This window comes from Mesocricetus auratus, unplaced genomic scaffold (genome assembly GCF_017639785.1).
Source record: "Mesocricetus auratus isolate SY011 unplaced genomic scaffold, BCM_Maur_2.0 Super-Scaffold_100025, whole genome shotgun sequence".
Classification (NCBI taxonomy): domain Eukaryota; kingdom Metazoa; phylum Chordata; class Mammalia; order Rodentia; family Cricetidae; genus Mesocricetus; species Mesocricetus auratus.
The window spans coordinates 17,782,662-18,359,377 of record NW_024429206.1 but is presented as its reverse complement, the minus strand read 5'-3'; the positions used below and the strand labels follow the sequence as shown (position 1 = coordinate 18,359,377).

The 576,716-nt window shown below is 46.5% G+C and overlaps 3 protein-coding genes and 5 long non-coding RNA genes across 10 annotated transcripts; 3 read left to right on the top strand and 5 right to left on the bottom strand.

Annotated features, from left to right (window-relative positions):
* The first annotated feature begins 24,853 nt into the window (after nucleotides 1-24,853).
* Nucleotides 24,854-32,604, top strand: LOC110342850. The gene is made up of 3 exons (XR_002385022.2): nucleotides 24,854-25,003; nucleotides 31,644-31,672; nucleotides 32,494-32,604. It is a non-coding gene; the product is annotated as an uncharacterized LOC110342850 (long non-coding RNA).
* A 14,838-nt stretch (nucleotides 32,605-47,442) lies between these two features.
* Glt1d1 (glycosyltransferase 1 domain containing 1) lies at nucleotides 47,443-113,951 on the bottom strand. 2 transcript variants are annotated; one of them, XM_040731465.1, is made up of 12 exons: nucleotides 113,667-113,928; nucleotides 106,520-106,668; nucleotides 100,304-100,409; nucleotides 95,260-95,311; nucleotides 88,005-88,041; nucleotides 85,081-85,137; nucleotides 75,580-75,675; nucleotides 74,731-74,780; nucleotides 64,430-64,473; nucleotides 62,954-63,074; nucleotides 59,657-59,755; nucleotides 47,443-49,348 (listed from the first exon to the last, which is right to left on the bottom strand). In XM_040731465.1, exons 1-12 carry the CDS (start codon nucleotides 113,732-113,734, stop codon nucleotides 49,187-49,189), a joined length of 1,041 nt encoding a protein of 346 aa, XP_040587399.1. In that variant the 5' UTR covers nucleotides 113,735-113,928; the 3' UTR covers nucleotides 47,443-49,186. The 2 variants fall into 2 exon arrangements, with proteins under 2 accessions (XP_040587399.1, XP_040587398.1); XM_040731464.1 differs by lacking the exon at nucleotides 47,443-49,348 and adding an exon at nucleotides 57,570-58,971 and having other exon boundaries at nucleotides 113,667-113,951.
* Nucleotides 113,952-130,171: 16,220 nt separating this feature from the next.
* On the top strand, nucleotides 130,172-151,207 carry Slc15a4 (solute carrier family 15 member 4). Its single transcript, XM_005080597.3, has 8 exons — nucleotides 130,172-130,755; nucleotides 138,721-139,010; nucleotides 142,935-143,103; nucleotides 143,429-143,506; nucleotides 143,775-143,943; nucleotides 145,715-145,870; nucleotides 146,925-147,083; nucleotides 150,071-151,207. The coding sequence occupies exons 1-8, from the start codon at nucleotides 130,192-130,194 to the stop codon at nucleotides 150,217-150,219; spliced, it is 1,734 nt and encodes a 577-aa protein (XP_005080654.1). The 5' UTR covers nucleotides 130,172-130,191; the 3' UTR covers nucleotides 150,220-151,207.
* Nucleotides 151,208-151,341: 134 nt separating this feature from the next.
* LOC110342855 lies at nucleotides 151,342-166,917 on the bottom strand. The gene is made up of 3 exons (XR_002385026.2): nucleotides 166,850-166,917; nucleotides 166,585-166,723; nucleotides 151,342-151,549 (listed from the first exon to the last, which is right to left on the bottom strand). It is a non-coding gene; the product is annotated as an uncharacterized LOC110342855 (long non-coding RNA).
* A 3,777-nt stretch (nucleotides 166,918-170,694) lies between these two features.
* Nucleotides 170,695-172,298, bottom strand: LOC121133993. The gene is made up of 2 exons (XR_005870997.1): nucleotides 172,232-172,298; nucleotides 170,695-171,703 (listed from the first exon to the last, which is right to left on the bottom strand). It is a non-coding gene; the product is annotated as an uncharacterized LOC121133993 (long non-coding RNA).
* Nucleotides 172,299-179,831: 7,533 nt separating this feature from the next.
* On the bottom strand, nucleotides 179,832-468,202 carry Tmem132c (transmembrane protein 132C). 2 transcript variants are annotated; one of them, XM_005080598.4, is made up of 9 exons: nucleotides 468,002-468,202; nucleotides 363,056-363,944; nucleotides 276,594-276,740; nucleotides 226,566-226,749; nucleotides 203,924-204,067; nucleotides 193,036-193,241; nucleotides 191,429-191,702; nucleotides 190,204-190,395; nucleotides 179,832-182,624 (listed from the first exon to the last, which is right to left on the bottom strand). In XM_005080598.4, the coding sequence occupies exons 1-9, from the start codon at nucleotides 468,105-468,107 to the stop codon at nucleotides 181,443-181,445; spliced, it is 3,324 nt and encodes a 1,107-aa protein (XP_005080655.1). In that variant the 5' UTR covers nucleotides 468,108-468,202; the 3' UTR covers nucleotides 179,832-181,442. The 2 variants fall into 2 exon arrangements, with proteins under 2 accessions (XP_005080655.1, XP_012976342.1); XM_013120888.3 differs by having other exon boundaries at nucleotides 191,624-191,702.
* Nucleotides 468,203-491,796: 23,594 nt separating this feature from the next.
* LOC110342851 lies at nucleotides 491,797-493,922 on the bottom strand. The gene is made up of 2 exons (XR_002385023.1): nucleotides 493,691-493,922; nucleotides 491,797-492,423 (listed from the first exon to the last, which is right to left on the bottom strand). It is a non-coding gene; the product is annotated as an uncharacterized LOC110342851 (long non-coding RNA).
* A 75,429-nt stretch (nucleotides 493,923-569,351) lies between these two features.
* Nucleotides 569,352-572,940, top strand: LOC121134011. Its single transcript, XR_005871010.1, has 4 exons — nucleotides 569,352-569,566; nucleotides 571,122-571,307; nucleotides 571,401-571,511; nucleotides 572,002-572,940. It is a non-coding gene; the product is annotated as an uncharacterized LOC121134011 (long non-coding RNA).
* The last annotated feature ends 3,776 nt before the right edge of the window (nucleotides 572,941-576,716 follow it).

The window sequence follows — 576,716 nt, the reverse complement described above, 5'->3', positions numbered from 1 at the left end:
AACCAATTTGAACCTCATCACTTCTGCTATAGATGTTCTCTCAGCCTTAGAAAGGGCAGTAACCACTACGCCCCAGGAGAGTGGTGAGCAGCAAGGCAAACACAGCTCCTATCCTTACCCTGCTGCAGGCGGAAGCGCCGGAGTGGACATCACCATCTATTCTTTGCTCCCATCTTCTAAGAAGAAACTCAAGAACAACATCATGGGATAAAGCCAGACAGCTTTATCAGGAACCTGTCAAGTTGTGTTTCCTCAGATCATTGGGACAGGCTGGCAGCTTCCCATTCACCTTCCACACGCCCTGCCAGCAGTCTCTTTTCAGACACCACAAGAAGCAAAGCCAACGGCTCCTTCCTGTGGTTGCTTCTGTCTGTTTCCAAGAGCGGTTTGATTAGCCAAGACCATCACCTCTGATTTCTCATGGGGAAGACAGTCATGGAACCTTGGGGGGAGACGGCCAAGCTACAGCTCAGAGACCATGAGTGAGAAACTTCCCAAGTTAGGCTTTTTCTCAAAAAAATCTTAATCCTGTGTTTGAAAAGCAAGTCTCTCTCTGTCTCTCTCTCTGTCTCTGTCTCTGTCTCTCTCTCTGTCTCTGTCTCTGTCTCTCTCTCTCTCTCTCTCTCTCTCTGTCTCTCTCTCTCTCTCTCTCCTTCATAGAGGCAGAGATAGAGACCCAGCTGGGCAGGGCTATTCAGAGGAGAACTTAATGGCTGGATTGAATTTTAGATCAATGTTTTCAGCCCATGTGATTCCCATGTAACCCTCTGCTGTATGGGCAAGCACTGTAAACCCTCTTGCTAGCTACCCATTGATGCTTCTATTTCCTGCTAGCCTTCCTTATACCAGAACCTGGGAGTGACTCAGTTGGGCAGTTCCCACTCAGGGCTCCCATGGGGACATGGTCTTATAGATTCTGGCTGGGGCTATGATCATCTGAGAGTTTAATTAGAACTAAAATGTGTGCCTCTGAGGTAGCTCACTGTCCAGTCTAGAAAGGAAAAATAAGAATTTTCTGTGCAAAGAAAACCTTGCCACCTGCATCTCAGCAAGGTCTACTGGCATGGCATGTCCTCCTGACGTGGCTGTCAGCTTCTCCCAGCATGAGTGACCTAAGAAGAGACAAGGGGCATTCCACCATGGCTCTAAGGATCCAACCGCAGAACTCACACTTTATAATTTAAATGATATTCTATTGTTTGCATGGGTTAGTCATAATCACTTGGGAGGGAACCACAGAAGACCCTGAAAATTAGGAGGGGATCATGAGAACACACTCTGAGGGTAGAAGCTGTGACACTGAGTAGCCACAAAATGATCTTCCCCGATGACAGGCTAGCATCCAAGAGCTCGGTAAACTCTTTTTGTTTGTTTGATTTTTTTGTTTTTACGAGACAGGGTTTCTCTGTATTGTTTTGGGTGCTGTCAGTCCAGCCTGGCCTCGAACTCACAGCAATCCGACTGCCTCTGCTGGGATTAAAGGCATGCACCACCACCGCCTGGTTGAGCTCGGTAAACTTTTAAAAAAACAGTAGCTCCGTAAGTGTTTCTAATAACAATCAAGAAATTGAATCCCAGTGTTGCAAATGGAGTCGGGAAACACACCGGATTCCACTGACTGTGTTCTCAGCACAGGGTAAAATCTTCACCTCATGTAGGTTGAGGTTAGAAGGCACTCCCACATGAGGAGACTAAACTTTCCTTTCGCCACAAAAAATGAGGAGGAAGTACAGGAAAGATTAGCTAACATCAACCACAGACTCTGGTAACTCCCTTGGTACCTGAGTCTCTCCGCAGGGAGGGAAAAGTCAGCTGGGGAAACAGAGTCTACAGGTCTTCCTGGAAGTTAGACATGAGATCCGTCAGAGATGAGTGAGGTAAGTCAACCCGTGTCCTCTTGGCTTTGTTATTCAGGTATCAGGCCAATGGGCTGTTTTTCAAGGTAAAAGCTCAAGGGATTTGGGGTGTGCTGAACCACAGTGTGAGAGTCCCATCAGCATCTCTCTAGGGCAAAATAGGTTATCATGACATGGTAGGTTCTGTTTGGTTTTTTTCCCAAATATTTTAAATTACATTTCTCTCTCTCTCTCTCTCTCTCTCTCTCTCTCTCTCTCTCTCTCTCTCTCTCTCTCTCTCTCTCTCTCTCTCTCTCTCGTGTGTGTGTGTGTGTGTGTTTTCATGCGAGAGGCATGTTTGTGTGCCTCGGTATTTGTGTGGAGGTCAGAGGAGAGTCAGTTCTCTTTCTGCCATGTGGGTACTGGGGATTTAACTCAGATTATCAGGTTTGGTGGCAGGCACCTCTCTACCTGCTGAGCCATATCACTAGACCTCTTTCCAACTTTTGAGATTTTTCAAAGTATATGAGGAGGTTTGCAAACAACCCCTTCTTCCCAAATAACTGAGACAAAAATCAAAATCAATTAACAGTTTCCATTTGTTGATGTGAGATTGGATAGACAAAGAGTCACGTATCAATATGTCAATCTTGGAAGAAGGATAATGTTACTGGCAGTGTCGGTCAAATTATAAACCTGCTTGAGTACATCTGGATCACAGTCACTTTCCAAGGGAGGGGACGGGTCATTAGAGAATCTATTCTTGAGGACTGGGGAGACAGCTCAGACAATAAAGTGCTCGTGGGCAGGCATGAGGACAGGTGTTTCCCGACATCTACAGCAGTGCATACTTGTAATCAATCCCAGGCCTGGAAAGGTGAGGAGTGAAGGATTTGTGGGGCTAGCTGGTACATGGGTAAGGTCCAGGCTCATTGTAAGATCCTATCTCAACAAAAATAAGTAAGAGGTAGAAAGCAATTGAAGAAGACACCCAATCTTTGACCTCTCGCCTCCCAGTGTCTGCACAGAGTCTAGTCTTGATCTTCAGGCCTTCAAAATTCCAAGGACTTTTCTGAGACACATGCATAGCAAAGAGCATGGTCTTAACCTTGATTACTGGCTAAGACCACAATGGCAGAATTTCTCAGAGAGTCACCTCATCCCATTGGGTGTCATGGTGGGACAGTAGAAGCACGAAGTGGAACTGTAGTCATAGAAAGGAAGGTGGCACCTGGAGACTCTTGGTTCACAACCTTCCTAGTGCTTCTAGGTGCTAGGCCAGCATGTGGGCACACAGCCTAGACCTGCATATCCAGATAGATGGACGTACTTAGGTTATTAACTGTGAAACAGCACATGACCCTGGGTCAAAGAAGCAGATAAAGTATACAAGTCACTCAGTCTGTCCATGGACCATCCCTCCAGGCTTTCCACCTCCAGTCTCCAAAGCTACCCTGTCCATCTCCAAACTTCCTGCCCATTGGCCTCCTAGTAAATTCTACCTTAGAATAGCAGTCAGTGGGTTTCATCCTTGCAAGCAAACACCTTATCAATATTAAGGCAGTCTTCTAGAACACGCTTCCCAAAAATTAAATAGCCTTCCTATGCTGGCATACATAGCCTGTGATCACCCAGAGGTCTCTCTAGCTGAGCTTCTAATGTGGCCCCATATCAGATGGCTCACAAACTAAGCAGCCAAGGAGGAAAAACAATAGAAGTGTTTCTTCCATTCTGAAATAACAACAGTTCAGAGGCTGATGGCCCCAAGGTTAGCTGGTAGCTTTTGTTTCTGGTTCATGCAGTCTCCTAGGATGGCTCCTTTGACCTTTGTCCTCCTGGAGTGCTTGCCCTCATCCACAAGCCTGCTCAACTTTGGCACTGCTAACATTTTGGGGCTAGGTAATTCTTTGTTGGGAGGGGCTGTACTTTGCTTTGTATGGCCTATGGCAGCTCCCTGGACATCTGGCCACCATAGAAATCCCCTCTGGTGTGCTGAATCCTCGTTTTAAGCCCACTGTGTGAAAAAAGGAAGGATAAAAAGCCCTCCTGAGGAGTTTCCATCCAGAAGGGTGTGACCCTGATACTGTGCAACTGTCTCCCACTCACAGACCATTAGCACAAACTTGACCTGGATCAAGCCTCTGCTGTCAGAAAGGCTGGGCCATGTTTCCACCTGAGTGTCCATGTGCCTGGCTGACTCTCAGAGGCTCCTTTAGTGAAAGGAGATGGGAAGACTAGGTTCCGGGGGCCATGGCAGTCTCTGCAGAGTAGAAAGGGCTGTGGGTTCCAGTCGCTAAAGTAGGATGTGTAGGGACAACTGTGTGTGAACACCATGCGATATACATGATATACAACATGATATGCAATATGATATACAGGAGCATATATGCACATCCACATAAACAGTCTTTATTAAGATATATAGTATTTATGGTGGGCATCTGGAGCAGACAGAAGGTGTAGAAAAATTCAAGGGTACTGGCTTTAGTGGCAGAAAGATGCTCCTCAGGGATACTGTCAAGTCTGGATCACAGGGATTGGCATTTGGCTAGCAGATGATGCTGTTGAACCCATTATGCAGAAGAAATAACTGAGAGCTGAAAATAAACTGAGGCTTGTGAACATGACAGTGTGAGCACTCGGGAAACTGGGGCTGGGGGATCAGGAGTTCCAGGCCAGTGGGGGTTACATGGTAGAGGTTTGGTGGTCAATCTATGCTTGGCTGCTTCCTAGCTCATGGCTTTGTCGATTAACTCAATAATTCTCAACTCCTTTATATCCAAAATAAGACTATGAGGGTCACCCATCCCAAGGTTTGGAAATGGGACTGATGAAAACTGCATACATCCTGGATACCACAGGTTCTTGAGGTGTACTGAAAGAACATTCTCAAAGTCTAAAGTGAAAGGTTCATCTCCCAAACAAACAATCTCATACTTGTAAGCCAAGCAGCCAGGAGGCTGAGGCAGGAGCATGGCTGAAAGTTCAAGGTCAGCCAGGCTACGTAGTGATCTGTGTGGTAGTGCATGACTTTAAACTGAACACTTGAGAGACAGAGACAGGTGTTATCTCTCTGAGTCAAAGGACAGCCCGGGTTACATAGTGAGACCCTGAATCAAAAAGGAGGGGTAGAGAAAGAGATGGGGAAGGAAGGGAAGTAGAGAAGAAATGAGGGAAAGAGAGATAGGTGGTGAGAGAAGGGAAGAGGGAGAAAGGCCCACCTCCAAGAAATTTTGAGTAGATAGATGTGGAACAGGTGCAGGCATTTGTGCTTCTGAGGCCTTACCTGGTCGATACTGATGGGTAGCAATGATGAGTAGTGGCCACCAGAGGCCAAGATTCTGTATTCCAGTTTTCTCTCTCTTCAGTTTGTCCTTTTGTCTTCTGTTAGCCATTCCAGCCTCAGCCCTTTCTCCAGCCAGACTTCAGTAAGCATTTATGATTCTTGGTCAACCTTCCCCCCTGCAGTTCTGATCCATAACTCTCCTCTTAGTTTTTGACTTTCCTCTGTGCATCCCTGGGGTAAAGAGTGAACAAGGTTCTTCTCTCAGCAATGATCTGTACAGTCATAGCTTACTGGACCACCCTACCACAGTTGGAGAAGGGTAATGATAGGAACCAGTCTCTGTGGAATGCTGTGAGGGAAGACTGGTGACAGCTGTCCAGGAGTAGTGGACCAAGGGTCTCAGGGCAGAGGACACCAGTGTCCAGGACACCACCACCGCTGATGGTGACTGTTTCCTGGGCAATCTTTGCAAAGCTCAACTACTTCATGGAACCTTTAGACTGTTGCTGAGGGACTGAGCCAAATGACCCACAGAGAAACAAGGGATCTCTTCTCTGGAGCACACAGTAGGAGCTGCACGTGACCACAGCATAAGGCTGTTTGCACAGAGGCTGTAGTACCAACAAGGTACCGGAAACAGCTGGGTCATGGTTAGCGTCTCAGCACAGGTGTACAAGACTCTTGAAGGCTGGCTGGGCTCTGCAGGCCCTTCATGGACCTTCTTTCTGGGTGTCCAGGAGTGTCTGGGTCAGGGTGGACTCTAGAGCTCACAGGGGAAGATTGACAGGTCATGGAAATTATATTCAATTCTCCTCCTCACATGTTTTCTTTGTTTAGTTGAAAATATTTCACTGACAAATAAAGCTTGTCCATGTGCAAGGCAGACGGTGTGGTGAATTGATTTATATGCATATGATGCAGTGATGTATATGTATGATATGTTTGATATATAACTTTGCATTTTTCCTCTTGTGGCGTGGAATGTATTCCCTCAGGCTTTGAATCTGAAATAGCCTTGTCTCTTGATCTAGTCCTCATAGCATGGTGGATGTCACATGTGACAATTCCAAGACCCAAGAACTTTTGCACGGTCATGCTTATCCTTATAACACCTTGCCTCCAAAATCACAAGCCTGGGCCAACTTGATGATAAATTACTCACTTGGAATAGGTACCTTTGTTGAAGGCCCCTTAAAAAGGCCTGACCACAGCAACATAAACCTGACCACGAGTACACAAGCTCATCACGAATACATCCATTACCCTGACAGATCTTGAGTCCTGTCCAGCCCAGTCCAACCAACGTACATGTCCAAGAGGTAAAAACTAGTCAGATTAGCCATCAGACTTTGTGCTTTCATGTTCTGTAGCACCAGCTAACTAAACTACCTGGTTAAAGTCCATCTGAGCAGGGCTTGCTGCTCTCAGAATCAATGTGGCTTTCTGCCATTGCTCAGAGGTTCCTACAGGCTCTGTGGTTTTATGGTGTCCTTGAGGTTGTCTCTATGTATGAAGTCATCGATCTCAAGGACCCCCAGAAACACTCGAGGAACAGAAGATACAGACTTGGCCATCATCACTGCAGCTGTGTGATGTACTCTAGGATAGAAGGCATAGACAACTACACCACCAGAGACATCTAGCAATCAGCTTTGGAAAAATCAATATGGGTATCAGCTGAGCTGCCCACCTCTTGCAAAAAAATCCATAGACATGGCGTCATTCTGGCAGAAGTACCCTCCCCAGGGGCAGCTCCACCCGATGGGAGAGTATATAGAAAGGAACAGGGTATTCCATCACATGGTAGAAGGCACTCTCTGACAGATGTATGAGATCAGACTTTCGCAGTCAAAATCTATTTGCTGGGATAACACACTAACCACTAATGATTATGCTCTGGGAAAAAAACTAAATGGCCTGGATGTGTCTACTTGGCCTGCCTAATGGTTGATTGGCACACTATGGGAGGGGTATGGTATTGTAGTTAAAGATACAGCCATGGAGGACACTAGAATTCTCACTCTGCTGCTTCAACAGTTAGATACAAAAACCTTCTCATACCTGTAGTTTCTTATAGAAAACATTAAAAAGAGTAGTATTCACCTGAATGGGTCATTGGAGGACAATACGCAAGTTAATGACAAGTGCCTGGTAGACATGGAGTCCCATGTGAATGCTGGGGTTGTGATATTGCCCGTGGGGGACTCACCTGGACCACAATGCACAACACAGTATATACACATAAGACCCTCATTCCAACCAGCCATGCACCCTTACACAACTGCATGGTTGCAGCATTCAAGTTAAATGAGATAAGCAACTGATTCCATCTCAAAACAGGTTGTACAGTGACTGTGTCTTCATGTTTTTCTCTGGGGTTTTCAAAGTCCCTGTCTTCAGGTTACACCTGCGGCGGTGGTATGTGGCAGCCAGGGCTGGATTCCAGCTGTCTCTGCTCCCTCCGCACCATCGTGGTATAGAAACACGAGCGAATCAGGCACATAATGAAATGTGTGAGCCACCATGCTTGGCCACCTCTTCTGCATTGATGTAGTTCGGTTGCGTATTAGATAGATGTTCGGGGTAGTCACTTACAGAGAATTGCCCTCACTTCCATGGTTCCTGAAACACTAAACTGACCAGATTCCTCAAGATTCTTCTGAAAGAAACACAGGAGCACACGCCTTTGAATGTATTATAGAACTGATTGCTGGGCTCAGTGCTGGGAGAGGAAGGGACTAGGGGGACATTTTTTAAAGGGGAGAACACTCCCTAGAATAAAGCAGATGAAGATGGAAGTTAAATTTCATGGTTTAGTGAAGCCTCCAGATAGAAAGTTCTTAGTCTCAGGCTCACAGATAAAAGATGCTGAAATTGCAAGAAATAAAGAGTAAAAAGGGGCTGGAGAGATGGCTCAGTGGTTAAGAGGATTGGCTACTCTTGCAGAAGACCCAGATCCAATTCCCAGTACGCACATGGTGGTACACGACTGTCTATAAATCCAGTTACAGGGGATCTGATGCCTTCTTCGGACCTCCTAGTGCGCATAGTGCACAGACATCTATGCAGGCAAACACTTATACACCTAAAATAAAAATAAATCTCTTTTTAAAAATAAAATTAGCCGGGTGTTGGTGGCGCACACCTTTAATCCCAGCACTCGGGAGGCAGAGGCAGGCAGATCTCTGTGAGTTCGAGACCAGCCTGGTCTACAATAGCTAGTTCCAGGACAGCCTCCAAAGCCACAGAGAAACCCTGCCTCGAAAAAACAAAAATAAAAATAAAAAATAAAATAAAAATAAAACTAATTGGACATTGATGAATGAAATATTAAAAACAAAGGAGGAAGAGGAGATAGAAGCCAGACACCCAAAAACTGTTCAGGAACTATATGAAAGTCAAAAACAGGCAGAATGCCGGGCGGTGGTGGCACACGCCTTTAATCCCAGCACTCGGGAGGCAGAAGCAGGCGGATCTCTGTGAGTTCCAGGCTAGGCTGGACCGACAGCCTCCAAAACAATACAGAGAAACCCTGTCTCGTAAAACCAAAAAAAAAAAAAAAGAAAAAGAAAAGGCAGAAATGACTTAATACTGATAAAGATCAGAAATTTGGTTGCAACCCCAGTGAGAAGATGGCTCAATGATAAAGTCATCTGTTGCCATGCCTGATGACTTGGTTCTCTAGCAATATCTTTGGGTAAGGTTATAGTTTAACAGTGATATGTTTCTAAGTTGACAAGGAGTGAACTCGTATTGGCTAATTTGGCTTGTCAGGTTGACACACTCAGGAAGAAGGAACTGCAATTGAAGAATTGCCACCATCAGATTGGCCTATGGGGATATGCGGGCAGCTTTCTCTCAATTGCTAATTGATGTTGGAGGACTCAGAACAATGTGGGGGGGGATGCCATCCATCTACAGTCAAAACAGAGAAAAATGGACACCGGTACTCAGTTCCCTTCCAAAAATCCTTTGTGTTGAGTCCTAGACCCTACCCCAAGGGATGGTGCTGCTTATATTCACTGTGGGTCTTCCCACATTAATTAACTCAACCTGGAAACTCCCTTACAGACATGCCCGGAGGTGTGTCTCCTAGGTGACTTTAGTTCCTGTCTGGGTGACAATCAATATAGCCATCACATTCATTTTTCCTGATTGCAATAATGACTGTTTCAAGATTATTTTTTATTATGTATGTCTTAGTCAATGTTCAATTGCTGTGAAGAAGCATCATGACCACGGCAACTCTTATAAAAGGAGGCATTTAATCGGGGCCTGCTTACAGTTTCAGAGTTACAGTTCATTATCATCATGATGGGACTCATGACAGCACACATGTAGACGTAGGAGCTGAGAGATTTACATCTGGATCCATAGGCACCAGAGAGAGAGAGCCACTGGGCCTGTCTTGGGTTTTTTTTGAAAACTCCAAAACTCACCCTCCGTGTTGTTCCTCCAACAAGGCCACATCTCCTAATCCCTCTCAAGTATTGCCCCTCCCTAATGACTACACATTTAACTATATGAGCCTATAGAAGCCATTCCTATTCAAACCACCACTATGTATTTATGGGTGGGAGGCAGAGATGTGCACATAAATACTGAAATTACAGCGGACAGAACAGGGTGTTGGATCCCCTGAATCTTGAGTTATATGCTGTTGTGAGCTGCCTGACTTGGGATTCGGGAAACTAAACTCAGGGCCTCTACAAGATCAGCAAGTGCTCTTAACCACTGAGCTGTCTCTCCACCTCTGACAGTGAATTTTAGTAAGCTCAGCTCCTAACTCTCTCACACGTCATCTTCAACAGCCCCCCTTCTTTCCCCACGTGGTCCACAAATTACAGGAAAATCGCAAAGCAAAGCCTGCACACAGTCACACTTCAGCTATTAAGTAATGACTGTGAGCAGAAAGAATCCAAATTCTTTCTCGAGAAAGACTCGAGAGCAGGTAGGCATCCTGGCAACACCTTCCCCATTATGCACCAGATAAAAAATCTGCCTCACCTACATTGCTGTCTGAATAATAAGGTAACATGGGGTGTAGACAGTGGGCAGCAGGAAAATGGAATTGCCGCAAGAGCTCCAGCAGCAACAAAAAGCACCTTTAGCCAACCAGCCAGGATGCTGCACCCACACAGAAAGTGCTGGCCCCATCTGCAGGCGGTTTGTAGTCATTTTAAGTGTCGAAGTTGGTTTGCTTTGGACAAGATATAGAATGTAGGGCTTAAGGGGTTAAAAGCTGCAATCCAACTCCCTGGGTTCGATTCCAGGCCTTCCCACTTTCTAGTTGTCTACCTAACAAGGAAATTATTTGCCAAACTTCTGTTCTAGCTTTCTAATCTGAGAATAAAATATAATGACAAAGATGGAATTCACAGATAACTAGTTCTTCAGGGCTTAGCACTCAGGTGGAGCCTTCTTATCCTCAGACACTGTGTGTTTGCAAAACACGTTGCCTCTTTTCACTGAGACAAACTAAACAGTATTTGGTGATGCGAAGCTCATTGGAGGTGGTCGGTGTTCCTGGCTTCAATCAATGGAGATTTCCCCCTCATCGAGAGATCAGGGTCTCTGGGAAATAACTAGGGCTGAGTATAAGGAAGTGAACAGAAACCAGGTGGACCATGGAGGGCAAGGTACTGGATGACACAGCAGGAACCATGTCTGTCCCTCCCACAGATGTAACCCTGCACCTCTTTTTCTATGTATCCGCTGTGCGTGTGTGCTAGCACACACACCCAGCTCTGCTCGTGGATTCTGGGATCAAATTCAGATCCTCGGGCTTGCAGAGCAAGTACTTGACTGATTGCACCATCTCCCCACATGCTCCCTCTGCACATCGTATTCAAGAATTGGAATTCGCAGAGAAAGCCTCAGGCTGGACAAGCCCAAGCTCTGCACTGACACCCAGCTGTGAGAGGAAGAGTCTTCAACTTCCACAGCAGACAGCTGCACACAGTGATGACTTTCCTGACAGGGTCCCTGGCCTTGACCATCACAGAGTGACATGTGTCTTCCCAACAATGTTCCTCCTATTTACCCCTCTGTGTATTCCCACTTCTACTCGACTCCTGTCCCATCAACCCTTCCTGTCCCAATATTCTCCTTTCACCCTTCATACTACTGTGTGGTGTCTGCCCTCCTTTGAGAGCCATCCCTCCTGCCCCTTACTAACTCCCTGTCCTCTGTGAGTTCTCCAAATGAAGCAGCCATGTCTGAAGAGCCAAAGTCAGCCTCCTCAAAGGTGAGAAAGAGAACCGCATTTGTCTGACCTACACAATCCTAGACCTTGCCTGCCACTGTCGTGGGATTTTGAACAAACCTTGAACCTGAGAAGTGTTATCTTTTCCTTTTTCTCTCCTCTTCCATTCCTTCCCAGTTTGCAGTCTCAAAGAATCACTGAGACTAAACACAGACACCAAGGCTGCCTGTATTTTCCTGGGATGAAATGAACAATCGCAACATCTTCAAGCCCAGCCATTGTCTTAATGTCGGCAACTCTGCACGTAACAGATGGGGGATGGCTGCTTGCAGAATTCACCTCAACTACAAGAGTTGAAGCTGCTTCATTAGATTTGTGTAGAACATGCTGTCTTTTTTTAAAAGTCAGCCAGCTTCTGTTTCACACAGATAATATACCACAACATTTAAAAAATGGTCTCCTATTTAAGGAAATAGAAATTATTTAATATGATTTATAGATTGGGCTCTCTTTCTCCATTCCATTAGTGGACATTTCAGTGCATAAATTACCAAATGTCTGCAGCCATTAAGCTATTGTTTTTAATTTTTTTAATTGTTGGACTGAAGAGATGGCTCAATGGTTAAGAACACTGGCTTCTCCAGCAGAGAACCGGAGTTCGATTCCATGTGTATAACCATGTGAGTTTCAAGAGATCTGGTCTCCCAGGCACCACACATGCATGTGGTGCACAGAAGAATATGCAGGTAAGACACCCATGTACATAAAACAAATTATTAAAAAAACAACAACATGCTACTCAACTTTTCTAGGCAGGCAGGGGTTTCCTCCATGTAGGCAGCTGTTATAAAAGAAACACTAAATAAGGACATAGGTATATATAGGAACTTTAGACGCTTATTGGTGTGAGAGATGTTTTCAAGTTCTTGTTAAAAAATTTTTTTTTGGTTTTTCGAGACAGGGTTTCTCTGTATTGTTTTGGAGGTTATCGGTCCAGCCCAGCCTCCAACTCACAGAGATACGCCTGCCTCTGCCTCCCCAGTGCCGGGATTAAAGGCGTGCGCCACCACCGCCTGGCTCTTGTTAAAAATTTTAATCTTTGAGAAATCCATACATGTAGACAATGAAATATGGTCATGTGTACACACATGCACACACACACACACACACACTCATTTCCTCCCCACTTCATTTGAATCCCCCTCCACACAACCCCCTCCTAACTTCATGCCTTTTTAAATAACCCATTGAGTTCAATTAGTGCTGCCCACACGCGTATGGATGTGAAGCCATCCAGCAGCCATTAACTGCTGACAGCTCGCACAGAGAGGTGTGGGGCCTCAAGAATTCCTCCTCGATCCTGGTTGGATTTTTGACTGGTTTGATATTGTGGGGGTCTTATGCAGGTAGCCACAGCAGCTGTTGAGTTCGTATCTGCAATAGCCACGCCATGTCTGGAGGACAGCACTTCACAGGTCTCCTCTCCATCCTCTGGCTCTTACATTCTTTCCACCCCATTTCCACAATGTTCCCTGACCCTTGATGGAAGGGTGTGGATATGGCCATCCCATTTAGGGCTCAGATTCACTCTCCATTCTCCACACTTGGACCAGTTATGAGTCTTTGCCTTAACCGCTGCCCATTGCACAAAACAGCTTCTCTGACCAGGGTTGAGAGCAGCCCAGGTCTGTGAGCATAAACGTAAATATTTAGAATGCCGTGGACAGCATGACCATTGAGCAAAATCACACTAGTTGGTTTCACCCACAGTCTGTGGCCTCCTGGCCATGGATATTTGACTATGTTTAAATAAAGTCTTCAACTTCCAGGGGTTTTGTTTTTCCATGTTAGGAAACAACCAGGACCTGACTTCAATGCCCAGAATACACATTTTAAAAAAAGCCAGGTGTTATAATCCCAGCAATGGGGAGATAGAGACAGGTGAGGTTTTCCTTGAGGAATGATGGCACCCACATACACGCAGGAATACACAAAACAGGCATTCCACCACACCCCCACACAAAGGCGAACAACTACAGGATGAGTGGTTGTCTCGATCAGAGACGGTCCCATACTTTGCAGCTGATGAACTTTCCACTCATTGCCACTGAAAGACTGGGCAAAAAGAACAATAAGAACTCAACTACAGGGCTGGAGAGATGCCTCAAAGATTATGAGCACTGACTGCTCTTCCAGAGGTCCTGAGTTCAATTCTCAGCAACCACATGGTGGGTCACAAACATCTATAATGAGATCTGATGCCCTCTTCTGGCCTGCAGGCATACGTGCAGGCAGAGCGCTGTTTGTATAATAAATAAATAAATATTTCAAAGAAGAAAAGAACTCAACCACCGTCCATCAAATTCAGTTGAGTTCAGAGGTTCAAAGCCCCAACTTGGCAATGAGAAAAACCAACCAAGATCACACAGCAGGAGCCAGTCTGAGAAGACTGGAGGAAATGAGTGTCCTAGTTCCTAGCCAGTGCTCTTTCTGATTGGTCACAAAGATTTCAAAGACAGAGATGAACGCATACGGGGGGGGGGATAAATACATGAGACACTAGTGTAAAGGTCTTTATTTTGCTTTTACTTCCCCAGCTCTTAGTTAGGGATCCTACAGAGCCCACCCAGTGGCTCACAGCCAGCTCTACTGAAACCTAGACTGGTGGGATGTTCAAGCCACACCACTTGGAGCCTTCCCCTCTCTCAGACACTGTCCGGTTCCCTGTTGAGAGCATCACTGTCTATGAACCTCCAGCCAGCAGACTCCCAGGTGTCTGGATTTCTCACCTGAAGGTTTGCAGGTTCCGACACAAAGGAGTGCCGGTGGCTGTTGAGGCCACACATTTCTCGATCTCCCCACGCCCTCCCCTCTCCCCTAGAGAACCTGGCCTTGGGTTTGACTCTGCTATGAAGCCATCCTTCTTCCTCAGGTCCCTTTTGAAGGGATTTGGGCTCCCCTCTCAGGGATCTCATCCTTCTTCAGTACCACACCCCACTCCCCACTCCCCACCCCCACCCCCCACCATGCTGTCTGTGGCACTGTGGGCCAAGCTCTTCTCAGAGTCCCCTTCATGCTGTTGTCTCTTTGTCCTTGCATTAATAGCCCTTCTAAAAAGCTTCTTGCCCCCAACCATGTGGTTCACTGTCCGTCTTCCACCTCACATCTTAGACTTTAACGTTCCATTCCGGTGGTTCAGTGTTCACACTACCTACTAAGCGCTTTGAGAGCCATCTCTGCCAATTGAGAGAGCACAGCCATTGTCCACTGTTCGTCACCTGTAACTCCTCCGCCTTTCTTTGACAGCAACATCCCAAATCTGCTAGGGAAGGGAAAAGGCTCTTTCCCTTGGGGTGCAACCTGATGGGGTGATGTCTTTGCCTTTTCCACTCGGGGGAGAGGTGGGGATCCTACATCAGTGTCCTGAGAGCCCAGCCATAAGTTCTTATCATCTGCCCTGCTCTAACCCTTGATCTTTCCTGCCCACTTTCAGCCCAGTTTTCAGCTAACTTTTCTATTTTGGAAGATACCCAACAGCCCTCAATAACAACCATTCTCATTTGGATAGTCAAAATCCCTGGCAGCCAAGGGACTTTGGATAACCTCAAAATGTGAGTCCCCCTAATCTTCTAGAAATGATATGTCAACCCTGGAGATTAACACCAAGCTACTCTGCAGAAGGAATCCACCACGTGCAGAAATGCTTCTCCAAACATCTCTGTAAATACAGTCAGGAGAGGGTAAGTTATGTATGTGATGAGCACTTAAACTTCTCCATGACTCCAGGGGGCCTCAGCCAGGGAAAGAATTCTCTGCCTTGAAGAATCCTTTAAGACATGATGTTTTTAAAAATCAGTTAAAACAAAGGTGAACCTTTGCCCCCTTGCTCTGGTCAGTGGCTTCTAGTCCTTTGCCCTCAGAATCCAGGGAGTGAAGTTATTATTCACACCTCACTGTCCCCTGAACAACCGGAAAAATCAACTCAGACGTGACCTTTGTTTAAGCAGACAGACTTTTTCTGATCAGTCAAGGGGGAACTGATGCACGTAGGTCAGTGGCGTTTAGTTCCAGGGCACATGTTACTGCTGTTTGGGTTTTAGACCCTTATAGGGTAGAGTTTGGCAATTGGCATGCTCAGCCCTAGGTCCCCTCCAGAAGTCACCGCCCAGAGGTCAGGCCTTTGGTCAGGTCAAACGGTTTCATGGGATGGGTGACCACTGGTCTTCTACTAGAACGTTCCATTATGTCCCCTTCTGTGGGCACCAGTATCTTCCAGACATTGTGGGAAGGAAGCCTGGTCTCCTGGCTGAGCTGTCTGAATTCATTCCTGGGTGATCCTTGCTCCACAAGGCACTCAGAGATCTGTAAAGGCCACAGACAAAACCCTGGACAAACTCAGAGCTGATCACTCACTGCACTGCAATGAAATTCTAGGCCCTGACACAGCTATGAGGCCCTGGTCACAGGGTCTCCCCAGGGTCCTCATCTCCCATCACCACCCTATTTGCCCCTGTCAATTCCCTCTATCCTTTGGATACCTCCCCTGGGTCCTGGAAAGCCGGTGTTTCCTGCTAGGCCCTCAGTGGAGGTTTGTGGGTGTGACTCCCAGGCAGAGCTAGAATCCCCAGTGAGGGGCTGCAACACTGCAACACAGTTTTTACAAACTTCCACTTACAATCTCACAAAAACTTAAAAAGGGATTTTAGAAATAAAAGAACAGAGGCAAGCACACTTTCTTGATAGCAGCATTTTCTTGGATGAGCTCTGTTTCCCAGGCATTGAGAGAGATGCCTCCAAATCCGTTTATGAGCAGCTCCCTGATGCACATAAGCAGCCAAAACCTGGGCTGTTAGTGAGCAGATAGAATCATGTGGTTATAGAAAGATAAAGATTTACAGTAAAGAAAAAATATACATAGGCTTTGGAGAAAAAAGAAAAAATAGAGTAGCTAGGTATGGTGGTGCACGCCTTTAATCCCAGCACTTGGGAGGCAGAGGCCAGCAGATCTCTGTGATTTCAAGACCAGCCTGGTGTACAGAGTGAGTTCAATGGCAGCCAAAGTTACACTGAGAAACCCTGTCTCAAAAAAGGAAAAAATAAAAGTAAAAGAAATGCAGTAATAAAAAAATCCACGTAAAGATGGAAAGTGCACAGAGAGTCTGGATACTGTATGCTATTATGTTGTGTTTAAATTGTTTGACTGCTGAGGAAATAACAACTGCTAAAAGAAATGCTGCTGGATTAATCCAATTTATATATTTTAAAAATGCTTTGACTTCAAAATTTAAGTATAAGGGCAGGTTACTTGGGAAAAGAGTTTTTACTTGTGTTTCCACAGAAAATGTAAAGCTATAGATTCCTTCCAGACTAATATGGTTTGATGAAGCAAGACCCCCCCTGAAACAGTGTCCCAAGTGATCCAACATCTAAAACAACTGAGATGATGCAGCCTTGCAGACTATAAAAACAAGGACCTGGCCAGGTTTCTATGTTTTGTCATTATCTCTATGGTATGGACAGCACCCCCAATCAGCAGGAAGCAGTTTGGAATGAACGAAACCCACATTCCCAAATATTGTTTATATATTTTTGTTTTCATTTAAATGGGGTTGGTTATAAATGGTTAATGATCACAACCAATCGTTTTCCCTTTTTTTGTTTAAATTAGAAACAAGCTAATTTTACATGTTAATCACAGTTCCTTCTTCCTCCCCTCTCCTCTGCCCCCACTGACCCCCTATCCCATCCAATTTCTGCTCCCCAAGGAGGCTGAGGCCTTCCATGGGGGAATCTTCAAGGTCTGTCATACCATTTGAAACAGGGCCTAGACCTACCTGAGAAAGTATCCTTCTATGTGGAGTGGGCTCCCAAAGTCCATTCATGTACTAGGGATAAATACTGATCCATTACCAGAGGTCGCACAGATTAACCAGACCTCCAAACTGACATTCACGCTCAGGGAGTCTGGAACCATCCTATGCTGGTTTCCCAGCTATCAGTCTGGGTTCCATGAGCCCTTTTTCAGGTCAGCTATTTCTGTGGGTTTCTCCAGCCTGGTCTTGACCCCTTTGCTTATCACTCCGCCCTCTCTGCAACTGGATTCCAGGAGTTCATCCCAGTGTTTAGCTGTGGGTGTCTGCTTCTGCTTCCATCAGCTACTGGAAGCAGCTCTAGGATGGCATATAAGGTAGTCATCAATCTCATTATCGGAGAAGGGCATTTAAGGTAGCCTCTCAACTATTGCTTAGATTTTTAGTTGGTGTCATCCTTGTATATCTCTGGACATTTCCCTAGTACCAGATTTCTCTTTAAACCTATAATGGCTCCCTCTATTATGGTATAACTTTTCTTGCTCTCTTCTACTCTTCTCCCGGCTCAACCTTCCTGCTACCTCATGTCATCTTCTCCCCTTCTCTTTCTCCTACACCCTCTCCCTCCCCCCATGCTCCCAATTAGCTCAGGAGATCTTGTCCCTTTCTCCTTCTCCAGTGGACCATGTATGTCTCTCTTAGGGTCCTCCTTGTTTCCTAGTTTCTCTTACAGTGTGACTTGTAGGCTGGTAATCCTTTGCTCTATGTGTAAAATGGTATGTATATGAGTGAGTACATACCATGTTTATCTTTTTGTGACTGGGTTACCCCACTCAGAATGATTTCTTCTAGTTGCATCCATTTGCCTGTGAATTTCAAGATTCCATTGTTTTTTCCACTGAGTAGTACTCCATTGTGTAAATGTACCACATTTTCTCCATCCATTGAGGATGCGTCTAGCTTGCTTCCAGGTTCTGGCTATTACAAATAATGCTCCTATGAATACAGTAGAACAGATGTCTTTGTTGTATGAATGTGCATCTTTTGGGTATATGCCTAAAAGTGGAATTGCTGGATCTTGTGGTAGACTGATTCCCATTTTCCTGAGAAACCACCATACTGATTTCCAAAGTGGCTGTGCGAGTTGGCACTCCTACCAGCAGTGGAGGACTGTTCCCCTTTCTCCACATTCTGTCCAGCATAAACTGTCATTGGTGCTTTTGATTTTAGCCATTCTGACAGGAACAAGATGGTATCTCAGAGTTGTTTTGATTTGCATTTCCCTGATGGCTAAGGATGTTGAGTAGTTTCTTATGTGTCTTTCAGTCATTTTAGTTTCCTCAATTGAGAATTCTCTTTTTATTTATGTACACCACTTTTTAATTGGATTATTTGGTGTTTTGGTGACTAGCTTCTTGAGTTCTTTGTATATTTTGGAAATCAGCCCTCAGTCAGATGTAGGGTTAGTGAACATCTTTTCCCATTCTGTGGGCTGTCGTTTTTGTCTTGTTGACGGTGTCCTTTTCCTTACAGAAGTTTCTCAGTTTCAGGAGGTCCCATTTATTTATTGTCCATCTCAGTGTCTGTGCTACTGGTGCTAAGTTCAGGAAGCAGTCTCCTGTTCCTTCAAGGGTACCACCTACTTTCTCTTCTAAGAGGTTCAGTATGGCTGGATTTATGTTGAGGTCTTTGATCCATTTGGACTTAAGTTTTGTGCAAGGACAACCAATCCCTTTTTAAAGGTAAAGGGGGATTATAGTATAGAAATGAATCTTTGTCTTGGAATGGATTTTCATTTATTGATACAATTTTAAGATCAATTTTGTTATATGTATATTTCTCCTCTTGTTTAGGTATTGTGTTTATACAACTCTTTTAAAAATGTAATACATAATTAAGTACAGATTATAATTACCAATCATATTTGTTAGGTTAGTTAGGTTTTCTAGATATACATAGATATATTTCAGATGGATAGATAGTCTTCAAACCTTTCAAAGACCTACAGATTATGGCATTTGAAATGGTTTAGGGTTTTTCATGACAGTGAGACATAACTGCTCCTGGCACACCAATTATGTCAGAAAGGAGGATGGACATCGAAGAAACTCATTACGGAGTTTGCTATCAATATGGTGAGTCTAATCATTTGGGCAAGAAACTGCTCTTGCCTGGACTGTTTGACTTTGCTGTATAAACTGGACATGCAGGATCCACAGAAAAGTGACTGCTGAACTTGTAAAACAATATGGACAGTCCTAAAGGGTTCCTGCTTCCTGGAAGAGTCTGTCAAACATTCTACAGCACACAGAGGAAAATGGTTGACAAACTGGCAATTCAGATGGAACAGTTTCAAATTTCCTGCTTTGCTGAGAAGTCTGCCAGACACGTAATGGCCTATGAGCTGAAGATAGATGCTCCAACATTACAGAGGAACTTTGGGTGACTGTCCAGGCAGCAAGATGTCTCTGTCAATTCTAGAGTTTATGTATTATCCTTCTGTGGTCTTTGATGGAGTTGAAGACAGTCATAGTTATAGTTTTCCTTAGTTATGATAAAAAATAAGTTACATATAAGAGTTTAGACTCACAAAGATAGGATTAGATGATAGAATACACTTTCTTTAAATCTTGATAAATGTTAATGGACTAAATATTGTAATTATAGTTCTTACTTGATAACTATTTTGTTATATATAATTTGACTATGTTAAATTTAAAACATTTCTTTTTTATTTAGACAGAAAAGAGGAGATGATGGGGAAAGTCCTTCTGTGTATATGTCTCTCTTATTGGTTAATGAATAAAACACTGTTGGCCAATAGGGAAGCAAGATAGACAGGACTAGGAGAGAAGGAGGATTCTGGAGAATGTATTAGGGAGTCACCATGTGATCCTGGGAGGAGAGGACACATGAGTCTGGTGTTCTCTGTAAGATAAGACCTTGTAAAGCTACGTATGGGTTATGATTTAATACTTAAGACAGACAGCTAGCCAATAAGAAACCATAGGCACTGGCCAACAGCATTGTAACTAATAGAGTCTCTGTGTATTATTTGGGGTTGACGCGGCACTAGGACCAGGCTGGCGGAAAGAGTTACCACAACAATACCGGACCCATCTGCACATGGCAGCAACTGGCTCATCCTCCAGGCAGCTTTTTATCTCTGTTTGCAGCTTGTCATGGCCCCACCACTGTTTATAACAATGTGGTTCTTTTTTTAATTCTGTATTAGATTTATTTAATTTCATTTTATGTGTGACTGTTTTGCCTGTATGTATGTACACTACTTGTGTCCCTGGTGCCTCTCAGAGACCAGAAGCACTGGATCCCCTGTAACTGTAGTTACAGATGGTTGTGAATCTCCATGTGAGGGCTGGGAATCTAACCCAAGTCTCCTGGAAGGGGAGCAAGTGCTCTTAACCACTGAGCCATCCCCCCAGCCCTGGAGGTTTCTTTTTTTTAGATGAATTTTTACTTTTAAAGTGCCTGCAGAGGCCAGAAGAGGGCATCAGATCCCCTGGATCTGTGAGCTGCCTATCAGGAGTGAGTGAGTGAGTGAGTGAGTGAGTGAGTGAGTGTGTGTGTGTGTGTGTGTGTGTGTGTGTGCATGCGTCCACTAGAGGTGGACCCAGGGCCTCATTCATGCTGGGTAAGCCCTGTACTCCATAGCCTCAGTGAACACTTGATTTTACAAGGTGTGTGGGCACAGGGCGATTGCAGTGGGGCTTTGATTCTTAAGGCAGTTATGGGGAGGAAACACAATGACCTTGACTCCCTTCCCCTCAGCTCTGGCTGCTCACAGGTTTCACCTTGACTGAAGCCAGCCTTGGGGCCAGGGGGCATGGCTAACACATTTTGTGGTGATGCTGGCAGGACACCTACCCTCCAGCCATCTGCCCAGGCTATGATAAAGATGGCTCTTGCTCTTGCTGGAAGGCCCTGCCTCCTTCCAGCTCTCAAACACTGACAAGGGCATCTTCACTGGTAGCCAAACCTGGTGTCCCATGCTCCACCATGAGGGTGGAGAAGGAGATGGATGGTTATGTGAGTGCCTGGTGGGAGAACTCTGTGAAGCTCTTGGGAGCTGTGGCTCTCCAGCATCTGCAGCCAGGACATGTCACCCCCCAAACTAATCACCAAGAAATCGCACATCCCATCTAAGAACTCCCAGCCCCCACATTGGCTCTAGATACCCACACATGAGCCAAGCCAGCCTCTGATTGCTGAAGTGGGGGGCAGTCTTTCTTCACACACCTGCTTTGAAATTTATAGTCCCTCATTGGTGCTTCAATTTGCAGTCCCTCATTGGTGCTTCTGTTTCTGCAGGAACGGCCTGCAGTGCGCTTAGTATGAGAAGGCAGCTGGCCGCGGTACCTGGGAGGCTTTCTGCACTGGGGAAATTTGTGCAGCTGTAGAATGCTGCATTGGGGCAGTGGTACAAGGGCTTGCCCTGTCCCCAGGGTAGGGGTGGGAGCATCCTGCTGAATCCCTGAGTCTGGGAACCTTTCCCTGACCTGTGGGAAGTAGACAGGAAAGAGAGGCCTCACACATGTTCACTCTTCCAAGCAGGCTTTTATAAAGGGCTGTTTACAGTGGACCGTGTAACAACCAGAAGTCTAGCTGCATGGATGGATGAGAAGAAGCCTTGAGGGCTGGGAGCTTCCCTTGGAGATGCTAAAAGGAGGGTTTGCTAGGTTCCTACCTGGACAGGAGGAGAACATGAGACACAGTCCAGGCTCCTCAAAGTCACCACTCCCCTGTGCCTTGCAGCTTTGTTTATGATGCTGTTCCTCCACATACCTGCCAGTGAGGGCCCACTGTGTGCATTCACATGTACACACACATAGCCGACACCAGAGATTAAAGGAATCTATAGCCAAACACGTTTCTCCAAGTGTTGGTCACTCTGCTCTTAACCACAGCACCAGTTTCCCTGCCATCATGTACACACGCCTCTCCTCACCCCTGCACACCTCACAGGGTTGCTTTTGTTCTCCAGACAGGTCCTCTCATAGCCCTGTTCTCATTGATTTGGAAACCTAAGGGGTCTGCCTGCCTTTGTCTATCCAGCACTGGGGTTCCAAACATGTGCCATTGCACCTTGCTTTTTAATCTTTTTACTTTATTTTAATTGTAAATGTATATGGCTGTTTTATTGTAATGTATATTGCCTGCATGTGTATCTAAACATATGGTTGCATGGTGCACATGGAGGCCAGAAGAGGGCATCAAATCCTCTAGAAGTAGAGTTACAGATGGTTGTGAGTGGCCATGCTGGGAATAGGACCCAGGGCATCTGCCATAGCAGCAGGTGCTCTTAATTGCTGAGCCATCTCTCCAGACTCTACACCTACCTGGCTTTGGAAAAAAAAACAAGCATTCTGAACCTGGCAGTGGTCGCGCACGCCTTTAATCCCATCACTTGGGAGGCAGAGGCAGGCGGATCTCTGTGAGTTTGAAACGAGTCTGGTCTATAAGATCGAGTTCCAGGACAGGTTCCAAAGCCACAGAGAAATTCTGTCTCAACCCCCCCCCAATAAGAAGCATTCTGGGGGTTGACATCAAGTCCTCATGCTTATGTGACAATCAATTTACTAACTATGGCCCTATTAACCTCTTATTGTGACTAGCTTATACATTATATCATACATATATACATACACACATACATACATACATATAGAACAAACGGAGTGAGCATGTACTAGGTTTGATAACATCCAACATCCACCAAGGGTGATTGACATAGACCCTATAGGCTTCTGGATGAATGGATGGATGGATGCAATCTATCTCTATGTGAGTTGTGTGTTTGTATAAAATTTGAATGTGTGTGTGTGTGTTACTTGAAATTTTTGAGGTGGGGAAATGACTTTGTTGGTAAAGCATTTACCACACAAGTACGAGGGCCTGAGTTTGTGTCCCTAGAACCCAAGAAAAAAAAAAACAGGTGTGTGTGCTCTTTTTTTTTAAGTGCCATTGTGTGTGTGTGTGAGAGAGAGAGATCATGGTGATAGGCCACCCCCAGAACTCCCTGGCCAGCTGGCCTAGCATCCTTGGAGAGCTACAGGCCAATGTCAGGCCCTGTCTCAAAAGTCAAGTCGACAGTTCCCCCAGATTCCTCAGAACCCAAGATTAACCTCTGTCGTCCATAGCATGTGCACACAGGTGCATGCGTAAGCACACACAAACAGGCACTTGCCAGCACACACATTTACATACACAAGCACACACATTTACATACACAAGCACACACATTTACATACACAAGCACACACATTTACATACACAAGCACACACATTTACATACACAAGGAAATTGAGATTTTCTAAATCTTAAGGTTCAACCGAATGCCAAAGTTTGTTGATGAAAGCCACTGGCCTGTGGCAGATTGCACAGACGGTTGAAGCACCCCTCCTGCTCTATCCTGAGGAACAGGCCCTGAGAGAAATCCCTCCTTCCTGCCATGAACATAGACACAGCATGAGACCTACCTCCCTCACAGAATTTAAGCAGAGACTGATGTTCTTCAGAGGCTCTAAAAAGCCTTTATGCATGAGCTAGACAGATAGGTCAGTGACTTAGAACACTTGTTGCTCTTGCAGAGGACCCAAGTTCAAGCCCCAGTGCCCACAACACCCATCACACCAGTTCCAGGTGTTCTAACACATTCTGACTTCTGTGGGAATTGAATGCACATGGTGCACATACATGCACCCACATATACTTACAGACACATGATACGCAAACAGACACATACAGGTACACATACAGACACATGAAATAAGTCTTTTCTTTGAAAAAAACTCCATTGCATGGCCCACCCTGGCCCTTCTTTTCCCTCAACTCACGATGAGCACCATCCAGACTAGAGTTGCTGATTCACACAGATCCCGGGTCACGCAGATCTGATTCACACAGAAGGACAGGGGGACATGACATCCTGATACATGGGACCTCCAAATTGTCAGTTGCTGAGTCCAGTGCCCTTGGTTTCTTTGTGTAAATGGACGGAGAACCCACTTGATGCCAGGGGCCTCTGCTGAGGTACCCTAGCCTCCATTTCATATCTATGATCACTAAAACACGGAGACAGTCAGAAACTTCCCCAGGGTCACAAAACCGAGTGCCAGAGGACTCTGACCTCAAACTGAGGAGACCTCACTGTTTCGACCATCACATTAGCCCCTACCTGCCTCAGAGCCTCTTCCAAGATGGCATCTTGCATCCTGAGGAGACTCTGGCTCCCCTCCTGACTGCAGCCTCCAGATGCTGAAGACACTTCAACACTGCAGGGCTTGTGCATGTCTGCTGTGGCCGCTACTGCCATCTTCAGACCAGCCCTGCCCCAGCCCCCGGAGGTTCATCAGAACTCACTAAGTAAGAGAAGACTCTCTTTACTGAGTGGATTTATTTTCTCCCCTCCCGAGGTGCAAGCTGTATGGGTCAGAATAACTTGCTCCATTCTACTGAAGAGAAATTATGCCTGGACGGCTCCCCGAAGGACAATCGCGGCCACAGTCCATATGTAAAGCAGCCTCCGGAGCTCCGCTCTGCAGCTGCGCCCTATTATCACAACGGCTGCAGGCCGCCTTCCTCTTTAACTGTAAAAGCTCCTGACAGCTCCGGTGGAGATAATTATGATGCTTAAGGGAACTTTCGGCCTTGCTAAAAATACCGACCAACAGTTTGAGGCAAGGGATGTGCTTAGACGTGATCTGGTAAAGACTCCGGAGCTGGTGACTGCAAGTGTGTGTGGGAATCCCGGTGGCTGCCTGGCCACTGCCCTCTTGATGCATCTTCATCCATTATAGCCGGTACTCAGTCTCACAGCTGAGCCTGGTCCTGGCCCAGCTGAAACTGGTGAGTTTCATGGCTGAAGGAGGGCCTGAGTAGCCATTCAAATGCATGGGCTTCTCTTGGAGACACGGTTCAACTCAAGCTCCCAGTGTTCTGGAAGCTGAGACCTGGCCACTGGGCTGCAGAAGTGTCGGTTCCAAAATATCTGCCAGCCACAATTTCTCCCTGCCCCCTCCAGCTGAGAACAGAAAAGAGGGAAAAATGGAAAGAAACTGGTCCTCAAGCCATCATGAGGGAAGATGTCTTCCACACACCTGTGCTTTATTTACTTTTACAGGAAGGGAGGCGTACTGGTGGCGCTCACTTTAATCCTGGCATTGAAGAGGCAGAGACAGGTGAACTGCAGGGACTCATTGGCCAGCCAGTCTCTAAACCCATGAGCTCTGGGTTCAGTGAGAGACCCTGTCTCAAAACAAATAAGGTGGAGAGCAGTTGAAAAATGTACCCAACATCAACCTTTGACCTCAACATTCTCACATGCATGCACACCAAGTTGTGCATACACACACACAAAAAAAAATGTGCGCGTGCGGGGCTGTGGTGGCACATGCCTTTAATCCCAGCACTCGGGAGGCAGAGACAGGCGGATCTCTGTGAGTTCGAGGCCAGGCTGGAACAACAGCTTCCAAAACAATACAGAGAAACCCTGCCTTGTAAAACAAAAAAAAAAAAAAGAAAAGAAAAGAAAAATGTGTGCGCGTGCGTGTGTGTGTGTGTGCGCGCACACACACACACACACACACACACACACACACACAAGAAACAAGGGGAAAAGAAGAAATAACCAGTTTGTTTCATTGCTTGTTAAGGTGAACTACAAGAAAGACTGAGAGTTAAACATAACACTCAGCAGCCTGGATGTCACTGACAGTCTGGACAAGATCTGTGCTGTTTCATTTTCTGGCATCAAAAGAGAGGGACAGTCAAGGAATGGAAGAGGGAAACATTGGGGATAGCTTTCTGAAGGACAAAACAGAGGGCTAGCAAAGAAAAGAGATACCCTGGGCGTGCATGTGTTTGTGCGTGGTGGGGGATGGATCTCAGAACTTAAGAATGCCAGGCAAGTACTCTGCCAGAGAACTACACTTCCAGCTTCTCGAGCTCATTTTGAGACATAGCCCGGGCAGCACCAGAACTTGCATCTTCCTGCCTCACTCTCCTAAGTGCAGGGGTGACAGGCATGAACCACTGTGTCTTGGTCATGATTGTTTTTAACGGAGTCCTGAGACGCCACCTCCGAACCTTTGGGATTGGCTTTCCTAATTCAGGTGGCTTTGTTTACCTGAGACCCTTTGCCAGCACCAGATAGTGAGTGGGATTTATGGTGAAAAGGTGCATGCAGTTATCAGCTCAGCATAAGGAGGAACAAGTGGTACTGTTGGTCATGAGTGTTGGTTGGATGTGGTCATCTGTGACCGTGGTGAGCTACAGTGAGATCAGCCATGAGCATGGCTACCTATGTGGTCAATACTCAGCAGTCAGATGTGAACATGGTCAGCCATGAGCTTGGTCAGCTATATTCATGGTCATTGGTAAATGACGTCAGCCGTGAGTGTGGTCAGTGGTGGGCATCGGCAACTGGGAGACGTGGTCGGTGGTGATCACTGTCAGTGGTGGTCATCTGTCTTGTGTGGTCATCTAGCATTTGTAGGACTAATGATATCCAATGAAACCTCCAGATAGCAAAGTGGAGGGTTTTTGATAATTTTGGGTTTGTTTTGGTTTTTGTTTTGTTTGTTTGTTTGTTTGTTTGTTTTTTGATAAGACACGTAGGCTGGCAACAGTCTACATATTCTGGCTATGGTGTCCACTTGATTCTCATGAAGAGCTTGCCTCTCTTGGACCTGTCAAAGCATCCTCCCATCTGCTGCCTTTGATCTGACCCTCCCACAGTAATAAAACTACAACCACTAATGTAAAAGCTTGCTGTATTCTGGGAGTCTTCCTAGTGGCATACTGCTCCTCTGGGTAGTCTTGAGGATTGTGGTTAAAGGTGAGGACCAAGGTATTCTGGGTAAGATAAAAACTAGAGCCTTCTGGGTAAGCAGAGGATCAGGATATTCTCACTAAAATAAAAACCAGAGCATTCTGGGTAAGATGAGTACTGGGGCATTCTGGGTAAGATGAGGCCCCGGCATTCTAGGGAAATACCTGCTAATGGAAAAACAGAGAATTAGAAATGTCATTTTCACAAGAACTATGTGGAGAAGAAAGAAAAAAAATTCCCAAACACATGAAAAGAGATTGAAGCAGACTCCATAACGTCCCAAGTGTAAATTAAAAGTAGGCAACGGCGGCATGTTTTCACCCCAGCAGATTGGCACACATCCCAACACACGGGAACACGCTGTGTTGGAGAAGCTGTGGGAAGAAAGGCCTCGCACGTCGCTGCTGGAAACACAAACCGATACAAGCTCCATATGGGCAGACTTGGCAGCAAGCCACCAGCTTACAGATGTACATACCTCTGACCCTCCACCCGCACCTGTGAGTTTCCTTCACCTGTAGACCTGTACATGTGTGGCACGTGTACAGGAGTATTTAATTTTGCTGCATTTTTTGTAATAACAAGTGATGGAGAAAGGCCATATGCTCATTCATAAGGGACTGTTGGGATAGAGTGCATTGAACCATTCACTGGAATGTGTAATAGCATGCTGTGTATCTAGAAAAAAAGGGGGGGTAAAAAGATCGAAAACTGTTGGAGAAAGAGAAGCAATTCAGAGTGGGAAGTGGGTTACAATACAGTTTAGGCAGCAGGCAACTGTGTGTAAATAAAAGTAGAGGGAATAAGAATGTATTTTGTATTTGATCCTGTCTGCCTGAAGATACTCTACAACCTACCAGAAATGAGTCAAAAACCATGACTGGCTTAGAATTGAAAGGAGTAGGCTGTCTGCAGGTGAGTGTGTTGCTCACTCACAGGATTAGCTTAAAGAATGGCTTGTCTGTAAATTGCAGGAGGTAATGATTACCCTGAGGACTTAGGCTTTGACTGATCACAGAAAGCTTTCTTATGCTGCTGTGTCCACACTGTGGAGTCTCAGGATACAAAACGGTGAGCTTTAGGTAGCATTATGTATGGGACTGGGGACCCTCCAAAACTATAACTATCTAATAACTCCTGTCATTATTAGATGAAAAAAGGGACTGAAGAGATGGCTCAGCAGTTAAGAGTACTTGCTCTTTTAAGAGGACCCAAGTTTGATAACCAGCACATTTTTAGTGGTCCAAAACTATCCATAACTCCAGTTCTAGAGGACCTCATTTACTATCCTGGCCTCCATGGGTACTAGAAACAAAAAAGGTGCACGTACATACATGCAGGAAAAAAACACTAATATGTATAAAATAAATAAAAGATGAAGTTGAAAAAGACATCCAGTCTTCATTCTTTCTCTCTCTCTCTCTCTCTCTCTCTCTCTCTCTCTCTCTCTCTCTCTCTCTCTCTCTCTCTCTCTCTCTCTCTCTCTATATCCTATCTCCATCTTTCTTCCCTTTTTCTTCCCCCTTCTATCCCCTCCTGTTTCTCTTCTGTGTGTCTCTCTCCTTTCTCTTCCTTTACCCCTGTCTCCTCCCCCACTAGCTCTCTGCTCTCTTTCTTTCTCTGTCCCTCTTCCCTGACTCTTTCTCTCCATGTCTCCCCCACCTCCTTTCTCTCTCCCTTTACAATGTAAGGAGAAGAGCATGTTACCAATAAAGCCTCCACCTGGGAGTGCCATAAGAATAGGGAGGAGGGGCGATGGGTGCAAAGTGGGAGTCAACACAGGTTCGCCCTTGAGCCTTGTGGGTATCCACTGGCGTCTGTCTTGTAGGTATGCTTCAATACTCTTTCTTTGTGTCTACACAGAACCTATAGATGGGGGTGGGAACATGAATGACAGCAGGCTCAGACTATCTGCCTGCATCTTCCTATATCTAGATGTCTGCCTTTGGCAGCACAGACAGCTCTAGCATATGTTGTGTTTCAACGTCTGCATGGCAGGTCACAGAGTGCCAATAACTATTTATTAAAAATGTTCCTACTGCTGTGCTTTTAAGTTAGATCCAATTTTGCACTATTAGTAATAATCATAGCCAATCTTGAAGCTTGCAGACCACATGATTCCATCTCTATACCAGCCCTTAAAAATAAAACCCTCACAATCTATCCTAAGGGAGATCAGGTGAGGAAAGCCAGAGGTAAGGAGCAGGGACAAAGGCCAGCACGCAGAAACTTCTGGAATCATGATCACAGTGCAAGTTAGAATGTGTGTGGTACATGGAGAGAGTGAGTAAATCCTATTGTTTGATATTTTCTTTTACTCTGTGTGTGTGTGTGTGTGTGTGTGTGTGTGTGTGTGTGTGTGTGTGTGTGTGTATTGGGGTACAGTTGGGTTGGGAATGCATATGTGTGCAATGCCCACAAAAGACAGAAGAGGGTGTTGGTTCCCTGGAGCTGAGTTAAAATCATTGTTAGTCATCAGCCATAGGTGCTATGAGCTGAACACAGGTCCTCTGGAAGAGCGTAACTACTGAACCATCCCTCCGGCCCCATGAATTTAGGTGTACCAAATGCATGTAGGTGCCCACAGAGACCAAAGGGCATTGTATCACCAGACCTGGAGTTACAGACAGCTGTGAGCTGCCACAGAGGAAGCAGGAATTGAATCTGGGTCCTCTGCAAGAGCAGCCAATGCCCTTAACCTCTGAGCCTTCTCTTCGGCTCTGATACCTACTTAAGTTATTTTGCCGAGACAGGGTTTCAATGTTGTCTGGGATATCCTGGATCTGAAACTCACTAAATTAGTACAGGCTGGCCTCAAACTCTGAGCAGTCCTCTTGCACGGGCCTCCCCAAATGCTGGGATTACAGATATGAACCACTGCACCCAGTTTTATTTGCTTATTATTAAACAGGGTCTCCTATAGTCTACACTGGCCTCATACTTGCTCTCAGTGGATTGGATTCCTGATTCTCTGGTCTCCACCTCAGTGGGGTATGCCAGCTTCACGACTCCTCCAGTCTGGATTCTAACCAGTTGCTCTCTGTTTTATGGACTCATATTCACAGTGAGGGAAAGGTGGTATGGGAAAAGGAAGGACTGTCAAGACAGCAATGAGTACCCTGAATGCCTGCAGGGTCCAGGGTCCAGTGTGTTCCAGAGAAGACAGCAACAATGGTAATAACGGTGGAGAGGGTTCCAAGTGTCAGGCATGGGCCAGCCAACTCTTTGTGTCATGGTTCATCTGGTCTCAAAGGAACTTAACACGAACCTGGGCTCACATATTTAGAGGAGAATTAAGAACCATCTGTAGTGTGTCTGCAATAGTCCCTTCTGTGGTCCTGCACCTGACCCCAGAGGCAAGGACCAGAGCTGGCACCGTGCAAACTCCACAGCTGGCTCTTTGCTCTGTGCACAACTGCCCTCAGGGAATACATTGACAGATCTTTCATTTCTTGAAAGAGGTTGAGACTTGGATTTCTTATATGAAATGTCTCAATTTTAAAGTATCGACTCAGCTTGTTTCTCATAAGCGTATAGATCCTAGCTCAACCTCTACATTACAAGTCGACAGAGTGACTGTATTTGAAAATGTCCACAGTAGCGTGGTATGTGAATTGTTTTTTCAGAATCTGGCTGAAATGCAGGAAGAAGCCATTTTTCCCTCAGCTGTCATTGCGCAACAATTCATGCAACATCCTAGAGCAGTGGTTCTCAACCTCCCTCGTGCTGCAATTCTTTACTGCAGTTCTTCATGTTCTGGTGATCCCTCCCTGCAACTGTAAAATTGTTTTTGTTGCAATTTCATCACGGTAGTTTTACTATGTTGTGAATCATAATGCAAATATCACTATTTTTCTGATGGTCTTAGATGACCCCTATGGAGGGGTCACACCCCACAGGTTGAGAACCACTGTCCTAGAGAATTGGACTGAACTGTTTCACTTACTGTGATGGTTAATCATGACTGTCACCTTGCGGGATTTAGAGGTGACACATGAGATGTGTCTGTATGGACATTCCCAAATAGACTTACTAAGAAGGGAAGACCCATCCTGAATGTGGGTGGCACCAACTCATGAACTGGGGCCCCTGATTGAATAAAAAGGAGAAAGTGTGTTGAGCACCAGCATCCATCTCTCCATGCTATCTGTGGATGCTGTGTGACCTGCCTCATGCCTGTTATGCCCATGTCCATTATGCACCACAAAAAAGGAGAGAGACAACATGTAAGGGTTCCAAAGATTTTAATAGTTCACCACCTAAGTAAGTTGCTGAGCAATCAGGACTGTAGGACAAGGACTTGGGAGTCTTGTTCCTCCTGGCAGCCCCGAGCAGGGGCAGAAGTGGGGTTTATAAGCACAAAAATCACAAACATTTGTTGCCAAATTATACTTACAGTTTTCACCAATCATAAGTTAAAGACTGGGCATATTCCTTGTGCATTCCATCATTGTCAACTGACATACAATACAGGCCTTTCACTTCAACCAATCAGATTTATTTGTTCCTTCTATTGTTAAGAACAGCCATAATGTTTCTAAAGAACTAAAGATGCATAACGACTATTTCTATGGTTTAGGGAGGAGACTGGTTAGCCATTGGAAAGCTCTCAGCTCCCCTAAAACTTGAGAACCTGAACTTTGTTTCCCCCTACAGGTGAAATGAAGTCTGAAGTCAACATGGAGGTACTTAGGCCAAAGTCCTTTTGCTTGCTCCCTTCAATGCCTTCCTCACTATGATGGACTATGCCCTCAAACTGTGAATTAAAATGCACCCTTCCTTCTTTATGTTGCTTTTGTCACATATTTTTCCATAGCAACAGGTAACAAAACTTAATATTATCATTTATTATTGTAACTTACTTGTGATTATATAATGGAGTTGGCTAATTATAATTTATTGTAGTATATTATGATGATTATAGCTCAGGAGTTTGCAGTCCTGTTGTCTGAATTAGGCTTAGCTGATGGTGCCTGGTCCTTATCAGAGATCTATCAGCTGCCTGGCCTAGGTTGCCCTTAGCTGGAAGAGTCTGTATCCCCACAAGGGTTCTTGTCTTCCATCAAACCATCCTGGTCACCTCCACGATGACACACGGGTACATTCTGGCACCTGGAGACACTGCTTGTCCTACTTAGCTTTGTCAACTTGGCACAGACAAGAGTCATCTTAGAAAGGAGTCTCAACTGAGGGATTGCCCAGAGCATATTGACCCATGGGTATGTCTCTGGGGGCGTGTCTTGGTTGCTAATTGATGTAAGAGGACCCAACCCACTGTGAGTGGCCGCTTTCCCTAGGCAGAGGGTCCTGGGCTGTATAAGAAAGCTAACTATATGGAAGCATTCAAGTAAACCAGCAAGCAGTGTCCTCTTTGGTTTTTGCTTGAGTTCCTGCCCTGACTACTTATAAGGTGAAATGTACCCTTCCCCTTCCCTTGATTGTATTTGGTCTGAGTGTTTTGGTACAAAAACTATAACACTATTCTCACTATGTCCCATTCCCCAAGGCAAGTCTAGAGGCCACATAGCTTTTCTCACTCCAGATGGACCACATACCAACAGCAAGCAATACCCGGGTTGAGGACGGCACAAGGCTACACTCCTGTCTCTGTGTCTTGCCACTGCAGCTATACTATGTGTCTGCCTGGACTCCGTGCTTCAGACTTCACTGGCTGCAGTCCTGAAACCCCAAGCATGGAAGAAAACAAAAGGATTCTCAAAAGAGCAGGTTGCTGAACTTAGTTACCAACACCACTGTTCACCTGTGTCCCAACGACCTAAGGAAGCTGGGCGTTCTATTCCAATACCACCATGAAGTTAGCTGAATGGACTGCATACCTTACATGAGATGGAGGAAGATAAAAGACCTCGAAAAATTGCTCAGCCTTCATGAACATCATAGGCCTTATGTGAGGGCTTTCCCAGCATCCTCCAGGAATGGAACCATGCTACTACAGTGTGCTACCGTTAGGAGACCAGTGCCTGGAACCAAGGAAGAATGGCCCATGGTTTCAGCAGCATCAGTGTGTGTCACTGACTCCATTGCTCCTGGGACTTGGTAAGGGAGAGCATCATACAGGCAACATGTTGTAGAACAAAGCTACCACATTCATGACAACCAGGAATCACAGACACAGGAAGGGGCCAGAGGAAAAAAAAGATAACCTTTTCACATACATCTCAGTAACCCATATGAGCATGCTCACAGCTCATGACTCATGGTGTTCGCAGAAGAATCAAATGAATTCAAACATGGAGCTGTGCTCTGGTTCCCCACACCACTCAAGAACAAGTAATACATACGTAGGAAACATGTACCCTGAACCTTCAGGGTCCTTTACACTATTTATGAGTAACAAGCTAAATATTCACATCACTTATTTCCATTGTCAAGTGAATTTAAGAAAACAGTAGTAGTTTGCATAAACCCATGTGCTGTTTCTCTGCACGAGCCTGGGATTGTGTGTGTGCCTGGGCCAGCTTGCCTCCACACACTTCAGTGGATCTCTTATGTGAGAGTAGTTATTGCATCTTACTTTATACTCCCCAGATCCCAGCAACAGCAGGGACCTCTCTCCATGTGGTGTGAGAGTTTAGAGATGGTTCAGACCCCCCACTGAATGTCTGCTAAAGTTTGAATGGATTAAATTTGAGCAGCAAACACTCTTTGGTCTGGAGAGGATATTGTACAAGAAAAAGATAGTCACGTGACACTCTGGATACTGTGTTGGTTTTCTTCCCCCTAAAGTCCCTGCAAACCTAGTTACATGTGAACACACCTTCACAATTAATTGATGGCCCCCTGTGTCTCTAGAGAAGTGGAAGTATTTTTTGAAGCCTGCAAGAGCTCTCTAGGAGTCCTTTTATTTTCTACTGGGTTCTTGACTCTTGCGCTCTGACCTGTACTGTGCTCAGCTCTGCCTGGAAGAGATTGACCAATGCCTGGGCATATGCAGAGAAAGTACTCGACTGATTTATTACAGCCAGGATGGTAAAACATGTTTGCTTAGAGCATTGTGTCCAATTTCTATTCTCCAATTTCAGAAAGCTAATAAGGAAATTGATTTTCTTACAGGACATAGGAAAGACTTATTTCTTATATGCAGCACAGGGATTAATAATTCATTAATGAGCTCTATATATCTGTACAGAGATCCATTTGACAATGCTACAGTGACATTTAGAGGGCCGTTTGACTCTTCCTTAGGCACATAGATAATTGGCCTCTTTCCTACCATCATCTTACCTCCAGAACAAGGTCAACTGCATAGAACAGAAAGCTTCGAATGATAGTCACAGGCACAAAATGACCTTTGCTCTAATATCATGACTTAATAATAGCCTTCAGACACCTAAGCCGCTTCTCACTCAAGATCACAGGATGACCTCTGAAGCACCAGTGATCACATGGTCATTCCAAGCAACAAGGAAAGGCAGAGAAAAGGAATCAGCTTCTCTCAATTGAGTCAGAACTTCCTGGAAGCTCCTTCAAAGAAGTCTTAGCCTGATCTGGCCAGTACTTGACCACCTGCTCTTACCGAGCTACAAGGGAAGCCACCAAAGCAGACCTGAGCAATTACCATCTGTATCAGTTACTTTTCTCAGTGATATGATAAAATGCTTAACAAGAAGAAACTTAAGGCGGAACAGATTTATTTCAGCTTACAGTTCAAAGGGCTATATTCCATCATGTGGGAAGGCATGGCAGCAGGAACATGTCATCAGAAAAAAATGGGTGCTAGCACTCAGCTCCCTTTCTTTCTGCTTTTTATTCAGTCCAGGACCCCACCCAATGGGATGGTAATGCCTACATTAGGGTGGGTATTTCTTCTTCAGCCCACTCTATAAACTTCCTCATAAACATGCTCAGAGATTTACCTCCTTGGTGATGTTAGACCCTACTGAGCTGACAGTCAGTATTAATTATTTTATACTTTTTGTGCCTGAGAATGAAGAAAGAAGAGACACCACTGATGCTTATCACACCTCAATCTTTGACAACAGTACTTCCCCACCCCCATTCAGCTGCCTATTTTACAAAAACCCCAAGGCTCATTTCCTACGCGTATCTGACTTAACATGTCCTACCTGCTCTACCTCCAAATGCATTCAGAATCTGCCTGTCTTCTCTTAATTCCCCTCCACAACTCTACACAAACCACCACTGTGCCCAACTGGGCTCATCACTCCCTTCATAGCATAAGAACATGAATCTGCCACTCTCCTGCTTGATATGACCCAGCAGCAGTCCCTTACATTGGGAGTAAACACCTGAGCTCAGTGCATCACTGAGCTGAGACCCCGTGACAAATGAGCTCATGTCCCACCTCTGAACCTCAGTGGCAGTTGACTGCCATTCCTTCTACAACCTAGCCCCCTTTCCACCACAGGTCTTCTCTAAATTTCCCCTCCTACTCTCTCCATGTTCCTCCTCCTTCTCAAATTAAAAACATATTTTTGATAATCTGCTAAACCCAATTGGTGTTGCACATATGTGCATGTGTGCATGACCCCTTACTGGGATATGCGAAGTCTTCTAGTGGCTGCACCCTTGGTAGAGAGTGATTCTCTCTCCCCTAGCAACTACCAACTGTCAATAGGTCCCACCAGTTAAGGGTGGGCCTTGGAGAGCACCTCTACTCCACCTCCATCTGTACCCACCAGAATTCTGACTGGCTTCATTCTGCACAGGTAAGCACAGCTGCTGTAAGTTCATGAGTGCAATAGCAATATCCAGTATAGTAGCCAGGCTCTAGTGTGATGCCTACCTGCCTGTGTGCTGCCATACTCCTCACCATGATGATAACGAACTAACCTCTGAAACTGTAAGCCAGCCCCAGTTAAATGCTTTCCTTTATGAGAGTAGCCGTGGTCATGGGGGTCTCTTCACAGCAATAGAAAAGTAACTAATATGCCACCAACCATTCTTTGGGAAGAAGCAAACCATTAGGAAAACAAGCCCAGGAATCAATTAGGTACAAATTTGTAGAAAATTAATCTTGGGAACATCTTCCAAGACACATGCCCCAACCATTCAAAGCTGTTGACTTTCTAGTGACTTTCTGTTCAACCCAAAAGAACCTAGGAAAGAGAGCTGCTCCCACCATGATGAAATTGTATCAGACAGCTTAATGAAAACTCCTCAACTCCTGCTGAGACATTAAACAGTTGACTTCCACATGCAAGCCCCCGTCAGCTGTGACAAACCCATTATAAACTATTTCTTTTTCTCATGGAAATGTGAAGAATGACAAAGATTAGCCAATGAGATTTTCTCCAAAATACAGCCTTGTCTTTAAGCTTCACCACTCACAAGTGGAGATGCAGCTATGGGTGGAGAGACAAGAATGTGCAAGATGGATTACACTCTCACTTCCAATTATAATGAGCTATTAATTACACAGCTTGGCATTAGCTTGGATTATAAACCACTCATACAGAAAGAGAGCTATTTTCTCTTTCCAGCTGAGCTCCCCACAATCACCTTCCAGCAGGAGAGACGAAGCCTTCTCTTAGAGTTTTCCATCCCAATGACTAGCATTTCAAGGTAAGAAAAAGACAACATTAGCTCCCAGAGATTGAAAATAACCTACATGTGGCTAGCAACTCCTGGGCCACCCACCAAGACTTTAGATCACTGTGGTCAACCTCGGATTGAAGCTTGCATCGCAAATGTCTGCAGTGAACCTACTGAACATGCTTGCCACCAACTGACAGGATTCCATGTAACACTTCATGTGCTGATTAGTCATGGAGACACTGATCTCAACTGGACTAAGAATGGTGCACACCACATTTGGGTGGGGATTTGCTCTATATTTCCCTCTTAACACCCTCAAAATTTAGAGTTATGTGCTTATCTTGGATAAAATGAGTGCGTTAACAATCTCAGGCTATTGTATCTGAGGTACGCCCAGCTTTTAGACTCAACTCCTGCATTGTCACCATTTTATTAAGTACTTTCTAGAAAGCCAAAGTTCGGCTAGCCAGAAGCTTCTGGAATTTTAATGCTATTCTTATCGTTGTTACTGTTTGAGACAGGGTCCCACGTAACTCAGGCTGGCCTTGGAACTCACTATATAGCCAAGGATAATCTTAAATTCATGATTCTCCTGCCTCTACTTTCTCAGTGCTAGGATTACAACCGTGTGCTTACAAAGTCTGGTTTTATGTGGTGTCGGGGAATCTGTAAAAAAAATAAAGTCTAAAGACTCATTTAAAAATAAATGTACCTTGAGTCATCTTAGTTTAGCTACAAATAAACAGAAAACACTGGGATCCTGGGAAGTCAGCTACCCAACCCAACCTCTGTTAGTCTACACCCCCCCATACACACACAGAGACACACACACTATAAATAGTCCTCCACAAATACACACTACAAGCAAAAGACCAGTAAGACAAAAAAAGCCCAAATAAAGCAATATAAGACAAAATGTCTACAAAAATACTATTGAGTTCATTATGCGTTATCTGTGTACTGCTGAGCATATGGCCTACCCTGAAATGTGGTTGATATTCCCAGTGAGACCCCATTGGAGAAAACTAAATTTTCCTTCTCAAGGGAGTGTCAGTTGGGGATAGCTTCTTAGTTAAGTCCGGGAATTTGTGTTCACTTCCCCCTCTCAACACTGAAACACCTATAACTTTTGAAAATACACAGATGTAAGAGAGAGGTGAAGAGACCAGGGTTTTTGTTGAGGAGAAAAAAAGATATATAAGCAAGACAGGGAAAGATAAAAACTCAGTTTATGCAAGATTGTATCTTCCTTATTACTCAGTTAATGAGGATAGAGAGGAAGCAGTCTGCCTTAGGTTTACGAAGACTGCTCATTGCCTCAATTTACCCAAGAGCTCTTGCCAGAATTTGTAAGGATGTAAAATAAACTGCCTTCCTTTCAAGTCTCTGAGTCTCCAGTGCTCTTATTATGAAATGAGGGCCTGGGCTTCTGGTTGGATCAAAGCCACATGCAGGCCAGGCAAGCACTCTAGGAACTAAGCTGCATTCTAGCCCCGCACTTGAAATTCCCAAAGGAAACTCAATTTTAACTTCCATGAAGATCTCAAGGCCCCTCGGAAGAGACTGTCTCCAGTGAGACAGCTAGGAAATGGGTGTCCTATTCCATGCTTACAACTTCTTCATTCCATAAATGGCTTGTGTACATGGGTCCAAGTCACTAAGAAATAAGGCAAACAGGGAATTAGTGACTATTTTTCTGGTGTTGTCTTCTTTTATTTATTGTTATCTCTTTGCTGTTGCTGGTTTTTGGTTTGTTTTACTTTTGGTTTTCAAGGCAGTGTTTCTCTGTGTAGCCCTAGCTGTCCTGGAACTTGAACTAGCCTCTGTGTGGTCCCGGCCTTAAACTCATAGACATTTTCCTGTCTCTGCATCCCCAGTTGTACACCATCACACCCAGTTATTGTTTGTTTTTTTGAGGCAGAGTCTTGTTGCTTAGCTCAGGCTGGTCAGGAACTTACAGTCCCCTTGCTTTGCCTTCCTATGTGCTAGAATAGCAGGCACACACTACCATGCTCAGCTGCTTCTTTATTTTTTAATATAATTTGTTTTCTTTGTGCTATGTATGTCCATGCGTATGCATGTTGAAATGTGTGTATGCAGTCCCATGTGTGGGTGTTGGAATGTACATACACATGCATGTGGGAGCCAAAGGTTAATGCCAGAAATCTTGGTTCTTCCATCTTATTTTTTTTTAGCCAAAACCTACTAATCAAACCCATATCTGGTCTTGACAAACCCTCATTTCAAAAACCTGTACTTAAAAAATTAAAACCCCGTCCCACACCTTGTCACCTAGATAACAAGGATGCCCCTGTGAGTTCCAACTGGCAGGCGGGAGGTGCCATCTAGTCTCACCACACACACATACACACACCGGTGATGTGTCTCCTTTTTGGGTAATGCCATTTATAGCTCAGTAAAAAGGCTGCACACAATCCAATTTTATAACCTCACAATTGCTTAATTAGGGAATCTGCTATTTCTGACCATGTGCATTGTTTGAAATCTCCTACCATTGTAGCAGATGTTGTGATGGCACCATCTTCCACATTAATCTCTCTAATCTTCTCTGATTGCATCCTTCAGGTAAAGCCCCCCCTCCCCAAGCAAAACGGTTAGGCAAAAGGCATTTCATATCCTTAAGGCTTCTGAGAATGGGTGTATTGAGTTGTACATATACATGCTTAAGTTTTTATTGCCTTCATTATTTATTTTGCTACTTATGCTATGCACTTAAAACTTCATAACTTTATAAATATCAGTTAAATAGTTATGAGCCTGGAGCCTGTGATAAATCCTGTATTATAAGTTCTGGTATATTCATTAAACATGAATTTATACATATACTTAGACAAATATTTAAATGTTGGTCTATTTTCTATCTATACATTATATGTACATTGTATCCCTGCAACAGTACTGACAGTAGCAGCATGTCTATAGTGCAGTGTTATTTCAGAGGGTCACTGCTTTGTGCTCTAAAGTATGGTTTACCAAATTGAAAATTCAGCCCATGAGGCCAAGGGAGCTGGTGATGTTAATATGTTCACACCCTTGCTATTGTTTTGAGTCTCCAGAGTTCTGGCCATCTGTCATGGAAGCCACTGGGACAAATCCATCTGTGATGTCCCTTCTGGTCCCACAGGGCAGAAAGTGACTGTTTTAGCTTAGTCGGTTAGGATTAAAGACGGTGAGTTGCCAGCTGTCCACAAGTCCCTGTCCCCATGACCCCTGGGATTTTATACAGTATTCCATGAATACAAAATGGCACAACATCCTGGATCTTGTGTTCACCTGGTCTGTCAGCATCTAGAGTCTGACTGATACATGAAAAGACAGTATTAACCAAGAAATTATGTGAGCAGCACTGAATTGTGCCCCACAAAGATGCATTCCCCAAATTTCAGTGCATAGTGATGTTTAGAAATGAGATGTCTACGAGCCATATAGGTGGCATCCTGCCGGGGCAGGGTGAACACCAACATGAGTCCTTGTCAGATAGAGGGATGGGCAAGTCGGGGACACACAGAGAAGGGCGCCGGAGATAGATATAAGAGCAGTGGGGGCCGTAAGGCAGGGATTACAGATTGCCTGGTACCACTAGGACCTGGCTGAAGTTTGAGTATCCTCCCCAAGAGCCAGGGATGGAACACAGACAGCCCGGCCTGTATCTTCATCCCAGGCCTTGCTTGCCAGGACTGTGAGAAGATAGTGTTTGTGGTTTGAAGTCACTGGAAATGTAGTCAACTGTCATGGATGTCTTAGGGATGAATTAAACTAAAAGACTTCCATCTATCCAGGACTCACCCAGGCTTCTTTTCTACCCCACTATTTGCCCATAGGGGTTCCTGATACAGATGGACCTGTCTTGCTTCCCTGTGCCTTCTGAGTGGGTCTTACTGTTGGTGGTCCAGCCGGAGAATAGGCTGAGGAAGGAGAGGGCAATTCTGTCCATGGAGTCAGGGGTCTCACACACACACACACACACACACACACACACACACACACACAAAGCTGTGACTCCTATGAAGGGCCTCTGCACATAGCTCCCCTCTAGGCAATTCCACATCCCCATCATGTCATCAGGTCTGTGGATGGTACATGTTTCCTCCATACTAGCCCCCAGGCACATGCAACTGGCTGTGACTTTCCTATCTGCAGCCATATCTGTGTAAGAAATCTTTTTACAACACCCTCCTTAGTGTTGATGGGCCACTTGTTCCCATGGGGCTGTGACTGACAGCCATTTGGAGATGATGAGTGACAGTTACACAGACACAGTGTTGTATTATTCTATTTGCTATTAGGTATGCTCAAACGTCTCTATGACAAAGAGTTAAAAAAAATTTCATGAGAACAGATTTCTTTTCCCCAGAAACAGAAAGGTTATAGAAGTCATGGAAATATACCTTTAAATCACCTGTCTATGAAAACATCCCAGCTGTCACCTCTCTCTGCCCTAATGCCTGCCGGAGTGCCAGCACTCACACCCGAATCCTGCATGGCAAGAAGGAATGGCTTCTGTCTCTCCTAGTGTCATTCTAGGTGATTCTTTTTGAAATCACACCCCCACAGATTCAGACTGGAAATACACAGCATTGTCACTGAGGCACATTATTCCCCCTGAGCAAAGCCACACTTCAGTTGACAAAGAAGGAGAGAGTAGATACTTGACATCCATCTGCAATTAGCATTCTTCACCCATGACCAAGAACTCACTTTTGCAAGTCTCAGGTCATGTGAGGTCAAAAGCACAGAGGTCTAACCAAGGCTGAGAAAGGTGTGTGGGAGATGCTGAGTTGCTGGCCAGGATGCAGCCTAGAGACCGGGTGTGGCTCGTCAGGCTCCATGCTTGATGGAACTCCAGTGGAGAGCTGTCACCTGCTTGTGCAACATTTGTGCTCTTCCCGACTCTCATGGCCCAGCTTGTCCCAACTGAGCTACTACCAAGTATATCCAACCTTTGTCACTGCCACCTAACGTTGCCATCTGCAAAACCCATACTCGAGAACTGCGCGATCAGTAACGGGGTGGGGGGATCTCAAGCTGCTTTAAGTAACTTTGTGATGTGGGGTTCAGCTGCACTGGTAGCCATCCTGGCTCTGTGCAGCCCAGAGGTTGTGCATACCTGTTAGCCTCTCTCTCACCACAATTCAGCCCAAACTGTTGTAAACAGCAAAGATATATTGTTTTACAGATAAGATGGTGGTGTAGTATAGACCCAAGGCATAAGACTGGAAGGAATTGCCAGATCTAAGAACCCTCTCTCTCTCTCTCTCTCTCTCTCTCTCTCTCTCTCTCTCTCTCTCTCTCTCTCTCTCTCTCTCTCTCTCCATCTCTCCAACTCTGCCAGCTACTTGTGGATTAGATGTGAGCTCTCAGCTACTGCTCCAGCACCATGCCTGTAAGGATGCTGTCATGCTCCATGGCCAGGATGGGTGTGAACCAACCCGCAGAAACTGTAGCCCCAGTCACCTCTCTATACAAGCTGGTATCTTCACAGCGACAGAGGACTGACCAACGCAGGGACGTCCATGTCTTGAACCTGTATTTGAAATTGCTGAACTTGCCACTGGCTTCCTCACTCATGTGTGAGGTGAAAACTTGAGTAAATTTATTTGCCTGATGATGTTGACAACACTTGGAATGTTTTAAATATTTGTGTTTTTACATGTCTCTCTGTGTGTGCGCGTGAGTACAAGCGCCCCTGGAGGCCAGAGAAGGATGCCAGGTACCGTGGAGCTGGAGTTAAAAGGAGATTGTGAACCTACCTGATGTGAGTTGCTGGGAATCAAATTAGGGTCCTCTGCAGGGACAGTACATATTCCTAACCACTGAGCTATCTCCCCCAGCTCCAGCAAATTAGAATTTTATGTGGGACGTGCTGTTCACCCTTTGGACTGGGGGTAGTGGGTGGGACAAAGAGCCTGGTGTAGCAGTAAGTCAACAGGTCCTGAGGATACATCATGTACAGCCTGCATATGCATGACGATCAAGCGTGAAGAAAAGCAGGACAGGAGCATGGAATCCCGCCTCTCACATATATGTGGGAGCCCAGGGGGCAAGAATCTGCCTTTGCTTTAAAACTTTGTCTAATTAAGATTCAGAAAGTTTTCTTTCCCATTTACAAAATTGTTAGGTTATGGGGCTAGAAAGACAGCTCAGAGGTTAAGAGCACTGACTGCTCTTCCAGAGGTCCTGAGTTCAATTCCCAGCAACCACATGGTGGCTCACAGACATCTGCAATGAGATCTGGTGCCCTCTTCTGGCCTGCAGGCAGACATGCGACAGAACACTGCAAAGATAATCAATCAATAAATAAATCTTTTAAAAATGTTAGGTTATTTTTAAATTACCCTAAGCAAGGAGGTAGTGTGTGCAAGTGGATTTCTCCAGCCACCTTTTCATGTGTGAAAAAGAGAAAACCCTCTGTCTTGCAATACACACACACACACACACACACACACACACACACACACACACACTCATCTCTATTCTCTCCAGTCTGACAATTAAAACACAGAGATGCCTGAGGCTTTCCAGACAGTTTGTGAGACAATCCAGACATTTCATTTGAAGACCAAAACCTTTCTTTCCCAAAGTCCTATTTTGCAATTCAGACTTTGGTGTTCAGGATAACTACTCTTTCTGCTGACATTCAAAAGCCTCTTCTCAAGTCCAAAGTCAAGAAACCAACTCCAGGGGCTGGAGAGACAGCTTGGCCCAGTGATTAAGAAAGTGTGCTACTATTGCAAAAGTTCTAAGTTTAGTTCTTTGCACCCACATTGGGTACACAACCACCTGGGACTCCAGCTCCAATGAATCTGATGTCCTCTTCTGGCCACAATGGGCAATGCACACCCATGTTCATACCCACACACATACACAAAAATAATAAAATAAATCTTAAAAAAAATAGAAATTGACTCTGGCATGAGAATGGGCACTGCCTGTTTCAGCTCTCAACTGATGAAAACTATTGTGTTTGACTTCTACACACATGTGCAAAAAGAACCCAAGTTAATGTTAGTATATTATCCTATACTTAAAAACAAACCTGTGTTTGAACAGTAGGACAGTCTATGAGGTCTGTCCAAAGAAGAATTCTAGTCTTATGTTTAACACTCACTTGTCAAAAATCCCTGCCATGTTATTGTCAACAGGCTGTGGTCCTTATGCCATACACCTCAGAGTGTGTGTGTTTGTGTTTGTGTTTGTGTTTGTGTGTGTGTGTGTGTGTGTGTGTGTGTGGTTCCCAGGAGCCAAAAGAGATCATCAGATCCCCTAAAGCTGAAGTTACAAGTGTTTTCGTTTTGTTTTGTTTTATTTTGTTTTCAAGACAGGGTTTCTCTGTGGCTTTGGAGGCTATCCTGGAACTAGCTCTTGTAGACCAGGCTGGTCTCAAATTCATAGAGATCCACCTGCCTCTGCCTCCGGCATGTGCCACCACCACCACCAGGCAGTTACAAGTGTTTGTAAGCTGCTGGACATGGGTGTTGGGAACTGAACTCAGCTCTTCTGTAAGAGCAGTACGGGATCTTCACTACTAAGCCATCTCTCCAGTTCCATGCATCTCAGAAAAAAACTTTTTTAGATTTTTATTATGTGTATGGGTGTTTTCCCTACATGTATATCTATGCTGTAGGAGGTCAGAAGATTCAGATCTCCTGGAACTAGTTACAGACACTTGCGAGCCAACATGTAGATGCTGGAAATTAAACCTGGGTCCTCTACAAGAGCACCCAGTGTTCTTACCCGCTGAACTATCTCTCCAGCCCCATGCATCTCATTTTTTTAATGTAAAAGAGTGACTTTAGTAAACACTGGTTGGTAGATCTCTTTGGAAAAGATCTCAATGTCTCAGAACCCTCGAACACTTAACAACAAAACACTGACTCACTCCAGACTGCCACGAGGACATTCAGAGGGAGCTTGTGTCTGTGTAATCAATACATCTCATTTCACTGTTTCCTGTGGCTATGCTTCACATGAAGCAAAGGGACAGTCCATACCGTGAAAAGTCGCATTCTCTCTTACACTGAGTTTTTAATTTAGGAGCAGTGAAGTTTGAGGTGCTGATCGATAGGATGCGCTGCCAGAGAATTTGAACAATAAATGATCATCGGATGGAGAAAAGGTGAGCAGTGGCCTTAAAGGCTAAATTAAAGCCCAGGAAAATACTGCTGTTGACATTTAAAGTAATTCAGTAATTATACAAATCAGGCTGCCTATAGCCAAAACCAGGGATCTCAACTCAGTGTATCTCAATGACTGCTACTATAGGAGGGCTGCCCTTTGCATGCGCCGCCTTCTTCCCCAGTTACAGATTCCAACTTTTCCCCTGGACCCAGGAGTTTGTATATCCAAGCTTCCCTTGCAGCTATACGTGACTATGGGATATGACCCAAAGTAAGTGTTATCTTGAAGACAAGGATAGGTATCTTTGTTCTTGCCTGAAATTCAGGCAAAATGGAAGAACATAGGCAGCCTCTTCATACCATGAGCTGGTAATGACCACCTCCCTCCTGATGAGGGAGAGGAAGAGCAAGATGGGAAAGGTGTGAGTCTCTTACCCCATAGAAGACTGGATCCTCCAATTGAGTCTAGCTATTTCAGAGGGAAAGAATTAATTTCCCTATTGTTTGAACAACTAGTCATTGGGGATTTTTCTGGTGTGTGTGTGTGTGTGTGTGTGTGTGTGTGTGTGTGTGTGTGTATACTGGGAACTGAACCTAGGACCTGTAGAACAGTTAATACCATTTACCAATGAGCCATCTTTCCAACCCTTGTATTATTTCTTTGAAACAAACTCTTACTGGGAGCCTGAAGCCAGTGTGGTGACCAGTAAGTCCCAGTGACTCTCCTGTCTAGGATCCCCATAGCACTGTTTATAGGCATATATGGCTGTTACATTGCAATTTACTCTGAGTTGAAATATTCTGTCTTGAACAGAGGCTCTTAAAACTCAGGAAGTAAACAACTCACAAGTCCCAAGAAGACCCTGAAACTGAGCAGACATTCAAGGCCTCTCCTTCCCCAAAGATTATATAGATAAGTAGGTCACCTGAGGAAGAAGGAACTCTCTGACCTGTTAAGCTGTCTGCACCTGTTGTCAAGAAGCACTTGGCTGGCCTTTGCAGCCAGTAATCTATGCTCTTATGTAACTCCTCACCCACACTCCTATAAGTAACACCAACAAACTCACTGGTTCACCAAGTTGGGCCTTGGTGGTATTTGTACATTAGTGTGCCATGGGTCTTCTATCTAGGGTGAGTAATTTGTTTTCTAGGAAAAGTCACATAACAGTGGCCAAACCTGGCTTTTTACATAGGCGCTGGGATCTAAATTCAGGTCCTCGGGCTCACTTAGCAAGTGTTCTTACATACTAAACCATCTCCCTAGGCACTATTTTTTATTTTCCTGTTGCCAAACACAATGTCTCCAGAGTCCCCTTCTATTCCTGTTAAGTCAGTCCCTCTGATGAGTGTTGAACATGTTTAAAACCTTTTAAATACCACCACAGGGGCTGGAGAGATGGCTCAGCAGTTAAAGATACTTACTGCTGGGCTGGAGAGATGGCTCAGAGGTTAAAAACACTGACTGCTCTTCCAGAGGTCCTGAGTTCAATTCCCAGCAACCACATGGTGGCTCACAACCATCCATAATGAGATCTGGTGCCCTCTTCTGGTGTGCAGACATACATGGAGGCAGGATGTTGTATTCATAATAAATAAATAAATCTTTAAAAAAAAGATACTGCTCTTGCAGAAGACCAGGGGTCAGTTCCCAGCACCCACATCAGGCAGCTCACAGTCATTTGAAACTCACTCCAAGGACGCTGATGACTCCTACTGGCCTCTGAGGGCTTCTGAACACACATGAGCCCATGCATGCTCATACATATATACATGAAAGTAAATCTAAATAAGTAAAAAGGTGTTGTTTGGACTGCAAAACAGAATTGCAAATGTTGGGAAAGAAGCAGGAAGTGCTGGGGTTGGCAAAATGGAGGTCGGGGGCATACTGCAGTTAAGTGAGAAACATCCACATTGGCTCTTCCGTTGGATAACCCAGCTGGTGGTGTCTTTCTGGAGAGCCTGTGGAACCTTGGGTTGGGAGTCCTGGCAAACGGAGGGAGTCACTGGAAGAATGCCCTTGAAGACATTGGCCTGGCGTAGCTTCCTACCCCTGCTCTCTGATCAGCCAAAGCCCGCACGGCCACACAGAGTCACCACAGCCTCCAGGGTGGACCGAATGCCCTGGCAGATGGGCCAGAGGAAACCCCACCTCCCTTCAGTTGCTTCTGTTAGGGATTCTATCATGGTGACCAGAAAGAGAACGGATATGGAACGTTCACTGCACCTCAGCCTGTGAGGGGCTGACAGGATGAAACTGTCATGAACAAAGAGAAGCTGCCATGAGGCTGGCAAGAGCCAGGCTGTACATGGTGCCTGCTAAGAGCTCAAACATTTGCAAACCTCCCGCTTGGGCCTGTGTGGTGAGAGTGTCTCCCACATACTCACTTGAAAGGACAGCTGCAGTGCGCCCCTCTTAGGAGGTGAAATATTAAAGAGATAGGACCTACTGTGTGGTCTGGAGGTCATTATCAACCTTGAGTGGGGTCCTAGGACCACTGCCTCTTCTTTCTCTTTCATTTCCCAGGGGCGAAGGGAGCAGGTTTGCTCTGCCAATTACTCCTGTCAAGATGCTCCTTTGCCACAGGCCCAGAGCAATAGGGCCAACCAGGTGTAGATTAGAAACTCCAAACTGGGAGCCTGCATGAACCTGTCTTCTTTCCTGGCTACTAAAGTGTCTGTTACCGAAAGGGAAAACTATTGCACTTTAGTGTCTTCTATTCAGACACTTGAGTATCCGTATTTGCGTTCTCGGGGACCACAAGCAGTGCGCCCGGGATGAATAAACAGCGCTGTCTTTGTATGGCTGATGGTGACATGCTTTATTCATTAAGAACTCTCCCTTCCCAAAAGTGCTCATCGCAGAAGGTGTAGCTTAGTGATGCTGGCATGGTGGAGGTCGGGCAGTGATGTCAACCCTGGGCAAGGGAGAAGTGCGCATTCCAGAGCATCCCACTTTGTAAACAATGACACCGACCTCTGCACGCCTCTCCTGGGGTCGGTCTGAACTCTGGGCTCAGAGGAACTGCCCTCGGGATTCAGGCTCCATTACTTCCTCCCTCTCCTTGTGCCCAGAGAATAAGACCCCAGCTCAAGCCAGGGGCCAAGGAAGTGAGCAGGTGGCTCAGCTGGCCTCGAGATGCTAGGTGCATAAGGACTGCGGGATTGCCGCTGCCTCTGCGGGAGCCTTCGTGAAAGTGACTGTGCAGGATCTGAGGTACGAAAACGGAAAGCCTGACTGTGTCCTATGGAGTGGGGCCCTGGTCTTATCCCTGAAGCACTGGTTTCCAAAGTTTACCTTCTAGCCTGCTTCTCTTAAAATTAGATGTTGCCGCTGGCTTTTCTTTCTTTTTCTTTCTTTCTTTCTTTCTTTCTTTCTTTCTTCCTTCCTTCCTTCCTTCCTTCCTCTCTCCGTCTCTCCCTCTCTCCCCCTCCCCCCCTCTCTGTTCGCTTGTAGGAAGCAAAGGCCCAGGACGTGCCTTCAGAGTTGCAGCAAGGACATTATGGGTGCTGAGTCCTCTTCACTTCCCTCCAGAGCCTGATGTGTGTCTCTTGTCTGCATTTTTTTTCTTCTCTTCGCATCCAAGCTGCTTGCTTTAGCACAGGTGACCCTGCTTACAGCAACACAGCCTCACTGGAATTCATCAAGAGGGCGCTGAATGCACAGTGTGCTGGTGTAAGGAGATCCTGCCGGAAGGCCCTCGGGTTGACCTCCCCTTACCTCACTGACCTCCCCATACCCCAGTGACCTCCTGTCACAGTCTTGGGTCCCACCATTGGAGTCTTGTGACTTGGTCAACACCTGCCCTCAATTCCCTAGCAATAAGAGGAAAGAACGTCCACATTGAACTCAGGGTCCCAGGCTCTGTCATGGGGGCCATCCAATCATCGTCTAGGCTCTCTGTGACACAATACAGGTGGGTGGGACCTGCAGACCTCTTTTGGAAAGCATGCCTCAGGGTGCACCAGCAAAGAGGGACATGTTCTGATAGAACCCATTCTTAGCTTCTCCAGAGATTATTTACACGCCAGCCGCAGCCGGGGCCCCCACATGCTCATCAGGACCCCTTGATGGGCTGCAGGTCAAGATCTTATAAAAAATGTTGCCAGTTCTACTCGGTTGACAGTCCTGACCTTTTTGTTTCTTCTTTGTGGACTGGCGATGATGGGCAAAGGTCACTCTGAAGGCAGGAGAAGGGTCTGCACTGTGGTTGCGTAAAAAGGAGCCTCCATACGTTATGTAAGCAGTTCTTGGAGCCCTCCCCCAGAGGCCCCCCGAGATGCACCTGGGTCACCTGGGCCAAGTGGCAAGCACATCTGGGACTGAGCCCTAAGCACATTCAGGAGTGAGCTATAAGCCCATCCAGAACTGAGCTGTAAGCACTTTTGGAACTGTCTACCACACTGGGGAGTTGAGGGTGGATGTGTTCCTGGAGACTCTTGGATTTCAGTGGTCCAGAACTAGGTCCCATCTTTTGGCATCTGCCCAGAGCTGAGCACCAGACAGTTGTTGGGACAGAAGTGGCGAGCACAGACTTCCAGCATTTAATCCTCCAAGCTCGCCTCCAGCTTCCTGATGAGGCGCTGGTAGGTGTCTCTCTCCACCTGCCAGGAATGGTGTGTCCTCACGTACTCTCTTCCATTGGTCACGATTTCCTTCTCCAACGCAGGATCACTAAGCAGTCTCTTTGCCAACTGAATGAACTCCTGGAAAACAGGAAGTGGATGAGAAACACACATGAGTGATGGGTGGAAGGGAACCTGAGGAGCCGCCTGAAAGCCTGTGTCTGCACCAGTTCCTGTTCATGCCCCCCAGACCCCACCCCTACCCCCACCCCAGCATGTCTAACTCACAACCTAGAGAAACAAGGCTTTTATGGGGGGGGCGGTAATCAGAGTAGTGCAAGCATTGAGATTAAGAAACACCATCCCATCTAAATACTAACCAGGCCCGACCCTGCTTAGTTTCCGAGATCAGAGGAAAGACAGCTGACTGGACAAGGGGGAGCTCTTGAACCCCAGACTGATGGCTAAGAGGCCAACAGGGGGACTGATCAAGACTCCATGAATGTAGTGTCAGTGAGGAGGCCTCGGAAATCTCTGGGGTCTTAGGTAGTAGATTAGTGTTCACCATGGCGTACGAATGAACTTTGAGAGCCCATTCCACATGGAGTGATGTTCTCTCAGCCTGGACACATGGGGAAGGGCCTAGGTCCTACCCTGGATGAAATGACAGACTCTGGAGATCCCCCCAAGGAGGGCCTCACCCTCCCTGAGAAATGATGTGGGGATTGGGCTGGGAGCAAGGGGGTGGGAGTGGGGCTGGTGGAGGGACAAGGGGGGGCTGGGATTGACATTTGAAGCATACATGTTTCTAATTTAAGGAAAAAAAAGAAACACTGTATATGTCAGGCTGGAGGGATGGCTCAGTAGGTAAAGGTGCCAGCCACCAAGCTTAACAACTGGAGTTCAGTCCCCTAGACCCACATGATGGAAAAGAGAACTGACTCCCATAAGTGGTAATTCGACCTCCACGTGTGTGCTGTGGCATGTTCAAACCCACACCCATGCACGCACAAGGCAGAGCATACACACACACTAAGACACTCACACAGGGACTCACAAACATTTCATTGCTTTTATTCTCTTACCCCCTCAGCTCGAGTAAATTCCAACCAGGAGGCAGTGCCTGGGACTTTACTGTCAAGAAGGAACGTCCACATATTCTCAAAATTATTGTTAATTAAATGTTGAGTGTCTTTTATAGCTGGCAATATAAATAGCAACATTTATGTGGGTGGGATTTTATTTTTATGTATTATGTACACATTTTCTAGTAAATTGGTGTTCTTTTCACCATGAAAACATAACATATTTATTCTCACCGTGTGGCAGAACAGCCTTCATATTAAAATTATTTGAGGGGTTAGGCACTTGGGAATATTACTTTATGATGCTGGTCATATCTTTGATTTATCTGATGTGGAGGACTGGGCTGAAGTCGGGGTCCTTGCTTAACATCACTGCAAAATGCGGGGCAATTTTAGAGCCAAATCCTGGATGATGGGGAATGGACTCTGATAAAACACCCCTTTGTTTGTTTGTTTTCTCAGCAATGACATCTGGGAAAAGAAGGCTTGAAGCAAGAGAGATCAGAGCTAGAAATCAGATGCACCTTAATGTGAACTAGGGAAAGAGGTGGAAAGAGAGGGGGAAGGGGGAGGGAGGGAGAGAGGGGGAAGGGAGAGAGAGGGAGGGAGAGAGAGAGAGAGAGAGGGGGGGAGGGAGAGAGAGAGACAGAGAGAGACAGAGAGAGAGAATGAATCTCACCCCTGGCTTTGCAGTGACCATCTACGGAGCCAGGATACAATACTGTCCCTGTGAGTGGAAGAGCTACCTGCCACTCTTTCCTTTGCTCTTGGTCAAGGACTGACTGCAAAGTCAGCTGCCACAGGCCCTCCATCCCTCATGCAAGTTCTGTCACTCTTCCTGTTGGTGTCAAGACCTATTTCTCCTCCCTGTAACATCAAGTGGACAAGCCTGGAATCTTGCTTTTTATCCATGCGGTGTGTCAGAAGTTGTGATGGTACGATGTTGTTGTAACTTGCAGGCAAAGCTTTCAAGAAGGAAACTCTAATAGACTCTAGAAGCAAAATCTAGCTTAGTTTCTGCTCTTCTCTCTCAAGTCTACTTGGAAAATGACAAGGATGATGCTTGGGGCAGCCTCACCGAGGATGAGACACCAAGACTGCAAAAGGAACACCACCCCCTGCTCAGCTATAGCACAAGTGGACCCACTGGGCTGGCAGCTGGTCCCAGCTGGACTAGCAGAAATGCCTCCATGGGACCTAGCTGCTTAATCATCCATGAACACCTCAGTCTACAGCCCAGCACTTACATTTCTCCTTCCTCTCAGATGATAGCCAGTTTTTAATGTAATATGATCCAAGGAGAAGACTCAAGCCCCGCACCCATGGATGGTCCTATCTGTCCACACTGACTACGGTGCTATGGCAAGTACATCATGGGTGAGCCTAACCCATTCACTTGACTCAAGGACAGAGAAAACCCTGAGTCACTCCCAACCAGCAGAAGCTGGCAAAGGCCAGGAGCTAGGATGCCTTTGACTGGCCCACACTCCATGACTTCCAGACTATGTATGCAACATCAGACTGCATATCTGAAACCTACCAGGGGCCACCGCACAAACAGACCAAAGAACTACAGAGCAAAGGCCACAGAAAAATGTCTGTGGAGTGCACAGACTAAGTTGGGGCAGAGGCTGAGCAGCAGTCAGTCAGCCTGGAGCAATAACAGGTTCCACGCCGCTGTCACTCTAGAGCACCCTAGGATGCTGACTAAAACAGGTCACATGGCTTTGAGGGTGGCACTTTCTGTAAGACCAAGGATGCACTCTTGAAAGCCATTAATGGAGATGAGTAAAAGGCAGAGAAGGTGCACACATTAAGACAATTAAAAATACATGTACAGAAACGCAGTTCTTCAGAGAGCTCAGAGTAAGTGATCTCGGATGCTTACACATCAGCCTTGGGAAAGCCACATGCTGCCCATCCCAGTGAGTAGCCAGTAGTGGCACACTCAGTAAGTCACTCAGAAATACAAAGACACAGCCAACTAAATAAAAGGAAGTGCAGACCAGAGCTGCCTCCTGGGTTGCAGAGCCTGACTCAGACACCTGGATCAAGTTGTTTGTTGTTTGTTTGCTTGTTTGTTTGTTTTTAAGTGGTACAAACAAGCATTGTTTGTCTTCAGATAAGCAACTGCTTGCAGTTTTCTTTGTTTCCATGTCATCCTCTGTTGCTGATGTGGTGGGAACCGTATCCTTTCTTTCTTTAAGGAAAAATAGCATTTTTAATTCTTTGAAAATTTCATATACATATACAAAGTATCTCAATCCTATCTACTCTTTCATAGTCCCCCCCAACACATCTTTTTAGTTTCATCTCCCTTAAAAAAATAACTCAGTGAAATTAGTAGCAGATGATTTAGGGTCACTCACTGGGCTATGAGCAACCTGCCAGCAGCCCACATGCTCCTAAGAAGAACGACTCTCCCTCTCCACAGCCATCAACTGCCAATAGACTCTCAGTTAGGGTTGCAGCCCTGAGACCCCCCTCCCCAATTTGGGAAGGAGTTTTGATTGGCTTGATCTTGGGAAAGTCTTTTGGTTTTTTGTTGTTGTTGTTGTTGTTTTGTTGTTGTTTTTGAGGCAGGGTTTCCCTGTATTGTTTTGGAGGCTGTCCTGGAACTCGATCTGTAGATCAGGCTGGCCTCAGACTCACAGAGATCTGCCTGCCTCTGTCTCCCAAGCCCTGGGATTAAAGGTGTGTGCCACCACTGCCTGACTCTTGGGCCGGTCTTATGCAGGTGTGGTGACTTAAATGAGAAATGCCCTCTGCATAGTCTTAGACATTTGAACACTTGGTCCCCAGTTGGCAATGCTGTTTGGGGAGGTTTAGGTGATGCAGACTGGCTGGAGAGTGTAGATTACTGGGAGCAGGATCTGAGCTAAAAAGGACTCCACAGCCACTACTGATTTACTCTCTGCTTCCTGCTCCTGCCATGTGTGCCATGCTGTCCATGGCATTATGGACTCTAACCCTTTAGAACTGTGAGTCAAGATAAAATGAAATAATAAAATAACCCCTTTCCTCTATACGTTTCCTTGATCATAGTGTTTCCACAGCAACCGGGTGGTAGCTAAAACACTACCCTGTGAGTCCGCGGGTGTGGCAACCATGTCCTGCCCAGCAGACAGCATTCCACAGCTCTCCTGCTCAGCCTCTGGCCCTGCGCTCCAGGAGCTTGGGGCTGATGAGAAGGCAGCTGGTTCACTTACAAGTGATTGAAAGGAGAAATTAAAATTGCAGATCTAGTGCCATGGTAGGAACCCTGCGGTTACCTGGGCTAAGGAGAGCTCTGCAACAAAGGAGCTAGCATGCGAATAGCATTCTGCTCAGACACCAGCCCCTGTGGGCCAGAACCAGTGGATCTGGGTGGAGGAGGGCGTAGTGGGCACTATGCAGGGCCCCAAGCCTGGTCTAGCACAAGCATCACTCCTTATATGTGATGGGAAGCACAGAGGGTTCTCAGACATAGTGGGTGGAATTGAATTTTCATGGTTTCAAACAGATTCCTTTGGCGGCCCAAGGCCAGGAAAGGTGCTGCAGTGGGGGTGGCTGCTGAAATGAATAGCCCAGGTAGGGCCAAGTGCTGCCTGGTAGAGATGGGACACAGTGGAGACAAAGTCCACAGGGAGTGGGGACAGTGAAACACAAGCAGAGGCATCCGGTGAGTGACTGAGCCTGCTTGCAGCTCCCATCTTCCCCTCTTGCATTATTCTGCCCGTGACAGCCCGAGGGCATCCTCCAAGGGATACCTCAGACACCTGCTGGCTTCCAGGGTACCAGCCAGCACCACCTTTCCAGTGAACTCCCACAGAGCATCCCTGTTCTGCTCCTATTCAGGGATGCCATTATATCTGCCACCCACCTCTCTGCCTGGTGAGGGATCGTGCAGTGGGACTGGCGGAGCCCTCATAGGACGTAGGCAGACTGAAAAAGTAAGGGAAGGAATCATCCCTTTGGGCCACAACTGACCCCTTCCCCAGGTTGGAGGTCCATGTCCAACTCATCTTTGTTTTGGCGACAACACAGAGGCAAGCTTTGCACGTTAGCAGGCGACTGTGCAGAAGTTGGGATGGTGGGGACACCATGGAGCTCCCTGGAGAAACCATCCTTCCTTCCTTCCTCATATTTTGGGGGATCCTTGACTAGCAGGATTCTTTTGATGTTGCCCCCAGTGCCCCAGTAGCTAGGCCAGCAGTGAGCCCAGGTGATGCTGAGGTCCAGGCCTGAGCTCTCCCCAGGTGCAGCTTCCGTTTTCCTGAGGCATGAGCCCCATCTGGTGGCTCCATCCAGCCACACTCAGCACGCCCAGGCTGCGTGGGGCACTAGGGGTTTCCCCTCTGCCAGACTGTGCCATCTGTCTCCAGCAAAGGGCAGGGTTGGGCATCAGACAGGAAAGGGTCCCTACTCCTGATGAACCTAGATAAGTACGGGCTGAGAGAGTCCACTGTGGGGGACTGCTAAGTGGGAAAGTGCCAGAATTAACTCCCAAAAGGGAAAGCAGGAGGGAGTGGGGAAGGTAGGGAGGAGGGAATGGAGGAAGGGAGAGAGTGAGGACAGGGTTACAGAGATAGAAGGAGGTGAGAGTAACTATCAGCATTTGTTCACGGTGCGGTGTGGATGCATGCGTGTGTGCGTGCACGTGCGTGTGTGTGCAGGTGTGTACATCCATTTCTGTGTCTTTCACCTGGGCTGGGATCTTTGCAGGACCTCGGCCACTGGGGCAAAGACTCACTCTGTCAACCTGCTCATGGTAGGTGTAACTGTCCTGACTCACAGAGCTAACCCTGCCTGTGCACCATACATAGAGGCTGAGCTGAACTCTGACAAGCCCAACTTGTCAAAGTTCTTCCCTGCCTAGGGCCCCCGCTGTCCAACACTGGAGCCCTGGCCTACTCCTGCTGGGACCTCTGAGCTTCTGAATGCACAGAGACTGCGAACTGGAAATGTAGTGAATATTTAACTAACTTCTATCTATTTTTGTATATCTATCATTTTTGTCTTCATTCTTTTAAAGCATGTAGAAGTCAGAGGACAACTTGCAGATCTGTTCTCCCATCATTAAAGTCCTAGGGATAATACTCAAATCTTTAGACTCAGTGGTTAAGTGCCTTTTTATCATTAAGTGATCTTGCTGGCTCTAAATTTAAATTTGAAAACAGATACTTTCTAGATTTGATTATTCAAAATCTTCAAAGCACTTGGCACAGCTTTTGCTACTTCCCGAGAGTCTTACCTCCATCTTCTGGAAGAAGGAGAAGCATGCAACAGAAAGTGCTTACAGGCCACGGTGTATTTCAAGTGGGAGCAAGACCCCCTGAGCACCACCACCTCCCAGCCTGGACAAATTCCCCAGAGTACCTTGCTTTCCCCAAACACAATCTAAGTCCTGCTTAAAGAAAAAGGCATTGCTTCTAAGAAAGACGTAAGCCTTGAGATGGGGATGTAGCTCAGTGTACAGAGGGTCTGCTCGGCGTTTATTGAGCCCTGAATCTGATCCACAATACTTCGTACACTGAGGATGGTGGTGGCTGTCTATATAATCTCTGTACTGGGAAGGTGGGGGTGGGATGGGCAGGAGGATCAGGCATTGAGAGCAGTCTGGGCTATGTGGACATTGTATCAAAAAGAAAACGTATGCTTAAGAAAACATAAACTAGCCAGGCAGTGGTGGTGCACACCTTTAATCCCAGCACTTGGGAGGCAGAGGCAAGCAGATATCTGAGTTCGAGGCCAACCTGGTCTAAAGACTGAGTTCCAGGACAGCCAGGGCTACACAGAGAAACCCTGTCTTGAAAAATAAATAAATAAAAAAAAACAAGTCATGTTGACCACAAAGGATAGGAGTTGGAATATCACATGCCCTTTATAAACATTAGTCACTGCCCCCATTAATATTCCAAAGTTTCTCTCTCTACAGTTGTATAAACAGCAAAGAGAAAGCTTCCTGTAGGATAAGCATGAGCCTCCCTTGAAGATCCCAACCCTGGCAGAATATGAATTCAGTTTCTATTCAATGTCATATGGATCTTAATTTTGAAGACATAAAACTAAGCTATAAAAACACCCAGTAAAGTCACTGGGCTCGCTCGTTCTTTCTTAAATGGAGAAATAACCGGATTGTTGAGGTAATGAGAAATCAATGCTGAGTGGGTTTGTAAAGCTTTGTTTAATTGAAATTTTCCAGAGGTGAAGTATACAAAAACAGAGATTATTCTGCGCCTACAACCATGAAATATGTTTAGTCATCAACCTTTTAGATTAAAAAAAGATAGAGATAGATATTAGATATAGATACATATAGATATTAGACAGAGATAGAAATATACATATATGTAAATCTATACATACAGATAGATATTAGATATATATAGATAGAGATATTAGATATAGAGACAGATGTAGATAGTTGAAGATATTGATATAGATAGATATAGATATAGACACAGACAGATAAATGTAGATGATCTAGTAGGCTCTCCTTATAAGGTTCCCAAAGCAAAAGCTCTGTGCTGTTTCGTTTTTGTCATCCTGACCCAAACTAGAGTCACCTGGGAGGAGAGAACTTTAATTAAGGAATTCTCTCCATCAGATTGGCCTGTAGGTATGTCTAAGAATTTTCTTGACTGTTGATTGCTGTGGGAAGGCACAGCCCACTGTGGGTGGTGCCACCCCTGGGCAAGCTGATACTGGATTGTATAAGAAAGCACACTGCCTTTCGGGGCGTTGGTGGTGCACGCCTTTAATCCCAGCACTTGGGAGGCAGAGGCAGGTGGATCTCTGTGAGTTTGAGACCAACCTGCAATACAGAGAAACCCTGCCTCGAAAAACCAAAAGAAAGAAAGAAAGAAAGAAAGAAAGAAAGAAAGAAAGAAAGAAAGAAAGAAAAGAAAGCACAATGCCAGTGGTGGCGCACAACTTTAATCCCAGTACTCTGGATGCAGAAGCGAGTGAATCTGTGAGTTTGAGGCCAGCCTGGTCTGCAGAGTGAGCTCTAGGACAGCCAGGGCTACACAGAGAAACCCTGTGTCAGAAAAGAAGAAAAAGAAGAATGAGGAGGGGGCAAAGAAGAAGAAAAAGAGGAAGAGGAAAGGAGAGAGAGGGAGAGAGAAAGAGAGGGAGAGAGAAAGAGAGGGAGAGAGAAAGAGAGGGAGAGAGAAAGAGAGGGAGAGAGGGAGGGAGGGAGGGAGGGAGGGAGGGAGGGAGGGAGGGAGGGAGGGAAGGGGGGAGAAGAAAGCAGACTGAGCAAGCCATGGGGAGTAACCCAGTAAGTAAGCAGTGCTCCTCTGTGGTTCCTGTTTCTGCTGCTGCTTGAGTTACTGCCCTGAATTTCCTCAGTGATGGACTGTGACTGGGATTTGTAGGTCACATAAAACCTTTTCTTCCCCAAGTTTCTTTTGGTCGTGGTGTTTACCACAGCAATAGAAAACAAACTAATACAGCCGTTTCCTTCCAGATTCCTCTCTATACTCCTTGCAAGTAGCTGTCACAGGGCTTGGGGTGGGGGCTGCTGGTACAGGGTCTGGCTTTTACCATTCATTGCCAAGGGACAAGAGCTTAGGGGCAGGTGCTGTCTCGATGCTAGAGAACCACATAATGCAGAGGCCCACATCCTGAAAGTGGGCATTGGATCTCCACTTCTCGGTGGCAGAAATCACTCTGAAGGGGTGGACCCTCTGAAGGGGGCAGGAAAGAAGGTTGGAGACAGAAAGGCGGCCACAAATAAAACCAATGGCTGAGTGAGTACCCGGCTCCACACAGCTGTCACCAAGGATGAACTTCTGATCCTCCCAAATGCTGCATTCACAGGCTCACACTGCCATGTCCAGTTCCATACAGTGCTGGCGCCTAAACCCAGAGCCTCATGCATGCTAGGCCGGGACTCTACCAACTGAGCTGCCACCCAGCATCTAAAACAATCCTCTTTCTAGATGTCGGTACAGCCGTGTTCTGACACCTCCACACCCAGCTATGCTGCACGGTCCATGGGTTTCCCTTGCTCTCCTCCTCCCTCAAGTTTACATGGTGCCTGGCCAAATTTATATTCCACAAACCGAGGCCCTTTTCTTCTGCCGCCTGTCCATTGGAGCTACTCTGAGTTCCCAGACTCTGCCCAAGGTTCCTGGCCATGTACCCTACCGCCTTACACAGGCCCTGCCTTCCCAATCTCTCTGAACTCTTCAGCCTTTTATCACCAGCCATACACGGGGACATCAGATGTCTTTATGTTCTCAGTTAAGGAACAACAGCTAACGCCGAATGAGTAACTATATTTAGCTTGGATTCAAAGAGCAATTATGCTTACACATTATGTACGTCCTGTGCGTTTCATATACATATTTTAACTCCCAAAGCTGGTGGCCTGACAGGACAGTTCTTAATAAATGCAATGCTGATTCTCGTACATATTTGGGTGCAGATTTGAAATTACCATTGCCCTCCCTGCAGCCAACCAATGAGTGGTTAAAGTCTGAGTTCCACGGTGCTTGAGATGAATGCAATGCCAGCCTGGAGTACCCTAAATCTTGCATTATTTGTTTTTAAAGCAACGTACCCTGCCACGCACTGGGCAAAGTCTGACGGAGATGATGAGGACAACAAAGTACGTGCAACATCCGTCTCGCGCACGGTTTCAGAGCGTGAAGAATCGCAACTGTCCCGGCACAGAACCAGGAAGGCCTGCTGTTCAAAACATCCTTGGTAAAGCCAATGTGGAAACACCCAGTTGAGATACATCTGCAAGTTAGTTCTGCAGTGGGGGTGCGGGGGGCGTGTCTGTGGCTTATAGGGACTTGTGCTGACCTGAGAGGACCTGAACATGAGAGAGGCAGAGAGCTTTGCTCCCAGGCCCCAGAATCCACAGTGTCACAAGGCACCAGGAGGCTAGAGACCCCTTTCTTCTGCTCCACCCTGTCCCGGGCAACCACTTAAGAGAACACCTGTGCATTGATTTGTGTTGTTTGTTTGTTTGTTTGTTTACGTGAGGTGAGTTTTGTTAGACAAGGTGTCACATAGCTCAGGCTGGTCTCGAACTATCTACATAGCAGGGGTTGACCTTGAACTTCTGATCCTCCTGCTTCTACCTCCTGAATGCTCTGTGACAGGTGTGCACTACCAGGCCTGGTTTATGCACACCAGGCAAGCCGCTCAACCAACTGACCTAAAATCCTCAGGTGTCAAGGACCCTGAATTTCTTAAGGCTGCACATCCCTCCAGGGTGAGAACAGACACAGCAGAGCTTGCTGGACGGCTCTGCCTCCAGCAGGAGCTGTGAGGCTTACAGGGAACCTAAGTTTACAGCCCTTCTTCATACAGACAGACAGACATCACGACAACGAAGCAAACATGGGGAAAGGACTCTCCTTACCTGAGGGTTTGAAAAGAGCAGTCCTGTGACTCCGTGCTCCACCACGGCCGAGTTCCCAGGGATGTTCCTAGCCAGCACGGGAACTTCCAAATCCATTGCCTGTGAAGGTGGGCAGACAGAAGATGCGGGGTGTCATTTAGGAGTCAGACGAGGGAAGATGACTAAGGTGGTAAAGTGTTCGCCCTACAAGCATGAGGGCCTGAATTCAATCCCCTAGGATTCGTGTTAAAAGCAAAAACATAACCAGTCATGGCGGTGCTTCTCTGTAATCTCAATACTGGGTATGGGCTGGGTGCTGGCAAGACGGGGACTCCTGGAGCTTACTGGCCAGCCCGTCTAGCCTAATCGTCAGGCCCTAACCAAAAACAAAGGCGGATGGAACTGGAGAGATGGCTCACGGGTGAAGTGTGCTTACTGCTCTTGCAGATCAAAGTTCGGTTCCCAGCACCCAAGCTGGACAGCTCACAATCACCTGTGACTCAAGGTCTAGGGGATCCAACACCGTCTTCGGGAAACCATGGCCACCCCCACTCATGCGCACATATCCCCATACAGACACACATGAATGTACATAATTAAAATAAAAATAAATCTTTTTTAAATGGCAAATCCTAAGCACAGACAAGCTCCGAAAATATGAACACATAGAAAAGCTGGTCCTGGTAGTACTGTAGCTGGCGAAGCCACGCGCTAGACAGTGTTTGGAAATAGGCATGCTCGTATTCAGGGGAAAAACGCAGACTGAACAGGGAAAGACAGAGGAGGGGGTGAGCTTGGCTCGAGGGATAGACGCACAAAATGTCAGAACACAAGGCATAGCCCCCTTCCATAAACAGGCCCACTTGGCCCCCCTAGACCTGCTCAACCTCCCTGTATGGTGTCTAAAACCCTGCAAACCTTCCCCCAAAACACACACACACACACACACACACACACACACACACACACTTATCAGAGCTACCTGGGGTTTATAGAAACAGTCTTTATTTTTCATGGCTGAGAAGTCACGAGGAACTTAACTGATGGAACTGCACCCCAAAGCAAAGAGCACCCAGGCTCTGAGGATGCACAGCTCACCTGCACATGTGTGGCTTATGAAGCTTCCAATCAGTCCTGGGTCACATCTGAGCCTAAACTTTGCCCTATCTATTGGAGAGGGGTTTGCTTTGCTTAGGTTCTGGTGGCACAAGTGACCATTCTGAGTGACCACCGCTACTGTGGAGAAATGACTTGATCTGGGGATGTTCATACAGATGCATAGAACTGAGCAGAGGGTGTTCTGGTGGGTGCTGGCCAGTGGATGGTGGTATGGTTCTTCTATGCCTCCTAAGACTGCACAGCCCCTTGCAAAATTCCCCCACTCCTGCAGCGTCCACGTCCCAAACAAACAAATGCCCTTAGCACATCTTTCTAGTCTTGACATTTCAAAATTGCTTTTCAAAAGACTAAGCGATGGTCCTGTCCCATGTACCCACTTAAAATTCTCTCTCTCTCTCTCTCTCTCTCTCTCTCTCTCTCTCTCTCTCTCTCTCTCTCTCTCTCTCTCTCTCTTCCTTCCTCCCTTCCTCCTCCCCTCCTCTCTCACACACACATCCTGAACTAAAATGCACGAGTGTTTTGAAATGCTCTTACAGGGTCATTCAAGGTTCTCCAGTCTCTAGTGCTGGCGCTACTCACTAAGGTCAAGCATTCTCTTCTTGCTCTTAACATTACAGCATAACCTTCCTTCAACCAAGGAGGTTAGGGTGGAGGCAGCCCCGGGGCAAAATCTGACCCAAAAGGTATGGTATATGTCTGAGTGTGACTGCACATGTTGGTGCTCCAAGCAGGAACACTGGGATATGAAGGCATCCTCTGTGTGTGGAGGGGTACATGTGAATATATAGAAGACAAGAGGAAAACTTGAAGAAGCCTTCCTCAGAAACTGCCTACCTTATCTTTTTGAGACAGGGTCTCTCACTGGCCCGGAACTCACAGATTCTGCTGGACTGACCATCCAGCGGGTCCCAGGGATCTGCCTGTCTCCCCTCTCCACCATCCCCAGGCCTGGGATAACGCACACAAGCAACCATGCCAGGCTTTTCCTGTGAGTCCTGGGGATTGACCTCAGCGAGTAGCGCCAGCTCTAGTGACTGGAGAACCTTGAAAGATCCTGTAAGAGTGTTTCAAAATACTTATGCCATTTTGTTGTCAGAGTGTGTGTGAGAGAGGAAGAGGGAGGAAGGGAGGTAGGAAGGAGGTAGGAAAAACAGAATTGTTGGGGGGTGAGCAAACAATTTACTAACTAAGTCATCTCCCCGTCCCCTTCCTTTAAGGTAATTCTATGTAGGGCTCAAATCCACCATATGCTTGCACAATATGCTTGAATGGGAAATGCCTGGCAGGCTTTCAGCAATAACCATCCGGTTGCTGTGCATCGGACCGAGATTTGCTTTTGAGGAGTTTTCAGGGAGAAGCGTGTTTTTAGCCAACAGGCAATTGTGTGTCCCTGCACAGGAAAGCAGGTCTGGAAAGGTCAAAAGGTCACCCCGATGACCAGTGATGGGCATGCACCCTGTGATTAACTGCCCTGACCATCTGAAGTGATTCTGATGAGAAAGATGCGCTTATCCCTCCCCCTAAAATCAACTTCATTCAGAGCCCTTCGCCCAAAGGTTATTTTGACTTCTCAAAGGAACGCCACATCAACATTTCGAGGGCATCAGGATTGCTAACAGCTGCCTTTTCTGTGCGGCAAGCCAAGGCCGAGAGCAATTCCTCCGCAGAGAAAGCTGGGTGTGCTGCTTAGAGAACCACTCAGCAGATGCCAGGTTCATGACCTCTTCTTAAAAACAGAAAAACAAAAACAGAAACAAAAAACAATGTGTATTTACATATAGAAGAGCAATTGGGCCCCTGCTCTACATGGGTTTCAAAGTTAGTTACTGAGGGGACAGACTGTCCCCCAGTGGCTGGGGCCAAGTGTACAACTGATGCTGACCACTTACCACAGAGCACAGGGAGAGCTGGCTTCTTGGCCAAGCACAAAGATGACATAAAGCCACATTTCAGAGCAGTGGATGCAAATTCACACTCAGATGGGGTGGCTTACAACCACCTGCAGCTCCAGTTTCAAGGTATCTGGACGCCCCCTTCTGGTCTTCACCAGCAACTGCACTCAACTTGTACACACTCCCACACAGACACACCTGCACACCCATAACTTGAAAATTCTTCAATAAATCTTTGCGGGGGGGGACACAGAAGGGAAAGAAGAACGATCCAGTACCCCACCCTCAACATTCAAGCTGCACTTACCTCCAGGATGGCGGCTGACATGCCCTCAGAGACTGAGCTGTTGACCAGAGCGAAGCAGCTCTTCACCACTGCATGTAGGTCTTCCTGGCACATCTCCCGGACCAGACGCACCCCTGCAGCCCTGAAAGAACACAGCAGGGACAGCATGGTTGTTTCAGCTCGTCTCATAGTCCCACTCAAATTTTATGTGAACAATTGAGTCTCAACTTGTATAGCCAGTGAAGCTGGGTCCCTCGTTCCTGGCAGAGGAAAAAAATGCAATTTAAACAGATACGCTGTGATGGGGAATGTCCTTCTGTGTGTCGTGAATATATGTTTCTCTTATTGGTTGCTGAATAACGCTGTTTTGGCCAATGGACAGGCGGGATGTAGCCAGGCAAGAGTAGGAGAATTCGGGGAAGAGGAACTCAGAGACTGAGATGAAAGTGAAATGCAGGTCGGGCATTGGTGGCGCACGCCTTTAATTCCAGCACTCAGGAGACAGAGGCAGGTGGATCTCTGTGAGTTTGAGGCCAGCCTGATCTACAGAGCAAGTGCCAGAATAGGCTCCAAAGCTACACAGAGAAACCCTGTCTAGAAAAACTAAAACAGAAAGAAAGGAAGGAGGAAGAGAGAGAGAGAGAGAGAGAGAGAGAGAGAGAGAGAGAGAGAGAGAGAGAGAGAGAGACGCCATGTAGCTACTGAGGAAGCAAGAGACCAGGAAATCACCAGTAAGCCAAGAGCACGAGGAGATACACTGAATAATAGAAATGGGTTAATAATTAAGAGATAGCTAGCCAATAAGAAGCCCGAGTCATCAGCTAAACAGTTTATATTTAATATAAGACTCTATGTGTTTATTTGGGACTGAATGGCTAAGAGTTATTTTTTATGTGTATTTGTGTTTGTCTGCATGTATGCATGTGCACCATGTGGCTGCAATACACACAGAGGTCAGAAGAGGGCATCAGATCCTCTGGAACTGGAATTATAGGTTATTGTGAGCCACCATGTGACTGTTGAGAACTGAACCTGGGTCCTCTACAAGAGCAACCAACGCTTTTAACCAACTGAGCCATCATCTCTCCAGTCCCCAAAACTTTGTTATTTTAAATCATCTTTTTTTTTTCTTTTCTTTTCTTTTTTTTTTTTTTTGCTGGTGCTGTCAGTAAAAATTATCTTCTTCAAGTGGCCTTCACTAAGCCAGGCATGGTGGCACATACCTAGAATCTCACCATAGAGGAGGCTTCTGATTCCAGTCCAGCCTGGCATATGCAGTGAGACAAAGTGGTTTGCTCTGGCCTTTCCACGGTGACTAGGGAGGTAGGGTATCTTACACTTGGAGGGCATCCCATTTATGACCTTGAGGGACCTTAGGGAATGTTAAAGGGTGTGGTACTTGCAGCCTGCTTAGAGCAGAGTCTGCGATGGGCAGAATCCTCTGCCACTGAGGATTCCTTGTATGCCAGACGCCACCTGCCTGCAGATGCCACCTACCTCCTCACCCGGTCTTTCACTTCCCTTGTAAACACTGGGTCTACCTGGAAAAAAAAAAGGACAAGAAACACTTAAGAACTCTGACCCTGGGGACTGACACATGGCTCACTCAGCAGGTGGAGGCCCTTGCTGTAAGAGCCTGAGGACCTGGATTTGATCCAGAAACTCACGTGGTTGAAAGAGATAACTGACTTCCACACATGCACCATGGCACTCACGCGCACACACACACTCACACTCACACAATTTTTTTACTCCTAACCCTGTAAGTGGGAGGCAGCTGGTGGAGCCACTAACTTTATGCATAAAGCCCTGGGTTCAATCCCCAGCCCTGCATAAACCAGGTATAATGATGAAAGCCTGTAATCTCAACACTTGGAAGGAGGCAAAAGGATCAGGAGTTCATCTTCCACTGCGTGGCGAATTCCAGGCTAGCCTGGGGTATTTGAAAGACCCTGCCTGGGGCTGGGGTGAGCCTCACTAAACCTAAGTCTCCAGAGCGTGAGTCGTAACAGGCTCGAAGTCCACCCAGCAGTTCAGAAAGGAAGAAGATAGGAAAAAAGCAGAGGGACAGTCCAAATCTAGCAGTTACACAACAAAGACAATTACAGGAAAGAACAGGGGGCATGTGAACTGTGAGTGCCACCTTCTGTGAGAGTTGAGCACGGGGAAACCTCCCAGCTTCAAAGGATGGTGGAGAGTGCCTACAGACAGGACAACTTACCTGCCCAATCCTGCAGGGAAAGGCTTGCTTTCTTAAGTGATGCAGATGGAATCTGTTATTAAAAGCAATCAAGAGGGTTCCCAAGAGAAGCCTTAGTAAACCTAGTTCATGGAACTAAAGTTTGTTTTTAATGGGGAACCTTCTCACAAATACGGCTTTCAAATCAAGGACGCACCCCCCCCTCGGCTGATGAATAACAAAAATGTGTTTATCCACATGAGTTTTATTCAGACACAAAGAGAAAAGGCCTAAATTATGTTAATAACATAAAGGAATCCAGAAAACAGTGTGCTAGGGCAGGTGTGGTGGTGCACACCTGTGGTACAGCCCTGGGGGCTGGAGGCAGGAAGATCAGAAGTTCAAGGTCGTGCTTGGCTACGTACCGAGTTCAAGGCCAGTTTGCTTCCTCTAAGCTGCAGAGTCACTCGACAAGCTTGTTTAAACTCACCACAAACTCCTCACCGAGACATCTGACAAACTACATCAGACAGACTGGTCCCTCAGTGTCTCCACCTAACTGCTATGACCAACGGTGAATACAATTTTAAAACAATTGAAAAAGCTTTCTTCAACGTAGAACTCTAGAGTCAACCAGAGATGAAACCTGACCTGTGTTGGACCTCCAGGACCCACATGCACCATGGTGCATGTGTCTCCTCTAAAATAGATACGCAAAATAAATGTAATTTTAAAAAAATCAGGGACCAGTGATGGTGACACTCCCCTTCAATTCCAATACTTGGGAGGCAAAGACAGGTGGATCTCTCGTGAGTTAGAGGCAAGCCTGGTCTATGCGGTGAGTTATCCAGAGCTAAAATAAAAATAAAAATAAAGACTTATTTTAGGTCAAGAGATGGCTCTATGCATCTGCATGCAACACATAAATAAAAATAATATTCATAGCTCGTGTAGTAAAGGTGTTTATTGTTCTATATTTTTAAAAAAAAAGTCTTAGACATTGCCTCAAAGACACAGCAAGGGTGTGAACCCGGCTCATGAATGCAGGCTGCCAGCTGCCCCTCCTGACACTGGCTCCAGCCACGCTGCGAGCAAAGCGGATCCAGCTCCTGTTCTCATTTACACGTCGCCAGTAGCCATCGTGAATTACAAGCATGCTGGCCAGCTGAAAGCAATGCCGGAGCAGCTAGCTTATAAATGGCAGGGTGATATGATGGTGTCCTGTAGAAACTCAGTTTCACTTTGTCCTGAGAGTAAGTGCTGAGAGCACACCTTGACTGCTCAGATGCCTGCCTGAGATCCCAAAGGCCTGATGGTGTTAGGCTTACTGACATCCCCAGTGCTGCTACGGGACTGTGAATCTGAAGGGCTACATTGTATCACACATGAATGCATAGAATTTGTAATAATTCCTAGGAAGATCTGTGCAGAGAGAGGCTCGTAGTTATGAACGACAAATTGCTGCTGTTTCAGTTCCTAATAATTACTAGTCTGTGGCCACTTAAGTCAGAAGAACATGTACTAAGTCTTTTACAGTCATTAGCTTAGTTCTAGCAAGAATGTTATTACCCGGCCGGGGCGGTGGTGGTGCACTCCTTTAATCCCAGCACTAGGGAGGCAGAGGCAGGCGGATTTCTGTGAGGTTGAGGCCAGGCTGGACCGACAGCCTCCAAAACAATACCGAGAAACCCTGTCTCGTAAAAACAAAAAACAAAAAACAAAACAAAAAAAAAAAGAATGTTATTACCCAACACTTCCATACAGGAGGGCTGAGAGGGGTTGAGTAGCTTCATCAGAGCCCCAGAGCAGGAGAAATACTGGGCCAGTGTTCCAGCCTAGGCCGACTGGAAGCCAAGCTCTCTCTTGGTTCTGCTTGATTTCATTAGATGACTCCTAGAAAGTTTGAGGGACAGTGACTGGAGAGATGGCTCAGTTGGTAAAGTGTTCACCTTGCAACCATGAAGACCTCAGTTCAATTCCCAGAACCTACATTTTAAAAAGCCAGATGTCAGGTCTGGAGAGATAGGTCAGGGGTAAAGAGCACTGGCTGCTCTCTCAGAGGACCTAACGTTCAATTCCCAGCACCCACATGGCAGCTCATAACTGTCTGTAGTTCCAGTTCCAGGGGATCCCACAGCTTCACACACACACACACACACACACACACACACACACACACACACACATATATGTGTGTGTATATATATATATGTGTGTGTATATAGACCAAAACTAAGAAATCATTTTTTCAAAAAATTTTAAAAGCCAGGTGCCAGGGCTGGAGAGATGGTGTTATATATAATGCATGTTCATAATTATAGCTTGGCGGTGGGGCGTGGAGGATACCTGACCCTTCCTGGAGAGTCTGCCTAGCCAGATGTGTGAACCCCAGAACAATGAAAGATTATCTTAAAACAGCAACGCAAAGGTGGATGGTTCTCCACAGGAATATGCACTAACTCCTGCATGCACATGCACACACATGCACACGCCACACATGTGTGCACATACACACTGTAAAGGTCCATGAAATACCTGCCACCTTCCTCACTATTCTCCCTCTGTGCCCCAGTCTCCTGGAGTCATCCTCCAGGATGCAGCTGGTGCCATATCTCTGAAATGTTTCTAATCCCCGTGACTGCCCTGGCTAGAAATAGCACCTCCTCCCCAGCTGTCCTGCTTCCTGCCCCTGAGGGTCACCATCTATAATAGTGCTGCCTCTCTTTCCTCTGCACCTCTGTCTCCTTCCCTGGATCCCACGCAGTGACTGGAACATAGTCCTGTGCATGAGAACTCCCTTCCCACGTCCCATTCCCGGACCATGTGCTCCAATTATCCTAAACAACTAGATCCTATTACAACACTAGCATATTCCAATGTAAAAAGAAACCCTCCAGCCAGGCGTTGGTGGTGCATGCCTTTAATCCCAGCACTTGGGAATTTGAGGCCAGCCTGGTCTATGGAGAGAGTTCCAGGACAGACTACAAAACAATACAGAGAAACCCTGTCTGGAAAAACCAATAAGAAAAGAGAAAAAGAAACCCTCCAATGAAACCCTCCTTCTGGGCTGGCCAGATGGCTCAATGGAAAAATGTGCTTGCCACCAAGCACAATGACTTCAGCTTGATCCGTGGGACAGCCCCACCCTGCCCCTACCCCAGAAAGTTGTCCTTTGACCTCTAGACACATGCATCATGTCATGTACACACACACACACACACACACACACAAATAAAAAAAAACAAAAGCCTTTTATTCTATACGTTAGTTTTCATGTTAGTATTAGACATGGGGTTAGGTACTTCAGCTAAGCCCTCTTCTTTCTGTCTTTATTAGCATGCTTTGGCTCTCACGATGAACTATTCGGGGAAAGATAATTTGCCAAGGAAGCAACTCCGTGTTCTGAGACGGCTGAAATGCAAAGCGGGACCGTAGCTAAGGAGCGAAGAGCGAGTCTTACGATGAAACTACAATCGGCGCGGGCTTTCTCTGGGTTTACTTTCCACGTCAGTTCATTTTCAAATCTCTTAGTGAAGCCGAGTGGAACAAAACACAAGATAAAGAGCAAAGGAAGAGAGGATGTTGTTACTTAATGAAATTTTTAAAGGGAAAAAAAAGCATTGAAGACAGCAGTGGAAAAAAATTCTCATTTCCTCCTTCCAAGCTTGTTTATTTCCTAACAAAATATATTGTTTCAACTCTCTCGGGCTTAGGGGAAATAATCTTCGCTGTAAGAAGTTACTGGGCAAAGTCATTAAGCTGTCAGGCCCAAAGCAAACGTTCCGGCCTCCAGCGCGACTTACCAAAAAGCCAGGGAAGGTACCGTACAAGACACCCTGTGAGCAGGCACTCGCGCCTCTCTGACAGGGGAACGAAGAGATCAAAAGAGCGCTATGGAAACCCCACGCTGAACACAGAGCATCCTGCAGCTAGAACAGGATCCCGGCAGTCAGAGCAGAGAGGGAACATTGACTCTAATGGTCCCTTCTGCTTTCTGTAGCCACAGGACTACCCCAAGGACAGAAACTGCCCAGGTTTTCACTCAGCAAACTGGGAGGCAGGTGCTACTATCTTAGTTATCCCTGCTTTGCAGATGGGGAAATTGAGGCACACAGTTAAGTCAAGAGCAGCCAGGTAGTTGTCCCCAAAAGAAAATGAGAGACATGACACCCTTCGCCATACAGCCACAAGACCCAGCTTTTCTCACAACACAGAGACAGCAGGTAACGGCGGTGAGACCTCCCAGGCACCCGGCACCCGTGTGCTGCACATACATAATGCAGGTCAAACACACATATGCGTAAGAAATGAGATGGCTCTTAAAATGCGTGTACATGTAAACAGTTTGGGTTTTCGTTGTGGCTACTGCTGTTCAGCACCCCATCTCATCCCAGCCTGCCCGTGGTTCATCCTCACTTCCCCCCACTGAACAGGGTCTGATGAGTGGCCTCACACAATGGTCCTGTACCCATGAAGGGACAGCCTGACACCCTCCTGAGCCCTGAGCCTGGAGCAGACAGCCAGGTCTAAGAGGCAAGGTGGGCGGGGCTCCGTTTTCCCCAGGCACTCAGACTTGAAGGACACTTGTCTCAATGAGCCTGGTGCTTTGGCATTCCTGTGACTTCTCCACTGAGTCTGGAAGTTGTCCTCTGGCTGGCTTTGGGGCTGGGAGACTTCTTTGGTGCTTGTAGCTGGCTGAGGCGTGTGAATGATCCTACTCAGTGTTTGCACCGGTCTTCTGCATGACTGGGGCTACAAGGCAGAGCTAGTCACTGCTGAACGCCGCAGTGACTGCCCAGTAACAGCCGGGCTCTGCTTCCCGGGCTGTGATCTAGCCCAGTTGACACAATTTTGCAAAGAGGCATGGGACATGACCTGAAAAAGCTAAGTAAGCCTGCCGAGCATCCCACTTATAGCACAAGTGCTTATTGCGACGACACGAGCTCCGCGGAGAGCGAAGGCAGAAAATGGACCAAAAGAAAGTGCACTCATGTCAGAGTGCAGACAGGAAAATTCAGGGGGCTGGAGGCGGAGTGGTATTAATGTATGCCGCGGCCATTGAAACAAGAACCGTAATGTGTCCTGACACTTGGCCACTTGGCAAACCCACCTCATCAGCATGGGAGCCCCTAGCACCGCAGCAAATACTCAAAGTCAAGTACAAAATGGCTTTAAGTCTCCTCCTGCTCCAGACTCGGAGCGAGGATAAATTGAGCCCTTGAGTGTGACCATTTTAGACGTGTAGAGGCTTTGAAATGGTAAAGAATGAGTTTGTACAGAGAGGTCAGAAAGGAACATCTGAGCAGGGTTCCACCTGGAGCCAGGCCCGACACTGGGGAGTTTCATCTCAGGAGAAGCAGCTGTGCAGGCTTCAGAAGGGCGTGCCACTGACCTGTGTCCATCAGAGGGGCCCGTGGGCAAGTCTGCTGGGTATTTTCTTGATTGGTGATTGACGTAGGCAGGGTCCAGCCCACTGTGGGCGGTATCATCCCCGGCCAGTGGTCCTGGGTCAGGTAAGGAAGCAAATTGAGCCAGCTGGGAGGAGCAAGCCAGTTAAGCAGCGTTCCTCCGTGGCCTCTGCTTCAGTTCCTGCCTTCGGGATCCTGTACCATTTGAGTTCCTGCTCTGGCTCCCGTTCGTGAAGAACTGTGAGCTAGCTGTGAGTGGTCACCATGAACTGTGAGCTAGCTGTGAGTCAAATGAACCCTTTCCCCGTCTAAGTTGACTTTGGTTACGGTGTTTATCACAGGAACAGAAAACAAACTAGGGTAGGAACTAGTATCAGGGAGTAGGGCCTTGCTGTGGTGGGGCTGACCGGGCTGTTTGGGGGAGGATTAGGTAAGGATTTGGGAGCTTTGAGATGAAAGAAGCTGTCCAGTCCTCGGATTTGGTGGGTTGCTGTTGTATGAGGTTGGAAGAAAATGCTGAGAGTCAAGTAGCCGATAGAGACCTGGCCTGTGGGTATCTGAGGGCAGTTTGAGAGTCTCTCAAGACCCACATCAGGGCCATTCCCTTCATGTGGTATTTTAAGCTGCAAATCTTGTTTTGGGTTTGCCGGGACTGAAAAGTGAACTGTGATTAATAAGAGACCAGCACCATTCGGGAAGAGTCTTCTAGAAGGTGTTTCCTTGGGGTCAGCACACAGAAGCAGTGGTTCAGAGGGCCGCATCTCAAGCTGTCAGTCAAACGTGATAAGCTGTGGAAATCCCCCCACGTGTCCTGGTTTGCGGGTGTAGGGGATTCAAGAGAGCAACCTATGGCAGGCAGGGCTAGAGTCCCCCTCAAAGAGGTCAGGAGGTCATTGGTGGGGCTATAGCCTCGGCTGTAGTGGAGGCTTCGGCTTGAAGAGGTCGTGGAGAGGATCTGAGACTTTTGATGGGGGCAGCGTTAGGGTCCCTAGAGGGACCCCAGAAAGAAGATATTGGTGAAGGTGCAGCCTCAGTTGCAGTGGTGACGCCGGGACTGAGGGGTTCGTGGAGGTGAACTGAGGCTTGGCCATGGTGAGGGTGAAGCCTTAGTTTCAGGGGAGACCCTGGAACATTGGAGATGCCAGCCGATGGAGTGGCCACTAGAGACAGTGACAAGTGTGGGATGGAGCTAACGTGAGTATGCAGGACAGGCAGTATGTGCCACGTGTGTACACGTGGGGCTGTACAGGGCCTTCGGAGCCTGGTTCGTGATGGGGTCCCAGATGTCGGACGCTGGACTATTTACACCGCCGGAGTTTGGGTTTGATCTGATTCTAACTGTGCCCTGCTTCTTCCCTCTTGAAATAAAAAGTGTGTGACTTATTTTGAATTTTATAGGAAGCCACAGTTAAGAGATTTTGAACTTTTAAAGTGCTGAGATCCCCCCCCCAAGACTGGTACTCCTAATGCTATATTTATTGTGTATTATATCATGAGATTAACACAAGATCTCTCCTCACTGTGGCCTCTGGCATGGCTGTACAGATTCTAGTCCTTGATAGTGTGTGTGTGTGTGTGTGTGTGTGTGTGTGTGTGTGTGTGTGTGTGTGCTTTAAATTTGGCAGCACATGTACCATTGGATAACATTTGGGAATTGTTTCTCTCCTGCCATTATGTGGATCCCTGGGATTGAATTCTAGAACCAACAGGCTTAGCAGCAAGCACCTTTACCCACAGACCCATTTTACCACCCCTCCCCCATCTTGTGTGTGTTTATTAGCATCTCCCGCCTCATTCTAGGTAAACACAATTACCTCCAAAGGCTGTGAGAACACAGACAACAGCTGTGCATGCTGGGAAGGTCCACGAGGCCCTAGAATAAGACAAATAGATGAGGCGAGCCAAAGTGAGGTCAGCTCCTTGATTAATGCTTTGGAGAATCTGTTTCCTTCCAATTAAAGGGTTTCCTCCTGGAAGGAGGTGGGAGGCTCAGGAAAGATGTTAGAAAGTCTCGGGACTCGCTGGGCCCCCTGAGGTCACAGAAGCAGGGAAGCAGATGTTAAGGATGAGGAGACTCTTCAGGGGAGCTGTCTGCATGTGGGGCAGGAAGCCCCAAGGATGCATCATCACCCGGGCTGGGTGGGATTTTTTTTGGTGTTGTAACTAGCTGCCATTGAATCTCCCATGTGCCTGTCGGTGACACGAATAGGCTCGCTGGTTCACCAAGATGTACTTGCATGCGTGAGCTTCCTTGGTTTGTGATTCCCCTCTCTCTCTATCAGAGAGTCAGTAAACACTCCCAGCTTGCTGATCATCTGGCCAAACAAAACAAGGGTGATGGGAGAGATGGCTCGCACTGCACAGATGAGAATTCCACGCAGCGCCACAGATGGTGCATGTCTTTGCTGGGATAGGCAACCGCGGTGACTTACTGTAACTTGGGTGACCTGAAAGCGTAGTGGAGACTCACAGAGGCTAGAAGCCAGGACCACGGCATTAGCGGGCTGTGTTTTATGGGATGTGCTTCCTGGTTCATAGGTAGTGGCTTCTTGCTGTGTTCACACCCAATGAAAAGGTCAAGGCAGCTCGCTGGGGCTTCTAGAAGGACACTGAGCACACCGATGAGGGCTCTTTCCATCCCCTTGATACAGTCACTACGCAGAGACCTCATCCCATCACATTGCAAGACAGGATTTCAGCAGAGGAATCTGGAGGGAAAGGTGCACAGTGGGAAGCCACGAGAAGACAGACGGGTCGCGGCCATGCAGATCCCGTAAGGCTAGCAGCATGGAGTACACTTTGTTTTCCAAACTGCTTGGGGCATGCACATGAAAGTCCACAGAGGTCAGCAGCTTCATCTGATGCTGGGTTCAAGAGCAGTTCTGGCTGGACGGTGGTGGCTCACACCTCTAGTACCATCACTCAGGAGACAGAGGCAGAGGCAGAGGCAGGTGGATCTCTGTGAGTTCGAGGTCAGCCTGGTCTACAAAGCTACACGGTGAAAACCTGTCTCATAAAACCAAAAAACAAGAAAACAAAAAACAAAAGGCAGAAGAACAGTTCTGCATTCAAAAGTTTGAGCAGCTAAAGGGTTCCAAAATACTTCGAACCATACATAGAGCTTGCTTATGTATTTTTAGATGAGTTCCTCTTTATAGGAACCACATAAGAATGTCCCATTAGACTTACCTAATTATCCTTTGCAACACTAAATTAGTTTGAATTAATTGTAATCTTTACAGTAAGTCATCCATAAAGGTGAACAGCAGCTATAATCTTTAGTTTTAACTTTGGTCTGATCTCTCTCTTCTCTCTGTCTCACGCTCTCTCTCTCTCTCACAACCACTTGGTTCTGGGAACTGAATCCAGGGCTTTGCACATACAAGGTTGACAAGCTCTACCACTGAGATATGACCCAGGTGATTTCCAATACATATATGCATGTCTTGCATGTATGTATGTATTATGCATGTATGCATTGCATCACATGTGTGCAGTTCCTGAAGAGCCAGGTGAGAGTGTCCCCCCACCAACTGAAGTTACAAATGGTTGTCAGCCAACATGCAAGGTGCAAGGAACAAAACCTAGATCCTCTGGAATAGTAGCCAGTGCTTTTAATGGCTGAGCCACCTCTCCAGCCCATGCTTTTCATTTTTAAAAAGGCAAATTATGGGCCAAGGAGCTAGCTCAGCAATAGAGGTGCTTACCACCAAGCCTGACACCTGAGTTCAATTCCTGGAACCCACATGGTAGAAAGACTCTCTGACCTCTACATGTGAGCTGTAGACACATGACCACCCCCACAGCATATAACATAATAAATAATAAAGCGTAATAAAAGAGCAAACTTACTTCAGTTTCCTAAAGAGAAAAAAAAGTCTAGAGGAGCATAAAATAGTTTTAAAAAATGTATTATAAGTCAATAGAAGAGAGGCTGGAGGCTGGAGAGATGGCTCCACAGTTAGAGTTTGCACTGTTCTTACAGAGAACCTGAATTCCATTCTGAGCACTCACGCTGGGCACCTTACAGCAGAGGGGAATCCATTGCCCTCTGATGGCCCCAGTAGGAACTGCACTCACACACAAGCATGCACACACACACACACACACACACACACACACACACACACACACACACACACACACAAACACGAAAACAAACTCAGTAGGAAAAAGCCAAATAAATAGGCATTCACAGCGCATAGACTCACCTCAGGGCCTACAATCACCATGTAAACACTGGGCTCTTCTTGATGCCATTCTTAGGAAGAAAAAGAAAGAAAAAGACTGTGAATGGACCTAACATGGCTTCGAGTCACAGCTGGGAAAACAATTCAGCTTAACTACAAATTGCTCCACGCTATGCTTTGGGCTCTTAGGTCATTGAGCATTCATCCATACTAACCAGTATCAGTTTCCCCTATTTAGAATGCCTACATGTGGTATTGTGTGCTTATACTTGATTTGTTTCTTTTGGGGCCGGAGCAAGGGCTCAGTGGTTAAAAGTGCTTGTTAGTCTTGCAGAGGCCCAGAGTTTGGTTCCCAGCATCCACATGGCAGCTCACAACTGCCTGTAACTCCAGTTCCAATGTCCTCTTCTGGCATTCCCCAGGCACTGCACACACATCATACACAGACACATAGAAATAAGGGCATTTTTAAAAATTAAAAAAGTGGCAAGACTTTTGAAAAATCTTTTAGTCTTATAACTATTTCCAGTTTCTCTGCCATCCTTCATACCTAAAGCTGCAAGTCTACACAGAGATTGTTATCCAATAAATTACCCTTCTGGCTGTTTCCAAAGTGATAATCTAGAAATAGCTCTGCTTATTCGCAAAGAGCAACAAAAAATACAAAAGGAAAGAAAAAAAGAAAAGAAAAAGAAATGGTCCCACCAGGCAAGATGGCTCACACTGTAATTCCAGCACTTGGGAATCTAAAGCAGGAGGATTGGGCATTCGTGGCCAGCTGGGGCCATCCAGTAAGAACACAAGACCAAGCGAGGAACATCTCTATTCACAAATCCACACGACAGGGAAGGGAGACACTGAACCACATACCTGAAAATGCATCTACCAAGTACAGAGGGTCCTTCACTGGCCTGAGTCCACATATTATAAGGAACACATACAGGTTGTCTGGGTTTTGGTCAATCTCTGCAACATAAGCATGGGGGACACTTCAGTGGGGCTGGGGGACACAGCTAAGTTACGCAGCAGCAGTGACACAGCTGTAACATGCAGACCAGAGGTCCCCACATTGGCCTTCCTACCCCTTGCGTGTCCTCTAACCACCTTGCCACACATTAGCTTCTCCAAGCATAGGTAAGCCCGAGTTTCACTCTGCGTGTGAAATGCAAGGTCTCTGCCACAGAGGAGGAGGGATGGGGCCTGGGAGAGCCGATCCAGTCACAAGTGATAGGAGTCAGCCATCCCAGGAAGGACTTGGGCACAGTTCCAGTTGGGAAAAGTGTGATTTTCTTGATACCAGCCACAAAAGTGACTTACGGGTGAGCAAACTCAAGAATTCACAGATGCATGGTAGGTATGAGCATATGTCCCTGGGAACAGGAAACACACACATACGTCTTGCCGTCCTGCTGTTTCTTCTGTGTGTGCCAGTTGGATTTGTCAACTATACCTCAGAAAACTAACAGTTCTAAAAGTAGATGTATATGTTTGTAGAGTGTTTTTTTCCTCTGTCTCTCATTTGTTTCTATTTTGTTTCTCGTGTGTAGCATATGAGATAGTGTCTCATATGACAACCCACACTGGCCTCAAGCTTGTTATGTAGCTGAGGAGGACCTTGAACTTCTGATCCTCCCGACTCCACCTCTCAAGCCTAGGACTACAGGCACACACCGCCATACCTAGTTTATGCTGGGACCAAACCCAGGCCTTCCTGCATGTTAGACAAACACTCTACCAATGGAGTTAGCCACATAGCTTTGAAAAAGCCAGAGAGGAAAGGGGGCTGGAGAGATGACTCAGCAGTTAAGAGCACTGGCTGTTCTTGTAAAGGACCTGGGTTCAATTCCCGGCACCCACACAGTGGCTCATAACCATCTATAACTCCAGTTCAAGGGGATGTGGTACTCTGATGCCCACCCCCCTCTCGCCTCCATGGGTCTGCATGAGCATAGCACATAGACATACACCCAGGCAAAACACCCCCTACACATTAATAATAACAACAATTAGCAATAATAATAATTGATAATAATACAGAGAAGGCCTAGGAGTGCCAAATTGCGATGCAGGACCAGAGGTGGGCACCAGTTTTGATGACACTTCTCATGACAAGTGAAGCTGGCATCCTCACCCCTGGCCTCTAGATGGAGTGGGAACCTTCCCGGCCAACAAAATGCAGGAACATGTCCATATGTGACCTTTGAGCCTTGCTTGTGAGAGGTCTTATCATTCCCTGGTCATCTAGTCACACAACTTTCGTTGGGGGGGGGGGAACTTGATAACGAGACTCATGTTAGCAGAGAGAGACCCCAGACCTGAGGTGAGACTGGGCATCAATCAGACACATGTGAGGAAGGAGGGAACAGCACTGATGGGCCCGGAACACGCAGAGGCTGCCCAGCTGAGCCACACACAATCAGGACAGTTCACACCTACAAAAATCCCGAAAAATGGCCACAGTCATTTAAGATCAGGAGACGTTGGGGTGTTTTATGGCAACTGGTGGATAATTGATTTGGTAGCAGCTATTAATAGACTCGAAAAAAAATACTGGTCTAAAATGTGAGCTTTTATAACCTGTATAATTGGCCATAAAACCTTGCATACACAAGGCTTTCTCTCTGAGGATGGGCATTTTCCCATTTACTTTTCATGTAGACCATCATTTTTCTGAGCTTACCTAAGTCTTGAGAACGAAAATGGTTTATGTGTCACACATAATGTGCATGAAGGGCGTAGAAAGAAAAGACAACAGAATAATGAGACTGACTGGACAGAATCACACGAACCATGAAGACTCTGAGCCCTGTCTTAGAAAAGCTTTAAAAGCAATCGGAGAACTGGGGATGGGGCTCAGCAGTAGTGTGCTTGCCTTGCACACCTGAACACCTTGTGATAACAGTACCAACCCCACACACACTCCACACTTGGCCTACACACACACACACACACACACACACACACGCACGCACGCACGCACGCACGCACGCACGCACGCACAGAGAGAGAGAGAGAGAGAGCCAGGTGAGGTGGCCCATGCTTCCAATTCTAGTAATTAGTAGCCTAAATCATTAGAATAACATCAAGTTCGAGGTCATCCTAGGCTACACAGTGAGTTCAGGACCAGCGTGGGCTATAGAACAAAACCCTGTCCAAAAAAAAAAAAAAAAAAAAAAGACAAGAAAAGAGAATGAACAACAAAAGAAAGAAGGAAGGAGGAAGGAAAATTCAGGGTGAATATAATCAAGAGAAATACGCTGGGGCAGGAGGGATGGCATGGTGGTTAAGAGTGCTTACTACTCTTGTAGATGACCCAAGTTTAGTTTAGCACTCATGAGACCACTAGCAAAGGTCTCCAACTTCAATTCCAGAAGATCCAATGCCCCCTGCTGGTCTCCTCAAACATTGCACCCAAGTGCACAAACCCACACACAAGCACAATTAAAAATAAAACAAAATCTTTAAAAAAAAATAAAACATGGCTGAGGAGTGGTGGCTCATGCCTTTAATTCCAGCACTCAAGAGGTAGAGGCATGTGAAGCTCTGTGAGTTCGAGGCCATCCTGGTCTACAAAGTGAGTTCCAGGACAGCCAGTGGTATATAGTGAGACCCTGAAAAGCCAAAATAAATAATAAAACGTTATCTATGAACAAAATGTCATAATATATAATGTAATATACATACATTTTAAGCATAATTAGTATATTGTTTAAAAAGTCACTAGAGTCTCTGAATTGAATTTGACAATATCACTAAGCTGTGTTGAAAGTTTTATATTTCCTCCAATTCTCTGAATTTCCTAACTAATCTTAGCAGATAAACCTTAGTGAATGCATATTTGACTAAAGTCTGAGCCAGAAGCTACGGACAGAATGTGGACTCAGGGTCGAAGAATTGAAATTCAGACACCGGAATCCAAGGTCGGGAGTCAAGCGATTGTCTTTAATAAATGATAAGCTATTCTCCTTAATAAAATCTAAGGGGAAGAAGGGTCAGAATGAGAAGGCAGCCCAAGCCTTCATTCCCAGGGAAGAACCGCTAATATGTGCCTGAGCCTCAGACTGAAGGCCTGCTTGGAGACGGATGATCAAAAGTACCTTTAAAAATATGCTTATTAATTTCAAAGGAAATATAATTCTGTACATAGGCAGAAACAGGGAGGAGGCTCCTTAGCTAAAGCAGATCTCAGTCCAACACATAGGGCCTGTGTATTCACACACACAACCTACATACACACTGACACGTAGGTGCATGAACAGCCTGTGTACATATACAGGAGTTCATATATTCAAAAATTACAGTCGGCAACAGGACAGACAAGCCATCCAACTCCAGAGTGAAACACAACTTGAAACTGTTCATGCCCTCCATGTAGGGAGATGCCTCCAGATCCATGGGAGGAAGAAGAGGGGAAGACAGGCAATGGGAGAGCCACCAGGTCCCCCAAGATGAAAACTTAGTCTCATTGAATTGGGGGGAAATAATATAAACACATAAGCCAAATGCTGCATCGGGATGACGTTCCTGGAGCTCACACAGGGGAGACCTGGAACCTGGTAAGATGACTCTTCTGTGTCCCTGTGTGACACAGGTGCTGAGGACACTCATCCCTTCCTGTTCACATGGGTCACTTATTCAGAACAACTGCTTGAACACCTCTTGGCCCAGTTGGGAGGTACTGGGAAAAATTAGCCTTGTATCTTCTCAGACCCAGATGACTTGGAAAGACAGCCCTGGGAAGAGGCTGGTCCATGGACCTCATCTCTGATTTCCACAGGATGCTGCCTATAAGTTGCACCGTATTGCAACTGAGAACCCATAATGCCTGTGTGACACAAGCAGTGATTACACACAATGAAAGAAATGTACTGCAGGGCCTGGAGAGACCCTAGCAGTTAAGGGAACTGGCTGCTCCTTCAGAGGACGTGGGATCAGTTCTCACTACCCATATAGCAGCTTACAACCTCCTGAAGCTCCAGTTCTAGGGGATTTGATCTCTAGTCTGGCCTCTGTGGGCACCAGGCATGAACACAGTACCATATTCACACTAAGAAAAACGCATACACATAGATAAAAATCAATTTTTAAAAACTTAAAGATACACACACACACACACACACTCTCTTCAGGGGGATGATGTCAGAATCCCTCACCCTTGAAACAGGGTTCCCACAAGGTCACAGATAATCTTGCTGGATGGACATTGCTTGGTCATCTGTTGGGAGAGCCTGTCTTGCCTTGAGCAGGCATCTCTGGGAGGCAGGAACTTCAGGAAGGAAATGTGAGCTGCACGGTACAATTCTTCCTGCCCTTTTTCTCCTTTGGGAGAGAATCTGCCCCCTCACTATGTGCACCAATAAACACAGTCCCATCTACCTATCTCCTCCTCTCTCCTGCGTCTTTAAGCTGCCTCAGAAATCTAATAGGCGGGACTACAGAACCATCAGTAGAGGGCTTCTCTAGCTTGGAGGAAGACCTGCATCCACTTGCCAGCAGGGTATAAGCCAGGTATGGTGATGCATGCCCACAATGCTAGCAGGTGGAGGCGGCAGGATTAGAAGTTCAAGGTCATATAGTAAATATAAGGCCATCCTAGGTTACGGGAAACACTGTCTCAAAAATACATTATTTAAGTGAAAATAAATAAAATAAAAATGCAGACTTCAGACTGACTACGGAAAGGTGCCTTAATGTTTTCTATTCAGTAAAGTGCTCACCCCCAACTCTCTAAATTGATTTTGAGCCTCCTGTCCCAGAAGACCCTGGAGGGAGATGGAGTTAATCCTATATCCGTTGCACCTCTCAAATCTTTTTGCTGGGCTGGAGATTAAATGTAATGAGAATTCAGGAAACTAAATTAGAGAATGACAGATGAGGGCATTCCATGCCTGGTCTTCTTCTGGAAATAAAAAAGGGGGGAGGGGAGGAAGAAAGAAAGAAAATTCAGAGAAGAACCTGGCATGTCCTGCCCACAAAGAGAAAGCTCATAGACAGATGAACATTCAAAAAAGCCAACCACAGAACCAAGAACTGGAGTCCAGCATACTTGGAATTGTGGGTCGAGACCCCTTTGGCAAGTCTCTGTCTCCAAAAGTATTTACATTACAATTCATAACAGTAGCAGAACTGCAGTTATAAAGTAGCAAAGGAATTAATGTAGAGGTTGTGGGATCACCACTGCATTAGGAAGGTTGGGAGTCACTGGCCTAGTGAGTGACCTGGCAGGCACCCTCCAGCCCTTGGTAGCTTTAAGGGAAAGTGCTGTGTTTGCTCTTAGTATTTAAAGGGGAACAGAAAGAGATGGGCCAGCCAAGGCTTGGGCAAAGCCGGTGCCACCTAAATCTCCAGTGACTTTTGCTCGCTGTTTCAGTCAGAGACTGTGCCTACAGCCCGCCCATGTTCTCACACACTGGGTTAGGCTGAGAGAAGGTGTGAACCAGCCCGGGCGTGTACACAGGTGTGCATGCATTTAACATAGCTCAGTGGCCATCAGAATGGTATTTTTAGCTTTGAAACAAAATATGTCTTTTTTTTTTCTATTTGGCGGTCTAGCATCCACTTCAACGACAGACGAAACAGTGCTGTCTGATCACACGTGAGAATAGCTGGGAGAGCTAAACGCCAGCTGCCGTGACTTCCTGTCCTCGGTGTTAACACTCCTTCCGTTATTTCTTTTGTTGTGTTTCTTCCAGGAGACTCTGACCTAGCCCTAGCTGGGCTGGAACTAGCTCTACAACCCAGGCTGGACTTGAAATTTTGATGAACTTCCTGCCCTTGCTTTCTGGAGTGCTAAAATCATAGATGTGGGCCACAATACCCTGCCTTGGCGCCTCTCCTGTCCCTCAGTTGTATTTGTGAGAAGGTTTGGAGAACTTCAGCCAAGGGCAGTACGCTGACTGGAGTCCAGATTTTAGAAAAAGTATCTGATTTAAATGGAGATCCAGCACCTTCGCCCCATAGGAAAACCAAACGGGTTTTCTTAGGAATAGACGGGGAGTAGATTTTAGGATGTTAAGGTCTCCATTGCGTAGAAAAACAAATGGGGTTGAGAGAGTGAGGGGAGGGTGGGAGGAGGTCAGCCATGGTGGCACACATCTGTCATCCCAGCCCTTGGGAAGAATCAGGAGTTCAAGACTAGCCTCTATTGTATATCAAATTCAAGGCCACATTAGGCTACCTATGACCTTGTCTAGAAGAAAGGGAGAGGAACAGGGAGTGGCAGGAGGAAGACAGACAGTGAGAATCACACGTAGGGGGCTGTTGAGTTTATGTTGGGAGGGAGAAGAGATAGATAAATAAGCAAGATAAATGAAACAAATGAAATGGATGGTGGTGAGTTTAATTGTCAACTTGACATACTCCAGAATATTATCTTGGAAAGAGTCTCAGCAGGGGATTATAGAGGGTGGCCTGTAGGTATATCCATAGGAAACTGTGTTCTGGTGAGAAGACCCAGTCCACTGTGGGCAGAACCATTCCCTGGATTTGGCTCCTGGGCTATATAAAGAGAAAGCAAACCTGGAAAGGAATAGGGAACCTCACCAACCATGTGAGGAGCTTGGTAGAGACACTCCTTATCAGAAGAGCTAGCTGTAAGGAGCACACAGGAAGTCACTGCAGTTCTGTGGACTGCCCGTTAGCCACCTAACCACCAGTGCTCAGTTGATCTGTTTGAGTGTGGAGTCTTGGTGGCGTAGAGCTGGCTTGATGTTTTGAACTGATTCGACATTGATTTGGGGAGGTAGGGCTGGGAGATACATGACTGAGCAGTGTCAGAAACTCTGCAGCATACTGAATAAAGGGATGGTACTATAAAAGTGGTGTTGGGGGCTGAAGAGATGGTTCAGGGGTTAGGAGCACTGACTGTTCTTCCAGAAGACCCAGATTCAATTCCCAGAACACACATGGTAGCTCACAACCATCCGTAACTCCAGTTACAGGACTCTGATGCCCTCTTCCCTGAATTCTACGTGCCCTGTGTGTACATGGTACACAGACATATGTTAAAATGAAGCATTCATTCACATAAAATAGATATTTTTTAAAAAAAATAGCATCAGATGGCCAGGTGGTGCATGAGTTTAATCCCAGTACTCAGGGTGTAGAAGCAGGTGGATCTCTGTGAGTTCAAAGCCACCCTGGTCTACAGAGTGAGTTCCAGGACAGTCGGTACTATTACACAGAGAAACCCTGTCTCAGAAAGCAAACAAAAAATAGCATCAGATGTTTAAGGAGCAAGCTATAAGCTTTGGTAACTCACCAACTTAGATAGTCATGTGAGGTCCCACTCTGCCTGCCCACACTCCATACCCAAGTGACTATAAGAACTTAGAGGGCATTTGATCACTGAGAGCCCAGCCAAATCCTCTACATCTTCTGTTCTCATCATCTGAGGCACAAAGACATGGGAGGTCACAATCTCAGGTCACACAAACTCCAGAAGCCCATTGAGACAGAGCAGGGATAATAGGCTACCCATGCCCCAAGACCAAAACTCAAACAGAGAGGATCAATTGTGCAAACGGGAACTCACACCTGATTGTAAAGCCATCAGAAGAATTCTTAATAGCTCTTCTGCTTTACTGTGCTCCTCCTGCAATCAGTTACCCCAGCCACAGCCAGGGTGTCCCTGCACCCATGGATTCCCAACATACAAAATTTCTAACTGTTCACATTGAGATGGAACAGTAGCTAAGTCAGCCTATGGTGAAGATGCCTTCGGTGGGGTGTTTTAAATCCCTTGCCTGTTCTGCTGCTCACTCAACTGTAAGCCCAACCATCAGCCCTAGACTAAAGGGTTTAATGAAAAGCCATTCAGCTTCCGGGAATTATGGGGTCTCAGTTACACCTCCATCGTGTCCTATAATATATTGAAACTGAAATAACCTTAAGGCAGGCAATTTGAAGCCCCCTTCCCAGTCCTGAGGAATTGAACTCACATGCTGACATGAAGAAGCAATGGGGTCTCTGGGGTTCATTTGTAATGCCGAGAACAGCCACTCTGCTGTCATGGGGATTGATGAACATGCTAGGGAGATTTTTTCTAATAAAATGCTTGGGATTTTTCTTTCCAATTGGAGCTAAAGCTGACATACAGTCTGTGGTAGAGATTTTGGGTGAGGCTTTTGGAGTGGAAATGGGCTTTGGAGTGGCCTTCCATCAGTTGTGGATGGGGGGCTGGTTGCAAATTTTGAGTCTTGGAAGTTTGTAGCAAAGCCTATAGCTCCAGCTTTCCCTTCCAGGACCCCAGAGTTTGGACACTGTAAGCATTACTAAATACGGGGCTAGGGAGAGGGTTCAGTCAGTAAAGACCTGACTTGCAAGTATGAGGACCTGCATTCCATCCCCAGAACCCATGTTAAAAATTTTTTTCCAGGTATTGGGGTGTGTACTTTTAATCCCAGTGCTGGGGAGGTGGAGGCAGGAGGATTCCTGGGACTCACTGGCCAGTCGTCCCGCACTACTTGGTGAGCTCCAGGCCAATGAGAGAGAAGTGTCTCAAACATCAGGGTGGATGACTCCTAAGGATGACACCTGAGGTTGCTACGCTCTGACCTTCACACATACCCAAGTGCGCGCATCTGAATGAGCGCACACTCAAGTACCACTAAACCGTGTTGTCATCTGGAAACATGTTGGGTTAAAACAGAGAAGTTCTTGTCTTCACGTCTCATATCAGTAGACAGAGCTTTACCTTTTCTAGCACTTATGACCCAGACTGGGGTGGCAATTTAACTGGAGTTTTGACCCTTAAAAAAGAATCCTAACTGGGCAGTGGTGGCTCATGCCTTTAATCCCGGCACTCCGGAGGTTGAGGCAGGAGGATCTCTGTGAGTTCGAGGACAGCCTGGTCTACAGAGTGAGTTCTAGGACAGGCTCCAAAGCTACATAGAGAAACCCTGTCTTGAAAAAAAAAGCATATATTGCAGGCCTTGTTTATACAGACTATATTGAAAACTTTGCACAACAAACTTCTGTTCAAGCATCATGGCTGAGCTCATTTCACACCACGAGGGGGAGCCGAAGTGGTTAAGTTTCTCTGAATTCCGCCACAGGCTGGGAGAAGCCCCTCCCCTACACCATCATCAGGCTGTGTCCTGATGCCACCCTGCCAGGTGACAGTCTTGCAAGATGCATGGAGCTCAGATTAAGTGTGCGGTCTCACATGGAAACCCACTGTAAGGATTGCCTGCCAAGAAAACATCTAGGCGAATGCATGAAAATGGATGTCACACCATCCCCTGTTATTGCAGATCCAAGCATTATCTAAAGAGAAAAGCGGGGTCCAGCAAGATGGTTTGAAACAAGGGACTAATGGTAGATGGCAAGGGATGCTTCTGTCAAAGTCCCAGGAAGGGAGCCATGCCTTACCTGATTGCTGGAGGAAGGTGTTCCAGTTAAAGTTGGCATTTGGTATCGTTGCGATTCCTGGTGAAAGGAGTAGGAAAGGGGAAAAAAATGATCACTGCAATGGCATGTCATGGTCCCCTCAGCACAGAGGTTGGGTGAACCTGTGGATGCCTGGGATGCACCATCCCCATGGACCACCATTCCACTCTGGGTGGTACAGACCTTGAGCTCTTTAAAGAGACTCGGAAAGTCTTCTAAAACATCAACACTTTCACTCTGCCAAGTTGGCTTAGGTAAAAGTTCACCTTCACTCACAATTCCCAAAATCAACATTCAATAGATGGTGCACAGTTATGTACTCTCTGTCATTTCCTCAGATGGAATTTTTTAATGGTTTTTCGAGACAGGGTTTCTCTGTGTAGCTTTGTAGACCAGGCTGGCCTCAAACTCAAAGAGATCCACTTTCCTCTGCCTTCCAAGTGCTGGGACTACAGGCATGCACCACCACCACCGGGCTCTTCCAATGGATTATAAATTAAACCGTTTTTTGTTTAAAAACAAAACAGCAAACATTTCAGCCAGTAGTGATGGCTCATGCCTGTCACCAACACCTGGGAGGCTGGAGGCAGGGGGATTGTATCAAGTTCCAGTAAAGCCTGGTATGCAGAAGAGGACCCTGAAGAAAGGGAGGCAGAGAGAGGAACGTTGAACTCATATCATCCAACTACCTCTGACCTTGCTCAGAGGTTATCGCTTGCCCAGAAAGTGCTGCTTAAGTGCCTTTTGCACAGGACCTGCAGCCGCAAGACTACACAGTCTACACAGACAGCGGTCAAACAGAGAGACCAAACAGGCTCATCCTAGCACAGTGATTCTCAATCTGTGGGTCACGACCCCTGGGGGGGTGTCCAAACAACCCTTTCACAGGTGTTGCATATCAGATGTTTACATTATGATTCTTAAGCAAAAGTGATGGGGCTTGGCTGACGCCTTTAATCCCAGCGATGGGGAGGCAGAGACAGGCAGATCTCTGTGAGTTTGGGGCCATTCTGGTCTACAGAGCGAGTTCCAGGACTGGTTCCAAAAGCTACACAGAGAAGCCCTGTCTCAACCCTGTTCCCCCCCCCCCCCCTCAAAAAAATGGTAGCAGAATTACAGTTATGAAGTAGCAACAAAGATAATTGTGGCCGGGCGTTGGTGGCACACGCCTTTAATCCCAGCACTCGGGAGGCAGATGCAGGCGGATCTCTGTGAGTTCCACGGCATCCTGGTCTACAAAGCGAGTTCCAGGACAGCCTCCAAAGCTACAGAGAAACCCTGTCTCAAAAAACAAAAACAAAACAACAACAACAACAAAAAGATAACTGTATGGTTGTGGGTCACCACAGCATGAGGAACTGTATTAAAGGGGAACAACGTTAGGTAGGTTGAAAACCACTAGTCTAGCAGGATGGGGGCAGGAGTCCAGTTTCTTTGGGCAAGACATAAACCAAGGCAAAGCCGGGAGAACACCAAGTCCTGCTCACACTATCTCCTAAACACTTCACACGGCCCTGTGGGTACATCTTTTTCTCAATGAAAACTCCAATGAAGAGCTTGTTTGAAAAATAAGGTAGAGTGACCTTGAACTCACTCCATTTTGACCTTCTTTCTGAGTTCACCTGCCAAGTAGTGGTGTCTCAGAGGCCCCCTAGAGCCTGGGTGACATGATGAAGCCAAGACGGGCCTGTAGAACCAACACATTAGTGCTCCCTGCCTTGGTCACTGCACCTGTGTCAACTGAACTCAAAAATCAGTGGCAAATCAGTCTTTGGACACATCTGTCCATCCTCCACCCTCTAGGCCAGTGGTTTATAAGGGTCAGTGTAGCTGGCTGAGAGAGCCATCTGCCACTGTCAGGGGATACTGGGATGGGGGGAGGATGGCTTGGTGCAGAAGAATCCATGACACCCAGATCAAGGTAACTCATTGTCTCACTTAGATGTTATAAAAGCTCCTGTAATTCCAGCTGAGTCTAGAGGTAGGATGACCAGGAGTTCAAGGCCAATCAGTGTCAGAGAGCCTCAAAACACAAAACAAAGGAAAACAAAACAAACACCAGGTGTGGTAGCAGCACATGCCTTTTATCCCAGCCCTCCAGAAGCAGAGGCAGGTGGATCTCTGTGAGTTTGAGGCCAGCCTGGTCTACAGAGCCAGTTCCAGGATAGCCAAAACTACACAAAGAAACTCTGTATTGAGAAACAAACAAACAAAAACAACAAAAATAAAAGACAAACAACAAATAAAATATACCAGGATAGTGGAGTCTATCTCTACTGATGAAAAAACATGGCCATGTGTATTTCTCCCTATTATAATTTTCCCCATCCATCTTTTATTCTAATGCTAGAAAACAACAGAAAGTTATCCTCTCTGATAATCATTCTAAAAATACATCTCAGACACTACAGCATCTCGCCAGCCAACATTCTCTCAAAATCTAGAATATACCGGGGGCCAGTGAGATGGCTCAGGAGACGAAGGTGCTTACCACCAAGCCTGACTTCAGTCCTTGGGGCCCACATGGTGAAGAGAGAAAACCAAGTCAGGTCATGGTGGTGTGCTCAGGCAGAAGCAGAAGCAGGTGGATCTCTGAGTTTGAGGTCAGCCTGATCTACACAGTGAATTCCAGGATAGCAAGTGCTACACAGAGAAACCCTGTCCTGAAAAACAAAAACAAACAAACAAAAAAAGGAAACAAAGAGAACCGTGTCCTGAAAGTTGTCCTCTAACTTTCACATGTGTGCAGTGGTATGTACATGAACACAAATGAGTAAAGTAAATGCAATAAGTTGTATATGTAGTGTATATACATTTTAATAAATTACAAATATACATATATACATATATATATACATATATATATATATATATATATATATATATATATATATATATACTCTTACCTTGACTCTGGACAAAGATCTTTCCCTTAGCATGTGGCTTTTGAAAGAGAAAGAAAATGGGGGGAAAGTGAATTTGACGATCCAACCATTCTATGCTTTTTAGAAATCAATATCACTAAATACCCCTTTGAGAACATCTCTAAGTCACCCACATTGGCTTCTTAGGGATACAGAGTTACTTCCACGACTAATGGGTTTTGTGGCTTTAAGAGGAACAAGGACAGAAATCCCACTTAATGCGGCCTCGTGGGGGCTGGCAGCAGCAGAGTCCTGGGGCCAAGGAGTGCACCTGCTGCTGAAGCAGAGGGGGGCGGGGAAGTGCCACTCATGGTACTTTGTCCCTAACTGGAAAAGGGTTTTCCCCGTCCCTCAGGACCAAGGAAGAAGAGGAGGAGGGAGGAAAGGAGAGAGAATGGGGAGAGGGAAGGAAAAGGGAAGAGGGGGAGGGAGGTGGGGGGAGGAGGAGGAGGTAAGGAGAGACCCAAAGGGCACAAGAGGGGGCCAGTGAGAAGGGCAGGTTGACCTCAAGGCCTGGCAGTGCTCTCAGTGTTTCCAGAATCCAGGCAGAGGCGGTGGCCCCCTCTTCTGCTCCCTCCCTCCTTTTCTCCCCTCTCCCCTCTCCTCTTCCCCTCCTCCTCTCCTTCAGTCCCATCCTTCCTCCTCTCCCTCCCCCCTTTGTGTCCTGATGCCAAATGCTTATTCTTTGTGGTATTCTCTGGAGAAAGGGCACAAAGTCACTAGAGGGCAGGGAGTCCAGTTCTCCAGGTCCTGGGCTAGTAATCTTTTAAATGGCACATCTGAACACGGAGGTCAGAGCTGGAGAGGGGCAGGAAATCCTCTATCCCATGGCAGAGGGGACTCAAAGATACCAACGGTTATGGTCAAAATATAGGTCTTCTGGAGGTGAACTGTGGGGACCAACACTGAGTAACTTTTTATCTTGTAACCTAAATGTTATGATGAAGGCAGGAAGGGACACCTGAAGCCCGAGGTCACCATCCTGTCATGTGTATACACACACACACACACACACACACACACACACACGTGCACACACGTCACTGCTAACAAAGCAAGGCCCTGACATTGTAAGATGGTGTGCATACTCAAACTCGTTTGTTGGTTTGGGGAATATGCTGTGGTGATACAGCCCAGCCAGGCAGACGTTCAGTGGGAAGATGGGGAGCCAGCCATGGGTCAGAGGAAGGGCATCTTCCATTCCAGATCCCTTCAGATTGAGTTTTGCCTCAGCATCGCCTTTTTAATGTAACCCTTTGAACCACTGGCCCACCAAAGCCTTCACTGCCCTATGCAAAACGCTGGCCGATCCAGGTGTCCCTGAGAGAATCCCTTGAGATCCCAAGCCTTTAAAGAGGAAGTATTGTTTGTTTGTTTGGTTGGTTGGTTTTTTAAAATCACTTCTCAGTTAGGCACGGTGGTGTTGTGTCTGTAGTTTCATCACTTTGGAGACTAAAAACCCTCAAGTTTGAGGCCAGCCTGGGCTACATCAAGACCCTGTCTCAAAACAAAGCAAAACCAAAATGACAATCTCCTATTTAAAGAAGGTAATGGAGACCTTTCACAAAACAAACTAAATATAGAAAGGAAGACAGGAAAGTTACCCTGCAACACCCTAGCCCTCACTAGCACATAAATTTGAAAATACTACCAAGCTCAAAGGCGTGCTAGGTAAACCCACAGCATGGGCTATGGTCTTGGGGTGGGGGGGGGGGGCGGGTGGCCCGGTGCTTCAGGGCATTAACTTTCTCAGGACTGCCTGTAGGGGAAAAGGGCAGGACAAAGAAACACTCCCTGAGCAGAGCCAAAGAAACACACTTTGGCCCTGCAACCAGAACTAAGGAATAGTACCCTGACCCTGAAACCAATGCCAAAAGACACAAACACACTTTGTCCCTGGAATCAGAGTCAGTGAAAGAAATGCACCCTGGCCTAATATTGGAGCCAAAAGGCCAAAAAGGACCAGAGAAAGAAACACACTTTGGCCCTGAAACCAGAGCCAAATCTGGCCCCAACCCTGTGCAGAAAACTAACCAATCCTCTAGCAGAGCTCTAGCCAATCTGAGCTCAGCACTAAAATCTGACCAATCCCCACCCTGGAAGCCCTATATAAACCTTCTGTCTGTTCAACTTGTGGCTCTTTGCGCTACCAGGCTGTCCTCTGCCATCTGCCACTGTGGCAGAGGGCAGCCACTCTCCTGGATTCTTCCCTCCCAATAAACCCCTTGGATGAGCTTGGGTGAAGACCTTCTTTTGCAGAGGCGACCCTGAGCAGAGCAGAGCAGAGCAAGCAGGGCTGTAACACTTTTGCCCGGGAAACCTTCCCCTAGCAGAGCAGAGTTGTTACACTCGGTTCTCCACTCTCCCGGCTCCCGGAACCCGGAGCAGAGCTGAACTGTAGCAACTCAGGAAACCTCCTGCCCAAGCAAAACTGCTGCACTGGGCAAACATTCCCAGCTGGAAGACCCTCTCCTGCTGGAGCAGAGCCAGCCGATACCCTGAGGCAAGACTGTAAACTGCTAAATTTACTACATACAACCTGTGGTAGTCCTTGGCTCCCGAGCTCCAGGATATCTTTCCATCTGAGCTGTGTAACACGCAGTATTCTGTGACTCCCGAGTGCCAGAATGCCTGTTTCCATCCCGATCTGCCCAAAATGCCTACGCTGCCAATGTCCCGTGTGCCTGACTTGCCTCCACAGACCTTGAACAATGCCCTGAGCCCAGCTTTTGCCAGGACTCCAAGCCCCTCGTCTTTTGGATCGGGACCTCTCTGTACCGGATTCTGTTTGTATTCCCATCCCAGGCTTCTTATTTGTTTAATAGAGGGCCTCCTGTGGCTGACACTGACCTCAAACAAGCTAGGTAGCTGAGGGTGATTTTGGATCTCCGATTCTCCTCTTCTGAGTACTTGTATTGCAGAGGCACACCACCAAGGTTCTGTGGGGCAGGGCATGGAACTCGGGGCTGTGTGCACATGCTACCTATGGAACTGCATCCGAGCCAAGTTATAAATGCCTTCCGAGTCTCACTCCTGTATGTTTTCATGGTGAAACCCGGCCTAGCTTTACAGTGTCATTTTCTGTAATTACAGTGTTTTATACAGTATAATTTCTGCTTGGTAAGAAATTCTACATGAAAAAAAGAGTAGAAGAAGGTGAATAAACTTGCTGAGAAGTGCCAATCTCTGTGTGATCCGCATTGATACAATGTGTGAATGTTGTGTATATGGGTGACACTTTCCCCTAGGCAATTCGTAGCTATTAGATACATTCTTTTAAGAAAACAACAATCAGAGTCAGGTGGAGGTAGCACACGCCTTTAATCCCAGCACTCAGGAGGCAGATGGATCTCTGTGAGTTCAAGGACAGCCTGGCCTATAAAGCAAGTTCCAGGACAGGCTCCAAAGCTACAAAGAGAAACCTGCCTGGAAAAACAAGAACAAACAAAAGCCACAATCAGGAGTCAATTTTGTAGTTTCAAACTGAGAGCTGAGCCTTAAATTCTGCATCTACAAGAACTTTTAGTGTAGTTTCCTCCTGCAGAAAAGTTTAATGTCAGATCAGCCTTTTATTATATTAACCAAATAACGGAAGGGCTTCTTGTAGCTGTGTGGTCTGGTCTGTCTTTTCCCTTACCTTGTGATGCTTGCAATCAGGGACCAGTGCTATCCATACCACTGAACCAGTGCCATACCAGTGCCACTGGTATCCATACCAGTGCCTCCACCCCTCACCAAGTGCTGTGACAGCACCAGGCTAAGCCCCAGCCCCTCCTTGGTGGATTCTAAGCAGGTAGGTACTCTCCAGCTGATCCCACCCCCAACTGTGTCAATCCTTCCATGCCCCCTTTTCAGTTCTATTCTATAAAATGGGTCTCTTACAGAGACACGCTTACTTTAGAGCTTGTATCTAAAAGGACGCTGACTTTCCATATCCAGTAAGTAGTCAAATTAATAAGTTCTCAAAGGTATTACAATGGAATCTTAACACTGGCTCCCTTCCCCTTAAAACGCCACACAAAGCAGCCTCGGTTCTTAACCTTTCAGGTTTTCATTAGACCCCAGAGAAATAGCCCTGAGAGATAAGTGGACAGACACATTCGCAGCTCTCAAGGTACGGCCACGTCTTACCGTCACAGAGTGAAGCTGCCAACTTAATTAATTTTGGGTAGAAAGGGTAACTGAAAGGGTCATCTTGACTTTTAACACTCGTATTAGAAAGTGTATTTCTCTTGAGAATCGTAGCAAGATTGTACTGGGATTAGCATGTCACTACACCCAACTTAATTACCTTTCTAGAAATAAAAGTGGAGAAAATGCAGGTTTAAGTTTTGGGCTGGATTCTCTGCTTAAAAGTCACATTTAAATACATTATCTTTGTAGTCATACATATTATTTTCTTTTTAAAGGGAGAGGGAGTGGGTGTGGGAGAGGGGGAGAGAGAGACAAACCATGTTCATGCAGTCCCCAAAGAGGCCAGAAGGGGGCATCAGATCTCCTGGGACTGGAGGGAGATGGTTGTAAACTGCAGCATGGGATTGAACCTGGGTCCTCTGCAAGAGCAGCTAGTGCTCTTAACCACTGAGCCATCTCTGCAGTCTCCATATTCTCTCTTTTGAAGCCCGGCATGGTGGTATGGTAGTGACTTCAAAATCTTTAAGCCCAGCACTCAGGAGGCAGAGGCAGGTCCATCCATCTCTTTGAGTTCAAGGTCAGCCTGTTCTACATAGTAAGTTCCACACTAGATAGGGCTACATGGTGAGATCCTACTACAAAAAAGAAAAGAGAACAAGGAGAGGGAGAAAGAGGAAACAGAGGAGGAGGGAAGAAGCCACAAGAGCACTAGAAGCAAGCCCTGCAATCTTTCTAATCTAGGATTACTGCTATTGAATCACACTTTGGTAATAATTAGACAAGATTAACAAGGTTACAGCCTGAGTCAAGCCTGCTTCCAAAACAGAGAATATAAAATTAAAAACCAAAGCTGCCTTTTCCTCCGGGAAGATTAAGACTGCACTGCTCAAAAGCACATTATCACCGTACGCAGCGCATGAATCAAAGTCTCCCCTCCAGAGTCGAAAAGAATTCCATAAATACAGCTGAGTAAGAAACCTGTATATTACTTATACATGTTTGTATTTGGAAAAAGAAATCAAATCACATAAAGGTATTGGGCTGAACTTTACTGGAAAATCCACCCATCAATCCTGTACAAAAAAAAATGTGTATTAAAAACAACTTCACTTTCAAATTTAATAACTACCCCAGCCTTTAAAATATGAAAACAAGTTAATCTCATCTTTTATTAGGTTATGCCAGTACCTCCTACATCTGGGACAAAGTCATATAAGCTATCTCAGTGTTTTCCTTCCTTGATTTTTTTAAGATTTATTTTTAATTATATGTACATATGTATGTGTACATGAGTGCAGGTGCTCATGGAGACCAGAAGAGGGTATCAGATCTCCTAGAACTGGATCTATAACAGGCAGTTGTGAGTTACTTCTTGTTGGTGCTGGGACCTGAACTCAGGTCCTCTGCAAGAGCAGTAAAAGCTCTTAATTGCTAAGCCATCTTTGCAGTCCTCACTTTTTAATTTAAAAAGATTTGATTTACGTTTGTTTATTTCATTTTATGTGCATGAGTGTTTTGCCTATATGTATGTAATTGTACCACATTTGTGCTTGAGGCCTGTGGATGTCATAAGAGGGCATTCGATCCCCTGGAATTGGAGTTAAAGTTGGTTGTGAACTACCATGTGGGTGCTGGGAACCAAACCTGAGTTTTCTGGAACTGGAGTAAGTGTTCTTAGCCATTGAGCTGTCTCTCTAGCCCCTTGATGTTCGTTTGTTTGTTCAAATGCCTACTATTCTTGGAAGAGGACTGTCCAAACGCACAGATCTGGCTGGCCCAGGATAGTGTTTATATAGATTCAGTAGTGTGCGCGTGCACGCATATGTATGTGTGTGTGCGTGTGTGTGATACACATATATTCAGTAGCATATATGTATCTGAGGCAGGTGTGGTTGTACATGCTTTTACTCCCACTACTTGGGAGGCAGAGGCAGGTGAATGTCTGTGAGTTCCAGGCCACCCTGGTCTACATAGTGGAACACTGCTATACCCATACATTAGCACATCTCTCAATTCTCATGAAAGAAGCATCTTTTTGATGTAGACGGTGGCTGACACAGAGACCCATAGCTGGCCACAGTGTGGAGAATGAGAGACTGGAGTACCCAGCCCTAAACGTCACAGCTGTATCACATCCCCTCTTCCCAAGGCTCCGGCATCACTTTGGAAGAGGGGCTGGGAAGACTGTAAGAGCCAGAGGCAGTGGGTGACTACAAAAAAAAAAAAAAAAACAATGTTTTCTTACACAACAGTGCAGTTGCATATATTAACTCACAGCAGCTGAGACAGTGTGTGTAAGACCCGTGCAAGCTAAAGCCAGACAAGAACTCAGCATGGGGACTGGAGAGATGGCTCAGTGGTTAAGAGCACTGGCTACTCTCCCAGAGGGCTGGGGTACAATTCCCAGCACCCACATGGCAGCTCACAACTCCCTGTAACTCCAGTTCTAGGGGATCTGATAGTGCTACACAGACATACATGTAGGAAAAACTCAATGCACATAAAATAACAATAAATAAATTAAAACAATAATCTCGAGATGGAGGGAGGAGGAAGGCACAAAGTCTCACCTCCAGCTGAGGGGTTATTGGCAACTGATGGCTTCTGGGAGATGAAGAGTCAGTGTTCTTTTTGCATGTGGCCCCTGGGAGGTTGGCCACACTTCAGGGTAGGTCCCACATGAAAGTGTGTATGTAGAGCCAACTGGACTGGGGGGGGTGGTTAAAAAATGAAAGAGATGACTCACTGCCTAAGAACCCAGACACTTCTTGCAGAGGACCTGGGTTCGATTGCTAACACCCACATGATGGCTCCCAGCTGTCTGCAATTCCAGCTGCAGGAGGCTCAGGCCCCAGACAAGCACACAGTACTCAGATAGACATGCAGACAGAAAACATACACAATTTTTAATTTTAAAAAGCTTTTCATACATTGTGGGAAATTCTCAAAGAATTAATTAAAGAAAAGTGCTAAACATCACTAAGCCTTTTAAGGGTATCCACACTGGAGAAAGGCAGCCCACAACTGTGCCATACAGCCATGGTCTAATAGACTTCCTCCCTGTCCCCAAGCCCTGCTGAAAAGACGTCAAAAGAACACATACCCACTGCACCTGCGCTGTGTCCTTCATTGCCTCTGTGAAAGCCACGGCGAACCTAGTCAATGGATAGAGATAACAGTCAATTAGGCTGGAATTCAATTAACACAACTCCGAGGCAGCACTTGCCAACAGCCCATTAGAGATGGACAGGGCACAGTTCCATCCACTGTCATTACTCCCGGTCACTGCCCATTAGGCCCCATCTCCACCCGTACCAGGAAAAAGTTGTGGGAGGGAAATAAACTCAGCGATGCTCAAAACCTCTTATTTCTCCTGTTCCTTTCAAATGATGCTAGGAAAAAGCAGAGATTAAAAATCAAAGGCTAGTGTGGGGTCAACGGCTCACTAGTTAAGAATACTCACTGCTCTTCCAGAGGACCTGGGTTCAGTTCCCAGCAACCGTGTGTGACTAGCTCCTGGGGACCTGACAGCCTCTTTAACACCTACATGCCAGCAGCATGCACACTAACATACATTTACATTTTTTTAATTCAAAAGCCAGAAAACAAAATTCATTATGTGACATAGTTAGTATGTGATGAGTACTCCGGGGCAAGAGGCACATGGCACAGGTGTGGGGGCAGGGAATGTTGAATGTGCTACAGTACCTACACCTGCCTAGGATGCCTACATGATAATGGAAATATCTTACATCTTTGTTTGTTCATTTTTGTTTTTGAGACAGGGTTTCTCTGTATTGCTTTGGAGCCTGTCCTGGAACTCGCTCTGTAGACCAGGCTGGCCTGGAACTCACAGAGATCTTGCCTGCCTCTGCATCCTGAGTGCTGGGATTAAAGGCATGTGCCACCAATGCCTGGCTCTGTCTCATATCTTAAAACCATGTGGTGCACACACATACATCCAGGCTTATATATACACAAATAAACTTGAAAAAGCAATAGAAGAAAAAGTCAGTAAGCACTAAGGGGCTCCAGTGCTAGGAAAAATGTGGGACCTCTAAGACTCTGTTTTCAAAGCCACCAAAGATCGCTCAGCAGGAAGAGGCTTGCTGCCAAACCTCGTCACTGGAGCTTGATCCCCTGGGATTCACATGGTAGACACAAGTTATCCTCTCACCTCCAACATGAGAGATGTAGCATGCTCTCTCTCTCTCTCTCTCTCTCTCTCTCTCTCTCTCTCTCTCTCTCTCTCTCTCTCTCTCTCTCTCACACACACACACACACACACACACACACACACACACACCATGTATTTAAAGAGATTGCCTTTGCCATGAAAGGAGCATTAACAGATACATTTTAACAGAATGGCATAGAACATTTCTTGCACGAGAATTGTATGAAGATATCCCTTTTTCTACCAAACCAGATGAGGAAAAACCCACACCTGAATTATCACAGCATCTGACATTAGTTTTAAGGATTGGCCACGCTTGTGATTCTATGACAGTCACACAAAAAGATTTCATAGTTGGGGCCTGAGTGTCATGGTCACTCGGTCAATCAGCATCTTGACAGGATGCAGAACCATCTAAGAGACAGGTCTCTGTGCATATCTATGAGGGAGTGTCTAGAATAGGAAACTGAGTTCGAAAAACCCACCCTCGCTGTCAGCAGCACCGTGCCAAGGGCTGGGACCGTGGTCTGAATAAAAGGGAAAGTGAGCTGGGCATTAGCATCTATTGTTCTCTGCTTCCTGACTTGGAGACACTACACGGCCAGCTGCCTCACATTGCTGCCGCCATGCCTTCCTCGCCGTGATGGACTGGATGGTACCCTCAAACTGTGAGCCGCAATAAACCCTTCCATCTTGCTTCTGTTTTTAAGATGAGATTTCTCAGTGTAGGCCGGGGCTGCCTTGAACTTAGAGATCCTCCTGCTTCTGCCTCCAGGGTGCTGGGATAAAAAAGGTGCCCAATGCCACACACCTAGGTCCTTCCTTAAGTTGTTTTTGTCAAAGCAGTGAAGAAAGTAACTGACATAAACTGTCCTGGCTAGTTAAATGTCAACCTGACACAAGCTAGAGTCATCAGAGAGGAGGGAGGCTTAGCTGGGAAAATGCCTCCATGAGATCAGGCTGTGGGGCATTTTCCTAATTACTGATTGATGTGGGAGGGCCCAGAACATGATGGGTGGTGCTATATCCCTAGGCAGGTGCTGTAAGAAAGCAGGCTGAGCAAGCCGGTAAGCAGCACCCCTCCATGGCCTCCGGCCTCCAGGCTCCTGCCCTGCCCGAGTTCCTGCCCTGCCCTTTGATGATGGACTGTGATGTGGAAGTCTAATCCAAATAAACCCTCCCCCACCTTGCTTCTGGTCATGGTGCTTCATCATAGCAATAGTAAGCCTGACTGAGGCAAAATCAAATATGCGTGCCACTGAGTGGCAACCATTCAAGATGAAGGCCGCAGAGTTAGAGTTGAGGCTTGCATCGCACACTGGCACATACCCAAAGTACGGTGATTATAACTGTACTGGCAATGAGGATAAGAACGGGAGACCAAAAGTGAACGCAAGGCCAGGAGCAGGCTCAAACACACCCAAGAACTTAAGGCAACACAATGGCGGAGAAGAGGTTAAATAAGCCGGAAAGGTTCCTCCCATCCTACACCGGATATATCTGAAAAGAAGAGATAATGATATAAGACTGGGGCTGGCTGGAGAGATGGCTCAGGAGCTAAGAGCACTGGCTGCTCTTCCAGAGGAACTGAGTTCGAATCCCAGCATCAACATGGTGGCTCACAGCCATCTGTAACTCCAACTCCAGGTGATCAGTCGCCCTCTTCTGTCCTTGAAGGACACTGCACACACATAGTGCACAGACACACATGCAGGCAAACACCCAAATACATGAAATAAAAAGAAAGGAAAACCATTCTAAATTAACAATAACACGTGATAAGTATTAATTTTCAAAAATGGACCTGGAAACAAAATGATCCCAGTTTTCAGATACACTTCATTTAATTTTTACATTTATAATTACCAAGTGCTTACTGTGTTGTAATTCTTCAAAGATAATAATCTAATCAAAAATTAAAATCAAATACTATACTGCATGGGATGAAAGTTTAAAATATTGAAAATATTCACACAACCACTATAGAAAAAAATACACCAATTTAAAGTGTTTGATTAAAAATGAAATGGTCATTATAAAGCCAGACAAGCCCAATACCTCATTTATAGAAACATGAGCTGTGTGAAGTCAAACAAGAAATCCATGATTCATGTGTCTCTCTTACCCACCGGCCTCAATCAATACCCCCAAATAAAAAAAAATCAATATTTGTTTTAATAACAATGCAATAAGTAACCCTAAAGGTAATACTGCAAAATGGATTTGTTCAATAATGTTTCTAGTAAACAGAATTACTTTTCTTCCATAGGGTGGTGCAGCAGGAGCCATGTAAATAGCAAGGTAATACATTTTTAGAATGTGCAAGAAGTAGTGAGGAATATTCACTAATGGGTCACATCTTATTAAGGTGTTGTGTGTGTGTGTGTGTGTGTGTGTGTGTGTGTTCACTGTGTGAGTGCAGTGCCTATGGAGGCCAGAAGAGGGTATTTATCCCCTGGAGATGGAGTTATGCTCCAGTTACATTAGAACCACCTGAGGTGGGTACAGGGAAGGTGTGGTGGTTTGAAAGAAAATGCCCCCCAAAGGGAGTGGCACTATTAGGAGGTGTGGCCTTGTTGGAGGAAGTGTGTCACTGTGGGGGCGGGCTTTGAGGTCTTTTTCTCAAGTTTCACTCAGTGTGACAGTCAGTCGACTTCCTGCTGCTTTCTGGTCAGGATGTAGCGCTCTCAGCTCCGGCATCATGACTGCCTGCATGCCGCCATGCTCCCCGCCATGAAACCTCTGAACTGTACGCGAGCCACCCCAGTTAAATGTTTTCTTCATGAGAGTTGCCATCGTCATGGTGATTCTTCACAGCAGTGGAAACCAAACTAAGACAGAGGGGAACTCAAACAGCAAGTGATGTTGCTGTATTTGCTTTTTTGGGTCTTTTTTTGGAGGGGGTTATTTGTTTTGGGGGCTTTTTGTTTGGGGGGAAGTTTTTTGTTTGTCTTGGGTTTGTTTTTTCAAAACGGGCTTCTCTGTGTAGTTTTGATTTTTTTTCAAGGTTCATTTATTGTGATTTTCTGTGTATGAATAGTGTTTTTCCTGTGTGTATGGATGTACACCATGCTCACATTGCCCACGCAGATCAGAAGGTGCTGGCCACAGCTAGTGTCTGGGGCAGGGGTTCCTGCGCTGTCCCATAGAACTAATGAATGTGTCATCTTAGAGAAGCACCACCTACAGGCAACATTGCCAAGCTCTTGAAGGGTCTCTAATCCTGGATGGCTGGGAGTGATGTGTAAATGGAGGACTAAGCCAGGGTGCAGAATCCCCGTGGTGACTGCTGTTCTCCTAAATGGTTTACAGAACTCACAAGATGACACAGACAGGACCACAGTGATTAGTGAATAGTGAATAGTGAATAGCCCATAGTTACAGGGATGACCCTTGGGCTAGGAAACCTAGCATAGGCCTGCTTTGCTCTTTTAAATCATGTATCAGTCCTGCACTGCAGTGCATTCCTGTAGTCCCAGAGCAGAGTTCAAGGTCATCCTCAACTACCCACAGTGGTCAAAAGATCTATTTCAACACTCTCTCTCTCTCTCTCTCTCTCTCTCTCTCTCTCTCTCTCTCTCTCTCTCTCTCACACACACACACACACACACACACACACACACACACACACATGCTGTCTTCCTACCATATAGAACATTCTAGAATGTCTTGTGATATTAACATTAGTCCAGGTATAGTGACTTATTTAGTTACAAAGAATTTGTAGCAAAATAAAACTATATGGAAGGATAGTTTTGTTTTGTGGGCTTGCTGTTTTGAGATAGGGTCTCTCTATGTGGCCCTGACTGTCTGGGAACTTGCTGTGTAGACCAAGCTGGCCTACTCTCAGATATTCACCTGCCTCTGTCTCCCAAGTTCTGGAGCCACCATGCCTCACAAGGGTCTTATTATTGATGGTGAGAATTTGTCTTCCCTGGTAGGATAGAAAACAGAGCACCCATGGCCTTACCTGGCTTCCTCTAGGACTCTCCCCATGACTTCATTTTTTTCTTTATGATTGGCATCTTCATTTAAGTCAGTTCCACCAAAGATGACCCCAAAAGGAATGCCATGACCTGCAAAATGATGACAAGTGGAACAGACAGGACATCATGAGGGGCCCCTTGACAATTGGCATGCATCCATGAAGTTCCTGTAACACAGGGCTGTATGGGTGTCTGTCTGTCTGTCTGTCTTGAAAGAGAGCTCTATAGCCCAGGCTGGCCTGGAACTCTCAATTTTCCTGTCTCAGCATTACCAGGACAGGAATTACAGGTGTACACCACCACTCCAAGGTGTGTGTGTGCGTGTGTATTGTGTATGTAATATGTGGGGGGGGCATATGTTTGCCACAGTGCTAGTGTAGAGGTCAGAGGGCATCTTCATGGAGTGAGCTCTCTCTACCTCTTTGTGTGTTCTGTGAATTGAAATCCAGTGCCCAGGCTTGTAGCAAAATTGCTTTTACCTAGTGAATCATCTTTGTTATTTTTGAGGCAGGCTGGACTGGAACTTATGTCCCTGAAGACGACTTCGAACTCTTGACCCTCAGGCTTCCACCCAGGATGGGCCAGAGGGCTGAGATGTCCCAGGAGCACTGCCACATTCCGTTTATGTCCCTCTAGAGATTGAAATCAAGGCTTTGTGCATGTGGGACAAACACTCTACCTCCTGAGCCCCAGCCTCTTAAATGTGGTGTGTTTTGGTGTCAGTTTCGCTCTGTTCAACTCTCCAGAGGGATCACAGATAGCACTGTTAGAAACCTGCACTGAGGGCCCATCTCGAGATGGTCCTGCAGACAAAGACAAATGTCACCCCATGCTTGACGCTCTGAGTCCCATCCCTGAGACTCACATGGTGGAAGGAGAGAAGCAACTCCTTTTGAGTTATCCTCTAACTTCCACAAAGATTTCTCCCAGCATCAACCATGACCACGCCCACCAACACTGTGACCACACCCACCACCAACACCAATACACTGCACTACACTACACACACACACACACACACACACACACACACAAATAAATATCTGTAAAATGAAAAAACCCACGCTGAGATTAATCATGCCAAGTCTCGCCCGTGGTTGTCAGGACTAGTTTCCAGATTAATTTGCTTTCCATTTTAACCACAGAAAAACATCATTTGCCACCACCCATCAAAGCTAAGCTCGCCCATCCTGGGAAGAAAGCAAAGAGCTTAAATGAAACTGGTGACAGGAGAAGACCCTGTTTATCATCCTCCAGCTAACAGCAACTCAGAAAGCCTTGAGGAATAGACACTGGTACCTGGAGGTCACCAGGCATGGTCCATCCCTCATGATGTCCAGCTTCTAGAGCCAGCCATTGAAACTGGAGGACTTTGAACAGGTTCTGAGTGGCATCCCTGGCCCTGGATGCAAACACAACATTCTGAACTGAACTTGCCACATAGACCTAGCTGGCCTAGAACTCAGAGATCCGCCTGCCTCTGCTTGGATTGCTCCATCACATCCAGCCTAAAAATATCCTTGAATTTAGTTCATCCTGTTTGAGCCATGTCATTAATCCTAGCACTCTCTGAGTCCCAGATCAGACTGGTCTACAAACAAAGCCAGTGAGTTCCAGGTCAGCTAAGGCTACAGAGTGAGACCTTGTCTCAAAAAAAAAAAAAAAAAAAAAACCCAGTTCATCACACACTGGGTCTGAGACAAAACATGGAAATAGGATGTCGTCATTCAGGACTGGAGAGATGGGATGGATGGTCGGGAGTATCATCAGCCATTCTTCCAGAGGACCCAGGATTCTTAGCACCTGTTTTCAATCCAACAGTTGGCAGCTCCAGTTCCAGGCGCACTGATGCCCTCTTCTGGCATCCAAAGGCACAGCATGCGTATGGTGGAGACAAACACCCACATGTGAAAATAAATGCCAGGGCTGGAGATGGTTCAGCAGTGAACAGCGCTGCTGCTCTTGCACAGGACCCAGGTTTGATTCCCAGCATCCACATGGCAGCTCACAGCTATCTGTGACTCTGGTTCCAGAGATCTACTACCTTCTTGCAGTTTCTGTGGGCACCTGGGGTACATGTGGGACATATCTGTGCATGTATGCAGGCAGAACGTCCATACGTGTAATTTTTTCAATTGAAAAAAGTAATAAACATTGTTTTTAAAAGGTGTGGTCACTCACAACCCATTGTTGTGAGAGACCTGGCAAATGGAGGGTTTTTTTTTTTTACTTTATTTCAGGTAAGAGCAGAAAACTGAAGGTTAGGAGGGTTGTCAGGAGCTCAAGCCCAGCCTGGGCTACATAGTGAGTTCTAGACTACCCTGGGCTGTAAAATGTAAGACCCTGCCTTAGAAAACCTGAGTGTGCTGGTGTCCCCTGTTACCCCAGCATTTGGGAAGAGGAGGAAAGAAGACCAGCAGGTTAAGGCCAACCTTACATAAATTGTGACTTCAAGGCCACCCTGGGCCACATGAGACCCTGTCTCAAAAGCCCAAAACAATGACAAAAATAACAGACAACCATGGGCCAGGGAGATGGTTCATTGGGTAAAGGTTCTTGTCACCAAGCCTGATGACCTGGGTTCCATTCTTGGGTCTAACATGGCAGGAGAGAACAGACACCACACAGCTGTCTTCTGACCTCTCACATGCGTGCTGTGACACACGCCCTGTGAAACAGACCACTACAATTTAAGACTTAAAGACAACCAAAGTATGAGTGGTGCATGATTTCGATTCAAAACTAAAGAACAATTATATATGGGGCGGGGCATTTGGATTGGGGCCATACCCAGTCATGGGATATCATTAAAGACTGGTTAATCTCCTCCTTGCCGCTTGACCCTAGCTGCTTCCTTATTAGGTTCCAGCCTAAGGCGTATTCTTAAGACTTCATTTAAGCTCTGTAGCCTACATCAAATTAACTCTTATGTTGTCTGTTTTATATGCTAGTTAAAGCGTATGAAAGAGTTCCCAGAATGCACCCTGCACAGTGCCCTAGCTATATTGTCTCTTAGATAAGGACAACTATAAAGTTGTCATTAAACACTTGAAAAACAGATTGATTTGTACACAGAAAAAAATCTTTTACACACAGATCACTTTAAAAGAAAAAGTAATTTAATCCAGGTAGTGGTGGCTCATGCCTTTAATCCCAGCCCTCGGGAGGCAGAGGTAGGCAGATTTCTGTGAGGTCTGCAGAGGGAATTCCAGGACAGACTTGAAAGTGACACGGAGAAACCCTGGCTCAGAAACCTAAAAACAAAACTGTAATGTAAAGTAATTTGAAGAGAAAAGTGGAGCTGAAGAGATGGCTCCTTGGTTAAGAACACTGGCTGCTCTTGCAAAGGACCCAGGTTTGATTCCCAGCACCCTGGAGGCTCACAACCATCTATATCTCCAGTCTTAAGGGGGGATCTGACACCCTCTTCAGGCCCCTTGGGGTCCCAGGCACACACATGGCGCATAGACATGTACGCAGGCAAAGCACTCATACACATAAACTAATACAATTTTCGATCTTGTTGAGACACGGTCTCTCTATGTAGCCCTGGATGTCCTGGAACTTGGTACTGTAGACCAGGCCGCCTTCGAACTCACAGAGATCTTCCAGTCTCTGTCTCTTAAGTGCTGATATTAAAAGCATGCACCACCACGTCCAGCTAAAAACAATTTTTAAAGATTAAAAAAAAGCAAAATTCCATCTATACAAGTCATTATGGCCACATGTAGATTCAGTTACTACACAAATTCAGCTGGGAATATAGCTCCATTGGTAGAGTGCTTGCCAGGAACGCACACAAATCCTTGGGTTCGATCCCCAGCATTGGAAAGAATGCAGGTGTAGGGGGTGCACACCTATAATCCCAGCACTAGAATCATGGGGGCAAGAGGATCAGGGTTTTCATCCTTAGCTGTATCAAAAGTGTCACAACAGCTTGGACTACATGAGATCTTGTCTCAAAATAAGCAGTCAACTTGAATCTACAGAGCAAGTGCCAGGACAGCCTCCAAAACAGAGAAACCCTGTCTCGAAAAACCAAAAAAGGAAAAAAAAAGCAGTCAAATGAGCAAAACTATATGCCAGAGAAATAAGTGATGTTTGCCTTCCGTGCAGAGAACAGCTAGAAGTTAACACGTGAAAAGCTGCTTGAAGTGCCCCAAGCTCAGTGTTGCCTCAGCATTGGTTAAATCAGGCGTTGATCTTTTTCCCTCTTCGACAGGTTTACATCAGAGAGGACTATTTCCTCCTAACTCAGAAGCAAACAGAGCAGGACATCTTCATGTTTATGTGAAGCAGAGGTCAAGAGTGATAGGATTAAGCATAAAAATTAAAAACAAACAAAACGAAAAAAACAAGCCAGGTGGTGGTGGTGCACGCCTTTAATACCAGAAATTGGGGTGTGGGGGGGCAGAGGCAGGTGGATCTCTGTGAGTTCAAGGCCAGCCTGGACTACAGAGGGTGTTCCAGACTAGCCACAGCTACACAGAGAAACCCTGTCTTAAAAAAATAAAACAAATAAAAAACAAACCAGCAACTGGGCCAGAGTGAGGTGAAATAGGTCCTTGCCTCACCTAAACTTCAATAACAATTTTGTCAGTGTTGATCAAAACAAAATATCGCATAGCCCTTTGGCCTCCAGGCTAACCTAGGAGCTGGTAGCATACATTGACCATGACTTCTACATGGTGGGGAGAGAGAACCAACTTCCTACAATTTGCTATCTGACTTCCGTATGCACTATGGCATGTGTGCTGTGCTACCCCCACCATCACAAAAGATAAATAAAAATTAATGTAAGAAAATAATAAAAATAATGTAGAGAAGCAATTGAGAACAGACACCAACTTCAGGCCTAAAGAGACGCAAATATACACCTACATACATATATGTACACCACACACACACACAAAGAAAGAAGAGTGAAGAGTGAAGGATGAGTGACATGTACATATGCTGTTGTGGGAGGGAATCCTCAGATTTATCAGGTGTTACATCAAGATGCACAGTATGTATGTGCATGCCCTCAGTTATGCCGTGTGTAGCTGGAGCTGTGCATATATATATATATACATATATATATATATATATGTGTGTGTGTGTGTGTGTGTGTGTGTGTGTGTGTGTGTGTGTGTGTGTGTGTGTGTGTTAGCCATGGCCAAACTCCAGGGTGGTCACCCCCTCATTCTGATGTTCAGCTTAGTAGCTGACCCCTGGATGTTGACAGGACACTATGGAATTTACTGGAAGACTTTAACTTTCATTTTCTGAGTCCAGGTGTCACGAGATGGTCCTAAGTTGGCCTCAAAACTGGAATCTTCCTGCCTCTACTTCCTGAGTGCTGGGAACTCTAGGCACCTCCCTCCCCGGGTACGCCTGGCATGCTAGGTGATTTTGGAGGCTGAGTCATAGAAGGGAAAGTAGCTTCTAACTTGGTCTCCCTAGAATGCTCTTTACAGGAGGAGCTGACCACTATGTCTAAAGCTACTTTGATAGCTCTCATTGCAATTGTCAGCTTGACACAACGTGGAATTATGTGGGCAGAGAGTCTCAGTGAGGGTTTGTCTAGGTCAGCTTGGCCTATGGGTGTGTCCGTGTTGAGACTGTCTTGGTTTAATTGATGTGGGAAGACCCAGCCCACTGTAGGTGTTGCCACTCCCTAGGCAGGGAATCCTGAACTGTAAATAAATATAGAAAGGGGGCATTTGTAGGAAATGTACATGCATTTGTTTCTCTTGACTTTGGATGTGATGTGACTGGCTGCTTCATGTTCCTGCCTTGACTTCTCAGTGGTGGACTGTAACCAGGAACCCTAAGCCAAAAAAAAAAAAACCCAAACCCTTTCTCTCTTAAAGTTGTCAGCAACAGGGCAATAAACTGAAACACACCACCCATGCAGGTAGGGAGGAAAGAACCCTCCTGGTCACAGCTGAGAGAGTGAGATACCATAGACACAGATGCTCTGACCCAGGGAAACCACAGCTTTGTGAGAGACCATGTGCCGTGAATATAGGCATGTGCCACCGTGGCTGGCCTTAGGATGGCATTCAAATAATTTTACAGTAAAGATACCATCAAGGTTAAAAATCGCTTGGTAGAAAAAAAAAATGGAGACCTTGTATCACCCTTCAGTTTGTCTTTGGGTCACAGGTATTTTTCAGCATTCCCCCTGTGTGACTCTGAAAGCTTGAGAGGGATACCTTGTAGTAGTCTACCTCCTCGGTAGAGGTGAAGGGCTAGGGCTGCTTCCAGGTTCTCAGCCGTGATGAGGTTGGCAATGTCAGATGGGCTTTCAAAGTCAAAGGCATCTCTCAGAACGCACATGTGGCCCGCAGCTTCCAGGTGGTCCCTTAATTTAAACAGAGAGAGGGAAAAGTTGGAGTTGCCATTTTGGTTAAGGACTTAGAGTCGGTTCTGTACTGAAACACAGATGGAAGCTTGAGGTGATGGCCGCAACCATCCACTCTCCAGCCTGCAAGACCTCAGACTGTGGTTGGGATCGAGGCCGATGTAACCAACTTTGAGACACAGCGAGCCTCTCACCACATTCAGTGGTATTGGACTACCCCAAAGCTCTGGCTGCACTTAATTCCATTGTCTCCTTTGTTTGCTGTCCTGTCACTATAGAAGGTGCCTGGGGTGCATCTTCTAGGTCGATGTCACTCATTTCTTTTAAATTTCATTTTATGTGTATGAGTGTTTTGTCTGCATGTGTGTCTGCACGACACATATGATGCCTGGTGCCTGCAGAGGTTAGAAGGTGTCAGATCCACCAGAACTGGGGTTCTACATGATGGCGAGCTGCCATGTGGGTGCCTCTGCAAAAGCCACCAACGCAGCCAGGTGGTGGTGGCGCATGCCTTTAATCCCAGCACTTGGGAGGCAGAGGCAGGCAGATCTCTGTGAGGTCTACAAGAGCTAGTTCCAGGACAAGCTCCAAAGCTACACAGGGAAACCCTGTCTTGAAAAACACACAAAAAAGAGCCACCAATGCTCTTAACCACAGAGCCATCTCTCCAACTCCTGTCACTTACTTATTGAAGAAATATTTCAAGGGACAGGCACGATGGCCCCATGGTATAAAGGCACTTGCTGCCGAACCTAACAACCTGAATTTGATCCTATTATGATTCACACAGTGGAAGTTGAGAACCAACTGTTCTAAGTTGTCCTCTTACCTCCATATGTAAGCCATGCATATGGCAGGTGAGACTGCCCCACCCCATACTTCCTGCTCTACATTAAATACATAATAAATCAATGTGATTTAAAACAATGTTAAGACTGTTCCCCGGTGTGGGCCCCCACCTTGAATCTCCAGAAGTAAGAGTTCAATAAAACCTTTTTTCTTTATAAGGTTACTCAGGCTCAGGTTTTTTTGTTGCCATAAGCAAGACTGGGCTAGCATGGGTCATCTGGTATCCAAATGCGCTGTGAAAGCCACAAGGCCTTGGGAAGAAGCAGCAGACTGAGGAGTCCTCAGTGCCATGCTCACTCTGGGGCACAGCATGAGACTCATCCCCTGCGCTAGCATGTGAATGATAACATCTCTTTGTAAATACATAACATGCTAATGGCATTGTGCAAACAAAGCAAGTCTGGAGCTGGAGAGATGGCTTGGAGGTTGGAACATTGGCTGCTCTTGCAGAGAATCCAGATTCAAATCCTAGCACCTATCTGTGGTTCACAGCAATCTATAACTCCAGTTTCAGAGGATCTACACCCTTTTCTGGTTGCTGTGGAAACTACACACATATAGCACTTGCGTGTGCATGCATGTATGCATGCATGTATGCATGTGTGTGTGCAATAATTTTTAATCTAAAAAAGTTCTTTTAAAATAAAAAAACAAGGGGGCTGAGAGATGGCTGAGTGGTTAAGAGCACTGGCTGTTCTTCCAAAGGACCCAGGTTCAATTCCCAGCACCCACATGGCAGCTCACAACTGTCTGTAACTACAGTTCCAGTAGATCTGATACCTTCACACCAATGCACATAAAATAAAGAAAATTATTTAAAAAAATAAAAAAGCAAAACATGAGTCTGAGGACTGAAGTACGTTGTATTTTTATTTTTATTCTTTTATTTATTTGGGTATTATTTATTTTCTAGTATGGGAGATTCAACAGATTTCATCATTGAATTACATTACCAGAGCTTCACCAGGTTGCTAGGCTGGCCTTGAACCTGCAGTCTTCCTGTCTCTTCCTCCTAGGTAGCCGGGATAACAAACCTGTGTCACTGTGCCTGGCTCACATTGTATAAGCTAGCTGTACCATTTTCACCGTTCAGTTTGATCAGTCACTGTAGGTCAGTACATTGCCCTCCCACACTCTGCTGTGTGTGGGGACAGCACACTCTACTGTGTGTGGGGACAGCACACTCTACTGTGTGTGGGGACAGCACACTCTACTGTGTGTGGGGACAGCACACTCTACTGTGTGTGGGGACAGCACTCCAGGAGGAAGCCTGCTGATGCCGCAGCCATTGCCTAAGAGTCAGACTTCTATGTGCCCTGAGCAGAAGTGAGGGACTGCTATTCCGTCTCCCAAGAGCTGTAGGAAATGAGAAGCTGTTGACAAATGGCAACGAGGTTCCAGTCTGCTGGAGAATGAGTGCCTGAGAGATGGATGACCTGCTGGATCCATATGGAAGAAAGGGAAAGGGAGCCTTGTCATGGATAATGAGAGTCATGATCACCAAGTTGCTCTTCATCTACTAAACGTCCTTTAAACAGCATTGTGACACTCACTGAATGACCTCACAAACATTCTAAATCAAAAAATGCTCAATCTTCATACTCTGTGGACTGAAATTTTACCCTGGTGGCTAGATGACTTATAGCACTCTCAAATTGCTTTGTCCTTATTCCTTCTGTCAGATAATTACTCAATTCAATAATAAATTCACAAAGTATATATTATGCCTAAGGAATTGTGCTTTTCTTTCATAGCATAAGGAGCTATAATACACAGACACACACACATGCACACATGCACATGTACACACACACACACACACATATGTAGAGAGAGAGACTTTAATAAATGATTCAGGAAGAGGTGAAACCAATTTGCATATTTATGAATTAAGATTAGAAATCATTCCATCTACCTCCACCCAGCAACAGCCCTATCTATACTTTTAAAAGATTTGTTTAAGTGATTTTTAAATTGTCTATATGTGTGCATGTGTGCCATGTGCATGTAGTACCCACAGTTGCCAGAAGGGGGCAGCAGACTAAATAGAACTCTAGTTATAAGTGGTTGTGAGCCACCATGTGGATACTGGGAACTGAACTTGGGTCCTCTGCAAAAGGATTAAACACTGTTAACCACTGAGCCGTATCTCCAGAGTCCCTACAGCCCTCTTCTTATTCCTGTGAATAATAAAACTTAATTGCTTCTGTGTGTCACAGATGAGAATTTCCATAATTGACAATGCCTATGTTTACAGGAAATAAAATCTAGCACAAGGAAATTAAATCCATGCATGGTGCTACAAACACGATATCCCAGAACCTGGGAGACCAAGGCAAGGGGGTCTCTGTGAGTTTGAGACCCATCTGGACTGAATAGTGCCTTTCAGGATAGAGGAGACCATGACACAAAACAATGACAAAAATAAAGGACTGGAGATGTATCTGAGCAGTAGAGCACTAGCCTAACATGCATAAGGCCCTGGAATCCATCCCTTGAATTGTACACTTTCTTTTTTTATATATATTTTAGATTTGTTACACATGAATGGGGGTTTTGCCTGCATGTATGTGTGTACACCACATGCATGCAATACCCTAAGAGGTCAGAAGAGGGCACTGGTTCTCTGAAACTGGAACTACAGATGGTTCTTAGTCACCATGTGGGTGCTAGGAACTGAACCTGGGTCCTCTGCTAGAACAACAAGTGTTCCTTGCCTCTGAATTATCTCTCCAGTGCCATGAATCACACACTTTTCAAGGGTGGATTTTATGGTGTGACAAGGATGTCTCGGAGGGAAAAGGAAGGGGCACTTCTGCAGGGAGCCTTCCCAGATGCTGTTATAGCACAGGCCAAGTCCCTTTCCTGGGTTGTCATCACCCTGCACTTCTCTGTCAGAGGCTCACATATAATTAGGTAATGCTCTGGGCATTTACATGCCTGAACCTTCTTCCAAATGGCCGTGCTTGGTTCTGACAAATAGGCACGGCTCTGGTTGCTTGGCAGCTGGCTTCAGGGTACAAGGGCTGTGAGGATCAGCTCTTCTATGTGAGGACTCCCCTTGCCTTTTACTCATTTGCCAAATGTCTAAAATGCTGACTGATTTCCAACATCTGTTACTTAAGACAGATAAAAGTGTCTTTACCAGTGCTTCCCAGGAAGCCATGATTTCCTGAGTCTGTGTAATGGTTTGGGTGTGAGATGCCCCCGCAGAAGTTCATATGTTGAAGGTGTGTGTGTGTGTGTGTGTGTGTGTGTGTGTGTGTGTGTGTGTGTGTTACAGCATGTGTAGTCTTTGGGTGTTGACTGATGTTGCTGATGAATCAATCTACGGCTCATAGCTTAATGGGTTCCGAGGAGGGCCAAGCCCTTCACACTCAGAGGTCTGAAATCCTCAGGCAAAGTTCTGCTTTCCTCCTCTGACCTCGCTCCGGCATTTTGATACAGTGATTTCACTACATTCCTCTAGGGCAAAAACCTGAAAACTTCCCCTCACGGGTTCTTGCTTAAGTTTTCCTACCTAAACTTACCCCTCACAGGTTCTTGCTTAAGTTTTCCTACCTAAAGGCCTGGCAGTTGTGGCAGAGCTCAGGGGGGACGTGACGAGAGCTGTGGTGAATGGAAAGTGATTCCTGGCTGCAGGTGATGTCTGCCCCAGGAGGCTTCAGATTGCTCCCTTTCCCAAAGGTACCTCATCTCAGGGTTTAGAGGGAAAAAAACACAAAAAGCAAAACATGTTTTCTCACTAGCTTGCCCTGGGTGAGGTAAGAGCAGCTGCCACCCACTGCACAAAGTCCGGCTCTCTCTGTGACAATTCTGGTGCAACACTCTCTGCCCTATGCCAACCTGGCCTTAACAGTATGTGCTCCTGAGGGCTGAGGGTACGCGGCACTTGTCAGCATTTTCCAGAGACTCTCAGGAGTGCTACAGACGCTGTGCTCAGTGGGAACTGCCCCATATGGTTTGAAACAAAGGTCAGGAAACTTCTTGTGGTAGGATGTGGCCGCACATGCCTACAATCCACGCACTCAAGAGGTAAAGGTAAGAGGGTCAGAAGTTCAAAGTTTTGCCTAGCATGGACCAGACCTATTACCATTGTGCTAAAGTTTCTATGAGGCCGAGTAATTAGAACTTTGTGGTTTTGACTCCTTAATTGGCTTATTGAGGACAGGTTGTCACTTAAGGGGAGCTCACACTGTGATCCTCGTGTCCCATAACGTCATTATGGATGAACAGCCCTTTGTTATATCCCATTGTGTCTGACTTTGGTACCATCCAGTATTACTAGGAATCATTTACAGCTATTCACTGTTCTGTGAGTCTACAACTTCATCCCAGGGCAATGTGAGCTTATGTAAGCCCACCAAGCCCCCCCCCATATCATTTGCCAATCCCCTTAGGAAGGGCACACATTCTCCAAGCCCGCTTCCACCATAGAAAAGGGCATACACACTTCTAGGTCAATGAGTAATTATATTCTGTGATGGTATCCTTGCACGTAATAATAAATTCAGGCATGTTTTCTATTTCATTTATTGACGATCGGTTCATTCCAGAGAACCTTGGACCTTTTCCCACCCACGGAGTCAAATGTTAGCTAACATGTGCTTAATGTTTAAATGCTAGTCTTAAACACAATCTGTTCCTCCCACCACGTGCACAAGACAGCTGGATGTCTCTCACCAACCTTCTATATCTTGAACAGCTCCAGTTTGCACTGGCCTCAGGACCTGTGTTATCGTTAGCCCTTCCAGACGCATCTTCCCAGATCTGGGTGGATACCTCCCTCTGGTCTTAGCTTGCATGTTCCTTCTACAGAGAGCACAGCCTGGACCCTATTGCCTGAAGGAGCCCCTCCATCGCTAAGGTCGTATTGTTTTGTTTTTCACACAGGATCTCAAGTAGCTATCTGACCCGGAACTTAGTAGTGGCAGAGGATGACCTTGAATTTCGGATCCTCCTGCCTTCGCCTCCCAAATGACTAGGGTTATAGGCATGTACCACCATAGCTGGTTTATGCAGTGCTGGGACTAGAATCCAGGGATTCAAGCACACTTGCTTGGCAAACACTCTACCAACTTAGCCACATCCCCAGCCTGGTTTCAGTTGCTTGACAGCACCAGTCACCCTCTGGAATGATTTGCCTGTTTATTCTCCTTGCCTCTCTTGGGCTGCAAAGAGCTGTCTAAAATCAGCGCCCAGAGAACCCAATGAGTGAACTAGATGGGGGGGGCACTCACAAAAAAAACAAAACCCTGTCTTTTCTCCAAGAAACTTCAGGAGAGCATCCACCCTCCACCGGTTGTTCACTGCAATCTTGAGAGGAACTGTAACATTTCCTAGCTGAACGTGACCTGTGAGGGCTGGAGTGGCCTCAAAGGCTCTTTCCCGTGATGAGGAAACAGACCCACAGAGGGGAAAGCCATTGGGAAATTTCTTGAAGCAAGTGGAGGGGGGAGGTGCAGGGGGGAGATAGAGGAGTGGGGAGCCAGCTAACTTATAGGGCGACCGGGCACGTAAGCATCTACCTTCCACTGCTAAGAGTTCAACCCAGCTTGATGCAGGCAAGGTGAATGGACCCGCCTTCCCGGCCTTGTCTGGCTCCAGGCTTCTGTCCCAGGTAAACACACAAAGCAAAAGACCTAACAAGATAAGCTGAGCGTCCAGAAGAGAATCAGATGGGAGGTGCAGGCAGGGAACAGCAGCCTCAGAACGTGGACCCTGGATCCCTGCACGTGCTGGACCATCCACCAGGACTCCATGCCTTTCTTCAGCTATGCAGCTCTACCTTTCACCGGACTGTGCCATTCTCCAGCCACGTGGGTCCCCGCTTCGCATCCCAGGCCACTCTGCCCAAACCCCATCTCTGTCTGCCTTGAGGCCTTAGCGGAGCTTCTGAGTCCCTCCACCCTCGTCCTCCCCACCCCCTCCCCGCCCCAACCCCGCCAGCGCTGGCTCAGGCTGCCCCTTTGTCGCACCCTAGGGCACTCACAATAGCCAGACAGGGTAGCGGCAGCTAGGATCAAAGCTGCAGCCCCCTCGCGCGGCACCTGCGCCCATGGCCCCAGCCGTTTGTGCACGCGCAGCTCCGGTGCCAGGCCCAGCCCGGCATCCCCAGGCGAAGGATGCTCAGGCCCCGTGTAACATACCGCAAGCGCTCGGCCGTGACCGCATTGCCAGTGTGTGGCCGCAGCACCGCCAGGAACAGGAGTCGCATGTCGCTACCGCCAAGGACTGAGCCACCAGGCCCCAGGGCCTGGAGTCCAAATGGACTCAGCCCCTCCCTCCGCTCCCAGGCGGAGCTGCAGGTTCAGGAACTGGGAGGGTAAGGGGGAAGGAAAGGGGGAAAGATAGAGTAGGGAAGGGAAAGGAGGGGAGGGGAGGGGAGGAAAGGAGAGGGAACGAAAGAGAAGGGGGGAGAGGAGGGAGGGAGGGGAGGGATAAGGACAGAGGAGACTAGCGGGTAGGGAGGGGGTCTCGAGCCCTGGTGTCAGGCATCCACGAGCTCAGGAAGGCGAGGGGTGTCCACTGTTCCAGGGGCCATGAGTGGGCTCCCACATGCAACATGTAGACTAGGAGACTGAGACTGCCTCCCCCAGGACCAGGTGAGATGTGAGGTGCAAGAGCGGAGAGGGGGTTCGAGCCTTACTCTGCACAATCTTATATTTGAGGGGACCTTGGACCTGAGGATGCCCTGAACTCTGAAGCCTTAGGGCATAGGACAGGCAGTTCATCCTTTTCTCAGACCCTGGCATCCCTGAACTAAGTTCAGTGAACTTCCGGTGGAAGAGAATGGAGGACAGAATCATAACAGGGAAGGCCGCCTGGGGAGCCATGTTCGGGGGTGCAGGTTTGCAGTTCCAGCAATACCGAGACTGAGACAGAAGGATTGCTGCAACAAGGTTCTGAGGAAGCAGGAAAGTCGGCCTCCAGCAGGTCAGCATTTCTTGCTTGCTAGCCTATTATTCTCTGCACTGAGCCATATCCCCAGCCCCAAAGGGCAGCTTCTTGAGGACTGTGATGGGAAGCTAGCCTAGGTCTGTGGGCAGCCCAGGACTGAGAGCCTCTTGCACTGAGTGCCTCTGAGCAGGAAGCAGGAAGGGTGGGGACGAGACAGAAAGAACCCTCTGACAACATGACTTTTGGGAGGATTCATGCTATTTCACAAAGACATGTGCAATAATTAAAGCTAAGCAGTATTACAGAACCAATATTTTGAAGTTAATAACCCCTGAAATCAACTTCTTCCCACCCTCTATAACCCCGTAACAGCTTCAAAGGGGAAAGGACAGTCAGTAGGTGCCTGGAAGCCTTGTGTGGGATTCTCCCAGCCCAGCTCTGCAATACACTGGCTCCTGATTTGCCAATGGACACAGCCTGCCCTGCTGGGGGACAGTGGGACCAATTGTCCTGCCTCTCCACAAGGAAGGAGCAAGGGAAGATTTTTGTATTTATATATTATACAATTACTGGATTCTTCTTTCTCCTCAGTCAAGGCTGCTGGGACTTGCTTTTTCTAACTTTTCTTTAAAAAAAATTAGTGGTGTGTGTGTGTGTGTGTGTGTGTGTGTGTGTGTGTGTGTGTGTGTGTGTGGTGTTTGGGTGCCTGTGGAGGCCAGAAGAGGCTATCAAATCCTATAGAGCTGGAGTTACAATGGGTTGTGAACTGTCTGATGTGGGTTCTGGGACTTGAACTCAGGACCTCAGCCTCCCAGAATTTATCTTTGAATCTGGAGATCAACCATCCATCACATTCATATTGTAGGCAGCAAGAAGGAAGGAAGGAAGGGAAAAAATGATGCCCTCAGAATGATGCATTTCATTTTTAAAGCATATTCCTGAAAATCCACAGGATCCTTGATGGTGTTTTCTTAGTGACTGTATGGACGCTTTGAGGATACAAGGAAGCTGGGAAATGCTGCCCTCCTGGGACACACTGTTAAAGCTTGTTTACCAGAGAAAAATGGGAGAGGAGTCACCTCGGTCATCATAATCTAAATCTATAAGTCAACAGAAGAAATTAATATGACCTCAGTTGGTGCAAGTCTAATATGATGATACACACTTATAAACCCACCTGCTGATCGAGATGCTGAAGCAGGAGGATGGAAAATTCAAGGCCTGATTAGGTAACTTTCTGAGACACTTGGTTTTTGTTTTTGTGTTGTTTTTTGAGACGGGGTCTTGCTGTGCAACACTTCTGTCCTGAAACTCACTCTGTAGACCAGGCTGGCCTCAAACTCTGCCTGCCTCTGCCTCCAGTTCTGGGATTAAAGGTGTGTTTTATTTTTGTTGTTGTTGTTTACTTGGTTGACTTGGTTTAGTTTTTCAATACAGGGTTTCTTTGTGTAGCCCTGGCCATCCTGAAACTCACTCTGTAGATCAGGCTGGCTTCGAACTCAGAGATTTGCCTGCCTCTGCCTCTCAATGCTGGGATTAAAAGTGTGCACCACCTCCTGTGCTGTGTTTTTAAAAGGGGGGGTTGAAGCTGGCTATAGTGGTACACACCTTTAATACCCTGCAATATGGAGGCAGACACAGATTTCTGTGAGTTTGAGGCCAGTCTGGTCTATAGAGTGAGTTCTAGGCCAGCTGGGGATACAAAGTAAGACCCTGTCTCAAAAATCAAATCAAAACAGACAAACCAACCAAACACCTGAGCCATTTTCTCCCCATAGCTTGCCTTGGACTCTTTCAGCAGCAGAGAGGCCTTCTTCAGGGATCCAAAGAATAAAGCTCAGAGGTCAGAGTGTCATCTGGGCAGCACCCCCTTGGACACTCTAGGAAAGTGCTTCCCCACATTCCTGATGCTGCAACCCTTTAATAAAAGTTCCTCAAGTTGTGGTGAGCCCCCCCAACCATACAATCATTTTGTTTCTACTTTATAACTGTAATGTTGTGAACTGTAATATAAATATCTGGTATGCAAGCCCCATGAGTGTCTTGCCCCACAGGCTGAGAACCACTTCTCTGGGCTTCTCTATTGGCTCCTTGCTGCTGGTGGCTGTCAACATTTCTCCTTCTGGGGTTGCCCTTCCCCTGGTTCCACCTGGTGTATGGCCACTGTCCCTGCTGGCTGGCTGCCCCTTGGTCCTCCTTCCATAAGGTGTCCCATAATGCACTGGGGAGGTGGCCTCCTGTCAGGATGTCTGTCTCGGCTATAGGAAAAAGCTCCTTTCAAAATACCAGCGCTGTGGGGGGTCAGAATGCGTGTGTCCCCTGCAAAATTTATGGTGAGATTGGAGTACACATTGGGCTCTCTGGACAAGGGCAGCAAAGGCTCTGTGCTAGTGGGTGGGGTAAGGTCTTGAGGGAAAAAACAAGATACAAGCAGACAACAGTCATCATCAAACACACATCTGTTGGTCCCTTTATCTCAAACTCATGGCATCTATGACTGTAAAATTTCTATTGTGGCTATATAAATTATCCAGACATCACTGACAAACAAGTTAACTTGGGGGAGAAAGAGTTTATTGTGACGTATGGTTCCAGAGAGATAAAGGTCCATCATGACTGGGGGCATGGCAACAGGTGGTAGTCATGGTAACAGGAGCAGGAAGCTTTGTGAGCTCACATCTTTAACTAGAAAAGTGAGGCTGAGAGAGCAAACTAGTTGTGGGGTGAGACTATAAACCCTCAAGGCTTGTCCCCAGTGACATGTGTCTTCTGTCAAGACTGTACCCCCCTCAAAGGTTCCGTACCCCCCTCAAGGGTTCCGTAACCTCCCCAAACAGTGCTCCACCTACTGAGAACTAAATGTTCAAATACTTGAACCTGTGGGAGACATTTTCATTCAAACCACAACACCATGCGAACCTGACAAATCCCCAGTTTCAGAAAGGATTACATTTGCAAGGTACCCTACTACTCGTCTCATATAAAATATACCCCCATCTTTCTCATTCATGTGCGTTTTGTCCCCTCTCCCTCTCCATGGGACCATGCTTTCCAACCATAACATGGAGGAGGAATCAGTCCTTGTCTCAAAAGCATCAAGAATGAGAGGTGGTCACTCTCCTCATAACCGCTGTGTGCTAGAGCAGCAGCATGAACATCCTAGGTGGATATTCAATAAACATTCTCTTAATTCTGATGAAGCATTGCATGCATGCTGCCGTGGCCCGATTGTTTTTAAAGATGTTGTATATTTTTATTTTCTATATATGAACATTTTGCTTGCACGGATGTCTGTGCACCGTGTGCAGGCAGTGTCCGTGGAGACGAGAAGAAGATGATAATATCCTGGAGCTGCAGTTACAGGTGATTGTGAAGTGTTACACAGGGGTGGTACGAGTGCTGGAACTCAAACTCTCCTCTTCTGCAAGAGCAGCTGATGCAATCTCTCCAGCCCTTGTGTCTTGATTTTTGACAGGAAGGTTGGCTAGACTGAAGCTCACACTGGATATTTCTGGAATATGAGTGTTCCATCAGGTGGGATAGACTGACATATCTTTGGAACCCTTAACTTTGACAGGCCCACTGCTTCACTGTATTCATTTCTAAAATGAGAAAAACTATAAACAGTATCATGGCCAACTAGCTCATTTCTTATGGAGTCTTTTACAATTGTCTCAAGCAGGAAATAGAAAGGGGCACATTATCATGGAAAATGTAGAAATGATTATTGGAGAGGAGGGAGACTGTTGAGATTGTTCCGACTGCTGCTAACATAAGGGTCTTAAAATATATGCAAAGAAAAGTCTGGTTTTTTCCTTTGATCGTAGTGTTTGCTCAGATTGTTTCCTAGTTCCTAGCACCAGGGAGAAAAAAAAATTACCTACTCTGTAAAGATGATAGAATGTTTTAAGGAGAGCCTGCTGCCTTTAGAAATGGCTCTGTTGTCAAAATCAACACTTGATTTTTTTTTTGTCTTTTCTTTTATGCTCATAATAGGCCAGGCAGCCGCATCTCCGTTGCTATCAGAGTTTCGAGTCTTTGTGTCACTGTTCTCCTCCATGCAGGGTGTGGGTTGCGGTGCGCCTGTGTGCACGAATGTGCATTGATGCATGACGGAAGAGGAAGGGGAGACAGAAACAGGAGAGATAAGGAAGGGGAAGGGGGACAAGGGCGGGGAGATATTTTGAACACATTCGTATGAAAGAAGAAGAGTCAGAATCACATAAAATCCCAGGGCCTTGAGGAAACCACTGCGCTGGTTTGGATGTGAAAGGTCCCGCACAGGTGGTCTTTCTTGATCCTCAGCTGGCGGCCCTGTGGCTATTTTGCACCATTAAGAAACATCCAGGAAATAGCACCTCAGTGGAGGAAGTGAGCTTCTGAGGGGTGAGAGGGTGGGCGGGCCTTGAGGTTTACAGCCTGATCCTATTCCCTGCAGGTCTGTGCTCCCTGACCTGTCCATGTTCCCACTGGCATGCTTCCCCCACCCTGCCTTCCTGGTCACTAAGAACCATGAAGGGCTCTTCCTTCCCTTAAGTTGCTTGTTTTACGTATTTTTACCACCATGGCCAGAACAGTGACTGACCACAACTCTGTTCATGTTTTCAAGTTTTCTAGATCTAAGGACGAGTTCACAGTAATCCCCCTGCTAACAGGGTGACCCTTGTTCCAGCTATGGAGTTGTGCTCTGTCCATCCCCCCCCACAGCCCTGAGCTGTAGGTTCTACTCTGTACCCTCTACACAGGAATCTGAGAATCGGGAAGGCCTGGAGCCTCCAATTATATCCGCTGAACTTGTGTACTCTGTCTTTGGCTTCAATATAAAAACATATTTGCTCATGTATTTTGTAGACAGGGGTTCATGTAATCCAGGCTGGCTTCAAGCTTCAAGCTGCTTAGTTTTTGTCAGCTTGACACAAGCCTCAGTCATCCAGGAAGAGGAATCTCAACTGAGAAAATTCCTCCATCAGACTGGACTTCAGGCAAGTCTGCAGGACATTTTCTGGATTGATGACTGACATGTAGAAGGTCCAGCCCACTGTGGACAGTGTCACCCCTGGGATGATGGTCCTGTTCTCTAAGGAAGCAGACTGAGTAAGTCATGAGGAGCAAGCCATGTTCCTCCATGGCCTCTGCTTCAGTTCCTGCCTCCTGGTTCCTGCTCTGACTTCTCTATAGGATGGGCTGTGTCATGGTAGGGTAAGCCAAATAAACCCTTTCTTCCCCCAGTTGGTTTTGGCCAGTGTTTTAAGACAGCAATAGAAAGCAAATATCTTAGTTCATGTTTCTATTGCTGTGGTGAAACACCATAACCAAAAGTAAGTTGGGTAGGAAGGGTTTATTTAGTTTATACTTCCACATTGTAGTCCCATCACTGAATGAATCCAGGATAGGAACTCAAACAGGGCAGGAACTTGGATGTAGGAGCTGCTGTAGCATGGAGGAGAGGGTTGCTGTTTACTGGATTACTCCTGTTTTCTTATAGAACTTAGGACCACAGGCCCAAGGGTGGTACCCATAATGGGCTGGACTCTCCTACATCAATACTAGTTAAGAAAATGCCTTGTATGCCTGCCTATAGTCTGATCGTATTGAGGCGTATTCTCAACTGAGGCTTTCTCCTCTCCAGTGACTCTAGCTTGAGTTAAGTTGACATTAAACTAGCCAGCACAGCAAATAGGACACTTACTATGCATCCAAGGATGGCATTGAGCATGTAGTTCTCCTGCCTCTACCTTCAAAGCACTGGTGTTATGAGCATGTATCCCCATGGCTGATTTTCTGTGGTGCTGTGGATGGAACTTGGGACTTTGAGCATACTAGGCTAGCATGCTACCCACAGCCCAAGGATAAAACATTTCTGTTGATCTTTCTTCTGCTTTGCATTTGTTCTTGCTACAGAAGGAGGAGGAACCATAGATATTTTATGTGTAATATGTTCTGTTTTTATTTAGTAGCCATGGAAGGTAGGGTTATGGGATAACTCAGTGGCTAAAATCATCAGCCACCAAGCCTGATGACCTGAATCCAATTCCCAGGTCCCACATGATGGAGAGGACTGACTCCTATCAGTTGTCCTCTGACCTCCTTGTGCATGTCCTAGTGGCTAGAGAGCTGACTCAGTGGTTAAGAGTACTTGCTGCCCTTGCAGAGGGTCCTAGTTTAGTTCCCAGTACTCACATTGGGTGGCTTGCAACTTCCTATAAATCCAGCTTAAGGGGATATGACACCTTTTCTCTCCAGGGGCACCTGTACTCGTACATACCTATACACAGGCACATAATTCAATATAATTTTTAAATCTTTTTTTAAAAATTAGGTCTGGGGAGCTGACTCAGTAGTTAAGAGTACATACTGTCTTTCCAGAGGACCTGAGTTCAATTCCCAGCAACCATGTCAGGTGTCTCACAACTACCTATAACTCCAGCTGCAGGGGATCTAACACCTCTGGTTTCTGTAGGCACCTGCTTTGTGTATACAAACACACACATACAACAACAACAATAATAAAATTAAACATTTTTAATATTTTTGGTAGACAGAATTATATAGCAGGTCCCGATAGTCACATGCCTTCTCCTGGTGGTTCAGGCAAATCCAATACCATGAATTACCAAGAGGAGGAATTGTAGCTATATAGTTTCTTCACCTTGAAATAGGAAGATAATACCCAGGTGTGAACAATAATCCAAAGGCTGGGGGGAAAGTATCACACTAGAATTAGTATAAAAGTTGTAATAGTGCCAGGCTTTGGTGACGCACGCCTTTTATCCCAGCACTGGGAGGCAGAGGCAGGCGGATCTCTGAGTTTCAGGCCAGCCTGGTCTACAGAGCGAGTTCGAGGACAGCCTCCAAAACAATACAGAGAAACCCTGTCTCGAAAAAAACAAAACCAAAAACCAAAAGTTGTAATAAAAGAGGCTATAGAGAGAGCTCAGCAGCTAAGAATACTTACTACTTTTGCAGAAGACCTGCGTTCTCTTCCCAGCATCCATGCTGGTGGCTTACAACAACTACCGACTCCAGCTCCAAGAGATCCAATGCCTATGGCTTCTACAGGCAACTACATTCATGTGCACATAACCCTACACAGACATACACATGGAATTAAAAATAAAAACAAATCTTTAAAGTTATAATAAAAATGGGACAAGGTGGACCAAAACACAGTGAACAAATTCTGAGCTGTGGAGGAGAAGAGGAGACACCCTTCTGCGAGAGAATGGAGCCCTTCTTTAGCAGTAAGGAGAGGTAACCTCCCTTTGCCTCATGGGCCATTTGTGTGGGACTATGTTTGAACACAATTTTTGTTTACTATCTTGGGATAGTAAATTTTATAAGGTCACATGTACCATTGACAGGACATCCCTTTTGGGTTGAGGCCAAAGGGCTGTTAGGTCTCTGTTGTAGAATATTATTTCAAGATGTGTTGCCCAACAGTGGTGGCGCACGCCTTTAATCCCAGCACTAGGGAGGCAGAGGCAGGCGGATCTCTGTGAGTTCAAGGTCAGCCTGGTCTACAGAGCAAGTTCCAGGACAGGCTCCAAAACTACACAGAGAAACCCTGTCTAGAAAAACAAAACCAAACAAATAAAGATGTTACATTTGTTTAATGCTGTGGAACATTTGTCTAATGATGCAAAGATATGTTGCATTCTTTTATGTTGCATTTATTTAACTCTGTGAGGTTGCGTTACTTTGTCTGTCTAAAATACCCGATGATCTACTAAAGAACTAAACAGCCAAAAGCAAAGCAGGAGAAAGGATAGGTGGGGCTGGCAGGCAGAGAGAATAAATCTGGGAGGAGAAATCTGGGAGAAAAGGAAGATTGGGCAAGAGGAGCAGGATAAAGAGGACACAGTAAGCCATGGAGTAAGAAATAATAAAGGGTATACAGAAATAGAGACAGGTAAAAGCCCAGAGGCAAAAAATAGATGGGATAATTTAAAGTTAATAAAAGCTGGCTAGAAACAAGCCAAGTTAAGGCTAGGCAGTTATAAGGAGTAACAAGTCTCCATGTGAATTTATTTGGGAGCTGGATGTTGGACCCCCCCTTCTGTGTATATGTTGTCATATTGGTTGATAAATAAAGCACTGTTGTCCAATAGGAAGCAAGATAGGTGGCACTAGGAGTCAAGGAGGATTCTGGGAAATGAAGTCAAGAGAGTCACCATGTGATCCTGGAAGGAGAGAGGGTAAGTCTGGTGCCTCTGCCCCGAGTGATGGGCCTGAAGGTGTGTATCAGCAAGCATGTTTGAATTTTTTGGGGGGAGGGGTCTTGTTTTTTCAAGACAGGGTTTCTCTGTGTAACAGCCCTGGCTGTCCTGGAACTTGCTCTGTAGACCAGGCTGGTGTTGAACTCACAGAGATCCACCTGCCTCTACCTTCCAAGTGCTGGGATAAAAGGTGTGAACCACCACCACTTGGTGGGCTCAGTTTTTTTTAAATTTCATTTTTAAATCATTTGTTTGTTGTTATTATGTGTATCCATGCATGTGCCACAGTTCATGTGTGCGAGACAGAGGATAACTTGTGGGAGTCACCGCCATGTGGGACCCAGGGGTCCAACTCAGGTGGGCAAGGTTGGTGGCAAGTGCCTTTACGCACTCAGCCATCTTGCTAGCCGTAGGATGAGGTATTTTTATGAGTGCTTCAAGTCTTATTCATTGTTCCCATTAATCTTTCCTAACAGTCTAACCCCAAACAGGCACATATTTTAGCTGCAAATTACCTGGATTTTTATTTCAATACAGAATTCAATATAGAAATAAAATTTTAAAAAATTGAGACATCTCATGTGACCTAGCATGGCCTCAGACCCTCTCTGAAGTCGAGAATGCTCTTAATTTTCCTCCCTCCACCCTCCAAGTGCTAGATTGACTGGTGTATGCCACCACACCAGTCAAGACTAAGATTATGCTTAGGAAATTATGAAGTGATCATGAGGGGGCTGGAGAGGTGGCTCAGCAATGGGAGGGAGCACTTACTGCTCCTCCAGAAGACCCGAGTTCGGACCGCTGCTTATGTGACTCCAGCTCTATGAGACTGTTGGGATGTTGGCGCCCAGATGTTCGGCTGGGAACTGGACCCACTCCTCTCACTCCAGATCCCGACCAAAGAAAGCCTGCCAACTCCTCTGGAGCTCAAGACCGGCCTATGGGGTACTTAAGGTTTGGTCTATAGACTTTTCACTTGGTTTCTCCTCATCCCTGAGGTCACTAAAGCATGCTTTGCTCATTAATCTGGACTTTTAATTCAGCCTGAATTAGCTTATTGCACTGGCAGAGTAACCCACTACTTGGGGATTTTCAAAATACTTATCAGTGACAACACTTTCTTTGGCCTCCAAGGGCACTGCACATACAAACACAAATAATTTTTTTTTAAAATCTGAAAGCAAATACGAGGCTAGGTGTAGTGGGATTAAAGACCTCCTTTAATCCTGGCACTGGGAGGCAGAGGCAGGTGGATCTCTGTGAGGTTGAGGCCAGCCTGGTCTAAACGGTGATAAAAATGGTTAGCAGAGAGCAGGTGGGCACAGCTGCACTGTTAACATCTTGAACATCTTGTGAGGCTGAGAAGTAGGAGTTGCTTTTCTTTCACTTACCCTCTGGTCCTCCCTCTTGCCCTTTCCCATTCTGATGACGAATGATTGATGTTCACAGACATCTTGTAGTTTTTAAAGCACAAGAGAAAAGGCACAAAAGCACAGATTTTTCCTCAGAGGCTCAAATAAAACGAGAGCTGGAAGTAGCTCATTTCTCTAAGCAGAGTCTCACATCCTCTTTTATAAGAAACCCAAAGTCATCCAGGGAGCAGGGTTAATACACCAGATCACAGACTTTTTTTTTTCTCCTCAAGTCTTTTGCTTCCATTCAGGTTGTCTGAAATCTTGGTTGCTACTACTTTGGATAAAGAAAATTCACAACTGTCCACACCTAAGAGGAGTCAGAAGACAGACAGCACTGCCCATGACCACAATGTGGCCTGGTGTGGGAGCCGAGCCAGCATCAGCCCCCAGAGGAAATAGACAAGTCCAGAAAGGCAGAAGTGGCTTGAGCACCAAGGCTGGGCAGCCATGATGTGCTGTTTCTGGAACACTTTACCTGGAGGGGCTTAAATGCCTTCCCCCTTATAGAGGGCACCAAGCTGAGGAGGGGCTCCGTCAAAGTTCAACCTTAGGGAACCAATGAGAACACTGGGCTTGTTTACAGATGTAGGTGGGTTTTTCTGTCCCTCCAGCCAGTTCCCAAATAACACAGAGACTTGCTATTAGCTATAAGTGCTCAGGCTTGTTTTCTAGCCAGTTCTTATAGCTTAAATCAACCCATTTCTACTCCTCTGTGTGCTGCCCCTCCTGCTGTCTGCAGTCTCATGGCATCTCTTCTGACTCTGCCCTCCCCCCCAGCATTCTCTCTGGCCGCCCCCCCCCCCAATCCTGCCTAGTCATTGGCCAATCAGCTCTTTATTAACAATGAGAGAAACACGTCTTCACAGTGTACAGAAGGATCATTCCACAGCATACAGATCACGAGTGAGGGGTTACTGGCAGGTAGACCAAAGCAGCCACACTGGAAAGTCTTGTTTTCAATAGGGACAACTTCCCACTGCTGAGGTTTCTGTCTGTACACTCTAGCAGCGCCTGAGACCACATAGTTACATGCAGCTAGGCTAGAGTTTCACATATCCGGGAGGTGCAGTGGGAAGTGGCCGGAGTCCCAAGGGAGGGTTCAGTGACTCTCCCCATCCCACACCTACTATGAGGGAAAGTTAACAGCCAAGCCCTCCGGTATAGTCCCCTCCAATCTTGCTCTTTCAAATTCATGGCCTCTTTTCATCTATTGTTATTTTATGTCTGTTGGTGTTTTTCCTGCACATATGTCTGTGTAGGGTGTCAGAAGCCCTGAACTTGAGTTGCACAGGAGTGAGCTTCCATGTGGGTGCTAGGAATTAAAGTCGAGTCCTTTGGAAAGCAGTCAGTGCTCATAGTTAACGAGCCATCTCTCCAGTCCCATCGAATTCATAGCCTCTTTGTTGAATGGTTTTTGTTTATTTATTGAAACAGGGTCTCTCTGTAGCTTTGGAGCCTGTCCTGGAATTTGCCTAAATAAATCTGGCCCTTTACATTTTAATTTGGCTTGATCTGGCTTACTGTGTTGTTGGAGAAACTTATTATTGGGGTATAGAAACCTGTCGGTCTCCTTACAATTTTTTTTTTTTTTTTTTTTTTTTTTGCTTTTTCAAGACAGGGTTTCTCTGTGGCTTTGGAAGCTGTCCTGGAACTAGCTCTTGTAGATCAGGCTGGTCTCGAACTCACAGAGATCAACCTGCCTCTGCCTCCGGAGTGCTGGGGTTAAAGGCATGTGCCACCACTGCCCAGTTCTTACAATTTTTTTAAATTTATTTAGGCAAATTCCTGGGTGACCCTTCCGCCCCCAGAGATTGAGGGGGATCACATGGCCTGTCTAAAGGAGGGGGCCTAAATACACTGTGTGTGTGGTGGGGGTGATGTCCTCCACAAACTGGGTTTGTGCCCAATGGTAACTTTTAGTCTTGCGCAGCTAATAGCTTGGGGGAAGAGCCACCACCACTAGTACAGGACTGAATTTTTTGGGAGTTTTTCTGAGAGGGCAGGGTTTGGAGAGGGAGGAATGGCTGGATCAAACAGGGATGAGCTGGACACCCCGACTTTCTTGGATATGGGCGGTGGTTCAAATCTGGCTACTTCCTGCTGACATGGGACCATGTGGGGAGGGGGAGTCAGGAGTCGGTGGGTTCTTGCCCATTGGGAGGTATAGGTGTAGAAGCATTCGGTTAACTGCCATCCTGGAGACCTCAAGAGTCTCTGGGTTGAGGAGGCACAGAATGCAAGTTGCTAGGAGAAAAAGCAGATTGTTATCACCATCCCTATGAATGGAACCAGCCATGGCAAGAGTGGAGATGTGCCCAGGTTGGACAAAGGCAAAAGAGCAGATTGGCCCTTCGTTGGGACATTTTGGGACTCAGGAGGGTGGAGGGTCCCAGTAGCTGGACAGACCATTTATCCTGGATAGGTGCCTGCTTGAGTTTGGAGAGGTGGTATCAACATTGATGTCCCAGGAAGCTGAAAGGGTGGTGAGGATCATGGTGTAGGGTCCTGATGGGACTGGGGTCAAAGGTGGAAAGACCCCGGCCAAGGCTTGGACAAAGAAATGGGGATGGTCCCAGAAACCCTGAGGGAGAACAGTCCATGTGAGCTGTCTGGAGACCAGGTGTCAGGGTCCTCCCAGGTGAGGGAAGGCAAAGAGAAAGCATGAGCCAGGGTGTAGAGGGACATAAAAAAGGCATCTTTCAGGTCCAGGACAGTAAAGCGGGAAGTTGAAGGAGGGATGTTAGAAGGAAGGGTGATGGGTTGTTGGCCCTTGGGTGGACTGGAGTAACTGCCTCATTAATGAGGTGGCTGAGGTCCTGAACTAATCAGTAAGCACCAGAGGAGGGCTTACGCACTGGGAGAATGGGAGTGTTGCAGGGCAAGTCGGTAGGAATTAAAAGTCCCTGAGATAAAAGGCAGGTAAATAATGGGCTTAAGGCCTCAGCGGTGGGTTTCAGAAATAGGAAACTCGGGCCGGGAAGGGGAGAGGGAAGGGTCCTCAAGGGGAACTAGGACTGGCTGGTGATGAGTAGCAACCACTGGGGTGGAGATATCCCGTATCTGAGAGTCAACAGGATGTGGGAGTGTAGGGACAGGACAGCCTGGGGTAGGGACCTGTGAGGAAACTAAGGGAAGATGGAAGGCAGGAGAGGAGTGTGGGGGTCAAGTTGAGGGGGGCCCCAAAGCAGCTGAGGCTATCACAGCCAAGCGGAGGTACAGAACAAAGGTATAGAGGTATAGGTATATGACTAGAAAAAAAAAGTATGAGGAGGTCCCATCCACCCCGGGGACAGAAACTGGCGAGAGAATCGTGGGACCCAAATGAGAGGTTAAGACAGAGTAGGTAGCTCCTGTGTCCACCAGAAAGGTCATGGACTCACCTGGTACCTGGAGCGTTACCCTAGGCTCAGCGAGGGGGATGGAAGTCTTCTAAGTCTCCTCAGTCCTCCAGCAGGCTGAGGAGCTCCAGGGCTACAAGTCTCAGATGCGTGTGCTGGTGAGGCTGGACCTCTGTGGCGTGGCAGAGGACGAACTCCGAAGGGACAGTCTGACTTCCAGTGGCCAGGCTGCCTGCAGATGGGGCATGGCCTCGCTGGTGGCTGAGGGTCAGGGCAGCACCGGGACCAATGGCCTTCCTGGCCACACTTGAAGCAGGGCCCTGGTGGGCTTGACTTTGGCTGGGCTCCCTTAGGATGGAGCCTTGTGGACTTCCCTTGGCCCCCTTGTGGGGGTGCTGATGGCCTCCGGGCAGCTGCCCAGGCACGAGCTTGGAGCATACCCTTCTCTTGCAGTCGAGCCTTCTCTCGGGCATGAAACACCTTAAAAGCCATCCTCAGCAACTTATGTATGGGGGCTTGGGGGCCATTTTTAATTTCTTCTTAATATCTGGTGATGACTGATAAATGAAATGGATGGCCAAGATTATGGTGCCCACTGTGGAGGTTGACTCAAGGTGTGTATACTGAACCATGGCCTCTCTAAGTCGATTTAGGAAAGCAGCTGGACATTCATCAGCTCGCTGTGTAATCTCTTGGAGCTTATGAAAATTAATTTCTTTTGAGACCATCTCCATGCCCTGAAGGAGGCAGCGAACCATGAGGTCCCTCTTCTGGCGGCCATCCTGACCTGACTGATAGTCCCAGTGGGGTTCCGTAGTTGGCACCGCCTCGTCGCCCACTGGGACCCTACTGTCCACTAGGTGGGTTTGGTCGGCATATTGTCTAGCTGCTGCCTGAATCCACCCTCGCTCCACGGAAGTCAGAGTGGAGGCCTGGATGGCACAGAGGTCACGCCAGGTCAGGTCATAGGCTTGGAAAAGAAAACGGAACTCCCTGATATAGACAGAAGCATTATCAGAGAAGGACCCCAACCGCTTTTCTATCTTCGAGAGGTCCTGAAGGGAGAAAGGGACATGGACTCGAACAATTTCCTCATTTCCTCTCGGAGCAGGCACCTCTTGGAGCAGGCAGAGGAGGGCAGGGGTTGGCTGGGACTGAGCATGAGAGAGCACCTGGGGGGATTCAGGGGGGGTAGGCCAGTGTGTGGATGGGGACCTGGGTGCAGGCTCCGACACTGAAGAATGGGGAGGGGATAGGGAAGGAGGAGAGGCAGGAGAGGGGAGGGGGAGAGAGGAAGGTGGGTAAGGGGAAGGAAGTTGGCCTTTGACCTTTGTCTCAGAGTGGGGAGAAGGGGATAGGGGTGGGTAAAGGGACGGATGGCCACTGAACGGAGCATGTGGCAGTGTAGGAGGGGGAGACGGGGTTCGAGGGAGGGGTGCAGATGTCTGACTCAGGTGACACCGTGGAGTGGTCAGGGCCCAAGTCCCCAGATAAACGGGGGTCTGGAGGCCCCACAACCCTAGCCAACGAAACCTTGGCTGTGGGGCACCGGCTACAGATGGAGGGGCTGGAGCGCAGAACCCAGAAACCCTGGATATAAGGGAGCTCAGACCATTTGTCCACACGCCGGCAGAAATTCTCCAGATCACGGAGGATGTTACAGTCAAGAGTTCCCTCTGGTGGCCATCTTGACTGGTTATCAAGAGCGTAAAGAGGCCAGGTCATAGCGCAAAAGGCAATCAGGCGTTCTGGACATAAGGCGTCAGACAGACCCAATTTGGATAAATTTTGCAGTAGACAATCCAGGGGTGAATGACGGTGGCGTTTAGACCAGCAGCTGCCCATTTCCAAGCCTGTGCCAGAGACGGAAGACTAGAGCAATGCATCCATCGAAGATGGTCGTTGCTCCAAAACGGATCGGTGTTGCCGGCGCGGAGATCCCGTCTGCCAGAGAGGAAGATAAAAAAATAAAGAGTGGCCTCCCACGTGGCCGGTGACCCAGGTCTGTCCAGCGCTGAAGGCTCAATCAACTCCTTCCGGGGCTTCTGGCACCAAGACCACAGGTGCCTCCGCCAACACAGTCAGCCAGATCGAGCTGAATTTTAGCAAGTAAAGGAACTGTTTATTTGGACAAAGCACTCCCAGGTGATCCTCCAGTCCTCAAGAGATGAGGCGGGAGAAGAGGGCAGGAGAAAAATCCCACGGCCAGTCTAAAGGAAAGGACTTAAATACCCTGGAGGCACGGGGTGATGACCGGTCCTCCACAAGCTGGGTTCGTGTCCAAGTACGACAGCTTCTAGGCGGGGGGTCTTAAGTAACCAGCAGCTGCTAGGGCGGGAGCCACCGCAGAACTGGACTTTCTTTTGGCGGGTTTGGAGAGGGAGGATCGCCACTGGGCTGGATCTAGCAGGGGTTAGCTGCGGGTTCCAGCTGAACACAGAGAGGGAAGAGAGAGAAAAGCTGGAGGCTAGGGAGAGAACGCCGAGACTGTCAGAGGACTAAGGCTTAGACTTGACCACCCCGGTACCTGAGAAGATGGAAGCAGGGGAGAGTTAGGCACGGGTCACCTGGATTAGGACACCACCTTGGTGCCGGAAACTTGGAGCACAGAGCTCGAGTTTCCCCGCGGAACAATTCCAGCAATGGGAAACTGCAGTACACACAGCATTCCCTGCAACAAACAAGCCGCCACGCGTTTGTCCCACTTCCGGGGCGGGACCGGAAGTCCTCCTCTTGCCCAATAGAGAGGAAGCCGGGAGAGCATTCTCGCGAGATTCCGGCAACCCGGCCCTCAGGGAGCTAACCATGGAGGGTGAACGGGCGCCGCTTCTTGGTTCGCGGCGAGCGGCGGCGGCAGCGGCAGCGGCGACGACCGGAGTGTTTGCGGGGCGGCGCGCGGCGTGCGGGGCGGTGCTGTTGACCGAGCTGCTGGAGCGTGCCGCCTTTTACGGCGTCACGGCCAACTTGGTGCTGTTCCTGAATGGCGCGCCGTTCAACTGGGAGGGAGCGCAGGCCAGCCAGGCGCTGCTGCTCTTCATGGGCCTCACCTACCTGGGCTCGCCCTTCGGGGGCTGGCTCGCCGACGCGCTGCTCGGCCGTGCGCGCGCCATCCTGCTCAGCCTGGCGCTCTACTTGCTGGGCATGCTTGCCTTCCCGCTGCTGGCCGCGCCCCGCTCGCGCGCCGCGCTCTGCGGGGACCCGACCCCCGAGCTCGTCCGCAATTGCTCGGCACCCTTCCCCAACGGGACGGCGGTGTGTCCCTATGCCGCCGCGCGCCGCTGCGCCCCTGCCACCTTCGCGGGGCTTGTGCTCGTGGGACTCGGTGTGGCCACGGTCAAGGCTAACATCACGCCCTTCGGCGCGGACCAGGTGAGCCGGGCCCGTCCCTGTCCTCCCTGTTTAGCGCCTGCACCTGCGGTGCCCCACGCCCACCCGAGCCGATGCCTGACTTTGCACCGGGTGCCCTACGCCGAGGACTCGGGGACCGCCTGGGTACTCTGCGTACCTGCGCGAGCCCCAGGGTTTCCCACTTGATGATACCTAAACCTACACACACCCCTCACTTGACTGCGCGACTGACGGGGAGCTGCCCACCAAGCTCCCCAACCCGTTCACCTGCACCTCACGTCTAGGAAAGATTAAGGCTATGGAGGGAAGCCTTCCTGGTCAGGGAAGCTCTCTTGTAGTGCGGAGAGGGTCACCTGCCTCTGAGACCTGTCCTGATGGGACTTCCTTGTAGAGTGGGGAGGAAATCCATCTGCCCCAGCACCTGCCGGCTGGGTAGGGGGAGAGCAAGGCTCCTTCTAATCCAGGTGGGAAGGAAGCCCATGAGTGCGCCCCCTCATTCCCCACCTCGAAGGAGGTCCTTGACTGATACAGAGGGAGCCTCCCACTCTCCCGCAGGAACCTGTATCCACCTCTGCCCTCGCATTTGGTAGGGGACTGAAGGAGGGGAGGGAACCACACCCACCCTCTGCTCTGGGGGAACTTGGCTTTTAGTGTGGGTGGAAGCCCTTGAGGGCGTGATCTGGGTGCTAGGAAGGGCTTCACCTAATAAGGTGATATGTGTCATGTGATGGCCAGGGCGGGTTTTAAAGTGAAGGGGCTTTTCTAATGGTGAGGTCATTTGAGTTGAGATCTGAAGGGAAAAAAGGCTGAAGTTGTTAGAGAGTTGGAGGACAGGCATGTATCAAGGACTGTCACGGCACTAGTTTTCCATTTACAAACTTCTGGGCAAGCACTTAGTTTTCGTCTTCATTGTTTTAAATGAGTTTTGGAGTGGGCTGTGTAGGAACGCTCAGTGTCACGCTGCTGCTCTGACCACCCAGACCAAGAGAGAGAGGAGGAGCCAGAGCTTTGGAGAGCAGAAGTGATCTGCTAGTGCGTGGGCGCCCCATCTGATCAGCTTCCCCTTTTTAGGGCTCTCTCGGGCTAAGAATGGATCTAGCGGTCAAAGGCAAATAAAGTATTTTGTAAGCAGTGGAAATTATGTGGGGCTTGAGTGGCAGGCTCTGTGGATAAGGCTTTTTAAGGTCCTGCTCTTTCCTGCTTACTCATCCCCCCTGACTCCCCTAGACTTGTACAGTTGAGTAGTCAGAGGCCAGTTGTCTCCTAAAACCCAACACACGCAGTTCCATTGCAGACAGATTGCAGGGCTGCCGTAGAGAGTGGGCAAGAGCACGGCTCTGGCTGTAGCCGGTCTGAGGAGCGTGGCTTCGAGTAAAGGGGTGGACTCAGACGAGGGAGGAGGACAGTAGGGAGTGCTCCAGGGTTATTTGTGAGCTGCAGGGAAGGTGAGCCCTGGGTGTCAGCACTGAAGTGATCCTTGAGTGCCTGCAATGTAAGTCACCAAGGTGAAATCGTTTGCTCAGAGAGTAGCACCATGAATGTAGGACCGGGCCATGTTCAGAAACCTTGTTTACAGGGTTTTATAAAGTTGACCAATTCAGTGAGGACACATCTCACACATCTCAACTGTAATAGAAGTAGCAGTAATCTCAGTGCATACTATTTTGAGGCGGGAAGGATTTCCACAAGCTTAAAGCCAACTCAGACAATATGGTTCTAGGCTATTATGGGCAGCAGAGCACTACTGTGGGTCATAAAAGTAAAATATAAACAAAAGAAGTAGTTGCCACTTTAGAATTCTGAAAGGTGCTTCTCACACAGGGGCAGTTCCAAGCCCAGACTCATGGCCTTGGTCTCTGTCACTAGTACACCGTGAAGACACAGGGTCAAAAGCACATTATCTCTGTCCTTTAAGCCTAGGTGTGGTGAAATGGCCCTCACAATTTGATACTTAGTCTCCAGTTAGTGATTGGGGAGGATTTGCTGTGACTTTGCTGGAGGAAGTATGTTACTGGGGTGTGGGCTTTATTTGAGATCGGAGCTGCTGCTCTAGCCAGCATGTCTGCTGCCATAATGGACTCTTATCTCTCTGGAATTCTAAGCCCAAAATAAACCCTTCCTTGTATTAAGTTGCCTTCAATGTGGTGTTTATCACAGCAACAGGAAAATAAGTTAGCAAGCTGGGCCATACCATGCAAGGTATACCTCTGAGTAAGCATCTCCGTGTCGGCCTGGTTTGAGCTTCATGGTGTACGCAGGGTTCTTTAGACTTTGCACTCACAGCCCCCTTTCACCTGAGAACTTACGTGACTCCGAGAGTCTAAAATAGATGTCCAAATGAAACATTAACTGATATCAGCCAAGTCATAAATTTGTTTCAAATCAGTTCTTTGCTGTATGAATAACAACCATTTATTAAAGATGAAGTCCAGTTTGCATAGTAACAAGATGAGTGTTTGCACAACTTGATGCAGTCCAAAGCCATGCTCCATCCTTGAAAGCTGAGATGTGATGGCTGGTAGGAAAATATTCCAAGTCTTGGCTGCTTGAAATTAAGCCATTGTGCTTCCGTGAGAGCAGAAAAATGTTCTATATGTAGAGGAAACAGTGCCGCTCATTTTATGGAATAGCCTATACGATACTCCCATAATCTAGCCAGGGAGTGTCAGGCATCATTGTGCCAGTGTGAAGTGTAAAGTGTGGGTGGTACTTGTGCAGAATCAAGACGGACGGATATCACAGAGCAAGCACTGCCAGGAACATCTCGGGTCCATTGCACATTTGATTCACTTGATTCTGAATAAGCTTTGGTCCTTGTGCATTTAGATATCTGTTACTGTTGCCAGGTTTCTCTCTCTCTCTCTCTCTCTCTCTCTCTCTCTCTCTCTCTCTCTCTCTCTCTCTCTCTCTCTCTCTCTCTCTCTCTCTCTCTCTCTCTCTCTCTCTCTCACACACACACACACACACACACACGGTTTGAGAAGCTTTGATTATAGTATGCTTGGGGTGACTGTCTCTCTGTCTCAGGGCCCAGCTGTTCAGAAAGTGCTGAGGGAGCAGATTGAGTGCAGTGTGTCTTGGAGTCAGTGTTCTCCAGTAGATAGTTGATCATTGATTAGCACCCCTTAACAGACGTATGAATGGCTCCTGTGAGGGTCACTGACTGAGTCCCAGTGTGTATACTTCACTATAGCTAAGAATAGGTGCTCTTCCCCAGAGTAATTGGAATTGTCTCCAGTATCTCCACACTTGCCACTATCTGGGGAAGAGACCCTTCTAGATGCCAGAACCCTAGAGAAACTTGACAGCCACTTTGGGTGTGGTCAGTTTGGTTTGGTTTGATTTTCTGTTTGTGGATTTTTGTTTTATTTTGCTATATTTTTGAGACAGAGTCTCAGTGTAGCTTAGGCTGGCTTCTAATTCACTAATAGAAGATGACCTTGAACTCCTGATACTCCTGCCTCTGCCCAAGTCATGTCTGTCCCCCACCATCCTTGGCTATTTATTTAATTTTTGGCCTGGGGCTTTTCTGTGTAACCCATGCTGCCTTCAAACTCACCAAGTAGCCCAGACAGTCCTCCAGACCTATGTCAGCCTCTGAATGCTGCTGCTGTGAGGAGTGTGTGCCACCATACTGGGCTTCCACTGCTTTTTTTATTTGGTTTGGTTTTTGAGCTCTGCTCTTGCCCTGTAACCAGGCAGGCCTAGAATTCCATGTGTAGCCCAGGCTGGCATCAAACTCATGATTATCTTCCGGCTGCTGCCTCCTGAGTGCTGAGATTTCCTGTGTGTGTACCCCACCCACTTGTCTTTTTTAAAGCCTTTGTTTTGGGTGCTTAGGATAATTGAACTATGGACCGCACATGAGATGGTGGGGGTGATGTTCTTAGGTGTGGTTGTACCTTTGTTATGTAGAAGAGTAGTGTTTTTAGGAGATTCAGTCAAAGTTGTGTGTGTGTGTGTGTGTGTGTGTGTGTGTGTGTAAGGGGGATCAACACTCTTGTTTACATGTTTGCTTCTGAGTCAGGGTCTCTCTCTGTATCCCTGGCTGGCCTGGAACTCTGTAGACTAAGTTGGCCTTGAATTTACAGATATTTACCTGCCTCTGATTGTTTTTATTCGCGCACGCACATGCATGAGTGTGTCTGTCTCTGTCTGTCTGTCTGTCTGTCTACATGGTAATGATGTGTATGTTGAGGTCAGAACAGCCTGCAAGAGTGAGTTCTCTCTCATGTCATTCAGATTCTGGGATGGAGTTCAGGTTTTCAAACAGGCTGAAAATGCCTTTACCTGCTGAGCCATCTCATTGCGTTGGCCCAGGATGTTATGGTTTTAACAGAAAAAATAGAGCTAAAGATAGGCAAGAAGGGTACATCTTACGTTGTTTTCAGCTTTCCTGTAACTTTGAAATGTTGAAGTGAAAAGTAAGGTGTGGCCCCTCTGCTGAGCTTAGTGTGGTCTGTCTTTGTGAACATGTTCCTCACCCACAGCAAGAGGTTAGGTTCCCAGGGGTGTTGGGAACGCAGCAGTAAGTGAAGGATGCTGGACATCTGGCAGGGCAGTGGTGGCTTTGCAGATCTGAGTAAATAAGAGACCGTGGGCCACACTTTGTCATCCTGTGACCTGTAAGTTACATCTTTACAGGTAGCTGGGGTCCTTAAGGAGGCACTTGGTGTGTGCTGCCTCATGACTGACTGTTCTTTGAGGGAGATTTCCAGGCCTCCCTTGAGCCTTTGCAGAAGCCAGATGACTGGAAGGCAGATGACTGTGCCGATGATTTCTGTCTGGGTCAGCTCTTGCTGGCCCTTCCCGGTTAGAGGGGTGTGCTGCTGCTGTCTCTAAAGTGCTTCTGCTTCTCTGTCTGGTGCTGCCAGAGTGCCTTTCTCATGTGAGAGATGGGCTGGGCTGTGGCTGTGAGCAGGAGTACGAGGTCACTTCAAAGTGAGTAGTGCAAATGTGTAAATAGTCACTCTCAAAGGTGGTTCATTTTAAGGCAGAATTTGCCCTTTGCTTTCCCTGGTGCTTACCAGTTGCCAAAGGTCCTGCTCATTCTTGGTTGGTGACATCAGAAGTAGTGAGCTGAGTGCTACATGCTCACTGGGATTCCTGTACTTGGAAGGCAGGGCAGGAAGATCAGGCGTTTGAAGCCTGCCTCAGCTACATGGGGAGTTGGAGCCCAGCCTGGGTTACTTGAGGCCCTAAGCGAAAGAAGCTACCGTGCAGGTAGAGCAGACAGCACTGCCTTTGTGGTGTGCTTTAGTTTCCAGTCAGGCTCCTTTGTTGACTGTAGGCATTCTTTGCTTCAGCAGAGATTCTGAGTGCTGGCACTATGCTGAAGCATGAGTCAGGACACCCAGGATGGTGTCTGTTCCAATGGGGAGAGGTTAGATTCCTGTGAATCTAACACCATTCTCCAGTTTAAACCTATACTTCCTTCTGGCCTGCCGGCCTCTACTCTCCATTTGGCTACAGTGTTTTCATGGCGGGGGCGGGGATATGGGGAGCTTGCTTAGCCTTGGCAGGGCATGTGGTGATGTTATGCGACTGGTATATGGGGAAGCTGTGGCCTTTGGCCAAGGGCAGAGAGAGGCATGTGACTGCTCAGTCAGCAGCAGTTCTGTTTGTGTGGCTACTGAGCCCCTAAAGTAAGCCTCCATTTATGAAGCAGCTGGGCCTGGCAGCCTGGAACAGTGAAGTCAGTTGACCACCAAATTTACAAGGAACAGAAGGACTGTAAAGGTTAGGGTTCTGCCATGCCAATTGAAATTTTCCTTACTATTTTGGAGGATGAGCTGTATCAATGCATATGGGGAGATGTATGTGGTCCTATGATGTGTAATGAAAAGGGCTTGGAACATTTCAGTTAGTATCTAATGTTTCCTGTCGCGTGCTGGGCATTGTGGCACATGTCTGTAGTTCCAGCTGTTCTAGAGGTTGAAACGGGGAATCATATAAGCCCAGGAATTTGAAGCCAGCCTGGGGAATTGATCCCATTTCCAAAGAGGTGCTTTTGTTTTTGTTTTTTGTTTAAACTGGCCTCTTCCCTTTCAGGTTTGTGAAAACAATGACATGTATATGTGTATGTGATGTTTACACACACACAAGTATAGTATATATATAAAGAGCTGGGTGGTGGTGGTATATCCTTAGTCCCAGTACTGGAGGTGGGGCAGAGGCAGGTGGATCTCTGAGTTCAAGGACAGCCAGGGCTACACAGAGAAACCCTGTCTCGAAAAACAAAATAAAACAAAACAAAAAGTATGTGTGAGTGTACTTTGAGTTTTATTTTCTCTGTTTCTTGGCTCATGTTTTTTCTTTCTTCTGGAGTGTCTCCACTGTGTCATGGACATTGGTGTCCACTGTTGAGTAACATTTAAAGACATTGTGCCTCTGCTGTAAGAAACTGAATATAAACTGTCACAGTGATGCCCGCCTTTAGAGTGGGGCCTTTGTTCTGAACTCATGTGTGTAGGACAATAAAATGTTTATGGTTGGTTGGTTCACTTGGGGGCTGGAGATGACACTTAGTGGTAAAGGGCTTACTTAATATTTGCAAGGACCTGTGTTTACTCCCTAGCTTAAGTTTGATGTGACTGTAACTATCTGACCAAATTCAAACATAGGAGTTGCCAGTATCGTGCCTATTATTTGGAGTTTAATAATTGTCAAAGAATGGCCAGTTTTGTTTTTGTTTGTTTGTTTGCTTGTTTGTTTTGGTTTCTGTTTTTTGAAACAGGGTTTCTCTGTGGCTTTAGAGGCTGTCCTAGAACTAGCTCTTGTAGACCAGGCTGGCCTCGAACTCACAGAGATCCGCCTGCCTCTGCTTCATGAGTGCTGGGATTAAAGATGTGAACCACCACCCGGCAAGAATGGTCAGTTTTGATGGTATAGTTTGCATCCTCACCTAAATCTTAAATACTCTGTGGAACCATGAGTGCCAAGTAAAAGCCTTACTGCATGTTGTGCTTGGCAGCTTTGCTCCCATTTAAAGCTTGGTATTAGGCAGGTGAGATTGCTCTGGGCACCAGAAGACAGGTGTCTGTATGTGGGTTTACTTAAGACAGTTTGAGAAAGGAAACTGTCTAGAATGATGCTGACTAGGACTGGGCCTATCTTCAGAGTGTTTTTGTAGATGTGAAATTACCAGCCTGGTGTGATCTGCAGGTATGCCTGGGAGTTTGCACCTAAAGGGGAGAGTCAGCTTGGGTCTGACTTTGAGCATTTCTCGAGTGTGTTGTTGAGACCTTTTGTGTAGCTCAGGCCAGTCTCCAGCTCATGATTCCCCTGCTCCTGTCTCTCAAGTGCTGGGATTACAGGTGTGCACCAGTAGATAATCTTTCTAATCTAAGCTACTTTGTGATTGTAACTGTTACTGTGCTTAGTTGTAGGCTTAGCAAAGATGCTGATACTTGGGCCCCCATGTAGTAGGAGTGGTGCCTTGCCTCTGAGCAAACCTTGCTGTGCATAGGGCCAGAGCCTGCTTGGCAGGACCTCATAGTACTTGTGATAAGTTCAGTGAGGCCTGGTGAATCATATAACAGTGCTGTGCAGGCTCCTGGTAATCCAACATGATGATTCTGCTGGGCTGGGCTGTAGGTCCTGGAACTATTTTAAGGATCATTCCTGCTGGCTTCAAGGTAGGTACTCAGCTTACTTTGAACACTAAGACTTGCTGGCATTTGGAGAGGCCTCCAGCTCCTGGAGTGATTGAGTACAAGATAGCTTTTGTCAGGAGACTGGCTGAACCTGTACACAGCATTTTGATTGTGTCCTACTGTCTGCCAGGGCAGGGACTTTGAGACACTTTGTGTCTGCTCTCATCTAGGAGATGATCAGGTGCTTGGTGTGGTGACAGGGCTTGTAGCTGCTGTGGGCGGTTGGGTGGTCATTTAATTATTGTAAACAATAAAGCTTGTCTGTTTAGAGAATAAATGAAAAGTGTAGAGGATTACATGTTCTTATGGGTTCTTTTCCCTGTTACTTTAGGTCAAAGATCGTGGTCCAGAAGCGACTCGGAGATTTTTCAATTGGTTTTACTGGAGCATTAATTTGGGAGCAATCCTGTCGTTAGGAGGCATTGCCTATATTCAGCAGAATGTAAGCTTTCTTACGGGCTACCTGATTCCCACTGTCTGCGTGGCCATCGCTTTCCTGGTCTTCCTCTGTGGCCAGAGTGTCTTCATCACCAAGCCCCCTGATGGCAGCGCCTTCACTGACATGTTCAGGATTCTGACCTACAGCTGCTGCTCCCAGAGAAGTGGGCAGCGGAGAAGGGGGTGAGTCACACAATCTTTCCCTCCCTGCAGATAAAGTACCTGCTCAAGTCTGGGGTGTGCAGCTTGTGTGTCTGGTCTCGAAGCCAACTTCATTCAGAAAGTTTGTGGTGTAAACCCTGCCTTTTAACTAGCAGAACCCTGAGTTCAGTACTCTATGCCCAACTTCCTCACTGCCAGCATGGATGAGGATGCCTTGCTGCTGAGTGGCGGATTTTGAAGGTAGGGATTTGCAGAGGGTACCATGGAGACATATCATGTGCTTTAGACACAGAAGTGTGTTAATGAGAACTTAGGCTGTGTGTGTTGTCAGTACTTATCTCTAAGGGAAGCTGTCGTCTCTCACTTTGGTCAGCATAGTACCCTCATCCAGAGAGATGGCAGCTACTTTCTGATGGATGGGCACACAGACATAGCTGCTTGAGATACACTTGGGGACCCATTTACTCTTACTTGAGTGGGGCTTCACAGCCTCAGTGCTGACCCATGGTCCTGCTCTGTACAGATTGATGAAGTCCAGAAATCCCCCAAAGAAGGACTTAGATACTTCTGTGTTTTCTGCAGTCTGCTGTGTAACTGATCCCTTGACTGTGGTTGTGACATAAGACAGACTGCAGTACTTTAGCCACCAGAGCAGTCAAAGCATAGAGAGAACCAAAGTTCAGGGAAGTGCCCGGACCTTGGTGGTCAGCTCCCTCCTGATGATTTGCTGAGCCTAAGGATTTCCAGTAGTTACTGAGCAGAGATGGACTCCTTGCCCTTAGAGCTTTCTGTGGGATAGCTTTCTGGTTGTGAAAGAGTTCTACAGGCTAATGTGCACATCTCCGCCCATGCTTGTCTATGTTCATTATTGGGGTGCGGGACACCTCTGTGTGGCAGACCTGAAGCTACACAGTGACTACTGTGGTTTTGCTGATGGCACCTGAGTCCCTTGTGTGAAATTTGACTGTGACTGTCTCAGCCTCCTTTGAACCTGCTGGGAAGGCTGTTTGCTCTGTCAGCTTTCAGATCCTGTCCAGAAAGGGGGAACTAGCATTGAGGAACTTGCAAAGCCAGACGTCACCCAGCTCCAGCAGATCCTGCTATTTGCTAGGGCCTTTCTTTAGCCAGACAAAAGCAGTGTTGCAGACTATAGCTGTTTCTAATCTAGATTTATAGCCATGGACACACGACAGCCCTTTGCAGATAGCACTGATGAGAATCTTTCAGCTAGGATCCAGCATTACTCCAGAACCTGTGGGTTTCAGTGCAGACATGGCACAGGAAGGGTGATGCTGAGAGCCTAGTTTCCTCTAAGCTTCAGCTTTGGAAGACTTTGGGATAGAAGTAAGCAGAAAAGGTTGGAAAGTCAGCTAAGTTGTTTGAACTTGCTGTAGACCTGGTGGTTCAGAAACATTACAATGCCCAATGTTGATGTTTGCCCAGGGGAGCTGGACAGCTCTTAGGATTGTTGTAAGGCCTCAATATAGTGAGGTATGCAAGGCTCTCAGCAACCTAGTATTTGATGGTGCTCCTGGGGGTGCTTGGAGTGGGATTGAAGAGCCCAGGAAGTGCCACAGCTGTTTTCATGGGTCTGACTCTTGGCTCTGTCCATGTGTGTTCTAGGTTGATGTATTTGGAGGAAGACGTGGTGCTGATAGTAGATGAGACTTGACAGTCTGAGTTCTCATCATCATATCATTATACTATAATAGAGTTGGCCCAGGGGCTTGTTTTGAGTGCCTTTGTGTGAAGCTTGTGACAATGCAAGGGTGGTGTACTGTGCACCTAGCCTTTCAGAGCCTGGACTCATAGGGTACACATAAGTACAGGAAAACTGAGTCACAGCTTTTGTGGGAGGAGCAATGGGCTCTTGTCTGACTGTGGGGCTCTTTTAATGTCACAGCATAGAGTACTAGCCATGCAGGTAGACTATGAGCTTCTTTTTTTCTGAGACAGGGTCTCATATAGCTCAGACTGACTCTATACTTGGCTTCATATGTATAGGAGTGTCTCCTGACTGAACCTCTCTAATGTTGGGGTTAAACATGTGCCACCTCACTTGGTGATTGGGAAGCTTCAGACCAGTGGTTCTCAACCTTCCTAACATTGCAACCCTTTAATACAGTTCTTCATGTTGTGTTGACCTCCCCCAACCATACAATTATTTTCATTGCTATTTCATTCAAAAACTATACTTTTGCTACTGTTAAGAATTATATTGTAAATATCTGTTATACAGGATACCTGATATGTGACCCCTGTGAAAAGGTCCTTCAACCCCCAAGGGGGTTGTGACCCACAGGCTGAGAACCACTGCTTTAGAGACACCTGGTTCATCAGCTTTAAAGTATTTTAGTGATAGCACAACACTGAGGGGCTCTGAGTGGCCTTTTAGAGCCCTGGTGCCGAGGGGATTTGATTCTTGGCATCGATGTGTTTCAGAGACATCTTATTAGTGGGATGTGCTCATCGCTAATACAGGTAGTGCCTGTATCAAGTACTTGGGGACTTGAGATAAATAGGAATTTGGAAGAGTTAGGGATGTCCTCAAATGAAGACAAATAAAGTATAGGAACCTGTGACTCAGTGTCCCTCACACCTAATCTCTGTGGTACTGGGCAGGCAGTAGGTATCTACTTCATCAGAATTTGGCTAAAATACTAAGGTATGGTTTTATCGATCTTCTTGAACTTAGAATATACAGATTAAGAGCATCAGCTTTGTAGGATAAAAATAAGGGGCTGGAGAGACAGCTCAGCAGTTAAGAGCGCTTGCTGATCTTTGTCAAGGACCTGGGTTTGGTCCCACCACTCATGGTCTTCTAAAACTCTGGTTCCTGAGGATCCATTGCCCCTTTCTGTACTCTGAGGGCGCATGTGCAGTACACTTTACATGTATGTAGGCAAGCTGGGTGTATTGGCACATGGTTTTAGTTATAGCAGAGATTGGCATATCTCTGTGAGTTTGAGGCCAGCTTGGTTTATGTAGCAAGTTCCAGGACAACCAGGGCTCCATAGTGAGACCCTGTCTCCAAAGCCAAAACATACATACAGGCAAACCACACACATAAAATAAGAAAAAAAATTAAATGTGGCAGTTCAGTGAAATAGGGCCTAGGATTATAAACTCCAGTGTAGACAGCTGCCATTCCAGTGTCTGGAATTGGGAGACTGTCAGTGGGGTTGAGTGTCTCCTGTTGATTTTGATCTGGAGTACATAGTTTCCTACAGTCCATATTGGTATTATGTAGCTGGGAAAGACCTTAATGCTATCTGGAGGGCCCCACTCATTTTGTAAAAACTGCAGACAGAGAGGCAGGGGCATTCATTGTATTCTGGAATGTGACCCACAGCTATGAATGAGGTATGAGTGTCCAGGCATATACCTGTAAGCCAAGAAGGCTTCACTCCAGTCCTGACCCCAACTCTGGGATCTAGACACAGCTCTTGTCTGGTTTGTGTCCTAACTTCCTCTTCGAAATGGGCCAATAAGAGCCTCATAGGACTTCCCAGCTTGTGACAAAGGTGAAGGAGTGCGTGCCCTATCACCCTGCTGTAGTGCCTACCACGGTTCTTTACTTCAGACTGCCCCTTCACCCAGAGGGAGATGTTGCTTTCTCTGCCATCAGGATACCCTCTCGTCCCTGAGTGTCTGCTTATGTGATTAAACCAGTGTCGTCACAAGAAACAGGGATTGCTGTCAGCTGGCTAGCACGGCTGCCCCGTGGTTGAGATACACTCCCTGTGGGGTCATTAGACACAGCTGCCCTTGTCCAAAGGCCCTGTGGTCAGCCACGGAAGCTGTGTGTGCAGTCTCCAGTTAGCCACAGAAGGACTTAAGCAGGGCAGTACAGAGAGCCGCTTTCCCACCCCAGAAGTGATTTGTTACCAGAGTGTTGTCACTGGGGGTGGAAGTAAACTAACTCCTTCATTTTGTTTCCCAAAGTGAAGGCCTTGGAGTCTTTCAGCAATCTTCTAAACACAGTCTGTTTGATTCATGTAAGATGTCGCGAGGAGGGCCGTTCACAGAGGACAAGGTGGAAGATGTGAAAGCCCTGGTCAAGATCGTGCCTGTGTTCTTGGCTCTGATTCCTTACTGGACAGTGTACTTCCAAGTGAGTGCTGCAGGTGGCTGCCTCCCCAGCCTGTGGCAGGTGCTGCAGTGCAGGGTTAGGGTTAGTCACCAGTCACCACAGTTTCCAGTCGTGGGCTCAGATTGGTTGCTTTGCCTTCCTAGGAGGCAGCTGACAGTGGGGTGTGTCTGCTTGTCTGAACCCTCTAGCTTCTCATTTGGTTGCCTCTCAGCTCTTCTCAAAGAGACTGTAATTGCCATGCCTGATTCTGAGAGGTGGTGTCTCCTCTTCAGCTAGAGGAGGGAGGGTGTGTGAGGCTTGAAGAGGCTCTGCTGGCTTAGCTGCATCATCTGCTTTCTTTATCCAGATGCAGACCACATATGTTTTACAGAGTCTTCATTTGAAGATTCCAGAAATCTCAAGTATCACCACCACCCATCACACGGTAAGAGACCTGGAGGTGACAGGACTTCCTTTCTGTGGCTGCACCAGGTAGCTGGGACACTGCCACTAGAACTAGTTCTTGATTGGTTACAGCCTGCTGAGATTGGGTTAACCAGTGCCACTAAACAGTAGTACTGTCTGGTTCAGCCCCTCCCTCAGCTCAGGACACACCCATTGTGAGTCAGTGGCTCTAGTTGAAGCATCTTGGAGGTCATATGTGGGTGGTTTGGGGAGCTGCTATACTGCAGCTAATGCTGTGCTCTGTGCAGCTGCCTGCAGCCTGGCTCACCATGTTCGATGCGGTCCTCATCCTCCTGCTCATCCCGCTGAAGGACAAGCTAGTGGACCCAGTGCTCAGGAGGCATGGCCTGCTCCCATCCTCCCTGAAGAGGATTGCTGTGGGGATGTTCTTCGTCATGTGCTCTGCCTTCGCTGCGGGTGAGCCACCGTCTCTTTGGCCTCTCTCCTCTCTCTCCCAGCTTGGCTTATACACCATGCAGCTGCTCATGTATTGTGTTCAAGACACTGGACAGCTGCTGGTGACTCTTCATCTTCTGACGTCCATTTAACACGTGTCATTTAAGGACAAACTTTCATCTCCTAGGGCTGCAGGCTGACAGTAGGCATGAGAGGAAGAGATTCTGTGGAAGCTTTTGAATCTCACAGTTGTTAGAGCCTCCAGGTATCCTAGCATCAAGAATGAGGTTTTGTGGGATTGTTTAAGGCTCCTGGGAAGCTCCCAACAAAAGTCTCAACAACTGAGGAGCTAGTTCCTTGGGTCCCTCACCAGACTTCTGCCAGGGACAGTGCCCTAAGACAATCAATCCCCTCATTGTTTCTGTTTGCTAATTAGGCTGGTGTCTGGTCACCTCTTCAGTACGAGTACTCTGCCTTCCTTAATATTTGAAAATGTTGAGTTATAAAAGCAGTATAGTGGCAGGGGGAAAAAAGGCTTTCCACACAGTTGTGGTCCGAGGAACATGGTGCTGAGCCCTGCTGAAGGCGGCAGCTGTGTAAGAACCAGCCTCCGCCATCACAGCAGGACACAGCCGCTGATACGGTGCTTCACTGGCTTACAGAAACCAGTGATTCTGAGCTGTCTCATGGGTACTGTAAACAGAACTCTAGTCTCTGCAGGAACAGCAAGTGCTCTTAACTGCTGAGCCATCTTCTCAGCCCCTCTTTCTTGTTTAATAGTGAAAAAATAATAATGCTGAGAATTTACCTGTCGTTACCTATGTTTACTGTAGGGTTTTGTTGTTGTTTACTTTTTATTACTTTCAAATTTTTATTTTGTGTACATGGGGAGGTAGAGGTGTTCAGGTCAGAGGTCACCTTACCTAAATGAGTTCTCTTCCACCATGTGAGTTGTGGGGATCAAACTCAGGTCATCGGGCTTGGCAGCAGCGTCTTTACCCACTGACATGTCTCACTGGCCCAGAACCTCCCTTTGATCTCCATTTGATCTGAAAGTCACTTGCCACTTTTCAGCTTTTTACTTTGATACTGAGGTTTGTGCTTATATTAGTAATGGTTCATTTTGCAGACTTGAGGGAGATCATTAGTCCTGTGTTGGGGGCTTGGGGGCCATTTACCATGGCATAGTCCTTAAGTAGCACAGACTTGTTACTAAGGTTCTTGGTGATGGTTTCCCAGGTTTCCCCTCCACATCCTGCTGTGCTGGCCCTTCTGGTACCTTAGACCCTTTACATGTGGTGCTTCATTTTGGTTCTGCCCACAGTCTGTTTTATTTTCTTGCATAGGAAAGTTTTCGAGCTTCGTCTAGAGAACTGGTTCATGAAGGACTGCACATTGATTAATTCAGCATTGTGCCTGTGGTGGTGTCTTTGGGGACTTGGGTTGCTTACAGGACCATGGGTAACTTCACAGTGGTTATGCCATGAAGGACGTATCTCTGCTGCCCCCCCCCATTAGCTGCATGCAGGTCCTCATGCATCCTCCCAGTTTTAAAAAGATGAGCAGAACAAGTAATCCACACAAACGCTTGAAGGTTAAACTAGACATAGTGAGTATCAGTAAAATTCACTTTGAGGAAGCAGTGGATGACATGACTGTGACCTGCCTAGGCGCTGTCATGGTCACCCTCCTTTCTTGCACCTATCAGAATTGTTGACAAATACCTACAATATACTGCAGACTTAGCTGAATGACAGCATTAGGGCTCCACTAACCTGCCTCTCAATTCTAGGAATCCTGGAGAGTAAAAGGCTGGACCTGGTGAAGGAGAAGACCATCAACCAGACCATTGGCGGTGTGGTGTACCATGCTGCTGACCTGCCCATCTGGTGGCAGGTTCCACAGTATGTGCTCATTGGCATCAGTGAGATATTTGCAAGTATAGCAGGTGAGGCTGTGAATGCTGGTAGCATCTGGGCCTGTCTGTAGCATGCCTTGTCCTGGTGCTGGAGGGTGGGGCGGGGTAGGCGGTTATGGCTTAGACCATGTGTTAGTAAATAGTAATCCTCAGGCTGAGGCTGCCCTTTCTTGTGCAAAACCAGTGTTTCCTAAGATATTTTCAGGAGTCCATGACCTGCCTGCCCTGTGTGTGCTCTAGGAAGGAAGGGGAAGTGGCTGTAGGAGGCTTCCTCTTGACCTGTGTGTAGCCAACCTCTATGCAGAGCACAGCAGAGCTGCTGTTGCAGACTTACGAGAAGGAGCAAACCTGACTTAGCTTATTGTTGTGGGCCTCTGTCACTAATGAGACTCCAGAGCATAAGGCATTAGGGGTAGATGGGCTCCTGAAGCAGTGGGAAGAGAGGAACTGTGAGGTTCGGGGGAGGGGGGGAAGAGGAGCGTGTTAGTGCCTCATCTCTCAAACCCGGGCAGAATTCTGTGACTAGTGACGGTGGGCTTTGTCTTTGTTCCACCTGGTCACTGGGAATCTCAGTTTATAGGTGCTTGAACCTATTCTGCTGTGTTGATTGTGAAGCAGAGTCTGTATGGATAGAGTCCCCTCCGCCCCCCCAAGGATACATTCAAGTCTTTTGACTTTTTAAGATTTACTCATTTTATGTGTATGGTATGTATGTATGTACACTACATGCATATAGTGTCCCATGGAGGCCAGAAAAAGGCATCAGACCCTTGGAACTGGAATCACAGATGGTTGTGAGCGTCCATGTGGGTGCTGGAAATAGAACCCCTGTCCGTTGCAGGAGCAGCCAGTGCTCTTAGTCACTGAGCTATCTCTCCAGCCCCTGAACTTTGACTTCTTGAGAAGATGTGTTTTAAAGAGTCCCATAGGACAAGTGGCTGGCACCAGCCCTGACTTCTCCAACCAGGAGACAGTCATCCTGAGAGTGTTCAGACCTCAGTGGAGCCTGTGTGTGCTGCTGGGAAGCTGGTTCCTCATGGTGACCAAGGTAATCTCAGTGTAGCCTCCTTTTCCTTCTCTCTAGGTTTGGAGTTTGCATACTCAGCTGCTCCCAAGTCCATGCAGAGCGCCATCATGGGACTCTTCTTTTTCTTCTCTGGCATTGGGTCCTTTGTGGGCTCAGGACTGTTAGCCCTGGTGTCTCTCAAGGCCATTGGGTGGATGAGCAGCCATACAGACTTTGGTAAGATTCTGATGTTTGGGGTGGGAAAGCAGGGTGCTTGCTGCAGGATGTGTGAAGAATCCAGTCTGTCCCAAGACGCCATTGGCCCAAACCTTGTTCTTAAAGTTTGCATTGTGTAGCACTGCCTTGTCAGCTGCTGTGTCCAGCAGAGCTCAGTCTGCCCTGGAGTGGCTCATTGGTTCTGGATGCCATGGAGTCAGCCTGCATGGAGCAGGCTTTCCCAAAGGGTCATCACAGAGATCAGGATTCTAGTTGTTTAGTTTAAAACAGTTACTATTCTATATGCATATATTATAGGTAGGTGGCTGTCACGGTGCATATGGGAAGGACAACTTTGGCTCCATCCTTCCAGTCCACAATCCTTTGTTTTAGACAGGGTTTCACTCTGAAGTCCAGGGTGACCTCAAAGGGCAGGAGTGCCATTCCTACTTAGGAGACAGTGGTAAGATAGTATCTGAAGGGGCCAGAGTGAAGGAAATGGTACAGCTACCACTCAGGTACCACCCCACCACTCCCCACCCCATATCACCAAGGGACACGGCATCACTCTGACCACCTCCTCATCTGCAGTAGTGCTGCCTCTGCCTCCCAAGCCTGGGTTTTAGGTGGGAGCCACCTTGCTTGGCTTAGACTCCAGTTCTTTAGACACATTGTGTGCATAGTTGACTGCTCTTGGTGGTTCCCACTCCCTACCTTATTCACTAATCCAGTGTCTTAATGGCCCTGGTTGTTTCTGATGGGCTGCACCTAAGCCTCTGGAGAGTTCCTTTGATTATAGTGCTCAGCAGCCTCTCACTTTCTCCAGGCAGTGGAGTGGGGTCAGTGCTGTACTAAGGCCTGGTGTAGCCTGGGGAGAGATAACTGGAGTGGGTCTCTCTAGAAGAATGCCTCCTGTAAAAGGGCCTGGTAGCTCCAGGCCAGCAGCACCCCCTTCTCCCACCAAGTACGGCCCTTCCCTCACTCACTCTCCCCTGTCCCACGTTAGCATTCTTACAGAAGAGGGGTGTGGCCAGAACTTATGTAGTGTCCCTGGTCTCAGGGCTCCCTAGACCTTGGTTGCACTGTTTTACTCTGGCCCCTTTGGATACTACCTGACCACTCTAAGTGGGAATGACACTCCTGGCCCTGTGCTTCTAGTGCAGTCAGCTCAGAACCCTGTCATGTCTCCTCTCTGCCAACTACCCTGACCCTGCACAGGACACATTCTGTTCCCCAAGAATCAGCCTCGAGCACCCCATGTTCTGAGAGGCTCCCTCACAGGATTGTGTTGCAGTGAACTTGTTCATTCTGCCTGATGGACATTAGTGTTTCCAGTGTTTGCTTTATGAAAGAGCTTTGGTGGGCATTGCTGCTCAGGCCTTCTGGAGGCAAATGCACTCTCATTTCTTTTTCTGGGGACCAGGAGTCTGATGAAACACAACTTCTGTTTGTTGTGTTTGTAATGTTGTTCTGTCTGTGACCACCCAGGACAGCTGCTTCTTGGGTGATAGGTCCATGTTTGAGTTCTCTGCACATTCCCAAATGAGACTGTGCCTGGTAAGCTGTGCTATGCTTTCTGCTTTGGGGCTAACAGTGTGAACATAATCACACTGCCCACTTGTCCTGCCAGCTTCAACACTGCACATAAAATTACATCATTGGTACATGTAATTTTTGCATCAAGTGCCCATCTCTTGTAGTTACAGAGGAGATAGGTCCTGGAGTATGAGTGTGTCACTGACCACAAGGGAGCAGGCAGAGCTAGTTTCCATTTACTGACTGAATCAGTCTTTGGTCTGTGAGGTTCAGAGTAACAGGGCTCTTTCCTAAGGGCAGACTTAGGGCCTTTGTCCTCCCTTCTGGATCAGAATCTTGCACATATCTGTATTGTGGGAGCACATGTGATGCTAATGAGCATCTGCTCAGATAGTAAGAGGGTGTGTAGAGTAACCTAATGCTTATTAAAAGAGGTCAGGAGGAGGAAGTCTCACCTTCTGAATAAACACTAGAACCTGCTTTTGAAGTGTCAGGAAGCGCAGCAGCTTCCAGCCACAGCACTGGCTGTGTACCAGTTCCCTTTTGCGAGACAAGTCACCGAGAGTATGGCTGTGCTACTTGACAGCCCCCGGGTGACATGATACCTGTGGCTCATGGGGACAGGAGCTAGGTGGTCATCCTGCCACTCTGTCATGTATCTTGGTCCTAGGTCAGTGCTGAGTAGTGGTGGTGCTGGACCTTTTGAGTGGTTCTTGAGGAACCGTGTTTTACAGAAGCCACCATGCCGAGTGGATAGCATTGCAGTTGGCACTGCTTCACAGCCCTGAGTCCTTACAGGTGCAGAGTCACAGTGGAGACCATGGGCTCATACCTTTCAGCCCAGTTGTTGAGCTCCATGGCCTGTGGTCCTAACCTGTGCTGCTGCTTTTATAGTGAGACCAAGGTGTGTGTATTACAGCAGTCAGGATTACCTGGGTAGTGTGTGAGACTTGAAAGTTAAGACCTGAAAAAACATCTGTCTTGCTCTAGTAGGAAGGTAATGTCCTCATGCTGCCTGTGCTCAGCACCCTGCAGCATTTGATGAGAGAAATGAGGTATGGGCTTAGTCCGTCCTCAGAAGCGTTGCTCTGTGCTGAACATAGACAGAGGCTTTCAGTGGAGTGACAGGAGAACATGTCAGAAGGCAGTGCCGTGACCTAGACAACGCAGTCAGGAACAGGGGGCTTCTCTCCACATTGTCTGTCTGGAGGAGACAGAATGCAAGTTACCATCACGAACCTTCTCCGAGAGGTCAGAGCTGACCTTACAAGCCTTCCGCAACCTTGAGGGCGATCTTCCCATGTCAGAGCTGAGGCCAGGACAGTTGCCTTCCCTCCTTCCTTTCACCCAGATGGGATAACCCCTGGGAGGGAGGCGGCTAGTGCAGAGTGCTCTCTCAGGTGGCCAAGAGCCCATGCGAAGGTGCCCTGTCCATGGAGTGCACTCACCAGGATGCGTCTGCTCACTCCTAGGGAACATCAACAGCTGCCACCTGCATTATTATTTCTTCCTGCTGGCTGCCATCCAGGGAGCTACACTGCTGCTCTTCCTCATCGTGTCCGTGAAGTACGACCGCCAGCGAGCCAGAGCCGATGGGGGACCAGCCAGTACAAGGACCTGATGTAGCCAGCCAGCCAGCATACTCACAGGTTCTGCAGACTGTAAGGCCTCAGCACCTGCTAACTGCAAGGGCAGTGTCAGCAGGCCCATTGAGGGAGCGTTGGTGTCACAACTTCTGAACTTGCATGTTGTCTGGACTGGCTTCCCCTCCCTCGGCCCAGATGAGTGTGGCGAGTGCCTTACTGTGATGTCTCCTGTGCACTGGGCTGCCAGGGGAGAAGCATGAGGCTGAGAATGTGGCTTCTCTCACTGAAGGTTTCTACTAGTCCTGAGCCAGCTGTGCTCTCTCTCCGAGAGTGGGCAGCCACTGTCCTGCTGCTGGCATCCTTATTCCTTATACTGTTACTTCTTCCTCATAGCATCGCCTTTTTATTTAAGATTAGCAAGCACTTCCATCAAAGGGGTAAGGGGTTCTCTTTAGAGATGAAAGTGTGGTCGATGGTAGAGGGTCCCCTGGGAGCAGCATCTGCTCCACTCAGTCTCTTTATTGTCACAGGTCTTGGTGATGCCAAGGTCTTTGGGTCAGTAGTGTAGACTCATCCGAAAATAGGTTTTGTTAGTGAGGTAAGGGAGGTCTCTTTATTAGACTAGGCTGGCTTCAAACTTGGGTCTGCCTCCTATCTGCCACCTGAGTGCCAAGATCCCAGATGTGTGACACCTTGGTCAGCCGGACTTAGCTCTTGAACTACCGATGTGCTTTTTTAAGCACATGCATCAGTGATCCTGAGGACACCATGTCCTCACTGAAATCAGCCAGCAGCTGGCAGGAGGTTGGACTCACACCAGGCAGATCTGCTCCTGGAACCTGACTCTGTAGGGTGAGACTAGAGGTGGGGGTGAGTGGTAGGGTAAGGTGGAGGCGGGGGTGAGTGGGAAAGCCCAAAAGCTGTTGGACTGGTTACCACCTTTGTATCGTTACTGACATACCTGGGGTTTGTTCTGTGTGTTGCTGTATTTTGTATCATTTTATAAAAGCTTCTCAAACATGACATCAAGAGCTTCCTGGGTGATTTCTTCATATTCTGCTTGAGTTTGGCTTCCCCCTGCGGGTTTCATTTCATGACAGAAACTGCTGCCAACTCAGCCTTTTCATTCCCTTGGCCGAGTGCAAGAAGCACCGTGTTCAAGTGCATTTCTGCCTCTCACACACCAGGTGGAAGGGCTGAGAAATCCACTATGCCTCTTGTTCTTGCTTTAAAGTGGGAGGTAGTTCTGCAGAGCTCAGCTTACGTCTTAGGGGAAGCTGGGTGCTGATGTCTTAACCTGTCACATGCAGGCTTTCTAGGGCTGGTGAAGGCGCTTGCCGCCAAACCTGAGACCTACAGACACAACTGAAGGAAAGAAAGCGTTTTCATGAATGACCTCTACACGCCACTGTGAACATATGCAATCCTCGACCCTAAGTAAAGCATGCGCTTTTCTTAAAAGTAGGTTTTCTTCACAGGATCCTCTGTATTTATATGAAAGGTCACAGAGGGAACACTGCCTCCCCTGTGTGTGCTCTGGGCAAGGTACCCATGGCCTCCCCAGCCCTGTGACAAATGTAGTTTTCTGAAAAGAACGTATCAGGTGCACAAGAGGGGTGAAGGAGAAGGTGGATGATACTAAGCTGGGCCTGCAGTCTACCAGAGATGTGCTGACCTCCACGTCACCACTGTCAGGATCCAGAGATGTGCTGATCTCCACGCTGTCAGGACCCAGGAGGGAGGCAGTAGAGCTCCAGGACTCCATCTCTTGTCTGCCTTTTTGAGTCTCTCCAAACCAGTTTAAGGTGAAAGACAGGCTAGCAGGCTCTGTGGTGACAGCCCATGCTACATCCAGGGGAGCCACATTTGCCTTTTTGTGCCTCTTTGGCCGTATGAACACTGAAGGGGGTGGGAAAAGGTAACTCCTGGGCCCCAGGACTGTGACATGGAGGGCTTCTCTAGACCTTGTCCCTAGCTCTGCCCTCTGATGGGGGATGTCCTTCTGTATGCTGTGACTCTTTCTCTAATTGGTTGATAAATAAAGCTGTTTTAGCCTATAGCCATGCAGGAAATATAGGCAGGGCTACCAGACTAGGAAAAAGCCTGGCTAACTCAGTTGGCAGAGCATGACTCTTAATCTCAGGGTCATGGGTTCATGCCTGATGTTGGGCACCACATGTAGATGGATGTTTCTGTCCTGCCCGGTCCTATGGCCCTTCAGTCTTTACTTTCTGCCAGGCTATTGGCCAAAACAGCTCTAATCATCAACCAAGAAGAGAAACATGTATTCACAGCATACAGAAGGATATAAAACCTTCCTTTTTATTTAGACAGAAAAGAGATGATGGGGGATGTCCTTTTGTATGCTGTGAATATATGTTTCTCTTATTGGTTTAATTAAATGCTGATTGGCCAGTAGCCAGGCAGGAAGTATAGGTGGGATCACCAGACTAGGAGAATTTTGGGAAAAGAAAGGCAGAGAGTGGGTTGCCAAGGAGATGCCCTGTAGCTACCATGAAGGTAGGACGCTGGGGCATTCTCAGGTAAGCCAAGACTATGTGGAGATGCATAAAGTAATAGAAATGGGTTAATTAAGAGAGATCTAGCCAATAAGAAGCCTGAGCCATTGGCCAAACAGTTATAATTAAGCCTTCATGTGTTTATTTGGGACTAAGGGGCTGTGGGATTGGGCAGGACAGAAACTTCCCTTCACAGCCCTTGATGATCATACAGACACTATTATATATGTTCTCTCACTACATGCCCAGCCTTTGTGTCATTTATGTCTAATTTCCCTTTTAGAACTCAAGACCTGAACTTCTCAGGCATTCTCACGGGGCTAAAAGAGATGTCTACCTGATTATAATGATTTGTCCAAGTTTGTGTTCAGTCTTTAGTGGGAGGAGTTTATCTTCAGCTTATGCAGATAGGCCTGGGTACCCATCCTTCAGCGGTCCATCAGTACCCAAGCACATTTTGTTATTACCATGTGGGGCCCTGGACAGAGAGTTGCAGCAGCTAGAGGAGAGCCAGAAAGGGAGGGGGGCTTTGGTCGTTTGAATGAGAATGGTCTTCATGGGGTCTACTGCAAGAGCAACAAATGCTTTTAGCCTCTGAACCCCCATACTTATTTTTTAATAACAGAACTGGGGCTGTTGAAATGGCTCACACATCTGACACCACCTGAACACAAAGTGGGAACTCAACTTTTTGCCTTTAGTCCCAGGTAAAAGAGGGCGTCCTGAGGGTTCCCAGCAACAGCATGGTGGTTCACAACCATCTCTAACTTCTAGGGAATCCAACTCCCTTCTAGCCTCCACCATAAGCTACACAGACATTCAGGCAAAATACCTATACATACAAATTCTAAAAGACATCCGGGACATCTAGGCAGAAGTGAGACGGGGCACAGCTTGCTCTTCAAATGGAAACGCTAGGCATGTGCAGGACAGCAGCCAGTAGCTTCTGTTTCTCTAAGCAAGGTCATTTTAAGGTTCTTTGTGTACTTTAGGATGTCAGAGCATTTTACAGCCTTCTGAAGACCCCAGGAAATTGGTCAAGGTAGCTTCCAGGGACCTGAGGAGGAGTTGGATTGGATTGTGACCCCCCACCTTTAATGGGTATTTCATCTGCTCTGCTGGCTGTTAACTTCCATCACCTATTGTGACTGGTAGGTGACAGGTGTCAATAGTTGGCAGAGTACTGAGTAGCTGCCTCCTAACAAGACCAAACTTCTGACTGAAAAGACCAGCAACTGGTAAGAAGACTCCACAGAGTAACACCGTAAGTTTCTCTGTCTGTCATGGACCGACACCTCACATTATACTCATTTCATCACTCCAATCAAGCAAACCCATGCCGTCCCACACCCATTAGCAATGGCTTGTACCCTGTGGAAAGTTCATCCAAAAGACCTCATTTTAGTGTGGTCTCATCTTGTCTTTCCCTGTCCCTTGTGAATGATCTGATCAAAGGCTGAGATCAGAAAGCCAGCCCAGTGACCTCAGGGCAGGAGGAGGAGCCATGAGTACAGATACTAAACACATCCTCTTACCCCAAGGATTGGCACAGTCTGCTCCTGTGGCTGCTGCCTGTGCACAGAACAAGCTGCCTCACCAGGGCCTGGTTCTAGAGCATTCTAAGTAGGCTGGTAGGCTGGGACCCCCCTGTGTGGCTTTGACTAGACTGGTGTGATCTGGCTGAGGTTGGTCTGCACCTATTGGCTGAAAGGGAATCTAAAGTATGAGGATGGGCTCAGAATGTGGAGGAATGCAGTAGGGAGGGTGTGTGCCAAGTCTGAAGGGGAGCCTGAGCCTCCAGGGCTTCCTGGATGCACTTCCCACCGTGGCGTGGAAGCAGCACTGCATAGCCAGTTCTCCCAACTGGACAGAGCTAAGGAAGGGATCTCTCTCTCTCTCTCTCACACACACACACACACACACACACAACTCGTGTGCAGTGCCCATGGAGGCTAGAAGATGATGTCAGATCCCCTGGAACAGGAGTTGTGAGTCCCCATGTGGGTGCTGGGAACTGAACCCGGGTCCTCTGTAAGAGCAGCCAGTGCTTGTAATTGCTGAGCCATCATGGATCCAGCTCCGCCCCACACCTGTGTATTTTGTTTATGTGTATGTGTGTCTGTGTGCCTCATGCACTCAGTGCCCTTGGGGCCAGAAGAGGGTGCTGGGCTGAAGTTACAGTTGTAAACTGTCATATGAGTGCTGAAGTCGAACCCAGGTCCTCTGGAAGTGTTCTTAACCACTGAACCATCTCTCCAGCCCCAGACCTGGTATTTTAAGGAGCAGCAAGTCTACTTTATGACTTTGATGGACCTATAGGACCTATTCAAAAATAAATATTTCAATCCCAAATCTCATCTGTACATATTATATTGATGTTATCCTTGCCCTCAAACTGTTAAATTCTTTATATAAGTTTCTACAGGTCCAGAGTAGGCTAATTACCTTGGCATGTGTGTGTGTGTCCTCTCAGTTTCACAAGTGTGTCATAATAATGTGCTGCTGCTACTGTTTTTTTTAAAAGTTTGGTTGGGTCATGGTGGCACATGCCTTTAATACCAGCAGAGGCAGGGATCTCTCAGTTCAAGGCCAGCCTAGTCTACAGAGTGAGTTCTAGAACAGCCAGGGCCACACAAACCCTGTCTTGAAAAAACAAAAGAAGGTGGTTTTGGGGTACTGGGACACTGAGAGATGAAGAGTGTGTACTGCCCTTTCATAGGACCTAACTTGTTGTCAGCTCCCAGTTGCCTGTAATGCACGCATGTGTGCACGCACACTCACAGTCCAACATCTTTTCAAAACTCTTGTGTAGCAAAGCTGTCAAGTTCACCACTCTCTTCTCTCTCCTCTCACAAAAGTTCAAGCCATGTTAGATCAGTTCTTTCTGACACAAAATGAATGTATCTAGTTAAAAATAGGAACTCAGAGTTGGAGAGATGGCTCAGCAGTTAAGAACACTGGCTGCCTCAATAGAGGACTCGGGTTCAATTCCTAGCACCACATGGCAGCTCAAAACTGTAACTCCAGTTCCAGGGGATCTGACACCCCCCTTACACCAGTGCACATAGCATAAAGTTAAATGAATTATTTAAAAAACAGGAACTCTGCCAAAAGACTCTTGCTATAGTATTCAAAACAGTATCCAGTGATGTCAAAAGTAATTTTCACCTATTACTTCACTGAACTGCCATGGATGTCTCCATCTCATCCTGTGCCTCTATGGAGAAGTTTCTGTGCTGCCCACTTTTTTATCTGCTTACACACAGACTCACACACACTCTCTCTTACACTTTAACCACTGCAATTTGCTAAAAGCTCTTGAAGTTCAAGATGCCTGAAGATCCATTGTCTAAATAACCCAATTAAAATTCCCATCCGCCTGAGCAGAAACAGTAAGACTTTCCATTTACAAAAACTCATCCAATCCCATGTAGGGCATGTAGAATCACACAATAGTTCTTCAAAGACTAAACAGTTCAGAAGTCCAATTGAATAAAGACACCAAACAAAAGGAGCACAGTGCTTTGTTGAAGTTTTGACATATAGCTAAAAATCGGTGGTGCCTTCTAAAGTACAGGTGCCCTGCATGTACTGGAACACCTGAAGGTTCAGGGCTAGGATACTGTTTATCCATCACTGTGTAATGACTGCCCAAGTTGTTCAGCGCCTTAAAATCACACACACACACACACACACACACAAACACCCCCTTCTGTGGGCTGGAGACACACACTGTGTAGACTTAGGAGTTGTTAGATCACATTAGCCGTTGTGTCTGGTTTCCTGCAGAGAGATTGTTCTCCAGGATCTCTTTGAGTGACTGAAGAGCCCTGGGCTCTCCTGACTGTGACAGTGCCTTAGAGCTGGGGTGTTGGGAAGACAGCAAGAAAAGGGAAAATGGATGACAGTGAGAGGCAGAGCCTGTGTTGTCACCCTTGTTACATTAAACTTCATATTGGGACTGGAGAGATGGCTCAGAGGTTAGGAGCACTGGCTGCTTTTGTAGAGAATCCAGGTTCAATTCTCAGCACCCACATGGTGGTTCATTCCAGATCCAGGGGTTCTGATGCTCTTTCATGGGTTGTGTGGGTACCTGCACATGTGTCATACACCCACACACACATACATAAAAAAAATAAATCTACCCGAGCTAATGAGAGATCACTGACTCCACTCTGACAATGGGGAACCTGCCTAAAGCTGAACTAGACTCCCTGAGTATAGGTGACAACGGTGCGGCTGGGACAATATATGAGGCCAAGGTCTAACTCTACTGCACAAACTGACTTAGTGGAGCCCGTTTTATATGGAGAGATACCTTGCTCAGCCTAGACACGGGGTGAGGTGTGCCTTGGTTCTGCCTCAGTGAGATGATGAACAGACTTAGTAAGACTTCCTAGGGGAGGCCTCACCCTCTGAGGAGGAGATAGGAGGCTGGGTGAGGGAAGAGAAGGGCAAGTGGGGGGAACCCAGGGTTGGAATGTAAAAATTAAAAATATTTTTAAAATCTAAAAAGTTTGTGTTCATATTACTGCAGAACCAAATAGCTTCAGAATTTTTTTTAATCTGAACTTGCAGTCACATTGACACTATTGCCAGCTATTTCATATTCAAAGGAACAGGTTTCATGAACTGAGTAAATTCTACCTCTAATTATAATGCTTGATGCTGTTTTCAAAGCACAAGTATGAAAGTCATGTCATAAATCTGTCTGAGGAGTCAGTATGCTAACAAAGGCAGCACTTGCCTCTTCCCTCAGGACAATAAGGAATTAGCTTGGTATAGTGATCACACCTGTGGTCCCAATACACAGGAAGGCAAGGCAGGAGGATCATAGGAAGTTCAAGGTTAGTTTGAACTACAGTGACTTCCAGACCAGACTGGACTATATAGAGTGAGATGCTGTCCTAAAACTCAATGGGACCTGGAGAGTCCCAGCATCCACATGACAGCCCACAACCTCTTGTAACTCCAGCTACAGGGATCGGATGCCCTCTTCCGGCCTATATAAGTACTGCATGCATACACATCTACACTATAAAATTTTAGAAAACAGTGATTGCTCTAAGGACCCCATGACTTCCACCATCAATTCTGGAATAATCTCTGCTAGTCCCACAATGCCATTTAAACAAATCACTATACCAGTTTTCAGTTTGACTCAAATGTTTTGTGTAGGTTTTCCTTCTTTGAGGCAGGATCATATGTACCTAAGGCTGGCCCCAAACTATGTAGCTGAGGATGACCATGAGCTTCTGATCCCCTTGACTTCATGTCCTGAGTGCTGGGAGCACCAGCGTGTACCACCATACCCAGTTTATACAGTGCTGGGGGTAGAACCCCCATCCTTGTGCATGCCAGGCAACTTCTCTATCAACTCAGCTCCAGTTCCTAATTTACTTGCTTTTGCACTGTGTTTCTATCAAGACCCATATAAGCCCCACGATGAGACTCAGTGGCATATATAATGCTTTATCTCCAGGTCCGTTTTCTGTGACAACTGTTAAGGTCACACCGGCATGGCATTCATTGGCTGATGCTGGGTGAATCTAGTCTCAAGTTTCCAGGACTTTCAAGACACTCTCATGGCCTAGTTTCTGTCCCCCTCCAGCAGTGTGTTCTAACTCATGGAGTCTTCAAAAAATTGTCAAGTGCCGGCCCATGCCTGGGTTTGGATCTGGATGGTCCCTCAAAAGCACATATGAATGTCAGCATGTTCTTAGGTGGTGGTGAAATCTTCAGTAGGTGAGGCCTGGGTGGAGGGGTGGGGAAGTGGTAAGGTCAGTAGGTCACTGGGGCATGCCCTTGAAGGGGCACTAGAACCTGAGTCCTCTCTCTGCTTCACAGGCATGATCTGAGCAATTTCTCAAAGGGATCGAAAGTAAACTTTTTTCAGACTTCCTCAAATACTTTTTCACAGTGACAGTAAACACCCTGATTCCTCACATCCTCCTAGTCCATGTGTAACAGAAAAGTCAGCATCTTCTTGGGGGTCTCTGCAAAGACACCAAGCTTGATGGGAGTAGATGTCCTTGAGCCACTGGTTCTCATTCAGGCCTGTGCTTTCTGGCTTAAACTGGGACTTTGCACCCCTCCCCCCAAGCTTCAAGGTCCTGCTAAATTTCCCATCCACTCCATCTGGAGCTGCATGGTCCTGGAATGTTTTTGTTTTACTACTGTCAAAATATTGACCCTCTGGAAGCAGCAGACATTGAACTAACCTTTATAGGTTTTTGTTTTTAAATTACTTCAGCTGAAGAAAGCCCCAAAGGAGAGCAATCCCTATGTCTGATGGGCAGTTCTCAAGGATGGGGAGAGGGAGGCTGGACCACCTTTTGAATATACACAAGGGATCTGCACAGAGAGGGGTGTGGCTCGTTGACCCCTCCCATTGAAGTGACGTTGAATGAATAAGACAAGATGTATTCATTATGGGAAGTTTTCTTTCAAAGAAATTAGGGAGCAGTAGACCCAGTGAATAAAGGCAACTGACAGGACACAAGCTTCCCTGCTCCTGATTGCACCAGACTTTGCATTTGACAGTGTATTTGCAGCCCTTAATCCCAGAACTGTGGTGGGCAGAGGCAAGAGGATCTCTGAGTTGACGACAGCATGGTCTATAGAGCGAATTCCAGGAAGGCTCCAAAGCTACACAGAGAAACCCTGTCAGGCCCTCTGTGATAGCATGAATTATCTACTTCATGACAGGATTTAGGAGATAAGCCTCCAGGATTGTGATGGATTATTTAGCCTCTGGGCATGCCTTTGGGGGATTATCTAGGTGAGCGCAAGCATTTCTTATTCTCTGCTTCACTATGAGATGATCAGCTGCTTTGAACTGCAACGTGATTTCACAGCCATTATGGATTGCAATCTGGAACTAAGAACCACAATAAACAGCAACAGGAAAAGGTATTAAGATACCTTCACTCTGATGTACTGTCTCCTAAACTGTGATCCAAAACTTAGTACCTGATCTTGTAAGTTGTTTGTGTCGGGTATTTGGTGACAGCAGTGAGGACAGATAGCCCACACCCATGTCCTCCTTTCTATAATTATCTGTTCAGATCTTAACATGAGCCAGTTGCCATGAAATGCTTAGGAAGGAGACAGTCCCAAGCCCTGGTGGTCTAGTTGGAAGCTGAGAGAGATGAGCCCTTAGCAAACAGTGGATCAGATCAAAGTATGTGTCACAGAATAGTAGTTAGTGCCTCTTGGAAAACCAGAGGCAAGATGGTGAGGGGTACTCGGGACATGTGGACTGTGATCTGGTCTGAGTATTGGCTATCTCAGTTTCCCTTCCTGAGGAACAGTTCACCAGGCAGAGAGATGGTCCAGTATTTTAGGTCTGTTTGGGACAGCGTGAATGCGGTCTAGTTAGGAAACAGATGGGAGCAGCAGAGACCGGAGCAGGTGACGCATGGTTCCAGTAGGGACCGTGTGACTACCACGTCACCAAGATGTTCTTTCTGTGGCCTGGCCCGGCTCCAAAGAACTGACCATATGAAAAAGCAAACCCACAGTGAGATCCCGTTTCCACCCAGCTGGAAGGGCTAAGGACCATCATCAAGAAAACAGCAAATGCTGGGGGGATGAGGGAACAGGGCCCTTTCACACTGCTGGGCGGTCCACTGGGCGGATCTGCTGGGGGAGTCAGCTGGGACTTCCTCGCAAAGAACTAAGAGTAGATTTGGAGTCTGCTGATGGGATAGCTTCAAGTGCTTGAGGCAGGCCACACTGTCCTTTGAGGGACTGACCCATCAGTTGAAGTGGACATAATAAGGAGCCCAAAAGTCTGAGACTTCTGGAGCTGAGTCCACCCCAAGGAGTCCACACTGCCCTTCATCTGTCTCCCTGACAGCAGTCCCTCCAAATGAAGGGTCGGAGCCAGGAGGAGTGGTTCCTACCCAGGCAGTGCTCTCTGAGCTACCCCTCACCCACATCTAGGGCCCTAGCAAAAACTGCGTTTACCTCTCCCATGAATGTGTGACTCTGCAGATCAGCGGTCAGTCCAACCTGAGGCTGGGTACTCTGCTTGGGAAACCTTCCTTACTGTTCTGCATGATGGTAGCTGAGAACAAGACATCCCCTGGAGGAAGAGGGAGTGTGTGTGTGTGTGTGTGTGTGTGTGTGTGTGTGTGTGTGTGTGTGTGTGTGTGTGTGTGTGTGTGTGTTGGATCCACATACTCCATCCTGGCATCTAATTCCACCAATCACCTTAACAGCCCTCCCCCTCCCCCATCCCTGCAAAGGAACCCCCAGGCCTCTGTGGCTGATGAATCATCATTGCTACAACTTCTGGGAACTGCTTTCTGAGGCCCTCCCTCCCCGATTACATCCTCAGCACTACATGGTCCTTAATTACTTTCCCATTGATTTCTCCCCCTGGGAGCCAGTTGCTGCTAAGGTGAAACTCAGGGCTGATAGAAAGTTCAGCGTGTTTCACACGCTCCCCATCCTGGCTAAGGACTCAAATAGATAAGAAAGTCCAGCCTTTGGGGTACTTAAGCTAAGTAATGGAGAAGTCTGGATATCTGATCAAAGTCTCAAAGTGCTGATCACAGTCAAACATTTGGAGATGTTGGCCAGGAAATGTAACTGGAGCTTTCCAGTTGTGAAGAAGGTTAAGGGGCCTCTAAAAAGTCTCAGCCTGGGGCTGGCATGTGCACACCCAAGTCAGAGGCAGGTGGATCTCAGTGAGTTCCAGGCCAGCATGGTCTACACAGCGAGGTCTAGGTCAGGCATGGTTACAGTGAGACCCTGCCAAACAAACCAAGTCTCAAGAGGTCTCACCACTGAGCTAATTCTCCAAGGATGCTGGCTCCACGGTGGGACTCTCCTTTGAGGATGGGACCAACTACTCTGCATACCCTCCCCTCCCAAGTACTGAGGGAACTAGGTAAAAATCATCCTGAAAAGGCCTATTCTGGGCCCTTTCCTAGATGCCTTGGCTTGGAACAGGAGTGCCCAGAGATGCATGTGTTGAAGGCTGAGTTCCCAGCAGGTGGCGCTGTTGAGACGGTTGCGCCTGGAAGGTGTCAACATCTTCAGAGATTAGCTCAATGAGCTCAGAGTTGAATGGGCTATGAGGAGGAAGTATGACATAGGGTCTTTTGAGAGACCCTGTCTCTGCTTTTGCCTCCCGTCTGCCATCAAGATGCTCAGCATCACCACAGGCCCTACGGGTGGAGCCCATGGAACATGGACTAAAACCTCTGAAACCAGGAGCCAAAACACCTTTTGTCACTTATTTTCCTTGGGTGATTTTTTTTTCATGGCCATGAAAGTGGGCTCACAAAATAAGCTAAACCTCGAGCCTCCTGCAGAGGCATGGGATTCCTTGGATGGTGAAGGGAATCTCATGTATTTACTTTATTTAAATAACTTTTTAAAAAAATGTATTTTACATACCAACCGCAGTTTCCCCCTCCTTCCTCTTCTGGGAACCTAATCTTTTTTTTTTTTGGTTTTTCGAGACAGGGTTTCTCTGTGGCTTTGGAGGCTGTCCTGGAACTCGCTCTGTAGACCAGGCTGGCCTCGAACTCACAGAGATCCACCTGTCTCTGCCTCCCAAGTGCTGGGATTAAAGGCGTGAGCCACCAACGCCCGGCGGAACCTCATCTTTTAAACAATGAGTTTATTTTTATTTTTAACTCGGGGGGGGCATACACATGCACAGTGCCCATGCACAAATCTCAGGGTGTGGTCAATCACTTAAAATCTCATTCACCTCCAATCTGAATCATCCCAAACACCTCAGCTGAGGTAACTGAATAGCACCCTGTGATCCACCAAGATTCTATTGCCCTTGACTAAAGGCATTAAATCCTCTCCCCCAATATTAACACCCTTTTTGGAACTTCAAGCCAAACGGCTCCATAATAAAAACGAAAATTACTTTATTGCATTCAGCCCTCAAGTTATTCACTTCCATCCCTCAAAAAATTTTATATGCTTTTAACGTATGGAAAGCAGGCATCAATGGCCCATAATCCCTTAGAATGAGAAATCATATATTTTCTTTCTCATGATAAAAGGGCTTGGCTCTGCCAGGAGAGACGAGAGAGATAGCTACTTTCCTTTTGCCCATTCCAGTGAAGGTCACTTCCCTTCAAGGAGGGGGGAGGTTGGGGGGGAGGGGAGGAAGCCTGGAGACAGGAGTGACCATGATTGTGAGGTTCAGGGATGTGACCATCAATCTGCCAAACCTTGTTTATAGTCTGCCTTTCCCTGGGTTAACAACAAGAACAAGAGCTACAACTATAAAAGGGCCTGGCCAGGGTGATAAATGTCTTGGGAAACAAAGAATCCCGATTCTGGCACAGTGAGGGTGCATCCTGATGGTGTCCTGGGAGGCAGGTGTGAGGAGGAGTTCTGCAGGGTGTGCCGGCTGGTCTTATACCTTGACACAAGCTAGAGTCCTCGGAGAGGAGGAAACCTCAATTGAGACAAAAAAACGCCTCTATAATAGCCCGCTGTAGAGCATTGCCTTAATTAGTGATTGATGGGGGAGGGCCCAGCCCATTGTGGGTGGGGCCATCCCTGGGCTGGTTGGTCCTGGGTTCCATGAGAAAGCAGGCTGAGGAGGCCAGTAAGCAGCACCCTCCATGGCCTCTGCATCAAGGTGCAAGAGCCTCCAGGTTCCAACTCTGTCCGAGTTCCTGTCCTGACTTCCTTCGGTGATGGACTATGATGCGGAAGTGTGAGCCAGACACATTACCTCCCCAAGTTGCTATGGTCCTGGTGTCTCATCACAGCAATAGAGATCCTGACTAAGACACAAGAGTTACTATATAGACTGGCTTTCACTGGCCGAGCAGAGATCCTCAGTTGTAAACCTGGTATGATTAATGAGGCAATCTGGGAGTTCCTTGCTGGGAGATGCTGACTTCAGTGACTATTACCCAAGTTCCTGGGAACCTCCTGAGCCTTGCCCTGCAGTGGGCGGAGTCTAATGTCTTAACAATCACCATTCCAACTTCACTTGGAAAGTGGGGGCTGAGTCACACTGCACACCCTTCACATTTGCCACGTTGACCTTAGTGTTTTCCCTTTCTGGTCCCCAGGTGGGCTGAGGGCTATGCTATAGTCTTCTCCCCAAACCAGCCAGACTGTTTCTTATACAGGGTCTGATTACAGTGAGAGAAGGGACTAGAAACAGTATAAGACAATAGGAATATATTCTCAATTCTGGAGGCTAAGAATAAAAAAAAAACAATATTCAGCCAGCGTTCTTTGGTTTGTAAACACACCCTCAAACCTCCACTTCGATTTTCTCATACATTCGCCCAAGCCCTTCTATTGGAACCACCCTGTTCTTAAGGGGCATCAGCTGGGAGATGGGGGTGGGGATCCATAGTCAAGTATGAACCTGCCTGCATGTCAGCATATCTGTTTCTAAGTTTGCATCCTGGAATTTTAAGTGGATATGGGATTCGGATCACTGTCTAGCTCAATACAGGTAGAGATAAACCACACACCATCAAAGACATGAAAGGTCTCTTGTGTACAATTCCTATGAGGGAAGAAACTTTCAGGCACACCCCCAAGCAGGACTCCCTTTTTGTCATTGGCTAAAAGGGTGCTGCATACCTACTGTGAAACACATGGACTAGTTGAGTCCATAGAGACATGAAGAAGTTGAGTGGGGAGGAAGTACTAGGAGTCAGGGCCAGTGGAGAAGAGTTTCTACTGGGGATAGTGAAAAAGCACTGAAGTCAGTTGTAATGGACTGGGCTGTGGCTCAGTGGGTAGGGTGTTTGCACGAAGCCCTCTGTTCAATACCCAGCAGGGCATAAACTCAGCATGGTAGCCATGCCTGTAATCTTAGCACTGGGGAAGTGAAAACAGCCTTGCAAGTTGAAGCCTTAGCCATATAGCAAATTCAGGGCTAACCTGAACTATATGAGTTTCTGCCTGAACTACATGAGTTTCTGTCTCAGAAAATTAATCTACCATTGTAGATGCATTGCAAGGAATAACTAATAACTGGAAGTGAACAAAACGGGTGCTGTATGGATCCCATCTCAATAAGGCAGTTAAGAATAATCATCATGTCCAAAAGGAGATCTGGAGTGGTAACCAAGCCACCCTCCAATGGAAAGGCTGAGTTGCCTGACAATACATACATGTCATCTGGAGGACCCACATTGAAAATAAGATCTATTGACTTCTCCCCCCCCCACACACACAAAGATAATCAGTGCTGTTTTATTCAGAGCTTGCTTCTGAATAAGGGGTAGAAGGGGTAGACACAGCACTGCCAATTCCAAGGCTCCTCTAGAACCTTCTATGCCTGACATTTCTCAGCATCTAGACTGGTGAAAGAAAGCATGGGCAGATTACCCTGTTGTGAGTGTCCATCAACACAGGCAACGTTTAGGACGTTCTCCTCATCTCCCAGCTCCCTATCCCATCCCCCCCCCATCCCTGGGCTCACCCACCTGGCTTCTCTCTTTCATGGGCATTTCATAGACACGGAACCACCCAATACATTATCACATGAATTTTGTGACTGTTTTCCTTCCTCTTGGCATAACGTTTTTCAGAGTTCTCCCACACTGCGGTTGAAGCGTCATAACCTTTTATGAATGTTGTCAGTTATTTACTTCCAGAGTCTAGTCAAACTGCTTCTTTTACTCACTGTGGCTTTCCACTTCCCAGAGCTGAATTCTATAGAAAACACTCCTGGGATGATCATTTGGAGTCTTTGAGTGACTGATTAAAGACCTGGAAGGATGGTTAATCTCCATCATCAACCGCCTGGGGCCAAACCTCTGGGCATGTCCACAAGGAGACCTCTACATCCAGTTCATCGGAGGGAAGACCCCCCCCTCCCCACTGACCATGTTTAGAACCATCCGGGCTGGGGTGCCAGACTGAATAAAGTGAGCTGAGCACCAGCATCCAACTTCTCTCTCTCTTAACTGTGGACGCCATGTGGTCAGCTGTCTCCAACTCCTACCCCACCACAAACCCCGACACACTCCTCCTTCCTTAATGTGGCTTTTGTCAGGTGTTTTGTCACAGACATGAGAAAAATGGCAGATATAGGTACGTAGTCACAAGTTGACCTGAGCCAGGGTGACTCAAAACTCCATAGTTACATGACCGTGCAGGCCAAAGCCAGGTCCAATCAGCCACCTCCCCACCAAAGCTTTGTGACAGCTGCCCCCAAAGGAGCCATGACTTGCTCCAGTCCTCTGCAAGAGAACAGCAGGGCTTAGAAGAGTGTGGAGGACCATCTGTATTAGCCCCACATTGCAGGGGCCGTATGTCATGGACTGATGTTTGCGGGGCTGTGATTGGGACCAGCTGAGCAGCCCCAGGTCCCATTCCTGAGTGGGGTGAGGGAAGGCATTATAGGAAAAACGAAAGACGGAGACATAAGATCATATCAGGAGGGCAGTCTCAGTTAATACTGAATTGGCCCAGTTTATACATGCATCAATCTTAAGTGACCAACCAAAGGTGGGGACAATGGCAGAAGACTTCTATTATCATGTATAAAGGACAAAAAGCAATTACTTCCCTTAATCCTAAAGAAGCTCCATAGCTGCACAGATCATCTGGCCTTCAGGATGAGTATAAATTCACCTGGGTCCAAGTCTATTGTTATTTAGATAGGAGCCATTCACCACCGAGGCTAGGGCATCCTACAGCCATTAAGCTAATATCTCAAAGACAACAGGAGTGACTTGAGCTCTCTGAACTCGTGGCAGAATGGAATAGATTTCCAATATAAGGTTCTCCCCTGCCTCCCCAGAAGAGCAAGTCTTTTTTCAACATTCCCCCCCAACCCCCATCTCCATCATTGCATGATGACATAAGCTTCTAGCAAAACTGACAGCTCTGACAATGGAAGACTAGAGATTTCCTTACCTGGAACCGTGCACAACCTCAAGTGACTCTTTTTCCAGACTACAGTTACCATCTTCCACTCAAGGGTGTCTAAACAGGAACCAAAGGAAGACGAAGGCCACATCCCTGTGCACCACCTCCTCCCGTTAATCCTCCGGTTCTGAGTAGTAATGAGTTACAAGGTCATTCAAACCAATTTCGCCATAAACCAAGTCTTTTGTTGAAAATAAAACAACAACAAAGCAAAGCAAAGCAAAACAAAATGCCCTTCATTTCTGAAGCTCACCCGTTGGCAATGGCGGGCGCGGGTTGCAATCTGTTTCCCCTTCGGTGGTCTGTTCCTGTGAGACTGTGAAAGTGTTTATCAGATTCGCTTTGTTGGGCGGGGGCGGGGGCGGAGTTGGGGGGAGCGGCAGAGAGGGCCTAACACAAATCACCTGGACGAATCTTTGCTGCTGGGTATAATCACATCAGAGCTACACTTGGGGCGGGTGGAATGTTCCAGACTCCTTCCAGAAGGTCCAGAAAACTTTTGGAAGTCAAAGTCTGTCTGCTGAAGAGTGTTTTGCCCAACAAAGGGCATGTGCGTTGGGGAGAGTAATAATTTTCAGACCCCTGGAGATCCATTTAAAGCCCGGGCACATCATCCTGCTGGGGCTTGCACACAGGACTTGTAACTGATTAGCCTACACAGGCCTTCTAAGGAAGTCTCAGGGGCAAGGCAAAAAGGGCACATGCAAGATGTGTGGGTCAGGAGCTGATAATTCACCCTCACGGTGTCAGCCCCAGCTGCAGAAGATCTTTTGAAGTAGGAGAGAAAGGGTTTGGAGGTGAGTGGGCCAGCCTCCTGCCCCCACAGCCTCTTCTGGGTTGGAAAGTGGAGTATATGTGGTCCAGTTAAGGACTTTGGCCTTATGTAAGAATGCCCCTAAAGGGCTCCTCTTTATTTGTAGGATGGATGAAAATAATTCACCCCCCATACACACCCTTTTTTTTTTATTTTGAGGCTTTCCTCAAACACATTACATAGCAAGGTTGACCTTGAATTCCTGACCCTCCTTGCTCTGGATCTCAGGGCTGGGCTGACAGGTGTGCACACTACACCAGGGAGAAATACCCACTCCTGTGTTTTGTCGGAACACAATACCTGCTTGCTGTAAAACTCAAACAATTCAGAGATACATAAAGGGCAATTCATCCCCACTATAGCAGATCTAGGATGACCGTGTCGGGGTGTGGGGGTAACCATGGGAGATGGGATGGGGGGTTAGGGGTGACTGCCTGGGGTCTTCCTGGTCTGTTTCTATCAGTGACTGGACTGACTGTTGTTTGTGTAGCACTTGTTACGATGTTATTAGCTTACTTACATTAAGCTTCTTTTATCTACTTTATGTGTGAGTGTTGTGCCTTCACCACGTGTTTGTGGTATCCTCAGAGGCTTGAAGAGGGTGTCAGACACCCGTGGGTGGAGAGACTGGGGCTCAGGTCCTCTGCAAGAACAGCAAGTGTTCTTGCCCACTCAGCCATCTCTCCATCAACCTTGCTTTTTAAAAATCCTGCTTATCACCAGGCTTTTCCGGAGAAGGAGAGGGACCAGAGCCAAGATGATGCCTATCTGTCATTCAGCTTCCACATTGCTGACACCCATGTGCTTGGGATCTGCTCTGCTTCACCTTTTAGAAATTTCATGTTTCGGAAACTCTGGTACACAGAGGTGGAGAGGACTGTCTCCTGAGCTCTCATGGATTCCCAGTAAATCTCAGGAGGCATTGTCCTGAGCCATCCCAAGCCCTGCTACTCAAACTCCATCAAGGACCTCAGTAAAACAAATATCAGGCCATCTTTTCCCACCTCACTCTCTCAAGTCTTTATCATCTATCATCTATCTATCTATCTATCTATCTATCTATCTATCTATGTATCTATTTACTAACCTATCTATCTACATACCTACCTACCTGTCAGTCTACCATATATCCATTCATCTGTCTATCATCTATCTATCCATATTTATAATCTATCTACCAACCCATTTATCATCTATCTATCCATCCTGTCTACCTACCTGTCAATTTACTATGTATCCACTCATCATCTACTCATCCATAATTATATATATATACATATATATATAATCTACCTATCATCTATCTATCTCTTGTTTACTATCTATCCATCCATATATGATCTGTCATCTGTCTATCCATCTCTATATTCTATCTTCCTTTCTGTCTACCACCTATCCATCCATCTATATTATCTGTCTATCATCTATCTATCCGTCTACACACACACACACACACACACACACACACACACTATACTTACCTATATACCTGTCTGTCTATCTATCCATTTATCTACATATCTATCTATGTACCTATCTATCTATACACCTACCAATCATCTCTTTATACTGGGGATGGAACCCAGGGCCTTGGCTAACGCTAGTCAAGTACTGTCCCACCAAGTTTCATACCGAGCACCAAAGAATCTTCTCAACCACACCTGCCTCTGCCAGCAAGTTTGACTGACTCCAAAACCCAGCATTTCCCATTAAAGATCCCATAACCCTGCGTCTGCAGAAATGTCCAAGGGCTTGAGAGGAGCTGTGTTAACAGCGTCTGCCTCTGAACTGAGGGCAGCCCCATATCACCTCTATTGATCTGCTTTCTGTTTGGAGTGCTGTTATCCTCTTTGATGAGAGTGGTGGAACACCGCTTTCGATGATTCCTCAGAGCTCCAGGACAGAGATCGCAGACCTTCCACCCTGCCGATCCAACAACCAGACAACATCCTAGAACTGTCTATCTCAGCATCCTGTGGACTTACTGTTAAAAACCTTATCTGTTCCCAGCACCTGTGGCTGGCATAGAAGTCAGGGGAAGGGAAGGGAGGAAGAGGGATTTGCCAGTTTCTTAAAGACAAGATGTTAAATCCACAAAGATATTAATGGATGTCAAAATACATGGCCAGCTACGGCCAGCTGCTGCTGAACACGCTTTCCAAACCCACAGCACTCTCTGCTTGCAAAAGATCAGGAGGGGTGAGCACTGGTGGTTAACTGCCTCCTGCTCCCCCGGTGCAGTTAAAGTTGCTTTCAGATAAAGGTGTGATTTGCACTGGGACACACATTTGGTAAAAGCCACACCTTTCTCCCTCTCCCTTGCCCCAGTTCTGAATCCATTCTCTCTGATTGGGGGTGAAGAAAGCATTGATGTTGGGGGAATGAATCCATGAGGCTGCCATTTGACACAGACAGTGATCCAGAGACTTGATTCTAAACACTTTGAGTGGGCAGAGGAGAAACTGGCTCTGCTATTAGAGGGGCTAAAAAGCTATCAAGCTTCTTGATGGTCCCCTTCCTGCTGCCTGGGACGTAGAAAGTCAGAGCTAACAGATACATAACCAAGACCTTGGACGAGCACCTGGACCTGGCTATACCCGAAGCTTAAAGAACTTATAGTGGGCCAGAGAGGTGGCTGGGCAGCTAAAAGAGCTTGAAGTTTAACCTGATGACCCGAGTTCAATCTCCAGGACCCACATGGTGGGAATTGAGAATTGACTCCTGCATGTTGTCCTCTGATCTCTACATGTAGCCCTGGCACAAGCTCGCATGTGCACACAGAATAAAGGTTTAATAAAAGGGATCTGTGTATATGTGTTTAAACATGTGTTCATGGCATGGTGCATGTGTGAGGGTCAGAGGACAACTTGCAGGAGTCCGTTCTCATCATGTAGGTCCTAGGGACCGAACTCAGATTGTCAGGCTTGGTGGCAAGCATTCTTACCCGCTCCCGCCCCCAGCCACAAGAGACATTAATACCACTGAAAGACAGCATGGATTGGTGCTCTGAGGAGAGTTCTGGCCTCATCTTGGTTAATTCTCTCTCCTCTCATCTTCAGGCTATTGAAAGCCCAGGAAGTGATCCTGAGGCTTCAGTCTTGTTCCTGGCACCCCGTGGCAGTACATGTCTATGCCTTCTATCTCCCTAAGAGGAGGGGGAAGAAGAAACTTACCTTTCTGGTTGGGAGCCAAGTCACAAGCCTACTGGCAAATTTGCCTTCAAGAAGGACGCCAGGGTATTTTGAAAAAAGCAAACAAACAACCCACACAGAGAACTGTGTCTGTTTGTGTGATCCACGAGTCACAGAGGCAGGAGCTTTGCAACAATCAAGACACATTACAATTTTTATGAAATATCGAAGTGGACACCACTGGGTGAGAAGTGGCTGAGGGTAGACCTCAAAGGCAGAAAGGGGTTTCCATGGCAACGCCACCGGGATAACGGTATAGTCTAACTGCTGCCATTACCTATTGGAGATCGGCTCATTTAGGGCAGCCCACATCCCCGTCTGAAACCCCCTCTGGCTGCCTTGCTCTTGCAAAGGACGTATCCAGACACCCATTTGGACCAGCCTTCCCTAACATCACTTGTGGCTTCCCAGGGTGAGGCATTTGGGGTTCACATTGCTGCTTAGGCCCCCGTGAAAGGAGACTGCCACTGAGTCCACACAGCTCTTGTCCCTTGGCCTTGCGTACTGCCAACATTAGCAAAATGAACACGTGGCCCTCATATCAGTTGCGTGACTACCCGTGGGGCTCAAAGTGAACTCACATGTGCACACGGCTACTGCATAGGCTAATGGAACCACCCCGATCTGGACTCTGCGTCATCATGGCAACCCAGAAAGAAGACTGCTAAGGGAGACTGTCTTCTTAGAGATACAGCAAGATGAGAGACACCAGCTTCCTGTGGCAGCTTGGCTAGATGTGGTCAAGTTGCTCTGCAAACATCTATGCCCCACGTTCCTCTCTTCCTAGTGCAGGCACCTGAGCTTCATGCTCCACCCTTGGGAGCTGGTCTCCAAGAGGAGGCCTCTGGCAACCTGGGAACAGACCGTTTACCACTACTGTCCAGAGAGAGGATTCTGGACCCAGACACTTGGCGGGTGATGCAAAAGGAAAATCAAACACAATGGACAGCCTGGAGAGAAGAAAGCGCCTCTCTCACAGTCCTGAGGCTGAAGAATCCAAGATCAAGGTGTGAGTGGGTTGGGCATCACCGGAGGCATCTTCAGGTGTCAGGTGTCAGTTTTCTTGTGTCCTCACCTGATCCTTCTTCTGTGCGGCCATACTCTGTGGGGATTGGGGAGTGGTATATACCATGTGCTTGGGCAATGCAATACCGACTCTGGCCAGAAGAGGGCAGCAGATCCCCATGGAGCTGGAGTTATAGACAGTTGTTAAGTCTCCCAGTGAGGGATTCTGGGAACCCAACGCCGGTCCTCTGCAAGAGCAACCCACCATCGTGGCCCCAGCCCCCTCTATGTAAGAACATTGGCCACATTAGTAGGAGGCCATGCTAATTACTATTCTCATTGTTGTGACCCCTGACAAGCAGCAACTTAAAGGAGAAAGGGCTTATTTGGCTCAGGTTCAAGGGGACGAAGTCCATCATGCATGGCACAGAAGGAATGACAGTAGGAGTGGAAGGTGAATGCTCAGTTGTGTCCCCAGTTAGGAAGCAGAGGCAGACGTAAAAATCTCAAAGCCCACCATCCCAATTCCTGCAGTGAGGCTCTACCTTCTAAAGATCCTTCCAAACCAGCACCACTATGGCTGTCTAAGTGAGAAATACAAAAAACAAACAACAACAAAACCCACCTCTGATCTCTCCTGCTTTTAGTGACTTCTTTTCTCAGCTTATTCATGCAAGGAATGCTCCCAGATCCTACATGAAACAGAACGTGGTCATACCTGCCCATCATGCAATATCACAATGAGCTTTGGCCTTTTTAAAATGAATAAAGCCTTCTTCATGACCCCCCCCCAAAGCCAAAGGTGTTTTGCCAACCTTAATTGGCTATAGGGGCAATTTTGGTTAACTCTTAGAAAATCACCATACCTGTTACTCAATGAATCACATTCAGAACTAAAGAAAAAGAAATTCAGCATGTGACTTGGGTAGGAAAGCAAAAACAGTCTCTCTCTTTCTCTTTCTCTCTTTCTCTTTGTCTCTGTCTGTTTCTCTCTCTTTCTCTGTCTCTCTTTCTGTGTCTGTCTCTCTTTCTGTCTCTGTCTCCGTCTCTCTGTCTCTCTCCATCTATCTGTCTCTCCGTCTCTGTCTCTCTGTCTCTGTCTCTGTCTCTGTCTCTCTCTATCTCTCCGGTTCTCCCTGTCTCTCTGTCTCTATTTGTCTCTCTGTCTCTATCCATCTATCTGTCTCTCTGTCTCTGTTTCTCTCTGTCTCTGTCTCTCTCCTATTGAATGGAAAAGGCTTTCTACATTGATCAGAGCCAAGAGTTCAGTTTGCTTCCAGTGTGCCTTGAATGGAGCTTGATGTTTTCCCTCCCCCTGGGAAGGGAGGGAGGGAAGACAAGAGAGCAAGAGAGCCCAGAGTGTGAGCCTTTGCTGATACAAAGCATTAGGAAGGAGCTGATTTCCTTAGAGGCCCTGGGTGAGCCGAACGCAGAGCTCAGATCCACTCTGACTTTGTCAGTCTGCCCTGGTCTCTCATGTGCCTTCAGAGTCACGTCTCAACTCATCTTTCTTCACAGGAAGAGACCTTGCTGTCTGTGGTATCTGGACAGCAGCCAACCTGTTCCTGCCTGGCCCAGTATTGCGGGTCTCACATCCAGCCTCAGCAAAACAGGAAAGGGCAAGGGAGGGGCTGTTCTCCAGAGGCGTTAGCAATGGGGCCAGCAATTCTGCTCTCCCCTGAGAAGGTTCAGAGAGCCATGTGTGACCTGGCGAAGTGTTTTATTTTCACCAAATTTTTAAAAATCTCAGTGGCATTTGAAACCAGGCTTCATTACCAATTATCAGTGGAAGGACCTGGGTTGTGAATGGTTTTGACCACTGTCGTTTTGTGGTGGTTTGAATAGGTGTGGCCCCTATATGTGTTAGAATGCTTGGCCGATAGGGAGTGGCATTATTGGGAGGTGTGGCCTTGTTGGGGTAGGTGTGGCCTTGTTGAAGGAAGTGTGTCACTGTGGTGGTGGGCTTTGAGGTCTCATTTGCTCAACCTGTGCCCAGGGTGGGACACAGTTGCTTCTGCTGCCTGTGGCTCAGGAAGTAGAACCGTCAGCTCACCCTCCAGCACCTTGTCTGCCCGCGCCTTCTGTGGTGTCTTCAGGAGCGTGGTCTACCGGGCTCCCCACTTCCGTTTCTCACTCAAGTCCCGCTTACTCCAGAGGCCCTCACTGCCCAGATGTAGTCTACGGTCCAAGCACTTCCACATCGCCGGAGAACTTACTAGCAAAGCAGCGTCTGCAAACCTCAGACTCACTGACACTCCACCTGACTCCCATCGAAGCCACGGGTGACACCTGTGCACAGAAGGATCTAGAAGCATCTCCAGGCAGGAGCGGAGACAGGGACGTGTCAAGAATGGGGAACGGAGAGTTCACCCAAAAACTCACACGTGGGTTCGATGTGACGCACGCCTTCAATCTCAACACCCGGGAGGGAATCAACCCTGTAGGGTGGGTAAGGTCCTACTTGGCAGTCCCCTCCTCATGTGGCCTCTGTGTGAGAAGCCTCTGCCCTATGCTGCTGCAGAGTCACTGCATTCTGCCTTCCCCGCCTCGAGGGACTGAACCTCAGAAGCCGTGAACCAAAAAACGAGTCCCTCCTAATGACTTTTGTCAGGTTCCTTGGCGCATTAATGAAAGACAGAACTAATATGGTAGGAAGTCTGCTCAGGACTTGTACGTGCCCATTCGACAGACAGCCGTGGACAGTGGCAATCGTCCCTGCTCGAGTCTCAGGGAGAAGGGAGTTAGATTTGCAAAACCTTGCTGTAGTTCAAGTCCGTGCGGGAGGAATTCTGGGCATTGAGAATGTAATTAGTGAACACTATTAATCATGCTGGATCAAGGGGAGCCCTAAAACCACTGAATCTCCTGCCTCTTGTTTTTCAGTCTGCTTACGCAGCATTTTGGCCCATAGTATGAGCTCCATGTTTGCTGACTGACTTCACCCCTCAGTGTCTTTGCTAGGTCTGTGCGTACCCCATGTGCCCCCAACACTTTCACCATTGGTATAGTGGCTGAAGGGAACTAGCCACAGCCATCTGCAGTGTCCCCACACACCCCAGTTTCCAGAGTCTCCTAGGACATTTAAAGGACAGCAGACCTGATAGGAAAAAGGAAACCTTGACCTTCAACTTAACCTGGACAAAAAAAAAATCAATGAACTTTCACAATCTGGTAGTTTCTTCTATTTAGTGACTTTTTTGACAGGGGAAGAAAAAGGCTTTTAGATAAAATATTTTGGTTGGTAGAAAATAAATTGGAAAAAAATGCCATCATGTGTCTCATCCTCTGAAATGTAATCTAAGGTTCTACCCAAAGACAAGTGGTGCTGGGAGAATTTGGCCTCTGTCTCTGTCTTCTTTGAGTCTCTTTTGGCACAGGTTTTTCCAGTGAACCTGTCCACCTGGAAGCAGAATTCAGCTGTCAGAGCCTCGAGTTTCCCAGGTTCGCTTCAGGTTTTGCTGCTTAGAAGTAACTAATAAGACTCACGCAGCAAACCCTTTTGAGGATGCACATTGCAGCATCCTCAAACTCAACACAAGAGGGCTGTAGTGAAATGACCGGGCACTGTGTGGCCTGGAGTAAATGTGCCCGCTTTACAAGCGCACGTGCTGATGGTAGCTGGCCTCTGTTCTCTTATAGCAGGCAGGCACGGTCTTCCGTGGTTGGGCAGGGAGGGGTAAATGGATCATGCATGGAACCCAGCTCTGTGTCCAGTGTACACAGGAAACTCTTCTCTACACCCCCACTGTGTTTGCTTTGTATTCTGTCTGCTGTGTCCTGGTCCATGTAAGCTGTGTTCTTCCAAGTGGCTTTCATTGTCCTCCTTGAGCAGTCTCATTAAAACTTCTCTGAGCGCCACCTGCTTCTCCCTCCTTAATATTTTTTCAACATATTTTCATGCATTCTTTGAAAATTTCATGCGTGTATACAAAACCTCTCTTGATCGTATTCACCCCTCCCTGCCCCCCCTTCAACTCTTCCCATGATCAACCAGGATAATCTCCTTCCTAACTTCATGCCTTCTCTTTGTATTTGTTTGCTTAACCCATGGCGTCCAATTAGTGCTGCTCATATATTCACGGGTGTGGTGTCATCCATTGGGACATGGGGGACCTACCAGTGGCCATACTCCTAAAGAAAAGTGACCCCTCCCCAGAAGTCATCAACTACTAACAGTTCCTCCGCTATGGCTGTGGTTCCAGAATTCCTTTCCCCTCCATGTTGGAGTTTTTAACTGGCTTGATCTCATGAAGGTGATCACAGCTGCTGTGTGTTCATGTGTACAATGGCCACATCGTGTCTAGAGGGCAGCATCTCAGCTTCTTACCCATGCTCTGTTCTTACATCCTGTCTGCCTGTTCTTCCTCAGTGTTCCCTGAGTCCTGTAAACGTCTATGGCTGAGCACTCCCTCTCCTTTTCTTAGTACTGTGTCTCTGCATTAACTGCTACCCACTGCAATAAGAAGCTGTTCTTTGCAAGGTTGGGAGCAGCACGAATCGAAGGCTGTACACCTAACTTATTTAGAAGGTAATTTGACAACATGAACATTCAGGAAATCATTATCAGGAGGCCGCCCCTAGGATATATGACTTCCCTAGTCATGGATTTTTGACCACGTTTACAGTGCCAGGAATGAATTACCTCCTGTGGAGCTGGCCTCAATCCTGTCAAGAGAGCAACCGGTTACCCCATCAACAGTCTTGCCCCTATCCCACAGTGGGCTCATCTTCCCTGGTAGGTCAGTATTGGAGCATTCACCGATAAGACCTTTGATGACATTTTTCCCTCAGCAGCCTGCATAGCACCTTCTGAAATCATGAAAACATAGTGTTGGGTGTGCATTTGTAATTCCTGGATTGGGGGCATGGGGGGGACTGTGGCAGGAGGATTGCTGCAAGTTTGCCATCAGCCTGGGCTACATATTGCTTTCTAGTCTAGCCTGGACCACAGAATGCAACTCTCTCTGTAAAAGAGGTTTTTTAAAACACTGTTTATAGGATCCTTTAATATTTAAAATTAAGCAAGGTTGTTGTTTGTAACAATAAGCTCTAAGAATTCAAACACACACACAAAATTATGTACAATGCTGAAGATGAGGAAGACACCCTCATCTTATAAGTTGAATTGTTCATTTCTCTTTCTGCAAGGAGAGGGGAGTTTTTTGGACTCTTATTTCTTTGGCTTTTTTTCATCTCCCAAATGCTGTGTAGTGGATCTGAATTTCTTTTCCATAGCTCAAATTCCATTTTTAACCCAAGATAACATATGTAAAGCTTGCATTCACATGACAACTAAGACCATCCTCTTTGGATACTGAATCCTGGCTCTGTCACATTCTAGCTGTGACCTAAAAGTGGATGCCTTGAGATGGACTCCTTGTCAGAATTAGGGCTCACACTTCTGTGCTGGGTCCTTGGTTGGACAAGGTTTGACACAGGCCTTGATATAAAAGAAAAGCGAAAGTGAATAGTCTTGTATTACTTCTTCTGTAGTGAATATTGGTGTTAATAGAGATGTGAAGGTCTCCAAGTTGAGAAGTACTCTATTCCTTTATTTTGATCAGCACTGTGTGTGTGTGTGTGTGTGTGTGTGTGTGTGTGTGTGTGTGTGTGTGAATTAAGGCCTGAAGACACCCCTGAGTGTTGCTCCTCAGGAACTGTCCACAGTTTCTTTTGAGACAGAATCTCTCACTGGCCTCTAATTTACCAAGTAGGCTAGGCTCGCTGGCTATAAAGCTGAGGGTTCCACCTGCCTCCAGTGTGCCTACAAGCATGTGCCAACATTCCCGCCTGTATAAAATGGTTCTGGGTTGGGGGAGTCAAACACAGGTCCTCATGCTTGCCTGGCAAGTGATTTACCAACCAAGTTGTCCCCCCAGCCCAGCCCATCACATTTCTGCAAGACCATGAGAAGAGTGGGGAAGTCTGCTGTTCTTTGCTGCAAATGATGAAACACGATCCACCAAACCCAACAAACCCCCATGGGAAAGGGAACAAAGGGAGGGGGGGCAGAAATGGAAAGGAGAGGACAGGCAGGAGACACTTGCTTATATAGGGAACGGGAACGGTTTAGAACGAGTCTCAGCCATTGGGGCCGTTGAAACTGGAGTCATGGAGCTGCCGTTGGCCCAGCTCCGCATGGCCTCAGTTCCACGTGGTTTCTACATGTGCACCCTTATGCAGCCACCTAACACATGCACGATGCAGCCATGGCAGTTTCTGCATGCACAATTCTTATGCAGCCATCTAGCTCATGCAACCTTTGACAGCTGTCATTTAGGAGCAATCACCTGTCAAAGATGGATCCCGAGTGAGGGAAAGCAGCCCAGAGAAGAGTGATCCCGGGGCGGGGAGACAGCCTGAGGATTAGAGAGGCCCCACGTCCAGGAACGGTTTCCTAAGGAGAATGCCCAGGCCCAGGAGAGGCTGGCACAGAGTGACAGGCGGGTGCTGAGGAGAAATCATGGAGCAGGAGAAAAAGAGGAGTTGGGTCTAAGAACAGGGTCAGGTTGCCCAGGACCCAGGGAGAGGGAGAAGCCAGGGTATCAACAAAGTCTGTCTAGGAATGGGAGGTAACAGCAGAGTCGCTATGTAGCCTGCACCTGTCCACAGCTCTCCAACTCTGCCTTTGACTGACAGCCCCATAGTCTCATTTATTACCTCTCCCTTTACCAGCAAAGGTACAGCCCATCAGTTGGTGTCAAGTGGATTGTTGGTTCAGCAGCCTCAAGACAAATTATTCCTGTTGGATTTGATGACTAGAACCAAATGAAAAATATCTGTATAAAAAAAGATACTTTTGAGTGGTGAGTTGACACACGGGTCCTTGGGTGAGGTGTCCTGTGTTTGTACCCAGTGACAGTCTGAGTTCATACAAAGGAAAGCTAGGTAGAGCTGGTGCTGAGTAGAGACGGCAGTGAATCCTTGAGGACAGAGATGACGACCCAGGATCTGAAAACAGAAAGCCTCACTCTCTAAGTGAGGTCATACTCGAGTCTTAAGTTTGCATTCAAAGAGATGTATGAATATGGCAAAAGACCATAAGGACTGAAATAACCAACAGAAAGGCCTGTCTCTTTCTATTTTCATGCGTGTTATGTGGTGCACGTGTGTGTGCTTGTTTGCACGTATGTGGGTGTGCACAGATGTGGAAGCTCTAAGAAGATGTCATGGATCGCCCTCCATAACTCTTTTACCTTATTCACTGGGGCAAGGTCTCCCAATCAAAACCAGAGCTCACAAAACCGGTTGTCTTTAGCGACTCTCGTGTCTCTGCCTTTCGAGGCTAGAATTACAGGTGGGCTGCCACGCCCACCCAGCATTTACATGGGCTCTGGGGATCCGAACTCTGATACTCCGGCTTACACAGCAAGTATTTTAACCACTGATCCATCTCTCTGGAAAGTCTTTAATAACAGTTGGCACTTAGTGGGTCCTTGGGATATGGGTTATCATGGTCGCTATTGATGACCTTATCAGGTTCTAGAATCTCCTAGGGGATAAATGTGAGAGAGTTTCTAGACTGAATTAACCGAGGAGGAAAGACCCACCTTGAATGTGGGCAGAGCCATCCCATGGGTTGGGCTGAATAAAAAGGAGAAGATGAGCTGAGACCAGCGTTCATCTCTCTCTGCTTCCTGACTGAGTATGACCAGCTGCCTTCAAGCTGCCCTGCTGTGACCCTGAGTACAGGCAGGAAACAGTGGGTCTGTGGATCTGGTCAGAAATGAACAAGTGTGTTGTTTCTTCTTTCACAGGGTAATTCTTTTTTTTTTATTAATATTTTTATTTTCCATTTTAAATTTAGATAAGAAACAAGGTTGCTTCACAAGTCAGTACGAGGTCCCTCTCCCTTTCCCTCCCCTCCTCCCGTGCCCTCCCCCCCCCCCCCCCCGTTATCCCCTCATTCCCCCAGGGAGGGTGAGGCCCTCCATGGGGGTGTCCATAGTCTGTCATTTCATATAGGGCAGGGCCTAGACCCTTCCCCAAGAGTTCAGGGTGAGAGTGCACCTCACATTGTTCTATGGGAGTCCAGAGACCGTGTGTATACTTGGGATGGGTACTGATCTGCTGTCCAAGGCTCAATAGATTACCTAGGCCTCCTCACTGACACCCAGATTCAGGGGGTCTTGATCAGTCACAGGGTAATTCTTCAGCAGGCTTGTACCTGTCAGGACTGGAGGATAGGGAGCAGGACAAGCAAGAAAATCCCACGAGACACTGACTTGTGAAGCCATGGCAAGCGTTTTAATGACAACTGCCACCACAGGTGTAAATAAATAGCTTTTAAAATCTATTGTAAGTGCTACAAATATATGTGTCGAAGGTTCAGCTGAAGTCATCAGGCTTCCAGGACCTTTTCTTATTAACTACTGATTTTAGTGATAGAAAAAAGTTAAAACAGTGGCCATCCCCTGGTATGTCTATGAGTACTGCTCTGCTGAGAGTCACAGTACCGGATGGCCTCGCCCCCAGCTAGTGGACAGAGAGCACCAGGCTATGGACACCCTAGGAGTCCATCTGCTCCCTCCTGCTTTTCATGCAAACACTCTGCTTTGAGTGGATATGATACTGTGCTGTGTTGTTACACAGCTGTGCAAAGCCACAGTTTGACAATCTAACAGATTTTTATCATTTTGAGTTTATGTTGGTTCACCCTGCCCAATAAAATCAGATAACTAAACTCTGCCCCCAAATATCTTTTCTGTTTGTTCAGTGCAGTGTTGGCTGTCTCTTGTGGTTGACCTGGCCTATCTGCCTGACTTTGAACACCCTGAACTTATGGATTGGACTAACATCTTTCTACATAGAGGCATCCCTATGTCCACACTGATGGATACACGGAGTCTCTGACTTCACAGGGAGTGACTACTGGGTGTCACAGGCTTCACTCTGTTCTCCTGGCCATATCCTATCCAGACAACTGTAAACATTATTCCACCCACTGGCCTGACCCAACTGATAATGATTGCGGGGATCACTCTCCTCATGGAAGGAACTGGGCACTTCCTATATTGTTAAAAAACAAAAACAAGCAAACAAACAAGCCAGAAAATGGTAACAAAGCAGGGGAGATATAAAAACAGGTTAATGCCACAACAAAAAGATCAGACTCATTGATGGTCTTCCTAAAAAGAGAAAAAACCCTATCTAATGACTAGAAATATAATTTATATTTCATTTAGGAAAATATACCACTTGGTTCTCAGAAATAAGCATGAAATTAAATCAAATGGAAGCCTAGGACACAAAAGGGAGACATGGAAGCAAGAAGAGATAAGGAATAAAATTTAAAATTCTCTTTCTTCCTAAGAGGCAACCAGAGTTCAGATGGACTTCCTCTTGGGCAGCAGTGTTGATGGGCACGGGCTGTCCCCAGAAACATGAAGATTGAATTAAAATGGAGGCGGCCTCTTAGCAAGCCCAATTTTACATCTTGTTCCTTTATTAGAAATATAAACCAACAGTCATTTGTGTCTTTTTTATTTGTCTTTTTGTATTTTTTAACAAATATTTTTGGTAGCTTGTCTGCAGTGTATTTTGATTCATAAAATAACACTCTCACCTCTGAGCAGTTCTATCATGGATCCACTCTGCCTCCCTGTGGAGTCAGACTCAAACATCTGGAAACCTATCTGTCCTCAATTGCTTAAAAACAAAACAAAAACAAAAACCTTTAATATAAAAACTTCCCTTCCCAGCTTCTAAACTGCTAGCTGGTATTTTGTGGGTCCGTCTTCCTCACTCAGTCCACTGGGACCTCCCTCCATCCAGCTCCTCTGCCGAAGGAGGGAAGAAAGGAGGACATTGTCCAAGTTGGAGAGGTGACCAGAGCACTACACATTGTGCTGGAATTTCTCCAGGTAGGTTCTGAGTTCCTTGGACGTGCCCACATCTAGGTCTTGGCAAACCCATTTGATGTCATCGTCACTACTGAGGATGGGGTTCGCTGTGGGGCAGCTGTCCTCAGGGGGGACGGTGAAGGTGGCAAACTTCACTTTCTTCATCTTGGAGGTGGGTGAATTTGCAGGTTCCTGCCTTAGCTCCCTGCCCTGCCGCCCCCCAGAGCCTGGTGGCCTCTGGACCTGGCTCTGCATGTGCTTTTGGGAGCCACCATTGAGAAGCAGGTGGTTGCTCTCTTCACAGACTCCTAGACCTCGGTCTATGATGGTCGTGTGCTCATCCTGGGGTGGCGACACATCCCCGATGTTCTCCAGGAGCTCCGCCTCATTGCCCAGCCACACCCAGTCATGAGAGTGGGTCATGGATGCCTGGCCTTCCAGAGGCACCTGTTTGTGCCTATACTTGAAGGCAAAGGTGGCACAGTTAATGAGAAAAACAAGGATGGCCAGGCAGAAGACCCCCAGAAGGGCGTACATCCCAATCTCCAGGTCACTCAGGCCATGGGCAGTCTGCATCAGACCATTCTCCTCCAGTGTGCTCCCGGCCTTGGGGAGGTCCACATGGGCTGGGAAGTTGGTGAAGTCTATGGGGATGCTGTGTAGCCTGGCCCCATTCAGCCTGCCACTCTTCCCCACTTTGTTATCCAGCAGGGACTTGGCAGTGGTGGTGGCACTAAGCAGGGCCCCTTCCTCACGATCTCCGGGAGAGTTGCCATGGTAGCGTTCATCCTGGCCTGGGCGTTCCAGGTCCTGAGTCTTCTGCCGGCGATCACTGGCATGGTTCTTTATTTCTTCCTCATCCTTATCTCCTGCCTGGCTGGAGTCAGTATCATCCCATCCAAACTTGACCCCCATGTGTCCGATGCCCACAGCCAGCACGCTCTTGCGTTTGGATTTCTGACAGGCCTCAGCAATGGACATATCCACTCGGAGCAGTGGGCCCTGGCCTTCTCCTTCAGCCACCACAATGGGCCACCAAGGTGAGAGGGGCTGTGGGATGGACAGGACAGCTTCGTCCAAAGATGTGGCAGTCAAGGAGAAGTCCTTGGTGTCATAGATGTCCAGGGGTGTCACTGAGCCGTCACTGAACTGGAGCCATGTGTTGACTATAGCTTCCTGCAGGGATAGAGAGCATGAGAACCACTTGGGGGGGTGCTTTATCTCCAGGGACCTATCCTAGAACACCAGCAAAGTAATAGAAAGGATGACATCGAGTCCTGATCGGGTGCCAATGTACTGGGGAAGCAAATATGCTTTCTGCCAGAGAGATATCCTAACACAGCCCAGCATAAGTCATGCAGAAAACACACAGCCCCAGACCAGCTTTTTGTTATCTGCCAACCCCTTAATTTCTGGACTCCATTAGCTTCACAGGGCAAAGGGTGTTTTTAGAGGTGGGAAAATGAGGCAGGGAATTCTGTCAGAGCCAAAGACCTGAAACTGGAAACTACGGGCTGGGAATATGGGCCAGTTGATAACATGCTTGCCTAGAATGCATGAAGTCTCGGGTTTGACTCCAAGCACTGCTTAGACTAGGTGGGGCAGAGCATGCCTTTCATTTTAGCACCTGAGGAGGAGTTGGAAGCAGGAATATCATCCTGGGTTACATGAGATATTGTCTCAAAACAGAGAAAGTCTCTCTTCTCTCCTGTAATGGCAAATCTTGATCGTCAACTTGACTACATCCAGAATCAACAGAAGCCTTTGATGCTGGACACAATGGGAGGGATTTTCTTAATCAGATTATCTGAAGCAGGAAGACCCATCTTAACCCTGGGCCACACCTCTAGTGGCATCTCAGAAAAAAGGGCATGGAGGAAGGAAGCTTTGCCTTCTGCCTGCTTGCTCGCACTCTTGCTGACAAGTTTGTCTTTCCTGTTGCTGCAGCTGTCATTAAATCCAACTTCAAGTTTCCAACATGGACTGAAGACCAGCAGTTCTCCAGGAATCATCCAGAACTCCTGAGCCAGATTCAGACTGCAGACACATCCAAGGTCATTCATTGAACAACTACCAGGTTCTCAATCTTTCCATCATAAGATGACCATTATTGGCCTACCTGGACCACAGCCAGCAAGTCATTTCAATAAATTCCCCTTTGATGTAGATCTTCATTCTTTCTGTCCTATTCTCTAGAGAACCCTAATTCATCTACCCACCCTATTCTTCCTGGGGGTCTTAAAGGTGCCTTTTGTTTTATGTGGTGGGGAACAGGAAAGCAAGATTATCTTCCTTTTGTACAACCCTGATATGCCCAGGCACACTCTTTGCATGCCCATGCCACCTGTTGGGCTCATCTTGGCTGCACTGGGACACAACAACAAATCTTAGGCCAGTGTCATGGGCTGAATCATTAAGAAGACCTGTAATCATTCAGTCAAGGCCCAAACAGACATAACTACTCTCCCATTGTGGTGAACAGGGAAGGGAGTTTGAGAGCTCTTGGCCTGGAAGTGCCCTGGCTTCCCCATCATATGCTTGCTAAGTTCTCAGTAAGCACAGACATTGCTTATCAGACAACCCAGGGACGATACAGTGCAATGGTGCCCACAGATTCACCTAGATGGATGCTCCAGGACATTTCCTGCTGAAGCCCTCGCCTTCAGCACCATGGACAGAGCCTTAAGGTGTGGGTTCCCAGAACAAACCTGGAACTCTTGAGATTCTACTGGATAAAAGTTGGGAATCACAACGGCACATATGTAACTCAAGAGGATGCCTCCCTTGCAAAGCAGATGTCACTACAATGAGTTTAAGCAGTGTGTCCCACACCTGTCAGGTTAGCAAGAAGTTAACAGAGTCCTGTTGCTCTGGAGACCCAGGAATCAGCTACTGCCAAATCCGCATGGTTAGCCATACCCAGAACAGCTATGCTCAGCCTTTCCCTAAAGGCTCACTGCTGTGTTCTTCCCTCACCACCAGACCAGTCCTGATTGTAGGAGCCTTTCAGGTTGCTCACCTGGCCATGCCTTCTTAGATCTATTGCTGCAGCAAGAGGAGGCAGTGAGAGCCCCTTCACATATGGCGGGTTGAAAAATCTATTTCCTCTCTGTCACTGGTAGAAATAAGAAATCTGTATTCAGTCCTGGGCTGGTGTGGCACTGCCCCGTGTGCCAAAGGGAGTATTCCACAGGGAAGGCAAGCAAAGAAACAGACTGGAAACTGAACCCAAGTGAGCATCAAACCACACGGAGCGCCTTAGGAGCAGAGCAAGGTAAGGCAACAGCTGTAAGGCTCCCCTGATAAAAGCAAAACTCCATCTGTGGGTAGGGTGCCAGGTGTCACAAAAGATGCTTTAAAACACACACACACACACACACACACACACACACGAGGTCTGTGGGAAGACTCAGTGGTTCAAAGCACTGACTGTACAAGCCTGGCAATAAGTTCAATCTCAAAAACCCATGTCAAGGTAAAAGGAGAACAAATTCCTTAAATATGTCCTCTGACTTCCACACATTCACTGTGGTACGTGCATGCACTCACATAAACACACACACATACACCTACTACTATTACTACTATTACCATTACTACTACTACTACTACTAACTTAAAAACTAAGGTTATCAGGCTAATATTGGAGATGCAGGAACAACTGAAAAAGACTGGATTAAAATAAACCAAGAAAAAATTGCTAATGAAATAAAACGGCAAAGGAGAAATTAAAGCAGAAACTAGGAGAGCAGAAGTGAGCGGGGAAGGGCAGAGATATGTGAAGACCTACACAGAATGTCTAGAAATGGAAAAGTGAGCAGGGTGTGTTAGCAGAAGCCTTCAGTCTTGGGACTTGGGAAATGGAGGCAGGAGTGTTGGAGGCCAGTCTCAGCTGTGTAGCAAGTTGGAGGCCAGCTTCGGCTACACGAGACCCCATCTCAAAGAAAAGAATGGGGTTGGGGCAAGTGAGTAAATCACTTGGGATGCTGTATATGGCAGACGAGACATGTCTGAGGAGAGAGCCGGCTCACTAGCCAACAGAGCCAACACGTTTCCTCAGGACTAGGAAGAAACAAAAGACAAGACAGATGGAGATGTATAAAGGAGAGCAAGATTAGCCAGTGGCCCAGCTGCAAGGTTCAGGAGGAAATATGAATGAGGAAGGCAACAATCTAGAACATTCTAGGCGATGTCGACTGCAATCCAACATGAAGGCAAGTGGCAGGAATGAAAGGAAGACTTTGGGTGATGCTGTTTGGGCACCCGGATCTGGCTCTACCTAAAGGCATGAGTGCCTTTCCACAGGCTGCTCCATTCTGACTAGGTCAATTGCAGCTGGGTCTCTGCTGTTTGGAGCAGAAAGCCCAGAGCAGAGTTCTGTAGAGCAAGGGGGACTGCACTCACCACTGCTACTCCCACCCCCATCCAGTTTTAAAGCATGAGGGCCATTTTATTGACATTTGAGAGAAAAAAGGACAAGCAAGTTGTAAATCTTGGCAGCTTCTGGGAAGAGGGAGAGAGAAAAGGGGGAGAAAGAAACTCTTATCTTTTGGGTTAGCATCAGCAATGGAAGCCTGCAAGCAGCTATAAGTAGGGTGTGGGCTTTCAGAAGAAACACAAACAAAAACGAGAAAGCTCAGAGTGTCATGCTTAGGATTTTGTCCAAAGATGAGGAAAACGAGGGTAAAGGGGAAATAGTTATGCTTCTGAGTCAAAGTCTGCACTAACTCTAAATCTCACAGTGGTGTGGAACAATTACCCTGCCACTCAGCAGCTGTGAGCTCAGCTTTCCACAGTCAACTCTGTATTCATCTTATTCATCTTTGCTCAAAGGCATCCTCTAGCCTTAGAACCTGAGTTCTTGCACGAAGCCAGAAACGCCAAGGAATTAACACCCACCAGGGGCAGTCCTGGATGAACAATGGATAGGTAGTGTCGCACTGAGCCCGGCTCCCTCCTCCTCTGAGTGCGGTACAGCCCTGACCTTTTCTAGCCTGGCATGGTCTCTCCAGCAGCCTTGATGGGCGGGCGAGCTTGTCTTGATCGGTGATTGAGTGGGTGACATAGCTGTAGAACCTGCCTTCCCTTCCTTGCACACCGTGTGCTTTGCCTGCTGAGGAGCCTTCATTGTCCATGTAAACAGGAAGTCCTTGCTTCAGCCTCAGTTTGTGGGGAAACGGAAATGGACAGAATGTGGCCCCGTGCCAAGTTTCTATACTTGGAGCTCCATCTGTGTCACCCAATAAGCCCCAGCCGTATACTTAACACCACCCACCAGAATCCAGATAACTCACTCATTTTTGTTTACTTCCACCCAAGCTTAAAAATAAGCAAGGCTAATATTCTTCTGGATTTTCAGGAAGGAGGCTACTAATGACACACATAGAAGCCTCTGCCTTTACTGTTTTAGGGCTGAGATTAAAATGCTGTTCATTGCAGCTGGCTCTTCATCTTAAATTAATTTTCCTCCCCACACCTGGGTGGAGAAGTAAGTTGATATAAACCAAGTCCTGCTGGAAGGACAGACAGTTGGACTGAAACTTGAGACTGGTCAGAGCCGTTTCCATCAGCTCTGCCTTGTGATTGAGATGCTGATCCTTCTAGAGTCTCATTACAGCAAAGCTAGGAACTTCATTGGGGAACCCAACACACATCTCCCAAGACGACAAAGGCCAAGTGACTTCAAATAACATATGGTCACCAGTGATTTAGACCCAGCTTCTTTAGAGAGTCAGGCCTGCAAATTGAAGATGCTCTATCTCCGAGTCTCCTGCATCTGGGCTGGGCATCCAATTACTGCTGGTTGATGAAGATAGATGGGTCCTGTTGGATGTGGATGGTGGCTTTATCCTACATCCCAGAGGCTACAATGCCTGTCCATTCTAATTCATGGCCTGTTCTTAGCAAAGAGCTCCCGGGTTGTGACTTTTTCCCATGTTCCTCTGACCCTCATCTTTTCTATTTTCTTGCATGTATGAAGGTCAGAGGTTGATAGTATCTTCCTCAATCATTCTCCACCTTAGATTTTGATACAGGGTCTCGCTAACCCTGAAGCTTGCTGATTTAGCTAGGTTTACCAACCAACAAGCCCGGGATCCTACTGTCTCCATCTCCCCACAAGGGTGACAAGTGTATATCCCTGTACCTGGCTTTTTATTTGGGTTCTAGGAGTCTGAACTCAGGTGCTCATGCTTGCAGGGAAGTGTTCTGCTGAGCAAGCCACCTTGCCATCTTTTACTCTCTCCCTTACAAACCAGAGCATATCACATCAATTCCTGCCTTCAGGGAGAAGGGCAGAGGAGCCACCAGTGTGGACAGAATGTGGCTGGAATACATTCCTAGCCTCTCTAGTTGACGTTTGGGACTAAAGTGAGGCAGCAAATGTCTACTGTGATGGGAAGGATGGCCTTTTGGTTTATTTTTTGAGACAAAGTTTCTCTGTGTAGACCTGGCTGTCCTGGAACTCACAGAGACCCGCCTGCCTCTGCCTCCAAAGTGTTAGAATTAAAAGCGTGTGCCACCACCCCTTGGCTCAGGATGGCTTTCCAAAGACAGCTTGGTGGGGTTTCCAGAAGCTGGGCATGGGTGAGGGATGCCCTTCCCATCTGTGTCCACCGGTGCAGTTGCCCATGGGACAGGGATGACTTCCTGGCCTACCTAGCCAGGGGATGGTGGATTTACGGCCTCCTTTAGGGTCACTGACACATGCTGCCGGTGGTAGAAGAGGGTGTCATAGCAGACTATGTTGTGGGTGAGGGAGGTAGAGAAATAGTGGAAGAAGAAACTGACGGCCACAAGGACCCGAGAGAGGTACCCTCAAAATCACAATAACTGACCAAGAGATGGGAGCTTCAGTCATCCACAGCAAGGATCTTGCTCCCAACCACAACACCCCTGAAAGTAGATCCTTTCCCGAATAAGAAGTCAGCACTGTGGTACCTTGAAGGCAGGGCCCAGATGAACTCCCACAGAGCTGAGACAATGTTGAAGTAAGTTGTTAAGCAATCATGATTGTTACACAGCAGTAGCTAGCTGATACACCTATGTATGTTGAGCACTGTCCCAGGACCCTTCTTGGAGCCCACAGCAGGGATGATGTGGTTGTGTAGATTTCATATAGCCTGTGTTACCTGTTTGCACCACTTACACAGCCATATAGACAAGGGAATAGGCAGCCTGTGTCTGCCAGTAATGAAATTCTGCTAAACATCGGGGCTTTTCTGGATTTTCCCTAGAAGTACCAAACCTCCCTGGCTTTGCTCTGCCTGCACCCCTGATGGTCACTGTGCTCTGTTTCAGTATTATGTCTACTCCCACTGACACTGTTTTGTTCCTCTTATGCTATGTGAAGGCCACTGCTTCCTTCTCAGAGCCTGTTGCCTATCCCCTCCATGGCAGGCCAAGATCCTAGCATATCCTGTCCACACTGGTGTTTCATTGGAACTTCATTGCAGCTCCCACTGCTGGCTGTGTTACCTGTGGGAGCCAGCTTTTGAAGCCAAGTTCCTGAGCCAATGTCTGCCCTGGTGGTATCCTGAGGTCCCCACTGCTTCTGCTCTTAGCAGTGATGGGTAGTTACTGTCACTCATGGGGGGAATGGTAATAGAGACATTCTTTGTAGCACATGATAGTTGATATTAGTTTAATTTTTAAACATGAGCTGAAGTTGTTCCCTCTAAGGACTGAGGTCCTGTGGCTATCCAGGGTGGGCCCCCCCAGAGCTCTGCCTCCCGAATCATCTTCAGTGCAGAAGCGTGTGGGACTCCAGGTTCCCCGCTCCCTTTCTACCAGCTCCCAGCCTCCACTTACTTGTGATGGTAATTGCCATGAGCCTACCATGCTCTGCAAAGCATTGCCCCTATGGCAAGTTATCCTGCAGCCCCTTTCCATAAGGTCAAAAGCAAACACAGAAATGGAGCACACATTAATAGCAATATCAGCGGTGTAAGCAAATGCATAATGGACGTGGCAGAAGAGGCAGAGATCAACAGGGCTGTAAGGATGGCATTAGTGAGTGGAGGGGGCTTGAAACTATGGCTGGAAAGGAGTTAAGGCAGTGTTCAGGGGTGAGCGAGCCCAGGGGAATACAACTTAGGCCAGCAGAACTGCAAGGGTAGAATCCCAGAAGGTCTTTGCAGGAGGGGCACGTGCAGCACACAGGAGCTCCAGAGAGCTTGGGGCAGTGAACCAGGGACAGAGAGCAGGCAGGACTGCACCTGCTGGGGTGTATGGGCCCTGGAAGGAATGTGGATCGTTAGGGTTGACCCGGTCTGCCCAGTGCTTCCTCAGCCCAGGAGAGGGCGGTGGGTGAGGGGTAGGAATGGGGTATGGGAGTGGGCTGAGGGGTGGGAGTGGAGGATATGTGGGAGTAGGGTGAGGAGTAGGAGTGGGGTAAGGGGTAGGGATGGGGGTATGGGAGTGGGCTAAGGGGTAGGAGTGGAGAGTATGGGAGTGGGGTAGGGATGGGGGATGCTGTGGGAGTGGGGTGAGGGGTGGGAGTGGGGGGCGTGGGAGGGGGTGGGAGTGGGGAGAAGAGTAGGAGTGGGGGGTGTAGGAGTGGGGTGAGGAGTGTGAGGATGCTGTCAGCCATCTTCTTTCCAGGAGCCGCTGCGGGCCAGACACACCTCTGCCTTGTCCCAGAGGCTTAAGTGTGAGCTGAGCACATGTGTTCCCTGTAACTGTGAACCTGGACACGTCTCCTTCCCCTCTCTGTTGAACCAGCCCCACGGCCTCCCTGCCCTGCCTCAACCCCTACCTGTTTTGGGGCACGCAGCAGCTCCTCGGCTGTGACCACAGCTGTGGTGGCTTTGTTGTTCTCTGAGATGGGGTGCAAGGTGACAGACAGCCCAGCCACCACCTGGACAGCCAAGTCTGTCACAGACACTTTGTCATCCAGCACGGTTACTGTCTTCTCTGCCAAGATGGAGTCGGACAGTGGGGACAACACCTGTGGAAACAGTGGGGGTACAGAAGAGCCTTCACACCCATTTCCAGGCGTAGGGACCCCTCCCGGATTTCCTACTCTACCCGAGACAGGCTAGACATGCTGAACACAGAACACAAGGAGGCGCGGGCTTCCCGTCACTGTTAGTGGCCCCACACTGAGCTTCTGTGAGCAGCCAGTGTAGCCCTTCCCAGAAACCTCTGCTGGTAAATGCAAATAAACACAAAACCCCATTCCGTTTTAAGAAGGAGTGGCCCCTTCCATTTAGGTAGTGGACCACTCGTACGGCGCACAACCTAGTTAAGTGTGCTCTGTAAGCCTGCTGGCTGGATGCACAAAGAGCTGCCCACAGACTGACTCGGCACAGCATGAGTCCAATTCTAAGGCATCTGTGGATCAACTGGGGATAACGGAACTGTATCAGTGCCCCCTCCTTTCTTCCACCGCCACACTGGATCTCTGTGGAAAACCGCCCTGTCTCATCATGCAAGTCCGGAAGGGCTGGGCTGTAGATGGGCAAGTGAAATGATGGAGCATTTACTATGGTATTAGCGTCCTCCATGACATTCTAGAAGGATAGTGAAAGTCAGGTGGTAAGGGGTATAGGAAAGCTACCCCTGTCCATCATCTGTCTTGGAACCAAACATCCTACACATTCCTTTGATTGATATAGAGTTTATTGAATGCACAAGATAACAGTGTCTAGAAAAAAGTGGGTAAAACCCAGGCTTCCCCTTAGATTTGCAGCAGCAGGGCAAAGGCAAGTCTCATGCAAGGGTATAGAAGCCAGTGTGGAGAACTATGTGGGAGGGGAGACTGGTGGGAATATGGGTGCAGCCCTTGAGGTGGGCTCCCATGGGTGAAGGAAGGCTGGAAATGGAAGGCTGGTCCAAGTCCAACTCCTGTTCCCATGTCACCCTCTGGAGTCATCATGGAGACAATGGACTGATCACAGTGACCTGCCTTATTCCCAGGGAGCCCCTAGTCCCAGGAAGAATGGTACAGGACACGAAGCTCCTGAGCCCCTGCTTCCTACCTGGATGGTGGTCATCCCAACTTCCCGCCCAACCAGGACCCTGCTGTCCTGCAGGGTGGCTATGTGCGGGGACTCGAGCTTCATGAAGTCAGCCACCAGGTGGGTGATGTCAAACTGCCAGTCTGGGCTGAGGAGGTGACTCAGCTGGCCCCAGGGCCCAGCACCCTCCGACACAAACTGGGCAAGGACGCGCACCGTGGCATGCTGGAACTGCAGGGCACAACCCCGGCCTCTCTGCTCTTCCTCTTCCTCCTCTTCGCTGTCCCGCGTGGGCCTGTGTGGGAGGAGAGATGCTCTCAAGACAGGTAGAGGAGACGCACAGAGCATCCCAAGATGGCAGGTATATGCCTCAACCTCAGAAGACAATGCTCAGGATGGGAGTCTCAGCCCATGCTGGGAGCCTGGGATCCGTTTCTGGGCAGTGCAGAGGCTTGAGTGCACCGCCAGGCAAATGGAGGACAGCTGGCATTTCATAAGCTCACATGGCCCCATAAGCAGCCACTAGCCAATTTGCTTTTATTTTTCAAGTGTGTGTGTGTGCGCGCTCGCGCGCGTGCATGTGCATGGGCACGTATATGGGTGTGGAGCCAAATGACAGCCTCAAATGTCATCCTCAGACACGTTTTCTGCTTCTTTTAAGGCAAGGTCCTTTATAGGTCCAGAACTCATTATGGATTAGGCGAGGCCTATTAAGCATCAAAGCCCCATCTGCCTCCCTACCCCCACTCAATTACAAGCTTGTGCCTCCATGTCTAGCATTTTATTTTTGTTTTTTGTTTGAGACAGAGTTTCTTTGTGTAACAGTCCTGGCTGTCCTGGAACTCACTTTGCAGCCAGGCTGGCCTTGAACTCACTGAGATCCACCTGGCTCTGCCTCCCAAGTGCTGGGATTAAAGGCATGCGCCACCACCATCCAGTCCCAGCATTTTTTTTTAAATGTAGGTTCTATGGATGGATCTCGGGTTCTCCTGTTTTCATAGCACTTTCCTGAATAATCTCCCTTGGACATCAGTTACTTTTCTTGAAGTGTGCTAACTTGTCCTTCAAAATGAAGGGATCCAGGGGGGCTGTCTGGGAACCAAACCACCTGATAGTCTGTGATGGAAAAGTACAAGTGGGAAACTGGGCTTCAGCAGCAACCTTCCCTCAGCTGAGATGTGCTCATTCAAGGAAAATTGTGACCAAAGTCCTGTCTGTGACAACCCAGGGTCACACAGGAGGACATCATCACACTCTCACATGAAATGCTGTCATCATGGAGAATGAAGATCAAGTCTCCATTTAACTTGGAAAAACTGAAGCCATCCCTACCTGCTGGGGGTTGAGGGACTGGAAGAGACAGCAGTTTACTGTTGTAAAGGAGCCATTTCTACGCAAGGGATAAGGCTTCCATGTATATGAGTACAACTTGGGTTCAAGACCTGCCCCTCAGCCATGTGTGGGCATAGCCAGAGGATGTGGGCTGTGACCTCCAAAGAGTATGCTGTCAAGGCCATAGAAACACCAGCTTCTACTGCATCCTGGGTCCTGCCTGGGTCCCTTCAATGGGATCTGTGAATCAAGTCGGTGCTGTTGGGGTTGGTGGCATCTTCCCACCGCTGGCTCACCTCTTGCTGGCCACGATAGGAACCCGCCAGCCCTTAACCTGGCTGAGTTCTGTGTCAGAGACCTCGATCTGCAGGGGAAGCCGTGGCACCCACACGGTGACATGGAGGGGTGCGCTCAGGTGCTGGTATGTGAAATTCACTACAGAGTCCACCTTGCCCTTGATCTCTTTGCCATTGACAAAGACATAGTCACAGTGATCTGACACCTGTGAAGATAGAGAGAGAGGATGGAGGTCATATGGCTGTGCTGACAATCCACATTCAGTTTATTAGCATGTGCGCGCGCGCACACACACACACGCCTGTAAGTACACACAGCATGTGAGCACATGCACACGAAAGCCAAAAGTCAATATCGGGTATCTCCTGGTCAGCAAGCCTCTGGGTCCTCTTGTGTCTACTTCTTCATTGCTGGGATTACAGGCATGTACCACCATGCCCAGTTTTTATATGGGGTTGGGGAATCTAAACTTGGGTCCTCGTTCTTTCTTGGTGAGTACTTTATAGAGTGAGCCATCTACTCTGCCTCCGGTTTGTTCTACTTTATTGCAAAGCACACTTGCTTCCAGTGCAGAGCCCGAGATAAGGATTCAGTGGCATTGGTTTAATGGGAATCTGAACCTAAGGAACAAGAGTGAAGAAGCAGACCTGGGTATGCAGAGGAAGAGAGAAACCCTTGAAAGATGCTGCTATTGGGTGCCTCACCCAGAATTGCCCATCTCATGGATAAAAGACATGGTATTTTCCAGCTCCCAGCTCCCAGGCTGAGGGTGCCTTTGCTGGGAAAGAAAGCAGAGAACAAAGTGAGGTAAGGACTTTCAAGCTCCAAGTGAACTTGCATCTGCAGAAAACTGTAGCTGAGGCTGAAGCCTGTTTGTGCACAGGACCTGTGGTGGCCACCAGGAGAGTGATTCAGGCTGAAATCTGCTCAGAAGGTAAACAGCTCCAGTCCCCCATGGCCCAACCTCCAAGAATGCCAAGGGGTCTGGGATCTTTCCCGCCATGCTTTCTCACAGTCTCTGTACCCCCTCTCCTACTCACACAGCCCCATCGGTCATCTATGGTGCTCAGGCTTTTGTCTAGGGACATACTTCCACCCCAGTTTGCCTGGCCTGAGCATGTCAAGAGTCCCTGGGATGCTGCTCCACTCAGAACCTCTGGGATCTTTACATTTGTACTACCATTGTTCTCGTAAGAGTGGTGGGATTTCATGGATGACTTCCTGCCTCTGCCTGGGTCCTTACCTTTTCTCTTCCCCTTCCATCCCCCTGGGCCCCTGTCTCTCTCCTTCCTTTGCCTTCTCTTCCATTTCTGCTTTTAGAAGCCTTGTCCTTAAGAAGGGAATGGTCCAAAGAAGAAAAGAAACAGGAAGAGGAAACAAAGATGGCAACCTGGCCTCTGTGTTCCAAAGGCAATGATGCATTCATGCACGTTCTACAGACACACTCCATTTCATATCTATGATGAAGCCCAGTGAAGTGGAGAGGCAGCAGACTCACAGGCAGGGATGATGGGTGCCAAGGTCAGTGGCTACATGCATGTTACTGATGATGGATGTCTCCGGGAGCCATAAGATTAGACCAGCTGTCCCCTCCCCCAGTGCCCATGTAATAGTTAAATCCCCTGGTAATCAAACCAGGGTTCTGTGTCATTCTAATGACTGAAAATAGAAACCAAGTTATAGAGAGGCAACTTGACTCATCTTACATAGCTGAGTTTATGGGGTAGGATTTAAATTGGCTCCATGTATCTGTATCACCATTGAAACTGTTATATTCTTGATAGAAAAAGTACATTGTGCTCATTTCCCATTATTTGGCCCTTGTGGCTCCTGAGGTGGATGCTCAGTAGAGGTGGCAATGATTAGGGGGACAGTGGAACATATAAGAGGATGAATGAATGAATGGATGGATGGAAGGAAGGAAGGAAGGATGGATAGGCATGTGGGTAGGTTGACGTACAAATGGGAAGATGGATGGATAGATGGATGGATGGATGGATGGATGGATGGCTGCTTAGTTAGATAGGTGAATTGATAGATGAATGGGTATTTGACTAGGTAGATGGATGGGAGGATAGATGGGTAGATGGCTAGGTGAGCGGGTGGATGGGAGGATAGTTGGATGGGTGGGTAGATGCACAGGTGGACTTATGGGTAAACAGAGGAATATGTACGTATGTATGTATGTATGTAAGGACTAACAGCCTGATGGATGGACAAATGACTTGAAGGATGGAGGGAGAAATGTGTGTCGATGAATAGATGGAAGGGTGAGGATGTAGGGAAAGAAGAATGAAGATGAGATGATAAATGGACAGAAAGACAATGGAAGGATGAACAGATAGACAGGTAGACAGATACATAGGTGGATGGACGGAAGAACAAACATCCCCCCTTTATGGGTACACCTGCTTCAAGACAGCCAAGACAACTGAGGAGAGAGAGCGAGACCATGAAATGAGATGGAAGTGACTGTGGCACATACATAAGAAATTAATCTGAAAATTCCCAGCAAATTCTTAACCTTGCTAGGTCCACTGACTCCAATGAGGATCTACTTAGAGATTATTTGTACTGGCAAGATCCAGACATGTGCAGTTTGCCAACCATTTCCAAGTTAATGATGTCACTCATGTGGCACCACACCACGCTCTAACTGCCATTCGCATGTCTGTCTCCTACTAGACAGTGTCCTCTGGAAAGAACAGAGTCCCACCTGGGTATCTGGACCTGACCAAATAACACCCTGTGTGGAGCAATAGCTGTTGTGACCAGTCCCCCTGCTCTTTCTGCAGAAGGGCCATTTATGGCTACACTGGGTCCCACTTTCGTCTCTTCTGTTTGCAGGGCAGATGGTGAGGGCTGGGCAGAGAGAATTCTCTCCATCTGCCGGGGACTGGCATGGAGCAGTTGGGAGGGGCCACAGGAAGGGGTCTTTTCACTCACCGGTCAAGAGTGGTTTAAAACAGTTTCCACACTGTGTGAGGACGGGAAGCAATTTCAGCCATTGTCCCAGACTTAATCATTAGCATGGAAACACTGTCCCAGATCAGGGAACATATTAGCATAATAGCCAAGCATAGAGTCTATCACTAATCACATCTTTAATCAATGTTGTAATTTACAGACCATTGACTTTTCTCATTTATTACCTTTCTGCGCTCGGGTGGGTGGGAACCTTGCCTCTCCAGAATATATAAATGATTAGGAGGAACTTCAAAGATACAGAGGTGCTACACACGATAGAGCCATCGTCCCTACTGTTCCTGATGGTGTCACCTACGTCTGGGGAAGTCTCCAGATAAATTAATCATGTCCTAAGTGGCTGGCAGTGGGGATGAGGGTACCACACAAAATGAACAGGTTCTCTTATGAAAAGAAACTGATCCCTGCAGGAATGTTTCCAGTCCATTGGCTATGTTTCTCAGAATCTTTTCATCTCTGTCAGTGGGCTGCGCACGTGGATTGAATGCTTGGTGGGCAGTCATGACAGCATTAGGCGCTTGTCCATGAAGACCTGAATGGAAAGACTAGGTTGTGGAGTAGACAATTGTTTTATTTTGATGTCCCACAGGGGTTGGTATTTTATGACAATACTACCTGCCTCCTGGGGGAGACCCTGGGAGTCAGTTTCCATGGAGAAAGCATAGATCCCCACTGCCAACCATTGATGTCTAGGGAACTCTCATCTAGACACTAAGGACTTTAAGGGTTTATGAACACACAGCTTGTGGAATCCATCACAGCCTCTACTTTTGAGGACTGTGGTGGGACCATGCTCACATATCTCAGAGTCTTCTGTGATGCCAGCCTGGGACCACTCTGAGAATCAGCTCCTTCAAATGATACAGCTATGTATCTTCTATCCCTATGGTGTCTGTCATTGTTCTAAACACTAATTACAATGCTTTAAATGACATCTCCAATAACAGCCCATCTTCCAATATCCAACTGTTTTCTTCCATGTCTCTGCTGGAGTCAGGCTTGCAAACCTTAGCCCTGTTCAGCCTCCTTGTCAAAATAAGATTACATAATGCACATTTCAAATGCAGCAAATATAATAATCAGACTCCTGGCCTAGTTCCTTTCTATTTTGGTGACTGCCACTGTGTATGAGTGGAATTTAGGCATAGGGAAATCAAAGTTGCCTTCTGGAGATCCCCGAACTCATGAGCCAGCTCTGTACATATAGAATGTCAATGGCTCCCGTGCAACCAGATCTCATTTCCCACTTGCAATATGCCCTCCCGCCACTGCTGCAGAAACCTCACGGGAGCTTGGCACACCGACAGCATCCTATTTTGCCGATGAGAACCCTGAGGCCTGTTGAGGAGGGCAGCTTGCCCACAGCAGAGAGGACGAATTCCATTTATAGCCACAAGTTCAGAGCTCACCCAGACTGCTCCATCCCTGAACGTTAACAGACGCTAACGTGAGACTGTGGCTTTGACCCGGCTGGCCATCCTGCCACCTGGCTCTCTGGGTCATTTCCATTGTTGAGGTGGCAGGGAAAGGCAGGCATAGGGAGGAGCCGCTGATCGGCAAGTGTGGTGTGGACTTCAGCCAGGCCGGCAGCATGCCGGAACCCTTCCTAAGGCGTCTCTGGCTCTTGTCCATTTGGTCCGCCCCAGGCCAGTCTGCTTGAACAGGCTGTGCCTTTCTGAGCTCAGGCAAGGGACAGATGGTCAGGAAAATATAGCATGAGCTGAAGGAAGAAAGTGGGTGAGGATACAGGCAGGGCTGGAGGAGACCAGAGGGAGGAGATGATGCCTGCCAGACCTACAGTGTGCTGGGAGTGAGTTTTAAAGTATGTTTGGAATTCACTTCATCCCAGAACATGGCTATGGCTGATGGACATGGGGTCTTTGCAGATGCCATTAGTGAAGGAAGAGATCACTGTGGCTTAAATGTGACCTAGATCTTCAATTTGTACTCCAGGACAACCATTAATTTTTTTGAGTCCTAGACCCCTTCTAAACTCTGCAAAAGCCCTTAACTTGGACAAACTCACTGCCCTGTCACCACTTCCTCTGCTGCTTCTAAGTTCTCTTTTTCCCAGCTTCCGACCCCTTCTGGAAATCACGGTGGTCACGATTAGGGGGAACACTGAAGCTGGCAGAGACTGTGGAAGAGGCCAGGGCTGCCTGTCAACACTCTGAAAGGCTCAGTGACATCCCCTCATGCCAAAGGATGGGTGCACTCCAAATGTCAACTGTACTGACACTGAGAAACTGAGTTTGAATAAGGTACCTATGCGTTTAAGTCATGCCCTTAGCCAACCTATCTATCTCTACTGCCTCCGCACCTATCTCTTTTAACCTTGGAGGCTTGTCTATTTCACATGGGTCTTGGGAGCTCTATGGATGAGACATGGATACTGACACTCAGTATCCCTGCAGTCACTCAGAAGGTAAGCGACAGAGCAAAGGTGTGGCAGGGTCTCTCTCTCTCTGTCTAACTCTAGCCTCCACACTAAAGCATCACAAGGGGCACTTTCAGGACAGGAGTGACCCTAAAGAACACTGGTGTCTGCTCAACACTGGGCATCTGCCTTAACCTCAGCCCTGCTGACTAGCACTGTCAGACGTGTCTTATAGGATGCTTAAGAACATCCTCTGTATCCCTAGATTTCAGTGGTCCCAACCCTATGTATCACAACCCAACCATCTCAACTATTGTCTGGTATTCTCTGGGGGAACACTGACATCTGGGAGAGTCACAGATCCAGGGCCACTCAGCAGTAGTGATGCCTTTATCCCTGAAGCTTTGTTAGACCTCAGAGCAGCACCAGGAGGGAGGAGCAACATCCCCAAGGCACAGAGGGAACAAGATGGCTTAGTAGGGAAAGGTGCTTGCCACAGAAGCCTGGCTGACCGAGTTCAATTCCCTGGAACCCACATAAAGGTGGAGGGAAGAATTGATCCATTAAGTTGTTCACTGACCTCTAAACACATGTATTGACATGTAAAATAATAATTAAAAAACAATGGAGGCTCTGTAAAGTGCTGAGGAGGCTGCCGAAGTGGTTTAGTCACAGTTGGACCCACATGGTAGGAATTCCAGAGTTGGATGAACCCAACAGAGAAGCAGCGTCTTAGACTTTCAAGTGAGGACCCCAGGCCCAGCAAGGGTCATGGCTGAGTGTCACCACTGGTCACCTGCTGGCGCAGGGTACAGGACCTCCAGATTCTGGGAACTGCTTTGCACTCTGACCCCTTCCCTCCTCATGGAGCTAGATGGTTATTTTGCCTTTCTTTTTCAATTTGCTTTTTTTTTTTTTTTTTGGTTTTGACAGGGTTTCACTCTGTAGCCCAGGCTGGACTAGAACCCACAACGTAGCCCATGCTGGCCTTAGAGTTATGGCAATTCTAATTCATTTTCTTAGATGCTGGGATGATAGGCATGAATCACCTCTTGGCTTTTGAGGACAAAGAGCCTGGTCTACAAGGAGCACACATGGGGGTCCTAATTTTAATGTGTCCCCCACAGGCTCATATGTCTGAACACTTGGTCACCAGATGGTGGCGCTGTTGTAGAAGGTTGTAGGGCCTTTAGAAGGTGGAGTCTGACTGTAGGAAATGGGACACTGAGGGCTGGCCACATCTGCTTTTATCATATGGACTATATTCCCTGAAGCCTGGAGCCAAACAAACCTTTACCCCCAGACATCAGGACCCAGCAGCAAGAAACACAACTAATACCAGTTTGGTGAGGAAGTGTGTTTTCCTCTGTGGGAGGAAGTTCCCCTCCTTCCTGCTTGGTGGGTTTTGACCCCTGAAGCCAACACAAACCTGTGAGTCCAGAAACTTTGGGCTGTTACTAAAGATGTTTGCTCTCCTGAGGCCTCATAGCCTATGAAATAGCAATGAGTTCAGAAAGGTTTGGTGTCCACAGGAACCCAGGGACAAACCAAGGCTGTCACCCGAGGGAATTGCTCCGGTGTCTGGGAGCCTGAGCAGGGAGGGATCTGGTTTCACAGGGATTAAGCTACTTTCTGATCACCTGCACCCTGAGTTTATAGCTCAGTTCCTGTGATCCACTCATTGAATTTACGCCTGGAGGTCATGACAGACCTCATTGGAAATCCCACGAATTCCTCCAATAAATACCTAGCAATCTGTGGCCATAGGAGCACCCAGAAAAGACATGCTAGGCTATGGACTGAAGTTGCACCCTTAGGAATCCCATCATGGGCGTCCGATAGCAGGTACAGACAGCCCTGCGCAATCCAGTGCTTAGTGTTACATATGCCCCCTTTAAAAGGCTGAACTGTCCCCACCCAGGAGGCCATCTTGTTCAAAGTCAACCCCACCTCGGTACTGATTAGCACAATGCCTGGACAGCCCATTTCTGCATCCATTGCTGTTGGCCTCCTCCACCAGTGGCCAGGCTCCATGAGGGCGGGCCTGCAACTGTTTTATTTACTGTTATCTCTGTGTCTCAGGACAGCAATCACTCTTCACTGAACGGGTTAGCCTGTGATTTATGAAGACACCAACTGTGCGCTGCCAAAGCTCATATGATTCAAGGATCAAGTAGAAGGACTGCAGGCACACGATCCACGCCATGTCACTGGCTGTGAGACAGCTTTATTTCAAAGGTGGGAGACTGGATACTCTGTGATGCCACCGAGATATCGATGATACAGATGTGGCATTGTACTCTTCCCCAACCCTTGTTCTGGGTGTCTATTGGCTAGCTGCTCACTGCCCTTCCCCAGTTCTCTGGCCCTTCATCTCCCAAAGGTGCATCAAGGTAGATATGAACTCTAGGCAATTGCATGTGAGTCCATGCGAGCCCAAATAAAAGGAAATTAAGTATTTATTGGGGGAACACTCATGAATAGCAATAAGGGAGAGAGTCGCTTCTGCCCTGGGGTCAGTGAAAGCTGTGGTCAGATCTCCCACCACACAAGAGAGTGAGACAGACTCCTCCTTTTATAAGAGATCACATCCACACACAGAGACCAAGCTCTAAGACTGGTTCCCCAAAACTATTGGTGGAATGAATTCACACAACAGTAAACATTTGAGGTCCTCACTGGCAGATGCTGAGGTGCCGATGAAGCTACATATGGGGCAGATCACTTACTCTTGGGAGACTTTTACCAGGCCTGCTGGCTTGCTTTCACTTCTCAACACCTCCAGGCAGGGGTGAAGGGGGTGAGGGTAGGGGTAGGGGTGGAGGAGATACACAGTACACAGTGCCAGGAATCAGGGCAGGTAGGTGCAAGAAGCTGCTGTTACTACGAAACAAACTGTGACTGAAAAGCCCTTGTGTATGTTGAGCATATTTACACATATTTATTTGTAAGTGCATGCATGTCACATACATATGGGAGAAGCCACAAAAGGAACCTGGGACACTGTCACACAGATTATCTGGGGCCCACAGAAGTTGGCTTGAGAGAGTGTGTATATACTATATGTGCTTGTGCATATGTCTGTGATAAGATTACATGTGCATGTGTGTGTTCTTGTTAATAGATTATTTGTGTGTGCATTGATTATGTGTGTATGTGTCTGTGTCTGTGAACATACTGTGTGAGTGCATGAGTTACATATATACATGTATGTCTGTCAATAGACTGTGTTTGTGTATGCGTGTGCATGTCTGTGAATAGATTACGTGTCTGCATGTATGTCTACGAATTGATTATATGTGTGTATGAGTGTGCATATGTGCCTGCGAATAGATTATATGTGTGTGCATATGTGTGTAGTACATGAGTACAGAGGAGACTAAGAGGGGAGTAAGAGATCTAAAGGGAGGGGAATAAGAGAGGGTGATGAAATTTGTGACAGGAAGGCAGAAAGGAGGGCTACTTAAAGTGACAAAGAGGGTGGGAGGATAGGAGATTTGGGGAGAGGTGGATAAGAACACATAAATGCCACATACATATGAAAATAGATAATATAATATGGAAAATATATAAGGAAACCCATTACCTTTTATGCTAATTAAAATAATTTTAAAGAATTAAAAATAATTCTAAAGAGTTCATGGGGGCTGGAGAGAAGGTTCAGTTGTTAAGGGAACTGACTGCCCTTACAGAGTACCAGAGTTTGGTTCCCAGCATCCACATGGAGGCTTGTAACCATCCATAACTCCAGCTCCAGGGGATTCAACACCCTCTTCGAGCCTCTTTGAGCACATACATACATGAATAAGCATAGTTAAAGATAAAAATCTCATATTAAAACACCCATGGTGAAAAATAGTATGGATGGCTGGATGGCATTCTTACAAATGTGTGGCTATTTGTATAGGAGAGACACTGCTTTGCACGTGTTAGACCTGGAGACAGCCAGACTCCCCACAGATGGGACAGATTGATCCAGACAGGAGGCAACAGGGTGTGGTAGCCCCTGAATGATTGGCAGGTATCTGTTGAGAGGACCCTGCCTATAGTGTTTGCATGGGGGACACGGATCCATGTGTCATATCTGCTGGGTTCTCCCAAGATGCCAGAGAACTTCCAGACTTGTGGTCAGTTATTGACTATCACACAAGGTCAGGGTTCCCCAGAGCCAGGGCTTGGGCCCTATCTGCACTCATTTATGAGATGGTGTTCAAGTTATGGGTTTAGGAAACAGCTGGAATGGTGGCTGCTTTATACCTGACCCAGGAACCCCATTTTGTCACATAAAGTCATGACAGTATGATTTTCCAGGTCACACTTGGGTGAAAACATCTAGACCCAACCTCTTGTGCATGCTACAGAATGGGCACTGGTTACCCGTGCGCTCCCCACATCTTCTCACAGTGTGCCAAGGGGCACACCAGAGCTCTGCTGGACTGGCGACCTCCAACTAGTGCCTGAGTCCCAGGAATGAGGCTAGATGAACCTAAGCCCTGGAAAAGAGCACAGGTCCTGCGGATATGAGTCCAGGACCCAGAGGGAAGAGCTAAGTTCTGTAGATGGGGCTGACTGTGGAGCCTCACTCCTACACTAAGGCTGCCGGCTCCACACCTCCCCCAGTCTTGCTGATTGGACACTGAGCTCTGCTGTGTCAACAGCCAGGGGATGGCCACCTCCTGATTCATTCCTGGAGGCAATTTTCATTTTGAACACACTTATTTCCCCAAAGATACTGATTGCATTCCTGGAAATATCAGCAACGGGCTCTACGTCACTGCCCCTTATGTGAAGTTAAAGGTTGCTCTCTGTGTAACCATGGTGGCATTTATTTCTGGATTTGCTTCCCACTTGGCTTTCACAGGCTGAGAGGTGGATTCTCTGCCTCCAGGAAATTGAGCCGATGTGGGATGATCCTCCCAAGAAGTTGCTGCCCATCCAACTGAGATTGCGTGTTGTTCTGTCAGCATCTCTCATGCCCCACCCACGACCAGCCCAGCTCAGTGGCAACCTCTGCTCTCTGCTTCTCTGAATTCAGCTCAGAGACAATTTGTGAGGTCTCCTGAACTGTGTGGGGAATTGGCGAATGCAGTGAATAATATGACTACTATGAAAGTTCTCTAAAGGAAGGGATAAGTAACAGTGGTGTGAGTTAATGCATGGGTTATTAGCATGTCAGAGGCACTTACAGATTTTAAGAAACAATGTTCTTTATGGTAAATAGATTTAAGTTTAATTTGATAATTGAATAAATGCGGGAAGAGGGAAAGGGAGGAAGGAAGGAGAGAGAAAACAGGAATGAAGATAGAAGGAAAAAGGAAGGCAAGAGGGAGGGAGGGAGCAGGAAGAAAGGATAGAAGGGATAAGGAGTGAAAAAATACAATTAAATGGATGCAGGGGTGAGGGTGCAGTGATGAGTGAAGCCACTGCAGGTGTTGGGTACCCGAGCCCCATTTGAATCTCTTACTTCAGTATAAACTCTCCCAGTGTCTGCAAGGCTGGAGCAGAGCCCCGCCAGGCCCACGTACCTTGATGACATCCTCATCCATGGCCTTGCACTCCACCAGCTCTGAGATGTCCCTCACTGTGCTGTTCTCCTCCACCGACACCACCCTGACGGGCATGGCCACCGTCTTCCCAGTGAGGACAGCTGTGTTCAGGAGTTCAGTGTCCTGCCGAAGAACCAGACACACCAGATCAACAGACAGTCTCCATTCTGGGGGTACCAGGTGATGCTTAGGGATGCTCTCGAGGCAAGCGTTGGGCTGCTCCTGTTAGACACACTGTGGTACTGTCCGTAGGAACTAAGTCAGGACAATCTTTGGAACAGAGTCCTAAGAGTGCTTGACTTTTGGCTTACATGTGCTCATTTTCCTGCCTCCCAATAAAGGACATGCATTCTTTTTAAAAAGTGTTGCAGAGACCCAGCAGAGTTGCACAGCAGCTGTCTGGCAAGCAACAGAAGCCAACCTTGAGTACTTTGTGAAGAAAGGTACTAATGCCTGCCTCCACCTGCAAAAGATGCCCAGAGCGCGTCATCGCACTTGGTTTGATGGCTAATCTTGTTTGTTAGTTCCACAACCTGGGAAGAGGGAACCTCACCTGAAAGTTTAATTTGATAATCTGCCCATGGGGTCTTTCTTGATTGATGATTGATGTGTGAGGGCCCAGCCCACTATGGACGGTGCCACCCCTGGGCGGGTGATCTTGGGTTGCTTATGAAAGTGGGCTTGAGCAGGTTAGGAAGAACAGGTCAGTAAGCAACACTCCCCCATGGTCTCTGCTTCAGCACCTTCCTCGAGTTCCTGTCCTGACTGTTCTCAGCGATGGAATACGACCTGAGAGTTACAAGCTGAAGCAAGCCTTTTCCTCCCCGGGTTGCCTTTGGTCATGATACTTACCACAGCAAGAGAAAGCAAAGTAGAATGCCTGGTAGGAGGGACTTGGCATTCTCAGGGCCTTGAGAACAAGCATCATTCTGGATCCCCTGGGGCGGCCCCAGTGGAATCCTAAAGCCCATGAAGAAGGAAGGACTCATGGGGCTCAGAGTCAGAGCTCAGGCTGTGTTGATGGAGGAGAGGCCAGCATGGGAGTGACAAGCCCCAATGGTCCCGAAGACAGGAAAGGCAAAGGGAGATTTTCCCTAGGGACACTTTCTAGGAGGGACATGCCCTGTTACAAGCTGGTTTCATCTCACATTGCAAACCTCTGCCCTCCAGAAGGGAGATAGGATGGGTCCTCCCTCATGTCTCAGAATGTGGGGTAGCTGGGGCTACAAGTGGTACTTTACCCACTAAGGGGCCGCCTCCCCTTCCTGATGCTGTTATTCAGTGTTGGGCATGGGACTAGGAGCCTCCTACATGGCAGACAGGTGCTTTACCACAGAACCACATCCCCCAGCCCACAGGTTTCCTCTCTGAAGTGCTTTTTTTGTTTTGTTTTTTTTTCAAATCAAACTGTCTCTCTCTGCTGTCCCACAAGTGCCCACTCCACCACACCCACAGGCATCTCTGTCTAGTCTCTTCGTGTCAACGTTCTGTAAAACTGCACACACGATCTGCTGAGTGATGGAGAAAACACTGTCCATCTTGATTTTACAGGGTGATTACCCCCCCCCCCCATGCAGGCTGGCAGTCCTGCTCTTGAGGGCCACTCAAAGGTGCAAACAGACCTTTGACAGGCACCTTTCACCTCAGGGTCAATTTCTCCCAAGTCCCTCTCCACAAACACTGCTTTTCCTCAGGGTGACCTTTTGTTTGAAGTGAGCACACAGCACGGAGAGGGAGCCCCAGATCCTCAGAGAGTCGGGCCCATCACCCTGCAGGTGAACAAGGCTCTGCCTGCCTCTACCTGGTGCATGGGAATCCTGAAGCCAGGTTCCAGTTACGGGTGGCCCTGACTGTGGCTATTACAGATGCTAAGAATACCACGGAAATCCCCGAGTCAACTTCATTACAGGCAATGTGCTCAAAGTTGCCTTTCATTGTCTCTCTCCAAATGGTCTTCAGCGAATGACTTCATTAAGCAGTGTGGTCCCTTACGGACTAATTGTGATTAGCATCCTAAATGGTTGCTACAGTTTCACAACTACACACACACACACACACACACACTCTCTCTCTCTCTCTCTCTCTCTCTTTCTCTCTCACACACATTATCATCATCATCATCATCATCATCATCACCTCACTTTAGCACTCATCTCTGGTCAAGGCTAGTTGGACATCAGCAATTTCTTACTGGCCACATAAGTTTCAAGGATTCACAGGCAGAAATAAGGAACAAGGAAAGAAACCTTTCATCTGTGAAATACCCCAGCTGCCACTCATGGGAGAAGTCCTCTGTATTTAACAGTCGTTCTGCTGACCAGTTAACTTCAGCGCTAGTTTATTGCTATGTGGGCAGAGAGAGTCTGGCATTCTAGCTTCTTCCCTGGCTTTTCTATCAACTTCAGAATTGCCTGGATCACATTTATCAAGGTTCTTCATGCCAAGGTGGCTATATCATTTGTGACTATGAGACACTCAAGAAGTGACAAATCTAGATCGTGGTCATTCTGAGTTCCTTTGGAGTACGGTACAGAATAGCACAGATGTGGCAGTCTGAAAGAATGAAGTTATTCCTCCAAGTGCTGGTGGCTGGAAGGACAAACCGCGGCTGTAGGTCTGGTGAAGGCAAACAGCTAGCTTGTGTATGCTCACGCAGGGGGTGTGCGGGGTGTGTGTATGCCTGGGTGTGTGTGTGTGTGTGTGTGCCATGTGTCCATGTACACGGGTCTGCCTGTGTGTATGTGTGTGTACACTCCTGTGTTTAATACTGACAGGCCAGGCACATGCTTCTGTTCTTTCATTTCCCAAATACCTTTCCAGTGGAGTACAGTTCTTAACGATGCCAGTGGCACACTATTTAAGAGCCTAACGTCGGAATGTTTCCTGAAACCCAAACTCTAGCAGGGTCCCTGAGGAAGAGCATGCTTCTCACAGGGACTGGTGGGAGCAGGGATGCTGCCCATCTCCTGTCTCAGACCCAAATCTGCCTCCCCTTCATCTCTTCTGGGCATGGAGCAGCTCTCTCTGTGTCTCTCTCTGACTCTTGTTTCTCTCTGTGTCTGTCTCTATCTCTGTCTCTGTTTCTCTCTGTGTCTCTCTCTCTTTCTCTCTCTCTGTCTATTTCTGTCTGTTTGTCTCTTTCTCTGTCTGTGTGTGGGGGTGAGAGAGACAGACAGACAAAGACACACCAGAGAGAGAGAGAGAGAGAGACAGAGACAGAGACAGAGACAGAGAGACAGAGAGAGACAGACAGACACATAGAGAGACAGAGAGAGAGACAGAGAGAGAGACAGAGAGAGAGAGAGAGAGAGAGAGAGAGCCCTCTCTGAACACATACCATCCTGTTGACTACATGAAGATCAAGGGGACTCATGAATAGGGTGTCAGAGACTAACAGTGGGTGTGGAGGTGTCACCACCACCCTGAGGCTTCAAGCTAGTAATTGCCTCTCAGCTTCCCTGCCTCCCCTCCCCGGCTCCCATTATACACCAGGTAACTAGTCTGCTTTGCAGAAAAGAATCAGCAACACAGACATGTTAAATCACTCCTGCCCCTTCGAATTCTGTAAGAGCCTAAGGCTCCCAAGAAAGAAAGATTCCCATGCGATTTGTTCTCACGTAATTGCTATGTCCATTTCTGAACAAATTGCAATTTTACCTTTTCAATTAAGAAAATAGAAATACTTTTGATGCATTAAGAAGTCTTAGATACAAACTCGTTAAAATGACAGGGAAGTGATCAGTTTGCCTGGGGTGCTTATCCCTGGAGTGTCTGTGGGGAGCATCCCTGGGTTCTCTGGAGGGGAGATTGTGGGTGGGAAAGAGACAGGGTGGAGTATGATTCAGTTACAAGAAGGACTGAGCCACTGACAGGCTACCAGACAGGCAGAGCAGAAAACATGACACCAGGTAAGGAAATCTAGATCCAGCTAAACCACAGGACAGGAAGCCTATCTGGGGTGTCCTGGGCTGGGGCAGGGACTATCTATGTCTGTGGACAAGTACGGGTTTCCTTCCTGGCGACTGAACATTGTAGAGTTATGTAGAAGCATTGCATGCTGTAATCACATGCATGGCAGCACATTTCTAGTTAAGTGGCAGATGTGCCGCCATCCATGCAGGGTACACCCTGGTCTTCCAGGTCCAGCAGGGGCTCTGATAGTCTGATGGCATGACAGCGTTCCCAAAAGCATCACAGATGGATAGCCACAATCACTCAGGGTTGAAGCATGGACGTCCTCTATGGTCACCAGGGGCTGAGGTATTATATTCAGGGCCATTTAAGGGTGCTGAGACCAGAGTTATTGCTGTGGACAGTCAGGTCCTGTCTGATGCTGCTGTCCTTCTGCTGGCCTGCTCCTTCCTTGTGCCTTGTCTGAGGAGTTCTTAGTCTTTGGAGGATAATTCTGATGATTTCTCCCAAATCCCTGACGATGAAACAAAATGCAGCCCTGTTGTGAGGGATCCACAGTTTCCATCTCTCTTTTCTTCTTCAGTGGCCACCTTTTCTTCTAGGACCTCCTGAACGAGCTCATCTAGAAGGACAAAGGTCTTCTCTGGATCAAGAATGGATGAGCTTCAGAACCCTGCAGTGGCTGCAGGTTGTACAAGAAGCTGGGATGATCCCAGAAACCAAACAATGCCAATGCCAATAGGACCTGTAGTAACCCCTTCCATACTGGCTGCACTTAATCTCAGATATGTTCATGAGGAAGTAGCTCACAGTAGTGGGCTTGTGGCTGGGCCTGGCATGGAAGAGGCACACCTCTACCCCAATGCTAGACACTCGCTTCTCTGCCTGGCTTAAGGCCACCTTCTGTAGGCTCTTGTCATCTGGGTCATCCTCACCGCCCATGTCAGCCTTCTCCATGACTGCCAGTGAGTAAATGCCAGATACCCAGACTTCCCTCTTTATAGGGACAGCAGTCAGGGGTCAGCAGCACTCGACCCCAGGTCAGAGTCACACGTGTTGAGCCTATGACTTAGCATCTTCAGGGGACAGAAGTCTCCCCACACTCCACAGAAATATTTCACTTGAGCTTTTATTTAGCACATCTCAGGGGAAAAAAGTGTCACTACTGAGGAATAAACTGGATACTGGAAGGCCTTATCTCCTGGCAACTAAGCCATCTGCTGCCGAGGTCCCTCTGTGTAGAGTCACCTGCCCAACTGATGTTGAGCAAAACCGGTCAGCATGGCCACAGTGTGGGGCCACCAGTGTCAGAGGACTTCGTTTCTCTGGGAAGCAGGAGAGAAACTGAACAAGATCCCGACTCACATAAGGCCATTACATAGACTTCTCTAAGGTGAATGATCTCTTTATGCCCTCCCTCTGCACTGATGACGTCAGAATAACTATGAGCTTATAGATTTTCCTCTATAGCAGGGAAAAGCATGCCACTTAATACACCATCCTCTCTCCCAGTGTGCTTTTTAGGGTCATTTCATAAAGTCACTGTCATCCCAGAGGGCTCTGTCAGGGTCAGAGGCTGGACTCCTTGTCCCCAGGACATGCTGTGCTCACAGCCTCACAGGAGCCTTCTCCGTGGACTGTGAATGCTGCTTTTTGTGGCACCAAGGGCCCAGTGTTCTGTGATGCCGAGGACTCCGTGTCCTGACAGCGAGCATTCCTAGACAGTGCCTTGTTTAGCGTGCTCTTGTCCATTGGCTGCTTTTCCAGCCCTATCTCAATGAGAGGCTCTCCCGTCATCCCCTACCAGCACAAATTCTCTTTCTTCGACCTTGTTTCTCTTCCAACTTGAGGGCCAGGATCAATGGGATGCTGTGAGGTTGGGCTTGTCCCGCTTCCCATTCAGGCGAACAGGCGAGCATCCTTGCATGTGGTTGGTGTAGCTCTGCTCCCAACTCTTATTCGAAGCTCCAGGCAGTAAGGAACATAGCGGGATGGTGGCTGATGATCTCCATCTTCCAGTTAGCTGGATGGATCACATTTCAGGAGTCCGTATGAGGCTAGCCCTTTAAGATCTGAATGAGGAGACCCTGTTCCTGTTCTGCTGGAACATCACATCTTCCAGAGCCTCCCTCTTCTGTCTACTTCTCTTTTACTTAACACTGTACTTTTCTTGACATCATTTCTTCCATATCTTGTTCCTCTTGTGCAGAATGCTGCTCCCTCACATAACCCCAGGGCTCCAGCCTCTCTTTCGTGTGCTGCCTGGGACGATTCATCATGATTTTCAACCTGCTAGTATTGGGAACCCCTAGGACTAGGGACGAACACTTCTGGGTGTGTCTGGGAGGCAGTTCCTAAGACAACCAGATCCCGAGGCCTCTGACTGATTGACACGAATTCCTGGATGGATTAATAATCTGATGACATTGTTGGCTGGGAAGTGAGAAGTGAGGCCTGGTTGGAGGAAGTAGGCCATTGGGGGTCAAGTCCTTGCTCCCGGTCCCCTTTTGTATACTTTCTCTCTGCTTTCTGCCTGGCAGGTTGTGAGCAGCTGCTGTTGCTTACATATGCCAACTGCCCAAGTGCACGGGGCTAAGTGACTACCACTGAGCTCTCAGAAACATGAGCCAACAGTGGTCTGTCCGCTCTCATTTTTGATAAGGATTTGAACATGGTCAGAAGAAAAGTAATTCACGTGGCAGCTTTGTTCTCCATAGATCATCAGTGGCTCCCAAGACAATCCTATTCAGATTTAGGTCTGTGCCTGTCTCCTTCTGAGACCAAAACTCTACAGAAGCAGCAGAAGGAGGAGGATCCATCATCATCATCATCATCATCATTCTCTCTCTCTCTCTCTCTCTCTCTCTCTCTCTCTCTCTCTCTCTCTCTCTCTCTCTCTCTCTCTCTCTCTCTCTCTCTCTCTGGCTGGAACAGCCACTGCTGAAGAACTCCGAGATACAAACATACAAACATATGTTCAGAGGTAGAAAAACAGAGACTGCCTACAAGCCTTTCCACTTTGAGTTTCCAGTTTGGGGCTTTAGCTCAGGGGGTAGAGCGCTCACTTGCCTAGCATGCACAGAGCTCTGAGTTCAACCCCTAGAACCTCATAAACCAAGCATGGTGGTGTATACCTGTAATCCAGAACTCAGGAGGTAGATGCAGGAGGGCCATAAGGTCAGACACATCTTTAACTATGTAGTGAGCTTGAGATAGCCTGGGATATGTGATGTCTGGTCATTTGGGGCCTAGCCCCCTTTGAAGGCCTTGATTTTGGAAGATGGCTCTAGGCTGGCTTCTTGAGTATGTGTGACTAGGATCCTGGAAGAGGCTGTTCCATGTTTGCATCTTTGGAAGTGAGACCAGAGCATGCATGGCACAAGGACCACAGTTCAAGAACGAGGGATGGTATGGAGTGACAAGATACGCTAGGACCGTAAGTCAGCTTTGGCTTGGGAGGGAGGCAATGCAGGAATTTTACAGCAGCAGTATGGAGGGCAGAAGTCCCTAGGAAGATTGTATTCAGCTTTTCCTGTCTTGTGGAGTTTCCAGGATGACTTATGGAAGCAGAGATTGTTTGAGCCTGGCTACGTGTTCCAATGGCTGGGGAATCACACCTGAAACTGACATGCTACCCACCTGCATGCCAACATCCTTTCTGATTGGTCAGTGCTACCTTCTGCTTTGTTCTGATTGGTTGGAGCCTGCATGACTCCATCTGGCAGAAGTTGAGTATCATTCATTTGTACCTATACAAGTAGGACGTTTCCAGTCATCAGTGGATTCTCTTTGTTGTTTCTAGAGTACTGCCTTCTAAGCGATCCCTTAGCTTGTTGTAAATAACTCAGTAATGGGTGTGTGTTATGTGTATATATACATGTGTGTACATGTGTTATGTGTGTGGAAGTGTATGTGTGTTTATGTACGTGTGTGTGTGTGTGTGTGTGTGTATGTAGGGTACAGGTTTATATTAGGTGTCTTCCTCAATTGCTAATGTATGTTTGGAGCAGGGTTGTCAGGACTGGAGCTAGACTAGCTGGCCTGTGAGTCCCACCTGTTCAGTGCTGGGATTACAAGTATACACTCTGCAGCAGTTTTTATGTGGTTCTGGGGAGTTCACTCATGTCCTCATGCTTGTAGGGCAAGTACTTTACAAACCGAGCCAGCTCCCTCACTTCTAGTAAAAATCTTCAGCAGTACTTTGCAAAGACCTTCTTGACTTCCTCAGGGCACCTGGACAATCAGAGTAGAAGAGTCATCCTTGTCATAGTGACCTGCCACACAGTTTTGTACTGCCTGTATTCACTATATTCATTTTTCCTCTGTCCTGAAACTTTGCAGTTTGTGCTAGCTGCCACTACTGGAGGAATGCAGAGGCTCTACAGCAAGCCACTTACCCATCCTTCCCAGGGAGTCGTGGCTGCTCTCCAAAGGTAGCTGAGCAAATTTCCCTTCCTCCCCGAGGACACATGCTAACAGCTCTGTGGGCCTCGCAGCCACACAGCAATAATTCCAGGTCCTGTCTCTGTGGGGAAACCCAACTCCCACCTCATTTACTTCCAATTTATTCATGGTACGAAACTGGGGTGTGGGAGGCAAACTTAACTTAGCTGTCAATTTGCTTCTAAGGCAAGATGGAGAATCTATTCTAAAGCGTGCATTTAAAACAAGAAAGCAATTCAGTTTTGCTAGGCACCATCCATAAGGTCCAGAGCGGTAACTCAGCTATTAAACAAGTCATCCTCTGGGGTGGCACACAGAATAAGTTGCAGGAATGTCTCCGAAGAAAATCAGTTGTTTTATACAATTTTGCCAAGAAAGAAAGCACTTGAGAAATATGTATTTTATTTCCGCCAACTAGTGGCTACTTTCTCTGCTTGTAGATTCCTGCACTCCTTAATTACATGGATGCTGCTGCTGCTACAAACCAAGGGTGTTTCCCAGGTGGTCCTAAGGTACAGCTTGCTCTAGCCATGTCATAAGGGAGGAAAAAGGAAACAAGGGTGACCGCTCATAGTCCTCTGCCTTGCATAGGGCACAGAATGGAAAGACGCACCTCTATGTGTTCATCCTAAGCCACGGGGAAGAGTCTATCCCAGATCCCCCGCAGCTAAGGATGGAGAGTACAAATGATGCGGAGGCTTTCTGGTCCTCCTCCTATCTTCTCCCTTCCCCTCCCCTTCCCCTCTTCTCTGTGTGTGTCTGTATGTTTTTGGAAGCAGAACATTTGAACCAATAAAGGCCATCAGCACCAGGCATATTGGTCCGGATAGTTTTTTGCTTCTGCCAGCAGCTCTAGCATTTCAGAGGATGCTAGGCAGTGGGAGATACTTACAGAGTTTTGTGGGTTGGTGGCGGTGAGTTGGGAGCCAATGTTTGGGAGGCTCCCAGGGGAGTGGCTTTCCAGGCAAGCTTCTTTGATGGCATTGCAATCACATACAGATCCTTCCTCATTTGGGGCTTTGGCTGTGAGCACAGAAAGGAGTGGGAGTTTTCCGGAAAGGCCTGAAAGGACAGGCTCAGGTGTGGGTGGGCTTAAGTAGATGTGGGTTTGAATACAGGCTGGTTACCATGATTGTACCTGGGCAGTGGGGTCTGCTCCTCCTGTGCTTTGGAAATGCTAGCTAGTGCATTTCAGATGGTTGAGTATTCCCATGCCATGCCAATCAAGAATGGAAGGATCCAGCTGGCCCCGTTAGAGTGGCGCCCGGGGCTGGCTTGGTGGGCAGTGAGCCAGGTTTTGCTGCAGGGAGCTGGCATGGGATCCAGGTGCTTACAGTTCTGTGCTCTACTAGACACTCTGTGGATGGTGGCTCCTCAGGCTCTGGAGAGGGTCAGAGCTCCGCAGACTGTCAAGACCTGTGGGCTGCCCCAGCTGTACATCGGCAAAAGCCAGGAAGCTCCTGTGCCTCACACAGCTCAAGCAACTCATTTCCCATTTTAGCATTGCCTCCCCAAATCTTTCCGGAACCCCAGACTCCTACCTGACCATCCCAGTGAAAGCCCAGCATCTGAAGCATAAACAACCATTCACATCACCCCCTAGTGGCAGAGATGGGAAACAGCACATCCTGCAAACTTGGCTTTTAATTTCGAAAATTTTGACAATTTCACACACATATGCAGTTGTGTTGCTATTGTATTTACCCCGATTCCCTTCCCTCACCTCTCTTCTACCCCTGCTGAGCCCTCTCTTCTTGATAGCTCACTATAACTAGATGGTTAAGACTTACTGAAGTTGTCACATGCTGGACACAGGACACAGAGAAGTCACCTGGAACTTAGCTGGGAACCTCGGCACCTCCCCCATCTCTTTTTTTTTTGTGGGGAGGGGGCAGTGACGATCTTTTCCCAGCTGACACAAACTGCAGACCACACAGCACACTCAATGACTGGAGTGCTGGCATTGATGCTCTTGAGCAACGGTGTCAAGATTCACTTTCTGCAAAGTGCCCAGTACAATGAACTTGAGCAACTTCGTGCAGCTTTCATACGTTTGCCACTTTATAGTATTAGAACATCCCGTCTTTCAAAGGCTCTCCTGGGCCATTTCCAATTAATCTCCGCTCCAGCCCCAGGCAATCCCTGACTGTTCTGTCTCTGCCGTTTTGCCATTTTTAGAAATGATCCCCAGAATGCCTAATTTTTAAATGCTTAGCTTCCCTCATCCCAGATTTTTTAAATGTATATTTGTGCGTGTGCTCACACATGGGCACATAAAAACCAGAGGACATCATCAGATGTCATCCCTCAGGAATGCCAAGTACTTGGTTTACTGAGATAGCGCCGTTCACTGGTCAAGAACTTGCCAAGAAGACTAGCTGGCCAGCAAGCCATAGGACTCCATCAGTCTCCACCCCACTCCCACTCAAGCACTGGGATAACAGACATGTATAACAATGCCTATTTTATGTGTGCTGGAATCAGGCTCAGGTCCTTATGCAAACACTTCCTCAATTGCATTATCTCCCCAGTACCGTTATTTTTTTTGTGGGGGAATGGGGTGCTAGGTAGCCCAGTCTAACCCTTGATTTTGCAGAAATGCCCCTGCCCCACCATTCAGACTTGCTGGGGATGCAGGAATGAGTTACCATGCTGAGCTCCACCCGGTTTTCAAAAGGGGAATCATCAGTTATTGCTCATTGCCAAGCAGCATTTTACCCTCTGGTTACATGGCGGCTCATTAATTCCTTCCCTTGTTGAGGTATACAGTTTATGCTAGATATGAGAACTGTTATATATTAATGCTCATATCGTCATGGGCAGCAGCTCTCACCCTCCTGGGTCCCCAGGAAACTCAGGGACTGTGCTGCGTACACATGTGACACGGGAAGAAACTGCCAAGCAGGTTTCCAACAGCTTTTCATCGTCCTTTTGCTTCTTATTTCCACCAGCAGAGCCTATGTGGTCCACTCTCTCCATACCATAACAACACTTGGTCTTGCCTGGCTCTTCTGTGTCAGCCATGCTTTTGAGTGTGAGGTGATTACTCTTCTTTTTTCTTTAGTTTTTGCCCTTCCCCAGGGACTAATGAAATTAATCCCTTTTACTTCCCAAAATTCCAAATTTAAATTTTGGCTGCTGTGCATTTTCAAGTTCAGATTCCTTAAGACATTGTGTTAACACTAAATTTAATCTTTTTTTTCTTAACTTAAAATTTTATTTTATGTATATGGTTTTTTTTTTTTTTTTTGCCTGTATGGGCAAGCTTGGTGCTCACATAGGCCAGAGGAGGCCATTGTATGCCCTGGAGCTGGACTTAGACTTGATTGTGAGCCCCTTTGTGGGTCCTGGGTCCTCTTGCAAGTACAGCCAGTGTTCCTAATCACTGAACCATCTTTCCAGTCCCCAAACTTTAGTACTTTTGTTTGGCTTTTTGTTTTTCCAGACAGGGTTTCTCTGCAGCATAGCTTTGGAGTCTGTCCTGGAACTTCCTCTGTAGATCAGGCTGGCCTTGCACACACAGTTTTGCCTCCCAAGTGCTGGAACTAAAGGTGTGCACCACCAATGCCTGGCCAAAATTTAGTTTTTATGTAAAGAGAAAATTTAAAGACTCAGGCAACAGATAAGAAGGGAACATTTTAGCTGATCACTAATGAGAGATATATGACAGATAGATACATGACAGACAGACAGACAGACAGACAGAGTTCTGAGACACAAAACCCACTATAAGTAACTTGAGATTGAAACTTGGGTTTTGCAGGTGCTGTGCAGGCATTAGGCTATATCTCAGCCTTTTTCTTTTTTCTTAATTTTATTGAGACAGGGTCTTACTAAACTGCCCAGGCTGGCCTTGAATTCACTGCAACCCAGGCCAACCTTGAACTTTCAGTCCTTCTGTCTCAAGCCTCCTAGGTAGCTGGAATCACAGGTTATGAGTCACTACCTATAGACGACTTGCTGTAGAAAACAATGGGTAATCTTTGTCAGCAGCCATTTGAGTTACTTATCAGAAGTACTTAACTGTGCACCCTTAGAAGTCCTTGTGGAAACAGGATTGTTTTCCCCAGGTTTGAAAATAGTCACCTGTTGCTCACAACAGAGACACAGCATTTAAAATTTGAGGCTGGGGAGCATGATGTGGGCCCTGGGAATCAGCCCCGGGATGCCTGCCCTGGGATGCAGGCCCTGGCTGCTGAGCTCATGGCCAAGCTGTTGTTTCCCTGCTCTGTCTTCTAAGAAATTCTACACTCTCCTTTCACTTGTTAAGGAACTTGTCTCCAGGAAGCCTGAGAAGGTGAGGCCACACTGTGAGGTACAGACACCTTGAAGCTACCCCCACCCCCCACCCCCATACAAAATGGAGTTTCTGAAGACACTGCTTCCTGAGCCCCAGCCCGCTTTACATTTAATTTTGAGTACTAGCAGTAATCCCAGCGTAAAACCTTTTTCCTACAGGGAACTACACTATATTAGACAAATAAGAGCCCAGGGACAGGAGCGGATCTTTGCCTCTTTCCTGCTAATGATTAAGGAAGGGGAACTAGTTTGTGGGTTCTGTGGCTCCTGCGAACACAAGGAGATTTCTCCAAGGGTTGGTGACAAGGGACCTCCATAATGAGGAGTGGGGCAGCAGCAGGCAGGCTCTGACATCCGTGATGACCCATTTATGTTTCTTTAAATTAGCATCATTATGGCAACTTTGAGCAAAATGTCTTCCGTCTCATTCCCAGCTACCCCTGCCCTCCCCTTGTCCTGTACTGCGGACTCTCCCTTGTGACTTGTCTCTTCTTTCAAGTCCCAGGTGACCTTATACCCACCCCGATCCTTACTTATTAATTTCTGCTCTCCTCCTCATCAACTATTGTTTTTTTTCTTTCAGTAACCCTCTGAGTCCAGTTAATGCTGTCCATATATCCATGGGTGTGCAGGCATTCACTGGAGCACAGGCAACCCACCAGGGCCCCATCTCTGAGAGACACGCCCACCAGACTGCACATCTGGATAGGCGCTGGGGAAGATGGTCTGTGGCTGCTGGGTTATGTCAGGGGGAGATGTGGAATGAGCGCCACCCAGGTGGTATTTGTGAGGCTGGGCAGGGACCCAGGAAGATCCTTCTAGAGGCTGGATTCCAGCCAGGGGCTGTTTTGTGGTTGCTGAACCCCCAGAGAGCATGCTTTTCTGTTTTTTTTTGTTTTTTTTGTTTTTTTTTTTTTACGAGACAGGGTTTCTCTGTATTGTTTTGGAGGCTGTCGGTCCAGCCCGGCCTCGAACTCACAGAGATTCGCCTGCCTCTGCCTCCCGAGTGCTGGGATTAAAGGCGTGTGCCACCACTGCCCAGCTTGCTTTTCTGTTTCTTGATTTAGCCCGATCTCCTCTGAGAGTGGGGCCCTGGGTATCTGTGGACTCCTCCTTCCTTCTGCCTTCAGCTCTCCTCCCCCTTGCCTTCCCCTCCTCCTCCCTTCCCCACCTCCTCCTCCTTCCTCTTCCTCTTCTTTTTTTTCTCCTTCCTTCTCTCTTCCTCCCTCCTCTGCCTCATTCCTGCCCGCCCCTGTCTTGGAAACAACTGTATTAAGATGTGGCTTGAAGGCACATGTATAGCCAGTGTTGTTTGGGGGGAATCCCAGAGCTGTGCAGCCATCTTTACAATGGGTTTGAGCACAGTTTATCACCCCACAGGTATTTTGCCTCCTCTGGCTGTTAGCCCACCCTCCCCACCCTGGGCTGTCACTAAGTTGTTTTCTGTGTCTGTGGATTTGTTGATTCCTTTCACTTAGGATGATGGTTTGGAAGCTCAGCCTTGCTCTAGCACATGCCTACACTCCATTTTTTTTTTCTTTTAAACTGCCAAATGATTGCTATGCTCTTGAGTTGAGTGGTGCAATTACCGAGTGGGAATCATAAACTAAAACGGCCGCATCACTGAGCACTTCCTAGGATCCAAGCTCTGTTCTAATTACACACATTATTTCAATTGAGATGCCTTCAGAGGTTGGACAGGAAAAACAAATGGGTCCACTGGGCCTGGGGAAAACCGTCACAAGTACTGGCTCACTCCTGGTCCAAGGAGGGTGGGGTGCAGCCTCCACTCAGCATTGCTAATGGCTGCCTTGTGGGTTGTGGATTGCCAGGGACTCCATGTCTTTCAAGAGAAGCCAGAGCTGGGTGTAGTAGCTCATACTTTCAATTTCAGGAGATATCGACATATATCTGTGAGTTTGAGGCCAGCCTGGTCTATATAGTGAGTTCCAGGACTACGTGGAGAGACCCTTGTCTCAAAACAAACAAACAAACAAACAAACAAAAAAAACAGAAGAGTTGGGGGTGGGGGGAAGAGACCAGGTTTGTGTGAAATCTTTCAGTTGGTAAATATGTGCAGCAAATTTCATCTTAAGGCAATGCAGACAAAGAATGACTTCTCTACAGCTACCTTCACTTCTAGAGCAATGGCTTAAGGAGACCACACTGGGTCATACACATCCCGTGAACAATTTCAGGGTCAAACTGGGAAACCAAGGTAGCCAACTCACTCACGTTCTCATAGATTGTTCTGGTCTTAAAATCAGAAACCCTGTATCCCAGATGCCTCCTCAGTGCCTAGCAAACTGGTATGGTTGGTCTTGGGAGAATCACACTTGATTCCTCTTAGGAGTCCCTACCTGAGGTGCTGTGGCTGCTCATTTGTGGACATACACTCAGAGTGAATATTTGAACATACAAAGGAAAGAAGTTGGTATCTTCTACCCATTGAAATAGTCTCTAGGGCAGTGGTTCTCAATATGTGGGCCACCAAGCCTATAGGGATCAAATGACCCTTTCTTAGGGATCAAATATCAGAACCCTGCATAATAGACATCTGTATTACAATTCATAACAGTAGCATGAGGAACTGTCTTAAAGGGTCTCAGCATTAGGCAGGTTGAGAACCACTGCTCTAGAGTCAAAGGTGCTATTTTTGTCTCCTCACTGGTCACATTTGACTTTCTGACTGTTCTAAAAGATGGTATCACCACTGTGACCATGACGCCTGTCATAAGAACAGTTATCAGCAACACTACTTTCATCAGCCCTGTCATCATGATCATTATCATTATGGCTACATTTGTCAGCAGCATAGGCACCGCCACCATCATCATGATCATCAACATGTCCCTACCATGCTCAACATCACTATCACTAACAACACTAATACCTTTGATGTCATAAGGGTATTAAATTGGGCAGCTCTGATCTCCAGACATGTGCTTGCTAGTTTGGGCTCTGGTTAGGCACTCCAAGATCACATCACCTCAGCCATGTGGTGATAATGGTGATGATGATGATTATCTCTGAGGAAGACTATCCATGGTGGACACGGACCAAGTTTGGAGCAAAAGTATCTTCATATGCCATGAATCTATAAAGGCATTGCCCAAATTGTGGAAACCTGAGTGTATGTGAGGGAAGTAGGTGTATCTAGCCAGTAGGCCTTTGAAGAGCCAGGAGGGTTAACATAATCTACCTATGACTCACCCTCTACTCTGAGTCAAGGATACAAACCCCTGTGCTGGGCTGGAACCCTCCAAAGGTTTTGGGGAAATGAAGGTATTCTCATGTTTCCCCTGGCACTTCAGCAGGATATTCACTTTGTAAATAATCTCAATTAAAACACCCCCAAATTATGGATGACATTTTCTTTTGTTGACTCTGATAGTGCCACCATTCCTGTCTAGATGTTCCAGGACACCGAAAATTAGGTCACAGAGAAGCAAATATTCATGGTAAACAAAGAACAAAGACACAACATCTGACCCTGTGATGAAACACCCGAGAGAGAGTCAACTCAGTAGCAAAACAAGGTTCGTTCTGGTGTTTGGTTTCAGAGGTCCTGGCCCATTGCTTCTGCCCCGAGGAGAGACAAGATTGTGAGAATCTGTTCATTTCATGCAGCCAATGGCCTAACTTCCTTCCAGTAGGCCCCACATCCTACAGGTTCCATTACTCCCTGCTGTACCATGGGTTGGGGAACATGCCACTGGGGTCATTCATCCAAGACATAAACAGAAAAGGGTTCTGGGAGACAGTGATATGTTTAGTGCCTTGATTGTGGCAGTACACCCCAAATTATCAACTTACGGACTTTTTTTTTACTTACTATAATTCAGCAAAAATTACTTTTTAAACAAAGGGGGTGGAAAATTATGAATAACCCATGTCTTAGTTATGGGTTCTATTGATGTGAAGAGACACCATGACCATGGCAACTCTTATAAAGAAAAGCATTTAACTGGTGCTGGCTTATAGTTCAGAGATTTAGTACACTGTCACCATTGCAGGAAGCTTGGTGGCATGCAGACAGACTTGGTGCTGGAGAGGTAGCTGAGAGTTCTCCATGTGGATCCACAGGCAGCACAAAGAGTGAGTGACACTGGGCCTGGCTTGAGCATCTGAAATCTCAAAGCCCACCCTCAGTGACACACTTCACCTCCTAACAGCGCTATTCCCTGTGAGCCTGTGGGGACCCTTTTCTTCAAACTACTATACCCCATGAGGGGGGAAGAGGCACAGCTTGCCTTCCCTGGGAATGGAGTTGGAAGGTAAGGAGGAGGGCAGGCCCTGAAGGAGTTCTGGGTGATGGTGGTGGATACCTACAGCTTCCACCCTCAGTTTTAATCTTTGCCACCGTTGGTGGGGAGGTGGGGACGGCCATCCGAGCACAGCTTCAGAAAGGAGTAGGATTCAGGCTGTGCCCTGGCTTCTCCAAGATCTCCTGAGAGGCAGAACCAGCCTCAGAAGTGGCCCAGGGCATTTTCCATCATTGTGCAGCATCTCAGGGGAGGCTGCCAGCGGCCCGAGGTTAATGTAGATGAAATTGGAGGCTTGTATGTGACCTGGTGGCAGGGGGACTACTTAAAGGGAAGGAGGAACCAGCCTACCTGTGTGTTTGGAAGGCAAAGGGAGCACTTTTCCAGAAAATAAATGAATGGCCTGATTTTGACCTTTTAAAACTCCTTGGAAAAATCCAGATGGGGGTGGGGTGGGGGGGTGGGGGGCACCCTCTTGTTTCATCTAGCCATTCTTGTATTAATTTCTAAGGCAAAATACCAGGCTTAATTCTCATTAAAATCTGTACCCACCTAAGGTTCTCAGGAATAAAATTCCATTACCCATTCTCTTGGGTTTCTACCTTCAAGAATGCTTGGTATGTGGAGACTCAGGACAGCAGGGCTTGTGTTCTGAAGAGTTCCCCTCCCCCTCCCCTTCGGACACAGTGTTTTAGCTTAGCATCTTGCCTGCTGGACTCAGAACACCCCACAGCCTTGGAAGTGAATTTTATGTCTGATCCCAACTCTGCTGTCAAATGCCCTTCTGGGTAACGGATGGCTCTCATTTCTGTGGATGGCTGCACACCTCCTCGCCCGATGGTGTCTATCAGGACAAGGATGGTGTTCTTGGGTATCCATGATGGCAACGCTTGGGGAGGGAACCACACATGGCTTATTTACTGGCTTCCTGATCAATCCTGTAGGTTTCTTTCTTTTTTTTAGCCTTTTCTTAAGTATATGAGTGTTCTACCAGCATGTCTCTCCCAATCCTCTTTCTAAAGCCCCTTCAGAAGGAGGGGGGGAAGAGGAGGGACACTCTGAGTCGTAAGCCACTCATAATGGTGTAGAGAAAGCAGAAATGAAAGCCCTTTGGTTTGGTGCTAAATCATAAAATGTATAAAGGTACATGGTTTCTATCTAATGTAAGTAGTGTGTGTGTGTGTGTGTGTGTGTGTGTGTGGTGTGCATTTGCAAGCCTGCATACATGTGTATATGTATACACCTATTCTTGTTTTTTATTTTTGTTTTTATTTGTTTGTTTGATTTTTCAAGGCAGGATTTCTCTGTATTGTTTTGGAGCCTGCCCTGGAACCTGTTTGGTAGACCAAGCTGGCCTGGAACTCACAGAGATCCGCCTGCCTCTGCCTCCTGAGTGTGGGATTAAAGGCGTGCGCCACCAACGCCCAGCTCTATTCTTGTTTTTGAGTGTGTATGTAAGCCAGAGGTTGACACTGGGTGTTGTCTTCTATTACTATTAATCTTATTTTTTGAGACAGGGTTTCCCTGAACATGGAACTCCCTGATTAGACTAGGCTGACACTGGCCAGCAAGTCCCACTGAGCCTACACCTGACCTCTGTTCCTTCTCAAGCAACTCAGATGAATACTTGTTTTCACACAGAAGAAATGATTACCCCAAAATGTATTTGACCGCCCAAGTGCTTCTCTAACTTCTTGCTACCCACACACAGAGCTGGCATGTCCTTGGTCTTTACTAGATTCATGCCTCTACCCCAAGCCTTATGTGGGTATGAGAAGGGTTCTAGGGAGGAAGAAGGCCCCTCAGGGAAAGGATGCCAATGGGAAGGGCAGCCTGTAGCTGTCTGGAGATGGTGCTGAGCAAGCTCCACTGGGACCAGCTACTGTGGTTTAATAGTCACAGCTCCTTAGAGCAAACGGCACTGCGCGGAATGCCCAGGCTTCCGCATTGACTGGGCTCTTACAGACCCATGTGAACAACCTGCTCAGTGCTTGGGGGGGTCAGACACTGAGGCCTAATGGTACAGTCCGTGGGTGGCTCTTCCTGTCCCCCCTGCACTGAAGAAAGACTTGGGAAGATGTGATATTGAGGCAAGAATGTTCAAGAGAAGCAAATTCCTCTTTAATAGCCCCTGTTGGGCATTTCTGAAGGCTGTTTTCTTTTCCTTTTATGAATATTTATTTTATTTTATATGTTTGTATATCTACATGTGTGCAGGTGTCCCTTGAGATCAGAAGAAGGTGTTGGATACCCTGGAGTTGGAGTTACAAGCAATGGTGAGCCATTCTCAACTGGGGTCCTCTGCAAGAGCAGGAAGTGCTCTTAACCCTTGAACTATTTCTCCACCCCTATGCAGTGTTTTCAAAGACCTAACCAGCTGCAAATAGGCAGCAGGGGGGCTTGCTTAACGTTTCTGTTTTTTTGTCTCTCCTTTTAAAAACTCTTTAGCTAGGCCTTTTATTTCTAGCTACCTGGGATTCTGAGGAAGAGGCTACAGAATGGGTTCACGATCAACCTGGGCTACATAGTAAGACCCTGTCTCAAAATAAAAAAGACAGGGTTGTAGCTCAGTGGTGGGGCGGGGCTGCAGAATATGCATGAGGTAATAGATTCAGTCTCAGCACTAAAAGAAATGAATTACAATTTCTCGTCTTTGAGTGTATCTACAGTTCTATTCCTATTTACTATCAATAAAGACTTTTAGGGGGTAGATATAAATATATTTAATCTCATGTTAGTTTAAAAAAACACTTTCTGATATGGTTATACCTTTTCTTCATAAATAAATGAATCTCCCAAAACATTTTGTTACTTACAAATGCTCATGCCCAAACCAGAGTTTTTACGTGCCTCTGAGCCGGTTCATCTATAGCTCTTTCATTAGCACAGCTTCTTAATGTAATTTTGGAGGTTAGGGCTTGGTCTTGAACTCAGAATCCTCCTGCATCAGCCTGAGTACTGGGATTACAGGTGTGGACAGCCACACCCCATTGACAGCTGCTCCTAATTCTCTATGCTGTGTCGTCGCACAGTTACAGTCAAGTCCTGTAAGTATTCCAAGTAAACACAGCACAGATGAGCACCCAGGCCGAGAGGTCAGATGTGAGCGGTATGCATGCTGGTCCTGTAGAGATGTTACTGTCAGCAACTATGGCATGAAGCCAATCTGAATTCTCTTGGGCTAACTTGCAGACAAAAGGATTTGGGGTATGACATAAGGAGTGATTTCTTCCTCTCTTAAAGGCACCATAAGAACACAATAACCACAATAATGACACCTCATTCCAAGGAGGACTCACGTGCTGACAAAGGGCTGTAATAATATCTTATATCCTCACAATGGTTTTGCTTTTCAAAGTATTTGCATCTCTTATTTTTCTGAAATAGGCAGGGTAAGAATTGGGCACTTACATTCTGTAATGGATGTTGGCATGGATTCTAGGATACAGATCTGCAATCTTCTCTCCCCCACCGAAGGGCCACACAGTAAATATTTAAGAATTTTTGAGCACACAGGCAAATCCATTTAGAATGAAGACTTGAAAATGGAATCAAGGTCAGGTTTCAAGTGGAGGATTTCCTGGGGTTACGGAACACATTCAAAGTCAAGAATGAGCCAGGTGTGGTGGTGAACACCTGTAATCTAAGCACTATGGAGGCAGAGGCAGGAGGATTGAGACTTTGAAGTGAGTCTGGGTTATACAATGAGCTCTCATCCTAATATGCCTCTTTTGACTCAGAGGCCAAGCGCTTGTCAATTAAGGCCTGGATTCAGCATCCAAAAATAATATCATAAGCAATTGCTCTCTACCTTCTATATGTTAACAAATCCTGTGGCAGACAACCAGTGGGCTGATATTTTCTGTGTCTGGCTAGTATCTGTCTCCCACGTTATAGTGAGAGCCAGATTTTCCCGTGGTACATCATAACTGCCTATTCTGCGTCTGAGTCTGACGTGTCACACACTCTGGGTGACAAGGCTTTAGGCCTGGCAAGCAGAGTATAGCATCCACTTTTACATTGATGAATGACTTTTGCTGAATGGCTAAAGGGGATGCACATGGTCAAGCCAGACAAATGCTTCTAAAAATTTATTCATTTTGTTTTTTAAATTGTATTTGTCTGTGTGTATGCATGTGCATGTGTAAGTGCAGTACCCTCAGGTTCCAGAAGAGGGCATTAAAATCCCCAAACTGGAGCTACAAGCTGTTGGAGCTAGGAACTGAACTTGGGTTCTCTGAAAGAGCAGAATAAGCCTTCTTAACTACAGAACCATCTCTCTAGACCAATGCTTCTACACCAGAGCTTCCCCAGAGTGATTGGCAGTGAGGATCTCACTCTTCCTTCTGGGATGACACCATTATGGCCCTGCTAGGGGCCATCTGATGATTCTAACACACTCATAACTGGGAGCATCCAGGGTGTGGTCTGCAGACCAGCACCAATGTTTCCTAGGAGGTCTTAAAAGACTCCAGGTAGATCTTCTAAACCACACAATGTACACTTGCAGGTGTTTAAGAAACACTTTAAGCTCAAACTGGGTTGGGTTTGTTTCTAATGTGTACTCAAGAATCCTGATCAATTCATTTCCCATAATCTCTTACTAATTGAATAGGACTCTTGCTGATAAGAGCTCATCAATGAGAATGACAGAAGGTCAACACATACTTTGCAATCCAAGCCCATCATAGGTGGGATGGAGAAGCACTAGGCTTTGTGATCCCAATGTGGTCCATCCACTGTATGTTGTCTGCTGGGTTCTTGGCTATTGAAAGCCTTGTCTGTGGTCCAAAGGAAATGGGACGAAGCAGTTGTCTTTCAAGCATGGGGGAGGAGGGGCAGGGAGGAGCTGGGAGTATCTCTCAGGGGCTGCATGATGCAGGGTCCTTTGATGTCTTAGTTTCCTTTCTATTGCTGTAGTAAAACACCCTTAACAAAAGCAACTTGGGACAGAAGGGACTTCTTTCACTTACAGTCCATCCCTGGGGGAGGTAAGGCAGGGACTCAAGCAGCTCGTCACACACCACATCCACAGTCAAGAGTGGAGAGGAGAACACTCACCCATGCTGCCTGCCCATGCACAGCCCACTTTCTTCACTGTTACACAGCCCATGAAAATGTGCTACCTGCATTCAGGGTGGGTCTTTCTGCCTCCACTGACCATCAAGACAATCCCCCACAGACATGACCCTGGGCCAACTTGACCTAGACAATTCTTCGTTAAGACTCGATTCCCAGGTGATTCCAGGTTGTGTCAAGTTGACAGTTAAAACTAACCAGCACATTTGCCCATTCACATAATGCCATATAATCAATAATAACTTCAGTTGACTCAAGTAACTGTGATTTGGGGTCACTTGTTGCCACAGCCTAGCCCAGGTCATCGTGACCAGGACACATGTCAGCCTAAAGTATATATATATATATATATATATATATATATATATATATATATATGAAATAGAGAACTGAAGTGGTTTAAATTATAAGTAAGCAACAAGGACATTGGTATGTGGATGTTTCTAGTACCATGACGACATTATCCGAGGAGCTTAGCTAATGAAAGGTAATGTCATCTTTAGGATGGAGGAAAATGGTCGCTTATACATAAGATAATTTCAGTGATGACCCGGGAAAGACTAAGCATGCAGGGGTACTGTTAATCAGTAGGATGCAAGGGTTGTCATGACAGCACGACTTACCATAGCGAGGGGGACAATGGCGACCAGGTCCTTCTGGCTGATGAAGATCTCGGACACAGCGATGTCCGTGGTCCCCTTCCTTGGGTACTCCACCTGCCATGTGATGGGCTGTGTCCCTGACAGGCTGCTGAAACTGGCGATTTCAAAATTCATCTGCATGACCTCGCTGAATAGATTGCTGCTTCTGTAAGTGAGTGAAGGGACCAGCTTTAATGTCATGTTATTTGAAGGATCCTGTTCTCCCTTTAACCCCAATCCTACAATTGTGCTCAGAACAGCAGGACGGGGGGAAAAACCAGCTTTCAGAGACAGTTCCAGACACTTGAAGCATGAAGTCACTTTCAAGTTAGAGTGGGGAGCTAGGACAGAGCAGCACCCATAAGCCACAGACAGACCTGAGCAGAAATTCTTACCGAGCACCAATCAGTGTGTGGAAGGATGGGGTATTTTGGTTGTTTTTGAAGTAAGGGCTCACTTCATAGACATAGCTGGCCCCCAAGCTCTCAAAACTTGTAGAAATCTCGGAGAGGAGGCTGGGAGTCCAGGGAAGCAGCTGTTCCTCCGGCAGCATCAGGTACACAGACCGGCTTCCCGGCCTGTGTTCCAGTGCTGCAGATCGCCTGGGAACTGCACAGAGCTCCCAATCCCGGCGGGAGCCAAGCACCCCAGACTCCAGATCTTCTCTCCCACCAACGAGACCAGGAGACCAGAGGGGGCAGGGAGACCAGGGGAGTAGCTGTTCTGGATCAGGTACAACAGGACCCAGCATAGGGTCCAGGGGACCAGGTAGGAGGCTAAGTGCCCCAGATTCCTCTTCTTCTCCACCCACGGGACCAGCATTTGGACAAGGAATAGAAGAACCACCAGATTATTGGACTTGCTAGCACCCACCAAAAGGGAACTCTGGTACCCAGACCAGTAAGGGGCTCTTTCTGCACCTACTAGAAGAAGAGATGGGAAAGAGACAATACAAAAAACACAGTCAGCAACAGAAAAACAAATATGACACCGTCAGATTCTAGAGACTCCACACCAGCAAGACCCCAACATTCCAATGCGAACGAAGCAGAAGAGAACGACCTTAAAAGCACTTTCATGAAAATGATAGAGGCCCTAAAAGAGGATATAGGAAAATCCCTCAAAGAAATGGAAGAAAAAACAAACCAAAAAATGCAAGAAATGGAAGAAAAAACAAACCAAAAAATGCAAGAATTGGAAGAAAAAACAAACCAAAAAAGGCAGGAAATGGAAGAAGAAACAAAGCACAAAATGCGAGAAATGGAACAAAAAGCAAACCAAAAAAATGTAAGAAATGGAAGAAAGAACAAACCAAAAAATTCATAAAAGGCAACAAACGGACGAACAGATAAACAGAAAATTGCAAGAAGCAATGCAAACACTGCAAGGGTTGAAAACTGAAATAGAGTCATTAAAAAAAACACAATCTGAAGAAAGGCAGAAAATAGAAAAGCTGGACAAACAGTCAGGCACTACCAATACAAGCATTACCAACAGAATAGAAGAGATGGAAGAGAGAATCTCAAGTGTTGAAGATACGCTAGGAGAAATGGATTTATCAACCAAAGAAAACCTTAAATCCAACAAATCCTTAACACAAAACATCCAGGAAATATGGGACACCATGAAAAGACCAAACCTAAGAATAATAGGTATAGAAGAAGGAGAAGAAATCCACCTCAAAGGGGCAGAAGGCATATTCAACAAAATCATAGAAGAAAACTTTCCCAACCTTAAGAAAGACATGCCAATGAAGGTACAAGAAGCCTACAGAACACCAAATAGAGTGGACCACAAAAAAAATCCCCTCGCCACATAATAATCAAGACCCCAAACATACAGAATAAAGAAAGAATATTAAGAGCAGCTAAGGAAAAAGGTCAAGTAACATATAAAGGCAGACCTATCAGAATTACACCTGATTTCTCCATGGAAACTCTGAAAGCCAGAAGGTCCTGGATAGATATTCTACCTACACTAAGAGACCATGGATGCCAGCCCAGACTACTATACCTGGCAAAGCTCTCAATCACTATAGATGGAGAAAACAAGATACTCCATGACAAAACTAGATTCAAGCAATATGTGTCCACTAAACCAGCCCTACAGAAAATTTTGGAAGGAAAACTCCAACCCAAGGAAGCTAACTACAACCAGAAAAACATAAGCATTAGAGAATCCCTCTCTACCAACAGCCAAAAGAACAAAGGTGTGAAATTCCACACATAATTCCACCAACAACAACCATCGCAAATCGAAGAAGGATGAGCAATCAATGGTCATTAATATCCCTCAATATTAATGGCCTTAACTCACCCATAAAAAGACACAGACTAGCAGAATGGATTCGAAGACAGAACCCTTCCTTCTGCTGCATACAAGAAACACACCTCACCCTCAAAGACAGACATTACCTGAGAGTTAAAGGTTGGGAAAAAATTTTTCAATCAAATGGACCCAAGAAACAAGCAGGGGTAGCAATCCTAATATCTAACAAACTAGACTTTAAAATAAAATCAATCAAAAGAGATGAAGGAGGTCATTACATACTCATCACAGGTGAAACCCACCAAGATGAAGTGTCTATCCTGAACATCTATGCCCCAAATACAAAGGCATCCACATTCGTTAAAGAAACATTATTAGAACTTAAATCTCATCTAAAGCCCCACACAGTTATAGTGGGAGATTTCAACACACCACTCTCACCACTAGACAGGAATACCAGACAGAAACTCAACAAAGAAGCAAAGGGTCTAATAGAAGTAATGACCCAACTGGGATTAACAGATATCTATAGAACATTTCATCCACATAAAAAAGAATATACCTTCTTCTCACCACCACATGGAACCTTCTCAAAAATCGACCACATACTTGGCAACATATCAAACCTCAGCAGCTACAAAAAAATTGGAATAACGCCATGCATCTTATCAGACCACCATGCTTTAAAATTAGAATTCAACAACAACACAAATTGCAGAAAACCTACAAACTCATGGAAATTAAATAATGCTCAACTGCACCATCCCTGGGTCAAAGAGGAAATAAAAAAAGAAATTAAAGACTTCCTCGAATTCAATGAGAATGAAGACACAACATACCCAAACCTATGGGACACTTTGAAAGCAGTGCTACGGGGGAAGTTCATAGCACTAAGTGCTCACATGAAGAAACAGGAGAACAGTTATACCAGAGAATTAACATCACAGCTGAAAGCTCTAGAACACAAAGAAGCAAACTCCCCCAGGAGGAGTAGACGCCAGGAAATAATCAAATTGAGGCCTGAAATCAATAAAGTAGAAACCAGGAAAACAATACAAAGAATCAATGCAATGAAGAGTTGGTTCTTTGAGAAAATCAACAAGATAACAAACCTTTGTCCAAACTTACCAAACAGCAGAGAGTGAACACGCAAATTAACAAAATCAGAAATGAAAAGGGGGACATAACAACAGACTCTGAGGAAATCCAGAGAATCATTAGGTCATACTTTGAAAACCTGTACTCCACAAAATTCAAAAATTTAAAAGAAATGGATGAATTCCTGGACAGCTATCATTTGCCAAAACTAAATCAAGAACAGATAAGCAATTTAAATAGACCTATAACCCCTATGGAAATAGAAGCTGTCATCAAAAGTCTCCCAACCAAAAAAAGTCCAGGTCCAGATGGCCTCAGTGCAGAATTCTACCAGAAATTCAAAGAACAGCTTATACCAATTCTTCTCAAAGTGTTCCACACAATAGAAGCAGAAGGGTCTTTGCCAAACTCTTTCTATGAGGCTTCAATAACCTTGATCCCCAAGGTACACAAAGATACAACTAAGAAAGAGAACTTCAGACCAATATCCCTCATGAACATTGATGCAAAAATACTCAATAAAATACTGGCAAATCAGATCCAAGAACACATCAAAACAATCATTCACCACGATCAAGTAGGTTTCATCCCAGGGATGCAGGGATGGTTCAACATACGAAAATCCATCAACGTAATCCACCATATAAACAAGCTGAAAAACAAAAATCACATGATCATCTCACTAGATGCTGAAAAAGCCTTTGACAAAATCCAACACCCCTTCATGATAAAGGTCTTGGAGAGGTCTGGGATAACAGGGACATACTTAAACATAATAAAAGCTATATACAGTAAACCAACAGCCAACATCAAACTAAATGGACAGAAACTCAATGCAATTCCTCTAAAATCAGGAACAAAACAAGGCTGTCCACTCTCTCCATACCTTTTCAACATGGTACTTGAAGTTCTAGCTATTGCCATACGACACAAAGGGGGATCAAGGGGATACAAATTGGGAAGGAAGAGGTCAAACTTTCATTGTTTGCAGACGATATGATAGTTTACATCAATGACCCAAAGAACTCTACCAGGGAACTCTTACAGCTGATTAACACCTTCAGCAAAGTGGCAGGCTACAAGATCAACTCAAGAAAATCAGTAGCCCTACTATATACAGATAATAAAAAGGCTGAAAGAGAAATCAGAGAAACATCACCCTTTACAAGTGCCACAAACAACATAAAATACCTTGGGGTAACGCTAACCAAACAAGTGAAAGACCTGTATCGTAAGAACTTTGAATCTTTAAAGAAAGAAATTAAAGAAGCCCTCAGAAAATGGAAAGATCTCCCATGCTCTTGGATAGGTAGGATCAATGTAGTAAAAATGGCAATCCTGCCAAAAGCAATCTACAGATTCAATGCAATCCCCATTAAAATCCCAGCACAATTCTTCACAGACCTTGAAAGAACAATAATCAATTTTGTATGGAAAAACAAAAGACCCAGGATAGCCAAAACAACCCTGTTCAACAAGGCAACGTCCGGAGGCATCACCATCCCTGACCTCAAGCTCTATTACAGAGATATAGTCCTGAAAACAGCTTGGTATTGGCACAAAAATAGACAGGTAGACCAATGGAATCGAATTGAAAACTCGGGTATTAACCCACACACGTACGAACATCTGATCTTTGACAAAGAAGCTAAAAATATACAATGGAATAAAGAAAGCATCTTCAACAAATGGTGCTGGCATAATTGGAGACTGGCATGTAGAAGAATGTGGATCGATCCATGTTTATCGCCATGCACAAAACTTAAGTCCAAATGGATCAAAGACCTCAACATAAATCCAGCCACACTGAACCTCTTAGAAGAGAAAGTGGGTGGTACCCTTGAACGAATTGGTACAGGAGACAGCTTCCTGAACATAACACCAGTAGCACAGACAGTGAGATCAACAATTAATAAATGGGACCTACTGAAACTGAGAAGCTTCTGTAAGGCAAAGGACACAGTCAGCAAGACAAAACGGCAGCCCACAGAATGGGAAAAAATATTCACTAATCCCACATCTGACAGAGGGTTGATCTCCAAATTTACAAAGAACTCAAGAAGCAAGTCTCCAAAACACCAAAGGACCCTATTAAAAAGTGGGATGCAGAACTAAGTAGAGAGTTTTCAATAGAGGAGTCTAAAATGGCTGAGAGGCACTTGAGAAAGTGCTCAACATCCTTAGCCATCCGGGAAATGCAAATCAAAACAACTCTGAGATACCATCTCATTCCTGTCAGAATGGCTAATATCAAAAACACCAATGACAATTTATGCTGGAGAGGATGTGGTGAAAGGGGGACACTCCTCCATTGCTGGTGGGAGTGCCAACTGGTTCAGCCACTTTGGAAATCAGTATGGAGATTCCTCAGAAAAACGGGAATAAACCTACCACAAGACCCAGCAACTCCACTCTTAGGCATATATCCAAAAGATGCCCATTCATACAACAAAGATGTCTGTTCCACTATGTTCATAGCAGCTTTATTTGTAATAGCCAGAACTTGAAAGCAACCTAGATGTCCCTCACCCAAAGAGTGGATAGAGAAAATGTGGTACATCTACACAATGGAGTACTATTCAGCAGAAAAAAATAACGGAATCATGAGATTCACAGGCAAATGGGTGACATTAGAAGAAACCATCCTGAGTGAGGTAACCCAGTCACAAAAAGAGAAACATGGCATGTACTCTCTCATATATGGATTTTAGACATAGATCTGGGGAGTGCCAGCCTACAATCCTATGGCCAGAGAGTCTGGGAAACAGAAACTTCATTTAGTGGCTGATCGAAGAAGAGGCAGACTCCCTTGGTTAAGTACTGAGCTGAACTCAAGAAAGCCAGTAACAGAGAGGGAGGACTGATGATCAAAGGGATTAAGACTGGGCTGGTTTAACCCCCAGAAACAGCTGACCAGACAAAGGTTAACTCTTGAATCCCAGGCATCAGCCTGGGAGTCCAGCATGGGACTGATCAAGACCCCCTGAATCTGAGTGTCAGTGAGGAGGCCTAGGGAATCTATTGAGCCTTGGGCAGCAGATCAGTACCCATCCCAAGTATACACACGGACTTTGGACTCCCATAGAACAATGTGAGGTGCACTGTCACCCTGAACTCTTGGGGAAGGGTCTAGGCCCTGCCCTATATGAAATGACAGACTATGGACACCCCCATGGAGGGCCTCACCCTCCCTGGGGGAATGAGGGGATAACGGGGGGGGGGTTGGGGGGAGGGCACGGGAGGAGGGGAGGGAATGGGAGAGGGACCTGGAACTGACTTGTGAAGCAACCTCGTTTCTTATCTAAATTTAAACTGGAAAATAAAATATAAAAAAACATTAAAAAAACAAACAAATACATCTACTATACTGAAGGTATACTGTTCCATGTCTGGGGTTCTCTGTCATAGGCATATCCTGCCTTTTAATGTTTATATATGTTTGTGGGTGTGATTGTGGTTCTATAGGTCATGGAAATATAAATGGGACCATGAGCAGTGGAGGGTAATAGAAAACATATAATATGAACATGAAAATGGAACAGAGGCTACATAGTTGGAGGGTATGGGAGGCAAGGGGATGGGAGAAGTGGGGAGGAGGACCATCTGAAAGCAGTGTTTGAAAATCCCATAATGAAACCTAAACCTGAATATTTCATATGCTAATCAAAAGAACAAATAAATAATAAGTTTTAAAGAATTAAAAAAAACTTGTAGAAATCTCCTGCCTCAGCTTCCTGAGTTCTGGGATTAGTGTGCACTACCATGCCCAGATATCATTCATTGCTTTTGTTTTCAGTTAGACTGGATTCCAAAGTCATGCTCAGGTGGGGGACTGCCATAAATATGCACTTTTGAAACTGACTCATGGAGTCGAGATGTAGTTCGAGAGGTAGAGTGTTTGCCTGGCATGCATAAAACCCCTGGTTCAATTCCCAGCACAGGATCTACCAGGCATGATGGTGCACACCTATGATTCCAGGTCTTGGGAAGTTGAAGCAGGTGGATGGGAGTTCAAGGACATCCTGGTTACACTATGATTTCAAGGCTAACCTGGGATACACTCTCTCCCCCCTCCCCGCAAGTAACAAGCCCAGTGCCATGCATGAGCCCAATTCATCCAGCTCTGCATTGAACACCCTCACTCAGAATCTGCTCCCATCAGATGTCCCCTTCTAAGCCTGCTGCTGGAAGATAGAGACAAAAAAAGGAGCCAGTTTATCCTGTAGCCAGCACTTTTCTGTTGTCTCTGAGCATCTCCCTTGAGGAGACCAAGAGGCCCCCACCTAATTGCGTGTGTGGTGATGTTGAAGCAATGAAGAGAGAGATTTAAACACTTAGGCAACCCCAGAGAGTACCAGGAATCACTGCTTGATAAAAATCAATGGTGTGGATTTACAGATGTAAGTCTTGAAAGAAAATTTCAAAATTGGCTTAAAATAAAGTAGTTACTCCAAAGTAAATAAATCCCCCCAGTAGTCACAACACATTTTAGACCTTTGGAAACCCAATTTTCCAAACCTCTTGTCCATTGGAGTCATCTGTAAGAAAACGGAGCCTTAGAATAAGCTAAAAGCCAAGGAGACTTTAGCTTCCCAGCCTGGGGGTGGGGGAAGGGATTTGAGTACCCACTTCATAGCCACCTTGGGTAGCTCAGTGCCTGCGGAAGCAAAGAGACTCACAAAATGAAGAAATGAAATTCTGAATGGGGAAGCCTCCGGGGAGAACAGTACAGTCTTCTGTGGGCTGTATTTTGCCCCTTCTGCTTCAAGCGCTGTCATGAACCCAAACATCTCTTTCCCACCTTGCCCACAGATGCAGCTTTCCCATGAGCTCTCCGTGGTACTGGGGAGTACGCATCTGAGTTGACTGAGAAAGTGGGGACTGAACAAGTTCCTCCCATGAACAGGATAAGAGGAGAGAAAGAGATGGAGTGAAGACGGGCGAAGGTAGGGGTGGGATGCAAAGCTAGAATCCTCGGGGAAAAAACAGCTCAAGAGAAGTCTATATCTCACATTCAAACACACATACACACACAGACAGACACACACACACACACACACACACACACACACACACACACACACACACACACTGCTGTCATGATCCTTTGTGTCAGTGGCTCCCATTGATAGTACGGAGGGAGGATATCTGATCAGCTAAGATTCAACACACTAGCTCAGAGCAAGGACCCGGCCTCCCCTACTGCTGTCCTCAGTACAAAAGACAGAATTCAGAACCCACGACATAAGAACAGCTTAAGGGAGGGAGAAGCTTATGAAGCCTGCCCTGTGGAACAGGACGACACTCTTGGATTTGACTCCAAGATTCGGCTTTAAAAATAAGTAAAACGGTGGGGCTGGAGAGATGGCTCAGTGGATAAGAGCATTTATTGCTCTTGCAGAGGACCTAGGTTCAGTTCCTAGCACCCACATGACAGCTCTCAGCCATCTGTTCCAGTGAATCTGATATCTGTCCTCTTTTGGCCTCTGTGGGCACCATGCACACATGGTACACACACACACACATATGCAGGCCAAACACACACACACACACACAATCTTTAAAAAATAAACAGGACTAGAGGGATGACTCAGTCAGTAAAGTGCCTGCCATACAAGTATGGGGACTTGATCCTCAGAAGCCATCTAAAACAACTGGCTATAGTGGTACACATCTGGCATCCCTGTACTTGCGAGAGAGAAATAGGAGAAGCCTTGTGGGTAACTGGATAAGGGCCCTTGCAACTGCCTGTAACTGTAACAGGGATCCAGTTCTAGAGGATTCCTGTTTTGGTCTTCATGGGCACTTGCATACATGTGTATGTACATAAATACACATATATAAACATGTGCATAATCAAAATAAAATAGATCTACAGGGACTGAAGAGATGGCTCAGAGGTTTGGAGCATGTAATACTTTTTTAGAGGACCTGAGTTCGATTCTCAAGACTCACATTAGGCAATTTGTAACTGACTGTAACCCCAGTTGCAGGAATTCTGATGCCTGACCTCCTTAGGCACCCATACTAACATATCCATATCACACACACACACACACACACACACACACACACACACACACACAGAGAGAGAGAAAGACAGAGAGAATTTAAAAATAAATGTTTAAATAAAAGCAACAAAGCAACAACAAATTAAATGGGAAGAACCCTGATGAATGATAGTGGAGATGGCTTCCACATGCATACACATGCACACACTGCTATACCTCCTATGCATACACACACACACACACACACACACACACACACACACACACACACACACACACACTGAACCAAGTGGTCAAATAAACTTTTACTTCTATGTCCTACCCCAAAGTCTAAAAACCTACATTGGAAGGCAAAGGAAAGGAAAGGGAGCTGTCCCCTGCACTCTATGTAGATGACAATGACTTTGTTTAAGGGATCTGAAACCTGGAAAGAAACCAGAGCTTTCCAATCTTACAGTGCAGGCTGCATCCCCATCAACAGTTGTAACTGGGAAGCTGGGAGAGAAGGAATGGATTCCCAGGTATACTATCCACAAAGATAATGAAAATGTTAGGAGTGGACACTCAGAACTTAAAATAATGATAGCAACAGATGGCCAAGATTAGACATTGCAGCTGTGCACAGGAAGCTTTCTCGGTGGGTACCAGCCTCTCCATCTCCGCTTTCATTCTCTCCCTATCTTGGTGTTTGTATGGAGACAGGATAGGTAGATGTTACAACCACAGGTTTTGGAAGCAGATCCGTGGGTGCCTGAACTATGGCTTTGCTACGGAGCTGAAGGGAGAGCTTAGGTAACATATTCAACACATTAGCTCTCATCCCTGGGGACTGAATTGAACAAGCTGAGAAGCTATAGACAAATTCTGACACCTGCACTTGTCCATCAAGAGTTCTGGGCTTTACTGGTCAAGGGGTGGGGCTTGGACACATGAGGATCGCAGATGTCTCAAATGTTCAGTGACATTTAAGAACCTCTGAATCAGCCCAAGACTCTGGCCCGTGGGACGGTGCCAATCACATCCAGGGTGAGTCTTCCCCCATCAGTAAAACCTCTATGGAAATTTCCTCATAGATGCACCCAGAGATGTGTCTTTTAGGTGATCCTGAGTCTACTCAAGTTACAGGAGATGCCAAGTGCAATGAGAGCAAATGACTTGAGTCCCATACTCTATCTGCTGGAGAGTGAGACTGCAAATCCATCTTCTGTGTTTGTTACCTGGAGTTAAACTCCAGGCATTTCTTGAGTCAACCTTCTGTGCCTGGGGCTGAGACCTACAATCCTTTCATCCCCTCAGTCCTGACGACAGAACCCGCTATCCTTCTGTGTTTTCTCAATCTCTTTCTCCTTCCTTTTCTTAGGGTACCCCACCCTAGCCACCTCTACCATTCAGGCACTCCAGGTGTGCTTCCGCTCAGGCAATTTGCAATTATTTCCCACCATGGCAACTGTTTCCCACAGTATCGCACTGGTCACCCTGCACCCCTAGCCCATCCTCTCATGTCACTGAATCCTCGTTGCTTGGGATTCACCCTTCGTTTACATGTCCACACAACCCAGTATGCATTTATCTGCACTTGGTAGTTCAAAATCCACATCTTCCATCACCAGTTTAGGCTCTCTCGCTCTCCAGCAGTAGTGTTTCTCTCCTGCCCACCAGTCCCCAAATAAACACTCAAGAGGCTCAATATTAATTACAATTATTTGGCCAATGGCTCAGGCATATCACTGATCAGCTTTCACAATTAAATTAACCCATTTTTACTAATCTGTGTATCAACATGTGGCCGTGGCTTGCTGGTAATGTTCTGGCATGTTTCTCCTTTGGCTGCTACAAGGCATCTCCATGACTCTGCCTTCTTTATCTCTATCTCGGTTTGGATTTCCCACCTAGCTATGTTCTGTCCTGTCATAGGCCAAGCCAGCTTTATTCATCAACCAATAAAAAGCAACACATATTTGTAGCATACAGAAAGGCATCCCCCTTTTCTGTCTACCTCTGATTAAGATATTTTTACATACTGTTACAATTTCAAGGTCATTGTCTTCATGCTGCACATCTTTTTAAAGAGTGTTTATTTTTTTAAAGATTTATTTATTTATTATGTATACAGTGTTCTGCCTGCATGTATTCCTGTAGATCAGAAGAGGGCACCAGATCTCATTACAGGTGGTTGTGAGCCACCATGTGGTTGCTGGGAATCGAACTCAGGACCTCTGGAAGAGCAGTGAGTGCTCTTAACCTCTGAGCCATCTCTCCAGCCCAAGAGTGTTTATTTTTATACTGTGAAGTTTTAGTCTTTAAGCTATATGTGTTATTAAGAATTATAGGTTGATAGTCACCCATGTTTGTCATACTTAGGTTAGTTATGTTCTCTAGATGCACAGAGATGTACTCCACATAGATAGGTAATCTTCAAACACTTTAAAAACCTACAGAATATGGCATTTAAATGTTTTAATAACTCAGAATTCTGTTGATGTGAGACATGACTGCTCCTTGCAGCACCGATCTATTCCTGGGAGGATGTTGGACACCAAAGAAACTTCAGGTTGAACTTGTTTTCTTCTTGGATAAACTGGCCTATTAGGCAAGGAACTGCCCTTTCTCGACTGCTGACTGTAAGCACGCTGTCCAATCTGGACAAGCAGGATACAAGGAAAAGTGATTGCTGAATTTTGCTAAGACAGGGTAGGACAGTCTTTCAAATTTTCCTGCTTATGAGCCAGGCAGTGGTGGAGAACGCCTTTAATCCCAGCATTTGGGAGGCAGAGGCAGGTGGATCTCTGTGAGTTTGAGACTAGCCTGGTCTACAAGAGCTAGTTCTAGGACAGTCTCCAAAGCTACACTGGGAAACCCTGTCTCAAAACAAACAAACAAACAAACCAAAACAAAATTTCCTGCTTCTGAAATGGTCTGTCAGATATTCTAGGCCAAAGTTGGTTGTCCCAACACTGCAGAGAGATTTTGGGTGACTGTTCAGGTAGCCAGTTGTTTCTGTCTTTCCTTGCATCTTTTGAAAGTTGCTTACTTACACTTCCTGCTTACTCAGGTAATGTTATTTTCTTTCTCAGGCCTTTGATGGGGTTACTATCCTCTCATATCTTAGCTAGGACCTATTAGGTACAAGACTTAGACTCTTCAGGATAGGACATCTATTGGAATAATAGCTGTTATTTACCAATTACCTATAGCCTAGACACTTGTATGCATTCCTTGATTGATGTTGTTCTTGTTGTAGTTCTATTTTTGTTTGTGTTATTACCCTTTCATTCTCCTGTACAATACTTGATTATTGTTCTTATTGTATATAGTTTTGTATTATGTTTAGAACATTTTTATTTAGACAAAAAAGCGAAGTGTTGTGGGAACTCATTCTGCCAATAGCTTTGGGGTACCTTAGGCTTCTTGTCTGTGGATGTTGCTTAAAGAGAGAGAGAGAGAGAGAGAGAGAGAGAGAGAGAGAGAGAGAGAGAGAGAGAGGTTACGAGCTCTCTTGGGTGATGAAGACCTGTTCCCTGTTCAGTCATTGTGAAGTGGGCAAAAGGGAAGGACTCTGCAACTGGATATGTCTTGTCCTGTATCCATGAGTCTGTTTCCCCATAGCATCCCCCTTAATAAACTGACATATACCTTTGTGATTCACATTACAGTATTCTTCCATTACCTTCAAATGACATATTGCCATGCTGACCTATCAGAGGCATGCAGTAAATGTTTGTTGAATGAATGATAGATGAGTGATGGCTCCAGGAGCCTAGCTTCCTGATATTCACACTTTTTCTTCCAGTAGTCAGGTTAATATTAATTTCTACTCAAGAGGGGTAGAGTCTCCACTTTGTTAGAAAGGAGGATGGAAGCACACTTTGAAGCTATCAGCTTTTCCAGAAGGGCTGAACCCATTCCAAGAAGAAAAAAATCGCAAAAAGCAGAGTCTGTTGGAGACCTTCCAGAGAAGACACGCTCCGAGGTCCACTCCTAAAACTTTGCATTTTCCAAATATCACAGAGGACAGGCGCTGGATCCACTCCAAAGCCTGCTATTGAATTTTACGCCTGCTAAGCTCTGCTAAGTACATAATGAGGAGTCTGAATTAACTACGCAAAAGTGTAATTTACAGTTAATGTTTGTAATTGATGAGTTGCGGGTCTCTGTGGCAGCTCTAACTGCTGAGACGAAAGGGCCCCGAGGGGGATGAAGGCAAGTTTTTTAGTTCTAGAACAGAAGGCTTCCTCTACCCATGCACTCTGCAGTCATCCATCCATCAAGCATTTAGCAAGCAGATTCCTGCTAGGCACCCACAGGAAACACTCAGAATCTGACTGTAGGAAACACTACAGAGTCGCTGTAGTTGACAGTGGGTGAGAGTGTGCCTCAGAGACCTCCCAGATGCCTGCTGTCCACTCCCCAGTCACTTGGCTAAAGACACAGAGAGTGGCCCAGCCAATGATATTAGCAAGCCTTGGGGCTCCTTTCTTGTCTTGTTTTCATCACTGGCATCCAGTGTAGCCGCATTTTCCACGCAGCAAGGGCTTGACTACGGTTGAGAAGTATGGTGGTTTGAACATGAACTGTCCCCACTCCAACCTCCCAGGCTCACACATCTTAACACTTTGTTCTGAGCAGGAGATGCTTTTTTGGGTGGTGGGTGGTCTTAAGACATTTGGGAGGCAGGTCCTACCTTAGGAAGTTGGTTCTGAGGGTGGTGAGCCTTGAGGTTGAGAGCCTAACCCTGCTTTTTGTCTTGTCTTTGTTTGTTGACTGACAGCATGATGGAAACAGCTGTGAAAGCTCCCGTTGCAAAACAGCCCCTGCTCTCCCTTGCCTGTATCTCCTCAGACCATGAAGCCACACAATAAGTTTAAGAGTAACTAATGGGAGAAGGCTGTCTTACTGTGACTGCAAATTTGTTGCATTTGGTGTGTTGATGGGTTTGGGGCACACACCACACTCACCCTGTACCAACAATCTCTGTTCTCCTATTTGAGGTACTTAACCTGGGTTGGAGGACATGATTGACACCTAGCTTGACTTTCTTCTTAGGTGTCTCCCTTCTCTTATTGTACAGAGACTGGGGGAAGAGCCGGGTGAGTTTTCTGACTCCTCTGTGTTCTGCCTAGCTAGTAGAGCTAATCCAAAGTTTTGTGCTCTCCCTGTCTCTTGTCAAAAAGCACACCAAGAAGAGATATGAGGGGCTGGAGATGGTTCAGCTGGTGAGGTGTGTGCTTTGCACACAAGGACCTGAGTATAAATCTCAGAACTTACAAACAAACAAAGAAATATGATCATAACCCCCATGCTAGGGAGGCAGAACTGGCTGATCTCTGGGGTTCACTGGCCAGAAACTTTAGCTTACTCAGAGAGCTCTGGGACTCAGTGAGCGTGGATGGCACCTGAGGAGTGATAGCTTAGGTTTCCTCTAGTCTCTGGCGCATGCGTGTGGGCACATGTGCGCGCGCGCACACACACACACATACACACACACGCACACACACACACACACACACACACACACACACACACACACACGGCAAAAGAAGAGAAGGAATGATTGATAATGGTCCCTGCATAGAGGATGCTTCCTGGCCAGACTTCCTTGAGGTTTTTGCTGTGGGGGTCACCATCTTGTACCTCTGCTCCTTCTGGTCACTTCATGATATGAGATTTGATTCCTGTTGCCTTGTCATATCTGTCCATTTCTTTTTTGTTTTTTTTTTTACAGGGTTTCTCTGTGTAGCTCTGGCTGTCTTGGAGCTCACTCCGTAGACCAGGCTGGCCTTGAACTCACAGAGATCCAGCTGCCTCTGCCTCCCCAGTACAGTGGGTTAAAGGTGTGCGCCACCAAGACTTGTCCTTCACCATTGAGGCTCCCTGGGCCTCCATTTACCTGTGTAAGTGTTAGCTATGGAAAATAGCCAGGTGGCCTCAAGGCTGTGGCCTCAGCACAGTGATCATGTGTATCCCTGCTCCCATCCTGAGCGATAGGCTGGTAAGCTGGCATTTGGACAAGTAACTTTGGGAAGAAGCCTCTGCTTCCCAGGTCTCCTTGGAAGCACAGCATACTCCCTGGCTGTAAACACCCCAGTGCTCAGACACTAGGGTGCCCAGCTTCAAAGGCATCAGATGCCTTTAACAAATACCCTCTGCCAGACTGTGTGAGAATCGGGTAGTAACAAAAAAATACAGCAGATGGATCCAATGATCTTCCCCCCACCATTGGCTTACCCTAAAAAAGAGTGTCCCCTGAACAGCAGCTCCTCCAAACGGGGACACCACACCCAGAGCATGGTGTCCCTAGAGCAGCTGTAACAGAGAGATACGAAGTGGGGAAGCTGTCTCTGCTTAGCTAAGGCTGTCCAACGGGACTTCCAATTTAGAAAACGCCTTACTTAGGTGTCTTGGAAGCAGCTGGAATGGAGGAAAAAGAGGCTGAAATGAACCACATCCTCCGAGAAATCAGGTTCAGTACTGTAATTTCGGCTTAGAGTAAACCTCTGTTTAGGGGACTCCTTGTCGGCAGGCTGTGGGGAATTGGATAATACTGTGTTCACACTGGAGATGGAAAACATCGCCCTGCTGAAAAATGGTTTTGGTCCCAGGGCCCTCCTCATGCTGAAGTGTGACAAAGCAGCGTGACAGCTGAGTCTTTGCTCTCTCCCTGTCTGGGAGGGACAGCAGTGCTGGGTCCTCTAGGTGTTGGGCTGGGAGGTCTCTGGCTCCCTTCATTGGCATCAGGCAGTGTATATTCTCTGAAGAAATATTAACTATACATCTGCAATGTGGAAAGAGACAGACCAGCAGCAAATCTGATGGCTGATTCTCAGCTCAAGTGTCTGTGCGGGACCAAGGGAATACTTATTGACAGAAGCCCAGCTAGCCACAGTACCGGACTCCTGAGCACATATCCTGTGTACTTCTGCCTGGCCATTCCAGCTGCAGAGGCTGCTGGGAGAATCCGGGCAGAGGAGCATCCCCAGGCCCCTCAGAGGCACCAGAGCCTTAATGACAGGCTAATACCTGGCCTCGCTGTTTCTCCTGCCTTGTTTTCTTAACTGGTCTCAGAATAATCTTTATTTTAGGATTAGAGAAAGGACCCCCCCACTCCATGTCCTTAATGCTTCAGTATCAGCGTGGGAACCTGGCCTCTAAGTGCACCAGACAGACAGGGGTTGGGGGACACAGTGAAAGACAGAGAGACAGAGAGAGAGAGAGAGAGAGAGAGAGAGAGAGAGAGAGAGAGAGAGAGAGAGAGAGAGAGAGAGAGAGAGAGAGAGAGAGAGAGAGAGAGAGAGAGGGAGGGAGAGAGGGAGACACAGGGTTGGGGAAAAAAGAGAGGGAGAGGGGATGAGAGTGAGGGGAAGAGGGAAATGGGGAGGGGGAGGGAGAGGGGAAGAGGGGGAAGGGAAAAGGGGAATACAGGGAGGGAGAGGAGGAAAGAGAGGGGAGGGGACAAGGGGGAGGGGAAGAGGGAGAGAGGAGGTGAGGATCCAAATGGTCTGTGTTAACAGTTGTGTGTCATCCATTCACCGTAATCTCAGGGGCTGAAAACTGGGTTAAGTAGGAGAGGGTTATGAACAGGTATTTATGGTACACACATGCTGTGCTGGGCATTTAGCTCATATCAGCACCCTCAGCCCTTGAAACAAGTCAAATGAATGAATGCGAGCTTCATGCAGAAGCAAGGCCCTGGCTTGAGGACCAGAGCTCCTGAAGTGGGGCTCAAACCCAGATCTTTCTGTCCACTTCCCATACAGACAGGTAACTGATGCAGTCACAGAAAAATGTGGATGCTGTTATTCGTGATATATTTGCTTTGAGGGGGTTTGCTTGTTTGGGTTATTTGTTTGTTTTGAGATGATGGTTACTCATATAGCTCAGACTGGCCTTGAACTTTTATGTAGACAAGGCTGACCTTGAACCCTTGATACTTCTGCCTCCACTTCCCTGGCGATAGAATTACAGGTGTGTGACAGCACACTTGGCATCTGTTAGTGATGGAAATGCTGGGAGACTGTCGCTATGCCTGTGTGTGTGTGTGTGTCGGGGGTTGGTTCAGAGAGACGGGAGAGGAAGAAATGGGGAAGAAGACAAAGTAAGAGAGAGGACAATGAAGAAAGGATCCAGAAGCCGGGGGTGTGAAAGTCCATGTAGCTGTGCCTGTCACCTCATTGCACTCCACTGTAGACACAGACTTGTCATGGTAAAATCTGGTGTTTAGAGCTTGCGGAAAGCTTGTCCCCAGCTTCAGAAGGGCACAGGCCTCTGATCCTTGACAAAGACAAATGGAGTGGCCAGGACCGTGATACTAAATGGTCCATGTGGAGCAGACCTGTGATCTGAGGGCTCTCTCTGCTGAGGTCAGAGCTTGCCAACCATGTGTTCTCTGCAGTCCCCAAGGCAGTCCCTCTTTGGATTTCTTGACACCTGACAGTTGATTCCTTAGCCTCAGTTGACATTTCTGTGGTGACAGAGAACCCTACACCTCCCGAGGAAGCCAGTTCCACTGTGGGTGGCCTGGACTTCGGGAAGCTCTTCTTTGTATGAAATGGAGTGAAAGTGACTCCCAGCTGTTGGCACCTGGCTGTTTTCCTAACTGGGGACTCAGGAAATGTGTCATTGGGAGTACAGAAAGGAATCTGCATCTTTTCCTAACATATATGCCTCAGCTCTCAGAACCTGGGCTCTGAGCATACCAGCCAACATATTGCGAGAGACGGGTGAGTTCGGGAATTCATCTTCATCGTAGACCATGGGGTATTTTTTTCACTTTTCATACATACATACATACATACATACATACATACATACATATATACATATATACATACATACATACACTTATCTACCCACTTATCCATTTATTCAATTGACCACTAAGCATTTATTTCTTCTAAAAGTTTCTTAGTTTTTCTTTTTGGCTTTTCAAGACTGGGTTTCTCTGTATAGCTTTGGAGCCTGTCCTGGAACACGTTCTGTAGACCAGGCTGGCCTGGAACTCACAGAGATCCACCTGCCTCTTCTACCTGAGTGCTGGGATGAAAAGCATGTGCCACCACCACCCAGCCTAAATTTCTAAGATTCATATTTTTTAAAGTTTTATGTGTATGAGTGTGTTGCCTGCATTTACTTATGTGTGCCACGTGCATACCTGGTGCCCACAGAGTCCAGAAGAGGGCATTGGGCCCTGTGGAACTGGCACTACAGACAGGGGTGACATGTGGGTCCTGGGAACTGAACCTGGGTCCCCTGGAAGAGCAGCCAGAGAGCTCTTAAGCACTGAGTCATCTCTCTAGCTCCACTCCTAGTACATACTTCTAAGCGCTTGCATGCATCAGGGATTGTTAGTGTGTGCGGTGAACCAGCAAAGATTCAAACCAGAAGCTACCTCACTGGATCCAAGGCTCCATATTCAGCTCCCCAATGGCCTATAGGAGGAATGAGAACAGAGGAGGAGCCCAGTGAAGCAAACATGCATGGGAAACCTCCCGTTGCAGTGTGAGATGGCACTGAGAAGCCTTGGTGCTGGAGATGTCAGATTTGTGGCATACATGGCCCCGGCCAAGGAGCAACCACCAGCCTCCCAGACTTCTGGCTTTTGCAGAGGGTCCAAGAATCTGGACTCTTAGGCAAAAACTCCCCAGTGTTTCCAGAGGATAGAAAATTCAACAGCATGAAACAAGTAGAGGCTGCTGGGATTCAAAACTGGTGCAGCCACTTTGTAAAGAGGCCAGTTTGTCTGAATTCAGCCATGCCTACTGTGGGTCTCCTTAACAGCCACCTACAGATGGATGAGTAAAGGGCCCACAGGGCCCTAACACTTATTGCTGACCTATTGGCGACTAACAGATTATGAGAGTGAGCGAGTTAGTTAGGGTTTCAATTGCTGTAAGGAGACACCATGACCTTGGCAACTCTTATAAGGAAAACATGTAATTGGGGTTGCTCACTTGCAGTTTCAGAGGTCCAGTTCATTATGATACTGGCAAGAGCATGGTGACATGCAGGCAGACTTGGAGAAGTGTCCTACATCTTGCAGGCAACAGGGAGTGAACTGAGGCACTCAGCAGTATCCTGATCATAGGAAATTTCAAAGTCCACCCACCCCCCACTTCCTCCAACAAGTCCACTCTCACTACAACAAAGTCACACCTCCTTCTAGTACCCATTTGTTGTTATGTGCTTTGGTTTTCCTTATAGTCTCTCTCTCTCCCTCACTTTAATTACATCTATCTATCTATCTATCTATCTATCTATTCATTCATTCACTTAACAGAGAATTCTGTATTACTACATTAAGTTGAACACAAGACTCAGGACCTATATGGAATGGGTCATGGAATGAACTCATGAGATAGTATTCAAGAACACTCAGCCACAGGCTGCTCCTCATCAGGGCTCACCAGAAACATCTAGAGGGAACTGAGATGAGGTTCATTCTCATTCTGGGATTTGATGGCGTTAGTGCTATTGTATACACAGCCCCAATGCAGCCATCTCTTGAGGTCTGGATTCATATGCTGACTGCTGTCTCATCTCCTAGGTGATGGGTAGAGGTGGGTGCTGGGAGGGTTAGGTGTTGAGGATGGAGGACCCCATGAGTGAATTTAGGGACCCGGAGAGCTGCATGCTCCTCTTTCCCTGAGTGGTTTGAATGGAAGACTTTGTCCAGGAAGAATAAACTGTCCCCAGACATCCAGAGTCTACTGAGTCCCTGATCTTGTCCTTCCAGCTGCAGACGGCAAGCATCTCCCTCCTGTTATTCAGGAGAAATACAGGCAATTCTATTACAGCAGCCAGAGTGGGTTGAGGCATTATCCTCCAACCTACTTTGGGTGGTGATTCTTTGTGTCTTATTTGTCCTCTTATGACCCTTGCGGCCAACACCCAAGGATACAGTTGTCTGAATACATCCACAGACAGTGTCTCCACACTGAGAAACCCTCCCTCCTTTTATAGTTTTGACATGAGATAATACTCACCAAGACTAATTTTCTTTGGTTCTCACTAAGTGGTGTTCACAGGTGGGTAGTGAGCATGAGATCTCTAACCCGACCCCAGTGTATGAACCCAAGGAGAATTTTAAGGTGTTTCTGGGTGGCAATGGAAAGTTGTGGAGGTAGGGCCAAGATGGAGGAAGTAGACATGGGGGTGTGATCTTGGAGGAAGAGCTGCTGTTCTTTCATTCCAGTTACGAGTAGGGTAGACGGGACAGGGAAACCGTGCTTCCGTTACAGCGCGGATGGTACACGAACCGTGAAACTCAACAAACCCATGTGGGGTTTACTGAAGGGAAAGGGAAGAAGAAGGGGGGAGGGGAGAGAGAGAGAAGTGGAGAAGGGGCAAAGAGAGAGAGAAAGAGAGAGAGAGAGGAGAAGGAGGGGTGAAGGGAGAGAGAGACATAGAGATCTGATGGCATGCATTTGTATACCTTGTCCCCGGTTACTTTCTATGCTTCACTTTACTGATTCCTGGCAACCAGAAAGTGAGCCACTTTCTGGACCACATGCCCCGCCATCAAGAGAGCCTTCTGCATCTCACAGCCAGATAACAGAGCCAGCTGACTGTGCACCAAAGCCTCTGAAAGCGTGAGCCCAAGTAACCGTTCTCTCCCTCGACTGCCTGTCTTGGGTATTTCATCACAGTGATGGAGGGACTGGATGATACAATTCCTTTAGTGTGTGTCTGCACAAAGTCTGGGGTGTGAGGGGAAGAGTGCTGACTTCAACGTGGGGTCCCCAGACCCCTGGCTCCACTTCTCCCCCACCGTCTACAGCTTCTGTCTCGGCTGGACAGCAGCTCCCAGGGAGAGGTTCAGGGGCACAGGGACATCCAAGCCTGGAATGTAGCAAGTGTGAGCCTGTGAGCCCAGGGCTGCAGGACGGCCTCAAGGAGGTGAACTGGGGTCAGCCGCAGATAATCTGAACCAAGAAGACCGGAGAACACGAAGCCAAAGACACAGAGCGTGGTCTGTAGGCTATTTCCTCTCCACTTAGCGACTTAGCGACATGGCTTCGTGTGGCTTTCAAGAGACCTGTCCCTCCACCATCAGCTTGGCTTCCCAGTCAATATTTGCCTCAGTTTCTTTTGACAAAAGGCATGATGGGTTTTCACAAAAGAAAAAGAGAGAGAGGAGAAAAAGCAGAGAATAAGCCTCACATGTCACTCGGGAGGAGTTGAATGCACGTGACAGAGTGTTGGTTTGATTTGCTTTATGTAACCGTGGAAAAGTACAAGCCAGAATCCCATCTCTCCCTGTAGCTAATAGTCATTTTTAACCATAACAGAACAAAATTCTGGTCTTTGCAAAGTAGGTCACAGATTTCTAAATATATTCTGCTAAATATATCTTTCTAATATGTATTGTGTACTTATAAAACTGTATTTATATAAATATATACCATAAATCACATGTAAGCATGTAGCATATATTTACTATGTACCGCTCTAGCAGATATATTTGGCTATGGTAATTATTTAGCATTTTTTGACATTTCAGAAAGTTTTAAATGTAGCACACTCACACAGCAACAAATAAAACTGCAAACACTACACAAAGCAAGAGCGTGAGAATTAAGCTTCCCTCCCACTTCCAACGTTTAATTTCTCAAATCTTCTTATGTAGCTTCCCAGAGGTCAGCCCCGCTTTTGCAAACATATCCTTCCTAGTTTCTTTGTGTCTCTGTACGTGGTGTGCATGCCTGTATGTATCTGTGTTTTATGTGTGAGGATGCATGTGTGCGGGTGGTGTATGCATGTGGATTCCCAGTGTCTCCTTTAATCATTCTCAACAGTATTTACTGAGGTAGGGTCTCTCACTGAAGTAGGAGCTCAATTCAACTAGTCTACCTAGCCAGTTTACTCCCAGGCATCTGCTGTGTCTACCTCCAAGATTTTGATATGGGTTCTGGGACTCCAAACTCTGGGCATCATGGAGACATCATCCTGACTCAGAATTGTGTGTGTGTGTGTGTGCATACGTGTGTGTTGGTGCACATTACAGCACATGTGTAGAGATCGAGGGACAAGGTCTGGGAGTCAGTTCTCTTTTCCCACTATATGTGAGTCCTGGGGATCAAACTCATGCCAACAGGGTTGGTGGAAAGCAACTTTGCCTGCTGGGCCATCTCACCAGATCCTCTTTTGTAACTCTTTATTTTCAACTGTAAGAAAATACATTTAGCATAATTTTCTGTGGGATCCCACCTGCAAGTATGCAGTGTACACACTGAACCAACCTAGCCCTCACCGTGTCCATCTCCACAGCTCCTGCCACCTTGGATAACTGCTCAGCATCTGGTACCCACCCTCAACGTCCTGTCTCTAATGCTAGTGCCCTAGGGATCTATCGCAAGTGAAATCTGAGGCATTCTTCCTTGGGTATGACAGAAGGTCCCTGAGGTTCACCCCTGTTGAAGCATTCCTCTTCTCTTCACTATCAGAAAGTTAAAAGCCACACACACACACAAACACACACACACACACACACACACACACACACACACACACACATACACACCTCAATGCTTTGTTTCTTTTCCTACTTCACAATACTTCTTAGAGAAATTTCCAGGCCAATGGATATAGACAGCTCATTTCAAATGACGGCATACTATTCCACGTAATAGAAGTGTCAGATTGCATTTGACCTGCTACAGACAGTGCCTTGATAAGCTTGTCTGAACACACACGTAGAGACATGCAGGGTTTGCTCTCACCAAGAGGTCCACTGTGGTGTAGGGTTTGGGCGTTTAAAAATCCGTATCGTGAAAATGACATTCACAGAGTGGGCACCAACTTAACAACGCCAAGAAGGTGCACCAAGCCACTTTCATATTTGTCTTCACTTGGCATCAAGAAGTTCGATGTTTTAACTGGGTCTGCCTTGGGACTTCCCCTTTGGTTACAAGACTATTAAAATGATGGACCTTCAGATATTGGTGTCTTCTCCTGGGAGAAGAAAAAGCTGAAGCCTCTGAGACAGCTAGAAGAGGAACTTGGCTCCTGGAAAAAGATCGACAGCTTGACATCTGTCCTTCCAGAAAACGGGGGAGCTGGGACACTGATGGGCAGGGACCACACCTTGAAGACTGCTTGGTTATGCATATTTACTGCTTGTTATTTAAAACCCGATCTCATGTCTGATGTCCTTGGTGGGGAAGGGTGGCTGGATCTCTTTGTCTCTCCTCGCAGTGTGACCACACTGAAGAAATCTCCCTTTTATGATTGAAAACATAATTAGACTTTTAATTGTCTTCTCAAGGATGAACAGATGAACCTGGTTTGCTGCAGCACAGGTTGTGAGCTGAAGTCTCACGGTGAATTGATTGCAGCCTATGAGAATCTGGTCATCTCCTAGCAACAAGCATGTGAAGACAGTGAGCTTGGTCTTGTCTTCATTGTGGCCCTCAGTGCACCATGCCTCCAAGGCTCAGGTCTTGCCTCCCTGCTCCCCTGGATGGAGGTGTAATAGGACCAGGAGGCATCTCAGCGAAGGAAGCATCACACCACTTGAGGCTGCCATAGTGGGATAGGTGGGAGATCATGGTGGGAAGACACAGGACAAGCATCAACAAGGTGAGTCCCCCTCACCCTGCCTGTCTCCCACCAACCACAGCTAACCCCAGTCTGCCTGCAACACAAACAAGCCCACCTTGTACATGCCACCACTGGGATGCCCCCGCTGAATGCCACAAAGGACAATAGGCACACTTCCAGCTGTGTCTGACCCTAAGGACAGACCTGTGGAGAAGTGGGTGAAGCTACATGGTGGGGTTGCCTGGCACAAACGATCGTCATCTCCATGAAAGACTACCAAGCAGGGAAGCGTGTAAGCTAGGAAAACCACTTCAGCTTCTAGCGTCAGGGTCAGAAGGCGAGAAAGACTCTGTACAGCTAGTTTTATCTCAACTTGACACAGGCTGGCACCATCAGAGAGGAGGGAAATTCAATTGAGAAAATGCCTCCATTAGATTGAGCTATAAGGCATTTTCTTAATTAGTGATCGATGGAGGAGAGCCCGGTCCATTATGGGTGGTTCCATCCCTGGGCTAGTGGTCCTGGGTTCTATAAGAAAGCAGACTGAGCAAGCCAGGGGGAGCAAGCCAATAAACAGCACCTCTTCATGGCCTCTGCATCAGCTCCTGCCTCCAGATTTCTGCCATGTTTGAGTTCCTGTCCTGACTACCTTCAATGATGAACCATTGTGTGGAAGTGTGAGCTAAAGAAACCCTTTCCTCCCCAACTTGCTTTCAGTCATGCTGTTTCATCACAGCAACAGAAACCTCAACCTAAGACAGACTGGAAAGAAAGGCTCATGCAAAAATATACAATGGGCAAACAAGTCAACAAGAGGGGGGCGACTCTTCTCTGCTAAGTCACCCCCTGGCCTTCACATTCACCGGCAAGCATATGCTCGGAAACCTGCATGCACATGCAGAAACACTTTCCACGTTCTCATACATGTTTGTCTCCCCAAGAGGCACTTACTCAGGCCCACTAGCACATGGTAACTCTTCCTCACTCCTTACCTGTTCCAGCTGGGGGTCTACATGAAGGATATGCCTTTTCATGCTTGAGTCTGTGCTTAGCAACACCCCCCCCCCCCCCGCAACACACACTTTCCCAGCCTTTGCTCAGTCAGTGACAATAGTGGCTAGCTACACATCACAGAAGATTCATCTCTCTGGGAGCACGAGTCAAACATCTGCTTTCTCCATTCACTCCTTTATAGCCTGGCACCATGTGGATGCCCTGAACCATCACCCTCACACCAATACAGTAAAGAGCGGATGAGAAGTCGGCAAATTCAACATCAGCTGCCTAGCTCTGAAATACGCTCCAGCTGGGTCTCAGATGTATCTAATATCCCGGCCTGTCGTTATAATGGCCAGCTCTGCATTTTAAAGACTAGGAAACAGGTTCTGATTCATGGAGCCTGGGGCTTTGTAACTGCTGGGATGAGAATCGAGAATCGATCGTCTTCAGAGGAAAGTCAAAGTGAGCTGTGAAGTATTGCTGAGCCCACTGATGCCGTGCGGCCTTCACAAGTGATGTGAAATGCACTTCTTCCCACAGCGACGGAGGCAGAGGCTGGTGAGGGCGTTGCTGCTGAGCTGCGCCATGTAATCAAGGGTTCACTGCATTTAGGAGTGCACCGTCATTTACAAATTAAACACTGCTTTGGTTAATGTGTACTTTAGGAAGAGGAGGAGGAGGGGGAGGAGGGAGAGGACGGGGGAGAGGAGGAAGAAGAGGAGGGGGGAGGAGTAGAAGGGTAAGGAGAGAGACAGATGAGAGTGGGAGGAAGAGGAGGAGGGAGAGGAGGAGGGAGAGGAGAGGAAAGAGGAAGAAGAGGGAGAGAAGGATGAAGAGGGAGAGGAGGACGAAGAGGAGGGGGGGAAAAGAGGAGGAATCCCAGAATGAGAATCCAACCGAGTCCTGACAAGCTGCTACTGCACGTGAACTAGCACATAGCCTTGGAGATCACCTGTGGCCATTTGTGTCTGCCCTGATCCGAGCTTAAACTTTACTCCAGGGTCTCTCACTGGTCTGGAACTCACCAAGCAGATTGGACTGGTTGGCCAGCAAGGCCCAGGCATCTTCCTGTCTCTGCCCCCTCAGTGCTAGGTTTACAACTGTGCACCACCATGCCAGATTTACAAGGGTTCTGGGGATCGAATTCAAATCTTATGCTTGCAAAGCAAATATCTTACTGAATGATCCACCTACACAGCAGTCCATGATTCTCAAATTCTAAAATAATATGCTGGCATGCCCACTGATGTGCCCTTAAAAACAGACCTTTGATGTAAGTAGAGTACCCATCCTTAAGGACCAACCTGTTACACACATCACCATGCTGGGCTATGAGGCAGTGGGATTAAGGAGCAAAGCCAACTCAGGCCCACTGGCTGAGCATCCATGCAACCAGTGATGCAGTCAGGGGCTGAGCTCCTCAGGGCATCTCCTGCTGGTGGGACCAGATAGTACCTCTTACCAGAGAAGAGCACAGGGCTATCCTTGTCTCTGGTGATATTTATTTGCTTGACGTGTTACACATAACAGATTTCAGGACATTGGTTTAATTGTTGCTAGGTAAGCATTTTCAATAGCCATCTAAGTCTCCTAAATATAAAAGTTCCCCAGTCACTTAAAATTACATCCATGTCTTCATGCTTTCTTCTTACAATCATAGCTGTGTTTATTTCTTTCAAAGTAAAACCAAAATTTACCATTCCTAGGTAAGCTTTCCTAGACAATGTTTTTTAAAAGATGTATTTTTAATTTTAATTGTAAGTGTGTATGTGTGTGTGTGTGTGTGTGTGTGTGTGTCTATGTAGGGTATGCACACCTGAGTGCAGTTGCCCTTAGAGGCCAGAAGAGGGCATAGGATTCCTCCTGGAGCTTGAATTACAGGTGGCTGTAAGCTACCTGATGTGGGTGTTGGGTCCTTTACAAGAGCATCAAGCGCTCTTAACCACTGAGTATCTCTCTAGTCCCTCAGGTTAAGTTTAGCAAGAGAAAGGCATTCTGTTTAACAAATTGTACGCGTCTGATACTTTACAATAAAGAAAGACGTTGGTCCTAAATGTGTGGATGATTTTGAGTGGCTAAGAAAGAACACAGGTTTAGGGACAGAAAGAGCAAAAATAGTAGTGGGGGTGGGGAATCCAGGGAATTCAGACCTGGGGCAGGGGAGAGATAGTCTGGTGAGAGAAGGACCCAAGAAGACGTGTTGACATGCCCTCTGCAGCATTGGATATAGGACAATCAGCTCCTTTCTGATGGGCATTTCCTGCAGTGGGTGCCTCTCAAGGTGACTCGTCTAGGGTTGGGAGGTGGGGAGTGGGTGGGCACTTGGCCTACATCCAAAGCATGAGTGATACTGTGATTCCAAATGCACCCTTCTGTTTTCACAAAAGAGGATGGGATGAGGGCTCTCTTGGGGGCACTTGGAGGCAAGGGGAGAGCCATTTAGGGCTACTCATCTCTGCTGGCAAAGAGAGAGGTGGGCCCTGGGCCAAGAGTTTAATTGCACTTATTTGTATGGCTGCTTTCTATTTGTGGCAGCTGATGCTGGGTTGTTTTTTTTCCTTGTTTGTTCACTCGTTTGTTTGTTTTCTTCACTTACGACATCAAGTTTCCTCTCGAAATATATCCATTTAAGGAGGAAAGGCTGAGATGGCTTCAATATATGACACTAACTAACTGAGTCTGGTAATGAGGACTGTATCTACAGTGGACACCGTGAAGGATGCTCTCCCGAAGTGCTGTGTGTGTGGGGTCTCTGTATGGGAACAGTGCAGTAAGATGGCTTAGCCAACCTCCTCCAAGGTGGCGAGAGTGGCGAGGAGTGGCTACGTGGAGAGTCAGGGGGCTCATCCCGTACCCCTGGGGGAAGAGCAAGGCTGTGCTGTTCTCTTTGTGAACCCAGGATGGACCATCAAACTTTGAAAAGATCAATGGCTACACGAGGCGTGCCAGGCTAGAAGAGGGTGGTTAGTAAGGGGGAGGAGGTGCCAGGGGCAGGCACAGCTCTGCCCTTTCAGGGCTTTTTTTTGTGTCTGAGAGAGCCATTCCCACTTCAGTTTGCGAGGGCTGCAGGGAGACCAGGTGGATGTGAGCAATGCCACAGCCTCGGAGCAGGTTGTGGAACTTGTGGCTCTGAGTCAACCCTGGTCACAGAGTGTGGGTCTAAATAATAATGGTCCCCCCCACTTTTGCTTCATCAGACTTCCTCGCAATAGACTCTGTGCAGTAGCCTTTGACCATAGATGACCCCAAAGGGACATATGACGATGGCCAGGATAGTTACACAATCATGTGTTCACGTGATCAGGTGGCCACAAAGTCTATCACAGTGCTGTCGTAGACTTCAAGCTGGACAGAAGACGACTGGGTATCTTCAGTGGGATCGCCATGGAGACACACCCCTGGGCTTGTCTTCCAGGACGTTTCCAGGGAGGATTAATTGAAGAGGGAAGACATATCCTGAATGCAGGCAGTACCGTGCCATGTGCTGCGGTCCTGGACTGTGGATGCAACGTGACCAGCCGCCTCATGCTCCTGCTGCCATGCCTCCCCCTGCCCCTACCCCATGATGGGCTGGGGTGCAGAATAAACCTTCCTTCCTCTTCAGTGGCCTTTGTCAGGTGTTTTGTCACAGCAGTGAGGAAACACTGCTCCTCCCATCATTAGACTCTCTTGTGGCCTCTGCCTCCAGCTCCGCCGGCTGCAGGTCACCGAAAGCCACGTCGGCCATTCTCGCCACAGACATGCTCAAACTCACATCACACCCAGTGGGAGCATGACCGACTTCCCTCCCCATCTGTGTTGAAAAGCCAATTTCTACCTTCTTATGAATTAGGTTCCTGGCCTGTCTATATCTGCCTTTTATATTCTCCTTTGAATGGTTATAGCATTTTGCAGATTCCTCCACTGATCATTATTCACTGAACTTCTAGGCATCTATTCATTATTTATATGAAAAGTGTGCCTTTCTTGTTGTTTTGTAAGTAGGCAACAAAGAAATGGCCTTTTTTCTTTAAAAAATTGCTTCATTTGTGTGTGTGTGTGTGTGTGTGTGTGTGTTCATGCATGAGGACAGTGCCCTCAGAGACCAGAAGAGGGTGCCAGATCTCTTGTAGCCAGAGTTACAAGCGGTTGTGAGATGCCTTATGTGGGTGCTGTGCCTTATGTGGGTGCTGGGAACCAAGCTCAGGCTGTCTCTGTAAGAGCAGCATTGACCCTTAACTGCTGAGCCATCTCTCCAGCCACAAAGCACTGACTTTCATACGCCTTCACTCTTACCCGCACACACCCCTCTCCGCTCTTTCCTGCCCCCCCACCGCTCCCTTCCTCTCCTTAGGAGGCCCCACTCCCAAGCAGAGTGTCTTCTATCACTCCCCTTCTAGCTGCATAGTCTGCTCAAGCCACTCTTTGGCTATGACTTCATTTTAAAAATTGTTTTGCAAGGTAAACACGAGCTGGGGGGAGCGCCGGACGGCTGGTGTTTAAGAAAGACTAGAAAGGGCTTCTGTGTGCGTGGAGATGCACATGGGAGAGAAGCCTCCAGGGAAGGGATGCTCCTCATTTTACCACTGACTCCCTGTCCTTTGCCTTCTCACTCCCCACAAAAGAGGCCCTGGCGGGAAAGGTTTTCAATAAACTGAGTGAAGCTGGTGGGGCTGACTCCTTTCTCCTTGATTTTCCCTCACAGGATGAGGCCCTGCTACTGAGGAGAGGAAACTCTGCCTCCCACTGAACCCTGGGCTGGGAGGGGCCACACCCCCTTGGTGGAGAAGTCCCACCTTAGCAGGAATACACCAAAGCCTCCCTTCACAGCAAACCTCCACAAAGATCTTAAAAATTGTCAGCTCCCTCCTGTCTCCTCTAGCCTGGAAAGCCATTTTGGGATCACTCTTCTTTGAAAGACAAATCCTGCCTGAGTCCTCCCAGTGGGTGCCTGAGGCAGGCCGATCCACAGAGATAGGAAAGAGCAGGGTGCGTTTGAGGGGGTGTGGTGTGTAATGAGGGCCGAGAGACACTTTGGGAAGGCGGAAGGCTGGAGATGGATGTTTCTGTGGCAATGTGATTTTTCCTCCATGCACTCTTAAGTGGGGTTAAAAATGTTAAGTTTTATATTACATATATTTTACCATAATAAAAAGTTCCATTAACAAGGCACTCTCATTTATATAGGCCTGACAGAGGGCAATGGGAAACTGTGTCAGTTATAGCATTTTTTGCTGAACAGGCTGGAAACCCAACCTTAGAATGGATTGAGTGAGGGAGAGCGGTGTCTTCTCACCACATCACGAGGCTGGAAGGCAGGTGAGCTCAGAGGTGGTGAGTTGGGGGCCCTGGAAAGGCAAATCAAATCCTTTCTTAAGTTTCTGTTCCACGCTGCCCAGAGCACTGACCTTTCTCTTCTGATACAGGCTCAAAGTTGCTACAACAGCTCCAACCATCATGTATGCATGTGGGCATGTATGGATATAGAGATTGGAGGGTAACCTTGGCTGCCATAGGCTAGACTGACTGGCCAGCAGGCTCCAGAGATCCGAGCTATACTTCTCAGAAAAGTTTGCCTTTCTGACTGGAAGGGGCAGCCACAGCAGCTTTTACCTGTTGTTTTAAGCCACACCCATCCTCCCTTGGAACCCAAAGGGTGACAGCACATAGAGTCACCTTCTTCTGGGTAACAGAAGAGGACTGAGTGGAAGAGGACAGGAGTCAGGGTCCCTGATGGCTTTGCAGGGCCACCAAGTCAACCCCAGCCCAGCTCTGCCTTCTTTGTGTCACATTGTACCAGATCAGGTGAAGCCTGTCCCCTTAGGATGCTGTCATCTGGCTTCTGTAAAATCAGCCAGGACTTTAATCACGGCAACAAACACACCTGTAACGATGAGAAAAACCAACTGAAGTCTGGACCGGGGTCTAGTTCAAGCTTGTCACAACAGGATTTGTGAGGATCCTTGGACAGGCTCGAGTGTTGTTAATTATTTGGAAAGGAAATGGACACCAGAACACACAGCCCGCCTGGCTGTGAGCCAGGGCAATGTCAGAAAGTGGCTGGCTCTTTGTTCAACATGACTGTGTGACCGTGGTGTGTGTGTGTGTGTGTGTGTGTGTGTGTGTGTGTGATCATTTTCAGTCCTTGTGTCTTCTTTCCTCCCACTATCTTTGGTGATGGTGGTGGGGGCTTTACCATAAGGAACTAACGCTGGCAGCAGACACGGGATAATTCATACTTTTCCACATTTTCCCCTTTAAAGACAGTCACAGCTGAGGCTTCATCTTCCCTTCCATTTCTCACTAGAGCAGGATGATCAGAAAAAGGACATCAAAGCTGATCAAAAAGACAGCAGAGCAAAAAGCGCTCACCCCAGGACTCTGCGGGCTGAGACGACTCCAGCACATCTGAAGTTGGTTTTAGATTTTATTGAATGTCTCTTTCCGCTCCCCTTTTATGGTTTTGGCAACAGAGGTAGTGCTATCAAGCCTCTCTGGAGAGGCAGCTGCGTAAGCACTCCCCCACCCCCATTTAACTGAAGACAATGAAAAAATTAACCTGAGCCCAGCGTGAATAAGTTTCTACAGAGACAATGAAATCCTCGGACATTATGCTTTCTCCTCCACAGACATTTGTGAACTGTCTTTATTTACCAAATTTCCTGTTGGGCTTTATGGCCCCCTCCATGCACAGCACGTAGGGGGGCTACCTTCCTATCATCTGGCTAACAAATGGTCTGCGGTATAAATGAAGCTAGATCATTCTTCCTTCTAAGCAGCCCTTTTCACTCCTTGCACAGCAAATCTCCATCTGACGCTTTTAAAGTGCATGTCACTGCTGTCAGTAGGGGGAAGTCTTTTCTGTCGGACATGAACTAGCTCCTTAGTGGTTTTAACATCTGACTTTATAAGAGATGGTGTAAAAGGAACACGCTTACATCTGGATTTTACAGCAGCAGCAGAATGGCAAATAATGGGGTCCCTGTTCTCAGGAGAAACTTGCTCTGTCAATCAAGTCACTACTGGCTCCTAACTTTCCTCTTTGATGGGACCCATCATTATCCCTTTCCACACCCCGCTCAGCATCTCAGGACCATGCTGACAACTTTAGGGCGTATCCAAAGCCAGGTAAGGGCTCCTCTGTCTGGAATGTTCCTCCCACAGAGCCAGTCACGTGTCACCATTTCAAAAACACTTGACAGACTGCCAAAATGTAATCCAAATGCCCTTCTTGTCCCTGCTTCAATGTCCCTCATTATTATCACCAGACAGCTTATGTCTCCTGGCTTCTTCTCATCTCTAGACCCCGAGACATGTTAGAGTTAGACAAGGGTTTTGGAGAAGACAGCACACACAACTTGGAAGTGACTGCAAGGCATAGAGAAGCATCTCAATAAACATTCATCCAGTGACTGAAGGAGACACAGGAGGGTGCAGGAGAACCATGGATACAGCTCCCGTTCGCTTTCAGCTCAAGTGTGTGTTCTCAGGGCAGATTGCCTCAGTTTCCCAGAGACACAGCTGCTCTGATTGGAAGCGATGGCCGTGAGAGTGGGCCAGGAGATAGGGAGCTGATCTCTGTGTTTTCTCAACACTCATCAAGATCAACTGGATTTGGAGGAGGGTGCAGCCGCCTGGCATTTTACCCCCAAGTTTCTAGGAGGGAGACTGTAGAAGCAACATCAATAGCCTTAGCCCCACATTGGAGAGGCAGTTCTGCAGTCAAGAGCACTCCTGCTCTAGTGCATTTCCTGCACTTCCTGGGTATGGTTGTCAGCATTCATGCGGGGCGGCAATTCAAACCTACTTGTAGCTCATTTCCAGGGCATCATCTTCTGCCATCTATGGGTACTAGTGCACATATGCACACTCACACACATACATACACACATATATATATACATATACATACATACAGGCATTCAGATAAATAAAAATAAATCTCTAAAAAGGAAACAAGAAAAGGAGAGACTGGAGAGACGGCTCAGTGTCAAAGAGCGTTGCCTCCTCACCCACAGACCTGGGTTTGATTCCCACATGGCAGCTCACAAACATCTGTTTCTCCAGCCCTGATGCCCTCCTTCCAGCGTCCAAAGGCATGAGGCAGCATGTGGTTTACAGAAGAACATGCAAGCAAAACACCCATAGACACGAAATAAAAATAAATCTAACAACAAACAAGCAAGCACAGCTAATACCAATATTAAATACTAATATAAACAGGAACCCTAGAGGCAACCTCTACAACCATGGTGTCTTGGAGTGTGGAGAACAAGACCAGATTCCTCTAATCTGCTAGTTGGTATGGGGTGAATCTCCTTGAGGGTCCTGGTCTCCCACTTCCTTCATCACCACACATGTCTTGGGGGTTTGCTGAGACGAGTCAGCAAAGGTATAGCTATGGGAACACTTTACAAAGCTGCAGCATTCCATAAAAACACGAGGGATTTTTTTTCTCATATTTCTTTTTCATCTGTCTGAGTATTTGCCTGCCCATGTGTTGTTTGCCACGTGCATGCAGTACCAGTGGCAGCCAGAAGAGGGCGACAAATCACCTAGAACTGGCGTTGGGGCTGGTTGAGAGTCACCATGTGATGCCTGGGAACCCAACCTGGATCAACTGGAAGAACAGTAAGTGTTCTTAATTGCTGAGCCATCACCCCAGCCCCTAAGACACGAGGAATTTTATGTCTCATGTTTACCTGCTTTGGTTTGGAGTTTCCATGACAAAGAGTATGTGAAGGTAACCCCAGCATGCCTAAGCATACTGGGTGAGTTGTGCACTCTGTATACAAGACACTGGTCCCCTGTTTCCAGGTCTGTCCAAGGCTGAGAGCAAGGTGTCTGAGGGGGTTGGAACCTTCTGGGAAGGTCAAGTGGGAAGGAACGCACTTCCAGGATGCCGCTGTTGTTGAAGGGATTCCGTCCCTTACTGGCTGTTGGACTGGCTGCTTCAGCTGCTCCGGTGCTGTTGGCTACAGACCCTCCACTCTTTGCCAGGCTGGCTGTGCCAACATGCAAGCCGGGAAGACAATGGGTTTCTAGCAATACATAAGCACAGTCCTTGTTGCCTAATCACAGAGATGACACATGCGGAGATATCGATTAAAAGCGGCTCAGCTCACAATGAAGAGGGCAGGATTACATAAGGACAGGGACACGGGGTGCGGGGTGGGAAGACCAAACCTTGACTTTCCTAATTGCACTTTGACTACTGGCCAAGCATTTGAATCACACCCATTGCTTGCTGTTGATAGCGACCTTGTGGGTTGGGAGACACCACCTCTCTCCCACGGGCAAGCTCAGAGAAATCTGTGTGACAAATGCTGGCACCGACTTCACATTGTGGATCCTATCTCAACCGCTCAACTGTGTTTATTTATTTTTAAATATTAATTTTACTCATGGTTTTTTTGTTTGTTTTTGGTTTTGGTTTTTATGAGACAGGGTTTCTCTGTATTGTTATGGAGGCTGTCGGTCCAGCCTGGCCTCGAACTCACAGAGATCCACCTGCCTCTGCCTCTCCAGTGCTGGGATTAAAGACGTGCGCCACCACCGCCCGGCTTATTTTACTCATGTTTATGGATATGTTTTTTACGTATGTATATATGTATGTAGTATGTATGTGTGTGTGTGGCATGTGCATGCCACAGCTGTAAAACAGGGCATCAGATCTCCCAGAACAGGAGCTACAGATGGGTGTGAGTCTCCCTGCGGGTGCTGGGCATCGAACTTAAGTCCCCTGCAGAAACAGCAAGTGCTCTTAACCACCAAGCCATCTCTCCAGCCCTACGCTGTTTGCTTATGAGACTCAGGCCCCCACAGCTGGGGACCAGTAAGTAAGATTCAGCCCCTTGTTGATGGAGTCCCTATGGAGAATAAGTACTTCACAGCAGTCAGTCAGGGAGAATGCTGTTGGACTGACGGATGGGAAGCAACTCTAACAGATCTGCTTGATTTCGATCTTGGTGTTTCGAGGAAGGGTCTACCTATCTAGCCCAGGGTAGCCTTAAACTCAAGATGCTCCTGGCTCCACTTTCTTGAATGCTGGGATCACAGGTATGCACACTAGAATTTTGCGTGGCTTGGTCTGACAATGGGATGGCAAGTTCCCTGTCTTTGACCTTCCAGTCTCCAGCACTGAGAAATGAATGTCTATTTTCCAGCAATTCAATGGCAGGTGTTAGAAAAATGTAGCCTCCCCTGACCCTCTCCCGCTAATATACAGCACTAGGTGTTCCACTTTTTTTTTGTCTATAAATATTTCATCTTATTTTTCTCGTTTTTATTAGTTCTTTGAGAATTTTACACAATGTGTTTTGATCATGTCCACCCCTCTCCTCAATCCCTTGTATATCCATTCTCCCTTCTGTACCCACCCAACTTTGTGTCCTTAAAAAAAAAAAACAAAGCCAAGAACCCCAAACACATCGTGTACAATACATGCTACCCATATATAGTCTTGGATGTGTGGTCTCCTCTGGAGCATGCTCAAACCACTAGGGGGCGCACCATTGATGGAAAATGACCTTCCTTCTCCCAGCAGCTATCAGTTGCCAATGGCGCCTCAGCTAGCGGTGGGACTTTGTACCCACCCACCCTGCTCCGTTCCATGCTGGGATTTTAAGAAGTCTTCACCCTCACCATAGGAATAACACACCCATTTTATAGAATGTGTGACAGTTAACACTGGCTATCATTTGGCAGGATCTTGTGCCCAGAGACCAATCTTTGGGCATGTCCAACTAAGGAAGTCTCTAGATGTAGTTCACGGGACCTGTGGGTGGCAGCATCCCCTGAACTGCACAAAAAGGAGAAGGTGAGCTGAGCACCAGCATCCATCTCTCTCTGCTTCGAACCTGCGCGTATAACGTGACCACCTCACCCTGCCGCCACAGTTAAAGCTTCCCTCACCACCATGATTTCCCCACCACGATGGACTGCACCCACTGGGAGCCAGAATGCACCCTCCCTGAAGTTGGCTGCTGTGAGGTGTATTGTCCTAGCAATGAGTTAAGCAGCCAACACGGACAGGGGACCTAAAGAGTTAACAGTGACCATTCTAAGGCCAGAGAGGAACCAGGATCTCCTTCTGTCACTTCCTACCTGGCCCAGAAAAGACACAGCGTATGTCAGGAAAGTGGCAACAAAGGGAGGAGGTCTGAGGGTTGCACAGCAGCTCTTGTCACTGTTAACAGGAGCACAGACCAGCTCTTGGCCCTGGGGTCGTAACTGCCCCAGTCACACAAGCCCTTTTAGTGCTGGTCACTATTGCTGTGTCAAATGCCTGGAACTTCTGGAAGAATACATGTGTCCTTTGCATTAGAGCCCTCAACTTCCCAATGCGATGACTCTCTTCCTTCTCCAGTTTCCTCACGTGTGTGCCTATGGTGTGCGTTTATGTGTGTACGCATGCAGAGTTTGCTTTTGCACACGTGTGGTTGCGTGTGCACGTCAGGCCTATGGTTGAGGCCAAGAATCATCCTCCATCACTCCTCTACCTTACTCACTGAGGCAGGGTCTCTCAGATAAACTCAAGAGCTCACAGATATGGCTAGTCTTGTTAACCAGCTTTCTATGGCGGACCCCACCCCCGTTACCACCTTCCGAGGCTGGAATTACAGGTGGGTTGTCACGTCCATTCATCCAGCACGTACATGGGTTTCTAGGGGGATCCTAACTCTGGCCCTCACATTTGTATAGCAACCCCTTTAACTGCTGAGTCATCTCTTCTGTCCCCAACCACCCACTGACATCTTACTGGCCAGCCCTGGTAGACTACCTAGCTTCTGACCTCTCATTCAATTCCTGGAGATCTTCTAACTCCCAGGACCCATCATCTACCTTTAGACTCCATATTATTCGAGCCTCGCTCGTGGAAGGCACCCTCAACGGCTGCTCCTTTGTACTATGCTCTTGATGGCTTGGAACATAACAGTCAAGGATCAAAACTGATATCTCCCAGCCTGTCTTGCAGCAAGGTGTGGCTGTGGGCATGTTCTTCTCATGGGAAATGGTGGGTGCAAATTCCACGTCCCTTAAGCAGAAGAGGAGGCAGGCTTCCTGACTCTGCATGGTTAATCCCCACGGCTGGGGTTCTCGGTGGGGGTAGATCACTGTGGGTGGAGACAGAGCGTAGCTACACTTTGGGTGTCATGGAGGAGCAGAGTTGATGCAGTCAGAACACTTGCCACCTTTGCAGAGTACAGCTGCCATGGGAATACGGGCATTAGAATGAAAGAGAGCGAGGCTTGGCTCTCCGTCACTGAAACATCCCTTTCATCGGAGCTCACCTCCATCCACATAGTGAGTACCTTGGTCTCTGGCTGCCTGTCTGTGTGGGGAGTGCAAACACAGGACCTGCAGCCCGTGAAGGGCCAGGGTGACTTGCCTTTATCCTTACTTAAGCGCCGGTGCCTCTTCCCAAGGTAGAAAATTAAGGACATGATGGATGAGTTGTCTCTGCCGTTTAGCTGGCCTAATTTATACACTGCTGGTGAGAAAATGCTGCACTTGAGACAGAACAAGTGTGGAATAGTAAGGACCACTTATGAAGAATTAATGTGATACCGGGAACAGGAAGGAAAGAGTTATTCAGCTACCTGGGAAAGGCAGCGAATGGCTTTGCGGCATGACCTGTCACTCTGTCTTTGACAAGAGTGTGAGGTCTGGAGGACCAATTCAGAGCTATTAAAATACCCTCTCTGCAGGAAGCAGTGTCTCCCCACACTGCTTTTGTTATCCCATTTGAATGTATTGTTAGCTTCTCTTCTGAGCAAGAACTCAGAGCATTTACCACCTTAGGGGAGCCTGGGGATCACTTTAGAAGTCTTGGCATTGGGTGACAGGGCCAGGGTGTATGGTGATTAAGTGCCTGGGGACCCTGACTGCTGGTGACTAGACTCTGAGGGGTATAGAGACCAGAAGGCCATATACATAGCCAGTCTTTATGTTGGCTTGTTGCCACGTCTAAGTGGCTCCCATGTCATCTTCATCTCCCAATCTATTCGCTAGACATTTTGCCTGTAAGATTTTGTACAAAAACATGACGGTGGCACTACACTGCTGATGAAGTTTTAAAGATTTCATGCTAGAATGGGGACAAGTATCCCCATAGTGAAGCACTTCCCTCCCCTGCCTCTGCCTGGCCAACCCTGGTCTTTGGTTGCTGTTGCTATGCTGGATCAAGTCAACAGAGAAACCTCTGTAATGGATACTGAGTGCTAGAGCACAGGACGCCCCCTACTGGTCCCTGAGTGCATGACAGCCGAAACGCAGCTGCAGAGGATTTGTAGCACGGAATAGAGCCTCTTTAATTCACACCACTTTAAACGAGGCCTTGCTTGCAAGCAATTGACCCGCATTTAAGTAATATGCTCCTCCGTGGGACTTAATAACACACACCATTTCTCTAGTGGACTTGCTTATCCAATCACTTTCTAACTTTCTGAAGACCAATCAATGTCATGAGGGTTGGTGTGCATGCCTGTCATATGAGCTTCGATATCTGTAGACACTAGATCATTATTTGATAAATGAATTCAGATATAACGATTCTGGCCTCACTTTGAGATTCTCGTATAAAGCTAGTGTCATATGAAGGCACCTTTCTATGAGGATCTAACACACCCAAAATTGACACAAGGAGACTTCTTATGATCCGAGGTTTCGGGGCACAGCTGTATCCTTGCAGGCTCCTGAGTCCCATGGGATGAGAAATAAGGATGACAGAGGCCCTTACATCCTGTAACCAGCAAGTTTCAAGGTTGGCAGAGCTGTACAGCCTCGGCCAACTTAAATAACATTACAACAACACGTCTGAGTGTCCCACAGAGTCCATTGGCTCCATAAATTCCTGACTGAAGGCTGGGGTGATGGCGCAGTCAATAAAGCACTTTGTGTACAAGAGCGGGGGACCCGAGTCAACCCACCCAGAACCCACGTGAAACAAAACAGAACAGGGCTCAGCAGTGTGCTCTTGGAATCTTGGTCCTGGAGAAGCAGAGACAAAACAAAAATCTAGATCTGAGCAGCTACTGAAACTCTACGGGGGGGGAGTTAAGGACCACCTGGGGACCGGAAGCCTGTTCTGTGCAAGTCTGATGGGGGCAGGTGGCCTACATTGGGAGACTCTGAAACTTTAAGGAGGCAGAGCTTAGGTAGGTTACTAGGGATAGGTCCTTGAGGGAAAAAAGCCCAGCTCCATCTCTGCTCTCAAGCTTCGCTTCCTGTCTGTCGTGACATGAGGTGCCTTGACCACAAGCACATACCAAGAACTCAGGCTCGCCTTCTCTGTCATATTGGACTCAAACCTTCTGAGGTCAAGAACCCAAGGAGCTTTTTCCTCTCTTTGTTTGGTTCTGTCAGACACTGTGGTCACTGTGACATGACAGCAGCACATGGTCTCAGGAGAGGACCTCCCCTGGGGTCCCAGGTGAGCTGGTCTCTAATGGGAAATCAACCAGTTCTGAAAGGCTCTGCACACCAGAGCCTGAACACAGACTCCCTCAGCCCATCCCTAAAATTCATTATAGATGACCACTTGATAACTCGACACAGGTCAGCTCAGGGCAGATGCTGAGAGACACCAGCTTAATACCTTGTTGGTGTTCACAGTGAACCACTTTCCAGGCTGAGACATGGATGGAGAGAATAAATGTTCTACGCTAGCCATGCAACTGGCTTAAGAAGTCAGATGGGCAAAGCAACTAACTTCTAGAGGTAACTCTGGGTCCTTGGTATAAGAAGTCTGACCAACCAACTAGCATCTTCTTGGAGGAATAGGAGAATTACTTAGGATAAGATGAAGGTGCCAAGCCATTAATATCAGCGTGAGTTTGGCAAGCATGTAACCCCTCTGAAGTCATTTCTTCCTTTACAAAGCTCAGGGTTCCTCCCTGGCATCTGTGCATAATGTACAGCTGAACTTCCTCCCAGCATTGAGGCCTCAGGGTGATTGGACTGCCTAGATGTGGGCTTAAGGTTCTTTTATAGACAGCCCAGCTTCAAAAGTCATATGGTGTCACTTCTATTGAGGAATATTAGCCAATCAGAGGCCTATCAAGTTCCAATGGGAGGGGGCCAGATACGGTCTCCCAGTAAGGAGTGAGAAGAAAGGTCCATGACCTGATGACAAGGAGAGTATCAACTTCACAAAACTTCAGCCAATCCATGACCTCACTGAGGATGCTGAGGATGGTAGATTTGCTCTTCCAGCCCCTACTCCCAAGTACTGAGATTATGGGCATGCACCGTAATGCCCTGTTTATATGTAGTACATGCTAGGCCAGCTCTCAACCTACTCTGTCACACCTTCAAGCCTGTCACTCAAAAGCAGGCTATGCTAACACTCTATATGCACAGGCAGCAGTGATCATGTCTCAGGCTTCCCACACTGTGAGGTCCACAGGCGCCAGGTCATGAGCACAGGCTTCAGCCCCCAGTATTTCTGCAGACATACCCAATTTAATCGGGGGAAACTCATTTCCTTTACCTTGACCAGACAATGAGTCACAGGGTTTGCACAGCACCAACCTTTGAGGAATCCCTGTGGTCCCTTCAGACATCAGACATCGGTCTGAGATGCGGATGGGCCCTCCAGAAACTATGGCTCTTTGATGGCATGTCTTCTACTTCTCCCAGCTCCCACACACAGCTGTCTCTAGCAAATCCTCTTAAGAGATTTACTCTCTACAAAGGACAGGGGGCACCTTAATGTCCTCCACCATGCTAGCCTTCCACTCTGCCCCAACCCTCCCCAGAGTTCAGGAAGATGGTGGTCCAGCGTATGCTTCAAGTAGGAGGGAAGCTTACACCAAAAATTACACAGCTTGTACATCCAGATGAGCACCTGCTTTGAAGGTCCACACGAGCCTGCTATGTATACGTGGGAGTGGCGGGGGTGGGGGGACACACACTTCTTTCTTTGAGAGCCCAAGATGTACTCATATGCCACTGAGACAGAGATCTACTCACATGCCACTGAGACGGAGATCTTAATGTGTGGTTGTTTGTTTCTGAGAGAGGACATAGCATGGGCAATTTCCCTCAGGAGAAAACAGATTATCTTACTACATCATCCCCTAAGCTGTTGTTTCCAGTAAGCAGCCCTGAGCTCACTCATACTCCAGCATCCTTCAACACCCCCCCCCAAAAAATAACCCCCTACATCTAGCTCTAAGGCAGGCAATTGAGAAACCTTAAATGAACGCTAATGGGTATTTTACTTACCATTTTCGACGATTTTTGCTTTCTGAAAAGTCCTCCTCGTTTATTACCTGCCTGATTTAAATCATTCCCCTGCAGCATGTAGTCCCTGAAGCTTTATGCTCTTCAGTTAAGGGGATGGGGGTGCCAGCAGCAGCCTGCTGGTGGAGGAAGAGGGGAGAATGACACCGGCTTCATGTTGTGTTCCATGGAGGCACACGGACCTCAGAAGGTCTACCCCCAAGATCACCAGAGAACCTAGCTGACCTGCCACTCAACACAAGGAGGAGCCTGCTCCAGGAGTGGTCCCCGTGCCACTGGTATGTTAGTGAAGCTGTATGTGGCTGGGGAAGAGGGAGCAGAGACCACACACTTACATTGTGAAGGGATGTCTGTACGATCCTGTTTAGGAGGTATCCTATGGCGAAAAATGAACGTGGCTCAGCCTTTGAAGCAGCTGGCCTCATTTTCTAAGTCCCTTGCTTTAGAAAGAGGAAGGAGTCTTGTTCCAGGACAACTTTTCAGGCAGTCTCCCTACCTGGAAGTTACAGATAATCAACTTCCTGGAGAAAACGGGCTCTATTGTGGCAGGAGCCTGGCTGGCTGCTTTCGCGCAGGGTTTACTGACTGCAGAACTGGCTTCCTGAACAATGAGCCTTTTGTTGAACAGGCGCAGTGGTTTTAAAACTGTGAGCTGCTGGGTGTGCTGGTGCTTACCTGTAATCCCAGCTCTCAAGAGGACAAAGAAGAGTTTAGGGCCAGCGTGAGACACCCAGAGACTCCAGGCCAGCCTTATAGTATGGCAGATTTGGTATGACAATGTGCGTTTTCAACTGCTCTAGAAAATTCTGGTGCTCTGGTCACACGGGGCATCATGCATTCCCACCTGGGAGGCCCTAGAAACTGAAGGGTCACACTGTTTAGGCACACACAGCCGGTCTCCCTCTGCAATGTGCCCAGAGTGGGAACAGGTATAAAATCTACCCACCTCCCAGCAGGACACTGGCCCCTGTCTATGGTTCTGAAGTTCCAAGGGCATGCTTCCCAGGGCCTGACCCCCTAGCTCTGCAGGTTAGATTTTCATGACAGCAGCCGTGGGGCATACTTCAAATGCGCCCATTTCCAAAAGGGGGTGGCCATCCCTGATGAAGAAGGAACCCTACAGATGAAAGTGTGTCCCTTTGGATTCTCTGGGAACAAGTCCTGAACATCCACATCACGGCAACATATTCTCAACTCCCAGCCTCTTCCTTCAGCCTTATTCCATGCGGAATTGGTCACCAGGCTTGGGCTTTGCCTTCCCAAGTTCATTCATATTCATATTGTCTCTGTCTCTTTCTGTCTCAGCAAACAGCAAACAGATGGCCTTAATGCTGCTAGCACTAGCAAATTGGACTGCAACACAATTTTTAAACTTTATGATTCTTTTTAATAAAGGAGTCACTTTAAGATTTATTTATTTATTTATTTTGTTTTTCAAGACAGGGTTTCTCTGTGAAACAGCTCTGGCTGTCCTGGAATTCATTTTGTAGACCAGGCTGACCTCAAACTCAGAGATCCACCTGCCTCTGCTTCCAGAGTACTGGGATTAAAGGTGTGCACCACCACTGCCAAGCTAAGAGATATTTATTTTTTAAATTATGTGTATACGTGTGTTGTTATGTGCAGGTATATGCATTGTGTGTGTGTGTGTGTGTGTGTGTGTGTGTGTGGTGTGTTCAGGAAACCACGGAGGCCAGAAAAGGGAGTCAGATCCCCTAGAACTGGAGCTACAGGCAGTTGTGAGTTGCCATGGGGATGCTGGGAATCAAACCCTGATTCCCTGCAAGAGAAGCAAGCACTTTCAACCACCAAGCCATCTCTCCAGCCCTGGTTTTTATATTTGCATCTGCTCCTTTTTAATTATGCAGCTGAGGCATCCCCTTCTCCAGCCACTTGCACACATTACAGCTATTTTTGAAAGAAAACACTTTCAGTCACTTACTTGTACATTCCATCTAAACACCTTCAGTCTTGAGTTACGTGTCTGATCATGTGACTTTGATAGCGGAGGCTGTCGGAAAGATTTAGTGAAACAATGTGCACATTTTGTAAAACGCCAGACCCCAGGGACTACATGGGGGCCCGTCCTGCATGCTGCTGAACACCAAGAAATACACAGAGTATTTGCGTTACTGCAGTGTGGGCGTTTAAGGCAGCAGTGTGCTTGCTTGGGAGACAGCTTTTAACAGTAATGCTTTAACAGCTGAGCCTTGAAAGGAAACTTCAAGTGCAGAAGTTAGCTGCATTATGTCAAGGTCAGGGTTCCTGCAGCTGGTTTTTGTGACCCGCAACATCTGCCAGCTGGGGCATGACCTCAGGGGTTACATCTTCCAGCAACTGAACCCCATTCACTTCAAGGAATGCCCACCAGTTCAAGAACAACCTTCTGCTTGGGCATTTCCCCTGAAGAATAGACTTATAAGGCAAGGCTTAGGGAATGCTGGACTTTTCAGGTGAAAACCCCACATAGGAGTCCTGGGGAGCTAACTTCCTTCTCTCTTTCTGCCACCTGGAGGTCATTCTTCCAGGTCAGAGAAAATCACTTGCCTAATTGATCCCTAGCTGCTTAGGCAGGACTGTCCTGGACACAGATCTGAACAAGATGTAGAAAATGAAAGGGAGACCAAAGGTAAATGCAGGGTGTTTCTGAAGGAAGGAACGCAGAGAGCTCTAGGAAAGTGAGTTCTGATTCACATCCACTGCTGTCTGTTCACCCCCACTCTTTCCCAAGCCACGCAGAGGCCTCTGCCTCATGCCTGACTCACTTAGAGTCATGCAGCTCTGATGGGGAAAGATTTGGACCCAGTGTTAATTGCCGTGCTGGCCTCACACTCGAAGTATGAAAGATTCTCTCACAGGTTGCTAGTTGACTTTGTTTGAGGGCAGAGATGTTCAGGATGCTTTTAAAAAAAGGAAAGGGGAGGAGCCAAAAAGTAAATAGAATGACTCAGGTACAAATTATCTTCCTGGGTTGGAGGATTCCGGCAAATGTCTTTGAGTCCTTGAATCCACAGTTCTTCTGGGGTGGGGGAGGTTTTGGGCAAGGGGAGACAGTGTTTCATATTGTCTTTGTGAGTTTTCTTTGCCAACTCTCCATCTGAGAGGTGGTCACTTCCCCCAGAGGAGGCAGTAGAGGGCTCTTCTGATCCTGAGTCCCAGGCTGGGTTTGCCAGAAGCAAATGCTGGGATGGGGAATCATTTAAACGAGATGAATTAAGGAAGGATTTTTATTTTCTCTCCAGGAGAAAATGGGAACAAGAGAGAAGAAAATGGCCCCAACAAAAAGGTCAAGCAAGAGCTGGTTTTTTAAAGTCCTGGCTTTCAGCCTACTCCTATGGTGAGCTTGCTCTGGTGTCCTGCAATGTTTGGTATTGTCCAAGTATGGAGCAAGTACCTTTTCCCATTGAACCCTCTCATTGGATCCATCATTATTATTATTATTATTTGCATGAGTCTCCTACTGGTATGTTGGCTCCCCAATTAGTCTAGGTTGACTGACCAGGAAGCACTGGGATTATAGGTGAAGGCCACCGTGCCCAAGACGTCACACTTACACAGCAGGCACTCTGCTGATGGCCCCCTCCATAGCCCCAGCAAATCCTCCTCTATGAGCCAGAACTCTGGGATGTGACTGAGATCTAGAAACACAGCTGCAGCTTCCATGGCTCCAATGGGCAGCTCTCCTAATTGCTGACACTCACGGGGGACATCGCAAGAGCCAAAGGCAAAGGCGCAAAGCACTCTCAGCTCCCCCTAACTGCCACCACCAGCCAGCATCCCACTGAGAGGCTCCTGCAGGCAGCCACAAATCACAAAGATGGGGGGATTCCGTGCCAACAGGATCCTCAGATAATTGACTGAGTTTGTCCTTGAAGCAAGAATACTTGGTACACATGTCCCGACGAGGGCTGTCTGCTTCTGCTGCTGGGCTGGCCAGGGAGGCCAGCTCCTGCATGCTCAGGGAAGCATTAGCTATAGTGGACCCTTTTCCTGTCAGGCTTCCTCAGAGGTCCAGGAAGCTTCCCTGGTGGGGACTGTGGATGCTGAAGCAGCTGACCTGAGTGCACACCCTGATCCAGGTGTCCCCTTCCAGTGACTCAGGATTGTAGGGGTGCTGCAGGCTCTTCACTGCAGGAAGTAAGTTCACATGCAAATCTCTGTGAATGGTAACTGTGCTACCTTGAACTTCACAGGTGGGGTATAACCAACAGTTTTGAGCAGGGTTGAAGGGGGTGGGGGAGTTTAATCTGGATTGTTTAGTGGGGGTCTGATGACATCATAAAATGCTTAGAGGTCAAAGTAGGAGGCAGGAGACTTGGAGATATGTGTATTGAACAAGGTTTCCTGAAGCTCAGAAAAGGGATGATTGGCTGAGACTCGGGTCACCCACAAGCTAGGAAACGGGATGGCAGGCTCCAGAAGACAAGGGGAGGGATTGACCCTGCAGCCCTGCTGACATGTGTATTCTGAGCTCAGGAACTTTCAGATGATAAACTTTCATCATTTTAAGGCATCGCACCTGTGGTGACTTTTTACAGCCACAGGGAACCAACACAAAGAGCCAGGGCAATGGAGAGGCAGAATGGATGACAGATGCCACACATTCCCGTGTCCCAAAAGGCTTGTCCATAGGCTGATCTGATGGGGGAATTCTCTTCTCAGATGACCCTGACCTTGGCCTAGGTCAAGCTGACAAAAGTCTAACCAGGACAAGCGTCTATGAACAGAGACAAGGACCCTTTCCTGTATGACCCTCTTTCATGTGGTGCTTTAGACCCTGGATGACACTCGGACGGTGCCTGCCTTGAGACCCGGAGCAGAAGACTCTGGTAGACTATGCGGATACTCAGAGACTATCAGGGTATGAAGCTGGTGTGTGTGTGTGTGTGGGGTGACTCCACACAAGAGTCTAAGACTGATCCCTAGGAGTCGTGGAAAAAGGTGAGCATGGTAGCGTGTGCTTGCAATCCCAGTACTGAGGATAAAGACACAGAATTATCCCTGGGGCTGGCTTTCCAGTCAGCTACTTGGCCGGTGAGAAGCCATGTCTCCAACAATGTGGATGGTTACCCAAGGAACAATAACCAATCATCTTCTGTCTTAGGCATATTATTTTAGGGTCCAAGCCCTTGGATGATTTCTTTGTACAGGGTTAGACAAATCTAATGCCTTGTGTGAACTGCAGGGAGCTGTCTCAAGAGCTCTACACCCTTTGGGTACATGATATCAGGTATGGCTCTCACTCAATGTCACCCACCCAGCATGGAGTGGAGAGCCCTGTAGGGCTTTCTGAGGGTCCAAGTGAGAAATGGGTGTGATAAGGGGCACATCAATGTTGCATGGATGGTGAGGCTCTCCCATGGCTGGTGGCTGTTTCATGGAGTGTGCAGGCCCTTGCTGTGTAAATACTGTCCCTGTGGCTGACTGGCAGCTATTGAGGCTGTCACAATAGGGAATGAGCATTTGAGCACACTGATGATATTGGTCCTTCCATAGCAAGGGCGGTGAGGGGAGGAAATCACTTTCTCAGATGTCACTTAGGGAAACTGAGGAGTCAGGCATAGCCAGGTTCCCTCCACCACACCCACCTGCGTGTGACCACCCTGAGTCTAGCTGGTGGCAGCGCACCTTCTAGAATCTAAAGCGAAGCTGTCTTGAGAATGGTGCATAGCATTCTGCCAAAACCTTCCAGAGTGGGGCTGGGGAGATCAATCAGCTTCTAGAAGCACTGGCTGCTCTTGCAGAGGACCTGACACAGATGATGGCTCCCAAACACCTGTAACTACAGTTCCAGGGGCTCCAAGATGCTTTTTCTGGCCTCTGTGGGCACCAGACAGAGATGTGGTGCACAGGCACATGCCCCCATCCATAACTTAAAAAAATAATTTCAAACAAAATCCTCTCGAAAGCTATGCACTCTCCTCCCAGGAACACACCAGCCTTCAACTCGTGTTCTCAGAAGCCCCAGAACACATAGATAGGCCTGACTACATGGCTCTTCAAATATCTCACCTGCCTTCCAAGGATTCTCAATCTGTGTCAGATGCAACGAACTATTTACATGTGTAAGCTCACTATCTGTTAATTAACACGCCCGCTTTCATTTCCTTAACTGTCTGTGGTAATTAGATTTTACATGAAACCAGCTGGGAAGGCTTAAATTTGTCTTCTGACCTCCCCCATAACTAATGACCCAGGCACACATTTCTTTCTGGCCATGTTTTTTGCAAGGTCAAAGACTGAGCCCCTGAGATGTGCTCAAAAAGTCTTCCAGGGGTCACCATGGGGATGGCTGGGGCAGAAGCCAGGAGCTATTCAGCATGGCAGCTGTCTGTCATGGTTGGGTGTTAAAGGAGGGGCCTGCAGAGGGTTCCTGGACCCAAGAATAGGGCACCCATAAACATTGTGGAGAAGTTTTGTTTAATGGCAGCATTTTAAGGGTCAATTAAGACATGCCCATAACTTTATGTTTTGTCTTTTTTTTATTGATTTATTTTTTACATTCCAGTCCCAGTTCCCCCTCCCTCCTCTCCTCCTGCTCCCCTCCTCCCCTCCTCCTTTAATCTGCTCCATGGAGAGGGTAAGACCTCCCCAAAGCAGTCTAAGTCTATCCCATTATCTAGTTGAGGCAGGACCAAGGCATCTCTCCACCCCCACACCTCTGTGTCTAGGCTGATGCCCTATAACTTAACCTTTCTTTCCTAAATCTAAATTCCTTCAGGAAAGCACACGAGACAAGAAGTTGACAAGGGGAACACACTTCTAACACAAAAACAAAAACAAAAACAAAAAAAAAACCCCAACAAAATGGCTGCAGCCTACAAGGAAATATCACACGGTACTCTACTCACGATTAACACTTGCCATTCAAAAATTAAAGTTCAGATACTGGAGATGCCAGCTGCAATGAAGTCTGATACCATCGACCAATGGACAGCTCATAGGAACCTGTCAACTCTTGTGGCTGCGTTTCACCCACCTGAGCAAAAACTGAATGTGTCAGAGAAACAGCTGGGATGCCAAATTTAGAAGGGTTTTCAATTTTTAATAAAGGAATTCTATGTCACCCAGGTTGGCAAAGTAATTCTTTTGTTAAGCAACTGCATGCAAGCCAGCACAGGAGAACCAAACTCTATTCGAGCTAGGACGCGCACACACTAATCAGCCTGAATGTCTCTTAAAGAGATATTTGAGCCCATACTGAATACCATCAGCCTCTCTATTATTGCAAGCAAACCATGTGCCTTACAGACTGAAAACCATTTGCATCAAGTATCTAATGTGCTCCGAGAATACTTGGCCACACCCAATAGCCTTCCCTTTCTGTCCCTCCCATTTCTTCTTACCCTAGAGATGAACAGAAAACCATTCTTCAAGACACAGCTTTTACAATGACTTAAAACTCTTCCACCAGCAATCACTAAGACAGGGTCAAACACAATATGCATTATGAGGTGGAGGGTGCATTGTGCTGGTTAAGTTCTGGTCAACTTGACACAAACTAGAGTTGCCTGGGAAGACAGAACCTCAGTTGAGAGGTTGCCTACGCTAGACTATCTGTGGGAGCATTTTCTTGATTAGAGACTGATGTGGGAGGTACCAGTCTAGTGTGGGTGGTGCCAAGGTAGTTCTGCATGCTATAAGGAAGCAGGACGAGCAAGCCATGGGGAGCAAGCCAGTAAGTAGCACCCTCCATGGCTTCTGCTTCAGGTCCTGCCTCTAGGTTCCTGTCCTGACTTCTGTCAGGGATGGAGTGTCACCTGGAAGCCAAATAAATACTCTTCTTCCTTGGGTTGCTTTTGGTCATGCATCACAATAACAGAAACTCAAGCTAGAAAAGCCACTTCAATTTTCTGTTTTCCATGGGTACCAGAGAGAAATTTTTGTGGAAGGAAGCTCACTGCTCAGCATTATCTGGGACAGTGTTTCTCAACCTTCCTAATGCTGTGATCATTTAACACAGTTCTTCATGTTGTGGTGACCCCCAACCATAAAATTATTTTTGTTGCTACTTCATAACTAATCTTGCTACTGTTATGAGTCATAATATAAATATCTGCATTTTCAATAGTCTTAGGTGACTCTCATGGAAAGGTGGTTTGACTCCCAAGGAGGTCATGACACACAGGTTGAGAACCAGTGATCTAGGAAACTCAAACCTGAAAATAACCTTGATTATCAAAAGCACAGTATGCTTACCTGCATTAAGTTAAAGGTTCATGATGGAATACTATGTAGCCATTAATATTATTTTTAAGAAGGACTTAAAGTCAAAATGAAATGTCTCCTATATAAATAAAAAAAAACTTAAAACTCCAAGTGGATATTATGACCTAAACTCCTAAGACAAATGACTTACTCTGGATATTCTGTACATGGAGATTGTGTATATGAGACCCTGGAAGGAGACAAGGCTACAACTTAGCAGCAGGTAACGGGATACCTGAGTTTTGTTTTCCAAAACAGCAGGTGCGCTGTTCTCACGGCCATAGAACAACCGTATTCAGGGGTCGCCCAGGGTCTGTGGAGCGCCTTACCCAGCCTACTCATAACATCAGTTTATCTCTCCTTCCTTCTGTTCCTTCTCACCAGTGACTAAATCTACTCTGGGTGCAGGAATGACCATTTTGTCACAGCATCTTCTGATAACTCACAGAAACGAGTTCAGGTGACAAAGTGGGGGTGATGTCCTTTCTGTCCCAACGCGCAAAGAGCAAGAGGCTGGAACCTACACGTGCTGACACGCACGGTTGGCCAATTGGTACTCCAGTGGGCATTGGGTCCTGGGCTTATCATCTGGGCCAGCAGAGGTCAAGATGAAGCCAGACAAAACAAGATGCAAAAATCGGTGTGCCCGGGAGGGGCTACTCACCTATGTCGTGCCCCAGGGCCCAGGCGCTGGCAGGCCACAGTGGTGGTGGTATGCTTCCCTCCATTTTCCACCTCCTGTCTCACATTCCACTGCCGAGGCTCGCTGGTCTGTGCGGTCAGGATATTCACCCCCTTCTTCACCTTGGCTCTGTGGATGGAGTGGGTGAGAAAGGGTCACAGGGTCAGACTTGAGCTTTTAGAGGTGTTGGGCCCCACTCAGCTGCCGCCATCAGTGTGCACGGGGCAGTGGCCCTTGTGGGACCACACACGTGGAGGCGGAAGGGAAGCCCCCTCTCCCAAGGTAAGGGAATCATGGAACTTGCTGGAACATCCTAGGACAGTCCCTCAACCACACAAGAAAGTTTTACATGATCTTAGCGTGTAGACCTACCATGAAGGTAAAAAAAAATCATTTACTGGGGATATGTTTGTGTGTGGGTAAGTAATCATGAGTGTAGTGCCCATGGAGGCCAGAAGAGGACATCAGAGTCCCTGGAACTGGAGTTATAGGTGCTTGTGAGCCACCATGTGGATGCTGGAAACTGAACCCAGGTCTTCTGCAAGAGCAGACAGCGCTCTTAACCACCCAGCCATGTCTCCAGCCACCAAGCACAGAGTTAAACACTTGGGTAAGAAGTGAAACAAAGTGAATGAAGACATAGGAGGGAATAACTCAGAAAGAGACACTGGGATTTAAGATGTGAATAACAGAGACAGGGAGATGGGGGGAAAACCCAGGAGGATTGCTCATGAATTAGCTCACAAAACTTCTAAAAGAGCATGCATTTCAGACCGGAAGAGACTAAGAGACTATATGTACAACAGACAACAACAAGTCACATGATCAGAACATGTTCAAATACAAGGAACACAGCGGGGAGCTATAGAGGGCAAGGTTGTCCTATCAAGCTTTAACTGTCAACTGGAAACATCCTGGAGTCATCCAGGAGCCTCAACTGAGAAATTTGGATGATCCCATCGACCTGGGGAACATCTGGGGAGACTATACCTATTAATTGGTGTAAGAGAGTCCAGCCCACCAAATTATATATGAAAGGTAGCTGAGCATGAGCCTGTCAGCCCATAGCCAGCATCTCCCATGGTTCCCAATAGCTTCGTCTGTGAAGTGAGCACCTTGGTTGGGAGTAATGCTGTGTGGAGTGGTAGGCTGGACTGCCACAAGTTCCTGCCTGGAGTTCCTTCCATGGTGGACTATGACTTGGGATTGCAAGTCACATAACCTCCCCCGACCCCCAAAGTTGCTTTTAGTCAGAGCATTTTGTCACAGATACAGAAGTGAAACTAAGGACAAGAGTCAAGCAGCAGAGTGGAAGGGATTGGTCCATGGCAGCCTCGTGGAAGTGACTGGAATAGTCTAAGCAGAAGGGACTTCCAACCTGAGCTCTGTGTCCAGCCTAATTATAGATTCAGTGTCTCTACACATTAGAGCCTTCAAAACATGTACTCTTTATGTTCATGATTGGGAAACCACACAGGAAGTGCTCCATCCAGCCAGGGAGGAAGTCGTGGGACACAGGAAACAAGGTCCAGACTTCAATAGAGAGACAGGTACCCACCCGCTGCACAGAGCAGGGAGAGCCTAGCAACAATACGGTGACTTCTCATAGAAATCAGAACAAATGTCTAGTCACTGCAGACAGGGTACCCAAGATAGACAAAGAAAAGATCCCTTGCTAGTCTGACTTCATGAACCCATGAGTTTATTGGGGTGATTGACCAGAGCATGCATGATTCAAAGGCACCTACAATCACCACCCCCAGCCCCCAGAGTGTGTGAGGACTCATGAAAGGTGCACACCTTGTAAGAGGCTCCACTGAAGAGTCTGTCCTCCTCAAACGTTGTTGCTACTTTGTGAACCTGGGGACCAGCTTTATGCATCTTCTAACTTTCCAGCTTCCCAAGCCAAACCTTCACCACAGAGGAAGGAACAGCCAGAGAATGGAATTCCTAACATCTGTGATCTGAATGAATATGTCATGAGATCTGAATGAATATGTCATGAGATCTGACCAGCTGGAGGAGAGTTTGGGAATGAGTGAGAACCAAACACACAGGAAATCAAGAAAAACAATACAACTCAGGGCTGGAGAGATGGTGTGGTAGCTAAGAGCACGGGATGCTCTAGTAGAGGACCCAAGATGATTTTCTGACCCATGTGGTAGCTCGAAACTGCTTGTAACTCTAGTTCCAGGGGATCCAACAGGCACACACACACACACACACACACACACACACACACACACACTTGAAGTTTTATATTAAAGTGATCTTTTAAGCACACTCAGTACAAGGAGATGAGGATGCATTTGGCGAGCAATATTTAAAGATAAACTATCAAAGGGCGGTCCCATTCTTCCAAGCAGAGAAACTGACACTCTTGGGGGTTCATGGCCCTGGCACTTCTCTCTGCCGCTGGGAAGCAAGGCTTCATGCTGGAAATGGGCTATGGGTGCATTTGGAGCTGTCTTGTGATTCTAGATTTCAGCAAATCCTCACCACCCCATCCACTGGAGCTCACACGGACTGGAGAAGCCTGGCGGTCTGGGTGGTGGGTGGCTTCCTGTCTGAGAGAGCTGAGGAGCTAGCCACTGAGGTAGGGAAGGCCAAGAGCTGCAAGGGCTTCTAATGCACACAGATCACTTTCTTGGGTGAGAACGATGGGTGTTTACATCTATTCCACAGACTGAGCAGGGGAGAAAGCAGCTTGAATCCAGGGACTGGAAATTTTGCAAGTGGAGGCAGCACTTAAGATGGTGAAATGAGACACTCATCCTTGGAGATGCCCGGTTTGAGGTAAGGAGTGGAGGCGAGGTGGCCAGACAGAGGACGGCTTCCCCAACAAGGGTGTGTAGACTGGAGCCACAGTGGACTGGGGTAAGGAGCTTGGCTCCAATCAGCGGCATGTGTTTCTCTTACATCATCTGCCCCTAACACAGGTTATGTCCTGATTCCATGTGCCCAGAATTGTGGGACTGCTGTTGCTGGCCACTGGGGTTCAGAGATACCACTTATTATTTACAATGCCTGTGCTGAGCTCAGTGCTTCTCGGCACAGGCTGGGTGCTGGGATGCCTCCTGACCCCATCCAGGCGTGGGCCTCACCTTGGTGGCGCATGCAGCCTCACTGCAGGTACCTACGCAGGGCTCACACATCCATCCTGCATGTTCACAGCCAGCGATCTCGCTCAGCTCTTGCTGGTTAGAAACAATAGCTTTATCCGTCTTTTCCCAATATGTAATAAGGGGTGATTAAGTGTTCTTAGGGAAAATCGATGTTCAGTACACATTTTGAACATCGAACAGCTAATTTCCACCCCCGAGTTATCTCCCTCTGGTCATTTGTAACCTCCCTGTGTAACGTTTCCTCTGGAAGCTGCTGAGTTCTGCTGGGACACATGAGCCTCTGTGAGGCACAAAGATATTTTTGGGTACCACTCAATCTTGGGACCTAGATCTAAACCTCAGACACAGTATGCCAGAAAGCGAAGCCACATCATCAGGCGCTGTTTGGAGCACACTATCCATCCCATCAGCACACGTTGGGATCCTAGTCTTGCATCCTCAGGGTGTGGTCTCATTCATAAAGGGTCTTGGTGGGGGGAGGGGCCAGGGAACTACAGGGGTTGCTCAGCCATTGAAGCTCTTGCCACACAAGCATGAGGACTGGAATTCAGATCCACAGAAATCAATGTAAATGCTGGCTGGGTACGGAAACCCTCTCATAATTCCAGCCCGGGAAGGCTGAGATGGGGGAGCATGTTGGTTAGCAAGACCAGCCATTATGGGTGGGCTTTGGGTTTGACTGAGAGACCTTGCTTCAGTGAAGAAGATGGATTGGGCTGAGATCAACCTTCAGCTTTCACGAGTGTGCGCACACGCATGCACAGATACCCACATACATATGCCCATACGCACACAAAACCCATGCATGAATGAACACATGCTCACTATACGCACATGCAAAGGAGGAAAGGGTCTTTGTGACATAATTCGGTTGAAATGGGGCCATAAGCCAGGCAACAGTGGCACACACCTTTAATCCCAGCACTTGGAAAGCAGAGACAGGCAGATCTCAGTGAGTTCATGGCTAGCCTGGTCTACAAAGTAAGTTGCTTCTTGTACCTGGTGGCAGCTGCAGCTAAGGAGGGAGGGAGGGAGGGACCCTTGCAGCAGGCACACACTACATGTGAGTGAGCAGATCAGAATATATGCCTTCCCGAAGCAGGAGAGCACATGAGCTCACACCCATAGCCGGCCACTAACCGGGCAGAGTTCTGGGGAAGCTGACAGGCTAGAGTTGGGGCGGGGTGCTAGCTTGGGGTTTCAGTAATTTAGAACACTAAGGAGGAACAGCTGAATGTGTGAATCAAGTGACTCTGGTGCCCCTGCAGCTCTCTGAGCTCAGCAGAGTCATGCTGGTTAGCAGGGTGTCAGGGGCCAACACTCAGGTAAGGTCAAACACATACAGCCTCCTCCTGGCTCTCTGCAAGCGAAGCCACTCAGGTACTAGTCTCAAGTTGCTGGTGAGTAACATACTCTCTATGATTGCATTTATTTGATACTTTTCTTGAAATCAGCAATCTCTCTACTATAGAAAAGTCATCTCACAAAGGAACTCTGTGTGGTTACCTACTTGGTAATGAAAAATGTTTTTTTTTAATGTGAATGCACATTGAAATGAAAATGTGACATGTGAAATGAATAAGAAAAACTTATTCCTAGATCTCAGTTAACATGTCTGGCTACTAGCATGCTCACAGTCTCTGGCAAGCAGCAATATGTAAGATTTAAAAATGCAGACTTTTGTGAATACGGCTCTGTGTAGGCAATTCTTTTCTTCCCATTTATCTCCCTTCCTTTCCCTCCCTTCCTCCTTTCCTTCCCTCCCTCCCTCCCTCCCTTCTTTTCAAGACAGTGTCTCAGCCTGTGATCCAAACCAGCCTGGAACTTTCAGCAATCCTCCTGCCTCAACTTCTCAAGGGCTGGGATTACAGACACATGTTGAATGTGAATTCACCAATTATGTACATGGTCATGGTTTGCTCTCAACAGCGTGGGCTGTTTTCCGGCTTCCCTTCTCCCACGTGGAACCCCATGAACACAGTCACCCTCCACAATCTGCCATGTTCCGATCTGGCACTATGTGTTGTGGGTGGGGACAGGGTCCTTTCTCAGGCCAGGACCTACTCCTCACTCACTCTGCCAGCCTCTCTGACCTTCCTTAAATTACCTCACAGGGTGGATGGCCCACTTCTGTCAGGAACCAATATGGAGAAAATGAAGAGGATAGGCATGGTTCCAAGACATGAAATATCCCCTGGTCATGCTTGCATTTCCTAAAGGAAGCCAGGGCATGTATGGTGTGCACACCTGGGCATGTGTATATAAACATGAGCCGTGTGTCACGTGTACACACACGTGTGCATGGTTATGTGTATCATATATGCACCTGTGTGTGCATACGGGTATACAGATGTTAAAGCCACTGAATCCCGCTCTTTTTCCTGCCCGTGGAATGACTCGGTCCCTGATTTACTGACATCAGTGACCACAGCCAGCCTGTCTGAACATGAGCTTGTCACCTCTCAGGTGGAAGCAGGCACAGCCAAAGGTGTTTCTAACTGAGCATCTTTCTGTGTCCTGATAAGCTTATCTTGTGTTGTCCCCTCTGGACCGCTGCCTGTGGCTTCCCCATATTTGCTTCTATCTTGAGTTAACAGTGACTTCTTTATCAGCAGGTCTTTATCTCTCCAAGGCAAAACTGGAGCTGGAGAGCAGCAGGGCTCCCAACGCTGCTAAGCTCCATTGCTTCCGGTCCTCAGCAGTGGGTTCCCCATCTCCATTGCAGACTCTGGCGTAAGACGTTCATTAACAACACATGCACCACTGCACAGCTTACTTCCCAGACTTCCACTCTGCCTCCCCACACCGCAAGCTAAACAGCATGAAACAGGCACCTGCTAAATGTTTCAGGATTTTGCAAGCTAGTTGTTAGATCAGTGCTTTATCCAGCTATAAACCTAACACACTTAGGATTGAATAATTAGGGGAAAGGAGCTGGGCCTGGGAGGCTGCCTGGACTACAGGATGAGTTCAAGGCCAGCCCTGACAACTTGGTGAGATCCTGTATAACATTAAAATTATGAAAACAAGTGAGGAAATGACTTAGTGGTTAAGAACATATACTAATCTTGTAGAGGACCCAAGTTCAATTTCCAGTATTCACACCGGGCAGGCAGCTCACAACTACCTGTAACTCCAGACCCAAGGAATCTTTTGCCCTCTTCTGGCCTCCAAGGGCATTGCACTCATGTACACATTCCCTCTGGCCCCACAAACACATAATTAAAAATAATAAAAATAAACCCCCCAAAATACAAAAGGGCTCAGGCAGAAGTGGTAGTGACTTCACCTCATATGTGCCAGACACACGGAAAACATAGGAGACATCAAAACTCAACCACTCACTATTTGATGTCTACTGCCTATCAACTGTCATCATGAAGTCATTTCTGTCGATATATCTGAATGGAGGCAACAGTACACAACACCACATTATTATATAGAATCTCTTCCAAGTGTTGTATTCGATGGCACTGTTCATGCTGGTACCTGAATTTACACTCTGCCATTGGCAGAGGTGATGAATGGAGATGTTTCCCTGGAGTGACCCTTGATGGGCATTAACCAACACACCATGGGACCAGCTGACTCCATTAGAGGATAGTTTACATGGAGATGAGTTTTCAGAGTTCCATATCTACTCTCCATCAATGGATGCACCATCCAGTCACCCGTGCTAAAAACTCTCATTTGCATCCACCCCTGCATCCCAACCCCTGACCCCTGACCCGATCACTGCTGTTCTTACTTTCATCTTGCATTTCAGAGCAGACTTCTGAGAGTTACCCTGTATCCCGTCCCCCCTACATCCGTCCAGTGGAGTGTGGCCAAATGACAGATTAAAGGGCATACTGGGAAGATTTGCTAGCAACACAATTATTTTCCCATTATCATTCCTTCAGAATTAAATCATCCTGTAGAACGAGAACACTACTCCTAATTACTTCAAAGAGAATGCTCACGCAATTGGTTTAAACTCATCAAAATCCCAGCCGAGGTTCCAGCAGGGCACGGCTGTGGTACTCTCACATCTTATCTCTACGAGAAGCATCTCTCCCATTTCTCTGGACATGGGTGGGTCTGTTTTTAAGCACCCATTAACATATCTTATAGAATACGAGTCTGTGGGTCTGTCTGCTTGTGCTCCTGAATTAATCCCTTGCTTTCCTCCTCTTAATTTTTAATACAAACTTTTAAAAAATAGCTGGTGCATCAATATTGAATGAGGCTGACCCACTAATTTGCTGCTGAAGGTGTGGTGGTTGACATAGATCATCATCTAGACAGGTTCTAGGATCACCGGGGACATGTACCTCCAAGTGTGTCTGTGATGGTGTCTACAGAGGGGTTTAACTGAAGAGCAAGCTCCACCTTCAATGTGGGCAGCACCGTCCCCTAGGCTAGGGTTCTAGACTGAAGAAGAAGGGAAAAAAGTGCACCGAGTACCAGCATCCGTCTCTCTCTGCTTCCTGACTGTGGATTCGAGGTGACCAGCTGCCTCACACTCCTTCCACCATGCCTTCCCCCCCACGACTGTCTGTACCCTCAAACTGTATGCCAACCAAACCCTTTCTACACTAAGTTGCTCTCATCAGGTATTTTGTCACTGCAGTGACAAAAGTAACAACTACAGAGGGTGACTGTTCTATGAGCCAGTGGTGGCTTGAAATTAATGTCCTGGACCTGTGCTTTCCCAGTGTGGTAGGGAAGATGAGCTAGGGATAATGTATGTGTACACACACACACACACACACACACACACACACACACACACACACACAGAGCTACCTTGAATGGAAACCACCCTACTCTCTGGTCAAGAGCCACTGGTGTGAGACTACATTAATAATAAACACCATAGAAGGCAAAGGGGTCCATCTGTCAAGTTCCTAATGGCTCCCTAAGCGCCCCCTCACTGGCACCTGCAGCTTCCTTGAAAGACGTGATCTCCAGTCCTGGGAGCATCGGGGCAGGAGGAGGAGGACTCCAGTGCAGCTGGTGCATCAATATTGAATGATGCTGACCCACTAATTTGCCGCTGAAGGTGCTCTCCACAGCCCAGCAATGAAATGGCTCAGTAAAACCTCTCAGAAAGGACAATGACGGGCAGCTCCCAGGATGGGCAGGCACCTCATTCCACCTCCTTCTTGACCCTCACTGCCGTCACTCTTGTCATGTTGAGGCGTGTGGCAGGCCACAATGACGACCGCACTGCTGCTTTCCCATTCTTACCCAGCCCGCTCAGTTCCGGAATGTATGTGGGCTATGATGGGTGTCTTTCACCTACTTTAGGTGTGGCGTTGGAGACTAAAAGCATGTGCCCCTAGTGGGACACCGACGTGGGCTCCAGACTAGCCTCTGCCATGTGCAAACCCTCTGCCCTTCATTCATCAGTTCGCTAACCATGATCTGGTTTAGCACACACCTGCCTGCCTCATTTTCTAGCTCTGAGTTGCGACTGACGATGCACTATGCCCTGGGTTGTGCCTCTGAGCTTTCACTCTGACACTTTGTTTCTCCCGAATGCCTTGTCTGTGCTGGTCTGGCTATCAGCCACTCCCTCTTCTCGGCTCAGGTGTACCTTAGGCAGGATCACTAAAGAGTGGGATGTGCCTTCTCGTTTTTTTGTCCTTTGATCCTATTTTAGCTTTATCCGCATCCTTTATCACCACACAGTGTTTCTTCATTCTTCCTAATGAGCTACCCCCAATTAGCAAGCAGACCTCATTAGAGACAGCCTGGTGTGGCTCTGGGTAGAGCTTCAGAGTCCACGTAGGATCCTCACCAGGGCAGGGTTGGTGTGACCCCGTGCATCTCCTTAGATTCCCAGGGTGAATCCCCACCCACAAGTGATGGTATTAGGAGGTGGGTCCTTCTGAGGGGAGTCAGGACACGGTTTAGAAGGCTTGGTGAATGGGATCAGTGTCAATATGAAAGATGTCCTAGAGAGTCGCCAGGGCCTCGCCCAGGGAGGACATAGCCAGAAACTACCATCTATGAACATGGAAGCAGAACTCACCAGTCACCAAGTCTGCTGATCTCATGACTTTGAACTTCCAGCCTCTAGATCTGTAATGGATTAGCAGTGGTCTGATGTTACAAACTGACACTATCTTGTTATGACAGTCCTAACAAAGGAAGACAGAGGAAAAATCTCATTCACACATGGCAGTAGTTCCAGGACCTGGGACAGTGGGGTAGTGCATAATACACACATGTGCCCCCCACACCATGCACACATGCATACAGGTGCATGCACACACACGCACGCGCACACACACACACACACACACACACATGCGCACACACCAGCCTCAAGCAACACTGGCTTCAGACTTTTGAAACACAGAGGCCATCCCAGGTTACACCCGGGGCTCGGCTCTGCAGGGCTGCATTTTGCTAGAGTTTCTATTCTGTGCTCCTGGCTCACAGAGGTCAGTGTAGAAGCTGCTGTCCTGGACTGCAAGTTCTTCCCAGGCGGTGCTACGTTCACAGAATCCAGACGGGTATGCTAGCTGGGGGACTCCAATGGTTCTTGTGATGTTTGCCTCCCCAGTGTGCCTGGTGGCTCCTTCCAGACCATGCTACTGATTTTAAGGACAGCCTTACATACCACGCCCCAAGGAAGGGTGTCCTGTATTCTCAGAACTTGGTGGACAGGGCAGGGGGAACCTGCTTCTACTTGGAGTCATGAAAAAGTTGGCCATTTGCCATTTACAACAAGATTATCTAGGGTAGATATGAGACCTGCAGGGGTCCACTTGATGTCACGTGAGCTTTTTCCATTAGAACCCTTCCTTGGAGGAGAACATTAACCTCCAAACCTGCCCAGGTCTGCATTCCCAACCTACCCCCCCGGAACCCCCAACTGAGAGTTTAATACATGGGTTTACCTTCCTCCAGTTCACAAATAAGTGTAGCTTCCCTTTTGATGAATTCTACCTTGAAGTTTCCCTTCTAAGGCTGGAATTATACTTTTGGTTGGAAAAAAAAAGGTGAAGGAGAGAGGAAATAAATTGAATCCATTGCTGTAAATGGTATTCCGTACCTGAGCTATATAGGGCTGGAGCCAGCAGGAGCAGGAAGCCCTGCAGGGAAGCCACACGGCTGGAGGGAACAGCTCTGATTGGCCCACACACCGCAGATGGCAGCACGTGTGTCCTGGAGGGAATGTGAGTGGGATGCTAATGTTTAGAATTCACATAGCCTGGGATGTCCTCTGACTAAGGACAAGAGCTACAGAGTCCTCACTTTCCCATAACTTCCCATTCAGAGCAAGGGTTCCAGCCATCCTAGGCTTTGTAATCACCCCTTCTTGTCTAAGCACAGCCGGCACTACTGGACTCCAGGGACCTGTTCTACCTTGCCTTTGGACAGCTGACTTGCATTCATGGCCGGCCATGAGAGCGGGCTAAGGTCTATGATGCTACTCTGACGTGGCTTGTCTGAGTTCTTTGGAGATTTGACGGCCCGGTGACAGAAAAGAAGACCCCTCTAAGCCCCATGACGCTGGAAGCTGTGAGTCAAGGATGCTGTGTGCCCGGACCATCCACTGTGTGCCTGGACCGTCTTACACTGGAGAGAGAAGTGGAGTCTTGATGCACCCCTAAGTCCCTGGAGTCCTTGGATCTAGTTCTCCCTGAAGCTAAACTCATGTACTTTCTAGCTTGGAGATTTATGCATGGATTTCCCTTGTCTTTTATCTATTTGTTTCTATGTCCCCTCCCCACTGTGTGTATGTGTCACCACGTCTGTGTTCATGAGGGTGCCACCGGGCACGTGTGGAGGTCGGAGAGTGACTTTCAGCACTCTTCCCTTCCAACATGTAGATGCTGGTGATCAAATCCAAGCCACCAGACGAGGCCAGCAGGCGATTTTATCTGCTGAGCCATCTTGCTACCCTTCATTTCCATTTTTAAAGAGATAGTAAGACACACACAACATGCACTTCAGCATCAGAACTTGTGTGTGTGTGTGCATTCACAAGCATGCGTGTGTGTGTGTGTGTGTGTGTCTGTGTGTGTATGTTTGTATTTGTGTCTGCGTGTGTCTGTGTGGTACTGGGGGATAGAACCCAGTCTTGCATACGACAGAAAATACTCTACTCCTATCCTACACCTTAGTCCTAAAGTATATTTTAGTGCACAGGGATATCATGGAGCATATACCTTCCATCTATGTGTCTAGAAGATATACATGGCTGCTGCCATTTTCCCTGCCATTTGTATCTTCACCCCAGGCAGGGGATGAAGAAGAGATTCACAGATGTATATCTTTAAATGATATAATCTAAAAAGCAAGCATAGGTGCCTTTTACTGATGCCTGCTAAAAGGGAAATACAGGCCTATATGAGTTACTTGTTGTTGTTGTTGTTATAAAACACCATGACTAGGATGGAAGAAAGAGTTCATTCTGGGCTTAGGATTCTAAGGGGGTTAGGGCCGTCATGGTGTGGAGGCCTGGCAGTAGGCAGGTTTGGTGGCAGGACGGGAGGCTGAGAGCTCACTTCCTGGAGTGTACACACGAAGCCAAGACAGTGAACCGGACACAGAGTGGGATTATGAGCATTCAAAGAATGTCTCGCCCTGAGAGACACACCTTCCCCAGCAAGCTTGTGCCATATAAAACTCCCTACACAGAATCATGTTGCAGGAATTCATTCCACCATTAGTTTTGGGGGGACCGGTCTTAGGGTGTGGCTTCTGTATGTGGATGTCATCTCTTATAAGGAAAAGGAGGGGTCGCTCTCTCGTGTGGTGGTCAGAGATCTGATCACAGCTTCCCTTAACCCCAGGGCTGAACAGAAGACCAAGGCAGCTCTCTGCCTTATTGCGATTCGTGAGTGTTCCCCAACAAATATTTGATATCCCTTTATTCGGGCTCTTGTGAACTCCCTTACCCATGGCTACAGGATCACCGTCTGGAGAGCAAGTATTCAAAAACCCGGCCTTATGGCGAACATTTCTCATTCAAACCGCCACAGGTGTTTGCTGTGTTTTATGGCAAGAGGAAGGGAGATATGGGTCAGCATTTACTGTATCCGGTGCAGGACCCAACAGTGTGTGAGTGACAAGTAGAATATTGAGCGTTCTGAGATTGTGAAGGAGCGTAGGGTTCCTTGAAGGACCTTTCCTGTGAGGTATTGACGGCTGTGTTAAGAAGAGAGTAAGTGCTAAGTGTCATTTTTTGAGGGTCTAGACAGATAGTGATAGGATTTGATGCCTCACGAGGACATGATCCCTAGGGGACTGACCCATGAGATCAGCAGGAAATGAATGAATACATGAGCTTCATTAAAGGACCTTCTTCGTGAAGCCAGAAGCAGGGAATGGGAAGCAGAGGGAGAGAGAAGACTTAGCTAGAGGTGGAGGTCCGTGAGGGAAGCAGAGATTCTGTGTGAGAGGTGGGCCTAGGAGTCTTGCCCTCGGGTCTCCTTGTTGAATTTAGGTTTTGTTCACATCATGGGCAGATAGGTTCATGAGGGACCCTAGGCCTGACTGCGGCCATTGGGAAGGACTCTTAACACATCTGTTATAACCTAGCATTCAGTTTCCCTTACTTGCTGTTGGCTTCAGAATAGGTGAGGGGTGGTAGTTTGCCTAATGATCAGGGAGGGTTAGTCTATGAGACTGGTGCTGTGGAAACAGGCCCTTTGACCTTAACGGACACAAGGAAGATCTTATTTTTTGTTTGTTTATTTACCTATCTAGTTATTTATTTATTTGGCTGTGACATATGTTTTGTGGAGATTTGATACAAGGAGTAATAGCAGCCTCCTTGAGACATTGAGGGGACAGGTATGTCAAAAAAGGTTTCCATAGTTGTGGGGGGTAGATAGGGAGATAGTGAGTGAACAACTTGCCTTGTAAGCAGGAGGACCTGAGTTTGACCCTCAGGACCTTAGCTAAGCATATTGGTGCAGTATTGTAATCCCAGTGCTGGGGAGGCAGTGACAGGAGGATCCCCGAGACTCACTGGTCAGCCCTCCAAATGATTTTGATGAACCTCAGGTCCCACTGAGAAGCCCTGTCTCAAGAACAAAACAGGTAGGTAGACAGAGCCCGAGGAAAAACATCTTAGCCTGAACTATGGCTAGCACACACACACACACACACACACACACACACACACACACACGCACGCACGCACGCACGCACGCACGCACGCACACAGCTGCTCACATAAACATGCATGTACATGCACATGCACAGTTGCAAACATGCACAGACAGATGGCTATCACAGTCAAGATGGATGGGGGAGGAGGAGAAGAATAAATTCTCTGGAGGTATTAGAGAACCCCACACGTTATATCTGCTTTAAGACAAATAAACCTTCAATGAAGCACCCCTTTGCCTTTACTCCAGTGCTTGGCCAAGGCAGGCATCACTAATCGATCCTGAAGAGCCAAGTTAAGGCCTGCCAAATATTCACAGCATGGTGCTCCAGTGAGCTGGCGTCCAATTGTCCAATGTGTAGATACCCAGAGAATGCTCAGGCACATACAATAATAATTGTACCAGTATTTCAAGGTCTTGCTGTGTTGTTAATTTCTCTGGCTCACCCACCCAAGTCATGAGGGTGAAGATGACACACGGCCCCTTCCCACTGCAGCCTGCAGCAGAGTGGTCTTTGGACAGTACCCAGTCCCCACGTGACAGATTAAAGAAAGTGACGCTCTGCTAGATCCAAGGCCACATCACATCACACCTCCTGTGTCCACTGGGTTGGGGATGGCCAAGTCCTTAATCTGTCACCCAAATCCTCGATAAGGCCTAGGTATTAGTGCCAGGATGAACATCTGAATAAACAGACAGGAGTTGACGAATCCAAAGGAGAAAGACAAGGGTGGAGGAGGCTAGGGGAGAAGGGAGTAGGGGGCATGGGAGAGGTGGGGGAGAGGAGAGGGGAGAAAAGGCACAGTGTACTCAGGGGGTGTGCTCCTAGCCTGTGAGCAGGTGGAGGCAGCCCTGAAGAAATGATGGAGCTGAGGGGAGGGGTAAGAGGAAGCCTGGACGCTGCAGAGTCTGAGCTGAGAGACAGTCAGATTGCCCAGCCAGCAGGGGCAGCCACAGGCTGTAGGGAAGATAAGGACATCCTCAACTTTGTTTCTCGGGATACATACACAGAAAGATCTCGATGACAGGTGCCCAGTGCCCATCAATGCTGAAGCTGAGACAGACAATGCTTGTATGGCCTGGCCCTCATGTCCTGCTGCCCCGGATGTTATGAAGACATCCCTTCTGAGCAATTCCTAGGCTGGACCATAAAATGCAATCACCATTGCAGCGGGAAGTGGCCTTTTAAGCAGTAGCCAGCAGAGCTGGGCAGGGAGGTGTCAGACTATGGGGCCCTTCTCCAGGACATCCTGCTTTGGGAAGATCAGGTTTTCCAAAGGTAGAGGAAATCCCGGGCACTGTGTGTCTAATCTCTGCACCAAACACTATACACTACAGTCTTTTGTGAGCAGTATGTAAATTATATGCTAACAAACTATACTCATTCTGCTCACTGTACACCGAGCTCTTTCCCACATCTGTAAATGTACACAAGTTCCAGCCATAGAGGAGAAGGCTGGACAGCCCACCCTACCCTGGGGCTTGCACACCTAGAGAGTGTGCAACCTGAATTCTTGCTGGGGTCTTCTGCCTCAAGTTTCACACACACACACACACACACACACAAACACACACACACTAATGGCTACTTCAAAGGAGTAATGGAAGGAATTCAGTTTGAAGGTAAAGATAAAAGAAAATATTTTCATAACACTTCAAAAACTCAAAATAGGATTCTTCATGCAATTATAATAAGGACACAGTCATTGACTTAAATTTTAACATTTATTTACTCATGTGTGTGTGGGCTCATGCGCGCACACGCCATGGTGGACACGTGGAGGTTAGGGAACACCTTTCCTTCTGCCATATGAGTTCCAAGGGTCTAACTTAGGTCACCAGACTTGGTGTGAAGTGCCTTCACCCACTGCGCCATCTAGTCACCCCAATAATTGCCTTTTAAAACCTGGGTTTCATGGATGCATAGATGCACACACACATGCTACCCTTCCCACTGCAGCCTCTCCGTCTGAACATGAAGCCCTGAGCACCGACATCTGGGGACAGGAAGAGCCACAGGGCCACCTGCCCCTCCGGTGCCACCTGGGGTTGCCCAGTCTATTTTTCTGTCCAAAGCCATGTAGATGAGACCCCTGAGTTAATTGCAAACAACCCCAGACAAGGAGAAAAGGCTCCCGGAATGCAGCCAGACACGCCCCTCTCATCGCATTAATTGTCAGCACGGTACTTCATTTTCTGCACAAATAAATCATTGGCCTGGAAAACATGAGCCTGATCCATGGGGACCCAGAAAGGGCAGGGTGGCCTCGGAGCCACAGGACATGTTTGTTTCTTCTGTGTAAGATGTCGACTCTAATAAAGGGAGATGGCCGGAGCTTAACTGTGCTTTCCCCCCCAGAGGGTGAGACGTCTGGTACCTGAATTCCAATGGTTCTCACTGCAACATCTTCCTTCCATCCCCAGGCTTCCGGCTCACCAGCCTATCCCTGCCTTTGAGGCTAAGCACCTCTGGTAACCAAGGCAGCCTGCGCTATGTCTGTCTAGGGCATCTCTTGATAGCCTGACACCCAGCTTTGCATAAATTCTCCAGTCCCCAAAACAGCTCTACCTGGCTCAATCAGACTCTGAGGTCAAAATCTCATCTCCATGAATGTTCCTTTGTCCTGGTAGAAGCTACAATGCTGAGTGGGATGTGAGGGACCTTCCTCACGATATTTATTTGTTTATAGAGAGGGTCTCATATCACCCAGGCTGACCTTGAACTCCTGATCCTTTTGCCTCTATCTTCCCAGTCTGGAAATTACAGGCATGTGTCACCACGCGGGTTAATGCAGTGCTGGGGATCGAACCCAGGTCTTTTGTGCATGCTACCACCCGAGCCACATTCTCAGCCCCGGTCATTGTAAAGAAAAAGCATGTTTGTCACCAGACTCTCTGCTTTGATTCCTTTTGAGCTACCCCATCATAAAATTGTGTCTTAGACCTCTCTGGGTCTGGGTTTTCGGGTGCCCCAAACTGCCATAGTCCACCTTCTCTTGTATTCATGGGGCTCAAATCACTTCTCTCACAGGAAAGGCACCTGCCTGTTTTATGGGTTGGATAGGAGGGTGGCATAGCCACTGAGTATCTGAGCCCATGGCTTGTGTGGCGAGCTGATGTCGGTCGCCCCTTCCACACGGGTGCTTGTGCGGCAGGCCAGGTTTGGCACGTGCTGTGTGCCCTTGTAAGTGGCAACTGCCCCCCGCTCTATTGCCCATGGGTCTCTGAAAGGAGGCAGCCTGGGCGATTGTGTATGCAGAAAAGGCCCAGTTAGTCATCAAGGAGGCATGGGGTGGGCTGGGTGGAGGGGAGACTGGGCATGGTGAAGGCGTTTGTTCCTTGGATGTGTGCCGTCCTCACTGTGTCTGGACGAGTCCGCGGTGAGAAGAACTCTCCCCAGGGCTTACATCTCATTTTGTAGCTGTCATCTCTCCCAATCATCTTTCCCTTCCTTGCAAGGAAAAAGTTCCCAAGGTAATTGGACATGTCACAGTGGCTCCTGAAAGAGCGAGGCCCAAGCTCCCTCGCACTGTGTGTGAATGAGGTGAACCAGTCTGAGGGGCCGAGTACTCCTCCTGGGACACAGGTCAGAGAAGGAGGGCTGCCAAGAGCACCCCCAGGCCAGGGACAGGGAGGAGTCGGGAGTGTGACGTGTGGTTTTGTCCTAATCAAAGACGCTTCCTATTTTTCTAGAGATTTATCTTATTTGTGTGTGCATACCCACGTGTGTGTCTGCACACACGCATGTGGGTGCCCATGAAGGTTAGATGCCCTGGAGCTGGTATGACTGGTGGTTGGCAGCTGCCTAGCATGGGTTCTGGGAACCGAACCCGGGTCCTTTGCAGGAGCTGCAAGCGCTCTTAACTGCTAGAAGGCCAAACCGCTTCCTGCTCTCCTGTGTCATCCATTCTGCACTATCCACCCTGGCACCTGTCCCTCTGCATACTGTATACCAAGTCTGTATTTCGTGCTTTCTCCCCCAGAAGGCCAAGCCCACACGCACAGGGATGTCTCTTTATCCCACATGTATAGCACATACTGACTCCAAAGAGGTACTCAGTAAGTACTTTGGCCACATGAACTCAGACAAAAAAATTCGAAAGCCTTAGCCTTACAGAGGGGAGGCATGAGGGCTAGGGAGTGAGCTGGCTCGGGGGGAGCATAAAGATCTGAGTTCAAATCCCTAGAGCCCACGTGAAGCTGTACTCGTAATTTCAGCACTTCTGCAGTCAGATGGGAGGCAGGCTTAGGAGCATCCCTGAAAGCCCGCGGTCTAGCTAACGCTGCATGTGAAGTGGCTAACAGGAGGCCCTGTCTCAAGCAAGCTGGAAGGTGAGGAAAGGTGAGGACCACCTGAAGGTGTCCTCTGGCCTCCATAAGTGCGCTGTGATGTGTACGTACCCATACCGCCTCTATCGCACATACTGAAACACACAAACATACGCACTGAAAGAAAGAGATGCACGAATGTGTCAAGAGTCGCAGCCCACCCCTGGATTGAGTGGTGTGAGGAAAAGATTCTCTCTGGATGGATAGTAAGATACTGATTGGTCTTGCCCCAGGGAAGGAAATGACAGGAAATTTATACAAATTGCTCATGGTTACTCCGCTCTGGTCAGCAGACCATGTAGCTGACTTAAACAACTCCACAGAACTTGCCCTGTAGATATCTTTGTATGTGTGTTAATAGCGAGAGCTTAGTGACTAGGATGGTAAATTTTAGACACTCTGCCCAGTGGAGTATTAAGTGGCTATGGACAGGCACAGGAATAGTTCTGTGGGAATTTCAGCTAGTGTGTGTGTGTGTGTGTGTGTGTGTGTGTGTGTGTGTGTGTGTGTATGTATATGAGAGATAGAGCACAGAAGATATCCAGTTCCACATAGGGAAAGAGGGAAAGAAGAAATGACTATCACATTTGCTTAAGTTTTATCTACACTCCAGCCAGAAGGATGCACAAGAAGCCAGTACAGGTGGTTCAACAGCTGCATGGATTTACCAGGTTGGGCTGTGACACAGAGGGCTCAGAAGGGGTAAGGTTTCTCCCTTGCCTGTCTTTATAGGTGATTTCGAACCAAATTCGCTTTTAAGAAATAAGGAAGGAACGAGAGAGATGGCTCAGTACTTATTAAGTACTGGCTGCTCTTCCAGCAGAGTGGGGTTCAGTTCCTAGCACCCATATAACAGCTCACAAATGGTTGTAATTCCAGTCCCAGGGTATTCTATGCCCTCTTATGGTCTTTGAGGGTACTGCATGCATGTGGTGCACAGATGTATGTGGGCAAAACACTCCTATACATAAAATGGAAGAAATAAAAGAAAAAATGAAACTGACGCTGGAGAGACGTCTCAGAGGTTCAGAGCACTGACTGGTCTTGCAGAGGACCCAAGCTGGAATCTTAGCACTGATGTTGGGAGTCTCACAACCACTTGCAACTCCACCTCTGGGGAGATCTGGTGCCCTCTTGTGGCATCAGTGGGTACTGCAGTCACATGCTCGCATAATTTTAAAAATACAAGAAAAAGAAACAAAGAAGCTGGTATGGTGGTGCTTCGGAGACTGAGGCAGAAGGAGTGAAAATTAAAGGTAAGCCTAGACAAAATTTCAAGATTGATCTCAAAAAGCTTAGGTCAATCAATAAATCAATTAGACACGGTGGATGGAGCTCTAGAGGCTCCTGTAGCTGACTGGACACACAAGGGTCTTTGGGCCTGCACCACAGCCAAGCCAGAGGTGGATGGTCTTAGCAGAGATGAAAGGTCATGGATGATAAGTCTAAGGTCAGGACACCGACCTCCAGGGTCCTGGGGTAATCCTTAAGTTGGGTGTGTCACACTTGACTGGCCGTGTTTGTTGTCTGGTGACCCTGACAGGCAGATGGTAATAATGTGATACCGTATGACCTTCTAAGTCATGTGACTAGGTGTGTGTGTGTGTGTGTGTGTGTATCTGTGGCCACACATTATCTTTAGGGGTGTGTGTGTGTGTCTGTGGCCACACGCTGTCCTTAGGTGTGTGTGTGTGTGTGTGTGTGTGTGTGTGTGTGTGTCTGTTGCCATACATCATCACCCTCTGCAGGGCTGGAGCACAGAAGCCTCTGACCACCACACTGGGGTCAGCTTCCCTAGCGGGTGTTGCTGTAGGCATGCTGCTCACTCACATGGGTGGAGGAAAGGGGCACTGCCCTAGCTGCATGTTGAAGGCGTGGATGCCTATGCTCTACATTTGCAACTTCTTAGATTCTGTGCTTTGAGTTCCTTCACTTGAGTGGTTGTATTTGTAACCATAACCAGGATGGTTTTCATCGATGGTTTGGGAGACCCTCCAAACCCACACCAGTATCAGAGGGGAGGGGGCCATGAGACTGCCCCTCTGCCATAGTGTTGGTGGAATGGTCGACTGATTGACTGACTTTCCCTCTCATTACAGGTGCCAAGGAAATCCTTGGCTTGCGGAAGGTGCTTTACTGATGGCTGTGTAGCGATCTGAAGGGAGCACCTGAGTACCTAGCAGGAGGCCTGGTGTCCTGAGCCTCCCTCAGTCATCACTCAGCCTGGGTGTGCAGAGAGTCTCAGTGGGGCCCCTCTTCACCATATCCCCTCATCCACGGAAGCCCTTGGGCCACTCAGGCTATTCCTACACCCATACTCTGTTCACAATACACAGGTCAGCTTCCAAGGCTGCTGGTGATCCGTGGCAGGCCAGAAATGAGTGACCATCAGCCAACAGACACGGGACACAGAACCGTTGGAATGAGAATGGATTCAGACTGGCCACGGGGGCAGAGCACAAGGTCACAAGCCTTTCTCAGCCTGGGTAGGAGTAAACAGCGGGCCCAGAGAGCTGAGGGCTGATGCCATCTGCACTTTCCAGGCAGGGGATGACCATCCAAGGAGCTCCCCCTCTTGGCACCTTGGCACTGGCCAAGCTTCTTTGATCCTTCTCAGGGTGGACCTCCAGGGACAGACAGGTAATTTTGGCTCATTCCCTATGGGCTACTCAGTGTGAGTTGTGGTCTAGCAGGTTCACGACCATCAGATGGATGCCAGAAAACTTCGAGTGGGCTGCCAACCAATTCTAACTATGCAGAAAATCTGTAAATAGCTTTCTAGATGTCAGGCTATGAGAATTTACAAAATACAAGGAGAGAAGTAGAGACCAGCAGGCTTTACTAGGGGATAGGTCGAAAGACTTGAGCCCAGGGAAAAGATGCAGGATGGAAAAACACACACATCTTGTTCTTTGCTGTTTTTTTTCTTCTCAATGTAACACAAGGGGCTATGAGACAGCTCAGCAGGTAAAGGTGCTTGCTGCCAAGACTAATGATCTGAGTTTAGTCCCTGGGACCCACATGGTGGAAGGAGAGAAATAATTCCTGGAAAAAACGTTGTCCTCTGGCTTATACACCCATACCCTGGTATGCACCCCTTATATCCACAAATTGTGGCACGAATAATAAAAACCCAGAGACAGACATTGGGGTTCAAGCTGAAGATCAGAGAAGCAAAGCAGCCAGCCAGTTGCTCTTACCTCTACCAAGGCTGAAATGGAGATCCTGTCTTCCCTGTGATTGGAAACTGAGTCTCACATGAGACCCATTTCTTTGTCTTTGTATACCTCTCTAGTGCTGGGATTAAAGGTGTGAGCTCTATTACTCTTTTAGACTGATTCACTCTCATGTAGTCTAGGGTGGTCTTGGATTTATATCTGCCTCTGTCTCCTGAGTCCTGGTATTAAAGGTGTGTACCACCACTGCCTGGCTATGGATAACTAGTGTGGCTGGCTTTGCATTCTGATTTCCAGGCAAGCTAATTAAATCATAAACAATATGTCACCTAAACAATATATCACCACAACAAATACATAATGAAATGTAATCTTAAGAATTTATATAGCAATAGAAATGATCTCTTGGGAGAGCCAGTCACCAGCCTGCCAGTCCTGGTTCTTTGTGATGGAGACACATAGAAAGATTCCTTCCTGGTCACAATTTGGCTGGTTGGCGAAGGGTTTGGGGTGTATTATGTTTTCCTGTGGACTATATTCTTGGTACTCGGTTAGGTAAGGACATTTCCATTTGTGTGTATAATGTATTTTCATCTGTGGAGGCTTTAAAAGGTCATTGCTGTTGGGATCCATTAACAAAGACAGATGACTTCAAGTAAGAATGATTAGCTACATTGGAAGAAGTCTGCATCCCTGTAGTGGAACACGCTGAGAGAAAACAATCCTGCCCTTGATTCTGATCTCCCACTGCCTCCCCTAAGCCAGAGCAGACAAACATTCTGGGACCCTGGATCCCCACAGGTGGCTTACAGGGACCTGGATTCCCACAGGTGGCCCTTGAGGACCTGGATTCCCACAGGTGGCCCATGAGGACCTGGATTCCCACAGGTGGCCTATCTTAGGCATGCTGTTCCAACTCACAACCACAGTTTCTAATCTTCCTGCAACACAAACCCAGTCTCCTCCTTCATGTTTCTGCCTGCATTCGTGCTCAGGTCAGTGAAGAGATGGCACTATGCTGACAGACAGCAGAGGGCAGGGAGAGCTGCTCAGATCCCACGTCCAATTCCGTGATGCTAACTGAAGAGCATCCTGCATTCATTTGATGCCAAAAGAATTGTGTTTTGGTGCCTAGAGCAAGAATCAGAAAGTTGCTGACCTCACTTCTTATTAGTTTGGTGATGCTGGGTCACATCTGGGATCCCAGCTACCCAGGAGGCTGAGGCAGGAGGATGGCAAGCAAAGGGACAGGCCAGGCGATATTTTGAGACTCAGCTTTAAAAGAAAAAGTAAAGAGAGGGTTGAAGATATGACTCAACAGAGGAGTGCTTGACCAGTGCTTGACCAGTGCTTGACTAGGCCCTGGTTCCATCCCTAGGACTGAAGAGGAGGAGGGGGAGGGAGGAGGGCAGGAGGAGGATCCACATGAAGCAGAAGATTATCAAATATCCAAGGCCTCCCTGAACCGACCTGGCTGGTCCAGCTGCAGAGGTCTAACCTCCCAGTGGTGCTATCAGCCATGTCATTCTCTGGCCTTGCCTGAGCCTGGCCCACGTCACAAACACTGGCGTAGTCGTGCACTTCAGGGCTGCGCTCCCTGGAACGTGTGTGCTATACCTTGGTTAACAGCTTATAAAAACCGTGTATTTTTTTGAAACCGGTTTTAAGGAGGATGGGCATCTTTTATCGGGAGTTTTAATTGGGAATACATCTTCACGGGAAGCCTTACTGTTAAGGTCAGTTGGAGAGACAGGAGAGACAGTGTGCAGGGGTGGGGAGGGGAGGTGCTTCCTGATCCTGCATCAGGCTCAGAGCTGCCCAGCACTTTCCTGAACTGACATATATAGAACCATCCCAGGACAGACGACTCAGCTGAACAGGATGGGAAGCAAAGGGAGGGAGGCAGCATCCTTCCCAGCAGCCCTTGAGGAAGTCTGTGGTGCACTTAAAACCTCAGATCATTGGGGGGGTGCCCTAGAGCATGGTGGGCTAGGCAGGCTGCCATGACACTGGGTCTGAGCTAACCTATCAAAGGCAGGCTCTGGTAGAATACAGCGGCGGTGCTGCTTTTGGCAAGTTTGCTCAGCAACTCTAGGATCAGTGGTATGGAGACTCACATAGCAGAACTCCTGACGCCTGCCTCCCACTCTCCTCCTTGCATTTGTCATTCGTGAGAACACCATTATCATCACGCCCATCAGAAGGGTCACAGGACAGGTGACACCCCACAGGCGGCTTATTCTCAGAACAAGCAGCACTGTAAAGATGACCCTGCAGCTGGGGTCACTTGGACCACACCACAGCGACCCAGGAAGCACAGAGGTGGTGTGCAGGGCTGGTTGGGACAGCCTCTGAGTGGAGCTGCATCAACTTCATTGCCAGGCACAGCTGCTGTCTACTTCCTGTCCCCAACGTGACACCACCAGATAGAATGTCCAGCCATTCCTCCCCAAATCAACATACGTGCTGGGCAGTGGTGGCACATGCCTTTAATCCCAGCACTTGGGAGGCAGAGGGATGTCTGTGTGATCCAGGTCAGTCTGGCCTATAGAGTGAGTTCCAGCGCAGGCTCCAAAGCTACACAGAGAAACCCTATTTTGAAAAAAAAAAACCAACACATGCGTATAGCAACCTTGATTGCTTGGCTGTATGTTAGTCAGCAGGAAAAGGCTTCCAATGCCTCTCCAAACACGCTGGATGTTTAACAGATCTGATGGCTCCCTGGCATCTCGAGAAGTACCCTCAAGCAGAAACCAGAGTGGCTCCTTATCACAGCTACTATACATGGAGATTTTTTCAAAGTTGTATCTCTGACATTCTTGTAACATTTTATGGAAGATGTCCAAGAAAACCAAGTACACAGAGGACTTGGAAGAATCCTGTCCTTTGGACACCCATCTGAAAGACAATGCTGCGGGGCAGGTTTGGCTGGCCTTATAAAAAGAAACAACCCATTAAAAACATTCAGCCATGACTGCAGAGGCTCCAGTATCCCTCTCACAGACCCTAAAATCTCATCGTCACATCTCTCCACTGGGGGAAAATGCTTCTCGGGTACAATCAGGTCCCCAGGTGAATTCATAGAAACGGAAACAGAAATGAATCTGAATGGGGCATGAGGGGGTCACTGGGGAGGACTCCACGTGTGGCTCTGGAGGATTTACTTGTGTTAATTCTCTTTGCCTCTCTCTACAAGGGCTTCACAGCCAGGAAGCTAACCCAGCCCACCATTGGGTTTTGTCCCTGGGAAAGAGAATGTATGTCTCCACCAGCCACAGCCCAGGTCCAGGTCCAGAACTGCAGGTGGATACTCGTGTCACAGCAATCCCACAGTTATTCCCTGAGGTTTAGGCTGCAGGTCACTTTAGAAGCAAACACTGTGGCAGTGGAGATGAAGCCCGCTGAGTGGCCGCATCTGCTCCATGTGCAAGACGACAAAAGGACCGGCTCACCATGGTTCTAAACCACCACTGCTGCTGAAAGGTTTCTTGTCCTGCTAGGTCCCACTGCCCTGCAACCCTACATAAGCACACAGATGCTATATTAATTACAAAACTGTTGGCCGGTGTCTAGGGCTTCTTATTGGCCAGCTCTGTCTTAATTATTAACCCATGACTGCTAATCTATGTATTTCCCTCATGGCCTTACCTTACCAGAGAACTCCTGGCGCATCCTTTCTTCCTGGTCCTTACACGGTGACTATTCTGGTGGGCTCCCTCTGCCTACCTCTCCCAGAATTCTCCTCATCTCCTAGTCCCACCTAGCTTCCTATCTCACTGGCCAAACAGTGTTTTATTCATCAACCAGTAAGAGAAATCATATATACAGAAGGACGTCCCCCCATCAGATCATCATGATTATTGAGGACCTCTTAGATGTAGGCACTTTCTACATGTTGTCTTCACAACTAACTTGGGAGATAGTGTGGCAGGGCTTTGCCATTTGGTGGGGCTCCCCACACTTCTCCCCCGACCCCCGTGATGGAGAGCAGAGCCCTGATTCATCTTGCTGCTTGAACTTACAACAGTGACCCATTCTTCCTAGGTTTCTTTAGTTGTGATCTAGATGGAATAGGCTATCAAGTATCTTACCTCTTCTAGAACAGACCCTCTTCTGAGTGGTGCCTCCTGGGACTGGGAAATTGGGTCAGAAGTGAGTAAAGGGTGGAGTGAGGAAAGCAGATGTCAGAGTTGACCCTTCCCACTGGTGGGTGGTATGCCTTGGGACCACTGGTTGCTATGGTTATGAACCCGCGCGCGGTTCACATGATTAACCACCAAACACCAGAGAGTGACTTCATTAGGACATAGGGCTATAGGGAGGTAATAGTATTAAGTGAGTTATGGGGTGGGTGGGAGTCTCAATCAGGACTCGTGTCTCTGTAAGAAGAGCAAGGGACTAAGGGAGCTCTCTCTCTCTCTCTCTCTCTCTCTCTCTCTTCCATGCCTCCTTTCTCTCCATATTATACAGAAGATATACCTTGTGAAGACACAATAAGACAGTCATCTGCAGCCAAGTAGAGACCTTACCAAACCTTGGCCTTGGTAATCCAGCCTACAGAACTGTTGGGAAATGCATTGTTGTCATGGGATCCCTGTAGCCTGTGAATACAGACACAGTCATATGCTGCACATACCAAAGAACATTCGATGATGACTTCCATTTTCCAGGATACATATCCTTCCTAAATTGTAACCCAGATTTTCTCCCCAGCCTCCTGGAGCTGGGTCATGTCTGAGGACTCATCATTGAGTAAATATGTAGCCATGCCATCTCATGACCCCTGATGCACATGAAACTTGAGGACATCATAGCACAATTGGTGTCTGGGCCCGCCCAGTTAGGGCTGGGTGACATAAAACACTGGACTTTCCTGTCCTGGAGAGGTGACGAGACCTGCCTCTTTGTGTGAGCCTGTGTGTCTTGCGTGTGCACAGTGTGTGTGCACATATGTATGTATGAAGGGCAGAGGTCAACTTCAGGTGTTCTCCTGTAGGACCTGCCCATTTGACTTTCCTCAGAGTCTCTCACTGGCCTGGAATGCACAGTGAATCTCAGGGATCTATCTGTCTTCACCTTTCTTAAGCCAGTGTAACAAGTGTCGTCTGGGGATTGAACTCAGGTTCTCATGTTTGCATAGAAAGCATTTCACTGACTAGGCCCATCTTCCTAGCTCTGAATCAACCCACTGACATTGCTGAGGGCCTTAGAGGGCAGGATACAGACCATACCCTGCTGGCTCTCAGGCTGTTTTGCTGTTTTAATGCATGAAACCAAGTTTACACCATGATGAAAAAAACAGATACACCAATGTCAGAATCAGGGCTGTATTAGTATCCTATGCCCCACAAACATCCTAAGGGTGTAAGTATGAGGCCCATTGGAAGAAAGAAATCCTTATAGAATTTAGCAAGGTGAGATTCCCATCAAGAAATTCCCCACCAGAGCTGCCACTTGGGCTCCTCATTGCCTCTTGAATTCCTCACTGTTTTGAATCAGAGACGGGAGGATTTTTCTTTGAATCTGAAAACTATATATCAAGCTCTCACAAGCCGGACTCTGAAAGCCTCATGCATAGATAATGTACCTGCATATGGGAGAGACCCTTGCAGATTGAGGCTGATGATAGCCTTCAACTTTTCTCCACTTCCTTGAAAAAAAAGTTATGATTTTAAGGTGGAGAGTCTCCGGGAGAGGCCCCCAGAGTTAATGGGACCACTTTGGCTAGGTGCCATCACGTCTGAAAACCTGAATAATGAGGTACACTTTGCCCTTCATATTTCAACAATGCCCTAAGTAATGGCAGAGCTATTATCCCAGTCTCCGATTGACATGGCCTTCTAAAAAACCCAGGGATTGTTAAGTGGGATGCAGCAAAGAAATACTTGGGAGAACAGAGCGGGTAGAAAGTTCTACAAATACATTTTTTTTTCTAGTCAAAGGAAGGTACCACTCTGACCCAGAATTGGAGCTTCTGAGGTTTCTACCACTATGGTGGGGCTGTGGATGACTGTCATCCATGTAGGCCATTACCATGATGAGGGCAGAGTTATTCATCGGCTGCCTGTCACCTTGGCCAGGTCAAGCAAAAAGCAGGAGGCTGCCAATCATAATACCATTACTCTTGCTGAGAACTTTAGTACAACTAGTCAGGGAGGGACACTCTGGGGTGGAAGGCCACCAGGCTGACTGTACTGCATTGCACTTCCACGCCTCCATGAGATCTGCTCTCTTAGGTGACAAAAGGTCTGCCAGTGTGTCTTTCCAAGATGGCTAGAGATTCAGGTCTCAGCTAAGGGAAAGAAGGAATCCTAGTTTCATTTCTGTTGTTGCAATAAACACCCTAACATACACCACCTGGGGGGATATTAGGCTTGCCATTCCTGGTCACCCTCCATTATTTCAGAGAAGTTGAAACTGCAACTCAATCAGCTAGTCATGCCAGATCACAGTCAAGAGCAGAGGGACTGAACACACCCTTGCTTGCTTATAACTAACATTCTCCTCTTATGCTGTTCAGGACCCCCCATGCCTGGGGAATGACGCATCCTACCATTGAGTCTCCATCAATTAACTCCCACTGACATGTCCATAGGTCAACCTGATCTACATAATTCCTCATTAAGATTCTCCTCCAAGGTGACTCTAGATTATGTCAAGCTACAGTTAAAACTAACCAGCACAAAGAAATCCAGATCTTAAACTCTGGGATCCTGATGTCCTGATGGAACTGCAATTACTAATCTGGCAGAACCCTTGGAAGCCACAGGTCACCCTGTTCCTCCAGGACCTTTCCGCCCTTTATGTAGGGATCATAACACTGTCTTGTCTGCACACATTGGCTCACACCACTGTAGGAACACCCACCTAGAACTCATTGGTCGTGTCTGTTTCCCCTCTGGGCTACACATGGATCTTGCCCATTCTGTATCCTAGCCACAGTGCTGGGCATGTGTCTGAGAAATTTAAGGTGCACCCAGGTCACAGGTCACTGACAATTCTGGCTCACATTTGAGTACAGGGAGAGGGGGTCTTGCCCTTGTTTATTTCATCCATGAATATTCCGCATCTACCTGTGAAATATAATAATCCCTTTCTTAAGACATCCACGATAAGATGGCAAGTTAAAACATCAGGGAATTCCAAGCAGAATTTTCTCGTGAGTGATGCTTAGGTTTCAGCTGTCCCAGGCTGTTACCAGAATTGTGAGGTTTTCTCATCACCACAGGCACAAAACCTGGAGATGTGCTTGGGACCCAGTGTGCGAGGTTCAACTTAGTCTTATCCTGCCCACACCTCACCAAGGGGTCAGAATACAAAATTCATCTGGACTTCTAGGGACAAAGTCACATCTTCCTAATTTTATCTGATGGACCCAATTTGCTATTGTGATTGGTTGGCCATATCATTTGATTTTTTCCCCCCAATGTGCAATATTTAGCTCCATATACTGAAGGCAGGGCATACGCGAATCTCTAGTCTTCTAGAGACTTCTTGTATGACAAATCCATCATAATAGTACAGAAAGGGCCGGCGGTGGTGGCGCACGCCTTTAATCCCAGCACTCGGGAGGCAGAGGCAGGCGGATCTCTGTGAGTTCGAGGCCGGGCTGGACCGATACCCCCCGAAACAATACAGAGAAACCCTGTCTCGTAAAAACCAAAAAAAAAATAGTACAGAAAGGGATAAGGGACAACTGTAATTTTTCTGTATGTGTACATATGTCTGTGTCTTTGGCTTGAGTGCATACTATATCACATGCGTGCAGTGCCCATGGAGGCCAGAAGGCGGTGTAGGAATCCATAAAGTTGTAGTTACAGATGGCTATGAGCCACTATGTGGGTGCTGGAAACCAAACTCGGATCCTCTGCATGAGCATCAAGTGCTCTTAGTCACTGAGCTGTCTCCCCAGCCCCTCTGCATTATATTTTGCTTCTGTTATTACTGCTGGTCACTTGCACACAAGTCTTGGTCTGGGCACATCTCACTATTCTCTAGGGCTGTTGCTGAAAACGGGGCTAATGGGCCATACACTAACTCTGCTTCACATCTGGAGGAAGCACCAGGTTTCTCTCTCCAGAACAGAGTGCTCCATACCATTGTCCTCTCTAGGCACCCGAGAGGTCCCATTTCCTCAACAGTTGCTGGCTTCTGAAGCTGAACATGCTGAGTTTGAGGTGGCGTCTCCCTGCGGCTTGATTTACATTTCCCTGGTGAGCAATTAACTGGAGCCCCCACTGTCCCCCCACATGTTTGCTGTAGAAAAGCCTTCTGCCATCCTTTGCCTATGCTTTAACTGAGTCCTTTGTATTTTTGTTTTTGAACTGTAAGACTTATTTGCTAGTCTCAGCAATCATCTGATCACCAACTTCCAATATTTTCTCCCAATTCTGAAAAGTAACATCTTCGCTTTCTTGGGTAGGGTTCCTTGAAGTGCAAAAGGCTTAATTTTTAATGAAGTCCAGTTAATATAGTTTTTCCTTTGATTACTTGTGGTTTAGAATTAGAGGTCAGAAACCTTTTTTTTGAGACAGGGTCTCACTACCTGGCTGGCCTGGAAAACATTACATGGACCAGGTTGGCCTTGAATTCAGAGATCTTCCTGCTTCTGCCTCTGGAGTTCTGAGACTAAAGTTGTACATCACCATACCCAGAAAAAAATCTAATCTGGGGTCATGTCCACCTGTGTGACCCTAAGTTTTCAATTCTATTCTTTCATCTGAGTATTGATCTACTTGGAACTAATTTTTATAGATGGTAGGAAGGAGAGGTCTGGTTTTATTTTTAGTATGAAGATAACCACCCATCTCAACACCATTCATTAGAAATGGCCACTGAGTTTTCTAGATACTCACTATCACTCAAAACCAATTAACCATGGGACAATACGTTCATTCAGGAATTCTAATCCTTCCCCATTAACCTGTAGACTTGGGTCTGTCTTTATCTTTCTCTACTGCTTATATCAGTACTACACAGTTCTGATTCCTGTAGCCTGTAGTGAGCTTTGAAACAGGGACCTCGAACCCTCTTTTTTTTCTGTCAGCACCACTTGGGATGATTTTTGTCCTTCTTTTCAGTTCTCAGGATTGAACTCAGCATGTCACAAATGTTAAACGAGGAAGTGTGCTGGTGCGTAGACATACCGTCAGACACTCAGTGTGCATTTCTGAATCAAGGTGAGAATTTCTGCAAAAAGTGCACCTAGAATCTGGTAAGAATTTCACTTGAACTCACTGGCACACCATTCCCATTGTAACTACTGATGCCCTACCATCCCTCATGTAAGCAACTCTAACTAAACTCAGTGCGTACAGACATATAAAAAACATGGAACTCAGCTGAGAACTTGCTAAGAAGGAGGATTTTCCAAGTGAGAGGGAGGGGATGAAAAAAAAAGATCAGTCTTGGGGAGGCTTGAAAATGACTTTTGGTCATATATGAAAGTGTCAAAGAATATATATATATTATAGTGTATGTATTGTGTATTTAAATATACATTAACATATATTAAATGTTAGTGTGTAATATATATATTTGTAAAGTATAAATAAAATATATATACAGTAAATTAAAAAATATATTGCATGTCAGTGACAGGTATCCAACGAGAGCACATGGAAGGACATGCAGGTTGCTGGGTGACACATGGGGCTGATGTGGTAAAAGGTCCAGCCCAGTCATCATAGAGACCTTGGGAAAAGAACCAAGAAGCTGAGGTCAAGGAAAGCACAGGGTGAGTGTGTGCAGAGCTCTCACACTTAGGAATGAGGCATAGGCGCTGGCCTTAGGCATGGTGATGGACGGTCCAGATCAGCAGCATACCCAAGTCCAGGCCCCCAGCCTCAAGTGTTCACAGCTCTTGGGGAGTATACTAAAATACTTGAAATTTAGATCTTAGCAAAAAAGCCATCACAGAAACCACATAGAGACTCTCTTCCCATTGACCCTTGTTCCTTACATAGCCAGCTAATTCTGCTAGGCATGTGTGAACTCCTCTGTGTTGACCAAAGCAGACAGCCTGCAGCAGATCTCAGGGGCAGAATCAACTGGCAGTTCAGATCTTATTAATATGCTCAGACCATTCAGCTGCAGTCTAATCCATCAACCTTGAAGCTATTATATTCCAGGAAGAGGCTCTGGGTGGAAACAAAACTCACTAGAAAGTTTTTGTCTTTGGCTAAAGTCTCTGCTCTTTACTGATGGGGACACTTGGGCCTTCAATTGTCAAGATTATTTCAAGGCACAGAGAGCTTATGACTTTGCATCTATCCTCCTTCTGGTCACTCTACAGAACACTACAGTGAAGGTTTTGAACTTCAGCACCAGACACAGTGGATTGAAGTCTCAACTCCTAGTTCCTACTGATTCTGTTCCTTGGATGAGTCAGAACTAAGCTTTGGTTCCTCACCCCAAATAGATATTATAGCTGATAAAGACTGTGAAGACCATGAGTTAAATAAGTTGTAAGGTACTTAAAATAATTAGCAAAGGAAAGGCAACAGTGGCCACTAGTTAATTATCATATAGGATGCAAAGAACAAACATCATTGTCTAGTGAAACAGACTCTGATTTGGCTGTTAGGACCTAGGGACTTTTCTAGAATAACATACAGCCCACCGTGGGTGGTGTCATCCCTAGGCTGGTTGTCCTGAGTTGTATAAGAAAGCAGGCAGAACAAACCATGGGGATTAAGCCAGTGAGCATGGTTTCCCACCTCAACTTCATGACTTGACTTCCTCTGGGATGGACTGAGAGAATGCTTCTATCAGATTGGCCTGTGGACAAGTCTGCCAGGGGCGTTTTCTTGATTGCAAATTAATGGAGGAGAGCCCAGTACACCATTAGTGGTGCTACCTCTGGGAAGTTGGTCCTGGGTATTATGAGAAAGCAGGCTGAGCCAGCCAGTAAGCATTGCTACTCCATGGGCTCTGCTTCAGTTCCTGACTCCAGGTTCCTGCTTTGAATTCCTGCCCTGGCCTCCCTCAGTGGTAGACTACAAGCTGTAAGCTGAAATAAATCCTTTTGTCCTCAGGTTGCTTGTGGTCAGTGTTTTATCATAGCAATGGAATGAAAGCTAGGATATCACTCCACAGGACCATAGCTCGTTCCCAAACCCTATTCCATTTATTTAATAATCCAAATATTCTTCTCTCTCAATTATCCAGACATTCTATTTTGTGACAGACTGGCTTGTTGATTAGAACCAGTCAGTAACTATGTAAATAGTATCACAGATACTGAGACGCTGTGGTGACCACCTCACAAGTTTCCATTGTCTTAGATCTTCTGGAGCTCCCCTGGTTTGGTTCATAGGTGCCTGGCCCCACTCACAAAGTCTCTGTTTCCAATGTGCTGGGATGAGTTGCCCACGGAAAGAGCTTGGTACTCACTGCTCAGGAAGCCACCATGGTGCCTGGGACTCGTCTGGACATATAGATGATGGTGGGCGGAGGCAGAGAGACCCACATGCCAACATGACCCAGACTCATATGCATGACAAGCCTGTTCCTTGCTCAATACGCTCTCATATACATTCAATTCAGGGAACCAAAACTTTGCTGAAAGACCTTTAAAAAGAACTTCTGTTCTCAAATTATCTCCCCATTAACCTCCATTGATTCTCCCTGCTCCAAATATCATCCCCTTAATTGAAATCTGTTCCGAGTTGTACTTTGAAGGAATAACTGACATTTAAATGTGTGGTGTGGACTGCAGACAGTGGCTCTCTGTCTTTTGGGGTTTGCGACATGCTTGTCTGTACGAACAGACAGACATCTCTTTCACTGGCTTGAACAGCGTATTTCAGGTGCTATGGAAAACCCTAGCTGGTACACTAGTCACCTGGTAGGTGTTCAGCAGAGTGCCGTTCATGAAATGACAGCTTCATGTGTTCTTGTGCCTATAATCCCAGGAGGGGACATCGGCTTGTGTTGTGTTTAAACAGTACCCTTCTCTGAATCCCTGCGTCAATCTTCCTCTCTCTGACATCTCGAAGACACGAGGGTGAGAGTGACATCCTCAGACATGGCCACAGTAGTTACAGGGGACCTGGCACTGACAGCTATTATTTTTCCTCTCCTCGTCATTCAAGGGTGGTGGATGAGGAGGAAAGCAGAGGCATTACAAGGGAAGCCGCACAGCCCAGTCCTGAGTGGCATGCTTCCTGGCCTTCAGGCCACACCCTCTCCAGGGCTCGGTCACACAGCAGGTGGAGACCCAGAGGGGCTGGATGTGAGCCCAGAGGAGGAGGGGGGGCTGTGGAGGCATGAGCACCTAATGTTAGGCTTAGCCATGCACATCTTTTTCCGTGAACTATGTGGTCCATGGCTCCCAGATGCACATCCCATGGTGATCCTTACAGGACCTGGCATCCATACATGTCAATCGAAACCTTTCCTGGCTTCAAAAATCTCAAGCTTTTCCAAACTGGCTGGGATGAACAAAAAACAGGAAAAAACTGGGCCAGTGTGATGGCTCAGTAGGTAAAGGCACTGATTGACAAGCCTGGGGATCCAAGTTTGATCCCCGGGACCCACATGGTGGAAGGAGATCTTATTCCTGCAAGTTATCCTCTGACCTACACACACACACACACACACACACACACACACACACACACACACACACACACACACACTACACTTTTCAAAAAGGATAAAATCTGAGCAGAGAGGAATGTAGTTATAAAATCAATTGGTTTTGCATATAAATACTCAAGACACTATTTTTCAAGAGACACTAAGCACATTTCTATGAACTAGGCACTCTAGGTGACATTTCTCCCATTTGTACATATAGTAGGCTTCCAGTTGTCAGAGCACAAAACGTAAAGACATAGGCAACCTACTAAAGCTACATATTTTGAATTTTATTAGAAATATGATGTGAACATTCATCGATTGTTATAGACAGATTCATTTTGGAAGGTGATGGGAATGGCAAAACTAATCAATGAATAGAATAGTTCAGCACATCTCTCTCTCTCCCTCTCCCTCTCTCTGTCTCTGACAGAACTTCTTGGAGATCAAAATGTCCTATAATCTGTACAATTCAATATGTTAATGCTAGCCACATGCCACAGAGGGGCAGAATGGAGCTTGTGGCTAAAACAAGGGAAACTCTCCAAACCAGTTGGAAAACCCATTTTCTCTTCCCGCCTTGGACTCCGGCCAGTCCCTTCCCTGGAAGACAGGGTTGTTTACATCAAGGACATGGGATTCCTCAAAGACAGAGTTGCAAATACATCTCAGATACCCCTGTTTATATGACTGCCAGACACTTGGAAGGTGGCTAATATATAATTAAGAATCATATTTCAAGTTTGGTTTCCATTAACTGTAAGTTAAATCGCCACTAATGGCTACAGAGAACTTGAATGACAGCACAGATCTAGAGACTGAGGCCAGCTAGAGTGGGAGGGGACTGGTGAGATCTGAATAGAGATGTGAGTGACAGGACACAGGGAGGTCCGAGGCTACACAAAGAACATGTGACGCAGAGAGACCAGCGTGTGCAGAGGCACCAGGGCAGGTACGGGGCAAGAGGGCTGCAGAGCTTTGGAGTTTGGGTTGGTGTCCTTGTGTAAGACTTGGCCACACGGAGTGGCTGGTCATGAGAGGACTCTAAGATGCATGAGGTGAGAGCATGCTGGAGAATTTTAAGCAAAGGCATATCGTGATCAAATGTCTTTTTTTTAAAGAATCTTCTGCTCTTTTAAAAAATGATTTTTAAAGTTTATTTTATGTGTATGGGTGTTTTGCCTGCGTGTGTGTCTGTGAGTCGCATGCATGCCTGGAACCCACAGAGGCCAGAAGAGGGCTCCAGATCCCCTAGAACTGGAGTTACAGGTGGTTGTTGCCAGCCATGTGGGTGCTCAAAATTGTATCTAGGTCCTCTGGGAGAGCGACAGATGCTCTTAACTGCTGAGCCATCTCTCCAGCCTCTCCAAAAGAATCTTTTTTTTTTTTGACTGTATTGTAGACAGTCAGCAGAAAGTAGTCGACTGGGAGCTGGAGGGAGACCAATTAGAAGTCCTCAGATTTTCCTGGGGAGTGCCGGCCTACGGTCCTATGGCTGGAGAGTCTGGGAAACAGGGACTTTATTTGGTGGCTGATCGAGGGGGAGGCAGACTCCCTTGGTTGAGTACTGGGCTGAGCTCAAGAAAGCCAGTGGCGGAGAGGGAGGACTGATGATCGAGGGGATTAAGACTGGGCTGGTTTGACCCCCAGAAACAGCTGGCCAGACAAAGGTTAACTCTTGAGTCCCAGGCATTAGCCTGGGAAGCCAGCATGGGACTGATCAGGACCCCCTGAGTCTGGGTGTCAGTGAGGAGGCCTGGGGAGTCTATTGAGCCTCGGGCAGCAGATCAGTACCCATCCCAAGTATACACACGGACTTTGGACTCCAATAGAACAATGTGAGGTGCACTCTCACCCTGAACTCTTGGGAAAGGGTCTGGGCCCTGCCCTATATGAAATGACACACTATGGACACCCCCATGGAGGGCCTCACCCTCCCTGGAGAAATGCGGAGATAACGGGGGGGGGCACGGGAGGAGGGGAGGGAATGGGAGAGGGACCTGGAGCTGACTTGTGAAGCGGCCTTGATTCTTATCTAAATTTAAACTGGAAAATAAAATTAAAAAAAAAGAAAATATGAGGCATATAAAAAAAAGAAGTCCTCAGATTTTCAAATGATGTTTTGTTTATTTCTCTCATGCATGCGTACATGGGTGCACGTGCACGTATGCCCTGCTGCAAACGTGGAAGTCAGGAGATGCCTTGGGGGCTTGCTGAAGTCAGTCCTCCCCTTCTACCACATGGGTCACAGCTCATTCTTGAGGCAAAATTGCTAACCGTGGGCAGGTTGTGGTCCAGCTCTGCAAACTGAGAGGAGGAACCTAGAGAGGTACTGGCCAGAGAAGGTGGTCGATAGACACCATCTGTGGGTTGTCTGGAGGACGGATCAAAAAGGGATGGGAGTTGACTGACACTGGATAGAGGCTGAGGGAGAGGAGAAAAGCATTCTCACTAGGTACCCTGGGACAGAGAGATTAGCCAAGGCTGGCACCATCCCTTACAGGGTAGCCTGAGGACAGACAGTCAATCAGTCAGTCAGTCAATCAGACAGACAGACAGACAGACAGACAGACAGACAGACCGACCGACCAGCCCTATGCTGAGCACCCTGGAAAAGACAGACCAGTCCCAGGCTGGTGTATACCCCTCATAGTGCAACAGAGAATGAGCCATAATCTCTGAGCTTCACTCATGACCACTGTGCCCAGGTGCTGTGCCCATGTGGGTTTATACAGCTGGCATTTAGACTAGTGGGAGAACCAAGTCCTCTGGACACTGTGACTCTTGTTTTTTTTTTTCTTTCTTAGGCTGCAATTCAGAAGGGGATGCTGAAAGGGTGAGGGTCTCTCTCTCTCTCTGTATGTGGTGTGTGTGTGTGAGAGAGAGACAGAGAGAGAGAGAGACAGAGACAGAGACAGAGAGAAAACAATGCATCTCCAGGGAGCTGCACTTATTTCAGCATGCTTTAAACTCTCTTCAAAGATCAGAGACATGCCACAGAGCATTTACAGTGTGATGGGACACTCATTAGCCATTCTCCACTGGGCTGCCCATGAACTGAGGAGGTGTCCCTATCTAGTTCCCTCCTGAGGTGTGACTTAGTCATTGCTGTGCCTTCAAATAATGATGGGAAATAAAGAGTGGAAGCTGATTGTCGAGGAACCAGGTCCTTCCCTAAGTAGTTGGTCTTCAGGTCCCACTGTCCCTCGGCACCCACAGGTGGATGTAAGGACATCAATCACACTCATCATCCGGGCTATCTGTCGGAGAGGGCTATTCTCAGCCAGCTTGTAGATACATGCCAGGTCAATTCCCACCAATCTACTTTCACTTTTAGCATCTAGTTCCGTGGGCTCCCCTTAATTAGTTTTCTTCTACTTGGGAAATATTGCCTTGCTCACCAGGGTGTGGGGCTTGGGAATTTGGAGGCCGTAACACCTACATGATGCAGCCGCTTCTCAAAGTCACACAGGGTCACCTGTGACTCCCGACAAAGATGTCAAGGATCTTGCAGACAGTTGCACATTGATCGAAGACTGTGCAACCTGGAACAGCGGGTCTGACTATAAATATCTCCCTGCACAGTGCACCTGACAGTATCGCAGGTCTAGAAGGTGAAGAGGACTGAAGAGAAACCCTTGACTCCGTCCCCATGAATGATGCTTCGTTCCAGTCCTAAAATGAAACCAACACCCAACGTGTCCATCCCTGTCGCGCCAAGGTGAGCTGACATCTCTGTGCGTCTAGAGAGAGGCCATCTTTTGGGGGAACTTGACATTCTGGGTTTTAACCCTGAAGCCTTACTTGCTATAGACATGATGTATGGCTTCTGTGAATGGAAAGCAGATGAGAACCAAAATGAGGAGGAGGAATGGAAGATGCTCTGCTGGGCTTCTGAGACCTCCACCCTCTCCACCATCTGTCATCAGGACTCAAGGCGGTGGGAAGGGACAGTGTTCAACTCCTACTAAATCCTGGGTGACAGGCTTCCCCTACAGGGGAGGGCAGGCTCCTCAGTCCTGGTTTTACTGAGATGAAACCCCTAGCATTTTCCAGCATCCTGGAAATCACTAGAGTGGGTACCTTCCTTCTGGATATAGAAAAAACACCTGATGAAAGCAATAGGAAGAAGGAAGGGCTTATTGTGGTTCTCCATTTGAGGGCACAGTCAGTCACGATGGGGAATGTATGGCGGCAGTAGTATGAGGCAACTGGTCACGTGACATCCACCGTCAGGAAGCAGAGAGAGATGGATGCTGGTGCTCAGCTCACTTTCTCCTTTTTTTTTTTTTTTTTACGAGACAGGGTTTCTCTGTATTGTTTCAGAGGCTATCGGTCCAGCCCGGCCTCGAACTCACAGAGATCCCCCCCTGCCTCTGCCTCCCGAGTGCTGGGATTAAAGGCGTGCGCCACCACCGCCTGGCCCACTTTCTCCTTTTTATTCAGTCCAGGACCCTACGCATGGGATGGTGCTGCCCACATTTAGGGTGCCCCATTTCAATTAACCCAATATAGAAACACAGCTATGTGTGGGTATCTGTCTTCTAGTTGGCACTACATCCTGCCAAGTTGGCAATCAAGATATTCATTCATCACAACCCCCTTTGCAGGCACTGCAGAATTCCCAGGTGGTGGAAGGGGATTTCTCTAGACTAAGAACTCCTGGAATTAGGAGTTTTATTTAACCCCTTCCCAAGTCAAAGTCCTTTCTGGTGTCCTTTTAGACAGTGGCTCTGCTTGACCTCTTAACAGAAAACTTCTCATTTGAGGACAAAACTGTTTCCTGCTCAGCCATCTGAAACCGCTGCCGAAGTTTCTAGTTAATAGAACCGGGCATTCCTTCCTGGGGACTTTTCCCGAGGCTCTTTTCCTTCCTGCGTAATAAGCCTTTTAATGCTGCGGACTCCCATCACTTTATCCACGAGAATGATTGGGATGAGACTGAAGACACACCCGGGAGGCATCTGGGAAAGGGTGCAGCTGGAATGCAGCCATGATGGAAAGTCTGGAAGACTGGGGTGCTCTGGGGTCATGTGCTCCCAGAAAGTCACTGCCCACCTGCCTCTGCAGCCCCACCCCAGACCTCCATGGGATCCTGACACTCCTAGGTTCAAAGCTTTAGCCAGTTCTGGGTCCCCATGGGAGCCATCTCACTGAGAAGATATTGAGGACAGGTTGCTGTTGTCTTGCATGTCTGCATCTTTTTTTAATATTAAAAATTTTTATTTTTAAATTTAAATTCAAATTAGAAACAAGGTTTCTTCACATGTCAATCTCACGTCCCTCTCCCTTTCCCTCCCCTCCTCCCACCCTCTCCCACCACCCATCCAATAACCCCTCCTTTCCCCAGGGAGGGTGAGTTCTTCCATGGGGGTGTCCATAGTCTGTCATTTCATCCAGGACAGGGCCTAGAACCTCCCCCAAGAGTCCAGGGTGAGAGTGAATCTCTCATTGTGGGATGGGCACCCAATGTCCATTTGTATGCCAGGAATAAATACTGGTCAACTACCAAAGGCCCCATAGATTGCCTAGGCCTCCTTACTGACACCCCCATTCAGGGGGTCTTGATCAGTCCCATGCTGGATTCCCAGGCATCAGCCTGGGATTCAAGAGTTAACCCTTGTCAGGTCAGCTGTTTCTGGGGGTTAAACCAGCCCAGTCTTAATCCCTTTGGTCATCAGTCCTCCCTCTCTGTTACTGGCTTTTTTGAGTTCAGCTCAGTACTTAACCGAGGGAGTGTGCCTCTTCTTCGATCAGCCACTGAATGAAGTTTCTGTTTCCCTGACTCTCTGGCCATGGGATTGTAGGCTGGCACTCCCCAGATCTATGTCTAAAATCCATATATGAGAGAGTACATGCCATGTTTCTCTTTTTGTGACTGGGTTACCTCACTCAGGATGGTTTCTTCTAGTGTCATCCATTTGCCTGCAAATCTCAGGATTCCATTATTTTCTTTCTGCTGAATAGTACTCCATTGTGTAAATGTACCACATTTTCTCTATCCACTCTTCGGTTGTCTGCATCTTAAAGGGACTCATGAAACGGTAGAGGTGGTTCAGTGATTTAGAGCACCTGCTGCTCTTCCAGAGGACCCATGTTCTTAGAACCCAAATGGTTTCTCACAAAAACCTGTAATTCCAGTTCCAGGGGATCTGATGCCTTCTTTTGGCTTCTTCAGACACCAGGCATGGTGCACATACATACATGCAGGCAAAACACTCATACACATAATATAAAATAGACAAACCTCTCTTTTAGAAAATTACTACTTATGGCATGTAGAGAGCCATCTCTGTGCTCAGAGCATCTAACGAAGAAATGGAGCTTCAGGGGCCAGGGAGACAACCTTGTGTCAAAGCTGCTTAACCAGAGGTTCCTGGCTTCGCCTGCCCTTTGGGAGGACATCAATGCACATGGACATAGCTCTTTACAACTGGCTTCAAACTACAAATGCCGCATGAGAGTGCGGGCTATTCCTTTACACTGTGTGAATATATGCCACCGTGACTGGTTTAAGAAAGAAGCGGACTGGCCAACAGCTGACCCGGATAAGGTTAGGTGGGAGAGTCAGACCGAGAATGGTGGGAAGAAGGGTGGAAGGGGAGGAGCCTCAAGCAGACACAGAGAAAAGCAGGACGGGCACGCCATACTGAGGAGAGGTACCAAGCCAAAGCATAGATAAGAAACATGGGTTAATTTAAATGTAAGGGCTAGCTAGTAACAAGCCTGGGCTATTGGCCAAACATTTGTAATTCATAGTAAGCCTCTGTGTGGTTACTTAAGGAGCTGCTTGTGGGACAGAAACTTTTGCCTACATGGAAGGCTGTTTATGACCCTGGTTAGGCTGTGGGCAGCCCTGGTTGTAGTGGCAGGACTCAAACCTAGTTTCAGAATGAAGCTATTCAGGAAACCATCTCCATGACCTTGAAACACCTTGCCAAACCTATGAAGGACAATCATATGAGAGTGCTTAGAGAGACAGTACAGATTCCAGGGGAAGAGGGAAAACTCATGAGGCAGTGCCTGGGGCCTGTGAGCCCTCCTGAGACACAAATGGGCCACGTCCTTTGACAGCATGGGGACGACTGAGAAGCAGAAGTGTTGCCCACTCCCAAAACGCGTGTGACCTCAGGCTTCCTTGGAAATCCCCACTTCTTGTACCAAACCTCAGGTGTTAAGGGAGATAAAACAGCCTTCTCAGTGTCCAACGCCTGAGTTCTACCTGAGGCTGCAATAAAGATGGTAACAGAGCTTACCTCAGCATGGCCATGTTCAAGAAGAACGGCTCCACAAAAGCCTGTATTTCACCAGCAATTAGCATTCAGCTCACATTCATTAAATGCCTGCTGTTTGCCAAGGCCAGCGCTCGCTCAGAACTGGGAGTCACTATGCATAGCTTAGGCTCAGCCCCACCCCTCTGAGCTGATGAGCGTCAGTGCAGACAGCTGGATCTTTTGATGAATCACAGGCTGGAAAATGATGTAGGGTCCGAATTATTCTTGTTCAAAGAATTTGAACACAGCATAGGGGGTGCCATGTTGGGTATTCCTCTGCCTTCTCCCATGGACACCCCATGTCTTCCTTTCACCAGCCTGGTGTTGGAGGAAGGGTGATCTATGGATTTGCTATATTCTCACAGGCTGCCTCAAGAAGACAAAAACAAACAAACAAAAAACAAACAAACAAACACACCAAAAAAACTATGTCCTAAATGCTAAGATGGGTGATGGCTAGCAGGTTCCCAACTCTACATCTCAGATAGGAGAGCCAATTTAATCTGTAGTCTGGATTGCTTATATTAATAAAAAAGATTTTACTTTCAACTCTATGCATGGGTGTGTATGGGTATGTGATCAAGGAGCCCAGAAGAGGGCATTGGATCACATGGAGCTGGAGTTACAAGCAGTTGTGAGTTGCTGGGTGTGGATTTGGGGGATGAACTCAGGTTCTCTGTAAGAACAGTATGTGCTTTTAACTGTCGTGGCATCTCTCCAGGCCCAGTCTAGACCTTGAGAACAATTCCATGTGTTAATGGCCAGGTATGGGCCTGGAAGAAGATGGTCTTATGTTGGTTTGCTTTGAGATGGGACACAGACATTTCCTAGTGATTCTCCAGTACCTGGCTATCTGATGTAATCCTCTAATAGTGGCAGACTCAAGCCTTTGGTTCAAGGCTAGGGGTTTATTACAGTCTTCTTTACCTTAAGATATGTAGAGGGTTGAGATTGCAAGAAAGGTCTATTACATGGTGCTATCCTCTGAGACAAACAACCTTCATCTTCCTAAGAGCAGCTGTGTTGTGTTGTGAACGAGCATAACTGACTGCTGATGTCCCCTCTGAGGCACAGTGGTGGGTGGCTAGGGGTGGGACCCTCATCTTACCATCTGGCCACTCCTCTTAGCCATTTGTATGCAAGTCTGCCCTAATGATGCCTAGACTCTCGGGCAAGGGCTACAGCATGTAGGGCTAGGAAGAACTAAGAACTAGGCTCCATTGATTCAGACATAGGTAAGACATCATCCCCACTGGGTACAGACCTTCCAGTGGCTGCTTTAAGGCCACCCATACTCCTTCCCATAAGCCCCCCCCCATGCTCTGTAAGTCTGCCTAATAAACCCATTGGTTTTCCTGGATGAACTCGGATGGAACCAACCTTTGGTTTGCCATTGGGATCTTATGGAAGGGTAGACACTGTGTAATCCCATCGATAAGAGGGAGAAAGATACCAGGAGGCAGGTGGAGGAAGAAACTTGCATGCATTTTGCCCATGGGGGACATTCCAGGGCTCCCTGGAAGGGTGGGTGGACATGGCCCCCACTCCTGCCACGGTTGAAAGGGTACCCAGGTGAGGGTTAGAGGCCTAAGGGGCAAGTGTCTCTGGCAGAGTGTGCTCTGGGGAAGTCTGGCTCCTGAGTTTACACCCTCAGTAGGCCATCCGTGAAGGATTCCTGTGGAGGGCCAGATAGTGGGTAGTTCAGTTTCTCAGGCCATATGGTCTCTTACAACACTCTGCCACCCGAGTGAGGAGAAAGACAGCCAAAACACTAACAATGAATGTGGCAGTGTTCCAACGGAGCCTTATGCGTAGACGCCGAAATTTGAATTTTGTTGGATTTACACTTGTCGGAAAGCATTTCCTGCTATTCCCCGCCCCCTGTCCTTCCCTGGCCTTTAGGACTATTCCCATCTTGACAGCCATACAGAACCTGCTTTGGCTCCTGGGCTGCAGTTTGCCAGTCTCCGCTCTTGGCTAACACTCTCTGCCGCTATATTTAGACACGGAAAGACTTGGGGTTACCCGTGCTGTGTATGCAGCCCCATCTCGTCTTCTACTACTACTTTCTACCGCAAACATGTTCAAACCTATACAAACGTGGAGACAATAGAATAGGACCCCATATTCTAAGCACCTCCCCCCCCCCGCAGAGAGCCAGTGGTTTCTTGGCGTGGATGGAATGGGGCTTGTGTTGAGTGAACAGGTGCGCCTGAGCCCTCAGAGTCCACAGGAGGAAGACTGCAGTCTCTCTTTCCTGAGGTCTGTCATTCCGAGGCACATGCCACACTGGGAGGTACTGGAAGGTGCTATTTCATCGTGCTACAGTGCCAGCCCCAGAACAACAGAGTGATAAGCACTTTGAGATCCGGTGGAGGAGCAGAGTAGGAAGCACTTTACCCGGAGCTAAACAGGATGTGGAGGCTAAGAGGCTACCTGGAGCAGTTATCATTGTTGTTGTCTCCACCCTCCCGCCCCGCCCCTGCCCCTTCCCCTCCTCCCCCATGCTTGGTGCTATCAGCGGCAGAGCTCTGGCTGGATCCTTCCCGGTGGGACTCCCCGGTGGTGGTGGTCTCCACAGTCTCTCAAGTTGGAAGAGCAAGGAGTGAGCCCGTTGTTCCTTGGTCATATGATTTATTTTCTTTAAAAGTCGTAAGTGCTTGGAGATTGGGGTGAAAGAAAAAAAGTCTGAACACACAACAATCAGCGTTTTTCAATAAACAGCTGAGGGCTAAATCAGGGATGGAGCATAGCCACAATGGCGCCGAAGGTGCCTTCATTAAGCCTCCTTCATGCGGCACAGTGCACCAGCTTGATGGAGACAACGCGGTGACCTACTTTTATCTGATGGGTTGCTTCACCTGTTCGGGCTTCAGGAGAGCCGTTGAGCAGCAACATCTTGGAAAATAACCACTCATAAACTCTGCTAATTTAGCTTATGGGACCAAGGAGGACCCAAAGATACAGCTGACAAACAAAATGTGTCATGTCAGATTTTTCAGGTCTAAGGAAAACATGTCTGCTGATGAGAACATCAGGTCTTACCTTGTTTTCCCTCGTGGAGTGACCAAGGCCAACTGTCTCTCTTGAGGTCATCTGAGAGGACTGGAGCATACCCTCAGTGACAGACTGTCTTCATTGTGTTTGTTCTCTGTCCCTCCCTGCAGCCTCAGAATGTGGCTGGGGTAGTTTGAATGGGAATGGCCCCCACAGGCTCAAATAAACAAGTATTTGGTCCCAAATTGGTTGAACTGTTTTGGAAGGATTAGGAGGTGTGGCCTTGTTGGAGGAGGTGTGTCACTGTGGGGTGAGGGTAGGCTTAAGGTTTCAAAAGACCCAGCAATTCAAAGATCAATCAATCAACCAATCTCTCTCTCCTTTCTCCTTTTTCCTCTCCCTCTCCCCCTCCCCCCTTTCTCTCAAGATGTGAGCTCTCAGTTAACTCCTTCAGTGCCAGCCTGTCTTCCTGCTGCTGTGCTCCTTGCCATAAAGGAACTGTAAGCCCAAAATAAAGTCTTTCTTGTATAAGTTGCCTTTGTCATGGTGTCTTAATGACAGCTTAGAAATGTAACTAAGACAGTGGTGTACAGAGAACCCTTCCAGGAAAGCACACCTGTCTTCCATCTTTGGGTCTAGTCAACATTTTGCTTGTATCAACATGAGATAGAGAGAAGAGACAAGGGCTGGAGAGATGGATCAGCAGCTGAGAATGCTTGTTGCTCTTGCAAAGGACCTGGGTTCTGCAACAACTGCATGTAACTTCTAGTTCTTCTGAGCTCTCTAGGCGCGTGCGCGCGAGCGCACACACACACACACACACACACACACACACACACACACACACAGATGCACATTAAAACAGATGGAAAAAGACACTACGTGTGGCTTCCATGTGTGCCTAAAGATGACATGACCACATGCTTGTGGTCTTTGAAATAAATAGGTGTTATTTTAGGATACTAATTTTTGGGCGATTGCTATACAGCAATTGTTAACTGGTACACCATCTGACTTTAAACTCAGGCAAGCCTGAACAGAAAGCTAATTTTGCTGGGGAAAGTAATTGTAATATAGTTTAAGTCAAGATAAAAGCAAGACTTTATCTCATACACAGTCTTGGATTTTCTGTATTTATGTGGATAATTGAGGTTTAGTCCTACACAATGTAGAAAGTATAACAAAACCTCTAACTCAGGGAATTCGGACGTTTAACACAAATATGAAGTCTGGACGCAAAAGAATAATACATTTATCTCAAAATGCAGCACCTAGCACATTTATTTCATCTTAGGAATCTACCAGTCAGAGAGGAGTCCCGAATCACAGCCTAAGAGCCTGAGCAAGACTCTAAGATCCAGTGAGCTAAGATGAGACAGGGGCTTTCAGCAAACCCCACGTTCTCCCTTCTTGACTCAGAATGTACATCTCAGTTACCATCAGCATCAGCTCTGACAGGAGGGTTTTCCTCTCTGTGATATTATGTTGCAGACAGAAAGTGCCCCACTCTGTGACAGCCATGAGAAGAATTCCCTCCTTCACTTTTTCCCCCATTACAATTTTCACAGTCATCAGTCCCCTTTGAGCAGCACAGCTTTCCTTCCTTGCTGCACACATGTGAAGCTGTGAACACACACCCCTCCACACAGCTGCTCTTGGCTTTGCTATAGGTGCTTTGTAATCTTTTCTAAAAACCACCAGGAACAGCATCGAGTCTAAAGTGTACCAAATCTCTATCATGTGGTCAATAGGCCTTGTTAGACACTCCAGTAAACCTTTTGGCTGGGTCTCTTTCATGACAGGTGCCTTGGGGGGGATAGTTACCAGAAACCAACTTGACTAAATTGAAAATTGGCAGGTGTATCAGTTAGCTACTGCTGCGTAACAAACAAACCAATTCCAAAACTCATGATTCAAAATGATACCTGTTCATTTCTCTGGGAGGGGCTAGTCCGAAGAAAGCAAAGGATGGTTTGTCTAGTTTGTACTGACTGGGATGAACATTTTGAATTCCTTTGTTGCCTAACAAGAGCCAAAATGGTGCTCTGTTGCCAGCTCTCCTTCCCTGGCCCAGAATGTGCAATATTTATTACCTGGATGCAGTTACATAACAGCTGTCTTGGAAGCAGGATAGATAGAAGTGTCTGTAGGCTTCTGAGCTGCTATAGAGATATGGAAATAAATTAAGTATAGAAAGTCACCTATTCTTATATAATCCTCTCCTGTTCCCCCCCCCCCGCCAGCTCTGAAATACTGCACAGGTATTGCACAGGCTTTCTTGATTGTACAATGGACAGCACAGGCTTTGTGTACTAGGGAGCCCTCAGGATACCTCTGTGAAATCCCACATACAGCTCTGTGTCTGTATCCTTCAAGTGCTCAGCAAACAAGAAGATGGATATTTGTATCAATTACTTTTATGTCCCTATGACAAAACACCTGACTGAAGAGAGGAGAGGTTTACTTTGGCTCAGACTCCAGAGGGTTCAGTTCCTCATGGTGGAGAGGTATAGTGTCAGGCTTGGCCCATGGTGGCAAGAATTTGATGCCTGGCCTGTTCCTATCTTGGTGGATTAGAAAGCAGGCAGCAGGATGGAAGCAGAACATGGCTACAGCCTTGGAGTCCTGCCCTTAGTGGCCTGTGGCCTGACATCTAAGTCCTGTGCACCAGAGATCCCACAACTTCCCTCAACAGTGCCACCACATGGTGACTCAGTGGAAACACACAAGCCTATGAGGGGCATTTCACATCAAGAGATCACCTGTAAGAGTTGAAGAAAATTACTTATGCCTGTCCATACTCACACTGTGTCCCCCCTTAAACCTGAATAACTCTGTTGTATAACACCATCCTCCCAGCAATACAGCCAACATCTTCATATTTTTGGGAGTCTACCATGACGGGGCCTGTGGACTGTTGACATTAGAAGGTACTGGGGAGAGTCATGGGATTCTTAGTTGAGCATCTAATCACTCCTTAGTCATTTGTATGCAGCTCTGCCACAACTGCATGTGGATATGAGGTCTGGGGTGGGGGTTAGAGTATATAATCTAGGGAAAACAAGGGGAAAGGTTTCCATCTACAAAGCTATGGGAACATCATCCATGCATGGGGGAGAATTTCCGATGAGGCTGCTTTGGGGTTACCAACACCACTGCCAGCAACCCCTCCACCACATGCTCTGAAAGTGAGCCTAATACACTGAACTGGTACCCAAGGGTAGAATGGTGCTTTGGTTTGTCATTGGGAACTTAGGAAGAGCAGATAGGAAATGTTCATCTCTCTCCCAGGAAAGGAATTTCCACAATAAACTTTCGCCAAGAAGTACACACTGTTTCTGTGCTAGAGAGATGGTTCAGGCTACTCTACCAGAGGACACGGGTCCAGTTCCCAACACCCAAAGGATTGCTCACAACCTTCTGAAACTGCAGTTTCAGGGGCTCTGTCACCATCTTCTGGTCTCTGTGGGTACTGCATATTTACGGTACACAGGCAAAATGCCATACACATGAGAGAAAAATGAATCAAAAGATATAAACTGTGTGTATTAGCATATCCCAAAGGTATATCATCATCACTGTGTTCTGATTCTAAAACATTCTATCAGCCTGAAAGAAACTCTGTATCTATTAGCAGCTACTCATATTTTCCTCTTTCTCCAGCACCTGTGGCTGCGAATTCTGTCCTCGCAGGCACTGAGATTTGACAATTTTGGGCATTTTGTTATGATTTAATTTTATTTATGTGTATGGTAGTATCTACACTGTGAGTGTGTACACCTGAGTGCAGTGCCCTCTGAGACCAGAAGAATGTCAGATCCCCTGGACAGGCAATTAGTTGTGAGTTGTTTAACACGAGTGCTGGAAGCCCTCTCCCTAGACCCTATTCTGGACATTTTGTATATAAATGGAATGGAGATAACTGCAATGTGTGGCCCTTTGAGTCTAAGCCTGAGAAAGTTCTACTCAGAAAAAAATGCCAGTTGGCTGCCTGTCCCATCCTTTCTTCCATGTGGCATCATTGTCGGACTCCTGAACTCTGAGGGGACAGGTTGCTGGGTAACTCTTCTGTGCAGACAATTCCAAAATGACTTGGTGTGATTGTCTGACAACTATACACATGCAGAAAATGGGGACACAGCAGTTTCTGCTGCTTTCTACCAAGCTGTTGCTTTTTGGAGAGGGGGTGGCTGGTGTTTGCTGAAGCTTCCTGCTCCGTGTCTCCTTTCAAAGACCAACATTCAATGAAAGGTCCTGGTCTGTGACTTTATCACAAACACACAGGATTGCACGGAACCACACAGACAGTCTATTCTGCAGTTCCCACTCCCAGGAAGCCAGAATGTTCTGCACACCCTGAGCATTCTCACAGGCATTCTAGCCACTGTGAGGAGTATCAAAAACATGATACCCACTGTTTCTGTACATTTACTATGAAAGCGTTTTGAATTTAGGAAGTGTGGCTCTGCTGTTTGGCTGTAAAAGAAATCCTGCCTCCATTGAAGATATTCCAGCTGGCAGTTGGCAGGAGATTCCTGTGGACCAACAGCATCCTTGAGTATGATGCCTTTTGGGAGGATCATGGTGGATGCTGAAGGCAGGGATGCCTGTGCATAGCCATTTAGGAAGCAGGAATATATATATATATATATGTATATATATATACACATACATACATACATACATACATATGGGAGTATAGACCACCTGCCAACAAGCAGCCCCAGAATGCTGTAAATTTCCCCTGGGGCGGGGGAACCAACAGGCTGGGTACAGGGTCCAGAAGAATAAGTTTTTCCTCAGAAGTGTGCATCTGTGTGTGGTGTGTTCCCCATCCACCCATGAACACACACACACACACACACACACACCACAAACAGATGCACACCTCCTGTGTGGTTCCTCAGGTGTCCCACACCTCATTTTCACAGACAGGGTCTTCCTGAACCCAGAGCTTGCCAAGTAGGCTAGGCTGGTTGGTCAGCAAGTCCTCCAAATCCTCCTGCATCTGCCTTCTAAGGTCTGAAAGTACAAGCACATACCACATGCCTGACACCTGACTTTTACATGGGTGCATGGTATCTGAACTCAAGTCCACCCACTTGCATGGCAAGTCCTTACCACCCCAGCAATCTCTCCAGCCTAACCTTGAAGTTCCTGGAAAGGCAGGTTCCCAGGCCATCCCCAGACTTGTCAGACCCAGTAATTTGTGGGGGTTTTTTTGGGGGGGTTCGAGACAGGGTTTCTCTGTATTGTTTTGGAGCCTGTCCTGGAACTCGCTCGGTAGACCAGGCTTGGTCTCGAACTCACAGAGATCCACCTGCCTCTGCCTCCCGAGTGCTGGGATTAAAGGCATGCGCCACCACCGCCCGGCCAGTAATTTGTGTTTAACTCAAGGGGATATGAAGCCCTTCAGGAGACTTGGGTACCACTGCCGTTTAGAAGCCGTAGCTGCAGAGTTCTATGACAGAATGATGCACCCAGGACCCGACATGCCAACCAAGATAGTCAAGGTCAACAGGAAAAAAGCTTTTCAAGACAACAGGGCCTACAGCAGGATGAATGATGACCCTCCTCCCAAATATGTGCCTATATCTAGAAACCAGAATGTGACTGCATTTGGAAAGGGCATTTTTGTGACTGTAATTACATCAATGAAGCCAAGATGCTGTGGGTTGTCTGCAAGGCCCTTACACAATTGACTGATCCCTTCTAAAAGATCCTGGAGCATGGCCCACCCCCTCCCTTCCAGGTCTGGCGAGCATTGGCTCTTCAATGGTCTAGTCCCTTGCTACTCAGTCTCCAGTGCAGGTATAAGCCCAAGGCCTTTTTGGAGTCTTTTATCAGCCTGGCCACTGCATCCTCAGTGGATCCAGCCAGAACTGGCCCTTTGGCATTTGAAAACCTTTACTACTCTGCTCACACTCAGCCTGGGGGGCTTCCCTGGGTCCAGTGTAGTTATGACATCTGCTTGAGATTCACAGCATGGCTAAAGCACACACTATCAATACGAGAAACAATTTACCAGGGGCTGCTGGACAAGGTTCAGTTCCCAGCCTCCATACCAGTCAGGCAGTTTGCAGCCACCTGTAACTCTAGTTCCAGGGTATGTGACACCCTCTGCTGTCCTCTATGGGCAAATAAAGGTACACACACACACACACACACACACACACACACACACACACACACACGCACGCACGCACGCACGCACGCACTTAAATAAGCCCATAAATCTTTTTTAAAAAGAGCTAAGGAAAGTAGAGATGTCTTCAACATTTAGAGGGACGAGACCAGAGATGCTGTAAAAAAAAAAAACCCTGTGTTGCACAGGACCTGTCCCCCAACACATACCACCCCCAACGCATTCATTGGGCCAGTTTGACAATTCCTGTCTCAGAGACTTCTTGCTGCATGCCTGTCTTACAGAAAAGTCAGAAGAATGGCAGGGCTATAAAGGAAAAGGTCCATAATCAGACCAGGGGTTTGCAAAACCACTTTCAAGCCCAGTCTCCTTGTGACTGTTGTAACTAAAATTTTATTAGATCACAGCCCACTCACATCCTTGCATTGTCTGGGACACAGTAGAATAAGCACAACAAAGACGCCCTGGTCTGCAGAGATGAGAGTATTTACTTGAGAGTTTGTTTACACTAAGAAGTTAGCTGACCACATGCCCCCTGAAAATACAAATACACTCCTTCTGCAATGAGATTTCAGCTTAGCTTCTAGAATCTGGTTGCTCCCCTGGTGCTTGGTTTGTGTGACTTTTGGTGTCTGTGAGATCTGCCTGGCTCATCTGAGCAAATGCCATTGATTTGGAGGAGCGCCTGCTGCATTAGCTTTGTTTCTTATCGCTATGACCAAACACCAGACAAAAAGCTACTTAAGGGAAGGATGGTCTCATTCTGGATCACAATTTGAGGGGATGCATCCTTGTATGGAGGGGAAGGCATGACAGCAGGAACACAGGACATCCGGTCACATGACATCACTAGTCAAGAACAGGAAGGATTGCTGAGGCATAAGACCCCAAAGCTGACTCTCAGTGACCTACTACCTTCAGTGCGTCTGTCCACCACCTAAAGCTTGCATGACCTTCCCAAACAAAGCACTGGCTGGGGATCGATTGTTCAAACACAGGAGCCTATGGGGGACATTCTACATGTAAACCACAATACTTATTAACCCATCCACTCCCTATACTCTTTGTCCCAACATCCTGTACATCTTCCTTCCAAATCAGAAATGACCGATGCCAGGAATATTAGAGAGATGGGTGGCGAGTAAGTCACTAGATGTTCCTTTCACCTCTGTCTCAGCAGAGCCACAGGGGGGGGGGGTCAGTAGGCACGACCGATGCTTTTCCTGAGGCTACAGAAGATCACGGGGGGGGGGGGGAAGACGGCAGTAGTTTGGGGTCAGGAGTTACCCGGGAGAAGTCGTCCATCATGGCAGAGGAGTGGACAGTTAGATCCTTTCTCAGTTTCAGCAGCTGACCCGTCCCATTCACACCATTTGTCAAAACTGAAATGAATGGCCCGGTGCCAGCCTGGCATCTTGCCCACCCTGCACTTCACTGCGGCCTCTCAGAAGCCACTCTGCTTGCAGTGGGGTGCTTTCAAAGCAGGGTTCCCTCAATAGAGCTCGTGGGCTGCTCTGCGTGTGAGCGTTAAAGTCAACTCAGCTGGTCTCAAGCTGCCTTTTGTAACTCATGCAGAAGACACACAAAAGGCCAGTTCGCCATGCCAAAGTAAATACGCTCTTGAGAAACTTACCGATATAAATATGCTCACACATACGTGTATGCGTGTACACACACATGTGCACACCCATCTGGCAGACACGTATGTAAATACACATTGCAAGATACTGCGTGCTAATGTGTGTGCGTAGGGTCCGAGTTGTCCTGTAGTGTGTTTCTGCAAGTGAGGACAGATGAAAATCCTACCGCATTAGTCATTTTTCTTATTGCTTTGACAAAATACTTGACCACAGCAATTTGAGGGAAGCCTTCTGGCTGACAGCTCAAAAAGTTGATCAGGGTTCCCACCTGTGCAATGTGACAGCATGGTAACTGGTCACATTGCATCCACAGTCAGGAAGCAGAGGGAGATGAATGGCTACCTTTCATCGTCAACTTGACGGGACATAGGATCACCTGGGAGATGGCTCTCTGGACATGTCTACGGTGGACTATCTTGATTACTTTTGTTGAAGTGGGAAGCCACATGTTAACTGTGGGCAGAGCGGTGCCTCAGGCTGAAGAGTCTACACTGTACAAATGGAGTAAGGGAACCAGCTGAGTTGCAAGAGTGTATTCACCGCCCTACGTTTCTTCACTATGGGTGCATCTTGAGCAGCCCCCCTGATGCCCCGGGTGCTGTGACATCTCTGTCATGGTGGACTGTAAACTGAACTGTGAGCCAGAGCAAATCCTTTCCTGTTTAAGTTGCCGTTCTTAGCTATTTCATCGTAGTAACAGGTAAAGAAAAATGGCACCCAGTTTGCCTTTTCCCTTTTGTGTGGCGAGGGACTCCAGCCCACCTTCAGGGCAGGTTTTCCCACCCCAGACAATCTAATCTAGAAACTCTTACCCAGATGTGTCTGGAGGTTTGTCACTGAGGTGGTTCTACATCCTTCCAAGCTGATAATCACTCTAACCCATCATGCCTGCTGTAGTGGTACGTCTGTCACCTGAGACCCCTACACTCCCAGGCAAACAAGCTATGGTGGCTTTGCCTCTCCAGCACTGAGGTTAACATGCATGTAACGATGCCTGGATTTTTATGTGGGTTCCGGCAGCCACACTTACCGATCCTCTTGCACAGCTAACATTTTACTGACTTAGAGTTATCCCCTAAGGCCCCAATCTTAAGTCTCTCTCTTTACACTCGTTGATCTTTGCAGTCACCTACAGATTAGTCAAACAGCCAAGGTCCTGATCACAGGAGGCCCACACTGAGGCTGAACCCACTTCATTTTTATCAGAGCACCCCTTGACTCCCACATCCAAACCCTATTCTTGCTACCGGGAGATTTTTCTGAGGCCAACATGGACCAGATTCATCGCAGTCTACAGACTCACAACAAATGGAAGACAAAGAAAAGAAAACAAAACTTAGCTCCCCCCAGCTGGCAATCATTCGGAACAATCAGCTTCTGATTAGCTGCCTTGTTAAAACATAAACTCATTTAATTCAATCATCGAAGCAATAGCCCAAGCCGACACAGCCATTATCACAGAAAACTCTGTAATGCTCACTCTGTGAGACATGACAATTTGGCATCTTTATTAGGAATACGGATCTCTCACTGGTATGGAGGACTTTCCAACAGCTGTGGTTCTTCCATTATCCCTGACCACTGGCAGCCTCTTTCCCCAATTCCCCACACAAAGCAACAAGGGAAGAAAATACCTAATGCTCCCAGGGAGTGAGTCGGTCCCTTACAATTAGTTTGCAAGGATGATTTTATTCTTAATTTAATTTTTTCCTCAATTATGCATATGTGTGTGGTGGGGGTGTGTGTATGTAAGTGCAGTGCCTGCAGAGGCCAGAGGGTGGCATCAGATACCCTGTAACTGGAATTGAGACAGTTGTGGGTTGCCCAGTGTGGGTGCTGGGAACTGAACTTGGGACCTCTGTATATATATTCTTAACCACCGAAAAGTCTCTCTAGCACCAAGGAGGATTTTCAAATAAGCAATATGTTTCATGCTAATGGGCACAGCAATTGCCCCATGGATGGGGGCTTCCTGAGGCAGATGGGATGGAGGCTAGGACAACCTCCCTGTCTAGGCATCCTGACCTGGTACCTTTCTCCCACCATCTTACCTTCACTGGCAAACCTCCTCTTCTTTACCATCTACAGGTCCTAGTCATTTAAGTGTGGGCTTATAAGCTCCCCCAAGTCACCTTCTGGTCTCTCAGGATGAACAGCCCTTTCCCCCAGCACATCTCAAGGCTCTTATCCTTGCATGTTAGCTGTCCTAGTGCAGATGAGGATGTGTGATATTAAGAAGCATGGCTGAAAGATGCAGGTGTGGTCATTCATGCCTATAAATAAACCCAGCAACTGGTGGGTAGAGGCAGAGAGATTGCTAAGTCAAGGCCAGTATGCCTATATATCGGGTTCCATATCACTTCTAGCAACAATGAGATTCTGTCTCAAAACACTAAGAGTTTGTTTTTTTAAATCTGTGATGTATTTATTCCTTATAAAGTTTCGCATTGACTTTCAAATTTTAAAATATATTATAGTATTGTCTTTCTGAGTAGACTAGAGATTCTATACACGTTATGCTAAATATGCCACTTACCCTGTTCTCTGCCTGTCCCCACGCTTACCGTTAACCTCCCCACATTCATGGACATACCTCCTCCTGACCCAACTCTCCGTGATCTTACAGTATAAACCCAGCAGCTGGCAGAGGCATGGGTGTCTGACGCATTTCGCATGTGATTTTCTGGGGTTTGCATCTTAACACGCTCACATTTGAATGGGCGTTGTAGTGAGGCTCCTCACAACACAACACTGATGCTTATGTGTCGAGCATGCATTCAGAACGTGCGGGGCTAGATATCCCAAACAGTTCCCACCATGACCTTAGCAGAGGACAGAGCCTTCCAGCTTCACCATTGGGCTCTGCCATGCCTCCATCTCTGACCATTTCTCCGACCTCCTTCCTCTATGTCTTTCTGTAAAGGTCAGCTTCCCTCACTCACTAATTTACACGTGAACCTTTAGGGACCAGGGTACTTAGTGCTCTAGCCCTCCAGCCCCGATGTCCTAGTTGGCTTTACCTGTCAACACAGCCCAGAGTCACCTGAGAATGGTCCCGGTCAGGCTGGCCTATGAGCAAGTCCGTGTGTGGGGGGGGGCGTGTCATGATTAATGATTGATGTAGGAGGGCCCAGCTAGGCAGGTGGTCCTGGGTTGCATAAGGAAACCCACTAAGCACAGGCCTGCGAGTGAACCAGCAAGCCACAATGCTCCATGGTTTGGGCTTCAAGTTCTTGTTTGAGCTCCTGCCCTGACTTTCTTCAGTGTTAAACTATAACTTATGAGCTGAAATAAACCATTTACTCCCTAAACTGCTTTTGGTCAGAATGTTTTTTTTTTTTTAATCACAGCATCTGAAAGGAGACCTCGGTAGAACACCGACATAGGGAACATGGGAGCCCAGGTTGGTCCAGGCATCAACTTGTCATCAGCCAGGGCTCAGAGGCCAGACCATGCTGCATACTGAGGTGGGAGTCCACTACAGAACTCATGAAGGGACAGACACGTAAAAGGGTATCCCTGCCTCATGTGAGGGCATAAGTATCCTATTGTTTCATGGGGTGGGGGCGGCTTTGGAAGTACATTCAATGCATGCACAAGCTGTGTTTGCAACTTTGCCATCATCAGCTTGGGAAATGTGGGCAGTCATGGTGACTTGTACAGAAGTGGGTGGGGCAGTGGGTGAACAAGCGCTGAGAGATTATTGATTGTGGAGATAGCAGTCCACACAGTCCCTGCAGCCTCCTCATGATGGTAGAGATGGCCACTCGCAAGGTCCCTGGGAGACAATGCCCAGCCAGGGACTGTATTGCCCGGCAATGCTTGCCTTGGTGGGTGGGATGCCATTAAGCAAGCCGGGTAGAGTGTCGACACAGAACCTGGTTAGGGCCATTGTTGGCAGGTACCAGCTCTAAGCAGGGTCCTTCCTTTCCTGCCCAAATGCCTATCTGACTTAGGGCAGTGCTGACCCCTGGGAGGTCAGCACTCCAATAGAAGCCACCTAGCTGGCTCGTACCGGTTCCTACCTCAGGATCTTACCTCCTCTTGATTTTCACGTAGTCCCAGATCTTACCCATCATTCTTATACAGTGTTCTGCCTGCATGTATGCCTGTATGCAACAGGAGGGCACCAGATCTCATAGTAGACGGTTGTGAGCCACCATGTGGTTGCTGGGAGTTGAACTCAGGACCTCTGGAAGAGCAGTCAGTGCTCTTAACCTCTGAGCCATCTCTCCAGACCCTTTCTTACTCTTTTCAACTGTCACTGGCTGAAAAAGGATCTGTTGACAACCCAACCCAAAGTGACCAACCTCACAACCCCACTCTTCTGTTCCTAATGGGCACTTGAAGCTATTTTATTCATTCCCATTTCTTTTTGCAAAGGTGTGAGTGTGAGTGTGTGTATGTGTGTGTGAGCTCGAGTGTATGAATGTGCACAAGTGCATGGTATGAGTGTGTATGTATGTGTCCTATACAGGGTTTTGAGACCACTCAAAGGACTCTAAAATGTCTTTATCTGGGATATGTCTGCACCCATCAGCGGCCACAGAGCCAGCCATGGCTTTGTTAATTTTTTCTCTCCCCAGCTTGGAATCTCATGTTCCCTGACTGGCCTCTTGGGCGCCCCGACTGAGGGAAATCAGAACACGTGAAAAATATTTTAGAATTCCAGTCGCTTCTTTTTTCTCTTTCCAATTAACGGCTGCCAGGAGCAAACTTTCTGAGGTGAAACACATCCAGGGAAGATAAACGGCTTTTTAATTTGGGTCACCCACAAGGTCAGCAGTAGAACTGTGTTATTGTTATTCCCCCCCCCCCCAAACATGCCTTCATTAACTTTCTTTGAAGAACCAGTACAAAGAAGTTCTGGACTTTTGATGAGCATATTTCCTCTCCTTAGCTACCAGTTTCAAATGAAGTCATTGACCCGGGCCTGAGCAAGCAGGGGCGCCCTAGCTTGCTACTGTCCCGAGCCTCTGGCTGACTCTCCGTCAGGTTTATCACCCACGAGTGACTGACCAGACAGACACAGAGAGGGCTCCCACAGATAAAGTGGGGACTTTCCTGATGCAGCTGGGGCCAAGTTTACTTGCTGTCACATTTCCTAACCTGCCCCTTGCCTTCTCTGGTTGTGACTGTCTCTATAGATGCTCAGTGAGGTTTGGCTGGGACCAACCCAGCCTGGATTCCTGGAGGAGGGCAAGATGCTCATGCCGGGTGAAGCGATCTCTTCCTCATTTTTTTTTCCAAGACAGGGTTTCTCTGTAGCTTTGGAGCCTGTCCTGGAAATTGCTCTGTAGACCAGGCTGGCCTCGAACTCACAGAGATCTGCCCGCCTCTGCCTCCTGAGTACTGGTGACAAAGGCGTGTGCCACCACTGCCTGTCGGGTGAAGCGATCTACTGTGACTGGTTCAGAAATAGTCACCTGATAGCAAGCTAGGCACCTGCCCATGAGTTTGACTTATCTGGACTTTCTGGAAGGCATGCGGGGGGGAAAAGGCTGCATGAGAAAGAAGTAATCAAACACAGCGAAAGCAGATCTGGATCGGTGGCTCACGCCTTTAATCCCTGTACTCTGAAGGCAGAGGCAGGTGGATATTCGTGAATTCAAGGCCATCTTGGTCTGCACAGCGAATTCCAGGCTAGCCAGAAATACACAGTGACACACACACACACACACACACACACACACACACACACAGACAGACAGACAGAGACACACACACACACAGAGACACTCACACAGAGAGAGACAGACAGAGAGGATGAATAAAACTCAGCCATGTCATTCTCCCTAATACAGCCATGCCTAAAGCTCCTATGCTCCTTGACTTTTCCGTTAGAGGATTCTTTTCATTTCAGTTTCCAGCATCTGATTTAAATTTCTCCACTTATCAGGGAAATGGCCCCAGCCACCACAGCCCCCTCCCAAGCAAGACTGTTCTGAATTTGCAGTGGAACCCAGACTCAGCCACCTCTAAAGTCTGGAAGTTCCAACAGGATCTGGCCGCCATCTGGGACTGTGCACGTTCCTTTCTTGGAGTCCTTGGCCTTATTTTTAGCACTTGCTAGTGACATTCAGACATGCTGATAATGTTTCCTATTCATATTGGGAGAGAATTCTCCACCATCTGACAACTTGGATCTCTTATTGTTTTTACTTCAGCTGATGACATCACTGCCATTCACGCCTGGGACATGAGTGTCCTCTGTGTTCCCACGCATTCTAGACTAACACTCACAACAGCATCTAATGGGCTACATCCAAGAGCAGAGTCTTTATCTGGAATCCTCCAACCACAACTGCAGAGACCTAATTCAGTCCTATGAACCACGAACTCAGTCTTAAAGTTTCTATCCTCCATTATTTCTGTAAGTCAAAAAACCCACCACTGCTGGATACATGGTGTGTGGCTATTTTTTCCCAGCCTGCTTTGCAGGTGGCTGCCTCTACCTGTCTAAGCTCTGAGGGGTACATGACCTACAAGTCATCACCCACTTGGGGTGGGCAACACAGCTGCATTTGAGTCACACGCACTCCTGGATATGACTCCAACATGCCCAACAATTAAGCACATTCTTCTTGGATAGGCTGTTTCTTGAATCTGGCACTAGGGCCCCATCTAGGATAAAGAGACATTAGTTCACATTTCCTTAAAAAAAGGGCATTTGTAGCTGGTCATTCTTGGCGCACACTTTTAATCCCAGCACTTGGGAGGCAGAGGTAGGCTGATCTCTGTGAGCTTGAAGCTGGCCTGGTCTCCAGAGTGTGTTCCCTGACAGGCTCCAAAACAATACAGAGAAACTTGGTCTCGAAAAACAAAAACAAAACAAAACAAAAAATGAAAAAAAAACAAAAACAAAAAAGGGCATTTGTTGTGAAATCCTCCATTCTGTGAAAAGCCAACATAATCCTGCATTGTTTACCCCTGCATTTTAGGTGAGAAAATAAAAAAAAGAAGCTGTGATCTATGTTGTTTTCTGGTTGTTATTATTTTGAGCCTCTGTAACAGCAGTGATTATAATACACACCAATATGGATACTCACTATGGATATAATACATGGCAATTACATGTGCTAACACACAGATCCAATGACAAGCCAGACTTATCTTAGTGTGTCTCCCGTTACGGTGATAAATACCATGACCAACAGTAACTGGGGGAGGAAAGTGTTTATCTACCTTACACTTCTCTGTCATTGCTCATCACAGAGGAAGTCTGAGCAGGAACTCAAGGAAGAAACCTGGGGGCAGGAGCTGATACAGAGGCCATGGAGGGGAGCTTCTTATTGGTTTTCTCCCCATGGCTTGTTCAGCTCGATTTCTCATAGCACCCAGGACCACCAGCCCTCCCACATCAATCACCAACCAAGAAAATGCCTCCACAGACATAAACACATGCCCATTGATGGAGGTGCCTCCTGTCTGAGTCCTAGCTCTCCACTCAGCAGTCCTATGGCCTGGAACTAGTCATTTCACTCCCCCAGCCCCAGTTTCATCATTAGTAAGCTTCACACACGCCACTAGAAACCCTGAAGCCACAGTTTTAACTTTGGTGTGGAGTAGTTTAAGCACCCGAGTCTTGCTAGTGAACACCGTGGAATGCTCTCGCCACTTTGCAAAACGGCTTGGCAGTATCTTAAAAAGGTGAAACACTCACTTGTCATGACTTCAGTGAAAACACAGATGGACACTTATGGGTATTCATTGAAGCTTCAGGCACTATAGCATAAACCAAAGTCCTCGAAAGAGGAGTCAACAAACTATTGTCTATCCCACCACGGGAAAGAGCCAAGTGGAGAACAGACATGAGGTGTTGAGTCTGCTGAATGGAAGTGTCTTCCCAGCACACCGAACTTAGGATCTGGTTACACAGAGCCTCACATGGGAGTCCATTTGCAAGAAGTTAAGGAGTGGAGAAAGGAGACTCAAGGTGACAGGTGTTGCAGTACTGGTGGCCTCTGCACCAGGACAATGTTAGCTGGGAAAGAGACAGGAAGGATATGTTTGGGGTGAAGGAATTAAGTGGATGTTGATATTTATCAAAAGTATTCAGGACATATGGTTAAGATCTGTGCACACTAATATAAGTTATGTTAATTTAAAAAGGAAGGAAGGAAAGAAAGAGATAGAGGAAAAGGAAGGAAGGAAGGAAGGTTTGGAGCGATGGCTCATTGGTTAAGAGCATTGGATAATCTTCCAGAGGCCCTGAGTTCAATTCCCAGAACCCACATGGTGGCTCACACACACCTTCTTCTGGTCTCCTAGAGTACCAGACACAAATGCAGTGTACATGTAGGCAAAACACTTATACACTTAAATTAAAAAATATGTAAGTTAAAAAAGAAAAGGGAGATGAAGACTAGATTAGGAAAGAAAGAACAAAGGAAATTAAGTGCTTGTGAAACCATCAGACGTGTGGGGATCGATCTGGGACTTAGTCTCAGTCGGTGTTCTGCCTGGTTCCAGTGCTCTCAGAGGCACAGAGCGCCAGTCTCGAGAGAGGATTGGTATGCATGTTGTGTCTATGTCCCTCTAATCCATGGTAGATATTGTACTCAACTCCTGATTCCCCTGTCCACTCAGGCACAGCTTCGGAATTCTCCTCAACAACCTTGCTGACATTCCCTGCAAACTGATGAGGGCCATCTCATCCCCAGCCTGGATGAGAGTCACCACATCCCCAAAGCTCCCAATGGTCAAGATCAATGCCCTGATCATCCCAATTTAGCCAACACTAGGAACAAATCCATCACAAATGTTCATTGACTGAGCAATGATAAAACCCCATAGCTTCTGGCCCCGAGTCTGAGTTAGATGGCCAGTCAGACCCCAGTGCCCACCCTCATCACCCAAGTGCCAGCATCTATTGCCCAATACTTATCTCCGCCTGTTTCCTCTACCTGTGCTCAGGATCTTTATCACTCAGCTCTGAGTGTGTACAACCTGCTACTTATTAACACCAGCTCAGGGGTCATGTGAACTTGTCCCCCTTAGAACAAGAGTTTCTATGCCTACTCTGCTATGAATAGTGCTTGATGAGAGGCAATCTTTCACAAGCAAGTGACGGGCACCAGTTACACACTACACATCTACGGGGGACAAGTTCGTCTCTCTTACTATGAATAAGCCAGTGACTGTCTTTCCTGGTTACTGGTTCCCTTGCTATAATGAAGGACCAGAAAGCAACCTTGGTACCTGGACTCAGCCTGATCCCAAGCAGGGGAGGTGCCCACATGCACCTCATACCTTTTTGCTTCTGTGGTTTCATAAATGAACTAGCTCCATGGAGCATGCAAGTCCAGGGCTTGAGTGAAACTCAATTCAGGTGGCAGTCTGAGTCACCAAAGACCCACCTAATTGGACCTGACAGCCATGATTTATTTACCGTGGCTGTCTGTGCTTGGAGCCGTAATCACTTCTAACACTCATCTTATCTCAAGCCTGCTTGGAGGACCAAAAATTCAGATTTCTTTTTTTTTTCCTTCTCACATCCCAAAGCCCCAAGGAGGGAATGAAAGAAACCATCAAGGGGATCCAATTTTGTTTCTATTATGCAACCTTGCTTTTTTTGTTATTATTGGTCATGGTTTATTTGGGGGCATTTAGGGACACGTGAAGGAAAGATGTCAGTTTAGAATATCCTGGATGTAAGCAGGGTAACCCTACCTCTTCTTTGCCATTTGGTTACTTTAAAAACAGAACAGCGGGGGCTTGGTGAGTAAGTGCACTTGCCTCGCAAGTATGAGGACCTGAATTCAACCCCCCCCCCAGCACTCAGGTCAAAAGCTGGACATGGCTGTGGGTGTACCTGCAACCCCAGTGCCACAGAAGGCAGAGACAGGAGGCTCTCTGGGGTTTGTTGGCTGCTGACCAAGTTCAGAGAGAGAGCCTGTCTCAAGAAAACAGGGAGTAGAATGATAGAGCAGGCATCCATGTCTTCCTCTGGCCTCTGCAAACCTACCTGTTTGTATGTATGTGAGCATGCACCACACAGGGAGAGAAACACGCGAATGTATGTGTGCATATGTGCATGCAGGTGTGTGTGTGTGTGTGTATCTGCTCACATGTGTTGGGGCCAGAAGTCAACCCAGGCTGCTGTTACTCAGCTCTACTTTGTTTTCTGACATGGCTATTCTCACTGGGACCTGGGCCTTCAAGAATGGGCTAAGCTGATGGGCAGTGAGACCCAGGGATCAGCTTGTTTCTATTTCCCCAACATGAGGATTGTAAGAGTGCATCAGCACATACAATATTTAAAAATGTACTCATTCGTTTTCTGTTGTGTGTGCTGGTATGAGTTCATGTGCACCACTTTGGTGAAGTGCCTGTGAAGGCCAGAAGAAGGCACCAGAGTCCCTGGAACTTGAGTTATAGCTAGTTCTAAGCATCCACGTGGGGTGCATGGTCTTCTGAAAGAGCAGCCAGTGCTATTATAACGCTGAGCCATTTCACAAACATGCCCAACTTTTTATGTGGGTTTTGGGAAACTAGATCATGTTCTCATGCTTATACAGGGAATGTTTTAACCAATGTATCCACTGCCCAAGGCTCCAAATATGCTATTAACCATGTCTTTTCTTTCATTATTTTTATTGTTGATTTTTTTAGGTTATTACACAATATAGTGGGTTTCATCATGGTGCCTTCATGCATCTGCCATTATACTGATGCACCTGTCCCTTTCATAGAGGTAAAGTTATTTGGTTCCCTATTTAAGATAGAAAAACAGGCTTTCTTTTAACTACCTAGACCTAAACCCCTCCCTGCCAGCATGAAACATGTTCCCCAGAAATAACGTGCAACCTTCGAAGCACTTGGCAAACCATCATTGCATGCACTGCATCCATAATGTGTTCTAGACAAGAACGCCGCCAGGCTTCCAACAAAGTACATGGCAAACACTCAAAAAGGCCTTCGGGCATTTCAGAACATCAAAGTGAAGGAGGAGAGAGTCGTGGCAAGATGAACTAAATGGAAATGGACTCAGATAGGGAAGAGGAGGGAAAGGATCCAAAGGCATGCAGAGAGAAATGAACAAAGTGCCGCTTGGCTCTGGTATTTTCAAAGAGCAAACTTTACACCACACGAGGCAGAAGATTAACACGGAAGTCTGAGGTCAAACGCTGGAGAACTCAGCAAAGACCCAGCGCTGAGCCGCGGGCTATGCCTTTTCAGGCTAGTTTCTCTCCCTTCTCTAATGTCAGAGGAATTCTATGTCAAAGTATATTTGTTAAGCTGACAGTATTGTGTCCAACCCAGTTGTTCTAATGAATAAAGGGCTGGGGAGACGGCTGTGTTTGTAAAGTTGTTGTTATGAATGTTTGATGACCTGAGATGGATTCCCAGCACCCAATATAAAAAGCTGGGCATGGTGTCTGTCGTCCCAGTTCTAGGGAATGGGGCAGAGAAGATCCTTGGGGCCTCTTCCAGACATCTTATGTGAATTGGTGAGCTGGAAGCCAGTGAGAGATCCTTACTGAAGAAAGAAAAAAGAAACAATAAATAAGGTGGAGGGCATTTGAGGAAGACATTCCATATCAACCTCTGGCCTACACATGCATGCATCCACACATGTATGTGCATCCATACTCATATGCATACACGAGTATGCATTTGCAAATGTGCCCAAGAGAGCTTGCGTGTGAGCATGTGCCTGTGCCTTCACACACGCACGCACACACACACACACACACACACACACACACATCAAAAGACAAATAGCTCAATGGTTTCAGACCTGACTGACCTAGAGACCTAATCAGCTATCTAAAACTCAGCTTCCTGTTTTTTCCCCTCATGCCATGTCCAGATTAAGGTTTCCAGAACATAGATGGCTCCTGAATGCTAAGGGTTAAAGGCAGACATGATAACACCCAGAGAAAGAATGAGGATTCACGACTCATATGACCAGTGTTCAGTCTCAAGTTAACTGGTAGTAAAGGGGATAGCATTGCCATCAGGTCTCTCATGTTCAGTTTAGCTTGTAGTCCCAAGTTCTCTGATGTCCTTTCTGGTTCTGTTGTCTGTGTTCACTCTCTGTGAATCTAGAAGGCTCATTCTACCTAGTAGAGAATTTCAACAAGCAGCTCTGTGCATCCCAGTCCTGAGTCTGAAGACAGGGAAGGCAGCAGCCATGTTAAGAATGACTCCCAGAAGCTGCATGGTGGTGGTGCATGCCTTTAATCCCAGCACTCGGGAGGCAGAGGCAGGTAGATCTCTGTGAGTTCGAGGCCAGCCTGGTCTACAAGAGCTAGTTTCGGGGCAGCCTCTAAAGCAACAGAGAAAACCCTGTCTCAAAAAACCAGAATAATAATTATAAATAATAATAATAAAACAAAGAATGACTCCCAAAGGCTGTCATATTGGTTTGACCAAGGGAAGCCAAGCCTCCAGCCCAGTCAGCATCAATTCCAGCCACATCAGTGACCAACTTGGACTTGCCTATAGAGACTCTCCTGAAAACTTCAGCATCTACTGACATCTCTACATGCTCACATAAGACATGGAGTGATAATTGTTCAACCACATCTTGCCTATGAGGTCAATCAATAGCAAGAGGAAGTGAAAAGCCTACATTATAGAGTAATTTCCAAGCAGCAGTAACAAGGAGAATCCCAATCCTTTCAGCCTCCAGAACTGGTGTGTGACTGATGTTCTGTAAGGCACATGGATAGGGAAAAGGAATCAGTACACTGGACTGAACTTAAAAGGTGTGTGTGTGGGGGAGTGGTACAGGCACCAGTAGGGCAGCTATAGTCTTTTCCAAAATGTTGAAACATTCAGTATATTAACTTGAGAATTAATATGTGCAAAGTGTTAACCATAAATGGGTGTCATAAAACAAGGATGTGATAAATGGCAGTTGTTCCTATTATTATTCTATGTGCAAATTAAAGTTTGATAAATACCTTGCCAAGGAGTTCACAAGGAAAAGCTGGTTATCTTACCTCCTTCCTTGGTGATCCAGATGGGGAAAATATGCAGAGGCAAAGATTAATCTCCATTAAAGTAAAAGGACTCACGGAGGCTGGGGAGGTGGCTTGATTGGCAAGGTGCTTGCTGTACAAGCCTGAGAGCCCCTGTTCCATCTCCAGCACACATGTTCAATCCCAGCACTCAGGAGGTAGAGGCAGGTGGGTCTGTCAGTTTGAGGCCAGTCTGGTTCTACATAATGGGTTCCAAGCCAGCCAGAGCTACATAGTGAGACCTTGTCTCAAATAGAAACAAAACCCAATCCTGCCAGGCATAAAGGAACACATTTGCAGTCCCAGTAGGAGAACTGGAGACAGGAGGAACCCTGGGGCTGCTGGTCAGCCAGTCTAGCTACATCAGCGAGCTCTGGGTTCAGTGACAGACTGTCTTAAAACATAAGTTGGAGAGGGAGCGATATGGAAAGACATATGACACTGACACTTAGTCTCTACATGCATATATATACACACACGCATGTACATATAGATGAACACACACACACACATAATTTAAAATGACTCCCATAGCTGAATTGTTTCTTTTCAGCATTATGCTTTTCCCTTCCCCACTTCCAGACCTTGGTCCTCAGATATCTTCTATGTCAAGGTGGTCTTTCTCAGTCAATGCTTTTATTAAACTCAGGTCCTGAAGTGCTAGCCTTTCTTGGCTTTCTATATATGGTCAGAGAATTCATTTTCTTCTTCATCCAATCCAGAAACTGCTTACCTCTGAGGCACCCCATCATCATCACTCACACACACTTGCACACCACCAGCATCTTTTATCATGTTCCCATGCACCTCCTACCAGACTAAGCTCTAATTTGCTTGTAGCCCCAAAGAGTGGATCACTTGAGATTTCCCAAAGATGGTTGCAACCACCATTTCCAAAGCTGCTTTGCCACAGCTCCCATCAAGCATCAAATGTTAGGGCTGGAGGGATGACTCAGTGCGTAAGAGCACTCGCTGTTCTTCCAGAGAACCCAGGCTTGTTTCCCAGCACTCAAATCGTGGCTTACAACCATCTGTAACTCCAGTTCCAGGGGATCCTGTAGGCAGAGTTTCTGTCCTGCCTAGTCCCACAGCCATTTAGCCCCAAATAAACACACAGAGACTTGTATTAATTATAAACTGTTTGACCAGTGGCTTAGGCTTCTTACTGGCTAGCTTTCTCTTAATTATTAACCCATAACTATTAATCTATTTATTTCTACATGGCCTTATCTTATGGGAGAATGACCATTGTCCTATCTTCCCAGAGGCTATAAGGCATCTCCCTGGTGTCTCTTTTCTGCCTCCTCTCCCCAGAATTCTCCTTGTCTGGTAACCCTGCCTATACTTCCTGCCTGGCTACTGGTAAATCAATGTTTTATTCATCAACCAGGAAGAAAAACATATATTAACAGCATATAAAAGGATATCCCCCCATCAATGCCCTCTTATGACCCCTGTGGTCACTGTGCACATGTAGTACACATATGTATAGGCAGGCCAAACACATACAATTAAATAAATAAAATTTTAAAACATTAGAGTCAAATGTCCCCTTTCCTTGAGTTAGGTCAGGCTCAGTAGCTTACTTTACACTGGGAAGTTTCCATATTTGCTCTCTTGAAGCCCTGAACTGCCTTCAAAAGTAGCCCAGGTACATTGTTGGCAAGACTACACAGAGGAAAAGGGGTTAGAGGTCAAAGATCACAAAGAATAAAATAGCCCCAGAAATGCAGAAACCCCAGCTGAGTGACCAGCAAATGAGAAAGCTCACCCTATACTATGCCATGCATGGCAGCAGAGAGGGAGTGTCGGCTGAGCCACGTCTGGTCAACCAGGGAATCAAAGGCAGACAAAGCAGTGGCTCATCAAAGCCTACTGAATTGTGGGTAATATGTTATATAGCCATGAGAACAAAGGTGGGTACAATACCTCTATGGAGATCCCCCAGTCATACTGCAACGATGGAATAACTGACAAGGTCTTGTCATTCCAGTTCCTTCCTTTATCAGTTATATGCTATAGTGAGAAAACACTGGAGAGCAGCTATTGTCTGAGGGACACAGTCTGCCTGGGTGGAGAACAGTATGGCCAAGGAGGCTCCATGGCAGTGGGATTACTAGATGCTGTGTGGAGCAGGAAACAGAGAGGTGAATGCTGGTGCATGGCTGGCCTTCTCCCCCCCACCCCAATCCAAGATCCTGGTTCATAAGATAATGCTGCCAGCAGTCTCCTACTTGGAAACACTCTTAGAGAGACACCTAGGTGATTATAGATCTAGCCGAGTTGACACTAAAGAGTGGATATCCTACCTCTTGAATGCCTACAAAACAACAACAAAAATGTGATAGCTGTTCATGGGGACTACTGTGTATCTTGGCCACAGACCCTCTCACACCTCTAGTTTACTACTTCTATAATGTAGTCGAAGATTTCCCTGCAACAAGTTGTTCTTTTTGCCTAAAATTCACCAGAAAACAAAACTTTATAATGGGTAGGAAGCTCAAGTCGCCCTGTAAAAATGGAAGGGGCAATATTTCCTTAAATATGTAATCATTGCCACTTTTAACCATTTATTTGTTTATGTGTATGCCTGTGTGCCTGTGTAAGTTTATATGCGCTGTGTGCATCCAGCGCCCACAGAAGCCAGAAACGGGCATCGGACAGCTTGGAAGTGGAGTTACAGGTGGTTGTAAGCCTTCGTGTAAGTACTGGGAACCAATCCGCAGTCCTCTTTAAGAGCAGCGAATACTCTTAACTGCGGAGCCATCTCTGCAGCTCACCCTGTGTACTTAGTTCCATTCAAAGATGAAGATCCCTGGAAGACCAGCAGGGAAGGAGCCACGCTCTGAAAAGCTGCCCGATGCACACAGAGAAGCCATTCACTTCTCTGCTTTGTTTTTTTCCTATGCTTCTTCAACACCTGCCAAATTATACTTGAAAATTAATATTTATACTTTGCATTCATTATCATATTTTATCAGTGTCTTAGCTACTTTTCTATTGCTGTGATAAGACACCATGACCAAGAACTTACAGAAGAGACAATTTATTGAGGGCTTGCAGTTTCAGAAGGTTAGAGTACATGGCCATCATGACAGCAGGTGGAAAGACACGGCACTGGGGCAGTTGCTGAGAACTGACATGTGATTCACAAGGGCATGGAAAGGGGCGAGCTAACTGGAAATGGCAAGGGCTTTTGAGAGCAAGGCCACACCTCCTAGTCCTTCCCAAACAGTTCTACCAACTGGGAACCAAGTATTCAAACATATTAGCCCATAGGGCCATTCTCATTCAGATGACCACAATTACACTTTTTAAATTTTGTGTGTACACGCCAGGGTCTGTACATGCCCAAGAACATACATGGAGGTCAGAGAAAAACTCGGAAGAGTCAGTTACTTTCTTTCACCATTTATGATCCAGGAATTGAACTGAGGTCCTTAGGCTTGGCAGCAAGTGACTTTCTTTACCTGCTGAGCCATCTCATGGGCTCTTGTTACTGTATTTTAAATCTCATTTTATTGTGTGATGACTGTCCAACCACAGAGAAGATGCGAGCTCCACTCCATGAGGTGTCTTCCTTAGGTCTGTTTCACTCACTCACAAATCCTCAGCTTGCTGAGACTATGTTTAGTGGGTGTTGATAAAGTTTTATTGACTGACTGAATGAATATATTTCTGACTTGTGGGTAAGTGCTACCTCACTCTAAGCCAGTTCTAATCTTGTTTGATCATCAACACATCTCTGAGATGCTTCCCTTGCCTAAGTCAATATCGTCTGTACAGATGCAAAGTGAAGCACTTACCCCTTGGTAGTTTATTCTGTGTCACAATACATTTTTGATGGCGTATTTATTTTCTGCCAAGCATCAAGAAGTCTCCTGAAAAATGGGGAACCCCAAATGGCTGGGATTCACAAGGGAGAATCCAGAGTTTATTAATCAACCTCACAAAACATGCAGCCATCTCTGCTGCTGAGGCAGTGGGTGAAAAGGCATGGAAGTTAAAAATGAAGAGGATCGATTTTCCAGGAATCAGGAACCCAAATATACTCCAATATCAGAAGTAGATTTTGACTGTAAAGGCCTATTTATTTTCTTCCTCTTACATGTCAATATAAAACAAAACAAAACAAAACAAAACAGTATTTCTCCTTTTATCATTCTTTATTTCATCTTATCTTCCCCTGGTGGCCAAGGAAAGAAAATGACAAGATATAAATGCAGTATTTTGGCATTTTTTTCTCCAGGAGAGCAATACTGTAGAAGCCATCAATGCATTTTTTTTTCAAATATAAGTGACAAACTTTGCAGACCCCTGGCCCCATCCTTTCAGTGTCCTGACTGTTGAGCCACCAATGACGACCTGTGCATCAGTTTTAGTTTTCCATACAAAGCTTATTTAACAGCACCATGAATCCTTGTGATTTCCAAATGAAAGTGAGAGAAGCAAAAAGGAACGAGGGAAAGAGAAAAGGAAGGGCTCCCAAGTCCACTGAGATTTGAAGGACAGAAGTTTGTGTTTTTCCAGCATGTGTGCTTGTTGTAAAAAGAAAGATGAAAAGGTAATAATTACATCACAAAATTCACTCAAACCTATGTGGGTAGTTCATAAACTCATTCCTTGGGTGCCATCTACCTTATTTTTTTGGGACAGGGTCCTGGAACTCACTGATTCAGCTAGATTAGGTTGGAGGCCAGGGATCCTCTTGTCTCTGCTCTCCCGGTGCTGGAATTACAAGAAGAGGCCACCATGCCTGACTTTTCATGTGAATTCTGAAGACGGATCTTGGATCTTAATGCTACAAGACTACCAACTGAGTTATGGCCCCAGCCTTCATTTCTGTTTCTGGATATCCAATCCATGTACTTCCTCCCCTGGTGGATAATTTCCACGTGTAAATGTGCAGTTCTTTCACTAGGAAGCCTCTGCCTTACTCCCTTTCATCCCTGTGAAGCAACAGAGCCACAGACCACAGACTCATGACCACTCCAGAAACAACGGGATAGTCTGGGGCATTACCACTCTCCACACTGATGGTTGATGGCCCAGGATGTGTGCAGCAGAGCCCCGAGAAGATTCTGCCTTCACACATTGCATACTAGAAAGCCACCATTCCTTGCCCCATCATGGGATCCTGATAACATTAAAGAACATGATTTCATCTTGGCCTCCATCCAAATGGAGAAGCCATACTGCAGGGTTCCCACAGAACCAAAGCAGATGAACAGAAGCTGTCTAGTTGGCTGGTTCCCAGCAGATTAAACACATTTAACTTAATGAGGCCCAGGACGTAAGCACTGTAACACTGAAGTGGGAAGTGCCAACTGACATGCCCGAAGAGAGCAGGGGGTGGCTCAGGTGAGGAGGCCAGTGGGCCTGTGTGGCATGAAGGATGGGCGATGGTATGGTATGGAGCCCAGAGCCCCATAGCACAGCCACTGTAGACTCCACACCCTATTGCAAGAAAATAGGTTTAACGTCCAGATCTTTGGGCTTATAAGAGAAAACCAAATTCTTAAATAGAACAGCTTACTTGATAGAATACTACGTGGGTCAATGAAGCACTTCTACAGACCAAACAGACTCTGGGCTGGTTCTTACAAATGTTTCCACGATTGATGGATAAGGGAGAAGCAGAATCTAATGGGTACTGGGGCTAGTGCCTGTGGTAGATGGCAGAAACAGGTGTGCTTTTTCCTTCCCCAAGTCCCTTGGTAATGTGACTACCAAGTGGGGGATAGAGGGTTCTTTCCCCATTCACAGAGCATGGATGATCTGCGCTGAGCAACACAGTCTGGTTACACTCCTGAATAGCTTCAAGGGTAGGCCCAGGATAGCTCACAGGTTATGAGATATTTGTGTCCATCAGGTGAGAAAGCCTGTCAGACTTTGGAAGCCATGTGTCCAACTGAGAACTAGTTGATCTTAGTGACAGGAGGTAGCTTGTTCTGTCAGAAGAATTGCCTAGCTAAGCCCAGCACACACGCAGACCCATAGAATTGTAACAAAAAGTAATGGTTGGTCCAAGTCATGGATAATCTACATAAAGTAGTTGAAGCATTATGCTTGAATCCCAGTTACAGCAACCACCACCAACCCAAGATTCCTCCTCTATAACATTAGAACAAGAAGACTCCCCAGGACGGTACTGCCCAGTGACGCAAGAGTCTAGAGTAAGTCCTCAATGGATTATCAACACCTAACGCCTCCAGTGTGTCTCTTTAAAAAGTTCTACAAGGCCTGAGTAGATATCTCAGTTGATAAAGTCCTTGCTGTTCATATGGCAGGACCTTGTATGACTCCCAGAATACACACACACACAAAACATACACTCATACTTGAAGTTTTTTTTATCAGTGATAACTATAATAAGCCTAATTTTGCCAGCTCTAACATTTGTCAGGCTCCATATCTCAGAAACTGGAAGGAAAAAAATTAGGCAAAACCACCCACCGAGCGAATGTGTTGGACCTGACACTTATTTGTGAATTGTCAAGAACTTGGCAAGCTCACTGGTAAATCGAAATTGCCATTGTGTAAGCACTGATACCAGAGAAATTTCCAAACAATACAAACAAAGGCTGCCTCTTTCCCTTGCTGGAGGCTAGTTGTATTTATAATTCTTGGCATGCCACCTTTATGCACCAACCAAGCCATGATGCATAACTCCCTATGCAATAAAGATTTTCTTTCTGGTGCCACCAAATCCCATTGAGGGAATGAATTCCATCTTGATTAGTAAGTTTTGGCAAAAGAGATCTTTCCCCATTTCATTTATTTATTCTCTGAGAATTTTATATATGTATACCATAAAATATGGTCATATACAGCCTCACTTTCCATTCCCCCTGCATCTCCCTCTCCTAATTTCATGTGTTTTTTTTTTTGGTCCAATTAATGTTGTGTATATGTACACAGGTAGGGGGTCATCTACACCACTTAAAAAGTATGTCCTTCCCCCCAGAAGCCATCAATTGCCAATAGCTCCTCATAAATGAATGGGGCCTAAGGACTTCCTGCCTCATCCATGCTGAGATCATTGACTGGCTTGACGTGGTACGGGTCTTGAGCAGGTAACCATGACAGCTGTAAGTTCATGAGTGCAGTAGGCACTCTATGTCCTGAATCCGTCATTCCACAGCTACCCTCCCCATCCTCCAGCTCTTACACTTTGTTTCCTCTTCTGTGATGTTCCCTGAGCCTTGGTGTGGGCTGATATGTTGATACAGTCATCTTATTTAGGGCTAAGGACTCAGCAGGTAAGGGGAACTCTTAAGGGACTGAGTTGGGGTTACTATTGTGATGAAACAGCATGACTGAAATCAAGCTGGGGCAGAAGGGGTTTATACGGTTTACACATCCACATCACAGTCCACTGCTGAAGTCAGGACAGGAACCTGGAGTCAGGAGCTGATGCAGAGCCCATGGAAGGGTGCTGCTAATTGGCTTGCCCCTCATGGCTTTCTCAGTCTGCTTTCTTTCTTTTATGTTTTTTTTTGAGGCAAGGTATATCTGTGTAGCTTTGGAGCCTGTCCTGGAACTCACTCTGTAGATCAGGCTGGCCTCAAACTCCTGCCTCTGCCTCCTGAGTGCTGGGATTAAAGGCTTGAGCCACCACCACCCGGCTCAGCCTGCTTTCTTATAGAACCCAGGACCCCCTGTCAACTGATGGCATTCTCCACAATGTGTTGGACCCTCCCCTATCAACTACTAATTAATAAAATTCCCTACAGTGTTGCCTATGGAGACATTTTCTCAATTGAGTCTCCTCAACTTTGATGACTCTAGCTTGTGTCAAGATGACATAAAACCAAGCCATCTACTCTCTCACCTGCCCCAGGACAGTCACAGCTGGTTCATGATCAAGTGCTTCTTCCTAGGAGAATTGCATCCAGTGAGTCAAAACAGGGTCAGGGGAACTCTGAACCTCACTGCTCCCTTCATGGTTGCTCCTGAGCCCTAGCTTTTAAGAGGTTTCCTGAGACGATCCCCGTTCCTCTCATTCACACTCTGCCCAGCATCCTTCCCTTGATTTCTCTCTTGCTGAGGCCACTGATCAGTTATGATCCCCCACCCAGTGATTGACAACCACAAAAGACCAATGTCAGCATCAGGTATGAAGAGTTTATCCAAGGTCTTGCTCAGTCCTTCGGACTTATGGGTCTTGCAGGGTCTGTATTTGTTTACATAGAGACCCATGTGCTAGAAAACCATACTGCAAGCAGCCTCCAGCTTTATCTGTACTCTTAGTTTTTTAAAGGGCCAAAGCTAAGCGCATCAGTTCTTAAGTAAATGCTGAACACACCTTGGAGTACCCAAAAACTTCGATCCCCTAAAACACAGGCACCAGGCCCAGTAGTGTGGGAGATCAAAGCAGTCAGCAAAAAAGCCAACTATGAGTTCAGAAGCTGGCAGAACTCACTATCTTCCATGGTGCTGACCCACACTGTTTTCTTTTGTGGTTACGACGAAGTCATGCTAGTAGACACTTGATTAAGTGAATGGGGTGTAGAGATTTAGAAGCTGTCGGGAGAAACAGCAGAATGGACACCTGGTGGTCTGGAGTGTGTGGTCTGTCTGAAGACTTGGTCGTTAGGAGCGTGATCATCTGGTGCCGGCTCATGAACCCCTGAATCGTAAAGGAGACTTTTCATGTCTACGGTGTCCTTACCCAGAGGCCGCCTGATCTCCCTTCATCGCTCACAGCCTGGTACTCATCTTCTTGGTACTGGGACTTAAACTGAGCAGTTAAGAGTAACACAGGAAAGATGCAGGAAGCTGTTACCATGGGCATTGGGCACTGCCAAGTCTGACTGCTCTGTGACAGCTAGTGGTTTAGGCAAATCAGACACTCCTCTTCTGAAAGCACATGGCCTCCTTAACATATCTGAGAAGGCAAATTGCTTTAGGCAAAGACTGTGTCAGCCCACAGGCTCAAAGCACACCATCTACACCATCCTTCGTTTCTCACTCTTCGGGGTAAGGGGGATGAGCAAAGACCTACAGAAAAGGCTATATTGTGAAGCCCTCAGTGGCTTGGAAAATGACAGATTAATCATCTCACACTCAATAGGTCTCAGTGATTGCCACTCTGTGTTGTTTTGTGGCCCTTCTTTGATGTTCTGTAAATGGGCTTGGCTGCTTGTTTGAAGACAGAGCATTCTAGAAGCCAGCATGTAAAATTCCCAGGAGGGAGGGTTTTTTTGTTTTTTGTTTTATAATCACCATTATGACTCCATTATGGAACACTTTTTTTCTTATTCCATATGGAGTTCACAGTGACTGCTAGAGCACATAGACAGGTTTTCCCTGGAGGTTTTGTAAACACAGACACTGGGACAAGCCTACCGTTAACTAACAGCCAAGCAACACCTGCCAGGGGGAGCAGGGATGGGACTGGGACCCAGAGGAAGAGATGGTCTCCTTGGATGGTCTAGGCTGCTTCTCAAGGCTCCTGCTCTCCATGCTGGCCACAGGGTCATCACATGTCGAGCCCACACGCTCACATTTATCATATGCTGGAAGAACAGAAAATATGCATGAACATAAAACTGTAGGAGGTGACCTGAGAGGGGAAAAAAGAGGCCACTTGAGCTTTCAGAATTGCACTCTTCTCTTCTAATCTGCTTGTTCAATTCTGTTTGAATGTGCATGCTGCCAAACTGTTTAAATTAGATGCCAAAATGATAGCAATCTGGAGGGGGGAGTTGTATGTTTTTGTAATATTTTCTGTAACTTTTCTTACACAAGGACAAAATACATACAACAGTAGACACTTCCATAGCAACAGCTCTGTCTTCTGTTTCCTAGAGACTGCTCTATGATGGATGGAGGGTGGTACAGCCAGGCCCATCCTGGATCTCCAAACCCTGTGTGCAGGTTCTTCAGAGACAAGTCACTTCTAATTGTTGTTAATTGTTCTGGGGCTGAAATGGGTGAACACATGCTAACCAAGTGTTCTACCACTGAGCCACACTTCCAGCCCCAATTCTTCTTTGAATAGAGTTTAAAGTGGCCTCAATTAACCTTAAAGGAATGAAATCCCAACAGCATTGATTTAAGCCCCTTTGATTTCCAAACATCTTTCCCTAGTCACTCCTATCTCTAACATAATATCTAAACGCATTCCTGATTGTGACCGATGATCATTTCCTAAGGGTTCCCTATACAGACTTAATTTGGGTGTCTGCTTTGCATGTGTCCTATGGGTGGTGAATAAAGGAAACTTAAGCAAATGTTGTCTATGCTAAAACTGCAACCAATGCTCTCTAAGTCTTTATCCCAAACAGCAGGGAAAATGAAATTATTACTGAAACACTCGACAGCTAAGAGGAGAGTTTTGCTGTTTTGTTTTTCTAGAAGAGTCATGGAAGGGGGCAGTATAGGATTTTTCTAACAGATTTCAAAAGATTGACAAATCTATTCTGAAAAGTAGAAAAATATATCCCAGAGTCCTATTTAATCTCTACCTGATTACATATACTTTAAAATTTTTACTTTTTCTCCTCCTTCCTCTTCCCTCTATCTCCTCTGTTCCTCTTGAGTTCCCTACACACACACACACACACACACACACACACACACACACACACACACACACACACACACAGGCTTCCTGGGGAGAGAGAGGGGGCATATTTTCTGAGCTCTGGGGTCATTTGCAAGGAAGAAGCAGACACCAAGATAACTTCACTCAGCATTCCAGACATATGATATTGGAAACAAGAAACTCCAATCCCTAAAACAAGACAATATCTAAGATACTTCAACAATATTAACAATACCATAATACAGAACCAAGCAGGGCTGCTCATGCTTATAAACCCAGCACTTGTGAGGCTTAGGCAGGAGGATTGCTAGGAGTTTAAGGTCAGCTTCCATTACACAGTTCCAAAATAGCTTTAGTGAAATCTTGTCTCAAAAAAATAACAGTGTGTGTGTGTGTGTGTGTGTGTGTGTGTGTGTGTTTGTGTGTGAAATCTCAGGTTCCAGGGGTATAATGATATAGGAATTAAATGGTCAATATTGTAAAGTCTCTCTGTGAATGGAGATAGAGCTGGGCTGTCCACACAGTATGTCATCGCAGCAAATGTAGTAATACAGGGTTAATTCTGTGTGACTTCCTCCTCAGTACAGACACACTAGCTTCCAGTATCATGGGTGACATTTCTTGACAATCTTCTTTCCCTTCCTGATGCGCCAACCCATTGGTCTTCCCTTTGGTTCATTTTTGAGGGTACTTATGATGTCAAAGGATCCAGACCAGTTTTCCTTGGAGAATAAACACCACGGAGGGGTTGTGTGATTAGGAAGTATAAACTAAAAAAACCTTTCATCTCCAAGTGTATTATCATAGCAACAGAATAAAATAGAGCAGAAGCCATGGGAAGAAAAAAACAAACAGGGACACCAACAGGAACTCTACCTATGACAGGAAGAGGTGAGTGACAATAGGGCAAAGGGGACAGAGGACATTGAGACTTCAGGATCTTAGAACTAGACTCTCCATTTCTATATGGGTAGACTGAGACCCATGGAGGCTCAAAATTCCCTAACACTGAAAGTATGAGACAGGATGAATGAACCCCGCAGCCCAATCTTCACAGTAGTTCCACATGGGCAGCATCAAGGAGAGGGGCAAGGTCACAGGTCACGTGAGCGGAGTCTCAGCTACCAGTTGCTGGGAATATTACCTCCACATTCACCTACTCCTAATCATTGCAAAGCTACCAGAGCAGGCCACAAGACAATGGGCTTTCCCTTCTGCAGGAGGTACCCACAGTGACACTAGGTATCTTGGTTCCTCTCCCTTCTGTGGGAGAAGCCACGCCCCTGTAGCCGGGAACATCCATGTTATCCCAACAGCAATAGCCTAAGGGCCAGGAAGTAACTTAATCTTAACAGAGACATAGCGGCCCCTTTCTTAATCACTGTCTCATCAGACACAATCTGGAGGGGCAATGAGTGTCCCTAGACAGGCAGAAGCTGGCTCCAGATGCGTGGGCTGAAAACTGTCCACGGCATCAGTATGAGCAGCTAGTCTGAGAGAGGGTGACCCACCTGGATAGATGCAGGTGCACACTGCTTTGTGGAATCCTCAGGGCCTACTACATACGGGTCCTGAGTCGGCAATTAGGGGTGGGGTTCAGCGTGTTTACATAAGCCCTCTAGGGGGCACTGTCACCACTTGCAAAAACCCTGACTAAGTGGTTACTGGAGGGAGCTAAAGGCTTATGGGAGCGTCAAGGGCTTGGACATAGTTTGGGGCATGGTTCTCAGGTGGGCCACAACGTGTCTCCTCTACTACGACGACAACGTCAGCTTTCTCTTTTAGTTGTTTCTGCGTCTGTTTGTCCTGCCAAGAGGTGCTGGAAACAGCAGAGGCCCAAAGCCCTTTTTATCCTAGCATCCACCATCTCCATCCCACTGCCCTTTCCTGACATGCCGGGTGCAAGGGAGCTCTGATGCCTTCCTGCTTCAGAGACAGAGACAGCTTCCATTCGTTTCTGAGTACCCAAAGGTCTCAAGGTCCCTCTGGAAGTGAGGCTACCTGGTAAGGTCCCAATAACGCTTCTTTCTGCCGAGTTTAATTTGACTCACTTTACTGCCAGATTAGAAAAGCTTTATTTGAATAAGAGCAAGCCTAAATATCTTGCCAAATTTAAAAATTAAACATGCTCAGGCCCGAGAGATGGCTCAGTGGTTAGAGCACTGTCTGCTCTTGCCGATGACCCAGGTTTGGTTCCCAGCACCCTTATGGTGGCTCACAATCATCTGTAACTCCAGTTCCAGGGGATATGACTCCCTCATCTGGTCTCTACGGGAACTGCACACACATACTGCATGGGCGTATATGTAGGAACACACACACAAATCAATCTTTTTAGTTAAAGATGCTAAATAGACAACTAAATTAAAATGTTTTTCTTTGAGCAAACAAAGAAAAAGGACCAGACAGGAAGTGTTTGAAGTCATCTACAGGGACAGCGCAGGTGGGAGAAGCTTTCAGGGGATAGACCAGGAAGTACAGAAAAGAACACATCATTTGCTTTAGATATAGAATGTGTCTGACTAAGTCAAAGTAAAAAGTCCCATCTCCCAATCTTGCGAAGAATCATGATATGGTAAGAATATCATTTATTGTATCAAAATAGCATACCCACTATGAGGTGAGCCATTAAAGAGCTAAATTCCAATAGTAGGCTTGTTGCTGGAAGGACGAGGGAAGAAATACTCTCCTGAATTCTTCAGAAACATCAAACTATGTGCTTAGTAAGGAGGAGCCAGGGTGCTTCCCTCCCCTGGCACCTATCATCCAACAGCCCCACTGAGCCAAAATGCGCCCTTCCACACCCCCATTCCGACTAAGCCACCATGTGTGACTCATCTCCCAACCGTGCACTTCGGGATGACGTAATTGAGTTTGTCATCTGGACTCCATCTTTTAAGCCCTGCGTCTCAGAAACTGTGACACAGATCCATCAATGGTGAGATCAAGCCGTGTGACCCCAGCCTTGTTCCAGGAAGTGGCCGTTAACAGGTAATTGGAGGGAGCCCCTTGAAGCGCAGTCCCCTTCCCTCTGGCGTGACACCAAGGAAGGGCTCCATCTGAATGATCCAGATTATCGTGTGTTTTCAGAGGCAGATATGTTAAGATGGACCCGTTATAAAGTTTTGGACTAGCTAGATGAGGCCCCTCCTCTTTGATGAGCAGGGAAATTGACCTTGATTTCAGTGGCTCCTGGCTGCATTATTTTCAGCCAGCATGTGGGAGAGAGAGCCCACACTTGTCAGGAAGTGATGCTCTGTCCTTACCAGCCAGTTCTAAAAGACACAGAGGGCACAGTCATGGGTCTCTGTGACACACATGTGCCCTGAAGTCTGAGAAGCAACCGTGTGTAGCTCTCACAGGGGCCACCACAAACCTACTGAGCCGTTCTTTCTTCTCAATGGAGAAAGAGGCTGTCTCATGTACTGTGACAGACCTGACTCCCTTCCTAGCTTCCACTGGCCAGTAGCAACTTTTCCCACTCCCCAGTCAAGATGCACCTAGATGTGTCTCTGGGAAAGTGAGGTGAGACCAATCCTTGGTTGATCTCCACAAAAGCAAGAACCATTGTCTTCCCAAAGAAAGCTGACCCTGCATCAGAGATGGGGATCCTCCAGTCACATGATCCTAGCCTTACTCGTAACTCTCCATCAGAAAGCCCAATGTGCTATGGGACTTCAAAACAGCAACAGTAATGTAAACGTAGTTAATGTTTTTTAAAAGTATAATAGGTGCCAACTATAATAAAATTCTATTTGGTTGAAGTCTCGCAATACCAATGCCACCGTACACAGTCACTGTCATTTACCCCCCGTGCAGAAATCAAGGCTCAGAGGGGCTTAGGAACTATGGTGGTCACACAGCTGGGGTACTGTGCTGCTGGCTTTGAACCTGCTGCTTATCTCTGACCTCTGCTGCTAGGCTGCAGCCAGAGCGCACACCTACGGCTAGCTCCTGCCCCACCCACGAGCCCTCCTCCCCCTTCTAGCACCTTCACTTGCGTCTCTTTCCCAGATGACCCCATATACACATGGCCTTAGCATGCTTCGGTGAGGTCCACCTACCTCTTCCAGCTTCGAGAATAGCCCACTCGCATTTGCTGGCCATCGTAAATAGATTAGAGATGGCCGTGTGGCCCAAACAAAGTCAAGGCAACTCAATTACAAGCCATTTACTGAACTCATTATAAGAGAGACATCTACTTTAGACTCTATGCAGGGCAAGAGGCAGGAGCCACTGGGGCTCCCTGAGCAGAAAATGAGGGAGGTAATGATAATTTGTGCCAAAGGGATGTCATTTAAGCCACAGGCCTCTGGATGTAAATCCCTCACCAGTTCAGTTGCAGGGGACAAAAAAAAAATGCTTTTTTTTTTAGTTCAAGTCCATTTGAGTTGTAACTGAACTGAATGTGACAGACACATGCCTCCCCTCTAGTGGCTCTGTATTGTCATCTGTAGGATTGGCTGTTGAGAAGACAGTGGTTTTTTTCCCCAAGTGCCATGGAGACACAACTGTTTCGGAACCCACGAGAACCACCCAAGCCACAGTATCCAAGAGGAGCTGGAGTTTTGATTCTTGGGACTCACGGGTTCCATCCTGGCTATATTGGGCACAATCAGCAGAAGAGACCCCGCACTCCTTTATAGCCAGTTCTATTTTCAAAGACCCTGCTGGGAAACTCAAGAGAGAGAAGCCCATCTGCCGATTGCCATGTCACAGCGATGTGGTGGTGGGCACAGAGGCTCCAGGGAAGGTGAGATATGGCCCCTGCCTTCTGCACATTCTGCCATGGGTGTTTCTATCTGGGTGGGGATGTCCTGGCCTCCCAGCTAGGTGTCCTCAAGGGAGAGGTCAGAGGAAGAGAGTCCTAGCTTGTCTGAGATGCATGTAGACACCATGGATCCCACTGAAGGCAGAGGGGAAGAGAGGCAAGGGTCCCGGCCCCGGGGGAAGGGAGGTGAATGAAACCTGGAGAGCTGAGAGCTGCAGCCACCTCCCTTGTCCTTTTGCTCTATAGTTTCCTTCTGTTTACCTCCATGTCCCATGTCTCCATGTCCCATGTCCCCATACAGAGGACCTGCCTTTTCAGAAAGAGTTCCCCATGCCTCTCGAAGTGGACTATAGCCCACCTGTCTAGAGGGAACTCCAAGACACACACTCAACGCCTCTAAGAACACGGGAAGCACAGGCAGCTGGACGCCAGGAGCAATCTTAAAGACGCAACGCCATCAGGAAACTCTCTAAATGGCCCTTTCCTCTCAGGCCAAGAGTTTGATAATGAAGCCCTGGGTTCAAGTCCAGCACTCACATGAAACACTGGGCATGGTGGTATGTGATTGGAATCCCAGCACCGGGCAGCCAGAGATGGGTGGATTCCTGGAGCTCATTGGTGGGCCAGTCTAGCCTACAGGGTGAGTCGCAGGATAGTGAGAGGCCCTGCCTCAAAAAAAAATTAAAAACCAAAACCAAACACTAAAACCAAATGAAAAACAAAAAACAAAATAGCAACAACCTCCAAACCTAAAAAGTCACATCTGAGGTTGTCCTCAGGTCTTCACACACATGCTCACACAGATATGCATCTCATGCACAAGAACACAATGCACATATACATACAATAGACATACATACATCATACATACATAGATAAATCACCCATACACAATGCATGCACATACAGAGATACACTCACAAACATACACACACACAACTCTACAGTACACATACATGCACACATAAATATATACATACATACTAACATGCACACATATAATGTACATATACATACACACAATAACGCATATTAACATACACATATAAACATAATATATACATATGTAACACACTAACATATGCATATGAACATTCATATGTACATATCTAACACATGCATACTAACATATGAACACAAATACATACACACACCACATATGCACTCTAATACACAAAAATATGCAAACACATACATATACATGGAACACACACATGCACACATATATACACCTGCACACTAACATACACATGTTGGGCATTGGTGGTGCACTCCTTTAATCCCAGCACTTAGGAGGCAGAGTCAGGCAGATCTCAATGAGTTCGAGGACAGTCTGGTCTACACAGCGAGTTCCAGGACAGCCAGGACTGTGTGTTGTACAGAGAAATCCTGTCTTGAAAAAAAACAAATCAACCAACCAACCAACCAAACAAACCATACACATATTCACACACACAGCAACACATATACACATATGCACCAATACACACACAAACACATATGCACACACATAAACATGCATATACATACACACCACGACAAAGAAACCAAAGGCAGAAAGGACTGATGGGCCTTCCTGCTACAAAACTTGCCTCTGCTCTCTGGAAATTTCCAGGAAGACACAAGATGTCACAGGCCAGTTCCTTATGGGTTAAACGTTACCACAGTCAAAGGCATAATTTGGGGAACTTGAGAGCCAAGATGACTTTTAAGTGGGTTAAAGAACGTGGAACAAAGGCAGCGAGCGGCGGGTCGGAAGGGCTCTCTGCTTCCTCTCTGTTCTGAGCTGGAGTCAATTTGCTGTTCAAATGTTTCCCACAACAGCAAATAGCTCTGGAAGTCTGAACCAAGCCTGGGCTGCCTGGCAACCCAGATGTGTTTTGGGGGAGCTGGGGAAGGGACTAGGACTGGAGCAGGAAACTACTTCTTTAACTTCTTCCCAAGCAGAAAGAAAATTGTTCCTTTTGTCTGTTCCAGGAGAATGCATTTAAAATGACAAGCCGAAGAAAATGAAAACAAGCCCGTGCCTTTGGAGGCATTTGATGGGGGGGAGAATAACGGACATCAGGCAGAGTGAAAACAAACCAAAAAAAAAAAAAAAAAAGAGTTTCCAGAATTTTCTGACTTTTCTCCAAATGTGCCATTGATGCAAACTTGATTGTGTTTTAGGGTCTCCTCTGATAATGGGGAGCCTGAGAACAGACCAGGCCTTCCTTGACCTGGCAGTTCTATTGTCAGTTGGAAATGTAGAGGCAGAGATTACCAGGGTGAGCCAGGTATCTGGAAAATGCCTTTGAGGAGGAGCTGGGTTTTTTGTTGTTGCTGTTTTTTATTTTTTTCCCCCAAATCTTCAAACATGAAAGAGATCAGAAGAAAAAAGATGACTCTGTGAAATTGAATTATAACAGCATCAGGCTGTCTGTGCTCAGCAATTAAGGGGAGTGGATTTTAGAGTTCTGGGCAGGATGGGAGTGGGGAAGGGGGAGACCTGCTTCATAGTCTGGTGCTTTCCCATGGGGAAACTGGACATTTCTTCTAAAGTTTGCCCATGGCAGCTGGGATATTCCCTTTTGAAAATTTCCTCACTTTTGAATAAACTTGGAAGGGGTAATGTGGCCTATGATATGAATTTTTAATCCAAATAGTACATGCAACTTGGTTAAGATTGTCAATGTGTGGCCTTGAAAGTGAGGTAAGGATTGGCAGATTGAGTGACAAATCTGGGAGAAGGCACATGGGAATGACGGGGTGACTTCTGCAGCTTGCCACAGGAGTGTTGTTAAAAAAAAGAGTTACTTCTTTTATTTTTGAGATGAGGTCTCATTACATAGCCCCGGCAAGCCTGGAACTCTCCACGTAGACTAAGCTAGCCTTGAACTTGCAGAGAACCACCTGCCTTTCCCTCTTGCATGCTAGGGTTAAAGGCATGTACTATCATGCCCAGATTTTAAAAAGATACATAGAAGAGGTGGAGGTTGGCGAATAAGGAGGTGGGGGGAGTTGAGATAGGGAACAGGAGAACACAGAATGAAATACCATATGATATGTTGACCAAATGAACCAATGGGCAACTCAAAACCAAATATCTGAAAATCCCCAGATGTCTATACGGTCCATACCTCTCTCCTCACGTTGTGCTATTTTACTTTTCCATGTTTCACTTATTTGTGTGGCATGCATGTGAATGCATGCATGCATAGGAAATGCATGCTTCCGTGTGTGTGTATATATATATATGTGTGTGTGTGTGTGTGTGTGTGTGTGTGTGTGTGTGTGTGTATTTTTGCAAATGTGTGAGTGCATAGAGGCCCAAGGTGGATGCTGGGAACCATCCTCCATCTCTCTTAGACCTTATTCATGGAGGTAGAGTTTCTCAATCAACCCAGAGGTCACAGATATGGCTGATCTCCTGGTCAACTTGCTCTATGACTCTCCTATCTCTTTCTTCCAAGGTTGGAATTACTGGTGGGGTGGGCTGCCCTGGGAACCTGAACTCCAGTCCCTACTCTAGCATGGCAAAGTGTTACTCACTGAACAATAACTCCCCAGCTACCTTGCACCTTTTAATACTTACTTATTTATTGTGTGTGTGTGTGTGTGTATTTGCCTATGTGAGTTTATATGTACCCATGCATGTAGGAGCTCACAGAGGCCAAAAGAAGCCATTGAAGCCCCTGGAACTAAAGTTATGGGCATTTGTGAGCCACGATGTAGGTTCTGGGAACTGAACCTAGGTCCTCTGCAAAAGCAGAAAGTGTTCTGAACTGCTGAGCCATCTCCCCAGCACCCCCTCCTTATTTTAAAAGATTTCCCTTCCCTGTTTCAAACAGTGAAGTTGGGTCTGTAGTATAAGGGTGGATCACTCTAAGACAGACTCTCAGACAATGCTTTTCCTCCTGGTTGCTGGGTTCAGAACTGAGACATAAGCAGTGGGTCTCTGTGTGCGCTCTGGGTCTCCTGTGCTGAGGAATTTTGTGTCAAGTTTAAGGTCAGAGGACATGAGGCGTTTTGAGTGTGAACAAGGCTCACTCCTGGCATGAGACCTGCTGTGGTTTGTGTTTAGAAGGTTGTGAGTCAGAAAGTGTAGACAGAAAAAGACTCAACTCCAGTTACTCTATCATCTTCCATGCTCTGAAAGCCCTGCATTCTAGAAGTCCATTCTTTCCAGCACCAGGGGAGAGATATCAACCAGTACAGCTTGGGGGACAAGCCTGGACACTGGGAGATTCACAGCACAATGTTCTTCTGCTGCTAAAATAGAACCCAAGGAGGTTTCATACTTTAAAAAAATCTGTTGATAATATTCAATCTTTGTATGTGCCAGACACTGGTATAAACACCCCATAAATACAGAATTGTCACAGACCCACGGAAGCAGGTAGTATAATTGAATTCATCTTTAAGATAAGGAAATTGAGGCCAGGAAGAGAAACTTGTAAGTCACCTCAGGCTGTGTGTGGCAGGAACAGGACCAGAACAGTGGTCCTAGCTTTGGGATGAAAAATCTAGACATCCTCTGCAATAGACAGGCCAGGGCATCTTGCCATGACCAGGCTGCCTGGTCCTCAGATCTAGGTTGCCCATGGAGATCTCAGATTTAACCCTGTAGAGGACAGAGGCTGCACTCTCTCAAGGGGAGTACAACAAACGGTACCTCTGACATGTCACAAATCCCTCCAAGTGTTGCAGCTGCTTGCCCTTATGTTCCCGTGTCCCCAAGCCAGTACCGCATGTATTCAATTTACAAGATCTAAAAGCCCCCAGCAAAGTGATTAATCAGATTTAAACTCAGAACTCGGGTCAATAACTTTCCCTGCTCAGCTGGGGGTGGGGTGGGGCAGGGCGGATGGTGGTGATGGTGAATCTCCTTTACCATCTTCTTTCTTCATTGATAAGGTGGTGACACTTGCAGGAAGCTGCAGACACATTTCCAGAGAGTATCCCCCCACCATCCATTTCAACTCTGTAAAAGAATCCATTTTAACCCTGTTAAAGACATGGGTTTACAGTGCAGGGGGCGGGGTGGGGGTGCATGTTAAGTCCTTCAACCACATCCAAAGCAGCTGACCATCAGGGCCTATAGCATCAGTCCACTCATGAACAGGTAGAAAGAGCTGAGGATATAGCTCAGCCATTGAATACTGAGTCATCGCACACGGATGGGACCATTTGGTTCCTGAACATCACAGACAGACACAGGAAAGTAAGAATATTGATAAGATGGAGTGCTCGGCAAATAATTAGTTGAACCTGGGGTGAATAAAAAATGCCTTAAGAAATGTATCAAAATCTTGGAATTTGAATTCTTTATGTGACACACAAAAAAGCAAAAGCCTTAAAAATAACCATCCTCGCAGCCAGGCTGCAAGAATAAGACTGTACTGAAGTGTGGAATAACAGGCTGGCGTTCTGTTGTGAAAACATTTTTCCCTCAAAGAAAATCATCTGACAGCATTATATATATATTTTTTTCCTCCTAAGAAGAACAAAATGTAGCTACAGCAATTATAACCCAAGACTTTCTGACTCACAGTCAAAATCCCTCTATTTGAATGATCTCACTTTTCCAGCTTTACTTGAAGACAAACCTCAACTGTCTTTCCCTATTGTGAGACTCCTGGGCTCCTCTCATGGGGCTTTTTCCCTGTGCATGTCAGAAAGCAAGCGCCACTGAGTCAAGTTCCAAACCCCACAGAGGGAGCAGCATCCCATGAGCGCTCTGCCGGGCGACCTGTGCCGAGCTCACAGTGGCAATGGAGGTGAGGGCCCCAAGATGGAACCTGTCTGCTGTTTCATTAGGCATGTGCCTTGAATCACTGAGCTGTCCTAGCTACCAAAGGAAACCATTGGAACGAGAGAGGCTCAATTCAAGACCCTTTTCTTAGATACAGCCTACGGGCACAGATATCCCTGGGTTGGGAATGGATGTACAATCTCATAACACGATCCACGCCCATAGACATGCAAATGAAGCCAGAGAGAGGTTAGCCTCTTTGTCCAGTCTCATGAAACCTGGGGGCCAAAGACCCTACCCCTGCAGCCCTGAACCTCTTCAGCTTTGCCCTCCTAAGGCCATGGACTCCTAGGATGGTATAAAAGGCTAAAACAGTAATCCCAGCTTTGAGGTTTTGGCATGGCTTTCGGCCCCTAGCAACAGGCAGCAAGTCTCCATTTCTTTGTCGCCTTTTGTCCCCATCATGAAGTTTCCATTTCTCTGAAACACAAGCCAATCACCCTCACTTGTGGCAGCTGGTCACTGTGACTGTTGAGGCACCCACAGTGAGGGTGGGGCTCTCACCCCAGTCCATCAACATTACAGACAGAGAAAGCCAGTCTCTGCTATAGAAGCACACATACCCTTTGGCTCAATAGAAAGTGAGAAAGGGACAATCACTGGGCGGGACACCCACCCTAAAGCAAACCGAAAACTCCAAGCCTCTTAAAGTGAGCGGTCTCCCCAGTTCTGGGGGCCCCCTCTTTATCTGAGAAGTCTACAACACTTGCAAGTCCAATACACTCATCTCGCATGGGGCTGCTTTCTTGACATGGAGGAGGAGAAGAGGCCACCTACTAGCCAGTATCCCCTTCCTCCCACTCATCACCTACAACAGACAAAGCCTAAGAACAGCACACTTAAGCTTGAAGTCACTGGCTTGTGTGATAGGGGGCAGGTCCCTTGGGAGTTGGCAATTGCCTTACCCCATGCAGCGGAGTCAAACCTTACTCTAAACACACCATGGCAGGAAGCCAGCCTGGGCACCTACCTCAGGATGAAATGGTCCACAGTAGAGTTATTGGAGATGGTGACAGAGGCGGTGACTATGTCTCCTTGCTTGACCGGCTGTGAAGGCAGCCAGATGACCACATTGCCATCCAATCGCAGTTCGCTGAGCTGGGTGCTGTCTTGGGTGCGGTAAAGGCCAACGCTGCCAATCTTCTGCAGGTGCGATGTCCTGTCCTCCTGTCCATCCTTCCCTTGACGGATAGCATTGTCCTTCCTGGTGTCACCTCCGGTACAATCACCTCGTTCACCCCCCGAGTGTACAGTGTAGTACAATTCCACGGTATTCCCTTCCGGCTGCTCCGTGGGCCTCCTGCGCCCAGACACAATTGTTGGGGGACTGAACCAGCCAGGCAGCATCTCCAGCTGGGCCACACACAATCCCAAGGCCCCACCCAGCCGGCAGCTGCCCCGAACCTCCCGGGTATCTCTGAAAGCGAAGACCCGCAGGCAGGGTAGGTTCTCGGTCACCCTGTGGTCATCCCAGTCTCTACCCACGATGTGGAAGAGCACCTGCACTTTGGGGCGACTCAGGTAGACTTTGTCCCGGAGGATGTAGGCCTTGAGCCTCCAGTCAAAAGGAAACTTATTGGTTGGACCTAAAAAGTTGGGGTTCAACGTCAAGTCCAGAGGAACGATCTTTTCTGCAGAATATGGCCCATAGCTGGCATTTAATACTGGGGGCTGCCTGGCCTTGTAGGTGAAGAAAGACTCTACCCGGGACTGCAGGCTGGCATTCCGCAGCAGGTCAGGGGTGGCCTCCTTTAGGAAGAAGGAGGTCTCAGCTCTGAGTACGTGGAGGCTCACCGGCAGGTATGGCGGCAGTGAAGACAATCTCTGCATATTATCGATGATCCCACGGCCTTCTGTCACTAAAGGGAGAGAGGCAAAGAAGGGAAATCAGTAACGGGCTGCTATATTCTGGCTGTTAGTTCAGGGAGCAATTGAGAACAGAGGGATAAAAGCTCTAAAGTCCAGGAGACGGAAGCTGTGAAGAGTCCTTCCCGAAGTAGCCGGTGCTTCTGCATGGTCCACGAATTACAGAGTTATTAGGTTCAAAACATGGTCCACGAATTACAGAGTTATTAGGTTCAAATATGTAAGGTAGACTTAAGTATGCAAAACTGGGAGTGGGGGGGGATGGCTTAACAAAGCGCTTGCCGTGCAGACTTGAGGACGTAAGTTCGGATCTCCAGAATGTTAAAAAAAAAAAAAGAAGCAGATAACGGTGACACGTGCCTGTGGTCCCAGCACTTGGGAGGCAGAGACAGGAGGACTATTAAGCCTTTCTCACCAGCTAGTCAAGCCAAATCAGTGACCTTAGGAGTAAGAAAATGACCCATGGAATATATAAAGGCTTAGTTTGAAGCCCAAATCATGAAGCAAAAAATATAGACTTTAATAAATACTGCTAGGACAGTTGGGTAGACACTTGCTTTTAAAAATTAAAATTAAATTAAATTAGATTCAAATATTTTTTCAACATATTTATTATTTTATGTGTATTGGTGTTCTGCCATGTGAGTCAGGTCCCCTGGAACGGGGATTACAGACAGTTGAGAGTTGCCATGTGGGTGCTGGGAATTGAACCCAGGTCCTCTGGAAGAGCAGTCAGTGCTCTCAACCACAGAGCCATGTCTCTAGGCCCTAGACGCAAATCTTATAAGCAAGATTAACCCTCATAACCAGAGAGGTGGCTCAGTGGGTTGCTGTGTAAGCCTGAAGACCCAAGTTCAAATTCCCAGAACCCATGTAAAGGTCTGCTCCAGGAAGGCAGAGATGGGAGGATCTCAGGGGCTCTCCAGCAGGCCAGTTTAGCTGCATTGGTGAGCTCCAAGTTCAGTGAGAGACTCTGTCTTAAAAGTAATGTGGAAGCCAATAGAGAAAGACCTCCAATGACGATTTCTGACCATCGCACACACACACACACCTGCATGAGTACAAGCCCTCATGTGTGCATTCATATGGCTGCACCACCCAGAGAGACATACATTCACACTCACAAATTATAATACTAAGCTCTGAATGGGTCTATGAAGAAGTAGAGGATAGTTGAGGGAGAAGAGAAAGGGAAAAGATACGGAGACACGAACAGAGACAGAGGGGAGGGAGAGGAGGGATCTGGGGAAAAGGGGAATGGAAATAGGAGCTAGAAATATGGCTCAACAGCTAAGAGCCCTGATTGCTCTTTCACAGGACTGGGGTTCAATTCCGAGCACCCACATGGCAGTTTAAACCTATCTGTATCTCTAGTTCCAGGGGAATATATCACTCTCTTCTGGCCTCTAGTGGTACTGTATGCATTCAGTACACAGACATAACTGCAAACACTCATGCACATAAACTATACTAAAAAGTGTACATGTAAACTCTTTTTACTATGTTTGCAATGTCTTCTAGCCATTGACAAAGTCAAAATAAGGAAAAGAAAAAATACTCAGTGAGATAAAAAGAAGGTGAGCAAGCCATCTAGGTTTTATATCCCTCATCTCCTATGTACAGTTACTGTCTGCTTGTTAGGAAAAACAAGAGAATTCCTCCTCCATTACTCAAAAACGAGGAGCAAAATCACCTGTACTTATATCTAATGACTTCAAGTCCTCTGGCAATGTTGACCGCTTAGGTTTGGTAACTTTAGTCATTAATCACTGAAGGCCATGTTGTCACCCCTGTCTTCCTTTATAGCTGAGGACAGAGTACTAATTATCAAAATGTGTAAGAGGCTGAATAAGTCAACCATCCTCTGCTTAGGAGGAAGCCCTTCAAGGCCTCCGGGCCCTTCTGGTTCCCTTCAAGATTCAGCTCACATAGTGGCCAGCACTCCTTGGAACCTAGAAGCCCGCCTTCTGCCCTTTAGTCTGTTTGGATCTGATGATGCTCGGCCCCACCTGAAAATTGATTTTGCTCAACCCACAGCATCTTACAGGATTTCTATAAACTGAAACAACATCTCAAAAAGCTGAGAGATGATGGGTCTCCAGCTTCTGTCTCAACACAGTGAGAATGGAAACGGTGGGGTTTTGTCTGCAACTGGAACAGAATGAGTGATGGGCATCTGCGCGCTAGCTGTTATCTGGTACCCAGCCCCTGCATCCTGAGCAAGATGCCTGCTAGACACTCAGAATGGACTTAATGTTTACAACCCTAGATTTAGAATCATCAGCCTGTTGAGTCTGTGCCTATTGGGGTTGCTCAGAGTCCACATTAAAAATCAGGAATGGGCAACACAGATGCCTCCCTCTTGTGTTCCTCTGTCCATCCCAGATGACTTAATCAGTAGGGTGATAGTCATTTGCTTGTCTGCAATGAGATCCCCGTGAGGGCATTGACTTCCACTATTCAGGACTTTGGCTGCATGCAGGGCTCAAGATCGTGAATGCCCAATTGCCACCTTGGCAGTCTCAAGTCAGCCTGCCTCCTTGCCTGGTCTTTATGAACCTCAAGAGACCCAAACTATCCTGTTCATAGCATAGAAGCTGGAAGATGTTTCTCTCACTCTTTCTTTCCAACCTCCCCCACTCCCTGTCTCTCCCTCCAACTGCAAACCGCATACCCCCTGAGCATATGGGACATCCTGCTTGCTCTCCTCTGGAAGCATCCCTAATCCCTTCCCGGCAGGGACACTGGCAAGCAGATCAAAGCCGCTTTTTGGTTCTGCGTCCAGATGAACTTGGGTTGTCAAGATGTCTCTTCAAAGCAGTAACACTCTGTTCCTAGCCCAGAGGCCCTGTACTGAGGTCACCAGTGACAAGGGCACCTTCATTCCTTTCTCATTAAGGATGGCTGAGCATCTCCGGTTTAACTCACTCAGTCCCCTTCCAGTTTCAAAGACACCCAAAAACTCTGCCAAGGTACCACATTCCAGGAAGAGTCCTTAGAAGTGTCTCAGCTGACTGTTTAAGAAACTCACAAAATTTCACAAAGTACTAAGAGGCTAATTGCCACATCTAGTGACTTTTATTTTTAAGTATTTAGCCCTGTTCAAAATGACTCTTAAGAATTTAAAGTAGAGAGATTTAAAGACACTTTTATTTGTGGGAGATATCGAGCCAAGACTATGCAGACAAAGCAGAGCATGGGATCGCAGGGTTCATCTGTCGCAGGGTGTGCCAGGAACATGAAACTTTGCCAACTAGATTTCCCATCATTCTAAACTCTTCCTGCACAGACCTCTCTCTCTCTCTCTCTCTCTCTCTCTCTCTCTCTCTCTCTCTCTCTCTCTCTCTCTCTCTCTCTCACACACACACATTGTGTGTGCAGGTGCAAGTGTGTGGGAGTGCATGTGGACCATTTCAGATGTCATCTGGGAGACTCTATGCACAGTTTTGTGGGGATAGGGACAGGATAGGTTCTCACATTGGCCTGGACCCTCCCAAGTAGCCCAAGGATTTGCCTTTTCTCTGCCTCCCCTACACTGGAAACATAAGCATGCACCACCATGCCCAGAATTTTAAATGTGGATTCTGGGGGGTCAAACTCAGGCCCTTAAGCTTGCAAGGTAAGCAGTTTATCCACCGAGCCCTCTCCCCAGCTACAGGAAACGGGTTATTTTTCCTGCTTTCTTTTTAAAAAAAGTAAAGCAAATCTACAAATGGCCTTTTTTGCTTTTGAACAAATGTGGAATTTAGTCCCTATAAGATGAAGATGGAGTAGACTTCCAGCTCAAATCCTCGGAGCTGGGTTTCTTCATCTTCTGGGCTCACTTTGTACCTTCAACATACAGTCTAGGGTACCAGCTCTGGCCTCTGTGTTGAACCTAGTTCAGAGGCCTTTTAGTCTGCGTGATTGAACCCTACTCAAGTCTGGGGGCTTTGGGTAAAGGCTAAGGGCAAGGAGTTTGAGTACGAAGATATCCACATCTGATCTACTCACAAGCCATATGGCATTGGGGACCTTTTCACTTTCTGTAAGCTTCTAGCAAGATGGTCAGCTCCTAAAAGCACTTGCTGCCAAGCCCGATGCCATGAGTTTGATCCCCAGGCCCCACACGGCAGAAGGACATAACCAACTCCCAAAAGCCGTCCTCTTACTTCCAGGAATACAAAATAAGTGAACAAAATGAACAAAAAGAAAACATCATAAGCTTCAGTCACAACTCTATCAGATGTCAAGGCCGAGTTACCACTGTCATTTTGGGTTTTGGCACCCACAAAGGAAGAAGGCTGGGGAGAGAACCGGAGGCTGAGGGATTGTGAGAGAGAGCAGGGTCATCCCACTGGTGACACATGAGCCAACTGCAGCTGAGCCATCAAGCGAGGCGGCTCATTTTCAGCAGCCTGGACCAGGCTAGAACAGCAACGTGAGACCAAAGTTTATTGCAGCCTCCAACTTTGGGGGTGTTCCGTCGTAAAGGCACTCCTGAAGGAGACGGCCGTCTTTGACTACATTCTGGGCAGGATTTTAAATGCTCTGGGTTGGAACCTCACCGAGATCCTGATGATGGTTCAAATAGGGCCATGTCTTATTACCTACTAATTTAAGTGTATACATTCAGGTGCATGGGCACATGTGTATACACAGCATACACATACACAATGGTTTTGGTTGTTTCCACTGAGTTCTGGGGATTGAGCCTGGCAAGCACTTCACTGACTGAACCCTCTCAACCAGAAACTTCCATGCCAGTAGCCAGATGTACGCATGCACTGCATTAACACCAATGAACTGATTTTTAAAAATAATCCTTCCAAATATTAAAGAGAAAACACAAGATCACATGACCCAAATAGCCCATGGGTCTGGGCTTAAGGTTCGCCATTTCTATATTAAGAGATCATCATCATTTGCTGGTAAAGACCCAGAATACTTTCTCATGATAGAATTACTTAAGGGGCATCTGGAGACAAGGATCAGTGGTTTGGAACACCCGCTGCTCTTTCAAAAGGACCCTGGTTCGATTCCCAGTCCCCACATTGACTGGCTCATAACTACCCTTAAGTACAATTCCAGGGATCTGATGCCCTCTTCTGGGATCTATGGGAACTGCACACACATATGCAGGCAAACACTTATAGATACAAAATAAAAACAAATAAATCTTTAAAAAAAAGAACTATCCAGAAAGAATGAGAAGGAACCAGTCTCCTGCTGATGTGCCCAAGTCTCTTCATTCCCCACGCAAATGTCTGCCTGTGACCCTAGTGACTGGGAACACCCACCTCTGCATTCCCAAAGGCTTCAACACTTTGTGTGTTACCAAAACCCATCGCGTGTTTGGGGAACTTTGTGCCTTGCTAACTGGGGAGCAAGGAGGAGTGCTTGCAACCTTTGCTATACTTCCTTACCATCTTCTGACTGCACAGAATACACGCTACACTGTTGTGAGCCCCCAAGCTCTGACTATGTCCTGACCCTCATTCTGGCTCATTGGTGCCTGCCAGCATCTCTGGGGAAGACAGGACAAATGAGAGATCACAGGGGTCTGCATCGATGTCTCAGACAGGCCAGTGCTGGCTCCCCCAAAGCCATGCAGGGAGGTGCAGGGAGCCGCCGACAGCTGTACCTTTCCATCTGGCCTCCACGCCACAGACAGAGTGTCCGCTTGCTGTCTCCCTTCCTGTTTATCCATTTGCTTTATCTGTGTTTGCTGTCAGCATCAGGGATATTGTGTCCTCCATCGGCTGTTCATCAGAGAAACTCCAGTGCAGAGTCACCACCGGAAATTGAGTTTTTGAGATCCTGAGATAGTGGACCTAGTGGACCCAGTGGCTGTGTCATTTAGCACCCAGACATTCTCTCAGGGGGAATGACCCTGTCAGTCCATGCAACACACTGCCATCAGCATGAGCCTCACTCTCTGACGACATGCTGACAGATCGTGGACTCTTTCTAGTTGATTCTCTCTGAGCCGAGATGGGAAGGGCAGGCAGGCTCACACAGGTGGAAGGGGGTGGACTAAGGACTCAGGATGGGAGGAGGAGGATGACAAGCAGACGGAGAGATCACTCAGGACCTGGAGCGAGGAGGGGACTTTGGCCTAGTGTTGTGGACGGAGGCAGATTCGCCCTGAATGGGATAAGCCGTGGAGACCCAAAGTGTAACATCATAAAAGTAGTCATGTACCATGGCAAGACACCCCAGTCAGCACGGATACAGCGGTGGTACAGTGACAGAGCACAGTTTCAAAGTCCCCGTGGTGCAGTGATGTCTCAGCCGCTGTGCAGTGCAACATATCACTTAAACATCTGTGGAGATTCCGGCGTGAGCAAACCTTCCTCGTGGCAGTCATATAAAAAGATGGCGTGCCCAGTAATGCACAACACACAAAACTCGATAATAACCATCATACTCCTGGCTTAGGGATTCTCAGGAACCTCCTTACAATGAACCACTCACTGTAAAGTGTGTTCAGGAGAATGCAGGCCACTGCTTCCTGACTGCACGTTCCAAGTCTGTACATTTCCTCACAGGGATGGCCCAGGGCTTGGTATATGCCATCCAGTCCCATGAGCTCCCAATGTGATATTCAACCAGCAGGGGGAATCCCTCAACGGCATGGGATGCTCAGAAGGTGCCCATGTCACCAAGTGACAAATGACTTCTAGGTCCTTCTTATCTGCTTCAAATCTGGTACACTGAAATGGAATCTTCTAGAATATATATGACCAGCTTAAGTGACACTGTTTTAAGGTGGGTAAAGACTTCTGCAAAGAGTGGTAATGAAAGAGTTCCCACCGAGAGTGACTGATTATCTGCCCAGGGGAGTTCTGGTCATGCTTCCAGGTACCTCCTCCCCTCTCTCCCTCCTTCTCTTTCTCATTATTTTGCATTTATTTTCATGTATGTTCCCTCTCTCTATATGTCTGTCTCTCTCTGCGTGTATATACATGTGCATGCCCCCTGCAAACCAAATATTGACATCAAGCATCTTCCACAATTGCTCCCCACCTCATTTTTGAGACAAGGTCTCTAGCTGAACCCGGAGCTTGTGATTTGGACAGAATGGTTGGCCAGTGAGCTTTTGTGATCCACCTCCACATACTGGGCTCATAAACACATGTCAAAATACCTGAGGGTTTTTTTTTATGGGGCTGTGCTGGGGATCAAACTCAGGTCCTCCTATGAACATAGCAATTGTTTTTTTTTTCCAACTGTGTCATCTCTCCAGTCTCTGGAGACATTTCTGATGTACAGAACTAAGATGTTACTTGTGTAGACTAAGTGTAGGTCAGCAATATTAATAAACACTCCTGGTGTACACCACAAATTTCCATATTGTCACAGCAGAAAAACCCCGATGCAACAAGTTCCCCTGGCAGGAGAGACTGAGACATGAGCAGTCACATCAGTAAGAAGTGACAGGAAGGACTCCAGTTGGAGCTTTCTCCAGCCCAGAAAGAAGCATCACATCATGGCGACCATTGCTGGAGTAAGACAAAACCCATGGGGATACGGTGAACTCCTGAGCTACTGGTTACAACGGGGGCAGTTTTGTTTCTTGTAAATATTGGAAACTTTCAAGGCTCAGGATCATCATCTGTATAGAGAGCACCAACCAAAGACCCTGGGAGAACCTCAAATCCTCATGGCCTCAGCAAGTCTGGGGAGGAGGGGGGCAAAAGGTTATGGGACTGTTATTGTTTTCTTTACCTCTTCCGTTTCCTCCTCTTTCCTTCTCCTCTTTCTCCTCCTCATTCTTTCTCTTTTTTTCCATGTTGATAGGTTGGCCATGGACTCACTATACAGCCCAGGCTGATAGTTGGACCTCCTCATCCTTCTGCCTCTACTTCCTGAGTGCTGGATTACAGGTTTTAGCACACCTGGTTTATACAATGCTGGGTTAACAAACCCAGGGGCTCACACATGCTAGGCCACACCCCAACCCTTTCTTCTCCTTTTCCACCCTTACTTAGATAATATTGATAAACGACACTAAAACCTTCAAGGTTTCAGAAGGAGATACATGGACACAGGAGAGAGGAGGGGGTAGGGCAAAAAACAAAACAAAACAAAAAACAAAAACAACAACAAAAACCCCCAAAAGCACAGATAGAGGAAACAAAACCAAAAACAAACAAACAAAGCAAAACAAAATGAAACATTTGAATGAATGACATTTATATAAGAAGTCTCAAGTTTTGGAGGGTGGATTTGCCCAGCATAATCTGCATCAGGTCCTGGCTGCCCACCCCCATTCTCCTAGACACCTGCAGAGAGCTTGCTGGCCTGTCCCAGTGTGCCTCAAGGAAAACCAGACCGGGTGCACCTGCCAAGTCACTGCAGCTTGCTGGAAACTCGAGCCAATTTGAATTTTTCCCCTTTCCCATTTCTGATTTATTAACATTCCTCGGCGGCAGGACTTCTCTCTCTGCTAAATATGGCTCATTGTCTCCTTGCTCCTGAAACAAAAGGTACCTTGATAAGCGGATTATTTGATTCCAATGCTGCTTCTGGGGGAACCCGAATACCTTTTGCTGAAATTACACAGTGGGGTTTGCAATTTCATAACACACCAAAACACCACTTGAAAGGCATAGGTTCTTTGATTCTTGTCGGGGCCCCTGAGGGGATATCCCCCTCTTCATGTCTCAGAGAGGGAGATGCAGGATCACTCTCAACTGCCCCTAGATCAGGTCCCTAGAAACAGGCAAAGAGCTTTGTTTTTCAAAAGTCAGTGCTCCAAAGATACCCAGGATCTCAGTCTTGATGGGCACGGAAACAGCGCTTTGAATAGGAGGGGGCAAATGCTCACGGGTAAGCCGCGGTGTGGTGGAGAGTTGCAGGCTACCGGTGCAGGTTATAGGTGTTCCTGGAACTCAGCTTGTGGTGGCCCTCACTGTGTTGTGTGCCTACATCTTCCTGTCCTCCTCACTTGACACCGTGGCTAGGTCCCAAGCCAACATGTGGATTCGAATGGGCTAAGGCCCAGCTTCTGTAGAGAGGTAGAATGTCACTTTCTCCTTACTTACAGAACAAACTGCCACCAACTTACAAAAGTGCATTTCTGGTTACCCTGGAAGTCAGAAATCTCAAGTCTGAGCACAAGTGTGGCTGCAGTCTGTTTGGCTTGGCAGCCCAGGAGAAAACCCATCTCCTTCATGTCCCACTTCCTGGGGACTGTCTGCCTTCTTCCCCCTTTGGGGACCCCTTCTCCATCTGCAAAGCAAATGGCTTACCAGCTTCTTCCAGCTCTGACCTGCCTCCCTCTTTACGGATCCTTCCTGAAGAGTCTGGGCGTCCCCCATCTCTACCTCCTGCAGGTGTAGAGAGAGTAACCAAAACTGCACTTATGTTCTGCATATCTGAATTCCAGTTCTCCTGTTTGCCCCACAAGTACTTTACCTGCTAAGCCTTTTCCCCACCCCCCACTATAGAGGTTGCCAATCCTCTCTGAAAATTTTAATCTATCACCAAAGAAATTGTTCTTAGCATTTGGTCCATAGAAAAACAAATAGCAGTCAGTCGTTGGACATTGCTTTGCTGATGGAGGGAGGTTTCACACACAGTTTGAGGCCACCAGCCTGTTCTTCAGTGTGCTTTATAACCTGAATTCCCAGACAGGCTTACCTTGTGGAGTAACAATGTAAACATGGTTTCCACTATGCATCTGAAACAGTTTGGAAATGAAAGGGGGGGGGGCTGCAGGAGGGAACTGGAGTTGCATAGCCTGAGTGGGATTTAAATAACCACCCTTGTGCTCGCACGGCATATGGTTGCAGGATGCTTCATGGAGTCTATTCAGAGAGAGGCGCATCATGAATGGCAGATGGTGTCATTATTTATGTGGAACCCGACATTAATCCCGAGAGTCCAAATTATCTCGATTCATGTCAATAAAAAGGAACAGCATCTCATCTTTATGGCAGCCTTTTTTCCTCAAAAATAAAAAAGGAGCTTATTTTTAATATACTGACCATATTTCCTTTCCCCATAATTACAGCTAATTTTTAAAAAGTCTATATCCTATTGAGGCATTTTCTCCCCCACCCCACCCGCACCCCATTCCAACACACACACACATGAGTCTCATTTGCCAGTAAGCATCTGTAGGTTTGTTTGGTTATATCGGAATTTAGGATGATTACATTAACGAGCAGTCGTGGGGTCTGAGGTAGAAAATGCATTCTTGATGGTTGAGTAAATACAAGAATGATCGCCCCTCAAGATGAAGGCCTTTTTCTCTTTCATCACACACTCTTTCACTTTCTGTATTGTGAAAAGAACATTCAAAGTAAACTTTCTGAGAGGGAACGGTAAATTACAGGGCTGGGGTGCTGAAATCAAGTTCCCATTTTTCTTTTCTATCTTTCTTTTCCTTATTTCTGTTTTTGTTCTTTCTTTCATTTATCTCTTTCTTTCCTCTCTGTCTCTGTCTCTCTCTGTCTCTCTGTCTCTCTGTCTCTGTCTGTCTCTCTCTCTCCCTCTCTCCCTCCCTCCCTCCCCCCCTCTCTCTCACAAGTGGAAAGTAAATGCCAAGCCCCACAAGCCTGAACTACAAGGCAGCAAGAAGTAGAAAGTGACAACATACCCAGAGATCTGACCCTTGTTGGTACTAGAAAGGTACATCAAAAATCAGGCCCTCTGACCCTAAAAAATCACTCTGGGATGAGTACACATCTGGGTGCATGCATGTGGTATGTGGGGTGTGTGTGTGTGTGTGTGTGTGTGTGTGTGTGTGTGTGTGTGTGTGTACGCACATGCCTCTGCTTTCATCCCCTATGATGTCATACACCTTTAATGAGACAGGGCTCTCAGCAGTTTGGGACTTGCTGATTGGGCTGGGCTGGCCGGCCAGCAAGACCCAGGGCTCTTTCTATCTCTGTATCCTTAATGCTGGGATGACCAGTGTGAGCTACCACACCCTGATGTTTTATGTGGGTACAGGGAATCAAACTTGGATCCTCCTGTTGCTATGCGAAGTGCTTTACCCATTGAGCCATCTCGGTCTCTGGGATGAGTGCCTCTGTTGTCTTTATCTTACTCCCAATTAAGGAAGTGAAGCCCAGAGAGGGTCAGGTTTTTAGGGGACCACTTGTCTGGTATACTGGAATCAGGACTTGAACTTGGTGTTGGTGTCTCTGCTATGGCCTGGGCTTCCCGGCTCTACCACTCTGGGCTCACATCCCACTTCCACCTTGTGCTTCTTGTGGAGAGAGAGGGATAAGTGACGGCATGATCTACTTTGCTACTCATGGTTGGGTCAGCCTGGGAGTCAGGAGACAATCCACCTGCGTCTGAAGTTGGGGGAAATCTATGGGGATATGTCTCTTTGTAGCTTAGGGAAGTCTGAGATGCTTTCCTGCCGTTTTAAATCAACAAATAATCAGCATCCTGGTTTTGACAAATGATTCCCTCTAGCTTATGCCTGTGCTTAAGACATCAATCTTGCCGCTCTCTGTGCTAATCTCAGAGAAACTAAATCAAGCGAGGTTGCACAAGGAGTGGTCTTCATTCAATATCCATGAACCAAGAGGCTCTTCTGTGCCCCGTGCTGCTCCACTTCTGAAGGGAATGCACAGATCATCAATCCACATTTGTTGAGCTTGCAGCATGCTTTAGGCAGAGGAGGGGATGCCATCTCTAGAAGGGGAGAAGTCAGATAGGAAGACAGGGGAGTCAGGCTCTCATACGATGTAATGGGTGGGTAAGTAGGGACCCTGCTGCTGGATGGAAGGCAGAAAGGAACATCTAAGCTGACTGGTGAAACTTCCCTTTTGTCCCAAACTGGAAAAGCTACCATGGAAATCATGGAGTGTCAGTACACAGCCAATTGCAGAATGGGATGCTGGGAAGGAGGATGGAGATGGAAGACAGGCCTGAGTCAGGCCATTGGGTTCTATGTGTCTCACCGAGGCACATCCTAGTCACGGAAAACTGGGCCTCGGTATCTCTAACTGCATAGCAATGTTAGTGACAGCACAGGCTCAGGGAGCTACTTTGGAGATGAAATGACTGTCAGAGGTACCTGTCTATCTTGGCACACAAAACCACTGCTTATTAATTTTTAACTATTAATAGGTGATAGTTGCAAAGGAGAGTTACATATTTTTTTGCCTAGAAAGATCTCCACATATGACTAGGTGAAAATTAAATTGGAGGAAAATGTCATTTATCTGAAGAAGAAGAAAAATTTTAAAAGCAAACAAAAGGGACTAGAGAGATGGTACAGTGGCTAAGATCACTATTCTTGCAGGGGACCCAGGTTTAGCTCCCAGTAGCCATGTCAGGTAGTTCACAAATGCCTACAGCCCAAGCTCCAGGGAATCTGATGCCCTCATCTGGCCTCAGTGGGCACTGCACTTAGGTGCACATACACATTTAAAAAACTTTAAAAATTTAAACAACTAGGAATACTTGTGGAGATTATAGTGGTTGTTTTCTTCAGATTTTCCTATCCAGATTTTGTTCAAATGCTCCATGAAATCATTAAAGACCCAACCATCACCCATCATCTTTCTGTCTCATCATCTCCCCTGAAAGCCTTCATTCTCATGACTGAAATAAAGCTGCCGACCATCCAGCCATTACATCTGAGTTCCAGGAAAGAAAAGCTAATAATATATGTATGAGGTGACTATGCCATCCAACATTGGAGAGTTTATTAGATCCAGAAAACTGACCCAGGGAACTTCAGCTACATGTTCTTGCTGGAATTGGCATCATTATACAAGGAGGAAATAATTTATGCTAAAAATTTGTTAAATAACTATATCGGTATTTTAATTAGTACATGTGACATAGTAATTGTTAAGATAACAAGGTCGTGAAACCAGCACCATGTTTCCACCTACTTATATATACACACACAAATATTTAGGAAAATTTTTTAAAAAGTGTTCTGTTTTTAATTAGGTGTTTGGGTGCTAATGTGTGGGTATGTTACTGCAGATGCCCATGGAGGCCAGAAGAGGGCATTGGATTCCCTCTGGAGCTGAAATTACAGGTGGTTGTGAGCTATCCAACATGGGTGCTGGGAATCAAACTTGGGTCCCTGCAAGAGAAGTACAGGCTTACAGGCTATTAACTGCTGATCCATTGACCTAGCCCTTAGGGAAAAAAAACTTTGAATGCTAATACCACTCCCACAACAACAACTACCTAAGAGAAGAAGAGAAATGAGAGCTTCAGATCATTACACATATTTTAGCTTTAATGGATACTTAACCCTATTCTGCAAAATAAAACATATGCACATCAGTTATGTGATTGAAATGTTGTTTTAAGAGGACTTTCCTTGGTGATATGGCTGCTGTTATCTTAACTAACAGGAAATACAAAACCAGCATTGTCCCCCACCAAACAAAAACAAAAAATTCACACAAAGCAGATGAAGCCCTGCACGTTCTCAAAGGTACAAGTATCTTTTATTTTCTCCTCCCTGTTCTTTGCTATTTTTTTTCTTACTGGCTTTGATGGAAGGAGAAAGTAATGAGCTAAAATATTAGAGAGGGAGAGGGAGAGGGAGAGGGAAAGGGAAGAGAGGGAGAGGGAGAGGGAGAGGGAGGGAGGAGATACTAGGATCAAAGGAAGGAAATTTTCCTTCTTCAGGTCTGGGATGGAGAGTTTCCTCAGTGGTTATGTGTGCTCCATGTGCAATCATGAGGACTAATTTTGGATTACAGCATCTATATAATGAACTGATATCCAGCACATGTCTGTGGCCCCATCCCTAAGGAAGGTGGAGACAGGGGGTCAATGGAGATTGTTGGCTTCTAGCCTAGTCACAAAAATGTGAGTCTCAGATTCAGGGAGAGACCCTGACTCAAAGGGAACAAGTGGAAAGTGAGGAAGGGTGATACTAGACATTCCCTTCTGTCCTCTAAGTGTGCACACCTGAGTACACAAAGTCACAAACACATGGACGCACGCATACGCACACGCACTCACAATCAAGGTTCCACTAAAACCAGATTTGCACAGTTGTATCTAGTTCTGTACTCCAGTTCTATAGTTCTCTGATGTACTCCCCTTTTCCTAACTTGTGACACTAAAATTCTCACTTGAATCCTTCACTTTGGAGGAAGCCACTACCGTATCATGGGGACACCTGAGCCATGAAGACAGCTGCATGATGGAGAACCCAAGGCCTCTCATGCACAGCCAACAGTGTTTGGCCATCTTGAGGGTCGTTGGGATGAAGGATGGCAGCAGTTCTCAGTAGCATCCTCACATGACCTCATACGAGGATAAGCCTCAGGGCCACCCAGAAACTGTGGGAAATAACACCAGCCACCATAAAGGACATTAGACCACAGCAGACAAGCAATAGCCTGTCTTGTGTGTTGGCTTCTGGGCATTGCTGAGTGTGGAGGCTGAACTGTGCAAGACTGTGATGTGAGATCAGCAGGAGAATGCTGGGGACTGGAGGACCTAGGAGGTCCTCTGTTGGAGTTTCCTACCCCATAATTACTTCTGTCTTGACAACAGATCTTCCATTTCCTTTGATGAGTAGCCTGTCTCTCATTTCTATCCATGGATGCTTGGATGCCCTAGCATGAGGTCCAGGTGTAGACAAACGTCTCAGTCTCAGCTAATCAACACACAGTTTCTACCAAATCTTCACAAGGCTCAGAGTGTCGCTTCAGGGCTTCCTCTCAACTTAGCCCTTTGCTGAGCACCTGCTAAACCCTGAGACTTATTTATTTATTTGATCCCCAAGGAAATAAAGTCCAAACAAACAGCTCACATTCCAGTGGTGGCATAAGAGGGAAGTATCTTTTCTCTATCAGTACACAAATTTGTTTCTGGGGCAGACAAATCGATGGGCAAGTGAGATGCATGTTCGCAAGTATGTGTGCATGTATTTACGATGGATGGATGAGAAAATGTATGCACATGTGTGTCCATATATATATATATGTGTGTGTGTGTATATACACATACATACACAGATAAATGGACAGATTATTCATGAATGGGTGGATGGGTATATGATGGATGATGGATGGATGGGAAGGCAGAGAGATGAATAAATTCATAGTTGAAGGAATGGAAGAGCAGATGGATGGGAAGACAGATGAACAGATAGATGGAAGGATCATGATGGATGGTTTCACGGATGGATGAATAGATGGAAATAGTAAACAAATCAATACCCTGCGTGCCTCTGACTATCAGTTACCTGGGTTCCCTGAAAAAAAATGGCCTGGGGTGTCTCTGGTCTCTTTTTTCACAGGACTCTTTGGACACACGAAGGGACCACAAAGCTGACAGAGAATGGATGTCTCAGGATGACAGCAGATCAAAGGCTCTGCAGGGCTCAGGCACCTTGAAGTAGAAGGGGCCTGGTGGGAGGGAGCCCATTTCTGGCTAAAGAAGTTTAGATCTCTGGGGGCCTTCTTGGCCCAGGGGCTGGGGATACTTCTGAGCTTTGCCACCAGATGGAGCTCTGAAGGGGCCAGGAGAGGCCAGAGCAGACTCAAACAATAGTGTTGCCTGGACCAGCACTCCTCCATCAGTGAAGTGCCTCTCCAACACTCAGATGCCCAACAGTCATTTTTCCCCCTTGGTATTCATTTATTAAATTTTATTTTATTTTTTATGGTTTTTTATGGTTCTATGTCTTCCTGGCTATCCTGAAACTCACTCTGTAGGTCAAGCTGACCTCATATTCATAGAAATCCATCTGTCTCTGCCTCCTGAGTGGTGGGAATAAACACATGTGTTACAATGCCTCAATTAAGTTTTACTTTTGATTGATACCTAATAAGTACATGTTAACATCATACAATATTTGTGTGTGTGTGTGTGTGTGTGTGTGTGGTGTAACAGTCCAGTCAAGTCAAGTAAATATATTCGTTGCCCTAAATCATTACTATTTTTATGACAGGAACATTAAAAAAATCTTCAGCCAGGCTGTGGTGGAGCATGCCTTTAATCCCAGCACTCGGGAGGCAGAGGCAGGCAGCCTCCAAAGCCACAGAGAAACCCTGTCTCAAAAAACCAAAAAGAAAAAAATTCTCATTGTATCCCAGGAGGTGGTCTTGACTTCACTACATAGCTGAGGATGACCTTGAACTTGTAGAGTGTCCTTTTTGCTCCTCCCACATGCTGGGAGTACAGGCCATTACAGGCATACACCATCATATTTGGTTTGTACAACGATGGAGATGGAACCCAGGGCTCCCTGAGTGCCAGGAAAATACTCCACCCACTGAGTCCCATGCCAAGTCCTCTAGCTTTATTTCCTTGTTTTGGTGGACTCCACAGTCCTCCTGTGACACCAAATCTTACAAAGATTCTACCCAACCCTTGGACCCGCTGCCATGTACAATAGACCTGTGTAAGACAGAACTCTAAAGGGAAAGGCTGAAGTTTGGGTCAACACAGACATCTGCCAACCCAATCCCAGCTATTTATTTAGCTTTCCAGAGGTGCCTGCACTTTCTCTGGCATAAAAGCCAGACCTGGGATGGCAGATGAGACAGTATTGGTTCATGGACCTGAGCTAGGAGCAGGTCAGAGCACTCAGAATATATCACTCATCACATGGGTCCCTGATCTGGGCCTTGCTGAGGGGACGTGAGTTAGAGCATAATCCACTGCACACTCCACTGCCCACAGCACACCTGACGAGTTCCATGCATGGTTCTGGGTGTGAGTCTACAGGAAGAGACCCCCACCATGTTTACCCAGACTAGAGGCTACTAAAACGTGGAGAGTGAAAATGGCTCATCTGCAGCTTGTGTGACAAGGACTGGGTAGAGGCAAGGACAAAGAGGCAAGATGAACACAGGGAAGCCTGCCATGAGTAGGGAAGACAAAGAAAGAGGCAAGATGAACACAGGGGAGCCTGCCACGAGTAGGGAAGACAAAGAAAGAGGCAAGATGAACACAGGGGAGCCTGCCATGAGTAGGGAAGAGGGGAATTAGAGCTGTGAGAGGGATAACTGCTGGTCAAACACAGGGATAGGTACAGACTACATCAGTAGCTCTCAACTTGTGGGTCGAAACGTCTATGAGTCGAATGATGCTTTAACCAGGGTCACCCAAAACCATCGGAAAACATTATGATTCATAACAGTAGCAGAATGACAAGTTATGAAGCAGCCACGAAAATAATTTTATGGTTGGGGTCACCATAACATGAGGAACTGTATTAAAGGGTCACAGCATTGGGAAGGTTGAGAAGCACTGAGCTACGCCATGAGCTCCAGGGTCCAAGTGGTCCTGAGGCTGGATATTGATAGACAGTGAAGGACTAATACAGGTCTCCTCACTGAGTACAGAGGGACATAAAGCCTCATGTATACTCTGGGCTTTGCTGCCACCATTAGGGGCATTCCCAGAAGGGAGTGAACCTCCACCTGCTGTTGGAGGTCTAGTTAAGTGAGCCACATGTTCCCGGAAATATGCACGACGCGTAGAAAGGAACCAAATGGGCTCGTGATGAGAAGGGTGCTCGAAGTAGTACCTCCTTGGGGAACAGAAGGCAACTTCTGAGATGGGAACTGTGGCCAGAGTCTCCAAGACAATAAATGCAAAAGACTGCACCTCGCTCACCTCTGGTGCTCAGATTTGCACTTTGCTTAACTTTTTTATGTATATGAGTGCTCTATCTGCATATATAGCTTTATGTGAGAAACGGGCACCAGATCTCATTATAGATGGTTGTGAGCCACCAAGTGGCTGCTGGGAATTGAACTCAGATCCTCTGCAAGAGCAACCAGTGCTCTTAACCATTGAGTCATCTCTCCAGCCACCTAGCTTTCCACTCTGAAAGTTTGGTGTCTGATTTTTAAGGGAAGGAGTCCTTAAAGCACAAGTGACAGAGAACAGTTCAAGTCCTGTCACACTTTGTCATCAGGCCAGAAGTTCCCTGGAATAGGCACTGCTGACCCCATCTTGGCAGCTCCTGCATCCTAAGACATCATCTGGGGAAAAGGATAGACTCTGTGTTCTTCTTCTTCCCCATAATCTCACACATGCTATCATTTCTCCAGCCAGTTCCTGGGTTATATTCCTGCTTTTCTAAGTGGCATCCTGTCCTAGTTAGCACAGACTGTCAACTTAACACAGTTTAGAATCTCATCCAAGAGAGAAATTGCCCGTGGGCATGTCTGTGAGAGACTGTTAATTGATGTGGGAGGGCCTAAGGTCCATTGTGGGAGGCACCATTCCCTAGGCAGGCAGTTCTGGGCTGCAAAGGAAAGTTGTCTAAGCATGAGCCTATGAGTGAGCCCTCAAGCAGTGTCCTCCAGGGTTCCTCCCTCAGGTTGCTCCTTAAGCTCCTGCCTTGACTTCCCACAGTAGCAGGCTGGGACATATGAGTTGAAGTAAACCTTTATTCTCTTCTCTAAGTTGCTTTTGGTCACGGTGTTTGTCATAGCACAGAAAGGGAACCAGAATACACCCTCTATCCTTCAAGCAGGAAAAAAAGTCAGATTTGTGTTTTATGAGTGACAGTTAAACCTGTTCCTCTGGTGGTCTCCATGTGTTCTCTAGGGTGATGTTTGTTTGCATTTGTTTTTGTTGTTTCTTTTCAACTGAGCAGCTTAGCTGAAATCACACTTTGGTTCTGCAGAGTGGCTGGAGCATGCCAGCCAACTAAGCAAAAGCAATGCTCATATTCTTCATGGCTCAAGGGACATAGCCCCTTAGCTAATCCACACATATCGCTGGGGGTGGGAGAGCAGGTATTTCTTAGTGAAAGAGGGATTGAAATCCAAGGATTCTCGAAGCACAGCGGAACTATGTGAACTGTTAAAACAGGAAACTGGCTTAGGCTTCTGTCTCTCTGGGCGCCTGAGTCCTTCCTGCCTTAATTGTGTCTTTAGGGGAGATTTTTCTCCTGGAAAAACTCAATCAAGCAAGCCCAGGATACACCAATGGGAGGGGTCAACTCAATTTCACAAAAGCAAGACCAGGGTGTGTTTATGTGTGTGTGTGTGGGGGGGTGGCAGAAAGTTCCTGGGGCTGGAGAAATTCCTTTTGAACTGAGGAATGATAAGGTGATTATGGGGACAGGGCGCCTTTGTGTCATTAATCTGACCTGCCTTTATCTGGCCCAGAATCCAGGGACACCAGGGGATTCCCAGTCGACACAGGGACTCTGCACCATGGGAAACTGCTGGGGAATTCCTTCTGAGGGGCCTGGCTTGGAGCCCTGGTACTGGATGTGTTTCAGCTTTACTTAATTGCTGTGGAAAAAAGTTACCAGCAAGTAGCCAGCAAAATGAACCTACTCCATATGCACAACTACATGTACTGTACATAAACACAACACTCGCAAACAGACATGGACAAACAGCTGCAGACAGACACGCAATGACATGAACACATATACAGATACATGTACACATAAAGATACAAGTATACAGGTACACACACACATACACACACTGTGCTCATGAGTGCACATACACATATAAACAACTGCATACTGATACATACAACTCATGCACACAGACATCTATACACAGGTGCATATGTACATGATTACACAGACAAAAGTAATATACATGTGTAAACATACATATACACATACAAGCACACAGGAAGATAGTGTACATATATACACATACATGGACATATATACACACAGGTACACATTGGCATGTGTATACACGTGCATATACACATGCACATATGTGTAGACATAATACAGACATATGCAGGCATACATGCCTGCATAGGCACATATACACTCACAATGTACATATATGTAGACATACATACAGATACACATAGGCACATATATATTACATAGATAGATACACCATATGCATACATATAAACAAAGACAGATACACACATACAGGTTTATGTGCAGACACACACATAGGGACACACGCCACCTGGCTGAGTTACCTTCTTGTTATAGTGGTAAAAACACCCTGCCAAGAGCAACCTGAGGGACAGAGGGGTTACTTTGTCTCACAATTATAGAGGTAGCAGGCACGGAGGGCATGGTGGTGGGGACAGGAGGCGGGCTGATCACGTTTTATCCACATGACTAGGAAATGAGGCCTGGCAACCCTGAATGACCCACTTCCTCCAGTGAAGCCTCACCCCTCAGAGGTTTCCAGAACCTCCCTGACCAAACAGCACCATCACCTGGGAACCAAGTGTTCAAACACACGGGCCTATGGGGGCTATTTCACACCCGAATCACAACACCCCAGACACCGAGAAACACCCAAGGAGGATCATGCCTTCTTCACACACCTTGGTAGAAAAGTATTAACTATATACCTCTATTGCTCTGTCAATGAAATTGATGCTGAAACATAACAGGATTGTTTTTGCAAATAATTCTGCAGAATGGTTAGGAGGGGCCATTTAGAAGGCAGAATGGCAGTGTGCCTGTGATCACTGCGGTGATAATTAGCGGGGTCAGGGAAGGAGCTGCCATCCTGTTCTTGGTGGCTCTTGGAGGACTTCCCACAACCAAAAGCAAACTGAAAGGGCTGGAGAGGCAGTCGGCTTGATTTGCCAACTGCTTTCCAGGAAAACATGAGGGCCTGGGTTTGAATTCCCAGCAGCCACATTAAAAAGCCAGGCATGGTGGAGTGTGCCTCTAATCCCAGCGCCCAGGGCACAGATAGAGGACCCCTGGGGCTGGTTGGCCAAGTCGTCTAGCCAGAAAGTTAAGCTCTGGAGTCTGTTTCAAAACCAAGGTGGAGAGCAACAAAAGACGCCTGACACTGACCTCTGACCTCCATACACACCTGCACACTCTCATGAATGCACATGTGAACTGGAACACAGTGGGGCTGGTGCAGATGGGTATTTAAGTTCCCTCCAGTTAACTAACTGGAAAAGAAAACTTTGGTTCCCTGGGCACTCAGGGCCGCTGTTGGGAGTGGGTGTTCCGTCCATGCAGAAGTTCCCTGATGAGCAGTATGTGCTGGCTGCATTCAGCCACACGGATTTCAGGTCCTCTCTCAGTCTACAAAGCAGCAAAGAAGAAAAATAAAATGACTTTGCCCAGAGCGGCTGCAGTTCTCAAGGAAAGCTTTTACATAACTTTGTAAATTTGAAAAGAATGCCCTGCATTTCCTACAGGCACACACTCATGTGTGGAGCTTGTGAGAAAAAAAAAAAGAGTCTGGGGGCTGGAGAGCATCTTACAGGATTACAGCGTGATGGTGGGTTGCCCAGCAACAGGGAAGGCACTTCACCAAGACAGTATTAACGCATTATTTGGGTGCCTAAAACACACACACACACTCTTAAAAATGAATGGGGAAAACAAAAAACTGGTGTCTTTGTGGGGAGGAGTGTTGAGACAGGACTTCACCTAGACAAAGAGAGGAGAGTGAAGAAAGTTCTTCCTTCAGAGTTGTCCAAGAACAAATCCCTCTCCCTCTGGAGAGGTGGGGTGGATGAGGCGGGGGCGGGGCGCTCCTAAGAGTCCTCTCTGAAGCTGGTGTCTTGCTGCTGGCATTCTTTCAAGCTGACAGATGTCTGGTCCCTCAAAGCTGCTCTTTGTGACTGTCCTGGTATGAAACCCCTGCCAGCCTCCCAGCTGGAGGGACAGCTCCAGGGACTGTCTGTCTCCCAGAGTCTGCTGGGGACTGGGCCTTCAGATAGCAAATCCAGAGCAGCACTCCTCACAGGGTCCTCTAGAAAGTCACCACTCAATGGGGACTGAGAGAAAGTTCCCTGCCTTACACACACGAACACATACACACACACACACACACACACACACACACACACACACAGCGTAAACACACATTTCTATTGCTGTGTTTATTTAATTGAAGCCTTTCAAAAGAACACCCACAGAGAACAGATGAATCCTTTGAGAGCTCCGATTAGAATCTTAAGGCTCTTTCTCCACAAGAGAAGCTGTGGGTGACTTCAACTGCTAAACTCCACTCTACCCACCAGGCAGCCTGCCCTGGTGGCTCACAGGTTCTGGTGGCACAGACCCATCCACTTGCTAAAGTGCATCACTACTCCAGGGGTGAGAGGGGACTTTGATGGCCATTCTCCAACCAGGCAGAAAGGGGAACATTTTAAGGTCAGAGATGCTTGCGCTGTTTGTTTCCCAACTAGGGTCAAAAAGGTAGTACGCTGCCTTCTTCCTTCGGCTCTCACCCTGGATGCAACTGGAAATTCTTTTGGGGATCACTTTAAAGCCAGGAATTTGTGTGTGTGTGTGTGTGTGTGTGTGTGTGTGTGTGTGTGTGTGTGTGCCTTTATTTTTTTTTCAGCACTAGGGACAAGCACATTTAGAGTTCTACACATGCTAGGCAAGCACTACTATTGAACCCCCTTTTCAGTTTTTAGTTTGAGAAAGGGTGTAACCAAGTCACCCAGGCTGTCTCTGAACTCACTTTGTGTCTCAGCCTCCTGAAGTATTTCTGACCACTGTGCCACAAGGCTTAGCTTCTGTGTGTGCTTTCTTGGTGTGTGTGTGTGTGGGGGTAATTTTCTTGTTTAAAATACCCAAAAATACAGCTCTGAAGTGTTGTCTCTCCCCCTAAGTGCCAGGAGGATGTGGTATATTCCACAGAGAATGCAATGGAGATGCTAGCTTTTCTGCAGCTTCAGTATAAATGAATCAACAGAAACTAGTAATTCAGGTGACTTGGAACATGGACGTAAAGACAGAAAGGTCAGAAGTTCAAGGTCAGCCAGCCACAGCTACACTGTGAATTGCCAGCCAGCCTGGGCTACAAGAGACCATATCTCAAAACACTAAAACAAAGATCAAAAATAAAAAGCCAGCAACAACAACAACAAAACCAATGAAAAGCCAATGACAAAATGAATGGAGAAAAAAGAACCATTAATACGTATACAGCTAGGGCATGTATGACTGTTGGTGGTGGCATGTGTATTTTGATTTCCCTGTGTAAATGTCTCCACTGGCTCTCATGTTTGAACATCTGGTACCCCAACTGGTAGTGCTGTTTTGGATGACTGTTACCCTGGTTCAAGAAGATATAGAGGCATTGAGGTGGGGCTTTTGAGAGTCACAGGCTCTCTCCACTTCTGGCCTGAACAGCCAAACCTGTGAGCAGGCAGCCCCCCCCTGTTCCCATCACCATGCCTTCCAGGCCATGAGAGACGACAACCCATCAGAGCATGAGCCCAAACAGATCCTTCCTTCCTGCAGTGTTTCTATTGGGGAAAGGAACTAGACAGAGGCAGAGGCAGACAGGGACCTGACCCCATTTCCCTTGGAGCAATGGCTCCATTTTTCACCAAGTCATCTTTTCACACGGATGTTGGAGAACAACCTACTGTAAATAAGCATAGCCATCAGGTTCTTCACTGGTGTGTCTGTGCCGGACCAGATGGGGGACCCGAACACTGCATTTTTGTCACTACACAACTGCTTGTGATACATGACCTTCTGTAAACGGATGACACCCAAAGCATCATGGGTACAATAAAGATAAGCAATTTAGGAAACGAAGTAGGGGGCTTTATAGGTTTATAAGCTCTGTGCTGTGACTTGATGTATATTTTCACTATCTTCCACATGCTGGTGACATTACACTTGTTGGCCTGTCATTCATTCACGCTTCTGCAGAATCCCTGAGGACCCACTATGTGCCAGGTACTATTCCAGGATTGGGAGAAGAATAGCAAACAAACAGAAAAACAAAAACCTGTCTTTTTGGAATTTTCCCTCTATTGGACAAATATGACAAAACAGAGGGGCAGAGAGTTGATGTAATTTCAACATGATCATCTGAGAAAATCTTATGGCAAATACAATGGTATGTTTCTGGGATTGGACACCCTCTTTGACCTCCATAGGTATCAGGCACACATGTGTGCATACGTGCCAGAAAATGTCTCATTAATGTAGCATAAAAATAAATAAATCTTAAAAACCAAAGTACAAAAAAATGAATATGTGGGCTGGAGAAGTAAGCTATCTATTTTCTATCTCAGCATGCAATAGTTAGGAGAGAGACATGAGTTCAAAGTTTCTTCCTTCCTTCTTTTTTCTTTGTGTAGCCCCAGCTGTCCTAGAACTCACTCTGCAGAGCATGTTGGCCTTGAACTCAGAGATCCACCTGCCTCTGCCTCCCAAGTGCTGGGATTAAAGGCGTGCGCCACCACCGCCTGGCAGCTTTCAAATTCTTAAGTACATCCCATAGCTTGAAGCATCTTCATCATGCTTGAGCCACATGTGCATTTACACACCTAGTCAAGACACAAACACACCTACCTGCGCAGACACAACACTTCTAACCAGAATTATAATTTCTTAGTGCAGAGTGCTCTGTGTCTCCCTCTCATTTTGTGAGATTCTGCCCCACCCCATCCCTCTTTTCAACAAGCACCCACTACATGGATCTCACCTCCATCCACCAGGTCTCTACTCTTGTCTACAGAGCATCTGCCGCAGCACAATGCAATCACATCTCTTGTGGTGGTTAGGTCATGCTAACAGCAAGATTCTAGTCAGTTGTTTCCTTGGGCTGTTATTCTCAGGAACTATATGGAAAAGGGTAGAACGTTCCTTTAGGCCTGTGAGTCTCACAAATAAGAAAGACCGAAGCGTTTTCCATAGCTGAACGCCAACACTCACTGGCAGGCTTGGGAGCCCTACCGAAGCAGCCAATGCATACGTAAAGGAGGTCAACAGAAAGAAGGGCAGAGAAGATGCTCAGGGCCAAGGTGGGAAGGGGACCCTCTACAAAATGAGCCTGTGTTACTTTCCTCCCCAGTGTAGATAGATGCACACCAGACAAGAAGGGGTGTGGTGGGGTTCTGGGTGACAGGGGAGTGATGCCGGGATGCCTCATGTCACAGTGGACCCAGAAACAGAAAACTCAGGCTGAAACCAGAAATCATCTTACTGGCCAATGGCTGGCTACCAAGGTCCCACATTCATTCTAAAGGTTCCCGACCTCCCGGAACAGCGCCACCACCTGGAGACCAAGTGTTAAAACTCATGGGCCGATGGAGGATCTGACAATAAATAAATACCCTTAGCTTCTTTCATCATTTAATAAGTTGTTTTGAATGCCTCTCTGGTCAAAGGGTGATTTGACCTTCAAATTCCAAGAAGCCACTGCTAACTTCACATTCTGATCCCCTCTGTAAATCAAGTCACATTTGGCACCCAACCTTGAGGTTCCTGGAGCCCCAGAGATCCCCCAGTGTTTGCAGCATTCCTCTCAGCCTGTGGTTCACTCTTTCTCTCTAGTAGTAGCAAATATTGCATAATTCCTTGATATTTAAGGTTGAGGGGCCAGAGAGAGGGCTCAATGGGTCAAAGAGTCTGCAGGCAAGCCCGATGACTCGAGTCCAATCCTAGACAGCAGAAGACAACTCCTAAAACTTGTCCTCTGATCTCCATAGGCATGTTAGGCGTGTGTGTGTGTTTGTGTGTGTGTTTCTATAAGTAAATTGATATAGAAACAAAAAAATCTAGGACACTTCTTTTTAACTTGTCAGAATTTAGAGAAAATAATGGAAGATTTTTATCTTGAGATAAGTAGAAAAGTTCCTTATTCTTACGACGACGACAACCAGAACTTCATTCCCTCAGCACTTTCAGAACTCAGACCCCCAAGACCTCCATAAATCAGAAGAGGAAAAATAATGTCTTCAATGCACCTGGTTTCTTTAAGCCAGGAAATAATTAGGGCAGGCTATCTCAGGATTTCACTTACTTCCAAAAAAACAAAATCCTTAACTGATGATTTCAGCCATTCTTGCGGTGATTATCGCTTCCTGCCAATTAACAGCTGTGGAGCCAATGCTATGGAGACAGCCTCCTCCAAACAGGAAACCAGGGGGAAAAAACACAGCATAAACCCCACTCGGAGCTCTGAAGTCCCCATACTGCCCAAGACAGATGTGCTCCTGGCCACTTTCTGAGGCCAAGTGCCGGGCTCCCTGGACCATCTTTCCTCCCCACCCCATAACCTCTACCCTGCCTTCATTCCCTACCCAACAGCCCCAGTGTTTTTCCTTGCTCTCCCTGGAGCCATCGTACTGGTTCATACCTCAAAAACCCATCATCATATTCATTACCTTCTTTAGAATATCTGCCCCATCCCCACCCCAACCTTTTGCTTGGGTCTCATTCTCTGGGCTCCTTATAAAGGCTATGTACAAGTCCTAAGTCTTGGTACCTGTGAACAGACCTCGTTTAGAAATATCACCTTTGCAACATATCTGCAATAAGATTCAAATTAGGAAGTCAGACCTCAGAGCCAATGTTTCTGGCATCGTGTGTGTGTGGGGGGCGGGGGTGTACATGTGTGGGCGAATGAGCGTGCTCACACACACATATACATGTACATGGAGGCTAGAAGTTGACATCAGGTGTCTTCCCCAACTGATCTTCACCTTATACTTTAAAGACAGGGTCTCTTGCTGAACTTGGAGCTCACTGATACAGCGAGGCTGGCTAGCCAGCAAGACCTGGGCTCTTCCCATCTCCACCCCGCCATATTGGGATTACAGATGTGTACCACCACCTCCAGCTTGTTATGTAAGTGCTGGGAACCCAAACTCAGATCTTCATTTTTGTTCAGCAAGCAGTTTACCCATGGAGACATGTCCCTAGTCCTAAGGCTTTATTTTTTAACTCTAACTGCTTGCCTGGTTTAAGCCAAAAATCACTGAGAATAGAGGCTAAGCTGGAAGTCCCTCATGCAAGGCCAATGCCCTTGTGTTCTGCTCCAGTCCCTCTTGACTCTTGCTCACAAGATGACACATTAAATCCTCAGATTTAATGTGGGACTTGGTCAGAGCTCATAGCCAAGCTTATGAGTCCTTTGCCCATCGTCTGATACTCTGGAGTGAATCTTTGCTCTTCCTTTTTTGAAGAATGTCAGCAGCCAACAAAGTTGGATCTCTGCTCCTGACTTGGGTCACCTTCTTTATTAGGGGTTCAGCTCATACCCCTCAATCCTGTGTACAGAGACAAAACCATCTGCCTGGGACATGCTCCAGTATTCCATACTATGCACAGAGTGGGGGGACAATTTCCCTAGAATAGTACCCATTCCTTTATCCTTTGCACAACAGATGGGCAATCTGCCTAAGAGATGGTCCCCCCTCTATCCTGTGTACAGAGAGGAAGCCATTTGCCTGAGATATAGTCAAGCCCCTATCCTATGCACAGGAAAGGGAGCCACCTGCCTAAAAGTGGGGGCTAATCATCACTTTCCCTCTAGCAGATATTGCCAGCTCCTGTCTGATACCCATTCCTTCCTTCCTCACCCAGAGAATCTGATTTGTCGAGTTCAGCAGGTGATGATAATTGCCCTGCCAGTCACGAGTCCTATTCCCTTTAAGCAGGTTCCTCACTTCAGAGTCCTCCTTGAAGTTGAGGGTGAGCCTGGTCTGGCCAGACACACTTAGGGGGTGACCTTGGTGGAAAGACTTAACAAGAATGGATGAAGGAACAGCCCTGCTGCGTCTTCCCTTCTCAACTCAGTACGTGGTGACACAGCGGCCAGAATAAGTTTTTGATTTTGTGAGGAAAGTTAATTACACAGATATAGGACTTACGAGAACACTGCAGAGTCATCTGCATGCAACCCAGACCCTTCCCTGGAATTCATGCTATTACGGCTGGCTGTGAGCCTTAGTGGTGAGTCCTGTGCTAACCTGAAGCTGAGAGCACCCTTGACTGGTCCACTGCCATTAAAGCTGAGCACACAGACCACACACACAGGGGCTGGGCCACAAACTGAAGTCCAAGCCCACGTGGATGGTTGCTGTAAGTCAATACAGCTACTGGGACTGAGCTTCCTCTAGCATTGAGTACACCAAGGCTCAAGTACTACAGATCTCTTCCTCATACCCATCTTCAAACTCAGCATCTCCTTTCTACTTCATCATATATTTATATCATACAATATAGTATACTGTATAATTATTTTAAACAATTCCACACTCTCTAACTTCCCTGGCATTCCCTAACATATCTTCCTCCCAACTTCATGTCTTTCTAAGTAGAAAGCTTAAGAAGGAAATTTATTCTATGTGGCCATATTGGGAAGAAGGACAGAGCCATCCAGCAACCATCCCTAAATGGGTCCTGAAGTGAGACTGGAGTTTAAACACAGGACCAAGGTTGTACACATCTAAGCGGTCCAGTCAAGGTGAGGTTCCCACACACACAATGAACCCGTTACTACCTGGGCTTCAGTCTCAGCCTTTAAGATGGGTTTCCTAGCTGCTAAACTGTGTGAAATATCTTTCCAGAAGACAAGTTCACCTCTGGTTGGAGCCATTTCCTTTTTCCCAACACTAGATTCCTGGGAGATTCACATTTCTTTGGGGCCCGCAGTTTCGATAGTCTGATAGTTTGAGAGGCACCAAGTATCTCTTTAGAATATCTCTATTCCCGCTTTTTAAAATTTGCAATTTACTTTTTTTTTGGTTTTGGTTTTTTCAAGACAGGATTTCTCTGTGTAGCTTTGTAGGCCAGGCTGGCCTCGAACTCACAGAGATCAGCCTACCTCTGCCTCCCTAGTGCTGGGATTAAAGGCATTTGCCCACCTCTGGGCTGCAATTTACTTATTCTTAACCCACTGCTTTGAAATACCATGACCTTTATGTGCATGGGTGCCGGGCCATCCACAGGGTCATCAGCAATCTACCAGGGAGCTCTAAAGAAAAATGACTCTCCCTTTCCAGGGGCCATCTGCTTCCAGTAGCTCCTCACCTAGGTGTGTGGCCTTGGTAGACCCTTCCCATCCACATGGGAGGTTTTTTGTTTCTGGTTTTGTTTTTTCAAACTAGCTTGCTCTTGTTCAGGTAATCATGGCTGCTATCATTTGATGTGTATGACAGCCCCATCGTATCGAGAAGACAGTACCTCACGGCTCTCTTCCCCATTCTCTGGCTCTTGCGTTCCTTCTGCCCATCAATGTTCCCTGAGCCTTGATGAAGGAGAGAGGTCACCATCTATCAGCTCCCAGTTCCTCTCCTGTCTGAATCGTCCCCTTTTCCTCCTTTTCTTATTTGCATGCACTTTTTTCAGCACCTTTGTGATTTCTCCTTGGATGGAACAAGATGGTGTATAAGGAATTCATAACCAGGTACTGTATCCCACAATGGCTGCCAGAATACTGAATCTTTGCTCTCTCTCTCTCTCTCCTCTCTCACAGGTCCATTTCATTCTTGGCTCTCACCTAATACATGCGTGTTTTCTTCTCCCTCTCTTTGTCTCTCCATACCATACCCGGCTGCCTATAATTTGCTATTGAATATGTGAATCGAAAGACTTGCAGTAACACAAGACCAAAAACTTCATCGAAAATTAAGCCACAAATTCACAGGTAAGCACATACATAATTTTCAAGATAAGGGTGTGTGTCAGCCCCTGGAGATCCCAAGAGAAAGCAAAGATGACTCCTGGGTCTCAAACAATGTCAGAGAAGTTGGTTTCTCTGCATCTCTTCATCTCACTCCAGTCTCAGTTAGGACCTTTCCTCGTAGCCCTAAAGCAGCCACCAATAGCCAGTAGTGACAAAGATGAAAGTGTGTCTGGGCTAGGGTGAATCCAATAGGACATGATGGATCTTACTGGACTAGTGGACCACTTGAAGCCAGAGTCACAGTGATGTCTACACAAGGCAGGGAAGTTACTAAAACTCACTGAATAGCTCACACAATGGGGTGAATACTATGGTACCTGACTCATCCTTCAATAACACTGTTTAACTAACCCCATCACCAACCCCTGTTACCACCACCATTGCTGTTTTACAAATGGAGAAACAGATGTGAAGGATTCCAATGAGCCGAGTTCCCAAGATCAAACATCTGCTCCCTCGTTGTCAGAGCTAGACGTGGATCCAAGTACGCTTGTCACCAGCGGTAGCAACTGTCACCTTGCTTTAAGTACCTTGCCTGGCTCTCACAATGTTAGCTGTGTAGCAGAGCAAGAGAGGTACAGCACTGGTCCATACAACTGTGCAGCCTGCAGAAGCTGCAACACAAGCAATGTAGAGAAGATTATTCAGTCCACAATTCTAATTTACATCCCATCATTTTGGGGAAGTCAAGGCAGGAACTCAAGCTGCTAATCACATCCACAGTCGAGGGCAGAAAAAGAATGGATGACTTTCTTGCTGTTATCTTTCTCCTCTTGTATCCGGTTCAGGAGCCCCTGCCTAGGGAATGGTGCTGCCCACGGTTAGCTGTGTCTTCCTACATTAATTAACAATCAAGACAACCCCCCCTAGGCATATCTACAGGCCAACTTGATCAAGACAGCTCCTCAGTTGAGACTCTCTCTGGGTGATTCTAGGCTGTGTCAGGTTGACAGTTAAAACTCACCAGCACACAGCCCCATGCCCTGACTCAGGTCTGAGCATTCCTTGACCTGCAGCTCACTCTAAATCATGTAGTTCCTACATGTGACATGACAACTGTGATCCACATTGTGTCTCATGACATATTCCACCTCCAAAGTGTAAGGAGGCACACTGAGATCATTGTTGAGACCAGCTTTGACTGACTGGTGGGCAGAGAACACAAGCCTCAAATGTTGGACTAAATATATTAAATTTCCCAAGAATCACATTAAAAAAAAGCACAAGATGAAAAAGGTGAGGTTAATATTAACAATACATTTAGCCAGATATATCCAGATATTACCATTTCGATGTGTAATTGCTATATGAATTATTTATGTAAGGGATTTTTCCCCTTTCCTTTTACATCTTGAGACAAATATTGAGTAAGTATTTTACAATCACAAATTATCTCAATTCGAACTGATCCATTTCAAGGGCTTAATGGTACATGTGACACTGTGTGTGGTGAGTCTAAACACATCAGGAAATAGCTACTACCTTGTTACCAGCTGAGGACACTGCCAGGAACCCAGATAGGGTCAGGGATCATTAACCCAGCTCGAACATGTCATATATAACTGTCATGAATCTACCTCAATATTTCTTCCCAACTCGCTGGAAGAGTTAGCCTTCCCTCCTAGTAGAGAGTGTGTATACAGCACTCATGTATTCATCTTCTGGAGAAATCCTTGACCCTGGAAGGTATTCTAAAGATGAACACTCATTTGTGTGTTTTGAAATGGTGCACTCTCTTTACCAAGCCACCATGGTGCCTACCTTTCCAAGCTCATCATTGGAGCAGTCCCTTCATTTCAACTGCTGGCATCACACTTGCTGGCTCATTCACTCCCTCCCTAGTGCTTTTGAACACCCCCCCCCATCTTCCCATTCTAGAATATTCCTCTTGTTGCTGAGGGAAACACAACTTCTTTCTGGAGTCAGTACAATTGCCACCTGTGTATAAACCCCTTGTCTGGTGTCACTGTTTTAGAAACAGTCCCCCTTCCTGGTACCATTTTCCTCACTCATGCGGTTTCCTTCCCAGCATGCCCTACTTTCCCAAATTCACTGTTTGCCTTTTCATTTTAAAAAGTATTATATTATCTTATGTGTATAAGCATTTTGCCTCCATGAATAACTGTGCACACATGGCATGCCTGATGCCCATGGAGTCTAGAAGAGGCCATTGGATTCCCTGGGAGTTCACTTACAGATAGTTATGAGCTACCACCTGGGTGAGGGAACTGAGCCCAGGCCATCTTTGAGAGCAGCCAGTGCTCTTAACCACTGAGCCATCTTGCCAACTCCCATTTTCCATACAGGGCTATTTTCCTGTTGAGAAACCCATCACACAAGACATGCTTAATCAACGCAGGTGCGCTGGGAACTTGAAACTTGCAGGGCTCTTAGAGCTCTCTTTAGTGAACCCCATAAACTTCACAGACTAGGATGCTTTCTGCTGCCTGGGGCTGGACCACACTTCCCTCAGGCAGAGCTGGCACCAAGAACAGTGAGAGAAGAGTCACTTCCAAGTCCTGTTTACTATGAAGTCACAAGGCTGCCAGGGATCCAGGAAGCCATCAAACAGTCCCCGTGATGCAGGGCACCTAAGAAAGCCTGTCCAGCTAGCCAAGAAGCCAGAATGTTGTCAAAGGCTGCCACAAGTCCAGATCGCATACACAGGCACCTTTTAAAACACTGGGATGCCGCAGGACCACGGAGCGGGGTAGGTAAGCAGGCTGGCACCCTGCAGTTGTCTAAGTTGGGAAATGGATGGTACCGCTTTGTAGCCTTCAAAGGCTGCTAGGGGGGAGGACCATAGGGTGGGCAAGGAGAAAAGGATTTGCAGATCAGAGGCTTGGAATCGGCCTGTTAGGAAGAAAGCTGCAGGTTGGGCAGTGACCAGCACCTTCTCCAACCTCTCCCTGGGCGGCGAGGCCCGAGCCAGGGTACCAGTCAGTCTCCCAGCACTCAGCTCCTTGTGTGTGTGAGCTGAGCCAAGGGAAGAGCATTCACACAGCCTTCCGAAACACCATCTCAGCAACAAAGCAGGCAATGTGTTTCATCTCGGCCCGCGGATCCAGCTGAGTTTACGGCAGTGGGTGGCTTTCAAACCTAACATTTGATCAAAATGAAAAAGTGGCCCTTCCTTTCACCCTGTGACAAGCCCATGCGTATAAATCACAGCCTTCCCTGGGAGGACTCCTCGGCATACAATCAGCCAGGCAGCCTGGCCACCCCAGTCCCCATCTGGACAAAGGGGGCTGGGAGTTTTTAAGGGGCCCAGAAGGCTTTAAAGGCCCCTTGTAAAGATGAAACTCAGACACCATCCGGAGCTCACTGTGGGGGGAGGGAGGGAGCAACTCCATTCTGGGAGATTCACATTTTATGTGGTCTGCAAGCCACAGGCATTGGGAGTGGAAGGAGAAATGTCCCCAAACCTGTGGAAAGAGGGACTTCTCAGTTTCAGCGGGAAGATGTTTCGGAGTTGTGAGAAAATGGACTTTAGAGATAAATGTGCGTTCAACTAGGAAAGGAAAAGAAAGACTTTTAAATGAGTAAAGCCCCTTGTTAACGAATCCCTGGTAGGCCTGGAGACGGCTCAAGCATGAGAACCTAAGTCCTAATCCTCAGGACCATATAAAAGCCTGGCATTGGGCGCTGGCAAGATGGCTCAATGGTCAAAGGTGCCTGTCACGCAAATCTGGCAATCTGAGTTCAATCCCCAGATGGTGGAAGGAGAGAATAACTCCCTGAAATTGTCTTCTGACTCCATATATGCATTTTTACGCACGCACATGCGCACACGCACACACAATGAATACATTTTTTAAAAAAGCTTGTATTCATAGTACATGCCTGTAACCCCAGTGCTTGGAGGCAAGTATAGTAGGATTCCCAGGGCTCAACGGCTAGCTAGTCTAGTCACCCTGTGAGTTCAGGTTCAATGAGACCCTGCCTTTAAAAAAATCAGTGAGTGCGCAACTGAGGAAGACACCTGGTATTAATCTCTGACCTCCGCACACATGTAGCAGTTACCCTCACATGTCTACACACATACCCATATATACACAAACACACTGTAACAATTAATTGTCACTTTTCAATATGACAGGATCTGTATCACATGGGAGAAGGCCTCTGGGCATCCCTGGGAGGAGCCAGACAGGTGTGTAATGCAGAGAGGAAAAACTAGGGTGGTGGTTAGCCATGCACTACCGAGGGGGTGTGTGTGTGTGTGTGTGTGTGTGTGTGTGTGTGTGTGTGTGTGTGTGTGTGTGTGTGTGTGTGTGTGTGTGTGTGTGTATGAGTGGGCAGGGAGGGAGGGAGGAAAAGAGGAAGGGGTCAGGGGAGAGGGACAGGGAGGGAGAGGGGAAGAGGGAGGGAGAGAGAGACAGAGAGACAGACAGACAGAGAGAGAGAGAGAGAGAGAGAGAGAGAGAGAGAGAGAGATTTTCTAACCAGAAGACCCCCTAACTTGTGCCCTCCAGGCAGGCAGCCTCATGCCACTGTTGTTGTTTTACTCATTTTACTCTTTTGGCTTGGTGGGGGAGGGAGCACCACCCAGCCACCCAACCAGTCAGAGAATAAGGAAAGAAAAGCTACACAGAAGCAAAGAAAGGTAAAAGTCCAGAGACAAAAAGTACACAGGATAATTCAAGAAAAGCTGGCTAGAAACAAGCCAAGCTAAGGCCAGGCATTCACAAGGAAGAATAAGACATCGTGTATGATTCATTTGGGAGCTGGGTGGCAGGCCGCCCCCCAAAAGCCAAAAGAGTAAAAAACAAGCAATAACACGCCGCATCTTTCACTCAGCATCACTGGGCTCCCAAGTGCTGCCCGCTCCTCTCACAGTTGCTGATTGCCTGGGTCCCAGACGGCACTACTACCCCACACACATGGGATGAAGGGCTGAAGAAAGACTTGCCCCCCCTTTCCAGTCCCTGTCACTGTTCCACCAAAGCACAGCAGGCTGTGTGACCCAGGACAGGCTCCTCTCTCCAGACCCAGCCCCTCTCTGTGCTCAGGTCAAAGACCAGGCCTCCTGTGGATGCTCCTCTCCCGGCTGTATGGGTGGCACGGATGCCCTGGGAAATGGAAAGTTAAAAAGTACCCATTTCAAATGGGAAGGAAAACATCACAGCAGAAAGAGGAGAGTTTGAGGTGGGTGGGCGGGAGGATTGGGTTGGGGCTTTCTTCTCAAAAGTGGAAGTTATGAAAATAATTATATTTGTGCAGCTTTTTCACAAAATAGGGGTTTTAATGAAAACCACATGGTCCCTGTTAGCACTCACAGAAAATGAAATGGATGTTAATGTGGTGGGAGCTGCAGGAGAGACATGGGTGTCTTAACAAAACTGAGATTCTCAGATCCATAGCAGGTCCTCATTTTAATGTGACTTCTCAGCTCCGTCATTATCGTGGAAATATTAAGCTACACAAGGTATACAGGAAGGGATGTCGTATGACACTTTATTAGGGAGAAGTCACTTACATGAGAAGCTGAGGACCTGAGGTCAGCAGTCCCCTGAGTGTCCCCTTCCTCCTAGCCCCTGCCTTCTCCCACATACCTGGGACCATGCCCAAACGGGCATGGTCAGTGCTACAGGTACCTAAGATGGCTCCCTACACATCATAAAGATAATATCCCCCCCCCCCCCACGCAAAGTATTTAAAATGTTGCGATTTCGAGGAGGCCTTTGATATTCAAATCATTCTCTATTTGCTCACCATTCGCTAGTAGAATATGGCCCAACACTGGCCTTACATATGTGGTCAGGATGTGGACTGCAGGCAGGCAACCCTGCAGGTTTTTGCAAGAGTCACTGAGTGAGAAATTGCACCTGCCTGCGCAGCATGGCCTGCCGGGTCTCTCCAATGTCCTGCAGGGCAGGGACAGACTCTAGTCCTGTGCTGATGTGACAGCAAATGGAGTTTTAGATAAGTCAGCTCCATACCACCCATTCAGCAGCAAAGGGAGCCACCCAGAGGAGGGCTGGCCTTTGACCTGAACACACAGGGCAGGGGGCTGGGTCGGAGCCTCCTGCTCTGTGTCACATCTAGGGACAAAGATGAGGAATGAGAAGGGAAGCCTTACTTTTTTTTTCCTTCAACCTCACATTCCATGCATGTAGCGTCTGCCACCCAGATGCTTGCCCAGAAAACTTGAGGACCTGAGTAAGATCCTGAAACACTATGTCAAAAGTTGGGTATGAGGAGTAAGTTTATAATCTTAGCACTGGGGAAGTGGAGGCCAGTGAATGCATGTCCAGGAATTACTCAGTAGCCTGCCTAGCCTACCTTTGAGCTTCAGGCCAGTGAGACACCCTGTCTAAAGCTCCCAGGGAATGCTATCCTAATTGACCTCTGTAATCTAGTGTGTGTGTGTGTGTGTGTAAGTGCACACACACTACACATACACACACAAACATGAAATAGCACAGGTGACCGATGAGAGGCCCTGTGACTAGGTAAAGGAACCCCTGGGTGGAGAAGCATCATCTACAGCTGGCACCCTTCTACCAGGTCATATGTAGTTGTGACTTTATCAGGCACTGTTTGCTCTTGGACCACAGCTATGTGTTTGTGTTTGTCTGAACACAGCCTATTACCTGCACTTTCCTAACTGGGTCATTTCACAAGTTAGGACACCCATGACTCTGGGCAGGGGTGGACAGGAGGTATGGCTGCTGGCATTCAGCAGTGAAAGTGGGCTGCTGGTTGATAGAAATTAATCATATATTTCAAAGCAGCTAGTCGAAGGATTTTGATGTTTTCAATGCAGAGAAGTGAAAAGTATCTGCAGGGACTGCTATTCCAATGACTCCGGTAGATGGTTATATGTCGTGTACACGCATTCAAATATAGACCATGAGTACATGACAATTAAAACCTGATTTGTTTTATAAAAATAGGATATTGAGTCTTATTAGAGATGCCGAGGGGGATAACTAATGCTGTCTAGGAACACATGGGGCACACAGCTTGCCCCTGGTCCCTTCCTCAGCGTCACTAAACCCCACCCCAGCCCCACACTCTCAACAATGGGTCCCACACACATGATTTACCACTGCTGCAATGGCACAGCCTCGGGGTCATCAAGCAACCTGAGATTCTTTTCCCCCTGAGGAGAATGGGGGCCTCCCTCTTCTTTCAAGAGTATGTGGGGCCTGGGGATGGCTGCGCATCAAACGTCCTTGGCCCGAGTCTGCTGTGCAGTGTTAAGTGTTTTGAGATTGGAAGCAGATGGCCTCTACCTCCTTCACAGGCATGGGGCATTAAAAAAAAGAATTAAAGGGAAGAGGAATGCAGGGAAATGTGTTTCCGCTTTTGCAGAGCCCTGACCGCCTGAAACCAGTTCAAGATGTTACCCGTGCAGCTCCACAATCACCATGGATTTTCTTTAGCCAGCAAGGCTGGTCTGGACTTCAAAAGTCTGTTCTCACTGAGGTCCAGGAGAGGGCTGGGGCCACCCCAGCAACTTCCAGTTGCCCCAGCTCCCCCAGCTCCCACCCTGTCAGATGCCCCACACAGATACAGACAAAAGTCCTTGGGACTCAGGGCCACCGCACAGCCTCTTCTGCACCCAGCAGTTTCTGAGATTTTCAAGGCTTCTCTCCCGCCATTCCCTCTGGAAGCATGTCCCAATATCTTAGTGATATCAGTCAGTCACAAAGAGCCAAGGGTTCCCATTTGGCCAACCCTTTGGGCTGCAGATGAGGGATCCCAGGCCCATGGAGAAGAGGTAAGGGTTCAGGAGCAATTACGATAAAACTCATGCATGAACACTGAAAAGTGTGTGTGGTTCACCTCCTTCATCACCTGCCCTTGCGCTGTGAGCATTAGCAAGACAGACACCATCTTTTCTCTGGATCCCCCAGTACCTGCACAGTCCATCATTGGAGAAGCCCATCATCTGGGGTTCAGCAATCAGGGGCCATGAAGTCCCCTGGAGGCTCTGTGGTGTGAAGACAATAATCTACTAGTATCTTCTGGCAGGGCTAGCCTTGGGAGCTGGTAGGGAAGGTGAAGAGAAGCAGGCTGGGAAATGCTCTCTATGAGAGACGTTCCTAAGACTCAGGGATGGCACTAGTTACCATCTTGGGGGGCATCACCACCAACATAATTGTTTCCAACCTTGATCAAATTTCTGATCCCAAAGGAGAGCTCCTGATGGTTCCACGGGTCCACCATTCATGGTTTTCACTTATTGGATTGAGCTGTTGTAGGATTTATTTGGGGCTTGCCTCTGGTGTGGCTATTACTCCTGGGCACATGGGGAAATTGTAGGAAAAGAGGGGATCTGGGTGGGGACACAGGCACATGTGGCTACCTCAGTTCAAATTCATTATAACCTAGCAGAGTGAAGAAGTCAGGCTTCAAATACCACTAGATGCATTGTAACTGTTTGCTAGCACATGTGAGCGGTGGGTCTGTGATCCTCTCTTCTCTCCCCACCTCTCTCTCTCTCTCTCTCTCTCTCTCTCTCTCTCTCTCTCTCTCTCTCTCTCTCTCTCTCTCTCTGTGTGTGTGTGTGTGTGTAATGCATCAGTTTAAAATTTCCATCACATAATATGGATGAAACTTAGTTAATGGTGGACTCATCTAGTCTGTTAGTCACTCTTCTTATTGCTGTGACAAAATGCCCAACAAAAGCAACCTAAAAAAGGAAGAGTTTAACTCATAGTTTGAGGACAGTCTACCCTGGCAGGGAGGGCATGGCAGTAGGAGCCTGAGGCAGCTGGTCACAGGGCATCCACAGTCAGGAAGCAGAGAGAGATGGATGCTGGTGCTCAGCTCACTGTCTCCTTTGTATTCAGTCCAGGACCCCAGCCCACAGGATGGCACTACCCACATTCAAGGTGAGTCTTCCTGCCTCAACTAACCAAGTCTAGAGACCCCTTCACACATGTGCGTGCCCACAGGTCTGCCGTGTAGGTGACTCAAGCTCCTCTAAGATTGATGATCAGTGTCAACATCACACTTAACATGCATAAGGCCCTGGGTTCAATGCCCAGCATCACATAAACTTGGCATGGTGGAATCCCAGCACATGAGAAGGCAGGAGGATCAGAGACTCGGTCATCCTCTGCTATATAGCAAGTCCAAGGTCAGCCTGGACTGCATGATGCTCTGTCTGAAAAAAAAACCCAAATAAATAAACAAATAGGATAAAACTGCCATCATTTTTACATTAGGGTCTTCAATAAATCCATGAGACCCACAAGGTTACTGGTGCTAAGCTGAACACCCATTTAGCACAGGTTAGACCCTCCCTAAGTACCCACGGAACCAAACTGAGGCATGGCACTCACACCCACCGCCGTAATTACTATTCCACCTGCAATTTCACAGGCCGTATTAAAAAATTAAAATCTCCTTCATCACCAGTCCTCTTGGGTTCTAAATTAATATTTTGCCTTCTCTGATAGAAAAACTTCACTCATTAGCATGCTTTCAAATTAGTTTTATCCTGCTATAAAGACTCATTAGCTGCCATCCTTAAATTAGAAGCCATCAAGCTGCTGACAAAGCCACACAGGTTTGATGAACAACATGAGCACACTGGCCCAAAGCCACGTGCTGCTCTTTGGATGTTCGAGTTGTGTCGATGTGCCAGGTGTCCGACCGAGCCCATCCTCCACTCTGAAATGTCACAGAATGAGAACTCTCATGAGAGGTCACCGAGCAGAATGGATGGATGGGGCTGGGAAAGGGGACCAGTGGCCAAAGTGTATGCCTCAAAGGTAGGAGGACCTGAGTTTTAGTCCCCAGCACCCATTCGAAGAAGCCAGCACTCCTGCCTCAGCCCTCGCCAGAGAAGACGGTTTTGTTTTGTGCTTTCCCCCAGTACAGGGTGATTAAAACAAAGACCCACAACTGGCCAACATGCAGGGAGTCAGACTGTGGGATGCTGCTCGGTCTCCAAATGGGACATCTATGCCACAACCCTCTCCCTAAGGCTCAGGAATCAACTTGGAAGAGACAAGAGAAGGACAGAGAGCCATCAGAGGAAACGGAGGAGGTCTGCAGTGAACCAGGATTGGCTGGGCATGACAGGGCTGTGACATGTGAGCTCACAGGGCTGTGACAGCATGCACAAGACCATCATCTGTATAGCTCACAGCACATATGTTTAGGAAGCACCCTCTCCTTCCACTTTGTGAGTGTGGTAAATGGTCACCAAAGGGTTAAGGGGCTGCGAATGTACATCGAAACTTTCTTTTCAAAACAATGCCTGCAAACACATTTTCTCTGAGTAGTCACGCCCTGGAGCAACTGTTTCTCTCACGGGTTTGCTGTTTTTATCATTTCTGTTATTTGCGTAGTTTTAATTAATATGGTCTTCCCATCTCTACCAAAGGAAATTTGTACCTTCAAGTTATTACCTCACCTTGGACTCTGCTACCCTGTATGTGGAAAGGCTGTACCCACAGCATGTATAGAAGCTCAGAGAGGAAGGCTGGCCCATAGGCAATAGGCTCCAAAGGCCAATTCAGGCATGGCCTGGGCATTGAGAAACACAAACACTATTTAAGAAGCAAGGAGTCCTAGAATAAAGTGACCCTGCTTTCCCTTCATGGTACCCACGATTCCACAATCAGAGCCAGAGAGCCACCAGCATTCTGGAGTTGATGCTCACCTGTTATGATGTAGAACTGGAGAGATTATGGGATAGTGGGGATCCTTCCTGCTCCCTGTGAGCAGAGAAGCAAACAACAGAAGCCCAGGACCAGCCTGGTCTTGCCTCGGAGATAAAGGTTCCATTCAAACCGAAAGAGAGCCGTGTGCAGTATGGTTAGTGGAGGTGGGAGGCACCCTGGGGTGGCAGTGTCTGTGAATATAGGATTTATCATTTTGATTTAGAATGTCAGGATTACAAAGTGGCTGAAGGCTGGCATAGAGATGACAGCCAGGGTGGGATGGGGACCCCTGCATGCAGTGGGCTACCACTCTGGACTGTAAGTGAGACCCTGCCTCATAAAACCAAACCAAAATAAGTCAATGTGACCTAGGTAGCCATTCTGTGATATGAAGAGTCAGGACCATGTCACAGAGACACATGACATGCACTTACAAAATTGGCTATGAGGCTACTTACTGCCCCGTGTGTCCCGTGTCCAGCTGAGCATCAGGAATTGTTTAGAGAAGACAGACACTGGGGACCATGGCATCTAGTTTACGTATGCATCTGCCTGTTCATGCTGCCTTCTTGACCTCCAGCCACAAGGTTTTACCATTCTCTCTGTACATCAAGCCCACTCCGGGCTCTGGACCTTTCTACACCTCCTGCTCCTCCTATAGACTGCCTGGCCTTCATCTCATCCCTCACACCTCTGACCCCAAGTTCACTTTCTGAGCGAGGTTGGCCCCATCACCTTCTGTCACTGGAAGCAGTGATATTTAGCATCATTATACACACCCCTTCCCATCACAGCACCTGCGGCTATGTAGACAGCCTGGTTTTTCAACCCTCACCAGCCAGCAGGCTCCTGAAAGCCAGCTACTTTAGGTCACCTCTCCTACAACGTCAGCCCCAACATGACAACACAGCAGATACTTCATGGACATTGTGGCACATTCTTGCAACAGCTGGAGACAGTTTCACATGCCATTTGCTTTACAAAAAGACTCTTCTCCGTCCCTTTGACACTTCGTGAGAAGGGATTCTGCTCAAATGAGTATTCAACAGGAGATGAACCGCAGTTGGAAACAAACCAACCTGCAGGTGACGTCCTTAGAGGTGTGGAGGGTTTTGGATGAAAACCGTTTCCTCAGAACCTATTTTCAGCTGAAAATGTAGACCCAGGTGTGTGTGTAAAATGTGCACACAAGAATTATAGTGACTCAGAGGGAGCCTGAGAATGAGGAGACATGGAGAGATGAGGGAATGTTTCCATAAACAGGCATAGAACAGAGTTTATCTCTACCAAGGAAGGAATGGTACAGGAAACGAGGCCAGGAGGGCCGTGGATTACGATGGACCTCATAGCTCTGCTTGGTCACAGATGCCTGAAGTGTTATGATGGAAGGGACTTGATCTGCTTAAAGACCCCTCGTTGTGGCATGGACAGGAGTGGGTGAGCATGGCCCCTTAGTGATGGTCACCAAGCTTCAAGGACACCATGGTCATGTTACCTGACCACCTGTGCTCATCCACACTTCTGCACATGTGGTCTGGGTCACCAGAGGTGACTCCATCTCAGAAACAGGTCTCTTCTCCAGAAAACCCCATGGTTCCTCTTCTTCCAGAGCTAAAGACAAACTTCTTCCACACAGGAGTGTCTCCCATTATGGAACAAATGTTTCCAAGCTGCCCTCTCTCCTCCCTCCCCATCTCCAGTGACACTTCATGGTGGATGGATTTCTTGTCAGGAACACAAAGGAACTTGGAGCTGAGCTGAGAAATGAGGCCTCTCAAGGATTTACAGATGGAATGAACGAATGAGTGATAATGAATGAATGAATGAGCAGGTGAACAAATGAATGTGTGATTCAGTGAAAGTGAGTGGTTGAGTGAATGAGGGAATGGATGAATGCACGAATGAAGGAGTGAATGAGCAAATGATCAGGTGAATGAGTGAATGAAGAGATGAATGAGGAAATGAATGAAGAAATGAATGGTAGGGTGATTGAATAGAGAGAGAAATGGGTGAATGAATGAGCACACAAGTAAACAAATGAGTGAATAGATGCATGAGTAGATATATATTAGCGAGTACATGAATGAGCACATTAAGAAATGAGTAACGGAATAAGTGAACAAATGAGTGAATGAATGCACTGGTGAGGTGAGCAGGGGAGTGAGTGAATAAGTAAATGAACAAACACAGGACTGAATGGATGAGAAACTGAATAAATATGCAAATGAATAGAGATAAGTGAATGAATGAGTGAACGGCAAATGAGCGAATGAATGACTGAATGACCAAGAGAATGAATGCCTATGAGTGAATGGATGAATAAATGAATGTGAATGGGTGAACAAATGAGTTGGCTGAGCGAGTGAATGAATGAGAAGACAAGAAATGACTGAATTAGTGAAGAAATAACACACTGAGTGAATAGAAGAGCCATTGGGTAAACAGATGAGTGACTGAATAAGGCAATGGAGGACACCCCCACAGCAAAGTGTACCTCTCGGAACCTCCACCTTAGTTGTAGTGTCCGGCTGGACCTCAGGTTGGGCAGCAACAGGGCTTCCCTACACCAAGGCACCCAGCACAGATGCTGACATGAATGGTAACAGTGGAGGGTGACGGTTTCATCTGGAGATTAACTTCCGAGTCACGCTCAGTGTCATGCAAAGACGTGAGTTTGAGTCTCAGAACCTACGTGTAAAAGCATAATCAGATATGCGTGAGCCTGTACTCTCAGCACTGGGGAGGTGGAAACAGGAGGCTCCTTGGGACTTGGAGGGCAGCCAGCCCAGCCCAGATGATGAGACCCTGTCTCTGAAAGCAAGGTGATGGCCTTTGAGGGATGACACATGTTCTTGGGCCTCCACAAGCTCCTACATACATGTGCCTGCACATACACATGCACACACGAAGCCTGTCTGCTCTCCCTGCTTTCCTCACACTGCACCCAGAACCTGGTCATGACATTTGGGCAAGAAAAAGCAGGAAAACCACCTAGAGTCGGAAGGAAGCTGTAAGAACATTTCTAATTCCAGACGGTATGATCAGCATATGGAGAATCCAAATGAATCCATAAAGATTCCAACTAATAAATTACATCACCAAGATGGCAAGATGTGGGATAAATACACAGACGTAGACAGGATTTACGTGCAGTGGACATCCTCAAATGAAACTAGGAAGCCAGCTCTACTTAGCGTAGCATCAAAGGGAACACAAGATTTAGAATAAACTTAGCAAGGGAAGTTAGGACAGGGACTCAGGAAGTCATAATATATTGCAGAGGAAACTTCAAGTGACTGGGAGACATGCGGCCAAGGACTGGAAGACACATACTCCTGGGAGGCAAACCATTGATTGACATCCAGTTCAGTTCCGATGTCCTATACAGACTCCTCACCTGACTTCCCTGTCCCTTTGCCTTCTGGCACCTGCTTTTCACATACCCGACTGCCCCTGCTTGCTAGGATTCTGTGGGGACCTCCTGGGCCCTGCTCACTCAGTACTGTGAAAGATGTGAGGTCTAGCCATCACTATCCCCAAGGCTTGCAGTAGTAACCCCCCTCCTCTCCATCCCAAGGTCGAGGCAGCACCTCCCTGCCTGCAAGGGAATGAATGAGACAACTTCTTCCTCCTAACACAAAACCTCTCCAGCACCTCACAGCAGGGCCTGGAGCAGGGGAGGAGAGCAACACTGTCTGAAAATTCTATGGTGGCCATCCAAGGAAGGATCAAAGGGACAGAAATCAAACCCAGCTGGTCTGTAGAGAGCCTGGGTTTGTCAGGGAAGCCATCCGCAAAGACTTCTTCCTGCTGCACTAAACACAGGAAAACCAGAGGAAATGGTGGGTGATCAAACCCTTGTAGAATGGTGAGTGACACCGCAGCTGGGGGAATCTGCCAGAGGTTGAGTCTAAGCGCCTCTATCCTTGTTAACTAGTTTTGGGAGATTACCCAGGCAGAACAGACCACAACACGACTCCGTGGGGGATATTTTCATAGGGTGGTCAGAGAGGGAGGGGATCCCAAAACAAAACAACAACAAAAGAAAGCAAAACCCAGGAACTTAGCACAGACTATCTTCTCTCATTTCCCCTGCTTCCTGAAAAGATCAAAGTGTGGCCAGGTGAGCTTTTAAGGAAGGAGCGGAGCTGGCTGTGAGCACTAGAGATTATAATTCATAGACCTCAAACACAATTCAAAATGTCAGTGGTTTGGAAAGCAGGTAGAGATTTAGCTCTTACTCATCAAAAGCCCAAAGCAGTAAGTTTATCTGAAGGTTGTTTGATCATCCCTGGGTTTGAGAGGTCCGCAGTACATCTGCCACTCTCTGCCTCCTACTTCATGGCTGCTGCTCCAGTTCCAGCCATCACATCTACATCCTAATGAGCCTTAATAAGAAAGGAGAAGTCTGTCCTGCCTCTTTGGAAGATGTGCCCTAAAAGCCACCTAACCTACTCCCCCCATTTGTGTCTGTTATACATACGCATCACTTCCAAGTCTTTATATTCCTGACGTTATAGCCTGACTTTGGGATGTCTCCTGCAAGCTCAGAGATATAAGGCTTTGGAGCCTGAGGATGAAATCTTTGAATGGATCACGAGACTAATCTACTGGTGGATTTGCAATCTGGCAACACACTCAGGAGGTGGCATAAAGCGGGCAGTGGGATCTGGGTGCAGGGAACTGATCACGAGGGATGTACTTTGAAGGCAGTATGTTGTCCTTGCTCCCTCCTTCTCTCTCTGCTTCTGTGGTTACCAGGAGGAGTGAATCTGTGCTGTGTCACATCCCTCCTCATGCTTCATCCTCTCCTCGCCACAAAAACACAACACAAAACAAATAAACAAAAACAACAAAAAACCTCATTTTAAGTTGATTTTTCTCAGGCATTTTGCCATGGCAATGGAATCTGAATAATACACATAAAAACTACACACACTTGAGTCCTGCCACACCCTGAAATTGTGGGGAACACTGAACTAAAACATCTTAAAAGTACTTTAGAGTTAAATAATGCACCTAGGCCTAAGCAGTCAGTAAGGTCAATGGTGATTCTTTAATACCCCCCCCCTTATTGTTCCAAACGTGTCCCTCAAGCAGTGCCTGATAATCAGGACAAGGAATAAAGTGATCTGTTGGCCTGGCCTTTCCATGTAGACACTCGGAGGATGCATCCCAAACAACATAGGAAGAAGGAGCAACAATGGCCCTCAGTGCTGTCGCAGGCCCACCATCTCTGCTGGACTTACACATTGAGATCGGTGGAGACACTGGCCAGCATGAGCAGACTGACTTCCTGCTGAGGCATCACCAACACCCAGTCTTTGCTTTTCCTCCATGTGAGTTTATCATGTTTCTGGATTGACTTGTGCTCTGGATAGCTGTGATGGTTAACTTGACACAACTTAGAGTAATCTGAGAGGCGAAGCCTCCATTAGGAGACTGCTCAGAACAGAATCACCTGTGGACATTGTTATTGATGCAGGAGGGCTCAGCCCACTGTAGGTGGCACCATTCCCTAGGCAGACAGTCCTGGATGTATAAGAAGGCTGTATAAGCATGAGGCCTTGAGAGAGCCGGCCCTCCACGGCTCCTGCTTAAGGCCCTGTCCTGACTTCCTTCAGTGATGGACTCTAACTTGCAAACTGAAATAAACCCTTTCTTCCCCAGAAGTTGCTTTTGGTTAGAGGTTTGTTTGTTTGTTTTAAATCACAGCACCAGAAAGAGCAACTAGAACAATTTGTAACAGCTCTCTAGATTGCACACAAAATACCTCTGGCATCTCTCAGCCAACTTGAATAAGCTTTGATTTTTATGGAATAAAGCAGTTTAGAATAAAGAGCCTTGGGTAGACGTTGTGAAGAGGGTTAGACAAAACGCCTCTTGGATCTAGGGACATGAGGTGAAGTCTTGAGACAAGTTGTCACTTGTCAAGGCAACCAAAGTTCTGAGCCTTAAGCAAGATGCCCCCCCCCCATTCCCCCAGCACTGGTTGAATGTCTGCAGTCAATGGGGATACTTTTCAAGCATAGAGAACTCTAGACCCTGCTGCTGGGACTCTCACTGGATGTTGGGCCTGAACAGTGGAAGAGAACCCTGAGGGCAGCAGGGACCTAAGGCTGTCTGTCCTTCATGCCATCAAGGGAAGTCCTCTTCGTGGGAGGACACAGCAGATGCTGTGCCTGGGACCACCCTGAGTTGCAGGCCTGTGGTCTCTAAGCTCCTACCCTCTCCCTGCAGAGAGTAGCAGCTACAGACAGTAGCCTTGCAGGGAGGGCAGCAGACTGTTCTGAGCCCTGACCCTTCACAGAGAAATCATAAATGGCCTTACGACCCCCTCCGGGTACACCGGCAGAGGCAGAGACTGTAATGAGTAGGCCAGGAGAGAGGCCAGTCTCCACCCCCCTGGGTCTACAAGCTGTCCCTCCAGAACTTGAAAGGCCTATCCCTTGAAACATGATCCCCCTTTTGCCTGCAGAGGTAAAAAGCCTGGCCATATCTGGCATTCTTCCCTGGATGGGACCACATGCTGATGGGAGGACGCTGACCTCCAGGGCTTTGAAGCAGGGACCCCTGGCCACAGACACACTCAAACGGGGCTCTGAAAATAAGCAGGGAGGTGGACGGGCTCCAAAACTCTTTTCCAATTCGCCTTCCAGATGTGAAAATCCAGGCGGCCCAGGAGGGGCCCTCAAAAAACGGGGAAGAACCTTAAGTGCTTTAAGTTAAGTCATCCTTAAGGACCTCAGACTAATCACTTAAGCTCCCCCAACATCTTTACAGAATCAGGGAATTACCCAAAGCCCTTTGAGCAGGCACTTCTAAGCATAGCCCCGCCCCCTGGCCTCCTCCCCTGACATCATGCGAAAAGACTCAGGCAACAGTTCATAAATCCTAAGACCCCCCCGAGATGGATTTCATCTTTCCTGCAGGGGAAAAGAGAGGGAAAAAAAAAGGAAAGCAAAAGCAAAAAAAAAAACCACAACTTTTATCTGCAGAAAGGAAATAAGAAAGGAGTGTGTGGGGGTCTAAGTGTGGTTGAAGGCTCCTATCAGATAACTCAGCTCATGCTGGCCTGGCCTATGGCTCAGGGAGGTGGTGCAGGAAGACAAGACAATTCGTGTTCTAAACTCTCCCCACACTTATTCCATAGCATTTGCTAACTACCTACTGTGTGCTGAGCTCTGTTCTAGGCACACACAGGACACACCAGTGCCCAAGACTTCACAGAGGGGGCTTCTATCCCTCCAGAGCAGTTGTCACAACAGCACATAACACATTTTAAATAACAAGACCTTGTTAAAAATAAATGCCATTGGGCCAGAAAGATGGTTTAGTGGGTAATGGTGCCTGCTGCCAAGCTTGAGGACCTGAGTTCGATCCCTGGGACCCACATGATGGAAGGAGAGAACCGAGTCCACAAAGTTGTCCTCTGACCACCATATACTCACCATGGCCTATATACACACACACACACACAGATACCCACACACACCACACACCACACAGCACACACGACACACACACCACACACACATAAATTAACAAATAAATGAATGGTAAGTTTAACAATTGAATACACTTACTTTAAAAAAGATTTTGTTTTTGTTTATGTGTATGTATGTATTACTGTCTGAGTAAGTGTATGCATGTGTGTGTGCAGGTGACTAGGGAGGCCAGAGGAGGGTGACCCATCCCCCTGAAACTGGAGTTACAGGCAGTTGTGAGCTGCTGTGTGGGTGTTGGGAATTGAATTCAGGTCCTCTGGAAGAGCAGCCAGTGCTCTTAACTGTTCAGCCATATTTCCAGTCCCTGTAATTAATGTTTTAGAATACTTTTATTGTTACAGGAAAATTAGGTGGGAATTATAAAGAACTTCAATATTGCTCTACACATACACACACAGAGAGAGAGAGAGAGAGAGAGAGAGAGGAGAGAGAGAGAGAGAGAGAGATCTTTTCTCAACTGTCATACTCTTAATTATTGAACTATGTAAGCTGCCATTGATAAGCCAACCCTGACATGTCATCAATGAATGCCCACATTTTATACCAAGGCTCATGCTAGGTCATAAAGTCTATGGGGCGTTCCAGATGTGTATCCATCTTCAGTGTGTTGTACAGAATTGTTTCACTCCCTGCTTCATCTGCTTGATGAAAAGAGGCCCCCAGAAACCAGACCCTCTATACTTCTGCCTTTATAGAATGTCATAGAAACAGAATCATCCATTCATTGTGCAGCCTTTTCAGACTGGCTTTCCCCCTCGGCGAAATGCACTTAGAACCCAACTGTGTCTCTGTATATAACACGATAACTCATCTTTGTTACAGTTTAGTACTATTCCGTTGTGGGTGCACCAGGATGTATTTATCCATGCACCTGCTGAAGGACAGGTGCCCTGGCTTCCTTCACAGCTTTGCAATTTTGAATAAAGCTGCCACAAATATTTGCTGGTCTCTGTGTTTTCAAATGATGTGTATGAACACCCAGGCATGTGGCTGGTGCATATCATGGCACATCTGTGTTCAGTTCTGAGGAAAGAGACAAACTGTTTTCCAAAGAATTTCCATAATTGAATGAACCAGCATCCCTGTGGCTCTCACATCTTTGCTAATATTTGGTGGCATCATTGCTCCTGATTTTAGCCATTCAGCTATGCCGTAGTTGAAGGCTGCTATTTTAATCGACAGGCATGTAAAGGGGCAACTTGCATGTATGTGGAAGACTAATTCTGTAGCATGTTGAGCTGCAGTGTTTGTATACAAGCTGGGAAAAATAGCTGTTGCTTTCTCCTTTATCTGAGAAGTTGACTGTGAGTTTACCCTCCCATCTCCACCCCAGACCAGTCAGATCTGGAAGTGGGTCAGGAAGATACTAAATCTTTGAGCATCTGAAAGCTTTCTTAAGAGATCATTTGTCATGATTTCTTTTTAAAATAAAGAACTATTCAGATGGAGAAGACACATTTTAAAAACTATGTGTGTGTGTGTGTGTGTTTGTGTGTGTGTGCATGGTATGGGCATGCACATGTAAACACAGGCATGCCCATACCATGGCAAACACATGGAGGTCAGAAGACAACTGCAGGTGTCAGTCTGCATCTTCAACTTTGTCTAAGGATAGGCTTATTGTTGGTCACTGCATAGCCAGGTTCTCCTGTCTCTGTCTCCCTATCACTCTTAGCAAGGGAGGGTGCCGGGTTCATATTGCACGTGTACACACACACACACACACACACACACACACACACACACACACACACACACACACACACTCACTCACTCGCTGCTGTATCAGGCTTAATGTGGGGTCTAGGGATCAGAACTCAAATCCTTAAGGCTTGTTCTACAAGCCCAAGAAGACACAATTAAAAACCCTTATTTTAGATGGTTCTAAGTTGCTTAGTCATTTTGATGCTTCAACGAGGTAATTTATTAAAATAAGACACCTGCCCAAATTGGGATGCTTCTGAGGTTGCCTAAGGACAGACAATACGGGAAAGAAAAGTGTCCCAGGGACGAGACAGACAAGCTGACAGACAAGCTCATTCCTTCTATAGGTTCATATGAAGACTCCACACTACGGTAGTATTTGCTAATGATGGACCAAAAAATACCCCCCAATAAAATATCAGTGTGGGTTTCCATCTCAGTAGATTGGAGTTTTCTACCTATGTGAAGGCTGTTTCTATTTATTGTGTGTTTGGGGTAGAACTGGGAGAGGAACCCAGGGCCTGGCTCATGGGAAGCAAACACTGAGTTACTGACATATGGAGGGGTTCTTTCTTACTGGAATCCTGAAGCTGTGGCAATGGTTTTTTTCTGTATAGAATCCACCTTCAGGTTTACCGGGGAGTCCTCTCTACCTAACATGGAGAGTTATCTTAAAGATGCCCCATCACCCTCCCCACTAATGCCTCATATTAGTCTCCTCATTTCAGAAACTTTATTATCTGGTCCTTTAAGGATCTGTTAGCATCAGCCTGAGAATGTCTCCATATGGCTGATAAAAACCTAAAGGCAGAGAAGCCAGATGCAGAGAGACTGGGGAGAGCAGGCGGGTACAGGGGCTTTTAGAGGCTTGGGCCAGGTTTGTGTTTGAGGGCTAACACACATCTGCTGTCACCTTGGGTTTCACCATCCTTAGCAATATGAAGCATCAAGTAGCTTTTGTGAACCCAGATTGAAACCAAACAAAACAACGAAGTCCACCTTTATATTAGCACTTCCACTACAGAGCTACAGAAGGAAGGAATTAAGTGGATGGGTCGTTACCCTAGCACAAGGATAAAGAGGCTGACAGAGTGTTTGAAACAGGAGAAGGGGCTCCTAAACTCTTGGAAGACAAGAAAGAGCAAAGAGACCTAATTGTAAAAGGCTGTGGGGAACAAAGGAACCCGTGGGATTGGAGAAGCCACCACCCCCACCTCCCCCCAACTATGTTTCCACTTTGGAGCTGGACACCGTCAATTTGGAGGCCAATATGGGTGCCATAAACCCAGGGACACAATTCCTGGGTTTCTTTGCTCTCCCTCACTAAGGGGTAGGAGAGAAGAAAGAAAAGGAATGCACTAAAAGCACCCCCACCACCTACTGCTGCCCCTGTAATATCCATGCTCTCTCTGGAAACATCCTTGTGGGTTAGCATTGACTAAACAGCTCAGCCCAGCCAGTCCCAAATTAGTCTCTGAACAACAAGAGAATACTATGAAGGTCCAATGAAGGGGTCAAAGTTCAACATAGTATTAACTTCCTATCGAGCCCTTCTGGTGAATATAATAAGCCAGATGCTGTAATCGGTGACAACAAGTTGCAGAAGGGGCTGTTCCAATGAAAGAACATACTGAGGAGGGGGGAGGCAGAGAAAGAGAGAGACTCTCTCCACCTCTACTTGAATTTCTCTCCCTTTAAATCTGGCTTATCCCCTTCTCTTCAAGCTTGGGCGGTTTTTGATTTCCATGGCTTTATGTCTGAAGTTTGTCATGCCAGCCTGGAAAGGGGCCAGGGTGGAGACGGAACAGAAACCTTCCATGCAAAACCAACAGCTAAAGCACGTGGACAGCAGTGAGAAGAGATGAGCATAGACTTTTGAGAGTCCCCTTGACCTGATGCTTGATATCAGTCCCGGCTCCTGCCTCCTGCAGGGGACAGATGTGGCTCAGTATCTTACAGTGTTACACAACAAAGCCAGGTCCTAGGAGCCTTCGGTCTAATGATTGGCACTTCCCCATGTGCACCCTGCTGTGAGGAACGGAAACACCACCGAGGCAGCACAGGGTCAAACAGATGGCTGGCCAAGATGGTTTTTTAATCTCACTTGGCTTGTTTTATCCCTGAGCATAGAAACAATAGCGAAAGACCATTTGGATAAATGACTATGTATTTGAAAAAGAAGGGGGAAAAAGGATACATATTTGGCATTTAACTTGTAGAGCCAAATAACAGGGTTGACTTATTAACCTCTTTGAAAGAATGGTCTGGTTGGAAACAGTAACTTGGGTTTAAATATAGAGTCCCAGCTGGGATGTCTGCCTTGTGTAATTACTCAACTAGAGACACTGGGTTAGGAAAGGGACCTGGGATGTCAGCATTGTACCCCTCCCATAGAGCAGGAGCCAGTGCATAGAAAACATCCTCACACAAAGCTCCCTAATGACCATGTCTGTAAATGAGTAAGCATCGGTTTACATATGCACCTATTTAAATTCACTACTAAGGGCAGGCAGCTACTTCTATAAATTTAGCCTCCTCCCATCTAATGAGCAAACTCCAAAACAATTCTATTTTATCCCAGTACAGGGGTATGATTAGTGATTTCACCAAAACCACTTAAACACTTATTGTGCAACATTAGACAAGCATTTCAGGAGTGACGCTGGCTCGATTTATTTAGAACACAAAATTATAATGGGAAATTACTCTGAACAGTTAAACCCTAATACTACAGAGGCAAGCTTATGTTTTCCAACATTGATCTAATTTAATGAGTTGGGTAAAACATTGTGGATAATTATGGATCAGATCTCAGAGACTATCTATGCTCCCTGTCTCCAATAAAATAATTCTATAGAGGGCAGGTTCTAGAGTGACAGGAAGAATACAAAAGGGGCGTGGCAGGGGTGGCATTGGGGGAGTACTTCTACCCTGGCATCTCTTCTTGTCTAGTTAGGAAAACTTGAGAGAAGCTGGAGAGATGGCTCAGTCAGTAATGTCTCCTTTGCAAGCACGAGGACCTGAGTTTGGTCCCCAGAGCCCACACTTGTCAAAAGGTCAAATTAGGAAAAGCTGGTATAGTGGTTCATAGGTGTCATCTCAGCATTGGGGAGATAGAAACAGGAGGATGGCTGGAGCTGGCTATGTGTCAGCTTAACTTTCTCAATGAGTTCCGGGCCAGTGAGAAGCCCTGTGTCCAAACAGCCATTGTGGAGCTTTCTTGGCCCCATTCAATAGAATGATGGGAGTTTAGAATATATTTGGGATGGACAGTCTTTATTTCTGTGTATATGTGTGTGTGTGTGTGTGTGTGTGTGTGTGTTTCAAAAGATTTTTGCAGGATCTAAGAAAATAGATGGCTCAGCAGGCAATTAGTTTGCTGTTTTAAGCCTGAGGACCTAAATTCAGCTCCTCACACATATCTTTTGTCTATTATCTTACTTTTCTTGTTTGTTTTTGAGACAGGGTTTCTTTTTTCTGTCTGTTTGCTTTTGAGACAGGGTTCTCCATGTAACAGCTCTGGCTGTCCTGGAACTCCTTTTGTAGACTAGGCTAGCCTTGAATTCATAGATATCTGCCTCCCCAGTGCTGAAATTAAAGGTATGTGATACCACCATTGGGCTGCCTTACAAGTATCTTTAAAAAAAAGCCCCTCATAGGTGCACACACTGCTGTAACCACAGCATAGAACTGAGTAGAAACAGGGCTATCATCACCATACAGCCTGTTTCAAAAACTAAGGTGAGAAGAAGAGATCTACATAGGCAAACACACTTGCACACATATGTCACCATGCATACACTCCTGGAGAAAGAAAAAGAAATGACTGTCTAGTTGGAATTAGAAGTAAAGTATGTTTTTAAGACCCTCGGGTACAGGTAGTGCAGGTAAAAGGGAGAAGCCACTCTAGGGAGATTCCCAGATAAGCTACCACCTGCCAGGCTGAAACTCTGAGAAAGCAAATATTCACTGGCCCCAGTGATGGCACATAGCCCAGGGCCCTGCCCAGGCACATGCCCTTCACCTTGAATCGTGAGAACCCAGGAGCAGGTGTGGTCCCAGGAGAGTTGCTGGGTTGACTCTGGGCTTCTCAGAAAATGGTTACTTCAGGACTTCTGAGCTGATTGCGGGGCTTAAACTGGGAAACTAGTTTTGAAATTTTAAATTTATTCAACTTTTGTTGAGCTAAGGTATAGGAGCAGCTATTTTGAAAACCAGAACAAAGGGACTGGAGAGATGATGGCTCAGCAGTTAAGAGCAATGGCTGCTCATTCCAGGGACCTGGGTTTGATTCCCAGCACAGATTTGGTGGTTCACAATCACTTATAACTCTTGTTCCAGAGAATCCAATGATGTCCTCTTCTGGTCTCCTCTGGTACCAGGCACACACATGGTGCATGGACATATACTCAGGTACATAAACATATAATAACTTTTTAAATTTTATTTATTTTTATTTTATGTGCATTGGTGTTTTGCCTGCATGGATGTCTGTGTTAGGGTGTCAGGTCCCCTGGAACTGGAGTTGTGAGACAGTTGTGAGCTACCCTGAGGGTGCTGGGAATTGAACCCAGGTCCTCTGGAAGAGCAGCCAGTGCTCCAGATTGCTGAACCATCTCTCCAGCCCCAACAATAATTTTTTTTAGAGAAGAAAACTAGCAAGAACTCCATTACCTCATCCTATTGTCTACATGGGGCACACACGATTGTACAGTCAAGTGCATGCATGGAAACTACGCATGCAACAATCAGAGAGAGACACACACACACACATACACACACATAACTCACACATGCAAAAACTCCTTCACCTGCATATACAGGAATCTGACACATGCATACATACTACACTCCGATGCATAAGCACATACAAATAATACCTCCATGCTCTGAGCATGCGTAAACTGCACACCCAAAAGCATGTGTATGAAGCCTGCACTCTCATACACCATAACTCGGCATACAAACACATAATGAGCAAAAACCATTTATGCTCAACTTTCCAAGACATGATACCAGGTGCCCACTGTGTGTTTGCTGGCCCTGGGAGCCAAGACTCTCATTTTCTTTCATAAGTGTGTGCTGTCTGGAGGAGTGGAGGCCTCCACTGAGTCCCTGGGCAGATTTCCAAGATCCCAGGGCACTTGGCAGGATGCACAGAGAGCTCTGGCCACTGTAGTTCCTTGAAGAATAAAGATAATCTCAGAGACTGCTGGGAAAATCCAATCCCCCTTCTGGAGAAAATGAGGCTGATCCAGAGCTCCGGGACATCCCAGGGAAGAAGGGGTATCCTCTGGGGGGCCAGCATAGGCCCACAGCATGGGGCACATCAGTGAAACAGGGGCACAGAGCGAGAGGGGCTCAATTGGTACAATGTTTTCCTTTTCATACTTTAAGAGAACCAGAGGGAGTGCTGGAGGACTTGGGTTTAGAACCATGGCATGTGAGAATTGCCAGGTCTACCACTTCTGAGAGCGAGAGTGAGAAGGGCAATGGGAGGATGGGGAGATACATGTACAAGGAAGAGCTGCTGACAACTTTGAAACAGGCCAGAAAGCAGCGCTGACTTGTAATGGAAATGGAAACAGTCCTTTGTCTGGGTGAAGCAGTTGTTTTCCTTCAGGCAGAAAAAGGACAGAGAAGGAGCAGGTTCACCTGCCTAGAAATCACCTTGCTTAGCATCCCAAGGAGCAGACGAAAGGATGGCCTTCACTGTCTTAGGGGACATTTTTAAAAGTGAAGTCATCTTGCTGAGAAGGCACGTTAGGGTTGGGGGACCGCTCAGTCGATTGTTAGTCATTCAAATCCGAGGCTTTGAGTTTGACACCTAGAATCCATGTGCACACACACACGCATGCACATGTACGCACACTTAAAAGCAGGATTGGCTGTGTTTGGGGAGGAAGAGTCAGTTTTAACCATGGTGACAGAGGGGAAGAGGGAGACAAGAGACTAGAGAAATGGCTCAGCCTTGAAAAGCACTGGCTGCTTTTGCCGAGGACCCAGGCTTCAGTTCCCAGCACCCACCTGGCAGCTCACAACCGTAACATTCCAGGGGATCTGACGTCTTCTGGACTCTGTGGGCATCACACACACACACACACACACACACACACACACACACACACACACACACACACACACACACGGCACACGGAGGGGGTCTTGGTCACACAGAGTGGTCAGGAAACCTTCGATGAAATGAGCTTGTTCAAAACCACCTACGAGACACCATCTTTAAAGTCTCCATGCTCACAGAACCTCTGGTGATGGGTTAGGGTTAGGGTTCAGCAGGGAGAAGGAACATGTGAGCTTTGCCAGCAGATCACTGGCCCTCACAAGCCAGGCATTCCAGTGACTTTCAGCTGGGGAACCCACTTAATAGGTATACATGCATGCGCTGTGTACACATGTGTTTTTCGGACACCTGAGGGTTTAGTGACTAGGTAGTAATCTGACTTCCTTAGGATAGGGGAGACAGCATAAAAGGTTTCTTTTCCAGGCAGAAGATACTACCTGGGTGGCAGGCCTACTATCTTCATTTCATGAGATGGCCTTCCCGTTCCACAGGTTCAGCAGAGAAGAGCCCGAGGGATGTGGGGGGCACCTCAGTGACTTGGTTGTTTCATGCCATGCTGTCAGGAAGGAGAATGCACCTATCCCTGGACATGGTCCCAGAGACATGGTATCACAAGCATCTTCCAGTCTGTATGCCACAAGTTTCTATCCTTTTTGTTACAAATCAAACCTCTAACATGAGGGTGCTCTTAACTAAATATTTGGCTTTTTGCATTGTGAGTTTTTTTTAATACTCAACTTCCCAGACATCTTGGGACTAGATTAATGGCCTCCATATGCCTTCTCGGTGGTGGATGGCAAAGCCTTCTATTATAGAAACAGCAGGAAGCCTGGAGATCCAGGGTCCTGGCTTCTAGACCTTTGCATACCATCTCTACTGGCTGGGGCATCCATCTGCAGGGGAGATAATTCACACCATCTCCTGGTCCTAAACACTGTAAGAATAAAGGGAGCCGACACACATTGCTCTTCTATGGGTCCCAGGCCAGGAAAGCACAACTGTCAACTACTTCCCTGAGAACTGGTATTTTCACAAACCAATAAAGTTAATCCTGTGGCCTCCCAGCTGCTTTTCTAAGGGCTTTTAGCCTCACACAAATGTGAGGGGTTCCGAGGTCACTGGCTCTCAGAGGGTTAATCTGCAGGCTTCCCAACTGCTTACCTTTTTCCCAACTGCCCTGCAAAGTTTGCTGAGATCAAAGAACTAAAAAAGTTGTGTGTGTGTGTGTGTGTGTGTGTGTGTGTGGTGTGTGTGTGTGTTTTCAGCAGAAATAAATCAATTAGGCTAATAGGAGTTTTTGTTTAGGTTCAGCTATATAGAAGTCATCTAGTAGACACATAAGTTTGCTTAGAGAAGACGGCAGAATCATTCTGCAAATCCCTGGGTTACCAAAGTCTCCCCGTGTCTGCAGGAGACTTGTCACCTTGTCACTCAAGGGCCAAACTGCTTCTTCCATTGATGAGGCCCAGCCAGACCTAAGGCAGAAAGCTGTGACCAGGAAAACAGTCTCAGAAAGTTCCCATGGAAACCAGGGCAGGGGAAATACGGAGGAGGCCTGAGAGCAAAGAGAGCAGGGGATAAGCCACTGTGCGTGTCCACATCTGAGCCCTGGCTGTGCGGAGAGGTTTGCAGCGAGAAGCCCAACAGCTTTCGCTGCTCCAGGCTTGCTTCAGTTTGCATGGCGGTTTAGGACTTCGGCAGATAGCCCTCACGCTAAAGCTGGGTTTAGACTGCAACTATCTTGGCAAGAGCCAATGTCTAAAGCACTGGTTCTGAACTTGTGGGTCGTGACCCCTTTGACACACTTCTCCCTCCAAAAAAATTTTATTATGAGTCATAAGAGTAGTAAAATTAAAGTTAGGAAGCAGCAACGAAAATAATTTTATGGTTGTGGGGGGTCACCACAACATAAGGAACTGTATATATTAAAGGGTTGTAGCATTAGGAAGGTTGAGAACCACTGTCTAAAGAGACATGATTGTGCCTGCCTCCCTGGATGTCAGAAAGGAGTTAGAGTGACCCCAGGAATCGCATGCTGGAGGAGGGCACAGACCAAAGCCCTGCTGACCCCACAGGAGGCACTTCCCTCCTGTGCAGAGATTTCACAGTTCTGACAGCTTGCAGGATGGACCGGGGCCAACACAATGCCGGTTTAGTGATGAGCAGCCCAGACCCCGCCCATACTGTGACCCCAGCTACATAGTGACACACACCTCTAACCTTCCATTTAAACCTAAGCCTCAGGTCAGAACTCAAACACAGGTTTGGCGGGGGGCAGAGGGTGGTGTATGGTGGCATTGGTCATTATATGTTCTTCTCAATGTGGCCACAATAAAAGAACCAATAAATCTCCTTTCTCTGCTTGTCAATATTATTTTCCTTTGAACTGGCATATTGAGGACGGGTGGTCCAACTTAGCATGGCCAGGGCCCCAGCTTGTACCCTGAAACTCCAGTAGTAAGTACAGTGTCTACACCACAGGCCACCCCCATCTTGCCCTTATCCCACAGAGACTAACGCTGTGTGCATAAGTGCTAGCTATTCTTACCAGCTCAGCTAAAATGAAGCCCCGTCCTCAGCAGTCATGGGGTGATTTTTGAAAACACAGCCTTCCTGGCTTGGTTCACCATAGCTGCTGTCTCCTGTGTACGTGGCTGACTCTCAGCACCTATCTCCTGCCTTCGGGGCACATCTAGGGGATCAAAGGTGATTTGTGGTACCAGGTCAATGGTCATATGATGCCATCTGCCATACAGGCAAGGAGTCTGGGGGGTGGGAGTAAAGAAAAACAGAGGGCTTCCCTTCAAGCCGTACGAATCTATGCAGAAGAGGAAGAAGGCATGGATGAGCCCGAGGGGAAGGATGTCTCAAGGAAACTGTAATTTCCAGACACGACAGGGCTGATGCACATATCTGCCCTGCTTCAAACCAGACAAAACCAAAGTCCCACCCTTAACCAGGAAGTGTTTAGCAGCTGATACCCACTGGGAAAGGGAAAATCAGTTTCCCCAATAAAGAGATGCTGGGGATAGCAACCACATGCCATGGCAGTACCCTGGGCCATAAGCGGTTGACCAACACAAAAGGGACTCTGTTTTTCTTTTTTCTTTTTTTTATACAAGATCCAGAAAGAACATGAAATTGGTGAGTTGGGGGGGGTGGTGACTGGGAGGAGTTGCGGAATGGGAATGAATATTGTACGAGATTTTCAAAGAATAAGTAAAAACATTATTGAAGAAGAGAATAAAAAGCATCAGGAGAGGGGAAAACAATGGTGTGAGAAGTGGCCATGTCCTCAACAATCGGAGAGCTATTTTTCTTCTGGAACAAGACTCATCTTGAGTTCTCAGAATTAAGCAAGCTCAACATAGCTAGGTGGGGGTGGGGTGGGGAAGGAGGACAGTCTCGGCTTTATTGGAAATACAGTGAAATGCTGGGCGCTACTGGGCTGTGTGGTTGGGAAAGGCACAAACGATGCCTTACAGGGAGAGAAACGTCCTCCAACCCCTGCAGCCAGCTCAGCTCTGGGACTCAGGGAGCAGCGGGGCCAACAGAGAGAGACCCTGCTACCACGTTCCTCCCATGAAAGTGACATTGTAGTTCCCTAGCTGCAGACAGGTCTGGCTGGCTGGAATTCCTTTGTGAATATGGTAGAACCCCAGGCCCTGCAGCCTCATCCAGGGCGTGGCGTGGAATGAAAAGTCCAGGGAAAGCTGTGGTGCTCTGTGGATCTTCAAATGCAAATAGACAAGAGCCCCAGACAGGGGTGGCTGGCTGTCAGATGCTTAGTAAGATATGCCTCCTCCCTGTTTTATCAGCAAATGTGGCAACTTGATAAGCAAACTGCTCCTCTATAGGGTGGCAGAACCACCTTCAGCCAGATGCTCTGAGCAGGCAAAGCACCGGGGAGGCTGAGTTAAGTGGTGACCCAAACCAAAATGGATCTTTACCTTATCTCAGCCTTGCTACATTCTTTAGACCTTGGTAATTATGTAATTAATTCTCACAGGCTTATCAAAACATAGCAGAATGTAGCAGATGGCATATTCCCAATATTTATCTTTGCTACAGTGTACACTCACTCATTCACTTACTGCAACATTGAATAGACCCTGTCCTTGCTATGGGATTCAGGGATCTTACAGATGAGACTCTGTACACGGAGAAGGGTGACACCTGTCCTTTTTACTATGGGACAGAGAGCAAGGACTTGTAAAGAGAAAACAACCTTACATAATGATACATATGTGCTTAAGTTATGACACAAGAACATATGAATGGAGCCAGAGCAAGAAAACACCACAGTAAGAAAGGACAGATACCCATCACAGTGTCTGACAGTTGATATGGCTGAAGGGGACCTATGGTTAGTTTGGATTTCAATTAATTGGTGGCTAGGGAGATGGCTCAACAGGACCCAAGTTCAAATTCCCCCAAGCCCACATAAAAAAACAAGGTATGCTCCTATAACCCCAGAGCTGGAGGCCAGAGAAAATGAAGATCAGTGGGGTTTGCTGACTGACAGCCTAGCCCCAGGTTCAGTAAGAGACCCTGCCTCACGAGAATAAGGTGAGTAGCAATAGACAGGGCACCTGATGAATAAATACGTGTGTGCTACCTCCAGGCACACATTAAGTGATTTTGCAGTTCTGGGAGTGAACCCAGGGCATTGTAAATGCCAAACGACCCATCCATCTATCTGAACTGCATCCCTGACATCTTCATTTCAGTATTTAAATACTCCCCCAGTTCTGCTATCTGAACAAACATGACTGTTCATGTGCTACTGAGAACCACAGAGATCTCTCCAACTTCCACGGGAACACTTAGGGATGAGGAAAAGGATGCTGTCTTCACACAGCTCTGCAGCCAGGCTCACAGCCACCCCCTAAGTGGAATATCTTGGGAAATAATTATAATATCCAGTCTCATATGGAAAGGATTGTGTGTTAAAGTCCCACGGGGGGGGCAGTTTCTCCAAGCTGCCCGTGGCCTTCCCTCCTATTGGTGTTCTAGTCTCTATCTTATCTTAAATTCCCTTCACTCTTCTCATTGATGCTTCCTCCCTTTGTATAGCATCAAAGTCTCCCATGGATGACTCTGGCCCATGTGTAGCCCAGCCTGTGCAACCAGACTCACTGCTTCCAGGCTTCCCCCAGGATGGCTTCTTATAAGGGAACTGAGTTTTCCGCCAATGCTATTGGCCACATGCTGGCCCTCGGCATACACTCTGTTGCTGTGCTTATTGGCAAAGCCAGCAGCTTCTCTCCGGAGCCTGGGGAGGTGACAGAGGCACACCTATGAGCAATCTAATTCCACGCGCCTGCTGCAAGGAGCCAATATCATTACAGCAAAGACTCGCCTCCTGCTATATTGATTTTTATATTAACAATAAAAGACAAGCTGGTCCCCCAGCGAGAGAGGCTGTAAAGAGAATATGAACTTCCCACTTTCTTCTGGGCCTGCAATCTGTGAATATTCTTAGGCTCAAATTCCTGTTTTGTCACGCCTGATCTTCTCCTTCCAGGCCAAGGGGGGGGCTCACAGTTCTGTGTACGGTGGCTCGGGGCCAATCTTTGGCTGATGACCTAACACTGTCTTCCGTGTTTCTAATCAGTCCAGGCTCAGCAAGTTTAGCGGCTCTGAATGGAGAGTCTCAGACTCCCGTTCCATTTTCTTCATGTGGAGGGAGCCAGGACACCACAGAGATTTTTCTTCTGGAGCCTACACATCAACTCTACACTTTTTGTCATGTTTTCTTCTGAGCAGGCTCCCCCTAAAAATATCTGTTAGTGGGTAGTGGGTTAGCTCACTTGTCCGTTTATGCTGTCTCCCTCCAGATAGGAAGCCTGCAGAAGCAGGACTCATTGGGAACATGGGAGCAAAGCCCTGGAAAACAGATGCAGTATGGGTGGATGCATTCCACTTTTATTTTTTATTTCAGGGACTGTCTCGCCCTCCATAAGCACAAGATTCCACCGTGCAACTGGGAAGAAAAAAAAAGTCAAGCAAAACCCAACACATGCTTTAGCCAAAGTGTAAACAAACAGTTGCTCATAATACTAACCCTCATTAGATATGGCCAAGGGTCTTCTGGTGTGGCGGTTTGGTCTCATTATCTTGCATTGACTGGATGTCCTGAGTTCCTGAAGTGAGGTCCTCAGGATGGCAAGCATAGAGGTGGGCAGTCTGGTGCCCCACCGAGCACCATCATAGGCTGCTTAGCAGTGTCTTGGCAGGGACAAGGTGTCATGCCCAGGGAGCTCGCTCACTCCCCCTGTACATGCTGCTCAGAAAGTTGGCACAGCCACATGACACAGTGTTATCAGCCCCTCCAAAAGCTTCTGGCTTAAAACATTTATTTTGCTCATGAATCTGTAATCTGGGCAGGGCTCGGCCACAGAGTCTGTCTCTAGCTGAAGTGGCACAAATGCCAAGGAGGAGAAGTGAGACTCACTTTTTCTCAGTTCTGAGAATCAGTTTTCAGTTGGGTGGAGGCAGTGACACTTGATTATGGCCACAGCATACAGCAGAATAAACTTCCTCACAACATGGGGACTGAATTCCCAGGTGAACCACCCCAGAGGGAGGTTGGTGGATGCCACGTCTGTCACCTCCTCCCCCCCTGGTTTTACACTCACACAATGCCACCAGACCATTCAGGTCAGTAAGTTCCAGAGTGTCAGAAAGAGTTCCCAGACTGGCTTGTAGTGGCAAAGTCCGTAAAACTCTGCAGATTTATAAATACTACAGTGGATACATTAGGTGAGCCAAGAGCCCAAGAGCCTTGTTCCAACGACGCAGAATGTCAGAATTTTGAGAGGGTTACCCTCCATACAACTCCAAATTTTCTTAGAAAAAGGTCTTTGATAGAATGTGGTCTTTGATTTTAAAATTGCACAGAGCTATTTATAATCATATATATGCAAGTATATTTATTTACGTATAATTGTCCATCCATACACTTAGTTATTATAACTATAAATTTATATAGGTATACTTATCACAATTATAACTGTATTGCAAGCCATGAGAAAGTCACACAGGGCCGTGGACTCTATCTACTTTTTCAGAAGAGGAACAAACTATAAAATGCGGTCTCACAACCAGGACATTCACAGTGATCCCATTTCCATTATCTTTGGAAGCTCGGAGCTTGAATTCTGCTCTCCGTGTATGCCTCTGTGTCCAGCTTAATACAGTTTCATCACAGCTGTGCGCTGGGAGATTACCACTTTCACTCAACATGCAGAGGAGCCGCCTTGACCAGGACCTTTCCTGATGCCTTGTGGTGATCACAATCCTTTCCAAACATCCATTCCTACCCTAGTGCTGGGCCATCACTAACTTCCTCTCCACTTGAACCTCCACGTCTTTCCAACAGGGGGAGTCACACAACACGCTACCTTTTGAATGGGTTTATCAGTCCTCACAGTTCAGTGTGCCATTCCTGTTTCTGCACAAATCTGTAACTTGATTGCTTTTCACTGCTGCGTAGTATTCCAAGGTGCACACCTTCCATTTCCCATTGAAAGGCATTGTTTACCCAAACTTTGAATCATAAAGAAGTTACATGGAAAAAAAGAAGGGCTGGGGCGGATGTTTATTTATCAAGGATGATGCCCAGGGTGGACGACAGCTGACATTTCTCTTTAGCCATCTTGACTTCAGAAGAGTTAGTGAGCCCTTCAAAGGTCTCTGATGGGCTTCTGTGGATTTAGTTTAGCCTGGTTTGGATTCTACTGCACAGAGCTGAAGTCCTATACTTGGCACATGCAGGAGCAAGGTCTGCAGAGACCCACTGCAGCAGATGCTCACAATGGTATTTAACTTCTTAGAAACCCATTTTAAAGGCTGTTCATTTGTAAAAAAAAATTATTAATTTTTTATTTATGTGCATTGGTGCTTTGCCTGCATGTATGCCTGTGTGAGGATGTCAGACCCTGGAGTTACAGACAGTTGTGAGCCGCCATGTGGGTGCTAGGAATTGAACTGGGATTCTCTGGAAGAGCAGTCAGTGCTCTCAACCTTTGAGTCATCGCTCAAGCCTTTAAAGGCTTTTCTTAATAAATGATAATTTCAACTCCAGGGTGTGTTGCTGTTAACTGGGCTTTAAATAACAGAGGAGAGTGACTAAAATAATAAAAAGGATAGAGAGGTAGATCAAGTCTTGTCTATTAGAAGCTAAACAAAAATTTTGAGATGGGGCTGGCAAGATGGCTCAACAGTCAAGAGAGCTTGCGGCTCAGACAGAGGACCCAGGTTTGGTTCCCAGCACCCACCTCACAATGTCTTGTAACTCTGACCTTCACAGGTAACTGCACACGGACGGACACGCGCACACACACACACACACACACACACACACACACACACACACAAAGCTCTTAAAAATTTCTAAGCCACATCAGGTGACGCACACCTTTAATCTCAAACTTGGCAGGGGGTCTGAGATAGGTGGATCTCTGTAATGTTTGAGGCCAACCTGGTCTAAATGGCAAGTCCTAGGACAGCCAGGGCTGCCTACTGAGACCCTGTCTCCAAATGACAAACAGTTACTTTCAAGTGGCAGGCAGGCATGTGTTCAATCCAGCAAAAGTCAACAGCACTAAAACTGACTCAGAATGCAAAAGGAAAATAAAAACCAAGGAAGGTCCAGGCAGCCTCACTTGATCTCACAGTCGACCATGGCTTTGATAGTGAAATAAAATGAATCGATTTTATGACAGAGGCGATTCATCCGAGGACAGCTTTTGGACAAACCACAGAACAAAGCAGAAGGCAGACCATGCCTGACAGGGACATAGGTTGAGTATTACCAGGCAGATTTACAATCGTTTTCCTTTGTTCTTTAACACCCCCAGGATCCCCTATCTCTATGCTGAGTTAAGTTTTTTTTCCTGCATGCTGCTGTCAATCTTCAATCATTCTGAAGTCCCTACAAGTTCATGAGAATGGGGCATTCTCTGGAACACAAATGAGAGCCATCCGTGTTTGTCCCAGAAGATCCCAGGCAAGAAGGAACAGGGATGTATGGCCATTTGTGTTGTGCAGTACTCATTCCTTTGCTTCTCTCGTTTATAGTAACTGCCTCTCATCCTTCCCAGTAGACTTAGTGAGCTGCCAGTCAAGCCAGGACCTGAGAGCCAAGGTTGGGGGAGTCTCAGTTTTCAAGGCAGTGAGATGGAATCAGAAAGGATGTGAGTGCTGATGTAGGCATTGTGGTCCCTCTACCAACACCCTGGCTGGGTGTTTATTATCCTATCATCAAACAAGGGGGACTTCTGGTACCTGGCTTTGGCTCTAACTGACCCTCACCTTAATTTTTCCCCTGCAAGTCCTTCTGAAAGACTGAAGACAGCTTCTGTTGCTGACCACTAAGGAGGCTCCATCTATAAAGAATAGGAACATCAGAGCCAAGACTGATTCTTGTACACCCAACATCCTATTAACTCTCCGTCACCTGGGTGTCCTACCCTGCATCACGAAGGTAGGCTTTCCAGATGTTGACCACCCTATTTTCTGAGACATTGGCCTGCAGCTCACCGATTCTGCTAGGCTGAGTAGCTAGGAGCGTACAAGCACATGCCCACCACGTGTGGCATTTCACAAGGTACCAGGGATCGAACTCGGGTCCTCGTGCTTGCACGGCAAGCATTTACCAACCAAGCCACCCTGCCCTGTTGAGAACAACCAAGCCCTTCTACTCCAATTCATGCACAAACACCTTACTGACATTGCATACACAGATTCTGATCCAGCACGTAGCTTGCGGCTCATAGCCCAGTCATCATGTGAATATGTTCTGTCTACTGATAAAACCCTGATTAAGTTTTGCTTGTCAATTAATTAAAACTGAGAGAAATGAAATACTGTTTTTTTTTCATTTAAAGTTTATTTTTTTTAATGGCATGCAATTAGCTGGCAACAGACGTGAACTCAGCAGGGTTTCAATTATGTTATGGATGCTGGTCCCTAATTTGATACATGGCTATAATTAAGAATGTAATTAATTCTCGAAGTTGCACTGATGTCATCAGCCACAGAGCACATAATGACCCTTGTTGTTCTTACACAAAAGCCTTTTGGCAAATCAGATGACTCCTGGGGAAGGGGTGTTTTGGCTTATCATTTAAGTACATAAAATGGTTTCTGATGGGCGGCTGGCCAGTAGGTTGGTTCTATATAAAGATCCTAGAGAAAGAAACATCAAGGCTTCCATAGTGTCCTTACCAATGGTCTTGGGAACAGGGTCTTTGGAGTCATTGGGGTCCAAAATGACTAAAGAGGACATGTCCTGAAACGCTAGTCAAATTCAGTATCTTTTCCAAATATCTGCTTTTGACTCCTCTGTAGGATTTAGGGTATGGATCCCATGCGGGGGTTTGTCCACTCCCTAGTCTCAAAAGCCTGACTTCAAGCTGGCATCTAATGTGCCCTTAGGGATCATCTTGTGCATGTGTAGAGGAGCAAACATGCTGTGACCTCATCCCAGCTGCTTGTGTGGCTTGTGTGTACATGTATATGCATGTGTGTGCATGTGCTATGTGTGTGGTATATGTTTGTGTACAGGTGTGTGTATGCATGTGTTTGCATGTTGTTATGTGGTATGTGTGTGCATGTATATGAATGTGTGTGCAAGTGCTTGTGTGTGTTCATGTGCTTGTATGTGGTGTGTATATGTGCATATATGTGTGTGCAAATGCTCATGTGTACATGTGTTTGTATGTGTTAGCTTGATGAATTCTTGATACTTTGGTGATTTTTCCCCTTATGTTTTATCACCTGCTACTTGAGCACAAGGCACCATGATCTGGATTCCTAAACACTTAGTAAACATTCCTGGCTCGAACAGAGAAATCTGTTACCAGTTGAGTCCAGCCAGAGTCAGTTGTTCCTTTTATTAAAATTTACCACATAGAAACTCAGTGGCACCTGGCTCCATCTCTGACAGAGATCAGTTAGGGAGGGAAAAGTTTTGTTTAAGAGAAAATAAAAAGAGAATTGCGGGACAGGAGTTTGTGAGGGAGAGGCACCCACCTGGGACCAGATTAACCATTTGGTTCTGAGAACCCAACAAACAGTTCTGCCAGGAGATTGAAGCTGCTTCCAAAGCAACCATGGTTCAAAGGAAGCAGGAAAAAAAACCAAAATCCACAAATCTCCCCACATTACATAACTGCATTTAAAATGTGTACTGACAAACTCGGAAAATTGAGGTCAGGTAGATGGATTGCCCTGATTTTGTCTTTGGCAATGGGGTCGCAGGTGCAAATTATGTTAGTTTTTAAAATAATGAATTAAATAATTGTATAAATTCAAGTGAGTTACTTGAGGTACAAGGAGAGGGTCTGTTTGGGAACAAGGGTTATGATTAAACCAATTCTACACCTGGGCTCCTAAGAAGGATAGATCAAAATGGAAAAACTCAACCAGTTTTAATGATATAAAATTTAAAAAATGAATGAGACTGCAAGGAAAATTGGTCAGCAGGGGCTCCAGTTTAAGCTGCTCCTTGGTCTCTGTGTTGGCACAAGCTGTTCGCATAGTTTCTAGTGATCGCCCCCACCCCTGTCCCTACAGCCTTATGCAGCATCATCCTTCAAAGGTTCCATGACCCTGATCAGTGCCACCAGCCAGAGACAAGCTGGGGACAGTTTACATCTGAATGCTAACATCTCACTTTGCATCCAATGCAAGCATCCACTCCTTCTCAGCTCAAGGCTGGGAATCCCCAGCCTCACCTCTCACAGCTATCTTTGGATCTCTCCCCAGCTCTCTACATGGCTGTCTTGGAAGGACCCCAGTGGCTGGACTTGTGTCCCTCTTCCATTTTGAACTCACCGTTGCTACCCACGCTTGCCAGGACCATAGAGAGTGTCACACACCGAGTCTCAGGAAGACATAAGTTAAGGTGGTTTATTCAATTCAGCATAGCCCCTGCTTCAAACACTCCCTTCCCCTTTGACTTGCCTACACTCACAATAGGCCTCATTGATCCTCCTGTAAAGAAGATAACCAACCCCCAACTACCAGATCACACACACACACACACACACACACACACACACACACACACACACACACACTTGTAGGCAGGTCTGCCAAGTGGGGGGACTAGGGACATTATCCCTCTGGGATCCTGTATGACTCTCACCAACTCCTATTTATGTTTTTTTCCCGTTATAGTACAAATGATTAAACCCAAGGCCACACACACCACAGGCAAGTACTCTACCACCAATCTAAAGCCCCAACTCTCTTTCCACCTTCAATTTTAAGATGGCGTCTTGCAAATTACACAGTCTGGCCCTGAGCTCACGCTGTAACCCCAGCAGGACTTGAGTATTTCACCCTCCTGCATCTGCCTCCCAAGTGGCTGACATTACAGCTCTGTACCACCAGACCTGGCTTCCTTTGTATTTGCAAATTATCCTTTTAAGTTTGTTTATTCTGTGCGCTGCTCTGGTACTTACCATGGGCTCCCTTCCTTCTCTTGCATGTTACAACACTATTACCCCTGCAACCCTTACATAGACTAACACCCCCCTGCAACCTCAGGACCCCACCCTTGACATTCATGGATGTGGCTATGACTTTCCCAGACTTTAGACCTTCATGTTGGCTGCCACCTCGGCCCAGGGTGTTTGTCTCTCAAGGTCATGTTGTACTTGTCCTTTCTGATCACCCAGGTCCCAGCTCACAGACCAACCCATCCTCACTGCAGGCACCTTCATGCCTCCATCCTGATGCCAGGTAACATAATCACACAGCCTCTGGGCTGAACAGGGCCTGTCTTTGCATGGTCATCCATCTCCTTGTTTCTTTCTCCCTCACTGGGAGACAGGAGTTGCCACAAGTGTGTGTACCCCGTGGCTGCCAGGCAAATACACACATCTGTATCTATCTTTGAAAAATAGATGCTTTCTTACACAGGCCCTTAAGTGTAAGCTCTTTCTCTAGTCCTTGGTGCAGCCCACAATCCTTGACTTGTAGATAACATTACTTCAACCCTGCCTGTTGCTGCTCTGGCCTCCTCTCTGGGTTCCTTTCCTTATGGATTAATTTTATTTTCTATTGCATGGGTGTTTTGCCTGCATGTATGCCTGTGCTCTCAAGAGGTGGGAAGATGCTGGATCCCCTGGAATTCAGACCACTGTGAGCTGCCATGTGGGAAATGGGAACTGCACCTAGGTCCTCAACAAGAGCAGAAAGTGCTCTTAGCCATCTAGGTATCTCTTCACAGGATCATGGGGTAACACCACCCCTGCCATGGTGGGCAAATCCCCTTGATTTCTTGGGTTCTCTTCTGCAACCAGCTCTAAAACCTAGGGCCAGCTCTGCCCCGGTGTGACCTCCTTTTAAAAGGCATTTTAATGTTTCTGCAAAGTCTATTTCCAAGTTAAGCTGTGTCCTGCCATTCATGGTAGAGATGAACATGGGGAACACAGGCTAGCTTCCAGTCAAGCAGGGTCTTGCTGGATAGCTCAGGCTTGCATGGAACATTCAGTCCCCTTGCCTTAGCCTCCTAAGTGCTGAGATTGTTCATGTAATCAGTGGGAACTTGTTCAGAGGTTGAGAAATAAGTGAGTCAGGGAACCTTTGGCCAATGGCATGTTCAACAGTTGTGAATGGGCCGGCTAACTCGCGCTTTCCGTAATGAAAATACACAGGTTCCTAGAATGCTCAAAAACCCACCTAAAAAGTAAACATTGAGCTTAGCCATAAGGACAGAGATGGACAACACATTTCTTTCTTTTTTAAATTCTCACTCTAGGGGTATTTTTGGCTCAAACATTAACTGATTGAAGTAACAGATTTCTCCACTGAGATAAAAGTCCTTTGATCTCCGAGAGACTCTTGTTTGCTTTTCATGCCAAGAGCTATTAAATAGATCCCGAGTTCAAGTGTCTCCCAGGGGCTCTGGCCATTTCTAGGGTTTCCCACCCTTTCTTCTCAGCTGTGAGTGATGGATTTAATCAAGTTCTCAGACAACTTACAGCAAGAAAGAAATGGTTCACCTCCAACGAAGGGCAGGGGTGGTTTTTGGTTTTGCTTTTTTTTTTCTTTGTGGAAACTAAATGATTCTCTTCAGGGGGAAATATAAAAAAATAAATGAGTCCCCACATGCTGGGTCATTTTTTCGCCTTCCTCGTTATAACTCACTATTCCCCATGCTGATTTTTATGCGGTTCTGCCCATAGCGGCTGGGCTACACACATCACGCTAACGGAAGGAAGACCCACAGCTCCTCCGGGCTTCATAACTGAATCCTGATTTGGCTTACTTGCTTACAACCACTGCTGTTTCGTTCACAACAAAGGTTCTAGGTCTTAACTGAAGTTATTGTCTAAAGAGAGTTTTGATCTTGCAGGAACCCACACAGGCACATACTCATACACACTCACACACACATATGCAACACTCATACACATGCACATGCACACACAGTGTATTTCTGCTTAAGTTCTGACCAACGGGTGTACAATCCCCAGCAGGAATGTCCTTGGTTCCTTGGCTAGAGGGACATAGAAAAGTCAGCTACAATTCCTGGGCACTTAAGACCTTTGAGATAGGAACTGCGTCCTCGTTGGATCTGTGGAGGCAGCCGGCAGTGGCTACTGTGACTTCTGATGTGGAGATGGAGGTAGGCCCCGGTATCCAGGATGATACGGTCACTGCTGTCAACCAGGAAGTGACATCGCAATGGTCACTTAGCTTCTTTGTGCTCCATGGGAAAATAGGGGAGCATGGTGATGTGCTCAGGAGGTGGGATGGGAACAGTAGCATGGATGGAGGAAGTGTGGCCAAGGAGTGAATTGTAAGGACTCAGGCATTGTGCTGGCCTGCCTCTGTCACCTTGCAGAATGCACTCAGGCAGTACCCTGGTCAGCCCAGGTGCAAAGGACCCCTTTCAAAAGAAAGACCTCTGCCTACTTATGCTCTTTTCATGCTCTCCTCTCTTTCTGCTCTCTCTCTTTCTTTCCTGCTCTCTTTCCCTGGGGACAGACAGGACTTTTCCTGTCTCCCTCTTCCCTTGTGCCCCCCCACTGTGTGTGTGTATATGTCTTTACCCTTTTTCTCTTTCCTCCCCCCTTCCCTCCCCTTTCTAATAAAACTTCTCATTTAAGCCTCGTCTGCCTGACATGTTCATCCTCCACCTCTGCCACCCTTGCCTGCCATGGAATTGACCAAGGTACCCCTCACGCTTTATCATCATAGCATGAATGACAAAAGATTTCACTCTGTGTGAGGCTGAGTGTGCCCTCTTCATCCTGAGCAAATGAGAAGAAATCCACATTGAAAATGGGGGTCTAAGGAGCCACCAGCAGCAGTGGAGTTAGTTGCTCATCCCTCCTCTCTGGTTCCTTATGGTCTGTGGTGACACCTGTGACCAACCAGGAAGGGGGATGGCTCACCTTTCTAGGCAGTGGGCAGACAGCAAAGCAGGAACAACACGCAATTGTACAAAGTGCAGAGCATCAGGGATGACGGAGTGCCTGGTCCTAAATGGGATGGCAGTGTCACCGCCTCCAGGGCTCATCACAGAAGAGGGGGTGGAAATATCTGAGGGTGGGAAGTCCAGCAACACAAGACTGTTTCTGATGTGACCCAGCTATGTGCTTGTGAACACATGACTACAGCTGTGGCCACCTGCAAGGGACGGGGCCCCTGAACATTGATTGCATCCCAGGTGGAGAAAGGGGCCACACTGCACCACCCTACAGGTAATGGTTGTCGGGGAGAGGTGTCCGTGATTACGAAGTTGTCCTTGATTACGAAGATAATCTCCCACCTGGGCTCTGGCCAGGAGCTCTAAACTCTGTGGATCGCGTACAAGCAGCAGGCATTAAAGGATGAGGGGGGCTTGGGAAGGAAGATGCCAGCTGGAGGGAAGGGTCGGAGGGAGGGGAAATGGGTACAAATGACTCAAACCTTCAAACTTTTTTTAAAATAAAATTTGACTCTCATCAGTTGTGGTAGTGCACACCTTTCATCCCAGCACTGGGGAGGCAGAGGTAGAGGCAGAAGATCTCTGCGAGTTTGAGGTCAGCCTGGTCTACACAGTGAGTTCCAGGACAGCTAGGGCCACACAGAGAATCGTTATCTCAACAAAACAAAACCCAACCAAAATAATTAAATAAGTCATCATCATTATCATCATCATCATCAACACCATCTGACTCTTCTATACCAGTCCTGTTTATGGAGTCAAGCTCAGGTAGCACTCCTTCCAGGTTCAAGACAAATGTGTCTGCTTGCTGGCGCCTCCTGGAGGCTCTAAGTTGCTCTTTTCCCTTTCTCTCCACATCTGCTCCTGTGAATTCTCAGCCTCACTGGCTTGTAGCTCCATCACCCCAACCACCGTTACGTGGCTGTCTTCCCCATATGTCTCTGTCTAAGTCTCTCTCTTCATTGTCTTATAAGACACTCCTCATTTATTAGGCCCAGAACAAGTACTTTGTAGAGGTGGTGAAGGGGATAAGGACATTATAGTGGCTTCGATGCAGACGTCAGAGGAGGGGGCTCAGTGAATCTGAAGGGTAGGGACGGTTAGGAGGGAAAGCCAAGGCATCCTGACAAGGAGTGGCAGAGGGTGGGGCAACTGAGTGGCACCTCATGCAGATGTGGTCATGTTTCTTTCACCAGCGGAGAAATGGAGCAGACAGTCATTCTGAAAGGACCACAAGCGAGCTAAACGCACTCTCCGGCACACCTAATTGACTTGATCAACATTCGGCGCTAACTCTGTCACTATGGCAACACTTTCAGACTTTTTCCTTTAGAAAACAAAGGCAAGGGACAGAGAGAGGAAGTGGGCCACCTTCAGCCTGGCCCTTGCTGGGTCATCTCAGTCAGAGAAATGGTACCGATGCCTCACATGCACATTAAGTAGGGGCAAAGCTCCGCATCTTGTTGAAGGAGTAGGTGATGCCTCACAGGCATCATAGGCCATAGTCACTCTGAGTAACCGGAAACCAGTCATGGGTGTGAGATAAAGACCACAAATGGTCCAGCTTCGCTGACTTTATCAGCTAGACAGCTGCAGGAACTTTCCTCATCAGGGTATAAGGGGCTGTTGGCTAAAATCACAAGGGCACCTGGAACAGGTCAGCAGGAAGCTGGTTCCTGAGATCCTGATGTATGTTTATCATTAAAGTTGTTTTTGGGGGGCTGGAGAGATGGCTCAGCAGTTAAGAGCACTGACTGCTCTTCCAGAGGACCCACGTTCAATTCCCAGTACCCACATGGCAGCTCCCAACTCTAAAATATGACACCCTCACATAGACATACACACAGGCAAAACACCAATAAAAGTAAACTAAAATAAAAAAATGGTTTTATGGTCTGAGGTCATAGTTGAGTAAAGGGCTTTCCATCCAAAAAGCCAGTAGTGGTGGCCCACACCTAGAATCCCAGTGCTGGGGGATGGAGACAGAGGATCCCCAGGGCTTGCTGGCAGGAAAGTCTGGCTGATCGGTGAGCTCAAGGTTCAGTAAGAGACCTTGTCTCAAAAATAAAGTAGAGAGTTGTTGAGGAAGGCATTCAACACTAGTCTCTCAGCCCACCCATGCACAGTGCACACATGGATGGATACTTATGAAACACTCAAAGCAGTGTCAGTGTTCGCAAGACATAGAGGTGCACATCTGTGATCCCAGTAGAGGGACTGCTAAAGCAGGAAGATGGTGAGTTCAAACTAAGATATCCATCATCTATCTATCCATCTATCTAATCTATCTAACCTCTCTATCTATCTAACCTATCTATCTATCTATCATCTATCTATCCATCTATCTAATCTATCTAACCTCTCTATCTATCTAACCTACTTACCTACTTATCTATCTATCTATCTATCATCTATCTATCCATCTATCTAATCTATCTATCTATCCATCATCTATATATTAAGACTTGGTATTAGAAATCATATTTGGCTGGTGAGATGATTCCGTGAGTAAAAATTCACTTTCTGCCAAGTCTGACAATCTGAGTTGGATCCTTAGGGTGGGAACACATGGTAAAATAAGAGAACTGGGTCTTGCAAGCTGTCCCCTGACCTACACAAGTTGCTTCTGTTAGGTATTTTGTCACAGCCTTGGGAAGAGAAACTAAGATACGCATGCTATAAGAATTTCGCTTCATTAAAAAAAAAAGTGTCGATGTTTGCTGAGCACCGGTCCATCGCTGAGAGTTTAAAAACAATGATCCAAGGCTCCATCCCTAAATTGCTATGAGTCAGACATTAAATGAGAGAGACAAAGAAGGACATGGATTTTCCCTCTTTTAGCTTCTAGCTGGTGTGTCATAGTGCATCTTTGAATCTGCCTGCCTCCCACCTGTGCCTGCACTACAATGTATTAGGCCCAGGCAGCAATGCCTGTGATGACAGAGAGGAACTATTCTCTGTGACAACCGCCTTCTCATCTCTGTCACCACCGATAGGACAAACATCCAGACAACTCTTGTCCCAACCCCTAGACCTGAAAGTGCTTTTCACCATTGTTAAGAGTGTGGAAGGAGCTCAGTTGGTAGGATGCTTGTCTGGCATACATGAAGTCCTGAGTTCAATGCCTGGGACTCCCAGTACTGTACTGGACATGGTGGTACATGCTGGTAAGCCCGGCACTAGAGAGGTAGAGACAGGAGGATCAGGAGTTTAAGGTCGAGGCCACCCTTAGCTCCTTGAGGTCCTAGCAATCAAATCAACTGATCAGTCAGTTAAAATATCATTTGCCTGTAAAGGGAGAGAGAGAGAAATTGTCATTGAACCTAAAAGCCAGTTCTGTCACATGAAGAAAACCTCAGCCAAGGTGATGGGAGCTGAATAGGCTCGGGGCCCTAACAGCATGAAATTCCAGCAGAGGGAGCCTCCAGCCTGTACACAGTACTCAGAGTTCGCCCCTGGAGGTTAGCAAAGGTGAGAACTGGCCCTCTTTCCTCTCCCTGGGGAACTGCAGTAGGGAGACCTCCCTCCCCAGTGAAAGAATGGGGAGAAGGCTCCTCTCTGCATCACATTGAGGTTTGCTCAACAACAACCTGCTAGATACAGTTTTAGCTTCACTTTCATCCAACGGTGCTGTGGTACCCTGATGGACACCGTATGCACCATCAGCTGGCCTAGGCGATGAGCTTTCAGATAATGAAATAAAACAAGCATGTCCCAAATCCGATGCACTAGGACTATAAGAGAACAAGAAGACAGTGTGTTAGACAAGCTCAATAATGAATACAGGAGAATTAAATCCCTGGAGCTTAAGCAGAGGCTGCTCCAGGAGACCAGCTTTAGGGAATGGCTTGCTGCAAAAGAGACACACTCTCAGGTAACAGCATGAGAACTCATTGGGCTGGTGCGATCAATAAGAACTGTCTTAGGCTGGGCAGAGTGGTGGTGCACGCCTTTAATCTCAGCACTCGGGAGGCAGAGGCAGGCAGATCTCTGAGTTCAAGGCCAGCCTGGTCTACAAAGCTACACAGAGAAACCTTGACCAAAAGCAAAAACAAAAAATCCCCAAAAAAACAACAAAAAAATATCTTAGGCAAGATGGCTGCCTTAGCTATTTCCCCAGTTTCAGGGATAAAGCACTCTGAAAAGGGCAACTTAAGCAACAATAATATATTTTAGCTCACAGGCACAGTCCATCATGGCAGAAAGCCAAGGCTGCAGGACCTTGAAGACTCTTGTCACATCACATCCACAACCAGGGAACAGAAACAGCACCCATGTCTGCGCTCAGCTCACTTTCACCGCATGTCCAGTCCAGGATCTCAGCCCTGGGAAATGTGCCACACCCAGTGAGCAGGTCTTCCCACCTCACTTAACGGCATCAGTCAAAGCCCCCACAGGCATGTCCAGAGGCCTGCCTTCTGGGGACTCTCTAGTCCGTCAAGAGAATGATTAACGCTAACCATCACAAAGACCAAACAGTAGCTACAAGAACCACATGCAATGTCTGAGTTCCAGTTGGTGAAGCTACACTCTGTGGATTGCCATTGGTTGCTCCTCAATGGCCCTGTTTTGAAGACCTGTCAACCTTGGACCCGGTCACGAACTTCCTAGGCTGCCCTGCTCTCGTTGGACAGGTCTGGGTCATGTGACTTCATGTGACTCCAGGAGCTGGAACCTCAATCCAAGAGGCCAAGAGCCAGGAGTGACAGTTCCCAGGAAACAAAAGTGAATGAGGGGCCCATAGTGAGAACGGAAGTGACTTCTGGGAGTGCAGGCTAGGCTGGGGCACCTTTCACTGACACTCAAGGACTCATGAACCAAAGACAGAAAGGCCTGCTCTAAGGCCTGGACACAGCTTGACATAGCAAAGTACTCAGAACATTCAGAAAAAAAAAAGGAATTTAAAAAGTCAAAACGCCATTAAGAGATAATGTAACTTTAGCTTTCCTTAATTATTAATAGACTTTGAGGAATAATTTAGAGCTAAATTACAACCGGATGGAGAGATTCATAATACATGTGGGTCACAGGAGATTATGAAAATATCTGGCCTCATTTTCATGTCACCTGACAGAAATTCATCCAGGAAAATACCATGAAACATAATAGTGAACATTAATAGATGCACCCCCCCTCCAAGCTGCCTACCCAACCCCGAGTTAAAGCTTACAGTTTTAGGCACAGGCAATTCTTAACATCTTTACTCCAACAGTCCTGGCTTTCTAAAGCTAATAGTGGTTCCCACTTGAGCTGTTTGAGCTTTCTGACAATTTGCCATGTCTCTCTCCCTCCTGAATAATACCCTGATTTAGGGAGGAGATGACTACAGAGTCCCCGTTCTGCCAGGATACAAAGAAGAGCCAGTCTTCAAAGCCAGTGTGTAAGATTCAGCCAGTGTCGTGACTCCACAGTGGCTAAGGGAGCTGAGGATCACTGGACTTCTGAAGACTCTGAACCTTTAGAATCCTGGAACCTACACCGAGCTTAATGGTACAGACCTCAACACATGGGAGGTGAAGGCAGGAGGATCAGTAGTTCAACGACATGAGTTGGAGACTGGCCCGTATGTTGCATGAGACCCTGTCTCAAAACAACAGCAGCAGCCACAAAATATCTGGATGAGCTTCCCTCCAACGATGGTGGAAAGCCATCCGCCATTCAGCATTTGATCATCACAGTCAGAGTCATCAGTCACCCTCTTAATCCCTGGGGCTAGCCATGCCTTCATCTCTCAAAGCCACCAAGAACCCAGTTCCCTTTATGCTAACCACCCCGAGTAATGCCCGTGCCTTTTGCAACATAGGAATTAGATCATGAAACCCCGGCTCTCATCTCTGCAGTGATTTAATTTTTACAGAACCATCACCGAGCCTTTCATTTCTCCTTTTCTCCAAAACCTGAGCAGTGATCCAATTGGTAGTTGGGAAACTGAGCCACCATTGCAGTTGACAATCATTTAAAAAATATGCACTTCCTGGAGGCTTCAAAAAGCAGAATACTGAAATAATGACATAGACAGTCACCACAGAATTCCTGCTGTCATGTAAACATCACATCTCAGTCACAACATGGTTCTCCCTTTACAACCTTTCTAAAACCATTATGGGAGAAAATAGCAGAAACTCCCAATAGTACATGGGTCTCTTTACTGGATAAAGGTGTATGTTCAGGACAATTTTATTTATATCCACAAAACATTGTGCTCTGATTTGTTTAAAATGCTAACTTGCCACAACCTAGAACAACCTTAAAGGAGAGCTTCAACTGAGGAATTTTCCATATCTGGCTGGTCTGTGGGCCAGGATTGTCTACGATGTCAACCGATGGAGGAGGGCTTAGCCTACTGTGGGCAGCACTATTCCCTAGGCAATATCCCTTGAAAAAGACAGGAGAAAGCTGTAACCAAGGAGGCAGGCTGCAAAGGTGCTTCTTTTTCTCTGCTCTTGACAGGGGATGTGTTGTGACAATATTTGAGTTTGAGTTTCTGTCTTGACTTCCCCAAAGTGACAGATGACAATTTAGAGTTGTAAGCCAAAGAAACTTTTTCACCCGCATTGCTTTGGTCAGGTTATTTTAATACTGTGACAGAAATGAAACTAGAACACATTTCTGTAGTAATCATTATTACCAGTCTGCTATCAATTCAAGGCTGTGCCCATGGTCGGCAACCAAGGCATCACCATTTTGCTGGAGAATTCTGCCACCATAGGAAGTCATCAAAGACCTAGGTGTGGAAAAAACTGGCCCTGAGTTCTCTTTGAAAGCATTCAGTGATGGATTCAGGGGTCTTCCTAAAATAGGCAGTTTATAAACTAGGAGACTTTAGAGTGCCATAGCAGGGGAGGACTCTTTCTAATCACCAGCCAATTCTTCCATTAAAGAATAAGATAATGATGTGAAATGTCACCAAATGCCCACTGTTTAACAGCTGTGGCCTCCTCATTCCAGGTAATTTAATTTTCAATGGAGGAAACAAAATTTAAAAGAAACCACAAAACCACAACACGGAGCCGCAGAATCATCTCAAGTTCTGTGAATGCTTGATGCTTAGAGAATGGATAGCACTGCAGGCTTGGGATAATGGCAAGATTTGGGGGACTTTGCACAGCTCTGGCAATTAAGGGAAATGAAGTAACTGCCAAGGTGATGCGGGATCAAAATAATTGAAATGTTAACTCTCCTCCTTCTTACAAATGAAATGCTCACACCTCTTACTGAGATGTCACACACAATGCTTCCAGGAAAGGCTGGATGCCTAGATCAACATGGTCGGAATCACCCCCATCTCATGCCAGCGTGACCCTCCCCCTTGCAGTGACTCATTCTTGATAGTCCTGACTATCAGAAGCCAGGAGGAGCTTGGATTGATTTCTCCTGATATGTTTTGCATTCCAGTTCTCATGGGGTCCTTTTGTTTATAGAAATGTTTCCTTTGCTTTTTCCTTATGCACTAGGGACCTGGAGTTACTTATTTTGATACCTGTAGGAAGAAACTTGAAGCCCCATGTCTACGTCAGTGTTCTGGCAGCCAGGAATAAATGGACACACATCCCGAGGTCATGGGAAAGGTCGGATGGTCTTCTTTCATTGTTTGGGAACATACTGATGTCTGCTTAGGCTGGGAGTGGAATGTACACACATTACCCTAGCATCCAAAGATGCTTCCAGAGATCATGACCATGGTGATTTCTTGGAAAGATCTAATGCATGGGAGGGTGACCCAGTAACCCCAGCATCTTTAGCTTAACACAGCTCAACTCTACAGTATCAGGTAGCCCACAGACTAAATATTATTCCATATGTATTTACATGTGTGCATGATCACATGTGTGCACATGTATGTGGAAGCCAGAGGAAAATCTCAAGTGTGACTTCTCAGACACCATTATTCTTTTCTGAAATGGTCTCTCATTTTTTTGGAGCTCACCAGGCAGGCTAGGATGGCTGACCTGCCTGCTTCTGTCTCCCAGAACTGGGATCATAGTATGAAGCATCACACCCAGATTTTTCCACGCAGATACTAGGGACTATATCCTCATGCTGCCAAAGCAAGCACTTTCCCAACTGAGCCACCTGTCCAACCCTCAGTCTTCATTTACAAAAGGCAAGGTTGGAGTTTTTTGCTGTGTGCCATGTGGTTGTATTTCATTAGCCTCCATTTAAAACAGGCTCCAACCAATATTGCTGTCTCTCAACACTTTTCATGTTCTTCAACACAGTCATTATCTAGCATACCTATAATCTGTGCATGAAGGAAGGTTACTGGCAAGATAGCTCAGCTGGTGAAGGCATTTGTGGCCAAACCTGATGGCCTGAGTTTCATCCCAAGAACCTACATGATAGAATGAGAGAACTAACTCCCTAACCTGTTTTCTGATCTTCATACTTAAGCCATGTAGGTACACACACACACACACACACACACACACACACACACACACTCAATCACTCACTCACTAAATAAACATAATTTAAAAAACCATGTGTGTCTAACAGTTACATAGACCTGTTGATGAGACCAGGCCTGTCCAGCCCTCTACTGATTTTTCTGATCAAACTCAGGCTTCTGGTTCAAGGTTCCCAGGGACCAAGCTCTTGTTCTTTTCCTGATTGAGACTTGTTCATCCATTTCCCCACCAGCATCTTAGAGTAGCACAAGTCACCTCCGGTCACCTAGTATGGGATGCTCAGAGTTCCACAGACATCCAAAAATAAGAGTCACATGAGGCCACCCTCACAGAGCTACAGAGCTACGTATCTGGAGGACAAGTGAGGTTCTAGGCCCTCTGAAGATCTGGCCAGCATGCCATTTTTCCCTATTCCCAGAAACTTCCATTCAAGATCAGCTTTGACAATACCCTCTTTCTGGAATGTCTCTATGGCAGTGATTCTCAGGACCAGCATCTTCAGCAAAGTTATGAGTTTTCAGAATATAGATTAATTACCCCATGAAGACCCAGGATGATGGGTAAAATGCCAACTTGGTGATGAGAGTCTGGGTACTTGGACTTTCAAGTTAGCTTCATCCTCTACCACTGGATACCATGAAGATATATGTTCCAGCTCACTCCATGTGTCTACATAGCTGCTGTAAGCACAGAATAAACACTATACAAGAAACCGGTGCCACACTGGGAACTTTACATAACACTTAACAGAAAAGAGATCCTTATGCATGCTGACCTTAAAATTAAAGTTACCATAAACATTGGCATTTACTAACATAAAGGTAATAAGTCAAAACTGCCAGGAATATGTATAGGGCATAAAAACACGGACCCTGGTCTGTTTCCAGGTGGGCAAGAAAGATTCCTAGGAGGTAAGCTGAGGGCTTGGACATGCAGAGATGTGAGCTGAGAGTTAGAGAAGATGCAAGCAGTATCATCTATAGTATTCAAATTTTCTCCCAAGGGAAAGTATTCCCTATTGTTTACGTAATTAAAGACTGGCCTAAGAACAGACGAAAAATAAAAGGGGGCAGGAGCATCAGGCATCTCCAGGGCTTACAGGGCAAGAGTGCCAGGCATCTTCTGGGCTCATAAGTCAAGCAATTCCCCTTGCAAAATGCTCTAAATAAGACTTCAGGGCAAGGAGGACAGAATACAGGAGGTCTGGGTAAAGAGGTTTGAGAAGGATATGAGGCTAAGGATACAGAAGGAATAGACCTTGCTGCAGTAGATATACGTCACGGCAAAGTGACAGAGCTCTGTACATACTGAAGCAGCATCAGGGTCCTGGACTGTTGGGCTCTTAGAACAGTTAACAGGCCAGGGGGAAGCTGAAGGAGAAAAGGGCAACACTCAAATGTTCCCCCTCAAAATAAAAACAGACCTCAAACAAAAGAAGGAAATGTCCTAGAGGAAGAGCATTTGTCAAGTTAAAGGAGAAGGGGCCAGGCTTAGGAGGAAGGATGGGGCTGAGGAAGTAGAGACTGGAGGAGGCCGTAGCTCATAAGAGGTCTGGATTGATCCAGAGAGCAAAGGAAGAGGCCTCAGTGTTCAGAGGGAAAGGTAACACAGCTAGCTGTATGTTCTTCAAGAAACTTTCTGTCAACACCCTAAAGCAGTGGTTCTCAGCCTATGGCCCATGCCCCGTAGGGGTCACAGATAAGATATCCTGCATATCAGGTATTTACATTACAGTTCATAACAGTAACAAACGTGCAGTTGTGAAGTAGCAATGAAATAATTGTATGGCTGGGGATCACCACAACATGAGAAACTGTATTAAAGGGTTGCAGTGTTAGGAAGGTTGACAAACTAGTGTTCTAAAGCCACCTGGGGTAGAGGAAAGGCAGGCCACTGGGCTGGAAATACACACTGGATTCTGATCTTTAATGCTTGGGTCACAGGGAGGAGCAGGCCCCCAACCAGCACCAACCATAGGCGTCTTTACCACAGTACAGCAGGTGGCTGGCCAGGAAGGGACATAAGCAGCTGGTGCTAAAGTCATGCAAGGCAAACCATTTGTCAGACTTTCCTTCTTCTGCCATATGTCTGCCCACGTCATCAATGCCGAATTGTAGGTAGGGCAGGAAGGACCTTCTTATTGGTTATGCAAAGCTTGGAGTCTAACATGGAGTAGCTCAACCCCAGAGTAGAGGATTACATCATATCAACACAAGTCATGATATTTTGAGTTTTTCTTTGCAAACATGTAGCTATCAGAGGGTTAAGAAAAAAAATAGGACGTCAGCCAGGCAGTTTAATCCCAGCACTCGGGGTTTAGGTTAGGCAAAGGCAGGTAGATCTCTGTAAGTTGATGCCAGCCTGGTCTACAAAGCAAGTTCCAGGATAGCAAGGCTACACAGAGAAACCCTGTCTCAAAAACAAAACAGCAACAACAAAACAAAAAAGGCATAATCTTGAATCCTAAAAAAATTTGAATGTCTGCCCTGCTCACCAGGAGTGTTGTTATTGTGCAGAAGAAGGAGAAGGAGAAGAAGGAGGAGAAGAAGTAGTAGTAGAAGGAGAAGGAGGAGGAGAAGAAGAAGAGGGGGAGGAGGAGAAGGAGGAGAGAAAGAGAGAGAAAGAGGGAGGGAGAGAGACACAGAGATAAACAGAGAGATACAAACACAGAGATAGAGACAGAGACAGACAGACACACAGAGAGATGGAGAAAGAGAATATGAATAGATCACATCAGGATCCTTCAATGCAGCATTTGCAGCCAGAAAAGTAGAAGAACTCAATACGGGGAGACTGGACATTAATGAAGGCAAACCACCCACTATTCTGAAGAGCCAGGAAGCTTATTATAGGCCCCCAAACCATGTTTGAGGCCATAAATCACTCAGAGGCATAGCTGAGGGGTAATCCAATAATCCATTTATGACTTTAAGTAAATCTGGTTGCACACGAAAGCCCTTCTGAGTTTACAAACCTATAATATTTCCAGCCACTGGCCCTGGAATTGGAGGGGGCATCACATCCAGCCAAGTCTGCATGGTGTTCAAACCACAGAAAATTAACCAGAGACAGACAGTCGATACCACATTATCCCCTTCATTGCAGCTGCTTATTCTGTTTGCTACCACTCATTCCAAGCAACGGTCAAGTGAAACGCTGGCCAGTTCAGCCCCTAAAAGCAGACCTCTCTAATGAATCCTCTATGTTCAAAGAGGGGGGGGGGACCTAGTATATGCTCACCGCAATTAGAAAAAAAAGAAAGATGCACCTGCATCCCCTACATCCAGAATAGATTAAATTAATTCCTTCCTAAGACCACAGAGTGCATTAGGAAACACATCTAAGTCTGGGAAGGCTCCCTTAAATCCAGGACTTTCAAAGTGGTACCCAACTTAAGTCTTTATGCTATTCTAATTCTCTGTAATGCACGACACAATGATAGGGAACCTACAGAGGTTGAGATTTTTTCCTCAGTTAAAGAAATGTTTCTTGGGCTAGAGAGGTCACTCAGTGAATAAAATGTCTGCTACACATGTATGAGTACCAGGGTTAAGATGCCTGGCACCCCCTGCATAAAAAACAGGATAGGTTTGGTGATCTTGTGATCCCAACATTTGGCAGGTGGAGATGGGGGTCTTCAGGGCAAGCTGGCTAGTCAGCGTAGCTATATCTGTGAGCCCCAAGCTCGGCAAGAGATCCTGCTTCAGTAAATACGTTGGTGCGGTGATGGCAGAAGGCACATGAAGTCAACCTGTGTTTGATACACACATACAAACATTTATATACATCCGCACCACACACATGAGCATCAGACACACGATACACACACAGAGTGAGGGAGGGAGGGAGGGAGGAAGAGAGGGAGCAAGGGAGGGAGGGAGAGAGAGGGAAGGAGAAGGAAGCAGGAAGAGGAGGGGGGAGAGAGATGAGCCTCAAAGAACATTAAATCTTCATATGCTGATTGTACCTGTTCCCCACCCCTACCCAGGGACCTCCAGGATGTGGTTCCAACTATTAGAAAGCATGCTTTCTAATGCTTGTCTAGGTAAGGCTTTGCATTCTACAAAGACAAATGAGACTGGAGGACACAGGGTGGGGAGGTAGGGGTTCCCAGCTTTTCCTCCTCCTCCTTTTCTACCTCCTCTCTCTCCTGGTATTACCTTCTCCCCATTTTTCTCCTTCAGATTTCATTTCTTTTTCTATTTTATTTCAGTTGCCTCCTCCTCGAGGGAATTGGAAGGCATCTGACTAGCCTAGGGTGGAAAGAACACAAGACATGAAGTTGGGCTCCATTGCACCCATCAGAAAGGAGCCCTGGGTGTCAGAGCATTCAGACAGTCACCATTCCTTTTCTTCTTCCTTGGTATCCTCTGTAACAAGGGAGGGTTGGGGCACAGACAATTGCCTCACTCTCACAGCAGCCTGCCACAGAGAGAGAGAGAGAGAGAGAGAGAGAGAGAGAGAGAGAGAGAGAGAGAGAGAGAGAGAGAGAGAGAGAGAGAGAGAGAGAGATGTCTTTGTGAAGAGGGAAACAAGGGCAAGGGATTTGGGATGTGCAGTAAACATCGGTTCCTCGGATGGAAATCAGGAAGTGAGGCGTTAAAATGAAATATTTAAAATACGACCACGGCATTGCTGTGATCTGAATGTCTGTTGGATCATATTGAAATCCTAACCTAATCCGCAAGGTAATGGTGTCAGGAGCTGGGGCTTTGGGGAAGTGACCGAATGACAGACTGGAGTCCTTGGGATGGGACTGAGTATCTATGATTGTTAATTGTCAACTTGACACAACCAAGACTCACTTGGTAAGAGAATCAATTAAGAACTGTCTGCATCTGGTTGGCCTGTGGGCATTTCTATGGATAATTATTTTGATTAATGGTAAGCCCTACCTACCTTTGTGGGTGGAACCATGGCAGGGGATGCTGGACTGATAGGGAAGGCAAGCTGAGCACTGGGCATGTGCTAATTCACTGCCCTGTGCTCTTGAATGCAGATGCAATGTGGCCATTTCTCTCAAGCTCCTGCTGCTTGCAACTTCCCTGCCATGATGGGACCTGCTCTCAGACTTCCAAACCCCAGGCCTGTGGGGTACAAAATCTGTTTTGAAGTTGCCAAGGTCCTGGTATTCTATTTGCAGCAGCTCAACAAATGGACCAAGGAAAACATCAGAAACAAAACACGTGCTTATATCCCATGCTCATATGACTGTCAGCCACTTCCAAACGACTGGTATGCCACACTTTGCAGAACTAGGGAAGGGGACAGAACTGAGGACTGTGCCACTGGATTGGTCATCCTGCTGTCATACACCACTGGGGGTTGGTGGCTGCATTGGTGGTTTCAGCTGATTCTGAAGCCACAGACTCAGTCAAAATCACCATGAGAAGAGACCATTTTCTGTTTCCGTATCGAGGTCCTACTGGTTGACCAGGCATGCTCTACTAGACCACCTCTGAGCAGCTTTGTGTGGGTGGCTCCCAGAAGGTGCTGAGCTGGGGCATCAGGAGCCCCTAGAACACTCCACCAATTGATCCCGCCTCCTTACTACTCAGGCAGCCATCTACCACTGCTCCTCAAGAGGAAGGTCTAAGGCTCCCACCAATTTTTGAAAACCCAAGCTAGTCCATCGTGTTTGTTTCATTCTGATTCCCTGGGAGATTCCCCCATCTGAATCCCTTTTGGAAATATTCCGTGCCAAATGAAATCCAAGTGAGGTCATTAATTATGAAAATTCACAATGCATAATTACAATAATTACTCGGATCACATAAACATTACAGCACCATGAATAATTAAATAGGATCTGAGCTTTGGAGAGAATTGCTAACACAATAAAACCTAGGGAGGTGACAAGGAAGATGCAGGAGAGTCACACTCTGGTTTGCTGTGAGTGAGGAGTATTGTTACAGGAATATCTTCTATATCTTCTTTTCTCCTTTGTCCAAAAGAATTATCCATGACCTCACAAGGTAGAGAAACAAAAGCAACAATAAGATAACCAGAAGTTTACAGACGGGATCCACTTTTTAAAATGGAGATTGGGAGTTCCAAGAAAGATGTCTTCCCAAGGCTAATGCTCTTGCCTTCATCTTTTAGAAAAAGAAAATCCTTTCTGAAGAAGAAGCAGTGAGTCCTGTTTCATAACAAATATACGGCCACACTGAGATACCCATGTCTTCTTTTCAATTGTGTAAGATGCGTGCTCCAGAAATGAATAGATGTTTCAGGTTTCTCTGTGGACAATGTAAACTCAGAAAACTTTAAAATGAAGGCTGATGGGTATTTAATTTTGTATTCACTATAAGCAGTAAAATCGGTGTACCATGTGAGTTTTACTAACCATCACCGGATTTCATTAACCACTTAGCTAAATTTGTAAGAGAACAACAGTATCTATATGGCAGAGATATCTGAGAACTAATTTGTCTGGAGAGGTTGGGAGATAGGCTCAAGCTGGGGAACCCTCTGGAGGGGTGGCTAGTACTATGTTAAAGTTCAGATCTCAAACGAGTCATGTCTGAGGGCTCCAGCCTCAAGTCCTGGTGCCATTTTTTGTAGGTGTTGGTCCCTGGGTGGCATTGGTAGATGTTACGGGATGGGATTTTGCTGTTATACTGTTCCTGAACACTTTGATAGGCTTCCTGGTCCATAGGACAGAAAAACAGAGAGTCACAAACTATCTTTACCATGGACCAAGCTGCTCCTGCCCACAAACTGTAATCCCCAAACCTGTAAGCCAATGTGGACGTCTCCTTCTATAAGTCACTGCTGTTGGGTGCTTTGTTAAAAAGATGAGAAAACTAATACAACTTGGATTTTTAAAAATACCCTCTGCGTTCCCTGGGCAGGGAAGGATCAAGGCATGAAATAGACATAAATCCTTACTGCTTCTACAAAGATTATCTATCTTTCAGGCTTTCTAAAATGATGGTTCCTTAAAACAATGATACTGTTGTAATCTTAAGAGATGGCTTCAGTGGTTAAAAAGCATTGGCTGCTCCTGCAGAGGACCTGAGTTCAGTTCCCAGCATCCAGAGTGTAGCTAATAACTGTCTATAACTTTAGTTCTAGGAGATCTGATACCCTCTTGTGGTTTCTGACTATGTGTGGTATACATAAACTCATATAAAAGCACATGTACATACACATAAGAATAATAAAATTTCTAAATAGTATTGTATGGAAATTTGGCATAGAAACCACCCCCCCCACACACAGAAAGACTATTGAACTACCAGGTAAATTGATTTTTAATTTATTCCTCTTTTAGATTTATTTTTTTGTGTACAAGTGTTTTGTCTGCATGAATGCATGTGTGCCACATGGATGACTTGTGCCCCTAGAGGTTAGAAAAGGGTATCAGATCGCTTGGAGCTGGTGTAGGGATGCTTGTGAGTCACTGTGTGGGTGCTGGGAACTGAACCTTGCTTCTCAACAAGAGCAGCCAGTGCTCTTAACAACTGAGCCACCTCTCCAACCCCAGGTAAAGTGAATTTAGGTTTCACAAGAAACTCAATAGCAATATCCACAAAGTTGGTTTTACTGTGTCATGCCCATGGTTCATATTACTAATAATATAGACATTTATAAAGTGTCTAAATGTTCCTGGCATAGTAGGACTACAATAAGGACAGAGATTACCAAATTTAGGCCTGTAAGAAATATAATGTCCTGTGATGCGACTTACAAAAGTACTGGCAACTGTACTTCCCACATCTGTGTTGCCACTAGGTGTTTAGGAAAAGGACTGGCAAAATCCCATTCAATTGCTAGAAAACAGGTGCTGGGTGGGGAAGGCTGGCTCATTCCCCATTGTGTACGCTAGGATCTGGTAGAGAGGTGGGCTTTATGGCCAAGGATCTTCTGTTTTGTTTTTTTTTTCCTTGCAGCTCTATCAGTCATGAATTTCCTGCCTACAATCTTGAACATGCACATGAGGAATTGAAAAGAGCTATTTTGTCAGAGTCTAGCCAGAAAAAAAAAGTAATGCTTTAGTAACCTCAACAGAGGAGTTTGAATATGGGGACATAGACTATACAGCGATGAAAGAGTTAAGATCAAGATGATGGATGTTAACTACTGTGGGGGGGCACTGCCAGCCCTCCGGGAGGAGGGACAGAGATGGTGGTGGTTCTGGGGGCCAGTGCCAACTGCGGAGAGCAAAATGAGATGTGAGCAGAAGAGTTGCTTCAGGCAGCTGGAGCCAGAGAAGACGCCGCCACGGCCCACCAGTGGTAAGAGCTGCAGAACGGAGGTGGAAATGAATGCACTGTAGCCACCGTAATATCCTGCATTCTTATCTTCTACGGCCTCAGCAGATTCAGGTGGAGAAGCCAGAAGGCAAAGGGGCCCCGGAGGGAATGCTCCCCGTGAGCTAGGAGGAACCCGGAGAAGGGGATGGAGCCATAGACTGGACCCAGCATCCGTGGGCAGAAGGCATGTCATCTAGCTGCGTGATCCTCATCCAAACCTGTGGAAGATGGAAGCGAAGAAACTCCCTCCAGGGTCATTGTCTCCTTCCTGTTTCTGCTTCTCTCGCATCCTCTTCTACAATGGTCTGCCTGTGATAACTGTGAGCAGCTGTGAGCTTCATCTCTAACCATGGCCCACCAAAAACAGGGGCATCTATCAGGGAGTGAAGATGTTTTGGGTCTCATGCTGATGAGGGACTGCTGGTGGATAGTGGGTGGGTAGGAAACCCTGAATCACAAGGATAAAACGGTGCACACAGCAGAGAAGGGACTGGTCTTCAAAGTCTTCCACCAATGGAGTGACCACAAGACTCTGTTCTCAGAGTCTTGAAATCCTGAAGCAGACTTAGAACATAAAAACACCCCTCAAGAATCCCAGTTTCTAAAAAAATAGGATTTGATGTGTGTGTGTGTGTGTGTGTGTGTGTGTGTGTGTGTGTGTGTGTGTGTGTGTGGTTTGATGGGGGTACAGTGAAGGCCAGAAGAACATGCTGGCTCTGTTGAAAATGGAGTTATGTGTGTTTGTAAAAACCCCTTATAGGAGTGCTGAGATTCAAACCCAAGTCCTCAGGACTGAGAAAAGTGCTCTTAACCCCTGAGCCATATTTCCAGCCAACACTCCCACCCTTAATAAAGTTGCCCCACCACACTCATATCTAAAGTCTGCAGTATGTTACTTCACCAGAAGGGGCAGTACTCTCACCAATGGCACTGATAGTTGTGTGTCTAATTTCAAATGCTAAACCTATCAGTTTTCAAACTGAGGATATGATGTGTGTACATCAGACTCCTTGGATATGCTGAACATTAAAAAACACCTTTGATATTTTCCATAAAATGAGAAATTACTTGTGTTCTGTATAAAATAAAGCCCAGCAATACGAAGTTCATGTATTTGTTGTTCTCATAGTTTGTAGAAGGCAGCACACCTGGTCCCGAAGCAACAGGGTGTCTGCCTCTGGGAGAAGCAGCAGGGAAGAGTCTCTGGGTTTGCAGACTTAGTCAGAAAAGGCATAGATGCTCAAAGTCAGGACATGCTGAATTAAATGTTGACTGACTTAAGCTTAAATATCTTTAGTTAATGCTTGACTGGGTGAGTACCACCTTGATGGTTGACCTCCTGGCATGATAATTTATCATTCATCCCTCCCCCATGTGTGTATGAGACTGTGCATGTGACACCCTGTGTGTATGACTGTGTTTGTGTGTCTATAAGTGTATATCTGTTGTGTGTGTTTTGGTGTATGTAAAGGTGGCGGTGGAGTTCATGGTGACTGAATCCAGGACATTGCATATGCCAATCAAGTCTTCTGCCACTAATCTACACCCCCCAGGCTTTCAAAGGACTTCAGAAAACTCTTTCCATCTGTTGTGATTAGCTTTAACTGTCAACTTGACACAGCCTATAGACACCTCAACTAAGGAACTGTTGGGTCAGACTGGACTATGGGAAAGTCTATGGGAAATTGTTGTATGAGGTCCAGCCCACTGTGGGTGGTGTCATTCCCTAGGCTGGTGTTTCTGTGTCATAGAAGAAAGCCAGCTGAGTGCACTTCAGTGAGTGAGACAGCAAGCCTTATCTGCCGCATCCTCCATATCCTTCTGCATTTCCATGGCCAACTGAGTTCCTTGGTTGGAGGTGATGACATGCGTGCCTTTGGGTTCCTGCTCTGACATGCTCTGGAATTGTAAGATGAAACAAACCTTTTCCTTCCCCAAGTTGCTTTTTATCAGAGCAACAGAAATGAAACTAGAATACCCTCTCTGCTGAAAGTCCTCCTTCAAAGTTCTGACAGAGGATGCAGTCTGGAGGTCCGATGGTGGAGAGGAAGCAGCTGACACTGGATCTGCCTGCTCCATCTGCACCTGGGCCCCAGGCCAGGGTCTGCCCAAGTATGCCATTGCAGATATGTGGGAGGAAACACAAAAGGACCTTTAAACATGTTATAACTGATGTATTTATCTCAATGCCTTTTTTTTTTCAGAAATGCAATTAGTATGTAAAACAGTGGCTTTTATGGAAATGACTGCTTGGGGCTGAGCTCAGATGAGAAGATTAGAACAGAGAAAAACTGTGTGAAGCCAGTGGACGTGCCTGTGACAGAAAGGCGTAAAAATCACTAAGGGCCTTTAGAGGGCGACTGAGAATTAGAAAATAGGATGTGAGTTACAGGTAATTTTTTGTCTTTGAAGGTGGGGGTCTTTAAGTGTAGCATCCTGTACATGCTTTCTGTTCTCCAAAATGCCACCCCCTGTGTGTGTGTGTGTTTTCAGTTGAACTTTTAAAACTAAGCCCCTATGTTTCTGGAGAAAACACAGAAGCCATCATCAAACTAAATAAAGACATCAAAGGTGTTATTCAGTCAGACAGATGAACTCACAGCACCTTGTGCTATGGAGCTGGGGACGTAAAAAAACAAAAGTAATTTCTATACCTCCATTTCAGCTCCCTCATGTCCAAAAGCTAATGGCTGGTGAGGTGATACCTTCATGCATTTGTGTGTGTGTGTGTGTGTGTGTGTGTGTGTGTGTGTGTGTGTGTGTGCATGAATGCATGCATGAGTCTAGGTGAGTATGCATGTATATGTGTGTGTTCACACACATATTTTCATACAAGCACTGGCTGTGCATTTTCTCCTGAAGAGTAGAAACCAGAAAGATGCAGTTATATTAAAGATTTTTCTCTTAAGTCTCATCTCTAAGCTGGGGCATACCAGACTTTATAGACCAAAGTTGGTACTGATCCACCAACATGTAAGAAGTCACTTGACCGTTATGTGGAGTCTCCTGTCATGGCTCCTTGGTCAGAAAGTCCTGTTAAAATTCCCACCTTGAGTCAGGCATGGTAGCACATGATTTTAATCTCAACACTCAGAGGCAGGTGAGTTCAAGGCCACCCTGGTCTACATAGTCAGGTGTAGTCAGCCAGAGCTACATAGTGAGACCTGTCTCAGCAACTGAATATTGAAGAGAAAAGAACCATGGTGGGGGGCACTCACTGCTCCTGGTGCTTTGATTCCCAGAAGCTCTGAGGAAGAGACAGAGGAAAGAAGGCTTCTTTCAGTGTCCTATGAGCAGGTCCTGCAGGGTCACTATGGACATTAAGATGACACTGGATATGTATCCTCCCAAATCCAGAGTTCCATGTTCAAAGGTTCATTTTCAAATAGATTTGGATCAGGTGTGGGAATTCTTCCCAAACACTGACCTTCACTGTCCAAGCCCATAAGAGTTAGGACAAAACCAAGTCTAGGAAGCTCGTCTGATAAAAAGACACAGGTGAGTCACGGGCCAGATGCAGTGTGAGAACAGAGCTGAATCCAGAGTCAAAACATTTGCTGTAAATGACACAGACAGAAAAACTGTTGATGTCAAATGGGGACATGGGTAGTTTTGATCACAGTGATGTTAGGTAAGAGAATGCACATGTCTCAGAAAGTACATTCACTCTCAAGGGATCCCATTGGGACAACCTATTTATTAGCAGTTCAGAAAATTTTGCAGAAATCCATATACAGACATGTGCAGTGGTGTACAGAAATTGATCTGGAGAAAAAGTTGAAAAGCATATGGATTCTTTTTATTATTTTTGCAATTTCTCTAAAATATCTAAAATTATTTTGATTAAGTAATTTCTTTATGCATACTAGACAGTGCTGAAGACACAATTGTACATTTGCCCTGGGTACATGTAGCAATGTTGGGAGCCACTTGGGTTGGCATTATTTGGAGACAGCATGCTGCAGGCAAGAACTCCTGCCTAACACACCACTCCCCCATGTCAGCATGGCAGTTTGGCGAGGTTGAGAAACACAGAGTCAAGCATTTTAATGAAAGAGAAATCCTATTAATCACTGGCAGACCTGGAGAAGTTTCTGAACTACCTAGAAGTCAGCACTATTTGTTGGCAATGGCATTCCTCCTTAGCCTTTGCTCTCTCTGACTCATCCACTGCCACTCAATCCATACTGTCTGTCAAGTGTGTTGTGGTCCTGCCCAGTGTTCATCAACTCAATGTGCTCACCATTCCTCTGTCTTCTTCTGATGCCAACACATTTCTTCTTCTAGGAAGACTACTCTTCCAGCTCTAGCCATGCAGACTAGATAATGTTCTAGCTTCCGTTTAGATGTTGTATTAAAACACAATAACTCAAAGCTACTTAGGGGAGGAAAGGGCTTTTCTGTCTTACACTTCTAAATCATAGTCTATCATTGAGGGAAGTTGGGGAATAAACTCAAGAAAGAATTTGAAGCAGAAACCATGGAGGAGCATTGCTTGATCACAGGTTCATGCTCAGCTAGCCTTCTTATACAGCCCGGGTCAATCAGCCTAGGGAATGGTGCTCCCCACAGTGAAATGAACTCTCCTGCATCAATTAAAACTCAAGATGACCCCTCAAGAGATATGCCAAACAGGCAAATCTGATTTAGACAACTCCCCAATTGAGGCTTTCCTCTCAGATGACTGCAGCCTGTGTCAAGTTGACAATTAAATCCAACCAGGAGCGATGGGAACCGTAATATGTGTGGGTTCCAGTGCTGTGACACCATGTGATAATCAAATATGGGACACTAATAATGCCTTATCATTTCCACTCAGTGTAGTGGTTAATGGCAGAGATGGGAACCAGCTACTCTGGGGACTTAAAAGCAGTGTTATGGTTCCTCCTTTGCAGGCTGGGGCTGGAGCACTTAGCAGCAAACAACACATGTGGACATGAGATTTTATTTTCTAAAGACCACTCAACAATAAATGTAACTGAGCCAAGACAGGGAAGGTACAGATAAGCCTGGAACATCTTATATCCAGAAAGTAGGACAGCTTCAAGAAAAATGAAGACCTGTCAAAATGACACAGACAACACTGTAAAAATGGCTTCCATGACCAAATTTAAGATATTTTAAGCATCAAAATAAACAGGAATGGTAATAAAATAAAGATAGGTACAAAAAGAATCTGGGCTCAAAATGAAAACCTGGCATTCAACCAAGAATTGACATATTTGGAGTCTCCATATACCCTCACCACAAAATGTAAGTATTGATTAAAAAATGATTTAGAAGATCTCACAGCAAGGGAGCCTGGAGGAGATCACTTTGATCAAGCAGCCAGAGTAGGCATTTCCTTAAGGGAATGTTCTTACTTGTGTAGCCTGATAAATGACAGCAGTCACAACTTGATGGACAGCCCATCAAGGTGGGGAAGGAACGGAGGTGGGAGAATGAGGCATTTGGTCACATTGCACCCAGAGTCAGGGAAAACAGAGAGGAGATCACTAGTGCTCAGCTCACTTTCTCCATTTGACACGACCCAAGACCCCAGCATATGGGATGGTGCCACCCGGAGTGGGCAAGTCTTCCCATTTCAGGCAAACCTCCATGACAATTCCCTCATAGACATGTGTTTCTATGTACCTCTAAATTCAGTCATATTGACAATGAAGATTAGCCACTATGGTCATAAAAAGACTAGCCTGCACCTTCTACAGTGTCAAAGTCATGGAAGTCAAAGGAACACTGAGAAAAATAAAGAAACATGACAAGGTTAGAGAGTTGGCTCAGTGGTTACAAGCACCAGCAGCTCTTCCAGAGGACCAGAGTTCAGTTCCCAGCACCCACATAGAAGCTCATAACCACCTGTAACTCTAGCTCTGGGGGACCCAATGCCCTTTTCTGGCTTCTGTGGGCACTGTACTCAGGTGCATATCCACATATGCATCCGGTGTACACATAACAAAAAATAAGTAACAAATGAAAAGGGACCAGGACAACTAAAAAGCACACGGAGTTCTGAGCTTGACTGACTGTTACAAGGGACAGTACTAAGACCACAGCAAGCAGTACCTTGGGTCTGAGGATCAGATAGGGTATCAGAGGGATGAGAATTCCCTGATTTCAATGGTTTGTTACAGCTTTGTAAGAGACCATCTTAGTTTTTTAAGAAAAACGAAGCCCATTGGGAGTGGCTTGCAGTTCACCGCAGCTTTGGCTGTTAATATGATGGGAGCCTCTGTGAGGCTGTGGCAAAGGACATACAATTATGTGACCCTGTGAATTGGCTGCGTGGGAGGTTTCCAGTCTCAGAGGCAGCTGGTACTGCCTGAAGGTGGTGGGAATTTAGAAGAAAGGACTGTCCATTTTGGCTGGTTTTCCTTTAGGAAGAAAGCAACAGCCCCAAATTCAAGTGATGATGTTATTTGAGAACAGAGGAATGAGACACCCAAGAGAAAAACATCCTTCCTAGAACCCAGTCCCTGAGGACCCTCTGTTAGCCAAGGCTATCCAGGATCAGAATCAGTGGGTGTAGACAGGGAGACTCATCTTGAGCAACCAACTCACATGAAGGCAGAAGCAGCTGGGGTCAATAGCTGCCAGCAGCAGGGAAAGTCCAAAACTGTAGTTCAAAATCCCAACTTGGCCTTTGTGGGGGAAGCCATTCTGTTGGTATAATGAGGACTTCACCTCCCTGAATGGGGCCCACCCATGTCCACGAAAACCTCATATACACTCAAAGTCTACCAAAGTAGACACTAAGTTCAAAATGTTAAAATTAAATAGAAATTCAAAATAATTTTCTTTAAAATTAGAAAAAAACAGATAAATAAAACCCAGAATAATGTCTGATCAAATATCTGGGCTCTGTTGTCCAGACATATTGATCCATAAAATTAGCCATTGCAGAACTGAAGACCTCAGGAGTGAGTGTGTGTGTGTGTGTGTGTGTGTGCCTCCAAAGCTAGTCAGGGACCTCTTAAGCATAGCCACTAAGCCTTTCTCCTCACATAGCCATAGCCAGGGGGTCAACTGGGCATCAGAAGGCAGGGGTGGATTCCAGTTAGGAAAGGGTGCTTGTTAACAGAACTTGTGTACACAAGATGAAAATGTTTGGGTTTGAGGAGAAATGAGAAAAGTCTGCTGCGAGTCAATTCATTAATGAAATGGGAACCTGGGGCTGTGTACTGACCCAAAACATTTACATAAGCTAAACGAAAAGAACACACTGCTACTTAGAAAACTGGAGATGCTACACGAACCTGGGGCAGAACAAATCGCCCTAGATGGAGACTGTTCACAGGGTACGTGTCTCCGCTTGGTGAGGATGGCAGAGGGGAGCCTTGGGGGCTGCAGTATGTAGCCAAGGCTTTAGGAATCCCATCGGGAGTCCTTTGTAGTCCTGGGTGGGAGAGGGGGGAGTTGGGAAAGAGGGATCCTTCCATTCTGTAGGGAGGGGGTCAGCGATGGAGAGCCTGGCCCACAGCCAGAGTTTGAGCATGCCAGACGGGTCAATGATTGAATGAATGAATGAATGAATGAATGAATGATTTCCAAAGCAAAGAGGACACTCTGAGTGGGAGATATTTTGGGTGATGGGGGAGTGTGTGTGTGTGTGTGTGTATGTGTGTGTGTGTCCCCGTGTCCCCATGTGGGTATGTAACTTCATGTGGTTGGTCACATGTGTGCCTGCCTACATGAAGAGGCCAGAGGGTCAATCTTGGGTGTTATTCCTCAGCTATCAGATACATTTCCTTTTTGAGACAGGGTCTCTTAATGGCCTGGAACTCACAGATTTGGCCAAGCCATATGTCAAGAGTGAGGCCCACGGATCCTCCCATATCTGCCTCCCTGGCACTGGGATTACAAGTGAGGACCTCTACATAGAGGATTTTCTATGTGCGTTCTGGGAATCAGTCTTCAGTTCTCAATCTCTTGCGGCAAGAACTTTACTGGCTGAACCTTTCCAAAGTTCCTGGAGACCCCTATGAAGTGGCTCCTTATTCACAAACATGAGAATCCAGCTGACTCCGCCCCCTGGAAGGGGCTTCTCCTGTCTTGACAGTGTCATTTGGCTGTTGTTCCTTTGCTGGTTGTTGAGACACTTGACTTCAACCCTGATTATCTAGTTCCCTTCGGCCAACAGCATCCTTTTTTAAAAGAAAACATTTATGCACATGAATGTTTTGCCTGAATGGAATGCATGCATATGCTCTTGACTCCTGAGATATCTCTTCAGCCTCAAATCTCTGCGCATCTTTATTCCTTTCTTACTCTCTGTCCTAGGGATTAAAATGGAGCTATGCTTGTGTCTCAAGTTCCAGAGACTGATCTGGCCGATCAGAAATTCCCATTCCCTTTGCCACATGGAAAGACTCAAATGTGGGTAATTATTGTCAAGTGACTCACTCTGGAAATTCTCAGTCACTTAGTAAGTCAATGTCTTTGGGATGGAAGTGCCCTACAGAAGGAACCTAAGTGTCAGGTGAGCTTCAGGTGACAGAGGCAAACTGTCCCATCATGACAACAAAGCCACTCAGAGGAGGTAAAGAGTGTCCTGTGACGCTGCTTGGTTCCTGGGTCCAACTGGGTCTGAAGGCCACAAGCATCCTTCAGTTATCGGTACTAACACACTGATGTGGACGAGAAGTTGGGATATTTGACTTATTCAAATAAAGATGCATAACTGAAAAACTGGACAACTCAGCATTTATTCACAGGTCATCACCAGGCAGGTGCAGGGAAACCGCCTCAGTAGCTAAACACAGTCATTGCTTCCCATGGAAACAAAAACGATGAAACAATATTTCCAAGGCTGATTCTCTCTCTCTCTCTCTCTCTCTCTCTCTCTTTCTCTCTCTCTCCCTCTCTCTCTCTCTCTCTCTCTCTCTCTCTCTCTCTCTCTCTCTCTCTCTCTGTGTTTAACTTCTTTTTATGGTGCAAGATTTCTTGTTTATCTTGTTGTTGCTTTTCTAAAAATCATTGCTAAAATGTAATCAAATAGTAAGAGCAGAAATTGGCAGTGTGTGCACATATATGTATGTGTGTCCTGGATAATGGGACAGTCTTCAAAGTTTCTTTAGTTTGAGAATATAAGAAACCCTTATTGCCTCACAAAATTGCGAATGGGTCACCACATGACCAGGCATGTGACACTACATCAACATTTTCCCAGTCAGGAGTTCACAGACCAGGCAGGGAGACATAGAGGAAAGGCGGTATTAAAGGCTGGGGGACTGGTTTAGCAAAACAAACAGAGTCCATTGAAGAACTGATGAGAAAATTCATTAAGGGGCATAGCCTGGGGGATGCTCTAGGCTGCTTTGATGGCTCTAGAAACTCAGGGGGAAAGTAGTGTTTAGGAAGGGAAGCCATGGAAGTGGTGGCTGTTGTATTTGGGACAACATAAACCCTGGCTCCCTGTTGTCTGTGACAGATGGTCACCTCTCACTGAATCTGCCTTTTCTTTTCCTTCTGAAATCATCAAGTTCACTGTTCTGTCTGCTTCATCATCATTCTCAGGCCTCTCTGAAAACATCTTGCTGTGACGAGACTATCTTACATGATTCTTGTTCTGGTGGTGCTAACACCACAAATTATAACAGCAAGTGTTTTGAACATCTTACGTGTGATAGTTTGGTGGCCCCAGAAGATGCATCTCCTCCGAGAGCCTGTGAATGCATCCTTATTTAGGAAAATGTCCTATAGACACCATTATGTTGAGAACTGCAAACATCCTGGACTAGGGTGGAATTCTCACTTGATGTCAAGTATCCTTACAGAGCAGAGGGGGCTGGAAAGATGGCTCTGTTGGTATGGTGCTTGCCTTGCAAGCATGAGGACCTGAGTTTGATCTCCAAAAGCCATATGAAAAGCTAGATGTGGCAGTTTGTGCTTGCTTTCCTCTGAGGAGGCAGAGACAAGTTGATCTCTGGGGTTCACTGTCTAGTCAGTCTATCCTAATTGGTGAGTCCTGGGCAATGAGATGGTATGTCAAAAATTAACCTGAGGAATTACACCCAAGGTAACCTCCCTGTGACCCCTCCCACCCTACACACAAAGACAGAGGGGAAAGGGTCCCTCCCAGAAGATAGCCATGTGAACACAGAGGCTGAACAGTGGATGCTAAAGCCTTAACACAGGAGCTACCAGAAGCTGTAGGAGTCAAGAAAGCTTCTTCCCTAGAGAGTCAGGGAAAGGTCTGACCCTGCTAGTACCCTGACTTAGGATTCTGGCTGAGAGAGAATAGATGCTCTATCTTAGGCTGTAGATTAAGTGGCACAGAAGCTGTCCACTGTGTGTTTTATCATGCCAGCCCTAGGAGACAGATGCTACGTGCCTCAGGCTCACACATATCTGTCCTGAAGACATAAGAAGTTGATCTGATCCTTGCTTCACAAGATAAGATCTGAGGCTTGGAAGAACTGTGCTGATTGTAATGGCCATGCCTATGAGGTCTCTGTGCTGGGAGAAGGATGTCTATAGATTTTTCTTAGAGCATCCACCCACCCACTTCTGGAAACAAATGTCTCTGTGGTTTCCCTCTGGGAGAGATACTCCTATCAAAAATGCATGGTGGTCCTGTGAGTGTCAGACAGTCAGTCAGTCTCATCTGACTCTAGACAGATGTGTACCTGGCTGGTCTAGTCACTGCCCATCTACACTGTAGAATTACTGAAGATTTTATACAGTTCTTTTTGTTTGCTTGCTTTGTAAGACCCAGGGTCCCTTACACACCAGGCAAGTTCCTACCAATAAGTGACATCCTTAAACCTGGGAAACTTATAAAAAACAAAAATGACCACTCTGACATACACACACACACACACACACACACACACACACACACACACACAGATGGGGGGGGAGAGGAAGAGGGAGAAGGAGAGGGAGAAGAGAGAGAGAGAGAGAGAGAGAGAGAGAGAGAGAGAGAGAGAGAGAGAGAGAGAGAGAGAACGTTCAGGTTTAGTCCAAATCTAAGAGTCTTCATTTCCTACAATCTACAACCTGAGCCAGAGACAAAAATCACTGAAAATGACCCTAACTCCCACTGCATCTAAACAGTGGTGCCCCCATGAGAGGCAGACATAATTGATGGCCATGGGCACCCTACAGAAAACTGCATATACTGTGTCCAGGAGACCCAGCACTGCAGATTTCTTTCTCCTCTGAGGCCTTAGATGCTTCTGATGCTAACGGCCTAGGTTCTCTGAGCAGTTCCTCTAGGAGTGGGCAGAACTGAGGCTCTCTCCCTTTTCAGGGCCACCGAAAAGCCTGTAAGTGACCCTTCTCAATACAGATCAGAGCATGCATCTTATATAGAAAAGATATCAAATCCTTGATGACTTTGGGATCCCAACCATTAAAGAGTCCTATTGTATTACTAACAACAGTCATGGGGAAGAAGATGTGTGTATGTTGCAAAAGATGGGATGTTGGTCACTGAAGAGTAGCATAACCCGTTCTCTTGGAAATTTTGCTAACTCAGACACTAGTATTGACCTTCCTTGTCTCCTAGAGGCAGCAACTTTTAAATCCCCAGGGTGCTTAAGCAAGTGAACTGAGTAAAGGTAGGAGAAAGAATAAAGACCTGTAGGGACACTGGCATCAGCATGCCCAAAGAGACTACTCAGAAACAAGTCTGAGCCGATTAAATGTGATTTTTCACTCTTCTAGGAACTATACCGCAACAATTCTTAATCAACAATTCTCTTGGTGGCACCTAACACATAAGAGGGCAAGCACTTCAAAATGATTTCATGTAAAGGAAAAGAAATACTGGAAATGTACTCTTTTAAGGTTAGTATAAAGCCTATGGAGCAGTATAATGCAGCTTGAATGTAAGCTTTGATGAATTAAAGATGCATTTTGTAAACCTTAGGGCAATGTGTAAAACCGAATAGGAAGAGCAAATGAGCCCATCAAGGAGATAAAATAGAATCACGGGAAATGCTTAACCCTAAAGCAGAAAAAGACTTGGGAAGAATAGGGAGCAGAAGGGACATGAAGGGAAACAGTGTGCACAGTGTCAGCTCTTAATGTAATATGCAGACAATTACATTACATATAAATGGTATAAACATGATGACTAAAAGACAGAGATTAGCAGAGTGGATAAACAAAAGAAACCCAACTATACGCTCTTTGTACACCATCACCAGTATATATAAGAGACAGTGATTTGGGGTTAGAGTCATGGACCAGTGGTTAAGAGTAAAGACTGTTCTTCAAAGGACCTGGATTTGGTACCCAGAACCCACATGACAGTTCACAACCTTGAGGAACTACAGTTCCAGGGGATCTGCTGCCCTCTTCTGGCCTCTGAGGGCACTGGACTCACATGTATTCACTGGCCCCAGTCTTAGATGATGGTCAGAGATTCTTGTGACTTTGGCTCAGGGAATGGTTTTCTAGATTTGGCACCAAAAGCACAATTATTAAGAGAAACTTTCATTAAAATTTGAAATCCAATTTTCATAGGATAACTGGACAGAAACATCTTTCAGACACTGTCTGATGAGGGCTCACATCCAGAACACAGAAATTGCCTGAAAAGTAGAAAGCAAGAAACAAAAAACAAAATAACCAATTTTTAAAAGTGGGCATGCAGTATTTGAAAAGGTCATTTTACCAAAGGAGGTGTATGAATGGCCATGAAATCCAAGGACACTCCACCTTATCTGTCAGAAGATTGAGGATAAATGAAACCTCAAAGAAGTAAATAAAACATAAAAAGTTAAAAAACAATCCTAAATAAGGACCATCGAGAAGCTTAAGGTAAGGGAACTTGCTACTAAGTCTGACAACCTGAGTTCTACCTCTCGAGTCCTCATGGTAGAAAAGAGAGAACTCACTCCTCTGAGTCGCCTTCTCACCTCCACGTGTGTACACCCACACATATACATGCACACACCAAGAGAAAACAGTCTTAAAATCCCAAAGAAATACAAACTACTCAGCAACTGGAACTGGCAGACAAAACAAACAGCAATAATACCATGGGCGGCAGATGATACAAAATAACCCAGCTGATGGAAAACGAAATGCCAAAGTTACCAAATCACTGGGCAGCACTCCAAGGCCTAGATACTTATCCAGGAGGAACAAACCATGCTACTTCAAAACCCTGTCTGAATATTCTCAAGTTTTTCATAATTGCTAAAGCCCCGAGTCCTTCAAATGGCCTTCATTTGAGAAACAAGAAAACTGTTGCAGCCACTCAAGGGAATTTTATTCAGCATTAAAAAGGAATGCCCACCACTGGGGCAAAATGACTATGCATTATGGTGGTTTTATTAAAATGGGAAAAGTCCAAAGACCAAGAACAGTGTGTTAGGAATGATGGATGGAAGGAGATGGTACAGGGTTTCTGAAGGTGATCCCAAAGGTGACACATTTATTTTTGTTTGTTAAAACTTAGAACTACATATTTTAAAGGGAAAAATTTCACTGTATGCAATTTTTCCTCAATAAACATGACTTTTGAACAAAGAAGATAACTAATCCTTAAGGAATGGCTCAGTGGTTAAGAGCACTGGCCTCTTTTCCAGATAGCCCCAGGGTTTGATTCCCAGCACACACAAGGTAACTCAAGATAATCTACTCCAGTTCCAGGGATCCAACACCTTTTGCTTCTGGCCTCCATGAGTACTGCACACATGGTGCACAGACTTTAGGTGGAAAATACTAATATACAACAATAAAATTTAAAAAACTATATACTACTCATAGCAAATAGAAACAAGATCTTTTTTGTTTGGTAATTTACTCATAAATCTCTATGCAGTTGTGTGGTGTGGCATAGGAGTCCGACGCAGACACTTCGCAAATCTGGGCTTTCACATGGCTTCTTCCATTTTTTAAGACTAAAGATGCATTTTTATTCAATTAAAATATGAGACCTCTCCTATTAAAAATGCAGGCCATCTGCCCAGTCTTTTTGAGCATCGTGTGGACAGGCCATGTTTGCTGAGAGTCAGGTTAGAGGAAGAACTGAGGCAAGTCTAAGCCTCATGGTGTATCCTAAGTAGGGTTTCCAGGGACCTCTGGAAAGCTGACCAGATGGGGATGCTGAGTAATGGATGGGAAAAGGGCGGGCGGATGTGCCTGTGAGCTGAGCCCCTGGTCCCCACTGACAGCATGGCTGTGGACAGGGGAAAAGAACCCTTCTCGACCCAAGGTCCCCCGAATCCCCAGAGGGCTGAGATCCCAAAGAACTATTCATCTTTACTTCATTCCTTCAGTGGGCAACTGATCTTGAAGTTACTTCCGGTCTCTAAAGCTTCCTCTGTTTCGAGTGTCCCGTGCTTTATGCACCAGCAGTGACATGTGTGATGGCAGTACCATGTGCACAGCTTGCAGCCCACACCTCCACGGAGGCCTCTGTCCACCTGGGCATGTGCACATCGAAGTAACTGCGGGCCTTCAAACAGGTCCTAGTGGGCTAGCTGAGCGCATCTCTAGTCAACCTTCTCTGGGGCCCTACACCTGAGCTGAAGCCTTCGCAACCCTCGTGAGATCTCAGCCCTTCAGCCCCTCCCACCTGCGTTGAAGGCTGACAGGTGTAGCCTATGTTTCAGCTCAAGTTGGGTCTAAATCTCAGGGAGCAATTACTCTGTTTTCAATGTTCTGTCCTATTTATGGAAATTCCCAAGAACAACTGTGTTTTCAGCAATCCCCGGTAAGCGGTGAAGCTTCGACATCAAGCGTCAAAAGCACACACTTGGTTTTCCAGGGTTCCAAAAACACACACAGCGACCCTTGTACAAAGACCTGCTGGCAAGGTTGTTATTTTGTAAGACAGTGGGAATTTAAACAAGGATGAGAAGGTGTTTGCTTCTGTAAAGCACCGTGTGCAGGAGATGGCTGGTGGCAGGCGCAGGCACGTGCATCCTGGGGAATCTGAATCCCAGACTTAGAAAACAACAGAAAAGTGGGGCAGATGAAGCAGGCTGCAACACCAGACCTGAGGAGGCAGTTTCTCAAATGAAGGCCATTTGAGGGCAGGTTAGGGGTCCGCAGGCTAGAGGGGGAATGCATAGCCTAATGAGAGAGCTCCCGGCAAAGTGAGAGGCCCTGCTCCCAAAACCAAGGAGAGGAGACAGAACACAGAAGACACTGAGGGTTGGGCTCCTGCCTCTGCACACAGGTGCGAACACACACACCCGCTTGCACACACATGCAACATCCTACAGAGTAAACATCATTCTGGTTTAGCGCAACACTGGGATGAGCTGCGAGCTTTTGATCAACGCTGCAAAGTGAAAACACATTTGGCAGATGAGGCTTCAGGAACCAATCTTAGGAGCCCCACCCGGTGAAACCTAGCAAATCCAGGTGCCTGGGGGAGAGGGGGGCGCTTTGCATCACATGGGCTTTCCCAGCCCTGCAATCTCCACCATGCCAGCCCCACCCCAAAGCCTTCAATCGCCAACCCAAGGTCTACACCGGTCACTGCAATAACAGCCTCTGAGCACAAGTGAAATCTGGGTCTCTTTCTCTTTCTTTCTAAATACCCATTAAGCTATTTGGTGGTCAGAATCCGCGGCGAAGTGTGTGCTGAAAGCAGCCTCTGGGTTAATAGCAGAATACAGGTAAAGGATCTTGAATTTCTACCCTTTGCAATAAAGGCAGAAAGACCACCCCCCCCTCCCAGTTTACCCGGGGCTCTGGGGAAACAGAACCCACTGGAAGGAAGATAAACGTGCATAACGTATGGCAGGCTTGTCTGGGGAATGCTCCACGAGTAAGGGGCATCCCCCGGTTTCACATGGAGCAGTAAAGACTTTGTAAAGCAAATTCTACTTTTTAACACCAATTGGCAACTTGTCTCCCCGGATACATTTCCAACATAGCCCATGGGGCAACCGACTGGAGAGAGGTTTTAACATCCTCTCAGGTAGATCAGAGAGGAACCTCAGTCTCCTCCCTGTTCGTGGCTGCTCTTGAACCTGTCTCTCTGCGGGAGGGACACCGTAGAACATCCGGGCTTAACCTACAGCTCACGAGATCCTGGCCAGGGCTCCCTGACCGCACCCCGGGGCTCCGGGACTCTAAGCGACAGAAGCCAGAGGCTCTGGTTCTTCAGCCCCGCCCGCCGACAACCGGACCCAAAAAAGGGTAATAATCCGACTTAGCGACCATAGCAGCAGCAGCGAAGCTCTGGCCAGCCTGAGTCAGCCCGTTTTCGCAAGTCTCCAGAAACCTGCAGAGTCCTGGTTCCCATGGCCCGGGGCAAAGGACCGAAGTGGGAGCCTGTTAGCAGACTTGCTGGAAACCAGGGCGGCCTGACGCTCCTAACGCCACCGCTTGGTCTACTGCGGGGCGGAAAGTCCTGGGTTTCTCAAAACCGGGGAAGGGGCCGCGGGAAACCGGGATCCTCCCCGCACCCGGCAGCTGCACCAAGTCCGGGGTGCGCAGTTCCGTGTAGAACTTAGGGTGCAGCCCAGACCCAGAGTCCGACAGCCACGCCTCCCCTCTCTCCGGGAGGGAGGCTGAAGGGTTTCGGGGTGCGCTGCCGTGGCGGATCTCTAGTCGCGGCTCAATCGCTCACAGCTGTGGTCGGGGCCCGCTGTCTTGAGAATTGGATGCTCTAGGTGGGACCCGGAGCCCTCGCAACCTGCGTTATCCTCTCCAACCGCGCCTTGGTTCCCCCGCAGCCCCGGAGGGATCCCGCGATCCCAGCCAGCGCCCTCCTTACCTTGGCCCATCAGCGCAGCCAGCACCAGGCTCAGCGCCCTGTACCTCGCCGCCCACCCCGGGGCCGCGCCCTCGGGGCGCATCGTGCCCGCTGTCACGCCACCCATCGCCAGCCCGGGTCCCGCGCCGGCTGCCCCATGCCCGGGGCCGCCCTCGGCAGCGCTACGGCTCCCGCGGCTGCTCCCGAGCGGGTCCAGACAACTTTTCTCGGGCTGCAGCCGCGGTCCTGCTGATCCCGCCCCCGGGCCCTCCCACTTCGGGCCCGCCCACTAAACCCTCCGGATCCTCCCACCTCCGGCCCCGCCCGCGGCAGGATGAAAGGAGGATGCTAACTCAGCCAGGAGGCCCGGGGCGCGCTGGCCTGGGGACCAAGAACCGGGGAGGGAACAAGGCAAGTCAGGGACTTGGAATCGTCTCCTCCCGCCGCGGAGACCCCTCCTTGAAGCTTTCTGCCTCCGTGCAGCCACATCTTGCAGGACGACTCTGTCCAGGTGCCCGCCACGCAGGATGGAGCTGGACCCTTGCGTTCTGGGTTTTGTTATCTCCCACGGTCACTGCAACGTCTCGCGGTCGTCGATCCCCCATTGGCCACTTCAGGTCGTCTTCTACCGAGGACTGGGGACATCTGGAATTCAAAGTCACGTGCAGCTGTGGAGGAACTATCTAGGAGAACGATTGGATTCAGTGGGATGTATCCCAGTGGTTCAGTGGGATGTGTATCGATGTGTACCGGTACATGTGCTCCGCGAGCACTGCGTGTGGGAAAGCGCTGGCTAACTCCACTGTCTTTAGAAGCTGGCCTGGGGCATGTGGCAAAGGCTAGACTCGTTTTTCTGGATCTCTCCCAATTGTTGTGTGGAAATATATCCAACTGTCCAGGCTTAAAACAAAACAGCACCCCCCCCACACACACACCCACCATTCCCCAGTTGCGTTCTGGTGAGAGTGGTTTCTTCGTATACCCTGCAATCTGTTTTCTCTCGATTTCCCTGGCGCTCCATTCTGGCATCACCAGTTTCCAGTAACATCCCTGCATGCTTACTGATGATAGGGTTTCATTGACTGCTCAGGAGTCTGGGCAGTGTGCTGTGGACAGGACCTGACACCTCCTCTGGGCTGGAAGCAAAAGGTTCCCAGGCTGGAGGCCCAGGCCTCCATCTGCCACCAGCTCTACAAAACCGGGATTCCTCACCCTGGCAGGAACCTCACACTGCGCATGCTCGGGGATTCCCTCGCCCACCCAGGGTTAACTGGATTCGGTTGACCAGTCCTTCGGGAAAGTTTTCAAAACAAAACAAACATAACAGTGATTGATGCAGGACAAACAGCAGGGAAAGGGCCAGCCTTCCCAACCCCAAGTTCTTAAGACAGCATAAGAAGTCCCAGGGTGCACCTGCCTTGAAGACAAGATCATACCTGAAAGGGGACCCTGCTCTCAAAGGCCTGGTGATGCCAGTAATGGCCCAACCCTCCAGCTCAATTCGCTACTGTGGACACATCCTTGGGGAGCAATAATGAAGTCACTTGGGCACCTAGAATGGAAGGCACATTGTCTCATTTTTTTTAAGCCTGAAAGTCTATCGAGAATGAATATTTTTTTTATTCAAGTGTTTGGCCTCCTACCAGCAGGGAGAAATGCAACAACCCATTATATCAGATTGAGGGATGAGGTCTGCTCCATCCCCCAACCTCCTATTCCATAAGTAGGAATAGCACATAAAGCCCCGAGTGGGCTCTCATCGCCAGGTCTACAGCTGGAACCACCAGACAGGCACCTGCTGTCTTCCAGCCCCTCGGACTTCTGATGCATCTCACTTCCTGATCCTCCAAGAATGAACAGAAGGAGACCAAAGCAAAGAGAGTTTCCCTTCTGCAAGCTCCACTTTGAGACCTCCTTTAATCTGCCATGTGACCTTCTAAATAGCAACCAAACACTCACACAGATCCAACAATGGGGCAGAGGATTGTCGGTTCCTTTATCTCAGCTAGGGAAACCTGCAGGTTCCCCAGGCTAACAAAGTTTCCTGTATTTATTTATTTTTTAAGCTCTGTATTATTGAACCTCAAAATCATTAATTCTTTAACTGAAATTGCTTCCAGATGCTTGCCTGAGTCTCATAAGCAACACGAAGGATCACTAATCTCCTCAAAGGGTATTGCGAAACTCCCCGTAGGCTGTGGGCACATGGAGACAATTAACATGATTTATAGGAGGGCAGAATTATTGGCAAGAGAAAGCCCATGGCCTCCACATGTGCCCGGGGCTTCTAACTGAAAGAGGCCACTTTTTAGATTTATTTTGTTCATGCTGAAATCTTAAATGGTTGACATTGCATAAGACGAAGTTTAGAAGTTGGTGTAGCTTAGAGCCTCTTGTGATGCCCGACTCCAAGCAAGGGTGTGTGTCTGTGTATTGCTGTGTTATGCGTTAAATGAGCAAATGTTACTGATGGCAGGTCAAGACCAGCTATGGATTGAGCATCTGTGGTCAGCTTGAAAAACAAACAGGACCTTAACTCTAGTGCTTATTGGTTGATGTAGAAAACAAAGAAGAAAGAAAAATAGAAAATACATATTAAGTTTAATATGCCAGTGATACCCACATTGAAACAACACCCTGAATAACACGTGTCTTTCAGCTATTCAACAAACACTGTTACTGGTCATCAGAAGTTTCTAGAGGGTTCTGAGAGTGGAAAAAACCAAGGTTCCCTGATGGTTATCCTTGATTGACAGCTGGATGGAATTTAGACTCCTTTACAGAAAGAAGTCTCTGAGGGTGTCTGTGAGGGGCTTTCTAGATTGGTTTACCTGAGAAAGGAAGACACACCTTGGATGTGGGCAGTACTATCCCATTGGGTGGGGTCCTGCACAGGATAAAAAGGAGGCAGTGAGCTGAGCACCAGCATCCATCTCTCTCTGCTTCCTGACTGTGGATGTCACGTGACCTGCTGCCTCTATGCCTTCCCTGCCATGAATGACTATACCTCAAACAGTGAGCCTGGACTACCCTTTTCTCTCTTAACCTGCTTTGTCAAGTGTTTTGTCGCAGCAATAAGATTCCTAAACTCGACTTTCTTTTCTCACGGCGGAGAAGAGCCCCAGGGAGGCTGTCCGCCATTGTGAACTGTGACTTTCAGCAATGTTTTTTTATTTTTTTATTTTTTGGTTTTTCGAGACAGGGTTTCTCTGTGTTATTTTGGAGGCTGTCGGTCCAGCCTGGCCTTGAACTCACAGAGATCTGCCTGCCTCTGCCTCCCGAGTGCTGGGATTAAAGGCATGTGCCACCACCACCCGGTTTCAGCAATGTTTTAAAGGGAAAATGCAATAGTGAGGACGGGACAACATTCAGGATGGGAACGGAGATGAACAGAGGGTTTGCAGGAAAATTCACTGTGTAAAGACCGGGCTCTGCTAGGACCCTGCCCCTGGAGGCAGCAGAGGAAGCTAGAAGTGTCCTGAGAACCTCTGGATGCATCTGGGGAGGCCCTGGACCAGTGCCAGCCATAGTGGATAAGTGAAGCAACTGATGGACCTGTGTAGTTGCGAGAGGGGAGGCGGCATCTTGGGCAGCAGGGTACCTGGGGTTGCCCTGTATAGAGTTGGGGAAATTCCGGGGTGGGAGGCAGCCTAGGCCACTAATTAGGAAATTGAGACCCGTAGAGAAGGTCACATCATTGCTATGAAAATCAACTTTCTACCCAGGGAGTAGGCTCAGGTAGTAAAGGCATTTGCCACCAAGCCTGAGACCCCGAGTTCAGTCCCTAGGATAGAAGGGACTGAACCGCCTCCCACAGGCCAGGTATCCTCTGACCTCCACATACACTACACGGTGCGCCCCAACCCTCTCAAATAAAATAAATGCAAAATCAACTAAACACCACATTTTATGATCCTGGGCTGCTTGGTTCCAAGACCACACTTAGAGTGATCTGACAACATATCTCCATGTAGCAAACCCCAGTCTGAGGAGGAGGCAGCTGGGGCTGGAACATAAAGACAGGACCCTCTCCTGCCTCTCTGAGTGAGAGAAGAAGTCCCACCTTGAACCATCCGGTAAGGACACAAATGTTTAGGGAGTGCCTTCTGGGCACTTACTGTGCACTCTGGCTAACTTTCCTGTTTACTTGATTAATTTCCCATCCCATGTTAGCTCCAACCAGCTCAACTCTATGATCCCAGCTCTCCAAGGAGTGTGTGAGTGCAGTGAGAGGCACTTACCTCATGAAGAATCACCATGGATCTACAGATTATGTCTCCGTTTTCCCGATGAGGAATCAGAGATGGACACATTTCATCCGTAGCTCATTTAGTCAGGAATGGCAATGATGACTCTGCCAAGCATCCTGTGAACTTGCCATCCTTTATTGCCTTCAGTTCACAGATGTGAAAACTGATGTCAAAAGGGATGGTGTGGCTCCTTGGGGCTACCCAGCGTGGAAAAGGTGAGGAGCGATTCACTTGGGGTAACCTGGTCCTAGAGCCCATGCTCACAGTCGCTCACTGGGGTGATTTGTGTACAAGCTCATGCTCTCATGTGTCTGCTCCTGACACCAGGTGTCTGGGTGACTTTTATGGGGACTTCTTTGTGATGATGGGGTCTTTGTGCACTCCTTAGTCCTATTTCGCACGTTAAAAGTGATTATTCTATGGCAATGTTGCTGACAGTCTCCCAGCCCTTCATCCTAACATAGTCTCTATAATAGATGAGTATCCCTGATGGGAACATGGGCCTGGCTTCTCCTGTGAGGTGTGAGATGAATGTAACTCTCACCTGTGAGAACATCCGGAGTGATACTCTGATTCCCTACCTACCTCTCACCCTGTGTCCCGCAGGATACCCGCTGCACAAACGACTTCTCGAGCCTTGTCGGACAAAATCTACAGAGTGGATTCTCCGCTGGCCACTCCTCTGCCACTGTGCAAGAACAGCAGTGTTTATTTACTACAGGTCAATATGCTTCAGATTAGGTTACACATGAAACCAACTATAATGCATTTCCTTACGCACGTTTTCTACGTCATCATCACCATCTCCCATACAGAAGAGTTTTGACAGTGTTAGCTCACTCTCAGGACCATCCCATGGCGTTACTGTGGTTAAATCCATTTACGGATCATTCCGATTACAGATGCAGAATGGAGGGATTTTTGCCTAGTGTCTTGAAGCTGAAAATCGTCAGGGCAGGGATTCTAAACGAAGCACTCTGGCTAGAGAAACCCTTCACCGACGAAAACATTCTCCACCATTGCTGTTCACGTTCCACGGGGGCTTTGTTAAGATGTCCATTCTGACTGAGAATCTGGAGGTCTGGTGGCCACTGCCCTGCATTTCTCAAAAGCCTCCCTGTGGCGTGGAGTGTAGAGCAGTGGGCCTTTCTCTGAGTTTCTATCCAATTCTTTACCTGCTTATCTGCCTCCTCACGACCCAGACCACAATTATCTGAAAGTGTCATCAGTTAACTCTTTATTGCTTCCTAAGAACAACCGAGGTGAGCAGCTTATCATGTTATATCATCTCCCCAAAACACGAGACTAAACTGCTTTTGGTGACGTCGGCTGACAGTAGTTACTCACTGCATGGTGAGTCCAGTGTTTGGACAGCTCTGATCAAGGCACCAGCTATATCATCACTTGCTTTCTGAGGGACCCCAGTGAACACAGTTCCCTGCTAAACATTGAGGAACCTAAAGCATGGGATGAGAAGCAGCTGTCTGGTGTAGGAAGCCACCAGAATTGGAGGCATACACTACTGCACTATAGTGTAACCCGTCACCACCCAGACATCAGTCATTGATGTGTGTTTAGTGACATTCGGTCAGCTGTAGCCCCGGCCTTTGCGGTCATGGGCTTCTTCCTGCAGGGTTGACTCCCTGTGACTGGTCATCTTTTAATTCTTGTGTAGCTGTTGAGCGATGGTTATGAGCAAGGTCTCTTGCCTGTGCGGAGCCCATTGGGAGAGCAAGGCACATGCAGAGCAACCTGAATTAAATGAGTTAGATATTCCAGCGAGGAGAGAGCAGAGGTTTCCAGTGCTGACCCAAGTGGAGGAGCTAGCTTTTGGTGTCTACTGAGTAGGGAGAGTACAACCTCCATGTACAACCTCCAGTGACACTTCCTGAACCCCGTGGATTATAAAAGCATACAAAACAAGGACGTGGCTTTGGAGGAGGACGTGTTGGGGAGATGAGAGAAGGGAGGAAGGGAGGCGGGGAGTGAGGGAGGTGGTTATGACATTAGGACCTGCTAGATGCAGTCTATCCCATTACCCAGTCAAAGGCCATACTAACTCTTCAGGCTTCAGCACTGAGATCCCCGGGCTCATCACCACACCAATTTTGCTCCATTTTTTCTGGTGTCTTTGCTTTTGTTCTCTTAGTGGAACACCCATGATTCATAAAGACCTACGTTTTGAATATTTGTTGGGGGAAAAACTCAGTTTAAACTTTGCCACCACTATGACATCACAAGGTACAATTATAATCTGTCAGTTCCCAGTCTGGCAGGCAGTGAAAGCAACTGGGTTATTTTGTCGCTTGCCAACTGTAGACTTATAAAGGACACGGATAACTGTGGCCTAGGGCAAATTACTTTCAACCACCTTTCTTGGACTCACAGAACCGGTAAGCTTTAGTTAGAGCTATGATATCGCTCTTAATGTCCCACAAGACTCTGGTAGCCTGTTTAAAAGATTGAGCTCCGAAGGAACCCCACTAAAGTCGTGCTGTTTTGACAGCTGGAACAAGGCAATGCAATTGCCCTTAATTTGTGTGAGGAATAGTTCAGATCCAAACTCAGCCAGCCTGCATCCAGTTGCAGGGTCAACAGCACCCCCTAGTGGTATTGAATGACATTAGCTGCTGGCGCTGGGCACTGGGGTGGGGGTGGGGGGCCATATACAGGAAAAGGTCAATTTCTGGATCCGGGCAGAATGACACTTCAGAGAGGGGTCTCCTAGTTCAGTTGTGCTTTGTCCCCAAGACCTTATGTCTAACTCAAAGTAAAAACACTTGGATATGCCTTGGGGAGGCCATCCCTAAAATGACTTAGGGGATGGTGAATTATTACAGTAATTCAGAAGTTTAATAATTTTGAGTATAAAGAGACACTGAGGATATGGAGATCAAGGTTCAGGCTAGCTGGACCAGGAAAGAGAGAGAGAGAGAGAGAGAGAGAGAGAGAGAGAGAGAGAGAGAGAGAGAGAGAGAGAGAGAGAGAGAGAGAGAGAGAGAGAGAGAGAGACCGGCTCACAATAAAAGTGGGGACCAGGAATTGTTTCTGAGGTTGTTCTAGTTACTGCTGGGCTCTGATGCCACAGTGCCAGGCCAGCTTCTGTCTGAAGCAAACAAAATAATGCATATAAGGTTGAGACTATGAATGCCGAGGGGAGAAACGGAGAAGAAAGAACCAGAAGGGGGCATCGGAGGATAAGCAAAGCCCACTGACTAGCTTCCCTGAAGAGTTTGTGAGACACTCTGGAGGAGCCTAGCTTGGGAACAGCAGTCTGTTCCTGCTGCAGGAGGAAGAAACAAGGAAGGGAGGTGATTAGGGAATGTGTGGACTCTGGTGAGCACATTCCTGGACCCACCTCCAACCAGGAAACACCAGTGAACTCTGCATGAAATAAATATAAATCAGACAGAAGGCTGCAGTAGGCAGCTGACCCACAAAGAGAGAAAATTCGAGGAGGGATCTGGCCTCTTGTCATTGGTGCCTTTCTCCTCGCAATCAGCGGCTGCCTGGCCCCGAAAGGGAGAAAGGCAGAAGCCTACTCTTTTTTTTTAATATTAAAATTTTTTATTTTTAAATTTAAATTCAAATTAGAAACAAGGTTTCTTCACATGTCAATCTCACGTCCCTCTCCCTTTCCCTCCCCTCTCCCACCCCTCCCACCACCCACCCAATACCCCCTCCTTTCCCCAGGGAGGGTGAGTTCTTCCATGGGGGTGTCCATAGTCTGTCATTTCATCCAGGACAGGGCCTACAACCTCCCCCAAGAGTCCAGGGTGAGAGTGCATCTCTCATTGTGGGATGGGCACCCAATGTCCATTTGTATGCCAGGAATAAATACTGGTCAACTACCAAAGGCCCCATAGATTGCCTATCACCTATCTCATGTCTATCATCTCTATCTAGTGTCATATACTTATTTATGTATGAACATAGCTATCATGTATTGACCATCTGTCTACCCATCTAACTCCCTATCATCAGTTAATCAGCCCATCCATTTCCTCACCAGCTGGCCACACATCGATACATATCTATTTATTGGCCAACCCTCTATCTACCTACTGTGGGAGGTACAAATTATCAAGAACCTCTGCCTAATTGATAACCAGAGAACACCACACTAGAACCACAGAACATAGCTGTTTATAAGCATACTCAACAATCTCTTAATATAGACTATTCAGTGATTACACACATGGGTTTAAGAGCCTCCCCAATGGCCTAGGATGTGCTATCTGTGCCCCCAAAAGAAAGTCATAACAATATCATGCAAAACCCAGACATTTGGAAATCAACCAACCTCTAACTAACTTATAAATCAACAATCACTAGGGAACTTAGAAAATATTTTAAATTGAATGATGATAAACCTATACAATAACATCTGTAGAGTCATGTCCTAAGACAGGAACTTAAAGTTTTTAATATTTATAGCAGGAAGTAAAGACCTAAGATCCATGAGATAGAACTTTCTTTGAGAAGACAGTGAGACATTTAAAGCAAATGGAAGGGGAGAAAGAGGAAGGTTAGGGAAAAATCATTAAAAAAACAAAACAACAGAAAGTCAACAAAGCTTAAAAACAAAAACAAACAAACAAACAAAACCAAAACAGCCAAACTCAAAAAAACCCAGGCTGTGATCCCTTTGAGTTTAATTTCTGTGGTTCAATCAAGATGTTTCTGCCCTTCAAAACAAAATTAATGCTTTTATTATTTGTAGGTGAGTGTATGTCATACAGTGTACCTGGAAGGCTGCAGGACAGCTTGCACGAGTCAGTTCTCTTTCTCTACCAAGTGGGTCTCAGGGATTGAACTCAAGTCACCGGGCTTGGAGGCAAGTTCATTACCCATGAAGCCATCTCCTCAACTGCCTGGAGTTCAGGTTATTGGTGGTTCAAGGATTAGAGTGGTAGGATTCCCTGAGACTACTTTTTATGGCAAGAGTCTGGATAGAGCTAAGGGGAGAAGAAAAGAGAGTTAATGTGTTCGGGCCCTTAAAAAGATAGATTATACCCACCTGCAGGTGCATTGTCCTGTCCCATTGTACAGATCATAATACTGAGGTTCAGAGGCAGACAGCCTCTTGCCTCAGAACACACAGCTGCATGCTGGCACAGCAGGCCTTGTTCCCTTCTGCTGTCTTATGAATGCTCAGCGGGGAGTGGAAGGGGGCATCTTTTTCTGAGACGTTCTTGGGGGGAGAAAGCTTGATATAGCATACGGGTCTCAGATTCCACCTCATCTGCACTGTTTTTTTTTTTTTTATATCTAGCACCACTATGAAAGAGAGACAACCCAGCAGAGCCATGGATATCTGTCTGGGTGGCTCCTAATTGCCAAGTCAACAGGGTCAGCCTGAGCCACAAAGTGGTCATCACAACTACAGGTGCAAGCCAGCTAGCTCAGCTCTACAGGGCTCCCGGTTCAGTTCCCAATTTCTCATCTGCTCTAGGTCCCATCAGGTCATCCATCTGCCAGACAGACACCACCACTGCTTAGTGGGTGGCCGTGTAACCCGGTGAACGGCCTTCTCTAGGATGCCCTTGGCCATGGACTCTACCATCTTGTGTTTCCCCGTGATTAAAGGGGTTTGTGTACACAGCTATGTAATCAGAGGTGTGAACCCAGCTCCTATGCATATTATATCTGCTGAGTTTGTTTTGTGACAATCACCAAGTTCATTGATGAAACTTACTGGACAACGTTCTGAGTGAGGAAACGTGTTCCACTCCAGGGACTCCTTCAAGACTCCCTTTCCCTGTGGGGAAGAGAGAACGCTAAGATTTGCCGCACTGTGATTATCAGTACCAAGAAGAGACAAAGCATGGAAGGTACCAGAACCCAGGAGTGAGCTCTGCTCCGACTCAAGACAAAAGCTCCGCACTCCATTACACAAACCAAACCAGAGCGGAAAAGTCTTCACTCCCACGGAAAGGGAAGTTCCCATTGGGTCAATGTGCTGAGGCTACTTCATGAAATAAAAATCTGATCAAGGACCGTTTTGCTCAGACGGCCCGCGAGCGCGAGGAAATCACATTACCTGTCTGGCCTCGTTAGGCGTCCTGCTGGCATACGCAGAGAGCAAGATGCTGCAATTTGCTGAGTGAGTTGGCCCTTTGAATTCAGATGTGCAGAGTGAAGGGAGAAAAGAAGCTAAGCCTAGTGCAGGTGGGCAGAGCTGTCTGCCAAGACCCCGAATCCTAGAGAACCAGGTCTCCTCTCCCTTCCCAGGGGAGAGAGAGCCCCCTGTCAGGAGGATGGTCAGAGAGGCAAGGACTTCACTTAAATTCTGCTTAAGAATGCATATGGCCATGCTGGGTTCATCAGTCACTCTGGGGGCTTCTGTGACCTGACAGAAATAACACAGCACAGGAAAAGGTTATTGTGGTTTCAGGGGGCTGAGCCTGTGGTGAATTGGCTCCAGTCCCTGGGGACAGCGGGTGTAGAGCATGGTGGTGACAGAAGCATGCATGTTCATTGATAAACTAAGGCAAAGTAACTCCACAGTGCTATAAGGCGACCCTCAAGATTGCATCCTAATCTAGGTATCGCCCATATATAGATACCTGCCTATGATTGTATTGTGTTCCTTGATAAATAGAAGCTTCCAGATATAATTAGCTTTGCTCCATCAGTTGATTTCACGCTCCCCTTTAAAAGAGGTCTGTTGTGAACGTGAGCCTGGGAGAGCAGAGTGCTTCCCTGTGGCTGTCCACAGAAGAGAAGTGTGGATTTAATCTAATTTATTTATTTTTAATATTGCATGCTGATTGTTTGAAAATCAAATTTAATAGAAACAACTACTGGCTTCTCCCTGAGCCTCTAGAGCCTGCCCTCTGTCTACAGTCAATCAATGGTCCCAGTGTCTGTGAGGACAGTGGGGAGAGCCCACCAGCCTCCTCCCTCATGACTCCTCCTCCTTCTCATGGTCAAACCTCCCCCAACTGCCTGTGGCCTTGAATGACAGTGCTGTCTCTCACACCACTGAATGCACCTTAGTGGGAACCAAAGGGAACCTGCGCTCTATCTAGTCTCAGGTGAGCACATAATCTAAGTTGGCCCAAAGCTCCTGGTCCTGAGACTTGGATTATTATTATTAATTTTTTTAAAAATTGAGATGTAATTTGCAAGCCTTTTAGAATACGTAACTATTCTGGCTATGAGCTTATTGTCAGTTTTGTGTGTAAACTTCACATGATCCCAGCTCAGAACACTCATACTCTTCCCAGAGGATGTCCCACAGCCAGCCGGGCTCTTTTCCTTCCCAGCTCTCTCTCCAGAGCCTGTCAGTGATCAATTCACTGTCTCTCAGGCTCTGCTCCCCACCCCCCAAAATGGCCCAGTCAGGAAAGTGCCTTGTAAGCCTGAAGATCTGAGTTCAATCCCCAGAAGTGACATTAAATCAAAAAGCCAGGATATATGTCTGCAACCCCAGCCTTGAAGAGGCAGAGGCAGGTGGGTCCCAGGGGCTTGCTGCCAGTCAGCCCAGTCTTCTTGGTGAGTTCCAGGTCATCGGGAGAATCTGTGTCGTTAAAAAAAGGTGCCTGGAGCCAGAAGAACGATGCCTGGGGTTGGTGTTTGTGCTCCATACGCATGCAGGCACGTGTGCAAATACCCACACTCGTGAACACACATCCACCCACCTCACACAAAGGATCAGAAACCTCATTGTCAGTGTGACTAGCATTCATCCTCACGTTCCTAGACTCTCCTTTTAAAACTCATTTTCCCAGACAGGGTTTCTCTGTGTAGCCCTGGCTGTCCTGGAACTCACTCTGTAAACTAGGCTGATCTCGAACTCAAAGATCTCCCTGCTTCTGCCTCCTGAGTGTTGTAATTAAAGGCATTAGAAGCATGCCTGGCATTGTTTATAGGCTCTTTCCCAAGTTTTAGTGGCTCTCAGAGCATCAGTTTTAAAGGTTGGAAAATATTGAATGCCTGAGCATATTGTATTTTTTTCACCTATTGATGGACAGTGCATTGTATGCACCACTGGGCTACTGTGAAGGATTTTGGTTTCTGAGAGAGTGACCCTAGGGTGTGTGTCAGTCCATGGCCATTTCTCAGCACAGTGGTGATGATGGCAGAGGGGGCCAGAGGGTGTGTGGTGTGAATATAGACAGAATCTTCCCTGAGCCTTGGCTCATCACCATGGGGTGCCTCCTTGGTTCCTGGTATTCTCATTCTCTGTCTCTCAGATCATGTGACTGAGCCCCACCCCCATAAGCACATCTGTTACACCTGGTGGAGGTCCTGTGCCACTCAAGGAGATAGCTCAATGATTAAGGTAAATTTTATGTGAACATCTTTTTCTGTCTGCTCTCACAATGGCACCCTGAGGACCTTTCTCTGATTCCAGTCAATTTTAAACCAGAAATAAAAGCTTAGAGAAGATGTAAGCTGCAGTGGTGGACAGAAAAATCCCAGATGTCCGCTGCAGGAATGGCTTTGGAATCCTAAGAATGGGAAAAGACCAGAAAGGAAAGAGGAAGGGCTGGGCAGGGCTCCCAGGAGCACAAAAGATCAGCTCTTCATCCAGCCGTGGACCAGAGAAGATCTATATCCCATCTTACTCACATCCCTGTGAGCAGGAGTGGGGCTCACCGAGGATGGGCAGGACGGACAAGGGTGGGGTTCTGGCTCAGGGATGTGCAATTCTTGTGTTTTGTTAATGGACTTGAAAGGGGATCCTTTATCTGACCCAGGAACTTGGAAAGAAACAATGTTTAGACAGGTCCTTGCTGGCTAGTATCCCACTTCACTGGAGCCCAAGTCTTCACACCTGTGCCCACTCTGGGGTTCCTCTCCCCATAGCTGGACAGGCTGACTCAATGGCTGGCAGACAATGAACCTTGCAGCAGCTCATGATCCCTCTCCAGGGGTCCTTCCACTGGCCACCCCTCCCTTAGCAACCACCCCTTCTCATCATCACGCCAGCATTTCCCACTCCCTGAAATCATCTCCAGTTGTTTGTGGTCTGTCTCTCCCAGAAGTGGATGGATGTAAGAGACTTCCCATCAGAGACCTCCTCTGTTCCCGGCATCCCAGTCAGTATGCGGCATGAGCAGGTGTGCGACTCACAGGAATAGATGTAAGAGTAGGAGGAGGCTTGGGTCTATCCCAGCCAAAAGGAGGAATGGAGTCATGGAATGCTGTCTTCTGAGATGGCATGGTGCTGCGCTCTTGAACTCACTGTATCTGTGGTCGCCGGCACAGACCCTCGCAGGACACCCCGTCAGAGGATCTACAGGCAGTTATTAGTTACTGGGGGTAAGCCTTTAGTGGCGCAGATCCTGGAAAGTCGCCATGCTCACGGAAGTCCCTCATTCATTCTGTAAGCAACTTTAAAGGAACCATTGGGTCACCACACACACACACACACACACACACACACACCATACACATACACACACATACCATACACATATTCACAAATGCACATATGCACATTATACATACACAGATACACACACCATACACATACACACACAGAACATACACATACACACAAATACTCATATACATATTATACAAACACATGATACATACACAAATATACACACTATCATATATACATAAATAAATCATACACACACTATACTACACAACCAATACACAAACACTAGATATACACATCATAAACAAATACATACATTATCATATACACATACATAAATCATACACACTTACCAAACACACACATACACACATCATATACACACAACACACATGATACACACATAAACAAATATACACACATTATGCATCCATCATACACGTACACATACATCATACCCAAACAAATACACACAGATACTCATCTTACACAAATACACAATATACACATAAACAAATATACATATTATATATATATATACACACCCCAATAATATCAACATTTAACGGATGCTGTCCCATGTGTGTCTTTGACGGCACTAAGTGTGGTTGGTCTGGGGACTGCCACTTCAGCATGCTGCCACACTCCCTGGGCTGACAAGGCTCTGTCACGTATAGGCTTCCACCAGCTGTGTTGTAAAACTCACCAAAATACATCCCACAGTGTGTCCCTCAAACATTCCAGGAACCCCAGGTACTCTGTGGTACTCAAGGCTTCCTTATTTGAAACGGAGGTATAAGGCCTTGAGTTTATCATCGTCAGCTCAAGAAGTCAAATTGAGCACTGGAAACTCAGCCTCTTGGCGCCTATAACGATTCTAGTTTCATGGCTGCAAGGTTCCCCCCAAGTGGAGTGGATGCAGGCAGTGAATATCTAAGTAGCTTTGGGAGAGAGTTTGCATTTGGGGAAATTCCACTTAGAATCTGTAGAGCCAAGGGTGACTGTGTCTGGGAGACTTGCAGGGGGTAGGGGCAAGTGCAAACCAGCTAGGAGCCATCCCATCTCCTCATCCTGGGATGGCCTTTGGGGTTCTACAAAAAGGACCCAATGCTGTGGAAAGTCACGGATGATTCATGGCTCAATTCCTTATGACTGTCTTTTAAATAGTTACAAACCTTGTGCTTAAATTATTGTGAAATTGTGGGTGGGATGCTGTGTTAATTTTCTCATCACTGAGAAGAAATGCCACAAATTGGCACAGGCAACTTTACAGAGGATTTGTGTTCCGCCCCACCTTGTTCATGGGCTAGGACTCTATCTGGGGTGGGCCCTTTAAAGGGCCAATTACAGCTACAGGAGGCCCTAATGACTTTTGTGTGTTTAAGAAGACAGAGTAACCCCAGGTGTGACTGAAGAGATGTGGCCTAGGAGGGCAGCAGCCTTGGGAGAACCAATCCTGCTAATAACGGGAACCGGGATTTGTGACCTTTGGAACCATAGAAAATTTTTTCTCTGATGTTCAAGCCTCCGTCTGTGGGGTTTGGTCATGGCAGCCTTAGTAGGTTAATACAAGCATCTTCATTAAGAGTTGAAACTAAGGCTGGGAGTAGAGGTGCATGACTTTAATTAGAGCACTCAGGAGGCAGAGACAGGTAGAACTCTCTGAGTTTGAGGCCAGCTGGGTCAACATAGCAAGTTCAAGTCCAACCTGAGCTACATAGTGAGACCCTGCCAAAAATATATATATATAGATAGATAGATAGATAAGTTAAAAAAATAAAGGAAGGCTGACTCTGAGAACATTCAGTGACCCTGATTGGCTGGAAGTTGCTTTCTGAGTTCACACACAGGCCTGTCTCAGCTCTGAGGGGGTGATGCCATGTGTAGTCTCCAAGGGTTGATGTCCACGTCCATCCCTACTTCCGAGACTAGGAGGGAGGATAATATTCTTCATGCTTGATACTCCAGGGCAATGCAAGGACGGAGCCACTTCCAGTGAGGACAGTAGAATGTGCAGTAGAGGGGGGAGGTAACAGAGGCCATCCTTGCACTGTTAGGGGCTCCTGGGGATGAAGGATGTGATGGAGCTGGACCCATCCTGTGGATGATGCCTCTGGGCTGTAATAGCTGCATTTCATGGGGTCTCCACGGAACAGCAGTAGTCTCTCTGCATAAGGGTACTGAGTGTCTCACAAAGCCTCATGGTCAGAGCCCAGAGAGTCCACATGGTATTCTGAGAAGGATCTGCATGGAGGGAAGGGCCCCTGACTGTCAGATGGGAGCTGGATGAAGAAATCTCAGAAATAGATATGATTTCTGGTCTCAGGTGTCAGTGGCCCCGTGCTTCCCCAAGAATCCTGTGCAGACCCTGAGCTATGATGTTTCTTGGTGGAATTGACCAGGGCAATCAGGGATCAGGGTTGGTTCTTATACAACCACAGTGCACTTACAGATATATGATCCCACTTTCCCCTAAACATTAGACTCTCAGCATCTTATATCTTGTGGCATTCTCTCTCATGCTCTTCTCTTTCTCCTGTCCCCCCTCCCTCTTTTCATACTCACTTCTTAAGAGTCTCTGGCTTCCTCGTTATGAGTGACCTAAAATTCTCCAATCCTAGAAGCACAAATTTCAATGTCAGGCTCAATTCTGCTTCCCCCATCCCAGACTCCTAGAGCCTATTGGAAAAAATATCACACCACGTTTAGATTCTATTAGAAAATTATCATCAGCTTTGTTGCTGCCCTGCCTTGTCCACTACTGTGCCTGGGGCTGCTTGGAAGCAGGAGGCTGCCACTTCTCAAGTGTGTGTCTGTAAATGGGGGGTAAGGTTTTCTAGAGGGTAAAGCCTTGGGTAACCTGGAGATGGCTGGGCAGGGGCAGAGAAGGCAGATGGGACAAGGGGAAGGTACAAATGTCCCTCAAGTGTCTATCACAAGGTCTTCAGGCTGCCTTGCTTGCTGAAGAGGAAGATGGGGCACTCACTCTTACTCAGCATTTATTTTTCCTCATCTATTCTTGGAGCAAAATCAATACTCCTTCATCAGCAGGCAATGCTGAGTACAGTGACTCTTCAAAGCCAGCATCTCCAGAGTTTCCAATAGCTGGTGCATAGCTAATGGACATCATCTAAGACATGGGAGGAAGGTGTCATGAGAAACCAACCCTGACATCCGAGGCCAAGTGAAAAGTCAATTAACAGAATCAGAAAACATTTTCTTCATGATTAACCAGCCCAAGGAAGACTTGAATTCTGCCAGCAGTATGGCGACAGTAGCCAGGTGTGATATGGAAGGGAGACCTGTCCATCAAGGGGAAGCAGGTTCTCTCTCACCCCAAACCTCATGCCAATCATCAGGGAAGTCAAAGGAGGATATATTTTTTTCTCTATTTCTCCAATTCTTGGCTCCAAGCAGGACTTTTTTTAATGAATATGCAATTGTCACATTTTCATCCTTGTTGTTCAGCAAGGTGTCCTGATCAGTTTTAAATGGCAAGTTTGATACAGCCTAGAGCCATCTGAGAGAAGAAGCTTCAATGGAGGACTTTCCTGGATCAGACTGACCTGTAGATATGTCTGCACGGGGATTTTCTTGATTGCTAATTTATGTAGGAGGGTGTACATATGTTTGTCTTATTGGTTGATGAATAAATCACTGTTGGCCAATAGGGAAGCAAGACAGGTGGGACTAGGAGGAGGATTCTGGGAAACATAAGCCGAAGCAGTCACCATGTAGGACACGAGAGGAATAACAGGTCTGGACCCATTCTCCAGTAAGAGAAGACCATGTAGATATACACAGATTAGTAGTTATGGGTTATAATTAAGACAGAGCTAGCCAATAAGAAGCCCTAGTCACTGGCCAACAGTTTATAACTAATATAGGGTCCATGTGTTTCTTTGGGGCTGACTTGGCTCTGAGACCAGGCTAGCGGGAAAGAATGTTTATAACAGGAGGGCTCAGAGGGTGGAACCATTCCTTAGACAGGGGTTCCTGGGCTATATAAGAAAGCTGACTGAGTATGAGCCTACACAGGCATTAAGCAACATCCTCTATAGTTCCTTTCTTGCTTCTCTGGCTGCCTGTTTCTCAGTTGGGGGTGATGTTGTGTGGGACAGCATGTGAGCATGTCTTCAGGTGCCTGCCTTGAGTTCCTGCCTTTATTCTTCTCAGTGACAGACTGTGATTTGAAGTTGTAAGCTAAAGTAAGCCTTTCTTCCTCTAAATCTCTTTTTGGTCAGGTTTTTTGCTTGTTTGCTTTCACAGCAACATGAAACTAGAAAAGAAGGAAAACCACTTGCCTTGGGTTTGGTTTGAGTCTAAGGTGCCCTCTGAGGTACCCCGATGGATTCAGGATTTGATAGCTTGGCTCCCAGATGGCTGTGCTATTTTGGGTATTTCTGGAAACTTTGGAAAGTGAAGCCTAGCTAGAAGAAATTAGGCCATGAGGGCCAGGTTCTTAAAAGTATGTTTTCCCGGGCCAATTCCTGTCATGCTCTTTCTGCTTCCTGGCACTCATGATGTGAACAGTCTCCACCGTTTTCTTGGGATGATGTACTAAGCTGCCTTCCTCACTCACTATGATGGGTGGAAACCCTTTGGTGCCAGGAGCCAAGATAAACCTCTCCCTTCCTTTATGTTGTGTCTCCTAGGTGTCATGATCACAGCTATGCAAAGGTGGCCACTGCACCTGGGGTTCTCCATTCTGCCAGGTCCTGTGTGATATATGGATCCATGTCATTCCCATGTTAAGACTTGGCTTCAACCTGTACACACACATACTCCTCTGAGGCAACAACATTAAAAAGCAAAGTCAGATGGCCTCCAAGATGCATTTCTCTGAGTCTTCCAAATGACCTTCTCCTTATTTGGAATACTCATATTCTATTTCACAGTCTGTTTTAAAACATCAAGCCCTGATCCCCTCCCTTCGGTCCCAATGACTCTCAGGTGTGCGTCCAGGCAGCATGGGTGGTACAGCCTCCCTCATTGCTACACATTGCAACTCCATCATTCAAACCCCTCTGTCCCATTGAGCTCACGTTGGCCAAGATTTCCTTGATGCTCTCTGTAGACTGGGGACATTGCTACTGCCTGCCAGTCTTTGGCCTGGAATGTTTGTTTAATACAGAGCATCGTGCTCACTGCATTTGAGGGGAAACGAAAGGAATCCAATGATGAGATTTATTCACTATGTTCTAGGAACTATTGATAAGGAATCACAGTGAGCCTGTGGTTTGCTGCATTCATTCCCATTTTACAGATTAGATCCAGAGTCTCAAATGTGTCAGGGTCTCATGGTCCCAGTAGTCGATGAACGTTGGACACGATGGATTAGTTTCCTAATACATTATCTCAAATCACCCCAAATTTAGCATCTTAAAACACCTGGTCAGAGGTCTGAATTCCAGGTGTAGGAAATACTGCTGGTTTGGCTGTGAAATGTCCCTTAGCAGCTCATACAGTTGAGTGACCAGCTGTTGGCATTTTGGAACCTTTGGGAAACAGGGACTTGCTGGAGGAAGCAGATCCCATTGCGAGGTAGGGCTTGAAGGTTCCATCCCTGTTTTCAGGTCCTGTCTCTGCTTCCTGACCCACCCAGCGGGAACCAAGTATATTCAACTCCTTCCACTGACTTGCCCAATCAGGCAGGTCATACACCATAACGGACACTCTCAACTAGCAGGCAGGATACAGTCTTCCTCCTTTAAGTTGCTCCTTTACAGTGTTTGGTCACAGCCATAAGATCAACTAGGAGTTATGGAAATGGCTGAGCCAATAAGAGGACCGACTGCTCTTGCCAAAGACCTGGGATACAAGTCCCAGCACCCATACCATATGGTGGCTCACAAACTCCTGTAATTCCAATCCGAGGATATCTGTCGCCCTCTTCTGGCCTCCATTGGGATTGCATGAATGTGATGCGCAAGACATACATGCACATAAGATAAACATAAAATAATTAAGAGGCTTCTCCAGCCGCCGTCCTAGAGTTCATGATTAAAGACAACATAAAATTTACATGAAGATCCGTTTGGTTTCAGATAACAGTAAACTCACACAACCAATTTAAGTAAAAAGAAAAGTGCAGAGTCACTCACGGAAAGTCTCAGCGGCAAAGATCCCAAAGGTACCTCAGAGCTCAGGGCACATTTTCCATCTTTTTGTTAATGTCAATCTTTGCCCCACACACAGGATGGCTGCATATTCTCCTAGGAACCCTGTAAACCCAGTCAGGGCTCTCCACCTAACTCAAGGCGATTTCCCCTAGGGGGCCTTGGAGCTCATTTTCTCTCATTGGCCAGGACGGGTCACATGCTCACTCATGGACAAGGGAAAAGCCATACCACCGTGGCTTGAACTCTCCTGGCTTTCTCTTGAGTGGGAGACAGATGGGGTCATCTCCCTGAAGGGTTGTAAGAGTCATCTGGAGGAGAGAAACAACAGTCTGGTTTGGACAGACTATTTAAAAGCGTGGTCACAGCCACACCGTCATTCAGTCCACCTCTGTCAGTTGTGGGGCTCCGGAACACACACTTCTATTTGTTCTCTGGCCTACTCATGCGGACAACTGGTATTTGCAGGAGGTGTCCAAAGTTGTATTTCTCGTTTGTTCTAGACCGGATAGGACTCGTGTGCTCAAACAACAGCAGACCCCTCCCAACGCCGCCCATAGAGTCTTTCAGGAAGCCTAATGGGAGCATTTGTGAGCACTCATTTTGCGCAGTTCTGTCACCGTGTGTGGAGAAGGCTGTGGGCGCTTTGGGATTTTGATGTTTTCCATGGAGGGAGGTGTCTTCCCACAGTGCATCCCTGTTGCTGGTTTCTGAAACCCCACATTTGCTGCTCTGCTCAACAACTTGAGGCTTTCAGCAAACAGACCCCAAGGAGGATGACTGGCAGATAGATGCCTTGATACAAAGGATACAACGCTACAAAGCTGCTTTTTCCCCCCATAGATTTTAAAGGAAGAGGGAGTTTTAACAGAATCATTGGAAATTGCCTCTGTGTGTCCCCAGGGGCCTGTGGTCCTTCAACCATGATCAATGAGGCAGATACTCTAATAATGAAATCAGCAGGGGGAATTCTGGGCAGCCTTCTTGCTTGAAAGTGCAAGTAACATGTTTCTTCTAAGTGTAAGGCTAGGATTGATGCTACCACTGTCCTCCTCAGTCTGCTCTTGCTTAAGGAAGTCTATCAACTGGGACCTTCTCAACGCATTGGAATAACCTTTCTATATTGGTGTCAACGCCTTCTAGAAAGTGCTCAGCACCCAGCGTCCAAGGATGGTTGCTCTGGGGTCTTGGGTATTTTTTGGCTGGGTTGAGTCCTCTGCAGCATGATGAGAAAAAAAATCACACTTTAGCTCTATGTATTTCTGAAAGTACTCCTGGGTTGAACTTCACGAATTAGCACATTTTGTGTCAGCCGACCATTTCAAAAAGGATTCTTCTCATTCTTTAAATGTCACATCTTCCATTGCATGCCCTCCTGGCTGGTTTATAGTTCGTGAACTCTGAATATCTAGCCCAAAGCTTTCTTGTTACACTTAACTTTTGTGGGATTATGAAGGGTGAGCTGAAAAAGCATGAGCTAGTTAGGGTCACAGTTCAGATTTGGTTGGACAGTTAGAGAAGGAGAGATAACATTTTTGACAAAATAGTACATGTAAATGGGAAAGGGATGGTGATATGACATCCAAATATAGTTCACATGGTTTATCAGGAGTATAAGCTACACTTATTTAAAAAAAGATTTGTCCTTATTGTTTTGTGTGTGTGTGTGTGTGTGTGTGTGTACCTGTGTGGGCATGTGCATGTGAGTGCAATGCTCAGAGAGGCCAGAAGCGGGTGTCAGATCCCCTGAAGCTAGAGCTATAGGAGGTTGTGAGGTGCCATGTGGGTGCTGAGGGTCAAACCCAGGTCCTCTGCAAACATAGTCAGTGCTTTTAACCACTGAGCCATCCTTCTAGCCCCTAAAATGGGCTTTGTGTTTTGAATGAGGTCGGATGTAAATGCAAGTCTCCCTTAGGACCTCTTTTCTTTTAGCTCCAACAAATGCTTCAACGGGGTCTTCATCAGTGTCTGGGTAAGGCTCTCCTTCATCCTCTCCCAGTTTTGACTCAACTATTTCTCCCATGTCTTCAGGGTCTTTCCTATGCAAATCCTATATCCATCAATGTTTTCCCCACATCCCACATGGATCCTAAAGTCCATCCCACTGGTGGAAAAGCTATGAGTTGAATTTGTGGGTCTGGATTCTACTGTTACTAGGATCCCAAGGGAGTTGTGTCTTTCCAGCCTCCATTTTCTCTATCTTTACAGCAAAGAGCTTACACAGGATGGCCTCCTCTGATTTTCCATGATTCCAGTTTATGAATATATATCTCACTTTGTAAAGAGTCTACTGTGATCCCCAGGTGGGGTGTAGAAGGGCCTGTGACAGTTGACTCCTAAAGCTCTGAGTCCCAGATCCCTGTGTGGAATTCCAAGCTCCCACCCACAACTGTTTTGTAAATTGTTATTGACACTGAGGGAGATGAGGGCTTCATCTGAGACATGCCAGTGTTTCGAGAGGTCAGACCCGCTACTCTGATGAGAAAGGCTTTCAGTCCAAAAGGCCTGTGTGTGTATATTGAGTTTTCAAGTCAAACCCTCAGAACCCATACTTGTGCCTGGGACACTTTTTTTGCAGTGAAGTTGCCAGTCCATGGTGGGGGGTGACGGTTCTAGGAACTCTGCTGCCGCCTTCTGGCTTTTGCCGGTACTGCATGCACTTGGTGCACAGATGCACACACAAAATAAAATTGTGTTGAAGGGCATCCTCAGAATGAGGTTGTCTGCCTGCTGTGCACCAACATTCCGGGACAAAAGTAGGGTTGAGCACACCCTACGTTGTAGCCCAGGTGCTGGGTCTAGACTATCATCCAGGGCAAATAGGGCACGTTCCCAGTATAGTCCCGTGACCGGAAGTTTCCAGAAGGAAACTGCACCTTCCATCGAGACTTCTGATGAACTGATTAGAAGAATTTCGGTGATGTGGAGAGTTTGGAAGGATGCAGGTCCAGAATCTAATTACTATTTATTCTGGGCTATTCTTAGCTCCTGAAATAGCCATTCCTTGGGCACCTCTACGTGTGAACTGATATCCTGTTACTAAGAGAGAAACCTTTTCAGAAAGTTTCCACCAACCAAAAGGCTAGAAATGACATCAGGCACCAGACAATCTAGAGCTGAGCTGTCCCCATTTGGCTTTAGCCGGCCTGCCTATGTTTCCACCAATGTATTAAAAACTCCTGATTTATGGTTTTCTTTGTTTTTTTGTTTTTGGTATGGAAAGTTCTTCCACATTAGAAAGTGGGATTTGGGGGGAAACCTGGATGTGTTTTGGCCATGGTTGCTAACATTTGACTACTGAATAAAGTGTCCCCGGTGAGGTGAGAATTGAACTCTGTGTGTGTGTGTGTGTGTGTGTGTGTGTGTGTGTGTGTGTGTGTGTTCCCAGATGACAGCTGAGGACACAGCTCCTGTAAACTCCCTGAAGGTTGTCTGAGGATTAAATATATTTTACAAAAAGGGCTTTCTTCTGCAAATGCACCTAGGATTTCTTCCGCTCAGTATCTTTTGCCGATCAAGACTGAAATACTCATTTGTTAAGCTGTAAGGTATCCTTGAAAACAAAGTGAATTTATTTCACTACAAAATTAGGTAATCTGACCACCGTCCATCAGGTGCCCATTGGAAGTGATTTTAAAGTGAGACTTTTAAGTTCCATAAATCAAATGTTCTTTATTGGAATGTAGATGGAAATAGTTCTTCATATACAGTAATAGCTGTTCAGACCTACAAATAAATTTTAAAATTATACAGCTAAAAGAAATGTGCTAACAGGCAAGCCCTGGCACATGGCAGAGAAATATCATGCAGGGTATAGGGAAAAGGCTGCTTGTACCGCATGTATTTTATTGTTGAAGCAAGCTTCCCTAACGCAGAGAATATTGGTGGCTAAACAGGAGGCTGTGATATGAAATAAATGAAGTTGAAATGAGTTTTTCTAGGCTTCACACAGGGTAAACCAATCAAAAAATAACAATAACAGTAAAGAGTCTCATGCATTTGCTTGAATTCCCACCCAGGTAGCCACTGTAAGGCAGTCAAATCAATATTTCAGTAAAAACCAATAAAAACATATAGAGGAAAAATAACCAGTCTCAACCACACGCATGCATGCACCCAAAACAAATCATCTCTTGACTCTAAGTAGAGTAATACATAGCTTTTAGAAAAGGAATTCTCACTTGAGTATGGGTCCCCAGTCAAGGCTGGCAAACTCTCCTGTTTGTCTCTGCACTGAGGTGGCTATGGTTGAAAGAAATTTAAATCTGGGTTGTTGGCTAAATGCCAAAGATGCACCCTTGTTCTCCAATTTACCAGCTAGGATGGCTGTTCTTGGTTGTCAACTTGACTACATCTGGAATGAAGTAAAAAGCTGGGCACATCTTCGAGGAGCTTTTTTTTCTAAGTTAAATCATTTGAAGTGAGGACACCCATTTCTAATCTTGATCTTTTGAGGTGTGAAGATCCGCCTTTAATGTGAGCCTTGCCTTCCACTGGCAGCCTGTATGAGGGACGCGGGCGAAGGGAACTAGCTGTCCTTGCCTGCTGGCTCTCACTCTCACTGGCAAGTCCACTCCTTCACTGGCATTTGAGCTGCTTCTCCAGGGTTTCCAGCATATCCCGAAGATCAGCTGAGACCCCCAGCCTTGTGGGCTGAACCGTTACTGGATTCTTGGACCTTTCATTGACAGACAGCCATTGTTGGACTAGCTGGACCACAGCCTGAAAGCCATTCTAAAAATTTCACATATATGGGAATTATTAGGATGAACACACACACACATATATGTTTGTATATGTATATATATAGTTCCATAGTTCATTATATATATGTGTGTGTGTGTTCATTCTACCAGTGTTCTTTTCCTCTAGGGGAGCCTGACTAATGTATCCGTGTAGCTGGAGCCAGAGTTGAATGCCCACCCCCAGCTCTCTCCTGACAGAGCAGTGCAGGTCAGGGAAGTCACTCTTACCACTGGAAAAAAAAATGAAGCAAGAACTGGGAAGATGGCTCAGTCAATGGAGTGTTTTACACAAGTGGAAGGGCCTGAGTTCAATCCCCAGAATCCTGGGAGGCAGAGTCTCACTTTTGCTCCTGCCTGCTCCTGAGGATCACATGACCACCCTCACTGAATAACTATCATTCAGAGGCAGCCATTACAGGAAGGGGTTGGAGGCAGGAAGAGTACCTCTGGGAGGTAGTTGGGCACTTGCAAGCATTTCTAAATTATCAGGAGCATTTTGCATTTGGAATAAACTTTCTATAATTATTCAGTTGACACTAATTAGCAGGACAAATTCCTTCCCTTGGTTGGGAACTATTTTCAATACATTGGTCCTGCAGATACCTCGTGCAGAAGAAAAAAATAAACATGGAATGACATAAATCACAGGCATTGCCAGGTGTGTGTGTGTGTGTGTGTGTGTGTGTGTGTGTATGTGTGTGTGTGTGTGAGAGAGAGAGAGAGAGAGAGAGAGAGAGAGAGAGAGAGAGAGAGGGAGGAGGGGCGGGGAGGGAGGGAGGGAGAAGGGCAGGAAGGGGGAAGGGAGGAGGGGTGAAGGGAGGCAGAGAGGGAACAGGCCTCTATTTTTAGGGTACAAGGCACTCTCCCAGCTCTGATCATAGCATCCAGGAACAGGCGTGATCAAGGGCCCCAGCCTCCTTCCACCCACCTCCTTCTCTCCCCTGAGCCTGTTTCTGAGATGTCTGCAATCATTAAGAATTTGTAAGAAAAGATTTCCCCGTTTTCCCGAAATGTCTGGAGCGGATGGATGCCTCTCTCGGAATGCTAAGTAGCCCATCCTGACATGCGCCCTTAAACTGAATCCTTAAAGATCTGTGGCAGTTATTGACAGGCACTCATTAGTCTGCAGAAGCCGCTGTCTTCCCCCAGGGGGGCAGGGCTAACGGCAGAGTCATGTGCTCCATCCATCTCCCCGTGCTGCCGATTACAGAAAGATGGATTCCCTTTCGGCTGCACTGTGTTCACTCCTGACTCACCTTGAAGATGACTCTCTGGCCTTTGTCTTCTTGGGTGGATATTGAGAAAAAAATCAACATCTGAGGAGTTTGGGACCAGAGCCATTGGCATGCAAGCCCTGAGTTGCTGGGGAGTGCATGCTGTGTAGACTGGGTACTTTTTCTTGGCATTGAGGTGACAAAATGCCTAAGGAAAGAGGGGTGTGGAAGCTGTGCTGGCTAGTTTTCTGCTAACCTGGCACACAAACTAGAGTCATCTGAGAGGAGGGAACCTTAATTGAGGAAATGCCTCCATAAGATCCAGCTGTAAGGCATTTTCTTAATTAGTGATTGATGGGGGAGGGCCAATCACATTATGGGTGGGTCCACCCCAGGGCTGGTGGTCCTGCCTTCTACAAGAAGGCGGGTTGAGCAAGCCACAGGAACAAGCCAGTAAGCAGCATCCTCCATGGCCTCTGCATCAGTTCCTGCCTCCAGGTTCCTGCCCTGTCTGAGTTCCTGTCCTGATGTCATTTGATGATGAAGTCTAAGCCAAATAAACCTATTCCTTCCTAACTTGCAAAACCATCATGGTGTTTTGTTGCAGCAATAGGAACCCTAACTAAGGCAGGAGGATTGGGAAATTTGGTACTTTGGGCTACCCCACACAAAGGGCACTTGTGTAATTAAGTATCCACAGCAGGATAGATCTTGGAGGAGGCCAGGGCACCATCAGTGCTGGCCCTGGAAGGATAGGTGGGAACAGGATTGCCTGAGTGACCCAGGGGTGTAAACTCTGGCCAGCATACACTTCTCCAGCCCCACATCCTAGCTTATGTTATCCACTGTATACATCACTCAGCTCAACAGCGCTTTCATGATTATCTTCTTCCCAGACCCCACCCAGCTGCAATGATCTGTTTCCACAGCCTGAAGCATCTTATTTCTTTGTTTGTCATTTCTTCTTATTGTAGTAAAGGTTGACCAACCACAACCTGTCTTAAAGTGGAAAGGGAAAATTGTCAAACTGTGTTGACTGGAGGGATAACGGATGCTGGAGACAGGCAGACAGGAGAACGCAGGAAGTCCTGGGGTGATGTGCCTTTCGAGAGAGAGAGAAGTGGCCATAAGCCAGAGACTGCAGGCAACCTTTGGATGTCTGGAAATGGGGAAAGGGCCAGGTAGTGGGTTTTTCCCATGAGTTGGTAGATGGTAAGCAGCAGCTGCCATCTTTGTGTTTTGTTTTTAGTGTTTTGAGACAGTGAGGATCATGAAGGATTATGAAGGATGTGTTCGGAGAGAGCTGAAGAGAAAGGAGAGGCCTTCAGTCACTGTCTTGCTTTATCACCTGATGTTGGGATAATGTTCTTGTTCACTGTAAAGATTTGCCACTCATATTGGTTTCATAAAATACTGATTGGCCAGTAGCCAGGCAGGAAGTATAGGCAGGACTACCTACCAGACTAGGAGAATTCTGGGAAGAGGAAAGGCAAAGAGTCCCCAGCCAGATTCCATGTAGCTGCCGAGGAAGCAAGAGACATAGGTTCGCTGGTAAGCCAAGACTACATGGAGATACAGAGATTAATAGAAATGGGCTAATAATGAAGAGAGAGCTAGCCAATAAGAAGCCCGAGCCACTGGCTAAATGGTTTATAATTAGTATAAGCGCCTGTATGTTTATTTGGGACTAAAAGGCTGTGGGACCAGGTAGGACAGAAACTTCCATCTACAATCACCCTGTTCAGGTTTCCACGAAATGCCAGTTTCCCACGGGTCTGTTCATCTTTCTCCTCTTAGGAGCCTCACACATCATCTCTGTTATCCCTTCGGCATATCACTCTGTGCTAGGGATGAGGCCAGCACTTAGCATATGTCAGTGGGAAGAGTGGGAATGTGTTCTCTGCTAGAGAAGTCAATGAGATTATGTTTGAGTGTTTTGCATACATAAAGTCTGAGTGCCGCATACATGCAGTACCCAGGGAGGCCAGAAGAGAGCGTCAGATAGCCTAGAATTGGGTTATAGATGGTTGTGAGTTGTTGTGTGGGTGCCTGGAACAAAATTCCAGTCCTCTGTGAGAGCAGCTGGCGCTTTAACCACTGAGCCACCTCTCCAGTCTCCAAATTATGTTTCTGAGACAGGGTCCCACCAAAGCTGGAGCTCATTGATGCAGCTAGACTGGACAGCCACAGATCCTCCTGTCTTTGCACTCAGCACTGGGTTTTCTACACACCATCACATCTACTGTTTCTGTGGGTGCTGGGGATCTGAACATGGGTCCCCCACTGTGTGTGACAAGCACTTTACTGACCCATCTCCCCATTTGCTCTCTTGGTTTTCTTTTTAATGCTCCCATCTTTGAAATACCTTTACAAACATTATTCTGTGTATTGTGGTCGCTTGACATCTTCAAGGATCCTGGCTTGGTTACAAGAGAGGAGGGCCCCTGGGGCTGGCCAATTCTTGGAGACAAAGGACTCAGATAGAAGCCCTTCAAGTGCAAACAAACCAACTTGAAGCCTCAGTTTCCCTAATGTGTTTTTCTTTTATTGAGACAGGCATCTTGCTTCCCTCTGTGGCAATGTCAAGTGCTGTAGGCAGTGTGACTTCTGCCCCTACATCCAAGAGGTTTAGCTTAGTTTGCTCTCCCTGAGCCTCTGTCTGTCTGTCTGTCTGTCTGTCTGTCTGTCTGTCTGTCTATCTATCTATCTATCTATCTATCTATCTCCATCTATGAATCAACTATCTTACCCATCTGTCTGTCTGCCTGTCTCCCTCTTTTCCTTTCTATGAAATATGTTGAAATATGGTCACATTTAGCCCAGGTTGGTCACAAGTTTACTATGTATCTCAGGATGTCCTTGTACTTCTGGCTACCTTGCATCCACCATGAAGTTTATTTGGTTTGAGGGATAGAATCTGCGGCTTCATTCATGCCCAGCAAACACTCTACCCACTGGCCCATATTCCCCAATTAACAATCATTTTTCTCTTGCTATGCCGCAGCTGACCACCCATCTCAGAAGAGAGCACAAAACAGTTGGTGTTCATAAAAAAGACCATCGTCTTTAAACCCCATGCACTTGAATTACAAATATTAATGAGTTTTTCTTAAAAATATTTTTATACCTGCCCAGTCTCCTTTCTTTCTGATTCTTCTTCTCTTTAATTTTTGCCTTTTCTTTTGACACATGCTATCTGAAGTGGGAGCAGTGGTTGGGGATGTTTCTCTCTGGAGTGCCAGGACTAGTTTAAACCCTCCCCCACTCTTCCCCAGCTTAGCAGCCTTAGGGCAACTTCTTAACTGTCCCTGCATCTCTGTTTCTCACCTATGAAATAAAAAGTGGGAGTCACTTGTCTATTCACAGATTTTACTGAAAATTAATACGGAAACCATGACATAGGGCAGGTTTCAGGTGTTAAGTCTGATTAGTCTATTGGACTCCAGGTAGGAGGGCAGCTGCACCTGAAGTTTACAAGCATCTGGCCAATTTTATCCCCAAAAAGGGGGGGCGGGGGGGTTGGCCTGGCCTCTGGTTTCCTGGTTTCGTCCATTCATTCTTGTCTCTCCCTACAGGTACAGCAGATGTATCTGCCTTTGTTTTATAGCCCGGTTTTCCTTGGTTGGTGTCACACTGTTAAATCAAGTGCGTGTCCTGGCCTTTGGAATTTCACAAGGCTGGACTTCAATATTATTGCAGATGGCTGAGGGCAGGGGGTAGCCAAGGCTGAGAGTGAGACCCATTCAGGAAGACAGACTCAGGGGTCAAATGGTTATTGATCCCAAAGGCCATCAGCATTTCATTGGGACTCCAGATGCCTCCATGTTGTGCCTTCTCAATATATATATATATATATGTATGTATGTATATATATCTGTGTGTGTATGTGTATATGTATATATGTGTGTATGTATACATACATATATATATGTATATATATAATTATTTGCCCCTTTCCCTTTCCTTCCATGTATCCCTTTCTCTCTCTGTCTGATTCATGACATATTTTTAAAAACATTGTTGTTGGCCTGGGGATTGCCTGGGGACTGCCACAGAGCCTCCCATCCCAGCGGGAGCCAAGCACCCCAGATCCCAGGTCTTCTCTTCCACCAAGGGACCAGGGGACCAGCAGGACCAGCGGATAAACCAGGCCCTGTATCTGGGCCTTCCTTCCAGTGCTTGGAGATTGCCTGGGGACTGCCACAGAGTTTCCCATCCCAGCAGGAGCCACACACCCCAGATCCCAGGTCTTCTCTTCCACCAGGGGACCAGGAGGGAGACTATGCACCCCAGATTCCTGGGCTTCTTCTCCACCCACGGGACCAGGACTAGGACCAGGAAGAGGAGAACTACCAGAGTATTGGACTTTCTTGCACCCACCAAAAGGGACTCTGGTCCCCTAACCACCAGACCAGTAAGGGACTCTTTCTGCACCCACTAGAAGAATAGATGGGAAAGAGACAATACAAAAACACACTCAGCAACAGAAAAACAAATATGACACCGCCAGATTCTAGAGACACCATACCAGCAAGACTCCAACATTCCAATTCAAATGAAGCAGAAGAGAATGACCTTAAAAATAACTTCATGAAAATGACAGAGGCCCTAAAAGAGGATATAGGAAAACCCCTCAAAGAAATGGAAGAACAAACAAACCAAAAATGCAAGAAATGGAAGAAAAAACAAACCAAAAAATGGATGAAAAGCCAAAGCAAAAACTGCAAAAAACAATTCAAACAGTGCAAGGGTTGAAAACTGAAATAGACACAATAAAGAAAACACAATCTGAAGGAAGGCTAGAAATGGAAAAGCTGGATAAGCAGTCAGGTACTACAGATACAAGCATAACAGAATACAAGAGATGGAAGAGAGAATCTCAGGTGTTGAAGATATACTAGGAGAAACTGATTCATTAACCAAAGAAAACCTTAAGTCCAACAAATCCCTAACACAAAATATCCAGAAAATATGGGGCACCATGAAAAGACCAAACCTAAGGATACTAGGTATAGAAGAAGGTGAAGAAAAACCACCTCAAAGGGGCAGAAAACATATTCAATAAAATTATAGAAGAAAACTTTTCCAACCTAAAGAAAGACATGCCAATGAAAGTACAAGAAGCTTACAGAACACCAAATAGAGTGGACAACAAAAAAGTCCCCTTGCCACACAGTAATCAAGACCCCAAATATACAGAATAAAGAAAGAATATTAAGAGCAGCTAAGGAAAAAGGTCAAGTAACATATAAAGGCAAACCTATCAGAGTTACACCTGACTTCTCCATAGAAACTCTGAAAGCCAGAAGGTCCTGGATAGATATTCTACCAACACTAAGAGACCATGGATACCAGCCCAGACTAATATACCCAGCCAAGCTCTCAATACTATAGATGGAGAAAACAAGATATTCCATGACAAAACTAGATTCAAGCAATACATATCCACTAACCCAGTCCTACAGAAAGTTCTGGAAGGAAAACTCCAACCCAAGGAAGTTAACTACAACCAGAAAAACATAGGCATTAGATAATCATACTTTACCAACAGCCAAAAGAAAAAAGGGGTGGAATTCCACACATAATTCCACCACCAACAACCATTCCAAATCAAAGAAGAATGAGCAATCAATGGTTATTAATATCCCTCAGTATTAATGGCCTTAACTCACCCATGAAAAGACACAGGCTAACAGAATGGATTCGAAGACAGAACCCATCCTTCTGCTGCATACAAGAAACACACCTCACCCTCAAAGACAGGCATTACCTCAGAGTTAAAGGTTGGGGAAAGATTTTTCCAATCAAATGGACCCAAGAAACAAGTGGGGGTAGCAATCCTAATATCTAACAAATTAGACTTTAAATTAAAATCAATCAAAAGAGATGAAGGAGGACATTATATACTCATCACAGGAGAAATCCACCAAGATGAAGTTTTAATTCTGAACATCTATGCCCCAAATACAAAGGCACCCACGTTTGTAAAAGAAACATTACTAAAACTCAAATCACATATAATTCCCCACACACTTACAGTGGGAGACTTCAACACCCCACTCTCACCACTAAACAGGAATACCAGACAGAAACTTAACAAAGAAGCAAAGGGTCTAATAGATGTTATGACCCAATTGGGATTAACAGACATCTATAGAACATTCCACATAAAAAAGAATATACCTTCTTCTCACCACCACATGGAACCTTATCAAAAATCAGTCACATACTTGGCAACATATCAAGTCTCAGCAGGTACAAAAAAATTGGAATAACTCCATGCATCTTATCAGACCACCATGCTTTAAAATTAGAATTCAACAACAACACAAATTGCAGAAACCCTACAAACTCATGGAAATTGAATAAGGCACAATTGCACCATTCCTGGGTCAAAGAAGAAATAAAAACAGAAATTAAGGACTCCCTAGAATTCAATGAGAATGAAGATACAACATACCTATACTTATGGGACACTTTGAAAGCAGTGCTACCAGGGAAGTTCATAGCACTAAGCGCCCACATGAAGACACTGGAGAATAGTTACATTAGAGAATTAACAGCACAGCCGAAAGCTCTAGAACACAAAGAAGCAAACTCCCCCAGGAGGAGTAGAAGCCAGGAAATAAACTGAGGTCTGAAATCAATACAGTAGAAACTAGGAAAACAATACAAAGAATCAATGCAACAAAGAGTTGGTCCTTTGAGAAAATCAACAAGACAGACAAACCTTTGTCCAAACTTACCAAACAGCAGAGCATGAACATGCAAATTAAGAAAATCAGAAATGAAAAGGGGGACATATCAACGGATTCTGAGGAAATTCAGAGAATCATCAGGTCATACTTTGAAAACCTGTACTCCATAAAATTAGAAAATTTAAAGGAAATGGCCAATTTTCTAGGTAGCTATCACTTGCCAAAATTAAACCAAGAACATATAAGCAATTTAAATAGACCTACAACCAATGGAATTGAATTGAAACCCTGATATTAACACATACATGTATGAACATCTGATCTTTGACAAAGAAGCTAAAATATACAATAGAAAAAAGAAAGCATTTTAAACAAATGGTGCTGGCATAACTGGATGCTGGCACACACAAAACTGAAGTCCAAATGGATCAAAGACCTCAACATAAATCCAGCTACACTGAACCTCTTAGAAGAGAAAGCAGGTGTTACCCTTGAACAAATTGGAGTTGCTTTTCTCCCACAATGAAGCTGAAAGTTAACGAAAGTTAACACTCTCATTGTCTGGCCTATACTGCAAGCAGCTTTACCTATTTAGTTCTCTTGCTGATGTTTTCTTTCTTTTTTCTGTTGTTCTTGTTGTTTCACAACAGGGGTTTCTCTGTGTAGTCCTAGCTGTCCTGAAACTCACTCTATAGACCAGGCTGACTCCAAACTCACAGAGATCCACCTGCCTCTGCCTCCTGAGTGTGTATTGTTTTTCTTTTTTTACTTAACTTTTTGATTGGACTTGATTTGAGAACTTGTAACCTCCATGGTTACTAGGTCATTGTTAACATGCAGAGTTTGGGGTGATTTGTGACAGTATCAACAGATAGTGCAAACCTTGGCTGAGCAGACCTGTGCTGACTGGTCAGACCATGGGGATTTCTAATGGGGAAAGAAGTGTCACTCTAGAGCAATCCTGTCCAGGCAGCACTGACAGAGTTCAGTGTTTGCCACTTTACTATTTTTATATGTGTGCATGCAAATGAGGCTACATTCATGCCAATCACAGTGACTCATCACTAAATGAAAATGAAGGTTTGTGTTTGCACCAATCATAGTAGACCTTACATACAAACACACAAATGAAATTTTGTGCTTATACCAATCACAGCAAATATCACATGCAAATGAGGGCTTGTGCTGGCACCAGTAAGAGCAGACCTCAATGCAAATGATAGTTTGTGTTTGCACCTATCAAAGCTTACCTCTTTAGCCCCAGCCACACCAGGGGAAGTGCTTCCCTCTGGCCTAGGTAGTGGATACTGGAGAGTTCATAGATGCTTGTGATAGCAAAGAGCTTAGTGTAAATGGAAACAATTCAAGCTGAAGTCCTGTCCACAGGAGCTGGAGCAGGCAGTTGTGACCACTGTATAGTTTTCCCAAGGTACCATGGAGTGTTCTGCATTGGTGATGCTGGCATAAGGGTAGTCAGGAGGGGCTGTATGACTGACAGTTCTTTTGCTCAAGGTAGCCAGGACAGCACAAGGAGCATCCAACAGCTACTACTATCGAGGGAGCTATAGGACCCACCCCACGTCTTTGTTTGCAGGAGAATAGACATCAGGAGTACTTGCAGTAGGAAAGTCTAGGGTAATTTTAACAGAGCCTTCAAGCATGTTAACAGTTTCTCAAAAACTGGCCTAGATTTCAAGCAAATGCTGCCATGGCTGGCTTTTTCATGTGGGTTAGGACTGAACTCAGGTCCTTGCAATTGTACAGCAGACACTTTGGTGACTGAGACATCATCTCCCCAGCACTAATCTCTGAAGGGGAGGGGCAGCTGGAGATTGAAGCCTCCACTGCAGTTTGCAAAGCCTGCCTACCTGCCCTTCAGAATTCATTACGCTCCACAAATGCCCTCTTCCTGGGCCCTACCCTGGACCCCACCCTGGTCCCGTGTCTCCTGTCTCCTGCATTTGTAGTTTGAACAATACTTCCAGATTGTTTTCTTTTTCTTTAAATAAGGAACATGGAGAAGTTTCACTCAGTGACTGAAGCCTGCAGGGGGAAGATAGTTATCAAATTAATTTCCCAGGCTTTCTTTGGGTAAAAACGAGGTAGCCCATGCTTCAAAGAGTGTTAAACTTCTAATTCAAAGATTCTCTCCCTCTCTCTCAGGTTTTCATTCCTGCTCATTTCACCCAGTACAAAAATTAGACACAGCAGAGAGACTGACGGTGGCTGATCAGACATCAGGGCGGCAGGCATCTGAGATTCAAGTCCAACTCCCCCCTCCCACTCTTCAACTAGACTCCCAGAGCTTGGTCCATTGCTTGGCTTTGGATCTCTGCATCTGCTTCCAGCAGGTACTGGATGAAGGCTCTCTCATGGCAATTAGGGTAGTCACCAATCTGATTGCAGGAGAAGGCCAATTCAGGCACCCTCTCTACTATTACTAGGAGTATTAGCTGGGGTCATCCCTGTGAATTCCTGGGAGTTTCCCTGCCACTAGGTTTCTCCCTAACCCCAAAATAGCGCCGTCTATTAAGATATCTCTTTCACTACTCTCCTCCTCCATCCTGCCCATCCCTCATTTTCTCACCCTCCATTCTTTCCCTTCCACCCCCTCTCTCCAGTTTACCCTGGAGATCTCATCTATTTCCCCCTCCCAGGGAAACTATGCATCCCTCTTAGGGTCTTTGTTACCTAGCTTCTCTGGGTCTATGGCTTGTAGACTGGTTGTCCTTTGCTTTACCTTTAATATCCACTTATGAATAGGAACATACCATGTTTGTCTTTCTGGGTCTGGATTACCTCATTCAAGATGATTTTTTTCTAGTTCCATCCATTTGCCTGCAAATTTCATGATGTCATTGTTTTTTTTTAACCACTGAGTAATTCTCCATTGTGTAAATGTACCACATTTTCTTTATCCATTCTTCTGTTGAGGGGCCTCTAAGTTGTTTCCAGGTTCTGGCTACTATGAATAATGCTGCTACCAACATAGTTGAGCAAGTGTCCTTGTGGTATGATTGAGCATCCTTTGGGCATCTGCCCAAGATTGGTATAGCTAGGTTTTGTTTGTTTGTTTTGAGACAGGGTTTCTCTGTATTGTTTTGGAGCCTGTCCTGGAACTCAACCCATAAACCAGGCTGGCTTGAACTCACAGAGATCCACCTGCTTCTGCCTCCCAAGTGCTGGGATTAAAGGCATGTGCCACCAATGCCTAGCTTAGCTGTGTCTTGCAGTAGATTGATTCCCAATTTTCTGAGAAACCGCCACACTGACTTCCAACATAACTGAATAAGTTTACACTCCCACCAGCAGTTCAGGTGTGTTCCCCGTCCTCCACATCCTCTCCAACATAGGCTGTCATTAGCATTATTTGATCTTAGTCATTCTGACTGGTGTATGATGGTATCTCAGAGTTGCTTTGATTTACATTTCCCTGATAGCTAAGGATGTTGAGCAATTCTTTCAGTGTTTCTTAGCCATTTGAGAATCTTTCTGTTGAGAATTCTCTGTTTAAATCTGTACCTCATTTTAAGTTGGATTATTTGGTGTTTTGATGTCTACCTTCTTGAGTTCCTTATATATTTTGGAGATCAGCCCTCTGTCAGATATGGGGTTGGTGAAGATCTTTTCCCATTCTGTAGGCTGCCATTTTGTTTTACTGACAGTGACTCTTGCCTTACAGAAGCTAAAAGAAATATTTTAAAAAGCCAGCTCCCAAGGATCTAACCTGGGGTCCTTGTGCTTTAGACGTCTTCCTGGCTGAGCCATCACTCCAGTCTCTTGGAACCAAATTGTGGCTGCTCACATTTTTGATGTCAGAGCTTCTTTTGGTACCTGAACTCCCCCCAACCCCATCCCCATGTTTACATTACAAGGTCATTAAAAGTTTGTATTCCTTTCTATAAATAGAATCGCAGCTTTGATGCTTCATCCGTAGGCCAAACCCTGGAGCTGAAAAATGTTAAATAGCATTTGTGTGCGTAGAGAGAGGAACTGGCCTTCTGGTTTATGGGGTTTAGAGAGACAAGAGCTGCAGCACAGACCCCGAATCTTCCCATCCTACCCTCTGCACCTACACAGCAGAGCTATCAGTAGACACTATCAGTCAATGGCTGATGCCTGGGTCAGCTGGTGCTGGAGCAAGCAGCTGGTTCAAACCCATTTTTTTAAACATCACCAGGAGCTAAGGGAGGTATCCTTGGTGGTAAAGAAGTGTTTTCACCTGCTACACTGTACACTGTGTTAGTGTGAGCCTCACTGTGGGTAATGAGATGGGAAATGGCGTTCTTTTGTGGGTTTGGTGGACAGGATTTAACCCAGGACCTTGCGCATGCTAGGCAAACACTCTGCCTACTGGGCTACATCAACAGCCTAGAAATGGTATCTTTGCACAATCTTCTGTGGAATTCTTTGTGATGTAGGCAATACCAGCTCAACCATGAAAGAAATGCCTTGGGGCTGGAGAGATGGATGAGCTGTTAAGAACACTGGCTGCTCTTTCAGAGGACCTGGGTTTGATTCACAAGTATACAGGAGAGTTCACAACCACCTGTGTAACTAATAGTCTTCCCGCCAGCTGCTTGGGCCCTGCCATGCTGTCTGGGCCCCCACATAACACACAAGACACTATATTAATTATGAAGCTGTTGGCCGTTTGCTTGGTTTCTTATTGGCTAGCTCTGATTTGATCATTAACCCATAATTACTAATATATGTTTTATAAGAACTTATCTTTTTGAGGATGCACTCCTAAGTGTCTGTTGCTTCCAGGAGAGCTCTCCTCACTACAATTCCCAAAATCCTCCTAGACTCCTAGTCCCACCTATCTTGTTTCCCTATTGGCCAACAGTGCTTTATTCAAACCAATCAGACACATATTTACAGAATGATGTCTCCCAACACGCCTGTACTTCTCATTTCAGATGCCCCCTTCTTGACTCCAATGGTAACTGCATGCATATATACACACAACTACTTATACATCTGGAAGATATATGTATTCTACTCTTAGGAGCCAAGTCTCAGAAGAGAGGTACTGGGATGGCACCTCTATCCTGGGTGGACAAACGCAAATTTCCCTACACTCACTTCCAAGCTCTCCTCCACCTCTTCTTCTTGGGGAATGCTCACATCTTAGAGCCAAGAACACCATGGTCTTTCCAAAGCCTCTGTTTTGTGCTGCTCCCTGAGCCATCAGTAGAGATGCCCAGAGGTTCATTCAGCTAGGCTGACATGTCAACATCATGCATCACTGTGTGTGCAGGGAGCAGAGCTTCCAAGGACCGTAAACTGACCATGGAACAGTGAGACAACATCTGCGGCAAGAACCTTGATCTCCCTCTCAGAAGGAGCCCCGATATGGGAACATTTTGGTGGGAAGCAGTCATGTAGCCTCTACTCAGCCACAAGGGGGCAGGCTAGGCCTGGGTGGCAAGCCATGGAAATGTCTGGAGAGCTGCTGAGATTTCTGTCTTCTCTGCACCTGTAGATGTGTCAGTGGGAAAGGGCAGATGTTTATCTGAGGCTAGTCTCCATACTTAGGAGAGGACCTCATGATGGAGGGATCCTGAATAAGTAAAAAGAAATCTAGGAGATGAGGACCTCAGAAGGAACCATGCTAGTTGGGTAGAGTGTGAGGTTCAGGCAAGGGACTGTATCCAATGATGCTATAGTAGGGGACCACACTCACTTTCCCTACACCAGGGTGAACAAAGGGGGAGGACATTGGACACCCTGCTTTGTCTCAGGTGTGGACCATGTGTGAACACAGGCCACAAGGCTGGTGCTAGCACCAAGGTCTCCACTCCATCACTCCTCTGACCTTCCACATCAGAGCCCCAGCACCACCAGATCCACCACACAGCAGACAGAATAAAGAAGGCAGAGAGATGAACAAGGTGTCCCAGGGCACAAAGCAGAACTGAGCCTGTGAGGTGGCACCAAGGGGAGTGGCGATGGACATTCCATCCTCCAAGGATCGAAGTGTTTATTTGACATAGAAAACCATGTCTGTGCATGCGTGTTACAGACTCCTCAGTTCCCTGTTACTCTCAAGGGAAGTTCCAACAATTACTGGCTACCCAGCCTTCAGACCTATAAAGAAAAAATAGAGATGAGTGAAAAAAAAAAAACCAAACAATTCAGTAGACATGATGCCTGCCGAAGACAACTGAGCAACTGGATTGGTTGTTTTGGTTTTTTTTTGCCACAGGGTTATGAACATAGGATAGCACTGGCCCTGGAAATTTTTAAATTAAGAGCAGAGTTTATACCGTTTAACTAGAGTTAATATTTCGTGGCAGGTTTGGGAGAGAGGATGGTGGAGTGTCTATTGCTCAGAAGCTCTGAACAGACTCTCACTAACTAATGTCTACTCATTAAGGGGGAAAAGATGATGGAGGAGAGAAGATTATGCCTTCCTTGGACTCAGACACTCGGTGATGTATGAGAATAGAGATGACTGTGACATTCTTTTCAAAGTGTGTAAGACTAAGACAGTTTAAATTGGGAGGGAGGGAGGTTGTAGGGTTGGTTCACTGGTTAAGAACACTTAATGCTCTTGCATGGTACCCAAGTTTGGTTCCCAGCACCCAATGACCTCTAGTCCAGGTCAGAGGATCTAGTACCCTCTTGTGGCCTCTATAGGTACTGCACTCATGTGGTGTATACACACACTTAAATAAAAATATAAACATAGGAAGGTTTAAATTCGGTTCTAATTATGATATTATAAAATCATGCAAAATAAAAATAAGGTCTTGGATAATGTGATATGCTTCCTGGAAGAAAAAAGCCACCATCAAGGTGACACACACCTCTCACCTGCCTCTCTTTCTCTGTCCCTTCCAGTACTAAGAAGACACAAGATCTTGAAAAAGAGGGAGAGTGGGGGAGGTAATTCTTGCTTGAGGACCTGAGTACAATTCTCAGGACCCATGTAACATGCTAGATGTGGTGATACCTGCTTATAATCCCATAACCAAGGAGACAGATACAGGAGAAGTTCCCTAGCCTCAGTGGCCAAGCATTCTACCTCAATAGGGGAATCCCAGACCTATGAGAGATCCTATCTCCAAAAAAGAAAAAAATGTGGATATAACCTGAAGAATGACACCTGAGGCAACCTCTGGCTTCTGCACACAAGTATGCATACATATTCTTGTACCCACAAACAAGCCAAAGAGATCTTGGAAGGTTGTGTGTGGTCCTCTACTAACAGAGTGTACTGCATTCAAGACCAAAATGGCTTAAATTCTCTTCTAATGATGATGATACAGACCCAAGCACAGTGAAAACTGTGCAGTGTCTCTTGATCTGCTTGATGTCACCAGGCTTTTCGGTGTCTCTGCACAGATGAGGGCTCTGTTCCAGCCATAGATGGTACAGATCACTCTGTAGCTATAGCAAATGGGCTCACACGGTTCATGAGGTTGGCGGTGAGTCATGAGTCTGCGTAGTCCATCCCAATGTCCTCTGCAGGTGTCCCTTGGGTGTTGCAAAGCTCTGTGAATGGCAAGAGGTTGAAGCTCCTGAATGCATTTCCACGCTTTTCTACTCATAGATTATCCCTGTCTAATCCTGGCCCTATAAGCAAGCCCTAATTGGGTCTCAGATAACAAACGTGGTATAAACAGTTCTGTTGGCACACTGAAATTTGTGCTAATTGAGAGACTTAGAGACACTCGTGGCCTTTGTGTTCAGCCAGCCCTCATTAGCCTGTGTCCGTAATTCCCCTTCCCAGTCTCCCTGTAGATCTTACCAGTGAGGTGATTTTCCTCTGATTATCAGAATAAATTGAAACATGATCTTCAATGAAGTCATTGCAGCCAGGAAGACATTCTTGCACAAGCCATCAAGTTGACACCTCCCCATTTCTTTCTGTGGACTCGCCTCTCCGGATGACTTGTAGGCAGGATTCAGACTACGGAATTGGGAGATTGTGAATGGAAACAAAGGCATGAACTACTGTTTGCCCTGGGCTCCTATGTCACTCCAGAGTTTAAAGAATTCCCCACACTGAACAGTCAGGCGAGACTTGGATGTGTATAGAAGTCTCGGCAACATGACCCCCTTCTGACACTCCCAGGTGCTTTCTGAGTTTGTAAATTTAGGCAACAGCTGGCAGAGTTTCTGTGCCTCCATTTCTCTCTTCCTCAAATTCCAGCCTGATTCCTACACTGTAGAAATTAATTACTGTATATTCAGTTCTACCCAGACCTGTCACCAAGGAAGCTAGTTAAAAATAAATAGCAAATAGCACACATTCATTATTTTTGTAGATCTTTTAATCTTTATTTATGCATGTGTGCATGCATGCATATGTATGTGCATGTGCATGTGTGTGTGCGCATGCGTACATGTGCATATGTGCATATGGAGACCAGAAGACAATACATGGTGATCACTCTGAAATATTTCTTTGAGACAGTCCTCTCCCTGAATTTGGAGCTGGGCTGACTGCCAGCAAGCCCTGCGATTCTCCTCCTGTCTTTGTTTCCAAAGTGCTGGGGTTACATGCCCACTTCCAGTCATACCAGCTTCTTTTTGACCTGGTATCTGGGGACCTGAACTCAGGCCCTTGTGTTTGCGCAGTTGGCCCTCTTAACTCCCCACGCACTTGGGCAGTTTCTATGCTATGTAAGTTATCTCCACGAAGGAGACAATTAGCCAATAAGTCCAAATTATTCACTTTCCTTCTGCAGAGGCCATTAGATACATTTAAATCCCAGGGAACCACGTAATCCAGGGAATTCCTGGGCAACTTGGAAATGCTCCAGTGACAAAAAGCACTTGATGGGGACAGCTTAAAAGAAGGAGTGTGGGTCATGGTTCATGGTTTCAGAGAGTTCTCTCCACTGTGGTGGGGGCAGGGCCCTGATTGCAGGAGCACAGAGGATGGAGGGAAAGCTCTGTGCTGTAATTCTCATTCCTCTTTGTAGTGCTACAACTCGGGGTGGTGTCTCCACATTCAGGGCAGTTCTCCCCCCTCCCTCTCTGGACCCCCTCCTTCTCTGGGGAAACCCTCATAGGCATGGCCACAGGCGTTCGTCTTCAATCTCTTAGGTGATTGTAAGTCTAGCGAGGATCTTTAGGGAGATCGCCTGTCACAGAAGGGTCATCTCTCAGGCAGAGATTTGCAGATATTTTAAGCTAAACTGGACGAGGTGCCCTTATCTTTAAGATTTAACATTTAATCATTTTTATTAAAAAAAAGCAAGGGTCTGGAGAGATGGCTCAGTGGTTCAGAACAAATTCTGCTCCCGCAGAGGACCTGAGTTCGATTCCCGGAACCTACAGCAGGTGGTTTACAATTGCCTTTAACTCCAGATGGCTCCGATGTCTGTGGCCTCCATGGGCGCTTCACTCATATCCACAACCCACAGGCATAGACACGAGAAGAAAATAAAGTGAATCTTAAGAAAGTATCAACTTATCTTTAGGATAATGTGGGGAAAATAGAACACATTATAGCTAAGAATTAAAATGTTCATTGTGGTTTTCCTTCGAGCAAGAAATGGCTGTAACAAATTTACATGAAAAAGAGTGTAGCTTCTAAAACTATTTTCCAAAAAGGACTCACCATCCTGTCAGGACTTCATTAATCCAAGGTTTATGAAACAGGTAATATTTCAAAATTGTAAAACATAAAATAGGCTCAGACATCCTGCATTTGCATATAAATAGAAAACTTGGATCTACACTGCTAGGAAAAAATTATTTTCTACATTTTTCATACAATTTTCACTAAATTAGCCTTTAAAAATGTCCTTGTCGTCTAGATTGATTTTTTACTTCCTAGTTAAACAATAAAAATGAATTTATTTTCCCTGCAAAGAAATGGCTGCATGAGATGGTTGAACTCAAGGCTAGCCCCCTGATGGAAGTGCTAGACAAATGTGCTATACAGGGGATTCCTGACAGGAGGATGTCCTGTTCCCTTTATCTCACCATTTGGTCTCTGCCATCTATCCAAATCCAGTCACTGCACACAGGACCTGAGAGATGCCTCCCAGTCATCTTCTTCCAGAATGACTCTCCTGAGTATTTATGGGGAGAGCCCAGCATTGCATTCTATCAGAGTTGAAATTTTCTACCTCACTCTTTTAGGAAGATGTGGCCATCCCCTCCCCTCTCATGCCCTGCAGAGTTGGGAGGCTGTGTATCAGTGTCCACACTAGTAATGCCATTCTGGGTCTGCTGTGGACTTTATTATGTAAAACAACACTTGAGTTGCCTCCTTGTTCTGTGGATCAGAATCCAACCCCGAAGGATAGGGGTGGGGTGGGGCTCTGTCTCCTTTGGGTAGAGAACCAGCTTATGCATCCATTCACATTATTGTCAGAATTTGGTTTCATGTAGCTGTAAGTCTGAGGTTATCATTTCCCTGTTGGCTGTCAGTATGAATCCTCCTTTCAGCTTAAGTCACTCACATCTGTTCACCTTTGTCTTAGGGTTTCTATTGCTATGAAGAGACACCACGGCCACGGCAACTCTTATAAAGAAAGCATTTAATTGAGGGTGGCTCACTTACAATTTCAGAGGTTCAGTCCATTATGATGAATGACTGGGAGCATGGCGGACACAGTGCTGGAGCTGAGTGTCCTGCATCTTGACTCAGAGGCAACAGGAAGTCGACTGACTGTCACACTAAGGGAAGCTTGAGAAAATAACAACTCAAAGCCTGCCCCCACAGTGACACACTTCCTCCAACAAGGACACACCTCCTAATAGTGCCACTCTCTTTGGGGCTATTTTAATTTCAAACCAGTGACATGTAGAGTCCCTTCTAGGCATCAGCTCTCTCTCTCTCTCTCTCTCTCTCTCTCTCTCTCTCTCTCCTCATAACTCTATGCATAACCCTTTCTGCAATTTACTGTCTCTACTCACAGGTGTTTAAGCTTGAGAGTCCATGTTGGGGGAATATTTTAATCACCTAGAAGGGTTATATCCTGAAAGAGTAGCAGATACCACACTTTCATACCTGTTAGTTCAGCCAAGCTGGCACAGCTTCCTCGATGTTGACCATCAGGACCATCGCATCCTTGGGTTTGGGTGAGTCTTTCTTCCCTTAGTGAGGTTTCCAGATAGCTGGACTCACACTGGTCAGACCAGTTATGGAAACTGCCACTTCTTGGTCCAGCATGGCTTTGACTCATGATCTTGGGGACTCAATTCTAGCATCCCAGGTCCACAGGTCCTACTCACAGAGGCAACCAGCAGCTGCCCTTTCATGCTCTGCAGATTCAGAGACCTCAGGAGAGGGACCTGAGGGCTAGGTGCCTGCACTAGCCAGGGTTCTCTGAAAGGACAGAACTGATAGGATAAACATGCATATTAAGCAGCTTTATTAGGGTGATTCACAAGATGCAATCTGGGTATTCTGACAATGGATGTCTCCTGACCGAAAGGCTGCAAATCTGGTAGTGTTTAGTCCATGAGATTGGATTTCTCTACAGTTCCATTCTGGTGCTGGAGTCCTGGGGAACTACTGGTTTTCAGTCTACATAAGAATCCTGAAAAAGTTGGCTTTAATACCAGCTGCAGCATCAGAACGGATGAACTTGCCAGCAACAGTGAGGGCAAGCAGGAAAAAAGTAAAACTTTCCTTCTTCTATGCCCTTTATATAGGTTGCCACCAGAAGGTGTGACCCAGGTTTAGGGTGGGTCTTTCTGATGCAAGGAATCTGATTAAGGAAATCTCTCCTAGGTGTGCCAGCAGCTTGGGTTTTTAGTCAATTTCAGATGCAGTCAAGTTGATAGCCAAGATGTGTGGTCACAGAGTTCATCTGGCCTTCTCTATGTCCTCAGTTGCAGGGGACACACAGTCCAGTTTTGCATGCTTTTTGATTTTGGTTCCCTCACCAGTAAACAACATTATTTTCTTAGTCTCTCGACCTGGATATTTCTCTTTTAAGAAGTGATTCTTAACTCCCACATGTGGCTTCCAAGTCAGTGCCCCTCTGCCCATAATATACATGGAGTGAGCAGAGATTTCTGGGATATGAGGCTATTGCCTCTGCAGCTACTGATGGCTCCAGTTAATAATACCATAGGCATGTGAATGTGGGGTGTTCACAGAGGCACAAATGACCCACCAGCAGCCAGGGATACACTCTTCTTCTACCAGAGGGACATCAGGAACTAGAACAAAAGATGTAATACAGACTACAAATACAAAGCCCCACTCTTCCCTGAAAAAAAAAAAGAAAAAAGAAAAAAAAAAGAAAATTTGCTTCAATTTCACCCTGCCTGGTTGTACACAGTGTGTATGTGTTTTCCCACCATCAGGTTTTGGGAACCCAACTTCTTGGAAAGTTTGCCTGGGACTCAGAGACACAAAGGGTGTTGGCAAGTGTCCCAAATAATGGAAGTTTGAGATCCTCAATGTTGTCTCAATGCTCTGGTGCCGAGCACAGAGAGCTGTCCGAGGTGCTGACAACAACCATCTAGGAAAGAGTCACACCTGCAGAACCCTGGAACACAGCTCATGATCAGTTAGAGGATTTGCCATCACAGCCAGAGAGTGTGAATTTCTCTGCTTTTTATGCTGTGGTTAGCATGAAAATTCCAGCCCAGTGAAATGATGCCTCAGTCTGCTTTCTCCCATTTCTGGTAATGCCAATGTCTAGCTTAGTTTGCAACTAATGAGAATAGTTCAAAGAATATAAATCAAAGATTTCATATAGAAAAAAAATAATTAAAGGCATCAAAGTGAAATATTGGATGTAGCTTCTTCATTGTATTTTTACGCACATTCACAACCAGTCCCAAATGCATGCCCAGCTGCATGTGGATTTAAAGCTACAAGAAGAGGTGGATTAAGTTAGTTCAGTCAACCAAGTGATGTTGGCCATGATTTAATTATACGTCAATTATGCAAGATATGAAACCCATGCAGATGAGTTCTCCTCAGATAGCATTCTAGTTTGAGGTTCACTGTGTATATAGATACAGTGAATATGAATATTCTTTTAAATGTCAAAGAATAGTTGGAGAGATGGGTCAGTGGTTAAGAGCACTGGCTGCTCTTACAGAGGACCCAGAGTTTGGGGTTCAACTCCCAGTACTCACATGGAGGCTCACTTTAGCTCCAGGGGATCTGTTGCACTCTTTTGGCCCCTAGGATGTTACTGTTGAAGGGGATACCCCCTCACATTTATCTTTCAACTCATTTTGACTCACATTATAAAAATTAATATTTTTCAATACCCCGGATCTTATCCCAATGACTTGATTATCTGACAGGCATTTCCCCCCTGAGAGCTTCTGAGAATCCTATCTGGCTTCATCATCTCCAGGCAGCACACAGAAGCAGGTCTATTTACTCTGAAATGTGCCCCTAAGTGCTTTAAAATGATGACTGTGGCCTCAATCTCAAATGCCACATTTTTTACATTATTCTTCTATATTCGTAATTGCTGGGAAAGGTTCTTTTTTTTCAGAGGACTTGCACTTTTATTGGGCCAGAATAAAAGTTGGCCTGACCCACATTTCATCTGTCACCTTTTGTATTTTTTCTGTCGTGAATGCAAAATAGTAGAGTAATCCAAGACTGTGCTGAGTCGTGAAATTGAAAGGGCTAAATGGCAGGGGAGTTTCTTTTTTCTACTTTGATTAAATAGATTCAAGAAATTGGAGGATTTTTTATAATACCAAATAGAGACTTGGAAGGAAAGAGCAAAGAGCACGTGGCATGAAATCATGCAGGAGAGGACCGAGGTGGAGAATACTCAGAGGCACTTACTCCGTCCAGATCTATCCCGACTTCACTGCTAATGAGACCAGGCATCAGAGGTGTCTTAGGTAATAGGTCCTGACTTGCAAAGACTATGCCTGGACCTCACCTTGTATAAAGGAGTAAGAGCCTGGAATGAGTGTGGGAGGGAGAGCGTTCCCAGGTCTTCATGTTAAATCCTCGAAGGCCCTCGGTAATAATGGCAGTGAAGTCCTGGTTTTGATTTCATACAGCCTCTGAGTGAAAAGGGACATTCTGGCTTCTGGATGCCTAGCTTTCCCCCAAGGTCAAGGGTGTTGGAGTGTGCGTTTACTGCTGTCTCATCAACAAGATCTCATTTAGTCATTCAACACTAGAAGTAGCAGAAACACACAGCGATGAGCAAACTTACCCAGCCTCATTCCCGACACTGTCAGTTGTCAGCTAGATGGGCTCTGGAATCACTAGAGAGATGGTGTGCTTGTAGGGATTGCCTGAGTTAGGTGAAATGGTGTGGAAAGACCTGTGGGTGGGACCATTCCTTGGACCGGGGATCCTGGGCTGTTTGAAAAGAAGGCAGTGAGCCTATACTCTGCCTGCATTCCTCTCTCCTTCCTGATTGTGGATGCAATATCAGCCACTCCCAACTTCTGCCACTGTGACTCCACCATGATGGATGGTAGACGGTACTTGGTGCTGTAAGCGAAAACAGATGCTTTTTCTCTTAAGTGGCTTTTATCGGGATATCCTATTACAGCCGCGGGAAAAGAAATGGAGACAGCATTGCTCATAGGAGAGCTGGGATTTTATTTGGGGGAAGAGCGAAAAGAAACAAACCCTTTGCTATAGAGGTGAGCTCCTCCTTTGGCAGGAGCCTGCAGCAAGAAAGGTAGGGGTGAGGTGGGATGTTTGTATCTGCCTGACGTTTACCAGCAGCGTGACTCTGGGTGAGACAGGGCCATGTCACCTTGGGTGAGACAGTCCTCTATATGCCAGGACCTTTAGTAGCTCAGGGTGGTGGAGATTCTGTGCTGCAAGCATGGGGATGAATTCTAATGAGACGAAGCATGCACGATCTGGCTCAGGGTTGTCACAGTAGAATTGCGACTGCATATTCTGCCTGAGGACCTCCTCACACCCAGCCACACAGCCTCTCCAATGGCTAAGGCAGGAGTCCTATAAAACTCTTCTGAGATGCTGCTAGGTTTGTATTTTGACTTGTGGGTTATCGTTTCAGCAAAGCCTGAGTGAACCGAGGACATGAATTTTCCCTGTGTGGAGGCATGGTGGGATAGGATGGATTGTCCTGCTGTGTCTCATCATCTCTGTCCCATCACTCCACACATTTCTCACAGCACTGCATTCGGGTGAGATGGAGCCTGGCAACCACACCAATGCATCTAGGGAATCAAAAGCCATCTCGGGCCGCACATCCCTTAACATTTTGGAATGAGCCTCTCTATAACATTGGGTATCTTCCCCGAGGCAGCTCTGTACTCTCATCTACACCATAACCCAGGGTAGGTGTCTCCATTTGTTGTAAAATCTGCATCTAATATCTGGCTTTGAAATGAAGTAAATAGTAAAGGATGCAGACGTTGATGTTATGTGTTGGGACACAGTGCATTTTTGGGTAGATCTGACCTCTGAAACCTTGCCAACGTAGAAACTGGCCAACTGTTTAAGCAAAACCAAGAGGACATTTAATGTACAATATTGCCAAATTATTTCCTTCCTCTTAAGGTAGGGAAACCTCAGAAATTTATGCAGATGTTGCAATGTCTTGGGTCATATATTTTTATCTCAGTTTTTAGAAGATATGTGACTATGGGTTAGGCAAGGGTACTCTGACCATGTCTGGGCTATTTAAGTTCACGTCTGATGCAGGGGGCATGTTGGTATTTACTATTTCCCACATTAAGAATTTGTGTAGCAGGTGGATGAAGACTGGTTACTTTGACATGATATCTTGCAGACTAGACATGATGGCTGGTGCCTGTAAACTGTGAAGCTCTCAGAAACAATGGGCAGTCTGCCAGGATGATTGACTGGTTAGAACTCTAGTGACTGTGGAGGGGTTGGAATGTTGCAGGTCTAGAGTCTAACTAAAACTTATCTTGGGCTAGCTTCTGTGTCTGACCTAACATCCTGTGACTAACAGACAAAGCTGTTCGGAATGTATTGACATAACAGACCACACATCATCAATCAAAAGGCTAACAGCCATCAAAAAGCATCTGAGGTCCATGTTGTAATATGCCTGACATTTCCAGCAATGGATTTGTTATTTTTCTATGTCCTGTTTCTATAAAACTTCACAAAATCGTTATCACATTGGAACAGAGACCTTGGGGTAATATGAATTTGTGTTCCCAGGTCATAATCATTATATTTGGCTCTAGAATAAGCCATAGCTTATCCCCTTTGTGCTAAGAGCTGGCTTTGGGGCTTTGACAAATCCTAGCACTCTAGCAGACTGAAGCAGGAAGATCATCATGAGTTTGAGTCCAGGATGGGCTGCAGAGTAAAACCCTGTCTTATAAAAATAAATAAATGGGGGCTGAGGAGATGAGCACTTGCTACTCTTACAATGGACTGGAGCTTACTTAGTTCCCAGCACCCATACCCAATGACTCACAATCACTTGTAACTACAGCTTTAGTTGCTAATGCCCTCTTCTGGCCTCTGCAGGTACTGTAGGCACAAATACACAGGCACACACACATACACAAGCAAGCACATGAGACACACAATTAAATATAAAGGTAAGTCTTCTAATGGAAGACATAAATGAAATTATAAAGACGATGCCTTCCAAATGAAATTATAAAGACGATGCCTTCCAAAGCAGAGAACACTGCTGTTCTGTAGCCATAGCTGGTATCACAGAGCAGGATACACTTGTTTCTTACAATAGGTATTTATGTAGCCAGGGTCAGGAACAAAGCTGAGCTGGGCAGTCTTCAATCAGCAGGATTATTTGTGGAGCAGAGGTCATGATTTCTTTATTGTGAAAATCTCTTTTTCTATCATGGAAACAAAAAAATTCCTCTCACCCTATGGCACATTACAGTGGGAGCCACAAAAGCCCCATCCATCAGTAATGGCCGCTGATTTAATGGGGCGGGGGACCAGGTGTTTAATCCAGCCTTAATTCTGTATTCCGGTATGGCTGCAGCTGTCACCACACTTAGCAACTGTAAAAGGACAAGACAGTGTCTGAGAACCTAGTCATTACTCCAGAAGAGGATTCATGAAATATTTTGAACTGGGTTTTTCCTCTTGAACTACTTGCAGGCATTCTGGGTCACAGGGCATCCATCTGTAGCACTTCTGACAAAGGAGACAAGGGAGAGGGGGTGCTATGGATTTCTAGGAGAAGTGAACACAGGCTGGGTCAAAGGGGAGCCATACAAACAGGTGTGAGGTTTGATGGTGGTGGGCACGGTGTCCAGCAGCTGCCTAGGCTGCCTCCAGGTCTCAAGACAGCACTGGCTTCCCATCCTACAGATCTACAGACATGCATCAGGCTGAGCAGTCCCCAGGAAACCAAAGGAGAACTGCACAGAGGCTGGAGTCTGACGGAACTGCAGGGCTCTGTGGGGTCCCAAAGTGAATAAAAAGGAGACAGTGAGCTGAGCACCAGCATCCATCTCTCTCTGCTTCCTGACTGTGGATGCCACATAATGGCCGCCTCAAGTTCCTGCTGCCATGCCTTCAGCACTCCCATAGACTGTGACTTCAAACCATGAGCTGAAAGAAACCCCTACTTTAGTCGTTTTGTCAGATATTTTGCCACAGCTAAGAGGAAATTATCTACTATAATAAGCGATGAAGTTAATGTCAGATTATAGCATCATAACTGCTTAATGGCTTGGGTATATTGATGAGCTCTGGGTTTGATTGAGAGAGCCTTCCTCCTTGAATAAGTTAGAGGAGTGAGGGAGGATGCTTCTTGAAGTCAGCCTTGGGCCTCAACATGCATGTACAGATGCACGCACACCTCCCTTCATGCACCCATACACGGAAAACATAAATATGCACTCCTCACACACGGAAAAATGAAAATAAAATGGACTTAGTGTCTATACTGTACAAGAATCTGAGAGTAATTTGGGGGTTAGTTGTTTTGTAAAAAGAAAGACACTCTCTCCTTTGACTTTCTAGGGCTTTCCTGAGGACACCAAGCTCATTTTTTTCTCACCTAAAATCGAAAGGCTAGATATATGTTAGAATGTGAGAAATCAATACCAAACACAGGTTATGGCAGTCAAGATATTAGGAAAGATACCACCTGTAACCAGTGTAACCATAGAGACACCCCAGCTAGTCTCTGTGCTGGGAGTCAGTGCGTCCCTGCCCCATACTCCACCTCCTGAAAGAGCCAAAGCCACACACCTTGAGAAGCACGGGCTCGTTTGCTGTGACATTGCTCTGGCCTTGCTTCGTCTATTTCCATTCCTGATTTGCACAGTGGGGAGGCAGCGCAATTTATCATCTCTCGGGCCAACACAGCCATTTGGGGAAATCTATTTTTGTACATGCAGAGTGATGTCTTCGACTTGGCTGATTCCTGAGGAAAATCAAATCATCCCCCCAGCCCAAGCGCCACTCACCTCCCTATACATGCACCCCGTCTAAAACATCTCCCCTTTTCCATATCCATACGTATATGAAAAACAAGGCCTGCAAGAGAAGTGCTTGTTGGGTGAGGCTTCGCAGGAAGTAATGTACACACCAAGCGTAGACACAGCCTCAGGCTCTGTTTTTTTGTGTGTCTGCTTGAAATCAATATTGTGGGGCTTTAACTTTTTGATGTTGCTTTATTTTCCATTTTCCCTTTTCAATCAGAAACTCAGCTCCCCGTTCTTTGCCTCAGGAGTAAAACAGGTACGTTTACTTCCTCAGGGCTGCTGCAGAAGGATGCAGGGCTCGGGAGGCACTAGAGACATGAGTGGTCTACAGAGCGAGACACAGCTGCGAGCCCTGTATATTTATCAATTAATCAATCAAATTCTCCAGCGTTACTGCTTGAGACGAAGAGAACTCCTCTCAGATGAGGCCAAACCCATCTTGCTCACTCTTACAGGGAGGTCAGCTGCCATTGGTTTACTCTTCAGCCTTGAAGAAGACACAGGCATAGGAGAGTCACAGAGGACATGGAAGGCAAGCATGTGGTATCCGGGGTGGCCACTGTCATTTGGGAAGCTATGGGGAACTCATTAGAAATAGGGCATCTTCTGGGGTTGGCTCTGTCTGATCAGTCCTGAGTAGGAAGTGGGGCACTTGGCAGTGGCTGCCAGGTCACCATTGTTCTGACCTAGTGGTAACAGAGGCCATGCGTCTGAATTCACGTAGTCTCTCAATGATGCCCATTTATATATCCAGCTGTCTCCTGGACATTGTCACGTCATCTAAAATAGTGACATTTCTCATGCAGCAACAAAAAGTCTGACAAGAGTTATTTCAGGATGGGAGGGTTTATTTTGGCTAAAAATTTGAGGATAAAACCCATCATGGTTCCAGGAGTATGAGGCTGCTGCTGGTCACATGACATCCACAGTCAGGAAGCAGAGAGAGATGGATGCTGGCGCTCAGCTCACTTTCTCCTTTGTATCCAGTCCAGGGCTTTCAGCCAATGGCATGGTGTTGCCCACATTCAGGGAATGTCTTCCTGTCTCAGCTACATATCCCTGGAGACATCCTCGCAGACATGCCCAGAGGAGCATATCCACTCCACTGAAGACGAATTGATGCAGAGACAGAAGGAGACAATATCTCAGATGTGGGCAGCCCATGGCTGTCACATTGGCACACTGACATGTGAACACAGTCATTCCTGCCTGAACTAATTCCCAAGTGACTGTGCTGGCTCATCCTATCAATATAGCCCACCCTCATTGGAACTACTCTGTCATTACAATCTAGGGTCCACTAAGAGATAATTATGTGGCTACACTGCTTACAGCAATCAAGGAGTTAATTGCAGGTTTCATGAGTACCCTTTGTTTTGTATTGGTTTTGTTTGTTGCTGGCTCAGTCTTGGTCGGTGACAAAGCTTTTTTTTCCCTCCTCCTCTGGGCATGGTTGCATCCTGGCCATGTCTGGGTCTCTCAGCTTTAAGAGTATTACTGCATTGTTCAATAAGCAGCCTCTGTCTGCCCTAAGTCCAGATTTACATACCTAAAAATTCAACAATACACATGCATAAGCATTAGCCATCTCACAAAAGCATCCTTCGGGTGCTGTGGAGCTCAGCCACGTTTGGATAATACTGCTTTGGATGGAGCATTATATTTTAGCAGCATGTTTTTAATATTTTTGACATAAAAGTAGACTTAAAGGCAATTCTTTATACACTTTGAATTCCTTCCTCCCCCCTCTCTCTCTCTCTCTTTCTCTTTCTCTCTTTTTCAATCAAATCTTCCCACTGCATCAGTAAACACAGCAATCTTCCAACAGGGCCACTTAATTATGAGCTGTGCAGTCTGCAAAGGGTCTTGTATGGGCTCAGAGCTTGTTATATACTCTGTGCAGCCAGCCAGGGTCCTGAAAACGATGGTTGCCTGTGTGTTCATTATTATTCAGAGTCAGCTCCCACAGAACATGGTGGGTTCTGTCCTCCTGAAGGTTTGCCTTTGGGAGTAGGTTATCTTGTCTGTGAATTGCTGAATATTGACATCACTCTTGAGACTCAAGTGACAAGAAGACCTGGGACTTTCTGTGAAGATGGCTGCTGTGGAGAAATTCCTTTTGAGCTGAAACAGTTCATCCAGCTAAAACTCAGGAAGTAAACTACTCAAAAGTTCTAGGAAGTCCCTGAAACTGAAAAAATGTCCTGGGCCCCTCCATTCACAAGTAAATGTAAGTGGTAAGGAATGTTGAGAGTTACTCTCCAACCATCTGAGGAACCCAAAAGAAGTTAAGAACAACTGAGCCACTTGGAAAAGGACACTTTTAATCTGTTGTGTTGACTACAAGTGGTGTTAAGTGTGCTCCAGGTCTCCAGGGTGGGTTTTGCTGATGCAGCAGCCTTTGAGTCATTTCTGTTTCTGCACAAGCATCCACTCACCCCAGGTAGGGAACTGACAACAGATGAAAGTAAAGACACCACCAAAGTCCAGCTTGATGAGCCAATGTGTCTAGTGGGAGTCACAGGAACAGTGGTGATGGGTTGCTTATAGGACCAGAGGTGACCCAAGAAGAGTGGTGTCACCTAGAAGTCCATCAGGGATGAAGACCTCATGGACACTCCTTTAGTGAACTTTCTACTGTCAACATATTATAGCAACTACCAAGGCCATGTGTGGCATGCAGACAGGAAGCAAATGATGGCTGAACCCCAGGTGAGGAAGCTGTGCCCTCTCTTCCTATTTCTTACTAGGGAATTTCGACAGGTCCATCACCATCTCCACTGATCGATCTCTGTGTGCTCTTACTATGTTTCCATAACTACAGTCCCAAACATTCTGTAGTTCACTGTAGTAACTTCTGCTCCAGGGTGGTCAATGATCCTATCATGTCCATGCCCAGGGGAAATACTTTGCCCCAACAATCCCCAAAGCTGATTCTATGACACACACACACACACACACACACACACACACACACACACACACACACACACACACACATCCCAACCACGAATTGTCTCTCCATAGCTTCTAAAGCAATGGACCATATTGACCTTGGACTTTCAATCTCTAAAACTTCAAGCCCAAATAAATATTTTCTAAACTCTTTCTCTCAGGTGTTTATCATTATGATGGAAATATGCTTAACATAGGTACTGTGAAGTTGAGGCCTAGCAGAAGACTTTGGAACTGAGGTTCTAGTGATGGAGGGGAGTTGAATGACTGGCCTCATTCCATGAGTCCCCAAACTGCTGAAACACACAGAGAGACCACCAAGGGATTCTGGGGGTGCTGAGGCTAATGACAATTATCCTTTTTACGGTCATTTAAAATGTCTAGGTGTCCACTTTCCACCAGCCCAGTTCTTAGCATCACAAAGCTACAGTGAGGGTTGCCAACCAGCAGCGAACACTTGATTGTTCATGCAAGTAAAATAATAAAGTCTTTGTTACTCCAAGAAGAAGAGAAGTCCTCAACTATTTTTTCTCCAGTTATTCTTGTTTGCTTTTGGAGACACAACAATGAGCAAAAACAGAGGGCTATTAGAGCTGGAACTGAAGGCAGGAATCTGGAGTCTGGAGCTAAAGCAGAGACTGAGGGTGCTTACCGACTCCTCTTCATAGCTCGCTCAGCCTGCTTCCTTGTACTACCCAGGACCACATGCCCAGGAATGGCTCTGCCCACAGTGAACTGGGGCCTCCCATATCAATCATTAATCAAGAAAACACCCCACAGGCATGGCCACAGGCCAATGTGATGGGGGCAATCCCTCAACTGAAGTTCCCCTTTTTCCAGGTATGTCAAGTTGACAATGAGGATTGGCCATTCCATCAGTATTGCTTTCAGAAAAGGAATATTTATGAGTCCTTCAGCCATGTGTTGGGGTTATAAGCTCATCTTCTCAAAGACTGTACCAGTTCCTTTAGCTCTGTTGCTGGGAACGTCTCCTCAGAGGCATGCTCTGAGCTGTGATCACCCACTTGCAAATGACATCTGTGTCTCATTCTGAGTGTCTGATCATGGTGTCTGGCCATCAGAGCAACTTTCCTCTCATCACAAAGATACGAGAGGCTTCATTTTCCCTTTGGGTAAATGATGATGAATGTAATGCAATGGATATTACACAGTTGAAGATGGGCAGTGGTGGGGTTCATTTCTGTCCTTGACACCTTTTACCTGTCTTGCTCGTGTTACCTATCTAGATCTTTCCTAGCGTTTATCTGGTAGTAAACCTGTCTCATTCCTATTCTCCCAAGTAGATAGACTTATGATTGGTTATCTTCTCAACCAAAGGTCAGTTAATGCCCGTAGAATGGATGGACAAAGGTGAAGGGTTCCAGTCTCTCAGTTCCACCCATCGCAGCCAGTGAAATCTGTCAGCATGATGATCTATAGAAGCACTGGAGGATCTCCCACATCCTTGGATACTCGAAGTAACACAGGTCTATCTTCTAAAGGACATGCTGGTTGAACGTGCCTGTGTCATAATTTCAGTGGCACAATTTCAAAGTGACGTTTTAACAGCCATAGGGTTGTTTGGGTTCAGTCTTCATCCCTGTTATTCCCAAGGCAGTCCCAGCTACAAAAACACACACCTCTGTGTGAATATGCTATTTTATTATGGGAATATGCTATTTTGGTATGATGACTTTTGGATTCCAGGTGTATGATAAAGAGCTTGAACAAAAGTTGATTGAAATGGTATTACTACTAAATTTAAATATTTAAAAATTAAATTAACAAAATTAAAATAAAACATTAAATTAATTAGAGTACCCAGATCCATTCTCATAACCCACAATGGCATATAGCTGATACATTGAGATGGAGCAATGTTGGCCATTCTGGACCAAGCTCAGACAGACCTCTCTCTTGTCCATAGCAGGAACATTGGATGTGCAAAATATACCTCTTCAGGGGCTAGAGAGATGGCTCAGTGTTTAGGAGCACTGACTGCTCTTCTAGAGGACATGGAATTAGTTCCCAAAACCCTCACGGTTCCTCACACCATTTGTAACACCAGTTCTTGGGGTGCTGATGCCCTCTTCTGGCCTCTTTGAGCACTGCACTAACATAGTGTGTGTGTGTGTGTGTGTGTGTGTGTGTTTTATGCAAAACCTTCATAAAATAAGAATAAAACATCTTAAAAATGCCACTTCCATTTGCAGGTAGTGTATGCTAATGTTGGTCATGTTCTTCCTATTTGATGTGCTTGAATACGCAGAATCTTAAAAAATGTGAGTCAAAACACTCAACCCTCTTGACCAGCTTTGTTTTCTGATGAAATAACTCATAGAGTTTTTCCAGTAATTTTTTAATTCAGTCAAAAATTAATTGACAAAGTATTGTTGAACTGAGTCCTTGTAGCTAGCAGTGAATAACTGCAAACACAATAGAGGCAACACTGAGTCATTTAGAATGAATTGCCACAGGCTCTTACCACCTTGTGTACAAACTGTCATTGTTTTTAAAGCTTCATGTATGTATGTATGTATGCATGTATGTATGCGTGTATGTATGTATGCATGTGTGTATATATGTATGTATGTGTGTATGTATGCACGTATTTTGTGTGTGCATATGTGTGTGTATGTTTGCCTACATATATATTTGTGCACCACACATACAGTGCATGCAGGGGCCAGAAAAGAGCATCAGGTCCATTAGACTGGAGATACAGATGGTTGTGAGCTGCCATATGGATGCTAGGAACTGAACCTGGGTCCCCCGAAAGAGTAGCGTTTGCTCTTAACCACTGCCATTTTATGGCAGAGAATAAAAGGTATAAAAATAAAAAATAAAGCCACATGCATCTAGATTTCATTTGAATCTTGAGTTTTATGCTGCGTAAGTCTTCAGGTTCACCATTAGTCCAATCAAGCCGCAGATCTACAAATGTGATCCAGCATCATATGACCCTTTCCAGTCTCTAAAAAAATGCCCCCCTTAAAAAACCCTCAAAACCCAAACAAAACCTTTTCAGTAAGTGTGCACATCTGGAGTGTGGTTAACAATTGTACTGCAAATTAGCCACCAATTAAGTGTTTTTTTTTAATAAATGAAGTTGCTTTGTGATTGATATAGAATATTAAAAGTACAATTTTATCAGCATCTTAAGTTTTTGGGAGTCTCATACAAGGTGAGCTTGTAGCCTTTAATTAGCTTAGTGTTAGCAAACAGGTAACACAGGTCCAGGAGTGAAGGGTTTGATTGCACAATGGAGTAATGGTTTCTGAGGAGAGCTTGCCTCCCTTTCCACTTAGGGAGGATTCTATTGCAAAAGGCTTTTTAGGATTTGTTGTATGTTTGGATTCTGTCAATGAAGAAAATAAATGACTCATTTAAAAGCAGGCATTAAGAAACTCAGTTAAGTGTGGTGCAGGTATATTAAAGCAGGGATTCCTGTCTATTTTTTAAACCCTTGCTCAAAAAGTTTCAAAGGAAAAATAAGCATAAAATTATTTTCCTACAAGGATCCTGGAGACACGGTGTCCTTTTCGATTCTTTCCTGAATTTGCTTTATCTTAGAGTCTCTACATGTGAGTGAACCTTTGTAAAGGGTGTCAAATATGCTTCTGATGCTGTCTCCTAGTGACCCCCATCCATCCGTCACAGAGACACTCAAAATGACTAAAGGTGTCAAGTACACACCTGAGTCTACAAAAGTTAATATTTGAGAAGGTCTAAAATAATGCCCAACTGTGTCATATGTTGTGTGTATGTATGTTGAGAAAAACAGTTGATCTCATCATCAAATCCAGTTGCCATGGATACTAGAAAGCTTATAAAATTTAAATAGACATTAAATGAATCAACAGCCTTTACTCAGCAAGCCCCACTGCCAGCATCAAGCTGGCCTCCCATCCTCCCTCTGCTTGTCTTGGGAGGATTGGCTATTTTCTAATTTGGTTCCTTATCTAAGCTCATTCTTTTGTATTTTCAGGGCTTGATGTGATTTAGATATGACCCAATCCATCTATGCCACCATTGTCATTTTATGTTTCCAATGTCTTCAACAGCATCTTGCAGGCAGGAAGTCACATATCTTTTACCTTGGGGTCTGTGATACTACTGCTTGCCATTTACCTCTAGAAAATGCCTGTGGTCAAACTGGGCCACCGTGACCATCTGTTGATGGCATATGGTCAATATCTATAGTTATTTTACTTTCACATGATAATTTCTGTGCAGGGATATGTGAGCATGTATGTCAGAGGTCAGCGATATAGTCTTGCTCCATTACTCTCCACCTCATTTTTTTTGAGACAGGGTCTCTCTGAACTTAGAGGTCACCAATTCATCTAGGCTATCTGGGCAGCAAGCCTTGGGAGTTTATTTTCTCAGCCTCTCTAGTATCTACATTATCAATATGTGACCCTATGATTGGCTTTTACATGTGTGTTGAGAATCCAAATGCAGGTCTCCATGTTTGCCCAGCAGCTCTTACCAACTGAGCCATCTCCATAGCCCTTGGTAATTGCTTATAATGGGGGAATTATACATTAAGTGTGAGTTTTCATGTTTACTTCATCATACAGGCAGTGTCACAGCCTGACAACAAGAAGAGCTAAAGGTAAACATATCACTTATTAACTCTACCAGAACAACCCTGGATGCTACCCATTATAAATTCATGTGCAGAGTTAGCACCAAGTCACAAGTGGCACACTCTGGAAGCCAGTGGTTTTTTGACTTCTTGAAGAAAAAAGACTAAGAATGTCTGGGACATATATTTCTTTTGTCTAAAAGAAAATCTCCTTTTAAATAACTACAGATTCATAAGAAGTCGCAAAGATGGAATAAAATGGTTCCATGTAATGTTTGCATAGGGAATGAAGAGACTGTGATAGGTGGTCTAACCCGGGATACAAGATACATCCATTTAAGAGAAACAAATCTCATTATCTCCTATCTATCTTGGTGCAGTATCTTTTCTCCCATCTTAAGTCCTTTCTGTTTAAGCTTGTTCAGATTAAGTGTTACCCTGAGGGGCTTACCCCAAAGCCCCAAGAGAAGGCGCCCCCCCCCGTTATATCAACTAGGCCTCAGCAGACCCCAAATTTCAGACTCTGTGTTCTCTGAAATACCTTTAACAGGACAAGATCTTGCTGCTTGGTGATGGTAATAGGTAGTGATGACAAATGATACAGGCAAGAATCCCAAAGACAGAGCAGCAATAGGACTGGAGGGCAGAGCAGTAGGAGTTTGGAAATTTGCCTTGTTTCATTGCTGAGAGAGTTCTGACAAAAGTTTAAATCTTGCAAAGCAGAGAGAGTATTGACTGCTTAAATAATGAGCAAACACATACACACTTTGCATTCTGTGGGGGACAATGGCCTGCAAAAGTCAAACAAAGCAGGCTGCCAATCACAGCTTGATTCTCAAAATAGACTTTGTTTTCAGCTCTGGTCCAAAATAGATTCCCACTTGCCAGCACTTTGCTGTAAGCAGAGACTCATTTCAGCGGGGTCTGCCTTTCTCCCAAGTCACTGAAGAGAAAAGAATGTTCTACTTAAAAATAGCAGTCTCTTCCTCTATTTTTCTCTTGTCTTATTTCTGCCCTGCATCATTTTTGTTCCCAGGCACACTCCCTCCCTCCCTATGCTTTTGCTGTGAACAAATCTATTCTACTCAAGCAGGAAGTGAACAGCTTCTGTGGACTTGGATTCAGAGAATTCATAGAAAGGGCCGGAAGTGAGAGGAGATGGAGAGAGGGTGGAAGCAGGAAAAGGAGGAAGCGAGGGAACGGGGATGAGGGATGGGAAGTTCGTTAGTGGCCTAGTTAGTTAGTGACCCTGCTAAATAGCAATGCAGTCCAGTATGGGTGGCAGTGGCTTGTGCACCTTGTTGGGTCTCCAAGCAGGACAAGCCCAGGGGAAATACCCATGGCCAAGAGAAGATATGAGCAAAGGTGAGCTGTGAATCCAACAGCAGACACAGCATGCATTTTCAAAAGGAAAGTGAAGCAACTTTTTAAAAGTTTTACAGATTCCTAGGTCTGAGACAGATGTTTCTATGTGGACTTAGGACCCTTTTTAGTTTGTTTTCTGATATCAGAGAGCAGATATCATTTTATTATTTAACATGGAGAGGCAGAAACCAACTTCTCTTAGAAAACTGATGGATCTGGCCATAAATAGGTTTAGCCCCTGCCTGGCAGGAATGGGCTGAAGCATCTGATTGCCTCAGTTTCCCAGATGCTTTTGTCCCTAGGACCACTCACAATGGTACCCACCTAGCTTATATAGCACGTGGGAAAGGTAGGGTCTTAACTCTTGTGTGTGTGTGTGTGTGTGTGTGTGTGTAGGTAAAAAACATGATTTGTGTTTTTGTTTATCTGTGTGTGCAGTGCCAATAGAGGCCAGAAGAGGGCATCCTATTCCCCCCTGGAGTTGGACTTACATGTGGTTGTAAGCTGCTGGTTGGATGCTGGGAACTAAACTTTAGTCCTCTGGGAGAGCATTGAGTGCTCTTAACCATTGAACCATCTCTCCAGCTACTCTTATGTTGATAGGATAAAATCACACAATGAGAGCTACTTAAGGGAGAAGAGGTTTATTTTGGTTCACAATTTCAGGGGGACAGAGGTCCATCATGGTTGCTAAGGCATGGTGGCAGGAGCTGGAGAAGGAGACTGGCTAATTACATTGTGACCCCACACAGGAAGCAAGAGAACAGAAAGTGGGGCTGGGCTATGGAACCACAAGGCCTGCCCACATTACCTACTTCCTCTGGCAAGGCTCCGATTCCTTATGTGTTCACAGCCTCCCCAAACTGCATCACCAGTTGAGGAGCAAGGGTTCAAGCCCACAAAACCATGGGGGATATTTCTCATTCAGAACCCAAGGGTGGTCCCAGATGAGGCAGAGGAGATAGTGACCATGCAGGTGGTCACTTGGGAGCTGAACTTTCTCTCTCTGGATGATTTGTATGTCTCACTTGAGGGTGGCAACCTGAGGCTGCAAGAACAAAGTTGCCACATGCCTGTTTGTTGCCAGTTTGATTGGGTGTGGAGTCAGCTAGAGGACGCCCCTCTGGAAAGATCTGTGAGACCCTGCCTCAGAGTGACATTCTAGCTGTAAAGGGTCTGAGGAGAAGCTGTGCTGATGCTGGCAGTCTTCCCTCCACCCTGGTGAGTACATCTGCCCTATTGCTGCTCTCATGGTTTCCATCCTTCAATGACGTCAGAGCCCATCTCCCTGGCCTTCCAGTAGACGCTGAAGATCAGCATCTCTCCAGAAATCTTCCAGCTCTTCAGCAACAGGTTTCAAGGCATACAGTCTTGTGGACAGAGCAGCCGGTGTTCTCATCCTTTCTAGTGTGCAGACAATTGTTGTTTTTCTGCTGAGCCCATGTCATATAACCAATCCAACAAATCCCCTTTATTGTATAAATGCCTTCTATCACTTCTCATCTAGAGAGCCTGGCTCATCTAGTCAGTGTGGAGCAGGCACAAGGACACTCAAAACGGCAGTGATTTCAGCCCAAAGCTTCCAGACTGCATCTCCACAGCATCTCATTGGCTGACACTTAGCGTTCACCTGTGCTGAGGCTACCTCCATGCCCTGGGACCATCAGGCTTCCTGGGTGTGTGGGGGTCATGCTTGCACCCGAGGCTTTAATTTCCCTGCACGAACTATGAGTGTGATCCTCAGATGGTGGTATAAATTGCTCTTCTTTCTTGCAAGCTTCATCCTCCATCTTCCATACTTCTCCAGTGATGGGTTCTGAGCCAGACAAGAGAGCCTGTGATCAATCTGTGCAGAAAGCATGACTTTCTGCCCTGGGGTGAGATTTTTCTGGATATCTCTTACAGGATGGAGATCATGTCTTCCCCAGTCTGTGTCCAGGAGGGAGCATAGTGGGATGGTCTCCATTTAAATGTGATGGGTAAACTTTAACATTCTAGTGGTGCCTAGAGTTTTTCCTGCATCTTCTACATACTCTATAGCTCAATGACTGCTGTGGCTGGCTACCCCACAGTTGATGACTGTCTTGGTCAACTCTGGCTGTTAACACAGAATAGCACAGGCTCAGTCTATTGAACAAATGAGTGCTTTTTTAGTGTGGTTCTGGAGGCTGGGTGGTAGATGTCAGAGTGTTAGGGTGTTTTGGTTTATATGAGGGTTCTTCCTGGCTTACTGTCTTCATAAGGGGGTAGTGGGTGACAGAGAGAGAGGAAGGAAAAGAGCGAGAGAAAGGAGAGGGGAGGAAGAAGAGGAAGAGAGGAGATGAGGGGGCTCTGTTCTTCCAAGCCCTGTTGGATGATGGCCCCACGATGAAGACCTCCTTTATCTTAATCCATCGGTTACCTACTGTCTCCATATACAGCTTCACATGTTCTGTGAAGAACACGATCCAGTCTAATCAAATTCATTTGTTCTTAATTTTTGGAACTGGAAATCTAAAGTCAAGGCACCAGCTGGGCTGTGTTGTTCTAAACTCCAGAAGACAAACCCTGCCCGCCCCCACCTCCCACTCTTTCAGCTGTCCCTGATTTCTGCGTGGCAGCGTCATCCTCCACCTCATTATCACGTGACTCCATCCCACCGCATCTCCACACCCCTTTCTCTTGTCAGAGGGACGGCCATCATCCTTACCTCAATCTGATATGAACTCTCATTGTTGCTAATCCATTATCTCATCCAAGACCTTACTTCTACCCGTGGCCCCATTCTGAGGCTCCCGATGACTTGGGGTTAACTCAGCCATAGTTCTCATGTCTGATCACCCAGGTCAGAGGCTGGGCAGGTGTCCATGAGAACGGCGGGCTGTGGGTTTCCCACTCAGCAGCCTCAAAATGGAAAAAGCTAAAGGAACAGTTATGAAATATCTTTAAAGTAATTTAATTTAAAGTAATTTAAATTTCCTGGCAATTATCTGTCCATTTATCTAGACCTCTCCTGAGTCTGTTTCTAATTTTAGTGACATAGGTTTTAAAAACAGAGAGTTTCTGATTAATACCATCCCCATGGGAAGATTCTCTCTCTCTCTCTCTCCCTCTCCCACCCTTTCTCTCTCTCTCTCTCTCTCTCTCTCTCTCTCTCTCTCTCTCTCTCTTAGCAATTCATTTGGCACACCAGCTATCATCTCCCTTCCTTCCTCCCTCCCTCTTTCCTCCACTTTCTTCTTTGTCTCCTTGTAGCCTCCATTTCTTTCTTCATTCCTTTGAGTGTCCCCGGGCTGGACAGCTCCTGCTTCCCCATAGACTCCTCCAAACAACAACTCCCTTCAAGTTGTAATTTTTGTCCACTTGGAAGTCAAGCGAGGAAATTATTATTTTTTTCTGCTTGTCAAAATCACATTTAAAATGCCCATGCAGGTAGAAAACAAATGCCACTTGTATGAATAACTAATCACATCCCAGGCAAAAGCCTTTGGAATTTGTTCAGTCAATTCTGAATTCTGGGAGCCGTAATGCATACAATCTTTTCTCCCTTTTCTTCCCTACTTTTTTAAATGTAAAACTGCTTTTCTTTTCTTCTTTTGCCTGACATCTTCCTTGCCCTCATCAAACTAGTTTCTTTAACATTAGCTACTGATGGAAATTTTTATTCAAGGACATAGTTTTGTTTTGTTGTTGTTTTTATTCTCCTGTGTCAGGACCTGCATCCAGCTAATGAGGCCATTGTTTTCCCTAAGGACCTTTTGCTTTACAGGGCTGCATGGAGGACCCCAGCTGTTTTTTCCTCCTAAGCAGATTAAAACACTGGTTGTTTACCCTCTTCCCGGGGTTGGATTGAGGCGGTGGGTGCTCATATGTGAAGCTCAGTTTTACTTGTGTGGGTGAAATGTGTTCAAGGAGTCACGGAAAACCCAAGGGGTGTCTGCCATCACCAGGGATGGGCCAAGGCCTGTGGACGCCAAACTTAGTTTACAGTGCCAGGCGGTGGAACCAGATGCCATCTGGGGCTTGACATGGGCTGGGCGGGGCTTCCAGGAAGGGGGCAGGAGGAGCCACTGACAAGACTAACAAAACAAGGTGACTTAAGCAGATTCTGACCACAGTGAGGTCTGTATCTGGTTCCCAACTCAGCTTCCTGATCTGATGGTGTGCCCCAGGAGGACCCTTGGGACTGCCGAGCAGTGGCCACCTGTGATTTCTCCGTAGTTGCTTCCAATCTTCCTGGAAATCTGTCCTCATCCCGAAACGGAACACACACAATCTCCACATACTGGCGTGCAGCCAGGACCAAGGAGCGTTTTCGTACTGCTTAGTTAATTATTATGTCCCTCTAAGGATGTGTTATAGTTTTTTTTAATTAAAAACTTTTATTGTACAGGTTGCCTAAGACCCTACTATCACATGATCTATAAGGAGCCTGTAGTATACTTGGTGCATAAGCCTCCAGTCCACACCCTCCGCTGTAATATCTAGATGTTGCTTGCTCTTATTATCCATTTTTCTCTATAATTCATCTGCTTTCTCTTGCTGACCTCACTGAATCCGTTTTTGAACGTTTATTTTTAGTCTTATTTATGAAGGCATCTCATCCCCTGAAACTGTAGTTACAGATGGTTGTGAGCCACCTTGTGGGTGCTGAGAGTCTACCCTGGGTATTCTGTAATAGCAGCCAGTGCCTTAACCACGGAGGCATCTCTTCGGTCCTCCCTTGTTTTACAGTGTGTTTTTCACAGGAAATTCTAGAGTCCATTCTACAGTTCATTTTTTAAAACCAATATTGCATTTAGTGATCTGAGAATGTGATTTTTTTATGCAATAGTGTGGTGTTTTTCTTTGAAGAACTCAACTAAGTGAATTTCAAATTAATCAGTTGTGGTAGTTTGAATGTATTTGGCTCCCATAACCTTATAGGGTGTGACACTGTTTGGAAGTGTGGGCTTGTTGGAGGAGGCAGGATGACACCCATCTTTAATCCATACCTTGAGGCTGGAGGGCACACTGGGTTACCTGCAGCTTTTGTTAGAAGAGTACCATTTGTGGGGGCTGGGCTTTGAGGTCTTTTCTCAAGCTTCACTCAGTGTGACAGTCAGTCGACTTCTTGTTGTCTCTGAGTCAAGATGCAGGACTCTCAGCTCCAGCACCGTGTCTGCCTGCACGCTGCCATGCTCCTCGCCACGCCCCCCACCCTGCCCCGTCATTGATCATAATGAACTGAACCTCTGAACTGTAATGGAGCCACCCTCAATTAAATGTTTTCTTTGTAAGAGCTGCTTTTTACAACTCTTTTTACAGCATTAAAAATACAAACTAAAACAGCAGTTCATCCAATAAAGTTGTTTATTTTATACTTTTTTTAAGAAAAAGCTGGAGTAGTGATCAAGCTATTATAACCACCAGTGCTGGGGTGAGACACAGGTTGAAACCAGTTAGATCAACGGGATTATGGGAGAACTTCCGGTTGGTCCTGGAGCCTGTGTCTGTGGAGACTCCAGAAGAGTGGATACAATGCTATTAGTCAGGGTGCTGAGGACAAGAGTCGAGTGCGTGGGGGCAGCAGATCATGGTATCAACCCTGAATGTTGATTACCTGGCAGTTGTGTCCCACTGAGAAGGAATCATAATTACTAAAGATGCATCCTACATATTTTGGAATACAATATAAACTTTCTGGACATGGCAAAGAGCTTTCTTATTGAGTCTAGAACCCAGGAAGTTTAATAGTTTAGAAGAGTTTTGCCGAATAAAACCGCGTCTGTTTCCTAATATTATTTATGGCAAGCGTTGTAATTATCAGACAGTATTTTCTATGTATATTCATGGTCGTTGATTCTCTCAGGCGAGTGAATAGCCTGGAGGTTCCTGTGGTGAGAAATTAATTTTGGATTTGTAATTTTTAGTTGAGAAGCTTAAGAGAGGTTATGTAAGTACCAACAAGAGTTGGGTGCTCAGCAGAAGTCAAGGGCTCTCCGGAAGTTTCTCTTGTGAGATTTATTAGGACTCCTTAAGTGCTTGAGAGTGCTCCCCATGCTAATGAGGTCTATCGGTTGCTTTAAAAGGAGCCGGAGATGTTAAATTTATGAACACATTTTGAAATATTTAAAAGAATGTAATTCGCTAACTCATTAAAACTCCCTCTTGAAAATGGCATTAAAATGGGAGCTATGTGAATGGAGCAGGAGGAATTTCCCGTCGAACTTGTAGCCTTTGGTACGAGTGAGCTTCTCTCAGCATTTGTCTTAGTAAGTTTGAATATTAAACAGAGAAGAATCCAAACAAGGGATATGACATCATTTTTTATTTTATTATTTTATTTTATTCTTCTGCTTGGATGACCCCTGAAGGGATGGAGTTTCAGGAAGAACAGGGGCTAACCTACCCTGGCTGTGAAAATGCTGGTAAGGTTGCTTAGGTGAACTCCATCCGTGGGAGCCAAAGAGACAATGGGGGATATGATCTGGAGGCAGCCTGGGGAATTTTTTAGAACATGGTTCTAAGTGTAAGGAAAGGAAGCAAGATAGAGTTTCTCAGCGTTAGTATGGAATCTAATGAAACAGCTTAATTTTAATCTCTACAACACAGTCACCCGTAACTCATCCCTTAGTTCTTTTCATAGGAGAGTGCTCCTGCAACCAGCTGGGTAGGCTCCCCTGCTGGGACCCAGAGTGGTACAATGGGAATTAGGATACGGGAAAAACCTTACCATTAAGAGCTGGCATATGTAGTGGGCACGGGGCTGGGTGGGGAAGTCTCCCAGTGATGGTGTCAAGAAGAAAGATGTGTTGCTACTCAACCCTTTTGATGCCTTCATTGAACAAAAGGAACAGACAAATGTGCAAGGTGACAAATGCCCACCAGGATGTGCACATCTAACTTACTCCATCCACACAGTTTTTCTTGCAATTCTCCTACTTCGTAGAAGATGTAAGAGGCAATCCCTCAGAGTTGTCTGGCCCTAGAGGAGACTGGCTACCATTCACAGGAAGATGGAATTAGCTGGAGACGAACATGGTGAACACATTTAAGTCAGTTTCAAAAAATATAAGGATTTTTTGTCATTTGTGGTTAGATTTTATAGAGAGGCATAAAGTTGTATGGAAGGAAGAAAGGGAGGGTAGTGGGTGGACTTGGGCCAAGCATACTTGAAGTATAGTATGTAGTTATCAGGATGCCTTATATAACTTAGTACCTCATACAGTAGAAAACAGAGTTTAACAATAAAAACCAATTTAAAAAGGAGGCAGACTAGATCCAGGCAGGGGAGCGTCTTTGTGGAACATGCCCTTCAGCCTGATTTATCCTCAGTGTCTGAGACCACTGAGCCAGAGGGATGATCACATGACTGGGGAGGAGTCACCACTTGCAGACCCAGTTCTGCAGATCAGATGGAGTCCACTGTAGGCAGCAATGTTACTTCCTTTCTGGTTAATGATGGGAGAATAGAGGTCTCCAGTTGGTCAAAGAGTAGTATTGTCCTCTCTTTAATGGGAGAGGTTATTGTTTACTCCCAGCTTTCCACACTGGGCTACTTGGTGTCATTCAGGCATGTTTACACTCCACAGGCCGGAGTCTTTTGTTCTGTTTTTCACTTCGATGTTCTGATGGCTTTGACTTTTCCAGGGCAAGTTACCACATGGCAAGCGGTGAAACGAACCTCTCTGTGCCTCCAAGATGAGACAGGGCAGATCTTTCTCCTTGGGGAATGGCTGTCCCTGAAGTAAAACAACCTGGCGGGAGCTGGAGACACACAGAGAGAGCCTTGGTTGGCTGCGAGAAAGCACAGTAAGCTCAGACCTTTGATCTGGGGTATGAAAAGAAAATGTGTCAGCAAATGCTACTTTTTTGTTTTGGCTGTGTGTTGTTTCCCATCATTCTCTTGGCTGTGTGACTGTGTGATTTAATCCTGCTTAGGAGTATGTGGGGGAAATCAAGGGAGCTGAGGCATAAGAACCCTTCTATGGTTCTCCCATCCTCCTCCTCTGCTTTTCCACACCATCGTCATTGTCGGATGATACAACATGTGACCTGTTCTGTTAAATTCCTGCTCTCATGAAATCTCATCCAAGTATGATAACTTATAAGCTGCTTTGGTTTGTCCAATGGAAGAAGTAAGATATGAACCCAAGAGGCTGACTTTATGGCCCTTCCCACACACCATACTGCCCATTGATCTTAGTTTTCTTCATGAATTTACAGATGCCCCAAACACAGATGCATGGGTCTGACCCCACCACTCCCAACCTGTCGATCACCCCCAGAACCTCCTCTATCAGTCCTGACTGCTCCGATTGAAGCCTTTGGCATTGGTGGTGACAGCTGTCGGGCCCTAAGCCCATGAGAAGGGAATGTTGCAGTTTATTATTACCCTGACTACACTCTTGCTGATAGACAGGAAGCAGTGATGGGGCATGGTGAGGGTGCTGACCCAGGATGTCTGTCTGGGAGCAGGAGGGATGGGAAGATGCTCTGCTGGAACTGGAGTCTCATCACAAGGACCAGAGTCCCAGTAAAAGCCAACTTCAGCCTCCCTGTGCTTCCAACCCTTAAGCCGCCTCTTCCTCCACCATCGCTTAGAGGGCAAGTCTGCCGACAAGACACCCAGCCCAGGACCCACCTGCCACACAGAGAAGGCAAACATGCCCCAACCACAAACATGCCGGGAGTAGCAATGATTCACAGAGTTGAGAAGTCTCCTTTGCCCTTTCCTTCCCAGGAGCAGAGGCATTCTGACTAAAATACCTCTGCTACAGTTTCTGCAATTTCAGCCTTCAAAGTCAGCTAGACATAAAAAGGGCAGCTTCTTCACAAAACGAACCCACTCAGTGATCGCTCCTTCTGGAAGTTAGCTTTTGTTCCACACAGAGTCACTTTATCAAGAGCTTCGATTTTAGGATCACGTCTGTTGCTGAGGCATTTATGGCTATTTTTCTGTTTGGTTTCTCCTTGATGAAGGGCCCAGGAAGAGGGTGGTATCCTGACCTCTGGGCTGGTCTGTGACCTTTGGCATCCACTCTTGTCTGGGAGCATACAGAATCTGCAATTACAGTCACCTCACTGAATGACAACACGTAGGCAACGGGATCTAGAAAGGGCCTTCTAGGGCAAAGCTCCCTCCATTGTCATCTTCATAGCAACCTTTCTTTACCCTTCACCAGCATCAATCATGCCACTGAGGAGGAATCTAGGAGAGGCTGGGCAGGCTGGCCTCTGAGTTATATAGATATGAATAGCAGGATGGCCTCACCTGCCCAGGGCTGACCACTGACCTCTGCCTCTGCACCCTCTACAACATTTTTTTTGCCATGATGGAGCATGGCCTGTGGATAGTTCGGTTTCTCTGTGCCAACCATGCCTTGCCCACTCTGGATGCTTCTCTCTTCATCTTTACCAAGGAGGCATTTTCTCTAACGTACACTCTTCACTGTTGTTCATGCTGATGGGGCAGTGCAGGCCGGTACATAATTAACATTGTACAGACATGAAATCTGCCTACTTACTTTCAAAATCATTCCATGGTATCCATAGGGGGTTGGCTTGAGCCCCATCAGCCCCATATGAAAACCTCTTCATGTTCAATCTCCTTATGTAAAAAACACCACTTTTGTTCATGGCTAAATATATATCTTCCATAAATTTTATGCCATTTGTAGATTCCATATACTAGGTAATACAATGCAAATATGATGTAAATTATTGAAATTATTGCCATATTAATTAGGGAATACTGACAGGCAAAATTACCAGGCATATTTGGTGCAGAACAGGGTCCTCTGAGGAAACAGTTGCCCTCTCCCTCCTCCAGCTGTGGTTGCTTACAGAAGCTGGGCAGAAGCTCCTGCCCAGAAGACTGGGCTTGTTGACTGACATTCCTTCATAGAAGGGGTGGTTACCAAGGTCATTGGCTCTTGACTTCAGTTTCTAGCCACTCATCTCAGCAGTTTTTATGCAGTTATGCTCTAATTGCACATGGCCTCACAATTCTCAGAAAGTGTTAGAGTCTATAGGTTGGGAAGGTTAACTGAAGGGGTTCCACCTGTGTACCTACATGAAGACATCATCCATGCTGGGTAAACACTGAGTGTGGTTGCAATGGGGTCACAGGCTCCTGTCAGTAATCCCTCCTCCATGCTCTATAACTAAGCCTAATAAACTCATTGGTTCCTGTGGTAGTTTGAATAGGACCAGCCCCATACGATCAAGTATTTGAATGCTTGCTCACTAGGGAGTAGCACTACTTGAGAGGGATTAGGAGGTGTGGCCTTGTTAGAGTAGGTGTGGCCCCTGTTGGAGGAAGTGTGTCTCTGGAGGTGGGCTTTAGGGTTTCAAAATTTCAGGCCAGGCCCAGTGTCTCTTCTCACTGCCTGCAGATCTGGATGTAGAACTCTCAAGCTACTTCTCCAGCACTATGTCTACCTACATGCCACCATACTTCCTGCCATGATGACAATGAACTAAACCTGTCAACCTGTAAGCAAGCCCCAATTAAATGCTTTCCTTTTTAAGAGTTGCTGTAGTCATGGTGTCTCTTTACAGAAACAGAGTGGACCTTGGTGGAATTGTACTTTGGTTCGTTGTTGGGACCTTAGGAGGAAGAGAAGAAATTGCTTGTGTCTCTCCCAGGAAGGGAAATCTCACAATGAAGTTCAACACAGATAACTTTTTGGAATATTTCTAAATACAGCTTGTTGGGTCTATGGGTGTAGAACCTCCAGCTATGAAGGGCCACTTGTGTTTTTTTACTTGTAACATTATTGTATATGTGTTATGAGTAAGAGTATCAATTTTGACTGCTGCCTGCTTCCCTTGGTGAACAAAGTAACTTCACAATGAGTGGAATATGCTTAAAAGAGAATATAAGTGGGCAGTCTGTAGGGGACTCTTCAGAGCATATGGGAATGTCGGTGAGAGAAATAAATATTTTTGAAATAAGAAAAGTTTTTTATGAAAAAGTTGGGAATGGTTAACATATTCTTAAAGGGTCTGAATTATTTAATCCCCCTCACAACAGATAGCAGGGCTGGTTTTATTCAATGACTGAATAAATGTGGTATCAGGTAGATATTACTGAAGACATCTACAGATCAAAACAGAGCCCATCTTTCAACCTTATAGAACGTAATGAATTGTTGGTTTGTTATAAATTAAAGATTAGTAAATATTTTTTATTTGGCTGAATAACCAAAGTGACAACAAGTGCATTAATTTGACAGATGTTTGTGAGATTGTATTTGTCTGACCCAAATAGGATAACAAGGATGCTTATTAAAGACATGAATGCTCTTCTAAGGAAGGATAAATCCAACTGAAGTGTTGATCTGCTGTGGCACTTTTGCCAAGAAAGACATAGATGAGAATATGAAACTCCACATCCAAAGGAATACCCCAGCCAACACGTCTGTACATGAATGTGTGCATGCATTTCACGTGCATGCATATATGTGGGTAGGAACACATGCAGGCATGCGCTTGTGATGTAGACCAAAAGACAGCTATGCTTCCTTCCATACATTTTGGAATGGTAATGTATATCCTGTGTCATAATATGTTGGAAGTATGTGATCTGTATCTTGATTTTGATTTTATAGAAGATTATAATTAAGAAATTGCACGAATCTCAGAAGAGACTTTGAACTTTGGACTTATCAACATTGTTGGGACTGTGATAGATGATGGGGGAATTTTCAAGTTGGACTAAATGCTTTTTTGCATTAGGATATGGCTATAACACTTTGTGAGTCAGGGAGTGGAATGTGGTAGTTTGAAGAAAATGGGACCCAAAGGGAATGGCACTATTAGGAGGTGTGGCCTTGTTGGAGTAGGTGTTGTCTTATTGAAGTAAGTGTGTCACTATGGAAGTGGGCTTTGAGGTCTCATATATGTTCAAGCCATGCCAGTGTTTCAGACCACTTCCTTTTGCCTGTGGGTCAAGATGTAGGACTCTCAGATACTTCTCCAGCACCATGTCTGCCTGCACACCACCATGTCACACCATGATGATAATGGACTAAACCTCTGAAAATGTAAGCCACCACCCCGATTAGATTAAATGTTTTCGTTTATAAGAATTGCTGTGGTCATGGTGTCTCTTCACAGCAATAGAAATCCTAATTAAGACAGGTACTGTAGATCTTGGTTTTGACATGGGGTATCTCACTGGCCCAGAACTCACCATGCAGGCTAGGCTAGAAAGCCCAAGAAATCTTTCTGGCTCAGCCTCCCCAGTGCTGGGATCACAAATGTGCATTACCATACCCAACTTTTCAAATGGGTGCTGGGGATTGGGCTTAGATCTTCATGTGCAAAACAAGGTCCCTATTGAGTGAGTCAACTCCCCACAGCAAGAACCCATTCCTTGAGTATGGGTTCTAAACCTAAAGCCAATGGAGCCAAGGCTGTGGAGAATAGACAGAAAAGCTGGCTGCCTCCGCCATGCTGGCTCTGTGTTACCAGCAATGGCCACTGGGGCACCATGGCCCATTGGGGACAGTTCTCTCCATTTCGGAAGCATATAGTAATTTGGAATTCTATATAAAATATTCCCCAATTTTAGATAGTAATAGCTTATTCAGAATACACCCTTCCAACATACATCTTCAAATAATTTGCTAAGTATCACTTAGTAGACCTTAACTGAAAAGTCACATCTCCCCATGCTTCACACACTCATTCAATTTCCAGTCAGTGGTTACCGTTCAAACATGTACATTTAATTGTATACTACTTTCTGATTTTTCCAAGTGAAGTTAGAAATCTGAATTTTACGTTCACTCTCACAGTGTTCCCCAAATGCAATACCTTTTCAGGATGCATTTAACCTATGAAACTGTTTAACCTGTTAAAGAGTGTCTACTCCTGGCCACATCGGTCTGACACTTGCCTATGGCGTGTACAACCTTCACATTGGAAAAGGCAAAGTGAGAGATGGCATTATGGGAGAAGAGCCACCATGACCATGCAGGACCAATGTGAAGAAATGGGACCTGAGAAACTTATATACACCAGAATCAAAAGGAAAGGTGTGTGGGTGACAAACACTACACACAGTGTGGGTACCATCATCACCTGTCCATTCTCCATCTAAAACAGACATCAGTAGTTAATCCCAGCCCAAGGTCACCATATCCCGTAGCACTACAGAAAATTAGCCCACATAATACACTTGCAACTAGGCCTAATATGAACTGGATTCATGCCCACTAGTCCACAAGGCCCTCCCTGTCTTTGTGGACATGCTCATTCATACACCCATACTGAGTTCTGTGCAGGAAAGAGTTCCCAAGCAGACCCAAGACTGCCATCCTTCAGAAGGCTTCCTACAGACGGGACATGCCTCTTAGATCAATGGCTTCCTGCACCTGTCTGTTAATACAAGCACTACCCCTATACTGTGTGCCTACTCTTAGAGGATGCTTGTGTGCACAGCTCTCAATACATTTCCTGGTCCTGGAGTCTCTGATGGGCATCTCTGGTACAGGATGTTTCACACTGGTTTACACGACCCCTGCTGGGAGAAATAAGCACACCCTAATGTAAGCACTGGGAGAGGACTTGGATGAATGCCCCTCTTATTCCATGTGTCCTTTCCCTTCATTGTCTTGTCTGTGCAGCCACGTGCTGTGGGAAAATGCATCCATGAGGACAGATGTGTACCGAATCCTGTCTGTTCCCCCAAGCAACACTTTAAGTGAGCTGATTTGGGGAACCCTGAGACAGATCCTAAGTACAGTGTATACCCTGTTATGGAGGCACTCCTCCACTATCTCTTATTTTTGGCTCTGTTTTGGTCCATGGTAGGCCCAAGATGAATGTTCCCTGAACAGTTGACTTGTGTAGGTGCTGAGAGGAGAGATCTGACTGAGGGTTTCCTGCACACGTCCCTCAGTCTCCACAGCTTACCCTCAGCACAGTACTTCTGTGAAAGTCACCATCAGAAGTTGAGGTGGACACAGGTCACCGCTAATCAGCTACCCATTTCATCTACAGATGAAGTGTTTTGTAGCAATGGAAGCAAACAGAGGTGTTTCCAGAAGGTGAAATATGTTCCAGTGCTTGGATCTTTCTCCAAGGAGCTCATATCTATTTCTTATATTTTTGGTTGTGAGCCTAGCCTTTAATGGTTGAGGCATCTCTCCAGCCCATCATATCTATTTCTATAAGAAAGTCCCTAGAGTTCAGTGAACCAAGGCATAGTCAGAATACACAGCACACAGTCATCTGAGAATATATACAGAGCATGCATATGGACACTTCACAGAAAATATGTTAAGAGAATTCTAAGTTTGCATACAGCAAGTCCCTTGAATGTGTCTGTTCTGGCATGCCAGGAAGCAGAAGGCATATTTATATAGCTTGGGGTTTGGTATCCACAGAGTGACGTTTGTAATTCTGGGTTTACATCTTTGATTCTCTGGGTCTCTGAGTCTCAGATTGCTTATCCAGAAGATGCATTTAAGAGCCCATGTTACAGGGACTTGTCAGTGAGGTGAGACCATGTCTATGTGAGCATCATGCCTGGCCAAAGTCACTGATGCCTGGGTAACATCAGTCATGGTGATCCTCACAGGTGCATTTGAGCCAGGGAGTGTCCCCAAGATACAGGGTGTTTATTAAATGATACTTTTGGGATTGAATCTGTGGAAAGACAGACAGAAGTGGGCAGCGGTGGGGTACAGTGCTGATGAGCAGTGAGGTTCTAAAGAAAGCTTTAGTTGACTCCCCCAAGGACATTCTGCAGCAGGGTGGCTTAGGGAATTTCCCTAGTGAGGCTGGGCTAGCCAAGTTTTTGGTTCTTGCATCAGTCAGCCATCAGATACAGCTGCATCAGATACAGCTGCCCAAGAGAGGACACAACCTTGGCTGAGGAACTGCTTTGCAGCTGACACCATTCCCACAGGGGTGGACAGCTACCATCTCAGCTGACTGCTCTTCCAGCACTGGTATAAAAATGTTCCTGTCCTTGAGAAGCAGGCAGGATGGACTCTGAAAGTCCTAAGCTGGGAAAAGCATGGTAGTGGCTTGGAGGGGGTTGTCAATGAGGAGAATATAATAAGTCCGCGCAGAATCAAAGATGCCCCCTAATAAGTTGGGATGATGGAGTCAGAGAAAGCTACTCTCCTCTCTCTTTTAAAGTCATCTGTCACCCTCCTGTCCTGCCTACTTCTCCCCAAGGCTGCCTGACTGAGACTTGGCCCTGATCTATTTTAAGATATATTTTTAACTGAGTTCAAATTGGGTCTATGTGAAGAGCTCTTACAGCCTGCTTTCAGTACTTGAACAATTCCTCTAAGTACCACACACCCTGGCATGTGACAGGCTCAGGTAATCACTGCTGACATTGCAGTCCCCTTACAGTTTCACACGCTGGAGAAACAGCCTCCAAAGGACAGGCTGCAATTTACTAACTGGTTTAATTTCGTTAGCAGATTCTTTACTTTTTATTAGTTTTTAAAATTTATTTTACATACCAACCACAGTTTCCTCTCCCTCCTCTCCTGCTATTCCCTCCCCACCTCCTTTCTGTGGCCCCAACTGCTCCCCCAAAGGGCAAGGCCTCCCATGGGAGTCAACAAAGCCAGGCATATGAATTTGAGGCAAGTTCCTCTCTCCTGCATCAAGGCTGAGCCTTTTAACATCACCATCACTTGACAGTGAGTTTAGTGTTTGTTCAGGAGAAACCTGCTGGGCTGGAGTGATGACTGCAGAGACTAAGAACACTGGGTGCTTTTCCAGAGGACCTGAGTGCAGTTCACAGCACCTACAAAGACTGGTTCATAAGTGCCTGTAAGTACAGTTCCAGGGGATCTGATACCCTCTTCTGGTGTCTGGGGACAACATACATATGCAGCCAAAACACACATACACACACACACACACACACACACACACACACAGTGGGGGGATAAAAGTAAGTAAAAATAATATTTGTATGAACATATAAAGTTTTGTATATGCATTTCATGAGAGTAAATTCACACTGTGTAGGAGGACAAACACCTAAGCCTGTAGGGGACATTTCTAATTCAAGCTACCACAGCTGCCAAGATAAAACAATGAAACAAATGCATTATTTCTCTCCTTTTCATTGATACTTTTGAAAATTCAAACTGGCAAGCTGTTTAGCTCATTGATAAAATTACTTCAGGGCTGATCTTTGTAAACACATGATTTTATTGACAAGAGGGTCAACGAATAATTAAATGAGTGTTGACTGAGTAGATGGGATAAGGGTCATGTGCCAGGCTCTGAAATCTGCCCGAGGTGGGTGAGAAAAGGCAGAAAATCCTGATGAAAAGGTTAAAGGTAAAACTGTAGCAGTGACTTGTGCCCCATGGATCCTGTAGGCTTGAGCTCCACCTGACCTCCAGGCATTTGGTTTAGGAGTTGTGACTGTGTGTGCAACCACATCTGAAACAAAAACGGACTAAGAAAGAATCTATCTTCTCCAGTATGCTCATAATCACGGCCCACAAGCATACGGTCCCAGGCTGATACCCCAGACCATGGGTTTTAATATGGGTAGAATAATCACAAAGCTATGGGTACCATAGCATCCCTGAAAGGAAGCAGATGAAGGCAGAGATGGAAGACCAGTGACCTGGGTCCATATGGGAAGAGGGAGGAAGGTTTTCAGAGGAAAGGGGATCTGAACAGATGGGGTACAAAAAAAGCCTAAGGGGAGATGGAATTAAGAAAAAAATCACACCATTCCCCACACCCACATCCACCCACACACAATCACACCCTCCACATTCCTAATCCCCACACCGCTACACACCCACACCCACCCTCATAATACACACACACACACACACACACACACACACACACTCCCCCCCCACAGTTGCTCACCCCAGATTTCTGCAGATCAGAACATTCCACATTCCAGCACGACTGTGTTTTGTCTGGAGTCCCAGAAGGCTGATAACAAGGCAACCGCTTGGTCTCTCTCTCATTCAGAGGATTCAAGGGAGAATCAGTTCTAGCTTCACTCATGATGTGGTTGGGAGGATCCAGCTTCTTACAACTACAGTACTAGAGTCGCCATTTCTGAGGACTGTCGCTCAGTGATGCTCTGTACCTGCTGTTTCCCTCCTTTCCTTGGTCACCATCAATGTCAGCAATAGTGCTATCAGCCTTACTTCTCTGAGACTGATGTACTCTCTGGCTGCTGCTTTCTCTAGCTAGAGAAAACTCTTTTAAAGAGTTCCTGAGGCTGGTAAAGCCAAACTGGAAAATATAATTTGGGAAATAAGCAGGTTGGCAAGTGGGTGATGCATACATGAATGAACAAGCAAATGTGGTTGAATGGCTTGTTAATATGTAATTAATGGATCACTGGATGATTTCCTTGGATAATAAAAATATCATGTTGGTTTAAAAAAAACAATGTATGAGTGATTGCTTGCAGCATGTATGTGCCTCATGTGTGTGTGTGCAATAACCACAAAATCCAGAAGAGGGCACCAGATTCCCAGGAACTGGAGTTAGAGATGGTGAGCCACCATATGGGTGCCAAGAATCGAACTTGGGTCCTCTGGAAGAGCAGTCAGTGCTTTCAACTACTGAGACATTTCTGCAGACCCTCAAACACCATTTTGTAATATGATGTTTCTTCTGCAGATCATCACACTGATGCATATATTTGTGAGATGTGGATGTTTCCCTCGGTTTCTCTCCACTTTATTTTTTGAGACAAGATTTCTCACTGGACCTGAATCCTCACCAATTAGACTACACTAGCTGGCCACCAGATGCCAGGGATCCTCCTGCATTTATATGCCCCCCCCCACACACCAGCATTTATATGTGGAACACTTCCCCTACTTCCCCATGGGTTCTAGGGACAGGAACCCAAGTCCTCATGCTCACATAGTAAGGCCCTTTTTCAAGTGAGCCATCATCTCATCCCTGTGGCCCCTAACTTTAAGATGGATCATGTGGTTTTGAAGCACAGCATAATGTTATCCACAGTTCACGTTAGTTTTGCAAAAATTTCCATTGTAAGATGCAACACAAGAGCAGAAGCCTTTGGCAAAATGGTGTGCTTTTTATTAGCGTGTCATTTGGTTGGGAGCCTGTTCCTGAGACTGACAGCTGTCATGGGGCACCATCACAGCTTTGTCCTTGACAGGCACCAACTGCTCTATAATTTCATGTGTCTTATTTATTCCCTTTACCCAAATATTTACTCTCGGTTTGTCTTAAGCTAAAATATCCACGAAAAGATGCATTTGACAGGGCTAATTATATTTCCTCTAACATACAATTAGAGTATAGCTACCAATTTTGAAAATAAAAGCTTAAAAGCAAACACAGCAAGGTATTAACATTTGTAGAAACTTGGTGGAAGATGCCGTTATTTAGTTATTTCCATTCTTTTGAAAAATGATTAGTTTTTATGTGTGTTTTACTTGCATGCATGTCTGTGCACCATGTGTATGCAATACCCAGGGAATCTAGAAAGAGATGACAGATTACCTGGAATTGGAGTTATGGGGCAGTTATGACTTGTCATGTGGGTGTTGGGAACCAAAGCAGTGTCTCCTACCAGAGCAACAAGTACTCTTAACCACTGAGTTAGAATCATGCCCCTGATTCTAATGTTTGCTGGCAATAAAACAATAGAAAGAAAATAATGAGAATCAACTGATTTTCTTTAAAAAAAAAGACTTATTGTGAGGTTAGGAAGGGCCTTCATTTAAAAAAAAGATACGGGTGTGTCTGCAAGTCAACAATAAAATGCTATTTTGAGCAAGATTTCTTTTGTTGAAAGTGTTGTGATTAGCCACATGTCTTCACTTTTGTAAACAAGCTTGGTTGCCCCAACTGTACAGGATTATTTGATCACACAAAGGTAGGGGGGTACATAGGCATAAAGTACATCAGGATGTAATCTTGCCCCCGGATTGGACAAAGGCAGGAAATACATAGACTTGTGGGTTTTGCCTTTATAAGACTCTGATTAATGTAATTCAAGTTCATATTCTGGGAATCTCAGGTATGGACCTGGCCAGTATTTAATAAAACTTGCTTCAAATTTGGCTCAAAAAATAGAAAGTGTTTTGATTGACTGACACTTGTCACTGAGAACCCCCAAGGCTTCTGTGTAATGTGTAGTCTTCCTGCCAGCCACCTGGGCCCTGCTGAGCTGTCTGAATCACCAAATAACACACAGGATGCTATATTAATTATGAAGCTGTTGGCCATTTGCTATGATTTCTTATCGGCTAGCTCTGACTTAATTGCTAACCCACAATTGCTAATCTGAATATTTCCATGTGGTCTTCGCTTACCGGAGAACAGGGTCCGGACCTCTTACTCCTTTGGCTTCCTACATCATGACTGACTGTACCTCTCTTTCCCAGAATCCTTCTCGACTCCTAGTCCCACCTATCTTGCTTCCCTATTGGCCAACAGTGCTTTTTTCAACAACCAGTAAGATAAGCACATACACAGGACTTCCCCCATCATTTCTGAACATGTTTCTAATGAAACTGCCTGACCATATTCTCCCTGGCTCTGCCTCCTTTCTCTGCTGTAATTTATAGCGTCTTACCTTCATGTATATTCCATTCATATATAAACAAACAAATGATTAAAGCAATGGTTCCTGAGGAAAGAAACCCTGACTCATATGTCCATGTGCCTACAAAGACACAGACACAAACACACATAAACATGTAAGATAAGCACACACACACACACACACACACATACACACACACAGCCTTTATGCATTTGCTACTAAAACTTTGGGAAATCCTCAGCCACCTAGGATGATTTGTTGCTCTGTCCAAGGAATGCATAGATTAAACTTCATGTATCCCATTTCTGTTCTTGCTTCTGTCATGAAATCATTGTGTGCCTGTGTCTCAAGTTCCTCTTCCATTAAAACAAGGCTCTGATGAGAGGAGGAGTCTTACTCACATGGGGCATTTTTCCCCTCTCTGTTGGACCCCGATGCAGTTTTTTTTAAAGAACATGACAGGCAGGTTAATATAACTGGGAACATTCTAGCTTAGACAGAAAGGAAAGCAGAGTGACAAGATCCTAGTCCCCATTAGGCAGAATGTGACTGTTCACTACAACAGTCTGCCTGAGAATGCTTCACCCCTGAGCTCCTCTTGTGAACTGGAGGTGGCGTCTCGAGGTGGCAGAGTCACTGGGGAGGAGACTGTGGGAGGTAGACTTGCAGGCAGCATTTCTCCTGTGAAACAGCTGACCTGAACAAGGGGAGCTCTTGGACCCCAGACTGATGACTGGGTGGACAGCATTGGACTGATCCAGACCCCCTGAATGTGGGTGTCAGTGAGGAGGCCTAGGCAATCTATGGGGCCTTGGGTAGTATTTATCCCTGGCATACAGATGGACTTTGGCTGCCCATCTCACAATGAGGGATGCTCTCTCAGCCTGGACTCTTGGGGGAGGGCCTAGGCCCTGCCCTGGATGAAATGACAGACTCTGGAGATCCTCCATGAAGGCCTCACCATCCTTGGGGATCAGAGTGGAAATTGGGTGGGGAACTTGGGGCCCTGGGGGGGAGAGGTGGGAGGGAGAGGGAGCTGGGATTGACATGTGAAGTAAGCTTGTTTCTAACTTAAATAAAAAAGGAAGAAAAAATAAGTAAAGACACATGTAGAGGGTAGAAGGAGCAGAGCCAAGCACCAGGGAAATTGGTTTTGCTGGTGGACTAAGATACATAAGACTCACTGGCAAAGATGTGTTAGGGTCAAAGATTTCACTTGAGACGGTAGGGAAAGTGACAAATGATAGGGCATATGGCTACTAAATGTACACCCTTTGGCTAGGATTCTTCTAACCCACAGAGGACTCTGAAGAGCCTAAGCCACGCCCCATCCCATCACTGCCTACCAGAGCATCATATTTCTCTCTGCAAGGACAACACCAGGAAACTCTCCCCTGGAAATGTATGCCTAGCAATTAAGGATGGATGAACACAGAGGGCAAAATTCAGGGAAGAAGTTTGCATGTCCCTGATTGACATTCTTCTGGGATGGCTCAGAGGGTCAGTAATAGGATTTCCCGGAGTCTGAAGACCAAGGAATAATTCAGAAATGCAGATCCATTGCATCTCATGCTGATGGGATATTAACTTGAACGAAACTGCTGGGAAGTAGCCAAAAAATGTTTTCAGCATATGAGACTCCAGGCTGGTAATGCTTTCCAGGGGTATTTGTTTGTTTTCCATTTTTGAGTTGAGTGGTGAGTGTGTGTGTGTGTGTGTGTTTAGGCACATGTGCTTATATTTGTGTGTACATGTATGTGCCTGCTGTGTGTGTTTGCATGTGTTTGCAGGCAAGCATGCTTGTATTTGTGTGTGCATGCACACGTGGAGACCAGAGGTTTTTACCAGGAATCATCTCCTCTATCACTCTTCTACCTCATTCACTGAGGCAGCATCTCTCAGTCAAGTTCAGATTTGATATGGCTGGTTTTGCTAGCTGGCTTTCTCTGGGGGTTCTCTGTCTCCACCCTCCAGGACTGTAATTACAGATGGACCACTGTACTTCCAGGCATTGACATTTATTTGATTATCATTGGAGATCTGAACTCTAGTCTTCATGTTTGTGCTGAAAGACAAACCCTCTAGTCTCTGAGACATCTCCCTAGATCTCCTGTAACCTTTAAAAATCAGCTGATTCATGGAGAGATGGCTCAGCGGTTAAGAGCAGTGGTTGCTCTTCCAGAGGTCCTGGGTTGAGTTATCAGCACTCATATGGCAGCTCACAACCATCTGTAACTCCAGCTCCAGGAGCTCCAATGCCCTTTTCTGGTCTCCAAAGGCAATAGGCATGCACGTTATATACATATATATATATACATATATATATATGTGTGTATTATATATATACACATATATATGTATCATACACATATTAACACAGAACACTGATAAAAGTAAAACAAAAATAGTTTTAAAAAATCAACTGCATCTTAATAATTTGTGGGGGGGGGAGCATTGACTCTGTTTTTCACTCCTTACAGCCACCAGGCTGGGCTGTATACAAATAAAGGCAGTGCGGTGGAAGTGAAATGTCTCATTGTCAAGATTCCCAAGCTGAGTGAGAAACCAGCTTATCCCTCTTTTTTTCTTTTTACATTTTCATCCCGTCTGTCCTGGGAGCAATGCAGTCCTTCTCAGTTATCCTCAAACCATTCCATCTCTCTTTCCCCACTTGTATCAGCCTCTGAGACTCCAGGATCCTGACCTAGACACCTGCCACCAGTCTGAACATTTCCAATTCACTTCCCCAGACACAGGCTGGAATGACAGACCTCACCACATGGTCAGGAGCTCCCAGGGGGTCTGGCACCCCTCTCATGACCTGTGGTCTTGTCCACTCTCTCCCACCCACCTTCCTGCAGGCAGTGTAACTCCTTAAAAGCCCTGGTCTGACCTCTTTCTTGTAGGAGTTTGCGATTTATGCTGCTATTACACAGAACAGATCATGTCCCACCTCAGAAAAGCTTCTGGGTTTTTCTCCTGGGTTTGCCAGCCCCCTCTTCCAGTTGTGTCTCCAGCAGCCCTCCTAAAATGGTCATATGATCTTCTGAAGTCAGCAAGTCCCCGCCTTGTCCCAGTGAACCACTTTGTCCCAGTCACCATCCTCAATATTTGTTTGTCATTTGCCCATTCCCTTATCTGCCTGGTACGTCTTCTGGGGTCCGCTCTGTTAGAAGTACATTCGGATGCTTTCCACAGTTGTTTTTATTAAGATTAAGAAAGCCTTCCTGCCCAATATGGCTGCTCTGTGCCTTTTGTTCCTGTCTGTTCTCTACTGATGGATTGTCCTTTACCTGCCCCCAGAATAGAGACAATACTGTTCCTTCGGGACATGGGTTAGAAGAAACAGAAGATGGCAGCTCCCTTGCCCAGGCCTCTGCATGGACACTGTGGACTTAGGAAAGGAAAGATTTGACTTCAGTTTCCATCCTAAGACAAAGCCCCAGCCATTGCCGTTGGGCTCCCAAGTTCAAGAGATCTGGTTCAAGAGATGGAGTCAGATCCACCTTCAAGCAAAGAGGTTGTCAGAAATAACAACGTGGAGTAGTCTGAAGGAAAACTCCCTGCTTGTAGGAGCAGGGTTTGCTCTTTAAGGTTCTTGTGAGAGAGTCTGTGGAGGAGGTGTGTCATGAGGGAGCAGAGCCAAGGTTGGCTGACATCACCTAAACAGACACAGACATTATGTTTTCTTCTATTTCTGAACTAGGCATGTGTTTAAAAAGCCCCAAGGGCATTCCTGAGTAAGTAGCCTCTAGAGAACTGTAGACTTTGCTGGTTTGTGATGTGGGTGTGCGGTCACTTGTTTGGCATGTAATTTTAAAGATCCTCCCTGTTTAGGACTTTGCTGTTTGGAAGGGTCCATTCTCAGGACAGGGTTGGACTTGGTGCTTTCAAGACTTGTACCAGAGATAAGCTGTAGCTGGGTACCTGTCAGCTCCCCAGAGCACCTGGTTTGCTGTGGGGAGGGCATAGGTTGGGGGAGGTCACCTGGGGGGTCCACAGAGTTTGTCTGTGGGACTAACAAAAAATTGTTGGGTTTAGAAAGAAGACCCAATCAGAAAATAGAAGTAAGCATCAGAGAGATACAGGGTACTGATGAGAGAGTGAGTGGCAGCTAGAAAGCTGAGACAGGAGACTTAAAGGTACTGTTAGAAAGTAACAGTTTTTTTTTTTTTTTGGTTTTACGAGACAGGGTTTCTCTGTATTGTTTTGGAGGCTGTCGGTCCAGCCTGGCCTCGAACTCACAGAGATCCACCTGCCTCTGCCTCCCGAGTGCTGGGATTAAAGGCGTGCGCCACCAGATCCCAGAGGGGGGGAAAGACCTCAGGGTCCTGTACACAAAGTGACAGTTACAGATCGAAGAGCAGCTTGCAGGGTGAAAGCAACAGTAACAAAAGAAAGAACAAAACCTGACAAACTTGATTAGCATAGATAAACACTTACCATATTGGATACAGGAGGAACCCCAGAGGCAAGAGTCTATCCTGGACTTTGGGTGGACTTTATATAGCTTCTGGGGGCATGTCGAGTGCTGATTCTGTGTGATGAATACTTTTATGTCAACTTGACCGAAGCTAAAAGTATCTGAGAGGAGGGGCTCTCAATTAAGAAAATGCTTCCATAAGATGGGGCTGTAAGCAAGCCTGTAGGGCATTTTCTTAATTAGTGATTGATGGGAAGGGCCCAAAATGGTTGCTTCCCTTCCCTGGGCTTATAGTTCTGGATTCATAAGAAAGCAAATCCTGGGGAACAAGCCAGTAAGCAGCACTCTTCCATGGCTTCTGCATCAGCTCCTGCCTTCAAATTCCTGCCATACTTGAGTTCCTGCTGTCATTGTTATGTGAATCTGTGTGTGAAAGAAACCCTTTCCTTTCCAAGTTGCCTTTGGTCACCACCATGTTTCATCATAGCAATAGTAACCCTAACTAAGACATTCCCTTTCTCCCTGTCTGGTCCTGCCTGGCTTATCACTTGTAGTCTCTTGTGGAGGAGGAGGTCAAGAGATCAGGGAGCAGCTCTTCTTAAAGGGACACATTCCCATTGCCCAGATTGGCCCCAAATCTGCTAACATCTTCATAAACACTCTATTAATGCTCTATCTTGTTCACGATTTTTGATTAGTCTCTCCCCGCTCCCACTGTGTGCACATGTGTCTGTTGCAGTATGTGTGGAGTTCAGAGGACAACTCTAGTAAATCAGTTCTCGCCTCGATCATGTAGGATCCGGGGATTGAACCCAGGCCATTAGGCTTGGCATCAAGCACCCCTCTCTGTTGTGCCATGTTACCAGGTCACCCTCTAGCTTTTTAGTGGGAAAAGAATTTCTAACCAGCTCATATGTTGCGGGCTGTAAAGACCGGGGTTCCATGTACGTGAGCAAACCAGATCAAAAGCATCTTTCGAATACGCAGAAAGCCCCACTGCATCAAATGCTAAGTGCTTCCCAGCTTCCTCATTAACTTTGGAGCCTTGTTCAAAAAGGCAAAGGCTCTGAGCAAATGGCTCTTTAGGAAAAAAATTACTTAAAAGGCCTCCCAAATTTGGCAAGCGATTCCAAACTCTGAACGTGCCTCAGAGTCACACATTAAAAAGTCACAGATGCTCACAGCTGTCCCTAATCACACTTCTGAAGCCAGGCTTAAAGCAATTTGTTTCCATTCTCCTCTCTCTCTCTCTCCTTCTCCCTCTCTCTCTCTCTCTCTGTCTCTCTCTGTGTGTCTCTCTCTCTGTCTCTGTCACTCTCTGTCTCTGTCTCTCTCTGTCTCTCTGTCTCTCTCTCTCTCTCCCTCTCTCTCTCTCTCTCTCTCTCTCTGTGTGGGGGGTTCTAGAAGGGCTCAGGGAACCAATTGCAAAGTTCAGTGTGAATTTTATTGTGAGAAGCATGGGGACACAAGGCTCTCTTACCTGAACTACACATATCAGAAACTACTGGGAAACTGGGGTAGAGATTGGCTCATTGAGAGATTCCTTTTTGAACTGAATGCAAGCTAGTTCCAGGGATGACAGGGGTTTAGAACACCATTCACCATCCTCATTAGACGCCCTTCATTCAGCCTATTGCAGGCCTCTATCACAACCCTGCAAGGGCACAGTACTAGACTTTAAGTATCCTTCAGTGGCAATGAGGAGAGAGGACAAAGTCACATCTTGGCACTCACAGACCAGGAGAAGGTTTGTCAGCTAGTGAGAAAGTTGGATTTGGCTTTACAGTGGTAAGTCAGAGTAAGGTAGTTCTGGGTACAGAGAACTCTACAGAAATACCATCAGATCTTCAGATATTCTAGCACTGTGCTAGTCATGTATGAATATCTGTGCCTAATAGATGTTGTCCATTGTGCCGTAGGGACGAGAGTTTTGCTTCACATGGTTCAGGAAGCATATTTGTAGGTTATCCATTCTATCTGGTGTCAATCATTTCTATTCCAAGGAACAGCAAAAAGAAACACAGGGCAACCACTTCTTAACCATGCTTACAATTTGCAATAACTATGCACCACAGATCATTTGACAATTCCCCCAGGAAAAGAAACAAAGATCTTAAAGTCAGGAACTCTGTCTTCTTTATAACTTAATGACCAACTGATCAAGTTTGGGGACAACGAGTTTAGTGGAAAGATGTCTTTGGAGAACTTTCATTAGAAATAGAAACATGCATTACTATCACAACTGCTTAGTGGTTGTCTTAGAGTTTTTATTGCTGCAACAAAACACCATGGCCAAAAAGCAAGTTGTGGAGGGAAGGGTTTATTTGGCTTACACTTCTGCATTGCTGTTCATTATCAAAGGAAGAAGTCAGGACAGGAACCTGGAGGTAGGAGCTTAGTAGAGGCCATGGAGGGGTGCTGCTTACTGGATTGCTCTTCATGGCTTGAGCCTACTTTCTTATAGAACCCAGGACCACCAGTCTAGGGATGGTCCCACTCACAATGGCTGGACCCTCTCCCACCAATCACTAATTAAGAAAGTGCCTTACAGCTTATGGCTGTATTTTCTCAGTCAAAGTTCCCTTCTTCCAGGTAACTCTGGCTTGTGTTAAGTTGACGTAAGAGTGGCCAACAGAATGGTGAAGCACAGGGTCTTTGGAGTGAGACTGACTGGGCCTACAATCCAGCTTTGTTTCTTGCTTTCCAGGTAGCAAATGCTCTCCACCCTCATTTTTCCCTATCAAACCTCTGCCCCAAGGGATTTGTGGCATATTATCAGGACTTCAGATTTTATTTCCAGTGAGATAGAAATCCGCTAGAGAGGTTTGAGCATGGAAAGGATGCAATTTAAGTTATATTTCAGAGGGATTACCTGGGATGCCATGTGAATAAATGAGGGGAGATGACAAGGCAAGAGCCAGACCAGTCAGGATGGCCTCAATGCCAGGCCGTGATGGTGGAGGGCTAAAGTCACCTGTGCTGACTGGAGACATCAGATACAGCCCCAAGACAGTGGTTCTTCAAGTAATATGGAATGGTGATTGGCACCATTGTAGAACTTGTAAGAAGTGAAAATTCTCTTCATGTCAGAGGAACTGAACTGGAGACTCCAGGAAAGGTCCCAGATAGCTGTCTTTGAAAAGTGATGCTCACCCAAATCTGAGTCTCTGTCCTAAATTATTGGCCCTGCCCAGGCAGCCAAGCAGTGATGCTAATGTCAGCTGAGAAGATGGGAGGAGGACAGATTGGAAAGATTAAGCGTTATTACTCTAACTTTGAGGTGACTGCTGGAGATTTAAAGTGTGTCTTGCACATCATTGGATAAAGGACTTTAAGATGCATACTTAGGAGTAGGTGGTGTATAAATACATTTAAAGCTCAGGGACTGGAAAATGTCACACAGGAGTGGTAGGAGATGGCAGGTTGCAGATGTGGGTGATGGGGTGAGTCCCCCCATCAGTGGGTGCGTTACTGCGGCAGAAGGTGAGCCTCACTGTGTGGAAGATAAGAAGCTGGTGCATCATTGGGGCCTCTGTCCCCCAATGGTGGGATCTTTGCTCTCTGGTTGCCACGGTTAAATCATTTGATCCCAACCTCAGAAAGCCACAGTGGACTTACTGTGAACGTCAGGGCTTTCCCTAAGTGTTCCTCCCCCTTAAACTATCTCTCTCTCTCTCTCTCTCTCTCTCTCTCTCTCTCTCTCTCTCTCTCTCTCTCTCTGTGTGTGTGTGTGTGTGTTGGGGACAACTAGAGAGTGTTTCTCAGTTGCATTTGCAATGAATGTGTGGATAACTCCTTTTCAGGATTGGAGAATACATCTGTGTTGGCATGGATGTGACACTGCATGCTTAACTGCTTAACTTCGTGGGCATTGCTATACTAGTGCATCTTGTGTTTCTCTCTCTCCCTCATTGGGCTGGAAGTAACTCATTAGCATTGATACATTGATTAGTCAAAATATCTCTACTTCCTTAGTTCTGGTGTTACAAGCATGTGACAGCAGACCTAGTCTTTTAGGTAAGTTGTAGGGATTGAACTCAGGTATCGTGCTTGTGAGGCAAGCACCTCGCTGACTGAGCCATCTCTCCAGCCTTCGAGTCTCTCTTGGTCAGCTGTGAACTATCAAGGCTACATGTACCTGCTCCTCTACAAGGATTCAAAGGCAATTGCTTGCCCCACTACAGGGATGCAAAAGGCAACTGAGATAGAGTTGAGTAGGAATTATACCTACAATAAGCTAGAAGCATGTCCTGAAAAGTTGCAGAATCTTCTGTCTGCCTTATTTGACAAGCTTCTGCTTAGCCTGGCTCAGCATTTATTCATTTCAATAACATTAGACATTTTCAAAGTTGACCCAGACTAATCTTAGCATGGATGTCTCCACAAGATCTCCCTAGGGGGGAAAACACCCCAACTCTTATCAATAGTTCTTGGCTTCTTGTTGCTCTTTAGCTTTGAGAAGCTAAATATATACACCAAAACTTATTTTTATTCAGAATAAATGTCTACAGAACTGGAGAGCTGCTGTTCTTATAGAGGATCTGGGTTCCTTTCCAGCATATACATGGCAGCTTACAACCACTAGTAACTGCAGTTTCAAGGGATCGGGGACCCTCTTCAGGCACTGCATACATAAGGTGCATATACGTGCATGCAAACACCTCTGCACATAAAATAAAAATTTTAAAATTTAAACATAAAAGTTTAATTTCTAGATTCTTGTGCCCTGTGCACAACCAGCTGAGGCCTGGGGACTGCCCTTGTGGTTCCCATCCTGGCAGGAGTCAACCCACACAGAGATTGCCAGTATCTTAGTCTCTTTCTCTGGCCACAGACTAGGTAAGCCTGGACCTGTTTCCAGCCCATCTTTCTGTGGCCTGCATGCAACCAGGTGAAGCCTGGGGACTTCAGACTGTTGATTCCATCCCAACGGGGTCCAGCCCACCCTGAGACTGCCAAGGTCCTGGTACTAAGGACTGCCTCCCTCCATGCACTGGATGAGGAGACCTACCAGAGTATCGGACTTGCTTGCACCCAGCAGAAGGTAACTCTGGTCCTGTACCCACCAGGAGAGGAAGAGACTCATTCTGCACCCACTGGAAAAAGGGATGGGAAGGAGACAATATAAAAACACACTCAACAACAGAAAAACCAATATGACACCACCAGGGTCTGGAGACTCTACACCACTAAGACCCAAACATCTGAATGCAGATGAAGCAGAAGAGAATGACCATAAAAACAACTTCATGAAAATGGTAAAGGCCCTCAAAGAGGATATGAGAAAATCCCTTAAAGATATGGGAGAAAAAACAAACCAAAAAATGCAAGAAATGCAGGAAAAGACAAAGCAAAAATTGCAAGAAACAATTCAAACAGTGCAAGAGTTAAAAACTGAAATAGAGACAAAAAACCCAGTATGAGGGAAAGCTAGAAATAGAAAAGCTGGGCACATGATCAAGTACTACAAATGCAAGTATAACCAACAGAATACAAGAGACTGAAGAGAGAATCTCAGGCATTGAAGATACACTAGGAGAAATGGATTCATCGACCAAAAAAAATCTGAAGTCCAACAAATCCCTAACACAAAATATCCAGGAAGTATGGGACACCATGAAAAAAACCAAACCTAAGAATAATAGGTATAGAAGAAGGTGAAAAAACCCACCTCAAAGGGGCAGAAAACATATTCAACAAAATCATAGAAGAAAACTTTCCCAACCTAAAGAAAGACATGCCGGCCAGAGAGTCTGGGAAACAGAAACTTCATTCAGTGGCTGATGGAAGAAGAGGCACACTCCCATGGCTAAGCACTGAGCTGAACTCAAGAAAGCCAGTAACATAGATGGAGGACTGATGACCAAAGGGATTAAGACTGGGCTGGTTTAACCCCCAGAAACAGCTGACCTGACAAAGGTTAACTCTTGAATCCCAGGCATCAGCCTGGGAATCCATCATGGGACTGATCAAGACCCCCCTGAATGTGGGTGTCAGCTTGGAGGCCTAGGTAATCTATTGAGCCTTGGGCAGTAGATCAGTACTCATCCCGAGTATACACATGGACTTTGGACTCCAATCCAACAATGTGAGATGCACTCTCACCCTGAACTCTTGGGGGAGGATCTAGGCCCTGCCCTGGATGAAGTGACAGACTATGGACACCCCCATGGAGGGCCTCACCCTCCCTGGGGAAATGAGGGAATAATGGGGGGTTGGGGGGAGGGCTTGGAAGGAGGGGGAGGGAAAGGGAGAGGGACCTGGAACTGACTTGTGAAGCAACCTTGTTTCTAATCTAAATTTAAACTTAAAAATAAATAATAATAAGAAAAGAAAGATATGCCAATGAAGGTACAAGAAGCTTACAGAACACCAAATAGAGTTGACCACAAAAAGTCCCCTCACTACATAATAATCAAGACTCCAAACATACAGAATAAAGAAAGAATATTAAGAGCAGCTAAGGAAAAAGATCAAGTAACATAGAAAGGCAAACCTATCAGAATTACACCTTACCTCTCCATGGAAACTCTGAAAGCCAGAAGGACCTGGATAGATATTCTACCAACACTAAGAGACCATGGATTCCAGCCCAGACTACTATACAAAGCAAAGCTTTAAGTCACTATACATAGAGAAAACAAGATATTCCACGACAAAACCATATTTAAACAATACATATCTATTAACCCAGTCCTACAGAAAGTTCTGGAAGGAAAACTCCAACCCAAGGAAGTTACAGAAAAACATAGGCAATAAATAATCCCATTTTACCAACAGCCAAAAGAAAAGAAAAGGGGTGGAAATTCACACACAATTTCACCACCAGCACCAATACCAAAACAAACAACAATGAGCAATAAATGGCCATTAATATCTCTGAATATTAATGGTCTTAACTCGCCCATAAAAAGACACAGGCTAGCAGAATGGATTCAAAGACAGAATCCATCCTTCTGCTGCATGCAAGAAACACACCTCAGCTTCAAAGACAGATGTTACTTCAGAGTTAAGGGTTGGAAAAAGATTTTCCAATCAAATGGACCCAGGACACAAGCAGGGGTACCAATCCTAATATCTACCAAATTAGACTTCAAATTAAAATCAATCAAAAGAGATGAAGGAGGTCATTTACACAAACGGGGGGGGGTAACAATCCTAATATCTACTGAATTAGACTTCAAATTAAAATCAATCAAAAGAGATGAAGGAGGTCATTTCATACTCATCACAGGAGAAATCCACCAAGATGAAGTCTCAATTCTGAACATCTATGCCCCAAATACAAAGGCATCCACATTCATAAAAGAAACATTACTAAAACTCAAAACACACATAAAACCTCACACATTTATAATAGGAGACTTCAACACGCCACTCTCACCACTAGACAGGACTTACAGACAGAAACTGAACAAAGAAACAAAGGAACAAATGGAACTTATGACCCAATTGGGTCTAACAAACAACTATAGAACATTCTATCCAAACACAAAAAAATATACCTTCTTCTCAGAGCCTCATGGAACCTTCTCAAAAATTGATCACATACTTGGGTACATTGCAAACCTCAAGAGGTACAAAAAATTGAAACAACTCCATGTATTTTATCAGACCACCATGCTTTAAAGTTAGAACTCAACAACACAAATTGCAGAAACCCTACAAACTCACAGAAATTGATTAATGCACAATTGCACCATTCTTGGGTCAAGGAAGAAATAAAAAAGAAATTAAAGACTTCCTAGAATTCAATGAGAATGAAGACACAACATACCCAAACTTATGGGACACTTTGAAAGCAGTCCTAAGAGGAAAGTTCTTAGCACTGAGTGCCCAATTGAAGAAACTGGAGAATAGTCACAATAGAAAATTAGCAGCACAAATTAAAGCTCTAGAAGAAAAAGAAGCAAATTGACTGTGGAGGAGTAGATGCCATGAAATAATCAAATTGAGGGCTGAAATCAATAAAGTAGAAACTAGGAAAACAATACAAAGAATCAATGTAATGAAGAGTTGGTTCTTCAAGAAAATCAATATGATAAACCTTTATCCAAACTTCTGAAACCTCAGAGTGTGAACATGCAAATTAGCAAAACCAGAAATGAAAAGGGGGGCATAACAACTGCCATTGTGGAAATACAGAGAATCAACAGGTCATACTTTGAAAACTTGTACTCCAGAAAATTCAAAATTTAAAGGAAATGGACAATTTTCTGGATAGATATCACTTACCAAATTTAAATAAATTTAAATAGACCTATAATCCCTAATTAAATAAAAGTAGTCATCAAAAGTCTCCCAACCAAAAAAAAAAAAAGCCCAGTGCCAGATGGCCTCAGTGTAGAATTCTACCAGAATTCAAAGAACAGCTAGTACCAATTCTCCTCAAAGTATTCCACGCAATAGAAGCAGAAGGGACATTACCAAACTTTTCTTATGAAGCTCCAGTAACCTTGATACCCAAGCCACACAAAGATACAACTAAGAAAGAGAACTTCAGACCAATATCCCTCATGAACATTGATGCAAAAATACTCAATAAAATACTGGCAAATCGAATCCAAGAAGACATCAAAACTATCATTCACCACGATCAAGTAGGTTTCATCCCAGGGATGCAGGGATGGTTCAACATATGAAAATCCATCAATATAATCCACCATATAAGCAAGCTGAGAAACAAAAATCACATGATCTCTCACTAGATGCTGAAAAAGTCTTTGACAAAATCTAACAACACTTCATGATTAAGGTCTTGGAGGGTTCAGGGATAACAGGAATATACCTAAACATAATAAAAGCAATATACAGCAAACCAACAGCCAACATAAAACTAAATGGAGAGAAACTCAAAGCAATTCCTCTAAAATCAGGAACAAGACATGGCTGTCCACTCTCTCCAAACCTCTTTAATATTGTACTTGAAGTTCTAGCAAGAGCAATAAAACAACAAAAGGAGATCGGGGGATACAAATTGGAAAAGAAGAAGTTGAACTTTCACTATTTGCAAATGATATGACAGTTTACATAAGTGACCCGAAAAAATCTACCAGGGAACTCCTGCAGCTAATAAACACCTTCAGCAAAGTGGCAGGATACAAGGTTAACTCAAAAAAGTCAGTATCCCCATTATATTCAGATGATAAATGGGCTGAGAAAGAAATCAGAGAAACATCATCCTTTATAATAGCCACAGACAACATAAAATTCCTTGGGATAATGCTAACCAAACAAATGAAAGACCTGTATCACAAGAACGTTGAGTCTTTAAAGAAAGAAATTAAAGATACCAGAAAATGGAAAGATCTCCCATGCTCTTGGATAGGTAGGATCAACGTAGTAAAAATGGCAATCTTGCCTAAAGCAATCTACAGATTCAGTGCAATCCCCATCAAAATCCCAGCATAATTCTTTACAGACCTTGAAAGAACAATTCTCAACTTTTTATGGAAAAACAAAGGACCCAGGATAGCCAAAACAACCCTCAACAAAGCAATGTCCAGAGGCATTAGCATCCCTGACTTCAAGCTCTATTACAGAGCTATAATTCTGAAAACAGATTGGTATTGACACAAAAATAGACAGGTAGACAAATGGAATTGAATTGCACACCCTGAAATTAAGCCACACACATACTGATCTTTGACAAAGAAGCTAAAACTATATAATGGAAAAAAGAAAGCATCTTCAACAAATGGTTCTGGCATAAGTGGATGCTGGCATGTAGAAGACTGCAGATAGGTCCATGTCTATCACTATGCACAAAACTTAAGTCCAAATGGATCAAAGACCTCAACATTAATCCAGTCACACTGAACCTCTTAGAAGAAAAAGTGGGAGGTACCCTTGAACGAATTGGTAAAGGAGACAGCTTCCTGAACATAACACCAGTTGTACAGATACTGAGATCGACAATTAATAAATGGGACTCCTGAAACTGAGAAGCTTCTGTAAAGCAAAGGACACAGTCAGCAAGACCAAAAGGCAGCCCACAGAGTGGGAAATGATATTCACTAACCCCACATCTGACAGAGGGCTGATTTCCAAAATTTACAAACAACTCAAGAAGCAAGTCTTCAAAACACCAAAGGATCCAATTAAAAAGTGGGCTACAGAACTAAATAGAGAATTCTCAATAGATGAGTCGAGAATGACTGATAGCCACCTAAGAAAGTGCTCAACATCCTTAGTGATTAGGGAAATGAAATCAAAACAACTCTGAGACACCATCTTACTCCTGTCAGAATGTCTAAAATGAAAAACACGAATGACAGTTTATGCTGGAGAGGATGTGGAGAAAGGGGAACACTCCTCCACTGTTGGTGAGAGTGTCAACTCCTACAGCCACTTTGGAAATCAGTATGAAGATTCCTCAGGAAAAGCAGAATCAGTCTACCACAAGACCCAGGATTCCACTCTTAGGCATATACCCAAAAGACGCACATTCATACAACAAGGTCATCTGTTCCACTATATTCATAGCAGCATTATTGGTAATAGCCAGAACCTGGAAGCAACCTAGATGCTCCTCAACTGAAGAGTGGATAGAGAAAATGTGGTACATTTACAGAATGGAATACTACTCAGCTGGAAAAAAAAAAACAATGGAACCCTGAAATTTGCAGGCAAATGGATGACACTAGAAGAAACCATCCTGAGTGAGGTAACCCAGTCACAAAAAGACAAACATGGTATGTACTCACTCATATATGTATTTTAGACATGGATCAGGGGAGTGGCATCCTACAATCCCACTGCTAGAGAGTCTGGGAGACAGGGAGGACCCTAAGAGAGATATGCATGGTACCCCAGAGAAGGGGAATGGGACACAATCTCTTGAGTGGATTGGGAGCATGGGGGGAGGGTAGAGGGACCTGGGAAAAAGAGAGGGGGAGAAGAGGAGGGGAGAGGAGGACATGGGGGAGCAGGAAGTTTGAATCGGGGGAAGGAGAGCAGGATGAGCGATATCATAATAGAGGGAGTCATTATAGGTTTGAGAAGAGATCTGGCACTAGTGAGATTTCCAGAGATCTACAAGGATAACACCAACTGGCAATCTAAGCAATATTGGAGAGGCTACCTCAAATGCCCTCCCTGGATAATGAGATTGATGACTATATATGCCATCCTAGAGCCTTAATCCAGTGGCTGATGGAAGTAGGGGCAGACACGCACAGCTAAACACTGAACTGAACTCCTGGAACCCAGTTGCAGAGAGGGAGCAGTGATGAGCAAAGGGCTCAAGACCGGGATGGTAAAACCCACAGAGACAGCTGACCTGAACAAGGGCGAGCCTTGGACCCCAGGCTGATGTCTGAGAGGCGAGCATGGGACTAATCCAGACCTAAATTTGGGTGTCAGCGAGGAGGCCTCAGCAATCTATGGGGCTTCGGGTAGCAGATCAATATTTATTCCTGGCATATGTGGTCTTTGGGAGCCCATTGCACATTGAGTGATGCTCTCTCAGTCTGAACACATGGGGGAGGGCCTAGGCCTTGCCCTGGATGAAATGCCAGACTTTGGAGATCCTCCATGGAGGGCCTTACCCTCCCTGTGGAGTGGAGTGGGGATTGGCTTGTGGGTTGGGAGGGTTGGTGGGGGAAGGGAGAGGAGTGGAGGGAGAGGGAGTGGGGATTAACATGTGAAGCAAGCTTGTTTCTAATTTAAATTAAAAAATAAACATACCCTTAAAGACCATAAGGTCATAAAGTCATAAAGACCATAAAGTCATAAGTGAATCCCCCTGAATGTAGGTGTCAGTTGGGGAGCTTGGACAGTCTATGGAGCCTCTGGCAGTGGAACCGGTATTTATCCCTAGTGCACGAATGGATTTTGGGAGCACATATCCTATGGAGGGATACTCTCTCAGTCTAGATACACATGGGAAGGCCAAGGTCCTGCCCTAAGTGATGTGATAGACTTTGATGATGCCCCCATGGGAGGCCTCACCCTCTCTGGGGAGTGGATGGGGCTGTGGGATGGGGGTTGTTGGGAGGAATGGGATTATGGGAGGGAGATGAAATGGGATTAGTATGTAAAATAAGATTGTTTTAATTTAAATAAAAATTAATTTAAAAAATGAAAAATGCTTAAGTCCTAGCATTTAGAAAAATCTAACATTATGACACACAGAAGTACAAACCTGCATTGAGTTTTCTTCAAATTACAAAAGTTGGGTTATCTCTGCAGGCAAAGTTTTACTGTGTGTATGGGGATGCATTTTAGGTTAACCTTATGAATGGATGGTGAAAAAAAAGCCCTCTCAGCACTTTCTTGTTTTTTAGGGAAGCAATTTTTTAAGCTTTGTATTTGATCAACTGACCTTTGTGTCTTAAATTGGGTTAAGGATGATATATGGCCATAAATGAATAGAAAGTGAGTCTGTTCTCTTTGGAACAGAGAGTGAAAAAAAAAACAAACCATTCTGGATCTGCAAGGCTTATTTCTGAGACAAATCGGTAATGCCTCCCCAGGGGACAGCTACCAGTCAAACTGCTTGAGCTCAAAATCAATAAAACTCTGAACATCACTTCAAATCTTACATGTGTCTGTCTACACGAGGAACTGCTGGTACCTATACTATCAGTTATATACTTTAAAACAAATTGGATTATCAGTTAGTCACTCAAACACACGTACACACAAAAATCCAACCACTGTTCTCTTAAGATGGTTGTCTGGTCTGAAGGGAGCTGAGCCAATGGAAAACCTGTGTGGGTAATGCAACTCTTGGCCGTGACTCACAGAATTAATTCAGGTAAGGCATGGTTTTACCTCAAAGGGCATTCCAACACTATTACAGAAAATTCTTCCAGCTCCCATCACTCAACAGTAATCACATGATGTCACTCTTACTGGAGCTAAGGATGATGCTGGTGATTCTCTTTGGTCTCAGAGGCATTTCTTCTATGGTCTGTGTCATCGTTCTGTATGAAAAGGCCTTGGCTGCATTGAGACAGGAGAAGCGTTTGGCCTGTTGGTGGCAGACCCTGCTGGGAAACAGAAGCTGCAGTAAAACACAGAGGTTTTTCTAGAAGCTGTGGCATTTTGCCCCTTTGGGGAATTTAATTTGAACTTTCAGGAGCTTGGGGGTGCCAAGAGAGGAGAAGGAATGTATTGTGGTCACTTCATTCTAGCAAAACTTTTAAGCACAAAAGCTCACCTCGAGACATGTCTTAATAGGACTAGGTCAGATGGAGCAACAGTTAAGAACATGCACTGCTCTTGGGGGAGGGTACAAATTCAGTTTCAAGCACTCACATAACGGGGCTCAAAACCACCGCAACTCCGTCTCTATTAGATCTAATGTGCCCTCCTGGCCTCTGCAGGTACTGTACTCTCAGGATGTACATATCCATACAGAGATACTGACAGAAACTTAAGAACAATAATGATTCATTTTTTTTTTTTGGTTTTACGAGACAGGGTTTGTCTGTATTGTTTTGGAGGCTGTCTGTCCAGACCGGCCTCGAACTCACTGAGATCCACCTGCCTCTGCCTCTGGAGTGCTGGGATTAAAGGCGTGGGCCACCACCGCCCGGAATGATTAATTTTTAAAAAAAATCTGAGCTGGATGTCTTCATTGGGGTTTCTGCTGCTGCGATGAAACTCCATGACCAAAAAGAAACTTGGGGAAGAAAGGGTTTATTTGGCTTACATATTCTTAGACACATTCCACTGAGGGAAGCCAAGGACGGAACTCCAACAGGGTGGAGGCCTGGAGCAGGAACCAAGGCAGAAGGAATGGAGGATGCTGCTTACTGGCTTTTTCCTCATGGCTTGCTCAGCTTGGTTTCTTATAGAAGGCAGGACTGCCAACCCAGAACTGACACTACCTACAATGGGCTAGACCCTCTCCTGTCAATTAAGAAAAATGCCCTATAGGTTTGTCTGCTCATAGCTTGATCTTATGGAGGCTTTTTCTCAGTCCAGGTTCCCTCTTCTCAGATTACCGTGGCTCAGAGATGAGCTGACATTAAACTATCCAGCATACTAGATGTGATGGTGCACCTTATTGCACGGCATGCAGGGGACAGAGGTATGTAGATCTCCGTGACTTGGAACCCAGTTTGTTGCCGTTATAAAAATCACTCTGACCAAAAGCAACTTAGGCAAGGAAAAGATTCATTTGGCTTCCACTTCTGGGTTACAGTCCGTCTGTCATTGAAGAAGTGAGGGCAGGAACTTGAAGCAGAAACCATTGAAGAACACTGTTTGCTGGCTCACCCCTGGCTTGCTCATGCTCAAGCTGGCTTCCTTATATAGCACAGGGCCAAGTGCCTAGAGGTTGGTGCTGCTCATACAGGCTGGTCCTCCTGTGCTAGTTAGCAATGAAGACAACCCCTCATAGACATGCCCACAGAACGCCCTGATGAAGATAATTACTCAACCCAAACTCTTTTCATCAGGTGATTCTAAGCTGTGTCAAACCAACAGTTAGTGTTAACTAGGACACACTCCCAAAATTATCCTTAAGAAAGACTATCTTAAGACCATTTAATGGAAGAAACACAGGTCCCAAATGATCCCAGTAGAGGCTATTCTTAGAAGTGCCCCCCAGTCTATTGCTCCTCTTGATAACATAAAAAATGTAATATCTGATTATGGGGATTTGACCTCTTAATAGCAACTATATAATGTGATATAAAATGGGGGTTATGTCCTAATGGAATGAAGATGGGTATCCGTGGCCTAGGACATTATTTTCAGAGAAGAATTTCCACAAAGGACTTTCCTACAAATCACCAAGAATGAAGAATAATGTATCCAGGGAAAAATGTCTTGACAAGTCCAAGAGTGATTTAAAAAAAATAGCAGTGTCAAAGGAACACAGGCAGACTGAGAAACAAAACTTTTTATTTAATGTGAACGAAAAGCCATTATTTCCATAACTGTGACTTTACATGAAAGGAGCAGTCAAAAGCACACTAATTTTGCAGATCAATTATTTTGAATTAAAGACACTCAGAAAACATCAGGTGAAACAAGGTCATTGTGGCCTTTTCTGTGTCTCACAAAAAGAAGGAAAGAGGCTGGATATATGGCTGCATCAGTTAAGAGTTTGCTGTGTGAACATGAGCTCCTGGGTTTGAGCTCCTAGAGGTCTCACAGGAAATCTGAGTGTAGAGGCATGTGCTTGTGATCCTGGCACTATGAGGAAATGGTGTGGGTAAGCACCTAGGTCCTTTCTGGAATACAAATAGAGTCAATCAGCAGGTTCCAGGTTTGGTAGAATGAAGTGGAGAGTGACAAAGAAGACACCCAGTGTTGACTTTTGATCTTCATTGACTCCAGTGTACACAAACAGGAACCCCTGCAAGCACGCGCGCGCGCGCGCACACACACACACACACACGCACACACAGTAATAATAATGATAATAATAGTAGTAATATAGTCCCCACAAGATTCTTTTAACAAGTCCATACACAGATCTCACTAAGTAGTTAAAACAGCTCTTAATCTTCCTTTATTTACAGCTACTGTTCTCTGTCTAACACATAGTGTGAGTTGCTTCTAACAGGCCCATTGGGTCCTTGTTTCTCTAAGAGGCCTCTGGAGTCTCACAAAAAAAAAAATCTTAATAAAAGTGTGTGCTTCTCTCCTGCTGATTTTCAGAATGAGCTAAAAGGAAACTGTATAAAGGAGTCCTCCCATTCCTCAAAACACACATGTGAAGGATGGACGCTTAGGGAATTCCATTTCAAACAAGACTCTTCTGTATCTCTAAGACTACACATTTAACTTGGAATGAAACAACAACAACGAAACATCAGTCTTGTTATCTGGAAAGGTGGAACTAGCCTCCCGTAAACATAGTGAAATGCTATGGAATGTCAACCAACCTGGGACTCTGGTTACAAGCTGTGGGAGTGTGAGCTACAAACGGCTCAGAGAGTCTCTCTCTAGGGAGAGAACCTTCTACCAACATCCCTGGATAAGTAAGTGGTTGCTGTGATGGCAGGTTGTGGAGGACAATTCTCTGACAGTCCAGTCTCACTCCACTGCATCAGGGCAGTTCTGTGGATCCCACACAGACCCAGAGCCATTCTTACAAAGAACAGATTGCTGGCCCTCTGCTGCTCCTACTAGAGCTCCCTGCTCAGTTTTCAGTCCCCTGCTTCCCTGGGGGCGGGGGGAGAGGGAGACTCTGTGCAGGGAACCTCCCTCATAAACTGTGTTTCCAGGATTCCTTAGCAGAGAGGCTTTGAAAAGATGCTTTTGCTAACACGTAAACAGGTTTGTGTGCATGCATACAGAAAAATAAAAAAACAGGAAAAAAGCTCCAAGCCTCCTTGAGGACAGGGCTAGTGAACATCTGAAGACAGACGGGCTGAGATGAAAACACAAGTGTGTTTCCTCAGCTTTGTCCGATGCTTTCCCTCAACTCAGCTCCCGCTGCCTCACTTAACAATAGGGCATTTTGCAAGAAATATAGGTATCTAGTGATTTTTCGAGATTACAAATCTGAGATGGGGCAATAGGGTGCACGCATCCCACACAACGGCAATCAGCCACAAATGAGTTTCAGCTGTTGCTCTGTTAGGACAAAGTGGTGGCTTTGAATGAGGCAGGTTCTCCAACTCTCCTGTGGTGATTTGAATAAAAACCACCCCATAGGCCCACATATCTGAATGCTTAGTCATCAGGGGGTGGCACTGTTTGAGAAGGATTAGGAGGTATGGCCTTGTTGAAGCAGTGTAGCCTTACTGGAGGAAGCATGTCACAGCAGGTGGGCTTTGAGGTTTCAAAAGCTAAAGCCAGTCCCAGTGCTGGTCTACCTGCTACCTGAAGATCCAGATGCAGAACTCTCAGCTATTTCTTCAGCATCATGTCTGCCTGCATGCTCTCATGCTCCTTGACATGATGATAATGGACTAAACCTCTGGAATTGTAAGCAGTCCCAATTAAATGCTTTCCCTTATAAGAGTTGCCTTGGGACTGGGGATAATTGTCATCAGAGACCAGAGAAACTTCATCCAGCAACTAATGGGAGCAGATGCAGAGTCCCACAGCCAAATATTAGGCAGAGCTTGGGCTATCCTGCAGAGGAGGGGGAGGAAGAATGCTAGAAGCCAGAGGGGACAGGGACACCATGAAAACAGGACCCACAAAATAAATTGATGGAGACTCATGAGGGCACACAGAGATCAGGGAGCCTGAAGGGGTCTGCCCTAGATCCTCTGCATATATGTTATGACTAAGTACTTGCTGTTTTTGTGGGATTCCTAACAGCAGCAGTGGAGCCTGTCTCTGGCTCTTTTGCCTGTTTGTGGGATCCTTTTCCTCCTACTGGGTCACCTTGTCCAGCCTTGATATGATAGAATGTGCCTGGTAGTATTATAGCGTATTTTGCCATGTGTGGTTGATGGCCCTAGGAGGCCTGTTCTTTTCTGAGAGGAGATGGAGGCGGTGGATCTGGATGTGGTGGGGAGAGGTTGGAGGTAGGGGAGGGAGGGTAGAGAGAATAAACTGAGGTCAGGAGATAATATATGTGAAAAGAATTTTTTAAAAGGGGTTGCCTTGGTTGTGGTGTCTTTCACAGCAATAGACAAGTGACTAAGACACCTGGGCTGTATGTGGTTCTGTGAACTCAGACTCTCATCATCATTTCCGCACCCCTCCCCCACCCCACCCCCCACTCCATGTGATCCTTTCAGAATGCAGACCCACAGGAGCAGGGCCGTGTCTAACTGTCCTGTGACTTCCACAGGCACAGCCTGGCACAGGACATAGCAGCAGATCACCAAGAAATTTACTGGAAGTACACGTGTTGTTTTCCTCCAATAGGAGCTGTGGTTTCGTTCTCTTCTCAAATGTGCCTCATAAGATTGTGAAGCCCCTCAGCGGGGGAGGTAGACCTGAATGGAGGTGAGTCAAGGTGAGCGGCTCCACTCAGGATACCGAATTTGATTGCTGGAAAAACGAAGGCTTGCCACGTGTAAAAGAATCTGAGATGCCTGTTCCGAAGTCTCTGTGCCTCTCAGCAGGGGGATTACTGGGAAGGGAAGATGAACCTGTGAGTACCCCCCTGAAAATAGCAACATAACTCAACCCGGGGTCCTCCAAACAGTTGGATTTGAAATTGAAAGGAATTATTTTGCCTGTCATTAAGACTATAAAAGTAGGACACACGATAGGAGATCAATTTTAAATCATCTGAGACTGTGGGAAAGATATTTTTCCCTGGGGCTCTTTTCAAGAGGACTAATGTGTGTTCTTGCCACGGCCTTTTAATAAAGAAATCATGCATTATGCAAACATTAACATTTAAACCAATTATGAGCAATTGTAGCCAACTCTTTGAAGAATATAGAACTGAGTTATAGCTTCTTTTATGAATATGATTCCTTTACTAAAATAAAACCCAGAGAGTTATGTCCTGTGCATCAGCTTAAGCTGCTGGAAGAAAACTCATTTCCTGTATTTATCCACTCGAACGAGAGGACATTATCAAAGAATTCTATGTGTAAATTATGAACCCATTGCCAGTGAATGTGGGCAATGTGTCAGCTCTATGATATGTATTCACCTGCTAGCAGGACACCGAGGGAATCACACCATCCTCAGTTAACCTTTGGCCTCTTCATTTACATGCACACAAATATATGTGCAGGTATACATACCTACATATGCACCTGCTACCATGTACCTGCACATACACATATGTACATATATGCATGCACACATACAGTTATACACATACACCTGTACATAATACATGTACCTGTATACATGCAACTAGACACATGTACCTTTACACACACATGCATACACACACAGGTGCCTCCACACACACACACACACACATACATGCTCACATACAGTTGAACACACATAGGCACACACATACACATATACATGTCCATGTACCTGCACACACACACACACACACACACACACACACATACCTGCACATACCCAAGCATACACACAGGTACCTACACACATGCATACACACATGTACCCCATACACACATGCTCACATACAGTTGAACACACACAGGCACACACATGCCCCCCCACATACACATATGCATACACACATGTCTGCTTAAAACACTGGTGTTCATGTATAGCTGCACAAACACAAATATTTTATTACACTGATTTGAGCTCAAGTAAGCAGCTTACAGTCTGGAAAAGTTAGAGACTAAAAGCTTTAGAAGTAAAGCAACTTAGGAAACTAACAGGTATAGAACTGAATGACAACTCGCACAAATGTCCTTCCTCAACTTCCTGAATACCAAATATTCTCCAAACCATACTTTGACATTTTTATTGTGACTCTTCATAGTTTATGGTAAAGAAAAACAACATCCGTATTTATAATGCAAATGACTTGCATGCACCATGTTTACTGTTTTCCCTCTATGACACACTCATCACAGAAATTAATCTTAACAGCTATGCATGGCATTCTGTAAAGAATCCAGTCAATGTGCCCTTCTTATGACTAATGAAAAAGTCTCTTTTTTCTGCAAGAAATGAAAGGCTTTTAGAAAAATCCTTCTCTTTTTATGCTGAGATGAGTGTTCTATAAATGTCATCCTTCTCTTTCTATTTTTCAACAGCTAAACTAAGTTTTATAATGGGGAAAGGGAAAAAAGTCAACCAAAACAAAGAAGACATGCCTACTTTTGCTCCTGGGTAGTGGAAAATTCACAGCACTGTGGGATAAATGGCCTGAGTCTGTGACCCTGTGGTGAGCATGACATGCTGCTCCTGTCACATGGTTTTCAGCTGGTGATGAGCCTAAGGTAGAGATACATACAGTCAACAATGAAAAGACACCCAGTGCCCAGTTTTACAAGGATCCTGTCTGATGAAGTGTGTTTTCCTCAATCTCACAGGTTTCTGGCAAACTCATTTCCGTGAAGTCTATTACCCTCACAGGGAGAAAAACTTCTCCAGAAAATTCACACGTGTTAAATAATCACAATTGTAGACATCCCCTGCTTTCGGTGAGTAAAATCTATATAACGTGCTGTAACTTTTTCTGAGCCACTGAAACATAGGTCAGATGGATGTACTAGTGACTTTTCTCACTGCTGTGTCAAAATGCCTGGTAAAAACAACAGAAATGAGAAAGTCTGATTGTGGCTCCCAGATTGAGAGCAGGGAGGCATAGTGAGGGGAGGGGAGGTGTCAGGTCACATGGAGTCCAGGGATGGCGCTTCTCACACCCAGGATGGAGCTGATGGGGCTCCTCAGTGAATCCCACCAGAAAGCTTTCACAGACACACCTAGAGATGTGACATCCAGATGATTCTAAATTCCGTCAAACTGACGGTCGGGGTCAACCATCACACCAGGAGGGGTGTGGAGGAGCAATACAGATATCAGCTACAGGCGCATGCTTCCCACAAGAAATTCAGAAGAATGTGGCTTACAATGTTGAGAAAGCCATGCTAATTATGTTTTATTTTATGTGTGTGGGTGTTTTGCCTGCAGGTTTCTTTTTTGTACCACATCTGTGCCGGGTGCCCTCCGAAGCAAGAAGAGTTACAGATGGTTGTGAGCTGCCATGTGGATGCTGAGAGATGAATCTGGGTCCAATGCAAGAGCAGCCATTGCTCTTAAACACTGAGCCATCTGATTAACCCCATGACTTAGGGGTTTTACCTGACTCTCATGACTTGTTCATGTGTCCCGCAAAAAGGATGCTCCAAAGTCACAATAATACTGTGTGTATTTATGAGGGACAGGTCTCAGGAGCCAAAGTTCAGGCTTGAAAGCCATTTTTTTTCTGGATAGTTCTTCATATAATTTCTTTTAGCATCAACAAGTAGATAACATGAATAGACTTTTGCCTTAAAAAGAGGTGACTGACTTGTTTTCAATGTGTGTATTCAAAGCTTAAAAATTTCAACACAGAAGCACATAGATCTACTTGGGCTTGTCTCAACTCATAGTTTGAGGGTTCATAGTCCCTTATCATGGGGAAGGCATGATGGGAATAGTGATTCTAGCTAAGGCAGTGGGAGCATGAGGCAGTGGGGTCAAAGTGCACCCACAGTCCTTAGTGCAGTGGTGCCCTCTTCTGGCCGCCGTAGACACTGCACTCATGAGCACAAACCCACACTGAGATACACACATCTAAAAATAAAATAATCTCTTTTAAAGGTTAGGGGAGAGGTAGATTGAGAAAAGATGGTGGAAATTCAAGAGATTACTTAGGAGAAAGAATAAGGTAGGGCAATCCTGTGGCTTGGTAGAGTAGAGGTCCAAATTCCAGTACCACAAGTGGGTTATGTGGGCATAATTGGTGTTTCCCTTAGGGGTTCTGTGAGTTTTGAAAATGGATCCTTGCTCAATCCTGAACCCTTGGATGAGGGTCTGTGTGGATGGTGGCCATCACTTAAGTAGTTTTTGTCCTCAATGTCTCCTGTTAGCTGTCTATGGCACCTCTGCTACTTTTAAAACTTAGATGAGGTGAGATCTCTGACACAGGGTTATCAGGACTTTTGTGAACAGTGACTCCCTCACTGCTGCAGCATGAGTTCACATGGTAGCTCCAGATGGTCATATTTTATTTTCATTTGGAAGCTAGTTGATAGCAAGCAAGAATCAAAACCCTTTCTTGTTAACTCTAGTATCATTTGAAGAAGTCTGAAACTCCAATATTGAGCTCTGAAAATTGGATGATTCCTAACTGTCTTACTTAGGGTTGCTATTAGATTACACCATGACCAAAATCAACTTTGGGAAGAAAGAGTTTATTTGGCTTACACTTCCAAATCACTGTTCGTCACTAAGGGAATCAGGACAAGAACTTAAGCAGAGCAGAAATCAGGAGGCAGGAGCTGATGCAGAGGTCATAGAGGGGTGCGACTTACTGGCTTGCTCAGCCTGCTTTTTTCTTTTCTTTTCTTTTCTTTTTTTTTTGGTTTTTCGTGACAGGGTTTCTCTGTATTGTTTTGGAGGCTGTCCTGGAACTCACTCTGTAGACCAGGATGGCCTCAAACTCACAGAGATCCGCCTGCCTCTGCCTCCCGAGTGCTGGGATTAAAGGCATGCGCCACCAACGCCCGGCCTGCTTTCTTATAGAACCCAGGACCACCAGCCCAGGGGTAGTATCACCCACAGTGGGATGGGTCCTCCCTCATCAATCACTGATTAAGAAAATGCCCTACAGGATTGCCTTCAGCCTAATCTGAGGTTAATTTATATTTGTCAATTTACACCCTTCCAAAGCATTTTGAGTGGCATGCCCAGAGACTGACACTGTCAGAGATGCTTGGTGGGAACCCTGGAGGTGATGGGTTCTGTTTACTGTACTTGGAATAAGTGTGCTTTTTTCCATAATCAAGCCTTTTTAAAAAAAACAAAACAAAACAGGTGTGATCTGGCTGGGGATGTGGCTAAGTTGGTAGAGCGGGTGCAGAGATGGCATAAAGGCCTGCACCTTACAAGCCCCGTGTGTTGGCACCTGTCCATCACCCCAGCATTTGCGAGCTGGCGGGAGGAAGATCAGAAAATCAAGGTCATTCTCGGGATGTGGAGGGAGTTCCAGCTGTGTGAGACCCTGTTTCAAAACAGAAAAACATGAGATCCGCTCTAAAATAACCTCATCAGGCTGTGGCATACAAAATGTAGCCACCATCTGCGGCTTTCCCATTCACCCTGTAAGTAAGAACTTAGGGACAGAGGGGTAAGGGAAAAATGGCCCAGGCTCACCCTAAGGTTTGAGGCTATTCATTTATCTTCTTGCTGTTTCCAGTAAGACTCTGCCTGTTTCCTCTTCATTTTGAATTTTCCTCCTTACCAGTATTTGGTCTGTGCACAAGAGCCTGGCGGGGTGGAGGACTGAGAAACATTTAAAGCAGGGAAAAATCTGGCTCTGCTCCATCATTGCTAGCTGTGGCCTGCAGCTGGACTCTGGGTTCACTAGTCTGCGAAATGGGAAATTTACAGAGGATGTAATGACCAAAGACCACAAAGTGTCTAAATGTGCCTCAGAATCTGTTTCTGAAGGCACCACGGTGACAGGTGCCATTTACCCAGAACTCTGCTGAGTGCCAGGCTGGGAAGAAGATGACAGAGGTGACACCAGTTGACCCGCCAGAGAGATCCTGGAAATTGGGGTTGTTACTTTATGGGTATAAATAGCATTATTTATCAGCAAGTGGTGTTTCTTGAGCACACAGGGGCCTCAAGGTCAGGTTGGACACAGCCTCCATCTTCCAGTAGCTTTCCCCCATCTGGTCTCTGCACAGGTCCTCACGGATCAGAGAGAACAGGTGACAGATTTAAACCCAGTGGTGACGTCCATGCATGTTGATGACACAGGACCAACACCACTTTTGTGCAAAACTCATGTGCCTCAAGCCTAGCAAATTTAGGACTCTGGGATACTGACCTGTTAGAACAGTGGTTGTCAACCTTCCTCAAGCTGCATGTGTTATTTTGATGCCCCCTACCATAAAATTATTTTCATAACTGTAATTTTGCTACTGTTGTGAATCATAATGCAATCATCTGTGTTTTCTGATAGTCTTAGGAGACCCCTGTGAAAGGGTCTTTTGATCTCGAAGGGGTTAGAATGACCAGCAGCAAGCCTGTGGGTGAAGAGTAAAATGGTCCCAGCCCTCCAACCTTGGCTCTGAGCCATGGGAGCTGCGATTGGAGAACATCTGGAGACAGAACCTTCAAGCACACAATGACATTAGACATCATCAGGCCTGGATGAACAATAGCTTACAAATGCAGGGTGAACTTTTCATTTTATTTCCACAAGCAACTTCTGGGATTTTTCCGGCTTTACTTTTGGGCCTTATGTTTGTGGACTGCACAAATGTATTTCTCTCCACACACAAACATCACTTGATCTGATCAAAAAAGGTAATGGCCTAGACAAGGGTGGTTTATAGACATTTAAAAACAAACAGGGAAACCTCTCATAGGATTTGTTTGCACACCTGCAAAGAAATGCCACTCAGATGCACGCCTCGCAGAGAGAAAGGGCTGTGCATTTCTTTGAACTAAAATACCTTTTATCTTTGGAGTTTAGTTGAAAGAATAAACAGAACAAAAAGCATGAAATATGGAGCTAGCAGAGCTCATTAGATGAAAAATTAGCAGAGATGAGTCCACGGGGTTATGTTGACTCCGTCAAATGATCATCTTTCAGAACAGAGGCTAAAACAAGAGAAAGCTTTAAACCTTCTTATGCATGAAATCAACATAATTATATTTTCACTCAGGTGTGTACAGTCCCATGCTTCCTCCATCTTTCTTCTCCAAAGCTTTAACAAGCTTTTTACTTCTGGTGACTTGTGGGTAAGCTGCTGACCCACAGTAAAGGAAGCATAGCCATTTTGCCTTCCCTGTGGCCTTCCCGTGACCGATGATTCTGGCCTTCTTCTGCATGTAACACAGTTTAGACCGTTAATCGGGGAAGACCCATGTGAGCAAAACCTGCGGGCAGCAGAGGCTGCAGAAGATCTTTATCCAAGGAGATTGTGCAGCACATAGTGGGCCTGCTACCTCTAAAGTCTGTGCTGTTTCTGCATGGAACTTGAGAGACCATACTGCAAAAAAGACACAAGAGTTCGGGACTGTGTTAGTTTCCTTCTCTGTTGCTGTGATAAAACACTAGCCAAAACCAGTTTAAGGAGGAAAGGGTTCATCTGGCTTACAGCTTGAAGTCCATCATGCATGGAAGTCAGGGAGGGACTCAAGTAGAGAATCTGGAGGCAGGAACTGAAGCAGAGGCCGTGGAGGGATGCTGCTTACTGGCTTGCTCCTCAGAACTCGCTCAGTTTGCTTTCTTTATAACGTAGGACCCTCTTCCCAGGGCTACCACCTGCCACAGTGGGTTTGAGCCTCCTCCATTAATCAGTCAAGAAGAAGTCCCACAGATTTACCTACAGGCCAATCTGAGGAAGACAGATCCTCAACTGATGCTTGCTCTTCCCAGGTGACTCTAGTTTGTATCAGGTTTTCAAACACTAACCAGGACCAAGCCTGTGTCAAGGTATGTCCTTCATTAAACCTGATTCAAGGTTATGCCCTTCATTAAGCCTGTTTCAAGGCATGCCCTTTATTGTTCTTCCAACTGTTTTCACATATAAACCCCAGCAATGACTTTTTTTTTTAAAAAGACAGTCTCTCCATGTAGCTCTGCCTGGTCTGGAACTCTCTGTGTAGACAAGTCTGGCCTCAAA

Coding starts and splice junctions, on each gene's coding strand:
- Slc15a4 (XM_005080597.3), top strand. CDS start 130,192: ATGGAGGGTGAACGGGCGCCGCTTCTTGGTTCGCGGCGAGCGGCGGCG. Junction 143,104..143,428: donor ACTGGACAGTGTACTTCCAA/GTGAGTGCTGCA, acceptor TTCTTTATCCAG/ATGCAGACCACATATGTTTT. Junction 145,871..146,924: donor GATATTTGCAAGTATAGCAG/GTGAGGCTGTGA, acceptor CCTTCTCTCTAG/GTTTGGAGTTTGCATACTCA.
- Glt1d1 (XM_040731464.1), bottom strand. CDS start 113,734: ATGCGACTCCTGTTCCTGGCGGTGCTGCGGCCACACACTGGCAATGCG. Junction 75,676..85,080: donor CACCTTCCTCCAGCAATCAG/GTAAGGCATGGC, acceptor CTTATGTTGCAG/AGATTGACCAAAACCCAGAC. Junction 59,756..62,953: donor TGTCAGCCGCCATCCTGGAG/GTAAGTGCAGCT, acceptor CCACCTTCACAG/GCAATGGATTTGGAAGTTCC.
- Tmem132c (XM_005080598.4), bottom strand. CDS start 468,107: ATGGGTGGCGTGACAGCGGGCACGATGCGCCCCGAGGGCGCGGCCCCG. Junction 363,945..468,001: donor GGCTGCGCTGATGGGCCAAG/GTAAGGAGGGCG, acceptor CTCTCCCTTTAG/TGACAGAAGGCCGTGGGATC. Junction 226,750..276,593: donor GGCCCTGGGGCACGACATAG/GTGAGTAGCCCC, acceptor ACTCACTTACAG/AAGCAGCAATCTATTCAGCG.